This window comes from Acomys minous (genome assembly GCF_964271855.1).
Source record: "Acomys minous genome assembly, chromosome: 8".
In the NCBI taxonomy this organism is placed as follows: domain Eukaryota; kingdom Metazoa; phylum Chordata; class Mammalia; order Rodentia; family Muridae; genus Acomys; species Acomys minous.
In genome coordinates this window covers 64,017,088-64,593,803 of record NC_140489.1, presented here as the reverse complement: position 1 = coordinate 64,593,803, position 576,716 = coordinate 64,017,088, and the positions used below count along the sequence as shown (strand labels likewise).

The following is a 576,716-nucleotide window of genomic DNA, read 5'->3' as shown; positions in this document are numbered from 1 at the left end:
ATCTAGTAAAATATACTTTCAACCAAAATTAATCAAAAGAGATGAGAAAATACAATTCATGCTCATCAAAGAAAACTCAACCAAGATGGCATTATAATTCTGAACATCTATGCCCTAAATATAAGGACACTCACATTTGTAAAAGAAACATTAATGAAGTTTAACCCTCACATCAATCCCCACACATCAATAGTTGGAGACTTCAACACCCACATTCACCAAAAAGGATAGGTCAGCAAAACAGAAGCTAAGCTGAGAAATAATGATACTAATAGATGTCATGAATCAGATGGATTTAACAAATAGCTACAGAACTTTTCACCCAAACACAAAAAAAGTATAACTTCTTCTCAGCACTTCACTGAACCTTCTCCAAAACTGACTATATAGTAGGTCATAAAGCAAACCTCAACAGATACAAGATTGAAATAATACCTTGTATCCTAGCCGACCACCATAGACTAAGGCTGGACTTCAACAACAACAGATATAACAAAAAGCATACACACACATAGAAACTGAACCACTCTCTACTCAATGACAACTTCATCAGGGAAGAAATTGGGACTTCCTAAAATTCAAGGAAAATGAAGGTACCAACATACCCAAACTTATGGGGCACAATGAAAGCAGTGCTAAGAGGAAAGTTCATACCACTAAGTGTCTTCATAAAGAGACTGGAAAAATCTCATACAAGCAACTTAATGCTACACCTGAAGGCCCTAGAAAAAAAGAAGCAGACATACCCAAGAAGACTAGACTGCAGAAAATAGTAAAATTCAAGACTGAAATTAATAAATTAGAAATGAAGAAAACAATTCAAAGAATGAAGGAAACCAAGATCTGCTTCTTTGAAAAATCAGTAAGATAAACAACTCCTTAGCCAAACTAACAAAAAAGCAGAGAGATGCCATCTATCCAAATCAACAAAATCAGAAAGAAAAAGGGAGACATAAGAACAGACACCAAGGAAATCCAAAGAATCATTAGGTCTTACTTCAAAAACCTATACACCACATAATTTAATAATCTAAATGAAATGGATCTGCTCTTATCATTTGCTGTTTGAAAACCTCTCTCTCTGACGAAGATTGTTAGGTTCCATTCTCTGAATACAGTAGAACGTTATTAGAAATTATTTCATTACTTCTTTGTTTTTTTTGTTTTGTTTTGCCTATCTTGTTTGGCTCTACCTTAAAAGTTAATTAGGCCACAAATCACAGACCCAGATAGGATAAGTAACAAAGACAGTTCAAGGGGGGAAATAGGTATTCCCCTAGAAAGGGGAAATAAAATAGATCTTATGGGTGGACTCAGGACAGGTAGAAGTGAGAACTGGAGGAATGAGGTCAGAGGTCAATGAAGAGAGTTCTGGAAGTGATGACTGGAATTATAGGGCATGTCAGAGGCCAGGGAGACAATTAGTGCAACGGACACTCACTGTAATCTGTGAGAGTGACCCTAGTGAAGACTCCTAGTGGTGGGGGATATAGAGGCTGAACCAGCCATCTTCTATAACCAGGCAAGGCTTTCAATGGAGGGACTGGGACCCTAACTAAGCCACAAAACCTTCAACCTATAATCTCTCCTGTTTACAAGATGTGCTGGCTAAAGATGGGGCAGAACTACAGGAGGAGGAGGAGTCGCACTGAGAGAAGCTGACCCAGAGCAGTAACGGGTTCAACCCATGCTCAAACCCCAGAAATCTTGTCCTAAGATTAGAAGTAGGATTGCTTTCCACCCTCTGTCCTGTACCCTGGGATTCCATGTCCTGGTGCACATAGCACTTTATCCCCACAAAGAGATCACATAGCCCCATAGCCAGGTTAAAATTCCACTCCCCTTATAAAGTCTTATCTGGCAGCATGTGAATTCCTCCTTATGCAAATGAGGCATCCCCATGTCCTGGCCACTGTCAATTATGAACACTCACTCCAAAAGCCTGTATCCACCCCACCCCCAAATTTTATTTAGCCTCTGTTCCCCCAATTAACTGAACTATCTCACTGAAGCTGTCTCCCTAGAGTCTGTTCTTGTGCTCACAACCACATGAGATATTGTGTTGATGACACTTGTATCTGTACTTCCCCTACCTAGATTTTCCATTTCCAGAATTCCCTCAGTTGATTTTTTTTTCCTTATTGCTTCTATTTCCCTTTTCAGGTCTTGAACGGCTTTATTTGGTTCCCTCAAGTGTTCTTGCCGCCCCCCTTCTCCTTGGCTTTGTTTAATGGATTTATTTATTTCCTCTTTAAGGCCTTCTATCTTCTTCATAGGGTTGGTATAAGGTCTTTTTCTTCTGCTTCAGCTATGTTGTAATTTCCAGTTCTTGCAGTAGGAGGATAGCTGGATTACAAGAGGCACATATTGTCCTGGATGCTGTAAATTGTGTTCTTTTTTTTTTGGTTTTTCGAGTCAGGGTCTCTTTGTAGCCTTGGCTGTTCTGGACTCACTGGGCCGGGCGTGGTGGCGCACGCCTTTAATCCCAGCACTCGGGAGGCAGAGTAAATTGTGTTCTTATGCTGGTGTCTAAGCATCTAGGTTTCTGGCGATTATAGGTCTAGATGCCTATTTCTGAGTTTGTCTTTGTTCCTCAGTTTCTGATTCCCCTTTGGTCTTCTGATCTTTGTGCCCTGAAGTCCTGGCAGCAAGAGTGGCCTTTGACCCAGCAAGGAGTATCTGTCCCACTTGGGGGCTGAGGCACAGGATGAGGATGAAATGAATGATTGGGGATAGTCGGGGGGGGGGGCACTGGGAGAGTTAAGAGGGTCCATGGGTGAAGCCATCTGTATGCAGTTCTGGAGGTGGAGCCTCTAGTCCAGCAGTGAATCTCTACCTGAGTTTGCCCACCTGTTCTCTTAGCTGGTGTGAATTGTTCTTCTGATTAGCATGGCAGCAGAGAGATAACCCAATGAACGACTCCAGCCTCAGAGACGTGCATAGAGGGGGAACAACCACATGTACATGTGCAGTTACACACACACAGACACACACACACAAACACACACACACACACACACACACACACACACACACATAAACTTTTAAAAGTACCACAACCTTTAAAAGAAGTAGAGGAAGTTCTAGATTTAAACAAACTACAAAATTTAAAATAAGACGAAGTCAACAATCTGAACAGACCCATTAGAAAGGACAAGATTGAGATTGAAATATAAATAAATAAATAAAAGACTTTAAGATAAAAAAAAATTCCAAGGCCAGATAGATTCACAGCAGAATCCTACCAGATATTCAAAGATCTCCAGACAATCCTTTTCAACTATTTAAAAGAGAAAGAAACAATACAAACAATCCAGAACTCCTTCTATAAATCCAGTATTGCCCTATATCAAAACCAGGTAAAGCCACAACAAAAAAGAAAACTACAGGCCAATACCTAATGAATATAGACTCAAAAGTGTTCAACAAAATGAATAAGAACTAAATACAGACATACAGAAAAAAGTATTATCCATCATGGCCAAGTAACCTTTAGTCCTGAAACACAGGGATTGTTTAACATATGCAAGTCAGTAATCGTAATAAACTACATATGAAGGCTAAAAGAAAAAAACACAGGATCATCTCTATAGATGCAGAAAATTCTTTAAAAAATGCATCCATGAAAAATTCCTACAGAATGTAGACCTAGAAAGAACACACCTCAACATAATGACAACTATGTATGTGAAATTCACATTGCACATTATCCTGATTAGAGAAAAGTTTGAAACAATTCCACTTATGTGAGAAACCAGAGAAGGATGTCCACTATTCCCACTTGTTTCAATATTACTCTCAAAGTACTATCTGAAGAAAAAAAAAGGTAATAGAAGGAAATTAAAGAGATGCAAGTAGGGAAAAATTCTTACGATCCCTATTTGCAAATAACATGATAATATACATTATGCATCCCAATAGTCTACAAGAAAGCTTCCAGAACACATAACCAAACTAAGCAATATAGCTGGATACAAAAATCAACCTGCACAAATAATTAGTTTTAATAGCTATAACAACCAACATACAGGGAGATCATAGACACACACTCTCATTCATAATAACCTCAAAGTTAGTAAAATATCTAGGAGCAAACCTAACAAAGGATATGAAGAACCTCTACAATTAAAATATTGAACCTCCTAAGAAAGAGATTGAGAAAGACACTACAAAATGAAAAGACATTTCATGTTCACAGACTGGTAGACTTAATACTGTGAAAATTACTTATTTACCTAATTTCTTCTTCTGCCTGTTTGTCATTTGTATACAGGAAAGCTACTGACTTTTTTGAGTTTATTTTGTATCCTGCTTATTTGCTGAAGGTGTTTATCAGCTGCAGGAGCTCTCTGGTGGAATTTTTTGGGGTCACTTATATACACTATCATATCATCTGCAAATAGGGATAATTTGACTTCTTCCTTTCCCATTTGGATCCCCTTGATCTCCTTTTGATGTCTTATTGCTCTGGCTAGAACTTCAAGAACTATATTGAAGAGATATGGGGACAGAGGGCAGCCTTGTCTGGTTCCCAATTTTAGAGGGATTTCTTTGAGTATCTCTCCATTTAATTTAATGTTGGCTGTTGGTTTGCTGTATATAGCCTTTATTATGTTTAGATAAGTGCCTTGTATTCCCAATTTCTCCAGAACTTTAAACATAAACTTTGTCAAATGCTTTTTATGCATCTAAAGAGATGATCATGTGGTTTTTCTCTTTCAGTTTGTTTATATGATGGATTACATTGATGAATTTCCGTATATTAAGCCATCCCTGCATGCCTGGAATGAATCCTACCTGGTCATGGTGAATGATGTCTTTGATATGCTGTTGTATTCGCTTTGTATTTTGTTGAGTATTTTTGCATCAATGTTCATAAGAGAAATTGGTCTAAAATTCTCTTTTTTTGTTGGGTCTTTGTGAGGTTTAGGTATAGAATGGACTAAAAAACTGTGGTACATTTACACTATGGAATACTACTCAGCTATTAAAAACAAGGAATTCCTGAAATTTGTGGACAAATGGATTGATCTAGAAATTATCATAATGAGTGAGTTCACCCAGAAGCAAAAAGAGACAAACGGTATATACTCACTTATATCAAAACACTAGTCCAAGGGATACGTACCATGAAAAACTTTACTTACCAAGAAAGTGGGTCAGAGGAGAGGACATCCTATTGAGACTTTAGGTGAGAGTAGCATGGAAGAATGGGGAAATAGTAGGACCCACAGGGTCCTGGAAACCTACAAGAAGAACTTTATGACAGGCAGATCCGGGTCCTGGGGTCCTCCTCAAACTAAGGCACCAGCCAAGGAGAATTTAAGCAGTAAATTTCAAACCCCTACCAAGACCTAGCCGACGAACATGATATTCTCAACCATTGAGTGGAGACTGAGATCTGACTCTCACACGAACTCTGGTGCCCCTTTTCTGACCACGTCTCCTGGATGGGGAGGCCTGGTGGCACTCAGAGGAAGGATAGCAAGTTACCAAGAAGAGACTCTATATTCTAAGATCATATATAGGGGGAGGAGGTCTCCCTTAATCACAGGCATAGGGGAGGGGAGAAGGGGGAAAGTGGGAGGGAGGGAAGAAGGGGAGGAAACAGGGGAAAGGCTAACAATCGAGATGTAATATGAATAAATTAATAATAAATAAATAAATAAATAAATAAGAAAATTACTAATTTACCAAAATCTCTTTCTAGATCAAGGCAACCTCAATTGAAATTCACATATCATTCTTCACAGAAATAGAAAAAAATGTCCCAAAATTCATATAGAATGACAAAAGGTGCCAGATAGCCAAATAGGTCCTGATCAAAATGAGTAATGCTGGAGGAAAGGCCATTTCAGACATTAAGGTATACTAAAGAGACATAATAATGAAAATCATATGATATTGGTACTAAAACAGACATGTAGACTAATGGAACAAAATCAAAGATATAAACACGAGTATATGTAACTTCAACCATTTAATAATTGACATAAATTCCCAAAACACAAGCTGAAAAAGAAAGCATCCACAAAAAATGGTCCTGGGTGAAACACGATGTCCACATGCAAAAGAATGAAACTGCACCTCTATTATCACCTTGCACAAAAATAGCTCAGAATCATAAACGTGAAGTTTGAAATAGTGGAACTGCTATAAGAAAATGTACATCGTGCCTGAATGACAAAGGGACACGAGGAGGAATTCTGAATAAGTCTTCATTTGCTTAAGAAGTAAGACCAATAATTGACTAGTGGGGCTTCTTAAAACTAAAATGCTTCTGCACAGCTAAAGAAATATAAATAAACCAGGAGAAAAGGAAGCCCACACCATGGGAGAGGATCTTGGCCTGCTATACATCTGACAGATAATTAATATCAAAAATAAATAAAGAACTCAAAAATAACTAATTAAAAATTTAAAGGATAAAACAACAACAGTGATAAAAAAAAAAAGACCCATTCAAGAAATGGACCTGAGACCCGAACAAAGATTTGTTTTTAAAAAATCTAAAATATTATTCATCATCCTTTCAATTAGAAAAATGTAAATCAAAACAACTCTGAGATCTCATCTAACCCCATTAGACTGGCAAAGATCAACAAAACAAATAAAAAAGAAATTCTGGGTTGTGGAAAAAAGAAAACCCTCATTCACTGTGGGTGGGATGTTGTAAGCTTGTGTAGCCACTATGGGAATTAGTGTGGAGAAGTCTTCAAAAGCTCAAAATAAGTCTACTCTATGGCCCATCTATACCATGCCAAGGCATTTGATCAAAGGACTGGACATCCTACTCCATAGATACTTGCTGAGCCATGTTTATTGCTGCCCTCTTCACAAAAGCTAGAAATATGGGAACAACTTATTTGTCCTTAAATTGACAAATGAATAATTAAAACATAGTATATATGAACTAAGAAATACTATTCTGCTTTAAAAATGATATCATGGACTTTGAATATGTGTAGATAGAACTAGAAGAGATCACAGTGAATGAGGTAATTCCAACCCAGAAAGAAAAATGTTCTTTTTAATCTTCTCATTGGAGAATCCTACCTCTAAAATATCAGATGTGACTACATATCCTGGAATAACAGCAGAAATCATCAAAGTGAAACAGGACCATTGCTGGGGTGTGAGCTTGAGGCAGAAATAGGGAAATTATATCAGAGTGTCAGTACTCTGAACAGTAGGATGAGGACAGGAGGGTATAATTATGGGCACAAGAAGGAAATTGATAAAAATACATAGAGCAAAAGTAAAATAGCAGTATGTCTGAAAAATTCATGAAGAATCATATTATTAACTAGTTACCTAAAAGAAAAGTCATAATACATGTAAGTATGCAGGTATAGTTTTAAAAGAATATTTCTCATCTGAGCTGACAACGCTTCCTTCAAGAGCCAAAGACCACCTAACAAAAATCCTCAAACAAGACATGAAAAGCCCTCTTCTGAGTTGTTGGTCAGGGCTGCTAAAAGACACCCCAAACATACAAGCTGTCATTCTTCCTCTTGGTTGTCCCACAGAGGTAGGAGAAAAATCTGTGTTTTTTATACACAGGATACCATGTTCTTCATACACAGAATTCAGAGAACTCCCTAAGCTGCAACTGACCTGAATGTCTCTACCCTGAGGACTAGCTCTGCTGATATCAGAATTCTATGAAGACTTCAAAAGAAGGAAAGCAACCAATAGTCCTCCTATGAGAGGCATGAAATGATAACTTATTTTTGAAACACAGAGTCCATTAAAGAAAACTAGAAGCAATAAAAATGCAGAGTCGTGGAGTCCAGTCCCATTGGATAAATCTACAATAGAACTTGTGCATCTGAGGCTCAAAGAGCAATGAGGAAAAGGAGATGTAAGATTGTAAAATCAGGGAGCTTGCTGTAACACTGTGTCACCTAGTAATCTAAGGTACATGGAATCTCAACAACATGACTTCCCATATGTGAGCTGAGCCAGGCAACAATGGTACCCATGACAAACTGGACAGAGAAAAGCTCAGGAGGCCTCAAATCTACAGCAAGAACTATATGCAGCTAAGGAAAGCATTAATCCAGACCAAAGAAGGACACACCAATTGGTTATCCAATATCAAATAATCACTCATTAAAACATTATATATATAATATATATATATATATCATTATACAGACTGAACAGGTTATATGTAGGAACATATGTATATGTGTGATATGTATATGGGTATGCACATATATGCATGTGTGTATATATGTGCATGTAACAGCTAGTGAAAGAACAGGCCATGAGTTTGAAAGAGAGAGGGGAGGTTTTTAATGGGAAAGTTTGGAGGGAATGGAGAAATGATGTAATTATATAATCCAAGAATAAAAGAAAAAAGTAAAACAGTTCAAACACTTTAAAATTTCAGTCTCTTTAAAAACATTATTTCTTTCAGCGTTCAAAGTTTCTATACAATTTACAGTCTCACAACTGTTGCCTACTATAAAATCAAACATAAGCTATATTCTTTCTTATAAATCTGTGAGATGTTATCTTTATTAATGCTTATTACTACTGGAGAGCTGCTCAGCCTAATATAAGTAGTACTCATATATACCCAAGTAATAAGACAAAAATGCCCAAGCAAAGCAACATGTGACATAAAGTCTACACAAATAGCATTGAGTTTGTTTTGTGTTGGCCATCTACTGCTGAACGTGGGGCTTTAAGTGTGTTTGTACACCCAATGAGACTCCACTGAAGAAAACTACTTTTTTCCTTTGCAAGGAGTTGTTAATTGCATTCATTTGGGGCTTTCCATTTCTTACTCCCAGCACTGGGACCCGATCTGTTTTGCCAATATTTTCCCTCCTGTATGAAACAGTTAATTTTTGGAGTCCCTGCTTAATTTAATTCTTATGAATTAAGAATTAATTCGTCCTAATTAAACTTATCCAGAGCCCTTCATTATTAAATGTCAAGCCATGTACCTCCTTTAAAGAAAATTTATGGTTTAGTATGTTTATCTTTTTAACTCCTCTCAATAAATTTCAAGAAAAAATTATTGAAATCCTGTTGGTTGTGGGGCCTAGAAACTGCTTTCCAATGTTATCTATGTTCAATGAGTTGCCTCACATTAAAGATATATAAGACATTACAATCACCAAAAGTCTGTACATACAAAGATACACTTTTGATTGGATAAATAATGATGATTTGTTTATTTATTGTCAACATGATCCTAGTATTTTTCTATCCAAAGCTCAGAGCATTACTAATCTATATGTATAAATATATTCAGAAGACAATTTAATGTGTTGATTTTACAAAGGTACAGAAGTAGATATCATATGGTCTCCCCAGACACAGGAGCTTAACCAAAATTACAGTACCAAGCATGTGTTCCTTCCTGTGGAAGAGGCGTCAAATCTAATCAGAAAGTGGTTGTGTACTCTCCTAGTCATCATGCCCTGGCTGTACTAGCAGACACACTTTGCATGACAGGGAAATATTTCAGGCTATAGGGTTAATCGCGGATTCTGACCATCAGTGAACTTTTCCCCTTGCCTTTCCCAGTGGCTTTAATAGCATATTCCACCACTATGAAAGCTGGCCAACAAAAGATGAATTTTCAAGATCATTTCTAAATTGATTTCTAGATCAATGTAATATCTTCAACAATAGAGTCTTTACATGTAGTAATGGTGGCCAACCAATAGCAATGGCAGTAGCCTGTATTTTTTGGAACTTCCGGGGACACAACTCGTAGGGAAGTATCCTATGCTTACCCTGAGATTTTTATTTAGTAACCATATCTTCAGGGAGAAACATCTACCTATGCAGGTATACAAGGTACCTCCATTCAAAATCCCTTTTTCCCAATTTTTAAATAAAATTGTTTGTTAACTCTTTCAGGTATTTAATGTGTGTGTGTGTGTGTGTGTGTGTGTGTGTGTGTGTGTGTGTGTGTGTCCATGTCATATTGACTATGTTTCTCTGGAGACCAAACTATTTTAACAGCTACTCAAACATTTCTGAAGTCAATTTAATCAAATCAAAATTGTTGCAGCAAATACTAAACTATAGAACATGATCCATTTTTAATGTTTAGGCAATGGATATAATGACAACATTGGTTAGTATAGTAGGTAATTAGATATCATTTGAGGGAAAGTATTTCACAGTTATTTAACTGTAGTTTTCTTATGTCTAAGGTATATGGTTTAAGTTTTAGGGGAATTTTGAAGCATAAAATTAAGTTTCCATTAAAACAATTTCACAGGCTCCTTCTTAAAGGTGAGTTCTGGTACTGAGGGTTGGTTTTCTCTCACACCACTGAATCCAATCTGCCTTTTGACCATATAGCCACAATGTACAAAAGTTGTAGGTTTTCACCTGAGACAAGCACACTCTATTAAATGACAATAATTAAGTGACACACTTGCATTTAGTCTGTTAAATCCAATGCTTATCTCTATTGTTGTCACTGTTTTATAGAAAGGGATGCTTAAGTATTAAAGTACTGCAACTGAAGATGGTGAATTTTGCCTTTAAATCTTGGCAATTTTTTAACTTCAATATGTACATTACAATGCTACGCTAAACCATTCAGTACCAAACACTTTAAATATATAATGCATAAACTTATATTCAATAATTTTATTACAGAGATAAACATCAGTGGATGTCAATCAGTGCCTGGTGGTGGGTCTGGCTTCAGCATCCAGCAAGCCAGTCCAGGCACTGCTTGGTTCCAGACAAGAACAGAAAGATCTCTAATGTCAAAGGGCCCTTTTCTCTCAGGAACAGGTAGAGAGCTTTATGGTGAAGCTCATGGCCTAGGGAGGCTACCGGTCTCACCGGGGAGGTGGAAATGAATAGTCTCTGAGTGTTGGTTCCATCCATTTGCCTGCAAATTTCAAGATTTCCTTGTTTTTAATAGCTGAGTAGTATTCCATTGTGTAAATGTACCCCAGTTTCTTTATCCGTTCTTCAGTTGAGATACATCTAGGTAATTTCTAGATTCTGGCTATTATGAATAAAGCTTCTACGCACATAGTTGTGTTACGGTGGTCCATCTTTTGGGTATACACCCAAGAATGGTATAGCTGGGCCTTGGAGTATCACTATTCCCAATTTTATGAAAGAGCACCAGATTAATTTCCAAAGTGGTTGTACAAGTTTGCACTCCCATCAGCAATAGCAGGGGGTCAGCACAGATGCGGGGACTCGCTGCTGGACTCTGGGTGAGAGTGGGTATAGAAGAACGGTGAGAAGGAAAGATGCTAAGGGTTCAGGGGCTCCACAAGGAGTCTATCGAGTCCAGCAGATTATGGACCCAGGGGCGCCTGCATAAGTTGTTACACCACCCAAGGACAATGCATGCAGTAAACCTATTCCCCCTGTTCAGACATAGCCAGTGGACAGCTATTGTCCATGGTTGTGTGGAGAGTGGGGACGGCCTCTGATATGAACTTTGGTGGCCCCAACTTGTTCACTTCTCCTTGGTGGGGAAGCCCAGCAGCACACAAAGGAAGGGGAAGCAGGCTATCTGGATGAGACCTGATAGGCTGTGGTCATATGTTGGGGGAAGAAGTCCCCTTCTGTCAGAGGTCTATGGGAGGGGAATAGGACAGAAGAGGGAGGAAAGGTAAGAATGGGAAGATACAAGTGAGGAGATAACAATTGGATATACTCTGAATAAATTATAATAAGTTTTTAAAAAAAGAATGAGATTGCTGGTATCAGATGGCAGTGGAGGCTCTGGAGTTCCACAAGCCCGTGATGATACCAAACGTGTTACTGCTCCTTACTTAAGCTGCTGTGCTAAGCAAGGCAGAGAGAGAGAGAGTATGTAAGCAGGTATTTGAAACCAGCTGCTAGGCAGGTCTAGTGAGATGCAGGCCAGGCAGTGTTTTGCTGGCTGTCAGCACTGATCTGTCAGCCATGGAGCAGGTTTCAGTGGCTGCCAAGGCAGCTCTGCCATTGCTGCTTTTATAGTCTTGTCCTGCAGTTAAGCCCTGGGTGTCCAGCAGCAGTTCTTCCCCAGAATAGTCTCAGATGGTCATGGTGGAGTAGTGGTTCAAGCACTCAAGAACATGCCAGCCAGCCTTTATTTATAAACCTTGGGCAGTGTGGAGGAGGATGTAGGTGAATGTGTCTGCTTTGCTGGGGCTAGAAGTATCAGCATACTTGATCAACATACAGTGGTACATGTGCAGTAGCAGTAGCATGGGTCCTATCACAAGAAGCAAAACACAGTACTTAATTGTTCTATGGGCAAGGGAAGAATTTCTTGGTAAGGATAAAGGTCATCTGCTGAAGACTAGGATCTCCTTAGTATAGGTTGAGGGTAATCTCTGGGTGCTTGCTAAACAGATTTTATCAGGAAAGGGTCAGGCCTATAATCTTCCCTGAGAGCTATGTGACACTTCTTAGGGGATCTGGGCATCCTCAGCTCAGGGGACTAGAGAACCCTGTTGATAAAGGAAGTTTGTCCTAATAGACCCAAACTCATTTGGCTATCAGGAGACTTTGACCTCACCCGCAGCACCCCATAAGTAGAGAGGATCCATTTCTATTCAAAATCCCCCCAAATTGTATAATATCTGAAAAAAGGAAATGTGCAAAGAAGAACAGAAATAGTTTGGTATGCTGAGAACCACCTCATGGTAAATCATACTAGAAAGCTTTGATCTTGGACCACAACAGCTATGGGCTCCATAGGAGTAGTTTTCCTTTTTGATGAACTATTTTAAAATTACAAATAAAAGTTGTTACAAATAATTTTCAAGTAACTAAAATTATGATTTTTATATCCTTGATTTTATTAAGTCTGCATTTAAAAACATATTATTATTAAATATCATTGATGTATGTTTTCACATTGCACAACATTTTTTTTTAGCATTTAATTGTAAAACATCACCTATCTCTTCTCACAGATTGTAGGAGATATGAGATCTGTCCTTCTTTCCTTCCTGTTGGCTGCCAGGAATCTCTGAGTGCCTTACAAAACTTGATCACATTCATGTATTTCTTCCTGTGATGGCATATTTTCTGCTTTAAGTCTGTTTTTATCCATTCTAAAAGCATTTTAATATGGATGCCCTTAAAATAAATTTCCCTCAATCCAACCTGGAAGCAGGCAGGTTTTCCCATATCTTTTGAGAGGGATCTTTCTCAAAATCAAGACTATATGTACTTCTTATAGGGATTTTCTGAAATTCTTCAGAAACTGCAACTACTACTTCAAAGAGAGCCACTGGTGATGATTTAATGGTAAAGTCTGGACAATGCTATGGGAAGTGCAGAAGAACTCTGGACTTCATTCTCAGAGCTCCTTCCAGGACCCTACAAGGCTGAAGTAGCTCTGCTCAGCTCTCAGTATTCCTCTGCCAGTGAGCCTTGGTCCACAGTCTATCAAACAATTGAGTTTAACACTTGAGAGTTCCTCAAGCTGCGTATCTTTCAGCCAGAACTGAACTAAAACTACCTCACTGGCACCAATGTTGTTCCTGTCCCATAAATTAACAGAAAACTGCTTACAGTAGTGGTGCATCTTAAATAATGCCAATTTGTAGTTTTCTTTGGTGTATTCAAAAATAGGGTACACATTCCCTACTGTTAAATTTTCCATATCATTTGGGAAATGCATTGGATATAAAGCTCTGTACTTCTTGTTTTCATCATGTTTTTTCTTACTAACTAAACAAACAAAACAAAATGGAACAAAACAACGTCAAGAATATCTTGAGAGGGGCTGGAGAGATGGCTCAGTGATTAAGAGCACTGACTGCTCTTCCAGAGGTCCTAAGTTCAAGTCTCAGCAACCACATGGTGGCACACAACCATCTTTAATGTGATCTGGTGCCTTCTTCTGGTCTGCAGGTGCATATGCAGGCAGAGCACTGTGTACATCATAATAAATAAATAAACTTAAGAAGAAAAGAATATCTTGAGCTCCTAGGGCTGTAGCTCAGTGGTAGAGCACTGGTCTAGCATATATGAGGCAATGGGTAAGATGCCAAGCAACACAACAGTAACTCTGATCTAAAATATATGTGTTTTCTAAATACAACAAACTTCTTAAGTATAATAGAAAGCATTAGCAATAGCTTATACTGTTGTCATGATTATTAGACCTCACTGGCCAACAAACTCCAAAAGAAGTAGCCCATTCTTGACTCTAGGCTTTCTCTTGGTCTCTGGTATCCAGCAGAGATATTGTTGTCTTATTGTAAGGGAACTCAAGTTTTCATATGACTTTTCAGAAAAGTCTTCAGTTTTATTTATCTCTCCCCTTATTCCTTCATCTACCCTATCCTTTCCTTTCTACATCAACTTAGCCTTTATTGTTCCATTATCCCAGGCTAACACTTCATAGCACTGTGTGGGTCTCTGTATTTGCTCACATACGCTTCAGAAGGAAACCTCTCTATTATGACTGAATAAGGTACCAATGTATGAGTACAGCAGAATATCATTCCAAGAGTGTTCAGTGAGGTTACATGAAATTGGAAGTAGGATTCTGGGGTCCCCATCTGAAGGACAGCAGGAAAGCAACACAAGACATGTTCCTCAGGAAGGTTATGGCATTGGATGGAATTGTTAGTGTGTGTTTTGGTGCGTCACCTGGAAAGGCACTGCACTTGTGGCCTGGAAAAAAGTGAAGTTGGTAGCATAATTCTAGGGTCCCTGCTTTAAGATAGAGTTAAAAGCCTGTGGTAGGGAATGGGTGGAGTCAATGAAGAATTAACCTGGAGGCCCCATCTGATTATTCTAATTATCTTTATTAGCATAAGAGATATTAGCACATGAATGCACATCAAAATATGTTGCACAACTTATATGTATGTACTTTTTATGTTTTATATTTTATGTCTTTTTGTTTTTATTTTTTATAATCTTTACATGTATATAAGGTCTTTGGATCAAATATACATCCATGCCTTCCTCATCAATTTCTCACTAACCCCTCACAACTCAGTAGTCCTTCTTAGTGTGCTAATTTTTTTTAAATCAATTGAGTCCTCTTAGTTATGCCTAAATGTGTACATGTGTAGGACCATTTACCAGAGATAGTAACCTCTAAAAAATGTATCCCTCAAGAAAGCTGACACTCTGTCTCTCAGAAGCTAGCAACTGTCAATATCTTCTCACATAGGGGAGGGACTTCATGAGATCCTTTCCTGTCTGTGCTGGGGTTTGGAAGGGATTGATGTAGCAAATATTATAAAATGAGAGCATCTCTCACAATATTAACACCACCAAATAAATCAATTTACACACAGTTAAAGATTATGAATGTCATTATTCTTTTGTAATATATCCATTACTATTATTTGAGGTTTTTTCTATTGGTTAAATAAACATGTGGATAATGGAAGAAGAAATAATTTGATGACAATAAAATTTATATTAATAATACATTTTATTTCAATATTTTACTTCATATTAAGGTGTTTGAAGCCTGACCATCTCAGTACACCATCTAATTGACCATCTACAGAGCTGTCAGTTAGATGCAATTACATTTAAGCTGAAGTTTCAATCATTTCTACAATAGCCAAACATGCTTTGAGAATTTAATCTGTGTGTTTTACATTGACAGTAGATGTTCCTAGTTTAAAAAATAGCAAAATTATTACTTCTAATTCCTTTTAGTGATAGAGGAAGATGTAACCCTATTAGTTGCTGTGAAATTAATGACATGCTATTTTAATGCTCATTTCTTAACTAAAGATTTCAAAGGACTAGAAGGCTGTCAGACATGAAAGGAAATTAAGGGTTTGATTTCAAAAGACATTCAAATTAACAACAAATAGAAACTTTTCCTTTAAGCCCTCTCAAACAGCTGAGTGTAACTAGGAAAGAATATCAAGCACAAAAGGAAGTTTATTTTCCACATAGACAGAAACTGTATGATACTGAGTTCTAGGAAGTATGCTAATTTATCTCCACAAACTGTGAAGTGGACAGGCTTGATTAGTGAATTGATTAGTTCATTCCTTTAAATCTTTAGTACTTTCTCACAAATATGTTAGAATGTAAAAGCAGTAAGGAGACAATAAGCTAGAACTGTTTAAAAAGATTGACAGCTTCAATGTGAATAGGAATTTCTGTCACTTTTCTAGGGAAGCAGAATATTAGGCAGTGGGCTAACAGCTAGGAGCTGAGTGCATTGAGAAATCACAGGAATGCACGTGAGTGTGGACGTGCACCTGTGTTAGTGACATGTCTGTTTTCTAAAACGTGTGTAAACCATTTAAAGTCTATGTCAAATTGTCAAAAGTTAAGAAAATATTATAGTAGAACTTAGTCTATTAATAATGAAAGCAGAAAAAGTTCTCTCTAACATTTTGCTCTAGAATATCTGCACACACATGCAAATGGATTGAATTGTTCTTAATGGGAAAAAACAATGTGGAATAGAGCCAAAGTTGATATACATGTGATTGTCAGCTATGCCCTGCTTCCTGCAGACCACCAGCATTTTCATTTTCATTTTGAGTTATACTTTGAAATATTCATACATTTATACAATGTATTTTCATTGTATACATTCACCACTAGGCCTCCCCTATCATACCACCTTTCCAATTTCATGCCTCCTTTTATCAATTTTAATTAACTTTTAACTCATTGAATTCAGCTAGCACTGTCCTCATGTGAGTAGGCATTATGTTATTCACTAGGGTACAGGGAACCCGCCAGTGGTCACATTCCTGAAGAAATCTACTCTCCTGTTCCCAGTATCCATCACGTGCCAATAATGCTTTATTTAGGTGTGGGACCTCAGGACTCACTGTGGCCTCCATGCAAGGACTCTTAATTGGCTTGATCTCGTACAGGCCCTGTTTTGTGAACAAGCTACTGCGAATTCAAGTATACAAAATCCATGCCATGTCTAGAACAAAGTGTTTCACACCACTCTGCCCCACCTTCTGTGTCTTACATTTTCTGCCTCCTCTTCTGTGATGTTTTCTGACCATTGGAGTAAAGGAGGTTTATATAACTTTTCACACCGGAGCACTCACACTCACTCAGTCTCAACACTTCAGATACCAGTGTTTCTCTGAAACAACTACTTCTCACTACAATAAAGGAATGTCTGTAGCCAAGATTAGGAGCAGTACAAATGTAGAAAGATGATGTGTGTGCACATAGGCAGGTGTGTGTGTGTGTGTGTGTGTGTGTGTGTGTGTGTGTGTGTAAAATATGTAACTAGAAGTTTGACCATATGATCATTAAAAAACTACCTAGGTTCTCTTTTAGGGCCTATGACTTCCTGAGCTATGGGTTTTTGTTTCATTTACATTACTATGTATGAATTACGACATGTGGAACAGGTCTTAACTCCAATCAAGAGACCAGTAGCTTATCTCCATAAAGATTTTTGACACTATTGAATAAATGGGCACATTTTGCCAGGCAGGTTGCTATGGTAGCACTCAAGGTCCTGCCCTCCATAAAGACCATTGATATACTCTCTTCCCTGGCAGCTTGCATAGCACCTTATAAAGTGGCCATCAGGTAGAGTTTCCTGGTCTGGTCAAGATTGATCTCTATGTCCCATTACAAAAGATGTGTGATATTTTCAGCAATAGAGTCTTATCATCTAGTTAAAATGGGCAGCCAAGAGCAATGGCAATAAGTTGTATTTGTGTGTGTGTGTGTGTGTGTGTGTGTGTGTGTGTGTGTGTGTGTACACCACTGTGATCTTACACTCTTTCCTCCTCTTTCCCAGTGTTCCCTGATATCTGAGGGGAGAGATTTAATAGAGATATTCCATTTAGAGCTGTGTGTTCTAAGGACTCTCTCCCTATGCAATGCCTGGCTGAAGGTCTCTGCATGTGTTCCTTTGTGCAAGAGGAAGCTTCTCTAATGATGAATTATTAAAGCACTGATCTATGAGTAAGTAGAATATCATTATGAATCATATTGTTGATATGTTTCTTTTATACCAATGATGTTTGGTTTTCACCCTGTCTCTGGACTATCTAGTCTCTGGCTCTTGATCACCAAAACATTGTTGAATATGGGTTTTCCCTTCTTATGAAGTAGATCTTAATTTAAATCAGACATTGATTGTATACTACCACAAGTTCTAGCATATTTTAAAGAAGAGATAGATGGAAGGTCAAAGTTTTTATGGTTTGGTTCATATTTAAATTTCTCCTTTTGTAGGCAGGATAGTATCTTCCCACACCAAGGACACTAGAACTTAAGGGTAAAGGCTCTATGTAGGCACCAGTTGAAATTTTCTATGGCCAATGAGTTGTGTGGGTGTTGTCCACAGCAATGAGTCTCCTTTGTCAGTTTGTGGAGAGCAACCAATTGTCTTGGAAACACGGCTTTGCATGGGAAGGGATGCCCTTGGCAAACAACACAATAGAAGGAAACAAAACCCACTCCCACTACTGGAAGTTTCAATTGGCAACAAGAGACAGACAGTTGAGACTGGGACAAGGATGATTTTTTTCTAATTCCATCTATATGCCTGCAAATTTCATGAGATATTTCTTTAAAGAGCTGAATAATACTCCATTATTTATCAATTCTTCTGTTGAGTAACATCTAGGTAGTTTCCAGTTCCTAGCTACTATCAATAGAGCCACAATGAAAATGGTTGAGCAAGTGTCCTTTTGGTAGGATGGTACATCCTTTGGGTATATATCCAAGAGTGGTAGTGCTGGTGCTTGAGTTAGATTGATTCCCAACTTCCCAATGAATTGCCAAATTGATTTCCCTGGTAGATAGGTATACAAGTTTGGATTCCCACCAGCAAAATTAAAGTGGGTGTTCCCCTTATTCCACATCCTTACGATCATAAGCTGTTACTTCTATTATTGAGTTTAGCCATTTTGACAGGTATAAGAGGTATGCTTAAATCTTTTATCCATTTAGACTTGAGTTTTGGACAGGGTAATGAGTATGAAATTATTTGAATTTTTCTACATTCAGGTATTCAGTTTGATCAGCACCATTTTCTGAAGATGCTTTCCTCCAGAATATATTTCTGGCTTCCTTATCAAATATCAGGTGTTCATAGGTATGTGGATTTATATTTGGGTCTTTGATTCAGTTTCATTGGCAACATGTTTGTTTATATGACAATATCATGCATATTTTTTTTGCTATAGCTCTGTAGAACAACTTGAAATCCAGAATGGTGAGATCTCTAGCAGTCTTTTTATTACTCAGAATTGTTTTTTAGCAACTTAGGTTTTGTGCTTTTTCTTTTTTATTAATATATATTATTAATTTATTCATATTTCACCTAAATTATTATTCCATCCCTTGTATCCTCCCATTCCTCGCTCCCTTGACTTTTCCCCTACTCTTCTGCCCTATGACTGTGACTGACAGGGACCTCTTCCCCCTGTATATGCTCATAGAGTATCAAATCTCTTCTTGATTTTTCATATGAAGTTCAGAATTGCCGTTTCAAGATCTGTAAAGAATTGTACAAGAAATTTTTTTTAAGATTTATTTTATTTTTATTATTTATACAGTATTCTGCCCACACGTGTGCCTTCCCACCACAAGAAGACACCAGATCTCATGACAGGTGGTTGTGAGCCACCATGTGGTTGCTGGGAATTGAACTCGGGACCTTCGGAAGAGCAAACGGTGCTCTTAACCTCTGAGCCATCTCTCCAGCCCCTGTACAAGAATTTTTATGGTGATTACACTGAATCTGTAGATTACTTTTGGTAGGATGGACATTTTTACTTTGTGAATCCTACCAGTCCATGAAAATTGGAGATCTTTCTGACATTTTCTTCAATTTTTTCTTCAAAGACTTGAAGTTTTATTATACAAGTCTTTCACTTGCTTGGCTAGAGCTACCCCAAGATATTTTATATTATTTGAGGCCATTGTGAAATGTTATATTTCCCTGGATATTTTATCAGACCATTTTTCATTTGTATATAGGAGGATCACTGATTTTTGAGAGTTAATTTTATATCCAGCTACTGTGCTGAAAGTGTTTATGAGCTGTAGGAGTTCCCATGTAAAGTTTTAGGATTTCTTATATATACTATCATATCATCTGCAAATAGGAATACTTTATCATATCATCTGCCAATAGGAATAATTTGACTTCTTCCTTTCCAATTTGTAATCCTTCATCTGCTAAAGTTGTCTTATTGCTATACCTAAGGCTTCAAGTACTATATCGAATAGATAAAGTGCGAGTAGATGATCTTGTCTTGTTCCTGGTATTAGTGTAATTTCTTTGAGTTTCTTTCCATTTAATTTGATGACTATAGGCTTGGGTACACTTTTTTTTTAAATATTTGGGTATGTCCTTTGTATCCCTAATCTTTTCTGGACTTTTATTATAAAAGGTGGTAGATTTTTGTCAAATAATTTTTCTGTATTTAATGGGATGACTATTTGGGGTTTTTTCTTTCAGTTTGCATATATGATGGATTATATTTATTGATTTTCCTATATTAATACATCTCTGTATCTCTGGGATGAAGCATACTTAATTATAGTGGCTTATCTTTTTTAGTTGTTCTTGAATTACATTTCCAAATATTTTATAATTTTTGCATTTATGTTCATAAGGGAAATTAGTCTGCAATTTTCTTTCTTTTTTGGGGTCTTTATGTGGTTTGGGTATCAGGGTAACCATGGCCTCATAAAATGAATTTGGTATTGTCTGATTTGTTTCTATTTTATGTAATAATTTAAGGAGTATTAGCACTTTTCTGAAAATCTGATAGAAGTCAACACTAAAACCATCTGACTCTGAGCTTTTTGTGGTTGGAAGACTTTTAATAACTGCTTCTATTTTACTAGTTATAGGTCTCTTTAAACTGATTGTATGATGTTGATTTAAGTTTGGTGGGAAGTACCTATTGAGGGAATTTATCCATTTTCTTTATGTTTTTGAATTCAGAGGTGTACAGGGCTTTAAAGTATGCTGTTATGATTTTCTGGATTTTGTTGGTATCTGTTATTATATCCCCCTTTTTATTTCTGAATTAATTAATTTGGATACTGTCTGACTTCTAATTACTCTGGATAAGGTTTGTTTATCTTGTTAATTTTCTGAAAAACAACTCCTGGTTTCTTTGGTTCATTGCTGTCTACTCTTCTTGAGTCTGATTACTTCCTTTTGTTCTAGAGCTTTCAGGTGTGCTGTTAAGTTGATAGTATAAGCTCCTGCTTTTCTTTCTTTCTTTTTGGAACCACTGTTATTGTGTAACAAAGTTTGAGTGTGCTGTGAATTAATTTATGTTGAATTTTACAAAGTATTTAACTCCTTTTTGTTTCTTTTTGACATACTTTTTATTAAGTAGAGAGTCGCTCAGCTTTCATCAGTTGGTAATCTTTAAGTTGTTTCTATTGGTGTTGATATCCTGCTGTAACTCATGGTGGGCTGATAGAATTCAGGGAGTTCTTTTAACTTTCTTGTATCTGTTGAGACTTTCATTGTGTATGTGGTCAATTTTGGAGAAAGTTCCATGAGGTACAGAGGAGAATGTATCTGGTGATTACAATGAACGTGCCCCCCTCCGGTAGACTATTAGAGAGTTTCAATATTAGAGGTGTGGCCTTAATAAAGTAAGTATGGTCTTTTTAGAGGATGTGTGTCAGTAGAGATGGGCTTGAGGTCTCAGAAGATCAAGCCAGGCCCATTATCAGTCTCTTTTCCTGTTACATGTAGATCCAGATATAGAAGTCTTGTCTCCTTCTTGAGTACCATGTCTGTTTGCATGCTGTCATGCTTTGTGCCGTCATGATACCTGGAATAAACCTCTGAAACTGTAAGACAACCCCAAATAACAATGTTCTTTATAAGAGTTGACATTGGCATGTTATCTCTTCACACCAATAGAAACCCTAACTAAGACATGGTATGTATTCTTTTATGTTTGAGTGAAAGTTACCATAAATATCTGTTAGGTCCACTTAATTTATACATCTGTCAGGTCCAGCACTTTTTTGTTTGGTTTTGTATGCATGGCCTGCCCATTGGTGAGAGTTGGATATTGAAGTTTCCTACTACTAGTGTGGAAGGGTAAATATGTGATTTAATTTTATTAGTGTTACCTTTACAAATGTGAATAGCCTTACATTTAAAACATAAATGTCAAAACTTGAAATCTTTTCTTGAAGAATTTTCCTTTTGGTGGATATGTAGTGTCCCTCACTATGTCTTCAGGTTTGTTTTGACTTGAAGTCTATGTTGTTAGATATTAAATTGGCAACATCCTCTTCTTTCTTAGGTGCATTTACTTAGGATATCTTTTTCCAAACCTTTATCTTGAGATAATATCTATCCTTGATATTAATGTATGTTTCTTGGATGTAGCAGAAGGATGGATCCTGTTTTCATGTCCATTTTATTAGTCTGTGTTCTTTCACTGGTGAATTGATACCACTGATATCAAGAGATACCAATGACCAATTATTACCAATTATTGTTTATGCCTATTATTTTTATTATTGTTTTATAATTATAATTTAACTTAATTTTTAATATCCCCATGTAGCCCCTCCCTTATCGCCTTCCAATCTCAGCCTCCCTCCCTCATTCCCCCTCCCCCTCCTGGTCCTCAGAAAGGGATGCCATCCTCCCCTATCATCTGGCCTTAACCTATTCTTTTTTAGTCTCATCTAGATCACCTGTATCCTCTTCCTCTGTAGCATGGCAGAACTGCCTTACCAGGGGGAAGTAATCAACACATGGGCACTAGAGGTCATGTCAGAAATAGTCCCTACTCCCCATTATTAGGGGACCTGAAAGGAGACTATTCTGACTGTCTAGTACATCTGAGCAGAGGGTCTAGGCTCCCACCATGTATGGTTCTTGCTTGCTGCATCAGTCTCTGTAGCTCCCCCTTCCTCCACTGGGATTTGTTGCCTCCATTATCTGGAGCCTTCTCAGAAAAGTGGGAATAGTTCTACCTCAAGACCCAGTTACACCACTCCTGGACATATACCTGAAAGATGCTCCACCACACAACAAGGACATTTGCTCAACTACGTTCATAGTAACTTTATTCATAATACCCAGAATCTGGAAACAATCTAGATGTCCCTCAACTGAAGAATGGATAAAGAAACTGTGGTACATTTACACAGATGGAGTACTACTAAGTTAATAAAAAACAAGGAAATCTTGAAATTTTCAGGTAAATGGATGGAACTAGAAAAGATAATCCTGAGTGAGGTAACCCAGACCCAGAAAGATATGCATGGTATATACTCACTTATAAGCAAATATTAGCCACAAAATAAAGGATAACCACACTATAGTTCACAGAACTAAAAAAGCTAAATAACTAAGAGGACCCTAGGGAGAAAGCTTACTTCTCATTAAGAAGGGGAAATAGAATAGACACCAGAAACAGTTGAAGAGAAGGAACAGGACAGAGCGTACCATAGAAGTTCTCTGAAGGACTTCATTCAGCAGGGAACTGAGGCAGTTGCTGGGGCTCACAGACAAACATCTGGTTCAATCACTGGGAGTCTTATGGAAGAGTTGGAGAGTAGAAAAACCTGAGGGGACAGGGGATCCACAAGGAGATCTATAGAGCCATTTTTTAAAATTTTAATTTATATTTTAAAAGTTTATTTGCTTTACATCCCAATATTAGCCCGATACATTGTTTCCTCCTAGTCCCACCCTCCCTCCTTCCTTCACTTCCCTCCCTCCTCCCTTCCTATTCCACTCCCCTAGTCCTCCTAGATGGGTGGCCATTCTCCCCTAAGAACTGACCCCAGCCAATAAATTCTAATGAGGACTGCTTGCAACCTTTCCCTCTGTGTCATGGTAAGGCACCCCGCCAGGCGGAGGTGATCAAAGTGCAGGCAATAGAGTTCATGTCAGGGATGCCCTGCTTCGCTTAATTGGAGACCCTTATGGAGACTGAGATGATTATTGGCTACATCTAGATGAGGCTAGATTATCTCCATGCATGGTACTTGTTTGGTGCATCAGACTCTGATGGTTCCCCTAGGCCCAGATTTGTCAAAGACCTTAACATAAAACCAGAGACACTAAATATATTAGAAGAGAAAGTGGTGAAGATCCCTGAACTCATTGGAACAGGAGACAACTTCCTGAACAGAACACCAACAGATCAGACTCTAAGATCAACCATTTAATAAGTGAGAAGTCACAAAACTGAGAAGTTTCTTTAACTGGCAATAAAACAAAATGACAGCCTACAGACTGGGAAAATGTCTTCACCAACCCCACATCTGACAGAGGACTAATATCTAATCTATACAAAGAACTCAAGAAATTAAACACCAACAAAGCATATAATTTAATTAAAAATTGGGGTGCAGAGCTAAACAAAGAATTCTCAACAGAAAATTATCAAATGGCAGTGAAGCACTTAAAGAAATGCTCAACATCTTTAGCCATCAAGGAAACGCAAATCAAAACAACTCTGAGATTCCATCTTATACCTATCAGAATGGCTTAGATAAAAAACTCCAGTGATAGCCCATGCTGGCAAGGATATGGAGGAAGGGGAACACTCATCCATTGATGATTGGGCCACAAACTTGTACAACCACTTTGCAAATCAATCTGGTGCTTTCTCAGAAAATTGGGAACAGCTCCATCCCAAGACACCATTCCTGGGTATATGCCCAAAAGATGTTCCACCATACAACAAGGACATTTGCTCCACTATGTTCAAAGCAGCATTATTTGTAATAGCCAGAAACTGGAAACACTCAAATTTCTCTCAGAAGAATAATGGATAAAGAGACTGTGGTATATCTACATAATGGAATACTATTCAGCTATCAAAAGCAAGGACCTCATGAATTTTCAGGAAAATGCATGTAGATGGAAAAGATCATCCTGAGTGAAGTAACCCAGACCCATAAGGAAACACATGGTATATATTAATTTATAAGCAGATATTAGCCATAAAATATAGGATAACCACATTACAAGCCACAGACCTAAAGAGGCTAAGTAACAAGAACGACACTAGGGGGGATGCTTTCTTCTTATTCAGAAGGCAAATAGAATAGACACTGGAAGAAGTTGAAGAGAGGGAACAGGATTGGAGCACACCATAGGTATCCTCTAAAACACTCCAAGCAGTAGTATAAATTCAAATGTAAGATTATTCTTCACACACATTATATATATTTCTACTCTAATATGAGTTACTGTACCCTTATACCTCAATTATAACACAAGGTTTACATCCAATACTTTGAAGGTGCTATTGCAGGATGTTTAAGATAAGTAAGTTATACAAGTTAATTGTTAGTGGACCAAATCATGGTCATATCAATTACTAGTCTATTTTTATCACCAGAATATATATCTTAGGGGCATCAGATAGATATAATTCTATAGAAAGATAAGGTAACATAGTTAGAAAGGTCTTCAAAAAACCTCAAAGACATACAGAATATGGCATGTGAAATATTTTTATTATTTTAAAGATTCATTGACAATGAGACAGGTTAACTCCTGGCAATGCCCAGCCTACCTCAACAAGGATGATGAGCATCAAAGAACATCCTTATGGAGATGGATTCAAATGTGGCAAAGCAGCCACAGCACAAAATGTCCTCATTTCTACCACAAACAGAATTCTTGCCTAAAAATTTGCAAGCTTGGATGCAGGCAGAGTCCATAGACAAACTCTGCCAAGACAGGGTAAGCAAGTCCCCAGTAGTTCCTGCCTCATAAATATATCTGTCAGATATATTTGGACAGAAGGCTGAAGATGATGCTCCAACATTATAGAGACTTTTGGGTGACTGCTCAGGTAGCAAACTGTCTCTGTCATCTTCTCATTTGAGAAGCTACTAACCTATACTCCCTATATACTCAGGTAATCAATTTTCCTTTTTCTCAAGTCACTGATGGGGTTGAAGATCAGATAGTTTAGTTTTACAATTAAGCTAAGTTGTTTAGGGGTGAAGTGTTTTTATGTCTAGATAGATGTTTTAAGTTGATAATGACGAGCTATGATAGATATTGATTTGCATTCAGAATTTTAGATGCACCAACATAGGAAAAATGTCCTCTTCAAGGCTGCCAAATACAAATAGCTAAAATACTAAGAAGGTAGCATTTATATATTTCCTGATAGTTTCATGATTCTTTTTGATGTAAATAGTTTATTGTATATATGTGCAATAATATAAATGAATATGTAAAAATAAAAAAATATTTAATAAAAAATTCCACCCAGCAGGGGAACAAAGCAAAAGCTGAGTTTCATCTGTCTGAGTCCTTTGGTGCAATTCTAACACGTCTGCCTTTAATTTTCTGACCTTTTTCATTTGCAAGGTGGATGGAACTAGAAAAGATCATTCGGAGTGAGGTACCCCAGACCCAGAAAGATAGCCATGGTATATATTCACTTATAAGTGGATATTAGCCATAAAGCACAGGACAACCAGCCATACTGTAATCCACAGACTCAAAGAAGCCAAGAGGAGACTAAGGGAGGGTGCTTGACTTTCATTCAGAAGGGGAAATAAAATAAACATCATAACTAGATGGAGGTAGGGAACTGGGAGGAAGAGGTTGTGGAGGGTAAGAGGGATGGGGATCAGGTGCAAAGATCAGGGGGGAGATCAGGAGAGAGATCAGAAATTTGTATGGGACATCTCTGGGACAAGAGACACTCCTAGATGTCTATGGTGGTAACCCTAGCTGAAACTACTAGCAGCAGCTCATATAGGACCTGAAGTTGCCACCCCCTGTAGCCAGGTAGGTCTCCCAATAGAGGGAAAGGGATATCAACCCACCCATATAACCTTTGATACTTAACTTGTCTTCCCTACAAAGACTGTAGGGATAAAGATGGATCAGAGATTGAGGCAATTGCATTGACTGGCCCAACTTGAGACTTACCCCAGGCGAGATACCCAACCAATGACACCATTAATAATATTCTGTTATGTTTGAAGACAGGAGCCTAGCATAGTGTTCTTCTGAGAGTCTTCACCCAGTAGCTGATGGAAACAGACACAGAGACCCATTGCCAGATAGTAAGCTGAACTTGGGGAGTTTTGTGGAAGAGTGGGAGGAAAGATTGAAGGAGACACAGGGATAAAGGCCACCACAAGAAGACCTCTAGAGTAAACTAGGCTGGGCCCATAGGGGCTCACAGAGACTGAACAACCAACCAAAGAGCATGCCTGGGCTGGACCTAGGCCCCCTACACATGTGTAGCAAATGTGCAGCTTGGTCTTCATGTGGGTCCCCTAACAGTGGAAGTAGAGGCCTTTGGATCCCTTCTCCTGAGCTGGACTGTCTTGTCTTGATGCAGTGAGAGAGGATGTGCTTAGTCCTACAGAGACATGTGATGCCAGGGTGGATTGGTAACCCTTGGGGCTCTCCTCTTCTCTGAGAATAAGGAAAGGAAGGAGAGCTTGAAGGTGAGACCGGAAAAAGAAGAGGGAAGGGCCTGGGATCAGCCTTAAAGTGAATAAATAAATAAATAAATATTCTTTGTTCTATTTGCTCAGGATTTTTATTATTATTTTCTAAGGTATCTTTAATTGTGGCCCTATCTATTTGGTATTCTGTATGCTTCTTGTACCTTTATAGACATCTTCTTTAGGTTAGGAAAAATTTCTTTTATGATTTTGTTAAAAATATTTTCTGTATCTTTGATCTGGCTTTCTCTTCTTCTTTCCTCTATTCCTATTATTGATTCTTGGGATTGGTGTTCTCTTAGTGTCCCAGAGTTCTTGGATGTTTTATGTCAGGTGTGTTTTATGTTTAACATTTTCTAACTAATATACTCATTTCTTCTATCTTATCCTCAATGCCTGAGATTCTCTTTTCTCTCTCTTGTATTTGGTTGTGGAAGGCTGTAGTTCATGTTTAAATTGCTAAGTTTTTCACTTGCAGAATTCCTTCATTTTGGGTTTCATTTATTAAATCTATGTCAGGTCTTGACCAGTTCTATTTGTTACTTTCTACTGTTTGTATTTTCTTTAACTTCTTTAAGAGAATTATTTATTTCCCTCCTAAGGACATCTATCATCTTAACACAGGCAGTTTTAAGAATTTTTTTTCTTGTGCTACAGTTATATTTGAATATTCATAGCCTGCTGAAGTAAGAAGGCTGGGCTCTAGTGGAGACATACTGCCCTGGCTGCTATCATATATTTTTTAATTCTGGCTTAGAGTGTTACTAAGCTACGTTTCCAAAGCTGTTCAGAGGAGGAAGAAGAACAGAGTTTTCTGTTAGGATCTGCTTATTTAGTATCCTTGAAATGGGGGGAAACAGTGAAGAGGGGACACCCCAGAAGGTCGGATACCATACTGGGGGTGAGACTGGGGCTTGGATCTAGATGAACAAAGGGAGAGGGGGATATTTGCAGAGAGCCTACCTGCTTTCCTGGCTAGAGCGGTCTGTGGGTGAGCAGGGAGTCCCTGCTGGAGTCGGGGGTGGGAAAAGCAACAAGTGGGGAGCAGGGGGCTAGGAGGAGAAAGTCTGTGGGATCCACAGGAGATGTGAACAGATAGGGTAAAAAGGCTGCAGTAGGTATTCGGTTGCAGAGATAAAGATGGGACTATAAGCTTGGTTTTGGAAAAGAGGAAGGGATGGTGAAATTTCAGTTTACTTACTGGATTCCCTAGCCTGCTTAGCTGCTGTGTTCATAGGGAGCGCCTGCTGGTGTTGAGGTCTAGGAATACTGGGCAGAGTTGTGGGGAAGAAGGCTGGAGAAGATCATTGTGATTCACTGGGGATGGGGGTCAGAGAAGAAAGAGAGACTGCAGAGTCTGGGATGAAGCTGGGGGTCCAGGATGGGGCTTGGAACTGGAGGAGCAGGAGGAGAGTTGTGCATCTGCCTTCACCCTAAGTGTTGTCCTGGCAGAAGAGAACTTTGGGTTAGCGAGGAGTGGCTGCCAGAGTTGAGGAGCTGCACAAAGCACTGAACTGGGGAGGAGGAAGGTTAGAAGGGATGATCTGTGGGCTCCACAGGAAAAGGGAACAGAGGGGTCAGGGAAGGCTGCCTGCTTGTTCTGCTGCAGAGCTGGGGATGAAACTGGGAGACTATATCTGGGGAAACAGAGGGAGAAGAGAAGATCTGCAGGAAGCCTTCATGGTTTTCTGTCAGGCTTGGCCTATGAGTGAGTGAGGGGTGCCTACTGGAGTTGGCACCTGGGATACAGCCACCAGTGAGGGAAAGGAGGTTGGGAGAAGATGATGTGTGGAATCCATAGGAGATGTGGGCAGGGGGAAAGGAAGGAGCCTGCCGCTCATGTTCTGGTGCCTCCCTAGGGATAAGACTGGGGCATTGGATTTGGAGGACAGGAGGGGTTGGCAAAGGACTTCAGGTGGCTTACCTTGTTTCCTGGCCTGCTCAGCTGGTGTGTTGTGTTCCCAGCAAATCCAGTCAGTATTCCCTGAAAATCTCGCATGAGCCAGGTACAGGTCTGCATTTCCAGAATAGAATAATGAAAGAATTCAGATAAAATTCTTGCTCTTGGAGGGCATACATTTTGTACTAAGGTCCCCTGGGAAAGAAGCACAAAATGTAAAAAGTTAATATACAACAACCTCCACCCATGCTATGCCCTGGCCGCCAGCCAAGCTTGTTGCTGGCTGCTGGGGGCCATATGATGTCTGTGGCATGCAGCCTGAAGCCACATCAATGTCCATATGGTGTGCTGCCACTACCAGACCCATAGTGAAGCAAGTGGTCTGAATAGCCCCTGGGGCCATAGTGATGCCTGGGTCCTTGCTACCACCAGGGGCCACATCTGGGTCCAAAGCCTTAATGAGGAGGGGGTCTATGTTGATATCCATGGTCCGAGTTACCACTAAAGGCCATGCAGACTTCCTTATTCTGTGCTTCAGCCTGAAGTCACATTGATGTCAGTAGGATGTACTCTCTCCAGTAGCCATATTGATGTAGGTAGCCAGACCCATCAAGTCTATGTTGATGTCCATGGTCTGGGTAGTGACTCAGAGGCTTGTTTAGGCCTGTGGTTCTGTTACAACAGGGACCATGTTTGTGCTGTTGTCAGAAACCAAGGGTATGCCCATGATCTGTACTTCCACTGACTTTTGCTGTGGTATCAATGACTGCAGCCACACTGTTGAGAAGGAGACACATGGAAGACTTCTGTGACAACACCTACCCTTCCAACTGCCTACCACCACGTCTCCAACTGCCCACACCCCACCCCCACTGCCAAAGTAACAGCCTAGACAGTAAAATACCAAGGAATTCTTAAAGTGTGACAGATGCTGAAGAGTAGTAGGTTTCCACAGTCAGTGGCTTCTGGTGCAAGTGTGGGAGGGAAAGGACTCAGTTCTATTTCAAGGGGGAGGCCACTAAGAATTTGTCCATGCTCTAGAGATTATTAATAGCACAAGTGGACTTGCTTTCTTTTTCCATTTTTTTATTATTTTTCTCTTTTACTTCTTTTGGAGGGGGACAGAGAGGAAGTACTGTGAAAGGATTGTGATTGGTGTACATGACTTGAAACTCCCAGAGAACCAAGAAAAATGTGACAGAAAAAAAAATACTCGTTCAAAGTGGGTCTTTGAGACACTCTCCTCTTGACTGGATGGCATGATGAAGAGAAGGCAGGGACAATGGAGTGAAAAGTCCAGGAATGAAAGATCTAACTCAAGAGAGTGTCAGAGTCAATCAAAATGAAAGGGCAACTGAGTTCTTTTTTTATTTCCTTTTAATGATAATGGATAAACTTGTGAGCCTCTGTTGAGAGGTGCAAAAAGATTACATGCATATGATGATGATGATGATGATGATGATGATGATGATGATGAAGAATTTTTTTCAGGAGTGTTAATATTAGATGCAATAAAAGTAAACTATATTCAGATGCAGTGCAGGACCTAGGGTAACACAATAGGTATGGGATCTTGGTTAGGTTTTTAACAAGATGATCCAGGATGTAGCAAGCAACCAGAAATGGTTTGAGCAGATTGAGATGGTACTATTTGAAAATTGTTTCCAGAGAGCACTGCATGTGCTGAGTGGTACTGATACTGTGTGTCATTCTGTCTGTCCAGTCTTCCTTAGACTAGGTGAGCCTTCTACCCTGAGCTCCAGCCTCACACATTATTGTTGGAGAGTGAGTTTTACTATTAATACCTTGTATTCAGTAATGGAACTTACCAATAATGCATTCTTCCGAAGAGTTCTCTATATATCTTGAAATAATTCCATATATATATATATATATATATATATATATATATATATATATATAATGATTTTACATGAATAAGCATAATGACAAAAGTACATTGCTATTTAAATTATACATATGTAAATACATATTTAACTCAGTAATACACAAAATTTAGATAGCATCTTACTTTACTAAATTTTAAATACCATAGTATTTCAGATTGAAAATTGCAAAGAAGACTGGAGAGATGGCTCAGAGGTTAAGAGCACTGTCTGTTCTTCCACAGGTCCTAAGTTCAATTCCCAGCAACCACATGGTGGCTCACAACCATCTACAATTAGAGCTGGTGCCCTCTTCTGGATTGCAGGCACACATAGGGGTAGAATACTGCATAAATAATAAATAAATAAAATCTCTAAAAAAAAGAAAATTACAAAGAAATTAATCTGAAGCTAACTTTATAGAAACATGGTTTTCCTAAAAAGTAGATTCATTTGTGTCAAACGCTTTTAAAACTTGTTTGTTTTTACCCTCCTTATTTTTTCCTCAATATAATTGTAGTACATTTAATGGGAGAGAAATCATTTTTTAAAGAGCACAAAAGAAAGAAATTTAAAAGAAGAAATATGTGCAAGTCTGTATAACATTGGCTGAGAAAGTCATGTGTAAAATACTTATGTTTTCTAACTTTTCCCATTTTCTGACTAATTAAAGCTTGGCGGCTCATGGAAGCATTACAATGGTCCAGCTTCCTGCATGTAGGAGCCCAGCTGCTCACCATGCTGTGGACTGAGTGTCCACAGGCCTACACACCCACGATGCTGATTTCTTTTATTTCTTTTTTCTTTTTTTCCCCCCAGTGCCATTTTTCAAGGCATGGTTTCTTTGTATAGCCCTGGTTGTCCTGGAGCTTGCTCTGTAGATCAGGCTACCTGAAACTCACAGAGATCCTCCCACCTGTGCCTCCCATGTGCTGGGATTAAAGTCATGTGCCACCACAACCTAGCAATTTTTCTTATTTTCTGAACTCATGTTAGGCCAATGACAATATTTTTAAAATACTTGATAGGTTTGGACCCTATTCTCACTATTATTGTTCTCTTTTAGCAGTTGAACAGAGCCTCTGGGATATTACTTTCTCACATACTCTGGTGCCTCACCTTTGACCATGTCCCCTGGAGGGGGAGACCTGGTGGCACTCAGAGGAAGGACAGCAGGTTACCAAGAAGAGACTTGATACCCTATGAACATATACAGGGGGAGGTAATCTCCCTCAGGAACAGTCATAGGGGAGGGGAATAAGGGGAAAATGGGAGGGAGGGAAGAATGGGAGGATACAAGGGATGGGATAACCATTGAGATGTAACAAGAATAAATTAATAAAGGAAAAAAAAATGGACTGGGATATAAAGTAAAGAATGGATGACATTCTGCATAAAAATTTGTTTAAAATGGAATACTACTCAGCTATTAAAAACAAGGAAATCCTGAAACTTGCAGGCAAATGGATGGAACTAGAAATGATCATCCTGAGTGAGTTAACCCAGACCCAGAAAGATACACATGGCATATACTCACTTATAATTGGACACTAGCCCAAAAGGGATGTCCCCTAAAAGTCTTCATTTAGCAGGAGATTGGGATAGATACTGGGACTTCCTTCTGGGACGCTAGGTGAGAGGTAAGGAAGAATGGGGAAATAGAATGATCCAGAGGGGCCTAGAAGCCTACAAGAAGACCATTAAGGCTGGCGGATACGGACCCAGGTGAGTCAGCTCAAACTACTGTAGCAACCAAGGACAATGCATGCAGTAAACCTAGAACCCTTATCTAGATCTAGCCAATGGACATGACATTCTCCGTAATTGTGTGGAGAGCAGGGACTGACTCGGACATGAACTCTGGTGTCCCCTATTTGACTACTTCCCCTTGGTGGGAAGACCTGGCGACACTCAGAAGAAGAGTAAGCAGGCAACCAGGAAGAGACCTGATAGGCTGTGATCTTACAGTCTGGAGGAGGTCCTAGAGGAGACTAGGATGAAAGAGGGAGGGAGGGGGAATGGGAAGATACAAGTGATGGGGAAACAGATGAGATGCAATCTGAATAAATTACTTAAATAAAAAATAAAATAAAATAAAATAAAAAGATTTGTTTACATATGGTCAATATTGCCTGTATTCCAGTCTGGCCTAGTGTGAACTTGAGGTGTAAACTTGAAGTAAAATCCTCTACTTACTGCACACTGAGAGTATAGGTGTGCAATGACACATCTGGCTGTATTTCCCCAAAACAAAAATGTGGGTGAGATCGGTAAATGTTTTAGCGTTAGAAGTGCCACAAACCAGTCTGTCTTAGGATGTGGTGACCTGATAGGACGGTAGTTTCTCGGGATCACCAAAGCTCAGAATACAGAGGTTCAGTGGACAGAGAAGAGTTATATCTCATTAAAAGCGGCACAGCCATTGCTTCTCGTAACTGAGTTTTTTCACTGTGTGGGATTCAGAACCTCAACCATGCTCAATTAGCACCCTACCACCAAGCTGTACCAACAGCCTCAACAGTAGCATGTTCTTATCAGCCGCACAATCTTATATTTGACATTTCACAAGCTTGGAGATATCGTCACTATTTAATTTGAGCTTTAAAATAATCCTACCCCCAATTACAGTTTTGAGAGCTTCCAATCCCTAGATATCGTTCTATGTAACAACAAAGCTTTACTTTATCAAATTCCGATAACCTCTGTAAGGATAGCTCCCAAATGTGGCACAACAAGCAACAGAAGTTACAGAGTGAGTAGGTAGTGGGTGGCATGTCAATTTGCCTCCGCCCTTTAAAAGCCACTGGGGGGGGGGGGTGCAGCAGCAAGGCTGTCTTTGTGAGCACTGCCTCTTACATATGGCCCAGGCATGCTTTCAGCACCAGAATCTTTGGGAGAGGTGTGAAAAAGACTTTGCTCTGAGTCCAGGAGAGTGGGCTGTTCGAATCCTCCTGGAGACAAAAGAAAGAACTGGTTCCAGTGCCTTTTTCAATCCTAACAGCTTTCAGATGACACACTGAGAGTCATTTATACAGACTTGAATATACCCAAGAGTGTTCCTCGCCAAGCCTTCCCACAGTCTACATGAGCCAATGCAGATCACTTTATTTTAAAAGGTTACATGTTATACAAAACCCACACAACTAGCTGTCTTAGATTTTTTTTCCTACCCCTTTTGGACTTCTGTGAGGTTTCCTTGATCTTTTCCATACCTAACTATAGGTTAATTGCAATGTTTGTTTTAGTAAGTAAATTTGAAAGGTCTGCATCATTGTCAGAGCTGCTCAGTTCAGAAAAAAAAATCCATCTCTAGCCACTGCTCTAACCAGTAGATAAATCAACAATAATTTCAAAAATGAACGTGTTTAGCTACTTTCTTCTAGATCAGTCATAAGACCAACATAATCTTCAATTTATACCCTCAGTTGCTAGCTTTGTATTGGTAGAACCCCTGAGATAATCTCATAATTTCTTTCTTGACCTATGAGAGGGCCCTGTTTAATTCCCACTTTGCTTTAGCAACCATGAAGTACCCTCATAATTTTCAAAGGTGGTCATGCCTACTCAAGGTTGACAGACACCTGTGGTGACATATTCAACATGTAAGACATTAGACTCCATGCCCCTCCCTGGCAAATCCTTTGCCTTCTTTTAATACAGTTTAGAAATTGACTGAAAATACTATTTTACTCCTAATCGTTTATTACAATAGTCCTAATTTTAACTTTACATGATATTTCTCATTCTGCTGTATTTTTTAAAGTCATATTTTTTATATTTTTGTTGATCTCTAAACTAACAAGGCATTTGGTAGAAAGTTTTAAATAAGATTTACATAGATAATATTTTAGAATTATCAGATTAATTTTTATTATTACAGCTATGACCATTTTTAGGTAAAGATTTTTGAAGAAATAGCAGGAAAAGACAGAAGAGACAGTGCAGTTAACAAAGGAAATTTTGTCATTTTTTATTTTTAGCTTCTTTTATTACCCTGCCGAATGTCAGTTTTAGTCTTCTTTGATTTAGCCTATATAATTTTCATTAATATAAATTCTCTGGCTCAAATAATTCCAATTCAGTTTGTATTATATAATTGCAGCTTCAGTTTGCTGGTTGACCTGAAATCCCTTGCTTCATATGTGCAAACAGAATTAAAATGTGATTCCTCTACCTGAAAACACACAGTGAAACTAAATCTTCCTAAATATAAATATTTTTAAATAATTAAAGAGAACTATATATACATATGCTCATAATTTTATTTATAAAATAAGAGTATACATTTATATTTTGAAGAACATAATTTAAAATTTATAACAGTACAAACCAAATTTTATTTATAAATTAAGAATATGATTTCATATACATATATATGTGCTCTGCATATTTTCCTAGATTTTTAAATGCACTCTTAACAAAATATGTATACATATTCAAATTTTAGATTTCATGTTTGAGTCTGCTACTAAGTGCAGTGAGCAATTTTTCAAATCAGTTTTTATATTATTTATTTGCTGGAAATGAAAACAACATGAAATTATACTTTAATAGTGGATTGCCAATGCAATTATAAGTTATTTTCCCCAACCATCTCTATTTTTGGTAGATGATTAGTGCCCCGTGGGATCCAGAGACTTCTCTGAGCGAGAGCTGTTTGTTTTCTGCGTGCTGCAATTATATATTACACATACACCAATGATGAGTAGCCTCATGTGTTGGGATAAATATGTTATTATAAGTTCAAATGCTTAGATACTTTTTCGATGTTTATTTGAGCTGAGCAAAACATAGTGGTTTGAGTTCACAGGGGGCTTTCAGAAACCTTTTGGGGGAGATTTTCAGCTCACGGGGGTTTGCAAGCAGATGGCATATGCAAGCAATCACACTTCTCCTTGCTGGGAGGAATGGCATTCTCAGGGTAATAAACTAAGAGCGGGAGGTGCCACGGCAAGTCTGTTCTCAGAGTCTCCGCCTGGGCTTTCCCCGCAAAGCGGAGGTGCTTAGTACAAGCTTGAGGGGTAACATGGAATCAGGACACGGCGGGATTCTTTTCACAACACTTCTACACTAGCCCTACTCCCGTTCTCCCTCGGGGATCTCCAGGACCAAGTTAAACCATCCCATTTTTAATAACTGAGATGAGACATTTTAGGAATTCGATAAGATTGTGTTCGGGAACACCAATCACTTGTTCTGGTGAAATGCTCCTTACGGAGCTTTCAGAAAGAAGTGGTGTCAAAGGACTGTATCTCAAATAGCTGGACCAGCATTCAGTTCTTCACTGTAGAGAGCTCAGGAAAGTCTAGATTCAATTACATGCAATGAAAGCCTGATACCTGCCCACCCCCATCCCCCAGAGCCCTCTGGGAGGTCCTAGCTGAACAAATTCTGTCCAGTTTTATAAGAATTCAAAGCAGTGACCAGAAAAATATAAATAAAGAAATATCGCACTTAAGCCAAAAGCCTTAGTCTCTTTAGTGAACACGCCAAGTTGTGGTGAGTAAGGAGTGGAACAGGAGAGTGAAAGAGAAAAATGAGAGCAATGAAGACAACCAAGGTGGGAGGAGGCAGAGGCGGGAATAACGGACAGGAAGGAGAAAGGCAACGCTGAAGAAGAAGACAGAAGGAAAGATGTGGGGAAGCCTGCATCCGTCCTGCTCCTGGTACTCACAATTTGACACAGTGCGAAATCTCAATAATGCCTCCTTTTGAGAAGGGGAGTAAGGAGAGAAACTGGCCAATGAAAACAGAAGACATTAGAGTTCTCTCCGCTACACCAATATAGTTTTCATCAAATCAGACCCTAAGTGATTCCCTCTGGGAAATCATAAGCCTACAGTAGATATATGAGGTGCAGAGGCAGCATTCAGAGACACTATCAAACAGGGAGTTGGCCACAGGAACTCCACAAATAGGTGAAAGAACACTCATGCCATGCTGGTCTAACCAGAAATAAACTTTTTCAACTTTGGCTTGAAGGACCAAAAGACAATTTGGAAGACTCCACACTCTTGTCTTGCACTCTTACTTTACATGCTCATCTCTAAACTGCAAATCTTAAAGATATGGTCTGTCTTCTACATAAACATGGATCTATGGAAGCAAAATTATTAAAGAGAAATAACAGGTCACTATTGAATGAATAGATGGTCCAAACTCACTTCCTGTATGCTGAAATATAATGCTGTTGTCTGAACATATTAATGGAGAGTCCCACAGTGAGAACCAAAAATTGAAGATAATGTCAAATCATGAAATATAAGATTTTTCATCTTATTATTAAGTGGGGAATAAATCTAAGGCATCTCAAATACAAAATATGTGCTCTACCACCAAGCCTTGCCCCAACTTCTGTCTCTTTCACCTATACCAAGTACCGTACTATACCTTTTGCACTTTAGATACAAAAACAACGCTGGCATGATTTTTTTCCTTTCTACAGTTTTCAGTGATAGCAGATACAGAGATTATTTTTCTTTACCACAAACGTTCATGTATGCCCTTCAGAAGCATTACGAAATAAAATGAAGTTCATTTCAACACCATCCCTGCAGTACCGTGGCAGCTGATCTGATAATTGAGACTGAGTTATAGGCAGGTAGCCTGCACAGTATGAGTACTTTGGGTAAAAAAAAAAAAAAAATGAGTTCACATCTGGAAAAGCGTAGGCCAGATGACTCAAGATTTCATTTTATTATTTGTTTTTCATTTTCAATTTTCTGTTTGTTCATTTACTCATTCATTTTATGGGAGTGTTTCACCGTGTACCCCAGATTAGTTGGGCTGCAGAGATCCAAGTCCTTCGGCTTCAGTTTCCCAATGACTGGGATTGCAGATGTGTGCTACTACTTGCAGCGTTTATCCTCCATGTGAATGCATGTGTCTTAATGCTTTATCTTGTGTTTCTTTAAACTTTGTTATATCTTGTCATATTTTTCAGGCAGATATTTGTTTTTTAAATGGTGGCTATACACTCAGGGGACTGTTTTACCCTCGGGTATTTCAAAGAAAGTCACACACGCATATCACAGATGACAACTCCGGTGAGAAGAGAACTTTCCCTACTTTGTAACTATCCAGTTTGCCTAATTCTTGTCTATGCAACTTATTTCACCAGTGAAAAAAATTACCATGATAAATCTTAAAATACTAAAGAGATAACCATTAAATCAACACACCATTTATTGGAAGTTTCTTTTTAAAAGCAATGCCAATTCCAATCACTTGTGCTAACTACTTACAATTTTGACCTAATTAGCATCCAGCTCCATGGTGAAATGAGAAATGCACGTCTTTAAATACAAAGATTTTTACCTTATTAGAACACAAAGCACCATTCCTATATACACACACTCACTATGTGGTTCTTGCATCTTGATTGGGGGTGGGGAGCAAGGAAGATGGAGGGAAAGGGAGGGTAGGAGAGGGAAGAGTTAAATTAGTGAGGGAAACTGCACAGGGAGACAAGTCTACTTTACGTATTTTTTTTCCACTTAAGACACACAGTAGAAAATGGACACAAGAGGAGCAGGAATAAAATTCATTGAACATTAGATATTGGTGATTTATTAATAGTAATGTGTGTAATTTAGCTTCTTGATTGTAACAAGTCTAATACAATGTAAGACATTAACAATATAGAAGAACAAATGCAGGATATAAAGGGACTATTTAGATGCAAGATCCCTTGCATCTAAAACTACTTTAAAACAAAATATTTATTTAAAGCCAAAGAACAGTAAAATCACTTGCTAATATATTCACATTTCAATTATCAACCTATATTCTTAGAATATTTTGGTTCATGTTAAACTTTCACTGAATGTTATTAGTACAATGATGAATAAATATTCATTATACACATTTAAGAGAAGAGAGGCTTGATATATAATAGCAAGAAAATCTTAGGAACATTTATTTGATGAGTTTGGTGGCTGACCTGGATAAAGATGGGAGATCATGATGCTCTTTCAAGATACTTTCTTCTGGACTTTTGCTTCCTCATTTGTGATCACAGAATGATCTTGCCTACATCATGGTATAAGGAGTGAGCAGGCTATTATTATGAAGTCTTTAGAGCTGCCCTTGAAACTCAGAAGCAGTTTAGCAAGTATCACCATTATTTTTATTATTGCATTATTATCAATTATTTCAAAAAGGAAAAATTACGGATAGTATTGAAAAATGGAAGAGAAACTCAAAGTTTGAAATAGGGAATGGTCACACAAAACAAAATGATATAGAAAGCATTTGACATTGGAATTTGGAAAGCATCAGGAAGAAGTGATCATGTGTATCACGTGAATAAATAAGACGGCTAGAATGTAATGCACGGACGCAGCCAAGCTCTCAGGCCTGAAGAAATAACCACAAGGAAGAATGAAGAGAGAGACAGAGAGACAGAGAGACAGAGAGAGACAGAGAGACAGAGAGAGACAGAGAGACAGAGACAGAGAGAGTGAGACAGAGACAGAATGAGAAAGAAAGAAAGAAAGAAAGAAAGAAAGAAAGAAAGGAAGGAAGGAATGAAGGAAGGAAGGAAGGATGGGTATTTGTAGCCTTGCCTATAAGAGAAAAGCATGTAAAAAAGTGAGGGGAGTTCCAGCCAGGATGAACAGCTGAGACAAGATCCTATAAAGTCGCTCCAAGGAGAGCAGGAATAGTCAAGCAGCACCTAACTTGGTTCAAAGCAGGATAAAGGTGAGGCTGAGGGGTAGAGCCAAGGAGAATGTTTTTACTGACTGCATATGCAAGTCTGTATCTTCTTCTACTTGAAAATAAGGTGTTCCAGGACAAATTGTGACTGTCATCTGATTTGTTCATTTAGGTGTTCCAGAACCTAGAACATGTCAGATGTGCAAGAAGACATAGCGAATTAAGGAATAAAATAATTCTTTAAATGATGCAATAAAATTCTTAAGTACTATTGCATTGCCAAGAATCAAGATTTGTCAAAATTTGAGTTACAATATTGCTTTTCAATGACAAATGTTAGATACCAGAGCTGTATTATTTCAAACTGGGAACACTAAATTTTTTGAGAAAAAAAAATCAATCCACTAATACTACCAAGTAAATCCAACAAAAACTACATTTAGCTTATACACAAAGAGTGGGCAGCTTCCTGAACACCTCCAAGAACATAATCTTCTACTACCCTTTGTGACTCCTGTCACCTTTGTAAACTTATTTGCCTAACAAAGTAAAGTCCCCATCTTTCTCATCTTATTCGAGCATATTCTCCAATAAGATTGCTTTCTCCTTCATAAAATACTGCTGTATGACCAATGATCTATTAGCAATAGCATTGCATTTAACTGGCATTATGGAAAATAGTGGAACAAACTTTTATTCGATGTTCAAATATAATTTATGATATTTAAAATGTTAGTCTTGGGGTGGTAGAGAATGAAAGTATATTAAATTAGTATCTTGCGTGAAGAGTATTACTTATTTTCTTTTTGGTTGTAATCCATGCCAAATAAAATAAGACATAAAACTATAAAAGTGCTTAGGATATTCTTGAAATATAAGTGTAGATCTTAATAAAAGACACATTCACAAAAGCACTTCCCTGGTTCTGCTTTCAAAACCCTTCTCAACAAAAGTATTTCCATTCTTAACCATAACCTCTAAGTTTTTACTTTTTATAGTTATAATAGCTAACTAGGCTTCACTAATAGATATTTTACTTTTCCCATTTAAGAACTTATATTTGTAAAGCATTTTATATATAAATATATATTACACACATGTACATATTATGGGCATGTGCCTATATTTAATGATTTTTAAATTATCAAAATCAGAATATCCATTTCATAGATACAATTTAAATACAGGAAATATCAAGGAAAATTTAAGGCGAAAAGTTTAGAAATGATATCTATCAGAGTACTTAATAAATATAAGTGAGTTAAAATTCATTCTTATAAAGATTAAACATTGAACTGGATAAGCAAAGAAAATTAAATCTCTAAATATTTTCTAGGGACATGGTTGAAATAAATCACACAGAATGATTGAAATTAAATAATGAAAACTCAGGGAATAAACAAAAACAAGATTGAACATGATTTATCAGGCTAGGCACAGTGACATGCACCTATGATTCTGATGCATGGAAGGCTGAGGCAGGAGGATCAAATAATTACATAATATGTCTCTGCATGCAAAAAATATCAGTACATGTCCTAAAAAGAAATATTCATCATATCTGAAGTGAGTAATTTAAGAGAAGTTTAATAAAGAGATCACTTGCAATGATTAAACAGAGTGAAAAAAAAAACCCAACTCTAATTACCTAATGACTTCTCCATAATAGCTTTCATCCTCTGCAAAAAGGAAGCTCATTGATAAGGAGTAAAGACCGAGTAAGGGATGTACTAACTTATGGCTTTAAGGATAAATATTTAAGAGGCCATTGGAAACTAAACCATTTATGCTGAAATGGTAGTGGCTGTTTCTCCTTTACGCTCTGCAACTGTTCCACCCACAGGATCACGGCATGAGGCAATCAGGCAGTCCAGTCAGGCAGGATACTCCAATAATGGATACTTCTATATGTAATTAGAAGTCATTGAGAACCTTAATGGTTAAAGATATGTAGGTTTAATGAACACAGAGCATGTAAGAAAAGAACCATTGGACGGGAGCTGTGACCTTAGTCAAAGCTTACAACTAGTTGTTGGTCCATAAGGACAAAGCTATACCATATGCACATAACCCACTTTCACTCTCCTCTCCACAGATGTCCTTCTGAGTCTTTTCATTAGTCCATTGGAACAGAAATCTCTTCATGTGGGCCATAGGAACAGCATTCTGAAAGAGAGGGTTATATAAGGAGAAAGGATGGATTCGGGATGCCACAACTCCTAGTACGGACAGTAAAAAAAAAAAAATAGTAATAAGTGAGAACTGCATTTACAATTATTCCATGAATAAAATGAAGACACCACCACAAACTCTGAAGTCACGACCTATACAAGTCAAGCAGGAAGCCTCCTCCCTGATAGCTATCTCTATCTAGTGCAAGGAGGTGGTATACAGGATGATGGGTCAGATAAGTTATCAGATAACTTATCAGTATAAGTTATCAGTACTCTGCTCTAAATTCTTCAAAATACAATAATGGCTATCTCAGGAAGATATGTCTAACAGTAAAACAGTAGCATTAGCATTTTGGGAGTGTCTAACAGCTGCCTGACTGGACTGCCTAGTTGCCACATATGCCTGGTACTGTAAACCTGGCCATGATCCTGTGGCTGGAAAGGTTACAGAACCTAAAGGAGACCCAAGCACTACCATTTCACCATAATTGGTTGAGTTTCCAATGGCCTCCTAAATATGTATCCATAGGTTAGTACATCCCTTACTCCTTACCAACGAGCTTTATTTTGTAGAGGATGAAAGCTAGTACAGAGAACTCCAGCTGAGTAGAGAGCAGAGAATAAGTTGCTGTAGAATGCCCATCCTCAAATAAGAAATTGGTAACATGAACTCTATGCCCAAGTGTCAGGAAGAATTCTGGAAAAAGGGTTGGAAAATTCTAGAAGACAGAGGACCAGCAAAACTCACGTGAAAGTGTTTTTCTGGGTGTGATAGAGAGGTTGCACCCATGAGCTCGCAACAGCTATGGCTTCCTGAACAAGACCTGCATAAGATCACACTAGGCAACAGCCCAGCAGGGATGAGAAAAGGGTTTATGAGACCCAAGCACAGTTAAGGAGATATAGGCAGTCTACAGCTGCTGAGGGAGGGAGGTATGGTTTTATACAAAGAAAAGCACAATTAGGTTACCCATAATCAAGTGTTCGTATCTATGCCTTTGGAATTTGGATAACACTGGTTGGGCTCTAATATTTATATACACAATATATTTACATAGATGTATATAGACACATGTTTAAATATGTGAACATTAATTATACAAGAGGATATGAATTTGGTGAATGAGGCAGTGTCTCAGGAAGATTTGGACAGAGGGGAGTGGAAAACGATCAATATGCACTGTATTTATCCATGAAAGTTTGATCATTTGGTCTGAGTTCTGTAACTTCACCATAGTGGAGCTGCAGAAACTGGTGGGTACATGAAGTTCATTTTCCTGTCTGTCAGTCTAATAATCCTTGAGTTCAGTAGAGACACTATCTGTAAAGTAAGGTGGGGTACAATTTTGATGTACTATGCATACGTAGATAGCTTTCCACATACACACGTGTGCATATCACACACTACACAAAAATGATCAAACATGAACAGCATACAAATTCACACAAACAGCCCAGGGACAGAGAGAGGGGTACATATATAGAGATATTTGTACCTCCTGATAAATAAAATCATTTCATGAAAATTCAGAAAGAGAAGTACCCACTCAGTGACTTAGAAAATGAAAAAAAAATTATAGAACACACTTTTTTTTGCCACAGTTCAATAATAACTAAAACTTACTAAGCACTAATTTTATATTCTAATTTAATTCACATACTACTATAAAAGTAATGCTATCCTCATTTTAAAAATAAGCTACAAGACTAAAGCAAATTTTACTGAATTTTAAAATGCTGTAAAAATAGTAAGAGAATTATATATCAGATATATACATGGGTAGATAGACGGACAGATATGTATTTAGAACAGAATGGAGAGCTGAAAATGGGGGCTTGCAGTTCCAGAAGACTAAATATACAACTATGTATATTTTGAATATGCATGTGTGTTTTTCTAGAAAGATGAAATAGAAAAGAAAGACTCAAATAAAAATGGAATTTCTCTGAATTAAATACACAATTGTTCAAATCAAAATAAGACCACTTGATATCAGGCAAAATGAAAGGAAAATCATGCCTGAACAGACTTCGTGAAAATTAGCTATTTCCGAGGTTGTTAACCTTCTGAATCTTGAGCTTAAAGCTACAAATATAGTCAAAGTTCTAACATGTAAATGGAATAAGAAGGCTCTCACTCGATGACAACCTAAACGTTCCCTTCTTCTCAGTCTCTGGGCCACTGGTCAGACTTATTCCCGCTTTGAGATGATGGCACATTTCTTGAGAACACACATATTGTAGATAGGATCTACTACCATCCTGGTCTCTATTTTTTACAGGCATCTTTTAAAATGTGTTGATACTGCAGATGATTATTTGCACCTGATTTTGAAGTTGTATCTCTGGAAACAAATTATAAGATGATTACTCTGCTCTGTTGAGAAAACAGTGTGTGTGTGTGTGTGTGTGTGTGTGTGTGTGTGTGTGTGTGTGTGTGTGTATGCGCACATGCATTTGGCACAAGAAGGTTGACGTGTGGCAATAAAGAGAATGAAACAGGAAGAGTGCATACATGCAGTAAAAGTGGATTCCTGCTGGTTTTTAGAACTTCACGATGGCTCGAGCTGTTGCACTCAAGATTATTCACTGCCTCATCAAAAACAATAGTCACAGACACCAATGCTCAGCAATCAGCCAACTTAATTGTGCTTCCGTAAAAATCTACAAGCACCTGCCCTCAAGCCAGGGTAACCGTCTTACTGCACGGATTAATTGAATGGAAAATACCATTTAAAAGCGCACCGTGTTCTCCAGCTGCGCTGCACTCCTCAAGTTCAGCCTTGTAGCTTCAGTGATACACAAATGTCTCCTTACAGGTTTTGAAATTTGTGTTGTAGCACTTTGGCTGTGTCCATGCATTTGTGGTTCAATCAGCAGTAGCAATTGTTCTTGATTTCCCGTGGTTCCTTAAGACTGCCCACTGAGTTGAGAGAGTTGTTATTTTCGAGTTCCTGCAGCTCACATAGCTACCTAGAAAGTGATACATGCAAACAATCACATCCTATTCACTTCCAGTTCATTCATAAAAGCAACATCCTCCTGCTACATGGCTTGTTGAGATTTTTGCTCTGAAGTTTTGCTATTAATAAGTCTATTACTGAATATCACTCACTCTTCTATAAATTCCTTGAGAATACTGATCATATTTATCCATTAATAGTAGCGCGTACCTCTGTATCTGGCAGGCCTATTTATCTTACGTATTGGGTTTCTACAGAAGATGCTATTGTTTGGCCTTTGCTTACCCTCAGGACTTGTCCTGGATGTACTGTGTTGGTACCATGAAGTGAATTCTTGGTCTTTACACACAACAAGGTTAGGGCAGATGACAAGGAGTAAGCCTATTTTTGAAAGAAACTGTATATCAGGACAACTATCACATCTGGTTCTTAGAATTCTTAAAAGCTTTTTTATTCTTTCCTAATAAAAGTAAATCATATACTATTTGGATTTTTTTTTCTACAAGTAGTGTAAAATGTATGATTAACTACTACCATAACCATCATTTCCATTAACAGCCGATGCCAGCCGTCACATGTCTGTATTTGACCAATCCTATGTTGACAAGCTCCATAAATTGACATTAAAAGAAATTCCCCTCAAATTCCTGCCATACTCAAGAACCCTTCACCGTAAATATAAAATAACCTTGACTTTCATTTTGCACCTACAGTCTAGATGAAGACTGCCCATCCAAGGACACTCAAAGAATTACACCAAATGGCTTGGGTGAATCCCACGCCACCTGTATCCCAGAACTGAGCAGGTTAATTTCATTGTGTTCTCTGTCTTAGAAAATGAAAACAACAAAGGAGGTCTTGTATTACATTTTTAAATAAAATCCACTTCTTTCCTATTTTCTTTTGGTCAAATGGTTTTAACATGCAATTAAAAATTAAGTAAAAAAAAAATAACATGAGTGTGTATCTGAGTCTACACCCAGATCTGTGCATTAGGCTCACTGCCTACTGAAAGCACCCTACACCTGTTACATTTTGCTACTGGAATGGGATAAGCATTGTAACTAAATGGATTATGCTGCATTTTACTAGAAACAAATTACCCAATACTACCATTTATGAGTTAAGATTTCCTGTAAGAAAATAGTGCAGGAAAAAGGAGGGATTATTTCATATCTTTGAAGGGTGTTTTATCACACTGTGCAATTGCATGCAATTTAACACCTAAACTGCTTAAAGTGCAAATGATATCAACTAGTCCACCCTAAGGGCCTGGTAATAGTCCTGCCGTTTGTGCTGCAAGAGCTGGTTTTGTCAGCACTTCCATTATAAGCCTGGTCTTTCAGGATTTTTTTCCACTCAACCATGAAAATTTGCTGTAGTTTACAACTTGGCATAGAAGGTTTTAGCTTAACAGTGCCTACTTTTCTTCCAGCTATTTTGTCCCAAAAGAAGTCAGCTGGCTGACTCTGTGGCACACACAGAAAAGAAGGAAAAAGAAAAATGTATATTGTAGAAAGACAAAAGTTTCAAATTAATAGTTAACTCTTAAAGATGTTTCCCTCTCCCATCCCAACCCCTAGCCTCAGTGGTGATCAAGCTAAGGCTGTTGGAGACTCTCGTACAATCACCTCCTAAGCATTTCCTAAAATACTAGGCAATTTGTCCTGCATCCAAATACACTGGCTAGTCTTGGCACATGACTTACAGTGATTGGATTTATTATATTTACAATAATATGATAAACACTCATTAGTAACCATATTTCAAATTGGAAGCTTTGACCTTTCCCTGGCCTAGTGAGACTGATAAAGCAACTTTTCAGGATGTTGGGCAGAGGCTGACTCACAGAGGCCAATCAACAAGGAAATCACTTAGAAGGTAATCAACTGACACTGTGCAGTATATTATGTTACTTGCAATGTTTTTGCCAGTGTGTTTGCTACCATATCCACAAAACCTCCACCTGCATCACCTTGTGAAGGGGAACTAATTACGCTTGAGGTAAAACTCAGAATTACTTCCCCATGTGAAGGCAATTCATCTACTGGCTACCAACCATGAGTTAGAACATTTATGATTCATGATAACTGTCATATTAAATGGTAATAAATCTGTAATGCAATGAGTGATGATCTTCAGTAAACCTGCTGTCACCATAGGCAAATTGTTGGGAAAACGACTGAAAGGACCTAGTACTCGTCACATCAGTGGTATAGAAGTGCATACTACTTTGCCTACTCATAATTTTGCTAAGGCTAGAAATCTTTTTGATATATCAAAATATCATATTAGTATGTATGTATACACACACCAGTAATATTTCTGTCAGCAGTATCCTCAGCATCTGAAAAGTGTCATGCTTTTTGTAGTGTCAAGGTCAGCATGAAAAAGAAAATACTAAATCCATTATATGGAATTTCAAAGGAAGAGCTGCATAGGAAAATTATGGATGAGAGATATTATTAGAACAAATATTTAATGTCAATGTCAATATTTAATGTACAAGCAAATGATGGTACATTTATACATCTTCAACATTCTAAGAGAGTGCCAGAAGGCATATGGTTGAGAGACCATAAAACACTACATTTGGTTAAAATGTTGTCAGACTCTAATTAAAGCTCTTTGTAAGGTACCACAGGTACCACGTGGTGCCCTAGACCATACAAGAATATGAACATACATTCTTTTCCATTTTCATTCTCAAGATAACAAGAAAGACTGGATTATCTAAAGACTATTTTTCAATCATGGAACTCCATAGGTAAGAGAATATTGTCAAAAGAGCAAGATCCACCCACTGACTATTAGTGAAAACAGGTCCTGTTGTAAAGATGCTCTCTTTGTCTCCTTGTTCACCTAAGACCATCACTTCTTTGCTTAGCACATTGCATTCAAAGGCTGATGAAACAATGACACTAACCAAGCACTCTAAGAATTCTGGGAAGTTTTTAACATACTACATTTTCTGGAATATTGCTCAATCATGAGAAGTCACACAGTGCATGAAAAAAAATGCTTTTAAAAGAAATCGTCACAGTTATTTCATCACATCCCAAGAATTTCATGGTGCTCCTGCTATTGATGAAATCACAAGGAGGGAGTGGTGCTTGAGAAATGTTAGAATTGGACCTTGGTGAAAGGGATATTCGGGAGGCTGCTGGTATTGAGGCTGAAGAGCTTTTCAGTACAAAACTGACTAAACTGGAGGAAGAAGGGAGCAAACAAGTCAAGTAAGAAGTTATAACCAAGGCAGCCAAAAAATTCACAGCAAAGAAACTGGCTGATGGTGTTTGCCGCTGTCTGTAGCAGAGTAAAATAGATGTTACCTATGAAGCATCTGCAAGACCTGAGAGGCAGGTAGACATACAACATCATGTTGTGTGCTAGTTTGTCCTCTGGCCATAGCAAGATAACCATCTTGGACTTTGCCCTGATATCCATGGCAACCAGATCAGTATAGCACAGTGATAGTCAGATCTGGGATAATGGTAATAGTGCAAGGGGTCCATCCCTCGGCAGGTTCAACAGACCCTCACCTGTATTTCAGCTATTACTTTCTCCTCCAACTACAAATGATTTTGGAACATGCTAGGCTGGTTATGAAGTAGAAGGCTGATGAAAGCTAGACTCCAAGATGCAGATTCCATGAGGTCTCTATTCAGGATGGGATGTTACTTGGTAGGGATGCACATGTCTGAGGATAATCCACACTCATGTTACTCCTTAACAGGCTTTGAAAGCAAGCCTAATAAAGTCTTTAAGTTGGACTTTGGTGAATTGGTATTTGGTCTGTCACTGTTTGCTGTCTGGGTGATTAAGCATTTGCTTGTGTTTTTTCAGGAAGTTTTAACAACACGATTTCTTGCTATAAATACTTAACAAAAAGGAAGAAAAGACTGAATAGATAAAACATGGGATTTTCTTGAGGAACAGTGGGCCTGCTGAAGCACCAAATGATGGTGTGTCAGTGTCTTCTACCAGCTCTTCTCAAACTTATTCAGAAGAGAAACTGGAGCCCCTACCCACTTCATTCAATTACAACTTTTTCTACAATGTTCCACATATTCTTTGTGCTGAGTATGCTCTTCTACAGTGTACTTTAATGGTGAGATCTTATTCCACCATTCTGTTGTTTTCTTCAAGTGTGGTACACAATACATTTTATGAAACATTTGACATTTTATTATTAAATACAGATGTGATAGATGACTTTGCCCAACTTTAGGTTAATGTGTTTTGAATCTGTTTCATGAAGGTTAGGCTAAGCCATAATGTTTAGTTGTGTGTGTAAAACATATTTTTAATATGACATTTCATCTGAAAATATAATCATTGGAGCATAAATTCAGGTAAGAAGAGGAACAGCTATACAATGGGGAAATATGGAAATACTTGATAAATTATCATTTCATAAAGTAATGACAGCAGTATCATATCTTGAAACAAAATTATGAATTGTACTTAAAGGCTTGAATGATTTCAGCATGTGATGTTTTAGTAAATATTCTAACTTTAAATGTGAGGTATGTTTATTTATCCAGTTTGCTAATAGACAAAGTTTATCAAAAGTTAATTCCATTACAATTATAACATGACAAATCTCATCTCAATTTATAAGGAATTACTGAATTTTTCAGGTGCCATGAAGTTCATTTTTATATAATCCTGGGTTTGGGCCATCAGTTTGCAGATAATAATAGCTGATGCTTGTGGTTCTCTCACTATGCGCCAGGCATAATTAAACATTTCATATTTATGAACTCACTGAGCTATGCCATATCATTATCTCCAACTTTGAAACGAGGAAGCTGGTTACAGGGACTGCAGCTTTGAGTGGTATAATCACGATTATTGCCAGATCTAGTTCCAAAGCCTAAGACCCACTGCGGCTAGCATGTTACTCTATTTCAAGAAGGAACAATCCTCAGAATCCTGGAATAAAGTACATCTTATCATTGTGTATTAATCTGATAACCCATTATTATATTGATATTCCTGGACAAGTAATGATACTAACTATATACAGTTTTGTTTTAAAAGGAAATCTTTGAGATTTTATTACTCAAAATATTTTAGTCTTTATAACATATGTTAGGGAGCCTTCTATCTCTTTCTATGCTAATAAATAATAGAAACAAGTCTTCAGGTCATGATGACACAATCCCTGCAATTCCAGCACTTGTGATAAAGCCAGGGGGATCAACCCTGACTAAGCTTGTTTCAAAGCTAGCCTGAACTTCATGAAAACTATCTCCAAAATAGGCTTCAGAAGAAGCAAATACAAGGAAGAAAGAAGGAAGGAAAGAGAAGAAGGAGGCATTGAAAGAAGAAACAATTTGGGACATAAGAGTTCCTGACAAATTAAACACAATGCACATGTACAATTTATTTTAATTGTAGACTTTCCTAGTGTCGTATTTTATGGCATTGTGACTCTCTTCCCTTTATTATTCTGTTTAAATGTTATTGATTTGTTTTTTAATCTTTCCATACAACTTTGGTGTTATCACATATCATTACAGTATCTATTTTCTCATTTCTAAAGTACGTTCTCTCTGTGTGTATACACATGACTGCAGTTGGGGCTATAAATAAGATTTTTATTTTAGAATTTTATTTTTGTTATTCTGACCAACTCCTCACTCTTTCCTCAAGACTTCCCTGAGAATGTGTTCCCTCTCTAAGCCTCTGTTGTGTGCATAGCGCTGACCTGTACTGCAGTATTTATCAAAACTGTGTTTCCTCATAGTTCACAATGTAATTAAGAATTTCTACATGTTAGCTTTCATTGCTTTCATGCAGGGATACTATCGAGGTGTAGATGGTGTTTATTTATCAATAACTACACTTAGAAGAAATTACTGCTGTAATTTCATCAAGGGCATGAGAATAACAGCTTGTAATATCAAGTTTCTACACTATTAGCAGTACTGTGCCATTGCTCCAGGGCCAAGAAAATTCAGCTGATGAAGTACTCAGGATCCTGCTTGCCCTCAGAAGGGTTAGATTTTAGCAGAGAGCCACAGTAGATAAACCATTGGAATAAACTGAGTGAAATAAACTTTAGTAATTCAATTAGCTGTACTCAATATTTCTGTGTATAATTCTATGCCATAAGATATAAACATAGGGAATAAACCTGACCACTTTACATAAATTCAAATTTGTTCCTCTCCACCTTGAAATAGCCAAATATTGTAATGAACCTTGATTAAGTGTGAAATGCCCCTCAAGATATTGGTTACTATTAATAAATTACAAAATTAGAAAGGTGGTTTTTAGAATATATTATTTAAGCTTTACAGTGATTTTGTAGATGTCATTTGAATTAAATTAGAATATGAGACTGCATAAAATATAGGATGAATTCTTCGTCTTAGCATCAGTCATTATATATGTTATAAGAACAATACTGTTGAAGTCTAATAGTACAAATTTAATATTCTAGATGCTATAATTGAGAAGTATTTGTGCTTATTGATCAATGCAATATAATACACACTTCTAGGTCAGACGGTCAAGTGTGAGTGTACTTGCCTAGAATTGTGGAAGCCCTGGTAACATTTCAACTAACAATCACTGAATATACTGGGTGTGGGGGTGCACCTGTAATCCCAGCACTCAAGCCTTATAGGTTGAATCAAAAGTTTAAGGTCATACCGTATTTTTCAGACTACAAGAAACAGCTGGCCATAAGACACGCCCAGTTTTCAGAGCAGTAAAACAAGAAAAACAGTAAAAACAGCAATCGGACCATAAGGTCCACCCTAATCCTTCACCTCCACTTTTGGGGAAGGAAGTACATCTCATGGTCCGAAAAATAAAGTATTCATTTAAAAAGTACCAGTCCAGCCTGGGATACCCAAGATTGCGCTTCAAATAGTAATAATTAACAACAACAATAAAAACAAGACTGATTCTTATCTTTATAACTTGGCTATAGAAAATATACGAATACTATTAAGTCTTTGAATTCTGGCTTATCATATCAGACCTATGTTTAACATAAGTACTCAGAGGGAGCAATCTTCCAATGCAAATTTTAATTAAATGTTCATTGAGAACTGTTTTTTTTTTTAAACCTAAAGATAATTTAGCACTAGTATTTTGTTGAAATCTGTTAACTGTGTATGTAATTCAAGTAGTGCTATGATAAAAAGGAAACAGAAACAGTTCTTTCTACATGAGGGATTTAGGTTGAGAGTGACTGTTAATGTGACAAAAACAGGATCTACACAATATAGCTCACTAAGTGAATATAGAACAACTCCTATATCATACCTCCTTGTCTCTTTTTAATTTGGAATCCTATGTATTTAAGTACTAGGTCATAGCATGACCAAAGAGGGAAGAATAAAGAAGGAGGAGGGAACAGAGAAAGGGGGAGTGCGGAAAGGCCAGTGAGAGGTCAGGAAGGGAGGGGGAAGAGGAAGGGAGGTGCAACTAGGAATAATAGAAAAGTTCAGCTTGTATGAGGAAGTTGCTTGGTCACTGACTGATGGCTTCAAAGAGCTTGAAAGGGTTTAATCTACCATGTTCTGCTGGGAGACCCTGGAGTCTAATATTGTTTTTTCAGGCTCTCTTACTACAACAACACAGTGTTGTTGACGGGACTGGTAATATACCTCATGTTCAAAGAGAAAAACATTTAGGAATCCCTGAGCTACCACTGGACTCAGCAGATTATTTAAGAGATGAGAAGAGGGGTTGGAGGGTGTATGGGAAGAGATCAGAGGGCGGAGCACTATCAGGGAGGAATTAGTGGAAGGAGTAGGGGCTGAATATGATCATCATATATTGTATTCACATATGACATTTTCAAGGGAGAGAGATAAATATTATATTTCAAAAATAATCTTCTATGCTCAAAATCCACCAAAGATTACTCTTCCTCAGCTCCAGTTTTTCACTGCTCATGTGGTGTTTCCTTATCACCCTGTCACCAAATCGTTCCTGTGACTTCTGAGAACTTATTTTATTAACTGTTCTTTCCCTTAGATAGTGGCTCCTCTTCATTTCTCCAAAGGCTTCTTTTAAGAAATAGTCCTTGATCAGATGTAGGTCAATGACTATTTCTTAAGGGAAAGCCTTTGGGAACGTCCCCTGAATGGGGAGGCCTGGTGGCACTCAGAGGAAGGATAGCAGACTACCAAGAAGAGACTTGATACCCTATGAGCATATACAGGGGGAGGAAGTCCCCCTCAGTCACAGTCATAGGGGAGGAGAGTAAGGGGAAAATAGGAGGGAGGGAGGAATGGGAGGGTACAAGGGAGGGGATAACCACTGAGATGTAATATGAATAAATTAATATAATAAAAATTTTAAAAATCCATAATAAAATGCAACATTTAACTGAAAAAATGTATGCATAAGAGAGCTTCAAATGTTAAACAAATAAATGAGGCAATTCTTTTGGAATTAAAAAAAAAAGAAATAGTCCTTGAATAAGGTGTCCCACAGTAATTTTCCTTTTCTTTGTTATATTCTTAAAGTCCACTTCACTTCCATCAAATTTTAGAACATCATTTTTAATCTTTGAACTATTAGGTAATGAAATACAAAGTGCCAAAGGTTAAGTCAATATGTATATAAAATATGAACATAATAACCCACTATGATGAATGATGACGTCATTATTCTCATTAGGTAGGAAAACATTAAAACTAAATTGTAACCAGAACTTCCAACCAAATCCAACTACATTTCCAAGGTGAAATTTTCATTTGGAGAAAGTGGCATGAGATAATTCTTTGTAGAATGTAGTAATTGATTATCTCAATTTAGAACTGGGATAAATTAAAGATTTTTTTAAAATAATACAACAGTGATGATCTGAGAAGAAATTTTTACAAAATAAGTTTGGGAATATATATCAGTCACATTTATAGAGAGGGCATTAAGAATGTAGACTGTAATTCACAAGAGATAGCACTTCAGGAAGAGCTTATACTTCCATTTTCATTTAATTTTTGCATTCTAATCTTTCCTTTTACATAAACTTACTTCTCTAGACTTTAGCTTACCTATTTATAAGATAAAATATTTTGGCAAAATCATAATCTTCATTTGCAGATATTACATAAAATGTTATAATAATGATTTACTACCTAAAAATCAGTGAGCAAGCACTATCAATGTTTGAGGTTTCACATGGGTCAAATACTGGTCTGCTGGGATTCTACTCCATTGTGGTGCACCGAGATGATTCAGTAGAGAAAGGCCTTGCTATACTGGGGTACCTTTATCTCAGTACCAGATTTCAAGAGAAGCTTGCAAGGGGTGGTACTCAAGAGGATAGCTGGTAGCTTTTCGTTGTCTGGGCCTGAAAATGTTCTAATTAGTGCTCAAACTGACTGCAAGTATGTACGAAAATGCAAGAGGCACATATTGTACCTTGTGACCATCTCTGTAGACATAACACTCCTAAATACTTCAACCAGCATCTTAACGTCTGTGGTCCTTTAAATATAAACTCTGAAGCTTATAGACTACCTTTTATTCATTGGGCAAATTATACATGTGAAAATTTGCTATCTAGAATAGTTTACTGATTTTAAAAACATCATGCTAATTTTATAGATGAAAGTGGATTTAGATAAAAGCATATTTTTTTAGTATGTGTTGGAGTTGAGCTCCAGGTCCAGGACTTTTTAACTCAACAGCTTTGACGGCTCATCTTATCTCACTGTCTTCTGCGGTATTGCATGATAGCAATGGTTTGTGAAAGCTGAGGCTTTGGCATAAGTATGAAAACAAATGTGAAATATGTTTTGACTATATTAAAATGCCTAAAGGAACTTGTGTGCCTTTCCCTAATAAGATGACAGGTTATCTAAAATGCCTCATTTCTGTACTTCTGATTGAAATTAAATAAAGGGATTATCTAATGCTTACAGAACATTCTGATAATTGGCTATTGGGTTTTGATCTATTAAAAAGAGAATTTCACAAAATATTAGATAAGGTGAGCAAGAGGTATGGGACTCCTTCCTGATGTATGGGGTCTTGTTCTGTTACATGGAATGGATTCCCATAGGTATAGATGTTCCTATATCCACACTTGCTTTCTTCTTGCAGATCTCATGTGTAGACAGCAACACCTTAGCTCTGCAGATGCTTTGTATACATGGTACCAACTCTGCACTTATTTCAAAACTCCACGTGAATGGACAAAATTTTCCATGGAATCTGAAGTTGACAACAATCACTGCAACAAAAAAGTTATGTAATTAGCAATCTCTAAAAATTCTCCCTTGTCCTGACATTTCTAAATTTAGCCTTGATTTGAGATGCTTTCGTGTGTTAGTTTACAATGTTCACTGTCTACTGTAGGCCCAAGACTGTGTGAGAACTGGCATGGTGAACATGGTTGTGTCAGGAAATCCAGCTTTACAGGACTCAAGTAAAAACTGTTATTTTCCTCTTTGTGTGCCAAATCACTTTTTTTCTCTCTACCGATTTACTTTACCTATTTCCTAATATAACTGAGCACTTCGTTGTTTGTTATGACGCTTTTGTTGGTGTTGTCTAAATGGCACCTGCTTTCAAAATGCTGAGGAATATTAATTCATTTGTTTTTCAACACAAAGATAAAACTGTGGCTTAATATGCAATTACCTTTTAATAGTTGTGATACAATTTATTTTATATATCTGTTGTATAACAGAACATAAGCAAATGCAAGAAATAAATTGTGGGATTTGCATGATACTATTTTTAGGGTCTAAGTATTCAGGGAAATTGAGCTGCTGACATTTATAATTTACAAATATGTACAACTCTTCTTCTGACAGAAACTTCTGAAAACTAAGCCAATTTCTTAAAACAGAATTGATATAAATTCTGATATAAAATTTAGAGACTTCCTTCTTACAATTTGTCTTAATTATTCTTAGATTGTACAAGTTAGAAATGTTTTCTAATGTTCTCAAATACAGAAACAAAATGCAATGAGTTAATCCATAAATGCCCTCTTGTGACAATATCCAAGAATGCAGCTGCCTTTTCTTTATTTACTATAGTCTTATTTTGTGAAGAACAATTTTATAAATCTATATTATATCAATTTCAGTAAGAGAAAGAGGCTGACTTTATCTTATCTGGTAAATTTAGCATACCTCCTTTTAGCAAGGTAATTAAAACTCTGGCAGGAAAACTGGTGCCATCATCCTTTTTGGTGCAGATTAATCATAGAAATTAATCAAGGAGAGTCTCTTTAACATCTGTCTTACTCGGTTGTTACAGGTGAAGACACTGCATACCAGATATGTGAAAGGATATTGTTTGCACCCTTTTCTTGAGAACTTTCTTGGTTAAAGAGCCATATTTCTAAAAATGTTAATTAAAGACAACAAATACTAAGAACTTGGAGTTGTTATTTCTTCATGGTTTGGGGATTTAATTCATTTGTTTAATTTCTGTGGTAATTTCATAGTTGACAGAAGCAACTGCTCTAATGTGCATTTTAAAGTGAAACAGCTAAATGACTTGCTCAAAATTAAATGAGTGCATTTTTTGTTGTAACCCAGCAGCCAACATATGACATTCTCAAATGATTTATTAAAATGTGCATTAAAAAGCCAGCTAGTGGCAAAGACATTCAAAGACCATTTGATGTCTACTTCCTAAAATTTAATATTAAAACTTTTTGCTGCCTTAGGTTAAAATGTATTGCTATAGTTTCAAATATATAATTTGTATATAAATATATAAATATTTTGTATATATATATATATATATATAATTTTGTAAATTGTTTTCTTTCCAAGATTTATATACAAAGACACAAATGATGAAATTTCATCCAAAATGATAAACATAGAATGCTGGAATTAGCTAATGAGAAAATTATTTAGTATGACTATGTTTGGATTAATCTTTCTGTGTTTAAATGTTACCTTTTTAAGAGTAAAAAATTATGTGTGTGAAGTGTGTGTGAGAGAGAAAGAGAATGTGTGTGTGTGTGCACATGTATGGGTGCGCACATATGTGACTTCCTAGGTGTATGTATGTATGTATGTATATTCAAGTGCCAGCACAGGACGGAAGCAGGTATCAAATCCCCTGAAACTGAAATTACAAGTGTTTGTGTGATGCCTGATGTAGGTGCTGGAAAGTCAAACCTAGGTTCACTAAGAAATAGCAAGGGCTTTCAACTGCAAAGAAAGTTCTCTCTCTAACCTCAGCCGTTAAAAACAAAAGCAAAACAAACAGAAACGCTTACCAATTTTGGGGTTTTTTGTTCTGTTTTGTTTTGTTTTTTGTTTTTCTACACAGGATTTCTCTGTGTAGCCTTTGCTGTCCTAGACTTGCTTTGTAGACAAGGCTGGCCTTAAACTCACAGTGATCCACCTGCCTCTGCCTCCTGAGTGCTGGGATTAAAAATGTGTGCCACCACCGCCTGGCATGTTTATCAATTTCTTTTTCCTAAATAGTAACCTCAGAGTTTTAGAGAGATTAACAAGATCTTTTTTTTTTTAATCTAACTTTGATCTTTCTTAAGGCAGGGTCTCCCATATCTCAGACTGGATTTAAACTTACTATGTGGCCAAAACTCATAATCTCTTGGCCTCTACTTTCCAAGTGTTAAAATATGTTATTGGTAATCAAACTCCAAACCTTGTATATGTTAGGCAAGCATATAGGTCTCATCCCACCCCCTACTCCCATGTATCAGGTACGGAAAGACAACCACAAGTTAAAAGCACTTGTTCCTCTTGCAGAGTGGTTGCTTTTGTTTATTACACCCACATGGTGGCTCAAAATTGTCTGTCAGTTACCAGGTATCTGACACCCTTTTCTAACCTCAGAGGTACCATGTAGCATATACTTACATGCAGGCAAAAACTCCCATGCATCTCTTTTCCTTATCAAAACCAACAATAATTGGTTTTGGTTTTTTTGTTTTGTTTTATCAGTATCAAATATTTAAATATCTAATGTGGACTTTAAAAACCCACAATTTATATTGTGGCAAGATGTGCATGTATCAATTCATATTCATATAAATTCATAGCTATTTTATCTTCCTCAAAATAAAAAAAATAGTATTATACAGGTTACTTAAATTGCATAGGAAATAATAAATAAATTTAATACCATAAATTCTATGTATAATTGAACTAGTTTTTGAATTAAATGTTTTCCAAATTAAACATGACAGTAAATAACAGAGTTTCACAATTTTTTTTCCTGAGGCTAATATATTCTTAAGTTTTACAAAGTCTGATCATTATCAGATGGGACATAGGATGCACAGAATTCAAGTTACTGGCCTATGCTGGAACCAGAGACACAGTATTCGTAGAAAGCTCCCTGACACAGAGAACAGGACACTGGACACTCTTGCCCACCTGGAGGAAAACCTTTAAGAACAACAGAGCCTGAGGACATAACCAACTGAACAAAACTACATCTCAGCATCCCTTGCAATTTATTATGTCATTTTACTTTTAAAATCACATATGATATCAAGTCTCTTCTTGGTAGCCTGCTATCCTTCCTCTGAGTGTCACCAGATCTCCCTCTCCAGGAGACATGGTCAAATATGAGGCACCAGAGTACGTGTGAAAGTCAGACCCCACTCTCCACTCAACTGTGGAGAATGTTCTGTCCATTCACTAGATCTGGGTTGGGGTTTGAAGTTTATGGCCTGTATTGTCCTTGGCTGGTGCCTATGAGCATATACAGGGGGAAGAAGTCCCCCTCGGGCACAGTTATAGGGGAGGGGAGTAAGGGGAAAATAGGAGGGAGGAAAGAATGGGAGGATACAAGGGATGGGATAACCATTGAGCTATAACAAGAATAAATTAATAAAAAAGGAAGAAAACAAAAAAAACAAAAAACTAGTAATTAACATGAAAAAAATCACATATGAATCTTACACTGAAATTTGGCATGAAAACGATTACGAGTTGTGAAATTTGAAAAGATTCCCCCAAAAGGGGCTTATGGGAACCCACCCTAGCTGAGGTGCTACTGGTTCTGGGGAAAGGAGAGTCAGTTTCTCTTAAGGCCATGGCCTTGGTATGGTGAACCACAGTACAGCAGATGGCTGCAGAGCGATTAGTTTATGGGCAGCACATTAACTGGATTAGTTATTCTTAAAAGGAGGACAGTAATTTGGAAAGGTTAAGGAGAATATTGGGAGGAGCTGGGGTGAATTCGATCAAAATACATAGAGTGCGTGTATGATTTTCTCAGAAAATTCATTAAAATATTGTATTTAGTTAAAGAAAATATTCCCCCACCCTGAGTTTCCCTTAACATTCTCCTTTTTCTGGTTTGCATAATTTTCTGTTACTGTTCTGATGAATTCACTTCCCAAACCAAAAATAGGCCTCCTCTTCACCATTGGCAACACCACCTTTGTTGATAGTACCTTCGTTTGTAGCATCTTACATCCACTATATTCCCTGTTATTCCCACCAAAAACACACAGTGGCTTTTTTTTTTTTTTTAGCAACACAAATGCAATGAAATGACTAGTGGGAAGTTCTTACTGTCTACACCTCCTATTTAACCTTCTGAGTTTAATTCCTCAATTCCGTCTGTCTGCAGCAAATCAATGGTCACATGGGTCATTGTGTACTCTCTCAAAAACTGTAACTTGGTTTCTATTTAAGGGTTTACCAGTGTAGGATTTTTCTTCTACACCTGTGGTTCTCAACCCTCCTAAGGCTGTGACCCTTTAATACAGTTCCTCAGGTTGTGGCAACCCCCAATCATAAGATTACTTTTGTTGCACCTTCGTAACTGTAATTTTTGCCACTGTTATGAATTGTTATGTAAATATCTGTGTTTACCGATGGTCTTGGGTAACCCCTGAGAAAGAGACTTCGACAACATCCAAAAGAGTTGTGACCACAGGTTGGAAACCATGTTTTATTCCTTCTATCACTCTTGTGTTCTTGCTGTTTCCTGGAGTACAGCGGATGTGTCAAAAGGAAGTACATTTGGTTTCTTTCCAGCAAAAAAAAGTTAACCAGATTTTGAACTTAAGTGTTTATTTGATGATGAGTTAGTTACTCATCTATATAGGCTATATTCTGTGTATTTATTGGCTACAGGAGGCTCATCACAGTTTCATCACCACTGTGCTTGGCCGTTAGTTACATCTGACGGCTCTATGACTCAGAAACTGCTTACCACTGTGGTTGCTTGTTGGTTCCAGCCAACAGTTCCGGGAGGCTGCTGCTGTTTTCTCCACACTGCACTCCCAGAGCCTATGTCAGTACTATGGCTCACAAAGGTAAGTTTGAGTGATTTAATGTAGTATTTTTCCTCTGATGGACATATGATTCTGTGTGTAGTTTTTCTTTAGGACAAGCTTGTATCTGCACCGTATTTTCATGTTGTTCTTTCTTTCCAGATCCAAACTTACCCTATTGCTTGCCAGACAACAAGCTGCCTCAATCCAACAATGCCACCTGTTGGCACATATCACACTCGAGCTCAGATGCCACTGAGGGGGTCTTGGGCATTAGACAGAACCATAGCTGCATCCGTGTATTCGTGTGTGTGTGTGTGTGTGTGTGTGTGTGTGTGTGTGTGTGTGTGTGCTCTTCTTCTTTCTTCTCTTTCTCTTACTCAGCTTCTCACTTTTAAGTATAATCCTTTCTTGTTCTGGTGACAAATACAGTCAATGTTTCAGAAGCTACCAAATTTATTTTTTTTTTCTTTTCTTTTTTTTTGGTTTTTTGAGACAGGGTTTCTCTGTGTAGCCTTGGCTGTCCTGGAGTCGCTTTGTAGACCAGGCTAGCCTCGAACTCACAGCGATCCGCCTGCCTCTGCCTCCCGAGTGCTGGGATTAAAGGCGTGCGCCACCACGCCCGGCTGAAGCTACCAAATTTAACATAACAAACAAATCTATAGATTAGGACTTCCTGAGAGATCTTGCACTTACCAACCCAAGCTTCACACATGTTTTTAATTACCATTCCTATTCTTCCAAAATTCTAAAGTGTTTGTAATGTCACTATGCATTTCGCCTATTTTAAGGGTAAAGTTATACAGCTTCAGGAAATAGATAATTTAACGAACCAGTAGAGTTCCTGTTACTAATTTTTGGCCATCAGTTTGTAGTTCTATATTTGGTGTAATCATTTACTACAGATTTAACAGGAAAAACATCAAAGGTAATAGGAAAATAAGACTTTTATAATTTTCAGTTTAGATTTATTATAACCATTTGTACTTAGTGTGCAAAATTACAATGATAAGATAAAGAGTACATATAATTAAATAAATTAAAACAATAAAATAAGAATTATATGTAATTTAAGAATTTAAACAGAAAAATTAATTTAAAACTGTATAAAATTTCAAATTACACTTAAAACTTAATAAGCCAGAATCTGCTTTAAATCAAAACTTCCTTAATCTTGGTAGTTCTTAACTGAACTGTGGAAAGTTGATTAAAAACTCAAATGTATATGTTTATATATGTTAAAACTATGGTTATTCATCAAAAATTCTTAAATTCAATTTATTAATAAATTATTTATTGATAAATTATATCTGGACCCAGGGGGTCTTGCACAAACTGCTGTACCAACCAAAGACAATGCATGAATAAAATCTAGACCCCTTATTCAGATCTAGCCAATGGACAGCTCATTCTCCACAGTTGTGTGGAGAGCGGGGACTGCCTCTGACATGAACTATGGTGCTCCCTATTTGACCACTTCCCCTGGTGGGCAGAGGCCTGGTGGCACTCAGAGGAAAGGGAAGCAAGTTATCCAGATGAGACCTGATAGACTGTGATCATATGATGGAAGTCCCCTTCTGTCACAGGTCTAGCGGAGAGGAAAACAATGAAAGAGAGAGTGATGGGGGAATGGATAACAATTGGGATGTAATCTGAATAAATTATTTTTTTTAAAAAACTCAAATTTATATATTTATATATGTTAAATCTATGGTTATACATCAAATAATTCTTAAATTCAAATTTTAATTTATTAATAAATTATATCATGTGAGTAATTACTATGAGGCCACACTCATGTGATACTATACCATTTTATGTTTATTGAAACTTTATATAGCCTCAATTGGATACTATTTAAATTTTAACAATAAGTTCACAATTCCATGAGGAAATTATGATAAAAATCATTTTCATATTTACAACATAAAAACTAAAAAGCAGATAATTTACATCTGAACTTAATTATTTCTATAATTTTCATAAAATGTATTAGTACACATGGTAATATCACATTTTGTAGGGAAGGGTAATACCTTCCACTGAATTCTGGTATTCAAACATTTAGTTGGCTCAGTTTGACTTCTATTCCATAAACAATACACAGCAAGGAAGCCAGAATCGTCACATTCCTGGATTATGAGAAAACTAGGTCGGAAATTTGGATACCCATTTTCAAGCTAAGAGAAACAAAAAAGGGCTTTGTTCGTGGCGGGTGGTGTGTGTGTGTGTGTATGTGTTTAATTTAGTTATTCACTTTACATCTCAATCATAGCCCCCTCCTCTCCTCCTGGTCCCTTCCTTCCATCCCTCCCTCATCCCCTTATCCCGCCTCTTCTGCTCCTCAGAAAAGGACAGCTCCCCACACCCCACCCCACACACACCACCGCCAACCTACCCCAGCACTTCGAGGCTCACCAGGACAGTGTTCTTCCTCAGAAAGGCTATTTTTAATGAATGATATCTTGCATTAGTCAGATAAGTTGCATTTTCAAGATTTTACAAACTCTTCACTGTTTTGTTAGTATTGGGTTGTATTTTTTTGTTTATTACTTGGTTTTGTTTTGGTTTGCTTTGATTTTAAGAAACATTGCAGTTATGTAGCCTTGGCTGGCCTGGTGTAGCTCTTTCTTTCAGCCTTCTGATTACTGACATTACAGGCACACCTCACCATATTCCTCAGGAGATTGAGTTATTAATTTAAAATTTCATTTTACTTTCATACCTAGTCATTCTCTTTTCAAAGAGGAGCTCTAACTAAATTATAATTGCTTTTCTTTGCTGCACATATTTTACCCTGAGTGCTTTGAGATGCATGGTTCTTTTTCTGAATCTAGGTGGTAAAAGGCAAACTAAATGATAGAAAAAGATGCCACATTCAACTGCTTTCGGCATGGGTCTTTCCCGCAAGATGGCCATTCCACAGATATGAGGAACTTCTGCACTGCTCTGCTCTGCTGCTATCCTGCCCACCCCTATGTCTAGATGCTGAAAGAAATAAGAATGCAAAACTCATGGTGTCTATTTGAAAAATTGTCAGGTGAGCTGAGGGGAAATGTCTATCTCCAATGTGTTCTTTAAGTCAACTAAAAGAAATATGTAAAATAAGTATCCTCTTGATAAATATTTTAAGTAAAGGACATTTCTGTGGTTATTATAGCTATAAAAGTAATGTGACATGTTCTTTTTTAATATATTCTATTAATTTATTTATATTACATCTCAATTTTTATCCCATCCCTTGTATTCTCCCATTCCTCCCTTCCTCCCATTGGTTGAGATTACAATAAGATCCCAAGACTTCATCCTTTAGAAGACCCTAATCACTGTAATATGCATAAATAAAGTAATGAATAATCACAGCTTCATTTGAATAGCAAGTACAGAATCAAGTGACCTGATGAGTGGGTAAGAAAATGGAACATTTAACGAAGACGTTCTCAGACCAAGTAGAGGTTTCATAATGCAGGTAAGAGAGCAAAGCTCAAGAGCACTATCACACAACCTGTAGGGTATAATTAATAACAACATATTTCACTCCTGAAAACTGATCTGAGAGTATATTCTTACGTGTTCTTACTATAAAAAATAAAAGTATATAAGGAAATATATGTTAATTAGCTCAATTCAAACATTCCAGTATGTTTGCATATCTAAAATGCTGTGTGCAATCAATATATACAATGATTATATATGAATCTTAAGAGATTAAGTCAATGATTGGTATTATGCATTAACTAATATAAAAACTAGTGACATTAAATGTATTTGTAAACATAGCATACATACTAAATTAATATCTTCTTCATTTGATTAGTGAATGCTATGCCTTCAGGGTATAATGGATAAGAAAAGCTTTAGAGAAGGCTCTTTTTTTTTTTTCTTATTCATTCATTTATTTTTTTATTTTTTATTTTTTATTTTTTCCTTTTTTTATTAATTTATTCTTGTTACATCTCAATGGTTATTCCATCCCTTGGATCCTCCCATTCTTCCCTCCCTCCCATTTTCCCCTTATTCCCCTCCCCTATGACTGTTCCTGAGGGGTATTACCTCCCCCTGTATATGCTCATAGGGTATCAAGTCTCTTCTTGGTAACCTGCTGTCCTTCCTCTGAGTGCCACCAGGTCTTCCCCTCCAGGGGACATGGTCAAATGTGAGGCACCAGAGTACGTGAGAAAGTAATATCCCACTCTCCACTCTACTGTGGAGAGTGTTCTGTCCATTGGCTAGATCTGGGTAGGGGTTTAAAGTTTACCGCCTGTATTGTCTTTGGTTGGTGCCTTAGTTTAAGCAGGACCCCTGGGCCCAAATCTGCCTATCATAATGTTCTACTTGTAGGTTTCTAGGACCCTCTAGATCCTTCTACTTTGCTATTCTCCCATGCTTCTCTCATCTAGAGTCCCATTAGGATGTCCTCCTCTCTGTCCCAGTTTCCTGGTAAGTGAAGGCTTTCGTGGGACATGCCCCTTGGGCTAATATGCAGATATAAGTGAGTATATACCATTTGAGTCTCTCTGCTTCTGGGTTAACTCACTCATTATGATCATTTCTAGCTCAATCCATTTATCCACAAATTTCGAGAATTCCTTGTTTTTAATAGCTGAGTAGTATTCCATACTGTATATGTACCACAGTTTCGTTATCTATTCTTCTACTGATGGACACTTAGGTTGTTTCCATGTTCTGGCTATTATGAATAAGGCTGCTATGAACATGGTTGAGCAAATTTTCTTTTGTGCTGGAGCATTTTCTGGAGAAGGCTCTGTTTTTATGAGGAAACAATGGAGTCTACATCACATCTTCTTAGCACAGTGCTGTTTGTGCTACCGTAATATGTTAGGCAAGTGTCTTTTTGACTATTTGTATTATATTTGTATCACATTACAATTTGTATTAAATAATAAATAATGCTTTTAAAATGTCCTGTGAGATTTAAATAAGGCAATGAAATTTGCATTTTATATAATATGTGTTTTAAGATAAAATATAAACTTAAATAAAATATGTAATATATAATTTTCACATTATGATTATAGGATTACTTTCTATGATGTTGTGAATTTCTCATTGACAGTATAGAAAATCACATGTCCTTCAACAAAGCAAAGACAAGTTTTGAAGAGGCTGAAGGGGGCAATTATTCAGGCTTTCTTTTAGTTGAAGCATTTTAAACTTTTCAAAATTTCTTTTTAACTTTTCAAATCCCAAAGGACTTGAGAAATTATTTCATTCTGTCTCCGCCTCTCCACCATTCAACAAACCCGCTCTCAACCAAACTGAACAGAAGTAAAATTACATAAATATTTTAATTCCAACACTAAATCTGATTTGCTCCTTTTAAATTTCCAGTGCTTACCATCAGCACTCATGTGCCCAATTGGCCATTTGTGAGATTATTTATATCATTAATTTAGTAAGTATGTCATAAGAGAGGAAAAATGAATGCAACTTTTGGTTATGTATGTCATGAGTATTTATCCAATAAATACCTGCTCCCGAATTATTAGGTGGCATGAGTTATTTTTAAAAGATTTATAGTTAGATCCATTTTATACAATTCATTGTTTTTCCTTTATTCTTAAGATGTAGTAGCAATGGCTACTTTAACTTCTCTTGGATTCATTTATCTTACATATACATGACATTGATTAAGTTGATTTACTTTATTTTATATGTATAGACATTATGCCTACATGTATGTATGTGCACCACATGCATGCCTGGTACACATAGATACAAAAAGATGACATTAGAACCCCTTAAGCTGTAGTAGCAGATAGTTATGAGCTGTCATGTGGAAGCTGGGAACTGTACCAAATCCTCTGTAAGAGAAGTACATGCTCTTAACTGTTTGGTGAGCCATCTCTTCAACCATATTGTGTATATATATATATTTGGGTTTGTTTTATAATATTGTGAGTAAATAGTTATGAAACAGCACAATGATTTAATATTGCCAGAGTCAGTGCCCTTAGACTAAAACATACTAGTTAATCTGTGGAGATGTTAGGGCTAAAAATTGGGATGTGGCACAGGTCGATGGAAAAGCATGTGGATGATGTTGAACATAACTAGAAGTTATGATCTTCCTGCTGTAGTCTTCATGCTTTTGTATGAAAATAGTATTTATGCTACAAGGAGAGGACTGATAATTAGCCTGGTTGAGAACATAATAGATGTGTGTGTTCCTTTTAATCAAATAATGCAAATATAATAGCTCACTTTTAATAGTAAATGTGGATCTGGGAAATCATTATCAGAATATAAGAAATGATCAAATACAAAAAAATTGCTTATATATCAAAGGATGATATGGCAATAATAAGTACCAAAAAATAAATGTGTTTATATACATACACACACACACACACAAACACACACACATACACACACACACACACACACACACATATATATATATGTGAATATATATATTCACATGAATACATACATATACTCCCTATTTTTTAACCTTGTTTTTCATAGTGAGTTTTGATAAATGGAGATTAAGTCTAACATATTAAATTTTGAAAAGGGAAGGAAAATAATAAAACTGTTCAAATCACAAGGTTTTATATATCCCATGATAATTTTATTTATTACAGTAATATGTATCATATTACTTCTAGTAAGTCTAATCAATGAATTTCATTACAAAGCTACCTATAATTTTGTATACTTAAATCATAAATGTAGCATCATTGAACTGCTAACAAACTAGTGTCATTGATAGAAATAGCTTCAGTTGAAAGAAGGATCTTTAAAAGTTTATAGCTTTATTTTTTCAAGTACCACAGACTAATAAGCAAAACATATGAATTAGATAAAATACTTCATTAAGTTACTTTTATTGGGTGAGTCAATGTGATATGATTACATTTCAGAGAAACTTAATTCCCCATCACATAAAATCACATTGATGTTTGGTTATATTTTCTCTTCTGGTGATGTAGCCATTCAAAGTATTTTATTCCTATCAAAGCAGAGATAATATGAAGTTAAAACTAACGTCATTTTCATCAAAGCTAATCATAAATTTTATTTTCTTAAGAGTTTTTTTTTGAGACATCACTTTGCAGGTCTCTAAAGAAGATTCTTTAAAGTACTCTTAGGTCTTGGTTTCTAAATTGGAAAAATCCCATCCGACCCTAGATCATTGCTGCAATAAAAGGGAGTAGAAACCAACACATCCATATTTGGTTCACAAGGCTTTGCATGAACCCATTGTATTCTGATATTTTAAGAAGATGTTTCATGATGTTGAAAATAAAATTGGCTTAGACGGCCAGCCCTACACTAGCTGGTACCAATTTAAATAACTCATATTATATAAATGCATAAATGCTCCCTTTGAGATGATATAAAACCTGAATCACTACATGAACTAGCAAATGATAGCTGCTCACTATCTTCTACATGCTTCCTTTTTATTGGTTAAAAAAAAAAAAGTAGGTGAGCATCACAGATGCAGAGTGTTTGCTGTTGAGAATGTGTGTTTACAGGTGTGGAATGCCCCAGGATGGGTAGTACTGATAGCAGGCTGCAGGTGCAGGCTGTAATAAACAGGGCTTACCTTCCCTCTAATCACTTCTCTCCTTTATGATGCCTTTGGATTATCCCAATTCACATTAAGTAGCACTTGTGCATAAAGCATATACAGTGTACTATATTTATTTAGGTATACTTGTGACTAAATCTTTTATGAATAAGACCCAAAATGCATTCACATGAGAAAATAGGGTGGTTTAATTTAAATATTTTAGGAGCGCTAGAATACTAATAAACATCTGGGGGAACAGATAAAACCGGATAAATGTTTAGCCTTGTTATGAGTAACACACTAGCATACGATTAGGTTTATAATGGTTGTAATTTAACAAAACTGTTGTATGAAATATTTTGTTTAACATTCATTAGAAACTGTTAATGCACTTGTGTTTTTCGTGGGCTATTTTTTTTTTTTTTGCAGCAGACGCACATTATTAGTATAATACAAATATGCTAAAAAGCAAACAGTTTGGTGTTAAAATGTTTTAAGTAGGATTGTGAAAAGAAATTTTACACTAATCTTCATTTTTCCCATTTTTACAGGGAAATTCTTACCACAAATTCCATATTTTAATGATATTATACCAACTCTATTTTTTAAACTCATTTTGTCACTGTTTTGTAACAGAAACACTGTAAATATTATAGATGTGGTAAACTATTATACTTGTTTTCTTATAAATGAAATGATCTGTGCCAACACTGACAAAATGAATTAATGTGTTGCTAAGGCAACAGCCACATTACATGCTTTCTCTTTCACAGTAGGCAGCAGAGCATATGGTTTTCTCTTAATGGAACGCTAGCTTCTCATTAACATACCAGTAGCAGTGTCAGAACTTACAAGCCAGCATAACAGGGAGATGGAAAACTTATAAATTAGACCCTTTCTGTACTATTGAGAGGGGAATGACTGATGTTCTAAGGTACAATATTTAGCTAATACTGTGCCCTTTTCTGCACCTTCTTTCTACAAAAAGAAACTTTTTTTCTTGTAATAAATATAAATATTGAAGTGCAAATAATTTTTACTCTGCTTCTCAGAGTGATTGGCATCCTGGTTTTGGTAACTCATCCTTAAAATTGTATTTCATCATATTTTTGGTATCAGTTTGTTGGAAACAGCTGTATTTTCATCACCCTGTTTCAATACATTGAAACAGTTTAGATATAGAGAAACATTTTGCCCATTTCTGGGGGTCTTTTTTATTGAAAAATAAAAATCTATCAGGTCCACACAAATGAGGCTAAGGGTGCCTGGTTCAGCAACAGAAGTGGGGTCTCCAAGAGAGAAGATTGTTTTATGTGGTCCTCATGTGATCGCGTTTAACTGTCTCATAACAACTGCAGTGCCTTGGGATTTTCAACTCTTCCTCTTTAAGCTTCTTGTCACTGTGAATTCAGTTGTTTTGTAGAAGGGATATTATCAGTTATGTTTGAGGATATATGACCAAAAATTTGAAACTATCAATACAGTTTGGAAGTTTTACTTGAATATACAAGATCATGGCAAGCTATATGACCTCATGCTCCAAGAACTCCATAGGTGAAGTAGGTTTATCACCTGTGTTGTTTATTTTCCATAACATTTACATGTAGTTAAATGTGTCCCAAAACAAAAGTAAGATATAAAGTCCTTGCATGGTGACCTGTTTTCCAGTGTTGCTGTAGAGTATGTCAGAAGGAAAGCATGTGTATGACTGCTCGGATGCAACTCATGAGAGAGAACAACCTGGATTAATAAAGTTCATCCAGAAGACATCAATGTGTATATTAGCTCAATTAATTGGGTAAAAAATTTTACTCCTAAGAGTCTAATTATTTCCACTCTTCATTCTGTAATGTTTGTAGATGGGCTCCTGTAGGTTGACAGATCAAGATAGACAACAATAACATCTTTAAAGAAATAAGACAGGAATGTATTAAAAATACAGATAATAGACTGGGTGTGGTGATGCACGCCTTTAATCCCAGCACTCGGGGAGGCAGACATACTCCGATCACAGTGAGTTTCAAGCCAGCCTGGTCTACAAAGCACATCCAGCTACAAACAAATTAATAATAATAATAATAATAATAATAATAATAATAATAATAATAATAACAACAACAATACATTTTAACCATAAAATAAAAAATAAAATGCCTCATCATAAACTAAACCATTTCTATATGTAGTCTTTTAAAAATAATATTATCTTTGAAAACTGATGATCGCCCAATTCTTTATTATTTGTGACTTAGCTTTTTCTATGAATGCCTAAAGACAGACCCAGAAGCTGGTGTTTACAAAATTGAGTACAGAGGTATCATTAGCCTGATCTTGTAGAAGGTGAGCCCCAGCGTTTAAAATATGAAACTCAATTTATTTCCCTTTTGCAAGAAGAAAGATACTAGTCATAGTCACAAAGGCCTTTTTTCCCCCATAGTCAAAGTCTTCGGCTTACTTCCTAACATTTCCTTTTTTTTTCCTCTCTTGCCTCAAAATTTGTTCTTATTTCCAACATACCAGTAAACGTTTTGGAAAATAAGTTACCATGGCATATTCAGGCATAATGTAGTTAATATAAGATCTTAATTTAAAGCATCTTTACAACTCACACTTCTGAGTAGCAAATATCAAAATAACCACAGCCAATGCTGGAGATTGGACAATGTCAATGAGTACAGGTTTGGTAAATAAACTTTTCCCTACGGAATCCAATAGAGACACAAGGAATCATAATGAGTCATGGCCCTTTCCAAAACCTTTGCCTCTCTGTGTGATTTTGGAACTACTGAATCAGCCCCATCTCCACATTCGAATGTTGGAAGAAGCACCCACCTCAAGTCTAACATAACAAAGCTCCTACTTGTCTACATATGGTTATCAGTGTAAGGTGCCACTGATCAGCCAGTACCTTTGCAAGGCTGCCAGGGCTTCTGCTTTGGCTTCTTGGTGTCCTCTGTGAAGGAAGCCAATTAAGATCACAAGATAGGGGATGGTAATAATAAACTTCTAATGATGCTCCTGGCTGAAAAGAGGTAATTAAAATGTGAATACAGAAGACCCCAGCTTCTGTCAGTTCAATGCAGCTATTACACTGACAATGTTCATGTTTTGTATTTAAAAAGGAGTTAGGGTTGTAACTAATTTAATACAGAAAGGATTGCTTTGAAAATTATATTAGATTTGGTTCTGTTTTAGCCTTGACAGAAGTCAGACAATTAATGCCTCTAAAATGATCAATATTCACTGTTTGATGATTTTCTGAAACATCTCCCATCTCCCCTCTCAAGGGTCCCCATTTGTGTCACACAACCGAGCTCCAGCTGCAGCCCCAACAAGAGCTTTTTGGTTGTTGTACTTCGCTGGGACTATGTCTTAGCATCCTCACAGGCTTCGTGAAAGCTAAGACTGTTTTGAAAAGAAGACAATTAATTGGAGAGCAAAGGAAGCCAGTCCTCTTATCACTTGATCTGGTCATGGACATAAGTGCTTCACACGTTTTCTATCCCCTTGCCCTGCTGCCCAAAGCTTTCCTGTCCACCTGCTCTGCTTGGCTCATCAAGTTTCTCTGGGCTGGTTTAGTTCCCTTAAGCCTGTCCACTGAGAGGTGATGATAGCTCTCTGGAAAAGAAAAAAAAAAGAAGAAGAAGAAGGAAAGAAAGAAAGAGAAACAGAAACAGAATGCTGCTGAGGGCCTTTATCTTGATCACACTGTTTGTTTTCCCATTGATGTCTGTAATAAAACAAAGAGGATTTAATCGTGTTAAACAAAAGCCTGTTGGTACCCAGAGGAAACTCATTTAACTGTATTCCAAGTCTGAGAGTTTCAGATTTCTTGTCTTCCTCTTTGCCGATCCACCAGGCTGAGTTTCTTACCTGGGGCTTAAAATTGTGAGGTGTGAAACTCTTCTTTTGTTTTGACAGGTGCTCTTTGCTAAACATCAGCCTAGCCTTCCATAGTGATAATACACAGAAGGAGGAAAAAACTTCAGAGAAGCTAATGACTGTAGTTACTCAACTCCTGCTTTAAGGGCTTTATTAGCTTCCCTCCTTGGAGTTCTTTAGTATAAGCTGGGAAAACAAATTGGGCTGATGGAAAGAGAGTGTGAAAAGCGAGCAGCTAAGAGAAGGCCCAGGAACTGTTTCAATCACAGAATACCAAGAGGGAAGGAAAGGTGAGGAAAAAGGGTTTGAAACAGCATCTTGATTGAGGAGTAAACTAGCAAAGCCAGCCCTTTGGGACTTATTTGAGGGAACAAAACAAAAAAAGAAACAACTTAGGATTTGGCCAATGAGTCCTGGACAAGAGTCTTGCTTTAGATGACAGCCACAGACAGGCAAGTGGGAGAAGATGAACTAGGAGAACCCCTCTCTTTTCCTCAAGAAAGGGTTTCCTGTGAATGGGAGAGAGGCCCGGAGGTTCCCATCCGTGACTAGAGGACACCTTGATGACTTCCTTATCGAATAGCTCCCTTACAGTGACTATAGACGGCCTTCCAGAATTGAAAGAATTATATGTCCATGACGATCTCTGCTTCTTGTTGTATTTCTTCCTTTCAACTACCTTCTGTAGAAGAGAAAAATGTCTTTCTGAGACTCACCCTGAAGGTCTGGCTCTTCAGGAGAGGAACAGCTGAACCATGTCTCCAAGAGGAGAAAAAAAAGGGGAGCTGTTTTGAGCATTGTTATCAATCCAGAGAGTTCCAGTGTTTGCCAATGACAAACAGAAAACATACCCAGCAAATAAGATGGCTCATGGAGTAAAGACACCAGCTCCAACCATGAAAACCCACGCTCAGTCCCTGGAGCCCATGTAGTAGAAGAAAACCAACCCCTGCAAGTTGTCCTCTGACATCTACCAACATGCTGTGAATACTCTCTCACACACACACTCTCCTCTCTCACATATGCACGTGGAAGCCCATGAGCCAGGCACACATGAACTCTGTCACACACCATAAGTCAATAAAGAAAAATCATTAGATAAATTTAAACGAAAACAAGTGCTATCTCTGTTGACTTTATAAAATCCATGAAAGCCATCTTTACTTAGGGGCTAGTGAGGGAAGTAAGTGAAGATTTCTTCCAGACAAAGGTAGGTAAGTTTCCAGAAAATTCTTAGAGAGGTTTCAGAGATGCCCAGCCCACTGAATGATTTTGTGACAAAATTGTTTATACTGCGAATTCTCATCTTCTACATGTATACACAGTAGCAACAAGGGGACAGCAGTTATACTAATTAATTTAGAATTCCCACAATACCCTATAAATTGTAATGTTAACCAGTATTATTTGAAGCTCTACAGTCGTGCACTGAGGCACTGAAGTTTGCTTTCTTTCCATGTATGTCATTCTCTGAGCCCTGACTTCTGCTTCCCCAGAGCTTCCAGGAAGGCCAGTTACTTCCTTCTCCATTCCATCTCCTCAGATAATCCTTCTAATTTCGGCCACTCTCCACCCCTTCTATTCCTAAAACAATTCATTGGACTACTTGGTCTTTCTCTAGTCTCAGTCAAGGCCTTAAAACAAACGAAGGTATCTGTATTGCTACATTCCTTTTTATAAAGTCCATGACAGTTAGTCCTAAGGAGATGGACCTGGGAGTCAAAGAGAGACCTAGGAGACACATGGGGGGAAAGGACCTGGGAGTCATAGGGGAAAAAGGAGGACTCTGCATTTCTTTTGTATATCTACTTCCCTTCACCACTTGGTTACATCTTTCTCCTGAACTGGAGGTAACTGGCCTGTGTCTCACTCAGGTGTCCTAGATGTCTCCCACCTGCTGCTGCTGTTTGGGCTTGGGTGCTCTGACAGGCACACCTCATGCCTGGAGTTCCCAGAGCAGAGAAAAGGAAAGTCATGAGCCTAAGAAGTTCTTACACCGAAGTTTGATTTAAAGGGAATTTAAAAGTTCATTGTAAAATAAACCCTGTATATAACAAGGACCATTTCTTCAGAGACAGAGGCAGATCAGGAAACATAGTTTAAAAAAAGAAAGAAGAAGAAGCTAGCATTAGTCTATTGTTTTAGAAGTAAGTAAATCTAGGCAAATTGTAAATCTGTTTGATTTCTTTAGTCCAATGACTGGTATTAAGAAAAGGAGACAAAGGAAAAAGTAAATTAAAACAGTGGAGCCCTGACTTCTTTCCTGGTGCTAATATCCTCATCCATGTAGCTCCATTTAGTCATGATCTTGACATAGTGTCCTGTATTTACCTTTAAAATAACAGTTAACCCATGATAGCAAGGAGGAAAAAATATTCACATTCCAATTTCTGAACTAGAACAATTCAAACCCACGAAGGTGAGCAGCTTCAGCACAACCTGAATGCTGAGGTTTTCTGTTTCAATTGTCAAAAACATCACAGTGATGCAACATGTCTGACAACAGAGGCATTCAGTGCAGAGCAGTATTGTCTCTCTATCATCATTTTTTTTTTTGACATTAAGATATTTGAGTCAATCTATTTTATGCCCTTCAATTTAGTTATGTTTTACAACTTTATTTTCATGGAGACTAAGAGTTTTGTTGTGCTGATTCAGCTGGTTGGGTAATTAAAGAATGGAAAGCAATAAAGAAAATTATTTTTTCAGTGTTTTCTCCACCACATAAAAGTTATGTAAATAGAGAAGAGTGAGCGCTGTACCCTGTGTGGCCTTGGAGAGGGCCTTGAAGTGTTAATGTAGGACACACAAATTATTTTGTTAGGCTGCCATCTGCTGGAGTCAGGAAACCCAGGACTTAAACAGTAGAAGTTACTGGAGTCGTATAACTTTGTATCTTTTCTCATTTCAATTATAGTGTGGACTATTTTCAAATGACCATGTGATGTATACTTCTTAATCAGTCTAGTAAGATAATATGGATGTAACTTCATCTGTACATTAATAAAGATGGAAGTAGAGTTTTGACACACTGGCTTGTGACCTCTTTTAGTTCCTTTCAGTTTTTAACCTTAAAAAAAAAATGCTGCTAAACTCTCCCAGTTAGAAAAGCAAATTTTTTTTCACATTTGTAATGATAAGAATTCCAACACACCAAAGCTTTTTTATAAGTGTTATACTGATTTTGCCTGTAATAGCTAAGATAGAAGCACAATTTGTTGTTTTTCACTAAAGCAAGTTTATCTGGATAATTCTAATGATGCACGGTCAGTTTTGATGCTTTTATTTTTATTGAAATTTCCCTAGCCTAACTTTAAGAGGTTAGAGAAAGTGACTATTCTCCTCCTTCTTATTTATCTTTATCACTTCCTAGCTGTGTGACCTGAAGCAAGAACCCCTGCCCCCTTTGGCTTTCTCCTGATGTGTAAATTGCAAATGATAGTCCTCACCTCTGTACAAAGGTGAAGGAAGAGCACAGGCGCACAGTACTGGTTATACATTTGTTGTAATTACTCCACTGTGTCTTTCTGTCATAAAATACCTGAAATAGATTAACCTTACAAAGGAAACTTTCATTTACTTCATAACTTTAGCTATTCAAAAGCATCGCTAGGCATTGGCTAAGCTCCACTGGGGACTCTCTGGGCTGTGTCATGTCATGATAGGACTACAGACATGAGGATACTGCAGGTGAACAAGCCAAAAGGGAGGCTGGGATTACATAGTCACAGGCACACAGGCATCTGATCTAAGGGTTCCTAACTGGCTCCTCCTTCTTAAAGTTTTAACCACCTTCCACATAGGCAGCCTGGGGACTAAGCTTCCAAGGTGTGAACTTTGGTGCGGAGGAGGGGGGGGAAGGGGGAGGGGGGACAGGGAGAGCATACACACCATAGGGACATTGTTGAAATCAAAGAATACAGCTCAATATCAAGTCTAGAATATAGCTTTATAATAACTATGGAAATTCTTAATTTATTCCCAGTTTGGGGATGTAAACTATGTACGTATGTTTTCATTTAGTGAAAGAGGGGCAGGCTCATTATTTTCTTTCCGTCTTTGTTTGTTTGAATGATAAAACCTCCATAGTCTCAGACACTAGTATGCTTGGTTCCCAGTTGTTGGCATTGTTAGGGGGTCTTTGGATGTGTGGCCATGTTGAAGGAAGTGTGCCATTGGAGTTAGGCAAGGAGAGTTTAAAGACCCGCATAATTTCTAGTTCTTTCTCTTGACTTCATCGTGCGTTTCAAGATGTGAGCTTCCTGCTTCTGCCTGCATGCCTTTGCTCTGCCATCATGAACTCTAACCCTCTAGAACCATAAGCCCGAATAAAACCTTTCTATGGTATTTTATCATAACCATAGAAAAATACCTGACACTTTCTTCTCTCCTAGGAGTGCTTAACGGGCTTGAGATACATGCTGCAACATCCTTTCACAATCTGATGTCTTCTCCACCTTCATTTCTCAATGTTCTAGACAGAATTGAATTTCTAGGTACCAGAGGAAACCATATCTCCATCTGGCAAACTCTACTTGCTCTTTCCCACTCTGCCTAGAGCACTAACTAGCCCCTGCCTACAAGGCTAGATTAGATGTCTAAGCCGTGCACTCCTTTCTTCATCTTTAAGGTCACGGTCATGATCCTTCTCATTTATTAATATCATTTTAACTGGGCATGGTGATGCACGCCTTTAATCCTAATACTCGGGAGGCAGAAGCAGGTGGATCACTGTGAGTTTGAGGCCAGCCTGGAGTCGAAAAACCAAAAAAAAAAAAATTGTAAAATTGTAAAAATTATTTTTATGTATACATTGGTAGCAACAATGTAGTATATGTAATACAATGAATATCATTGGTAGAGTTACATTTTGGTGAGAAACTATTTTAACTTTCTATGTGGGAGTAAGATAAATATCTTTATATCCACAATTGCAGTAATCATAAGAGGTATAAGCAAAACAATTCATTCAATAAATAGCTATTGAGTTCTACTCTGTGCCAGGTAGTTTTCTTAGGCAAACCAGACAAAGTTTCTTGACCTAACTGACTTTAATAATGCTATGATCCTGTTGATGGTGTCGGAGGAGAAACTAATAAATAGGGATTCACAGGCTGGGGCTCAAAACAAGGGCACAAATACTCTTTCTTCCTCTAAAAGCAATAAGGAGTAATTAGAAAACCACACAAGTAAGTTCCTTGAGATAAATCTTACCCTTCCTCAAGTGTTGTCTCCTGAAGAGATGGAGCACAGGAATTAATGAAGTTGGTCCCATTTCTCTTCTTCCTTTTTCTGTTTCTTACCTGTACCTGAAGCCAGAGGATGAAGCCCAGATGACTTGGCCTTCTGATATGCATACTGAGGGCTAAAAACAGCAAAGCAGGTCTGTAAGGACAAATGGGAAATGTTCAGCATCAACAGTAATTACAACTTTTAAGTTATTATCACTGTTTCGGCTCTGATTTTTCTCATAAGTACTGAGTGTTCTTACTAATAATTGAGTTTCTGTGGGGCAATCTGGGCGACACCTGTTGGAAATCAAGGCTTATTCTAATAAACCCATGTCCTTTCAACGAATATTAATGTTCTGCATGCTTGGAGGCCTTTGATAACAAAATTGGGCACTTAGCAGATCTGTTATGAATGAACAAACTGATTCTACATTGTGCCTCAGGTTCATGTTAGGACCTTTTTAAAAGGAACATGTTTATAACCCTGTGGGTGGAGCAAGGACTGGCACCAACCATTTCCATCTTGTCTGTGCATCTCCTGGAACTGCTCAGATGCTGATGTAGTTTTGGCTGTAGCACCTGGCCTGAGTGGCCAGCTATAAATATTTCACATACAAACATAACACAAGGTATTGAGGTCCTATAGGACTTTTGAGGAGCTAGATTCCATTTTATATGTGGAATGACAGTCAAGAAAGGCAAGAAAAATATATTAACCATTGCCTCAGAACAGTCTTCTTAGTGCTTTATTGTTGTACTACTGCAGTTCTTACCAGAATTTTGCTTGACATGTCTTTAAGCTGTGCATTCATACAAATTTCTATTTTTGTTCATTTGTAACTCAGATACATGTTTCCTAATAGGTAAATTAATTTTCATAACAACTTGATTCATTCTAATACCTTGATTTTGCATGCTCTGCCACCAATAAATATTAAGCTAATCATATAGGACTTAATGCCAGTCATGTGATCATATTGTATGAGGATCAATATGTATTCCTGTTAGGATTTCAATTACAAAAGTACTGAGAACAAGGATATGTTACATTTGGTGTTTTAAATTATCTGTTACATTGTTTGTCTTTATAAATTGGGTTTCCAAAATAGTCCTTGTAGTATGATTGTGATTGCCTTACAAAATAAAAATAAAAAAACATAAGTGAGTCCTTCCAACAAGAACATGACACATATCGATTAAGGCTCTGGCATTAAATCACTAATCTGATGGATAAGCAACACTCACATGAATGATGAAGGGCCCAGTAGGTCCATCCCTAGTGGCCTTCTGTGAACTTCAGCTCCCTGTCACCTACAGTGCATGCTATGAATGAGATTTCTTTACTGTGTTCAACACCAGCAATTCTGAGAGTTTCAAAAGAGAGAGTGAGAGGCCAGCAAAGATGATAAACACATTTATCTAATTCAAATATGCTGCATTGTGGTTATGTCTTTATTGTTTGTTTGTTTGGAGACAGAGTAGTCCTAATTAGTCCTAAATGTCCTGGAACTCAATATGTAGATAATGCTCTAGACTGACCTTGAACTCACAGAGGTCTGCCTGCCTCTGTCTCCTGAGTGCTAGGATTAAAGGCATGTGCCACCATGCCTGGCTATTTTTTTTCTTATTCTTTCATACAAAAATCAACATGGGCTACCTATATGTTTATTTTCAAATAATAAGAAAAAATGAATACAACATTTGGATTGTGTTGGTTTTATGTTTGTCACTGTGTATCACATCCTGGAAGCAGAATTCAACTTCTGTTTAATCTCTACACCGCCCACAGAGTCCCGTTATCATTATATACATAGTGACCTTTCCTGAAGGACTGAGCTAACAGATACTGCTAGCAAGGTCTTTGTGTAGAGAGAGTGAAAGGCCAGCAAAGATGATAAACACATTTATCTAATTCAAAAAAAAAATCATGGTTCTTGCAATGAAATGATGGATGTAGCGCAATGAAATGGGACAAACCACAGTTAACCTGGAACTCCAATGGAAGAGTTTTCCTGGATTGGAGCAGTTTCTTCCTTCTTGCCTTGGTCCTTAGTATTGCCCCTTGCAACTCCCTTTCATGCCCACGTTACCTCACTTATTCTCCCTTTCTCTTCTGTCTCTCCCTGACAATTCCAATTATTTATGCTAAATGCTAGGCTTTACAGGTATTTGACGGTTTTTCTGGGGTTTGCAAATAGTTCATCAATAAGAGTTTGATTTATTCCAAATTCTTAGACTACCCCTCTCTTCATTTGCTTCTGTGTCTTTTATTTGTCCTACTGAATGAGAATTAAGCATCCTTCCTAGAGGCCTATTTACTACTTAGCTTCTTTGGGTCTGTGGATTGTTGTGTGGTTATCCTCTATTGTATGGCTAATATCCACTTATAAGTAAGTATGTATTACACATGTCTTTCTTGGTCTGGGTTACCTCACTCAGGATGATCTTTTCTAGATCCATCCATTTGCCTGCAAATTTCATGATTTCTTTGTTTTTAATAGCTGAATAGTATTCTATTGTGTAGATATACCACAGTTTCTTTATCCATTTCTTCTGTTGAGAGACACCTGGGTTGTGTCAGTTTCTGGCTATTACAAATCAAGCCACTGTGAACATAGTTGAGCAAATGTCCTTGTTATATGGTAGAAGAACATCTTTTGACTACATGCCCAGGAGTCCTACAGCTAGGTCTTAAGGTACAGTTGTTTCCAATTTTCTGAGAAAGTGCCAGATAGATTTCCAAAGTGGTTGTACACGTTTGCACTAGAGGAGTGTTCCCCATTTTCCACATCCTTGGCAACATCTGCTGTCACTTGAGTTTCTTATCTTAGCCAGAGTCATCTTAGACTCTGGAATCTCAGAGTCATTTGATTGGTATTTCCCTGAAGAACAATTCTCAACTTCATATGGAAAAACAAAATCGCAAGATAGCTAAAGCAATCCTGTACAATAAAATATCTTCTGGATATTTTATTCCTGATCTCAAGATGTACTATAGAGCAATAGTAATAAAATCTGCATGGTACTGGAATACAAACAGACTGGTTAATCAATGGAATCAAATCGAAGACGCAGAAATAAACACACACACACATAACAGACCCTTAATTTTTGATCAAGAAACCAAAAACATACAATGAAAAAAAGATAGCATCTTCAACAAATGGTGCTGGTCTAACTGGATGTCTACATGTAGAAAAATGCAAATAAATCCATATTTATCACTCTTCACTAAAGTCCAAGTGGATCAAAGGACTCAACATAAAACCAGACACACTAAATATACTAGAAGAAAAAATGAGGAAGAGTCTTGAACTCTTTAACACAGGAGACAACTTTCTGAACAGAACACCAACAACTCAGGCTTTAAGATCATCAATTAACACATGGGACCTCATAAAACTGAAAAGCTTCTGTAAAGCAATAGATTCTCAATAGAACAAAAGAACAGTCTACATACAGGGAAAAGATCCTCACCAGCTCAATATCCAACAGAGGGCTAATATCCAAAATATATAAAGAACTCAACAAATTAAAAAGCAAACCAAATAATCCAATTTAAAAATGGGGTAAAGAGCTAAACAGATAATTCTCAACAGATCAATGGCTGAGAAACAGTTAAAGAAATGAAGTGATATTTTTAAATGACCACCATAGTAGGCTGTAAGATTTTAAATGAAGAAGAAAAAGATTATTTATACAAAGCCTTGAAGACAATATTATATAAGAAAACTTCAGAGTAGACTAAATTCAGTTTAAGATGTCCCTGTAGGAACCTTAGAGGAAACGTGGAACTCCATGATGTATTTTAGTTTTAGAAATGACATTCTAAGGGCAATGTGGGAAATAAATCATAATCAGGCAAGAATGGAGATCAGGAAGTCTGGGGCGCTGAGAAGCGGTTGCCTGATGAGAAAAAAATAAAGCTCTAAATCTAAGAAATGTGAATGAAAGAAGTAGGGAGGTGAGGAATCTGTGTTCCTACTTGCTGCCTCTGGTAACTGACTACAGAATTCAACAGATCAGGGGTAGTTTTAGTAGGCCTATCTGATGAGTCACAGCCTTTTGAGGTTCCTACATCTGGAAAGGCTGAGTGTTTTCTTTGTCTTCTTGACTTAAGATTCAGCCTTTCCTCTGCCTTCTCCATCATTTCACCCAGAACTCATATGACCCTGTATCTTGGTCCAAGTTTACTTGCCTTTTCCCTGTTCCTGTGCAATCTGTAGCACGCTCTCTCTCTCTCTCTCTTTCCTCTGACTGCTCAGTGGCTGCTTTAGCTCTGAATTCTAAATCTAAATTTTCCAATATTCAGTCTCTCAGTGCCATAGGCTGCGATGACCCTGAGGATGCATTGCATGTGAAGTTTGTAAATCAGAATCTAGGTTGACACGTACTTATATTATCCTAAATTAACCTCACATGGCCTCGATTCTCATATCTTTAAAATAAGTCTCACTTTAGATGATTTCAGGAGACTATTTTTTAAAATTGTCCAAGTTCTAAGTTAAGAGCTATGAAATACGTAGCGTAAGAATCTGAGAATATTTATTTGGAAGCTGTGTGGAAGCATGAAAAATTAGTTCAAGAAAGCTGAATCCCATGCCTGTTTCCACCACACTCTGCCTTTATTTCTTTGAGCTACATTTTCATTTGTCAAACGAAGCTAACAGCTGTGTTGCCATCTCTGTGACTCTGTGAAGTAGAGCCCCAGCAGAGCTGATATGTAACAGACAACAACCAATGGAGTCTATTGCTACTATTATTTGGAATTAGATTCAATAAAAACATTTAAACAAATTCTGATGAGTATTTTCACGAGACTATAAACAGTGTGTTCTGTCAGCTCTGTTACTTAACACTTGATTTTTTTTTTATAAACTCGAAATTGTATGATTTTTTTCAGTCATTTTCTTATTTCTCTTGATCACAGTATTTAATAAGCTTGATAAGTAGTGGAACCCGTACCTTTTCATTAAAACTTAGAAAAGGAGAAAAAAAACTGTCGTTCCCATATGTCTACTGAACATTACTCTATGTGAATTTTGACTTAGTGTTTCCACATAGTCACATAAGATTATAAAAGAAAGAGGTAATGATTTTTTTCACAATTTCAGATATGAAGCATTTGCTTTGTATTATGTGTATAGATAGCTACCTGATTTGAGGTGATACTAGAAAGATAATAAACACTTCTTTACTGCAATTTGTTTTAGATAGGAATACAGGGCTTACTGCATGCTGTAGTTTGCTTACTGTAATACAAATATCCATGGTAAACAATGATAAAACCACAATGAAGGGAATAAAATATGTATCTAGGGATATATGATACACATTAAATGACTTTCTGTTTATCATTCAACTCTCCTGGCAAGTTCTAGAGAGCAGGGATCTTCACTCAGAATCAGGACACACTGGCTCACAGTTTTAAATAAATATATCAAAAGTAATCTGGGATCAATTATTACTGAATTGTGCAAATGACACCTATTTTAGAGAAATCAGAGCATATTTTGTTTATCTCGATAAAGACACTTCTGTTCTTTATATTCCTGGGATTTTTTAATGGAATATAGCCTTCAAAGGGAAAAGAAACAATTGTTTATTGAAATTCTGTGAATACATTTGAATTCTTTATGGGTTGGATTGAATTTTTGTATTTTATACTACTTTTTATTATTTAACACAATTTTCAAACTTAAATATATTTTAATCATATTCTTATCCTCCCCCAAGTCCTTTCAGATCCTCTCCTCCAACCTGTCCACTCAACTTTAAGATCTGTCTCAAAAACAAAACAAAACAAAACAAAAATCCAATACAACAACAAAACCGGGGGGGGGGGGGGGGACCCTCCTCCCAATAAAAACCTCACCAAAGTGTAATGTAGTTATGCTTACTGTGTGTTTTTCACATGCATCAGTACTTATTTTCCAATAGTAATAATACAATTTTTATAGTAGAAATCACTGACATTTACACATACCCATGTGTGTTCTAAGTTTTTCAGACTCCGAAAGTCATGTGGGTATGTTAAACAGTTAAGCAGCCAGAGAAATCACGTGATTCCTGTTCAACTCTCTTGTGTAGAAAAGACTTGCTTACTTTCCAAGGCCATTCTCGCTCCCAGGTCGCCAATGCCATGATAGAGAAATCCTCATTGGCATTGTGTCATATCATGACATTTGCAGCATACAAATGTTTTATAGTAATACAGTGGGACTCCGAGGTATATTTACTACTGCAGGATAGTTTATCTTAATACATTTATATAATTTTAATTTATATTTTGTTTAATATTTATAAGTTCACTTTAGTCAATTAATTATTTTGGTATTACATATGAAGAATGGGTAATGACAGGGTGATTAATAACTTTACTGAATACAAAATTAAATCCAACTTTTCTTTGAGTATATTCCAATACACTGTTTTGAATTATATTGTTAATTTATTATGCTGTCTATAATGTGACGTGCAGGTGAGTGGAGTTCTGACCTTCACAGTATGTTAAAAGCCAAAAAGCGAACAAAACTACTGATTCTTCTCTCTCTCTTTATCCTGGCATCTCCCAGTGTATTACTGCTGCTATCATCCTGGCTGTGTAGACAAGCCTTCTCTTCTATGGGGATGAACTCTTTCTTTTCAATGGTACTTCAACAAGAGTCTGAAGTTGCTTCCAACATTCCACAGATGGTCTTTCTTTTTAAAGATGTATTAATTTATTATTTATACAGCATTCTCCCCGTATGTGTGCCTGCAGGCCTGAAGAGGGCACCAGATCTCATTATAGGTGGTTGTGAGCCCCTACGGGGTTGCTGGGAATTAGAAAAACAGACAGGGCTCTTAAGCTCTCAGTCATTTCTCCAGATAGTTTTTCTTAAGAAGTCTCTTTTCCCTGCCTGTGCTATTAGTTTTTTGTCAACCCAACACAAGGTAAGATCTTTTGGGAAGAGACTGGCCTATAGGCAAATCTGTAAAGCATTTTTCTTGATTAATGATTGATATGGGAGAGCCCAGCTTATTATATGGGAGGTACCACCAACGGGCAGGTGGTCCTGGGTTATATTTGAAACCTAGCTCAGTAAGTCATGAGTAGTAATCCAGTGAACAGTGTTCCCTCATGGTCTCTGCTTCAGCTCCAGGTACCTGCCTTGAGTTCCTGCCCTGTTTCCCATTAGTGATGGACTGTAACACATAAAATAAAACTAAAACTTTCCTTTCCAAGGTTACAAAAAGAAGGAAGAAAAAGAAAACCATTTTCTCATTCTAGTTCTGTGACTAGGTACAAATAGCTAATAGAAGCAAGCATCTCTCGGATGCTTGTTGGCTCTGATGGGGTCAGGCCTTTGCTGGACAGTAATCAAAATAATTCTTGACAGTCACCATTTAGAACATGCACAAATGACTTAACAATGGAACATTAAGTATCTGAGCTGGTTTTTTAATGCTAGAAATGAAGGACAGTGCTTCCCTTCCTAATTTTGTCTCCATGGTCAAGGTTGTGTATTTTGAGATTTTTTAGAAATATTGCTTCTTACTAATGATATAACCTTAAGTAAACTTTCTTAATTGAATAATATGTATAAATAAATACTCTTTCAATCTATTGCCAAGCCCTAAATAAACCCAAAATGTTTGTTTGTTTGTATGTGGCAGATTGAGGAAATCTTTTGGGAATTGGTTGTCTCCTTCCACCATGTGAGTGCCAGGTATTGAGCTCAGGTCATCAGGCTCAGCAGTCGGCACCTTTATCCACTGATCCATCTCAGTAGCTCAAAGCGTAAAAATGTTGTTAAATTACACTATTAGTGGAAGCCAGGCGTGGTGGTGCATGGCTGTAATCCCAGCACTCAGGAAGGCAGGGAGGGCAGATCACTGTGAATTAGATGCCAGCATGGTAAGGCCAGGACAGGGAGAGCTGCACAGAAAAACCCTGTCTTGGAAAATAAATATTAGTGAAATTTTATTTAAATGTGCATCATACTGAATTTTAATGGCATTGCTAAAGTCTATGGTGATTTAATGACTTGGAAGATCAGAAACTTCTTTGTTCACCCCTTTTAAAAATGTCACTAAAGCCAAGATAATGTTCTCTGAGCAACTCTTAGTTCCAATAGTTCACAGGTTTACACACATGTAAAATATCAAATTACATCTGAGAAGGAGTGAAAAACGAGAAAATGAAAAAGGACATAAAATATTTGATAACTATGATTGTACAAGTCCCCGTGACCTTTTAGAATTTATCTACACCACTGAAATTATCTGACAATGGCTATTGCACCTCTAAAGATATAGGTAATTCACATCTCCAGAAAATATGTGTCTTATCCATTGAACTAGAAAAGAATAGAGCTAGGAGTTACACTGAGTTCAAAGATGCTTTGATTTGAGATTCAGAGAAAATTCGCTCATTTATGCAAACATATGTTCTGTGTACATTAAGCCATGAGTTTTATTTTTGTTTAATAGCAAAAGTATAATACAAATAATATTACTCAATTTTCTTCTTATTAACTTCTTTTCAAAAAAACTATGAGGGAAAATATACGTGAGCTGAAAATAAATTTCACGATGGTCACCCAGGAGACATGTCAGCCCAGAATAAATCATCACATAAACACTTAATTAGCATGGTCATTTTTTTTCATCAACGATTTCCAGTTTATTCTAATATGTTTTAATCAGGATGGTTGTTAATGAGATGAGTAAAGACCTAGGTCTTTGCAGATGAAAAAATAATCTTCAACCAACAACACAGATGGAGTCATGCAAATAACTATAATGACCACAAGGTGGCAAAGCATACAAATATACTTCAGTCAGCCTGGGATCTTCCTGAAGGACCTGGGAGGTGGGAGGGGCTGCTTTTAAGAGGGTCTCCTGGGCAGAATAGCAGAATTATACTCATTTATCAAAAATGTAACTGCTCCAATTTCTTGGCTCCTGGCATGAACTTATGTGCCACGCTACTAGTCTAGTTTAACATAGAATTTTCTGTTTTAGCATGAATTTGAGATTTTTAAAACTCTAAGGGGTACTTTAAAGGCAACAATATTAGGTCTCTCTGTTATGGTCTATGAACCCATTTGATATGTCAACCTGAACCAGTTAGACAGTAGGCATTATTACTGTATAAATTAAAACCCATCTCGTGACTATATGATTAGTGTTAGTCATCACAAATTATTTATGTTAAAAAAAAACTTAGTGGAAAGAAGATAGATTATAAAATTTTTCTTAATATTGTTGTTCCCTAAACACGGTAGTCTCTTTATCTTCATCCTGTATTGTATACAGAGCTATAAATCAGTTTTTAACCAATATACATGCTAACTGGAGCCCGGTTCCGCTTCAGCCCTAGACCAGATCTCAATTACCCAAGCAGCTTTCTATCTGTAACTTATATGTAATATAATAAAACTGAATTCATTCTCTTAACCTCAAAACACATAGCGTTTCCACACTGGTTATCTTTGTGAGCCACAATGGCATTGCCTCTGAAGTATGTGACTACATAATACTTTGGCTCCTTTGCCACACACGACTTGCATCCTGTTCACTTCTTTGACCCCAGCCTCTCCCACTCTTCCATTACCTTCTCCCATCTTATAATACCCATGACCTTTTCCTTTATCAGTGCTACTTTTTGTCATCTAGTTAATATGACTGGAAAACCATCACATAATTTCTATACAATTTTGAATGGTGTATTAAAAATTTTAGGAAAGCAAATCCTTGAATTTTTCAGTTTCATATCTGAAAAGGCAATCATGAAGAAAGTTTATATAATGTTTCAATTACTACTTATAAATAAACAGGTTTTCTACCCTACTAACGTACAGCTGCTAATTGGCATTTTCAGGTATCATGATTTAGAGAAATACTTTTATTTTTATTAATTTAAAATGCCGCTGTAGAGCTGGAATATGTAAACTGTCTAAGCTTCCCTAAAAAGAAAACTCAGCTTGCGTTTTGCATGCCACCTTGTCCAGGAGCCCCGTAGTATTTGGCATGTTGTCTCGTAACTATTGTTTTTTATTAATTTGTTTCTTGTAATACTATTTTCCTACATGTAACCTATGGAGCACATTATGGAAATCACAAGTTACCATTATGATAGTCAAATGCCAGACTTAGAAAATCTAGCCTGGCCTATAAAATTAGGGTCGGAATTTTTGCTATGAATTTCCATAGTTGTATTACATGATACAATGCTGTTCATTTATACCCATATGGTACAGCTACTTCACACATTGTTAGAGTAAAATCATTACCTGTGGAAAGCAGCTAGAACTCTGAATGTACGTGCTCCTGACACGCCTCCATCCCCAATTTCTTGACCTCTGTCTGAGCTATTGCTCCAGTTTCTCCAGTTCGATCATCCTGTATTCCTGGAGCTATGGTCTAAACTCTGCAGAGCTGAAGCAAGAGAACAAGATGCATCTTGGTTAAGTGTCAGTGGCTAAAGGCACCTTGATTGAGAAAAAAAAAGTCTTTTGTGAGAGCAGCCACAGCCACTGGGGTGAAGTTGAAATATACTTGACTCCATCATTCTCAAAACACTAGGAGAAGACATCTGAGGGGAAATTTGACATGGGGAAGCACCTTCATATCCAGAGAGAGAGGGTCCAAAGAAAGTCCCTGGCACTCCTACACAGCATATTAGAATTCTGAGGACACGTAGAGGCAATCTTCTGAGATTTAATGAATGGAATAAGACCACAGCACTATGGTACTTTCTCAATATGCATTATCGATACTGTCTGTGCCTCAGTTTCCTCTGGTATAAAACAGTGATAAAGATGCCAGGGCAATTGTAAGCATATTGCAAGAATAAACACTGACAGTGATTGTACATAGTAAATTTTAAATAAATGTATTAATAGTATTATGTAGTAGTCAAAACTGAGGCTGGTGTGTTTTCTGGTGCTTACTAAACATGCTCAGTCCTTTGCTTATTGTCATTTCAATTCACATCCAAGAGCGAATTGACTCCCCATGCTACTGTAGCTTCAAGTGGGTGATAGGACAGATTAATAAGTCAAGATCAAATCATTTACCTTTGGTCTAAAAAGAGAATAAACTTACAATCCATACAGCCCAGGCACAATGAGAAAAGCCTTCAAAAGACAATGTTAAACTGAACATTCTAGATAGAAGCAGGCTTTAATGTTTTAAGCTTTTGTTCTTGAAATAGAAACCATGATGCACTCTCCTCAAATGAATATTAATGAATATAATTAAAGACACATTAAGATAGTCTACTGATTTGCTTGGAGGATAGCCGACAATTCTTTAGACCCATACTTAGACATGCAGGTGTGAAAGACTTCATGTTTCTTGTGTTAATTATGTTCTCATATAAAAGGTAATTATTTTTAGTTTGATTGGCCAATAACTTAGACGTTCCTGATGTTTCAGTACAGCTATGATATTGTAGGTCAAATTGACATTGGTATCTTCTTATCCCTCCTTCAACTTACCAAAATTTGAATTTCTTCTAGAGTATGAAAATATATCAATCTATAGTAATAGGTATTGAAGTATTTCTCTAAGTTAATCCGGTAAGTTTAAAATTTCTTCAAGAATGGGATTTTTCATTCAATTTAAAAATATATGTTTGGTGTCTTGTAATTATAATTTATTTTCCCAGTGATGGTAATTGTATCATCAAGCATATGTAATAATATAAAAAATTCAGTCCCTCAACTGAAAAATGGATTAAAAAACAAAACTGTGGTACATTTACAAAATGGAATACTACTCAGCTATTAAAATTAAAGACAGCATGCAAATTGCAGACAAATGGATAGAACTAGAAAGATAATTCTGAACAAGGTAACGCAGACCCAGAAAGATACACATGTATTTACTCATTTATAAGTGGATATTAGACATAAAGTACAGGATAACCAACCATACTACAATACACATGCCCAAAGAAACTAAGTAACAAGGAAAGCCCAACATAGGGTGCTTGAATATTTCTTAGAAGGGGAAATAAAATAGACATCTAAAGTAGATGGAGGGAAAGACCTGGGCGGGAGAGCGGGTGGGGAAGGTAACTGGGGTGGGACCAAGTTGTGAGGCCAGCTGCTGGGGTAGAAGGGGAGGACTGGGAAGGAGAACAGAAACTGGTGGGGGGTATTTCTAGGACAGGGGAGTTTCCAGGAAGTCTATGATGGTGTCCCTAGCATAGACTTTTAGCAGCAGGGAATAGAGAGCCTGAAGTCACCACCCCCTGTAGCAACGTGGGGTTTCCAGTAGAGGGAAGGATCACCAAACCGCCAATAAAACCTTTCACCCAAAATTTGTCCTACCTACAAGAAGTGTAGGGATAAAGATGGAACAGAGGGAATGGGAAGCCAATGTCTAGCCCAACTTGAGACCCACCCCATAGGAGAGAGCCAGCCCCTGTCACTATTAATGATACTCTGCTATGCTTGCAGACAGGAGCCTAGCATAACTGTCTTCTGAGATGCTTCATGTAGCAGCTGGTGGGAAAAGATGCTGAGACCCAAAGCCAGAGAACAGGCTGAGCTCGGTGAGTTTTATGGAAGAGTGGGAGAAAAGAAAGAGGGGGCTGGTGAGGTCAAGCACTCCATAAGAAGACCTACAAAGTAAACTTCCCTGGGCCCATGAGGCTCACAGAGATTGAACCACTAGCCAAAGAGCATGGTTGGACTGGGACTAGAAGCCCTACACATATGTAACAGATGTGCAGCATGGTCAACATATGGGTCCCGTAATAATGGGAGTAGAGGCTGTCCCTGGCTCTGCTGCCTACCACTGGATCCTTTTACCCGACCTGGGCTGCCTTATCAGGCTCCAGTGGGAGAAGATGTGCTTAGTCCTACTGAGAGTTGAGATGTCAGGGTGTATTGATAACCCTTGGAGGCCTTCCCTTCTCTGAGAAGGAGACTGGGAATGGGAGGAGAGCAGAGAGGGCGTGGTATCAGGCTTTAATGTGAATACATAAATAAATGAAAAAAGAGAAAAGACCATGGTCACTTTCTGATTTATATAGTAAGCAATCTTATTTCCCAGATATACTAATTCATTTACTAGATCATCAGCTTTTATAAAATTATTTTGTATACTAAAATATAACCATATTTTATGTATTGTACTTATCTTAATTTTATCAAACTGTATCTGTATATATTATCAAATTGTATATACATATATATGTTGTTTTTCCCAGTTCAGTTCATTATCCAGTAAATGGATTTGTAGCTCTCAAAAGTGACATGTACAAATCTTAATCATGTGGATATGTAAATGTGACCTTATTTGAAAAATGGGTCACTTAGGGCATAATTACAGGTCTCAAGATGAGCTTGTCCTGGGTGAGAATAAACTCAGTTTTCAATAACACATGTCTTTATTTGACACAGAGACAAAGAAAATGCCCTCTGAAAACTGAAGCAAAGATTGGAGTTATGTGTCCATTATCCAAAGACCTGAGGCCCTGAGAAGCTGTCAGAAGGAAGGACCCTTCTGTTAGAGCCATTGGAAGCTCTTCGTGTCAGCTCATATTTTTATTTTAGACATCATTTCTCTAGAACCCATACATATCTCTTGTCTTAAATTTGTGTGGCAGGTTGTTAAGGCAGCCAAGGTGTAATGTTGTGGATTTTAAATTTCCCACCAAAGGCAGTGTAACTTAAGGTGATGATTCTAAGGGTGTAGTGTCAGAAGGATCAGACCCTTTATGAGGATGAGGCCAGGTGTTCAAGTGTTTGTTGGTGTGCTCTTGAAAAGTTTGGAGCATTCTCATTCCTTCCTCCTTCTCTTTGTTTGCTGGTGATGAACCAAAAGTTTTCCTTGAGCCATGCTCTACAACCAAGATGTATCTCAGGCTAATATCAATGACAGGAGGCAGAACACCAAAGCCTGCAACTTCCAAAGCTGATAGATATTGTATTAGGTATTTAATGATAGTGACTAACACAATGGAGAAATTGAAACATGACAGATCTCTAGAAGCTCATTTTATCTGTGTGTGTATCTATATGTGTGTGTGTGTGTGTTTGGTAAATATTTTAAATAGTTTTTAAACTTTGAAGTCCATTAACATTATTTGTTACTTCTCTGGAATATATAATTTTAGAAATATGATTATCTATTACATTAAAACAGAATGACATCATTCCACTCTTTCTGTTTACTCCCTCCAAACTCTTCTATGTAGCCCCACTCATGTCCCTTCAAATTTATGGCCTCTTTTATTTTAATTATTTTCCTTTAATTGTTATTGTTACATATATGTATATAAGGATATATAATATATAGTCTGATAAGCCTGTTTAATATTGCTTTCAATGTTGACCATTTGTAATTGAATAACCAATTATGGGGCTCATTCCTGGGGCTACTAATTTTTCTCTTAGCAGTCCTCAGTTGCCTGTAGTTCTTTGCTTGGGATTGAGGCTCATTAGACTCACCCTTTCCTCCATAGCACATCTATTAGTATTGTCATTGTCAGGTTCCGTTTAGATAGTGACAATGTTGAGTTATCATTGGCGTGGCTCTCTTGTAATTTCTTTTTTTTTAATTTTATACATTTTTTTATTAATTTATTCATATTACATCTCAGTTGTTAGCCCATCCCATGTATCCTCCCATTCCTCCCTTCCTCCCACTTCCCCCCTACTCCCCTCCCCTCCCCTAAGTCTGTGTCTGAGGGGGACCTCCTCCCCCTGAATATGCTCATACAGTATCAAGTCTCTCCTTGGTGACCTATTATCTTTCCTCTGAGTGCCACCAGGCATCTCCATCCAAGGAACATGTTCAAATATGGGGCACCAGAGTTTGTGTGAAAGTTAGATCTCCTTCTCCACTCAACAGTGGAGAATGTCCATCGGCTAGTCCGGGTAGGGGTTCAATGTTTACTGCCTATTTTTTCCTTGGCTGTTGCCACAGTTTGCGGAGGACCCCAGGGCCCAGACTCGCCTGTAGTTTTTCAGGACCCGCTGGATCCTTCTATTTCCTCTTTCTCCCAGGCTTCTGACACCTAAAGTTTCAATAGAATGTCCTCCCCTCTTACCCACTATCCTGGTAGGTACAGTTTTTCATGGGGACGTACACCTTGGACTAGTGTCTCGATATAAGTGAGTATATACCATTTAGCTCTATGGTGCCTACTGGTCGACGCCATCTTGGAATCCTCTCTTGTAATTTCTAAGAGATATTATATGACAGCAGACTTCCAATTCTCTGGCTCTTACAACCTTCCCATCCACTGTTCTAAGATTGCTCCTTCTTCTGATGTATCCCCTGAGTGTAGTTGCAGGAGTTACAGTGTACATGCAGCCATTGATTCTGGACAGCCCACAGTTGGTTATTTCCTGTATTTTGACAAATCAAGGTTTTCTGTAATTATTTCATTTGCTGAAAATGAAGCTTCCCCAATGAAGGCTGAGAGCTGCACTTTACTCTGTGCATAGGATAAGTATACAGTTATAGATTAGGCTGTTTTAATAAAGTGATGGTAGAAGATTCTCCTCTAAGATCCATCACCACACTACCTCCAGTAATTTGGGTAGGTTTCAAATATCAGGCATTAGCTACCTGCTATTGAATGGGCCTAAAGTTTCAATTGGATGGGCACTGATTACTTTCAAGATATGAGTCTACTATGCACTTTGTATACAAGTCTCAGAACATTCAGGCTTGATCTTTCTTAGAAGCCTCCATCCAGAGAATTACCTTTTATATTAACAGAAGGTACTAAGAATCTTCTAAGGGAGGGAAAGCACCAATCATCCTACCCAAATGTGACACCTATGAGTACAGCAATGGCAAGCATAGTCAGAGCTCCCTAAAGGTGCAATGGTCATATGCACCTTTATGAACAATATCTTCAATAAAATTGTATAATTTTAGTGCTGGAGAGATCGATCAGTGGTTAAGAGTACTTGTTGCACTTTCAGAGGACAGGAATTTGGTTTCTAGGACCCATGCCAGGTAGTTCCCAAATCCTATTATCTCTAGCTCCAGAGAATGAAATATCTTCTTCTGCCCTTAGTATGCAGTGATATACATACATACGTACACACGTACATACATACATATACACGTACATACATACATACATATAAACAGAAATAAGTAAATATTTGTAAAATTTGTATGTGTATGTGCTCTTCCTTGTTTCTAAGACAAAATATCCAACTAGAGCAATTTTAAAAACAAAATTTTACTTTGGATCACAATTTTAGGCAATACAGTTCATTATGACTTGGAAGTTACAGCAGTATGAGCAGAACACAATGGTCACCCTGTGCCTACAGATAACCACATCTTGGCACTGAATATTGAATGTGAAGAGGAGAACTTCTCCATTTAGACAAACAATATAGTGTTAACCTTTATCATGGCGACAAAATGTCTGGTTTGTTTGCGATCACAGTTTCAGAGGGCTCACTCAGTCTGTGTCTTCTGGGCCTTTGCTTTGGGCCTGTAATAGTACTGGCAGAAACAAATGGCAGAGGAAGCCTCTTAATCTTTTGGTGACTCAGAAGCAATGACAGAAACAGGAGGTGGCCAAGGACACATTATCTGTGACGTAATTGTCTTCTACTAGAACCTTCCATTAGAGCCATATGAACACATCGACACTGGTCCATATGGATTCTATTTCAAATATGGATTTGAACATTTGTAGGCTTGGATTTAAAATAGTGACAACACACTAATAAAGGACTCATGGTAAACCTGAATTTAGGGTCCAGTCTAGTACTGAAATAAACAAAGTGACTGTAGACTTATAATTTCTGGAAACACAGTCACAAATCCAGATTACAAAGACTTGGAAAATTGTGTTATGCTTTAGTGCTCAAAGGATTCCATGACCTCACATGACAGTCAAAATAAGAATCCACAAGCATATAAGACATAGATAGCATGGTACATATTTAGAAGAAGAATTTGGAACCGCTGTCTTAAAGAAATTCCACATGCTTCAAGAAGATACGGAGAAACAATTCAATAACACAAAAACTTAGAAAAGACACAGGAAAAATTTCTAAAAGCCAGGCAGAAATCTTCAGTCAGGAAAATATCTTAGCAAAAGTCAAAGCATGATAGGAACTGTCTACAGTAGCGTAGATTAAACTGAAAAACAAACTTGTGATCTTGAAGACAGTCCATTAAAAAATACACAACTGGAGAAGAAAATGGGTAAAATAACAAAAATAAGAAGAGTAAAATAGATTTGAGAAAGTATTAAGTGATAAAAATATGTAAGTTGTTGTGGTTCAAGAAGTACTTGATTGTTGAGGAGTTTTAATCCAGCAATATGGCTACTCTGCAAGTGATCTCATCCAAACACCTTCTAGGTCTATGTGATCTGGGTGAAATACAAACAGGTCCTTAGTACAAACCTTTAACCCCAAACAATGAAGTTAAGGTTAGTTTATAGAAAGAAGAACAGGGCAGGAAAGACACGCTACTTAGAGCAGCAAGATAGAGAAAGAAAGAGGGTTTTTGTTGTTGTTGTTGTTGTTTTCCTGAGACAGTTTTACAGAACTAGGTTGCAAAGAAAACAAACTAGACTCAGGTGAAGATAGAATGAGCCAAAGAAAGAAGGAACCAGAACTCTAAAACATATTGCTAGACAGAAGCCAGTTTGAATCAGTTGGCTTTGAGAGGAGTTTGAGCCACACAGGTGAGTTGATCACTTGCTCTTGGTGCGGTGCCCAGGCAGTCCAGAGGATACTTGATTGGCTGAGGTCAGATGTTAGGGGAAGAGGTCTCTCCTTTCTGAGGACTAGCAGTGGGAGGAAGAGGTACAATTGGATGCAAAGTGAACATTTTTTAAAGAAAAAAAAAATAGGCAAACTAGAAGATATAGAAAGAATTGTTACAAAGTCAAATTGATGATGGAGCCTGGAGAGAAAGTTCAGAGTTTTATTGCTAGAATAGTCTCTCCGTGTTCCCTACTTAAGTTTTGATAATGTTTCCATCTATTATTTAAAATAGATTGATACGATTTAAAGTAATTTTGTAAGCCTCAAAATAACACAAAGGAAAAAACTACAATAGAAAAACAAAAAAGCAGAGAATATAAATACATTGCAAAATTAAATCAATCACAAAGGAAAATTCAAGAGGAGAATACTCAAAAAGATTTGAAAAGAAGTTATGAAATGGCTGTCAAAAGATCTACACATAATCAAAGGAAAAGTAAATGGATTTGAATCAGTAATTAGGCAAAGTATGACTAAATTGATTTTAAAAAAGATAGATATGTGCTGCTACATGGAAAGTAAATTGCCTTTAAGATAAGACTTAAAACAAATAGATGAAACATGCATAGAATATAAACAGAATCCATAAGTGCAGAATACCTATAAAGAAAAAAAATAAACTTTAACAAATATAAATGAAAAGAGACAAGGTAAATACATAAACATACAGGGGTCTATTATATAAGAGAAAATAATTTTAAATGTAAATGCACCTCAAACAGAAATACCTGAACACATAAATAAAATACTAGTAAAGTTAAGGAGAGAATAAACTTTAGTAAAATAGCAACAGAAGACTTTAACATCCTGCTTTTAGGAATGGGCAGATAAGCTAATCATAATATTAACAAGAAGATACAGAAAAGCTGAACTCTGTGTTAAGTGAACCTAACACATAGCTGCAGACATTCTACCTGCCAACCAATCCAGGATGTTTCTCTTTGATACAAATGACAGTTTATTTATTGAGATAGGCTGTCATGTGGGCTGGGCTCAGACTCCTTATATAGCTCAGTCGGGCCTTGAACTCCAGATCCTCCAATGCTGATTTCCAAGTGCTGGGATGATATGTCACCCCACCCAACTCTGCATAAAGGTTTCAACAATACCTCAAAAGTTAAAATAGGTCAATAGCTTTACACCAGACTAAAAGTTTTCTACACAGCAAAGGATAATTCAAGAAGTTGGAGGAGGAGCCTCCATATTGAAAGAAAAGTATTTCCAAGTTACACATTTGATAATGAGTTAATATACAGAATGCGGTTTAATATCTGGAATATATACGAATCTTCAACAACTGAACAGAAAATATAAGATAATTTAAAGTAAGGAGTAGATATAAATAGATATTTCTTTGAAAGAAATTTTATGAATTTCCATCAATATAAAAATGCTCAAAATAAGTAATTACTAGAATAATTATAACCAAAATCACAGTGACAATTATATTGAGAACTGCAAAACAACAATAACAAAGATATCTAAAATTAAGACAACTTAAACCAACCTAACAATAACAAGTGCTGACTCTGGGAGCAAGAAAACATTCCTTGTAACTTCTGAAAATATTTAGAAATTCTCATGAGTATTTATGTTCAGGAAGTTAAGTACAAAGAAATTTACCATGACTTAATTTAGAGTAGCCAAATATTAGAATTGAACATCCTGTTAAGACTGAAATGATAAATTTTTAGATAGATTATTATATAGACATCTGCCAGATACAACAAGTGAGGTAGGTGTGTGTGTGTGTGTGTGTGTGTGTGTGTGTGTGTGTGTGTGCTAGAAGGATTTGAGGAGTAATGTGAGGGAAAAATCAAGTGGCAGAATGCTGTATACAGTACAATGTCTTTCTGTCAAAATTTCCTTCTTGAAACTCAGCTTATTATGATATAAATACACATATGTCTGTTCATTTTTGATATGCATCAGAAAGATGCAGACCAACACCTGAGGGTAAAAGAGAAGAAGAGAAATGGGTGAGCATAGGAGATGGGGGAGGAGAGCTTCAGCTTTTTATGTAAGCATTCGTTCTCTTAAAGACTGCCAGTAAATATATGAAGATATTGGCTAATTTTTCAGTTGTGTTATATGCATGTGATGTCTTAATTTTTGTACATTTCTGTATTTTTCAAAATAAGAATAGAGCTAGAGGTGGGAAATCTGAACCTGCAGAAATGTTAGAGTCGATTAATTCCCAATGAAATACTCAACTTTTCTACAAGATGTTGCTAAAATTTTAACTATGAGTGGATGGACTTGGCAGTCTATCAAATTTAATTATTTATTTTGTTAAAATGTAAAATGATGACCAAAAAGATAAGAAGTGCTGGCAAGGAAGAAGCAAACAAGAGTGTCTGCAGACTGATTTGAAAAATGTAAATTGGTACCACCATTTGGAAAACCCTGTGGAGGTTCACAAGAAAATGAGAAATGGAAGCAGTGCTACTGGCTAGCCATCCAAAAATGGCATTAGCTTGTTAAGGAGGTATCTGCATGTTTCGGTGTTTTGTAGTATCATTTTTGATACTACAGAATGTCTGTTGTATATCAGTTGATGAAAGGATTAAAAACTATATATATATATATATATATATATATATATATATATATATATATGCATACTAATAAAATTGGGGGAAAGCTGTTGTTCATCAGTTGATGAAAGGATAAAAATTATGTATATGCATGTAAATATTTATTATGTATACATACATATGTGCAGATGAACACACACATATACAAAAATGGGAAAAGTTACTGTCATCAGTTGATGAAAAGATAACAACACATACATACATATATACATACATACATACATACATACATACATGAACTAAGTTTATTTTACATAGCATGGATGGTACTAGAGCACATCTTTGGATGCCAGACAAGTGTTACATGATGATTCCTTGTCAAATATAAACAAATTATCTCATAGACATTGAGAACTGAATGGTAGCTATCAAGGATGTGATGGGCAGTCTTCACTGCCAGATTGAGTGCATTTGCAACAATCTAGAAGACACTTCTCTGTGTGTGCTTTTGAAAGGGTATTCAGAAGGGTAACTAGAAGGGGAGGGTCACCAGAAACGTGGGTTGCCCAATCTCATGGGCTGGGGGTTCAGGCTGTAATAAAAGGAAATGTGGAGAAAGAGAGTGGAGCCTCACCATTATTTTTTTTCTTCTTCCTGACTACAGACACAATATGAGATGCCTTCTCACACTCCTACCACCAAACATTTGCAAAGTAAAATTCCTCCTCTAAGTGGATTTTGTCAGATATTTTACCACAGGAACATGCAGAGGGAGAGAAGAAAGTAAAATATATGATTTCTAAGAATACTGATCTTACAGATTTTGAGATACAGGGGTGGTTATCAGAGGCCAGAGAAAGTGGTCAATGAGAACATTGGGAAAGGTTTATCTAAAGATATCAACTCATCATTAAATTGGAGCGAAAGAATATCTGGTATGCTATTGTACAATAGAACACTTGTAGATGTACTTTAGAAAGCCATGTGGAAAAGACAGACAAGTCTTAGCCAGGCACAAAAAAGAAGAAGGCTGTATAACTTAAAAAAAAAATAGCTGGAATGAAAATCAGCATATTAACTGAACTAAGCCAGCCTCAGTAAGGAAGATGTCATGTTTCCTCTCATATGCATAACATGTAGAATAAATAAACAAAACATGATAGTAGAAGAGTCACTGTTTCAGAATAGGATGAGGTCAGTAAAATGGGAGAGGATATGAGAGGACAATGGGTGACTATAACCACAATACATTTATATACAAGTGTGATAATGTCACAATGAAACTTATTATTTTGTATGATGAGTATATATTAATTTAAAAAAGAAATGTGTAAGATTGGGAAAAGCAAAACATGAAGTCATCTCTATATTACCATTGTTACACATAGAAAAACCAATGGAATCTTCAAAAAGTCGAAGTACACACAGGCACAAAATAGTTGAACAAGCACTTCTCCAAAGGAAATGGACTGAGAAGAAAGATGAAAGCAATACTCAGCCTAATTAAAAATATGGTCATGAAAGTAAAAGCCACAATGACATAAAATCACACACAGATTACAAAGGTTAGAATAAAATTTAAAGTGACAACATCATCTTCGAGTAATAATGCAGAGAATCTGAAAGTTTACTATTGTTGTTATTATTTCATGTGGTGCTCAATGTGAAAAAAACCAGTTTGTATGTTTCTTATAATCTAACAGAGCTGTCTAAGCATGACCTAAAAAAAGATGACATTAATAGAAATGTCAAAATAGACAGTGAAAGACGACAAGGCCTCAGCCACACACATGGAAATACAAGCAACTAAGGAATGTTGATAATGGCAAGAAATAGACTTCTACAGGGACAAGCACACCCATTGGCTGGCCAATGTAAAGTGGTCAGCCCTGAAAACATACACAAAGGAACAATAAACGGACTGGGTAGATTATATTCAGGAATATGTATGTAGGTGGAGGTGGGTGCATATATATATGCAATAACAATTTAAAAAGAGGCCCTAAAGTTGAAATAGAGCAGTTTGGAGGGAGGAAAGGGAAGGAAGAAATGTTATATTATAATCTCCCCCCAAAAAACCATAAAAGAAAGATTCTTATGGAGTTTTCATACAACCAAATAATCCCACTTATAGGTACTTAACACAGTGAAATAAAATCCATTTTACAGGAATATCTATACAAACACATATACAGTAACTCTATTAATAATCCAAAGAGGGGGAAAATCCTTAGTATATTGTAATAATTTAAGGAGTCAACAGACAGCTACATCCACAAAATGGAATGGGACTCATTGACAAAACAGTGAAGTAATGATTCAGTCATCAACACAGATGTTCTTCCATGGCATTTTTCTGAGATGAGCCAAACCTGAAATGTGGACAAACTCTGTAATTCCATGCATATGATGTATGAGAAAGGTAAAATACAAGGGACAGAGCCTAGATCTCTGTTTCATAAGAGGAATGTGGCTGACGTTCATAAGAGAATAATAGGAACTGTTTTAGCATGATAGAGCCCTTTATACATAGCGTTGAGCAGTTTTACAACTTACAGATAGACCATTTTTACATTCAAGTTTAAATGTAAAAACAAGATGTACATGAATAGCTTACTTCATTCATTCATAATTCAAGGTGAAACCCTTGGAAACAAGCCATTTAATGTATCAATTTCCTTAGCCAAGATATCTAAGAAACTCTGTGTATGGCAGTCCTCATAGGATTAATGAGAGAATGTTTGTGAAATGTTTTGAGTGCCTTAAAGGGAAGCTGCTATGTGAATATAAAGTGTTGTTATCATTACTCAGGCAGTTATTTTTTGCCTTTGCTATGAAGTTTATGATCATCCTCATTTTTCACTTTATTTTTAATGAATTGTAACAATAAAATGTGGTAGCCAAGTTATAAAATGAAACCATGTGCTAATGAGGCTAAAAATTTGTAATTAGAATTTGAAGCATCAGTCTGTCTAAAGATAATTATTCTAATGATTATTTCTGTATGTACACAAGCTACAATCTTATGAGGTCCAAGTGTAGCTTACTTTGCAGTTTTTCTGCAGAGCACACTTCAAGAATGCACGTCCTTTGAGATGCACTTAGTGTAGTTGTAAGTCTGAAGGGAAAAAAATCGAATAGGAGGGAGAAATTCATGCTGATCATGAAAGAATATACTTCTTTCAAAAAGGGTATTGAAAGTATAGCCAGCTAAATATGAACTCTGACCTACTTAGAAGACATTTAACCGCTCTGTGAATACAACTATATCTTAAAGATTGTATTTGAATCCTTCAGCTCAATCAAAAATTTAATTTTTTCCTTTACTAAGTACAAAACAAAAAAATTAGGCTACTTACATTGTCAAAAACTGCCCCTACTTATTTTAGGGCAGAGCATGAAATTGTCCTGGTCTTTGAGTCATAGATAATCAAGCTCAATTTAACCCAGACTATATGAATTCTTCTATCTCTCCATTGATGTGACTTCCTTAGGACCTTTTACTCTGTTCACATCAAGTTCATTCTTCTTTCTATATTATTATGTAAATGTGTGCTCCTGGTTCAATACAAAGTGGTACAAAACTCCTGGAAAGCATCCAGAGATTTTTCACGAGCCATTCATGCATGGGGGACCCTCAGTGAAAACCCAGTATCCAGCTGCCAATGCTAGCCGTCTTCTAGCGTGGGCATAAAATTAACAGGCAAAAATACATTTGAACTTCTGTGAAAACTGTTAGTAATGCAACAAGTGTTTTTCATGGCTTTCTATGGGCTGGCTTACAATGGACTTCTTTCTATCAGCTGGGTCACAAAAGTAGTCATTTAGATTACTTATCTTAAGTGAAACACAAACTCATTTCTTAGAGCAAACCAGTCTCCATATATGCAAAAGAAGATTTTCAAAACCAACACAAAACATGTTCATTCTTTCATGTCTTGAAGGGTATATGTGTTTTACTTCAACCTGGTACTATTTAATCAGTAGAGCTGGCACTCTTGAATCATTTAAAAAAAAACCTATATCCAATCTCCTAGATATAACAGAGGACAAAAAGAGACCCATAGAATGATGCATTGTTTTATGTTATTTTTTAACAGTATTATCTCCAAGAATTAGGAAGATGCACCCATCTTGCCTTTATCAAATGTTGAAGTAAATAAAAACATCATATTGCATGGCTAAGAGATGGTTCAGGTTGTTAAAAGCATGAATACTGCTTTAACATCATAGTTTGGTTCCTACCAATCAAGTTGAGGGGCTCAAAACCACCTATGACTCCAGCTCCAGATCTGACCTATTCTCCCAGACTTCGTGAACAGGAAGAAGTTTAAAAGATCAACGTGTCTATTTCTTTCCGTATGCTATGCTATGTGAGATTACTATTGTTTATAAGAATTTCCCTAAGTTCATTCAATAAAGTTTGGTGCTGGAATGGATATGTCTTTGTCGGTCCCAAAGTTCATTCACGTCCTGGTATTCCACAGAAGCAGAGAGAGACATGACATTGGAGGAAGAAAGACAGAGCAATGCAGGCCTTTCCACCTGTTGTGGATTAGCACATAGAAGGTCATGATAAACAATTGTAGCATGACTAATAATAAATGCCACCCATAAAAGCTTCATTAATACCCTGGGCTAACTACACTATGGGAGCATTATATCAATTACGCCATTTAATCTCTTCAGTACTGCAAAAGAGACTTGTGAGATTATAGACCTTCTATGGATACCCAGAACCAGAGCTTCATCTATCTCATTTGGGGTTTTCAAGTCCATACTAAGTTAAGAAAAATATCTACCAGTTTTATACTGGAAAGCATTGAAAGCTTTAAAGAAGAGACACTGATGATCAAAACTGAGAATTTTATTCTATTAGTTGTAAATTTAGAAATTAAAGGAAGTAAATGTGAGGAATTTGATAGAAAATAAAAAGATAAATGGAGGCTGAGGAGATACTTGAGTAGGTAATGTGCTTGCTGTACAAGCGTGAGAAGCCGTGTTTGGGCACCCAGAACCCACATAAAACCTGGTCAAGTCTGCATGCATGAGCAACCACAAGACTGGTGGCAGAGAACGGCACATCTCTGAAGGAGACTGGCCAGCCAGTATAATTAGAAGAATGAGGTCTACGTATACTGACAAACCTTGCCTCAAAATTCCCAGGACCCACATGGCAGCTCACAACTGTCTGTAACTCCAAGACCTGACATTGTCACACAGATATACATGCAAGCTAAATACCAAAGCTCATAGAATTATTTAAAAGTATAAGAGAGTGAAAGATACCTGATGTCAACTTCTGGCCTCCTCATGCACAGACATCAAGAATCACATCTGCAAACACACACACATACACACACACATACACATGTGTGCATTCACTATACATGTTCACACACACACAATCAATCACCTCATATCCACACATGAGCACACACACAAGCCTTCATTGCACATGTTCATGTATGCATGTGCATGCGTGGGCACACACACACTGTCAGAGACATGAGGATAAGTCACAGAGGCTTTGCTTGACAAAGTTCCAGAGACCTCCAACTGTCCTGCATAATCTCTAGATATCTATAACAGCTGTTGAAACTTTGATTGACAAAGTTCCAAAGATCTCCAGCTGATCACCACTGCCCCTATATATTATGCATGGTCCAGGTGTAATGCCTAGAAATTTGCTTTTTCTCCTAAAACTGTTCTATTCTCTTTATATTTCAGCGCCGAGAAAATTCATACAGGGAAATCTTTTTCCCACAGAGAATATTGAACAAGGGCATCCGGCCAAAGACTGGAGACAGTGATAAGAGGTTTTCGCTCTGACATTGAGCACCCAAGCAGAAACTGCATGGAAGAAAGTTAAGGCCTTGGCATAACAGTGCCTGGATAGATAATATTACCTGTAGAAAAGTTTCTTTAGAGTATTACCTGTAGAAGAAGATTCCTGGTTCGAAGAGGAAGTTGGTAAAACAGGAAGGTGCCTTGATAACACAGGTATGAGAAGGCAGAGAGAAAAGCAAAGAGCCTTGTTCTGAAGAAAAGATGTGGAAACTCCCACTGTCTTTCCTCCAAAAGACATTTGAAAGAGGACTCCTGTTTCACACTTAAGTAGGGACCTTCAGTCTCACAGATCAGGACCAGCACAGTTTACCTGCCCTCCATTCACAGTATCAGGACTGTGGAAGAGTGTCCCCATTCTCTCTAAGCTTGCTGCTGCAATGTGTTAGTCCTGTCAGGAGAATTCTTGTGGACAAGTCTTTGAAGTGTCTTCTCAAATTTACAATGTAATTGATATGCTCTGAATTTTTAAAAATATATTCTACAATATAAGGATGGGTACTTCTTAGAAGGAAAAAAGACACTCATCATTGTGACCAAGAAAAAAATATGGCTAACATTTTTTGTTTATAGTATTTGGCACTGTGTAACAAATGTTTTTTTTTCCTTTGTAGATTCCTAAAAACAAAAACAAACAAACACACACACAAACAAAAAAATCTGCTTTGAGAGAAATAGAAGGTGGTCTTGGAACATCATGCTTTACAGATACTTTACAACGAAGGACTCCTTGGTAGTTAGCCTAGGTTTGGATAGCACAACTGTTGGTTTGGGACTGGGAGTAAGTCAAGGGTATTTTGTTTTGTTTTGTTTTGTTTTAGAGAACATTTATCTCAAGCTATGTTGCTATGGCAATCTTATGAATACATGGCTTTAACCTGGAGAAATTTATGATTAAAATTTTCTCAAGTATTGTTTAAGAAGTAATAACCAGTTGATGCTGACCATTGCTTGGAAATCAATTCACTTTTTGCTGTATGCTTAATTGTAGGTTATATAGAATTTTTTGTATTTCCTTGTTAGATTGTTGCCTTACATTGTTGATTCTTGAGTGTCCCATTGATTGTAAAAGATGAGAAAAATAATGATGTAATCTGTAATGAAAAAAATTGAACTTCATTTTAATAAAACACTGGGGTTGGCCCAAGGAGAATGACAAGCAAGTAACGGACATGAGAGAATAAGCTAGAGTGAGATGGGGAACAGAGAGAGAGAGAGAGAGAGAGAGAGAGAGAGAGAGAGAGATGGGGAACAGTAAGCAAGAGAGATAGAAAGATGGATAAAAAAAAGCAGGAAGAGAGATAGAAAGATGGGTGATGAGCAGGGTGTCTGACAGACACCAAGCAAGACAGAACCAGAGACAGATAGAGAGCCAGAAAATAAAGTTCTCCTGGAATTTAAGACCTTCAGCTTATACCACATATGCCTGAGTTTCCAAGTATTATTTTTTTCCTCCATTCCTCAACCTCTCCTCAACAACTAGTGCTTCTAGCTAGTTGTTCAACCAGTGGTTTGTTTTCCTTAACCAGCTGTTCACTGCCTGCTCAATTCTCCCTATCCTGGATCCAACTCTCTTCACTGATCCTAGAGCTGGTCTTGGGGAGCAACAAGTCACCGCACATGTGCATGTTCAAGCATTCACCACACTGTATACAAACACATTCATGCACATGTACACATGCATACACAGAAAGGGAAGAATATAGGATAGAAATTAGATATTAAGTAGAAGAATAGAGGATAAACAAGATCTGAGGTTTTTATGTATTGGTTTGTTGATGGTAGGAAAGTGAGCTCAATGTAAAGCAAAGTGAAATTTGCTACTGAATAACATCTATAATCAGAGGCTCTGGTGGTAGAGTATTTTGATTGATACTAGAAAGAATTAGGACAAAGGTCATATAGAACATCTATGATAAAACATTAGAAGGCAAAATAAAAGATAACAAAATATGAGTTGTTCTACTGAACCTTCAACGTTTCCACCATAGACAAAGTGAAACATCTTAAATCAGAGAGACAGGGAGTCAGAAAAGCTACTAATGTTAAGATTATGAAGAAGGCTTATCCTTGGTGCTGAGGTTTTGTTATATGAAAACAACTTGGCCACTATTAGCTGAGCTTAGGTCTAAGGTTTAGAAGGATTCTGGGACATGTACATGTACCTTGCTGATGCAGAGGAAGCATCTTCAAGGAGGCAAAATTCATTCATTTCACTAGAATTAAGTAACTAGTAATTTGAAATAGATGATACATAAACACACCTATTATAACCAGTAAACTGATCCCTGATAACTAAAAGAAACAGCAAAAATCCAGGAGAGGAGGCAGTTATTAAAAATATGTATTCAGCATAAAAAAAGACAGGTAAAGAGAAACAGAGAGACAAACACTGAACATACAAATTGAATAGAGTCTTAGGAGTTGGCATCAAGAGGTTGAGCTAAGAAAGTGTTTCCAGCAAAGTGAAAAGTTGTTCCCTTGGCAACTAAGGGTAGCAGTACTTTAGTGTGTCTTCGGATAAACCAGAGTCCTGTTTCTTAAGACAGGTATAAGCAAAGACTGTGAAAAATGAAATTACTTCACAGAAAACCGAATTAGTCTCAACTGAACAATGCAAGGAAAAGGGAGAGGCAGTCTGCTTAAAGTTATGTACTCATTACACACATTCCACAGTCACTTCACCATGTGTTTCTCAAAACATCTGCATCAGAGTAGACATAACAAAAACAATACTGATCAAAATATCTGTCAGGACAGAGCAAGAACAGTGGTAGGCTCTGTGGTGGATCACAACCTGCAGAGACCAGAAATTATGGCCTTTCATGTGGGCAAATGATGTTACTGCTTAAATACAACTGACAGTGACAGGTATGCATGGCACACGCTTGTGTTTGGCAAAATGACATAGAAATGTGTGTTGGCTTCCTGTATTAAACATATACTGGCTTGCTCCTATTGCTATCATAATGCACCTTTGCTTTAAAGTATGGATGATTTACTGACAGTGATACATAGCATCCGTAAGTGCCGACCCACAGAAATTGAAGCTTTCCAGCATCACTGATACCCAGATAGGAAGATTGTTGGCAAGGATGATATGAACTTCTGCTCTTCATGCATCAATTCTCAGGGCTTGGATTACAGGATTGTACCAGAATGTACAGGAATGTTCTGACTTACATGATGCTGGGGATCAAACCCAAGTCTCCATGCACACCAAAGCAACAGCTCTACTAACGAAACTACATCTGTAGACTATGGGAACTTGGCATCCAAATATTCAAATGCTACTTCACCCTTTATAAAACTCCATAGTCATCCAAGCCAAAATGTAAAGTGTATTCTGAAGTCTTAAATTCCATATTTAATTAGTTACAAAGACCATGAATTCTACCTCTCAGCATCTCTTATATGTACCCTTTTCTCATCTTCCTAGTTAACCATTGCTTTGGTCAGATCTCACTACCTCCTGGAAGGATAACTGGCCTTTAGGTCCCTCACCTTGCCTCTGTGTAAACCCAGTCTTTGTGCTGCTGGCAGGATGAACTTGTTGGTGGCGCTAACACTTTTATTTGAAGTGTGAATGGTTTTCTGAGACTCAAAAAGTTTGAAACCCTTAGATCAGCACAGAGGAACCTCAGAGTCTCCTTCATGCCTCAGCTCTACTGGGTGTACTGGAGTATGTCTCCATTTTTCAGTGTTACACTTTCATGCTGGTAAAAGTAGCCTTTTAATCTCTCTGTCCTCTCTCGTGCTTACCATGTGCATCCTACTAGAACTGCAAGTAGAAAAGAAAAACACCTGCTGGTTTTTCAAGCCATGTTCAAACATCACCCCGTTGCTTTCCTTCCTCCAAGCTGAAGTCTGTGTCACCCCTCATACCTGTATCTATGATTTCCTAAAGACATCAGCAATTTTATTTGTTTCCATTTAAGTCAGGAATCCTGTTTAAAGAGGAATACCTTATTCACATCTGAAAATCCTACACATAGCAAGGTACTGCACAGAAGAAAAAAAAACAGTCAATATTTGCTGCAGGAGTAATGCTCTTCTCTGTAGTTTTATAATTTATTCTAGGTTCCCATTCCCAATCAATAATCAAAGACTTAAGGTTCTTTTATGGTTTGTGGGACTTAAAGTCAGTTTCTTACATCATAGCCATCTTAACTTCCCCTAACAAAGAAGTCACTAGTAAGATTTTATATTATAGCTTATGGTACATTTAACATTAATCATTGTAATTTAAATTATGATTCTCTAGTGTGTATTATGGACAAATTGAGAAAAGATTTATATTCTTTTACCCCTTTACCCTTCTTGAATTTGCTCACTAATCTTTTGTCATAGAAAAGATGTTGTTCATATTCCTATGATTCCCAGTGTACTATTAGTTAGCCTGTTCTTTTCTGCCAACCTAAGGGGACATCTGTATGCTTCTGTATGCTGTCACTGGAAATGAGTGTGCACTAGAATGTGCACACACACACACACACACACACACACACACACACACACACACACACACAATCTATATCTTACCCTATCTCACTCCTAAAGCAATAGACTTAGATACAGAATGTTTTAGACTTACTTGTTTAAAATCTAGTAAAAACAGAGATTAAACACCTGACACATCAAATATTCTTGTTTCATTCCATTAAGTTGAAATAATTCAGTCTTAACATTCTGATTTATTCAAGTGCCTTTCAACAACTATTCTTTGAAGCATCACCTACATATTTTCTGTCATATATTATTCTACTGTCATCCCTCTGAAAGAAAAACCCCCACATCACCTTACTTTATGTGCCTGTTAAGTCTAGTCAGCACAATGCTACTTTCCCCCTCTCTAGTTGAATAATATTGTTTCAGTGGATGTTCTTATTGGTTATTTTTTCAGTTTTTTGGTAGTTTATTTCAAAACCATCTTCCTTATATCACACAAAATAAACCTGAGTCAGTCTTCAACTATGTCTCTGATTTATGATGTCAGGAAGCTACATTGAGGTTGCAGCTTGTAATGTGCAACTTCTGACTCCAAGTTCCTGTTTGTCTTCATTCAGTTTTCTCTTAAAAGCCTTCTTTCCAACTAGGTTAGGTGACATGCTTCTTTATAGGCTGGAGAGATGGCTCAGCAGTTAAGAGCACTGAGTGATCTTGCAGAGGACCGGAGTTTAATCCCAGCACGCATACAGTGGATCACAGTTGCCTGTGTTTTCTGTTCCAAGTGATCTGATACCTCTTCTGACCTACCTCCACAGGGATCAGGCACACACATGGTGAGCAGACAAACATTCAAGGCAAAACATTCATATGATAAAAGTAAATAGAGATATGAAAATTGTAAAAAGGCTTCTCTACATTTGATGTCTACAGCCTACATGTTAGGCATGACACATTTTTCCTGGTTTTTGATCAAATACCTCTGAACTTCACTGTCATAAAAAGAAGACCACAGACTGTAAGTAAAAATAATTTGATTAGACTGACACCAATTTTGAGAAGAATATTTATTTCTCATTATTGAAAAATACATAAAAGGCCAACGTTTGCTGACTTGTTGGTTTTCCTTAATCTAGCTGGTATTGTAAGAAAGGAAGAAATGCATCCAGTATGTACAGCAGTTTACATTCTAAGGCATTTAGGCTTAGAGCGGCAGCTCCACATATTGAGGTGTGCTTACTGGAGTTTAAATACACCGAGGCATACCAGATGGGCAGAGGATTTAAAACCATACAGTAAAACCATTTTCACGCACCTCAATCTTAGGACTTTATATGCCCTTTCCCCATCTCCATCCCCCACTACACACACACACTCTGTGCATTTTGAGTTGTTCACAGAACACCAGCAAATTATCTACTCCTCAAGAGTTTGCTTACAACACCACTATCAATAGGGCACACCAAACACAATGACGTCATGGGTAGGTGCTGGCTCTTACCAAAATGAGGCTCTGGTAGGAAAAACACTGATTTGCAAAGGCACAGTGGAGACAGGTTTAATGTATTAAATATAACATAAATCATTCACAATAACAAGTTTAGTGTTTCTGGGAACTTTTGTTAATACAACACAGTTGGTCACACAAAATACAAATGCTTCTGTTGATTTGTCTTGGCAACTTAGATGCATCAACAGTGCTAACAGTTTAACAGCTTTGTTCTCATCTGACAGAAAATAATGGCAGTTCTGCAAGGCAAATGTTAAACCTGACCGTATGTATTTATTAATTCCACAGTGTTTTGACAGATTAGAGAGGATGGAATCAGAGGATGCTGACACGCTCACTGAGGGCTTTCATCTCTCTCTCTTCAGTCTCAGGACTGTCGCTGTGGCTAGCGTTCAGACTGATCAGGTGTGAGGGGTACTGCAGCCCTTGCTTGCCTGCATACTGTTCCCACCTCGAGTCATCGCTTTCGTGGGTAATATAGCGTTCTCCAATTCTGCATTCCAGTTCCCGTAAATCTAACCAGGTCTGATAGTCCTGAAGAAGAAATCCCAAAATATCACCACAGAGATCATTGCAACTTGTCATGCTTTTTCTATGTTGGCAGTTCTTATCGGCTGTGAGGTGACCTTTCCTTTCTGTTCTCTCTGCTGTCCGACTCACCATGAAGTCTCAGGCAGCCCCAGTACCAAGGTCATCCTATTTGCTTAACCTTACACTATGCATGATGCTTTGTAGGATGCCATGGCTCCAAATACATATAATTAATGCTTATAGTCAAGTAATTAGGAATGTTGACATTGTTTAGCAGTTTAATGGCTTAATGGCTATAAGTAATCCTTCACTATTTCAGAATATCATTTTCTAAACTTTGAAGCTCAATGTGGAAACAGCAAATATTTAAGAGAGAACACAGTGCACACCCATACTTTGCATTTGCTATGTATTTATATCCACGCATAATATCCTGGGACTTTGAGATAGAGCTTCCAAATGAGACTAGTGCATAGGCAGATGTGCATCTATTGAGACAATGGTCAGGATTAAGTATACAGATGCTTTCCAAATCTTGTATTTTGAGTTCTGATACGACTCTTAATATATATTTTCGGGTGGGGGCTGGAGTCTGTGCATGTATTATGTGCATCTGTGTGTCTTCATTAAATCTTTCCAGTAGAAAAAGGGATATTTAGAAACAATAAGCTGTTATTAAATCCCAAGAAGTCACATGCATTTTGGAAAAAATAATGTTAGGGTAATTACACCTGTATAAATATGACAAAAGATTTCTACAGTTAATATTAAAAATCTTATATAAAGAATTGGAAGTAAGCCCTAGTTAAAAAAAAAAAGCCAGGAATGACTTTTACCTGTAGCCAAGGATGACTCAAGGTTTTATCCACACTGTAGCGCTTTCTCATTTTCACTTGTAGCAAGTTATTGATAAGATCAATGGCTGAAAATTAATTATTAACATCATTGTTAAAGATAGTTACTAGTGATGTAATGAATATGTAATTCACTTAGAGTCTTGATCACATCTGCTAGTCTGGAGATGAAAGAGCACTACTGTGATAACGGTGAGACATGAAAGGACTTACCTGAGAATTCTGAAGCCTCCGTTTTCACTTAGTTTTAGATAAAAAATAAAGCAAGTTGGAATTAATGGGGGAAGTATTTTAATTTATTGAACAGTGTGAATTTTAATTTGGGTACTCTGTAATATGTTTTTTCAATGTAAGAATTTTAATATAAGTAATTTTAAATGTCTTTAACAAATATAAGACTAGTATCCTGGAGATAAAATCACTAATTTTGTTATAAAATGCAGTCTATAATTGAATACATATAAAGGAGATTGCGGGTTTCAATTAGCTGGATGTAGTAGGTGAAGAGGCTTAGGCGAGGGGATTGTTACACATTCGAGGCTTGCCTGAGGTATAGTGTGAGATTCTGTTTTTGAAACAGATACAAAATAAAATAAAATAAATAGAAAAAATAAAATACTTGATTAAAGTATAGCTATGCGGGTATCATATATTCTAGAAAGAATATAGAACAACGTGAGTCATGTTTCAGGATATACCTGAAACCAACAAGCATATCTGTTCTGTAGGAAATGACTTTATGTTAGAAAGTTTTCTTTTGTGTTTAAGTGACAACGTATTAGATTTATATTGACAATCATAGACTTCTGGTGCAAGACAAGTTTTTCTCCCTGAGGAGTTAGAATTGCTGTCCACTCGATTTCCTACTCTGCCCTCTTGGGGCTCCTGTGCATAGAATTTAGAAAGAAAAAGTGATTTTTCTATATTTGTGCTGTACACAGTATCTAACAAGAGACATATGGTCACGCTCTCAGCATTTAACTGTTGGGGAGTTGTAATTTCAACTTACACTACATTTTACTCTTACAGTAAATCTTCCATTTTTGATTCATTTTCATGACTTCACTGTTTCATTTTATTGTCCCCCAAAGTGAAGTATACAAAGACCACAAGCACTTGCCCTTGAGCATATAGCTTCTCTGACCTCTATCCTACCCCAGGCCTGAAGTCTAGTCATAGATTTTTCTACTGAAAGCCTTAATATTTGAAAAGCTGAGAATTAACTCCCCAAGTTTCCCCAACCAGCAAATTTTGGTAAGGAATTTCTGAAGAACTCCAGCGTCTGATCTTCATCAACTTGTATGGTCTTAAAACTCCGGACTGACATAAGGGTTCATGGTATCAAACCTGCGACATTCAGTCCAAAGAAATTCAAATCCTCTGTTACGGAGCAAAAGAAATTAGGTCTTTCAATTTTTTGGCATCTAGGAGTTTTCCTTTGGTTCTAATATTTAGAGTCTTTTCCTACACTGATGGGGCTACACAATCAACACTAACTTTTTGATTAGGGAAATTAAATGTAACAATACACATTGAAAGGCCACCTCTGCCTATCAATCCTGCCTTGGTGAGGGTACCTGAGAAAGCAGGGTACTTAGTACAATTTCAGAGTCCAGGCATGTGTTTCCTGTGAGCTTTTGAAAGTATAGTTCTCTCAGTGTACAGTGTGTTGGGCATGGGCTTTAAAACATCCATTCATATGATTTACTTGCTGGTGAGAAAAGTGCACCTTCCATTCTGGCTGCTGTGAAGTCACGGAGGAAAAATGGAGGACAAGGGGTGAAGGGAGTGCTCATGTACTACGGTTAGCACGCGGCAGCATTACACTTCTCCAAGCACTGCAGGGCATAAGTACACGTTATTAATTCACTCATTCTACTCTGAGTTCTATAATTAGGAAGGTGGGAGTACAGTAACTCAACAAAAGGTCTGGTTTGTGCCCAAATGGGCCACAGCAGTAAATCATACTGCCTAATGGATAGGGAAGTCCTGGCAGAGGAGAAACTAGCCATGTCTACGGGGAAATGGAAAAGGGGAAGATGGAAAAAATCGCTCTGAATGAAGCACATGCTCCCAGGCCCGCCTGCCACAGTCCCCTTGTGACCTGAATAAGCACAGCAAAGCAATGAGGTACATCTAAGAGAAAGCACGTTAGTCTTCAAGATGAGATATGTGAAGTGGGGTACGTGAGTGGGTAAATGTATTTTTGTGGCCTTGTTGTTACTCAGTAAAGAGAAGTTCATTTCTGGTTTTGAGAGCACTGCTTCCTTATCACTACCGTGGGGACTCTCAGAACAATTCCATTAATCAAGTGCCATACAATGTAGCCTCAACTTCATGATCCAAAATGTCTTCCAATAAATCCACTGCGCATGCATGTGCCTATGCGTGCGCATGTGTGCAAAGCCACACCTACCCTTTTTACACAGTTTCTGGGGATAGAACTCAGGTCCTGTGCTTGCACCCACATTTCACAGACATCTAAATTCCATCCCTCTCCATTCACTGTGCCCCTCTTTTCTCTTTCTAGGCCATATCTAAGCTGATACAATAACTGGCTAATAAGAGTTTATCACAGCTGGATGTGGAGGTGCACACCTGTAATCCCAGCACTATGGGAGGCAGAGGCAAGTGGATTTCTGTGAATTCGAGGCCAGCCTGGTCTATAAAGTGAGTCCAGGACAGCCAAGGCTACACAGAGAAACCCCACTTCAAAACAAAACAAAACAAAAACACTCCCCAAAAAGCTTATCACTTGGAGGACTGGACAGATGACTCAGTTTTTAAGAACACATCCTGCTCTTTCAGGAAACTTGAGTTTTGCTTTCGGTACCCATGTTCTGTGGCTTCTATCTGCTTGTAACTCCAGTTCCAGGAGATTCACCCCCTCTACTGTCCTCTAAGAACATCTGTTCAAAGATGGCATACACTCAGGCATAGAAACATACACACATTAAAATAAAAAAATTAGAAGACCTATCATAGGTATGTACCAATTACACATTCATTAGTTTATTCACTAAATATTTTCAAGCAATACCTGTTGGGAACTAGTTTGAGAAGCTGGCAAACTGGGTGTAATGTCAAAGGCACCGACCAGCTCACGTCACTCCCTTTCTGCATGGACTACAAACTGACAACTTTCACAGTCTATTCAATCAAAAGGGATTTTCTTTCTTAAGTTACCCAGACCGGTGCTATTTGTATCTTAGGTGTTTTAGATGGAGAGCTATATTGTTGGACACAGCAGCTTTCAGTCTCTCCCGGCCTCGTATTAACAGTGGCTCTAATAGTCTATAAGACCAGACTCTCCTTACACAGCCTTCTGCTAATAGTCACTAGACTTTTCAAACATTGTTGCTAACATTTTGCATAAAATTGCTCATTGTTAATTAACAGTTTCATTTACACATTTTTTCACACAGGCATTCTTTATATGACCTACAAGTAAAAATGATTTTATTCTTAAAAATATTCTTAACAATATTGCATCCTCATCTGATTTAGTATAATAATAGCTTCGATCTCTAATTCTAGTGGAAAAGAAAAAGCTGCAGTTACCCAAACCCATAACTTGGTCAAAGTCAGGTGGTTCTGAATCAATAGGACTGAAGCTGGAACACAGAGGACCCAGCATCACAGGTTGGGCTGTTATACAATATGGCAGACAGAAGCCACATTATGCTGCAAATTCATTATTGCTGGCAATGCCATCATTTATCAATTTTATAATTGTTTTCTAATCATGAACATTAAATAATTATGTTTCACCACACTTTTGCATATTGAATTCAGGTCATCTTATGTTTCATTGTGACTGCGGTCCACAATTCAGCCCTCCAAGGATACTCTGACTGTAATAGGATTTCCTTTTCTGAGTTCTTTTACCCCTACATATGAATAAGCCAATTTGCTATGTGTTAGTCCCATTATTAGAACTTTTTTTTTTTTTGGACAAAGCACTGAACTTTAAACATAGAACTTTCTGGCTATCTCCTAAATCACACTTGTAACTACCAGTACTACTCATTATTTCTTGAGCACATTTTTTTCTACTACAATGTTCGCATCTAGTTCACACCTCATTATCCCCAACAGGCCATTATAGGAGGTTTCCCATCTCTCAAAAAACGTTATTGTGATCAAGACATACCTGTCATTGATGCTACTCTCTATATCCCAAACTCACAATCCTATTTAAAATGAAGATAGCCATTCTGACACAAATAATCCCTGGTAAACAAATTCTGACAAATACTGACTTTTAGTCATTTCTCCTAATGACCAAGATTGGCTTTCTGTTTGTTTTTTTTTTTAGCAACTAATTAGTCATTGATTATGAAAGCCTGTCAGAAATCGTTTTAGATTCTTGGCGAATGAGTTCTGCATCAACTCTCCTTTTATGAGATTTAGGCAACTGTAGCCTGTTTTGTACACCTTAGTATCTATCTCACTCCAAAGTGCATAGCCATAAGCTCCTATCAGTTAGCCCCTTAAGGGATTCAAAATGTTTTTGTCTCTCATCTGCTACTGAGTTCATAATTACACTTCCATGTCTTCCCTGGTTCTAGTTCCTAGCAGACACTGCTGTGGATACTTCACCAGGAGAAAAGTACTAAGCGAAGGAAAATGAATGGCAGTGACAAAATAGAAACTCTAGTGAGAACAGTCTCCAAAGAGGGCAGAAAAAGGCCAAGGTGGTCCAGCCTTAGAGGCCAATCTGAAAAAAAAATCAGGATGCTAACTTCCACATATGAAAAGAAAACATTTGTCTCCTTGGATGTGGGTTATCTCACTCAGAATGATTGTTTTGAGCTCTGTCCAATTACCAGCAAATTTCATTGTTCCTAAAAGCTGAATCATTTCCCATTGTATAAGTTTCCCATTGTATACTAAGTTTTCATTACCCATTCATCAGTTGACTGGCACCAAGGCTAGTTCCAATTTCTGGCTATTATGAATAGAGCAGCAATGAACCCGGATGAGCAAGTATCTCTGTAGAAGGATGACAGCTTTAAGTTTTAGATATGTGTGTTTCAAACTGAATAATAAAGAGGTTAAGGAGTTTGTAAAGGACCCGAGGTGAAGAGCGTTCTTCCTAGGAAGGGAGAATAGAATATAGCGGTATAAAGAGATGAAGGCGAGACTAGGAGTATTAAATGAGGAGGGGATGGAGGGACAAGATATATAGGAGGCAACTAGTACTGAAGGCCTTTTGAAAAGTCATATAAAATCCCACCATTCTAGAAGTTTCCTAAAATATACACACATGTGAAAGAAATCAAAATGAAGTCACCATCTAGTAGGGAAGGCAATGTCATAAGTTGGCATCTTATGGCACCAGGTAAAATCCCCTTGTTGAGTTGTTGACCCAAGGGGTCTTAAAGAACCCCCAAAACATCACAGGCTATTGCCAAGGCTTTTGCTTGCTCTTCACAACTTTATGGTAAAGCCTTCTTGCTGAAGACATAATTTAGTTATGTCACTGAACATCAAGAAATCCAAGAGGTGACCAACTAGAAGTTTCCCTCCTACTGAGGAGAATTCTTAACGCTGGAAGGTACTCTGCATGCTATGGAAGGACAATAATCATCAATATGATTCAGTTACAAAATCTGAAACTACAACTGTGACCTATCTGGAAGATATGCTGCTGCAATAATGGCACAAATGTTATCATAATTACCAATAATTTTTCATTACACTTAAGGCCTATTACATTAGATAAAACCCATTCCTGAAACTGCCAAAGTGTTCATGAACCTGAGATTCAATAGGTGCATTTTACTATTTTTCTGTTAATGAAATATAGCAATAGAATGACCACCAAAGACATATTCTGATGCATCACTCAACCCTCATAAGAGACGCATGTTATTTTTTGAAGTACTCTGTAATTAACACAGAGACTGACAACTGGACGGTGTATAAACTTAACCCTAGTTGAGCACTTAACCCTTATTGGGATGTCTTTATAAAACCCTTCTCCTCAAGACTTAGAGATATACATAAAAGAAGAGGTGGAAAGAGTGTAAGAGTTAGTCTATGAATTACTCCAAGGAAACAGCATCTTCCATAAACAACAGGACTGATGCATGTACATATGAACACATGGACACTGTGGTCGCATGCCCAGTAGCTGCATATGTTTGAATCAGACAAAATCCCAGCACCAAGGAGGGGATGTGGACACAAGTGTCCAGCCCTAACCTAGAAGCTCTTTGCAATTGATACCTGCTAGGAGAGGGAAAATCAGGTTTCTCCAATGGATGTTGCTGGGTATATCAACCACACTTAAGGGTAGAACATACTCAGGAGGACTTGGTCAACACGAAACAGATCCCATGGTATTTGGATATTTGCGGGAGCGTGTGGGGGTGCTTTCTGTTTCTGTTTCTTTTTCTTTTTCTTTTTCTTTTTTTTTTTTTGTCTTATTTGTTTTTATTTTAAGGGGTTTGTTATTGTTGTTGAAAGAAGGGGAGAAAGAACATAAAGTTATGTGAATAAGGAAGTGGGCAGGATCCAGTAGGAGTTGGGAGAGGGAAATTAATAAAATAAAAGTATATCATGTGAAAAAATTAATGAAAAAAAAAAGGCTGTATGCTGACCCAGAAGGAGCAGTGGAAGACATGCCTTTCGAATGGGAGGGTGTGCAGAGAGAAAATAGGAAAGAAAATTCAAAAGTAGGCCAGGTTGTGAATTCCTCTGAAAAGCAAAGTGAAGGAGAAAGAGCATGTTTAAGCGGTGTGAAGACTGGGGCTTCAGGTGAGAGAGCAGCATGCTGGTACACAGGTCGGAAAGAAAGCCTTGAGAAACTGCAGATCACACAGGACTCCCTAAGGATCTGGAGAGCCAGTGTAACTTGGAAGTCTACAAGAAAGGAGTATGTGGATATCCTACACTTCCTTCTACCAAATCAGAAACACCATCATTTCAGACCTCTGGCTTTCCCGGGGTGGGGATTTTTGTTGACATAGCACAGGCTTTTAAGCTGCGTGGGGTCATACGCTGATTCCATTGTGGAATAGCTAGGTTTCAGCAAGGGCTGAAGCAATGTAGGATGTGAGACCCTTCCCTCTCTTCACACTCTCATTCCCTCTGTCCTAGCAGACAATAGGGGCAAACTAGGCAGCACCTACTTTAGTTTTTAGTAAATACTGTGGTAATGTTTACAGCGTTATGATCACCTTCCAACCACCCCATCGTATTATTCTTGGGGTCAGTCCTGATACTATTCTAGCAATTCTAGTCTATTATCCATAAGCTCAGTCCCTTTAAGAGTCCAGCCTCGTATAGTCTGTTAAGTAGCCATATCAGAACAATGTAGGGAGGGTTTCCCCACTTTTCTCATGGGAGCATTACCAGCAATTATATGGTATGTTTCAATTTTTACATTTCTCATTTATGATCAAAGACTTTGGTTCTTTCGAAAATGTCCATAGCCATATATTTTTGTTTTCCTAAAAATCTAAAAGAAAGGGGAAATAGAGTTTGACATGATGTGATTGAGGTTGGTTTACATTCAGAATTTTAGGTGCACCAACATAGGAAATATGTCAAATACAAATAGCTAAAACACTAAGAATGTAACATTTTTATGATTCCTAATTGAGTCTTCTTGCTAGGTAGTGTACTGTGTGTATGTGTATGTGTATATATATATATATATATATATATATATATATATATATATATATATATTATAATAGTATATGTAAAAAATAAAAAAATTACTAAAAATCTAATGTTTCTTTTATCTTTTCTTTTCTTGTGTGTCTTTTGGTTTTGTTTTCATTTTGGTATAAGTTCTTGGCTTGTAACTGTCTGCCTAGTAGTTTTTCTCATTACCTATCACACCAGGGATTAAAACATCAGTAGAACTACTGCACCAACCAAGGACAATACATGCAGTAAACATCAAACCCCTACTCAGATCTAGCCAATGGACAGGACATTCTCCACAGTTGAGTGGGGAGAGGGGATTGACTCTGACATGAACTCTGGTGCCCCATATTTGACCACATCCCCTTGGTGGGGAGGCCTGGTGGCACTCAGAGGAAGGATAAGCAGGCTACCAAGATGAGACTTGATACCCTATGATGATATACTGGGGGAGGAGGTCCCCCTCAGTCACATAGGCGAGGGGAATAGCGTGAAAGTGGGAGGAAGGAAGGAATAGGAGGATACAAGGGATGGGATAACAATTGACATGTACTCTGAATAAATTAATTAAACAAAACAATTTCACCACACACTCATTCTTGAACACAATGGAGCCTCTGGAAAGTGTTAGGACAGGTAAAGCTCTATGGAACTCATGGCGAGGTGCACAAGGAGAGCCAAGGAAGATGAAGTTGAAGGATATATGAAGATGCTGAGGGATTAATGTTTAATAGGCAAAAAATTGCTCCAAGAATATAGGTATTTAGATTCTATTTTCTTCTGGCATCAAAACCTGAATTAACATTGAAACTACAAACTACACTTTAGTCTTTCTGTATTTCAAAGCAAACATCACGTATGTGGATAACAACTCCTTCTGAGTGTGTACAAGATATACCAGCACTGCTGTGGACAAACTGAAAGCTTGTAGGACATCCTGGAAAGATCTGCCATTGACACTTTTTCATAGCTAGCATGTAAGGTCGTCAGTGTACAGCAGGTTCTAGGAAGAACCTCTATCCACAAGAGTTTAGTTCCTTTGAGGTCAGACAAATGAGGTATTCATTTTTCACTAAACTTGATGTGTCTGTAAAATAAAAGATGAATCTGAACTTAGGGTATTAGAAAACTACTAACATACCATTGGTAGCTTCAATGTATCAGGCAGGAAATTAAATGGCTTCTTTCTCAGGTCTAAGTTTTAACATCCATATAGTGGCATGTAGTCTTATGGTTTAGTTATAATTTTTATTAAATACTTTTACATATACATTTATATTAGTACACGTATACAATGAACTACCTACAGCAAGCAGAACCATGAAACAGTCAGGAATTATATATATACGTATGTATGTATGTATGTATATATGTATGTATGTGTATATATATGTATGTATGTGTATATATATGTATGTATATATATATATGTTATATTCATAGTGTTTTGGCTATTTGTATTTGGCAGCCTTGAAGAAAACATCTTTCCTATCTTGGTGAGTCTGAAATTCTGAATGTAAATCGGTATCTGTCTTATCTCATCATATCTCATCCTTATCAACTTAAAACATCTATCTAGACCTAAAAACATCTTAGCCCATTGTTTTACAATTAAGCTTAGTTACTTTTATGCTTTCTATCCTCAAATTTCTCTGCGACCAGCCTGTTCAGGTTGATAGTTTCAGATTAGAAACCAGTTCACAGAAATGCTCTTTGGATGGAGCCATCACCAGCCACCCTCTAGGCTCTTTTCTCCAAGGCAGGGGTACACCCCCAGCCTCTTTCAACGCTACCTCTGACTGTTGAAGTGCACTGCTTACTACTTCTCCCCCTTTGCTCAGCTTCATGCTGATGGGAACTTGTGTGTTTATTTTAAAAATCATTTTGCAACCCTTCACATTCCAGCTCTCAACCCAGCATGCCGTTGCCCGGCAACACTAACTGGGACGCTCCTCTCAGGGGCTGCAACCAGAGGCTGCCAGCAGCTAACAAGGCCACTGGAAATCATCATCTCACTCGTCCTGAGTCAATTACTGGAATCCAATGAAGTGCAAGACCTTTAGCGACTCAAGTCGATGGCTTCCCTGCTCTCCATTCTTTCCTCTGCAGAAAGTATTCTATCAACGGTGACTCTGTTTCACATTCAATTGCATTTTCTTCTGAGGATCAGCAGTACAATCTTGGAAACCAGGAATTGTTTCAACACAAGCATACAGAGGTTATCAAAGTCATGCCCGACTGACTCAAAATTTAAGACAGCAACACAAATATATTTCTGCCACACATTGTTCTCCACTGCACACTAAAATCCTGGGAGTTATGTTCCTAAACTTGAATACTCAAATCAGAGAAAGGTAAAAATCTCTAGGCAAGGAGATTCTAGGTAGGTAATGGGAGTTCGAAGTGCCTTAGGCATTTCTATTATGCTCAGGGCTTGAACTTGGCTGCTAAACTTTTTTTTTTCAGACTTTTCCATACATTTCAAACAGAAGTTTGAGGATCTAAACAGAAGATTCTGGATTTATAGGTTTTGAGGGAGGGTGATGGTGTGTATCTGTCCATGGATCCAGGCCAGTGCTGGGATTGGGGGATTTTAGGACAGATTTTGTGTTGCAAGGAGTTGAAGGTACAAGAACACTGAAAGTGGTTAATAGCTTGTTTACTATGGACCCAGGGACCATGGAATAGATGTTTATAAATATAAAGAAAAATATACTAAAAAAAATTCTGAAGCATACTTTGCTCAATACTTTAGGATACAGACTCAATGGGAGCTTTCAGGCTAACTTCTGTGCAGAAAATGCTGATAATATTAGTAACACAAATAAATAACTCCTAAAATGGCTACAGTCTAGAGCAATGGGTAATCCTGGTAAGAAAACATTTCATAGCCAAATGAAGCTAGGTCCTGTATTTGGATCCCTCAGTCCTCTACCCCCTAACTTCTGTTTGCAGAATTGGGAAATATGGGTTACTAACAACAGGTATAAGAATAAGTTAAAGCCTTAAAATGCACAGCTACTCATTATGATTCTTATTGTCCCCAAATCAAATGTTGTGCCATTCGAAATGTTTTGAAATGAAGGCAGTACTGGCTTCACACTATCATCAATCAATCAATCAATCATCATCATCATCATCACCACCATCATCATCATCACTATTGCATAGTTTTACCATGTAGCCCAGGTTGGCTTTCAACATCTGGTCATTGGCTCCTAAGTGCTGAGATTACAGGAGTGTGTCACTATGTTGGTAACACATTATATTTAACAAGAGTCACTGAATCCAAAGTTAAAACTGTTCTAAGAATCTGTTTAAAAGTAACAGAAGAAGAAAAAAAATGTTACCGAAGCAAAGAATCGATGGCTAAAATTGTCCCACCAGGGTGCTGAAATGCAGAAGAAAGGCTTCTGCTCATGGCATCAGGCTCTAACTAGGAGCCCTTGGGTCCTTCTTATCCTGCATATTTCCGATGACTGGAGGAAACTGAAAGTATTCTGAATAATGGCTCAGAGGATTGGTACAGTCTAGGGCAATATAAGTTCTAGATAAGATAATTTAAAGTTTTCCTAATTTATTATTTAATTTTTTGGAGATTCTCATCTGCTATTGTGGATAGAAGCAAACATCAAATATCTAACCACATCTTTACTCAGACATCACCAAAGCTTGTATAAGCTGTATTTTAGCTCAACTATATTATAAGTTGAGAAGCAAAATTTTCCATTTTTATTCAAATATTACACAAATAATCTAATATTGTAGGGACAAGTAAACAACCAACTTTGAAGATTTATAATATCAACTGTCCTGATAAAAGTTCCAGCCATTCTTGCAAACTGCCATTTAGCAGAGAAAAATCACAGTAATCACATTAAACTTGCACTCCTGATAAATGAACCTCTTCGTAGTGGGACAGGATTTCCCATATTACTGGGCTAGGAAGGATTTCTGCACATAAAAACATATTAAACTCACTCCATTGGTGGATATTTTTTCCAAATCATCATACACCACAACCTCACTAGTGTCAAATCCTCTTTAATGAATAAAATGAAAGGCCCTTTTAAAAATTAAATATAGCTCCAGAGTTTTAAATTGAGATCATTTAAAAAGTTAACCCCCCATTGAGGTTCTGACCCACATAATAAACTTCACTTTATCAATTGTGATTGCATTCCTGGCACCCAGTCAGCATTCTGAAGCACTTCTCTGGGTAAGCCCAGCACCTTTCCTGCGTGCTGTTACGGCTGACAGTGGTGTTAATATGTTGACAAATCAATCTATTCATTAATATTCAGCAGGCTTGCTGGATCTGCAAGCCTCATAAACTGTTATAACACAGTTTAATTATTAATATGACAATTGTCTTTCTTTTGTTTCCCATAACATTGGATTTCTGGGTCTTATCAAACCAAAGCTTACATTCACTGAGCTTCCTTTTTTGTTTTGAACAATATGGTGTGAAAGGAGGACGGACCTACAGCTGGTTCCATTTCATGGCAAAGCACTACTTAGAAAGTGTTTAGCATTCTGGAACACTGTTGCATTTTGAAAACATACCATGTGGTGATGGTGCTCGGCTTTTATTTAGTTTTCTTTGTATTTGTACTGGCTGTATTTTTCAATTGGGGGGTGGGGAGGAAAACACACTTGCAGCCAATTTTTTTTGAACGTATCAAGTTGAGTGGCAAAACTACTTTAAAATAAAATGTGAATATTTTGATATATTTACTGATATATCCACAGCGACTGGATACTTTGAGGTATCATACAATCTACAATATACAGCTGAGAATTGAACTTAACTCAAGAGCCATGCTTATCAGAGGGGAAAGAGGAATAAATATTATGGTTGATGCTGTTAGGGCTCACTAGTGGAAGAAACCTGTTGAAACCAGATCATCATCACAATTTGAAAATTAATTAATGTTGCAGTAAGGACAAGGTTGGAGATCAGTGTCAGGTTATTTCCATTTTCATATATATATATATATATATATATATATATATACACACACACACACATACACACACACATACACACACACACACACACACACACACACACACACACACACATATATATATATATATATATATATATATAGTGTCAAGCCTTCCTCTTTGAACAGAATTCTTGAAACTACCAACTAGTCATGTGACTCCAGTTCTGAGCAGCAACAACACTGCAGGTGGCCTGGGAATAGGTGCTCCTTCAGACTTCACCTGTGAACACAGAAAATGATCTTCTGTCTGCAGGGGTCAGGTGCTCCTTGTGAGACAATTTCCCTGGCTGCCCCTGTGTTGATTACTGCCTTTTCGCCCCCCTAATGGCATATAAAGGAATATCAAAATTCAGAAGGAAAAAAAATAATTTCTTCACTGCCCATTACTGACCTTCCTCAAATGCAATGCACATCTCTAATTGAACACATCAATTTGATGATGGCAATGTACCGTTACTCTAACCAATGCTTTCAAATTCATCACTGCAGGGATGTCCTTACTCACTTAATGAGGCAACGTACGTGGAAGCAAATTATGTCTCACTTCACCAGCCTTGCAGGCCTCTGTGTTTGGTTATCTGTACCACTTTTCTCTTTCTAAGAATAACTCTGGAGAAATCAAAAGCTGTAAAATCAAGTCATACATGTAAAAGAACCACAGAATCATGTGCTATGATTTTGAGAAAATGAAGGGATATGGGAAACAAGAGTTGCATTGACATATACATCTGGAAATTCTCCTTTGTCTGGGCAGGGAAGACTTAGATTCATGGTGGCATCTGCCTCATCTACCCAGTCATACTGTCAAGACATGTATTACAGCGAAGAAAATCGAAGAGCTTAGTGGTGAATAATATTTTTGTTCAAATATTATATGTATTTTATTTAAATTTCAATAACTTTTAGCTCATTTGTGGCAGGATTATATTTACACCAAGCAAAGTAAACAAAACAACCCATAACTTATTTCTCGACCCTTCTTCTGTTCCATAAAACTGTTTTGTTGTTGTTGTTGTTGTTGTTTTTGATTATTTAAAAGCTATCACACACAACTGTGAAAAGGAAAGTTAGAAATCAAAATTAACTCCCCTCTTCTCACTACTTAGAAAAAACCATCTATTTAACCCACTTTTCTACTGGTTCTCTATAAACTTTTAAGAAAGGAAAGCATTGCTAATATTTTTAAAGCTTTATTTATTATCTTATGTGCATTAGTGTTTTGCTCGCAATATGTATGCGAACCATGTATGTGCCTGATGTGCAGAGGCCAGAGCAGTGTATCTGAGTCCCTGGAAGCCGAGTTGCAGACCTTAGTGAGATACCACGTGGGGTTTGGAACGGGACCCAGGCTCTCTGCAAGCTCTTACATGCTGAGCCCGAATTGTAGTCAGGATTCCCTGACTCTCTACGTCTGTGCTTTTTAAAGTACAGTCCATGGTGAGCTAAGTTCAGAAAGTAGACTGAATATCTTCAGAAACTTTTATAGCTATTTCCTACTGTTGCTACATTTTAAAATGCATGTTATAAAGTGCTAGTCTACATGCTTATAAATTCAAGAGAACCAATGATTGTTGGAAAACAGCCTATTTCCTAAATATGATCTGATCCACTAAAGGTGCTGAATCGACTGGATCTGGCGGCCGGGGCCACTAATTGCAGAACTCAGGAGGCTGATGCAGAAGGATCACTGAGAGCATGAGACAAGGGTGGACAGTGAGCACCATGCCAGGGAGAGCTACATAGCACAAGCTTGTCTTAAGAAATGCAACCACAACCAAAGGCTCATCTCAGTTCCTGTTGGGAGACTGTCTCCTCTGTACAGTGGTTCATCATTACGGTTCATTCTGGGGCGCCACCTTTGTGGATGATACATATACTTAGCTACATGCATATCAGCCACGTAACTTTGTTATGTATCTCTGTGTGTGGTGTGCACGTGTGCAAGCATGCTCATATATATGTGACCACACATGTGTGAGCATCCATGTGGAGGCTCAAGGTTGAGGTCAGGAGTTTTCCGTAGTTATTCTTCTCCTACTGTACTCGTTGATTCACGGTCTCTCAGTTGGGCCAGTAACTCACTTATAGGGCTAGTTTAGCGGACCAGGTTGTGTGGGAGATCCCATCTCTGCCTTCCGAACTTGGGAGCTACTGAAGTCATCAAGGAGAACTCCAGTTCTCACACTTGAATGACAAAGGCTTTTTCCACTGAGACATCACCCCAGGCTCAGTTATATTTAGCTTCATGTTGCTATTTCACTTAAGCTATGGCCAAATGACTATGTTTAAAGTGTACCACAGATGTGTATAGTTAGGTGTGTATATATATATAAACCTCAAATATGCATATGTGATGGATGGATACATGAATTGGTGATAGGACAGACAGATGATAAAAAATAGAGTCTGGAAAGATGCTTGAAAATACAATATGATAAGGTATTTAAATTAATACAGTTCTGTCAATCACTGTATTTCTACTATAATCTCATCTAATACAGTATACCAGCTAACAATGTATATCATCATATTCTGGTTAGAAAACTAAGACCTAAGCTTGAATGAAGTGACTTAATGTACACATAGCTCTGTTAACTCAGCTCTTCATTTCACTATGATTCTATTTCTCAGCAACCTTAGAGATGATTAAATATTGTGTTTTTTCCTATGGTGAAATAGTGAAAACATCATAAAATTGAATACAATAGGATAGATAATCCATTAAAAGGATCATCAAGAGCCTGGAAGTGTTGTGGGTGGGTACATCTCTGAGCCTATGGCAGCTGTTGGAATTTGAAACCTGCCAACACTCACACAGGTTTCTTGACTCTACTCTTGTGTCCCCATATCCTTAAATTAGATTCAGTAATAGCCTCTACTTCAAGGTTGGTAGTTAATGTATGAATTCATGCATTGTCAGCATGTTTAATGTGTGCCTCTATGTCAGATTCTATGTAAGTGTGAGCCAGGATTATGTCTTCGTTTCAGTTTGTTAACATGAGGGATGTTATTTTCCTTAAATTTTCTCATTTTTCAAAGCATACTTTAATACACACATCACAAAATGTGTTTTCCCTGACACCTGTTAATGCCTTTTTGTTTAATTTCAGCTCAGCATCTTTTTTTTCCCTGCAGTTGCTTCCTTTCTCTTTCTTAGTCCTCTTTATACACAAGCCTAATAAGAGCCAGGCTCTGGGGATGCCTGTGATTGCTTCAAGGATACAATGGGGTGTGAGCAGAGACAGAGAAATGGTCCTCCATTCAGAAACTGTCTCCACAAATATGCTAACTTCCATTTTGAGACCATGTGCAGCAGTCAGAAGCAGGCAAGCTCAAGTTTAGAGGGGCACAATTGACATCACGTGAAGGACAACCAGAGAAGAGAGTTACCATAAAAACAAAGCAGCTTTGAGGGAGGTGAAAACACAACACATGGGCCGCAGGAACCAGATGCACCTAAGGCTTGCTTATTACATTTTCTAACTGGGCTTCAATAACTTACGTTATTTCTATCACTGAAACAAAGAATCCTGTTACTAACTGATGTTTGTGCCACCTCAACTGATCCTATAAGACAATTTGGGTTTTTCTTTTCTTTATTCAAGCAGGAGTTCATTCAGAAGCAAGGAAATACTCATTTGTCATCTAGACCTCAGCAAGCAATTGGTCCAGTGCCTGTGCTTCTCCAGCAAGGCTCAGGCACGGGTACAGCTTACTTCTAAGTTGATGCTTAGACCTTTAGAAGAGGGACAGTTTCATCTTCCACCTGGGCTACTATCAATATCACCGGGACTGAACGGCAGGAGATCTTCTGAGCTTTGCCTACTCAACTAAAAAATGTATTTCTTGGTCAAAAATAAATGGCTTGTGACTTCTACTAGATAATGCCCTTTAGTAAAATGTTCTCCATCATCTTCCTCACTCTTCAGTGATGAGCTAGTTTTCTCCCTCTTGAAACACAGGTCTGACCAGTGAAACAGGTGGCCAGTGATCTAGCTTCTCTGAATTTGGAGACTGTGATTTTCAACTTAGCTGAAAATTCAAGAAAATAAGTGACCATCTTTCCAAGTGCCTAACTCATTTTCCCAGATACTTTTAATGGTTTTTAAAGATATTTTTACATCCAATTCTGAATTGTATTGTGGGTATGAATTGTGATTTCCTAGCTACTGTTTTTTTTTTTACTTTTTTATTTTAATTTTATTAATTTATTCAGATTACAACTCAATTGTTAGCCCATCACTTGTATCCTCCCATTCCTCCCTTCCTCCTGCTTTCACCCTATTCCCTTCCTCTAGGTCATAGACCTAGGGGGACCTCCTCCCCCACTATATGGTCATAGGCTATCAAGTCTCATCTTGGTAGCCTGCTTATTCTTTCTTTGAGTGCCACCAGGCCTCCGCACCAAGGGGAAGTGGTCAAATATGGAGCACCAGAGTTCATGTCAAAGTCAGTCCCTGCTCTCCACATAACTGTGGAGAATGTCCTGTCTATTGGGTAGATTAGAGTAGGGGTTCAATGTTTACTATTGTATTGTCCTTGGTTAGTGCAATAGTTTGGGCAGACTCCCCTGGGCCCCGATCAAGGGGAACTAGCTACTGTTTTTAAGTCCACTGAAAACCAAGTCTTTATCTTCCATTCCCATTGATAACAGGGCAGAATCTGATGGGTGTCAAGGTTGGCATGAGGGCTGATTTTGTCTAGCTGGCAGTGATTCCCAACAGGTGGAATGATTATTACACTCCACTTTTTCCTTTTCCTAAATCCTTAATTGTTCCTTGGGCATAAACCATAGCTCTTTTGTAGGTAGTCCAGCTAGTGACAATTTAAAAGAAATTAAAGGACATTAAAGTTGTTGTTAATGGTGGAGATATCCATTGCTATTAAATATCATCAGTATCTAAGGGTTTCATCTATTTTCAACAGTTTAACTACACTCTTCCCATGTCTGTACTAACACATGTATTAATAGGTATCAATGTAAGGTGTATCTATGAATGTGCCATCTTCTTTAAATAGTGGAAATCTGAACATTTACCACATGTTTTGTACTGTACCAACCCAAAACTACCAAGAAAGCTGGGTTAGTGGCCAACCAAGCATGCACAGACTACCTGTGAGGTCTGGCCCTGCCACTGACTAGCTTAATGATTTGGGCACCTGGAATCACTTCTTTATCTTTAGTTTTCATAATACAGGTCTGAACCTCCTTATGGTGATGGCTTCTAATGTGGCAAACAAGTCACTGGGCAAAATGTCTTTGTTTCGACAATAGACAGAATTCTGCCTATACAAGGGCAAGCTTGGATGCAGGCAGAGTTAACGGCCAAGATATATTGGGCCACAAGATATATAATGCTCCAACATTATAGAAAGTTTTGGGTGACTACTCAGGTAGAAAACTGTCTCTGTCATCTTCTCATTTGGAAAGCTACTAACCTGCACTCCCGGCATACTCAGGTAATCAATTTTATTCCTTCTCAAGTCTCTGATGGGGTTGAAGACCAGATAGTTTTACAATTAAGTTTAGTTGTTTAGAGGTTAAAATGTTCTTAAGTCTAGATAGATGTTTTAAGTTGATAATGATGAGATATGATAGATATTGATTTATATTCAGAATTTTAGATGCACCAACATAGGAAAGATATTTTCTTCAAGGCTGCCAAATACAAATAGGAAAAACACTAAGAATATAACATTTATATAATTCCTGATTGTGTCATTGTTCTTCTTGCTCTAGGTAATTTAGTATATATATATATATATATATATATATATATATATATATATATATATATATATGTGCAATAATATAAATGTATATGTGAAAAATAAAAAATATTAAAAAACAAAAATATGATTTATGTCTTCCACTTCAAAAATTAAAATAAAAACAAAATCTATCTTACAGGACTTTTATAAGAAGTAAGTGAACTACAAAATATATTCACCAAAGAACTACTTTTAAAACACTGAACTAATCATTTCCCATGTCCCCCCTCCATTTAAAATGTGTCTAATTTACTAAGAGAAGTATTGACTAACAAGACTATTAGTTTAAATAATACAAGACTGCCAAGGCATCCTATCTGAAAGGATTCATCACATATAAGTATGTTCTCAACTGAACAAATGCAAAGCTCAACATTCCTAGAAAGTGACCAAAGGAAATATTCATTCTCTTCTGCCGCACAAAGTAAAGCAAGGGGGAGAGTGCTTAAATATTAATGGATATGGCATGATAATGAAGATGCCAATGTCATAAACTTGTGTAGGTGAGACTTTAAAAAAGGATAATTGGAAACCCCGGTAAGGGCTGACCGCTGTCGTGTCAATGCAAGGATGCCCATTATGAACAAGTCTCCTTGGCTGTGTCACCCACCTTTTAGGATAAACTTCCCCATTTCTTTACTGTCAAACACATGTTTCATCAAATGACATTTTAGATTTGGATTTGTGTTACTTGTCCATGCACTTAAAACAATCTTTGCTTCCACTCCAGTGAGTTCAATGGACATTTTTCATGTTAGTAATTAAAATTCAATTAAAAGCACAGCACTAAAGACTGATGTTAATGCCACTCTTGAGGGAACGGAGTTACCTTCATGAGAAATCTCCTTCCACGGATTTGGTGGGTACATGAAGGCTGCATTCTGGATCTGATCGTGGATGTCCTCGTCTTCATTAAAAGGGAAGGTGCCACTGAGGCTCACGTAGAGGATGACCCCAACAGACCACATGTCCAGGGAGCGATTATAGCCCTTGTTCCTCAGAACCTCAGGTGCCAGGTAGGCTGGGGTACCCACCACTGACCTTCGGAAAGACTTCTCTCCAATAATCCGGGCAAAACCAAAATCGCAGAGTTTCACCTGTTGACAGTGAGACATGTGCTGCTGACACAGTGGGTCTGAGTTTGCACTAGCTCAGCTCTGCCAGAGGTACTAAGGGATACTTTATGCAAACGATAATTGCTCCTGGTAGAGGAAATGCTACTTTCTGCCTTCTGTTCTTTGAAGAAGGTGGTTCATGTCAGAAGACAAAACTGGTTTTTCATTCATGAAAATACCTTGTAAACCTTCACTTTCCTATCACAAATATCAAAAGATAAATATGAAAATAAGTGTGATCAGTTGGGCATATCTGTCAGTAGGTAGGAAAACATGCAAACTGGTAACAATGGCCCTATTCCAGGGGCTTAAAAAAAATAACTCATGGAAGCCACAAAATTAGTTCTGCTCTGCCCAGCAGGTGGGACCTGAAGGTGTCAGCACAGCAAAGGCAGACACCCACCCTGTCCGAGTACTGTAGATGTAGGGTCTCTAGAAATAGGCCAAGTTGTTTCCTACACCTGTGTGTAGGAAAGGGAAGCTGGCCTGTGTCCTCAGCCGCGGAAAGCAGGCAACATCCCTAGGATGCTCAGGCACCAGGCCATAGTTCCACCATAGGGCTGAGTCCACCCAATCTGAAGAAGGCCAACACCTGACTGGGGAGGACCATGTGAGTCCCATCAGAGCCGTGTCATGAGCAGGGAATGACACCACCCAGGAGCATAAGGCAGCACGGGAGTGAAAATGGTCAGGGAAGGCTTCGAACAAATTCAGGGCTTATAGGGCAAGAAAAGGAGGTGTGGGGAGGCTACCTGGAGCCAGCGAGGCTGTCAAGCTGCCTTTCTGATGAGTGTAGATTTGTACTTGCCTGAGGGAAAGGATCAGCTGATGCCAGCAACACATTTTCTGGCTTGAGGTCACAGTGCACGATGTTTTTAAAATGAAGATGCCGCAAAGCCACTAGTATCTATACAGAAGAAAATCATCAAAATAACTTCATTTCATTACATAACTAATTCATTTCCAGATACGTAACTAATTTCAAGATATTGCTGAAATGAACCGCAACATAAAGTTGAAAGGCCAAGAAAAAGCCCATAATGACCAGGCAAGGTTCTTTATGTTCAAGACACCCAAATAGTCTACAGTTAACATAGCAGGTTGATAAGGAAAAGACCATGGGAGAAGTAGCATACCCTTTCACTGTCTACAAACACAAGTGTAGACAAAAGAACCCACCACACAGCACAGAAACACTGTCTTATGTATCTGCATTGAACCATGTCTAAGCCATGGTACCATTCAAATTTCAAGCGTAGCTTTAATGCTCGAGTCAGCTTATTTGCTACTAATTTTGTATGCTGGACTCTGAATGGCATAGATACAAGTAGGAAGATACACTATGCCCTTGCAACCTTTCCTAGTGCAGTTTAGATCGGAAACAGAGACCAAACAACAAGGCTAGAGAGCTGTAGTTAAACAGTGCTAACATCTGATATTGAATACTATTTTTTTCTGTCTCTAATTGATTTCTTACCTGAGTAATTAAAAACTTCGTTATGTGTTCTGGCAACCTGCCCTTTTCACTTGACAAGATCATCTCCAGCATGTCTCCATGGAGTTTTTCCATAACAACAAACACTCTTTCAGGCGTCTCAAACATACACTCCAAATTTACAACACCAGGGTGATGAAGGTTCTATTAAAGATAAATAAAGCACTTGAAGAAAATGAGTTTTTTGATACTGTTTGGCAAGCTCGCTGATTACATGAAACTGTAGAAGCTTAAAGCTTGGAGAAAGCCACACTTAAGATTCTTCGCACCTCCAGATTCCACATGTGCTGCCTTGTATTTTTGAAATTCTAATGTTTCCAAAAAATATATCTTTATTTTCTATGCATAGTGAAGTTATTTCTATACTGAAAAAAATACTTAAGTTCTAGCACAGTGACTTGCTAATTAGGTTTTAATTAGAATACCATATTGAGATATGTATAATTTCTTAGGATCATCTCCAATATTAAGCATGTTGTCTTAAAACGCATGCTAGGGCATCTCCACACAATTTATAGTTAAGGCAAAAGAGATTAATTCACACATGGAGTACACATGACTGACTGAAGGAGCATCTCAGCCAGAATATGACAGAGTTTTTCTGCTTTACAGGCTGCTGTAGGAGGCAGAAGCTGTCACACAGAGTGAAGATCACTGTAAACAAGGTGAAATATTATTGCTGAGCCTCTGGTTGGTCAGGATGCCACACTATGCAGGGGTTCTTCATGGTTCTTAACTATTCCATAAATATTTATACCACAGAGTAATAGCTACCCATGGAAGGCTATATCATGCTTGATATAATATGCTAACTCACATATAATTTCTCTGATCATTATATTATTCCCATCTTTGATGTTTAAATTTCAGTGTTGTTCTGGGTCAACAAAGGACTTTACTCAATTTGGATTTTGTTTTTAATCCTAACAGCACACACACACACAAAAAGTATGTTTTACCTGTATTTCAATGGTAAAAAATAACAACTTCAACATAAACCATCATGAACAAAAATTAACAATTGCACCCCACCACAGGAATAAAAGGCCCCAGGAGAAGCCAGGGTCACAGGATGGTTCTGCCAAAGTTCTGATTTTCCAGGAGGAAAGCTGCTCACTGCACCATCCTATCAGAGCATAAGAGTTTTCTATTTCATCTAACCGTGCACCTCTGGGAAGCCTGGGTTCCGTAAATTCCAAAGCCTCCTGTCTCAGTGAGGAACAAATACAATGAAAAAAATTGGGGGGGGGGGAACCAACAACAACTCACTCTGCTACCTAAATGATTCGAATATATGTGTCCATCCTCAAATGTCTCCCCATGCTTCTAAAACTACAAGAGTTCTTGGTGGCTTAAGAAGCCCTCCATCGATAGAGTCTTTTCTCCTTTTCCCTATTTTAACAAACCTGTGCACAGGGTGGGGCTTAGTATGTATTACATAAACTGGAAACATTCCCAAATCGTGTTATGCTGAAAGTATGGAACAGATTACTAAGATTTTCCTGCCATTTATTTTGTGGAATGTTCATTGCAAACTCAGAAGTACTCTACAAATGTGCACAACTTCTTTACAAAAATGACTAAAGGACTTTCACTATTTCCCCCACAAAGGACATTATATATAGATAAAGGTACAGACTTCAAAAGCAGCAGCATATCCAAGACAGTATCCAAGTAAAGGCCATACATACCCAACCGGAAAAGACGTTTTAGAAATGTCAACTCATATTTTCACCACTCTTGGCTTTCTTCTTACAACAGCCTACTGCTTTATAAGTTTCTCATAGAATACACTGAGTGAGAGCTGAAAATCCCATCCCAAAGTAAAGACTTTCTTCTAAACAACTAGTAATAATTTTGTTTGAGGTCAGGGTCTTACACTATGTCCTAGCCTGGCTTAGGGCAGAGTATGTAGGTCCAACTGGCTTTGCATTCACTGCAACCCTCCTACCACAATCTCCTCAGTGCTAGGATCATAGGTGTGAGTTACCACATCAAGTTATTTTTTTACAGATTAGGAGTAAGATTGTCTTATTTATCCAAACTCCTATATTATACTCTTTGAAATACTTCTTTAGCCTGGAGAATATGATATTTAAAAACTACAAATAGAAGAAATAAGTCCTATCTTAATCAATGGCACAAATATAATTGTTAATTATGTAACACATGGTAATTAATAAATAGATACATTTCAATGAATTCCCTGTGATGTGATCAGCATATTTTTAAATATAAAAAAATGAATCACTCTGGAGCATCTTCCTGATGTACTAGGTAATTGACTTTGAAAAATGACTGACCACTGCAACAGCAACCATCGTACACTAGCCTACAAGAAGAATCCTTGCTAACTGCTGAAGTTTACAGCAGAAATTCAGAACATATATTTCACAGCAGAGCAAGATTCTGCAGGACTGTGACCATCTGTTTGTTGGATTTCAGTAACTTAATTTTCAGGAAATGAAACATTTGGTCAAGCACAGGAAAAATGGCGAACTTTCACACATTGCAGACTGACGACACATCCATGGAGTGAATGTAAGTAATTTAAAAAGCTTGGAGGAAATATTATTCAGAGATCAAGACAAAAATCTCCTTGACCCAAGGCTCCTGGAAAGATATGTAAGCAATGAAAGGAAACTAGTTCCTAGAAGTAAGGTATTTTATTAATTGAACTTAGTCAATTGAAATGAATTAATGCATTTTTAGTTTCAATATGTGTGCTCTTATGTATGCATTTGTCTGCATAGTGCTACATCAACACTTAGTCTAATGCTTAATGCTAATGGAGTCGTTTTATTTTATAACTGGAGTGGAGTGGAGAATTAATTCCTGATATTAAATTGTGATAAGCTATCACTGCCATATTTTCACCTCTTTTTCTTTTATACTGTTAAACTCAAATACATAAGGGGCAAGAAAGGAAAGAGTAAAAGAAGTTAGATTCAACATGGCATCTAATATTTTAGGAGCAAAGCAGCTTCTATATGAGGGCTCTGGCGACTGTCTCACCAGAAGACTGTATGATACAGCTCGAACTGCAACAGGAAGGACTAAGACACAATGAATTCAGAATCAGAATTCAAAACAGCAGGAAGAAATGAAGGAGGGACAACCCACTGCACAGCAGTGCACAGGAGAGTGTGATAGCATTGTTACAGGGATGGGGCTGCCCATGATCCCGCCCCTTCTCAGTATTCAGAAAAGCACAGCATTCTATCCATTTTCTAATTACAGTCTCTTAGAATTTCTGCTCTAGTTAGTGGTCCTAGAAGTCATAATCACCTAATGCTTTATGGAAGGGAAATAGCTTATAATGCCTTGATAGATATGGAAAAAGTCACCTTGTGGAGAAAATAGGAAATACTTGTTAAAAAATAGTATCCACCATGATTGAAAGCTCTTGACTTCCAGAAACTTATACCCACCTATCTCTTGGTACGTACATTTAACAAAGATTGTCCAGAAACAAACCAGTGTCTCTCTACCCAAATTTGTCTTCTTTTGTTCTTCTTTTGGTGTACAATGAATTCCTCAGGCCCGAGAGCTGAGGGTCATGTGAAAAAAAGATGTGTTCCTCCCTCGGAACAATATACTCAACTCTACAACAGGAGGGCCTGCCTCTCCCAAGTGGACCCCGTGCCTTTGCCCTCCTCCTTACACCTCAATTTACTCTTATATCCTCCCTTAATCAAGCGCTGCCGCCTCCCAGGGGCTCTTGTCTTGGGATTGTTTTCCTTTAAGTAATCACTAAAAGAAGGGTGCTATGATCTTCCCGAGTTACCCTGGTGTTCAAGCCACTCACACTAGCTTCAGGAACAGGTACTTCCCTTCAGCGAGGCATAGAAAACCCAGGAACCTGTCTGCCTCCACCCTCCAGCTCAAACACTCCTCTATTGTTTGCTGTTCCTCCTCAAAGCTATGCTCCGTTGGTTGTACAAGGACACCTCTTTCTTATGAAGCCACACATCCTCTTTCTTCTGCTTATACACCTTTTATTCTATTAACCCAAATGAGGCAAGGGGTGAGGTACAAATTCAGTTGTTGGAATGCTCTCATCGACTCCTGTGTAAATTGGATTCCTCTCCATTTTCTGAAACTTTGGAACACTTTTCTTTCATAACATCCATATTACATTGCTTTTCACCTGATTTCTCTACCAACAAGAGAGCAATCTCCTTAGTGTCCATAATTAATTAACTGAATTCTCTGTCTGACCTCTGGGACACATTATGTGCTCAGCATAAGTTCATTAAGTGTTATTGAAAAATGAACCCCATATTTCCTATGTTTTTGTTATTGAATAATATTCCTTATGATGAAAATTATTTTATTCTATATATTCTAATATATCTTTAATATTTGGTGATGATATATTGGCATCAAATTATATAAAATGATTATTTCTCTGTAGAAAACAGTGTATGTATTTTCATTGTAAGTTCATTGAATTGTTTGTAAGCAACCTTACATTGTGAAATACTATGATCATAGCTAATGATTTTTTAAAATAACAAATACAAATTATATGGAGTCAAATATCAGAAATGTTATTAACAATATGTGTTCCAATTTATTTTTCTAATAACAAGGATATGACAAAGATGTGATCATTCACTTTCTAGGTGTCAGCCCTCAAAACATAGCAGCTTTGACACCTATTTGAATGATTACATCATCTTTCTTAGGAACAAACCCATGGCTTTCCACTCATCTGCATGATGTGCACTTGTTCTTTGTCTTTTTGCCATGAGTAGTTGTCACTTCACGGCAGTCTAAAAAGTACTAGAAAAATGACCAGAAAGAGACTAAAGGGCAGAACCAGCTGACAGAAAGTTTATTCTATGAGACTCCCTCCTATCATGGTTATTCTTTTTTACATGATTCACAAGTTCACCAAAGATGAAAGATAAAAGAAAAGAAACAGGCTATTTGTATAGTAACAACTGTGGTACTCGCTCCCTGTGGAAGCCAGTTTCAACTCCCTTCTATTTGTTGGGTTTTAACTCAGAACAGGCACGGATACAAGTGCAGCCTCAGGCCTGGAATACCATTTCTGGCCTTTGGAGGTGATCCCCTCGTACTTAAATTTCTGCTCTTATCACTTGCTGCCTCCTGTTGTGCGTGAGTAAGACTCTTGCTTTGTGCCCCTCATAGCCTAACCTCTTGTGTCTCATGGCTCTGGCTCCTCCCACATCTTGGGGTCTCTAGTACAACTCAAGTTTCACTGTCACAGCTTCACACAATGACCTCTCGGGTCCTTCATACTCCTGCCTGGCCTCAGTGGTTCTCTGAAACTGTGGAGGAAGACTCCACAACCCCTATACTAGTGCATCCTTCATGAGTGTAAATGCAGCTCATAGGGACATGGGTGGAACTACCAGCTCTGGGTACTAGCTTGAGATCCACCCTGGAACCACTGGGTCACATTTGAGGAGCTTTCCTTTGTTCTTCCTTTCTAGGAACAACAGAAAGTTCCTTGGGCCTTTTCTTGCCCTGAGGACAATGCTACCTTTATTCCAACTCACACCAGACCTCAATCTTTCACCACAAGCCTTGGCTCCAATACCACATTTCCTGGGGCTCGGATTCTCTTCAAACTGTACACTTAGCATTTCGTTCTGCCCGTTTTCTCTTTTTCATTGTAGACCCCTTAATGACAGCAAAGTCAGTCAATAGTAGGCTCTTCCTAAATCTTCTCTACCAAAATTAAGTAGTCCATTACTTTTTAAAAAATAAATTTGGTTTTTACAAAGCAGGGTTTCTCTGTGTAGCCTTGGCTGTCCTGGACTTATCTGTAGACCAGGCTGGCCTCAAACTCACAGTGATACACCTGCCTCCCTGCCTCCTGAGCTGGTATTACAGGCATATGCAATAGCACCCAGCTAGTCCATTACTTTTAAATTTAGCCAAGGGCACGTTCTTAGAATCATGTCAGAAAGCAGCCTATTCTTTTCCGAAAGCTCACAAGAAAGGTCTCTAGCCCAGCTGTTAATATTATTCCATCCTGAAACCTCTTGAGCCAGGCCTTTACTGCATAACTCTCAGAGCTGCTTTTTTCTAATCTCCTACTAGAGTGGCTCTTTAAGCTCCACTTACAGTGTTCAATTCCTTTTCTAGTCTGTATTTTTAAATTCTTCCACATTCCTCCCAAAACCAACATGAGCAGGCCTGTGACAGCAATACTCTGATCCACTTTGTGATACAAAGTCTGTCTTAAGTTACTTTTCTACTGCTGTGATTGATTACCATGACCAAGATATAGAAGGGTTTACTTGGGGCTTACAATTTCAGAGGGTTAAGAGTCCATCACCATCATAGCAAGGGGTCTCCCAGCAGGCAGACCTGGAGGCAGGAGCAAATGAGACCCTGTATATCCAACAGTAAGCCCACGCAGAGAGAGAAAGCTATAAATGGCAAGAGTATTTAAACTCTCAAAGCCCACCCCCAGTGAAATATTTCAACCTCTAGCAATGCCACACTGAAGTAGAGGAAGGTAGAAAAGGCCAATTATTTGATACTGATTTATTGATTTATTAGCGGTTTACTTAAAGCACTGCTTATACTACCCATTAGCCAAGCATGAATCCACTTGCTACCTGCAGCAGAATGACCTGGAGAAATAGCTAAATCAATACGTCATTGCCATTAACAACCCACTGACTTCCACTGATGCTTCTATAAAATCTTGCTTGCTTGACTGCCTCAGTTTGTGTTTATTGAGTATAAAATGAAAGTACCAACTGGACCCAGGACTGAAGCCTTTCAAAAGCTATGCTGGCTTCTATCTACCGCTGACATTTCCTCTCTTCCACACTCATTGTGTTGGAGTGCTTATTCTAGAAAGAGTCCTTCAACAACATCCCTTAACTCACTCCCCCAAAGTACTACTAAATGGGGAGCAAGTATTCAAACGACAGAGTCCATGAAGAGACATCTCCTTCAAAACATCAGTCTTTAAGTTTATTTGTACCTATAGTCCCTCTTGTCACCAAAATAACATATTGATCATTTTTGGGCTTACGGAAAACATACACACATCATATAAAACTTCCATTATTAGGTTAGTCTACCACATTCCTCATTACTTCCTCAGAAATATGAGATCTTTGGCCTTTCCCTCTGAAAAACAGATGAAAAGAGTGTATATACATCTGCAATAAATATCACTTACTGCTTATTTATTTGTAAATGAACTCAGTCAAACATTGAAAACTAGAGTGAGCATTATAAAGAACTCCATACATCATCTTATTGCAGCCATTATTAATATATTGCCAATCATGGTACATCTACTTTCCACCACCCTTTTTGTTTTGTTAGATCATCATATTGAAGAAACATTATTTTTTTTTAAACCATCTGTTGTATGTACCAAGCTTGACATGATGGTAGCCATATTGACTTATAACTAATTTGAATCCCTAGAGTACTCAGTTTTCTTACTAATTTCTCAGAATACTATAGATAAGCAAAAAAAAAATTTAAAGAATTACATGGAATTTTTAAACTGGATCCCATCACTGATGATGTGTCTTTTGACATTACCTTCAGAAGACAGGTATATGCTGCTTTGTCCCAGTCACTGTAGGTGACCCTACTTCTGATTGGAAGTACAGGGATCTATTTGATGTTGCCAGCCAGAGCTACATTTCTCCCCATAAGCCCACTACCCATCATATGCTTTGTATGCCTGCCTCGACTGGTCTGAATCTTGTTTTCAGCTTCACATAAAGCACCAGGAATATATGGAAGAACTGGTAAGCCCAATCAGGAGTGGAGGTAAAAGGAAAATACACAGTGGGAAATCCAAGACTGGGCACCTAACTCTGTATCAGGAGGGATGGCCCTTTATGAAGTGTTGCAACCTGTGTGAACATGAGGAAAAAAAAATGGCTGGATTTGGAAAAGCCTATTTCTGGGTGCCGCTTGTCCCATACTAGAAACACTAATAGCTCATCAATGCTATATGCATTTAGGTGGCCCTGAGGACTAGCTGAGTGAATGGAAGGATGATAAACTAGAAAGACATCTGCATCCCTCTAGCCTTCTGAGTCTCTAACCTGAGAACATGCAAAACTGAAACCCAAACTGCTTCTGTTCTGGGGCTTGGGACGTGTTCAAAGAAACAGCTTTGCCCTATTATTATGAGATCAGAATGAGAGGAAGGCAATTAATTGTTGAGAAGAGGAGAGTAAGGAACAGCCTGAAGTGGTAGAGCACACACCTCTCCAACTAAGGAACTTGTTCTTGTTCTGATGAATATGCAGATGCAGAAGGGGGAGCCCCGCAACTCTTCAGGACGTCACTCATAATTGATAAATAGTGTAGATGCTTGTAAACTTTCTAGAGACTGTAGGTGCCTGGATAGTGAGGCTGGAACTGAACTGAAGCCAAGAAGATGAGTAGCATCACCCCAGCTTTAGGCAGCACCTCCATAATGCCCAGGGATAAGAGAACCATTCCTTCCCATACTGGATCATCTTAGGTAGAAGAAGAACCAAGCCCAAGACAGAGGATTTGGAATGGCAGATGCCTCCGTAGAAAAGTGTTGAGGAAGTACAGAGTATTTAGCTTGAATGGGGCATGCAAGAAGTCATTTATACCCTGGTGTTTATTTTTTATGCGCTGAGTAAAAGAGGACCTGTTGTGAGTGGCACAGCCCTTCATTCTTCTTCTTTAGCCCAACTGTCACAGATAATGGACCTGGGCGAAGCTACGGACTTTTGTTTACGTGGCTCTCATTGCTTCCTCTTTCTCAATAATCAACAAATCGTGACCAGGTACTTGACACCAATGTCCTTCTCCTTGAGCATGCTCTCTAGGAAAGGCATTACCAGACCTTGGTAGGGGAATTTAAATTCAAGTTTTGGGTAGTAAAGAGAGTACAGGGTGGCACAAAAAAATGAGGCCTTAAAACCCTTCCTAGTTCTGGAGGGCTGTTAGACAATCATTAGGACACCTGCCAGTCTTCTATGCTACGGCTTGAGAGACATAAAACAATAAAAGCAGGCTGAGATTTTGCCAGCTGCCAACTGTGCCTCTCTGTCCCCTATTGGGGGTACATTAGCTGATAGAAGGGGCAAAGGAGACTTCGAGGGTGGCTGCTGGAAAGAGTGGAGTAAAGTATCGTATGCTGTGAAATGCTGTCCTTAGGCAGGACATGAAGGTTGCTCCCTAGGCCTGCCAGCAGCGTCGTTACCAGGAGACTGGCGCAATCTTGGCACAGGTAACTCTCTAATGGCGGTGTGCAGGTGAGGAGAGGCCAAAAGGATCTCTCTCTCCCTATGGCTATAGGCAGCTAAGGGTTGCTTAAGGGAGGGCTCACAGGGTCCACCCTTTCCCAAGGGTGTATAAATAGTTGATAGTTGTTGAAAAATGAAAACCATTTTATAGTGGAATAGTCCACATGCTCTCTAGAATAAACCTAATGAAACTCATTGGTTCACTAAGCTAGACTTGAGTGAATTCTATGGCTAATGCCCTATCTGTGGCAAACAGATGTTTGTTTATCTCCCTAAGAAATCACATGCTAAGCACAACAAAGTGATGTCTATTTACACTGTAGTGTCTAATACATTATCCAGGTACTAAAAATTACTACGCGCTCTATTGTATATGAGTAGCCTGCTCTTTACTTTAGTTAATTTTCACATTTCCCACATTCCTTTGTATTCTGTATCAGACCACTTTTCTTTAACTTGAGAAAGAAAATGATAGCCAGTGCAGGAATTGGCTGAGGACATATTACTCTGTTGCATTATATCCACTATACTGTGATAACCAGTGGAGATTATATTCTTATATGCCATAGTAGAATAAAAGTAGAGTTTTAAAAATTTTTTAAATTTTTTATTATGTTTCCTTTTTTAAAAAGATATGTTTATTTTATTTATTGCCTATGAGTGCTTTATATGCAGAAGAAGGCATCAGATCACATTATAGATGGTTGTGAGCCACCATATGGTTGCTGGGAATTGAACTCAGGACCTCTGGAAGAGCAGGCAGCACTCTTAACCACTGAGCCATCTCTACAGCCCATGTTGCCTTTTTAACATACACATTTAATTTATTACACATGAGTAAAATAAACTACATACAGCAGGAAGAACCATGAGAAAATCCGGAGTTATAACTGTTACAATCATAGTGATTTGGGTATTTGTATTTGTCAACCTTGAAGAAAGCATCTTTCCTGTCTTGTCGGGTCTAAATTTTTGAATGAAAATCAATATCTACCATATCTCATCTCTATTAACTTAAAACATGTATCTTGATATAAAAACATCTTATCCCCTAACCAATTAAGCTTAATTGTAAGACTAAACTATCTGGTCTTCAACCCGAACAGAGACTTGAGAAGGAATAAAACTTAAATACCTGAGTGAACCGGAAGTGCAGGTTAGCAGCTTCCAAAATGAAACAATGACTGAGACAGTTTACTGCCTGACCAGTCACCCCACACTCTAACGTTGGAGCATCATATTCTGTTTTCTAGCCCAATATCTCCAACAGGCATATTTGCAAGGCATGAACTACTGAGGACTTGCTTACCCTGTCTCGGCACAGTTCAGCTTTGGACTCTGCCTGCATCTAAGCTTGCCCATTTTTAAGTAGAATTCTGTCTGTGGCAGAAATGAGGACATTTTGCCCAGCGGCTTGTTTGCCACATTTGAAGCCAACTCTGTAAGAAGGTTCTTTGATGTTGATTATCTTCTTTGAGGTAGGTTGGGTGTTGCCAGGAATTAAAGTGTCTTGTTGTCAAGAATCTTTAGAATAATAAAAAAAATCTTTAAAAGCCATATTCTGTAGGTGTCTGAGGCTTCTGAAGATCTTATTTAACTATTTTACCTTATATATCTATAGAATCAAATCTATCTGTTAGGCCTAGGATATATATTCTTATGATAAAATTTGACTAGTTTTTGCCTTAATATACAAAATTCAATACCAATAAAGTAAAAATAACTTTATTTGTGAGTAACAATTAAGGCCTTGAGTTGAGAAGTAGATTCAGTAATCTACTTTTTTTATCTACCCTCCCTCTATATTTCTATATCCCCCTTTCTTTTTTTCAGTTCCTACCTCCTTACTTATGAAAGAAAGATAAAGGAAAAGAAGATGTCTCTGAGTCCAACCTGGTTTTCTCTCTGTATAAGACCAATAATAACTTATAACCACTTCCCTTACTCCCTGGCAGGGTGGCCTTCCCAGGCCACAGAGGAAGAGGTTACATGTAGTAACAGAGGACACAGGATACGCTTAGGTCAGACGTTAGGGGAGCTGGACTGCCCTTTCTAAGGACTAGGGAGGGAGGGAAAGAGGATGAAGGAGGGGATGGGATTGGGAGGTGATGAGAGAGGGGGCTGTGGTCAGGATGTAAAGAATTCGAACTGCAGAACAGGCAGGTAACTAATATTGTCAATCCCACTACATGGGAATAGCTCTGAGCCTGGCTGAGTTACTGATGTCTATGCATAGACATCGGCTTCATTTTGGTCACAGATTCTCTGTGACTTATTACTAGAGGCCATTCTTAGTATGGCATGAAGGAAGATTTGCAGATGTCTTCCTTCTGCTCACAAAATGTGTGGGCCTTTGTCTGTAGGGTGGAGGAGATGCTCCCTCCTGGTAAGCTTCCTGCTTGGAAACGGGCAGTGTTTCCCTCTGCTAGCAACAGCCCACAAGACCCTCAAATGTATAAAAGGTTAGTTCCTTTCAGGGACACTTTCAAAGCAAACCTCAGACTTTAGGCCAAAAGGTGTCAAAAGCTCTTTGAAGAAACACATATCAAAGCTGCCCTGGAGACAAGCCCAGGGAGGGGTCCCAGGTGTGGCTCCTGCAACTCAGACATCCTTGGTTTAAAATCCCAGAAGTCTGGGGTAGAAGTACTCACTCCCTTCCCACCCCCATTTCTCCATCCATATCTCCCTGTCTTTGTCTTTCTTTTATCATTAAGTTTAGTGAATTAAAATCTAGCTCTTCAACTCTCAACTGTCTTTATTTAACCAAGCGCACTTGGAGCTGGGTTATCTGGCCTTTTTACAAGTCCAAGGCTCCTTCCCCCAGCTGGAAGGGACACTGGACTCCTGACTAACTGTGCAGCCACCCTGCGCTCCCTCAACTATGGGGATCTGACCAGGAAGCTCCCTCTCTGCCTAGTAGGTCTTTTCCTCACCCCGTTCTTGGAACAGAGCTTTCCTCAGCTAGCCTGCAGAAGGCGGAAGAAAATTCTGGGACCAGAATCTCAGCCGAGCCTCTGAGAGGAAGGAACCCACAACAATGAGCAGAGAACCAGGCTTAATTGCCCTGTACATCCCACACACCTCATAAATGTAGATTTTTAACCCGAGACTGAAGGCCCCTCAGTATCCATGAATGTCTAAAATATGGAGATCTGGTTGTATCCTCGCATGCAGTTAGAGGAAGAACAAACCTTCCGCATCAACATAAAGCAAAGGATGTTCAGGTTTTAGGAAGCAGTAGCTTGGGGTTCCTCTATAAGTATGGCAATGCATTCACGTGCATGGCACATGGCCCCTCTCTCTGTCTCTGTCTCTCTGTCTCTGTCTCTCTCTCTGTCTGTCTGTCTGTCTGTCTGTCTGTCTCTCTCTCTCTCTCTCTCTCTCTCTCTCTCTCTCTCTCTCTCTCTCTCTCTCTCTCTCTCTCCCTCCCTCCCTCCCTCCCTCCCTCCCTCTCTGGCAAGAGCATGTTCAAAAGTACCTTAAGGGCTCAAGTCAGAGTTCTGGAAAGCACCTAAAATTAGATGGCATTTTCATTCACCACATACCTCTCAGGTATCTGGATGGATGCAGAAAAGAACAGTTGGTTAAATGGACAGTTGCAGGTCCTATTGGGCACACTCACCTTATGGGAGAAACTGCAGTGTTTACTCAGTATTCATGTGGCTAGCATACTTTGTACTGTGAAGGTCATCTGTAGTCATGCTGCTCGGATGCACACTATACTGACAGAGTTAATGCAAACATACAAATGGGCAGTGGCATGGCATTCTGGGCTCCTGGTCTGGTACGCCATGCCACTGTCGGTTTTGGAAGGCACTCAGACGGTGCACAGCTTGCCATAAGCATATTCCACGCCTCAAGCTGCTGCCTCCATGTTGGTGGCACGGGAAGCTCTGCAGCCAGCATGTGTCTTGGGGCAAAAGACATGCCCGGCTATTTGCTATTACCTTAGGATGCATTCTGTCTTGGATAAAGTCCTAACTAATACATAAGACTGTCCTTCTTATCTGGAGTTTGGGGATCTACTTGGTCTTTCTGCTACCAGGACCACACATATAACAGTAAGTTCTTTAATAAATTGTAATCTGTGCAAACCTAGATCTTTTTGATATTTTCTTTGTTTGTATGGCCACCTTAAGTGGCATTTCTCATACACTGGGCCAGGCTAGTGACAGAATACAAGCTTGTAAGTTTTCTTGGAAAATAGAGTAGTTCCTTGACTCTTTTTTTTAAAATAAAAACTTACTTTATGTATGTGAGTGCTCTATCTGCATGCACACCTGCATGCCAGAAGAGTGCAGGTTTGTGCTGCTGATAATTGAACTCAGGACCTCAGGAAGAGCTTACAGTGTTCTTAACCGCTTGAATAAACAAAAGAATCATCACATACGAAATTAAGAAATGAGTAGTTTCCTTACACTTATAGCATCGAAGATAAATTCTGGGATATTAAAGTCCTGTTCAACTTATGCAATCCTCATTAAAATGCATGAGCATTTTGTCCTTATGATCTCAAGGCATCTTTTCTTTCATTCTTGTTCTGACACATAAGGGAAACCTGGATGATAGCAGTGCAAGGGAGGTTGCTTTTCCTTGGAAAATTCAGGAAATGATGTCTGTGTTGCATTGGGTTTCTCAGAAAGATGCCTGTGGCTATTTACAAGATAGGCTTTTTCTATCACTTTTTAAGAAGCTATGGTGTCATAATGTCATAGTTATGTTCTGGTATTGGCACCACACTGTTTTCAAGCCTTGGCTATGAAGCTGGTGCTTCCACTGAGGTCAGGAGGCCAATATATGTGCTGGACAGTGAAAGCTTCCTCTACTGAGTGTGGAAAGCTGTAGTTGCCGCATGTGCATATGGTCCCGTTTTGTAACTTACTGGAAAGTGTATGATTCAGACAGTTTCCATTTCAGTTGTGACCTTTTAAGGGCTTGCATATTTAGAACATTTCAAATGTAAAAGAACTTTGAAGCTCACATTGAAATTATCTTAGAATAAAATAAGGCTAACATCTATTGCCAAGAGAATATATCCTCACAGCAGTACTTTAAAAGCAAGACTACATAAAAGAACTGATATACTTTTCCGTGCATAAGTGTTGCTTATACATATCGGTGAGGCCAAAAGCAAGCCTAAATTGAATTCTGGAGCCACAGATACACCCAGAACATTCATGGTAAAAAACTATTTACTTATAAAAGATGCTATCACAACTGATGTGTAGTTACATTTTTGTTCCAGTACTAATTAGTTTAGATTTTCTGGACCTTAATGCAGCTCAAAATTTTGATCCAGGCATGGAGACATGGTAGCTCTTGGCTACAATCCCATCATGCAGAAGGCAGAAGCAATCTTGCATGACCTTGAGACCAGACTGAGATATACAGTGTACATAGAATTCCACACCTGCCTGTTTACACACACACACACACACACACACACACACACACACACACACACGAATTGAACCCTTCTATTTTTCCTTTTTTATATGTGTATAAATGGTATGTATTTGGGTGTTGGGGGTGGGTGGTTGAGAGAGAGAGAGAGAGAGAGAGAGAGAGAGAGAGAGAGAGACAGAGAGAGAGAGAGAGAGAGAGAGAGAGAGAGAGAGAGAGAGAGAGAGAGAGAACACTATATGGAGGTTAGAGTACAACTCAGATGTCAGCGCATGCATCCCATCTTCTTTGATGAAGGGTCTCTTGGTGTGTGTGTGTGTGTGTGTGTGTGTGTGTGTGTGTGTGTGTGTGACTTCTGTGGGGGAAGTATATATATCGGGTTATCTGGCCCATAAGTTCCCATAGATTTTTCTGTCTTGGCCTCACATCTTACCTTAGGCATGCAAAGATAACAGATGCATGGTACTATTTCTAAATTTATATGGGTTCTGGGCATATGAACTTGGTTCTTTACTATTGGGTGGCAGTAGTTTATCTGCCAAGCTAGTTGCACAGCCTGGAGTACCTCTATTAAGTGCTAATGAAAATAGACATGCTTTATCTTGGCACCAAGAAAGAGCATGACCTTTGGGGAGTTATCTGATGACTAACAATCCCATGACTTGTGTGGAATCTGCTGTAACTCCTTGTATTCTGAGTGGGATTCCTTAGTATCAATGTGAGGGATGCATGAGGGGAACAAGATCAATATCTGTTTAGGAGAAAGGTTAGTCAGTGCTCTCATTCATAGATAACCTTGAACATGCCCAGACACTGCTCAGTCATTCTCAAGCCCAGAGCCTGGAATGATTCCATTCAGCTTTAGAATTCAGAGTTGCTATGGAAATGTTGCAAATACAACAAGTTCTCTCCTTTTCTTACAAAAGAAGAGACAGAAAAGTGCAAATGGAAACCAATGTGCTGAGAAGAAACGTAGGCAAAAACCTCTCATCTCTCAGGTTGCTCTGCCCTTTCTTGATTTTTCAGCATACAAGATAGTATAAAATGTCATGTTCTCTACCCATCATCAGGAATCTTTCAAGCAAATCAAGAAAATGAGAAAAAAAATCATGGACTGTGAGAAAATATTTGTAAGAGATGTATTTTATCAAACTTTATAAGGAACTGTTCCTAAATATATCCAAAGAGTTTCTAAAACTTAACAACGAAAAGAATCATAAGATCAAAAATGAACCATTTAAAATATACAGAGGAGAAACCCTATATTAAAATATCTCTACATTACATATCATCAAGGAAATTCAAATTAGACCACATTTTGGTACAGACATTAAAAGCCCAGACATCTAGACATGAAGAACAGCAGATTCTAATGAGGTGGTGAGGCTGATGTGCTCTTGTTCACAGATGTGAAACTGCTAACCGGCCACGCCACCATGGAAGACAGCCCAGTATAACTATGGCCTTTATTATTTACCCACAAAAAATCAAATGAGCTATGGCACTGATTTTTAAATCAGTTTTACTCACAGTAGCCCAAACTAGGAGGCAAGATACCTTTCAGTGGATGAATGGATAACTTGTGGCATATCCATATTATGAAATAGTTCTCCATCCTAAAACATAAGTTATCAAGCCACAAATATATATATATAAAGAATCTATGTATCTACCTATCTGTATGTATGTGTCACCTATCTATCTATGTATCATCTATCTATCTATCATCTATCTATCTATCTATCTATCTATCATCTATCTATCTATCTATCTATCTACTATCAATCTATCATTTATCTGAGTTTAAGAACATACTCTGAGGTCTGCATTGCGATTCTACTTCCAGGACACTTTAGTTAACATAAAAAGATGGACACACTAGAATCTTCACTGTGGCAAAAGTATGGAAAAGTGTGAGCAATGAGTATGAGGAGCACAGAGAATTTTATATGGCCAATGCCATAGATGTCGCAGACAAAGGGAACCTAAAGCAGGCCATGTCACGAAGGGAACCTAAAGCAGGCCATGCCACAAAGGGAACCTAAAGCAGGCCATGTTTCTGGTGACCAGATGCACTGAAAGATCAACCGTAACAAACACCACACCTGCCGGAAGTACTGACAGGGGAGTGAGAGTTTCAAGGTATACACAGAAAATTCTCTGCAGCTTTCTCTTGATTTTGTTTTTAATAAAACTCTTGCCTTAGCCCCTAAAAAATAAGATTGAAAAAATATGTATTCTTTTTGAGCTGGGGAGATGGAACAGTTGGTCACAAACAGGATATTAATTTGAGCCCCAGTACTCACGTAAAATGTTGATGCACAACTGTCATGTATGTACTGTGAAAGTGAAGGCAGAAAGATTTCTGGTTCACTGATAGAACCTATCTCAAAAACGTAGATAAAATGAAGACCCCAATGTCAACTTCTGGCCTACACATGTACCCTCACATACACATGGATGAGTGTACACATGCATGCACACATGAACACATACAAGTAAGTAAAATTTTAAAGAAGCTTTTAAAAACATCAATCTGCCTCCAAAACCAACACAATCTGTATTTTAACCCACTGTCTGGGTTCAGTCACAGGATTGTGATTATCTGTGTTTTTAGATGAATGATTCAATATTATAATTTAGAGGGAATAGGGAGACTAGCTTTTATCAATAGACTCAAAGGCAAACATCACCCATCCTGTATCTTGAAAGTAAGAGCATAGAACTCTCTCTCTCTCTCTCTCTCTCTCTCTCTCTCTCTCTCTCTCTCTCTCTCTCTCTCTCCCTCCCTCCCTCCCTCTCTCCTTTCCTCTCTCCCTCCCTCCCTCCAGTTTCTTGGTTTTTTGAGACAGGGTTTCTCTCTGTATCCTTGGCTGACCTGGACTCGCTTTGTAGACCAGGCTGGCCTAGAACTCACAAAGATCCACCTGCCTCTGCCTCCCAAGTGCTGGGATCAAAGGCGTGTGTCACCACCGCCTGGCTCGAGCATAGAACTTTTATTTCCCACTAGGGCCAGTATTTCTAGTGGAATTTAGGCAGGTCATATAATATTTGAATGCCAATAACAATGGCTACAAAGACTTGAAAGTCATGATTTGGGCTAACATGGTTGGGGAAAACATGAGATCTTGACCCTAGGCAATGAACTACAGGCACTAGGCAATGGTGTAGTGGGAGGCATAATCTTCTCCAGAGAAAGCACACCAATGCCAACTAGTCAGCCCGGAAAACACCATCCAAGTAGCATCAGGCAGATCATACAGACTGCATAGGCTGGATTTCAGTATTTGTGTGTGTGTGTGTGTGTGTGTGTGTGTGTGTGTGTGTGTGTGTGTGCGCGCGCGCGCGCGCACTTCTATGTAAATAAAAGAAATACATTTTTACAATGCTAAGAAGCTCTGGGCCTATCAGCTACGCTTCTCTCTCCTCCATGCCTTTGCCAGGTTCATGCTTAGATCTGTATGATGTAAACTCCTTGAATATTACTCTTGAAGTTCACCAATGGTTCCAAACTTTCTAGTTATTTTGGAATGATATATTCTTTGCTGAGATACCTTCTTAGCCTATTGCCCTTTCTCCCATTTATTTGCTTATCAGCAAGCTATATAAAGTTTTATGATTTCACTGAGGCTACATCCTCTTCTGTAGTATCCCTGATTCTCAGGTCACAGGCAGGATCCATGATGTTTTCACTATACTGCCCAGCATTTTTTATTTGTGTACCATTCTACTTGATGACCCAAATAGACTATGAACAACTTCAAGGGATTCATTCACTTCTATGTGGTACAGAAGACCTCCCTTTCTTTCCTTAAAGAAGGGAAGTGCTTCCTAGCAGTATGTGAAAAGCAATAGTTCCATTAGTTGAAGGAAAGGGTTCTGGGAGAATAAAGCAGATCACCTCAGGATTCATTGTTTGTTTTCAGGTTGCTCTGGGGTAAGAATAGCACAATGAAGCAGAGGTGCCCTGAGGACAGAAACTGGAGGCTGATGCACCTAAAAAGCATCAGACCTCAGGAGCAGTCTCATAGAACGCTTGTGAAGGATGATAGATGGCTCCTTCATAACAGGTGACCTTGCTCTGTGAATGAGTTTCACATCTGTCTAAGACACTTAGCTTGGTGAAGGGATAAGGTCAGGAAGGCAGCTGAGGAAATGACAGGAAGGAGAAATGGAATCCAGTAAGGATAGAGTGCAATAAGCAGGGAGATTTGAAAAGGATCAACTGACCAGTTCTGGGAAGGACTAAGTTATTGAGTCTGTTAAAGACTAAAAATAAGAAACTGATGAGTCAAGAAGAAATATCACAGGAATAAACAAAAGGGTCACATACTTACTAAAGCAAAGTTTGGATATATTCAGTTTATGAACCAAAGAGCTTAAGACTTTTTCCTTTATATTTCATATACTCAACTATATGCTATATTTTCTGTTTTATAAATCCAAATGTTTTTATATACTGTATCATCAAAGAAAACTCTAATATTATTCAATTTACTGGTAAATAAAAGATATACTTCAAGAAAAGCAAAAACAATAGTATAATGAATAGAAGAATATTTATACATATTAGCCAGAGCTTTGTATGAGCTCTGATATTGTTATGTTAACAGATAAATTTCATCTTGATTCAACAAACTTTGGAAGAGAAGTATATGTTATTAAGTATATCATACAATCCATACTTATACTAGATTTTGAATTAAAATATTACATGATATAGATAGGTAAATATGTTAGTTTTCTATAATATCCCTGATAGTAATAAACAACCATTCTTTAATTCTGATTGTTTTTTATGAAAAGAAGTCAAAAGAATATGAATGTGTCCCTTGGAAATTTTATGCAGTAACTTTAAAATCTATATTCATTAACATTTCCCTAATATATCATAATAATAAAGTATTTACATGTAATGAAAACAGATATAGATGATCTACTTCCCCTATCCATTTAACTCCTGTTACTCAAAAACAGCTACAGAGATTAAAATTCTAATTATTGAGTAAGATAATGGAAACCCTTCAGCTACATAGAAAAATATATATTGAAAATAAAAGTGAATTTTGATTTTCCTCACACTATATTTGCACTAGTTTGAGGCATTCTGTAATTAACATGCTACCTGACAGAGCCAGAAACCAAACTAAACAGAGAAGACTTGGCAAAAGTACCCAAGGGACATTTTCCTCCACTCAGCACTACAATCCAGTCTCCTGTAGACCCCTGAGCCCTTATCAAACTCTACACACGTAAGCCTGGGCACCTGCTCCCAAAAGTGCAAAGGTACCCACTCCACATCTGGGAGCTCTTCCCAGAAGACCACGTGGGAGTGGGGACTGAAGAAGGAGGGCCACACTTGCAAAGATGTTATTTGCTAAGTTTATAGATATTAATTATAGAAAAAGTCACAAAGTGAACAGTGTGAGTGTGTGTGTGTGTGTGTGTGTGTGTGTGTGTGTGTGTGTGTGTGTGTGTCTGGCAATGTGTGCAAGTGTATGTTCAGTATGCAAGCCAATTTGTATGTCCATGTATGTCCATGGAAGCTATGTTTTTGACATAGTATCTCACAGGATGAAGCAAAGGGACTGTTTAGACTGACTGGCTGGGATGACAGAAGCATGCTTCCTTTATGTACAGGTTTTTATTGTGGGTGTTTGGAACTGAACTCTGGTCCTCATGATTTTGTGGCCAGTATTTTAGCCACTTAGCTATTTCCCTCGCCTCAACACATACTCTTTTTTTCTGGTCACAGAATAGCAAATGCTAAGGCATTAATATAAGAACCGAACGGTAATCTTAATTATGGGTACAAAGACAGAGAAGTTTGTGGATAGATCTCGGGGTCACATTGTTGCCCAAAGGCACAAAACAGCAATTTTAGGAATCCTGAGGCCCAGGAAAATGTGCTATTTTTCTCTACAAATAGGCATTAGTTTTTGGTTATCGTTATCTCCTTTAGTTTCTTTCTCCTTCCATCTCCATCACATTCTCTTCACACTTTTCTTTTACTTGGTCTCATTATGTAACCAAGTTGGTTTCAAACCAGTAATCCTACTGCATCAGCTCAACCTATACACTACAACAATAGGCTTACACTTTAGGACCTGGGTAAAACCAAATCAGTTATAGTCACATGCAGACCTCAATAAATGGGAATTAAGCAAAACAGTAAAAGCAGAATAGTAAACTGCTTTATTATCAATATAAATTGAAAACTTACATAAAATTGTGAATCAAAAACTAATATTACCTTAGATAAGTAAGATTTTTGGCACTTATATAAAAACATGTGCTTATCAAACATATAAATTGAGTAGACTTATAGCTATGTTGACCAGTTAGCAAACAGCCACTGGATTTTCCTTTCATTTCAAAAAAACATTGTAAGAATTATACACATTAGACACACAATAACTTTTATAAAATATTCTGGTGTTACAGAATACTGTGAATGAGAATTGTGAAAATTTTCATATCAAATAAAACTCACCTGGAGAAACAAAAAGGGCATCAGGAAAATCAAGACAAGCTCTTTCTCAGACACATGTTACTTTCACACCCTATAAGCTGACATCTGCAAATCCAATTCATGTACTTATCACAGCATAAAGAAGAAGTGTTTATGAAGGTAAGATAACTTTTAATCTAAGAAAAATTTAGTATGTGCATCAAGAAAATATGCCTGTTTAATGAATAGTAATGATATGTCAAACTGTAGTATATTAGGCACATGAAAAAGAACTACTTTCCCACACTTGGGAGGACATCATTCAGTCAAGTCTGACTCTGTTTGCCTTTCCAGTTAAAATGCCCTTAGTTATCTGGGCTGTAATCTTTGGATAACTTTTGTTTGTTTTTCAGAAGTCAAGGAGTCGGGATTTACAAATATTAAATGAGATTCAGTTTACCTGTAAAATTGCAACCTCATTACGAAGCTGACTTTCTTGTTTTGTTGGAAATCTTAATTTGTCAATAATTTTAATAGCTACATCTCTTCCTGTTTTACGGTGTTTACCTTTAAAATAAAAATGAGAAACAAAAAATAATTAATTAGCAAATTAAGAGATACAGTTGGTGAAAAGTATTGGCCATAGAAACTATGCTGTAAATCTGTTACTTTGATACCTTTTATTCCCAGTGTCCCTTGTCCTTGCATCCTGCTCTCAAGAGTGTCAGTGGTCCCTTCCAGATGGCCTCCCTTCATCACTGTGCTTCCTTGTCTCTGTGATCTCACTTTCTTGAACATCAGTCCTCATGTCTTGACTCATACAGACTCTAATTCATCTCAGCAATTTACAGCAGCAGTAGCTCCCTGTACATCCAGAGCTCCTGGTAGCTCCACTCCCCTGCCGCTGTGGACCACTCACCGCTGACATCCTATGCTCACTGTCTCCATCTCCTGAGTGTCTGCTCTTACTGTTCGAGCTCTTCTTTATGTAGCCGCACCCTACTACAGACAGTCTTTCAAGTCCTTCCGTGTGCAGTGTTCCAAACTGCCTTGAGTTTGCTGGTCTCTCATCTTACTTATCACCCCTGTCTTGCTATGACATACATTTACTAGACTCAGTCTACCACTATTTTTATCATGCAAGTATTATGTTGTAGAAAAATAAACTACACTTGGTCTCTCTTATTACAGTAATATATATTAAGACAGTGGTTACTATTCATGTCCTCAGTGGTTAATGCCTATTATGTTTTTATAAAACATTGCAATATTTTTATAAAATTCTAAATCCCTTTGAAGAACAGCACAACTTAAAATTTCATTTTGTAAGTTCTATATTTCAGGTTCTCATAATATGATGAAAGTACATAGTAAGTAAAAATGCAAATTCACAGAAATAACTTGTTACTTATCAAAATAAAAAAAGTTAATACATCATTTCTATAGCAGATAAAAATTTTAAAGTAAACGTTATTTAAAAGTTTGAACTATTTGACAGAAACTTCAAGGAAGTAAAAAAAAACTAAGCATGACCTTGAAAAGCAAAAACATTCAGTTTCTATGAATCGGATACACTGTGGAAAACGTTAGAATTCAAGGATTCTGGCTTCAGCGGCAAACAGCACCTATAAGGGTCTGGTCCAAGATGGTGAGAAAAAAAAATGGAGGGGCTTTGTTTGAAAACTACAGTTTCCATTTCCCACAATAGCTTATTTAAATAAATGAATGAAAGTGCTTCAGCACTGTGAGGAGGGTTTGCGAATACATAACAAAACAAAACAAGCGTTTCAAGAATAGGAAACTTTAAAATTACCAAGTTTTCAAAGAACGGCCATCTCAGGAGCCACAGATGCACATCACGTTGTTTATAATTTTCTTGGTAATATAATACTTTATACGCAGGTGCATGTATTTCTAAGTTCCTAAAATCACTAACTGAACATACTCACCTCCATAAACGATTCCGAACTGTCCAGAACCTAGAACCTCATCAGGAAAAATCTGGTAGACGGTGCTGATGTCCTACAGGCACAGACACAGAGGAAAACAAGGACAGGGAACAAGCCTTAGTCCTAGTATGTTTTATCATTACTATCACAGTATTGAATATAAATATAATTAAATATCCCAAACAGCATTAAATACTAGCAAATGTTTGATAAAATTTCAATGGCTATAATATTCAAATTATACGAATATGGTATTTTGAAAACTTCTGCTCTTAAGTGTTTGGGGTATGGCACATTTTAATAAAGAGAAGAGGGACCTAAAACCAATCAATGTCATTTACTAAAAATATCTGAATGTGGATTTTCCTTTCTGTACTAGAAATTCAGAAATTCTGTAAACTTATCGCATGTCCACCCTGCTTCAGCCTCTGGCCAGGACAGCGAGGCTACCCCATGGCAGGTGTCATTCCTACAGGAACCTAAGCTGTAGACAACCATGGCAGAATTCCCAGCTGCTATGTAAGCAACTCACTCACCATCACCACTTATGAAGTTAAAACTCCTGACATGAGAGTGAGTTACTGGGGTTTCACACCCTGCCTTGCTATAAGCAATTTCATGGAAATGTACAAAGCTTTTACTTCCTCTTTACCTGGTACTGTAATCCTAACACATCTTCTATTTCCCACCCTACAACTCATGAATCTTAAAACAAACAAACAAACAAAAACAACACAACACTTTCCAGCCACATTTTCCCTGGTATGATCCTGCTTCCCCTACCACTTTTCCTTCTTCCTTCTCAGAGAACAGCTAGGAAGCCTGTGCACTGTCATGCCTTTGGAGCACTCAGAAGGTGAGTTCAAAACTCCCTGGCAACGAAAATCAGCATTTCAGTCTTTTCTGAAGCCAAGCGACGCCATCTGCTAACAAATGGACTCTTTCAAATTTCTTTGAAAACTCGGTTTGTAATTTTCAGTGGACAACCACAGATGACTAGGGGGAAACTCTGTGATCACCTGGGAACCACGCCGCAAGCTTTAGAGTGGCCTGTATGTTTTCAAGGTTTTCGTTTTGGTTTTTGTAAGCAAGGGCAGCAGCCACCTGCAGACTTGAGGCCTGCATCTCAGGGCGACCAGCACAAGTATCCATTTAACCTTCGCTATGACCTTGTCTCCTGTAATCCTTCTCAGTCTTTGTTCAGTTTAAACCAGTGCACCAAGTATTCCAGGCATAAGAGTAGCACTAAACAGACATTCACAGAGGTTCTTTTTTGATAAACAGTCTCAGGTCACTGTAAGCAGGGTGGGAAATTGCTCTATTTGGGTCTTAGATACAGTGAGCAAACAGTTAATGCTGTTGGTCATAGGAATGAGGTAGGAAAAGCTTTATTCTATTTTGGGTATTGGGTATAGAGATGAAATCAAGCAAACACAACAGCATGTAAAACATCTTACAACATAGCTGTAACTTCTAAAATCTGAAACGTTTGTGTCAAGTGGCACTCGTGACAGGGGTTCCTGATTTCAGAAAGTTTTTTCTGAGGTCTGTATTGAGGCATGTGTATGTGACTAAGATCGTTTGCAACCCTTGTCATTTATCAGCACTCCTTGTTAGCAAAGAAGGAGGTGATGACATGTTTAAGAATGTCAACAAATAAAATTTTTATCTTATTCTTGTATCTATTTACTGTGAAAAATCAACCATTAAAATTCAAGTATCAAGTGTGGATCAGTGACACTCTAGCTGTCACTAGCAAGCCTGCAACCTCCTTGCCATGTTCTTGGTAAACAATTTGTCCTATTTTGGTCTAAAGAAAAAAGATAAATATGAAAAGTTTTTGAAACACATTACAATGGTCTCTTAGGAAAAACTGCCTTTGATAGTATATTATGGAATTTAGAAAAATCAGCAAACAGTGTACTGCTTTTATAATATCATGGAAGAAAATATATAGCAAATTAAATAAATAAAATGTTATCATGTGATACTGTTCATTTTCCAGTAGTCATATTCTGAAATTTATATTAATAGAAACAGACTCACCACATTTTCCTGAATCTGGCAATTTGAAACTGAAATGCTCACAGAAATATCTTCTGGAAGTGCAAGTTAAAAAAAAAAGACATAAAATAGTTAAAGGAAAAAAGCAAGATCCCAGTGGGCTATATTTACATTAATAATAGCAATCAGATTTTTCTGCAAATATTTCTATTAAAGCACATTATTCCCCTTAAAATTACAAACTTAATATATACTTGGTTTTTAAATATATATTTGTCAGCATATTGCTTAGATTAAAAAAGACTTTGGTTCCATTTCTGGCTTTGGCACACAGCAACTCTGTTAACTTAGAGAAATTAATTGTTTCTGTTAGAATGTAGGCAAATCATTAGTTAATGGTGTTTTAGGGATTCCAATAGTGGTTTCTGATTAAGTGCTTAGTTTAAATACAGATACATTCTTTATACTCAAAATAAGCATATTATATCCAATTAATATACTGGCTAAAAAGTAAAAAGATAATTATGACAGCTCACATAGACTATAATGTTAAAATAGTTAAAATCTGCAAGTTGCATGATTAATAACTATGATGGAATTTCAGATCATAACTTTAAAAGATATCCTTTTTTTGGTTCAGTCTTGATATTTCATCTTCATTATACTCCGACTGAATCTATTTCACTAATGTCCAGAAATTTCTTCCTGGGATGACATGATCGTGATCAAGTGTTCACAATGGACTAACAATCAAGTGGTAATGCAGCGTAACTAACAAGTGGCACCTGTGGTTGTTTGGTATCTAGGTTACAGTTGACTTTATAAAAGTCCTAATATAAAATAATTTAATGAATTAGGTGTTTTAGTAAGCATAGCAGCTTCTCTTCAGAGATTCCATGTTCTCCCACAAACAGAAGCCAACACAAGGAGTCTTTCTTCAATGTCTCACTGGGGAAAGCAGAAGGTCTTTTACTGGACCGTGAGGAGCCTGAGTGTACTCCATGAAAGACTGAAGCCATTGGACTCACTGTGGGAGTTGGTTCCGGAAGCCACAGAGGATCCCTTGGGGATGACAGGCATGAGAGCGTGCTGGATGGCGACCTCCCACAACCTGGCCACATCTGCACCGATGCCACTGGTGAGAACACTGTTGTGTGGTAAAGGACTTGAAGGGTTGACTACATTCTCTCCCACATAATACACTACATTTGCTGTAGTGATTTCAAAGCAATGGGGATTAGCGCCAATGGGAATTAATCCTGACGGTTTTGCTGGCTCCAGACATAAAATTTCTGATAAAGGAATTTCCTGTGGAAGACAAAGTATGGTAAATGTAGTCTAACATAAGCATGTAAATAAAAATTTATTCAATAAAATCCATGCCATTTAAGAAAGGAAGCTACAAATAGACACAAGGTACAGAAAACATTTTATAACATATACAGCATGCATAAAATTTAATTTTCTACAGAGGCCTTATCATACTTTCTGAGAATTTCCACTCTCTCTCTCTCTCTCTCTCTCTCTCTCTCTCTCTCTCTCTCTCTCTCTCTCTCTCTCTCTCTCTCTCTGTGTCTCATTTTTCTTTCTTTCACAGTGGTCTCTCTAACAAAGCAGGTGGAACTCTAACAAAGCTTTGAGGTAAACTGTAATTTTTTTTAATGTATTTGGGTATTTATGGCTGTTTTTATTTCAAGTGCTCCTTTAAGTACCTCAATCAAACATGTTTTGATTCTATATATAATAATATAATATAGTTATATAAGTAGTGAGTGTTCACTCAGAAAACCCACAGCAATTAACTTACAGAGTAGTTTTGTTTTTTAATTATATGTGCCTGGGTCACTTACCCATTTTTTGAGACAGGATCTCTCACTAAACTCGGGGCTTACCAATTGGCTCCAGAAATCTGCTTATATCTGCTGCTTCTACATTAGGGATATAAGATACCTTAGACCATGCCTGGTTGTTGTTGTTGTTGTTGTTGTTGTTGTTGTTATTATTATTATTATTATTATTATTATTATTATTATTATTATTATTATTATTATTCCTGAGGAGTTAAACTCAGGTCTTCAGGCTTCTATGGAAAGTACTTTATTAAATGAGCTATCTCTCCCAATCCCAAAATTGTTTTTTTTTCTTTGTTTTATGGTCATTTAAGTATTGAAAAGAGTAGGTCCCATACTATACTGCAGGAAGCATAAAGTAACTAAAGTAATAATGTTAGGTTTTTCAATTTAAAATTTAATAGTTTGCTTTTGTGCTACAGCTGTGTAAAGAGGGCCATGAAGAACCTAAGGAGCTAAGCAGGACACCACATCTATACTATTTAATGTATAAAGACAGACAATTGCTGTTCAGTAGAGGAATCTGATACTTGTAATTGCTGGCAATTGTGGAAGAATGGTACTTCTTGTCAAGCTCCAGTGCTGGGTTCCTGAGGATCTCAGAGTCCACTCTCAGTCACTGATTGTGACCACTGACTCTAGTGAAAGGGCACAACTGCGCTAAAGCACTGCATTTAGCTTTCCCTCCATTTCCCTCTCCATCATCCAGCTCATCACCATCCCTAAGCCAGAGCACTTTGCAGGAAACTGTATGATTCACAGATGAATCAGAAAAGAAAGAAGCCATCCTTACCTTGTAGTACCGGCTCCCTGTGTCATTTTGGAAGAGTGTAATGCACTTGCTGTCCAATCTCCAGTAATGTCTTTTTCGCTGAAAGAGAAGTTACAAAACTATAAAACTATATGTGCTTTATAAAAACAAGTGCAGATTCTCAGGGGGGAGATGGGTTTACGGTGAAAAGTTAAAGGGCAAGAGGCCAAAAAATAAAAATAAAAATACCCCAAAATTTGACTCTAGAAGCTGAATATTTAATGAACGTAACGTGACAGACAAGTTTCTGCACGTACCTTAATGGCTGCTAATCACACTGTGCTGCAAAGAAACACTGGATTCGCATCCTGGGAAGGACCTGGTCTGCCATTCATGTGCCCACAGTGAGTGGCAAAAATATCCTCATTTTTAATACTTATTTGCTTAAAGAGCTAAAGGAGATTTTGTAGTCTACAAAACACAGGGCTTACTATCAGGGAGAAGGTTGTGTGGGTTTACCCTTTGGAACATGGCAGGCCCTGAGGATTCCGCCAGGCATTTTCAGTTCATTTCTCCGTACAACTCTGAATGCTCCACCACAGAACACATTTCATTAGATGGAAGGTTTGACCCCAGGGCTCCAAGTTAACAATGGTAGGAAAGGCACCTGACACTTTCTCATTCTCTTGAGCTGGGTCCTGAGTGCATGGCCGTGATTTGGTGATCAAGCCTTGCTCTTTCAGTACCTCACCTTTGTGGGAGGGTGGGCACGTGGGCATGTTTGCATTTGCATCTTCTCAGAAGCTAAGTCTTTTTTTTTTTTTTTTTTTTTTTTTTTTTTGGTGTCTCTCACAGCCACTCTTAGACCAGAAAAAACATTAAATATATCTTAAATATCTTCCAACAGGCCCAAGAAGAAACCGACAGTGGTCACTTGAGTCCTGAACTAAATTTTCTCTCCCACACAAAGGTTTAAATTATAAAGGATCAGTGAAGGCATTCATGTCTCTTTGTCTAAAGAGGTGGCAGAAATCCTATCAGCGGGCAGAGATGAGGAAAGTACAATGGAAAGCTCTCAGCAAATGTCAACTGAATCAGGGCTCACCAGTGCCCTCTGCTACCCATACACACACCTTCATTACCAGCTGTTCCCATTCTACTGGTAAGACAGGAAACACACTACAGGGCTGTCACACACCTGGGTGGCTGAATTTTTAAACAAAGAATTTAGGTCTTGAGAATATATGACAGTGGTCAGTGTTCTCTCTCTCTCTCTTTAAAACCTCTAGGCCACAGAGGAGCCTAAGGCAAAACACAGGACCACTTTCATGGCTGCCCTAGGAATGACAGGTGTAGATGTTCTCATTATCTGAAGATGGCTTTTTTTTTTCTTGGCTGGAGTTGCTTTGTACAGTTTTATTCTAACCCTATTTCTGATTCACCTACACCAAACATCCAGATAGTGTATGCTTTGCTGAGCTGATGCCTCTGGTCTACCCTCAAGAACTAACATATCCCACAGTCCACTGGGGCAAAAGCATCATAGGGAACACCTCTGTCTCCTTACCAGTGTATCCTTGCTGGTGTAGTGGACCATCCATCCTTCCTTCATCACCGTGCTGCTCCTCCTCTTGGTGTGCTTGACAGACTGCACTATCCGCATGAGCGGGATGTTGTTGCTCGTGGAAGGGCTGGGAAAGTCAAAATATGTTAGCAGAGAAATATTTTCCCATTCAGTTCTTCCAACGAATAAAAGCTCATTTAAACTATTTCAAAGCAGAAGTAAAAAAAAAAAAAGATCCACATCTCATTTTCAGTGAAATGTACTGTCAGAGGTTGATGGTTTCGAAAGTGAGTTCCTCAGAAGAGTGACAGGTACTTCAGATGTTCACTTTAAAACTCCCTAGGCAGAGTAAGAAGCACCTGAGTTTTCATATTGAACTGGATAGTGTTCAAATTTTTAGAAAAACAGCAGAGTTTACTGTCAGTGTTTTGAAGCCATAGCATTCAAAATCATAGAGAAAAGTTTATTATATGCATGATAATAATAATTTGTAGATAATGTATTTCTATATGAACTGTGTCTGAAAGATTTCTTTAAAAAAAAAACAACAAAAAAAAGAACTGAAACTTCCCAGTTGAGTTGCCTTTTGCAGAGCTGGTATTCATGGGATAATTCCCACCTCTCCCCCCGACCCCCCTTCATCCTTCCCTCTACTTTCCTCAAGTCCCCAGGCACAAAAGAAATGCATGTGCTTCAAAGTAAAGCCAGGTCACAAGACTAACACTTTTCACTACTGAAAGAATGTTATTATTCCAATAAATGAAAGACATGTAATATATTCTCGGCATCATCGTGATTAATCTCAACGTGTTAATGAATTTGCCATTTCTAACTAAAATGGACAGGAAAATGTTAGTATGGTTTACAATGTCAATTAGAGTGGAAACTATATTCTGTAAGGGGTCAGGTGGTGAGGATCTTGGGTTTTGCATCATTCACCATTTAAACGGTGTAGGCAGTGTGATGGCTGCAATAAGATTCAATTAGATAGCAGGCAGCAGTTCCATTTGACCTGATGGCCATGCTAGACTGAATACTAATATGAAAAGTGAAGATCACCGAGGTCTAAAACAATAAATATAAATAATAAGTAGAAAATTACACATATTCCTGAAATTAAAAAAAAGAACAATGAGATGCACCCAGAATGTGAGATTTATAATAGGGGACAATTTTTGAGTAAGTGATTTCTACTGAGGTTGACTCCTAATTATTGCATTTCCACACAATAAACCCTGAGTTAATATTAACTATTAATTTCATAGTGACCACAGCAAATATGTGTATTCCTCATGCACAAAGGAAATGGATCAACAGATGAATAAAACCGCGATGACACAAGCACTTCTCCCAGGGCAACCAGGCCTCTTAGTTCAACAGGCTTTCCTCTACACTACACAGTCTTTGTAAGGAAGCCAAGAACACTCTGTTTCTTTTATAGACTGAAATACCTAAGAGCTTGAGAGCTACAGTGGTTCTGACCTGATGGTTCTGTTGGAGTCCTCCTGATCTGCATCTGGATCCTGCATGTCTGCACCATCACTCTGTCCCTCTGCCATAGCCATCTCAGCATCCTGGACCATAGCCTCTTCCATGTCATCCATGAGTCCACTGTTACGCTCACTGTCATTGTCATCACTTCCTTCTTCCATGACAACATCAGATTCTGCCCCAGGGCTAAGCAATTCTAGATAATTGTTTGGGCCCAAAAGATAAGTCTGGAAACTTGGAAACAGTAGGTAAGGCAAAGACAATCCTAACAAATCAATTACAAGTCCTCCTCTCCAACAAACAAACCAATTTTCGTTCCATTTTTCACCTTTATTCATAGTATATGAATGTATTAAAAAGTAAATATAATGTCACAGCCCGGTGCTTCTTTCCTATGTCTCCAAGGCAAAAACACATTAAAAATGAAGAAACTCTAAATTAAGCCCAGGAGCATGTCCAGGCATAAATGACGAGAAAACTAATAATATTTCAATTTCATAGGATGGACCTCCAGGGAAAAGAAACATAGGTGGATGTTGGGGTCACATTATAAAGGGTTACCTATAACTACTACAGCAATTAAGTTTTAAAATAGTGTATCCTAGTATATTAAGCTGTTCACATAGCTATAGTTTTTAAAATACCTAGAGTCTTTGTTATTTGAATATTAAATCCTGTCCGTGTGTGGTTGATGGCAGTGGTACACTTTTAATTACTTCACTAATGCAAATTGCTAATTTAAAAATAAGAAAAACAAATCAATCAGAGATCATGAGCTTCTAAGTCTAGGAAGTTCCCATTTTACCACACTGCTCTGGTTATATGGGAAAATGCAATCTTCAAGTTATCAACATGACAAACTTCTCCATTTCCCCTGGGATCTACTTATCAAGTCCAATTGGCATTCCCTGGGATTGAGAAAGAGTCAATATCACAAGCCTCAGAAAGTGGGAAAATTGCCAAGCTTTCAATTTTGTCAGTTAACTTTGGACCTCTATGCTGGAAATCTGTATGCATGAGAAATATTTTCCCAGACAGTATCCACTCCTGCTTTTTGCCCCCTGCTATTCAAGAGCAAATGCCATCATGTATTCTTTAGTTTTTCATAGTACAAATATCAGTTTATCTCCCTGAGCATCTACATCTAGAGGATCTAGAAGTCTATTGGTGTGAAGGTTAAACATTAACAGTTCATGGTCTATGGAGAAAGGTATCCTGGGATCCTAAGTCACAGACAAAAGGTGACAGCCCTTAGAACACTGCCTAGTGGGAGGGAGTGCATCAGTGTTTATTCATGCTGTTGGATTGTTCTCAAGAAAATATTCCAAGTACAGGAGGAGAAACATTTTTAGGCAGTTGGCCGGTTTAAAGGTCTTCCTGTTTGGAATTGAGGTTCCCGTTCATGTATGTTCTGGAAGCAGTGGCCTGCGGAGGCTAGACTTCGGTAGCTGTTTGCCTCTAGTCCAGTCTGCCATCTTGCCCTTCCTTAGCAATAGGGACTAAAGTAACTAATGCATCAGTGCTTCAAGGGAGCAGGGCAGAGAGGTTGAGATCAAACGCTACTTTGTAGGTATTCCAACACTATATATATTTCTGAACAAACTAGGCTTAGGGGATGAAATAAGAAAGGTAGGCAAGAAATGATGGGCATACAAGTTTTCAATATGAATTGTATATCATGTGAAGATGAATGATATTATTATTATTATTATTATTATTATTATTATTATTATTATTATTATTATTAAAAGCCAATGGTCTAGAATGGCAGTATCCATTCCAGAGAGGAATCTGAGCCATTGTTTATTTGTGGCTCAGTTACAAATATCTCTACTGAAAAGAAAAAGAGAACACCCCTGTTAAAGCATGATTAGCACTCTCCGTGTGTGCCATGCAGCACACTATAAGACTATGAATCTGTCCCCTACCTCCATTGATGGTCACTTCACCCAAGCAGTTGTTCGGTACTTTTGGAGCACAGCGTTTGTGACAGTTGAATCTGCAATCTATTCACGATAATTTTAAAACAAAACAAAATCCAGAAATTCATCAGGTAGAAAAAAAATTGTGACTCAAAAATATAGCAACATCAAAAGAATGATGATTCATTCAAGGCTTAGAGTGGCAGGTGGCCAGGGCCTGGTGCCCAGGTGGTCCTCACCTTTGCACTGCAAGCCCTGCCGGAAGAGGCCCCTGAGGAGCTTCTTGCAGAACTGGCAGACTGTGGGCCGTGTGTAGGAGTGGATGACAAAGGTATGAGGCACCTTCACCTTAGACAGCAAAATCTTGTCCAGCTGAATTGGCCGTCCAATATACGACTGAGAATTTGATCTCTTCTCGCGACCAATAAATGACTCTGATGCAGACTTTTGCTGTTTGGAGAAATCATAAAGGCTGATAAGGTGTCAGAGATGAGAACTTGACTTAAATGCATTTTTAGGTTTCCTTCTGTTTTGCTACTGAAATCAGTGATTTGATCATCAGTATGAGGTGATCTGAAAGTAGATTTCTATTGATTGATGTAGTTTATTCCTCTTTGTCTCACACTGAGTTACTCTGGAGAGAGAGAGAGAGAGAGAGAGAGAGAGAGAGAGAGAGAGAGAGAGAGAGAGAGAGAGAGAGAGAGAGACTAGAGACCAAAATATATGAACTTGAGGTTTAGGGCTTTTAAATCACGTTCTTTCTTTCTTTCTTTCTTTCTTTCTTTCTTTCTTTCTTTCTTTTTCTTTCTTCCATCCTTCCTTCCTCTCTTTCTTTCTTTCTTTCTTTCTCTCTTTCTTTTTAAATATTAAAATGTTAATTTAATTTCTAACATAGAAAACAAAGAATGTTCCTTAATCCCACTTGCATCTCCCTTCAGGAATTTCCTACATCACCATAGTCACAGGGATAGAAGTGTCATCTGCTTGAAAGGGAAAGATGGAAATTCAATCTCATACAGTACTTGCTCTAAAAGATGCCTACAGTTTCTTTGAGTTCCTTGGGAGGAAAATTTAATGTGATTTTAAATAATTTCTCAATTATATGAAAAGGTAAAGGGCTAAAGTTCGGTAACCCTTCTTAGAATTAAGAAATACAGCAACTAATGGGCTTCACGAGGCAGATAAATACTGGTATTTGGAGTAATAATAACACCACTGTGTGCTACTGTCTATCATTTGGGGACTATTTAATAAACCTAGTATGTAGATTTTCAAGACTGCATTAACTGAATTGAACTATTACTTCAACCCCTTTGAACAATTTCATGAACATGTACTTGGGAATATTAGAATAAATTTATTGGGAATAAAAGATGAATGGAGTTACACCTTAGTAGCCATTGTAATTGTGCATCTAATTAGTTAACCTCCTACTCTACATGAATAACTGTTAGGTGCCTTAAAAGACAGTTCTGGTTATAGCAGTTTGCACACCTAATATCATATACTTTAAATACTTCTCTTACATTAAATGCTAGCAAAGACTGGATCTAAAATACTGTACTTATTTGCCGCAAGAACCCTGTCTTTTTATCTTACCAGGTTAATTTCAAAATTGGAACAACCATTGACAAGCTAAAATTTAAATTCCACTTGCATAATATCTCCATCCATTTTAGTTTCTGGCTAACCAAAACCTAATGCTGCTTATTACTCAGTGGTGAAATAAATTTGCAGACACACCAGCCGCAACAAAATGTATGAAATGTAACATGAGGTTTCTGCTTGGAATATTATGTCCATAGCTATATTCATAATTAGAATTCAATGACAGAGAAACAAGCACTTCCTGGAGGGCTGGAAGAGGCCTTTCCTTCTAGCCTATCTCTAGTTCAATCCCTCCACTGACCCAGAGAATTACTATCAAGGACCCACTGTGGCCATACTCAGCTGGGACTCCTTCCTGTCTTTAATTCCAATCTTACCAGACTTACCCTTAGTCCTGCTGCAGCTTGTTCCTAACCCTCTCCTCCCAGGGTATGTTAATCTCCCTGGACTCAGTCTCCTGATATAGTCCCAGGACCCCAGTAGCTCTTCCTGGTGGCCCGTCTCAGTCTTTCCTTTCAGCCCACCTCCACTCTGCTGTGGGTATCCTCATAAAGAACAGCCTTCTGCTTGGCTGTGACTTAGAAAACCAACCGCCACCACACTTGCTTAGGACCCAGAGTAGGCAACAACAACAAACAGCAGAGCACACACCCAACAAAGACAAGACAAGATATTTATATATATAAAAAATTCAACCATCATCACTCCAGACTCTTAGATCCTGGGACAAACACATCCACATGAAAAACCAAGACAATAGGGTTCTTCCAGAGGCGAGCAACCCCACTGGGTGAGGCTCAAAAAAGCAACATGGCTGGAGCAGAAGGCAGAATAGTAATTATGAATATGTTCAAGAATTTTAAAGATGATATGAATAAATCGTGAAACTCTGAAAACACAAGCAATTGAAATAAAATAATGAGAAAAATTCAAGGCATGAAAGTAGAAAAGACAAACCGGAATAAAATGAATTAAAAACTCAGGATATCAAGCTAAAACTTCAGTGATCAGCCACACCAGGACACGGGATAAATATATTTAGATCCTGAGGACAAAGTAGGAGAAATGAAAATTCATTCAACAAATATTAAACATAAAACTCTCCAAAACCCCACAGGCATTAAGCATCCAGAAAACTTAGAATACTGCAAAAAGACCAAATCTATGATTAATAGTGATACAAAAGAAACACAAGCCAAAGCCCAGGAAATACTTTTAATAAGTCATTGGGCAATGGTGTCACACACCTTTAATCCCAGCACTTGGAGGTGCAGGTAGGCAGGTGGACCTCTGAGTTTGAGACTATCCTGGTCAACAGACAGCCCAGGCTACACAGATAAACCATGTCTCAATAAACAAACAAACAAAAAACCAGAACAAAACAAAACAAAAAAGTGTTAAAAATATTTTAACAAAACCATTGAAGCAAAGATCTCCAATTTTAACGAAAAAGCCTCCCATCAAAGTAAAATAGGCACGCAGAAAAGGAAATAGACAAGACAAGAGAGAAAACTGCACAATAATCAATAGTCAAATCACTGAATGTCCAAAACAAAGAATATTAAAAGCTGCAAGGGAAAGCCAGGCGCAGTGGTGCACACCTGCAATACCAGCACTCAGGGAGACAGAAGCAGGCAGATCTCTGAGTTTAAGGCCAGCCTGGACTACAAAGCAAATCCCAAGAAAGCCAAGGCTATACAAATAAACCCTAACTCAAAAACAAACAAACAAAATGAGAGAAAAAAAGCTGCAATGAAAAACACCAAGTCACATATAAATCCAGAAGAAAAATGCCTGAATTTTCAGTGGAGACTATGTAACCCAGAAAGATCCTGGACAAACATATTATAACCTCTAAGAGACCATAGATGCCAGCCCAGACTATTAGAACCAGTAAAATTATGAATTACAATTGACACAACAAAAAAATCTCATCATAAGAATGAATTGAAGCAATTTCTGTCCCTCATTTTAGCTCTCAAGAAAGCACTAAAAGGAGAATTTTAACCTAAGGAGAATGGTAGCTACCCCACGAGGACATAGGGAATAATTAATCCCAGAACAGTTACTCAAAGGGTGTAGGGTCTCCCACACAACAATAACTAAAGAACGGGGGTCAGTAAATACTACTCATTAGTTATTTTCAATACAAGTAGTCTCAATTCCTTCAATAAAAAGACATAGATTTACAGCCTGAATTACAAAAACAGGTTTCATTTTTACCATAAGGGATGGTAATCATTTCAGGATAAAAAGATAGAAGCCACAAATGGACCCAAGAAGTAAGCAGGAATAGTTATTTTAATACCTGACATAAACTACAATACAAAACTAATCAGAAGAGATAGGAAATAAGACTATATACTTATTAAAATAAAACATAACAAGAGGACATACCAAGCATTTATGCACCAAACAAAAGATCACCCAAGTTCATGAAAGATTACTACAGTTAAAAAAATACATATTGATATTCACACAGAAACAGTGGGTGAGTTCACTATCTAATGCTGACCAATACATACGTCATTGAGACAAACACTAAATATAGAAACATCAGAATTAAATAATGTCATAAATCAAATGTACCTAACAGACTAAAGAATATACTTTCTTCTCAGCAGCTCAAAGAACTTTGTTCAAAATTGGCCACATAGTAGTAGGACACACACACACACACACACACACACACACACACATACACACACACACACACACACACACACACGTGCATGTGTGCACACGAGCGCATGGAAATAACATCCTGTAGTCTATCTGACTACAACAGATTAAAGCTGGATATCAACAACAGAAACAGCAGGAAGCTGCACAACTCACTACTGAAAGAAAACTGGGTCAAGACAGAATTCAAGGAAATGAAAAACTTTTCAACATTGAGTAATAATAAAACCACAATATACAAAACCTATATGACAAAATGAAAGCAGTTCTAAGAGATACCCTTAGAATGCTTACACTCCAAACAAACAAACAAACACCTCAAATTAGTAACACAGGTATGTTGTTACATACCTGAGAAGTCTAGAAAACAAGAATAATACCCCAAAAGAGTAGACAGGAAGAAATAATAAAAATTAGGGAAATGTATATTAATAAAATTAGAAGTCAAAAGTAACAAACTGTGGAAATTCACAGAATTATAAGAACATAGCTTAAACACTTTTTCTACTAAACTGGAAAACCTAAAAGAAATGCATTAATTTCTTGACATGACAACTTAGCAAAGCTAAGTCAAGATGAAGAGTGTAAGGAAACGTGTAACCACTAGTGAAACAGAGATGGTCATTACAAATCTCTCAACCAAAAAATAGAACTAGCTCAAGGTCTGATAGAATTAGCTCAGAAAGAATGTTATAAAATGCGTTCTATGAAAAAACTTGAACAAAAATCAAAAGATAAAATGATAAAAGTTAACTACTCTGGAGAATGTTTGCCCAGAGTGAGGGAGCTAATAAAGATAGGCCTGAAGCTTATAAAACAAGAATCACGAATATATTAAACCATTGTATTCAATGCTACTGAATAATTAATTCTGCAGGGCTGTTTCCCTGTTCTATGTGTTTAGTGACTGTGGCCACTAGGCCAGTTGCAAGACTCCAATACAATGAAAGTGACATTTTTCCATAGCTGGAGAGTTTGAGAACAGAATAAAAGATTAACTGATGTCCTACCACCTTAGCCAACACTAAATACTCTCAAGCTTGGAAATTCTATAAACATTTTGTTTATTATCCTTAATTTAAGATTTCTAACTCTGAGTTGTGTTTTGACACAAGACTGTCTCCTAGAGCACAGAGCCAGCGCACATGAAAGAAAGAATCTGACAAACAGCTGGCCTTATCTCATGCACATTGATTCTCTCCTCATAAACTGCAAGAACCTGAATTACTCTTGGGAAGTCTGCTTTAATATTTTGAAAAAAAATTGAACAAAGTATTATGAATTTAGGGAAAAGAGACTGGTTGCCACTCTGTTGCACACACTGTTCTACGTAAGCATGCAATGATGGGATTCCAGGGCCACATGATACAACAGAGCAGGGACAGGCAGGCCACAGAATTTACAATCAGAAACTCACTTTAATAGCTGTAAGAATGTGAGCCCTCTGGACAGACATGGCATCTGAAATGTTAAAATCAAGTGGCATCTCAACTAATTACATTCATAGTTATCTTTTTAAATTTTTTTATTAATTTATTCTTGTTACATCTCAACGATTATCCCATCCCTTGTATCCTCCCATTCTTCCCTGCCTCCCATTTTCCCCTTATTCCCCTCCCTATGACTGTTCCTGAGGGGCATTACCTTCCCCTATATATGCTCATAGGGTATCAAGTCTCTTCTTGGTAACCTGCTATCCTTCCTCTGAGTGCCACCAGGTCTCCCCCTCCAGGGGGCATGGTCAAATATGAGGCACCAGAGTTCGTGTGAAAGTCATACCCCACTCTCCACTCAATGGACAGAACATTCTCCCACAGTTGAATAGTTATCTTTTTTAGTCTCGATTGTAACTAATAATATCCAATATAACCTATACTTCTAAATGAAGGAACAATTTTCACAGTCTTGCAATAGGGGGTATATACATGTTCCCTTATGTAGATTGACACAATGGTGGCAGAGGGAGTTTGAACTCTTAATTTTATCAGATGACTGGTGCCTTAGAAAAGACAGAACAGAAAATCTCTCTGAAGGCCAGTTTATAATACTGTATTCTCTTCTGGAACCATACATACACATACCTGTATGAGTTTTCAGAAAATATGAGCCCAAGGGGAAAAGGAAGACTGAGTTACCACCTGCTGATGTCTTAAGAGCTCATATGACCTTCATCTATTCTTCAATTTTAGAAGAAGGAACTTTAAATTTTTTAAAATTTATTATAATTTATTCACATGACATCCTTAATGTTATCCCTTTTCTTGTATCTTCCCCTTCCCACCCTTCCTCCCTTGTCCCGTCTATCCCCCCACCCCAGACCTCTGACAGAAGGGGACCTCCTCCCACAGTATGACCACAGCCTACCCTGTCTCACATCCAGATAGCCTGCTTCCCCTTCCTCTGTGTGGCGCTGGGCCTCCCCACCAAGGGGAAGCCATCAAATTGGTGGCACCAGAGTTCATGTCAGAAGTAGTCCCTGCTCTCCCCAAAACCATGGAGAATAAGCAATCCCCTGGCTAGATCTGGACAGTGTGAACTACTTAAGAGCAACAGATTAAAAAAACCCTCAGGTTTCCATCTCATAGAACAAGGTGCGCGCGCGCGCGCGCGCACACACACACACACACACACACACACACACACACACACACACACACACACACACATTGTGGATCACACAATAGTCCCAGAAAAAGGATTTCTGGATTATTGTCAGTAATTCCTGTTAAAAAAAACATTCATGGTAATGGAACAGAACCCTGAAATTAAAACTTGAACAACATATGGTTGTTTATGGATGTAATTCCTCCATCAGCTGGCTGAGGCAGGAGAATTGCCAAGTTCTAGGCTTTGGTTAGCTGATAAAATTCTGTTTTAATAAAAACAAACAAAACCAAACCTAAACATTTTCAGAATTTGTGAAATCTGTGCATTTCAAGATGCTAGAGGTAACTTCAATATAAAGTTGGTACCTGAAAGGCAGGGCTGAGGTAACTATTCTGCATCTGATATGCTAGATGCAGAACATCATCTCTTTTCTTCCTTTATTTACTACATTTTTTTTATCATTTACATGTCTGATTGTAGTGGATTCAATATGCTGCAGTACTGTAGAGTTTTATATTACATTTTTTCTTGAAGATAACTCTTGTCTAGAGCAAAGTCTCTCATACCATACCCACCAACAGAAATGTTTTTTTCTGAGTTTATTAAGATGGTGGATTTCTATTGTTGCGTAAGGTCTAGTTTGGCTTCATATATTTGGTGAACCTGAACAGTCTGTACTATAGGTTTTTTTTTCATGGAACATGAGGAATGTTGAAAGGCTCTGGGAACAGAACAGCTGTATTTTTTAAATTCTTTTTCATTAATATGTTCGGAGCAAAACCTGGCTCAAACTTCAAAGAACTGATTTAAATTACCTCCTCTATAATTACCAGAGCACATGCAGAAGAATGCACTTAAAAATTTTATATTTTATATTAGTCTTTTGTCCTGTGAATGAAATTCCAGGTGTCAAATGCATATTGGGATCAATATAATCATACAATAAGGTTTGGGGTACATGCATGCAATTATTGGATTTGGCAAACTAGACAATGAAATGCTTACACAAAGGCTATTTCCATTCTCAGTGCATCACAGCATAGATGCGGAGGATATCAGAGCAGAACAATGATGAAAATAAGGACTAAGTAGTAGTAATATTAAAGAGATTTTAAAAAAATAAAAAGCTCATCTTTCTGAAGTAAATCTCTCACTAAGACTGTTTTCTGTGCAACGACTTCCACATAGAAGCTGCTGCATCAGAGTCCTACACAGAAAGACAACTTACCCTGCTTTTGTGGGGAGGGATTTGCTTTTAACTCGATACTCTACACTAATGACTTAGCAAGGGTGGCACCATCCCAGTAAGTAATGCTTTGATTACATCATGGGACTCCTACTGCCAGTTTGTCTTTAAATATTTAACAGGATTCAAACATTTTTCCCAACACAGCATATTCACTTTGAACTGTGATTGTCATTAGTTCATCTGGAAAGCAGAGTGGAAAAGTTGCCTTTCCTTGTGGCTTGTTTCTTGTTCTTCATGTAAACATCAAACAGAAAGCTTTCTGACAGATAGATTTTACAGAAAAACATGGTTCAAGCAAAGCCCTAAAGCACCCAAACTCAATATTCAATCCACATAAGCACTGTGTCTAGTGTTTGAAGAAAACTTTCAAGTTATGGGGAAATAGAAAACCAGGATAGCAACAATGTAGAAATTACTTTATGGATGTGCCCCAGTTGTTAAATGCAAAGCCCCCAAGGAAAGGGAAGACTTAATTATATCTGCCTTCTACAACTGTAAAAAACCAAGGACATTAATATCTAAAATATATAAAGACCTAAAAAACTAGATATCAAGAAAATAAATAAGCCAATTAAAAATGGGGTGCAGAGCTAATCAGATTTTTCAAAAGATGAATCACAAATGGCTGAAAACACATAAGGAAATAATCAATATTCTTAGTTATTAGAGAAATACAAATCATAACTACCTTGAGATTTCATTTTCCACCAGTCAGAATAGCCAGAATCATTGAAAACAAGGGAGAGCTCATGCAGTCCAGGATGTGGGCTAAGGAGAACACTCAGCTGTAAGCCTGGGCCAAGCCACCATGGCAATCAGTGTGATGGTTCCTCAGGAATCTAGAAATATATCTACTCAAGATTCAACTATACCAGGGTTGGACACATACCCTAAGGCTTCTACATCCTACTGCAGAGACAGTTGTTCACCTGGGTACATTTCTACTCCATTGATAATAGCCAGAGTTTGGAAACAGCCAAGATGACCATCGACAGATGAATGGATAATGAAAATGTGATGCAGTTACAATGGGATAGAATTCCACTGTTACAAACGAAACAAAAAGCAAAATCATGTATGTGTGTCTACATATGTGCATGTGTGTTTACCATGCTTGTGGACCTCTGAGGAGTTGGTGGGGGAGAAACTGTCATCAGGGCATATCATATAGAAAACCTTTTAATAAAAAGCCCAACAGATATCAAGCAAACAATACACATTTCTTGTACAGATAAAAAATATGTTTTCAAGAAGTGTGTGCATGAGAACAGTGGGTAAAATATTTTAAGTGATACTCACATACAGACCTTAAAGTCTTATTTAATGTTACACGAACTGTAACTTTCACATATTCATTTTGTTACACATAGACATAACTTTTATCTATACCAACTCTCACATGAATGTGACATCAGCAATTAAAGTTTAATTTTGAAAGTTTACTTACTTTAACTTTATGGGTATGGCTGTTTTGCCTACATGTATGTCTGTGCACCAAATGCATACAGTGCCCACAATGGCCAGAAGAGGGCAGAAGATCTTCTGGATCTGGAGTTAGGGATGGTTTGAGCTCTTATATAGGTGCCAGAACCTGATCCCAGATCCTCTGGCAGAACAACACATGTTGTTAAGTGCTGAGCCATCTCTCAAGCACAACACTGGTGATGTAACACTACCATTTCAATGAGGAAAAGAACAATTCACCACCGTCCAAATGGATACCATAAAAATGCAAAGGTTCAGAGAAACTTTAGTCTCCTGCATATGATTCCAGCAAGTAAATCTAAACATGTTTGGATTTCCAAAGAGGACAGGCAGTCAACAAAAACGTTCCCAGTCTCAGCTACCCTTTATAACCCCTGTTTGTTCCCTACATCTACTTTGGTAAGAAATCTCTGCAGACCTTTGCTCTTGAAAAAGAGGGTAGGAAGGGTAAATGCTCACAGGCAGTTAGAGATGGAGTGTATCATGACAAAGACACACTAAGAAATAATGAAGACTGCAATAAACTGGAGGCAAGAATGTCAGTGCAGAAGGAAGGCTTCTGCTCAAATACTGTCCTTCTTCCTTCCTTCCTACCTTCTTTCCTTCCTTCCTTCTTTTCCTCCCTCCCTCCCTTGCATCCTTCCTTTCTTTGTGTATCTAACTTTTCAATTTATTTTCTTTTTTAAAAATGTGTATGTGTGTGCCTGCTTGACTGCAGGTGTATTGTGTGTGTGTGTGTGTGTGTGTGTGTGTGTGTGTGTGTGTGTGTCTGCTTGACTGCAGGTATATCATGTATGTGTGTCGGCTTGACTGCAGGTGTATCGTGTGCATGTGTGCCTGCTTGTCTGCAGGTGTATCATGTGCATGTGTGTCTGCTTGACTGCAGGTGTATCCTGTGCCTGTGTGTCTGCTTGACTGCAGGTGTATATGGGCATGTGTATCTGCTTGACTGCAGGTGTATCATGTGCATGTGTGCCTGCTTGACTGAAGGTGTATCGTGTGCACGTGTGTCTGCTTGACTGAAGGTGTATCATGTGCATGTGTGTCTTCTTGACTGCAGGTGTATCATGTGCATGTGTGCCTGCTTGACTGAAGGTGTATCGTGTGCACGTGTGTCTTCTGGACTGCAGGTGTATCATGTGCATGTGTGTCTTCTTGACTGCAGGTGTATCATGTGTATGTGTGTCTTCTTGACTGAAGGTGTATCATGTGCATGTGTGTCTTCTTGACTGCAGGTGTATCATGTGCATGTGTGTCTTCTTGACTGCAGTTGTATCATGTGCATGTGTGTCTTCTTGACTGCAGGTGTATCATGTGCATGTGTGTCTTCTTGACTGCAGGTGTATCATGTGCATGTGTGTCTTCTTGACTGCAGGTGTATCTTGTGCATGTGTGCCTGCTTGACTGCAGGTGTATCTTGTGCATGTGTGTATGCATGTATGCATGCAGGTACCCATAGGGACCATATGAGAATATGGATCCCTTGGAACTGAAGTTGCAGGGTTTTAAGTTGTGTGGCTCTTGTGGACTCACCCTGAGTCCTTGCTAGAGCATTCTGTGCTCTTACCAGCTGAGCCTTCTCTGCACCTGTTCTTGAAATGATACTGGGTAAACAGAAAGGGTGGGTATATAAATTACAGAGTAACTCAGTCTCAGTGTTGACAAGGAACGCAGAAAGTAAAGTGAAAGACAGGGAAGGTGAGGAACAAGGATTGTGCCAGTCACCACAGTAGGGAATAAATGTGGTTCATTTATAACTTTGAACAAGGTGATGAAAAAAGCTTTTGTAAAATACAAATAACTATGTGAAACCTTGTTATCACTCCTATTATCATCTCCATCATATAGGCAAGGAAATTCCATCACAGAAGGTTATAAGTATTTGACTTAACCTACATAGCTTTTCATCGTAACTGCGAACTCATATAGTTTTATTTCAGACAATGCTCTTTCTCTCTAGCCACCTGTTCCCACATTCCTTGGTTTTAAGTTAGAATTTCACAGCTGTTATTTTATTTCCCTCATATAAGTGAATAATGAAGGTACAGTACACTATGAAAATGAACAAATGTCTTTTCTATCAAACTTCAATCCATGTGGAAATACTGTGAAACCTTAAGTGTGACCTACATGATATAATTTCAATTAATCTGCGGTGTTCAGCCAAAGGGCATCTGAGTAGTGGGTGCTTTCTTGAACACAACAACTTGCTTAATCAGCAGCTTTGCCATGTGAGAGCCACCCATTATCTGCCTACTATCCTATTCAGGTATTGTTTTGCTTAAACAGTTTTAATAATGATCATACAAAACTACCCCCAGCTATATGCATTCATTCTTGATTCCAGAAGTCTGCAGCTGGACTGACATTCCACCAAACCATGCAGAATAGCACGTTCCCCGCTGCCCTAAGTTGGGCCTGTCTTAATTACTAAAAGCTGCCTGGGTCAAACTCCCTGAAGGTCCAATGAGATGCTACTGGATACATAAAGACTGAGGGGAAAAGCCACCCCTCTGTGCCCAGGCAGATGCTTATTGATTAGCGTTCTGTACACAGCATGGCTGTGTCTACCCCTGCTCTATCTACTCCTCCTTTCTCCTCAGTATAGAGGGTTCTATCTTATTCATTTTCAGTTCACTCCCCATCTTCTCTAAGAGCCCCGACTCCTTACTCATTGTCTACTCTTCTCTGTTTCACCACATTCTGTCTCCTGCTCAGTTATCCCAAAGCCTAGGGATAACGATCTACCGTTATTTTTAAATTGCAATAGAATAAAAGCTCTGTGAGGGAAGGGCCTTGTCTATCTTGCCTCCCTCCAAATCATACACCTCTGGAATCCTGCTTCACTCAAGATAAGTGACCATAAAGGCAGCTTCAGGCCAGGGTTAGCCATATTTGCAGTTAAATCGAGAAGACATTCAGAACGGAGATCCCCAGAAGGAACTGGACCACAAATTGAGTCATGCCAGGTTTTGACACTATCATCAAGTAAAAATTGGTCTAGAAAAACGGATCCCATCCAATCTTGAGACTACCCAGAGGCTTCCCTGCTTGGACTCGGACACACAGTTTTACAGGTATTTGGCAATGACTTACGCCGCCTACACTTGGTGCTAGTAATACGTCCTGGGAAGCTCAGGGAGTGGTTACTTTGTTAAGAAAGATGAAACAGCCATCTTTCCCCAAACATTATCCTTCACACAGGGACGATGGCGGTCATACAGGAAAATGCGTGGTGTGTCAAAGGTCGGATGTTTTCTGAGTCTCAAGGCTTTTTAATTGTATTCTGATTCTATGTCCTTTGAACTTTATGCCAAATGTGCCTGATAAATGAGTTTGAATTCTCAGTTGGATATCCTAAATACACAGTATAAATAAAAGCTGATCAAAACCTTTTCATAACCATTAAAAGGGTTATTATTAGGCAGGAAAAAAAGTGTACCCCCTGCTTAGTGGTGACGGATGCTGTGTTTTACAGTGGAGAATTCATTTCTTAATGTTTGCAGCAATTTATGAAAGCTTTCAAAGTAATGGCACGTAGAATACCCTTTGAAAAATACAAGGAGATCTAGATTTTCTGAGTGCTAAAGTAGTCTTGGAAGTTGCATTTACTTTGTATTGCCTTACTTGTTTGAGTAAACAGAAGGGGAGGGCAAAAGAGCCCCAGGTTTTCTTAAGTGATCTACCCTTTGCAGGGAGAGCAAGAGAACTGTTGAAGCATTTTCACAAATTGCAGGCCCTGTTCTTTCAAATGTCAGTTACCAATACCCTACAAAGCTGGACTCGGGAAGGCAAACATGATACAAGTAGGTTTAACTTTGAAGGAAAACATGAAGGCAATACAAACTCAACTCTATGTGCTCTAAATCTACATTTTAAAAGAAAACTGTTTTTAATGGAGGAAGCGGACATTTCCAGTGAGAAAGAACATGAGTGCGCATCCATCCCTTCTGCTCTAGGACTTTAAATGCCAGGCTGAATTGATATATAGAACATGGCGGGGAGAAAGCTAATTTTCTAAGTAAAACCAAGGACAGTCAACTTGGGGACATCTATTCCCATGATTGAGTATTTGACTCTCCTTGAACAGCCAGAGATCTGGGCTGAGCTTATCATTGATACGAAGAAGGAGCTGGTGAAGTATAAAGATGGCCTAAGATTACATTCGTCCTTTCACAGAATCCTAGCCTGCACCAGTTAATACCACACTGTAGTGCTAGTGTACTCTGTGTGTGTGGGTTTGTGTGTATGAGTGTGTACATCCTATACTTTCAAAACAATGAAAAAAGGGAATATGAGATATTTTTTAAATAGGGGCTTTTCTTCCCCACATATGCTTCCATTGTGTCTTAATGTACTTTTGTGTCTCTGTGTATCATGTAAAAGTATGGTGAATACATGCCATGTCACGTGTGTGAAGGTCAAAGCACAACTAGTAGGAGTTGGTACTTTCCTTCCACTAGGCAAGCCTTAGAAGTTGAACTCAGATTGCAGTCTTAGGGACAAGTGACTTTACCTGCTCAGCCACCGTCCTGCCACTGAAAATGTAAATATTTTAAACTTATAAAGTAATATGAGATCCAGTTCTAACCTCCTACCCTTTTCTTCCCTCATAATTACATTCATACCAATCTTTTCCCATTTTACTGGGTATGGGAATTCCCCATGACATGCGGCTCTCACTACAGCATGAGTGTTCTTGTTTTCAGCTAAGATTTCAGTAGTTACAAAGGGTCAGGAATTAAAGGATAGCAGGCTACCAAGAAGTGACTTAATACCTTATGAGCATATACAGGGGGAGGAAGTCCCCCTCAATCATAGTCATAGGGGAGGGGAGTAAGGGGAAAATGGGAGGGAGGGAGGAATGGGAGGATACAAGGGAGGGGATAACCATTGAGATGTAATATGAATAAATTAATAAAATAAAATTATAAAAAAAAAATAAAGGCTTATCAGGCTGCTTGGGGTTGGCAAGATGTTCAGTGGATGAAAGAGAGAGAGAGAGAGAGTAAATGCCTACTGGTGGGTATTAGGGAGCTTTCAAGAGGCCATGGCATGCTGCCCATGGGATGGACAGGGCCTTCAGAATCTCTGTTCAGGATCCAACTTTTCCTAGACCCTGGGAAGGCATAGACGAGTGGTGCCTTACAAGACCCTTTACAAGTGGGCTTCCCAAAATTCTGCAACGCATTTCTCGCATTTATACTTACACTTTTTAGAGGGTTTTGTTTCGACAGAACATATATTAATTATGTAGGTATGATCTACCCAGGTTCCATGGAGTAAGGTCACGGTACACCCCAGCAAGATTCGCCATGTTAGTTTACTGCGGGGTTCCTAACCGACACATCCCCTATCGTTCTTGATCTAGGCTTGGTGGTCAGGAGGCAGAGACCCACTGGTAAAGAAAGTCTGCACAGGGCTCCTCACCAAAGTGTACACGGCCCTGGATTGTGTGTGGAAAGCTCACTTAGACACCAACCAAGAGAAACCTCGTGACACCTGGCAAGGTACTACAGGACAGCCACGGCACAGGGATAAGTGGAAAATGACTCTAATTCAGATGATTCACCAGGATTCCTGGAACTCCCGAACACAGGAGTACCAAGTATGTGCCTTTGGACAGATATTTGCCATGTTGAAAAACACCCTGGAAATGTTCTTTTGGATAGAAAAGTATCGCCATAGTTTCACTTAGCATAGGAGTAGCTATTTCTCATTATTTGCTCATTTGAGAAGAAGCTATTTCGATGCTTCTAATGTATATCAGGTTCATCACCAGTTACAGATAAATAATGTAATACTGGCAGGCTCTTGTCTGCATTGTTAAAAATAACTGAAAACAGCATGTGAATGAATCATTCCGAGAATAGTTTTATGAAACTATGCAGCCAAAGCTTTTTTTTGCCTTAAGTATACATGACTCAGTAAACTTTATGAAAACAACAAGCCTGTGGCAAATTGTTAATTAGTAAATACAGACACTCCAGAAAAAAATTGAACTGAATGTTGTTTAAATTTCACAAAAACTAAAGGCTGAGGATATAAAATGGTTAGACATAGGACAAAATTTTAGGCTGGGCTGTGTATTCCTTCAAAGTTTCTCTAAAGTAGTCTGAGTGTTAATATATATATATAAGGATTTTGAGTAAAGAATTCAATGTTGCTAAAAGTAATTTACTATAGAGGCTGTTATCCTCAAAACTGCACCAGTAGTTGCCCCTTCAAATATATTTAAAATATTTAAAATAACTTTGGCCATCCTTGAATCTCACTCAGATGGAGAAATAGAATAAACAATGGAAGAAGAAGTAGAGAAGATGGGGGTGTCTTTAGCTGAGCCTTGTTGCAGCGGGGACACAAGACTGAGGAGGCCACCAGGCAGGAACTGTAGTGGTAGGAGGGAACAACAATCCAACTACAAAACCTTCCACCCAAAATTTACCCTGCCTACAAGATGTACAGAGATAAAGATAAAGTAGAGCCTAAAGGAATGACCAGCCAATGCCTGGCCCAACCTGAGATCTTCCCCATGGGCGAGAGCCAACCCCTACACTATGAATGAGACTCGGCTGTGTTTATAGACAGTAGCCTAACTTAACCATTGTTTGAGAGGCTCCACTCAGCTACTGGTTGAATCAAATTCTGAGACAGCCAAGCATTAGGTGGATCTCGACAGTCCTGTGGAAGAGTGGGAGGGAAGGATCAAAGTCCCTGGAGGGGACAAGAATGCTCCAAGAAGACCAACAGAGTCAACTAACATAGACTTTGGGGGCTTACAGAAATGGAAGCACCAACCAAAGAGCATGCATGGCCTGGACTTAGGCCCCCTACACACATGTAACCGATGGGCAGGTTGATCTTCATGTGGGTCACCTAGTAAGTTGAGTAAGTGCTGTCTATGACATGGACTCTGTTGCCTACTTCCGATCACTTTGCTCTAACTGGGCTGCCTTGCTCATTCCTGATGTGACTTAATATGCTGGGGTTTGTGGGCTGGGGGCTCCTTTTTTCTGAGCCATAGGGGAAAGATGGTAGGAGGGAGGGAGGGAGCAGAAGGGGAAGAGGAAGAAGGCTAAGATCAGGATGTAAAGTAAATATATAAATTAAAAATAAATAGTGAAAAATAAAATAATTCTCATTAATTTAATTTTTAAAATACATTTATAAAACCTAACTTTTATTTTTGGTTGTTGTCTTTTAATTTTTATATTTTACATTATATTGTGTCTACAGAGTACAGAGGCCATCCAGTGCCTTTAATTCTTCATTTACACCTTTACTTTCCCTCTTTTATTTCAACGAACAACCATTCTGCTCTCCTAAATTACCAGACAAGGATGTTACATGCCTATGTCAGCTCACATTAGTGTACTTTTAAAACACTCCAGATTGTATACAACTGAAGAAAAATAAGTGTTCTCCATGCTGAGGAAACCATCATTTTGTATCCTAGAACATACATCCTTCTCTTCAAAGACATTAATGAAGACACAATCAGTTATCACTTTGAAAAACTGCAGAACTGAAAACTCTTGGAACAAAGTTCCAGAAGAACTGATTATGCAGCAAGACTATCTTATTTCCTACAGGAGCTGTCATTTGACGAAAGCCAGGGTGCCCATAACAGACATAAATTCCACAGAAATCAAAATCGCTCTGCAGCCTTCACATTCAGTTCTTGAATGTAAGGAGGAAGGAGTGAAAACGCCTCCCACTTCTTTTAGGTTTCACAGCCAAGGGGTTACTCGAAGGGAAAGTATGCCTGGAAAATTATGGCGAAAACATTTAAGAAATTACACATTGCTTTCACATTGAGCATTTCTACGTGGGATTTTTTTCAGCAAAGATGATTTTCCAAACAGTAATTTACTACCACTGAAACAGATTTCTTAATCAAATATATTATGTACATGAAATCTTGATTTGACAATTTAATTTAACCTGGGACATGTTCTGGTTGTGTTTGCATTAGTATCTTTTGCTAGCATAGCCGTAACAAGACGATCTGAGAATGGATACGTAACAATGGTGCTTGAAGTTTCTATTCTCTGCAGGGGAAAGAGCAGGTGGTCAACTCCTGATGGCCATGGTGCAGGACAAAGGGGCTCTAGATATTAATCAGCAAGTCAGCTGACTACACAATTAACCCGACAAAAACATGGCTGCAGATTCCACGGAAGTGCTTTTAATTATATAAGACAGACAAAAGCCAATTCCATGACATTTTTAAAGGAAATCTGTTCCCTGTCCATGTATAATTTCTGCCTTCACTGGAAGCTTAATATTTCCACTTCCATGCTACCTTTTAGAAAAGGACTAATAGCTTGTGTTCATATACAATATTAAAATTGTCTTCTGAAAAGATTAGGCTCATGAACTAAAAGAGGTAGTCAGTTCATTTGCAGGCACTCTCTTGTTTAGTCCCTAGGGTCTCAAGCCACACCAGGAGGGTCCCCGTCTTCACTCTGCCTTGTGCTGTGTTCTATGGAATAAGAATATAGTTCCAATGGGCGTGCATTTCAGCTTACCACACAGCGTGTCTTTTCATTTTCATAGACAAGACACCCATGTTAGGAAATCAAGCACTTAGGGGGCAAACTTTGACCTAAGAAATGAACCATAATTAATTTAATGACTATGTTGAACCATGTCAATTTTAGGATGATGGGAACTCAAACAATGACAATGAGAAATGACAAACAACAGTTGTACTCTGGGATTCTGCATTCAGTGGAGTGAATTCTCATCTAAACTCCAACCACTAACCACAACTAATGTAGCTATGGACTAGTCCAGGTTGGTTTGAAGACCAGGGTGCAGGATATTCATAATGCCAGGTAGCTCAGTACCTACCTCAAAGCCAGGACTCACGGGAGACTGAAACATGACGGTGAAAGAGCAGAGAGAAGGCAAAGGGGAAGAATAAAAGGAGAGAAAGACAAAAACAAAGTTACTATAGAAAAGCAGTGCATATTAGTCAGTGCTGCTTAACATAGGCACATGTGTTATCAGAACAAAGCAAAATGCCTCACTAGTCAGTTTTGTGGACACACCAATGTCCAAACAAAAATGGTTTTAAAACATAAATGGAACAGGAGGCACTAAATCACAGATTGAAAACATTTTGAGATTGTGAGTGGTGGTTTAAAAAAAATAAAATAAAGATCCCTTAGTGATGAGAGACGGTTCGTGTACCCTGTTAAAAAAAAATTAGAGTCAAAATGAAGTATTTTTGACCTTTAAGTCAAAGATTAGGTTTTCTTCACAATAATTCTTGCTCTTGATGTGAAATGGAGAAAAAGGTCATTAGAGTCATCAAATATTGCATAGCTGGTAGCTGCCTGCAGGCAAGACTTAGCTGAAGCACAATGTTTATGTGCTTGGGGATGACAAACCTGGGATGGCCAGACAAAGAGGTCTAAGAAGACAAAGACAGAGGCTCCTCCCTCTTTCCTCTCTGCTGCCACCATGCCATCCAGACTGAGGAAGACCCGGAAACTCTGGGGCCACATAAGCCAAGGCCTGGGCAGCACTGGTAAGCACCGCGAGCACCCTGAAGGCCGGGGGAATGCTGAAGGCAGGCATCACCACAGGATTAACTTCTACAAATACCACCCAGGTGACTTTGGGGAAGTCGGTGTGAGGCATTGCCACTTAAAGAGGAACGAGAGCTGCTGCCCAACTGTTCACATGGATAAACTGTGGACACTGGTCAGTGAGCAGACACGGGTCAAGGCTGCAAAAAGGACTGGAGCTGCTCCCATCACTAAGGTTGTGGGATCGCATTACTACAAAGTTCTGGGGAAGGGCAAGCTCCCTAAGCAGCCAGTCATTGTGAAGGCAAAACTCTTTAGCAGAAGAGCTGAGGAGAAGATTAAGGGTGTTGGAGGTGCCAGTGTCCTGGTGGCTCAAAGCTCCCCTGGGGGGTTAATTGAATGCTAACATTTTCCATGTTTAAAGAAAAAGGCAAATACAGGTGGTGCGGAGATGGCTCTCTGGTTAAGAGTAACTGCTGCTCTTCCAGAGAATCAGAGTCTGATTCCTAGCACCTGCAGGACTGCTAACAACTGTTGTCTGCAAATCCAGTTTCAGAGAGTCAAACCCTGTTTCTCACTTGTGATGACACTAGGCATGCAAGTGATGCACAGATATGCATTCAAGCAAAATACCAATACTTATTAAAATAAAGTGTAAAAAATTAAATTATTTTTAAAAAGGATACAGCTATGTCTACAGTTCGTTTTTTTCTCATTTTGTTGATATCTGATCATACTCAAAGTTAAAATACCATTTGAAAGTAAAAAAAAAAACATATTTTAAAAGAAAAGTTTCAATAAAAATATAAACAGTTAAGCAGAGACCATTAATCTGGAAATTTATATTGAATGTATTGTTTTTTATCTTTCTCTTTTAAAACAAAAGGAAAGATGCTGGTAATTCTATTTCATAGTTATTTTCTTTTTACTTACTAAATAAACTGCTGTTCATTCAGAAAAATATTACTTGTTTTTGAAACCTCTGTATCTTGATTTGTAATATACAGCCATTTACTCAGGGGCAGTTAGGAGCTGTATATAATTAGAATGATGTTTTTACAAAATAAATTGGCATTCAATGCAATATATGAAGTTTGTGACTTAGTGAGTAAAAAAATGGGGAAATCAGAAATTCAAATAATAACTCATTTGAAATAGACCGAAACATGGCTTTTGAGGAAAAAAATCATGAACTTGCACATAAGTAGTATTATGGGACAGAAAAAACAAAACAAAACAAAACAAGAAAACAAACAAACAGAAAACCCAAATAAGTTTCTCAATTTCCTAAGTAAGACAGTGTCGCAGTCATCTATGTATGGGGCATCCTAACTTACAGTTTTCTTAACTATTGGTCGTGAGGACCTTTCAGTCTCATCTCCCATCAAAATTTATCCTTCAGAGTTTGATGTGTGAATATAGACAAGACAAGATGCATTAAACTCAATAACTTATCACTTCCGAAAAGTATTTTTCTCATACAATATCTATGGTTTCACGAGGGTAAATATATTTTATATTGATGTAGTTTAAGAACCCTGGCTTCATTATTACAAGATTCCTTTGACCATTAGTTATGCTCAGTAGGTACCATAACTTCCACTACGTGGATTTACCAAGAAACACTTAATAACTATTTTTCTGATCAAGATTGATTTATTTGCAATTTTTGCATGGGTTCCTGTCTGATATGTATGCATGTTCATGTGTGTGTTGGTATGTGGACATGTATGTGTGTACATGTGTACATTATAGTATGCGTGCATGCAGAGGCCTGGTGTTGACTTTGGGTGTCTTCCTGAATTACTCTTCACTTTATACTTTGAGGCAGGTTCTTTCACTTGAGCTCACAGCTTGAACATCCTGTCTCTGCTGCTGAACAATGGGATTATAGCATTAATGTGGGTCCAGGAGATCTTAATTCTGGGTCTCACACAGTGCTGTGGGTCATTTACCCACCAAATCACCTCTCCAGTCTTACTTGCAGACATTCTGTTAAATAACTGTTTTCTAGCAAAATACTAGAACCCATACTGATGACAATGTCTTTTTACCCTGTTGTCTTAGAATCATCAAAATTTTCCCTAGATCACTGAGAAAGAGACCCCCTATTACAGCGCACATTTTGTATATATGCATGATAGTGTAACAGCTTTTCTTTTGCTTTGGCTTGAATTAAAGGAAGATCATATGAATTTTATATTTTTTTTGCATTTTTGGCAAATAGTACTATAGAAAACAATGGCAATCAGATACCATGACTTTCAGCATGCCATAGCACATTAATTTTAATATTTTATCTAAAGTCTGTACTTCTTATTAATGAATAATGACAGTTTTCTAACCCTATTTCTAAACTTATTTTAACTTAATTAAAGGAATCTCAGAATGTAATCAATAATATTTCCAATATAACATTTTATCCTTACCTTACATGAACTTTGAAAAACTTCTCCAATGTCTTTCTACTTGGACATCTATAACATACTTTTTCATCAGTGATTATCAACCTGTGAGTCATGACCCCTTTGGACATCACATATCAGATATACCAAATATCAGATATTAACATTAAAATTCATAACAGCATCAACATCACAGTTATGAAAAAGCAACAAATTGGTTGGGGAGCCCACCACAACATGAAGAACCATATTAAAGGGTCACAGTATTATGAAAGTTGAAAAACCACTGATTTAGGTAATTTTAAAGTTGAAATGTATAAGAAGTGAGGGGTATAAAATTTTAGGTATAAATCTTGATGAGGTTTTGCATATATACACATGGGATTTCTTTCCAGACAATATACAGAATTCTTCTAGCCTCCTAAATTGTTCACATTTGCTCCCTCCCAGCTGGCATCCCACTAGGTGGAAGCATTATTTTCCTGTTTTTCAATATAAACTGGATTTGTCTCAATTGAAATTCATATCCTGAATCCACAGTACTTGTGTCTAACTTCTTGTTAAAGATAGGGGTCTCATTATGCTATCCTGAGTGATCACAAACTCTTCAATCATTGCATTTTTCCGGAGCCTCCTGATCTGGAACTATAGACATGAACTACCACCCCCAGCTTGATTCTTTTATTTAAATATTGTTTTGTGAAATTCACCTGTGTTGTTGAATGAATAGTAATTCCGTAATCACACACACTATATATAGACATAGCCTACTGAGTTAGGTGCTTTTATGTACATAGTTTTAGGGCTGGAAGCTGTAGTCACATAATCTCAAAAATACATTTACTTAAATAAGACCTGCATCATGACAATGCTAGGTGACATGCCAGCATGTATGGGAGACACTCACAAGGCTCCCTTCCTGCAGTCGATGGCTTCTGAGGGAGAATCAGTTTTCTCTGGGGATAAATTCCCTGATAAATTATCCCTATCACAATGAACGGGCTCTTGATTTGAATAATGCCCAGTTTCTTGATTCATATCTTTTTCCTCAGCGATTTAAGGTTTTTTTTATTTTTTTAACAAAAATTTCCTATTTCAATATTTTTATTTATTTTTCTCTGTTATTTTCTAGAAAATCACAGTGTACCTAGTGTTGATGTGCATATGGTTTGGATCAGGGTTAATGTATGTCCCAGACTGGACATGATGGAGCACACTCTTAGTCACAGCTCTTAGGAGGCAAAGACATGAAGATCTCTGTGATTTCCAGGCCAGTCCTGTCTACCTCCTGAGCTCAAGGATAGCCAGCAGGACACAGTGTACAAAGTGAGAGCCTGTCTTGAAAAAACTCCTATTTCCCATACAGATATTTAATGAATTCCAGAAACATTTACTCAGATGTCCATTCTTCATAGCAGTTCCACTCTACATGTTAACCAACCAGACTGTGTGCAGCTTCTTATTCTATTGTAATTTTCTGTGTGTATTAATAATATAATATTATCTTAAAAGTTTATATTTGAACACTGTGTAATACCATATTATGTTCAATGTGTTTTCACATACAGCAATTCTCCAATTTTATTTTCTATCAGGGATTGTCGATAGTGACATCATTGATGTTTGGGGCTGGATACCTTTCATACTGGAAAAGCCCGGCTTGTTGACTTTCTGTGACTGGTACTTCAAGTCCTAACTGCCTTGGTAGCTCATAGATACCTTCAAATTTAGTTTCTTTTTTCCTTTTCTTTCATATTTTACTTAGAGTTTACAATTCTTCCAGGTGGGAAAACTGATTTGGTACAAGCTCCTCCTCCACATTCAAGGACAAAAGGAAGAAGAGTTGTAAAATTGTTGGCTAAGGTTAGGCCTTGTGTAGCTTTGTTTTAACTGATGTTGACTCATAAAGAAAGAGGTGAACAAAAAGTAGAAAAATAAAATCTGTGGAGTTAGACGTATCTTAACAGACATGTAAGTACATGTAGTATGTCCTAATTAAGGACGCACTTTCAGTTTTACTTTTCTTTGCTTCTGATAATACAATTAATGGCTTATAAAAACTGCGTCCTTGTACAGTTTATTTTTGAGGCCCTGATGGTTTTGATAAATCACCACACTGGCCTGTCTTAGAAGATAGGTGCCGTAGGTAGAGCATCATGGATGAGGGTTATCGACAACACAGACGATGCGTAAAACTCCCAATACAGCAGATATATTTTATCCTTCTATCTTAACAGATCTATGTAAGTCTGAGGCTCAATCTGTGTGCATAAATTGGATGAATGAGTAGAATAACCATGTCTTATTATGTATGTAAATTAACAATCCTCTAGTCAAAATAGGCAGTTATGACATAGAAAAATTTTTTTCCTTACTTTTAGAAAAAAATGTACACATATTATCACAGACTTATCCAGCGGACATTCTAGAGGAATTAATGAACAATATCATCTTTCCGTAGATCATCATCCTTCTCAGAAATAGGTAGGTTTTTTATTATAAATAGTACTAAAAAGTTTTACTATTATTTCTATGATATCATCCCTTCTTAGAATTCATTTTGCCTAAAGGGAGACATATTTGCCATGGTCCAAGTACGGCTGGCCAGAGCAGGCTCAGTTTGCTCCTACCTGCACTAGGCAAGATGAAACAAACCCTACAGAGAGATGAAAGGCAGACAAATGTGTCCAAACTTCTGAGAATCTAGATGAAAGACACTCAGACACGCCCTCGAGTACACATAAAGCATAATTCTGAGAACAAACATGCTGAGTACGTCACAGATGTTGTTTCTGAGGGAATTGACATTTAAACTTTATCCGGATGACAGTTTATACAAGGCTATCTTTCAGTGTCTCAGGGCCCTAAGTTCTTTCTTTTTTAATGAATAGTTTAATTGTTTTTATTTTATTTTTGAGGCCCTGGTGGTTTTTATAAATCACTGCAATCTTCTTTGATCACAATTTCATTAGTACTCTTTGCAGAAATGTTAAAGGCCACTTTGAAAACTGAATAAATTTTAGAGTACGTTACTAAAGGGATTTTCATTCATCAGCGGAACACTAATAGATTTTGACATTTCTGTAAAATATATCTTATAATCAAGTAATTCAAATATTTAAATAATTATTTCAGTTGCTTAAATACACCAATTAATTTGGTTTAAAAACAAAGAAATATACATTAAAGGTGTAGTCATATAACCTAAATCATGGTTACAGATGAGTTACATATTTTATTTATGCATAGATTTGATTTGGTATATAAATTTATTTTATCTATAAAATCTAAACTAGCTATATGTAATGATTCAAAGTATGTATGCATGCCTTTGTGTGCACATTTATATGTGAATATATAGATACATATATTTTGTGTACAAATATAATAATATATAAAATATATAAAACAAAGCATGTGGCAGTACATACAATTATTGATACAAGGCAAAATATGTATCATCTAAATTAGATTATCAAGATCCTAATCTACCATAATTATAAGTAGTTTAAACTTTGGATTTCTTGTCTTGTGTAAGAATAATTCTTAAAAAGCCTATCCTCAATTTAAGCATGACCTAATTTATTTATAACCTAACTTTTATATAATTCCAATGTCCTTATTCCAAACATTATACCTTGCAATGATTGAAGCTGCCCCTACTGCAATTCTTGTGACTTATAAAAATCACTAATTTTAATTTATAATTCAACCACAGAACTTCAAAGCAGAGTAAATAACGGTAATTATATTATGATAGAATTTTTGAGTTAGTACTTTTCTATAAAACTGTCATTTATTCTAATTAACTCCAATTTACAGGACTCCCCAGAATCCCATAAAGTACCTTCTGAATGGTAAGAGGTATCCTAGTCTTCTAACTGCTACAAAGATATAGTACCTGTCTTCCCTTATAGTTTCAGTTAAAAAAAAAATGAAAACATTGAGTGTGGTGGGCATGCCATTAATCCCAGCAGTCAGGGAGGCAGAGGCCAGTGAGTCATGCTGAGACTGAGGCCAGCCTAGTCTACAAAGTGGGTGCAGGAACTCAAACTGTACCCCCTCCTCCCAAAAACAAAAAGAGAAATGAAGAAAAGAAAGGAAGGAAGGAAGGAAGGAAGGAAGGAAGGAAGGAAGAGAGCCACCACAAAAGCAATACAAGGATAGACTACAGGGGGTGACTATTTGTAAAGATAAGTGACCACCTGACATGTGGCTTAGTCTAGAATAAAGTTTAAGTCATTTAAAGTCATAACCAGATACTCTTCACATAACAACAATTACAAATTGTCATATATAACTCCAAAACTTATATCCACCGAAGGTCAAGGTAGATTTGGTTGATCTCAATAGCCTGGTAATTCTTACTTTTGCTTTTCATCCATTTCTGTGATAGCTATGCTATAATGTGTCAGCGTAATAGCTAGAGATTAAAGGAGACAAGAAAAAGATGGAGCATCAAGTCATTAGCAGTTTCAGAACTCCATTCTTGTTTTAAATGACTTACACAATAATCACACTATGCTTCTCCCAATGTTTGGAAAACAAAAATTATTTCCTTAACAAATGTTGTCACCATATCCATCAGCTGCTTCACAGACACTAGAAATATTTTAATTATTAAGTGCAGTTATCTTCATGGCACTTGTTAATGTTCAGTGATAAACTTGTATGAATATCAGTAATACCAAGCAGTAGGAATTTGGTGGTTTCCTAAAGGCAAATTTCAAATTCTAGCTCAGAAGAGATATTCAGTATGCCACAAGTACTTGAATACTCTGCAGAAGAGACCATCATTTGCAACAGTAACACATTTGTTCACACAGCTCAGGCCTTATGACCATGATGAAGCCTCACATATTTTTCAGTTTCACAAAACTCAGGGAAGAAAGCAAACACAAAGCTGTTGGATATTTCATGATGCACTGACCAACCTACAAGAGAGACCCCGTAGAAACACAGTTCTCACACATGGGCTGTGTCTCCCTCCCAGTGTGCTCTGCTGGCCTGACACTGGTATCACAACATCCCCCAGATTTCTCAAGCAAGTGGGGAACGGATAAAGAGTAGTAGAGGCTCATACCAGCAGAGGCTCATCAGGGCCACTGGTGGAGAACTCCGCAGATGATGTGCGGACAGTGCTGAGCCCAGTGAGGGAAACATTTGAGAGCCGCCTTCTTCTCACCCCACTGCAATTGTTAGGGATTTTAAATGCACATCTCTTATGGTAATTCAGACCACATCCTGAAAAACAAACATAAGAATAGCTGTCATTTCACCAGAAATTAAATCTATTCCATCATTACTTATAAATTAAGAATTTGAAAACATAGCATGACATCAATTTGTCTTGATGCTACTTGGAAATACAAATTTTCTCCTGTGTTTTCTCTGATTCTTTTGCTCCTTATTTGAACATGGGTTGTTGTTGTAAAATTTCAACAACTTCCCTGCTGGAAATGGTATGTATGTATGTATGTATGTATGTATGTATGTATGTATGTATGTATGTATGTATTTGTAATGATGTGAATATATTGAAGTTGGATTCAGAAAGATCTACAAATATATTTATAAGCAGATTAAACCATTCTAAGCTGCTATCATTACTTACTTGCATACATGACCCTGAATATATTATTTCATCTCAATTTTTCAGTCTGTAAAATAGAGATAAAAATATCCACTCCACAGAATAAAGATGATATAAAGTACATACACTTATTGCTTTCCTGATAGCAGGTATTTGGAAGCAAATTTCCCGCTTTGGGAAGTTTTATTTTCTTCCAATAAATATGCTAGATTACCGGTATCTGATACTCAAAAGTTCCCTAGGTGTCATAAAATAGATCAGACAACTTTTCATAAAATATATCCTACAATTTTGCCACCCAGATATTTAGAGCTTAGTGAAGCTATGGTCTTGAGTTTGGCTCTTCCAGAGAGCAAAATGAGATACGTTCACTTGCTTGTTGTTTTAGGTATATGTAGAATGTTACGAGGTGACAGAACTATCTAACGAGATTTCAAAGAATTGCCTGGGAAGATAGGTGCTATAGCAGATGAGAGTCCCCGTAGGCCAGAAAGGACAATGTGTGGCTGTATAAGAGATAAAAGAGAGAGGATAACAATACAGTGGAGGATAACGATACAGTGGAGACCCCAAGAGTTTGGAGATGCCATGAAAATGGGTTGTTTGCTCAGGAAAGATAGTCATCATGTAGAATCAGCCTGAGAGAGGCCACCTGTGGCACAACCAGCAAGGCCATGAGAGCAGGGCTGCCTAAGCCAGGGTGAGATCCACTATGCCACCAGGTGGCCTAGATATTGGGGATGAAGCTACAAGATTTGAATCTTTAAATTTTGGAAGTATGTTATGAACAACAAACAAGCAAACAAAATCCCCCCAGATTACAGGGAATAGGCCCGCGGGGGTGGGGGTAGGGGTAGGGGAGACTTGGATTTGGAATTTTGATGGATGCTGGCACTGTGAGGCTATGGATTTTCTTAGTGGTGGACTCAGGACATTTGGCATTGTGATACTGGCATACACTGGCACACAGGTTTTGCGCATCTGAGACAGAGGGTAATCATTTGCATTTGGAATGCCCACTGAGTGCCCCAGTGTTGAAAACTCTGCCCAGCTGGCGGACTCCTGAGAGGGTTAGGGACTTTAGGAAGACAGTTAAGACATAACACACTGGGGACATGCCTGCAAAGCAGACCCTTTATCTGGAATGTCAGTCGCTCCGCTGTCATGAGGTGAGTGATACTGCTTAGCTGTGCATGCTTTTCCCTGAGGTTCTGCCTCCTTTTAGACCCAGGGACAATGGAGCCAAGTGACCATGGGCTTAAGCCTCTGACACCATGGGCCAAATCAAATCCTTCCTGCTTTAATTTCAGGTGTTTGCCACAGTGAACGGAATCTAATTAAAACAACACACTTCAGGCATGGTTTCTTCTAGACTTCTCTCTCTGAACTTCCACTGCACTGGTAAGAATTAAACAACTATGGCAACATTATTTACAGGTTGTATCCCAAATGGGTGAGCACAGTAGCCATACTTCAAAGCACGCCATCTTCCCCAATAGAGAACACAGCGGAGGCATGCATGCGGCCTTGGGCCTTGACAGTAGTGTTTTTGAACACTGTGGTGTCAGGGTCAAGGGGTTCACTGCAGAGGAATGATCAAACCGCCATCTGGTGTGAAAACAGCCACGGACGTTCCATTTTACCTACTCAGCATCGGAACGACCTTGGGTGGTCAATTAACCATCTCAATCTCTGCGCCTTTTGAAGCTTATTATTCTGATTTTTGGCTTAAATAATATGGGGGATCTTAGTTTTAATTTCTGGCTGAAATATCCCATGCAGCACAGAGGGAGCTACTTCTTCTACTTAAGGAAAGAGGTGGGAACTAGGCTTGAAGATGAGGTAAAAAGGTCAGAGACTGGAAACTTCAAAACTGAACAAAATATTCCATAAATGGTGGTACTGACATAAAGATGACTGGAGGGTGCTTATGAGAGCGTCATGGAAGTCACACAGAAGCAGCAGCTTCAGCTCACCTTAAGTGTGGTAGGGGCAGCACAGCAACTCACCTTCGCATTTAAGGCCTTGGCGTACCAGCCCCCACAGCATCTCTCCGCAGTGATCACAAAAAGCAGGGGCTCTGTATGAATGAACGAAGAGAGCATGGGGCCGGATCTGGAAGTCTTCGAAGGTGGCTGAAGCTGCAGAAACAGCATGTTGAAAAAACCTGAATAAATAGACTGATCTGCAAACAAGCACGCCCGGTAATCAGTGAGCGGGCAGGGAGGTGACTCTGTAAACAAAGTTATGGAAAACCAGTCATGTGTAGTGGTGCATGTCTGTGATCAGCATGTGGGAGGTGGAGGCAAGAAGATATAAGGCCAGCCTTTAGTACAGAGTGTGTGCAGTGTTGGCGTAGGTTACGTGACACATAGTCTTAACATCCTACAAATCATACAGAAAATGAGATGCAGCCTAGCTTGTGCATTCAGCCATTAGGCTTTATCCTGAAATGCAGCATTATGTCTGGTGGCACAGCAGCCTTTCACTTCTCCTTTTCTGCATGGCAATATTTCACATTTTTTCAATAACAATAAAATGCTAAAAAAGAAATGGCAAAATCACACGATAAGCAGTCTACTTCATGTATACCTGCTGTAAGTTAAAAAACATTTCCCTCTTCACCCCTAGTGAGGAGCTGCTCACTGTTGGTAGCTTCTGGGAGAGGGGAAGTCAGTTTCCTCTAAGAGTGTGTGTGGTCCTTGGTTGGTTGACCGTGCTCCAGAGGGTGGCTCACACCCAATGGAATGATGGGGATCACAAGCTGGACTCAGAGGTCGTGAGTCTGGGAAGGCATGGGCAGGTGAGGGTGAATCTGGTACGCACCAAGGAGTAGAGTGGGAGCGGAATATGATCAAAATATATTGTATGCTTGTATGAAAGTCCCAAAGACTTAATAAAAGCATTATAGTGAATGTAGTTTGCGTTTCCCCTAAGGCATTCAAATGCATTAATAAAATGAAACAGTGACATGTTGAAACCAGACAGATCTGAAAACAGTGTTTTCAGACGAAGAGGAACACTATGTGAGGAACAGTAAAGCAGAAGGGTGCACTTAGAGTAGACATCTCTGACCACCCTCTTCTTAGAGGGATAATGATGCTTTAACACACAAAAAATAAAACCAAACATTAAAAGTGTGACCTCTCAATAACCCCGGAGCTTCTTCATGAACATATCCAGTAGAAGGGTTAATACACATGGACCAGCCATGGTCTATTTTGAGAAAGACATCAATAGCTCCATTCAGGATGGAGGGCACCTTTGTTACTTTCTATGTACCGCCTATTCTGTGATGTACTCATAAAGACAACTGGTGCACATGAGTTCAGTTATACTTTTCTAAGTATATTTTTATATTATAAAAGTGGCCCGCATTTCTGCTGCTGATCAAATTAAGAAAGAGAAAGTGAAAGACTGGACACAGTTGCATCTTTCAGACTTCACTGCCCTTGTGAGCTCATGATCAATGTTCACTCTTAAGGCAGAACGTGCTCTCCAGGCAGTCAGAAGAGCTGTGAGAACCACTGACATCACCTGTAAGACAGCACACATAATCACCACGAGTCTCAGTATCTCCCTCTTGAGAAGGGTTGCTCGACAGTGGTGCTCTCAAGCCCCTTAAACCTTGAACCAGCACTAATAGGAGAAGTCAACCCTAGACACTTGTTTCCTCGCGGCATATTCCTAGTGAATTCTGGAGAAAGTATGGTGCAAATCAGAGACTATGTAGATTAACAATATTATTGACAACGCTTTTCTCAATCAATCAGTAAAAAATGTGCTTATGATTTGGGTACCACTCATACATGCTGGTGATTGGGTTAAAATTTATCTAATCTGGAAAATGTTAAATTCTCTTAAAAACTGATCTCTTATACTCATGCGTAATTTCTCCCGAGACCATTAAAGAAAACACTTGAATACACTGTGCCAATCATTCACTCCTAGGCCCCTTCACCTTCTAATCCACCTTCCCCAGGACCAAACAACCACGATAATACTATGACAGTAATTAGTTGAATAATTATTGTAGTTTTCAAAATACGAAACACTAAAATTTGACAATACAAATAGCAAGCTGCGTTGAGACATTTTAGGAATTAATCAAGAAGAATATAAATAATTAAACTAAAGATTTTCAATGACAACTCCCTCTCTAATTTATGTCAGGTAAATTTGTAGGTTTTTTTTTTTTTGGTTTTTTTTTTTTTTTGGTTTTTGAAGGGGATTAACATTCATAAGCAGTTAGCACCCTTGACTTATGTTTAAATGCCACATTACTAAAGTTCAATTTTAATATTCTCCTGTTAATTTTAGAATAATTAAATACATTTTTAAAATAAAACTACTAAGCACGGTGGTGAGGTTTTGCATCCATTTGAAATCAGAGCACAACATCCATTCATTATGAATTTACCTGTTCTGCACCCTGGGGGAAATCAGCATTAGCTGAGTATATGCATGCAGGCTTCCCTAATCACAAAATCGCACTTCAGAGATAATCACTTAGCACAGGCAAACAAAGCGAGGGCTGCAATTCTATTTCATTTAAGTTTTGGAATCAAAATGGACAGACAAGAATAGGAATATTAGCATGTCTAGAGATTCCAAGAAGGGAACAATGAGCCTGTCATAATCAATCAGCCGACCTAAATTAAAACGATATGACAGGGAAACAAACTGAACACAATGGGCCCTCATACTGGTATTTGTGTCTCTTTGATTTGCGCTATTCACAGTCTATTGTTACACTCCAGCATGCAAGAGAGGAGAAAATGACATGCTTTCCTTAGTCACTGAACATTTGAAACAGGTAATTGAGCCAAAAATCTTAATATAATCAGTAGTTCTTTACAGGTTTATTATAAATTGTTGGGCAAAATGGACTAAACTGGTTAGCAGGACAGAAGAAATGAGGCTCCTGAAGCAAAATAAATCATCTCTGGAGGTCAAAGCTATTTGCATAATAAAGTAAAACAATGTCAGATCTTCCAAGATTTTCAGTAATTTTTTTTTAATGGCTATTTTGGCAGTTTGGGAGCAGCATTAACTCTTTGCAGCCATGACAGTTTGGGACCAATATACATGTGATTAACACATTTATGGTAACACGCTTATAATAAAATCATTGCATTTGTTGTTTTTACAAGCAATCTAAAGGTGGGTATTGTTACCCCACTATACATACAGATGAGAAGAGTTGAACAGAAATTATGGCAAGACATTGAATAATGTCGGATCTAGACTCAGCTAGTCTCCACAGCAGACTTGTACAAACTCAGTTATCACAATTTGTTTTGTTTGTTCTTTTTAAAACAGTGTCATTATGTGTACTGGAACAGAGTGGTTCTCAACAGCACAGAGGAAATGGGAGTTGCTCTGTGTTCAAGGTAGACTGGTCCAGTCAAAACATTCAGGCCAGCCTGGGATATACAGAAGATGCTGCTTCCAAAGACCAAAAGGAATGCTGAAAACTATGATCCAATGTGACACGTAACCTGGTATAAGTATGCATACTTATTTCAGAGACAGTAAAAATGTTGGAGAAACGTAAAATTCCATGAAATCAAGTTTAGAATGCATTTCAGTTCATTATCAGTCTTTTAAGACACATCTTGCACAACATTTCTGATTTCAAAGCCATCTTACCTCATTAGTTTGGAGTCACAAGCATTATCTTTTCTAATGGTAATTCATAGTTTAGAATGAGTTGTAGCTTGTGCTTCATGGGAACCAATGGTATCACATGAATCCTTAAGTCTAAGTCCAGGAAAAATGCTTCGGGGGTTTTCGTAATTCTAGAGATGCCCTTCTTCCTTAGTACCTAGACTATTAAAAGAAGCTTCTGGATGCCAGCACCCCACCCCACCCCCACATTCATACTGTCACTGTTTCAGCTTCCAAGTCCTCAAAATTAACTGCAACAGAAATACAAAAATCATCCTTTGCTACCTGAGAGCTTTCCAGTTAGGATGGCCCCACGAGGCAACATTTTACAGCATTTGTAAAGACCTGCGACAGCAGAAAGCCTTTGTTTACACTCAGGCTCCAATACAAATCATAAGCACTACTCATGGCGCAGTTGCAATCACAAGCCTTAAACTAGGCCCTTCATGCCTTCCTAAAGTCAAACTTAGAGGCCTGAAGTATAAAGTTGGTTTACATCGTGTTTTGTTTATCGTCAAAGCCTACTCGGCAGACAACTGTGAATGTGAATGTGATGTAGAAGCAGCCCCATGTACAATAAGAAAGTGTGTCAGTGTCCGTAGGAAAAGTAGAGGTGAGTTCTTGAGTCTGTCTCTGAAGAAGATAGACTTCATTAAGCAGGAACACCCTATGCTACTCTGAAGGACGGGTTGTTTAGACACAGGGAATAAATAGAAAAAGAGAGAAAGTCGTATACTCAGGTTTCATTACAGAAATTTAGAAGATTAACGTTTTTGTATAATTACTGTGGCATCTTCACCCTTTTCTGGTACACTGGGATGATGGGTAGCACCTGAATAATGCCAACAAAGAGCGCCTGCATTGAAAGGACTGAGACCCAGGTGTGCCTCAGCGGTGGTAAATGGCACCTGGGCCTGACTACACTCTGCTCCCTCCTATGAATTGACACAGGGGCTGGTTAAGCTTCCTTTTTCTCCAAGCCACTTCTATAATGAAATCTCTTTTCATGCCCTACTGATGAAATCATCCTTGCCGTTCACATTTTATTAACCCTGGAAACAGTAAGCATCAAGAAGGGCCATAGCACTCCAGAAGCAACATTTCAGCCTCTTGTAATACCACCTTCAAATAGTTGAGAAAAAAAATTTTTTAATTAAATTTCACTTTTGACTTAACATCTAACATACTAAACACAAATAAGATGCAATGACGAGAACCTAGGGCGCTGTGAATATGCCAGGCCAGAAACCATAGCAACCACGACAACATCAGGACATATAGTTAAAGCTATTGATTAGGCATCTCAGAAGGTTCTGGATATTGTAAGTGCATGATTCAGTAAGAAAAGATGAAAAGGAAAGCAGAGCACATTACATACATGCATTACATATGATTCTGAATAAAAACACACTAACACACACACACACAGGGAATCCATCTGGAATCGTATAATGTATGGCAGATTAACAACACAAAAACAATCTACAAAAATGAACTGTATCAGAGGCAGAAGGGGCCATGCAAGGGCAGGCTGAGGTAAGAAGGACGAGAAGAGGCCTTCAGGCTACTTTTCATGTGAAAAACAGAAGCCTGACCCACAGCAGATAGGAGTTCAATTCTAGAATACAAGATGAGCCAAACGATCCCATTGCATTCACGCTTTAGTCTTTTCCATTAAAATGAACCATCTTTAAGAAAACAGCAGAAGGAAGACCATGTTCCAGAAGAAAATCAAGTTTATGAGGCATAAGCAGATTATCCCAGATTCAGGTTCTTTAAATGAATAATTTTTAACAACCCCAAACACAAAGTACAGAGGCACAGAAGCTGCCTTTTAGGAAATTATCCATATAAATTACTTTATTTTTATTTTATGCATATGGGAGTTTTGCCTGAATATATATGTCTGTGAGTCATGTGCATGCCTGTTGACAGGAAAGGCCAGAGACAGAGTTGGATGTTCCAAGACTAGAGATACTGATGGTTATATGGATGCTGGGAATTGAGGCATGTTACCCTAGAAGGGCAGCATATGCTCTGAACCACTGATCAAGCTCTCTAGCACCTATATCTGAAATTAATTTTTTTCAAATATAGTATATCTGTACCATTTCCCTTCCCTTTCCTCTCTCCCAAACCTTGGATACTTCTTCTTGCTCTTCTTCACATTCATGTCTTCTTTTTCATTCATTATTTTACATATATAGCAATGTCATACACCCATGTAAACACATAAATGCAAATTAGTCTATATGTTTCTTATAACGTGTGTATATTTTCAGGGTTGAGCATTTGGTACTGCATCACCAACTGGGGTGGTCTTCCCTGGGGAAGACTATTCTCTCTCTCTCAGGACCCCTTAGTTGCCTGTAGTCCTTTTTTCTGTAGGGGTGAAACTTAACTTTTAATGAAATCTTGTGTCTAGTGAGATTTTTCTAAAGTCTTCTTAAAAATATTTTAGTAAAGATGACAAGTTTTATAGGAGAAAAAGGAAGATATTTAGCCTTACTTGAAATAAAATATTCTATAAAGTGGTATTTTAAAATGATGGTTTATAAGAAAAAACTTCAATAGGATAGGCATAATTAATAATCCAGAGATATGGTATACAAGAGTTTAAAATATAATAAAACCATAAAAGGTCAACAATGATGGGACATCCTATAAAAGCCATTCATAATTAGCAAACCTGGGAGAAATACACCTTAGAACTTAAGCCTTGGATAACAGCTTCTGAAAGAAGAGAGGCTCATGTCAAGTCCTGTGTGCCCTAACAAGTTCACCAGGCATTGGTTGTTGGTTCCAAACTCAGGATAACATAGATGGCCCTAATCAAACTCTGTGAGACACTAAAGAAAACCAGAATAAATAGTCATAATAGATTTATTCACAATAATTATGCCATGGGTCACAGAGAGCAAATTATATTTACTGATTTCAGGTATATTGAATATAATTACAGCACTTAGTGAAATATATCTAACTGGGCTCGATGCTAAGACAAGGCATAAATCCTATTAGGAAAATTACTACACATTCTATCTGACAAAAAAATTCTTTGCCCACACCCTTCACCCACTCTCCTTTTTTGAGCCAGAAGACAGCACGACATAAGAAATGTCTGATGGCAGTATTAACTCCTATTCAAGAGGCATTTCAGGGTGTACTCATGAAGGAGATAACACACAAGGAGGCTCCCTCTCCTTTTTCACAGGGCTTTGAGCTTCATAGCCCTCATAAAACATTTATTTTGGAGATATCACCAAGGCCTAAATAGATACAAATCAGACATAATAAGTATTTTACAATTGGAAATATATGAATTGTATACATATATACATATACATTATATACACATATATTATAATGAAAAGAGACAGAAGCAAAATGAAAATATTTCAGGATATCTCTGTCTACACTGAAACAAGGCGGCAAAAATAATCCTCTTAGAAAACTTCCTTCTCCCAACATTACTGCTGAATGATTCTTTTACATATCTTCCTTTGTATTTTGTAAGCAAGTGCCTTCATCTTGCTCACTCCTAACTATGCTCCAACTAACTGATCTGCTCGGAGAAGTCTTTCTGGTCTCGAATGCTCACCACCATCTGTAGTAAAGTCCCACTTACTTTGATCTATACTCTCCTGAGCATATTTCTTTTTCTTAGACAAATTGTCCTTTGACAATTTCAAGTATATCTATAGTGAATATATATGCACACATATATACATATACATCCATAGTAACTACTGCTATCTCCTCTACTTCCTATCATCCACCCACCTCTTTATAACCATCCTTTTCCTTACATATCTCTATCTCACACTCCTATCTATTGTGTTTGTTTGTTTGTTTGTTCATTTGTTTGTGACCCACTGATTTAGTCAGGGATATCTATGTGAGTTACCATGTGTTCAGAGCTATCCATTGGAGCATCCCAGACTCACCAGTGGACAAGAATCTGAAGACAATCTCTCTCTATTCCAGACTCTGACAATAAGCAGTTGTTCACATGTAAGGAGTAAGACCTAGTAAGCCCTCTTCCCATACATGACTGATGGCTGTCAAAGCCAGTCCGTGAAACTCATTAGAGAATCCCTCATCTTTGGGGAGTACCTGAACACAGTGGTTGCATCATGCCTAAAGAATGACATCTCATACTCCTCCCTTTCTTATATTCTTCTCAGCTCCTTTTCCTCAGTGTTCCCTGATCCTTAGATGGGATATCTCATTTACGGTTAGACTCTCAACCATCATTCATTTTCAGCATCATGGTAGCCATTTGCTATAGAGAAAGGCTTCAATGTTAGAGGAGGAGAGTAGATTTTATCTATGAGTATGAAAATAGGAATGTAGAAGTCATTTTGAAATTGTACATTTATTTATACAGTAGTAGCTTTTGCTATTGGGCTGACAACTTCAACAGACATAGGTTGTTGACTAGGCATGCAGAAAAAAAAGTTATCGATTCTCCCTTTGGAGAGGCCTCTAATTCAGTGTGTTTAAACATACACAGTGCTACGATTGCACAGACGGGTATATCTAACCTGAACGGGTGGCATTTCAGAAAGTGTAAAACAATCAACCTAGGGACAAAGACATCATGTGTCTTACTCAGCTATGAATCCTATAAGTGTTCTTCCTACTTTTTCCTCTAGGAATTCCATAGCGTCAGGTTATATGCAGAGGTCCTACATCAATTTATAGCTGACTTTTGTATACAATGTGAGATAAAGACCAGTTTTATTCTTCTGCATGTGGATATGCCAGTTTCTTAGCACCATTTCTTAAAGGTGCTGTCCTTCTTCCAGTGTAGATTTGGACATATTTGTTAAAATTCCTATGTACATGTAGTTGAACCAACATTGATTTACATCTACGTCCTCTGGTTTATTCCAGTAATTTATGTCTTTTTTTCTCCCAGAAGTGTGTCGTTTTCATTACTGTAGTTCTATATATAACTTGAAATCAGGTTGGGTGACATCTCCTGCATTAGTCTTTATTTCCGGGATTGCTTTGGCCATCTTCAGTCTTTTGTGCCTCCATTTAAATTTTTAGTTAATTTTCTTCTCTATCTGTAAAGACTGTCATCCAAATTTTTGTTTGGATTCTATTAATTCTGTAGATTACTTCTGATATCATGGTAATTTACATAATAATAATTCATGAGCAGCTTACAGGCATATTTCTATGACAAAATTTATCACTGTTTACTAAATCATCAATCTGATCACATATGGCACAACAGATTGTAGGAGAACAGAGATCAAAACAGATGCACCTTTGTAGAATAAAGTCATGCCCACCTACCACCCAAGGTGTCTGCTTTACTAAGTCCTAATAATAAGTTTACAAAAAGCCCATCAGAATCACAATTTGAATCATATTACCAATGGCTTCAGAGAAGTCTTCCCAGAGACGTCTTTGCTAGTACGTTTCGACCTTTCAGGCACTATGGTAATGGTAAAAACCATGGACATGGTATGAGAGCTGGTCTGGGCTCTAACTTAAGTTACTGCCAATAGATATCTTGGACAACAAGCCTTAGATCTCTGCACCTCATTGGTTTTTCTTGGAAACTTGGAAAGGGAAAATATCCTTGTTGGGCTCTAAAGGGGACACAGCTAAATTGGCAGCCTTTGACATTTCGGTCGAGTGATCACTCAAAATTCTTAGCAAAGTGATTAAGAGTGTGGCCTTTGAAATCAGAACTATTAAAGTGTGAACCACAGTTATTAATATTGTTTACATTGATTGCTATTATCACAACACCCAGTGCTAATGGAAAGGAATGAAGCTCTTTATTACCAATCAACAGCACTTAAACCTAAGGATTTGAAAAATATATATTATTGTTTCTTCATTCTATTCCACAAAGAATATTTGCATGCCACAGAATAAGGCTTTTCTATCCACTGTTCTGGTTGACCATAATTAAACAAGGCTAAGTCCATAGGGCTGCTTCTAGTTCCTTCTCTAATGCGAATCAATTAACAGTTAGGAATTACAGTGAGGAAAGAAGGGTCACCATATCCTGATGGGACTGAATGACAAATGCCACAGCTGGAAAGAGATTAGAGAACATCTCGGGTCAAGAAAGAATGCAAATGGTTACCCCATGTGTCTAGCACAGAGGAAAAAGAAAATTAAGTAAAAATGTCATGGAGTCAAATTTGAGCTAATGAGTGCATACTCTGCAGGTACTCTGAACAGAGGAGCGAAAGGTCAAGTCTGTTGCTTAGAAAGCGTCTTCATGTACAGGAGACTTTATACCTTTAAAAAGGATAATGATCTAATTTACATGAGGAACACCAGCATACAAATTACTCTTTAGGCTCCTAACCAATGGATTGTAGACAAAGCCGAGATACAGAATTATATCGAAATGAGGGCAACAGGACTTCCTGGGGCCAACTGCATCACTGTTGTCCAATATATTTGCATGTAGAGGCTCCAAGCTGAGATCCTGTATGTTTGGAGTCAGGTTTTTTAAAGTCTTGCTATATTTTTCATAAAACAGATGTTTATATCTGAATTTTAAGCATAAATCTCTAAAAGCTGTGAAATCTGCTAGGCATTTCCCCAAGAACAAAAGGTTTTCAAGTACTGCTGAATCCCTTTTTACTCTGCTGAAGGTTCCCACTGCCAACAGCATTGTGTTGCTAGACAACAACAGTATTTTAAATTTTTATTAATAATTTCAGACATAGCCAGGTATGCTGGTGCACATCTGTAACCCCAGGACTCGGGGAGGAAGAGACAGGTGGATCTGTGTGAGTTCAAGGATAGCCTGGTCAAAACAAGCCCAGCACAGACAAGGCTACACAGATACACAGAGAAATCCTACTTTGAAATACTAAAAAAATATTTCAGACATACATATAATGTGTTTTGATCCATGGCACCTCTCATTCTTTTCTCTCTATACCTCAACCTCCCCTTTTCCCCACCTTCATGTGCTCTTTTTACTTTAACCTACTAAATCCACTTAGTGCTGCCCATGTGTGCACAGGCAGCCTCTTTGGACCCCCATCCTTGAATAAAACTAATGCTTTCCCCTTAACAGCATTGACTGTCAATTCATCTCCCATTAGGGTTGGAACTTCCACTATCAATGTTGTGATTTTGTTTGGCTTGATTTTACACAGGTCTTATGCATGTTGTCACAGCCACTATCTGTCTTTATGTCTAATGGTCCTGTCATGCACGGCAATTACTCTTTCATAGTAGATGCCCACTACTTCTGGCTCTTAATGATCTTTCAAATTCTTCTTCCATGATGGTTCCTAAGCACTCTAGGAAAGGAAGGTGATACAGATGTCTCATTTAGAGTTGAACATTAACATTTCATAATCTCTTATTCTCCTCATGTTGGACAGTTGTGGGTCTCTGTATTATTACTATCCACTATGTAAAAACAAAATCTCTGATGAGGGTTAAGAAACAAATTACTTCCCCTTCTCAGTGAGATTTAAGAATCCTCCCTTGGGTCCTTGTTACTTATTTTCTTTGAATCTGTGAATCATAGTATGTTTATCCTGTACTCTATGGCTAAAATCATTTATAAGTGAGTACAGACCATTTGTGTCTGTCTTGGTCTGGGTTACCTTACTCAGGATGATATAGTCTAGTTCTATCCTTTTGCCTACAAATTTTATGATTTCTTTGTTTTTAATACCTGAGTAGTATTTCATTGTATAAATATATCAGTTTCTTTATCCATTTTTTTTATTTAAGGGGCATCTTAGTTGTTTCCAGATAAGGAAAGATACTTATATCTTACTCAGAAGAGGGACTAGAATAGACAGCGGAAGTCGTTGAAGAGAGAGAACCAAGTAGGAGAGGTAGCACATAGAGAGGTATTCATCAGACTATAGAGAGACGAGACACTAGGGAGGAGGTATCTATGTGACAAGCTGGAGACCTCAGACAAGGTAGGCTTCTGAAAGGATGTGGAGGTGAATTTAGCTGAGATTCCTAGCAACAGGGGTCACCAAGACTGAGGAGAACACCCTCCAACTACACAGGACTCCTAGGGGAGGGAAGGGAACACCAAACCACCCACAAACACTTCAACCCAATATTTACCTGGCCTACAAGATGTGCTGGCATAAAGATAGAGCAGAGACTGAGTGAATGTCCAACCTGACACCCACCCGATGGGAGAGAGCCAACCCCGGACACTAATAACAATATTCTGCTATACACAGAAAAGAGCCTATCATAGATGTACTCTGAGAGGCTTCACCCAGGAGCAGATCAAAACAGATTCTGAGACTTACAGCCAAACATTGGGCACATCATAGAGAGTCTTGTGGAGAAGTAGGAGGAAGGATAGAAAGACCTGGAGGTGACAGGAGCTGCACAAGAAGATGGACAGAGCCCACTAACCAGGACCCAGAAGGCTTTGTGGAGATTGAAGCTCCCAACCAAGAACCCAGCATGGACTGGACATAGGACCCTTACACAGATGTAGCTAATAGACAGCTTGGGCTTCATCTGGGCCCCTAGTAAGGGGAACAGGGACTGTCTCTGACTTGGGCTCTATTGCCTGCTTTTTGATCACTTCCCCCTGCCAGGGCTGCCTTTCCAGACAATAGAGGAAGAGGATACTCAGTCCTGATACAACTTGATGATCTGGGTTGGGTTTGTGTGTATGGGTGTACCCCTTTTCTGAGAAATAGGGGATGGGGGAGAGGAAGATGGAAGGAGGATGGGACTGGGAGGAGAGGAGGGAGAGGTGTGCCTTTGGGATGAAAAGTGAATAAATTAAATAATTAATTAAAAAAAGAAACACACTAATCTTTGAGTATAAGAATAAGAACATAAAGGAGAATTTATTATTGTGTCCATTTGACAGAATATGACTACTAGGTTCTTCCTACGCCCCATGAGGAGACAGACACAGGTTACTGTCTCAGGTCACTGGCACCAAAAATTACTCCTCCTTGTGGATCAGGCCTTCAATACTATCAAAGTGGCTGATGATTCCCACAATAGCTGTGCCACTGTTCTACAAGTGGGCATATCTTGCCAGGACAGTCATATTGTTTTTCACAGGTTCATAGCTGTGTAAAACGTTTGGTGACTCTTTCCCCCAGCAGTGTGCAGAGAACCATGGAATCCAGTGAAGAGAGCTTCCAAGTCAATACCAGCCTAATTTCTGCCTGTCTCAAGTGTGTCATGTATTCATCTTTCAGATCTTGCCAGCCAGCTCTCTAAGGGTGACCCAGGCAATGACTGTAGCCTGCAATGCAGGATCACACCAATTCCTTACAGTAAAAGACATTTCATTCCTACTAATTTCTGAATATTAAATATCTTAAATTTCCAGGAAACATTATTAAATACATTTTACAATATCTAAAATTTGTTCACTCTGCACACATTCGACTACACAAGCAGCTGTATAAGCAAGACCACAACTGAGCTACACAACAAGCTTATCTTCCCCCACTCAAGTTTTCCTGGGCCCTTTTGTACACCTTTGAGATCTGTAACTCGTTTTCTCTTCTTTCCCCAGAATATCAAGTGTAGATCTGGGCTCTATGTTCCTTCAGTGGGGAACATCAGGCAGCCATCCACACTGCTTGTGTGTAGCTGCAGTCCAGGACTTCTGCTGCTGCTGGGCACTATCTCATTTGGCTAAGATACCTCAGTTTCTTTTTACTACTTTCTTCCTCTCACCTGCAGCAACCTAGGGGTTCACTTGGGTCTGAAAGCAGAGGGTCAGCTGGGAGCTAAAGGAAGAAGCAGCAGGGGACCTAGAACAGAACACACACATGAAGACTTTCAAGATACCGCCTGTGTGTGTGGTTGCCAGCACTAAGCCTCTGCACTCGATGTAGCTCCTCTATCTGTTTTGATTAAACAAAGGGATCACTTTATCGTTAATGAATTGGTTAATTTCAGCAATGCCAGGGATGCATGGAGAACCTCACAGATGCTAGATAAGCAACTGCCCACTGACGCACATCCTCTGCTCTAAAGAAGGGATAATATCTCTGCAACAAATTTAGCATATGTGAAAAGATATTCACTAAAAGTAGTTTCCACCAGCCCTTCAAAGCCAAGTGTCCACCTGACGCAATCTTTTTTTTTCCCAAAGTTAATGTTCATAACTTCTTAAATAACAATAGCTGCCATTCTTTCATGGGAGCTTAGGGGAATAGTGAGAGTAAACATGACCAAACTATAATTATGCATGTTACAATGTAATCTATTATTTTGCCAAATAATAACTCTAGTAAAAATTATAAAAGAAGGATGTTTTCTCCATAAGTATTTTTATTTAGATATAACTAGATAATAAATCACAACCTATATTTAGAAAAACAGAATAAACAAATGAATACTTCACAGTACATGCCTTCATTGGCCTTTTCACCTACTTATAAAATGTAAGACCTTTCCCTAATTCCTTATTTTTCTTTCAAATGGCTGCAATTATTAACTCAAAGAGTATGTCATAATCCTTTAAATGTAAAAATATTTGAAGTAGTGTATTATTTTGTCTCATATTCTTTTGGTATATAAATTTATGTCATGCACCTTTCGAGAAATAAATATATTTTGTACTTAACTCCAAATATAACCCTAAACAGTAAAACTTCTCGTGGGATATACTGTTGCCCTGGGATCAATCCAACTGTTCTTTTTTTCTCTTTTCTTTTCTTGGCTTTATTTATTTTATTTTATTCTTTGGAGGATCAGGAGTGGGCAGAATTGCCTGTATCTCAAGTGGGACTCGAAGCTGCTATATAACCAAAATGCCCTTAAATTTATTTCTGATCCTCCTCCTCATGCTGCAGGAGTGCTAGGATTACAGGCATGTGCCACCATTTCCAGTGAATGTGGAGTTCAGATTAGAGCTAGGATTTCATAAATGGAAAGAAACCTTCCACCAAAAACTGAGGGCAGTACTAGCTTATCAAAGCTTTCTTAGGTACTGAGAAAAGGTGGATTTCAGTTTTGAAAAAAAAAAAGATATAACAAAATTAATACATCTAGTCTTTGAGGAGATGAAACCAAAGGCATAGCCTGCAAGACAATGCTGATAAAAGACTCGGATCTAGAAACCAGGAGTATTTCAACAGCTGTAAAGAAGCAAAGTGCCAAGAAAGTACACAGACTGAACTTGTGCATGCACAACTAATGAAATAGGCCAAATAGTAAGTAAACACACAGAGGCTTGTACATTTCAGGTTCACCACAGCTTAGCAGGCTTACAGGCTCAATCGGGATAAAAAAGATAAAACAAACTTGAATCATAAAATCATCATGTTCTAGTACCTAATCTAAAAATAAAGTTCAGGGCTATTTTATTCACTTATTATAGTCTGTATTATTTGTATTGATTTTAAGATTGCATATACTGGTCAGTACTAATAAATGAAAGAATAATATTTGTTCCAATTTGGACATCAGTGCTCAGTTTCAAAAAATTTGGGAAAGCATTAACAATACCTGAATGTGATTGGTTTTTTATTTTTGGTTTTTGAGACAGGGTTTCTCTGTATAGCCTTGGCTGTCCTGGACTCACTTTGTAGACCGGGCTGGCCTTGAACTCACAGAGATCAGCATGCCTCTGCTTCCCTAAATGTTGGGATTATAGGTGTGGACCACCACTCCCAGCCTAAATGGGACCTTTAGATTTAAAATTTGTCATTCAAATTTAATTTATAGACTCCTATAATTTTTCATCAAAAGATCTGCAGATGTGTACTACGTGAATACTTATTTCAAAATGTGTTCACTTACACAAGCCAGCGAGGGAAGCAGTTAGGCTAACTACAGGTCTCCAGATCCCAAGCCCTTGTCTCATGGCCAGCTCTGCAGCAGCACCCCCATAGCAGCCTCCACTTCCAAACCACACCACCCTCTGCATCTCTAGTGAATCCCCCAGATCTTCGCCCCCTAACTTCTCTCTCTGCACTCCTTGCCACATCCCAGCGCCCAACTCAAGTAGGCAATCCTTAGGAACCCACAGGCTATGCTAACCACGAAGGGCTGGCTCCAGATCTTCACTTCTCCTTCTATTCCTCCAAATCCCACTTTTCAGTCTCTCTGACAGCTCTGTACCTTCTGTTGTGGCCTCTCCGAACTCCATGTCTGCATTCATGGGGGAATAACTAAGCAGATCCTGGTGGAACACTCCATTCCTCCCTCCTCTTAAGTCTCTGAGCCCCACTCTGGTCCATCCCCACTCCTATGTCAGCTCCTATAACTCAGAAACACATTTTAGACTTTACTCCCAGTGGCTACATCTATCAAGACTCCATATAAATTTTGGATCAGGCAACACACAGCTGTAACGGTCACTCTCCTAAGAACCAGAAAGAAAACAAAAACCAAGGATCAAAACACCCAAACAACAAAGACAAGATATCATGACCTAGAATTATAATCTCCCCAATCCCAGAAGCCTACCTATCAATGTAAAAACACAATCAGTAAGAGCCAGGACAGTAAGTCTCCACTGGAGCCCAGCAACCACAGCAAGGCCTAAATAGTCCAACACAGCTGAAGGACAAGAAAAAGAGTTTCAAGCAGCCTCTATGCTAGTCTGCTGTCTATAAGCATAAGAGAGTATCATAATAGTTTCAGGGGGCCTCTTTCTCATGGGGTGGGTCTGATGACTAGCATAACTTTCTTCTGAGAGGTGTCACCCAGCAGCAAACTGAAACAGATGCAGTGACCCACAGCCATGCTCAGAGAGTCTTGTGGAAGAGTTGGGGGAAGGATAGAGGAACCCAGAGGAAACAAGAATTTCTCAAGAAGGCAAACAAAGTCAACTAACCAAGGACCAGGAGGATGCACAGGGACTGAACCACCACTCAAAGAGCATGCAAGGACTGGGCCTACCCTCCCTACACATACGTAGCTGACAAGCAGCTTGGTCCTCATTGTGGTTCTCCTAGCAGTGGACAAGAGGTTCTCTCTGAATGGACTCTGCTGCCTGCATTTGGATCACTTCCCCCCAGCTAGAGGAATATGATAAAGATCCCTAAAAAAGGAAATTATTCATTCTTAACGAATCTATAAAAACACAAACAAATGTTGGAGGGAAATATAATCATTCAAGACTTGAAAGTAGAAATAGACTAAAAACACAAACCGAGGGAAATCTGGAAATGAAAAATTTAGGGAGGGAGGAACGGGAGGAGACAAGCAAGGGCTTAACAATTGAGATATAATCTGAATAAATTCAGAAAAAAAATGGAAAAAAAGAGAAAAATTTAGGAACTCAGGCAGTAATCATGAAGTCAAACTTCAACAAGAGAATATAAGAGATTGAAGAGAAAAATCTCAGAAATTAAAGATACGAGGAAAGAAATGGATACATCAGTGAAATAAAATGCTAAATATAAAAGTTATAAATAATAATAAGAAGAAGAAATATAGATCCAGTGCCAGAAACTATTTTCAACAAAATCATAGGAAAAAAACTTTCTCTAACCTTAAGAAAGAGATGCCTACCAAAGTATAAGAATATGGAGCATCAAGTGTACCCGAGTTTGTAAAAGAAACACTGCTATAGAACAAAGTGCACATTAACCATCACTCAGGGACAGTTGGAGGCTTCAGTATCCCTTTCTCATCAATAGACACGTCAACTAAACAAAATCAAAACAGAGAAATGCTGGAGTTTACTTGCAAGCAAGATCCAAGAATATATCAGAAAGATCATCCACTATGACAAAATAGGCTTCATCTGAGATACGCAGGGATGGGATAACATAAACAAATCAATAAATGTAACACACCATATAAATAAACCGATGAACTTAAATCCATATGTGTATCTCATTAGATTCAGAAAAGGCATTTGACAAAAATTCAATATCCCTTCATGAAAAAAGTCCTGAGAGATTAAGGATGCAAGCAGCATAACTCAAAAAAGGCAGTTAACAACAAGCCCATAGCGAAAATCAACTTTAATGGAGAGAAAAATAAAAGGAATCTCACTAAAATCAGAAGCAATACAATGTTTTGCACTCTCTTTGTGCCTATTCAAAATACTACTTGAGTTCTTAGCTACAGCAATAAGACAACTGAAGGAGATTAAAAGAATACAAATTGGAATAGAAGAAATCAAAATTTCTTTATTTGCAGACACAGTATCTATTAGTTACCCTAAAAATTCCACCAGAAACTCTTACAGCTAATGTAAACTTTTAGAAAAGTAGCTATATTCAAAATTAACTCAGAAAAAACAGTAGCTCTTCCATATAAAATGACAAATGGACTGAGAAAATTATCAGGGAAACAACACCAGCCAGAAACTGGAAACAACCCAGATGTCCTCAACAGAATAATGGTAAAACATACAACTGGTCTGAAAAAAATTTAATGTGAAGATGAAATGACTGCTAATGATATCTATACTTATAGGTCAGTACCTTGCTCAGCCATCATCAGAGAAGCTTCTTCCCACAGCAGATACTGAGGCTGTATGTTTGTTAACTCTGTAGCTCTTATTTACCCCATCTGTGGAATGAGGGTCTCCTGCTTAGTTTTTATCGACTTGACAGGGACAGGGACTGTAGTCACCTAGGAAGATGGAGCGTCCATTGAGAAATTGCCTCCCATAGGTTTGCCTGTGGACACGTCTTGAGGGCACATTCTTGATTAATCCTGGGGGGTGATATTGGGGGGTTAATCTCACTGTAGGTGGTGTAACTATAGCCAAAAAGTTCTGGGTTGCATAACAAAGCCTGAGCAAGCCATAGCAATAAATCCAGTAAGTGTTCTTCCTCCATGGTCCCCAGTTCCAGGCTCCTGTTTTGAGTCCTGCCTTAGCTTAATAATCCTTAATAGACTGTAAATTATAGGTTTAAACAAACCCTTCTCTTTTTAAGTGGATTTAGGCCAGGTCAGTGTTTTATATTGGCAACAGAGAAGAAAACTAAAAGAGAGGGCAATAAATATGATAGCAATTTTCTCTAGGCTGATGAAAATTTTAAATATGTATGAAACATTTATCTATTCTAAGTCCTGGCATAAAACTCTTCTTCATGCTTACAAATACTTACAGATGTTTCTTATGTACACCCATCTTCACCTACTGTTGACATACTGCAGCATTTGCAAAATGGCTATTCTATCTTGATTACTGTGTCTGTCATCATGGTATACTGGATTTCTTTTAAAGTTATCTGAAATTTGTAGAAATCTGAATATTGTAGGCCTAGAGTAGTATGACTTGATGTATTTACTTATTGGTTATAGAAATTATTTTTGAAGCAAAGTTGGAATTTATTAAGAAATAGTTTCAATATAGATATGTGTGTGAGTGTGTGCAGATTTTGTACTTTCATAATAAACATCTAAACCCAGAGAGATTAATTTTCACACTACGATTTTAAAGTGAAGGCTCTTTTCTGCTAACTATCTAGCAATGCTGGCAAGTCTTCAGTTAAAAGAGTAACAGTCAGTGTCTGGATTTCAGGTCCTTGTCTTAGGTTTTGTTTGCTTGCTGGTTTTTAAATTGTCCTTTTGTCTTTTTCTCCAGAATACAGAAAAACCCTGGTAGATCATGCACTCAGAACATACCAACTGAATGAATGCATCATCTGTATTCTTCACAAAGAAACATGTATTCACTCACAAGTAAAAAATATTAATGTTATATATGTCAGTTAAAATACTAAAGAAACCTCAAGATCATGAGAATTATCATTGTATTTGATAGGACTTTCCATTTATTTAACACTATTAAAAGATTCTTAGTGTTGCCCTAATTTTTCGGTACATATGAGTTATATTCTCACACAAAGAATAGGGAATGTCTGCTACTCTGGCTCCTTCTCAAACACAGGCTCCTTCTGACTGATTGTCCCTCTAGCCAAAACAAAAACAAAAACATTAATTCTAGGTAGGAGGGAAAAATAGGGGACATGTCCTTAAAGAAGACAAAAAGTTAAAAAATGAAAATTGAGAGACAGTTTTCTACACATGAATTTATAATATGTTTTTCTCACCTTGTGTGTCAGTGGAATAAACACCCAAGTGCAGTTTTATACCTGCTACACTCATGATGCAACAGAAAATAACCAAGCTATGAAAGTTGAGGTAGATGAGCAACAGCCAAAGAGCTCACAGAAAGTTTAGGCTGGAGTGGGGCGGGAGGAGGAGGGTTCACTGGGCACTCACCAGGTTAACAGCAGAAAACAAAGCCAACTTGTAATCATAGCACTCAGAAGGCAGAGGCAAGAAATTCTCTGTGAGTTTTTCAGAGGCCAGCCTGGTCTACAAAGCTAATCCAGGTCACCCAGGGCTATTTTACAGAGGAACCTTGTCAAGAAAAACCAAAAACCAACCACCCAAAAAAACAAAAAGAACCTCTACAAATAAGACACATAACCTACCCTTACCCTACATGGGCAAAGTGCTTCAATAATTATCTTACTCCTAGAATAACTTCTTGGTTAATTTCTATTATTATTTTGTAAATTTGTGGACCCTATTTTCTTTCAAACCCTTTAAGGTTTTTTGTTTGGTTGTTTGGTTGTCCTTTTTGGTTTTTTTGTTTTTACATCCAACAAACTAAAACACTATTGTATAACTTCTAGTAGGGTCTAGGTCGATTCTCTAGACATATGTACAATTTAACTCCTTACTTAGGACAAGTTGCTGCAGGTCTCTGCATCTTTCTGTAGGATCGCTCTGGTGCCTGGCAAATAGGAGGCAAGCCAAAAGGGTCAGCCACTCTACCTGGGGATGTGGCTGTGATTCTGTTTCTTTTCTGGCACTTTTGTTTTGAACTTTGGGCATGAAAATCCTGTCAGTTCAAGAATGGGTGAGATTTAACAATTTCATGTGTTCTAAAACAGGTTCTGCATGTTTCATAGACATTTCATTTAAAGAGTTGTCCGACACAAAGGGGGTTCTTTATGTTTAGTATGGAATAGAGTGAGGAATTGGTAATTTTTTTAAATTTTCAATTTATATTAAAAATATGCATGCCAGAGAGTAAAGAGGAGAGTCTAATAAAAAAAATTGGAGTAGTCCAAATGATGTGAGCAATGCTCCCATTATAACAGAATATAATACTTTAATTGTATATCTGATGGAAGTAATACATTTCACATAAGTATGCAGATTTAAATTAATAAACTGTAAATTTTTGAGTCATAACATAATTATCATACATTTTAAATGATAATCCTCATCTTAAATAAGAAAATATTATTTGAAATGAAATAGGTAGGCATGAAAATGAGTATTAAAAACAGAGGACAATTTATTTAATAGTTTCCCCCTTTAGGTGAGCTCCGAGTCTGAGCCACTTGTAGTCACTGGTATTCAAAGCTCGCAAGGCAGGAAGGAAGCACATCATTTCCCTAGAGTCTTTACACTTGTTCCAGCTGAAAGTGGTGAGTTGAAAAAGAAGGTATAAGGCACCAGAGTACGTGTGAACCTGGTGGCACTCAGAGGAAGGATAGCAGGCTACCAAGAAGAGACTTGATACCCTATGAGCATATAAAGGGGGAAGAAGTCCCCCTCAGGCACAGCCATAGGGGAGGGGAGTAAGGGGAAAATGGGAGGGAGGGAGGAATGGGAGGATACAAGGGATGGGATTACTATTGAGATGTAACAAGAATAAATTAATAAAAAAAAGAAAAAAGAAAAAGAAGGTATAAAGCTGGAAAGCAAGTTTTGTGCCATATATATTTTAAACATTGATGAAAAGAATCTGAAATGGAAATTTAAGGTATATAACTGTGTATTTGATGATTAACAGAAACTAGATTAAATATGTCAATCATATCTCATCTTCCAGGAATGTGTATAAAAATAACATGAGCACAGGGGATGAACAAAACCTTCCACAAGGTTATTTTTGCATTCAAGATTACAGTGCTGAGTAGAGACTTCAGTTCATCCCGAAAAGCTATTAGATTTACCACTCACAGATTATATTCGGCCTGCAACATATTTAGCTCATTCTGCATTTATATTAATGTTCTCAGGATTATTTACACACTCATAATGACTTAGTCAAACAAATAGAGCACCTTCCAAAATATTTATAATGGTGTCGCAGAAGAATCATGGTCATCCTCTAGGGTTTTGCATTCTTGCTGAGAAGAGGGACACAACCACTAAAACATACAAAACAGGAGAAAGAAGCTGTGGTGTGTGTGGCATGTTACTGGAGGATGCAGTGGGAGCAACAAGCTGGAGTTCTGTGGAAGCAGTTGGTGGCTAATTTTTTAATTTCAAGTTGAGTCTCTGGAATGTACAAAGTCATAGTATGAACTTAAATATCTATAATTATTTTATTAAAACTATGACATATGCAAACGAACACAAATAGTATATTACCACTTAAGAAGAATAATTAACATCCATTACAATCTACCTAACTACAGAGAACCAGAACACCTTTCTCTTTGAAGCCACTTATGACAGCCTCCTTAGGAAGGTGACACCTCACAGTATCAAGGTTTTGTTGAAATGAAAGAGTGTCCTTTATAAGCACAGAGGAAGAAAGTGCAGAGAGTAGAGTCACTTAAGAAGTCAAGAAGAATCCTGAGCTTCTTAACCTAAACAGCAAGTAGAAAATACAAAGATTCTAAAAAAAATATAGAAAAGCAAATAATAACTCTGTTTGTTTTATCTTTAAACTTATATTTGAGGTAGAAAATAAAGAAAACCCATAACATTCTAAAATTTAGAAAAGCAAATAATGCCATTTGATTTCTTTTAAATTTATATTTGAGGTTGTTTAAATTTGGCTATTATTTTGGTACAGATAAAAATATTGCTAACACTAACAAATATAGGAAAGTGAAAAATATTTGTGACCAAAGCCTACATTTTAGAGCAATGACTGAGACACATGTGAATGCAAAAGAACCCTAGCATTCAGTAAAGTACAATGAAGTCAAGATGGATGGTAGGGGGTTCTATAGACAGGTTCCCAAAAATGGAAGGTGGAGGCTCACAGGACAAGAAAACACCAGTGGAACTCACTAGAAAATGTGAAATCTGAGCAGAGAAGTAGGCACGCACAGCCACTGAAGAGGAAAGGTCTGCATGTTGTGTAACAAAGGCTGAAGATGTGTAGTCCAGTACAGAGACGGTAAGAAATGAGAGGAAGAAAATGGGAGGCAGAAATGGAAGAGCATAAGGAAGGGAGAGTTATGTTTGGCATAGAATGTCTATGTTGGGGGGTAAAATGCTTCAGTGCATCCTCTATCATTTAATTACTGACCACTGAGGGCTTGCAAATTCAAAACTTGTCTTGCGTGGACAATATGGTGAGTATCTCTCATCTAAGTCACAATGGGCAACACAGACCATATTGATCTTATACCAAGCCTAGCATTTTGGTGCTAAAACAAGCCAATGATGGTAAATATGCCACTACTGTTTCCTCTTTGAACTCTAAGATATGCCACAAATAAGTCTTTGTAAACATCACTATTACATAAGATATCAGAATCCATTCTTTATTTATATATACTTTTATTTTATTACACATGTATAAAACAAACTACATACAGCAGGGAGAACCATGTGACAATCATGAGAATAATGAGTTATATACATGTTACATTCATAGTGAATTGGCCATGTGCATTCATCCAGTTTGAAGTAAGTGTCTTTCCTGTCTTGTTGGGTCTAAATTTCAGAATGAGATTCAATATCTATCCTACCTCAACTCTAATAGCGTAACTTCTTTATCTTGATCTAAAACCATCTTGTCCCCTAACCAACTAAGCATGGTTTTAAAACTATACTATCTTGTCTTCAATACCCCTCAGAGACTTGAGAAGGAATACAACTTAAATTCCCAAGTGAACCAGCAGTGTGGGTTAAGCAGCTTCCAAAATGTACAAATTGACTTAACTCAATCCATTCTTAAAGCTATGACAGTCATGACTGCAATCTAATGAAAACACCACTTATGAGGAGCTAAAGGCCCAGCAGAGAATCCAACAAATCTCTTTCTGAAAATCAGGAAGCAAGTTCCTTTCCAGTTGACTGCCGGACGAAGATCACTGAACTCTGAAGCTATGTTTTCATCATATCTAGTCCCTGCCCTTTCTTTTACCAGAAATTTTTGAGTTAGTTCGAAATTGCTGCAACCTAAAAAACAAAGAAGGGGCTCTCATTTGACCTATAGCTGGGAAACTACTGTTTTGATTTTCAGATAGCCTTAGCACTATGGTCTATTGCCCAAGGCAGTATTCAGCTAGTTGCTCAGATTCTAAGAAACTACAGTCCTACAAGGAGATGGGCCGAATATCCAGAGGAGTAAAGTGTGCTTCATGAGTATGTGGCTTCATTTTGGAACCCACTTCCTTCTAAGTAGAAGCCTGGGAAGAACATTCCATGGAACCTTGGGCTGAAGACAGCTAGTGCTCGTACCAAGAAGATCCGTATTTGATGTACAGACCACACTTGAAATGACTCCCATCAAATAGCGTCACAATCACCATGATTGCCTCAGAATAAACCTGGTTGTTTCTAAACAGTTTCTTAACACATCATAAACAGACTCAACCACTGAGAGTCATACGTAGAACTCTGCATCTGGACTCGAGAGATGTACTTGACTCTTTGATATTTACTTAAGATAAGTTTGTAGTTACTTTATTGAAGCCACAAACAACACACACACACACACACACACACACACACACACACACACACACACACACACACGGAGGGAGAGAGGGAGAGAGGGAGGAAGGGAGGAAGGGAGAGAAGAGAGAGAGAGAGAGAGAGAGAGAGAGAGAGAGAGAGAGAGAGAGAGAGAAGACAGAGAATATTACATTTCTACTTAGCTCTACAGAATTCTACACTTGAATATTTGTAGGAACTTCCTGACATGATTTAAGTATATTTTTTTCTTACATCCCACTGCCTGGCAGGTTTTCTGACTTGCAAAACTGGGGAAATCAATATGCTTATCCTACCCCCCCCCCCCGCCCAATATCATTTAGGTACCACCCTCATTTTTTCCCCACAGTAAAATTTAGGTTTTCTGTGTAATTTTTAAGTTGGCTTTTTGGTCTTTGACGTCTTCTAATAAAAATCAGAATACAAAGATAGTTGAAAAGCTAAAGAAAGAGGACAGGAAGAAGGTGAGTTTCTGGAAAAAGCATTCTGTCTCTGAGGAGTGGCAAGCAAGTACACTGATATCCAACAGAGGTTAGAAATACTGTCACACCAGGAAACAGGGAAGGAAATGTAGCATGGCCACTTGGAGCCTACTGGTGGTGTCCACACCAGTCAGCGTGCATTCAAAAGGACTCTGTAGGAGGGTTGTTCCCCAGTGTATCCTGATGATTACAAACTAAACAAATACACATATTATTTTGAAATTATTAGGTGGGGATGTGTTTATGTCAAGTAATTATAAGCTTAATAAATGTAGTAAGAAAAATATTACCCATGAGAGAGGAGAGATGCTTCCTTTTTCAGAGTAACATTGTCCTGTATGACAAACCAAGCATGCCGTCATGGATCATAGCTTTGGTTTTACACTTCCAATTCCAATGGGCAATTTATATTCAAAAACCCAAATCCTTAATGGTAAAATGCTTTTAAAATGACGACTTCCAGCCAACAGTATGCTGAGAAAATGAGCAGTTACGCTTTCAAAATTGCTGAGTATAGATGCTAATTCGCAATTACTCCACCAGTAACATTCTCAAAGGCATAAAGACTGCACCAAACCTAAGGGTAATGAGCACCAGAAAAAGAACCAGAAAATGGCTGTAAGTGACTGGCCAGCAAGCACTGTATCACTGAGTGTATGTCCATGGGTGATAGGTATGGACTTTCACTCACAGTTCTGTATCATCTCAGGTCATCTTAAATGTAAATGCCACATGGAAATATGTTTTGAATTATGATTATTACTATGTGCTTATTTTCTGAGGAAATGGCACAGTGATAGAAGAAAGGATGAAATCTTGTGGATTTTTCTCAGACTCAGTGTGAATAAAAGGATAAACTGAATCTCGTCTAATGAGTTTACTTTCCCTTGTAGCTTTCAAACATTCTGAAAACTTAGGTGGTACCCTTGAAGTGATTAGTGCTGGAGAAGCTTCCTAAAATATCCTTTTATTAATGCCCTTTCTCATGGCTTATTAAAATAGCTTTGTTTATTTCTTTTCATTATTCCTTTCAGATAAATTTTGAGCATCGATTTCATGGTAGACATAGTCTTCAGAAGTGAACTGAGAAAAATTTGGGACACAGCTAGGTTATTATATAAAGAATGTTCCAAAAATATATCTGACTTCCCCTGTAATGATCACACTCTTAAAATTGTTAGCAAAGTAAGCCGGGTATGGTAGTGCACACCTTTAATCCCAGCCCTTGGGAGGCAGAGGCAGGTAGGTCGCTGTGAGTTCTAGGCCAGCCTGCACTACAAAGCAAATCAAGGATAGCCAGAGTGTCACACAGAAACCCTGCCCATAAACAAAAAAGAAGTAAAAGTTGGCAAATTAAAGCACACATTTTCCCCAATGGATTAGCAATTTAACTTCATTTTATAAGGCTTCCATGCCTTAAACACTCTTAACTTTAAAAGTATGAAATAACATTTTCCTCCATTATTGAACGTGTTACATGAAAGATATCTTGCAAATAAAGCTTTCCCATTCTTAATTCTAAAAAATTTGAGTCCTTCTTTGGAATAGTTCAAACTGCAAAACATGAGCCCTGTACATTACATACAGGGCTTACATCCACTAAGCAGCAGTTCTCAGACCACAGGTCCAGTCTGATTGATTTTTTTGAAACAGGGTTTCTCTGTGTTGCTTTGGCTGTTCTAGACTCACTTTGTAGACCAGGCTAGCCTCGAACTCCTAGCAATCCGCCTGCCTCTACCTCCCTAAGTGCTGGGATTAAAGGTTTGCACCACCACACCCAGCCCAGTCTGATTTCTTGCTACTGTCTGCAGGAAATACTAGAAGCATCCATTGGGCAGACATTTCATGGTCTCTGGTGTATAATCTTATTTATATACAGAAACCTAAACTGATGATTGCTAACAGGCTTGCATTCCCCCAACTTGAGTTCTTGTTCAAAGAAATGCCTCAAGGTTATTCCAAATATTTTGAGGAAGTTGATTCCAAACTAAATGCATTTAAAGGCACACACTGTCTTGATAACTTCATCTGAAGCTCACTGGAACTTTACTCAGATGGAAACACAGTAGAAACATCCCAAAATATTTTTAAAATCCCCACATTTCAATGAAAATATAGCATAATGGAGACTGCCACAAAAAAACTAATAAGAAATCAACTTTACTTTCAATCCACTATAAAATAACTTCCTGGAAAGACAATAAATCTATGGAGGCAAATAAAATCCTTTACAAGGATTCAGTTTAATATTTTAGAAATATAAATAAATATAAAACAAACAATGAACAAAAGATACCAGTTCTCCTGTGCATGAGACATTTTACCAACTAACTATAACTCAACCAGCTAACTATACCATGAGCTCAGATGTTTATGCTTAGGAGAAAGGATTTCTATTTTGGACTGTGTAGCTCTCATCAGCATTTAGTTTTAGAAATAGAAACTTTTTAAACTCAGAATTCCTAACAGTAAGACAGATTCTCATTTTGATGATGACAGCTGATTTGGAGAAAATGTTTATTTCCATTTTAAAGTCTCCAAAGATGCATATATAATAACTTTCCTTGAAAACACTGTTATAAGGGGGAAGACATATCAATTTTGGATTTGCTTTGCACAGTCCTTATCAAAGGCTTCCGACTTTTTAAAGTAGGTTCTGTGGTGCAGCCACAGACAACCTGTCCCACTGCTGGATCCTCTCTCCGTGCTTGGTCTCCTATAAACAATGCTTGACTCTCGCGGTTTGAAGGGGGAATGTGTCCTACATCTCATCATGGGTCACCCTTGTGTGACATAAAAGCCCTACTTGGGAAGCTGGACCACAGTCAGGGTTCTCCTGCAAAGCCAGGGATGGAGGAATTTTGAGCTATGGCAGTGGAAAGTGTGATGTGTAGGAGAAAGCAGGGACTTGAACCTGGCACTCTAGCCTCTGCCATGGTATCCTCCTACTATTTTCGTCATGTCTGAGTAGGATGCTGCCTGGGTCTTCTCTATATTCAGGGTTCTCCATACGCCTAGTTCTAATGGCTAAATTCTTCTCACTGTCAGTACTAAAACCCAATATCTAAATGATCCCTGATTTCTACCACCTCATATCGATTTTTGCCAGCTTCCCTTCCAGAGACTGAGCTGGGGCCCTTCTATTGTTTTAAACACTCTTAGATTCTAGGTCAAGGCCTCTGAGCGTTGCTACCTAACTCCACTAGTTATTTATCAGGCGAATGGCCCTGGAGGAATTAGTAAGCACATTCTACCTCAGCTCGCTCTCAGTTATGAAGTGAGAATTATAATTAACTTTGTAATTAAATGGTGTGTTTTCGAGATTGCTTGAGGCGTGGTTAAGAGAGGACATAGCACTCCATTAAGTGCTCCAGAAAGACATTTATTATCACATATGCCAGCACCTCTGCCTGAGGTTAGATGGGGCTGAATCACAGGCTATCAACCGCTGCCTGCCAGTGATATATGACAATGCTTCTGTGAGAGCCTCTTCTGCCTCACTTCTATACCTTAACCTCTGCTGTCCGTCTTTAATAGTCTCTCTGCAACCCCGGCGTTATGCAACCAGCCATCTTGTGGCACAGGTCATTCCCTGAGCGGTCTCTGCCCTTTCGGTGCCTACAGAACTAGTCAGTGCGTACAGGGTATTTCTTTTCATGATGTAGACTTTGAAGAATTCTCAGAGCAGAGCATTAATTATCATAGCCTTAAGGAAGACACCTTCTTGTCTCAGAATGATGCAGCTCATGAGAGGCCTTCAGTTATTTTACCAGATCTACTTGAGCACAGCTGAAACCAGAGGTCTATAGACTTTCTGATGAGAGGAGAAAGGGGTTGAGACTAAAGCTGCCCAGAAAAGGGGAAAGGTATCAAAAACAATTGTGTCCTGAAAGCAACCCTCCTGGGGAAGCTTTACCAGGGACTTTAGAGTTTCAAAGTCAAATCTGCTTACATTCAGTGAGTTGAGGGCCAAGGTCTCTTAAGAATCTAGCATAGTATGTTTCTTTGCTTGAGGTAGAAGGATTTCTTAGTCATAATCACCCAGACATACCATATTTAAACCACAATGGCCTGAATATGAGTATTCTTATTACCAAGTCTGTATTGATGTGTCTTTGCATTGCCATTACCTTCCTTGTTAAACAGGGTCTTCTGTATAGGAACCTGTGCTTGTCCCTGGTCACACATGATGAATCCACTCACATGTAGTGATTAACATAGTCCCCCAAATGATAGTCAGCCAAGCCTTCACAGACATGCCTAGTTATCTACGCCTTTGCTGCCTTTAAACTAACATAATAACATCATATCTATATTTTGACAGCATCTGCCCAACCCTAACATTAATTTCTCACTTAGGCCAATCCAAAACAGGATATTTAACATAACACACACTTACTGTTTCTCAGACCTAAAGGCCAGACACCCAAAACAGACCCCAGGAGGCCACTCTCCTCCTGGAATTGCTAGTCATGGGCCCGCTAGTCTATTTTCTTAGCTCGTGCATCTCCTGGCTAATGGCCTACCTCAAATCCAAAGCCAGTGACATCAGGTCAAATTCTTTCTTCATTTCCATATCATTTTTCCCTCCCAGTCCCTCATCTAGGTTTAAGAATCAGTGTAGTTGGGCTAGCAAGATGACACAATAGTTAAGAGCACATGCCACTCTTGCAGAGAATCTGAGTTTCATTCCCAACAACAGATTCCACAGCTAAATGTGGGTCGAAATCTAAGGGCTCCCACACATTCTTCTGGCCCCCATGTGTACCTGTACTCATGAGTCCCTGACCCTGCAGCCAAATATACATACTTAAAACTACATCTTAATAAAAAGCATCAAGGTTATTTGGGGCCTCACAAGATAAAATCAGTTAACTGGCGATTTTTATTCCATCTGTAGTCATTTGGGTTGTTTGTTTGTTGCTGTTTTAATTATTAACTTTACATCTTGGTCATAGTCCTTTCCCTCCTCTCCTTCTTGTCCAACCCTCCCTCCCTGTTTCTCCTACTACTGAGAGAAAGGGGAGCCCACACACACACACCAGCATGTCTTCAGTGAAAGGATACAAATGCAGAGACCCATAGCCAAACATTAAATGGAACATAGGGAATCTTGTGGAAGAGTAGGGGAAAGGACAGAAGGACTCAGAGGGGACAGAGCTGCACAAGAAGACTAATAGACCCAACTAGGCAGGGCCCAGGGGGACCTGTGGTGACTGAAGTTCCAAGCAAGGACCATGCTTGGACTAGACCTAGGTCTCCTACATAGATATAGCTAATGGGCATCTCAGTCCTCACATGGGTCATCTATTAAGGGGAATGTGTGCTGACTCTGACATGGATTCTCCATTAACTGATTTTCAATCACTTCTCCCTGGTGGGACTACCTGGCCAAGTCACAGGAGAAGAGGATGCAGCCACTCCTGATGTGACTTGACATTCATTTGTAATCTTAATGGACCTTTTCGTGTAACTTGACACATGCCCAGATGCCAGGGTTATGACCTGAGTGGTAGGGAGACAATGTTCTACCTACCTTGGTAACTTGTATGAGGTTGGTAGGGCTGAGTATTCACATGTTATGAATTTAATGAAAAGGCAATTAAATAACTCACAGCACATTTAAAGTAACATCATGAATACAATAGGTACCACCATCATGTAAAGATTTGTCCCATCTATGTCTATATCATATTCTGAAGTAACTTACTACCCTGTTTTAATTAACTAATAAATATTTACTTCTCCCAAGATTGCCTTAAGCTCCAAGATCTGCCAAAAGTATTTATTTTACATTTATTTATTTAGTTAGTTAGTTAGTTAGGTAGTCAGTTGTTAGTTAGTATGGGGTGTTGTGGAGCCAGGGAGCCATGGACAAGGGGGAACTCATATTCAGAGTAGGGTCAAGGCGTGTCCAAAGCCCAGAAACCTCTTTCTGAGATTTGTAGGAGTAGAACCACTCCCCTCTGCCTGATGTCCTGGTGCATGTAGCCTGGTACCCCATGTTCCAGGTGATTATATAGCCTGGTAGCCATGTTAAACTTCCTCTCCCCTTATAAGGTCATACCTGGCAGCCCTTGGAATTCTTCCTTATGCAAATGAGGTATCCCCAGCCCCCTGGTCCCAGCCAATAATGAACAGATACACAGAAAGCCCCTACCCACCTTTACAAAGGTTTAAATAGCCTTTGTTCCCCCAAATTAATAGAACTAGCCCAATGTGTGTCTCCTGAGAGTCTGTTCTGCTTGTGATCACAGCTGCCTGAGGACTCCTCACATCTCATATCTCCTTATCTCTGACCTACTTTCCCCCCAGAGGGCCAGAATCTGCCAATCACTGAATGGCAGTGTGTGTGTGTGTGTGTGCGCGCGCGCGCGTGATAGCACACACTTAGTGATCAGAGAATAACTTGCCTCCCACTATGTGGCTTACAGGGTTTGAACCCAGGTCCTCAGACTTGAGTGCAGATCCACTCACCCACTGAGATATCCTGTATGTCCCGTGGTAAGCCTCATATCTGTATTACCTTTGCTTGTATCTTTTGTTCCTTCCATTCACAGACAATTTGCCAGAATACAATCAAAATCAAATCCATCATCTCTTTAAGATCCATTTCAACTTCTAAAGTTCTTATTTAATGTTTGCCATGTCCAAATCATCTAATGCCTGCTTGAGATTTGAACTCTTTTATGTCCTCAGGTTTTTTTTCCCCCAATACCAGGGATTGAGGCCAGAGGTTTGTGCTTTGTGCATACTACATAAACATGCTATGTCAGAAACACATCAGCAGCCTGCTACTCAAATCCTTAACCTCAGTTTCTGTGTAGTATTGTAGTTGACATATATATATACACAGGGCTATACCTATTGAATACGTCCTGGGTGTGGGAAAAATAATCATTTTTTAAGATTTCCAAATGATTTTGAGATGCAGCTAAAGCTAGGAAATATTGATAACATCTAACTTAAAATAGTCCCATGGGAAAAAGTACTTTTTGCAAGAATTCTTTTGCACAAATCTCGACAGTACGAACATCATTTCCTAGGGATATATGCCACACTGTTGGGTCATTCATAATAAGCATCAGTTAAGTACAATATTTGTCATGCATGTCATAAGATAACTTGCCCAATCACGAGATAGAATAGACTTTGATTACTAGTTTATATGCCCAAGGTAAATTTTTTCATGGGCCTTTGTTTTTTACTTTATGCAAAAAAAAAAAATACCTAAAGCTTTGGTAGTGGAACTTACATCTTGGCAGGCACTAAAAGCTGCATAGTGGGACTTAAGGACAGTTAAGATGGAAATCATGTCTGGTAACTGTAAACCAAGCCAACTACCCATGGCTGGTGAGGTCATAGATCTTAGGAAAGAATCTATTACTGGCATTTTTCTAATCCACTATAATCCCTAACGGCATTATAAACGCATGCTTATCATTACATGCACAGATTAATGTAGCTCTCACCCCTCATCAAAGAAGCTTCTTTTATTTTGCAGCAGATGGAGACCATTACAGAAAGTTTAAAGTGGTGAAAATGCACAGAACAACTGACTGTTGGGTGTCCAGCCTCAAGTGATATAACTACAACACAACCCTCACACCTAAGGTGCAGGGAACATCACAGAGAAGGAGGAGGTGGAAATACTGGAATAGCCTGAGGTTTGGGAAATCTATTATGCAATGGTGTGTGCTGTATAGAACAAGGAAAGGTACACCCATAGAATCTCAATACAACTGCCTGAAGAAGACCTGAGCAATGAAAACACCAGTAGACATGCCAATATGGGTGAGGAAATCTCCTGGGGGCTCTACCCTAAAGGAAGAGCTGCAGGCACTTAACAATTGCCAAGAGAGAGAGATGCTAAGCTCCCTACTTGGTTATCCAGTACCAAGTGGTTGGTTAGCCAAATGGACATATACACAGCAACACTAAACAGATTCAGCAGGCAATGTGTGTGTGTGTGTGTGTGTGTTTGTTCAGGAAAGAACAAGAGGCCATGGGATAGCATGGGAAATCATCCAGGGGAAAATTATATCATTATATTAAATAATAAGTATATTGGGTTCCCTAATTCCCTTGGGAATTAGGGAACCCCACAGAAGAGAGGGAGGAAAGACTGTAGGAATCAGAGGGTCTGGAAGACACCAGGAGAACACGTCCCATCAAACAAACTAAGCAGGACTCACAGAGGCTCACAGAGGCTGAAACAGCAAGCATGAGGCCTAGATGGCTCTGCACCAGGTACTCTACACATATGTCATGGCCACTAGCTTGGCATTTCTGTGGGGCTCGTAACAGTCAGAGCAGATGTAGCTCTGACTCCTTTGCCTGTTCTTGAGACTCTTTTCCTCCTGTTGCCTTGTCTAGCCTAGATACGAGGGCTTTTCCCTGTCTCATTTTCTCTCGTTTTGTCCTGTTTGGCTGTCATCCATTGGAGGCCCACTCTTTCTGAACAGGAAATGAAGGGTTGGAGGCCTGGGGAAGAGGAGAGGTAGAAGGGAAACTAGGAGTAGTGGAGGAAAGGGAAATTGTGATCTTATGTATTGTATGAGAGAATAATCTATCTTTAAAATTTTTTTTTAAAAATAAAAATAATTATTTTTATGAATTATTTGACAATATCATAGATATATACAACATATCATACCCTACTCAAATTCCCTTCCTATCTATCACACTCATACACACACACACACACACACACACACACACACACACACACACACACTAGCCCCAAGATGTCTCACCCTCACTTACTTTTATGTTTTTTTTTTTAAATTTTGTAACCTACTAAGTCAAACTCCTGCTGCTTGATGGAATGTTGAGTGGCCTTGTGCAGGCAATAAGTGAGTTCATAGAAGCAACATCCTCTAGGTTATTGCCTGCACAAGGCCACTCAAGACTGGAGACTGATTCTGACATGAACTCTGGTGCCCCATATTTGACCACCTCGCCTTGGTGGGGATGCCTGATGGCACTCAAAGAAAGAATAAGCAGCCTACCAAGATGACACTTGGTAGCCTATGATCATATAGTAGGGGAGGAGGTCCCCTTTGATCTTAGACTAGGGGAGGGGATTAGGGTGAAAATGGGAGGGAGAGAGGAACAGGAGGATACAAGTGATGGGATAACAATTGAGTTGAAATCTAAATAAATTAATTTTAAAAATAACACCCTCCTCACGCCTACAAGACAGCATTGCACAGTGCTATCCTCCATCTCCTGGCATTTATTTTCTTCCTCTCTCCTCTGAGCCTGTCAGGGAAGAGTTGCAGTGATGCAGATGTCCTGTTTATAGCAGAGTCCTCAACAGTCACTGTTCTCAGCACTTTGCTTGGCTCAGTCTCTGCACTGCATCCTGATGGGACAGCCATTTCTTAGTGTTCTGACAGACAGATGAATGACATGGTTTTTGAAACAATGGATACTTACTAAGCACTTAGCTTGTTACTAATGTGTGAGGAACAGAGATACGCAGAAAGGGGGCACTTCAAAGCATTCCCACACATTCAGTTACTATCTCAGGTTTCTTTTCTTTTTTCTTTTTTTTTTTTTCCTGTTATTCTGCAGAGACATACATTTGGCTCAATATCTCAGGTTATGAGAGACATAGTTTACAAAACTGGGTGGTGAATGATACTGGGCTTCAGAAGAAAGAGGGCAACAGACACTGGAAGTGACTGTTCAAGGAAGGAAGTAGTCATCAGAAAAGAGGCCATCCCCTCCAAGGCGTGACGACCACCATGGAGAGCCTGTGTGCTGGTCCAGATTTTCAGGCAAAATCTAAACATCTTAGATTATCCAATCTTATTTTCTAGAGAAAAAACAGTCTTATTGGTCCAATAACATATAACTGTAGGTATATCTGACTCATATACAGATAGCTTATTGATATATTTTAACACAATGTCAAAGAAAAAAGTTCTACATCCAAATTCAATATACTACTACAATTATATAATTTGAATCTTGGTCTTAGGAACTAATATATATTGATGCACCTTCATGAAATGCTTTCTACATTGGTCCCCAGCATATTCTCTTATACTCAGATATTAAAGAATAAAGTCAATGAACTTCTAATGTTTCTATCACATAAGGAAATATGTGTAAAGAAGATAAAAATGCTTAATACAAAGTTAAAATTCCATCAGAATCACCAGGTTCTAAGGTCTGCAGCATCCACTTCGCACAGGCAGAGGTACTCTGACTTGCCCTCTGAGACTTCATGTTTCAGGAAAGTCACCAACTCAACCAGCAGCACAGCTACATCAACATTGCCACATGATGCAAACAATCATGCTATTAAAATCTGTGTGTACAACACTCTTCAGCAAAAGCACAGAGGATGTAATCCAAAGTTTTATTCCATGAATTGAACCAAAAGCATTTTAAATAATATTTCAGTTCTTTCTTGACATTATTATACTTGAATTTCTCCAGCAATTGCGGTGAATATATTTTTAACTTTAGCAAACAGTACAATTTAATGTATTTCTGTTTGACATGATGAAATTGTATAACTCCCACAGCGTTCTACTTTTTTGATATTATATAAGAAGCCTGTAATTTTATATGCCAGAGAAGACAGAACACCTGAGAATAAATGCCTATTCAAGTCTCAGGGAGCAATAGCTGAAGGAGCAGGATACACTGGCAAAGGATCTCAGGTCAAAGGTCACAGGAAACAAGAGCTGTTTGCATGTACATTCCTGAAATGTGCTTTTTTGATTACACCTTAGATTTCAACTTTTTCTACAAACTGTCATTGGTATTCATAAAGAATCTGTCAGTGCTCGGATATTCACAGCAGAACCCGAATGTTTCCCCATTTCAAATCTTGGGATATTTGAAACTATGTTTTTAGAAAATTGGAAATGACATTTGAAACATAAATAAATGTTTATAATTATTATTATCTAGATAATAAGATATGATATAAAATGTTTAAAATTACTGAAATTAAGTGCAGTAAGCATGGTTCTCCAGCATGCCCTTTTAAAAAAAAATGACAAATACAAAAGAACAAGGGGACTGCATTACTTGCACAAATGATTTTTTTATAGTTTTGAATTTTATGAGGCAAACTGTATCAAGCTATATTAAGATGACAAGACACAGAGAAAGTATTTTCAAGAATGCTGTTTTATTTCTGTTGTGAATTTCACATGTGAACACTGCTTCTATCTGTAAGGAAATACTAAATGATAAGGAAAGTCTGGCCCTGAATGAATTCTCACCTTTCAAACCCTCTCTTCAATTGAAATCCCCCAGGAAACCCCAGCTACTGCAATTCTTTCCTAGTTCTTCAAGAAGGAAAACATTTATTGTGCTTGAGATCCAGAGTATTGGTCTTCCTGCTTGGAAACAAAGCATCCAAAATTTCTGTATGCATGCATTAGAGCTGGGCCTCCCAGAAGGGCTTCCTGAGATGTGTGACAGCACTGCATGCTGGTCTAGAGGTTTTCACAAAGGACCAGATTATGGTCCAGTTGATCTTTAAGGGCAAAACTGATAATATTCTGGATAGTCCTTAAAAGTACATCACAATGTTCAGTCTACAGTGTTTTCATGGTATCTGGAAAACTATATTTGATATTAACAAAAAAGACTAAAGCTCTTTACCAAAAAATAAAATAAAATTAAAATATATATATAAAAAGGATGCAACTGCAGGTCCTTGGATTAAGCTATATTGGTTGATTGTGTGTCAACTTAATACCAGCTAGAGTTATCTTAGAAGAGGGAACCTCAACTGATAAAATGTCTCAGTCAAATTGCTCTGTAGGCAAATCTGTGGAATCTTTTCTTGACTGATGAGGCCATGTGCACCCCACACTAGACAGGTGGTCCTAAAGTATATAAGGTATATAAGAAAGCGGGCTGAAGAAGCCAGTAAGGAGCATGGCCTCTGATTTAGTTCCTGCCTCCAGATTCTTTTTGGATTTCCTGCATGATAGATTACAACTTGTGAATGTTAAATAACCACTTTCTTTCCCAAGTTGCTTTGGATCATGCTATTTTATCTTGGCTATGGAAAGCTAATTAAGGCATAAGAAAATTAAGTCTCATTCAGAAAGACAAGAGGCACAAAGAAATCTTGTCTTGAAAAACAACAACAACAACAAAACAAAAACAAAAAACAAAAAATCATAGAACAAAATTTCCCCAACCCAAAGAAAGAGGTGTCTATAAACATATAAGAAGTTTACAGAACACCAAATAGATTGGGCAAAAAAAGAAAATCCCCACAACATAATAATCAAAGCACTAAAATCAAAGAAAGAATATTAGAAGCTAAAAAAGAAAAAAAGGAGAAGTCACATATACAGGGAAACCTGTCAGAAGTTTACCTGACTTTTCAACAGTCTCTAAAATCCAGAAGGGCCTAGCAGATATCTTACAGACACTAAGAGACCACAGATGTCAGCCCTACCTACTATATTCAGCAAAAATTTTAATCACCATGAATGGAGAAAAAAAGATAATTTACAACAAAGTAAAATTTAAACAATATCTATCCACAAATCTATCCCTAGAGAAGGTATTAGTAGTTTTAGTAGGAAAATTCCAATACACAGTTAGCTACACCCAAGAAAACAAGGGAAATGAGTAACCTCGCACCAGCCAAACCAAGAGAAAGGAAACACACAAACATACACACACACTTACACACACACACACACACACACACACACACACACACATACACACACACCTCCCATCACTAACATCAAAATAACAGAAATTAATTATATTAATATAATTAATATATCTCAACATTAGTTGACCCAACTCCCCAATAAAAAGACATGGGCTAACAGAATAGATATGAAAACAGGATCCATCATTCTGCTGCATACAAGAAACACACCTCAGCAAAAAAGATAGACATTATTTCATAGGAAAGAGCTGGAAAAAGGTCTTCTAAGAAAATGGACTCAAGAAACAACCTGGAGTAGGCATCCTAGTATCTAATAAAACAGACTTTCCACTAGGAAACTTCATACTAATGAAAGGAAAAATAGACTAAGATGATGTATAAATTCTGAATATCTATGGCTCAAATGCAAGGGTAGCCACACTTGTAAAAGAAACATTACCAAATCTTAAATCACACACTTAATCCCACAAATTGATAGTGGGAGACTTCAACACCCCACTCTCACCAATAGACAGATCATTTAGAATAGAAACTAAGCAGAAATAATACATCAAAAATCAAATGAACTAACAGATATAAACAGAACATTTCACACACACACACACACACACAAATATATATATATATATATATATATATATATATATATATATATATATATATATATTCTTTTCAGCACTCCTCAGAACTTTTTCCAAAATTGGTCATATACTCAGTCACTAAACAGACCTCAAAAAAATATCTTATCAGACCATTGTGGATTAAGGCTACATTTCAAAAATAATAGAAAGCCTACAATCTCATGGAATCTGAACATGTTTCTACTCAATGGCCACTGGGTCATGGAAGAAATAAAGATAGAAATTAAAGACTTTCTATAATTTAGTGAAAATTAGGGTACAGCATACCCAAATTCATGCGAGACAGTGAAAGTAATGCTAAAGGGAAAGATCATTGCACTAAGCATCTTCATAAAGAAATTGGAGAGCACTTATACTAGCAATTTAAAGGTATACCTAATAGCCCTTTAACAAAAAGAAATAAACACACTCCAGAGGAATAGACTGAAGGAAATGAACCAAATCAGGGCTAAAATCAACAACTTAGAAACAAAGAAAACAATACAAAGAATCAATGAAATCAAGAGCTGGTTCTTTGAGAAAATCGGCAAGATAGACTAATCTCTACTCAGACTAACTAAAAGGCAGAGAGACATTATGCAAACAACAAAATCGTCAATGAAAAGGAAGACATAACAACAGACACTGAGAAAATCCCGAGAATAATTAGGTCTAACTTCAATACCCCGTATCCAACAAAAATGGAAAATCTAAAGTGAATGGACAAATTTCTTGATAGGTTTCACTTACCAAAGCTAAATTGAGATCAAGTGAACAAATTAAATAGCCCTATATTCCTTAAGGAAATAGAAGCAGTCAACAAAAGTCTCCTAACCAAATGAAAATGAACAAACCAACAAAAACTCCAGGGCCAGATGGTTTTAGCACAGAATTCGACAGAATAACAAAGAAGAGATAATACCAATACTCCTCAAAGTATTCCATAAAACAGAATCAAAAGAAACACTACCAAACTCATTCCATGAAGCCACACTCACCCTGATACCTAAACCACTCAAAGATCAAAAAAGAAAGATGATTTCAAGCCAATTTCACTCATGAACACTGATGCAAAAACTGAATAAAACAAATCTAAGAACACATCAAATATATCATCCACCATGATCAAATAGGTTTTATCACAGAGAAGCAGGTGTGGTTCAACATATAAAACTCCATCAATATAATCCACCATATAAACAAACAAAAAGAAAAATATTGTATGATCATCTTATTAGATGCACAAAAAGCCTTTGACAAAATCCATTGCCCCTTCATGATAAAAGTTTGGAGAGAACAGAGATATGGGGCATATATATAAACATAATAAAGGCATTATACAGAAAGCCAATAGATAACATCAAATTAAATGGAGAATAACTTAAAACATTTCCACTAAATAAATGATTAAGACAAGGTAGCTTACTCTTTCCATGTCTCTTCAATAGAGTACTTGAAGTTCTAGCTAGAGCAATAAGACAACTAAATGAGATCAAGAGGATGCAAATTGGTAAAGAAGAAGTCAATGTATCCCTATTTGTAGACAATATGATAGTATATATAAGTGACCTCCAAAATTCTACCACAGAACACCTACAGCTGATAAACACCTTCAGCCAAGTGGCTGGATACAAAATTAATTTTAAAAATTCAGCATACAGCCCTCCTGTATGCAAACAACAATGGGTAAGAAAGAAATTAGGGAAACAACACCCTTCACAATATCCACAAATAACATAAAGTATCTTGGTGTAACTTTAATCAAGTAAGTGAAAGACCTATATGACAAGAACTTCAAGTCTCTGAAGAAAGAAACTGAATAAGATATCAGAAGATGGAAAGGTCTCCCATGCTCATGCATTGGTGGGATTAACATAGTAAAAATGGCCATCTTACCAATAGCAATCCATAACTTCAATGACATCCCCACCTAAATACCAACACAATTCTGCACAGGCATTAAAAAAACAATTCTCACCTTTGTATGAAAAAACAAAAAACCCAGAATACCTAAAATAATTTTATATAATATAAGAACTTCTGTAGGTATCTCCATCCCTGATTTCAAGCTGTACTATGGAGCAACAGTAAAAACGGCATATGGTACATGTATAGAAATAGACTGGTTGATCAATGAAATGGAATTAAAAAAAAACAACAACAGAAATAAACCCACACACCTATGGACACTTGATTTTTGACAAAGAAGACAAAACCATACAATGAAAAATAGGAAGCTTCTTCAACAAATAGTCTAACTGGAAGTCTACATGCAGAAAAATGCAAATAGATCCATATTTATTACCTTGGACAAAACTAAGTCCAAGTGGGTCAAAGACATTAACATAAAACCAGAAACACTAAATCTATTAGAAGAAAAAGTGTGGATGAGCCTGGAACTCATTGGCATAGGATACAACATGCTCAACAGAACTCCAACAGTTCAGACTTTAAGATCAATAATTAATAAATGGGGCTTCTTGGAACTGAAAAGCTTCCATAAGGCAAAGTGCACTGTCAATAGGACAAAACAACAGCCAACAGACTGACAAAAAATCTTCACCAACCCTATATCTGACAAAGGGTTAATATTCAATATATATAAAAAATTTAAAAATTGAACACCAACAAATCAAATAATTCAATTAAAAATGGAGTGGAGAGCTAAACAGAAAATTCTCAACAGAAGAATCTTGAATGGTAGAGAAGCATTTAAAGAAATGCTTAATGTCCTTAGTCATCAGGAAAATGCAAGTCAAAATGACTTGAGATTCCATCTTACATCTATCAGAATCTTCCATTGCTGGTGGGAATGCAAACTTGCACAACAACTTTAGAAATCAATCTGATGCTTTCTCAGAAAATTGGAAACAGACAGCTCTACCTCAAAACCCAGCTATACTAGTCCTGGGCATATTCCCAAAAGGTGCTCCACCATATAAGAACATTTGCTCAACTATGTTCTTAGCAGCTTTATTTGTTATAGTCAGAAACTGGAAATGACCCTGATATCTTTCAACATGAAAATTCGATAAAGAAAACATTGTACATTTACACAATGGAATACTACTCAGCTACTAACAACAATAAATTCATGCAATTTGCAGGCAAATGGATGGAACTAGAAAGGATCGTCCTAAGTGAGGTAACCCAGACACAGAAAGACAAATATAGTATGTACTCATTTGTAAGTGCTATTAGACATCTAGCACCTTATAACCATACTATAATTCACAGACCCATAGAAGCTAAGTTACAAGGAAGGCCCAAGGGAGGAGGCTTGAATTTCTCTTAGAAGAGGGAATAGAATAGACAGTAAAAGTGGTTGAAAAGAGGCAACAAGTTAAGAGAGGCAGTTCAGAGGGAAATGAGGGTGGGGAACAGATGATGGGAGAATGGGACAGGAGGACAGAGGCCTTGCAATGAGAGAAGAAACCAGGATGAGGGCATCTCTGTGATGAGGTGGAGACCTAAGACATGGTAGGCTCCTTGAAGGAATGGGGGTAACTCGAGCTGAGACTCCTAGTAGCAAGGGTCCTGAAGACTGAAAAGACCACCCTCTAACCAGACAGGAATCCTAGTGAAGGGAGGGGGACACTAACCCACCCAACAATAACTTCAACCCAAAACTTAGCCTGCCTCCAATATGTGCAGGGACAAAGAAAGAGCAGAGTTTGGCAGAATGTCCAACCAATGCCTACCCAACCCGAGACTCACGCCAGGGGAGAGAGCCAACATACTCTGCTATGCTTGCAGACTAGAACCTAGCATAGCTGTGTTTTGAGAGGCTCCACCCAGTAGTGGATCAAAATATATGCTGAGACTCATAGTCAAACTGCACAGAACCTTGTAAAAGAGTTGAAGGGCAGGGGGAGATAGGAGGACACGGAGGGGATAGGAGCTCCACAAGAAAACCAACAGATACAAACGACCTGGGCCCATAGCAGATTGCAGAGATTGAAGTGCCAACCAAGAATCAGGCATGTACTGTACCTAGGTCCCCTACATGTAAGTATCAAATAGCCAGCTTGGTCTTCATGTGGGTATCCTAATAAGGGGGAGAGAAGTTGTCTCTGACATGGAGTTTGTTGCCTCCTTTTTGTCACTTCGCTCTGGGGGTCTGCCTTGCCAGGACGACATAGAAGAGGATAACTTAGCAATGAGGCGAGTTGACATGATACGGTGGCTTGGTAAGGGGGAATCCCCTTTTCTGAGGGGCAAAGGAGGGGGACAGAGGAAGAAGGAAGAAGGATGGGACCAGGAGGAGATGAGGGAGAAGGATGCGACTGGGGTGTAAAGTGAATAAATAAATAATTGTTTTTAAAAAAAAGAAAAAATGGAGGCAGGACCAAGAGTCAGTGTTAGTGATCCCTGGAAGCTGGAAAAAGCAAAGAATCCACCATCCCTGGAGACCTCAGAGAGGAATACAGGCTTGTCCATATGGTGTTGTTCAGTATGTGCGCACTCAAGAGACCTCTCCCTTAAAAGCTATATGCTAATTAACCTGTGCTATTTTGGAAAAAAAAAAAGCATCCTTCATTCTTATAGAAAGCTGCTAGGTTTTTGATTACTTCATAAAAGGTATCCACAGTATCCTCAGAAATGTTTTTAATATTTTCAAATTTTCTTAGTTAACTCACTATTTCTAAACTGTTTTGTCTTCTAAAATATATTTTAAGACATCTTTTTAATATCACTCTGAGAATATCTGGAATGTATACACTATTGTTTTCATTGGTATTCCTTTTAATCTATTTCTCTGATGTTCCCCTTAACATTGGTGTTAAAAGGACAATTTTATACTTCCAGATAGATTTCACTGGTCTTAAAAATTTTACTTTTTTTTTTCATTGTACCAAGGCTAACTAACATAGCCTGGGTAGTTTGTGCTTGACAGATTCATAAGATCTTCTCTGCAAGGTGGTCAAATGTGTTGCACCCTCCCATCCCTGGCACGTTTCATTGTTCTTTGCCTGCACTTGTCTTCCAATGGCCTCAGCTACATTTTCAAGCACTGAGCTACAGAAGCTCTCCTACGTAAATCAGGAAGCCTTCCATTGTCTTCCAAGTAAAGCCTGCTGTAATGTCTCTGATTATGACAGCAGGCTATGGGCTCGGGCTAATCTCCTTTGTACTTGAGGCTTTTCATTCTGCAGGGAACCGACTTCATCCCGCCTAGGCTTGCACTGCGACATGTGGAGATGAGTGTCTAGCGATGCTTCCAACCTGCGGCCCAGCCATGCTCTACAGAATACTGTTTCCAATGACATTAACTCACATGACGTTATACGTAAAATTAGACATCATTCATAACTTAGAGCTTCATAATTGAGGAGATAGCCATGCACATTGTTCTGAGGATTGTGATCACATATTAAAAACAAGGTGAAAATTTAAAAAGCAGAGTGGAAATTCAAAAGGAGATATAACATGGAAGGTGCATATTTACACTTTCTCATGCGATATTAGACTCTATATAGTCAAATATGTGTGTAACTCTTGCTGATGGGTAAAAAGAGATGAGGCAGGCAAGCATAGAGGAGACAGAAAATATATCAAAATGGATATTGCAATCAGAAGGATATAAACCACACTTAAACCCTTTTTAATGAAGGTTTGAATGTTTATCGCAATGGTTCTTGACAGGTAAGACCCATGACCACTCCTAGATACCAAAGTATATCGAGAGTTGCTCGTGTTCTGAGGTAATAACAGACTAGGCAGGCTGACCACTTCATCTACTGCTGAATTCTAAGCATCCAAATGTTAGTGAAGTGGATCAGGTATTCCTCATGAGAAGAAGACCATATGGAAGAGCTTAGCAAAACACAGGACAGACCTTTTAGATAAAGAACAGTAGTGAAGGTTCAGGTTGAGTCAACGGTCTAAGAATTTGTGCCCCTTCTTACATCTGACAGAGATGTAAGCTTATCAGTTTGTTGAATCATTACTACTATTCAATTCTCAAATACTTCATCACCCTAAAAAGAGGCAACAAACCATCAAGATCTCACTTATCATTTCCATGGTACACATCATAATTTCCATGGGTATACCTACTATGGTTCTTCTTCTTGGTATCTTTGATTTATCATACTGTTTTCAGAGTTTATTCTGCTTTAGATACGACAGTACTTTATTCACTTAATGGCAGCTTAATAATTCATTAAATTAATATGCTAAGCTTTGTTTCTCTATCAGTTAATCATCACTCTGGCTATTCTACCTTCTGCTTATGATGAATAATGCCAGCATGAGCATTTGTGTACATGTTTTTCTGCAAGCATATGCTTTCCATGCTTTGGCTATTTGAGTAAGAGTTCTATTGCCGGAAACCTGTTGAGAAGCAGCCAAACTATCCTGCAGCGCAGTGACATTATTTTATATTCCTATCAGCAACTTGTGAAGGTTCCAATTTTTAAACAGTTTGCCAAACTTGTATTGTCCATCTAACTGCTTAAAGCCAATGTATGTGGGAAATGATGCCTCACTGTGGTCTGAGCCTGCATTTTCCAGTTTCGAATAATGATTTTTTTATATCATTGCTGGCCAACTGTTTATCTTCTTTAGAAAATTTACATTCAAACACTTTACTCATCTTTTAAGATTAGTCTCTAAGGACTTCAAAGCAAATTTAATATATAGTTTTATTATTGCTATATTTACAGTTTAATGTTTTCCAGAAAATCTTTATTGCTAGATGCACTTCAAGTTATGGATTTTTAAAAACCCATATAAACACCCATTAAAGGATTCTTCTCTTTAGATTGACGAGTAATAATGATTATGTTGTAAACTGCTTATCATCCACGCCAAATTTAAGCTCAAATCTAAATTAAGTGCCATGTCAATAATCCGGATGTAAATCTAATATAGCCAATAATACTTGTTTTGAAACACCAGTTTTCAGACATTGCAAGACACTGAACAAGAAAAGAAAGAGCAAAGGTAAATTCTGTGAAGATTGTATAGTATCTCATAAAACCTTTACAAAACAACCTTCCAATACTTGTACCAACACAGCCCCTACCCTCACAGAGTATCATAAACTTTAAGGCATGCAATAAAATATCCTCATAATTTAGGACACTCATTTTTATATTTTTCTTAATTTTTTATTTGTTTATTTATTTAGGTTTTTTGAAACATGATTTCTCTGTTTAGGCTTTGCTGTCTTAGACCAGGCTAACCTAGAACTCACAGCGACCTGTCTGCCTGCCTCTGTCTCCTTCAGTGATGGGATTAAAGCAGTGTGCCACTGTGCCCAGCTTGAAATTTCATTTTTTACGCATTGTTAAGCTTGTAAATAGAGATAAAGTTAAACCCACTTAGCATCTACTAGAATAGGATCACAGCAAATTTATATTGATTGGAAGATGTTGTTTTATGTAGCATAGACTTTTGCAACCAGCATTCGGGTGCTTTGTCCCTTCAAGATTCTTTCCAATACTTCAAAATTGTCATTAAGAAAGTTCCCTTTGTCGTGAATTCAGATCTAGAGAAAACCTACTGATTAGCTTCTACTTCAGAAGCAGATTAATTACAGAGTAACGTTTGTGGGTCCATCAGTTTATTCAGTAATTAGAGTATAGCTCATTTTTACTAATAGTAAAGAAGTATGAAAAACACATAAAACATTCCCCAAAATAAAAGGAAAGAGCAAAGGTAAATTTGTAAAAAAGTAAAATCCACAGAAAGTCTAAAGGTATAAAACTAGTCACAGTATTGCCAGCTTAACCATCCCATAAAAGTTTTAATTTATAAAGAAATTTACAAATTTATTTAAAAATTATATAGAAATTTCTCATGGAAAAATACATAAATCTTAAGACTACAGAAAGAAAACTTGGAAAAGGAGCATACAAAGGTTTTCCCTGCTTGTAATATTTCTGTCATTCTTTAGTAGAGTGACAGTGGTCAACGAGGGTTCCATGGAAACCAAATCAACAGGATAGATACAGATAGATGACATTCAAGTAGGGACACAGACAGCCAAAGGGAGAGGGTAAATGAAATAGGTACAAGAGATTTAAATATGGATATAACTTTATCGTAGTGATACACCACAAACTATTATGGTGTAATTGAAGGTCTAAGAACTTTACTCAGCAAGCTATAGGTAAGGCAAGCCGATAGCATACCAGAAGTCCAAAGCCAAGGCCAAAGCCTGATATCCCAGGTGGATAACAAAGTCAGGCTGAATAAGCAAATTCTTCCTTGCACAGCCTCCTTATTTTATTCAGGCTTTTATGGAGGATGATATGCATCCACATTAGGGAGGGACACCTGCTGTACTCAAGTACCAATAGAATCATGCTCAATACATTGAGTAACCAAGTATCTGGGCATCTTTGGCCCAGGAAAGATAGCATGTAAAATTAGACACCATCACAGTTGGTTATACCAGCAGTCACTAACATTCAGAAGTGCTTATCAAGATTACTTAAGTTTGTATTTATGATCTCTTATATGTTTAGGAAATGGAAAATGGCTGTACTAAAATGTATAACTAAAGTAGTAAGATTTGTATAATCTAAAGTCGTAAAATGAATATCAATGACAGAAAAATTGACTTTTGAGTAAATATAAGGAAATGAAGACTCCTTTCTCCAAAGGATGAAACTTGCAATTTATGTCTTAAAAATCTGTTGTCCTTAAAATCTGTTCTCCTTAGAAGGGGAAAACAATAGCTTTACACTAGAGAAACCAAGCAAATAAAAGAAGATACCCAAATAATTCAGTTTAAGTGTCACCAGTAGTGTGTGGTTATCCTGCATCCTTGATGTGATGTGAAGGGTACTACAGCTTTAAGCCATCTCCCCCGACCCCAAAGCACACACTTTCAATTCAATCATGAGAAAAATAATCACATAAATCAGACTGAGCAACATCCCCAAAAATATCTTATATATTGTCATGGAGACCAGTAAGGTCATGTAAAAACAAACAAACAAAACAAAACACAACAAAAACAGCCAGGAGTAGGACCAACAACAAACATCCAGAGAGGAAATGACAGAGACGGGACAGCTAATTGCAACTTGGCATGTTATCCGTATCCTGAGACAGAAAGAGAACAATAATGGAAAGTAAGTTGGTGGATTCCCATCCGGTGCCAAGGCTGAGCCCCTCGTTTTAGCAAAGGTACACGACAACAACGAACACACCACAAAAGGAGATGGAACCTGGGCAACAGGAAATGTGTGTACTCATTTTGCTACTTATCTGTATACCTAAAACTACACGGAAACAAAGCAGTTTGTTCAAAAGCACGTTGGGTTTTGACTATGACACCCTTGTTTGGGTTTCATCAGCTACGGACCCCGCATGATTTCTAAGCTAGAAAGACTCACTGCGCAGCCCCTTCCTCCGCATGTTAAGTATCTAGGACACCAAAAATAGATTTCAGTCCTTAGAGATGGCAAACCAAGACCTCTGTTCAGCACGAACTGTTTCAAAAGCATAGATCCAGCAAGACTGGAGATCTACATGGGAGATACTCATGAGACTGCTGTGGAGCTTGAGGGACAGGAAGAGTACACCAGGGTCAAATGTAAACATGATTTATTTGTAATAAGGAGAAAAAAGTCAATCAAGTCTTAGAATTAAGTATATTACAGTAAAGTGTAACCAAAATTGTTGTCATATCAACTTGTATTGTCTACTGTTTTCTAAAAGGCAAGAAATATTGCAATATTAAGGAACTAAGAGTATAATAATCGCACAACAATGAAACTAGATCTAACCCATACAATGCAATGAAAGAAGCAAATACCGCAGTGGCAGGAGCAGCTGCCTTAGTGTCCTGAAGCTGCTGCACGTACCAGGAAAGAACTAGATTCAAAATATTTTAACTTGGGAACATCTAGACATACTCAGTCTTTAAAAGTAAGAAGGTTTTTTTTTTCCAAATTGAGATCCAATTATGAAGTCCATTGATCATGAACAAGCAGTTTTAGGGTGACCATCATATCATGACGTCTGTTAAAGCTAGGAGATCAACACTGGAAGAGAAATGTGAACTCATGAAGTTTTCTATGGATTGTCTCTAAGAAATTTAGCAAATTTTCATCATGTCAGTGTTATCCAGTCTGATGCATATGTATGGTAAACACTAAATACATTTTGCCAGTACATGTATGCTTAGTTATATTTTCCATGCTCAGGATTAATAAGGAGTAAGCTAGTCTTCAGAGGTCAATTCTCAGGAATAAATAAAACTTGTAAGTACATGAAACTTCTGGAAAAAAAAATCTTATATGGTATCAACATTAGCATGTAGCCATCTAAATAAAATGTAGACCTTTATTTCATACGTGAAAACTGATAAGAGAAGAACAAAGGAAAACAATGTCAGAGTGTCCAGCTCTAGTCCTGAGCAAGTATGTGAAGTCATTGAAAATTAAAGATGGCTTTGGACAGAGTGATATATAGAAATCTTCACTGCTGCAGACTCCTGTCATCCGAGACACTCAGACGGTGGATAATGCACTAAAATAAGGGCTACTTTTGCTCTGGTTAGATTTTTGTTTTCCAGTATCACAAGCTTCTGTGAAGAGAATCTACTCTCTACTTTTGCTGTTGTTTTCAAGAAGCCTATTATTGCCATTTAAAGATGTACTTATTTGTCTTTGGTGTGCCTGCATGAATATCTGTGTAAACCATATATGCAGAGCCTGTGGAGGTCAAAAGAGGACACTGGACACGCACTTAGCTGGAGTTACACATGGCTGTGAGCCACAGCGTGGGGGCAGGAATTGAACTCAGGTCCGCGGAGTGAAGGGTGAGTATTCTTTACCACAGAGCCCTCTTCTTACTGGGTGGCACGTTTGGAAGTTCCTTGTCTCATAATGTCATATCAGAGCTTTCCCTTTTCCTTTTTTAATTTTATTTTACTGTTTTTTATTTACGTTTTCCTTCTCTCATTTTTACCCCTAGAAGTTCTTTCCATATATATTATGGCTTCTAGTTTAGTGCTTTACTGTGTTTTTATGCGATTCCTAAGTGTATGATCAAGTGAGTATATGGTTTTGTGGCTTCTTTTGGGCTCTTTTCCGTCTGTTGTTGATGGTGGGCTTTTCAATTTGTTTTGTTTTGTTTTGTTTTGTTTTTTATCCTATTCTCATATGTTGGTTCTTATTTTATCTGATTTTATCTTATTTATTTTATGATTATCCACTAGAAGCCTGTTTATTTTCTAAGGAGAGACAGAAATGGAGTGGATCCAGATGGACGTGGAGGTGGCAAGGAACTGGGCGGAGTAGAGGAGAGGGAACGGTAGTCAGGAGGGAAAAACATCTATTTTCAAATAAAGGAAAAAATAATGAACATCAGCTTTGTCTAAATTAGAAACCTCAAAGCTCAACATGATAGATATTCTCAGGACTAGTAAGTGTTGATCAAAATCTCAAAAACTCCTGAGCAAAATAAAAACCAAACAAGATAAGAAAAAAAAATGCGTAGCAGGGAAGCTTGCTTTTTCTAGAAAATAAAAAGGCTGAAATTGTTTCACAACAGGAAAAAATAAAATCAGAGCTGCTTCACATCCTTATTTTTGTATTAAAATATACGCAGAAAGGGAGATAATTCTGTATTTGTACATTTTTAAAGCCTGGAGTCAGCACTTGTGAAGTGTCTACACTTGTGGAGTACTTTAGAAAGTGGAGGCACACATATATTCTGGGGCGACATTGCTCTTTTCAAATCCATCTTTGTATTTGATTCCCACACTGGCATAATGAATAGTGTCAATGCTGGTTAAGACTTAAAACAGCTGCATTTCTAATTTTGGAAGATTATGATAGATTTTTATATGGGCTGCATGTTAAAAGCAAGCAAGTGGCATGCCAACCATGGAGAGAGTGCTGGGCAGACAGTGGCATGGCTGAGACACCGAGCACCAATCATGGAACATCAAAAACAGGGTATTTGGCAGCTTTTCAAGTGATGAACCATCTTTTAGCTCAAGCAAAAATAATTCACTCCTATGCAGCCTTCAGAGAGTCCTACAATGCGCCTCTGCTGACATGGGCAGCTGCAGTGACTCCATTTAATAGTGTGTACAATTTTTCCTTTCCTCCTCTAAATTCTCCTGTCAAGTGTGGGGGCAGAGCGGTGCAAGGACGCATTTGTGTTTCTATCTCTCTGTCTGTCATACTCTTGTCTGTCTACTTATCGGGCATAGAAAGAGAGGGACAGACAAATAGAGAAATCATATTCTATAATTTTTCCTAGCATATAGGAATTACCACTGCACTGAAAGAATTCAATAAATGTTCTAATATGTCGTTATAGTTTAAAAAACAATCTATACACATAACACCATGCAATTACACTGATTAATACTAAGCTATGAAAACAAAGACGATCCTTTTCTAAAATTGTATTTAGAATTATAATATATAAATTTCCCTAAACTCAGATTTATCTTCCTGAAAAAAATCAGTGATTAAAAACAATTTCTCTTCAAAACTATATCTCTTCATGTATTCTAATGAAAGTGCTAGGATTTGGAAATTTAATTAAAATTTGTATTTTCTAACTGATAATATCTATTGACTGTACCACTGACTTTTAAACCATCATACATTACAATATATATTCAGGAAATTTTTGAGATATCATGATACAAAGCCATTCAAAAACCATGTAAGTATTCATCACATCAAAGCACGCTGCTGTGTGTTAGGTTGCTATACTGTCACCATAGAAAATCTTCAACTAAGGCAAGGAAACTCTGTCATTAAAATACTAAAGAATTTCCCCAGTGCTACACAGAAAGAAAATAGAGGCGTCACAGAGTTAAAATCAGGCACTTAGAGTACAAGGCTTTGCTGTTAATATGGTATATTCTCTGTGAAACATAATAAACTAAGAAAAAAACTAAAGAAAGCTGGAGAAATTAAGCATAATGTCAGATATATAGAATTGGTCTACTACATTGACTTGTAGATACAAACGTGTTCCATAGGCTCAGAATTTGAGAAGTGTTAAGATAGCATTTCTCATCTGCTTTGAAAAGAGTCCTATGGGCCATTGGGCCTGTAAATGTCCTAATAAAAGGAAATTAGAGTCTAATGTAGCAGGAGAATTCCTTCGGGAGACTTCATAAATAACTATGCATTTTTGTGCTTTCACCTGTCACATTCCTCAATGTGCCATATCGAAGACATTGCAGGCAAAGCGTATCTGCATGGTGTGTGTATGGGTGGAGGCATGGTTAGGCTGTGATCTTTGGGGATATCTTGTGTTCCTAATGGAACTGATTTCTTTTGGTGAAAACGGCAACTGTTATCTATGCGTGTGCTGAAACCTTAAAGGGTACCTAGTATGACTTAGAAACTTAATTTCTATTTTACTTAATTTCCATGCAATATACATAGCTAGGTACAGTTAGTGGGTCCCACAATAAACTGTCTATGAGAGCAATGGTTGGACTGCACGTCTACTCAGTCAACTGTCACATCAGAACTTCACCTTTCCTGAAAGACGGATGAAATAACAATCCAAGTACTGTCATTCTCTAGTTTAAACTGGGATCACAAGAACCGTTTCTGCCCAACACAGTGGAAAAGTAATTTTTCCTTACTATGCTTTAACTTGAAATTAGAAAAGACCCTTATTATCTTGTTATAGAAGGAATCCAGGGAATCTCTATTTATGGAACATTGTTGTCAAAAACAGTTTTAATACCATAGGTAAACTGTGCAATTCACCTATTTCTGTGCTTCTGACATGAAAAGATTTCATTTTTAACATGGAATGTGGATTTTTTAAAACAGCAACTCCCTCTAAATCACTTGAAAGTGCTAAATAAGATAAGTTAATAAGACTCAGGGTAAAAGGACATAGCTCATTGAGATAGCATGCTTCACATAGAGAAGGCTTTTTGCCTGTGGCTTATAAAGCATAATTTTTGAAAACACAAAAAGAAAAGCCATTATAGCTTCTAGAAAAATTTTAAGTGTGCAAAGTCCTCTGCAACACTGTTGTATCACCAAGCATTCTAACATGGTAAGCTTTAAATACACCAGACTATGAACTGTAAGTCTGAGAAGAAAACGTTAAGAACTTCTGGCTACAGGGTGACCAAAGAATACAAGAGCAAGCTGATCGTGTGTAGTTCTCATGGATCTGGCAAATGAAATACTGTCCTCATTTAGTGCAAAAACGGATGAAAGGGAAGAGAAGCCGACACTCTAATTCTTGGCTCGTATCTCTTGTCAGACGGTGAAGAAATAAGCCTGAGGCTAGTTCTGTGTGAACAGACGAGCTTGCCATGTTCTCCTAAAACCACGGCATGTACACTGACCGAGATCTATGGAGATCTGGACTCTAGTGCACATGACTCAACTTTTCCTGTCGGCCTTGCCAGCTGACCCTGAAGCAGAGAACTGTGCTGCTATAAGGATGAAGGCACAGAGATCTGGTCTGGGGATCAGGAGGATAGTGAGAGCAATGTGAAAGGAGAGCCAGAACCTTGAGGCATCAGACCCCCCATTCTTACAGGACTCAAAATCTAAGTCTAAAGCCAGCCCCAGGGCCACCAAGAATAGCACCACCATGGACACAGGAGCCTGTGGGTTAATAAGCTGAGGAAGCCACATAAGTTTGCTGGGAGGTGGAACGAAAAGTAAAACAATATTGATATAAAGAAGACAGAAGAGGCAATATAGCTGCATAAGCTGTACTCATGAGAACTGTCGCTAAAAGCCGCTGCGGTCTGCAGTTTTGTTTTCTCTGGTTTCTATTGCCAGTATGTAACCAAGCTCTGGAAATATATTTTGGAGAAACCATTGATAAGTATAAAAGTCCATCATGTTCTGATTAGTGTGATAAAAATCACACACTGCCCTTCTGTGTCCTGAGTTTAAGATCCATCGCTACGCTGCTTCAAGGCTTATCTGTTCCTGTCACGCACCTAGGAGCCTAATGGCTCCTGTGCCATCTTTGTACAACTTAGTGAGGATGAATACACTATGATATAAACTATATTCAAATAAATTTTATTGAAGGATATTATAATAATTGTTCTCATTAGTTATCATTGATAATTTCGTAAAGTGACTAATTAGAAAAGAACATTGGTTACAGACAGGAGTTGATACTTCCTATGGTTTTAAGAATCCACCTGGGTGGGTGCATGATAATTTATTCCCAAACTCATATAACATGTAATCCCACACTTGCAGATACTTGCACGTTATTGTAACTGAAAATGGACCAAAAAAAATCCCAACTCTTTTAATTTAGGGTACTTCTGTCCAATTTAGTCACAAATAAATATACACTGAGTACTAAGCCCAGATCTTTTACAACCCTACCTTCTCAGTGTTACAACTTGGAAAGTGCTACCCTTGTTTAATTTTGATTTCTGAAAAGTAAATACAACTTCCTCTGCATAGTGTAGCCTAAGTAGTGAGCTGGCATGCTGCTCCCAAGAGCTGTTTCATGTCATGGGTATTTTAGAGAGTGATGAAGCCAAGCAACAGACTATATCTATGACATGTATATGACATGATGCCATGGAAACCAATCATTTATATTCTCTAAAAAGAAATAGATTTCAACAATGTTACCATGTAAGTTTCTTGGGAGTATGTTTTAGTCACCATTAGGATAGAAAGAGAGTCACTACGTCATGTTTTTAGTTTTGGTCAGGGGTGTGAAGTTGTAGAGGACTCTGGCTAAGCAGTTGCAACATTATCTTATTTAATATTATAAGTATTTTTTGACTCACTATGTAACTCAAGCTGCCTCAAACTTGTGGCAATCCTCCTGCCTCAGCCACCTGTATTCAGCAACATCCCTGTATAGGCAAGAGCCTTCAGCATTGCACTAAGCGGACTGTAGTCTGAGTAGCTGTATTAAAGGTTAAATTTTTCCCTTGTGAGTGATAAGGACATAATGGGAATGTATCCTGAAATCTCATTTCTGGGCTCATTTCAGTGCTTCCTAGAAATATAAACTTATCTAACTGGAGAGGAAAAAATTCACACAAGTCCTCCAGGATTTCAGCTCATTGGTTCCAAATTGAAAGACTCACTATAGGTAACTAGTGTGCTCAGTGTAGAGCACTGAGGGTCAGACTCCAGCACAGTTCTATGTTCGGCACTGTGTGGGCAGTTAGAATGTTTCCAATGGCTCTGCTGCCCTGAGTCATCAGGAACCCAGCAATGCACTTTAGATAATGTAATGTTTCAAGGGCATGCGGTCTAATAGCAAGGATTTTCTTTCCCGTAACTTTCCTTTGTGTATAGGGAGGTGTCGTTTTGTTGATTTTAATGTTATTGTAGTTGCTGTTCTGGTCTCTGGGAGTATGTGGTATGTATGTACGTTTGTGCAAGCATATAGTGGCCAGAGGTCAATGTTAGGTGTCCTCCTCAATCACTTCTAATTTCCTGAGATGTAGTTTCTCACCTAACAACAAGCACCTGCCTGCCCAGATCTGGCTTCATAGATGCATCATGCCACGAACAGATTTTTCCATGTGGACTGAGGGATCTGATCTCAGGTTTCATGCTTACATGATAAGCATTTTACTAAATGAGCCATCTCCTCAGACACTTCACTCTCCATTTTTTTAAATGTTAGGATTCATGTACTATGTGCAAAGAGAAAGACACACCTTTAGCATAAAGACTAGAGGCGTATTTTCTGATCATTCCATGGATATATCCCAGAGGAGTACAGGACAGCAGACACAAGGCCTGGTAGGTGCTCCAGGGAGAATAAAACCATCCAGTAATAGAGTGAACTTGGCTTAAAAATTTGGAAAGTATGGCTTCACAGTTGTACCAAAGTTTTGATGAATCTTATAAGAATTAAAAAAAAAAAAAACCTTGCTTAAGCTATCATTCCTCAGAGGTATCAGAGATGGCTTCTTAGGAACGTCTACTTGGAGGTTGCAAAGAGAAAAGAATATTACAGCCAGCATTTATTTCAGCCTTTAAGGTAAGGATATTCTTGAGTGCTTCACATATTTACAAGTTGGTTTTATTTTTATAACAACCTACAGTGTAGGCTGCTGCCATTTCACAGACGAGGAAATCATGAGTCATTAAATGACTTGATGAGGTACCAAAGAACAGACAAAGGCATGAGTCCAGATGGTCTGACTCTGAAAACTATTCAATAGTTGTGCATTGCACTTTATCTACAAGCAAGGAAAAAAATCCTAGACTCCAATTCATATTAGTGTGTGTGATATTTTAGCTACATAGTTAACTTGAAATACCCAAACCTCAGAGGCTTTAAAAACTGTACCAATCATAAAGGAAACCACTGGTACTCTATTTCCATGAAATTGGTTCTTTCTCACTCAAGCAGGACCTGAATCTTTGGCCACTATATTGATTAATGTGCAAGGACATTACAAGGGATGTGAAAGGGAATGCTGGCACTCTCAGGTGGCTGCAGCTCTCCTCAGAGTCCTCTCAGCTTTTCTTTCTCTTGCATCAACAACTTCCAAATTATTTTTACAACCCTTTAATTTTATGTATTACACATGGTCCTCTCCACCTCCATTTCAGCTCCTGCGTCACTGAGTAAGACTAAGCCCAAAGCACCTTCTCACAGGATGGGCACTGATTTATAATGAAGCTTTTGAAGATGAGGAGCAAATAAATACATATGGGAAAAAAAGCAGCTTCCCATAAGAGTGAAAATAAAACAAAAGCTATTATGAAGATATAAAAAGGAAAAAAGGTTCAAAGGAACTGATTTCAAGCTGATTGCATATATGGAAGTGTTATACTTCTTGACTGATCCTGATGTAAGTATCTATACAATGCATTTACAGAACATGTACATGCACACACACAGGAGCATGCCACACACACACACACACACACACACACACACACACACACACACACAAGCAAGCAAATTACGAGCGGTGAAGACTAAAATAAATATACAAAGAGTTATATAAATAAAGTCTTATAATAATATGCTTTGCTATGGCTCAATAATCAGACTTCTATAACAATCTACCATGAAGAACACCGTAGATGAATCCCATGACCATTACCTCATAGTTATGTACCAAACACATGAACCTGGACATGACCTTTGACTTTGCTAAAAGAAACATCCATGTGCAATGTTTTCTGCTTCAAAACATGGTATATAAAGTTAATCCATTTCTTAAGATAGAACAATTGCCAGAGTCAGGAATGTGTCCTAGAGCTCCGTGGTGCAGCTACTCATTTTTTTTTCTTCTTCCTAACCTAATCTATCCACTTATGAGCAATGTTTTCCTGGCCACTGTGTCAAAGTGTACTAGTCATAGAAGTCATGAGTTTCAAACAGATAGGAAGAAGAAGCCAAATGCAGGATCCAGCAACAGCCTGGTCGCTATGGACACTTTAAGAAGTTAGGGGACGATAAAAGCCCTCAGAACTCACTGATGTAAGAAGGAACAAAAATAGTCTTCCTCAAAATTACATTTTCTCCAGATTTTCTCACATTTTTACTGAGATTTTTATGCTAGAAAATAATTCTGATAGTGAAACATTCAGTATAAAAAGATAACATTATATGTATGCCAAAGGAACAGATTAAATTTAATTGTGGGAAGAAAAAGGAAACAGGCCATTTAGGTAAACAAAATCTAACAGTAAAGCTATAGTCTTCAAGAGGAAAATCCCCACAGTTTGTCTATGCTATGCAACTAATACTCAGAAGGCAGCTGCAATGCTGGTGAAGCTGAACCTTAGGACTATTTTCATAACATGGTAAGTGAAGCATAGCACAGCATTCATATCCACCTTGGATCAAGCAAGGGACATATGAGCCAAATACCTTTGTACCAATGGCCTGCAGTGTCCTAGAAAGTCTCATTTTTCTTCCTTAAATTGTACCTCCATGTAATCCTGGGTAATCCTGCCCAGAGAGCAGAACTGAAGGACAACAAGTTAGTGCTGCATCTGAAGGTCACAGGTGAGTGGAAAACATCTACATATCTACTACATCTATCTGTCTGTCTATCTGTCTGTCTGTCTGTCTGCTTGTCTGCCTGTCTGTCTGTTTTTATATATCTATGCATGTATGTATATGTAAATATGAATACAATACATATATACATACCTGTATGAATATAACACATAGATACAAAAGTAAAATGGAGAGAAAAGAAATCAAATTTAGAAATCAAACTTTTAAAAGTCCTCATGTACTGCTGCAGGAGGAAGCCTCTCTGATTATAGCTAAATCTATAAGTCTAGCCGAATATCATTAGGGGTTATTTTATTGTTAGTGTTACTTTTTTTTAACTCAGCAGTATTTTATTTTACCCTAGGTCTCTGGGCTATCTAGTCTCTGGTTCTTGGCCACCCAAGAAGTTCCAGATATGGGTTCCATCTTGTGTAGTAGATCTTAAGTAAAATAAGACATTGGTTAATTACCCCCACTAGCTTTGTGCCACCGTTGCCCTACAATATTTTTCAAGTTGAACAATATCATAGATCATAGGTTTTTGTTTATGTTTCTCTTTTGGTAGCCTGCAGAGTTCCTCTCTTTACGAAAGACGCTGGAACATAGGGGTAAAGGTTTAAGGAAAAATACAGAGACCCACAGACAGAACACAAAGCTCTAAAATCTCCATCAAATCCCTCCCCAAGATCTCTTGGAAGCCCCGTGAAAGAGGAGGCTGAAGGAGTATGGAAACCAGAGGCAATAAAGGACACCAGGAGAGCAAGATGCTCTAAATCAACTGACCAAAGCTCATATGAACTCAGAGATTGAAGCAGCAAGCATAAGGCCTTTATGGGTATACACCAGTTCCTCTGTAATGAGATTCTGGAATTTTTGTTTCTTTAAAAAAAAAACACAGATAAATATTACAAGAATTTGTTTTCATTTTAATCCCAAGTGTGGGGATATGGAGCTTTTTTGGACTTTCCACAGCAGCTGACTATGATTTGCCTCATGCTCTAGCAGAGGCATGGTTTTTGACAGCTGCCATTAGTTTCTGCAACTGTGTGACATTTGGAATTCTCGGAACTTTTCACAGCGTATATAAACTCTAGGGCCCAGAGAGTTGAGGTTGGTGGTTGGTGGTCATTCGGGGCAGGGGCGGGCGTGGTAGTGGCAGTGGTAGTTACGTTTCGTTAGCAGTTGTGCTTAAAGAAGAAATGAGAATAAAGAAATTTGATTCAGAAATCTCTCTCTCTCTCCCCTCCCTCCCTCCCTCCCTCCTTCCCTCTATGCTTATTTATCTTCTATCTAGTGAAAGGGGGTGAAGTTAGAAGAGGGAATAAAGGGTAGAAAAGAGAGACACAACGTAGTAAAGACCAGCTACATGCAAAGAAAAACTAAGAAGAAAGAAATTAGATTCAGGAGCCCTATCTCATTCCCCCCCCCCTTCTTTCTCTTCTATCTAAGGATAGGGGATGAAACCTAGGAGATAACGGGTGGAAAAGAGATCAACCAACAAAATAGCAAAGAAGAAAAAAATAGGTTAAAGGATCTCCCCCCTCCCTCTCTCCCTCCCTCCCTCTCTCCCTCCCCCCCTCTTTCTCTCTCTCTCTCTTTCTCTCCCACTCTCCCTCCCTCTCCTTTCTTTCTCTCCTATTTAGTGATAGGAGGTGAAACCAGAGGGATAAAGGTTGGGGAAAAAAGAATCTACACAGTAGCAATGATGGGCTACATATTATAGCTTCCAGTTTAGTATTTTCAAAGGACTCCTATATGTGTGAATGAGTGAGTCTCTGATTCTTGTGTCTGCTCTTGGGACTCTCTTCTGTTGGTTTGCCTTGTCCAAATTTGATGTGATGGCTTTTGTGTTGTCTTATATTTTATTTCGTTATGTTTTATTGCTAAAAGAATAGGAAAAATTAAAACTTGGAGGGGGGGAGTTATGTCCTGATGTATGCCTGGCTGTTACTATCCAAAAAATACACTCAGAAAACAGAATGCTTTATTTGTAGAGCAGTCTGGCTACAGGTTTAACATGGATTTTGTCAAGAACACATGCAGCAAACAATTTCTCTGAATAATTTGTCTTAGCTAGCCTCCTGCCTCCAGAATAAGAACACTTGGAAAATTACTTCTAGATGGTAAGGTACAGGAAGCAAATGCCAGAAAACCACAGAGACGGGAGACATGGGGAGGAAACACATGACTGGTGTAAATTTAATTAAAAACATCATCAAAGCTTTTGCTTACTACTTTCATCTAGCAATGGTTCTTTTCATAAAGAGGAGAAAATGATTTCTTTTGTTAAGTAAAAACCTTATTTTGTCCAATGCCAGTGAGGCAAACAAGGATTAGCCGAGACAAAAGGTGAGTGGAAGTGAGGCAAAACAAGCTAAAGAAACAGATCCGGGGAATGAAGACAGGGCACCCATGGACAAACGCAGATCGGGCAAAGAACTCCAAGAAAAGAAGTCTAGAAAATCTGAAGCTAGTGGATCTCCTGTAGTCAAAGAGACGGCAGGCAACAAAAGTCAGAGCGCAGAGGAGGAGCCATGTACTCCCAGCTTCTCAAGGGGGACTCCATTTTTAAAAATAAACAATAAAAACCTGGACATAGATATGATCTCTGCCTCAGTTTCCCATCATTGCGAGGACCTGTGTGGCAGCTGTTTATGCATGCTACATTTTAGTGTTAAATTCACACACTTCTTTTTCTTTATTGATCAGCACAGTACTAACAGTAATACCTTCACGCTTTAAGGCACAAGTACAAATCTGGGCAGAGAGAAACACAGCACTCCTCAGTGAATGAGTGAACCAGGATCATGGGTACGGTGGGACCTAATCTATCTCCACTGCGTTTGGTCTTGGCATTACATACCAAATCAAAGGCTCTTTCAACTAGTTTTATCGGTTACTAGATGTTTCGGGACCTGATGGGCACCTCAACATCATTACTGAGATAAAAGTCTGTGCTGATGTCCAAGTCATTCAAATCACTAAATATAATGAATGTGTCAATGTGGGTGTGAGTATGGGATGAGTATAGTGTCTTAGATGCTGGGATAAGGCACACAGTAGGAATATATAAGAGTCCTTACTAGGTATGAAAAAGGTCAAAATCTCTCCCAATTTTCATTCTTTTTTTTCTTTTTAATAATCTCTTTTATGTAGGCAAATCTGATAGGGAACTCATGTTGGTCTTGAACTCATGTCTCAGCCTGACAGTGCTGAGATTACAGATGTATGCCTCCAGATTAGCAGTATTTCATATATGCTTTACTGTACTTAATAACCTATGCCCAAAGATTCTTCCAACACAAATAATTCATCTAGAGACATCAATCAAGATCTTACCTGACAGGACCACTTCAATGAGGTCACCCTCCTGGATATCACTTGCTGTTTTCACCAGCTGAAGGATGTTTTCCGAGGTAGGATCATGACGGAAAAGGAGGATCTTATCATATAATCCATAGAAACCACATTCGGGGAACTGAAAATGCAATACAATAGTTCAGATGTCAAAATCTTCTTAAATATTTTGTCTTAAAAGAAAAATAAAATAAATGTCAGGGCACAAATGTAAGCTAATTAGAAAAAGCACACATATTCATAACATTCAATTTAATATAAATGAATGTCAGACTCAATACTCAAAGATTCCTTTAGTAGGAGATAAGCAGTGTCTCATCAGGCCAATAATAAATGACCAAGTAGTTTTCTAATTAACAGTCAAAGAAACAGAAATATAATTCAAAGAAGTTTCTATAGTAACATGACTAAGGACCACACTAGGCATACTAGGTGGTATGGGGATAAGAATGCATTTTCTCAGCTTATTAAAATTCTGTTACATATAAGTTGACATTTTGGCAAAAAAACAAAAAACAAAACAAAACAAAAACCCACAAAGTCATTCTGCTTTGACATACTCAAGAAAAGATATGACTCAAGGAAGCTAAACACACTGTGGGCACAGAAGTGGGATGTATATCCTCTGACTCAAGACAGAAGCAGGCTAAAAAACCATGACAAATCACCTCTCCTTTGCTCTCCTCCCTATGTTCCTTGCTTTGCGGGAGGCTGTGGGACCCAGGCTACATGAGTATAACCAGAAAGGGCTGCCTGACCCAGCAGGAAGGATTTCTGATAAACCAATGAGCTACTGATATGACTGACGCTCTGGGTTCTAGAGAGTTCTACAGGCACACGGCTTGCTCAGGGGTTTACTGATTGCTGCTATCTTGCCAGTGTCAAGCTTGGTCACCTGGTGGGGACAGTCACAAGGCAGGGAAGGAGAAGGTTCTCTTTTTGATACTGGAATTGGTATTGGATCTCACATCCATGTCAGTATATGTAACAGAAGAGCAGAGGCCCATGCCTGGAGTGAGTCCCATCACTTTGGAACCAAAGGAAGGAAAAGTGGAGAATTAGGGGTTCCAGGCAAGCCTCTATTACACACTGAGTTCCAGGCCAGCCCAGGCATTCTACTGCAATAAATGTCCAGAATCTAATATATTCTGAGGAAAAATGTAGCGTATTATGAATCCCTCTTTTTCTTATTCATAAAATTAAGGCCTTCATTCATGTGAGCTATTTTGTATAAATTAAAAATAAATATATTCAGAGCATTCTGGGCTTTTAGAAGTCTATGTTGATGACAAGGCTTAAAACTACTTCTGCATGTCTCTTAGACTTTCCTAAAATAAACACAGCAGCTGAAATGATGTCACTACTTCCACTGTGCTAATTAAGAAGGAAAAAGTACTTCACTTTTTAAAAACATCTTCAATAATAGCACCATAGCCGTAGAGAACAAAGAGAAAACGGAAATGCCACTTTCCTCAGCATTAAAAGCAATGGACAACGATTATTCTAAAGAATCTACTTCCTTGAAGAATAGTGCCCACTATATAAAGTGTATACAAGCACATAGATCTGTTTTAATGAACACCAGTACCCATGTAAACAGAACCATAATCAAGCAGTGCAGAATGGTCACCCGCCCCAGAAGCCTGCTCTTTTCTCTGTCGTTCTCTCCAGCCCCTGTCCACACAATGTAATCATGGGCACAGAGCCCTCTTCTGTCCCTACAGACAAGCTCATGTCGTCCAGTACCACTTACAGGAGACTACACAGGATGCTCTAGGGATGTTTTTACCTTGTTGCTTCCTTTGCTAGTCATGTTACTGGGACTCATTCATACACACTGCATGGATATTATTTATTTGTATTTCACTAAATGGATCTAGCATAATTGTCCATTCACCCACAAAGGCACATCTGTTTTTCCCCTAATTTGTGGCTGTTACAAATAAAAAGTTTACAAACATTTATGGACAAGTCTTTTAGTGGGCATATGCTCTCATCTCATGTGGGTAAAAACCTAGGAGTACTACTGCTGGTTCTCAGGATGAGTGTGTGGGGGTGTAGGTGTCCATCTTCACATCAGTGTCACACTGGATTTATAACTATCATAGATAGCTCTTTGCTAAACAATAACTCTTCTTTCAAGGTACTTCCATTGCAAGTTAATTTTGGAAATTATATATTGTATGAAATTATGTTGCTCATAGCCCATGTGTTTTTAAGACTCATCTCAATTTCTGAACACATATAAATATTGTTTTATGATTTTTCAGTGATTCTACATAGACTTATTTGTGGAGAATTACAGTTCCCATACAGGGACTTACTATTAGGAGCCAAATATGGCTCTATACAATAGGTCCATTTTAATTTTTGAATAATATTTTGCAGTTATATACACATTTTTCTTACATAAATTTAGTTAAGTTTATCTCTAAATATTAAATATTTTATAATACCATAAATATTAACAGTATGACAAACATAATAAAATGTATAACATAAACAAAATAGGATAAATAAACATACATATCTATGCATATACATGTAACTGTATATGTAAATGAATGTAGCATAATTGCTCATATATATATATATATATATATATCTTGAGCCAAAGCTTAGCACATGCTATGTGTATCTACAGATTTACTGATGATAAATTGATAGATACTTAATAATAGATGATGATAGATAGATAGACAATAGATACATAAATGGATGATACATACATACATACATACATACATACATACATACATACACACACTGATAGACAGATAAATGAATACAGATGGTCAAAAAAGAGAAGAAAGTCAGCTACTGCTCAAATCACAGCCACAACCTAAAACAGTTCCACCACTTTAAAATCTCCCTATGCGTAGGGAAAGAGGTCAACCATTACATTGACAATCTATTCTCCAAGCCCTTAGAAACTGCCTTTTATCTCTGTAATTTGGCCTTTTCAAGGAAGTAACTTTAACTGGGGCCATGATACACAAATTTTCAATTAAAATAAAAGGGTCACAAAAAAGACACAAAAGTTATGAATCTGGGACAAGGGCTGAATGGGAAAAGAGGGCTAATAGTGATTGATGGGGGGGGGGAGGAATACATTATAGACATATATAAAATTATTATACTTTTAAAGAAAAAAATTTTTAAATGAAAGCCAAAAGGCAATCACATAAAATTAAACACTAAAAATAAGACAAATGTTCTAGTAAGGTTTCTATTGCTGTGCTAAATATTTTGACTAAAAGGAACTTGTGAAGCAAAGAGTGTCTGTTTGGGTTTTGCTTATTGGTTACATTCCATCATCAGGAAGCTCAGGGCAGGAAGAAAACTCCCAGAGGAATGTGGCTTACTGACACTTGCTTGCTACTTGCTTATCTGATTTACCCAGGATCGTCAGCCCAGAGGTGGTACCACCCCGGTGAACTGGACACTTCCACACCAGTCATTCATTAAGAAAATGCCCTATGGATTTGCGCACATCTAGAAATCTGATAGAGACCTTTTCTCACTGAGGTTCCTCTTCCCAGATAACTTCAGATCTTTCCAAGTTGACAAAAAAAAATTAGCCAGTACAATTGACCCCTTGCTAAACTGACACACAAACACATCATTATTCAATTATAACCATTCTTTTCTTATTTGTCCCAAAGAGTTCATGTTAATATAAAGATCACAGTATAAAATATAACTTCAAAAGTCACACACTCTTTCAAACTTCAAACACTTTAAGATTCAGTGTACTTAAAATATCTCTTAATTGTAGAATCTTGTAAAAATCAAAGTAAGTCACATACTTTCTATTATAAAAACAAGAACCAGGACACAGCTACAATTATATCAAAGTAAAGGCAAATTTCCAGTAGTGTAAAAAGTCCAGAGTTCAATATCTAGAAATCACAATCTTTGAGGCAGTCTCAACATAGGGCCATCTGTTGACCAGGCTCCACTGTTCCTCAAATATGTTTAGTAATCCATGACGACCACTTGGTACCCTACCCAGAGTCTAAAACAGAACCCTGTTGAGGCTGGAAGTGGGCAACCAGTTGGAAATGAGTATTAGTTACTCATATCTTGGAGTGTCCACACTGAGATGGGAGGAGTTCAACTTTAGAAGTGTTTCTTAAGTGACTGGCTAGGGAGATTTAACAGCAAGTTGACCCACAGTTCTAGACAAAGAGGACAGATAGAAAATGAAGACATACACTTGTAAATAATTAAAAATAATCATGTAACACATAGTAAAAAATATAAATTTTGTCAATTTAAATGTTAAAATGTACTTCGTATTTAATATACATTTTAATTGCTCAAAAATTAAATAGTTTTTCACAGGAGACTCGTACAATTTCTAAATACTCAGAAATTCCTGTCTTCGTGTTCTTTATTCCTAGTTCTCTTAAGGTCCAATCCTATGATGGGTAAGTTTTGAGATTTTCTAAAGTGTTTTAAAGCCCAGAATATAACTAATCCTTTAAAGAAGTACTTGCTGAAAAACGAAGAGAAAACCCACATAGGCATTCTTTTTTGTTGAGTGGCAAATTCAACATATATCAAGTGGATTAGGTTTTTTTTTTCCTACATTGACCATGCAGTTCATGATTTTTCTATTGCTTCTATAAATTAATGAGAAAGAAGAATGAAATTTTATATACTTGAAATTTATCTTCTAAATTCCTTTTAAATATTATAGTTTTTTATTAAAACATTTTGAAGCACTGTTGTGAAGTACAGATACATGGAAGCCTGTATGGTGTTTCAGAATAATTTTACCTTAAATATCTCTAAATACCTATCTTTGTGTCTCATAGTGTCTCCTGTTTGAGTGATCATTTTATATTTCATATAATTAATGTGTGCTTTCCTTCCTTCTCTCATCTTTTAAATCTCTCATTCTTTATATTTTGATTTCTTTATATGACATAATGCAAGTGTTACTTGTTGGGAAAAAATCCAATTTAATTGGGTTGTTATCATTTAAAACTAATGTATTCATAATTAAGGTGACTACTTTTCTCCTGCTCCCCCTATGTTCTCTTTGTTCTTTTTTCTTGTTTTTTTCCTCCTGTTAATTTTTTTGCATTCTGTAAGAGTCTTCCAATATTTACTTTCCTGATATTCCTAGCAGCTACACTGTCATGTACAGTTATAGGAGCACACTTAACATCCAACCCGAGGATCACACACTGTAGGTTTGGTGTCCACTCTTGCCTCATGTTATTTTGCCATCTCAAAATATCTAAATATACTAGCAATACCAAAGTAAAATTTTAACCATTTTGTTTAAAATATTTGCCTTTAAAATAAAAGATGACTTTATGGTTGGTTATTATTTTACTGTTTATTAACCCTTATGTCATTATGAAGACTGAAATTTTCACATGATTTCATTTCTTAAAACCTTGATGAACTTTAGAAAGATACATTAGTTGTAGTGCTACATATTGCTAATTTTATCACCTTAATATGTTCTAATGTCTCATGATTTTTCAAGTAACGCATAAATGTTAGTACATTTGTTGCTACCATATAAGACTTCTACCCGTGTACACTGCATTTGTCACTCTTTTATTGCTGTAATAACCCACCATGACCAAGGCAACTTACAGAAGGAGGAGTTTATTTCGGCTTACAGTTCTAGAGGAGTAAGAGTCCACTGCTATCACAGTAGAGAAACACAGCAGCAGGGAGACATGGCAAGAGCTCCATCTTATCTCCAACTTCAAAGAAAAAGCAAGGAGCATGGCCTGACAATGGCTTGTGGCTTCTGAAAGCTCACAGCCCAACCCCAGGACAAAATTCTTCCAAGAAAGCCACACCTTCTAAACTGACCTAATGGCATACCAGCCGGGAAATAAGTAACTATCCAAGGAAATGAGAGACACTTCATTCAAACGTCCACCACATATACATTATGGGAGATTCAGATTATAGTAAGCATGCTTCCTCAAGCACGTATCCTTTCTTTTTGAAATGCACAATGCAGTATGCATGGTTCATTTATGTGGGCTTTCTCTTATCTAACTATCACTTGGCACTGACTGAATAATGCTTGGTCATTTTTGTCTCCCTTGCCTTTCCCCAGACTTGCAACAAGTATCAATCTCTCAACTTCTGTGTTTTCTGATGGAATATACAAATGAGCTCTTATAGTAAAGTCTTTCCATGTCTATTTCACCTTACACAGTGATCTCCAGTTCTATTTACATTGTTGCAAATGGCAAGATTTGGCCCCTTTATGGCTATCTACTCACTTACTTTGGAAACACCCACCTTGTTTCTATTCACTGATTGGTTTACGGGGATGTACATTGTTTCCATTTCCTGGCTACTATGAAGTATTCACTGTAGTTCTGATTTTCATTGCTCTGAATACTAGAGATGCTGTGTGGGGTTTTTTTTTTATTCCTGTTGATAATGTGAATGCCTTTTTAAAAAATTATGTCTACTGCTCATTTTTATAAAGTTTTTTTCTTTTGCTTTTGAGTTACTTGAGTTTGTTACATATATTTGGATACTAATTTTGTCAGTGGTATAGTTAGCAGATCTCTCCCAATTTGTATAATGTCATTTTACTTTGTTGATTATTTCACTTTCTCCACAGCTCCTTTTGATTTGAGATAATACAATCTGTTCATAGTTCTCCCTTTTCCTTCCTGTGCTTTGGAGTCTTACCCAGAATGGCTTTGCCTATTCCAGTGTCCTGAAATGTTTCCTCACTTTCTTTCTGTAGTTTTATAGATTTGGGCGTCACATTTTAGTGTTTAATTTAACTTGTGCTACTTTTTAATGGTTAAGAAAGTCATTTCTGGCTTCAATTCCCAACAAATGACTATCCAGACTGGCATTTGACCTACTAGTCAGCTTGCTCTTTAGTAGAGTTTTGGAGCTCTTTGTTTGCATAGGCTTACCACCATCTCCTCTCTGTTCCCTCCCTGCAGCAGACACCTATTCTTTCTGTATTCTTTCTCTTTCCCTCCCTTGTCCTCAGACATACACCACAAGCAAATTTTTACATTAAAATCTTAAGAAAATACAGGCCATAACTAATTGTACGTATCCCGTTGCTTTGTGGTTTCCAAATATACGTGACTGATCCTTACTCATGAAAGTAGAGGGAAAAAAACCTCAAAGCAGTCAGCACTTGGGCTATGATAAGAAAATGCTACAAAGATGAAAGGTTGTAAAATAGCAAATTGAATGAATTAAATTGTACAATGCTCTAAAGGTCAGTTTGAATTGTCAATTTGACATAACCTAGAATCACCTGGGAAGAGGGTACCAGCGAGTGATTTTCTAGAAGTGGTTGGCCATGGGCATGTCTGTCAGGGACTGCCTTGATTGTTGTGAGATAGTAAGACTTGCCTGTGGTTGGCAGCACCATTCTGGCTTTTGGTCCTCAATTGTGTAATATTAGAAAAAAAAAAGTAAAATTGGCTGAGCATTAACCATGCCTGCATTTGTTTCTCTCTCTTCTCTTCACTGTGGATGTTGACAAGCTGCTTCAAGTTCCAGCCCTGATGTCCCCCCAGTGATGTACTATGACTAGGAAGTACAAGTTGAAAAAAAAACCTCCTTTATTCCTTAAAGTTGATTTTGTTGGGGGTATTTTATCACAGCAATGGAAACAAACTTTGGACAAAGGCAAGACTGATGCTCTGCCAGTGAGACTGTTGGTGGAAGAGTCAGTTGAAAGAGCTGACAAAGACAGGCAAATCACCCTTTCTGCACAGCACACCCTGGACCACATGTGTTAGACCTTCTTCAAATCAGGTGTATGTTCCGCCTTATTCTGGCACATTGCTGGCATTTTAATGCCACATTCTAATTTCATGAAGTGCCTCTTTGTCGAATTGTGGACACGATGTCGAAAGTAATCGGTTCACAGAGCTCAAATGATTCACAGTCTAACTATTGTCTTAAGGTGACTTAATGAATTTTTAGAAGATAGAATACTAGTAATAATGTGTCACAAATATGAAAGGTATTGTTAAAAGACTCAAGGCTTAAGATGAAAAGTGTAAAAATGTTCATGTTTTTACTAAAAGTAATGTGTCCAGTATGTGACGGCCTGTAGGGTGACTTCCCCCCAGCATGTTTAGTGCAACACAGCACGTTCTCTCTTCTGGCCCACTAGAACAGGTTATAGAGCTCAGAGGAGAACCACACTGGACATGGAGGTCTAGCCTTTCAAGACAGTTGACAAATCTGAAGGTTCTTTCTTGTTTTTTAAAATGTATTTTCCTTTCTTTACGAAGAGGAAAATATATGCATAATCCTTTTTTAACTATAAAAGGCTTTTCTTTTATGTGACATTATGTTCTGCTTGAATAGAGTCTATATACAATAAGACTTTCAAAAGCATATTTTAAAACGATGTCTGGGAGGTAAGGAATGGCATAACAACGCTGACAACTTGAGGAGAACATATTGGGGGAAAACACTCCGGGAACGACATTCCCTAATTTGGTCATAATCATCTGTTTTTATGCGAAGGTGTGTGAGCTTTGAAATCTGAAAACCCTCATTAAACTAAACAGGCTTTCAAAAGGCTCGGAGGCTTGTAGACTCCACTGGAGCTTATGACACGATCAGCTCAGTGTTTCTCCAGGCTCCGTCGTTGTGAGCACAGACATTGGGAGACAAGTGACTCCCAGCTTTTTTTCCAAGTTTGCCTCTGAGAAAAGTAGCCACTGAGAAAATATGACCAACAACCCCAGCACTGGTCTTAAGCTCTTTTAATCCTGTCCTGTGCTGGAAACCCCTCCATTACTGTGTGTGTCATTTGGCATGGGTGACCACAGAGCACAATTTACTGTTACATTTCGCTATAAATTCATGGCTGGCCAGACAATGTGTTCCAGAGGAGGATAAATATGTGTTTTAATGAGTTGCTGAAATGTGACCTGGCCAGAGGGAAATCCGGGGAACAATGGTGCTTTTGGGTTGTTTTTGTTTTTTTTTTTTTTTAACAGAGGAGGCCAATCAGAGAGGCGGGAAACAAGCAGTCCTAGACATACATTCATTCACCAACTCAGTGGAGTGAGAGAGGAGGTACGGGTATGGGTTCAATTAGGAAATGAAAATGCCTTGCCAGTTTAGCTTTAATAGAAGGTGGGGATTTGATAAAGTCCTGGAGGTCAAATATTGTGCTCAGCAATGGTGATATCAGTCGAATCCCGCAGCGTTCTGGGGGAACCACAAGTTTGCATTACTTCCTGCTCACCGTCTCGGGGTATGACTGGTCTTTCTTAATTATCACAGCTTTAAAAGGGGCTTAATACCTTGGACAGAATACTGGCCATGATTTTCCAGCCACAGAAAGACTCAAAAGCCCAATGACTAACTGCTTAAGAAAGAGTGTCTAAGGCCCCTCAATTTTTCTGGTAAGAGTTATACCAGATAGTTCCAGAGGGAATGGAGATGCTATGAAGCAGCTGGTCCTCAGGTCACCTAGACCAACTGAGAAAACCAAAGCAGCCACTCATCGTTCTGGTATACTAATGGAGAAACAACAACTAGTTTCTTTTTTAAAACAGAGCCAACTATGCTGCTCTTACGTGATTTGTGTCCTTAAAAGGAATCACGTGGACGTGATCACACACTGTGACCACCCAGCTGTGTGACCAGTGTCCAAATGACCACAGAAAATTCAAAACATTTCTCCTTACTCCCTCTACCCTGTGTCCTACCTTCCTCCCCCTTGGTGCCCCGCCCTCATTCCCTGATCCCTCTCCCAAGCTGAATCCACCTTTAAGAGAATGCCTCTAGCTTCACCTTGCGACAGACTCAAACAGACATTCTTGGTAGAATCACTCATGTCTCTGAAATACAGACTTAGGATGATGCATACAATAACTGTTTGCATAAAATAGTTTTAAACACTTTTGAAAATGTCAGATAAATGGCATACATAGTGGTTGACATAACCAGAGCTGGGAAGATAGCTCAGTCACTTCTTATCACACAAATGTGAGGATCTGAGCTGGGATTCCCAGAACCTAAACAAAATGTTGGAAATAGTGGTGCATTGTAAGCCCAACAGTGAGTTCGAGGTAGGGACAGAAATATAGAAGGCCAGCCATTGTGCCTTATGCATAAGCTCAGGGCTCAGTAAGAAATGATCTTAAAAACAAAGCAGACTGCATCTGATGACACAAGGCTGTATGCATGTGTATGTACACTTGTACATACACATGCACCCATACCCAAGAGGAAGATTTGTTATGCATTTACCATGACCTGACAAACCTCAGCTATGTTAGCTACAGAGCCACAAAGACTTGCAGCACCCAATGCACTAAGCAATTCACTTTGCTCTTTTTCTAGGCTACTTCACAGGCTTCCAATATGTAGAGAATGCTGGCAAAGCATCATACGCTGGCCTTCCCTCTGCAATTTCTTCTCTCACACCAGCACCTGCACTCTGCAAGGCCAATGACGCCTTTGTTCAGGGGTGGCTAACACCAGGTGTCTATCAACTCTAGCAATCTTCAAGGCTCAAATTTAGAAGCAAAGCTCACTTGAGCTAGTCCCCTCTTCACTGTTTGGTAAAAATTAAACAGAAACTTCCTTTCCAGTAAAAACAAGGTTTTAATTTATCCCACACTTGCTTTCCTGCTGTTGGACCTAGAATATGATCCGTGGCCTCACTTCTTGTCAAGATTTATTTCAAATATCAATTTTAAAAGAATTGTTTTAATTAATATTTTTTAATTTGGATTTTTTTTTTTAGTTTTAAAGAGAGGGTTACTGTAGCTTAAGGGGGAGGGAAGAGAAAGTGCAGAGCTCCTGTATAGCTGGTGGCAGCCCAGAAAATGGTACCATTGATCTGGTAATCAGGGGAGGCACTGGGTTACTTTGGCTCTTTACATTAAATGTGTATTATAGTAATAAGCACATAGACAGAGAAATAAAAGGATAACTAAAAGAGAAAAAATATCTTCCAAGAAAGACAAGCCAGCTAAATCACTAGAAATTAAAGTTTCTATTAGAATTAAAATGACAAGCTGGCTATCGGATTCTAAATCAGTTATAGTTACAGACGTACAAAATGCTCAGCTTAGTTAATTTTTTCAAGAATGAAGCAACTCTAAATTCTTCCTTAAGCATACATAAATATTGATACTTGTGTCAAACACTGTTATGGGAGTCTAATAAACTACATCCCTATCTAATCGCAGCAGATGGTAGATGTGACTCACTGGGATGCTTAATTGGGAGCTTAAATTTTTATTCTATTTTAATATTAATAATGTAACTTACTAAAAAAATTACAAAAACAATAAGAAACCAACTAAAAGAATTATTAATCCCAATGCAGTAATTCTAGAGATACACAGACTAGAGGTAGTTTAAAAATCATTGTTTTGTTTTATGTAGTTTTTAAGATTTAAAATAAATGTTACATCAAGCAATTACAGGTGCTAATAATTAATGAGAGCCTCACAATTGTGGTGTAAAAACACATCTACATTATGTCTTGACAGACATCGAGCATCTGAGAGCTATCAAGTCCTAGTAGATGCTCTAAGATTACTCACAATAATAATTAGGTATGTGGATGTGTGTCTTGGAAATGAAAACAGGTGTGCATCATTCTCTTTGTCTGCCTCTGAAGGGAACCGCCACTCTATCATACTGTAGTGCTTTCATACTTCAGACAGCTTCATTGACTTCTGAATGCCAACAACGGATAGTGTGTACTGGACAGAATGAAAGATTCCAACAGCAGTGCAAAAGGCCCACCCGATGTTAAGAGCTTTAGTGAAAAAAAAAAAAAACTTCCAGTGATTCTTTGTTTTGTATTACTATTTTAGAGATGAGTCGGGTGATGCCCAGAAAATAAAGAGTGCATAGTAAGGTAGTAACACTAGACAGTTAGAAAACAAAGAGGCTAGTAACCCCGTCTCCTCAACCAGACTCTTCCATCCTTATGAGGAGAGTAAGGATGCTCCTCTTAAAGAGGAGAACCTGCAGAGTGCTCAGTAACCAGTGCACAGTGGTTTAAACCTGAAATCCCTGAGGGCTTTTCTTGGCCAGAAAACCCATGGTTACAGGTTATGGAAACTGACTAAAACCTAGATAAGTTACTTGACAGACCTGCAGCAACTGGTTCCTAATCATTTATACTTCTCACTAATAGTTCTCTAAAATGATGTTGGCAATTCGGCCACCAGATAAATGCCAGGTGACTGCAGGATGAAGAGATAAAAAGACAAAAAAAAAAAAAAAAAAGCAAACCCCCACAAAAAAGCCAGTGTGCTTCTGACCTGGGACTAACTCTGGGCAGTGCTCATTTTCCCAACAGTTTCTCTAGTTTGGCTGTTTACCTGGTGACAATATAGCTACTGGTGTACCTATCAGGCTATTCTTTTTCTCCACAATAGATATGGCTTTATTTGAAACAGAGAAGTGAATTCTTCAATCAGCATCAAGACTCTAAGGTTTAAAGATAATGGAAATTAAAGACGGTGCTCCAAAAGGCAGAGGAGGAAAGATTCACCATGGGCTAATTGTGGCGGCCTTTACAGGGGACCTTAGAAAGGTACCAGTAATCCATGAGATCATTAGACCTCACCTGCTCATGAACATGTACAAGAGCCTCATGTGAAAGTGATCTAGCTTAATGAAAACATTTCAGAGGAAACATGTGTGTTTCAGATTATACATCTTAAAGATAATTACTCAGAATAAAATATACCCAATGAATCAGGTACTTATGAATAACAGTTTTATTTTACTCGAGGTTGGTTTCTTTTTAAAGGATCTTCAGAAATTGGCAGACTACGAAGTCTCACAATTATCTGAGGCTAGTGCTGTCTTTAAGTTTTATATAAACACTTTCTTCTGAATCCATACATGGATATTAATCTCAGTTAGCTTTGAGCATTATCTGGTCACTGGTTCACAAATGCTAAATCTTCATTTTAAAAAAAATCAGGAAATTATACCATGTGTGACTGAATTAAAAATGTAAACTATAGTGCCCAAACAGAGCTACCTTCATTCATTATTATTCAATATGGAGTCAGAGACTTTCCAAATAAGTGCCCATTTTATTTTCCAATTTTACTTTTGAAAATGTAATTGAAAAGTCTCTGCAATTATACGGGAGTATGGTTTCCCTTTTATCTAAGGGACCAATAAGTCTATAACTGACTAATTTTTCTTGTACCATACAATGATGCTTTGATGCCCCATATCAGAAGCACAGAAATGAATACTCAGGAAAAAGGTTTGAAGGTAAACACATTTCTCTGGTTGAAGTGAGCCTAATGATTGATCACAGAGGAATGAGGAAGAGGTGTTAGGAGTTAACATGCAAATGAGTTGGGGAAGTTGATGCCACTGTCACAATGCTAAGGGCAGGTGGGGCAAAGTGGGTGGCAGGGGCAGAGCTCTTGCTATATACTGATGGAGTTCATGAAAACACAGAAGCCATCTCAGTGCTAGCTACCTTAAGCTCAGGACCACTGGAGGCATACACAATGGGATTTAAACTCCAGTGGCTTATAACTCTTTAAGCTTTAAGAACGGGGCACTTTGACTCCCACATTCTCAAAGGTAGACACACTCAGCTGCTTTAGGTGTTCTGGTCAGGACAAACTTTGGGCCTTCCCATCTACAGCTCTGTACCTAGCAGCTAGTTTTACAGCCCCAATGTATGGATATTGGGAACCTTGACTGTTGAAAGCACAAAGCATTATTGCTCCTCAATTTCCGGTGGTGGGTGCTGGGACACTTGGCTGTATCTCTTGGACTTACTTCCGTAGCTCTCCCTAGTTCTTTGGCCTTACAGCCTTGGTTAATTCACTGTGTCTCGCCTTCTTGGCGCTTCTGCAATCCTCTGTACAGTCAACTCCTAGGCAATCTTTGGCATTCTCCTGCAGCCTCCTAGCCATTCAGTGAGTCAAGAACTTACAGCCTTGATTTACAGCCTCTGCAGGACTCAGCACTTGAAACATTGGGGAGCCACTCCCAGAACCTTTTGGTACAGGAGAACATACACTGGAGAGGCCGGCTAGTAAACCAGTAAGAGTGTGAAATAGCCTAGCTATGCTTATGCACATATCTTAATCCCATCAAGGACAGCATGGCATGTGCCCAGCTTCCAGTTCCACCAATCAGAAACCTCAATTGTGATCCAATCAAAATCATGAGGCCAACCACAGGCATTTGGCTGAGCCACTGGAGAAGGGAGGGGTTTTTTGCTGACCCCAGTGAGCTCTTCAGTATGAGCAAGGTCATTTAGAAAGAATTGTTGTGACAGAAGCAGTCTTGCAAGGCATTGCCCATCGGAAGTGACCGGAGCAAGGCCTTCTGAATCAGTAGTTCTACTTTAAGATCAGCCAGAACTTTGAAGGCCATTATATTGGAGTTCTCTCAGTGATGGAGGAAGGACATTATAGTGGAGTTCCCACAGTGATGGAGGAAGGACATTATAGCGGAGTTCCCTCAGTGATGGAGGAAGGACATTATAGCGGAGTTCCCTCAGTGATGGAGGAAGGACATTATAGCGGAGTTCCCTCAGTGATGGAGGAAGGACATTATAGCGGAGTTCCCTCAGTGATGGAGGAAGGACATTATAGCGGAGTTCCCTCAGTGATGGAGGAAGGACATTATAGCGGAGTTCCCTCAGTGATGGAGGAAGGACATTATAGCGGAGTTCCCTCAGTGATGGAGGAAGGACATTATAGCGGAGTTCCCTCAGTGATGGAGGAAGGACATTATAGCGGAGTTCCCTCAGTGATGGAGGAAGGACATTATAGCGGAGTTCCCTCAGTGATGGAGGAAGGACACTATAGTGGAGTTCCCTCAGTGATGGAGGAAGGACATTATAGCGGAGTTCCCTCAGTGATGGAGGAAGGACATTATAGCGGAGTTCCCTCAGTGATGGAGGAAGGACATTATAGTGGAGTTCCCTCAGTGATGGAGGAAGGACACTATAGTGGAGTTCCCTCAGTGATAGAGGAAGGACATTATAGCGGAGTTCCCTCAGTGATGGAGGAAGGTCATTATAGCGGAGTTCCCTCAGTGATGGAGGCACTTTTCAAAAGGAGGTTCTTTTCAGAAGTTTCAGATGTCGCTTGCCAAATACCAGGCCAACTGCTTGTTCCTCTAGACAGGCAAGAACATAGGGCTGAAGAGCCTGCCCCACCCCCCCAGCTTTGTCCAGTCACAGGACTGCAACCAATACTAGACGGTATTTACAATAAACATCTGGAAAACTAATATTCTTAACCTTATTTAACAATGCTTTGCTTCTAACCATCTGCTCTCAGGCGACTGTGTCCCCTGACCTGTCTTAAAACCAGAAATTATGATGAAAGCTTGCTCACCTTGAGCATCGTAACACAGATAATGTAATTCCTGCTCTAAGGAGAGGTAGGATAAATACATCCTGTTCACAAGTGCTCACAGCTATCCCTTCAGTAAATAATGAGCAAATGTTTAAACATGCTGTCTGTAGCCAGAGATACAGCCATAAACAAAACCAGACAATATTCCTTACTCTCATGAGACTTCATCTAAAAGACGCTGCAAATAAAGTATAATTAGGGAGACAGGCTACCCTAACAACAGCCCAAATAAATGCCAGAGTGAGGAAAGACCCTTATAGAGAAAAGCAACATCATATAAAGAAAGACTGGAATAAATGAGTACAACTTAAACAAGGAGTTAGAAAAGGGTCCCCACTGAAGTGATATTTATTTCAGCTTATATTCAATGCAAAAAGTAGTAACTTTAGATGAAAGGCATTAGAAATATAAATATTGGGTAGAGCAAGCATTGTGCAAAATTTCTCCACATAATATATATATATATATATATATATATATATATATATATATATCCTTTGATCAATGGTATAAAAATATTACTGGCTACCATATAATGCAAGCCCTTTTGCAATTCATAGCAATCCACATTGAGCTCTGAGCACAAAGTCAAATCTCTCCGTAGCTCTGACAACACATGAGACCACATGAACTCCTAACTCACTTAAGATTCCCTGCAGCCCAGGCCTCAGTCTGGGTGCAAAGGTGACACAGTCTATCCCGTAGAATCAGGCAAGCTGTAGCAATACAGTTTGAAGAAGTTTGAGAAATGTGGGACACTCTACCCAGCTCCAGGAAATTCAGCAAACATATAATGATATCCATACAAGAGACATAATTCCTAAGTCATCCGTCCCTATTTCAGATATGCAGTTGTGTCTGTATATAGAGTATTTATAAGCACTATATCTATACTGATTCACACATTCATTTTTACATTTACTTAATTTCTTCATTGAATCCCAAGACCATGGAAGGGATGAAGTGAACAATTGTATATTTAGAACTGGGCGGGACCAGGATGCACAGTGAACGCTTCTTAAGTGTGTGTTGTTACTGAAGGTAACAATGGTCATGAGATGATTTCCTAGGACAAATAAATAAAAACCTCAGCCACTCTTTGCACTATACCTGCTCAGTGACCAATCTCTACTCAGTTCATAGAACCGTAATAGAGTTTACATGATTTCAAATTGACCAAAACAAGGCTTTAGCACTTAAAGGGAAAAAGACTAAAGCTTTTCCTTAACTACCAGTTTTATAAGTCTTCTGTCACAAAAATGTATTATAGAGTAATATATATATATAATATATTACTTTTATTCAAAACTAATCTGCATTTGGTGAAGAATAACAGCTAATGGAATTTTCAAACCCCAGTCCTATGACCCTTTTGCATTAACTTTGTGATTTCAGATACTGTGCTAACACCAAGCCAAGGCCATGGATCTGATGTTGGCATTGGTACAATGGAATTCCATTGCTCTGACTATGTCGATAATGAGCCTTTGGTTTAGGGATAAAAATCTTACTTCCCAAAGCCAAATCCCAAAGGAGTTGTGCATTTTTCTTCTTTGTACTGATTATCAGGCAGCACATCTGATTGGAAAGAACAAAAGGAAAGCAGTAAAGTCCCTTCTTTCCTTTGATGTTCCCAGCAATAGCAGGAACCTCCGCTCCTTTATAAAATGCCGTACAACTTCTGCGCGTGAGGATGCAGAATGTGGGAGGAATGAAGCAGGAAGCAAAGATAACCCGGTCATCTGCCACGCCTACCCCACTTCCACCCACCAGAGTTATTCTTTAACAGACTGACCTTTCAGTCCACTTCAAGTGGTCAGATGCCTTCAGCGGAACTGAGGGTCAGAGTTCTCCACCTTAAGTCTCTAAAATGCTGTGATTACAGGCAGGAACCAGATGTTGTCTTCTCCTCCCCCCCCCTCGAAGTGTTTGTTAAAAGGGTAGGTGCAACAGCTTTACTCACATCTCCATATTGGGGTTACAACAGTATCTTTCCAATAAAGATGGATAACACTTATTTTTCTCTCATCCTTCCATACTCTGTTTTATTTCTTTCTTTTTTATTTTGGATACACACACACACTCACACACACACACACACAAACAGACAATATCATCACATTCTGTAGTCCAGGCTGTTAGAAATCTCACCCTTTTACTCAGGGTGGCACCGAAGGCCAGAAGTTCTCTACCCTTAAGTATGCTGGGATTACAGACATGAGCCTGATGCTATTTATTCTCTGTCTGTTTCTCTCTGTCTGTCTTTTTGTCTGTCTGCCACCCCCCCCCAATACTGACAGGCAGGAAGTACATCATCTCCCTGGAGAAGCTAGACTAAAAGAAAAGAAAAAAACCTATAGATATTTATATTGAGGTATGAGCATTTTCTTTTAATGACATAACTGAATGAGATGCCACACCCATCTGTTCCTTCAGCCTTCAATTCCCACATGCAGATTTATGTCCACATGGTTATATTTATATTTCACTGAAGGCCTGATAGTGATAGGCAATATGGACAAATGGCCTTGCCATAATGAAAATCTAAACTATGTTCTCAATTTTCTTTGCCTAATTTCTTTTTAAAGTTTCAGGAAGTTCCTGGAGGCTATTTGCAAATAGCTAAGACATTCTTCGCCTTGCTCCCTTTGCTTTTCCACAGGGAAATTTACTCATAACTACAAGGCGGTAAAGGGGCATCACAGGAGATATTTTATAAAAAGGCATTTAAAAATGTTTCTTCTGCCTTTAGAAAGTGGACAAATCAGTCTATCTAGAAAGGACCCTAGCATACAACTGAAGTATCTGAGAGATCTCGTCTATGCTGCCAGCTCAAGACCCGGAAGGTGTTGCAGGGCAAACTGTATTCTTGAAGAAGCAAGAAGTTTAAAATAGTTTGAGTGTGCAAACGTGTCATTTTTATCTAGAGTCAGTCTTTGCCCAAATTCATATGTTTGTTTTCACTGTGATGGGAAGTGTGTACAAAAAGAAAATATTTCAGTAAGGTGATTTAATAAGGGTGGTATTTCAAACTTAATGTGAATGAAAAAATACAATGAAAATCAGAGATCTGAACAGAGAATCAAGAGAAAAGCCAACGTCTCACTTTAAATTCACACAAAAGTAAAAATGCTTGTTGTGATATGCAGGTGCTAACAAGAATGCTCTGCCTTCAAAACACCAAATACAAAATGCAAATTCACACTTCCAAAAAAATACACATGGTGCATTGCCCTCCCAGTTCCATTTTTCTAGGGAAACACAATCCGGCCTGTAATCCATCACACACTTTCGGACCTACTACTCCTCCCAAAAGGCTGAAGATGGAGACCTTTCACAGTGCTAGATCCCATGGACAAGTCTCCAAACTGATACACAGCATCCCTCTGGCCCTGGATGCAGCTTTCCCTGCTTTCTCCCCACAGCACACTTGCTTCTCTTCATCCCAGGCCACTCCTCTGTTCTCTCTCTGTCTGGAAACAGCTGGAAAAGGGCAGCTTGCTATGAGAGAGAACTTCTCTTCATATACCAAGGCCACAATTAAAACATGTCAATGGCCTGTATTTCCTCGGACAATCTGTTCCCCTTTGACTCTTAAAATAAAAGCAAATCTTTATTTTTAGAACTCAGGATTTCCTTTCGCTGCAGAGGTTACAGCCCAGACACATTTGAACACCGGAGTGTCTGTGATGACTTTGGCAACTGGCTCACTCCTGAGCTGCGGGCTTCCATGTGGAGCCTCCAGATCTCTGAGGGCTTGATTCTTACTTTCCAAGCACATGTTTGCTTATCATCTCTTGAGAACTTGGGTTAAGCAAGGACCAGCATGCCTTGTCGGAGAATCAATAGATAGCAGAAGACCTTCGGATTTTGCTATGGAACCTCTCATCTTATCACTCTCTCTATTTTTCCTCCGATACCCTCCTCAGGAGCTTCCAACTGCCACGTCCAGCCAGCCTCCAAGCCTTAGTCCTGCCATCCCCAATGCACTTTCATCTACCAGTCCACTCATAACTACACCATGGTCACCTGATTCCCATCTCAGCCCAATACTATTGCATTATTTATCTCACTGCATAGATATACATAAATTCTACTTACTGAAATGTGAATGCACTTGAGGAGCAGCTGTGTGCATGTGCTTTATAACGATGACCCAGGACTCAGGTCAGAGCAAGGCACAAAACGGACCATGGATAGAGTGTCATTAAATGCATGACTAAAACAGAGTCACCAAATTCTCACCACCCCTTCTTAATTTTGTTCACCGCTCACTCAGCACGTCTTCACTTAGTTTAAAATCTACTCAGAACAAGATACACTGATACTAATTTTCAAATACAATTAACTATTGTAATTATTAAAGGATTTGCTTATGATGTAGAAATTACTGAATAATAATAAATATCTACACATTTTATTAATTTATGAATTGACATATAAAACATTTTTAAGTGTCTGTGGTTTCAGGAGACTAGCTCACTAAGATGTACACATAGATGGCTCACTTCATTAGGCAGGTAAATCATCTAGGCCACAATATATATATGTTAACATTAATATGAGGGAAATGTGTTGAGGATTATAAAAAATAGATATCAGGGTCTACTGCACTACCAAATGAATTATCCATTTTTCTTCCTGCTGTCTGGAGCAAGGGTCCCTCAGAGGCATCATCAATATTCTAACAAATATAAGGAGGGAAACCCTAAAAGAGGAGCTATTTTATCTGGTAAAACAAATTGAAAAATAAAAATAAAAATAAAAATAAAATTTTAAAAGCACCTGCGGATTTGGGAACTGTTAAGTTTACTGTGTCTCTAAACAAACATATCTAAGCTGAGTGAGCTGGCACTACACTACAGGACATAATCATGATTAGCAAGAAAAATGTCTTTCCAATGAAATGATACATTCCCTGTGGTGACAAGCATTTGTTGCCACAGCTGAATATCACTTCGCTTGGGGCAAATTGGACTGCATTTTTTCATAGATAAAATCACTATTCCGTCTTTCACCTTTTAAGTAAACAAAAACAATTACAATAAGAAAAAAACCCTTCTTACAAGGGAAGGACAATAAAGGACAATCTGATCCCGAGCAGAGAACAGACTCTGGAACTCTGTTGTACACCTAATTCTGAACTATGTCGCAGAAGAGTATGAGACGGGGTACGAACTACACTTTGATCCCTCCGTTGGTAGCCTTGAAACCTGCATGCGAACAGCATACTATACACAAAGTCCTAAATGGTTCTTTCCTCCAGAATTATCATTTAGTTTACCAAAACCTTTCGTCATGTCATTAATGGGCAACATCTTTGGTTTCCTATTCATCATACATGTTAACACAGACAAAGCTATCAGTTGGTAGGTATTTTAGAACTATACCCCATTATTATCACTAGGGTGTGTTTCTATGTCTGTGTGTGTATGTGTATGTGTGGTGTTTTGGAAATTCTTTTTTTAATTCTTGGCTAGAGTTAGTTACATAGAACGCACAATGAAGAAGTACTCTATATTTTATTATGACTTGGAAAGGACATGTTACATGCCTCACATCACTGACATTAATGATGAACCTTTTTGGCTCTTAAACATTGACCACCTCCCCTCTAAGTGTGATGCACTTAAGACAGAAAGAATGGATACTTTCAGAGGAGTGATCTTTCCACCTCTCCTGCTGCCAGTCCTATGTCCCAAGTACCAATTACCATAACCTAAAATGTTGGAATCCTAAAGTGTCTAAAACGCCTCAGGCTCAAATGCCCAAATAATAACCCCAAGAGATGAAAGTTCTCTCATGAAATCATAAAGCCTTGTAAACTGTAATTCACTATGAGAAGAAACAGAAGAGAGGAAGTGGACAGTAGGGGTGCAGAAAGAAGAGTCTTGCCCTGAAAAACAACAACAACAACAATTTCCTGACCCAGTGAATAAAAATAATTTATAACCAATGAGCATATAATACAGAGACAAGTGACAAGGTAGATGTTTTCCAGCCTAACACAGCATAGCAAGTGGTGAAGGTCATTGTTAGGGACAGTATAGAGACATGAACAGTTGCCACCAAATTGAAAGCAAAGAAGAGCTTGTGGTTCACTTGATACTGATACTATATTTCAAACAGTCTCCCAGTTGTTATTTTGAGCCAAATACACACCGGACACATTCTGTAATGTCTGATAATTCAAGAATTTACCTGTTCATTAATGTTATTAATGACTGGAAAGGGTAAGATGTTTGGTTAATGTTTGTTTGAGGATTTAGTCTACTTCACAGAATAAAACAGATTTTAAGTGAACATGCAAACCATGAAAACAGAATGGGAACTGAGGGCCACCAAGGCTTTATTAAATAGTTATGGATATTGGGATTTTCCATAGACCCAATGAGAAAATTCCAATGAGTGAATTGGACATTTGATATACCAGGGTTAAAAATTCCATTTTAAAATGCATAATTGCTCTGCAATGGAATTCTTCCAAATGGTGAAATTCCAGGGACTTTTAATTAATTAAAACCACATCTGCCTAAAGAAGCCCATGAAGTCACCTAAACAACAAATGGTTTCCATCAGATCTGCGGGCTGCAACTACTTGCACATGGATATGTGAAGGCGGACACACACCAGAGACCTGGCTGGCTTGGCCACTATCTGTGTATAACCACAACAGCAGCAATCGCTTGCCCTGAATTTGACTTCTATATCATATAGACTTTGCATCAAAAGGAATTTCAGCTTTCATGGCTTTAGGTTTCAAATTTCAGAATTGTGACTGGGCGGCAGAGGGGGGGGGTTAAGATTTCAGAGACCTCAGACATTTTTATCTTTGGCGGTTGGAATATTTGCATTCTCTTCTGGGATTTTATTATATTTGTTCTTTGTGAAATGTCTGCACCAATCAGAGATAGAAACAAGAGAACAGTTTCCTACTTAATTTTAGAGGGTCCATGATCACTAACTTAGTACAATATGGTTGAAAGACAAAACAAGCTGTTCAATCTCTTTTAAACTGTGACTCTTAACATGCTTAAATATAGGCTTCTGTTCTTTAGTTTTTTTCCATTTATGCAGAGAAAGTTTCTCTCAGAAGCCATAGCTTATTAAAAAAAAATCTCAGTTTCAGACATGGGATGCACCCCTATGACTCCTTAGTCTGAAAAGCCCAGAAGGCTTCCAAAGCAACATAGAGTTTGCCATTGCTCTTTGATGACTACCAGAACATGACGATGTGAGCTGTGTTTGGATAAAGAACACAGAGATATCAACTTAGAAACTTCCTCTGTGAGGAAAGCTTCCATGTTCTAGAAGATAATATGCAGATTGTGGAGAAAAGCCATCCACAATCTATGTGTTAAAATACAGATCTAGCAGATAAGATTTTCTCACTAGTACGATACTGGCATGTCTGTGATGGTACAACCAACCAATGTCTAATTGAGTTGGAGGCCCATTCCACAGGAAGGAACTCATACCTGTACTAATAATCCTGTTAAGAGCCTGTATCTGGGGAGATCATAGGCCATAGAGAAAAAACTACTACTAATGTATTGCTAAGCGGAAATGTTAAGATGCCTTCTTATGTTCATAGGTTATACCCAAGCATAGATTAGTGCCGTTTCCAAACTGCCAAAGAGAAACTCACAGATAATGGAGAGACTCATAACTGGTTAAAGTGCCAAAAATAACTGGCAGCAGAGTCCTCAGTCCTAATTTGGACATCAATAGCACCCTTTCTAAGGCTCTGAGTACGTCAAAAAGGAGGAGAAAGACCAATTTTTAACACCTTGAGGATAAGACAGTATATATGTTAAATACAGTTATCTCCAGGACATGACAAGTCTATTGTACTCAAGAAGTCACTGCAGATGTTTTACCTGCACAATCTCTGCACAAGACTGGGACCTTCAACATTTTATCTGTACTCATACACACAATTGTAAATAAACTCAGTCACACATTCATATTCTCTCTCCCTCTCTCTCTCTCTCTCTCTCTCTCTCTCTCTCTCTCTCTCTCTCTCACACACACACACACACACACACACACATACAGACACACACACAAGTTGAGGGTGAGGGAAGGAAGAAGAATTTCAGGAAAAAGGAAGGGGGATGACAGAGTAAAAGGTGAAAATGACTAAAACACACTACATACATTATGTATGTATTAAATTTCCATAGGACAAATGAAGATAATAAAAATTAAAACAAAAATGTTAGTTGACACAGTGGTTAACTGTAACTTTTCCATTTGAGGGGAATCATCATTAGAGAACAGCCTATAAAAGTAATATCAAAATGTAAAAGGAATATGCAGGAATGAACATTTCTTCTCTCTCCTCTTCATGCCTTTTACTTCCATTGCAGCTTACTCATGGAGAAAGACTACTGGTTTATAAGAGCTGAAAGCTTGATTGTGCATCTAGAATATTGCTTCATTCACTTTTTTTAGCCTTAAAATTTAGCAATGAACTATGTGTAACTACTTCTTTAGAGAAATATCCACTTACCCTGCAAACAGACTTAGCTTTCCCATTTCAGCACTTCCATTTCTCCTTTGTCTTCTTTGAAGCATTGTCTACAGCTATTGTACTTTTCTGTTCCCTGTTAGTAAAATCACACTACATTTTCCCATATAAAGAATTATTTGTGAAGAAACTTTGTAAGTCTTGTTTCTAAAATCAACCAAATATTCTTTTTCTCTTTCCTAAGACATACTTATCCTAAAGAATTATTAAACCTTTAGATCAAATGCCAAGTCAACAAACCAAAATAAGTAAGAAGAAGAAGAAGAAGAAGAAGAAGAAGAAGAAGAAGAAGAAGAAGAAGAAGAAGAAGAAGAAGAAGAAGAGCAAAACCTACTCAGATAAAACTTTGTGTGCCAAGAGAGCCCCTCAAGAAAAATTTTCTCTACTAGTTTCTGTCATTTGTAGTGTCAAGATTCTTAAAACTCTGCCCCTAGCACCTTAGCCTGTAATATAGATCACCTTTTGCTCTTGAATCACTGTCCTCCTGCCTCTAAGCTGCTGCCTTTACTCTAGCCTACAGGAGGCTGCTCATTCTGGGACCTCTGCCCCAGATATTAAGACACTGAGCACACTCTCTGTTTGCCCTCAGAACCTCAGAGCAAATTATTTAGGCAGCTACTCAGACCTCACAGTCACACTTGGCCTTCCTTGAACCTTTCCTTTCACTATGCAACAACTGTCATGGCCATGTTGTTTGGTCACTGTTATCCATTTGCAGATAAAATGGATAGTTCTACAGCTATTTTTTAATTGTGACCTCACTCTTTTGGAAACCTAATGAGGAAAAAACATCTCATTTCTATATAGTCATATCTCTATCTATAATAGTTATACATATGTATTTCTCCTCCAGCAATTTCTGGCACTCTCAATACCCCATTGAATTCTCAGAACATATGATATCATTTCAAAGACATATGACAGAGAAACAATGTTTATATTCCCCAAAGTGACACAAACTGAATTCTAACTGTAACAAACTGCTGTACCAATCTATGTTTAAAAACTTTACATTTAGAAACAATGACACATGCTGCCAAAGTCTGTTTGGTGTTCTCTCTCTGTACTATGTATAAAAGATTCTCTATGCTTTAAAATCAAAATTTACTAAGTGATGAACATATATTTAAGATTTTGGGAAAAAATGTGTGCATGGAGTCTTAAAACATGCTTGTAGTAGTCTATGGCAACATTAAGCTGTTAAGAATAAAAACATTAGAATAAGACATTAATAGCATAGATGGCTCTTTGAAAAACTAAAACTTTCTATCAAAAACTTCCTGGTATCTGCCCTTTATTCCCCTTGCAGACACATTGTGCACGTAGGGTCTGGTAATGGTTAGTTTTAAATCTCAACGTGATACAGTCTAAAATCACTTGCAAAGAGAGGCTCTCTGGAGGGGCTGTCTAGACCAGATCAGGTGAAACAGAGGGCATGTCTGTGGAGAAGTGTATTGGTTACCATATTTGATGTGAGAACAGACACTCAAAATACAGTGTCTTCTCGTAGCAGCTAAATACAAGGACTTGAACAGGAAAGCTTTTCACCCCCAACCCTGTTTCTCACTGTTGACTTCTTCTACTCTGCTCCTGCCATTACTGATTCCTTCAATGGTGTTAGAATCAGTTTCCAGACTTACAATATGTACAGTATCAACAGCTCCCCAGGAATTCTTTATGCCTAGGGCGGGTGAGACACCCAGCTTCATGGACTGAGCCCCTAACTGGTTCTCAGTCTGCGGAGTGAGGCAGGCAGGGTGGGTTTGCTGGGACTCCATACTACAAACCAATCTAATAAATCCTTTTTAATATACATACATATATAATAAAAAAACATGTTTATTCATCCCATCTGTTCTGTTCCTCTAGAGAGCCCTCACTAGAACAGGTACTCGTCTGTTGTTAAGAACAGTGATATGGTTCCCTCTCTCCCCTGCTTCACTACGGGCCCGAGCGTCATCACTACAGCATCCAAAGCTTGAGGTCCTGCAGCCACACCTACATGACCCTGCACAGTGTCAGAGCCACAGGGACTCCACAGACCAGGGAAGTTGAGGCCTTTCAGGAATCACCTGAAAACCTCAGGACTCTGTAAGCAACTGCATTTTGACTTAGCTACTCAAGGATGTTAGAAAAGGGACAGTCACTGTAGACCCATTTTTACATATCTTTTAACTCAAATGTTCCAGACAGATTAGACAATTAGTCTTACAAGTCACATATACCTCAGAAAGTTTGTGGTTTTAGATTTGTAAATGTGTTGTCTGTGTAATTAAAGGTTGAGCATGATTTAACTTTCTTTTTTTCATTAATTTATTTATTCACATTACATCCTAGTCATAGCTCCCTCCCTCCTATCCTCCCAGTCTCACCTTCTCTCTCCTCTCCCTACTCCCCTATTCCTTGGAAAAGGGAAGCCCCCACCACCACCACCCACTGCAGTCCATCAGGTAGCATCAGCCCTGAGTTGGTCCTCTTCGTCTGTGCCCTGGCAAGACAGTCACCTCAGGGGGAAGTGATCAAAAAGCAGTCAACAACAACAACAACAACAACAAAAAGCAGCCAAAGAGTCCATGTGAGAGAGAGCCCTTGCTCCCCTCACTAGTAGGCCCACATGAAGCCTGAGCCTCCTATTGGTTACATCTTTGTAGAGGACCTAGGTCCAGTCCATCCATTGTCCTTGGTTGGTGCATCAGACTAACAGAGCCAACTAACAAGGACCCAAAGGGGCCTGTGGAGTCTGAAGCATCATTTAATTTTAAGCCAAACTTTTTTACTACATAAAAATAATGCAGTGGTGGCTCATGCCTTTAATCCCAGCACTTGGGAGGCAGAGGCAGACAGATCGCTCGGAGTTCAAGGCCAGCCTAGTCTACAAAGTTAGTCCAGCACAGCCAAGGCTACACAGAGAAACCCTGTCTTGAAAAACCAAAATAAATAAATAAATACATAGTAATAATTATAATATATAGACTAAGTGAAGCAAACATCTGAGTGATCTTCAGTAAAGATTAGCAAACATCACACGTCATATTGCTAGCAAGTGTAACAGCCATATACCCTGAATTAATGTGGTTTTGTTTTTGTTTTGTTTTTTGTTTTTGTTTCTTTGGGTTTTTTTTCCGAGACTGGGTTTCTCTGTGTAGACTTAGCTGTCCTAGACTTGCTTTGTAGGCCAGGCTGGCCTTGAACTCACAGGAATCTGCCTGCCTCTGTCTCCCAAGTGCTAGGATTACAGGCTGGTGCCACCATGCCTGGCTGTCTGTTAGCATTCTCCTCCATCTCAGAGCATGCATTTTTGTGTACATGTATCCTGTGCTTGCATGCATGCATACATAGAGAGAGAGAGAGAGAGAGAGAGAGAGAGAGAGAGAGAGAGAGAGAGAGAGAGAGAAGAGACAGAAACAGACAGAGACAGAGTGACTGGGCATATAGACAAGGAATTATTCTGAAATAAAGTATACTTCCTGCTTCAAAGGAGCTCACAATGTGGTGAGAGCTGGAGAACCATCCAGTGCCAAACATAGGAAGCCACGGAAGCAGGAATGGGTGCTAGCCCTACCTGAAGTAGTGATGCAGAAAGGAACAGGGAACCTGAGTGTTAAAACATGAGAAGTGGCCAAATACAGAGATCAGTGCAAAGTCGGACATAGAATAAATAATGGTTATATATGACTAGACCAAGTCCCATTTCAATAAAATGTCAGGAGAAATAGCATGTTTACCACAATAAGGACTTTTTGTTTTATGGAAGATATGAAAAATTTTGGCTGACTTTTAAGTATAAGCATGGCCTGGGCATAGTTCTCCAAAGGCCAGGCTTAAGGAGAAGCGTCAAAGGGTGGGTGAGACTGAAAACCAGGCTGAATGGCAAGAATCCAGAACTGGGAAGGGCTGTGAGCCATCAAGGCTGAGAGGAAACAGGACAGGTGGATGGGCTTCTGTATAGGCTGCAGTGCTCACAGGAACGAACAGAGGCAGGGCAGCCTTCGGAGCAGCCCTACTTAGCTCACCAGATGGTCCATGCATTCTCCAAAACTGGGCCAACAGAATAAAGAGCAGACTTAGGAGACAAGAGGCCCCGTTCTAAGGACCTTGTGAAATGCCAGGAAGCAAGGTTTGTTTTCTGGGTGTGCCTCTGCTTGTGATTGCTCTGCCCAGAAGCTAGTAATTTGCTGCCAAAATTGTAATTTCCTACAGAGTAAATAAAATTCTCTCCTTACCAAGACAGTAAGTAGAAAGCACGGAAAAAGAACAAGAAGGAAACCGTACAAGATGCTACTTCAAGAAGCAGAGTGTGCAACGTGAGGGAAAAAGGAGAAAGGTGAGCTGTTGGGAGTGGAGAAGAGCCAGCAGCAGAAAAGGTGAGCCACGCACAGGGAGGTCTTTAGACCCAACCTCAAGGCAGCTGCCCTGCCAGGTGTTCAAATCCTGGGGCCCAGCAACTCTGAGAGGAGAGCTTTCCAAAGGCAGCTGGGGATGAGCCATGGACATCAGTGTGGCCTCCTGTCAGGCAGCTGCCAGTTCTCCACTGAAGGGATGCTGTGGAAGGGACAGAGGGAACAGAGTTTCACTTCCTGGGTACTTTGCAGGTGCAGAGAGTGAGCAGAGAGGTGACCAGAGGTGAGAGAGGAGGGCTCATTTAAATCCTCGCTGTGAAGTCCTTTCTTCAGAGATTTGAAGTGTAAGAGGTAGGCTTCTAAAGGGCAGAGACCATACCTATACTTTAAAAAAAAATTATATTCTAAAAGTTGGATATTTCAGATTATTTTTGGTTCCTATTTGAAAAATCAGAGAATGTGGCCACAGGGGCTCATGACACCCAATGCATGGACTAAGAGACACTTCCCTTTTCAGGTAAAGAAAGCTAGGATTTGGGTTTTGAATAACAGACTGCATTCCCCAAGTTTCCTGTGTTAAGAACTTTCAATCCACCCTGGGTGCTCCTGGGAGGTATACCTTTAAGAGGCAGGGTCTAGTGGGAGGTTCTTACATCACTCAGGGTGTTATCCTCCAAAGGATCAGCAAAGCTCAATGGGCACTTGAGCTCATTCTCAGGGATGGTTGTTCTAAGGAAAATGAAGCATAGCCCCACCACCTGGCTTCCCCACCATCTTACCCCTACCCAAAGTGCTGTTAACCTAGGCGCAAACTGAGCTAAATAACAACTTTTTCTAAATACACACCTCGGATAGTCCATCATACAAAAAGAAAAACCACACTCAAGGAGGAATGCACAGAACTTGTAAATTTTCAGGCCTTGTCCCATCACTTTTAAACAAATTAAACATCTTGATTTGTCATTTTTTCTTTTATTCTCTCATATATTACATCCAGACAGCAGTTTCCTCTCCCCCCATTCTTCCCAGTGCTCCCCTGCATCACCTCCCTTCTCCCCCAGATCAACTTCCCTTTTGCATCCCTTAAAAAAAAAAAAAAAAGAGCAGGCCTCCCAGGGGTATCAATTGAACTTGCCATAACAAGTTTCAATAAGACTAGGCACAAACCCTCACATCAAGTCTGCACAAAAGAAACCCAGCAGGAGAAAAGGGTCCCAAGAGCAGGCAAAAGAGTCAGAGACACCCCCTATGGCCATTGTTAGGAGTCCAAAAAGGACACCCAACTACACAACAATAACATATATGCAGAGGCCCTATCTTAGATCTATACAGGATCCGGGATTGTTGCGTCAGTCTCTCTGAGCCCCTATGAGTCCTGCTTAGTTTATTCTGTGGCCTATGATCTCATGGTGTCCTTCACTCCTCTGGCTCCTGTAATTCTCCCCACAGCCTCTTCTGCAGGGTTCCACTGGCTCTGCCTAGTGTTTGGCTGTGGGTTTCTGCATCTGGTCACATCAGTTGCTGCTTGATGCCTCTCTAATGACATGGACCTCAGATTCAAGTATGTTCACTTGCTAGAAAAACATGCATGTCCAATATAAATTCATATTAATACAAGAGTTCTCATAGTTTGAACTCACAATTTCTAATCATGCATGGCAGAATATAGGTGCTGCATTCTAGAGCATTTATAGGTGGTATTCGTTTATCGTAGCTGCTCATTTGGGGCTTAATTGTAGATTAAGCCTACGGAGATTGTAACTTTGTAGGTTTTGCAGTGTTACACAAGTATACTTGTGAGAGTGGACACAAAAGCATTAAAATTGGCAAAGTGTTAGAAAGAGGAAACATTCTGCAAGATGAAAACAAAAGAGGTAAGAGAAGGAACACAAGAGTACCTAGGACTCTTTCCAGGGATTTTGGAATTTCACCAGAGAGCACACACCTCAAGTGGCATAGAGGAAACGCAGACCCACACAGTTAGGGCGTGCTGGTTGTACATGTTTCAGACAGGGCCTCACTATGTACCCCAGGCTGGCCTTGAACTTGCACTTCTCTTCCTCAGCCTCCCAAAGCCTTGACTTACAGATATATGCTGCCACATACAGTACACCATGTTTTCAAATCATTTGAAAGCATCAATCTTAGGTTATGGATGCAATTTAGTGGCAGATCATTTCTATGGCATGAGCTGGTTTACCTGAGGGGAGCGTAAAATTTTTATTGGAATGAAATAAGCTCAGTAGTTAAACGAACTGGTCATTGCCATAGTTTAGGTAAGAGAACTCCATATATTCCAGAAGGCCCCACAGCCCAGCTACCACTATACCCCTTGCCCTCCAAAGGTGGGCAGCAGCGTGGAAGTACAAAGGTTGGTTACACTGTGAATATACTTGGAAGTCATTTTAGCAGGGTGCGAGGGCTTCTGCTAAACTTTATAACACCATGGTCTTTGCAATAAAGAAACATCTCCTGAACACACAGGCAATGGATCTCATACTTCTTGGCTGTCCTGTCCAGGACAGGAGTATAGTCACAAAATTTTAAAGTGGGAAACTTGAAAACTTGCGCACACTTACTTTTCCTTATAACACTGGGAAAGTATATCTTACTCAGTGAACATGGTTTCACTTATAAAATTAACATTGTTTTGTATTCACAAATTTGTGGTAAAAAAATAAAAAAGAGCAGTCTGTTAGACCACACCATTGACTATTAACATATGCAAACGGCTTTAGCAATACAGGCCTCCCGAACAGTAAGGGAGAAGGGACAGGTACTGTGTGCAGTTAGTGGACAAGAATCATCAGTTACTGCTTTTGTGGAGCGCTGTTTCAACAGCTTTCCTACTCCCCCCACCCCCACCCCCACTTTATAGGAATCACGTCATTCAGCCCAGAAGTCCCTCCATACTCAAATTAGAGAAATCCTCCTGCACCTACTAGGTGCCAGCTCTGATTATGCCCATGAGGGAGCACACAGCATATAGATTCTGCTTTTACAGAGGTTCATCAGAGTGGCGCTTGGATCTCAAATCCCCTCTCAAATTAAAATACACATAAAAATGAATTTTCCCTAGATTCCCGCCAATGGCTTCATGCTGTGTCTTACAACAAAAGCCATTCCTCCTCTGTCTTCTGACTTGCTTATGTTCTGATGAACAGTGTTTATTATATATTTTATCCTACGTAAAACTCATAAAATTAGTGCCCCTAGATATACTTCGAAATTCATGTTTTTGTCCCCAATTATCTAAGCAACTATAAAAATCTCTAACATAGAAGCCACACTTTCTTAAGTAAATTTTATTAAACTTATTTAAGTTTCAAGCATTGGACTGAATTCATCATAATGAACATCAGTAGTTAACCGGAGCAACATCGTAGACCATCAGACACACTCGCATTTTAAAATCCTGAGCTAACCCAAAGTCATCAAGTAACTCAGGCCTGTGTGAACCTTAGGTTGTCGCCTCAGAAAGGGAAAAGGGATATATTCCTCCTGTTAGGAAGATGTGTCTGTTTATTAACAGTTTAAGTCACTCAGCTCTAAGCTGGAGTGTTCTCGGCCTCTGCTGAAGTAGACTACCCCGCTGGGATGACTTAAGGAGCTCCTGACTGATGCACAGGATCCTTACGCTGCATTTTTTTTTATTATCACCAACTATTTTTCTGTGCCATAACCTCTGGTATCAGTATACCAGTGGCCTAACAAATACAAATTGAACCAAAGGATGCAAAAAGGAAGGTTATCAGAAAAGGTTTTTCCTCTTCCCCCTTTAACAAGAAATGTGCGTCTCTCTAAACAACAACAACAAAATTAAAGTCTTGAATGAAGATGGTGGAAGAAGAAGCCATGGTTAGTAATTGTTTGCACGCAAATGTTGTAATTGCAGACATTTAACAATCTTTAGCAGACTACCTGCCTTTTGACCAGATGGATCACATTTGGGTAGTTACTATAACCTACACTTTGATAATCTATAAAAATACTCTGACAGCGAACCAAGCTCTGGACTAAACAGCTCAAACACATATTAGAAAGGAGGCACAAATACCATCATGTACCTGCTCCTGCAGACTCCTGAATACCCACTGCACATCTTCCTTGGAATTCCCCTCGTCAAATCAGAACACAAAGTATTCTTCAGCAGAGGTGGGGTTCTCTCTTTAGGGGCTGCATTCTGAAGTCCTTAGCTGTTTCATTTACAAGATCTCTCAGCACCAAGTAGAAAAACCTATATCATTCCTAATAAATTAAGAATTATAGACACCTGACAGAACATGGCTAGATTTTAACAAATAGCAATTAGAATTAATAAATTTTATAAATATAAAACTTAAAAGAATTTACATTTAAGTTCTGGTATCTCAAAACTAGAATCCTACATACCATAACCTGAATACCTAATCCCATGCCTCAAAAAAATAATGCTAAAAACACAATTCAAAAATAACAATAAAATTATTTAAGGACATTTATATATATATTTCTAAGTAGGTGATTTATTTAAGAAACATGTAAAATGTAATACAACATTTTATAAGCCTTTTACATAAGAAGGAGTAATTATATATATATTCCTTTCACTGCCGTGAATAACCTGTGCAGATGTAATATTTATGAGCGGATGAACAGTTTCTTAAAAGAAACTGGTCAAAATGTGAATTTTATTAACATGCATCATCATGGTTGGTAATTGTGTTCACTCAAGTGTTGTGACTGCAGACATATGAAATATTTTATCAGACGACCTTTCTTTTGACAAGATTGATTGAAACTCACAAAGGGTCACCACCCCACCTAAGTTCACGGTAAATGCAAGCAAGGAAGGATGCAGTTCTGGTGTCCAAGGCAACAGAAGAAAATCCTGTCCCAAAGCATAGGTACAAACGAAGCCATCTCCCATATTTACTCTACCCTGACCCCTGTCTGATTAAGTGGTGCCAAGCCACACACACAGTGGATCTTCCCAACCCGATCCACGCAAATTCACACACTAGATCATCTGCGCAGACATATCCGAAAAGATTCTGCCAGGTTTCTAAGTATACTCTGCAAATAACATAGTATACATAGCTGGCATATAAACGAATACACACTAATCTCATAGATTTTTACTTCTGTCCCTCTTAGACACCTTTGAAATTTCTTTCACCCTCTCAATTCCGCTTCCTTCTTTTTGTTTCTATGTTTGGAAAGCTCCCCAGATTTCAATTTTAAGATTTTAATCTTTTAATATTATTATGCTAAAGACGCTTAGACATTACAGCTTTCTAAACATTAGGAATTTTTATCTTTCATGATGTAAACATGAGACATGCTTTTCAGGATGTGATTTGGGGGGCATGGCAAACAATGACATTGCAGAGTCCCACTTCTAGACTGCAGACTACTACTAAACTCCTTTTTACATAAGTGGTCGGGCCTATGGTAGACAGTAAGCTGATATAGATGTCTTTATCTCCTCTAAAGTATTTTAAGAGGAGATAACAGAACAGTGATAGAAAACATGAGGGATGAAATTACTGTTACTGTTATGTTTTTAGTGGTAGGAGACAAACAGAAAATGGAAGGCATCAGTAGCTTCACACTTAGGAAATGTGGCTCCTATTCCATGTGTGCTGCTGAGGGCTTCCATAATCATCAGCGATTTGGGGTGTTCTCAACAGGAGCCATAGGTGGACAATGGGGCAAGGAACTGGACACTGGAACCCAGCTTCCCACCTTTGTTACTGTCATTCTTTCCATGGCTGTCCTCTTTCGTATGACTGCATGTTCTCTCTAGCATCTTCCCCTCCTGGGCTGTGAATCTCCAGGATGGATTACAGTGTCTATACTCCAGATAGGGGATAGAGCTATATTCATATATCCTGACATGGGGCCAAGTAGCCATGGAGTGAACATCCTTTCAAACCACGAGCTGAAATGATTCTTTCCTTTAGTTGTTCGGTCAGATTAGTCATACTGACTGACTGACACAAAGGACCATAAGTCCTTCTGTGCAACTCTTACAGAATAGCCAGAACTGTATCATTTATAAATTTTAAGAACTTCTCTCTCTTAGTTGTGCAGGCTGGGATACATAGGTGAGGCTGTATAGACTTATGAATGCTGTTCTCTGTTTCAAGAATGGTTCCTTGCTGCTTTTTTCCTCACATGGCCAAAGGGATAGAAGGGTGAAAAGAGGTGAACTTCCTCTCTCAATCCTTTTATAAGAGCACCTAATGACTCAATCACCTCTGAAAGGCCACACTTCCCAATATTAAATTGCAACATGAATTTTGGACAGGACAAAAGAACATTCCTCCATAGCAATTGCATTGACCAATTCCAACAAATGTCAAAATTCCTGTGATTTGAACTTTTCCCTTGATAGTTTGCTGGTAACATGTGCCTGAAGGCAAAGGCACAGCCTGGGTACAGCTGGGGAGTATGTGAGCATGTTATTCCAACACAATCTAATATTAAATTTTTAAATCCAGGTTTAAACCCAGCATCCAAATGAAGAAAATAAGTACAGATAGCTTCTGCCTGAATCGTACAGACACTCAAGTCTCAAACGCAGTTGGTACTGGATGGCAGTGCTTCTGGGTGTTCCATGCAGGAGCAATTCTAAATCCTATCTGGAGCAAGACAACTTTATTCCAGAACCTTACTAAACATGACTATATTCAAATAAAATGCTGCTCCTCAAAGCACGTCACAAGAGAACAAGAGAAAGCGAATAGAGCAACTGAAACATATCAACACCCATGGGAGAAATTAACTATATAGATTACTTTCTGAATCTAATGCAATAGCAGAAAACATTCGATAATTGAATGGGTAAACTATTGCACACGAATACAATGGCAAAACCAGTAAGTGAAAAAAGAAATCTTTAAAAGATCTATAGTATAATTGTTCTATTTGTATAAAAACCATCAGACCCAAACCAGCCAACCAAAATATAATAAAAAAAAAACATGGTTCAACAATAGTCTTTAGGTATGCACACACAGAAGGTAAAGTTTTAACAGAAAAGGGAAGTCAGTTGCAAGTGGGAGGTTTCCCTGAGGAGGAAATGGAGGAGATGCTGAAGTTCCCTTCCTTGACTTGGTGGTGGCTCATATGGAGCCTCAGATTTGGTTCTATAGACTTCCCCAGTTACAGGCCTCATAATGAAAACAATCCTAGAACAAAGAAGACTTTTTAGGAAAGAGGTGGAATGGAAAGAACCTAAAGAGGCAAAAGAATGAAAAACAGTGAGAAGAAGAGTGCTTTAGTGAGCCAAGTGAAGCTGTAAGGCTGCATCCTCCAGGTCATGTGACTCAGCCAGGTCAGAACCTGTCACTAAACCCTCCCCACTGCCTCATCACAGGCTTCCTCCAGCTGTGGCCTTGGGTTTTGACTCTGATGGTTTCTCAATCAGCAAATCTGTAAGATATGAGCAGGAAGAAATATGTGAAGGCAGAGATCTCTCGGGGCATCACTGCGGTCCTAACAGTGTCTTCCCCTTCAGCCTCAACAGGCAAGAAGAGGGACCTGTATCTTACATATATATTCTCCTAAAGGACTTGTTTCCTTCAAAAAGTGTCACTGCCAAATGTCACTTAACTCTCAGCTGTGGGAGATGCTGACAGCATTTAGAGTCTTCACATGTGAACCGCATACACAATTGAAGGTTGTGGCTATTTGTGTGTAGGAGAATAAAACTTTGATTTTTCACATTTGTCCAGTGTTCTAAAGACTCTTTGAATACTGATCTCATTCATGGCATGACATCTGAAAACTGACTAATCAGCCCTTGAACACCTCGGGGGAGATAGCCTACAGTGAAGTAGGGAAATTCCTTCTTTCTACTAAATGCATTCTCAGAGAAAAGCTGGCTTACATAATACTGTGTATAAATTTTTACACATAAAATTTTGCAGTTACTTCTAGTTAAACTTACACTATTCGCTGAAGAGACATAGCTATTTAAATAGACACATAATAATCTGACATATTTATGAGTACAGTATGACACTTCAATATATATATGCATATATGCAAATGTATATATGCAATGTGTAAATGCATTACGCTACTTTCAGTGGCAGCCCCAACCATCAACTTGAAATTCTGATTTTCATGTTACTTGGGTTTTCTGACTCTTTCTTCCTCTACAAAAAAACAACATGCTTAAATCCTACCCTCCATTTGAGCAATTAAACAGTGTATGGAGTTTTTGTGTAAAATGTCTATCGGTACAATTCTGATTTTCCTATACCTGGTTAGTATTGCCACCTAATTCATCAGATTTGAACACAATAAGAGATAAGACAAGATTCGTAACCTGTATGCCTTCAATTGTGAGAGAGCTGCAAACCTTAAGTCTTAAAATCAATATCAGTTTCCACTTCTTATGCATATATATATATGAAAATCATATATAATCTTTCAAATTCCAGCCTGCCTATCATATATTTAACATCCACCTCAAGATATAATATGGCTGTACAGGGTATGATTTTATTTTTATCTTCAATTTAAATATTTCCCATTATCTTAAAAAGCTTTTTAACAGGATATATTCATTGTTGCTTTGGATTTTCATCTTAGATAGCCTAATATATGACAGATAATGTGTCACATAAGGACATTTTCCTGTAAGTATATATTACATGTTAATCATGTATATTTTATTACAATTTTCCACTGGTTCTATCCTTTATTCTGTTAATGTTCTATTCTATATAAGTTGCAAACCTGAACATATATTTCATATTTAAGCCAGCTTCTATTAGCAAGGCTTGCAATGAAGCTTAGGTTATAAACTGGCACCTGAAATTCAATCAGCAAGCAGCTCAAACTGTGTTGCTCATGCAGTTAATTGTTAAGCAGCTGATTTCATTTTAATATGATTGATTTCAATAACAATTACATCTTATAAGTGATTGATTTTAATAGTTATGTTTAGTTGTCTGCTCATACATAATAAACGCAATCCTGCTAATTACAGACTTTTAAGTTGCCTGAACCTTTTTCTCTATCCCTTCAACCAAGAGGTAAGTCAGTTACCATTTGATAAGCCCTACTGTTTTGCACTATAGAAGACTGGTTGTTGTATTTTATTGATAGGGAAATAAATTTCCTAAGACCGTAGAATAATGTTCCCTAGACTCTCCTGTCTTAGCTGGTGAGTGTCACTCACATCCAGGCTGACCATCTAGGCCTGTACAGCCAAGTCCAAATGTCAAGCAGGACTTGCAGTCTTTACCAAAGCCACTGATTTATGTCTGAATGAGGCAGGACAAGACGGAAATTTGTATTTCACTAGAGACCTTCCACAGGGAGTCACAGAGGCCCACTAAACAATACTCATTAAATAGGCCAATTTTACAACTACAGGGTAATCATTTCTTTCAAACTATATGTTTACATTTACTCCATGAGACAAGCATAAGAAATTTATGTAAAAGATATTCCAAATTCTCTCTATATATAAAGTTTCCTGACAGCCCACTCAAGTGAATTTGGAGTCATTATGTAGTGATCTGTTCATGGATTACTCAAAGCCAAGTATTTCCCATTAATTATGACTGCTTTTCAAAGTGCTTACAAATGTTCAAGTTCAGCTTTTCAATATTGGTGAAGTTTGAGATTACAATGACCAGTTATTAATTTATAAATTCCTTAGGTAGCTCTTCTGGACTCTTTGGTCTCTTAGGTCATTTCCAGCCTTTACAACAGTAGAGATGACTATTGATTTTTCCAAGTTCCTACAGGGCAAATCTGACTCAAGGCTGAATGAATTCCTTCATTGCTCACTGTTTCCTTATCTCTTAAGTCATCAAGTTCCTGTAGAGCAAGTTTGTTTTGCCTCTAGAACTCAAATGTCTTTCTCTTTGATGACAAAAGTCATCAAAGCAGAACAATTATTCAGTATTCTACATTTTCCTTTTCATGGAGAAGTATCTTATAACAGGCCTAAACCATGTACCTCCCTTTTCCCAGTCTTTCTAACTTGCTCCTATTTTGACAAGATGTTTATATTTGAGATTACTCCATCCCTTAAACTTTCTCTATCTAACTTGAAATATATCCTCCTCCCTCCTCCCTCAGTACCACCCTTATTGTCTACTCAGCAAGACAAGCTTTCTCCTGTGGGACTCTATGTCAATCAATGCCTGAATGTTACAGCCCCAGCTCCAGTAACACCCAAACTGGGCTCATAGCTCATAAGCAGAAGTGAAAAGCTCTGCAAGAGTTTATATGAATACCTGGAAATAACAGGCATGTCAACAGATAGGAGTCACAGGGAAAAGAGAGATGAAAATGCAGGTAATGTAACCAAGATGAGAGAAGAAAGCTAGTGCACGTTGGCCCACACAGGAGACTCCAGAAGGATTTCCACATGCAGCCTTTTGTTTTCCCATTTTTTAAAATACTCAATACCTGGGATTCTCAGAAATTTATAAAATATGACTTAGAAAAGTCATTACATAAGTTAAGTAATTTCAATTTCAACACACTTGTATATTTAAGAAACTAACAAACTATACGCTATGTAATAGACACACAAAAAGATACCTAAGAAAGCAATGTCTTAAAAGGAAATGTATACATGAAAAAATAAACATATATGTGTACTACCTTATTAAACACTATCGCTAATATAAAATAATATACTAGAATGTTGACTTCTCCAAAAATGTCCATTCCTTAAGCCTCATGACTTAGTGTCTGCTGTTTTCAAACTTTCCTTGTGCACATTTCTCATTTCTCACAGGCGTAGACTGGAAGGAAGCTGGGTCATAATTCTGTATTATGCTTTGAATTAAAGGAATGCCATGCCCATTTTGTTTCTTCAGTCCATTAAAGCTTAATTTATCTGAGCAATGCAGCTGTTTTACTATCTTATCATTTGTGTACTCACAAGAATGACAGATTCAATTCTTATAAGACAGTGGTTCTCAACCTGCGGTTGTCACCTGTCTGGAAGTCAAACAACCCTTTCACAAGGGGACACATCAGACTATCAGAAAACACAGAAATTTACATTACAATGCACAACAGGAGCAAAATTATAGTTATGAAGTAGCAATGAAAATTATGTGTGGTTGGGGGTCACAACACAGCACAAGGAGCTGTATTAAGGGCAGCAGCAGGAGAAAGGTTGATAACCACTGATCTAAGAGTTTTCTTCTGCACCAAGGACAGTGCAGCAAGAACAGCTTCAGATGTACTTTCTCACTGAGCTCAGTCATTTCTAGTTCTTTTTGTTTTCATTTTTACCTATACATTTATATTATTATCCATATATAAAATAACCTACATTCAGCAAGAAGAACCATAAAATAATCAGGAATTATACTAATGTTATATTCATAGTGTTTTGGCTATTTGTATTTGGCAACCTTGAAGAAAACATATTTCCTAAATTCTGAATGTAAATCAATATATCTATCATATCTCATCTCTATCAAGTTAAAACATCTATCCAGACCTAAAAACATCATTTCTAGTTCTTTTTTTCTTTTTCTTTTGTTTTCTTTTTTTTGGTTTTTTGTTTTGTTTTTTTTTTTTTTTTTTTGGTTTTTTTGAGACAGGGTCTCTCTGTGTAGCCTTGGCTGCCCTGGACTCACTTTGTAGACCAGGCTGGCCTTGTCTACAGCCAGAGGCGATCCGCCTGCCTCTGCCTCCCAAGTGTTGGGATTAAAGGCGTGCGCCACCATGCCCAGCAACCATTTCTAGTTCTTGACCAAAGTGAGAAAGGACTTTTGTCCTAGTTAGGGTTATTATTGCTTCGATGAAACACCATGAACAAAAGCAAGGTGGGAAGGAAAATGTTTATTTGGTTTACACTTGAACATCTCATAGTCCATCACTGAAGAAAGTCAGGACAGGAACTAAGCAGGGCTGAAACTTGGAAGCAGAAACTGATGCAGAGGTCATGGAGGTTGCCTCCTGCTGACTTGCTTCTCATGGCTTGCTTAGCTTGCTTTCTTCTAGAACCCAGGACCACTAACCCAGGGATGGCACCACCCACAATAGGCTGGAGTCTCCACCATCAGCCACTGATTAAGAAAATATCTTCCAGCCAGATCTTAGAGAGCCATTTCCTCAGCTGAGGCTCCCTCCTTCCAGATAACTCTAGCCATGTCAAGCTGACGTAAAACTGGGCAGAACATGTCCTTTCTATTAAACTCTTAGTGGCCACTGTAGAGTCATTAAGGAGCCTGACTTCTATACTTCCGTATCTCAGGGAATGGAAAATATTGCAAAGAGTACAATGACAAGATTGCCTCTTGAGGAATAGGCATGGCACATGCATTTATTAAATTCAGTCTCAGTTTTTGGTGATGTCTCAACATAAATACATTAAGAATACCAAAATCCACAGACAAACAGATATAAGAGTAGATAAATATCTGAAATATTTGTAGACCTGCCTCCATGTTACACTGTACTATGAAAGGGAGCACATACTGTTGAAAAAGTGTTGCCAACTGACTTGCCCAACACAAGGTCATCACAACTCAAGTTTCAAAGCATACAGTATCTGTGGAGCTCAATAAAGTGAAACAGACATAATTGGATGTGGCTGGCATCCACCATCACTATTAATTATAGATTACACATTACTGCTGCGATCCGATTGTACATTCTCACAGTTCATATGTTGACACCTAATCATATGTACAATACTGTTGAGAATTGGGAACGTCAGTAGACTAGTGCACAAAGCATCAGAGACCTGTAAATGAGTAGAGGAGCTGGTGGCACATTCTGCCTAGAGAGGATGCAGCCAATAGACACAAAGAGCTGCACTTGCCAGACAATGAAGCTGCTTATACCTCAGACCTCTGATTGCCCAAGCTTTCAAACTATAAGCAAGAAATTACCTGCTTTGAGTTATAACACATGAATGAAAAAAAAAAAAGACTGTACCAAGAAGTATAGTTAAAATAACAATATAAAATGCAGAAGTGGATTTGGAATTGGATGATGGGTGAAGCTGAGAGGAGCCTGATCCTCTTATTAGAGAAAGCCAATGTTGTGGGCATAGTCTATAAAGGGTGACGCTAGCAATGGCTCCAAATAGGAAAACAGTGACAAAGAAAGATTTCCCATCAAACAGAGGCAGTAAGCCTCACAAGGGTTTGAACTGTGCATTGGGCACAACTGCTGGAGTGTGTAACTCATTCAAAGAGCCCCAAGCCCAAATGCAGTGACCACTAGGGAAATGCTTAGTGATGCCATGAAGCTGGGCCTACCCTAAATACCCCAGAATGTCAGAGCCACCAGGATACAACTGGAGCCTGGAAAGTCATAAGCACAGATTCCCTTCTCCGGGAACTTGAGGTGTAGGCCAAACCCACAATGCCATGGGCTGGGGATATCCCAAAACTTGGGTGATTAACCCTTACCACTTTGTGTTCCCAAAGGAAACTACACAAAGCACTTGAGCTATGTACACTGTGTTGGGTTCTAGACTCAGTTGTGAACTGTCACTCTTTTCTCCTCCCCTGTACCTCCCTTTAGGAATGACAGTCTATCCCTACATCAGTCTCTTGCTCGATCTGACAAACTCACAACAGGAAAGCTATTGACCTCACACCTGGAGACTCAACCTTACCCAACTGAGATGAAATTTAAATTAAAACAAGTCTAGACCTTGAAGGCTCTTTAGATGAAATGGATGTGCTTTGTGTGGGGGAGAGACACAGACTTAAGGCAAATAAAGGCAGCATGTTTGTTCCACCCCTGACCCCTACCCCTCCGCTCCCTCTCATTGCCACCCCCTACCTGCTCCCTCGGCTCCCTAGTCCTCATATTAAAGCCTGGGTTGCAATAAAATAGTGTTTTTAAAAAGCAGAGCCTTTAGGACACTGCTACAAAGCCTGGAACAACATGTTCTCCCACAGTAACATGAGGATGCAGAGAGCAAGCTGTCCCCCCCACACAATTCTTATTACTATTCACAGCTGAAGAAACAGGTGTGGTGAGTGTGGGGCAGGGCAGGGATCTACTCGAGTCCAGAGGAGAACCACTAAGTAGAGAAGACGGAGTTGAAGCCCAGACATCCATTCTTTCATGCCATTTAAGGAAGTTTTCATAATAATTGTACAGCTTATAAGTTATCTCCTGCGACGAAAGATGAAGAAACTGTGAGGCAGAAACAGAGGCTCACACCTATAATAGCAGCAATCAGGCTTTATAAAGCAGGAGGATCCCCATAAATTCAAGTCTAGTTTGGGTTACAGACTGAAACACTGTCTCAAGAAATTAAAATAATAATAACAAAGAAACTATTGATTTGAGGTCTGAACTCCCCTGTTCACTACCACAGATTGAAGAAAAACAAGCTGGCTGTTCACACGCTTAACACAGAGCTTCACAGTAAGGACATGACAAAGTGTTATTTGGGTTCTTCTAAAAGGAAAACATGTCTTCAGAAAGAGCCCCGAACATATATTGTCACACAAAAGACTGGATGAAGGTTGGAGCGGATAGAAAACGACTAGGAAACTACGGACATAAGGCCTGAAGAGATGAGCACCCAGATAAGCAGCAGGCACCTGAAGCATACACTGACACGATGTGGTGAGAGTACCAGCGAGGGTTCATCGTCAGAAGCTGCAGAAACAGAATGGTCACTAGAAGACATGTGACTAGACCTTAGGACTCAGCAGACTGGAGAACTGGCTCTCTGTGTCTGAGACATCCCATACCAGCAAGGGTAAGCTGAGACTGCCGGTGGGCACCTCCTTCACAGGAGACTGAAGAACCCAGTTTGGTTGCTGAAAAGTCAAGAAGCACAAGGAGAGAGTTGTTCTACAGGATTAGTTTATCTTGCCCTTGCTAAGCTATAACCAGGACAGGAAAGGTAGTGTAAGCTTTGGTAATGGCGGAAGACCATTTCCGTTTTATTGTTTGTTTGATTTTTCGTGTATGTGAGCATTATTGTTTTTAAAATGTGTTCTCATTAACTCTTTGAGAATTCATACTATGTGTTTTAACATGTTCGCCTCTTTCCCCTAACATCTCCCTGATCCACCTCCTACATCCCCACACCCTCTCAATTTTATGCTCTCAGTCTTTAAATAATCCAAAGCTCGATTTGTGCTGCGCATAAATTCTCGGGTATGGATCATCCAATGGAGCATGATTGTCCTACCAGGGACAATCTACCTTTAAATAAAACTGGCTTTCCCTCTTCCACCAGCCATCAGTTGCCATTAGCTCTTCAGTTAGGGCTCATAAGTAACCCCTTGCACATGCTAGAACGTTGACTGGCTTGACTGTGTCCAGACAACCACACCTGCTATGAGTTGGTGAGTGCAGAGGTCCTGATAGGTCCAATGGACACAGTGTCAGTAGAGCCTTCCCTGACATCTGGCTCTCACACCACGCCCCTTGATGAGGAAGGGATGACTTAGATACCACATTTGCGGCTGAGAACTCTATTGACACTTATTGTCTATATTTTGATTAATCATGAATATCTGTGCTAACAACCATACATTACACAAAACAACTTATCTGATGAGGTCTGAGAGCTGGGACTGAGCTACAGTTAGAGACATACAAATTTAGAAGGCAGTTTGATATGCTAAGTATACTTAGCAGAATAATAGTATAGGCTATAGCTAGAATTTACAGAACAGAAACGTTATTTCTTTCTGTAGTGAGGGCTTTAAATCCAATCAGAAATATATTGGTTATACCATATGACTGATGCCATTATTGCATGCTTGGACATAACTTACCATATCAGATGCCACACACAGTGGTCACAGAACCATAAGGAAAAATCAAGTTGATACTAACCAGGAAAGATCCACCCTCCTAACTTGTGTTCACATTATTAGGAGGTAGAATATAGATAGGGTGCTGAGGGTGGAGGCAAGCCATGAACCATCTCACACAGCTGTGAGTTCTGTGAGTGGGCAATAATGGGTAAAAACTATTTTAAATGAAGATCCGAATGATAACTGTCTATCATTGGGTTAGAGTAGAAACATTTTGAATATCTACTTCATGCTTTATGTATTCATATATATAGTAGAACACAAGAATAGTCCCATGGCATAACCATAAAAAAACACTAAAGTAACTTAGGAAGGGAGGGAAAAACAACCCACACACTTTCCCTATACAGTATTTAAAAAGAGTACAGTGATCACTATCACTTGTAAATCTTTTTTGACAATGCACTGATGTATACAATTACTTTTCCTGATACTTCCAAAGAGCAGAAGCTTCATATTTCCTCTTTAAAGTGTTTTCCTCTTTCTTTTCAAGAACAATTATATTATTTGTATATAAACAGGTAAGGTGATATGATTTTTATGCAAGTTAGTTTCTTGGGTAGTTCAAAGCGTTATTTGCCTACAACACTGTATCATAACATTTGGTTCAGCTGCAAATAAAAGGCTTCCTTGTTTGGAGAAGAACGAAGATGAAGGAGAAGAGGTGTTTTCAGAAGCACTCAGCCCATGTGAGCAAGAAGGGTTCTCCTCTGGGCCGTAGTCAAATGCTCCATGTTCAAGGGCTCTGTGTAGTAGGTTCTGTCACTCTGAGGCACAAATGCATCCTGAGCAATTTGCTTTATCTCAGGCAGTTTCACTTTGAGGACTTCCTCTGGGTTTGGAGTGTTACTTGAAACAACCACCAAAAATCCTCAATGAAACTCAAAATATGATTTTGTATCATTAAGTAAAGGAAATGAGTCTAAGTGTAAATCTTTCCATTAAATAATTATTTTTATCAAAACACAATTTTGTTTGTTTAAAAATATTTGTTTCTGTTGTTTGGTTTCGAAATTCTTCTGTTTACTAAATAGTCAAGCTATAAACTAGGTAGAAGTACCACCTCAGTAAGACTGCATTTCAGTATGCAAATGTTAAGTCATATTGCTAATAATATATGCACAGCTGAGTGAACAACTTATCAGAAAGATGTACATTTTGGATACAGCGTAATTATTATCTAATTTTCATAATGTCAGAAATAACAGAATGCTTATAATATACTCAGCAGCTGTTAGTAATCTGCTATAAATACCTGTAGGTATTCACACTTGCATTTTGAAAAGAAAAAAGAAAAAAAACAGTGTATCTTATTGATTAGGGCATTCATCAGTGGCCTGAACTTAACAATGCCTAGAATCACTCAGTAGCAGAGCATTTTTCAGTCTGATTTAGCTTATCAAGAACATCCCAATTTTCCCATCTCAAGGACAGTTTCTCAGTTTCACTGCTCATAATTCTGTTTAGTTTTCTTTACTCAGTCAAGTTAAAATCATCTCTAGAATAAATTTCCTTCTAAAGATGATGACCTCACTGCACCTCAGGCTATCTTTTGCCCATATTATAATACTACACCATAGGACCATGATAATATGCTACCAATGATGCATTTGACAGACAGTGTGAAAACTTCAATTACATGTCCTTATAAAGAAAATATTTTAGCTTTGCATTGAAGAGGACAGAGATAACAATCTACTAACTGTGGGATCTAAATGTGACTGTAGTAGTCCACACATATTGTAGAGGTGTAGGGGATAAAAACACAAAATGAAGTTTTGTATTTATTTAAGAGCAGAACTCATATAAACAGCGTTAAGAATGGTTTCTTTGGTGGTCAGTGTAAGTCTTATAAAGACTTGACCCAGAGCACAGCATAGATGGCAGCCATTCAGTGAGAAGATAAGGATGATGGAGAAGAAGATGGCGATGATGATGACACTTACACGGTCACAGCCACTTAGTACAGGACTGTTCTTCTCCAGACGAGCCACATTTAAATCATATTATGAATGCTATCAGATAGATCAGGCAAAACCTTCTACTTTCAAGAATAACAACCAAAGAGGGCTGATGGCTTGAATCTGTCAATCATCATCCACCTTATCAGAGACTGCTTATCAGTGAAGTCAGCATGTGCATCTCATCAGTCCAGATGGGAGTTCCCGTGCAGCTTGCTGGGGAAAGGAAGGGGTTGCAGATGAGCCACCTGCCATTCCACCTGTAATCAAGACTCTAGCTCCTCTGCCTTCGGGAAATCATAGAGAAAGTGGTCCTTAACACGAGCCAGCCTGCCCTCCTCCACCTCTACATTTCAGATACTACTTCTGCCACTGTATTCATTCTCAGGGTAAGAGGGGCTTCAATGAATGGATCTCCCAAAATAAGCACAGATGAATCTGTTTTTATAGCCTTTAAACACACCTAGCAATTTCTTTTTTTTTTCCTTTTTGTTTTTGTAGTTTCTTTTTTTTTATTATTATAAATTTATTCTTGTTACATCTCAATGGTTATCCCATCCCTTGTATCCTCCCATTCTTCCCTCCCTCCCATTTTCCCCTTATTCCCCTCCCCTATGACTGTTCCTGAGGGGGATTACCTCCCCCTGTATATGCTCATAGCGTATCAGGTCTCTTCTTGGTAACCTACTGTCCTTCCTCTGAGTGCCACCAGGTCTCCCCCTCCAGGGGACATAGTCAAATATGAGGCACCAGAATACGTGTGAAAGTCATACCCCACTCTCCACTCAGCTGCGAAAAATGTCCTGTCACGCGTAGCAATTTCTAACAAGAAAACTATGGTTTAAAATGTATCTTTATGGTTCAAGTGAAACTTTTTGCCAGTTCTCCCCCACTTCACCCTTCTGTCATTTCAGCTGAGTACAGTGTGATATGATCATTGTCAAGACAACATTCTAGCTCACTCATATGTGTGACTTGTTCAGACGTCTCCCTACGAAGGTGCTACGTAACCATTTCCCAAAGCCGTTTTACCATAGCCATGTATGCACTTACCAGCACCTGAACACCAGGCCAGGTCAGTCACTGTAGTACTAGCTCTTGGAAAAGTACAACTTTTTAAAATTTCACATAGGAAAAAAATGTACACAGTTCTCATTTCATAGCTTAGAAAAGTGATGCCCTACTCATATTTTACAGCTAGTGAAATAAATTAGACATAAAAATACCCCGCACCAGATAGTTGTAATCTACTACAAAAACACAAAATTTCAAAATGTCAACATTCTTATTTAATAATTTAACTAATTCTTTTTATACCACATAAGATTAGAACACAAGTAAATTAAATACCAACAAAGATTAATGCATTAAAATGCAGATATTTAATGAGATCAAAATTTTGTGCTACAATCCTACAAAGTTGAGAAGAAGCGCTACACTTTAGTATTATTGACAAATATTAATGATATTTGGAACCTTTAACATCAATTTACCTCATATACTATTACTTTATAAACAACTTTCTTGAACATTTAAATTTTCCAATACCAGTTTTTGGTACATTTGTATATGCAACATTTCAGTCCCGTACTAAAATTTAATGGCTATTACAAACAGGTGAACAAAAACAGGAGCGTGAAGAATTTTCCATCTCAGTGACCACAGGTGCCATGAAACTCCTGTAAATGCTCCATGTGCCAAAATGTGGCAATGCCGAACCACACAGGCAAAATGACAAGGTTTATTATCTATGGAAAAAGGACACTGACAAATGTGTGACCACAGTGATACATGAGAAGGAAAACAAGACGCATGATGCTAATGAAGCAGGCGCTTCATCGAAATTCACTTAGCAAGCTTTTAGGAAACAGCCAATGTTATTGCGATGCCAATGTGAGGCCAGTGCCTTAAATGTCAAATGTTCCTCTAATCTTCAGGAGATTATGAATTTCCGCTCACAAAATAAAAGATATTAAAAATTCAAGAGCCTAGAACAGCAAATCGAGACAGCTACAAATCAAGTTCTTTTAAAAAGATTTTAGACCACATATGAAAAAAAATGGCAATCTGCTGATTATTAGTGCTGCCAAAACTGGAGAAAGTTCCTCAAGTTAAAATAAAACTAAAATATGCATAAATATGTAGGAATAACAAAAGACTATTTTTGCTTGTAGGAGCACTGTAATTTTGCTTAAATGGTAGGTGTTTCTGTAGGATAGAAAATGGGATTGCACTTAAAAACACATCCAATTCTATATTCATGTATGTTGTAGTCACCTTTAAAATGTTGATATAAAGAAAATGACCACAGGAGAAAATAGATTATAAATCGAAACTACAATGACCAAAGAAACAATCTTCTGTCTTTTTTTTTTTTTTTTCCTGTTTTCAGGTGTAATGAATTGTATTTTGCCTAAAATAAACAAAGCTCACTACCGAGAGCTCACCTGTTCTAAGACACTGTTGTTTCCTACATCCCACAGCCTGTAAAGGGCATCCATCGTAGCCATCTTTACAGTGCAGTGTTTTCTGGGAAAGTTGGGAGGTAGAACCATTCGGGTTTGTTTGTTTGTTGTTTTTGCTTGCACAGTTGGATTTCTTGCATTTAAGCAGAAGTGTGTTCAAATAATCATTCTATGAGTGGTAATTTTGAGTGAGATGGTAAAAGATAAGCAGTCACTCCATAGGCTTTAAAAAGCAAATGAAAGTGAGGTCTGAAGGGAGGGCTCAGCCATAAAGAGTCCTCTTGCAGGACTAGGTTCTGTGCCTTGCACCCACACAGCAGCTTACAACCATAACTACAGCTCCAGAGGATGTGTGTGTGTGTGTGTGTGTGTGTGTGTGTGTGTGTGTGTGTGTGTGTTTATGAGTGTGTGAATGTGTGTATGTGTATGTATGTGTGTGAGTGTGTGTGTATGTGGGTGTATATGTGTATGTGTGCATACGTGTGTGTGTGTATGTGTGCATGTCTGTATGTGTGAGTGTAAGTATGTGCATGTGTATGTATGTGTGTGTGTAGTATGTGGGAGTGGGTGCATGTGTGTGTGTGTGTGTGTGTGTGTGTGTGTGTGAGAGAGAAAGAGAGAGAGAGAGAGAGAGAGAGAGAGAGAGAGAGTGCTATCCCATGGCATATACTAGTTTTATTTATTTAATGGTATCATTAAGATGCATACCTTCCTTCAATGTTGATATCTGCTTGAAATTATTTAAATTTTCTTAAAGTTTATTAAATTAAAGTTTATGAACTTAAAGTTATTTCCCTTAATATCACTTTTTCATTTTTGTGAATTCTTAAATGACATCAACTTCAATTTTCTGTACATTAAATGTGTCAGTAGTTCATCAAACTCCTATATATTTTGAGATTGTAAGAAAGAAGAAGACAGGAATTGTCAAACTTTAAAACAATTTTGCCTTTGTTTTTTCACACACTTATTTTACATATTGAAAGATAAGCTACTTTATATATATACACACATACATACATATATACATACATTTAATTTTCCAGTCTGTTTTATGTAGTGCCATTGTTATTGAATAAAATAAGATAAACAGGAAATGAATCCTTTCTTTTTATACTAACCTCATTTGTACAACAATGTACAACAATTAATTCACATTCCCACTTTATTTGTACCTAATATTCATTTACTGACAAACATGTCTGGAGACTCTAATTTAACATTTTCCTCTTTTCAATATGAGCAGCATTTGTGGTGGGCGCTTACTGGAAGGTGAAACATTTTGGTGACTTAATGGTCAAAAATGAATCATGTTGAAATTGCTTTTGAACAGATAATCTGTTTAGCAGAATTTACCAAATGCAGAATCGTGATTAACAACTTAGAGTTTTCCTAGCTACAAATATCAAAACAATTGCACACACATAAAGCAGTATTTTCTTCAATGCATATTTTAGTTATAAATTTAAGTTCTGACTTCTTGACTTAGTTAAAGAGGCTGCCAATAGTTGCCTTTGGGTAGGTAGGCAAAAGGGGCAGTTGATAAAGGAAAGCCAAAATAGGTACAAAAATAACTTATGTATATTATTCCACACAAGTTAGCTGGCCATATTACTATACTTGCTTTTTCCCTAATTACACATTCTATACTTCCATTTTATGTACTGATATACAAATAACAGTCATGTGCATATTTGTAGCACTTTTCTAAACAAGCAAATGATTTCTCTGGCTAAATGGTATCTCCCAATAGGATTACAGGGTATATTATGTTGCCATGAATTAGTTTGTTAGGTAAATAACCTTAAATGTGAAATAGCAATCAACAAGTATGCATAAAAATCACTTAAATGTGTATGGTGTGCTTTCTTGAATTGAGTGATTCTAGTTTGTCTATCTTAAATTCCTCAGCTCTTAAATATGGAAATTAGTGTGAGTGCCTAATTACAACAATATGAAAGTTCTTAAATATATTCTTTAATTATTCTAAGACTGCCTTTTTTCTTTAGATAAAAGATGAACTTGTCTATTAAATTCCTTGGATGTAGAGGAAGAAAATCCTGCAGCTTCAAAAATAGAAAAATTGAATGTTCTGTAGCAAGCTCTGGGTTAATGACATTAATTTAGTAGCCATCAGCCTGTAAATGATATTTAATGTCACAACACTGAATGAGATTCCCAAGAACAACCACGAGCAGAGACAAGTACTGAATTCTCATGCTCTGGCCCAAGAAAAGCAAGTGGGTTACAGACATCTGGCAAGATTCCTGGTGTTCCGTGCACTGCAGTAAGTCTAATGAGATGAAAACCAAACACTGAACAACAGACCTAATTCCTGCTGAAACCTGACCATGGACCCAGACAAGACACCCCCAATGGCACAATAATTGTACTTTCATACTGGAGATAACCATAGATGTCTAATTGGATTTGAGGTCCACTACCAGGAGAGAACGCTCACCTGAAACTGTACATTTGGCCAACTGCCCATTGCTAAAGAGGGCATAGACCCGAAAGGATAACCCATTACTGTTGTTTTTCTAAACTAACTTCAGGTGATGTTTTAGGATGATAATAATATGCCTGACTAAAAAGAAAAAATATATACAACCTATGGGTTAAAACACCTTTTGTGATAAAGGCTTAGCCAAACATAATAAATTCTATTTAACAAAATAGAGATGAAGGAGTGATGTCATTATCTTCTACTGGTTCAGCTTGAGGTTTAAAAGTTTTTGGAAAGAATGGTTCATCGCTGTCTGTCTAAAATATCAGAAGTGTACTGTAATGAAACATAAATATCTTATTCTATTGTAGTTAGACCCTGACACAAACCTGCCATTACATAACGAGGTTTCCTCAAATATCCTAGCTTTTATATAACAGGTAAGAAATTCAAAGTACCCACGGGTTCCACAATTAGTTGGAGACAGTTCTTTCCCCCAGCCTCCCGGGAAATAGGGATCTTGCATCTCTACTGTTCTAGAGGCACAAGGCCATGAACTCAATGTTCCTCCTCCTTTAGCCCAAGTCCCACAGTCCAGAAATAATGGCAGCAACATATTCAGCCCACAAGTGTTCTACCTTCTCCTTTCCATCCTTTTGCCAAATCAGATGTTTATACCATATGATTGGTTGCTAATACAACAATCCTGGTGACGTTAAAACCTCCCACTAAAATCCAAGCTGGATCCAAGTAATAGACATACAATTTTTAAATGCAGTAATAAATACAAACGACCCTTGCTAGATGCTAAAACAAGCCATTCCAGAAACTACCATGACGATGTACAAACATTTAGTTAAATACAAAAGCTTGGCTTGAGAACACTTAAAAATTGTAAAAATGTCACCAGAGTTTTCAACAATTAAAATGGATAAATATTATGGATTTTTACCATCATTTCAAAATTTTTATGTATTCAAAGCCATATCTGAAATGAAAAGTTGCCCCTATACTTTATTCCTTTGAGAGCTGCACTTTTTTTTTACAGCAATATGCAAGTTCCACGCAGTTCCACCCACTTCCCACTGCTTTTCAGACTCTTGTGGCAGAAGCGCCACCAAAATACACATGAATATTCATGAGCTGTCTGAAGCATTAATTCCACACATGGCAATATACACTTGCATCTGCAGTTAGAGCTTCTAATTTGCAAAAGCAAATATAATGTGTCTAAAGATCTTGATGAGTGAGCCTTTCAAATGCAAGCCCACAGCATTAAGGATCTCGGTACCCTTAATTTCAAACAGCAATTGGATAAATCTTCTGACTACCTAATATAATTCCTTCCAAGAGTAGCACTATATGAACATGATTATTGCCCAAGCTAATTCCCTAATTTGCTTCTCATGCCTGTATCAGGTCATACATATTCATAGCAAAGTCCTTTGGTAGCACCCCTCTACTCATCTTAACTAATTGTACTTGCCATAATATAAATGTATTTTCTCATTCTAATTTATTAACTAGCTGGGGGAAAAAAATATTACAGTGACATTTCACAGTAGAGAAACAACCAGGCCTTTGTTTTTGGTCAACGGTGTTCTATTAGTTGAAACTTTGAAAACAAAACGCTAAATAATCCTTTCCTTCAGGGATTCTGCTCCTCTTCTCTGTGGAAACCTCACCTCCTCATCTGAGCTCCCCATTTGGTCCCAGTGGCTGGAGAGTAATCCAGCATTTCTCTTTCTGTGGCCTGAGTCCTTCCTTAGTCTGGAAGCTGCTTAAATCAAGAAAAGTCCTGGCTTGCTAATTCAGAATTCTTAAGGAAAAAAAAAAGCATGCACTGGCAATGTGTTGGACAAGTAGAGCATTAGAGGATTACTGTAAAGGTGAAAGTATTAAGACTCCACAAGAATTAAGCCTGGAGACTTGCTAAATCCTTGCCAACAAGACAAAAATCATTAACAGGGGAGAAGCTCAGTTGACTGAGTCCAAAAAAAGAGACTACAGTGAGTCAACTCTGCCAATCATCCAAACATCAGAGATGAAAATTCATTTTCTTGGATTGTGAACTACAAGGTTAAGATTAATTTGATCAATCATATCTAAGAGGCTTGAAGAAAACACATGGAAGTACTCAGGGTTCCTGAGGAAGCCGTATTGCCTGACCTGGAATTCTGTTGTTTACTGCACATATTCTCTTCTCCTAAAATGGCTGCAATAATGGCGATTACAAAATGTTTATTAAGGCGTCTTGCAAATGAACATAAAATGTTGGGAAGAAAAATACATATTTCTTTAGTAATACTTTGTGTTCTTAGAGAGTTAAGTACCAATGTTTATCTTCCAGCAAGACTTAAATTATTTTAACACGTCCTCACTATTTTGTCAATTCCTTATTTCTGAATTTAGCCACTCACTAGAATGTATGCCTAATTCTCAAATCACTATACCCAGTACTCTGGAGTCAATGGTATTACGCATGGTGGCCAAGAAGGGGCTGTGCGGTGCCCCACTCCCAGGGAACTCTGCACATGGCTTCTCCTCTCATGCTGTCCAGCAGGCATTCTTTCCATGATCCACTGAGTACACCTGTCAGCACGTTGTCTCCGTGTGATTATCTGACTGCTTCAAAGCCTCCACAGGCACAGTCCACAAGAGCTGCCCAATGCCCCTAGGGAAAGCAGTGATGCATCATGCCTGAGTGTATATGTGCCATACCCTATGGGCCATGTGCCTGTTAAAGAAGTTGCCTTTAAACAGAAACGAGATTATAGATTGATGAGGTCACAGAAACGTAAGCAGAGGCTCACAGGAGCTAACCTGCTATTTCTCTTGGGAACACAGTGTCAGTGAAACTAACTCTGTTTGAGGTAACTTCACAGAAGAGAACCAGCCGTGGAGGACTGATTGCACATTTCAGCCAAACTTTCAGGTTGATGCACCGCTGAAGGTTTCAGTCGATCTGAAGACAAGACATAGTTCCTCGGTCCATTTCCTTCTCTCTCCATGCTTTCTCCCTATCTGATAAGCTCCAGGAAACCATTCCTCCTTTTAGAAAACAATACTACATCAAAGGGAGAGGATGTTAATATATGTAATTTTCAGTCTGCAATAATGAAATAATGTTCTGTAACATCTTCATATTTGTCAGAACATATATCAAGCAATTTAGGTAAGGTATAAAAAAGAAGATAACCTCTCTCCATCTCTTCCTACTTCCCTCTCCTCCCTCTCCCAGTCTCCCTGCCTCCATAGTAGCCAGCCAATGGATGCTGCATTCTTGTGTACTCAAAGCTTACTGACAATAGATATCGGTGGGTCTTACAAAATATTTCCACAGTAAAACCCAAAGTAATAAAGGAGCAGCACACCCTACCGTTGGTGCACGGACCAGCCATCACGGTACCTCCAGTGCTGGTGTTGTGTTCAATCAATACAAATGGGAAATAGGGGGAAAATTTGAGGCCACAGTGTGGTCTGAAACCTCAGCTGTCCATCAGATGCCACATTCTAAAAGGACAGCTTTTTGCTGATATAAATGAAGTGAGGGAGATAGATGTGAATAAATGACGCTGCCCTCCTTCGGGTGTTGACTCTCCTTGTGGTGGCATTCACAGGCAAATTCTTTGGAAATACACAGTTCTCCTAAAGGCAGCTCTGTAACATTACATGCTTTGTGGCTTCTCTCCAAAGTATGCTTACTTGAGAATAAAAGGGTTGGGGATACTGAAACTAAGTGTTTGGAGTATTTATGGAGCATATGAATAACCAAAGACAATCAATGACTGGCAGTATCTATATTATTAGAGTCTGTGTGATTATAACTGTATTCTCAGGTATTCTCAGGTAGACGTATTCCTAGCAGGTAGGAGGTATTTCATAAATATCTATGGAAAGGTACAGGAAAGGAAGGAGGAAATGAACGAACAGGGAAAAAAAGAAAGAAGGGGAGGAAAGGAGAAAAGGAGGAAGAAAGGAAGGATTGAAGGAAAGAAAAAAGGAGGGAGAGAGAAGAGGAGGGAGGAGGACAGAATGAAGAAAAAAGGAAAGGGAAAAGGGGGGAAAGGGAGGAGAGGAGGGAAGCAGGCAGTGGGGGAAGTTGAGTTAACTTCTGTAAAAACAGTAGTTGTTTTACTTAAGAAAACAGAAAACTATAATAAAAAATAGTTCTTGCTTCTAAATATTTTATCCTGCCCTATTACAAAATGACTTTGTAGGTAAGCATGAAACAAACATACTAAGAAAAGATTATAAAAATAAATACTTCTAAGGCATGAAAAACTTAAAAGCTCAGGCTCCCACAAAAGGAACATTCAGAAACCACAAATGAAAACAAATACATGCCCTGAAAGCAGCCATCCAAAGTCTGGGGCACAGGAAGCAGACCTAAACCTGGAATGAATGCTATTAGGAATTAACAAAGGGAAGGCATTGCTAAATTTACATGTAAAACAAGGTAACAGAGTATCATCTTTAGATGACGCTGTTAGAATGGAAAATGATGTAAAGGAAAACTGTAATTCAGCCTATAAGAGAATGAAACCCAAAGAGTCCATCCGTGATTATATCAAATTATCAAAGGAAAAATCCCTATCGGGTGAGCTGATAAAGCAGTGAGGTTTTCCCATAACCTGGATAGAATATCATTGAAGACTACACAGTTCCTTAGGTTTCAATTCTGAGGCAAATAGGAACACTCCAGTTTCTGGCTCAGCTCAGAAGGCATCTTGTTATACAGGGACAATTCCCTAGGAAACCCCAGCCAGCATCACTGTGAAGTCTTCATTAGGGACGCTCATCCCACAAGTCTTAGCAACCTGAATCCATTTTTATGATTCATGGTAACTCAAAATAGATAGGAAACGTTGTTCTGAAGCTTAAAACATGAGCACTAGAAATTGCAGCTCCAAGAACCAGGCCATACAAGACTACCATTTTTTTTATTCCTTAAAAATAAAATAAAAAGGTGCTCTTTGAATCAAGCTTGAGTGTTAAAAGATGAAGGGGTCAAAGGCTTTAGGATATCAATGGAGCACTTTTTAAAAATGGGCAAAAATATGGACAAACATTCCAAGTGGGGGGAAAAAGCATAAGGGAAACACAATACAGATACAGGAAAACATTATAATTTATGGCACACAAAGTCTATATCCAAGAATACCGTAAAGGCTAACTGTAACAATACTAAAGGATATTAAATGATATCAAACTAGAACCTTACTAGCAATGGAAAGCCACTACCCTAATCCTGTTTTCACTTTATTTCTGAGCCTGCAAAAGCAGTACCATGACTCTGAATTAGCATAGCTTACTATGATGGATAGTGAAAATGGTGCCTGATCCACAGAGCTTACTGCAACCATCTAAACAGGCAGGAACAGCAATCTGAGATGAAAAGACGGGTTTGATGACGAAAACTGAAGACGTGAATGCGAGACTTGAGAAGAGCAGCATCACAGGGATTTGACGGGGCCCTTGGTTGCACCTACACACAGACTAATCTGACTTGAGGAGTGGGCAACACCTACAGTTACTTGGGAAGATATTGTAAATGAAGACTCAGTTAGATGAGGGGGCCCTGAAGGCAGCTTTGGAAGGGGTTTGTCTTGACTGATAATTGATGTAGGTCAGAAGACCCGGCCTGTGTGGGAAACACCATTCCTTCGGCAGTGGTTCCTGTCCTGAGCATCGTAAGAGAAAAGAAAGCTAGCTGAGAGTAAGGAAGCAAGCCAGCAGCTGTGCTTCCATCCATTCATTTATCTCCTTTTCACTACGGATCTGACTAACTTCTCAAGTTTCCGCTCCAATTTCCCCAAAACGGTGGGCACTAACTTGGAATTGTAAGCCAGATAAACCCTTTCATCAAGATATTATTTATCACAGCAACAGAAATGAAACCGGGGCAACTTGGAAGAGACCTACCTGGAAAGCTTGATGCTTAATCAAAGATAGCCACTAAGAATACACAGGCGTTTTGTGTTTTAATGACTGACTTGATGTTCTATGACTCTTAAACATCACTGTATATTAATTATCTGAATTTCTAAATATCTGCAGTGGGGTTCAAAATTCTAAACCCAATCTTTCTTGCTGCCAGACAGAAGCAATGAATGAAGACTTTCCAAACGTTTCCAAATGTTCCAGCAACCCATAAAAACACACAAACACCAAAAGCAAGAGAACTATCTAGAAACATGTTAGGAAAGGTCAAAGAGAAAGTTCTTCAATTAATAGATCCAACAACACCTGTCATCCAACATGGACACCAAAAATCATAACGCCACCTCAACCCTTCTGTATGCCATTAGCCTGAAAACACGCCCCCATTCTAGAGCCTTATTTCAGCAAAGCAGTATTTAGAAAACAACAAGGACGCTGGTGTCTCAGCAAGTAACTCCACAGGAGTACAGGAAGCCTAAGGTGCCTTTGTGTTACCTTCTTCACTTAGAATCCCAACTAAAAAAATGCATCCTGATGTTTAAAACAGTTGCCACAGCAACAAAGTGAACAGCTAAAAGGCAATGAACTTAATCAATGCAAGTCATTGTTGGAAAGATTACCCCTTGAGACAAATCTCTCACTGCTAAGATCATTGCTATTTATCTGAAGTGTTTTCTGAAAAGGTAAGAATGAGTGACTGAGGGCTTCCAATCAATGAGACGGTGTCTTTTTTACTTTCAATGAGCTAAACCTCCCAGTAGACCTGAGTTGCACTTTTAATCACGGCGTTAATCGATAACGATTATACCCAGGAGAACGCCAACATGAGTTTTCTAGAAAATCTCATAGGGCTTAAAGTGCTACACTTGTAGAAATAGTCGATATGATGTGTTTTAAAACAGATCTTGGGTTGGCTCTTCCCATTTCCCTAAAGCAAAACTATGGTGCTGCAGACACAGACTGGAGGGAACACAGTGCTTCGAAGACTTTCCTGTGCCTCATACTCACCTGGAGAGCACATGTAAATACAGACTCTTATTCAGTTGACCCAAGATCTGGATTTCCACAACCTCCTAAGCGATGTCTGTCATCAGTCAGCAGACCTCCCCTGAGGTAACAAGATTTAACTTCACCAGATAGGTCAGAAGAAAAAAGAAGAGCCAGACACAGTGGCTGAGGGATGCTTACAAATGGAGGAGGCAAGAAAGGAGAACACAGTAATAGGCTGAGCTCAAAGAGTAGTGTTTTCTGACTGGAGCCCAAGAATCCTAGTTATCATCTGAAATATGAATGAATATTGTTGTAAAGAGGAACAGTAACAGCAGGCTCATGGTCATGTAACCGAACCAGACACAAGGAATTACTATGTGCTGGGAACTGTTCTAAACGCATGATGCAGAGTAAGTAATTTCTCCCCCAAAGAAGTTTTGCAAGGTGGGGTTTTTACCATCATCTTCATTTTGTGGCTGTGGGAAAAAGGAGCCCAGGGAGGTTAAGTTGCTTGGTCAAGGTCGATGTTGTTATGTTGGTAAATGAAGAAGCCTGGGTTTACCCTGTCAGTCTGCCTCAGAGCAAAGACTCTGACTTTGAGACAGGGACATTTTGAGTATTAATGGGAAATGTGGTTCTGTGGTGATGTAAGCCCTGTAAACTGCCAGTGAAGGGGACTAAGCCATAGGGAGGAAAGAAAAGGGACCAAGCATAACAAGCTAGAGAATGGAAAAATTTGAAAATGGATGTAACTTTTTGGAAACATAATAGACTTAGAAGTAAAGTTGCATCACCCACCAAGGCTGTAACATGTTGAAAGAAAGCCAATCAGCCTGGTGAATAAATAGCCAGGAGAGAAAGGGGAAGTCAGTCAAAAATCTCACCAACTGCTGGAGGACACAAACAGTGCATCTGCCTGAAGTACAAAGGGAAAAAAAAAACTCTCAAGGACAACGGGATCATGATTATTCTCACATTAATCACCCAGTTTACAGATTATCTGGGCCCCTTGCTGGGTCTCCTTCTTCTTCCTACAGGATTGATTGGACATTTTGCTTCTAATTAGCAACTTTACAGAGTAAGTAGTGAGCAAGGGTGACAATCAAATCAGTTTATTTTGCTCTTGCTTGGGGAGCTAACAATAGGTTTGGGAGAAGGAGGTTAGGATATGAAACTAATGATGCAAATACATTCTCATTAATCCCATTTTCAGGAGCTTTCTTCCCCAGGCCCTTGGGCTGCTGCAGGAGGAAGCACACTGCACAGGGACAGACTCTGCTAGAGAAGAGCCGACTAACCCTTTCTACGGAGACTGTGCAGGTCCGGCACACGGATGAAGGAAGGGCTCTCGTTCCCTGTGTGCTGGGAAGCTGCTCTTCAATGTTCACATGTACCTAAAACAAAGCCTGACCTCGAGAATTTCTGAGGTCCAGTGAGTCTAATGCAACTTGTATGCAGGTACTCAAGGCAAGTGAGACCAGGACAGGAAAAGAAAGAAACCCTGCTGGAGACAGGACACTGCCTTCCCATGTCAAGAAATGCTCAAATGTTCCAAGCACTGCAATGAGTTACTTTTTTTTTTCAAGTCAGAGAGGTCTTTTGGCCGCTAATGTTGAAATTTGGTAATAAAAACTACACGTTTTTCCCTGTGGGTTTAAGGTAAGGCAGTCTAAATTTATTACGCCAGGACTTCAGCCTGTACTTATATAGTTTCAAGTGTTTTAATTTTACCTAAATGTTTTCCGTTTATAAAAAACCATTCATTCTTTCAAGACACAAATCACACCTACTTAAGTTCCAAATGAAAGTAATTCAGGCCTCCTTATAATTGGATTTCAGCAGCCATATATACACGTTTCGCACTTTTAATGTTATTTAGAATACATCTCACTAGGTCTTACTGTGTTGATATTAGCATGGTACTCAAGAAACTGCTTCCAGGTGGCGAGCACCTGTTCTGGCTCCGAAATGCCAATCCCCAACTTCCAGCCAGACACCAAGAGATGGATGAGCAACAAACTATATCTTTCACCAGCTAGGAGTTTTGGCAGAGCATTTGGAACTGGCTATAGCCAGCTGGGCATTTTGCCATTTCCTTGAGGCAAAATTAAAGTGGAAGATGCAAGGGTTTTATTGTAATTTTCCACCACATATTTATATCATTACGGGTTTTGTGCTGGTCTATTCCCCACACAGTTGCACTGAATATCTTCTCATTATATCACTGAGATTTGAAGCAAATATAGGATGTTGCAGTGAAAACAAGTGGGCACTGTGTATAGAAGATGATTGCTGAAGATAACACCATGCCTATCAGAAAGTGCCATGTAATTTGCAGGGCCCCTTTTTGAAAAAGGCAGAGGAGAAAGTACCATTAAAGGTACTAAAACCCAAGTTGTTTTGGTTTGGTTTGGTTTTTTTTTTTCTTTTCCCTTCAGTTTCTCCATGGTGCTGTTTCTTGCTACTTATGAACCAAGAAGCCTAGAGTGTACTTGAACCTTCTGAGTGTCTATCCCACTGTGAAACCACAACAGGAACAAAAGATGTCTTTGCTAACTTCTGTGCTCTTTCCCATGAGCCCCCAGATCAAAGCTCTGAACTGTACCTACTAGGGAGATCCCTCTAGATATGTCTCTTGTCATAGGCCTGCAGCCCCAATCCACAGGCTGGCAAGGGTCTCTAAGCAGAGTCTGATTCCTAGGAAAGGACTCACTGGTATGTAGACGAAGAGTGTGAGGCAAGATCTCCTCTCCTGGCTGGAGATGAGCATGCCAATGGCCTATTCTGATACTCTCAGGAGGCATGGCTTCCTCCCCACTAGGAGCTAAAGAAAGAAGCAACTGTTCGGAAACAAGAGGAAGGAGGTCATGCCAAGCGTATCTAGGAGGTAAGGAGCAAGCAGCAGAGAGTAGCAAAAAGCCCACCCAGAGAAAGCAGTGTCTGGAATCAAGACTGCAAGGCTAGGGACAGATAGATACCCTTAGGTCACTTAACATCACTGACAGAGTACCAACACAAAACAGAACTGCAAATTCCAGGATAGGAAGACCGAGAGTTAAATCCAAAGCTAAGCTTGCTCATCACCGAGAGAGGAACCAAGGAAGTGCAAGGAAGCAGCTCAGGCCTATGCTCACCTCTGCAGTCAGTACACATAGTACAATCAGACAGTAGGCAGTGAAGACAGCTCCTGCACAGCAAGTTATGGCTGTGCATCTGTTCCACATTTTAAATCTGTACAATTTAGTATATGTCCACCCGAAGTACACATAAAACCAGGATTGAAATAGAGAGATGAGAGGGGTGTGGTGGCACACCCCTACAATCCCAACATTCTGAGAGGCAGAGGCAAGCAGATCGCTGAGTTCGGAGGCTAGTCTGGTCTACAAAGTGAGCCTAGGACAGCCAAGGCTACACAGAGAAACTCTGTTTCGAAAAAAAAAAACAAAACAGAAAGAAAGAAAGAGGAAATGGACTTCTCTGCCTATGCTCTAGCTATTGATTCCACACTACAGTTTTCTAAAATATAAGAGAAAAAATGTGTGAAATATCTTATTACTTTTTAAATCTAAATATTTTCATCATCTAATCTATCTATCTATCTATCTATCTATCTATCTATCTCTACTCCAGGGACATTTAGAACACACAGAAGATTACCAACTCTATCCTTACCTGAATAGAGTGATGAAAACAACATGTCCCATAGATTTGAAAATAGGGATGTGTTTAGATATATTCGTCTTAAAACTTTTTTTTGGTTTATCTTATTTACGTTAAAACGCCAAAACGTTCCTTTACTCAGCAGTCAACTCTGTATAGAAAACCCTAAGTCACTTTTAAAATGTCAAGTTCCTATAAACTAGAGGAGAGACCAAGTATCCACTTATTACGGAAAATATGTATTTATACTGGCACAGTTACTTAACTTTTATAGACAAAAGATGAAACATTTAGCAAAGGGCAAAACACCAGACATGTAATAAAAATGTGGCCTTCAGGGTGGGCTACATACAGGACACCTATCCTTACGCAGACGGCATCAACTGTGATGGTGGGAAACCTGCTTTATAGCACACAGCCCGGCACATTATAAATGTTCCATAGAGACTAGCAATTAATATCAACAATACAGCATGCTCTCACAGAGAGCTCTCAGGTGCTTAGCTCCCAAGTCTCAGCTGTGTTAGCCCCTTTCCTGCACCTACTACTTCTTGCTCCATCAAAGGACACTTATGGCCAATGTCTGCCTTCAGCCACCTTTGCAGACACCTGAAGAACCGGGTAAACAAACAAAAAAGTTTGGGATCTAAATTAATTTTCACCATTGCTAACTCTACCTCTGGTAAACACATTGGGCTGTTCATTAGCAAAATGGAATTTGAATTTCAAAGATGAATGAATATTCATTCCCTCTAAGTAATTACATACTAAGGTGTTCACATGTATTTGTTGAATGAAAGACTGAATTAATGAATGGATATGCACAGACATCTCTCTAAGCTGGCTTTGCCTTTCTCTTTACTTGCTAAATGTCATGCAGCTTTGTTTTAGCATTAAAATATCCCAGGAAAAGGGCAGGAAGCACAAACAGAACTGCACTCTTCCTGTAACCTCACTTGGCTGTATCAGGATGCCCCACTACATAATTAATCATTGCCAGCCAGCAGTAGTCAGGTGTAGGATGCCAATGACGCTATGTCACAGTTTGCCAGGTGGGGCAAATTATTGCATCTTCCTCTAGCCAAATCTTCTTGAGCCTGTGGGTCTAACAAAAAGCACTTAAAAGCCTCCTCAGGCAGGAGAGTGAAGATGTTGGCTGACTACCAATGTCTCCTTTCTAGTACTGCCCTGGATCTTAAGGATGCCTCAGCTGCTGGCTCCCTTTCCTTTGACCCTTCTTGGGCCCTCCAAGCTCTCATTAACTTTCCTGTAATGTCCACATGTGCCTCACACACAGTGTGCACACCTGGCTTCAACGCACCCTCTCAAAGGTATACTCAAAGCCCTCTCTGCTCAGCTTAGGCTCGGATCTCAGGCTGGCTGCATGCCCTGTCTCAGTGATTCACTGCTGCCTCCATGGCAGACACCAACACAAATATTCTTGTATCTCTGTTCTCTTCTCTCATTGATTTCTCGGCACTCAAAACTAAGGTAGTTATATTTCATGCAATTTAATTAACAATGAACCACATTCTTAATGACTAAGAAAAACAAAGGCCAACACCAACTTGAGTTGTGTCACTAGACAGTGTAAAGGACAATTGGAATATTTAAATAAACAGTCATCTGAAAGGAGTTGGCAAAATGCATGGTTTAACATTAGATGAACAACACTGATTGGTGCTGATTCTTTAAAATAAATTTTCTAACATGTGCCATTAAAACTACTTGTACCCCTCAAGTTGTCTGTATAATTCTAACTCAGTAAGTTTCTTGGTAATTTTTAAACTAAAACACTAATTTCTAAAACTATTTTTACACTAACTTATTTAGTGTGTGTGTGTGGGGGGTATGTGTGGATGCAGACACCACAGCACGTGTGTGGAAGTCAGATTCCATTCTCCTTCCCACACAGGGATGGAACTCAAGTCATCAGCCTTGGTGGCAGGTGCCCTCACCAGATAAGTCATCCTGAGCGCTACATAAGAAAGCAGCCTAAGCGAGGCTGAGCAGCAGCCCTTCTTGGACTCTGCATCAGCTCCTGCCTCCACATGACTGTCCCATGCGGGAGTCCCTACACTGAATCCTTTGGACAATGAACTGTGCTCTGTTTCAGCTATAAGCTGAAACAAACCCTCCTTCCCAAATTGCTGCTGGTCGTGGTATTTTATCACAGCAATAGGAACGCTAACTAAAAGACTGAGAAGCCAGAAGCATGGGCTGGCAGCAAACCCTGCAAAAGGAGACTGATTCCATGTGTCTACAATGGCAGAAATTCCATATGGGAGCTGACTTTCACTGCCTTTAAAACATGCTTATCTTGTAGGCTTCTAGGACCCTCTGGATCCTTCTACTTTGCTATTCTCCCATGCTTCTCTCATCCCGCTCAAACTAAGGCACCAGCCAAGGACAATACAGGTGGTAAACTTTAAACCCCTACCCAGATCTAGCCAATGGGCAGAACATTCTCCACAGTTGAGTGGAGAGTGGGGCATGTCTTTCACACGTACTCTGGTGACTCATTTTTTGATTTGACCATTTCCCCTGGAGGGGGAGACCTAGTGGCACTCAGAGGAAGGATAGCAGATTACCAAGAAGAGACTTGATACCCTTGATACCCCTCAGTCACAGTCATAGGGGAGGGGAGTAAGGGGAAAATGGGAGGGAGGGAAGAATGGGAGGATACAAGGGATGGGATAACCATTGAGATGTAACAAGAATAAATTAATAAAAATAAAATAAAATAAAATAAAACATGCTTATCATTGCTTAAATGTTATCATTGGGTTTATAGAGCTTAACTAATTTTTTACCCATGAACACACATTTAAATGTTCTAAAAGATCAATTTTCACAATAAAGTACATCTTCACCCACATAAGTAGTGCTCGCTCTGCCCTTGTCCTCTGTGAATTAGGTCTAGGCCAATGTGCTATAGGCCAGTGGACTAGAGAGGTTGTTACCAGGACATGTCCACGTGTCCTCTATGATATGCAAAATCTCTTTGAGGTAAACCTGCCATTGCTGCTCCTAAGGACCTACTAACTTCCAAATAGTTCATTTTGTTGCATCTAGTTTAAAAAATCACAAAAGCCTGACGTACCACAACTAATTTTTCTAAGTACAGGTTCATATATTCTACATCTGTGCTAGTGGGATCACTATTTTTAAAGGTGAAGACACTCTATGGCCATCTTTGCAAACAAGTTTTGTCCCAAGTTTGTACACCTGGCCTCTGTGACATCCTACGGGACAGTAACTGTGAGCCACAGGAACCAGAGGAAGCCTTATGCTCAGTGTGCGGGAACAGCCAGAGTCTGAGCCTTAAACCACGTCAGCATTTTTACAATGCCGGAGGAGGAAGAATGACAAACCCATTCACTGTGGATTTTGAAAAGATTACATTTCAAAAAGATCAAAGACCCATATTTCTAAACTCAGAGTGCTCTGGAGGAGCACCCTCTGAAGAATGGTGAATTTTGGTGTCCAACAAGCCACGCCATGAGGGAAAAGGCAGAGCCCATCACAGTGTGGAAGAAGGGAGAGCTTTCTTCTCATTTACTGAACACTGTGAACTATTTCGCAGGAACAGTCTTACCTCCGAAGTGTCTGCTCAGCATATGCTCATGGCACCTTACAGGGTAGCCCTGTTATATGGTCCCATTTCACAGATGAGAATACAGGAGGCTAGAGGGATAGGCGGAGCTTCGCAAAGATCTAGTACAGGGTTGGAGCCAAAACAGTAAGACAGAGCTTCTGTATGGCACCTTCCCTCTGCCAGTGACTGCTGATCATAAACTACACCCAGCAAGCCAACCAACCCAAACCAAGACAAAAAAAGAAAGAAAGTGCCGTGATTACTAAGGGAAATAAAAGCATGCAGCTTTGTGGGCGTTGTTTTGTTTTTACTTTCCAGTTAAAAACATCTATTTTTTCTTTCCACTGAGAAACTGTCTTCAAAACACAAATGACAAAAGCAGCAGGAAAGGAAATGCTATTTTCAAGTTTCTGGGAGGTCATGATAAACAATGAAGCGGGAAAACAAATTAGTGTTTTATAAACTGGCATTTGACAGCATCCCTTTACCTGACAGCCGACCAATGGACCAATACTGCAGTACTGGTCTCCAGTGTATGAAAATGAAAGATTCCCATGCATGGAAAGCAAAGAGAAGAATGTTGTAAAGAAGAAGAAACGTGTGGTGAGGTCTGAGTGGTGTGGAAACAGCCTGGGCTACTCCTTCCATGAGTTTAGCCAAGACAGCTGAGCAGATGACAAGCAGCCACCAGCAGAAACACCACACCACACACTGCTCTGCAGTCCTGGGGATAAATACCCAAGCAGATGATTCAACTCAATGCTAATTTGTTTCCCTGTTTAACTGCTCTAAACATTTGCTACCTATTAAATATTCATGTATGGTATTTTAATATCTCTGAGGTTTGATTCCCCAAGGAATTAATTGTTAAGTGTCTGCAGTCAAACTAGTATATGTCCCCCATAATAATAGCAAAAACACTTATTGAAAGATTTAATATCAATTACTTGGAAAATATGGGTCTGAAGGAGAATTAACTTTTCTTGGCACTAAAGACATCAAACATTGAATGGATGATTTTATTTGATAGAAGTAACTTCACCTGCCCCACGCTTCAGTGTTACTCTCAAAGGAAACTACCAGCAGCGGCCATCACAAAACAAATATTGCATAGTCAGTATGCTCACTCTGCACAATCACTTTCTTAAAGTTTATTCTTTTCATCTCTAAGTCAGGTTTCACAAATAGGTTTAGTTTCCGTGAATAAAATTATTTCATATCTTTACTATAATTTTTTCTTACATTAAGCATGGAAACTATTTCCATGGTAACTTCAAATCCATCTTCTGGTTATTTTAAAGGAACATGGCAAGGCTAAATCTACAGATGTTAAAAACTCCAAAACAAGGAATGTTTTTTGGAAATAGGAAATGAATGTATTGTGTTCTTTAAAAAGCTGGTGTCATAAAACAAAAGAGAAACCATGGAAATATGGGGATTAAAGAGATAGTAGGGATATAAGTAAATTCACTAATTTACCCTGGGCTATAGTTTATTCTGTGAGGGAAAAAAATATCTAAAACAAGTTAGTAGATGAACTAGGGAGATGCTTCAGTGGGTAAAAGGCTTGCTATGCAACCATGAAGACCTGAATCTGAACTTACAGGACACGTATGAAGCCAACTGCAGTAGTAAGTACCCACAATCCCAGCACTATTACAGAAGGTGAAAGGTGAAAGACAAGGGAATCCCCAGAAACCATGCAGGCCAGCTGACCTGGCACACGCAGTGGCAAACAGAAGAAAGCCCCGTCTCAATTAAACACAGTAGAATGGAAGGAATAATGCCCAGATTGTTCCTCTGTCCTCAACATGCATGCATGACAAGGGTGTGCCCATGCTCTGACATAATAACAAACATGTACATAGACACAGATGTACACACATCTATCCGCACATATCACACAAATAAGTAGATCACATTAAATAAATAAGAAGTTTGGGGTGTAATCTATAAAACTAAAGTGAAATGGTGTCATAATTGATTTTAATAACAATAAATTTGAAATTGCAATATGCTCCCCAGTGCATTCAAGAACATTTGATCCTTAAGCAACAGAGTATTTAAGTACAAAGGATCATGGTCTTACAACATGCTAATAGGGAAGATGGGTATTTATTGTGTGCAGAGTACATATGAAAAAGAAAGAAAAAAAATGAAAGCTTTGACACAAACTCAAGGAACTCAGAACCTAAGGAAAGGAAGAACATAATTTTGCAATTGCAATACAGTCTCTGAATGGGGTTGTTATAACGGAGCATATCATGTGCTCTAAGAAGGCTCAAGAAGCCTTTGTTTATTTAATAAACATACATTTTTGTCAGGGATTGGAGCTCTAAGGATGAACAAATGCTCCTTGAAATGGTAGCAAAATTAGCAAAGGGAGACCTAGGGAACACCGACCAACAGCACAAGGGAATGGCAGAGTCTGAAAGCATGAGGTATGCACACCAACACCGAGGGGTAAACTATGTGTGGGTGCAGAGCATCCTGAAGGTCCTGAAGGTTAGGGACAGATGCCATAAAGCCTTGTAGACAGCACACTATGGAACCTTGTGGTAATTCTATGGTGGTAATGGTGCAACATTTTCAGCAGAAAATTCAAGTGATGTTTATTTCAGAAAAGCTTTCTGGTTGAAATGTTGAGTATAAATCATCAAGAAACGATGGGAGCTAAAAGGTGGGAGTTAGGTGAAACAGTGAAATGTTGAGACAGAACAAACAAGGAAAGAGGCATAAATGGAGCCAAATAGGAAGAGTTTAGCACCCAGCTGTGTTTGAAGAGATGTGTTGGGTGGGAGGCTAAGAGGATGCAATTTTCTATGGTCTGCAGAGATGTCACAGCAGTTAAGTGTGCTTACTTCTCTTGCAAAACACCGAAGTCACAACTGCCTGTGCTCTACCTCCAAGGGAACCAATACCCTTTTCTGGCCTCTATCATGCACACACGTGCACATGTGAACATATAGACACACATTAACACATAAATGAAAACAAGTATCATTTAAAAGATTCAGTCTTGTAGCTCAAACTCTGAGGCTATAAGGAGTAGCAGAGAGAAAAGAGAAGTAACTTTTAATGTGTTGTATTTCAAATTGCAGGTAGCATTTTTAGGTGTCAGAATTTAGACACAGAACTTAAAATTCCAGAGAACAAGTATACACCATAGAAAGATCACTAGTAATATTATATACATGACTATTTTTTTTATCTATTTTCTAAGGGATAGTGGAGATCAAGAAAGCAGCTCAGGATATATATATATATATATATTTAAAGATGATGTGAAAGAAAAAACACATAAGGAACAAGGAAAAATGAGAAAACATAGGATCATGGGTAGCAAAGAACATAGGGTACACTGCAGTATGGGTCAAATCTGAAATGACCCTGTTCTTGATGTCATGGTGATCACTTGGCCCCTGACCAGTGAAGCTATGTTGAGAAGCTGAGATGTTGAGGCCCAGTAAGCAGAAGAAGACCATTACGGGAGGGCCTCTGAAAGTCCCAGCAACACCTACTTCCAGCTGCATGCAATGCTTCCTAATGTACATGAATGAAAAAAAAAAAACTAAAAAATAAAAAAGGAAAGGAAAGCCATGGTGGAGGAGAAGGTTTATTGTCGATAAGTGGCAGAGCATAGGTAGAGGCAGAGACATCTGGGAGAATCCAGGGTAGACCTGACCAGCCTGTGCTGTGCCATGTGAGGAGAAGTGGAGCAGGGGGAGGGGGAGAGAGGGACCAGGAGGCCCAACGGTACAAAGAGAGTGAGTGGGTAACCAAAATGGTTGGCTTGTATAGGGACAAACAGCCCAGGCCTGAAGTTTAGGGCAACGTGGGCCATGCCAGCCAGGAGGGCCCTTGTCACAAGTAGGGACTGAGGGATGCTGGGAGAGCCTGGCAGCCAGGTCTGCTTTGATACCTTAAATAGGTCCCTCAGTTATTTGTCTCAGGTTTGAAACCTAATAGGACTATGATAGGAAGCCCCTCTGTCGCCCAGGCTGTTGCTGCCATCAATTGGCGAGCTCCTTTATCTTTGCCACCAGGATGGATTGAAGTTCTCGGAAATCACTAGCCGCAATATGTCACTCCCCCTTTGAGTTGTTCCTTCATGTGTCTGGCCACAGCAGGCAGCCGATACACTCCACGTACAGGTTAGACACCACTCCACTCCATTTCCACCAGGATTTGGTCCATGCTCACCTTGGCCTCCTGGACACCAGAGGCTACGCTAGAGTCTGAGCACTAACTTGTCAGCTCTGGTGCTCTAGGAGAGTAACCTGACTGTTTTAGACTGGAGTGGACAAGGGTCAAGTTAAGCTCTCTGCCTGTTCACTCTCCTTTATACCCTCAAGGGAAGGTGAAATGAAGGGTGTTAAACAGCAGCAAACTCAATGACAAACAAGCCTTAATAGTCATGCAGACCTTATAAAGTAACACAAAGGAAGGTTCCCAAGCTAATTCTTGAATCTATTCGTCCGCCTTTTTTTACTTTAGCACTACCATGCATGTGTATGATATGTGTGACTACATCCCTCTTTAAATATTATTGATGATAAAAATATAATAAACCATTACTAATATACTGCAAACATTCCCATCATAACACACCAATGCTAGGGGACTGTAAACAATAGCCTCCTCCGCATGGAGTGCCTGCCATAGCATAGCATATGTGCCCCGCATACACACGCGCAGTGCTCATAAAGTCAGGCATCCGCCTCAGTGCGACCTTTTAGACACTTTGCCTTCATCACCCACAGCGACCACCAGTGAGGTGCAATCATCTCTCCTCTCATGGAGACAATGATACCTGTAATCAGTCACTCAGCATAGCAACCTGGTAAAACAGCTAATGCCAGGAGCCAATTTATTCTATGTAAAAATGTTCTGCTTTAATTTCATGATGAATGTACTGGCCAGAACATCAATGTTTTCAGCCTCCTGGGTCACTAAAAGAAACAGATTGTTTCCTTTATACAATCATTTGAATAAATAATACCCAGTCATCGGCACACAAGTATTCATTACACATGTGCTGTAGAAAATCACCAGGCACGGAGCAAGTTGAGTAGATTCAAAACAAATGACGTGGATATAATTTACACAGAATCCTTCCAGCAGATTCTTCCAGAAATAATCTGCATTCATTGCATGTGCCTTTTATGGTCTCTTTTGCCATGTTGTGACTAATTCTCTGGGATCAATTCTCGTTTTAGGCCTTTGCAACTAAGATTCCCAAATTGTGTTGTTGTTTGCCTTAGCATGTTAACAGAAGGACACTGATTTTAGTGCTAGCACAGACGAGGTGACCTCATGATGAACCTCCTGTAAGAGAAACAGTCCTCATGCTGAAATCCTCAGTTTCCAAAGGAAGAAAGCAATCACTCGCCTTGCAGGCAGGGAGCATGGTGCCCTTTGCTTGAGATACATAATATCTAGACTTCCATCAACATTTTTAAAAACTGCTGTTCTCCATGCAGAATCCTGGGTTTTGTTCATGCATGTCTGGAAACTATTCTCTTTAGGGACTATCCCACAAGTAGCTAGGTTGTAAAAAGCACATTCTCAACTGATTGCTACTAGAAAAATAATTTCTCCTGTTTGTGATTCAGTCTCATGACGTTCTTAAAAGGCAACTGAGTAAACAATCACCAAGCATTTCTACAATGAATAAAGGTATTTTTAAAAGATTCCCAAAGTAAACTTAAAGTCAAAGCAAAGATAAGCTACATGAAAAACTAACGAGGGACTGGAAACAGTGTAATTAGGTTTAAAAACACATTTGAAATCAAACAAAGCCAAACTCCGCTGCTTACATGCTAGATGACCTTAGACGGGTTCCTTGACTTTTCTGAGACTCCAGATGGAAATAATTGAATACATTATGTGAATAAACTAAGTCTGGCATTTGATATGTGCAGGCACTCAGTAAATATTGCCTTTCTCCTTGGCTTTTCACTTCAGTATTGCAAAATGACAGCATCATTAAGGAATTCCATAATTTTCCATTATGTGTGTGTGGTTTGCACTGCAGAGCTTTGTACCAGTCTGTAAAAAAAGAATATCCTCAAATACTCCATTTGACTCGATACATGTTAGCTAGACATCAAAAGTGAATTCGTAAGCCCTTGTTATGGATGTTTGTTATTTACAGAGCCTATGTGTTCACAGAATAACGTTAAAAAAAGAATGAAATAAATCTACTTAAATGCAGACACATTTCAAAGCATGTATTCCATTACTAAATATAAACAAGACTCATACTTTAAATTTTCTCTGGCTCTAACCACACTGAGTAGGTTTTTCCACACAACAAAAATCACCAAGTAGCGTTGCATTCCACCTTTTTGTATTGCCACCTATGCTGGAGCAACACAGGACCCTCTTCAGAAGAGCACACTGCCCTATTCCTTCACGCAGCATCTGAAGAGAAGGCCAAGCCCATTTTTGAATAGCTCTTACACAACAGGTGAGAAAACAAAAATATTAGAATAAGACAACTGCAATTTGTTGAGGGAAGAAATATTTCAATTTTTCGTTCTCTGCTATAACGATTACAAACTATTATATTCACATTAATTAACATTTTTCATCTTCATGAGAAACAGCCCCCTGTTTGATGCTGAAAGGAACAGGAGCCCACACCTAAGTAGACAGTGCAAGAGCATGTGTATTTTCCACTGTGTATTTTGGCTATACCAATCTTCAATTTATAAACTCTAGGGCAAAGTCTTACAGGATGTCCCAGTTCTCCCAAGCTGTCTCATCCCACCAGATACACACTGAATGTATTCAATATTTCCCAGATGGACGCTGCATGTATTCAATATAATCAGGATTGCTAACCCTAGGATGAAGGGCTCCAGGCCTTGCATTTTTTTCTTAAATCACATTTTGCCATTGTAAGGGGCAGCAATTCTGTCTTTGGTAAGTTCTTCACTGGAAATAATAGATTCCAAATGTTCTAATGTTTTTTTCCTCATTTTGGTGAAATAGCCTCTGTCACACTTAGAGCTTTCTGCCAAAGTCTACATGGGTCAGCTTAGTAGTAGTCAACTAGGCTAAAGAATACCTTGTCCAAGTTTCCAAAACAAGTTTTCACAATTTTCCACTTGTAAAAAGTAAAGGTAGGAACGAAACCATTTGAACAACCCCACCAATTTAAAAGATAACCATATGTTGGGTGTGGTGGTTCATGCTTCTAGACCCAGAACTTGGCAGACAGAGACGAGTGGATCTCCATGAGTAGTAGACAATACTGGTCTACAGAACAAGTTCCAGGGCAGTCAGAGCTACATAGTGAGACCTTGCTTCAACGAACAAAAACAAAGACAGAAAAAGATAAACTTGACTTTTTATGTCTACTCTTCCTGTTAGCTCTAACGACCATTACCTTGGTAACAGCAGCCTCAGGACACTGTCCTATCTTTCCTTGCTAAATGAACCCTCAAAACTACGAGTTAATAATAAATCAACTTAGAGTAGATACCATTTGAATATTCTGGGCCCCATACCAAAACCAAGGAGGGTTAATGAACTCCTCATTTATAACTTCTATAGCAAACAAAATCTCCAATAACTTGCTTCAAACTCTAATAACCTGCCTGACGCCAGCAAAATGCACTCATGTGTTATAAACCTACTTACATCACTCATTGAATGAGTGGAAAGAAAGCCTGTTAAGCTCATTGCTCATGGCTTGCTAGTCTAGAATAATAACTTGTAGGCAGTTATGCAATCAGCCCTTAGAAGTTTCTATTAAACATGCACCATGTTTAGTTGTGTGTCTCCTTTTATGGTGCTGAAGACTGAATTGGGTCTTGGCACAAAACTAGTCAAAGCCCTATACATTAAGTTATATCTGTAACCACACCACACCCCCTCCCTCTGTTAGGGACACAGCCTCACTAGTTGTGCCAAGGCTAGACTTGAATTTACCTGGTAGCCCAGACAGAACTTAAATTCTTCTTGCCTCTGGCCTCCAAAATAGCTGAAACTTCAGGCCTGGACCACCAGCCTCAACTTGATTGATTGATTGATTGATTGATTTTCGAGAATGCAGAAATTCTAGCATCTGTCAGATGAAGACATCACTGCCCAACAGCTCCACCCTTGTCAGTATGTTTTGAGAAAGACAGAGGGTTAACAACTCAGCTGACTATCATTTCAGACTAAGGCTGCACAGCAAGGAAGTGCCAGCATATATAGACTGTGACGTACCAGAAGTCTCTAAATGATGCAGCTTTGTGTTCAAAATTGAGTGACATCAGTTTTCCCTCATAAGTAACTGAAAGATTCACAGTCTTCCATGGGTTTCAGGAGAGTGGCTTTCTCGGGTTACACACAGAAGATTTGGGAGGCATTTACTAGCCAAATAAAGATAGCAGATACAGTCCACAAAGCAGAATTGGATGCAAAGATTATTGCTTTTCAATGCTAGGGGTATAATGTCAGTGAGATGCACAGGAAAGATCCATACGGCAGACAGGAAGTCAGGCTGACACCTGATCAGGCAGTTTTATTTTTAAATATATGTAGATATATGTATACATTTGAATGTATGTGTATATGTCAGGAAAGTATTACTATGAGGCAAGAAAATTCCACTCTAGTAAAATAGTACAAATTTCAGTGGGATAAAGGATGAGGATCAGATATTTGCTAACTCATCACAAAGAATACCAATAAATTTAAACCAAAGTAAAGACCTAACCCCCTGGGCTAAATGGTAACTCATTCCTATGTAAGTAATGACTTATATAATACAGTGGGATTATAAACAGCAGACTATTTATCAACAATATAATTCTAAAAAAGAACCGAAATATTTTGTCAAGATTGCAGCATCCTTCACATTTTTCTCTGTGGAGCAACGTTAATCCAACCTATGAACGAAATCATTATTTTTCTTTTTTATATTATTATTATGTTATCCACATTACATACTGATTATAATTTCCTCGCTCTTATCTTCCTGATCCCACCCTCCCTCCCCTTTCTGTCCTATTCTCCTCCCCTAGACCTCTGACAGGTGGTGTTTTCCTCCGGCACTCTCTGACCAAAGGCTTTCCCCTCCACAATAAAGTGAGTGTCCTAGCTTCATTGCCTTTCACAAAATGTCGTGATAAAGTATCCTGGTTGAAAGCAACTTAGAAAAGGTTTGTTCAGTTTAAAATTGCAGGTTACCACCATCATTTCATGTAAGTAGAAGAAACAAGACCTTGAGACAGGTGGTTACACCATGTCTACCGACAAGGGTAGAGAAACTGGTGCAACACGCTGCCTGCTTACTTGTTCATATCCTTAGGACTCAACTAGCTTTCTCATGGTTCAGGGCCCAGCCAAGAAACGGTGCTGCCCAAATCCGGGGTGGGTCTTGCTACGTGAGTAAAATTTAATACAATGCCCTACAAATGTGATCATAGTCCAAACTAATCTAGGAAATTCCTCACAATGACTCTCTAACATGTGATCCTACATTGTATCAAATTCACAGTTGAAATTAACTAGCTCAAAGTATTGAGGGATGGCTCAGCAGTAGTCTAGTCAGGAAAAAAACAAGGCCTGGTCCTGCCAACAAGGAGGCAGGGAACAGAGATGACTCTACCCCCAGCCATTAAAGGCCCCGAACTAACACCTCACCCATCACTACAGAGACTGTACCTCACTGAGTTACTGACCTCCCAACCTGTGAAATATATTGGCAAAGAAGTCATTTTACAACACTAAGTTTTGGGGTAAGTTGTTTTGTACCAATAAAAACTGGCATAAAGGTCACCTTCAAAATAAATCTATCAAAGGACATTTTCGGCACTTCATCCCAGGTCTTTCTTAAGACAAACTTCAACTGCTTTATACAACTGAACAGGCACACATGCTGCTGTGTGCATTTGTGTGTGCCTTTTATAATGTACATTATGAGCATGTGTGGGCTACTACGAGAATCCTCTGTGCAGCTAACATGTGTTCAAAAAAAGCAGAAATGAAATATATGTGCTAGCCCTTTGTCATACAGTGAGTGCAGATCTTTCCCCAGAACGTAGGCTGGCAATTTGCTCTGTTGACAATGTCCTTTGCCTTACAGAAGATTATCAGTTTCATGAGGTCCCATTTATTAATGATTGATCTTAGAAGCTGAGCAGTTGGTGTTCTCTTTAGGAAGTTGTCTCATGTGCCAATGAGTTCAAGGCTCTTCCCCCACTTTTTCATCTAACAGATAACCAAAATATATAAAGAACTCAAGAAAATAAACACCACCAAACCAAAATATCCAATTAAAAAATGGGGTACAGAGCTAAACAGAGAATTCTCAACAGAGGAATATCAAATGGCCGAGAAACACTTAAAGAAATGCTCAGTGTCCTTAATTATCAAGAAAATGAAAATCAAAACAAATCTGAGATTCCATCTTAAAACTATCAGAATAGCTAAGATTAAAAAACTCAAGTGACAGCACATGCTGGCAAGGATGTGGAGAATGAGGAACACTCCTCCATTGCTGGTGGGAGTGTTCACAACCACTTTGGAAATCAACCTGGTGTTTTCTCAGAAAATTGTGAAAAGTGCTACCTAAAGACCCAGCTATTCCATTCCTGGGCATACACCTGAAAGACACTGTACCGTACAAAAGGACATTTGCTCAACTATGTTCATAGCAGTTTTATTCGTAATAGCCAGATAAAGAAACTGTGGTGCATTTACAGAATGGAATACTATTCACCTATAAAAACAAAACAAAACAAAAACAAAATACCCCCAAAACAAAACAAAAATAAAAACAAGGAAATCTTGAAATTTGCAGGAAAATGGATGGAACTAGAAAAGATTATCCTGTGTGAGGTAACTCAGATCCAGAAAGACATGCAATGTATGGTATATATTCACCTATAAGTGGATAGTAGCCCAACAGAGATGTCCTTTGAGAGACTCTACCCAGAGAGGTATCAGGGCAGATTCTGGGACGCACAGTAGGGCTCAGGGCAGGGGCAGAGCACTGAGCATTGCATGGAAGAATGGGGGAATGGAGGGACCCAGAGTGGCCAGGCACCCCACAGGGAATCTGGACCCAGGGGAGCCTTAACAAACTGATGCACCAACCAAGGCTAATGCATGCAGAGAACCTAGACCCCCTGCTCAGATATAGGCAATGGACAGCTCATTCTCCAGGGTTCAGGAAGGTCGAAAGGGCACACAAAGGAAGAGGGGGGTGCAGACTATCATATGAGACCTGATAGGCTATGGTCAGATGGTGAAGGAGGAGCCCACCCCCCACAGTCAGAGGTCTAGGGGAGGGTAATAGGGCAGAGGAGGGAGGGAGGGTGGGAACGGGAAGATGTGAGCAAAGGGATAACAATGAGGATGTAATGTGAATAAATGATAATATGAAATAATTTAAAAAGAAATATATATATTAAAGATTTATTTAAAATAAAATTTGAAACAAAAAGGGAAGTGTTTGTTCCTGTTTGTTTTGAAATGATAGCTAACCTTCCTTTAATGAATTAGTCTTAAGCATGAAGCTCTTATTTTTCTCCACTAAGACAGAAATCTCACATTTAACCTTGGTAAAGTTCAGACAATTTCCCCACTTACCCCCTAAAATTATGAGTGCTTAACACCAGATGTTAGCTATAGTCACGTGCTACACTTGGTTTTTATCTAAGTTCATATTTACTGCTAAAATATTTCCTTTAAACTTTTATTTGCATTTCAGGGAAAATAAACAAAACACCAAAGAGAAAGAAACTGATTTTATTTCCTTTAGACTGGCAGATTTCATAGAAAGAGTTTTTGTAATAGAAAATATTAATGAAGTAGCGATGTTTTGTGCAGACATTTGCCTGCTCTGTCTACTTCATTTATAAATGCATTTTAATGAGGTAATAGAGACTACACAGCTCGGCAAGTGTTCCTTTTTCTAACATTTGTTCTGAATTCAAAGATTAGAAATGGCTGATCTGCTGCATTTGGGGGGCTGGCTTATGAATTGGCACTTATAGCGTATTGTTTCAGCAGCTGCAAGGCTAACAGCTCATAAATAGCCCATCCTCCTAAACATATGATTAGACAATAAGGGGAATCTGAAATTTGTTTGAAATCAGTAGCCATAAAGTAGATAGAGTGTACTACAAATTGTCCCTCCCTCCTTCCACCCCACAGTGTGTATTGAAGCATATTTTACTGGGACACTGTGTGCCAAGAAGCCATTCAGAGTAGAGCTGTCATTGTACAATTCAATTAGGTGTATTGTCAAATCTTCTCATTTAAGAAATCTGTGCTTACTGTGTGATAGCCACAAATTAATTCATGTCTACCCTGGAGATATACCACACTCCCTCAAATGTATATATTTACATGTGTTTGTGTATTTAATCATAATAGTAACAGACTTGGTAAAAGGGAGAGTCTAAGAGACAAGGTCTACCTTCTAGGGAATACAAAGGGGAAAAAAAGAATAATAATCAGAAACACGCCAACTGCAAGGAAAGCAGCCACCAGGCTTCCCAGTGTCCTGTGTCCACAGAGAATCATTCTTAGTGACTAACTATAGTTTCTCTTGGGAGCTTAAGTTGTATAGTTCTAGCCTTAGCATCTAGCACCAGCAGCACTGGGTGATGATGCTTCTCAGGTACAGAGGTATGGGTTCTACCCACATGGATTGCTTTATGCAGCCCTCAGTGCAAAGCCAGGAGGCAGGCAACCATCCTGACTACTTTACACAGGAGGAAACTCAGAATACTTTTATTCATTATGGATATTTTAAATGTTTGCCCATTTTTCTTCACTCAACTTGTGTCTTCTCCTTTCTTAAATCTACTGTGTATTCTTTCAGCCAAAGCTTTAATCATTCTTTTGGGCTTGTTTTCTGTTTGTTTAGATGGGTTTTGGTTGCTGTTATTGTTTGGATGGTTTCAGTTTTTGAGACAACATCTTACTGCTGTTCTGGCTGCCCCGGGACTGACTTCAGACTTGCAGACATCCTCCTGTCTCACGTTTTCCAAGTGCTAAAATTACATGTGCACCACACATGAGGCTTCACTGTTTCTTGGATGATTACTTGTTACAGATGCCCACAGCAACACATATAGGATTATTTTTACATATGTTCCCATTATCCCACAACTATTTTGCTTTTTCACTCAAGCTTACTTTGGAGTATCATTTCATTGTCAATCTAAAGCAGGCCTTTTTTTGGGGGGACTGCTAGCTCCCCAAATAATGACACAGACACCTTATATATTTATTATCAGCTTAGGCACTATAGCTGGGAAGATTCTTAGCTATTCTAACTAAGAAATCGTGGCTTGGCCTATGTCCTGCCACATGGCCTCTTACCTCTTATTTTCTTGGTCCCTGCATCCTGTTTCTTCCTCCCCGTCTGGCTGGCATCTCCTTGTGCCTCAGATCTCTCCCAGGGTTCCTATCTCTGCCAGAAGTCCTGCCTCTTCTCACCTGCCTTTCCTATAGGCCGTTAAGCTCTTTGCTCAACCAATCAGAAGGCAATGGAGGACAATGTTTACAAAATACTGAGACAGGAGATGCTTCATCAAAGTCACTCTCTGGGTAACTGAATCAGCATTTGAAAAACACAAGGGCAATCTTTACGCAGTGCACAAAAGATCACCCCAACATAAATCCAATTCCATATATGTGTAATCCAAGTAATTACCATTAGCTTCTGGATATATCCATTCTATATGGTATTATGATATTATTTCCTTGTTTCTACTGCTTTTCATAACAGTGCTGTAGTTACTACTGTGGTACATGTCTTGCTGGTCTGAGGAGTCTTGAATACTATTCATGCCCAGGTTTACTAAAGATGCCAACTCTTCCCAGAGTACAGAAATAAAACGACACACTGGGAGAGGCCCTCCCATAACCGCCAGATCTTTCCTACCACTCACCACCCAAGTCCTGCACTTTCTCATTCATGAGATAGGAATTCCCAAGAGGGGCCCTAAGGGCATTAATTCAATTGTTTACATTTTTCTACCCTTCAAATTCAGGGAAGTGTTCACTCATTTTCCACTGGCATGCTTACTCTTTTCTAACTGATTTATAAAATTTCTTTCCAGTTACCTATTATGTGCATTATTTTCCCCCACAACAACCTGACTTTCAGCTTTGTTGCTAGTTTTCTTTACTAAGCAGGAAATGGACTTCTGAGATGATGAAATTTGTCTACATTTTCCCCTTGTTCAGTGCAAGAAATCTTAGCTATGTTTATATGTATGCGTGTTGGCTTGTGCCCTGGAAGCAGCAGCACCAACAAAGGCTAGAGAGGGTAGCAGATCCTCTTTAAGATGGAGTTACAGGTGACTGTGCACTAAGATAAGTAGGTGCTAGGCACCAAATCTCAGTTCTCTGGGGGAGTACCAAGCACTCTTATCTGGCAATCCAGCTCACCACCTCCAGATGTTTCTTTTTGTTTAATTACTGGGGTAGGGTGAATTTGTAAGTTTCTTAGAAATTGGAAATATTAAACTTTAGGCACAACTGAAGAATAGTGCATTAGAAAGAAACTAAAAAGACAAGGTCAAATTTTCTCTTAGTTTATTACCTCTAACTACCCATCTTAAGTATATCTTAAAAGAACAGTTTTAAAGGTGACCTTTTAGTGACTCTTATTCATTTCAATGGGAAAGTCACTCCACAATCTAACAGCCTTCCATTATTGTCACCCACAATACATCACTTTAACCATATTTTCCTCCTATGTAAAATAATTAGGAATAATAATCACCAAAACGATTTCCTTTATAATAAATCTGCCCCCCCCTTCCAAGGTCAAAAGATCCCTCACAGAAGCTATGAGATTACAGTGTCACTTTAACATTCAGACAGGCAACTTCCCTTCCCTTCTCTAATAGATCTTCTGAAATAAAAATCCATTACTTTCAACCTAGAGACGGTGTGTCTCGGCGCAAATGGATTCTGATAATGTCAAATACATTCACTGCCACATCCAGAACAGAGTGGAGCAGCCTTCCCTTGCCATCAAGCAGGAAATGCCTCAGATGAGGACGAAGGAACACACTATTCCACTTTACAAGTGACTCGATATCCATTTTCCAGCTAGCTCCAAAGGACTTCGGCAGACTTAGCTTCCTATACATTGCAATTGCTACATGTTAAATTCAACCAATTTCCGTTTCATAGACAACAAAGCACTCCCTTCGACTCTTCTATTTTCCATCCATCAGACCCATTACCAACTAGATGGCAGTGGGTTTATAAAAGGAAAGAAAAGAAGAAAAATTCTCAAGAGAGTAACTTTCAAAGCTCTCCGGGCAACGGCTGAAGCAAAGGGCTTGCGCTCCACTCGTAAAGAGCGTCTACTTCGCCTGCGTCTCTGCCAGCCAGTCCTGCAGCACACACACCATCTCTGCCTTTGCCCGGTAATTACATGGACTTGAATGCTAATTTCTGTGTACCCATAAAACTTGGATTCATTTTCAGCCATCGGTATTTTCAGGCAGGGTTTCTCAGTACAGCCACTGTTAATGGATTTTTATCAAATTGTCTGTGTGACAGACAGAGCCATGGGCTCATCACTGTTCTGGGGGCGGGGAGCGGGGGGGACTCTTTTATTCTATGTCACAATTTGAACAAAAAGAGGCTGTACCATGGACATTCTGTTTTGAAACACTATTGTTGAAATTCCATTTGCTCCTCTTTCATTTGTTTTGGAAGCTGATCTGTCCCTGTGGTGGAAAAATAATACACTTTTCCCCATTAACACTTTTTGAAGCATGAAGTCTGAAGTAAAAGCTGTGAACAAGGAAGAACAAGACAGACTCCTCACATGTTATTAAATCAAGGATTAGCTAGCCCAAAGTTTCAGAAAAAAATATAAACAAATGCATCCTCAATGACTTAATATTTTATTTTCTAAATTATTGATACTACGTAATTAATTGCCCACCACTGCTTTTTTTTTTTCATCTAAGAATCTATGAGTGACACTATCTCATAGTAAGTTTCTTTCAACAGCAACTGTTTTAATCATCCTTTATCCAAAATACTTGGGGCTGGAAGTTATGGGATTCAGATTTATCAATATTTTAGAATAATTGCATACACATCATGATATCTTCCAGTCAGTACCTAAGTCAAACATGATATTCACTTTCCCTGTACTCTCATGTGCACAGCAGAGAAATGTTTCAATGCAGTGTCTTGGAGGAGGCTGTGTGTAATGGATGGAAACGTGTTTTTGTTTTGATTCCAAGAGTGGGATGGGGAACAGACCGGTGAGAGAACAGGTGATGTTCATCCACTAGATGAACCACCTCATGTAGGGGCTTGATTCTTGCCAGCTGAAATACATCTTAGTACAGAATGTGAACATGGGACTTATAAACTTTAGGCAGTTAGGGACTACATATTGACATCCTGTCTCCAGAAACCAAAACAAACACTCTTTTTCAAATACTTTAGACACAAAAACTAGAAAAAGATATTACCTCCAAACCATAGATAATTCAAGTAGATACACTAACAGCAAAAAAAAGTCATTGTGTACCTATCTTTATAATGCTTTTGATTTTTGAAATAACTCAAGACTAAAATTATTTCTAAAACTGATGTAATAAAAAATAAGCAGTAATATAACAATAACAAAATAATAACTACAATTTATAAAGGCAACTAAAAATCACAAATTTTAGGTGCCCCTACCTTGAGTAGTATAAAGTCAACAGAGGGCTTATGTAAAAAAATTATGTAACAATATATAACAATAATATTATATATTGTGCTTTGTGTGAGGTGCAGGGAGCATACTGGATATTGAATTTGAAGCTTGGCGCATACCAGGCAAGCACTCTGCCACTGAACTGCATTCCCAACCCTACTTTTATTTTTTAATTTCTTTTTTGAGACAGGGTTTTGAGAGATCATCTATGCTAGCCTTGAAAATACCCTGTATCCCAGACCAGCCTTAAACCTGCAATCCTTCTGCCTCCGCCTCTTTGGTGCTGGCCTGTGAACCATACACATAGTACCTACCATTCCTTAATAAATATTAAACATTAACACTAAAAAATTGTTCAGTTTTCTTAAATATATAGCTACATTCAATATTTAACACTAAAAGTTGATAAGTAAGCAAATTAATTTTTATAAACACTTCAGTAAAATTTACTCCATGAAAGTCCAAATACAATGAAATATATATATATATATATTTTTTTTTAATGGAAGTTTTGGCTTCTTTGTAAACTCAGTTATGTAAATATGTTTTTGTTTTAATCCCAAGTGTAGGATTTGAGTTTGGGCTTCAGTTTGTCCACAGCTTATCATTGTCTCCTGTGGAGTGTGGTATTTGCTGGCTGGTGATGGCATGCCTCCTGCAGCACAAGAGGGGTGTGGTCTAGAGGAGTGTGGTCTAGAGGGGTGTGATCTAGAACACCAAGGAAGACAAATAGGAGAGCAGTGCACAGAGACAAGGTGTGATGGTGTGCAATGCTGTCAGGAGGCACATAGCAGTTTGAAAGGACCAGCAGAGAAATGTTTCAATGCAGTGACTTGGAGGAGGCTGTTAGCTGCGTTTGCTGTTGACAGAGATTGGTGTTGCCAAAAAAAAAAAAAAAGAAAGAAAGAAAAAAATCAAACAAGCAAACAAAACAAAACAAACAACACAAAAAACAAACAAACAAACCTCAATTGACCCTAAACAGCTGGGAAAAGTAAAGAGGTCTGTACCCCCTCTCCCCTCTAAAATTTTTTCTTAGGGTTAAGGGGTTGGTGGAAGGGGAGGTAGAGGCTTCAATACCCTAAATAAAAGAGAGTTTAAAAAAACAAGCATCAACATATTTGTATTTATTTTTAATTTTAATAATAAATTAAGATTTGTTTTTAATGGGCACCTATAGTCTATGGCCTTGTCAGTTGTAAATTCAGCAGGAAGTCTACATTTTAGACCTGCAGCTTTATAAGTAAAATGAAATGTAAACATCATCATTAATTACGGTAATATACACAGTGTTGTGAAGTTCATGACAACAGCCCTAAAACATTGATCCTAAGCCATCTCTAATATTAAGTTTCACTAGACGTGATTATTGGTATACGAGAATACTACACACCTATATTTTAGGAAGGTTTGACTGAATTGTAATGAAAAAAACAAAAACAAAAACAAAAACAAAAGCTTGTGGCAGGTTTCCGTCCTCAGTACAGCGAACAGGAGAGAACACTGGCCGGTCGTTGGCTGCTGCTGCCTTTTGGAAGCGCCATGGATTTCTCAGCAGAGCACAGAACCTGACTTGCACTCAAACTCTAGAGTTTAGAAAAAGAAACCCAAAAATGTTTCATGGAGCAAAAGGGAAGCCAAGGATTTCCCAGTTTTGCAATTCTTTCAGAAAGTTTTTATGGGTAACAAATTTCCTAAGCCCTGAAATTTAAGAGAATATCTCTTTTTTATTCTTCCATATAAAGTTCACATATATGAATACAGATTCCTAAAAGAATTATGAACTTGAATTTAAAATAGTTAAAATGGGGTCTGAAGGCATGGCTCAATTATCCAGAGCATCTTTTCTCTTGCAAAAAATCTGAGTGTGAGTCCCAGCAGCCATATATGGTAGCTCAGAACCATCTGGAATTCTAGTTCCAAAGAGCCTGAAGCCTTCTTTTGGCTTCCACAGGTACCACAAACATACATGGTATACCTGTGTACACTCAGGCAACACATCCATACACACAAAATAACACTTTTAATAAAAAAATTGAAGTAGAAAACTGAAAAGTAGACTAAAACAAATATGCATAGAATCACCATCTCAATTTATCTGTTCTAAATAATGTGTCTGTTGGCTTCAAAGCCCTTGTATAGTAAGAAATTAAAATTTGCAGATATATGACTAGGTGGTACAGTACTTGCCTAGCATGTGCACAGCCATGCCCTTGATCACTTGCAACACACACATACTAACAACACTTAGTTAGCTTTTTATTATTTGTTTTTAATTCAATTGAAGGGTGATCATAAATGTTGTTTTACAAACCAACAGTTGGTCCTTAGTGAGTTGGCTTTATGCCAAAGTGCGTGGTCTACTTGATAAATACCTCTGACCTAATTGTATATATGGTTTATTATCTAATTATCCAGTTCCAACAGTTACGTGTGTTGCTTGGTCAAGTTTGCAAACTGTTCTCACGCCATCTATGCTTTTACTAATTTCTAATAGTCATGTTTGATCTAAACATGTATCCGAATTCCCAGGCAAACTGGAAATCCTCAAACCCAACCTCAGACCCACAACTCAGAAACCATGGAGTGGGAAGTGGGTTCAGCAATCTGTTTCAGCAAATACTCCAAGCAACTGTGATGTGTGCTAACGTGTGAAAAACACTTGTTGGCTCTAGCAATTAGTGAGCAAAGTGTGCTAAAAACCTACTTATCCCACTGTGGATTCATCAGTTTCTCCTTAGGATTCTGTTTGTTTAGCTATTTAGAGGCTGAGCTATTTAGGGATGCACAGTACTCAAATTGTTACATTACTCTGACAAATTATTTCTTTAAAATCTAATGAAGTCCTCCTGTATATACTAATTGCCTATCTTTGACCCACATTGCCTTCCAAAAATCACACAAAATTGACATGTCCCTGGGATTGTTATGTGTTAGTGCAGTATTTCCTTTGAACAGTTTGCTGAAAAGCACTTGGGAGTGTAGATAAACATATTGCTAGATATTAAAGTGAAGGGGGCTGGGCATGGTGGCACACACCTTAATCCCAGCCCTCGGGAGGCAGAGGCAGGCGGATCACTGTGAGTTCAAGGCTAGCATGGTCTACAAAGTTAGTCTAGGGCAGCAAAGGGTATACAGAGAAACCTTGTCTCAAAAAAACCAAAATAAAATAATAATAATAATAAATAAGAGGAAGGGGAGAGAGGGAGGGATGATTGGCCAAGTCAAAGCTTGAAGAAAAAGAATTCATCAAAGACACTATCAAAAACAGAAACAAGAAAATTCAGAGATATTTTCACCCCAACTACCTTTCAGACCAGGACAGAAAGGTAGGTGTTAGCAACTGAACTATACACTCCAACAACAAAAAACAGGCATATGCTACCATCAGAACCCTTAGTACTTCAGAAGATGTTTAGAACAGAAACTTTAAAGAGCTAATTAAGGAAAATGAGGTTTGCAAACCCTAATCCTATCTGACTGATGTCATCAGAGAAGAGATTACCGGGGAAGTGGAGAAAAAACCCACATGAAGGCAAAGAGATGGTCGGTCCTGTGCCAGGCAGTGACAAATGAAGGCAAGGGACAGTGGCCATGAATCAGACAATAAAAATATCTTCAAAGAAACCAACCCTGCTGACATGTTGCTCTTGATTTTTAGCCTCCAAAATCATGAGAAAATAATGTCTCTTGCTCATATCACCCTACCTGTGGATCTCAGGGACGGCTGGCCTAGAAAATGAATTCAGCAAGTAAATGCAAAGTAGGAACCTGGGGCTCCAAACTGTATGTCTGCAGCAGGCATGAACAAAGAGCAGAGCCCAGACCCTCAGAGCAGTCCTCTGTGGCTCTCAGTTATTACAGGTGCTTTGTATGGATGCTCTCAAACCACAGAGAGTGAGGAAGTTGTAAGCTGCTCCCCAAACATTTTCATTCATGAACACACCTGAAAAGAACACATCTGTTCGACAAATATGTAAGCGCCTACTAGCTGCAATTACTATTCTAAATACCTGAACAGAAACATTTCTATCCTACTTGACGTTTCCATAATACAAAACGTATACACAACAAACAGACCTAATACAATAACGAATTAGACAGCATGTCAGAAAGTGGCAGATGTTATAGATAAAACAGATTACAGAGGATCAAGAGTGGAGCATGAGATCTGTTTGCAGCTTAAATACAGCTTCTGAACAGGCTTATTTAAATTCCAGCACTTGGAAGACTGAAGTAAGAAGCACTGCCTGCCGTGAATCTCAGCAGTGTCTTGGGTATACAAGACATTGTCTCAAAAAGAAGATAGGGCCAACAAGATGACTCAGTGGTGCAGGCACTTGCCACCAATCCTGAGTTTGATTTCCAAACACCTCCATGATAGAAGGAAAGAACCAAGTCCCACAAGTTGCCCTCTGACCTTTACTCCTGTGCCTTTGCATGCACATGCCCCTAAACACACACAAATACATGTAATTTAAATTTTTATGACGAAAATAAATCGGCCAAATATCAAGCATATTGAACAAGTTATGGCATTTGTATGCTAGGTGGTATAAACGTGTTTAAAATAATTTAATGGTATAAGGAAATAATAAAGTAATCAGTGGAAATATTTCCATAAAGCTCAGGGTACTGCTACAGTTGGGCCTCTGTTCTACATGGGCCTGTGAGTATGGTACACACTGGTAGCAGATTCACAGAAGCATTCAGGCACTGAAAGAAGGAAAATGACTGTTACTGTGCAAGAGCAGGATGGCCAATGAAAATGAAAGAACTGTAGTGAGTCAAGACAGAAGTTCATTTCATTTTGCACTAAGGAAAAAATTTGGAGTTTTCCATGGCAGACTTAAAGCAAGATCTACACAGCCATCAATAACCCAGAATCCTTCTTGCCCATCAGGCTACTGCCATAGCCCAATAATGGCGCAGAGCTGTTGCCACAGATAGCCAGTCAGGCAGGATGAGATGGAGAAGCGGGAAGAGAAGGCTTCAAAACAGAATATAGCCTTCACTGTGGAAGAAACAAAAAGACCTTTCATGGAGGGCCACATGACATGCTGTTGTTGCTGACTTTTCTAGTTAATGAAGAAGAGGTTAATGAAGGAGGAAGCCCTATTTACAACAAGGCTTTTCTGTGTTTTTCAAATCATCTAAGCATTAATGTCACATTGGGAGATGTGTGTGTGTGTGTGTGTGTGTGTGTGTGTGTGTGTGTGTGTGTGTGTGTGTGTGCCTGCCTACACTCATAGGCAGGAAGATGTAATGGTGGCAGGGAAAAAGGACAAGAGAGGACACTGTGGAGGAGAAACATGGTCAGATAAATGATATACATGGATAGAACTATTATAATGCAATGTATTACTCTTATAATTAATATGCACCAATGGTCTTTAATTTCTTCATGTGTGATACTTATTATAAAAACATAAATATTTCCGCACTTAGGATTCATAAAATTTATGCATCATACCAAAACATGAATATATGTATAAAAAGCTTAAAGTTAAAGGAAAATTACTAAATAACAAGTTACTAAATAAATGCATAAACCAGTGCATGCATAATATACTTCCCATCTATAAGTACCATTATTGACTCACTGGGTTATAAAATGTACTTTAGAGGAGTTAGAAGCATAAGTTTAATACTACGAAAAATAAGTGATTGTGTATAAACACAAAACGAGGTGATCAAAATGAAGAATTCTAAAGTTATGATAAAATGAAAGATGGTTTATGAATTTACTGCATATAATTTAGAAAATGTCATTTTGTATAATAGCATATTTTCAAAGTTGATAAATACTAATGCAAGTTCAGAAATTAAAAGCACAAAGCCACATTATATATACTGTTACAATGGAAATAATATCTATGAACATACAATATAATAAATAATAACCAGAAAAAGCTGAAGAGATAGTTGTTTCCAAACAACAAAATAATCTTAAAATATTATTAAATATTCAGTGAAGTACAGAAAACATCTTGGCTGGCCTTCCAACTGAAAATCTAACAGATTGCATAAAGTGTACACTGTAGAATGGGATGTTGGCAGATCTAATAATAACAGTCAAAAGGTTATCATTCCATATGCAGTATAGATAAAAACTATACATGGCTTGATTTATATACAAAACAAAGAACAGCTTAATAGTAAGTAAATTGCCAAATGTTTTGGAGCTAACCAATAAGGCTTCATATTTTTCAATGAATATCCAAGTGGTAACAATTTGTGACCGTTTCATTCATTATCAAACTGAAATGGATATTGGTATGGAGTTTCATTCTTCACTCCACATATCCAGAGATAATCAATTCAAACTCTGTTTCATGGAGAGCTTACATTTTACAGTCTAGGCAATTAAACAATATGACATACAATTGCAGACACATGCTACAGGGGAAAACAAAATAGGGCAGAGGGAAGGGGAATTCAGAGAAGTCTCTGACCACAAGCAGGAAAGTCACTGCCACATGAATATTTAAAGAAAGGGTAATCTAGCAAAGGGCTCATTGGATACAAAAGCCCTCGGATACACATGTGTGAGGAGCATGGGACTGTACTAGAAGGGGTGAGGAAGAAATCACAAGTGACAGAGCAGCCAAGGCTCACTCAAGAACGAGGGCTATACATGCTAAGCAACTAATCCCATTTGGTCAAGCAGCAGAGATTAGTTTATCTGATTCAGTCAATCATCTAATTTGCCCATTTGCCACTCTAAGGATCTTGTGAGTAGCCACTATCAAGGCTCTTAAGTGAAGAGTGCAGATTTCCCTACCTGGACATCACAAACAAGTATGAAAGGCAGTCCTCAAACAAAGTATAATCACAGCACAGAAATGAAAAACAACAAAGACACAAAGGCATCATCATCATCATCATCATCATCATCATCATCAAACACAGTTCCTTAAATTGACTTAAAAGCTTTAGATTTCTGCCTCCTATTTTTTTTAGGGATTTTATTTATACATCCAGTGACTAATCTGACAAGAGGATTCAATTATCCTTATTTAGGTCTTAGATAAATATAACACCTAGAAACTTCTAGGGTCCCCAAATAAAATTGGGGAAATGGTTAAAGTAGCATTTGTAGTCCACTTTCTAAGTGTTGAGAAATTCCAAGCTTAATTAGAGTCCTGTGTGGGACAGTCTGAAATGCTGCACTAATTAGGATTGGAAGCTTTCTTTGAAGGTGTCCTGGGAGCTGTCCTGTTCTAATGAGGAACAGGGACTGAAGCACTTGGTGCTACAACATGAAAGATGAAGGACGTCAGTGTCCAGCATGCTGAGAGGAATGTATCCTGTCAGGTCTGATCCAATGTCAGTGTCCAGTTCTTTTGTTCTGAAAACATATAATTTCTCACAAGCATTATACAGTCCTAAAATGATAAATTAATAAAGTGTGCATGATGCATAGAACAATTAAGACTGGTTATTATATGTCCAAAATCAGCCAGAAGAAACCATAAGAGGAAGATGCCCATTTCCTTTAAGGGGGGTCTTGTAGGTTTCTGGTTGCTTTCTTGGGCTATAGAGTGTTATTTTGAATGCGAGTTGGTTATAAGTTATTATTGGTCTTATTTAGAGAGAAAACAAGATTGGACTTATGGATATCTATCTTTTCCTTTATCTTACATTCTTAGGTTTGGATATAGGGGTTGAAAAGAAACAAGGAAGATTATAGAAATAGATAGGGAAGATAAAACAAAAATTAGATTAGTGAATACAAACTCAACTTAATGCCTTAATTGTTACTCACAAAGTTATTTTTAATTCACTACAGATTTTGTATACAGATGCAAAATAAGTTTAATTTTAGAAACAGTGGTATAGAATTCAAATGTAAGATTATTCTTTACACACATTGTGTGTGTGTATATATGTATTTTTTTCTACTCTAATATGTGGTATTTTACCCATACAAATAAATTATAATACAAGATTTACTTGCAATACTTTGAGAGTGCTATTGTAGATTGTTTAGAATAAGTAAGTTGTATAAGTTAATTGTTAGTTTATCAAATCATGGTCATATCAATTACTACTCTATATTTATCACAAGAATATACATCTTAGAAGCAACGAATAGATATATTTATATAGAAAAATAAGGTTAAAAAGTTAGATAAGGTCTTCAAAAACCTCAGAGATATGCAGAATATGGCATTTTAAAATGTTTTTATTATTTTAAAGATTCATTGACAGTAAGACAGGTTAACTCCTCGCAACTCCCAGCCTATCTCAAAGAGAATGATGAGCATCAAAGATCCTCCTTATTGAAATGGCTTTAAATGTGGCAAACAAGCCACTGGGCAAAATGCCCTCATTTCCACCACAGACAGAATTCTCCCCAAAAGGGCAAGCTTGGATGCAGGCAGAGTCGATGGCCAAACTCTGCCAAGACAGGGTAAACAAGTCCTCAATAGTTCCTGCCTCACAAATACGTCTGTCAGATATATTGGGTCAGAAGGATGAAGATGATGCTCCAACATTATAGAGAGTTTTGGGTGACTGCTCAGGCAGCAAACTGTCTCTGTCATGTTCTCATTTGGGAAGTGGCTAACCTGCACCCCCTGTATATTCAGGCAATTAATTTTATTCCTTCTCAAGTCTCTGATGGGGTTGAAAAGCAGATAGTTTAGTTTTACAATTGAGCTTAGTCGTTTAGGGGTTAAGGTGTTTTTAGGTCTAGATAGATGTTTTAAGTTGATATGACAAGATGTGATAGATATTGATTTACATTAAGAATTTAGAAGCGAGATAGGCATAGTGGCGCACGCCTTTAATCCTGGCACTCGGGAGGCAGAGGTAGGCGGATCGCTGTGAGTTCGAGGCCAGCTTGTTCTACAAAGCAAATTCAGGACAGCCAAGGCTACACAGAGAAACCTTGTCTTGAAAAACAAAAAAAAAAGAACAAAAAACAAAAAACAACAACAACAAAAAAAGAATTTTAGAAGCACCAACATAGGAAAGATGTTTTCTTCAAGGCTGCCAAATACAAACAGGCAAAACACTAAGAATGTAACATTTATATAATTCCTGGTTTTGTCATGGTTCTTCTTGCTGTAGGTAGTTTGTTGTATATATGTGTAATAATATAAATGTAGATGTAAAAAATTTTTTAAATTTAATAAAAAATACATTCTTCTGAATTATCAGTTGGCCTTTTAGGGTTCATGCTTCCGTGGCAGTCCCTGACAGCCGCATTATCTCCCTTCACATGTCCATGTTCATGATGCATCAGGAAATTGGGCTCAGATACTCCAGTAAATCACAGGTTTTGAATACATATTTATGTTTTTAAAGTATATATATTCTAAGATTATGAGACACCCGTGGGATGGGAGGAGCCAGAAAGCTCGTCCAAATCTGGGCAATAGATATACAAGCATTGCGTGTTTGACATACCTATTTTAGAGTGATTTAGAAGACTTTTGAAGGCTTGCATTGTCCAGTAGATCCATTTAAACTGCTAGCACAAATGGAATTACTAATTCCCAATCTTCATTGTTAGGCAGCTATGTACGACTTCCTACAGTGGCTTGCAAGGCTCAAGATGGACAGGAAGGATGCTGTCTTAAATACCAGTGATCTTTATGCAACCATTAACTACTGCTTGACAACAGGTGTTAAGAAGTGGAAAGGCCTCAGGTGCATGTCAGCCTTTGCTTCAAGACCTCTAGTCCCACAGCTCACTTCACTTTAATGGACTTAAAGGGACAATAAATATGCTGCCCTTCCTCCTTTCATTTTCCTTCCTTTTGAGATCCAGACTTTGGAAAAAAAAAAACCAAACATACACACACACACACACACACACACACACACACACACACACAAAGACCAAACTAAAAATCCTGCATTTGTGGGGGAAATTTAAAAAAGAAAAAAAAATATGTACCACAGTTTCTTTATGGGGGAGGGGAGTAGGGGGAAAGCAGGAGGGAGGGAGGAATGGGAGGATACAAGGGATGGGATAACAATTGAGATGTAATATGAATAAATTAATACAATATATATTTTTAAAAAGAAAAAAGTGACCATTTGTGTTCTGGGAAATTTGCAGGTTCAAAAGAGACTAGAAGAAAACTTGAATTCCTTTCTTGGTATGATCTCTTGGCACAAAGAAAGACTGTAACAATCAAAACCCAGCAAAGCAAACAAGAATTAACAATAAAAACCAGAAAACCTAAGACAACAGGGTCAATTTATTAGATAATATCCAATCTTCAACAAAAATATCATACAGTATCAAAGAAACAAGTCCGGCTGATTCAAGGAAAAACATTATCCATAAGAAACTGCCCTTGACAAAAACCTAATGGTAGATCTAATAGACAGACTGAAATTTTTCTATTAAGCTTTTCAAGGAAGTAATGATATAGAAAAGGAAATAGATGACAGATAGATAGGTAGATAGATAGACAGACAGACAGACAGACAGACAGATAGATAGATAGACAGACAAATATATACAAAATGGAAATATCAAGAAAGATAAAGAAAAACTACAAAAATAAAGTGTAGAACTGACTTGAGAATCAGTAAATCCCAAGACATACCAAAAGAATCAGCAATTCTGAGAAACAAAAAGAAAAAGTTGAAGATATGCGAGCAGAGCCTAAGAGATTGAGGACATCATAAAACCAACAAGCAAACTGGAATTATAAAAGGACAAAATTGGCAGAATCATTGGAGAAAAGGTGGCTGAAAACCACCCCCCCCCAATTTTTTTAAACAAGAATATAAAACATCAGCTATGATGCTGCTTAATACAGGTACAAAAGATTCAGATGCGGGGGAAATGACAAATTATAATCAAACTTCCCCAAATTAAAAACAGAGTATATGAAAGTAGCCAAGCATAATGGCACATTCCTTTAATCCTTGTACTCTAGTGGCAGAGGCAGGTGGATCACTGTGAGTTTGAGGCCAGCCTGGTCTACAGAGTGAGTCTAGGACAGCCAAGGCTACACAGAGAATCACTGTCCCAAAAAAACAAAACAACAAAAAGAAAGAAAGATAGATGAAAGAAAGAAAGAAAGAAAGAAAGAAAGACAGACAAGAAGGGAGGAAAGGAGAGGGAGGGAGGAAGGAAAGGAAAAAAGGAAGGATGGAAGGAAGGATGGATGGAAGGAAGGAAGGAAGACAGACAGACAAGGAGGGAGGAAAGAAAGGAAGGAAAGGAAAAAAGGATGGATGGAAGGAAGGAAGGAAGAAAGAAAGACACAAAAAGACTGTCAGCAGAATTCTAGTCACATAATGTAGACATCAGAAGGTAGGGGACCAATATATTCAATATTCAAAAAGAAAAGACCAGGCATCCCTTGCTAACAAATTTTGCCTTTAAAAGTAAGGAAGAAATTAAGACATTCTATGATTTTAAAAGGCATTATCTTCTAATACAGGATGAAAACAACATGAAGATACAACCATCATAACCATTTATGCACCAAAGCTGACTACCAAATTATACGAACTGAAACTAACAAAGAGTGAAATAATCTTATTTCTTTAGTCCTAATGTGAACTTCCCTGTATCCTACTTTATTTCAGCCTTAGATCACAGAATAGGAGTCCTGGTCAAAAGCCTTAAAGATCATCTTAATGAGAATTTTCATTTATATACTATTAGTGCAACACTGTGAGGTACACTGAAAAATAACCCTGCCAGATCCCTGCACCTGAGTTCTTCCCTGTGGCCTTTGCTGACAATCCCCTGGAGGGGGAGACCTGGTGGCACTCAGAGGAAGGACAGCAGGTTACCAAGAAGAGACTGGATACCCTATGAACATATACAGGGGGAGGTAATCCCCCTCAGGAATAGTCATAGGGGAGGGGAATAAGGGGGAAATGGGAGGGAGGGAAGAATGGGAGGATACAAGGGATGGGATAACCATTGAGATGTAACAAGAATAAATTAATAAAAAAAAGGAAAAAAAAAAAACAAATTTAAGCTGCAAAGCTGAGAATACTAATGGACAAATCGCCTTTAATACAGGACATACCATGAGATCTATGCAAATCTATCATCGTGGAAACCTTTTCTTCTGTCTACTTTGGGCTGCACTAAAGTATACAGTGAATGACAGCACAGGAATACTGCCACCCCACTCCTACCCCCGTGTCACAGGATGCAAGGAACAAAGGAAACTGAACTGGCAAATAGTGGAAAATACAGGCAAACAAAACAGTAGCTGCTAGTCTATAAATCCAAAGTAAACGGCCAAATCTACAGTGTTTCCCTTGAGACAGCAGATCAGTCTACCCAGGGCAGAACTGCCCATTCCCTAGCTCCCTAACAAAGGGGGGGCATTACTGCAGACAACTGCTGAAATACCAGAACAAATGGTTATAAGGGCACAACCCGTAAGGGAGGAGCCCTACAACAAAACATCAAAACTACAGGTCTCACATTAGGTTTTTGTTTTTTTTTTTTTTTTACAATGGATAAAGCAAACAATAAGTAGATGCCTGGCCATGGGAAGGAAATGCAAGCAGTTATAATGTGAAGAATAGATAAAATTTACTCTAACATCTGCAGCAACAGGCTCTATTAATACTGACTATGACAATGGCCCATGCGATTTTCAGCTCAACACACTAACTGATGGAGTATGCCAAAGATTTATACGATCTGAAGAGAAACCAGAGCATGCATGCTTCTACTTTAAATGTTTGATAGGGATACAGCCCAGGTCACGTCATAGCAAGTCAGGACAGAGGGACAGAGCTGAGGTAAGGAATGCTCAGAAGACCCACTATGGGTTGGGTACCTGAGATGCAAACAGACCCTGAGCCTCGTGAACTGACATGGGATGAAATAGTCAAAAGTAACTCATTCTGCCAGGCTTTCTCTATGGTTTGATCTACACACCGGGTTTAGTTCCCAACACCCACAAGGCAGCTAAACTTCTTCTGAACCCCTGTCAGTTTCAGAGGATCCAACTCTCTCTTCTAGCATCCATGGATACTGCACACACATGGCACAAATGCAAGCAAATTAACCACATGTAAAATAAAAATTAAATACCTTAATTCAAAAAATAATAAATTTTAAAGTAAATCTGAATTTAGATGATACTGTAGCATTTTCAGTAAGAAAAAAAGTTTCTTTTTAAAAGAGATATGTAGTATACAGATACAAATGAAAATAATTATTTTTGAACTGCAAAACTATGTTAATTCTTTTGAATATCATTATGGGTAATGGTTGATCAAATATGAATTCATTTGATAAATCTCAATATTTTACTAATGTAACTTAGTCTAAAAGGCATATTCTCCCCCTCTAGAAAGAATCAAAAATATTAAGTCTATTCCAACATCCAAACAAGACAGCCTAAACTCATATCTTGACTTCTCTGCCAATTGACTCCATTCTTTCTTTTAAAACATGAATTATGACTATAAAAAGCAGCATACTTTCTATTTGATTTCTAGGATGTTCAAAGCACAAACTAACACAGCCCAATGGTTCTTAGATCTGAAAACACGAAGAAAAGCAAAACAGAAGTTGGGTTGCTTTTTCTCCTACGAATGTCATGCTTTATCTGTTGTCATTTCCCCCTTCCAAAGCTCAAGGTGTACATTCAAAATGCCCTGTAACAGAATAGCCCAGGGGATGCTCCGACTGTGTAGTTATTGTGAAGGGCACTTTAGAACACCAAATAAGTCATTTTGAGAATGCCACTGAGACACAACAGGGTAGGCACTGAAAGAAAGGCACAGGAAAAGTAGGTTTAATAAAATGAAACAAATGAAGTCATCAAACCTGTAATAGTTCCCTTAGTAGCCTATTTTCTGCCTTTTGCCATGTTTATATGTTGCTCGTAGGCAAAAGTACAAAATCCCAAATTCTACCTCCCTGACTCCTCTCCAGGTTACCAACTCCAAGCCACCAGTTGACCAGTTCTACATTTCACTGAGCAGAACTACTCATTAACAGAAATGTATCAAATATAAAAGAATAGTTGTTGATGATTAAGGCTTATAAAACATTTACATGCCTTTTAACCTGTGAAGGAAACTCCTGCTCTTAGAAAGTAATTCAATTATTAACTTTCAACTATCTGACTATTTAAATTAACATAGAATATACACAACTGTGTTATGCAATGCCTATGATGCCTTGATCAGTCTTGTAATTCACATGTCAAATGGGATGTAAAAACTAGGCATAAAAATTAGAAAGTACGTTCTTAAGACAAAAACCAACAAACCAACCAAACAAAACCTCTTTTGACCATCCTAGGATGTCAATGAGAAGTCTGACATATCCCTTTCCATCAGTAGCTTACCAATAGATGAAGCAACTCAACCGTTTTACACGCAAAGTAGTCAAGTGCTGAATTTCCTAACCAGCGATGGGTTAGGACCTTACAACTTGTCTTATATACTATATGCTAAGACTTTATCAATTATACATGAGGAAATCAATTCCCTTAACTTTCCAATGTCAAAGGTTTTTTTTTCCAAGCAATGAGTTACATGGGGATCTGAGAGATCTCGATCTGTTTATACGCAGGCATGAGATACAGTGTAAGCACTGACACAGGAGCCATGGTCATGCCCTCACCTGCACAAAGGGGTTCAAAGGCACAAACCAGTGGGGGATGGGCATCAAGGAAGTAGATTATGGGAAAGCTATTCCAGGAGTCAGGAATTATAAGACTTTAGACAGGAAAAAGGCGAGACAGACGTGGTCTCCACAGTATCTGAGAAGAATCAAGCAGAGGTAAGCATTTATCACTTCCCCTTGGTGGGGCGGCCTGGTGGCACTCAGAGAAAGGATAAGCAGGCTACCAAGATGAGGCTGTGACCATATGGTGGGGGAGGATGTCCCCTTCTGTCACAGAACTAGGGGAGGGAAATAGGGTGAAAGAGGGAGGGAGGGAGGAGAGGGAGGATACAAGTGAAGGGATAACAATTGAGATGTAATCTGAATAAATTAATAAGAACTAAAAAAAATTTTTTAAAGGATAAAGTTGGAAATTATGAGAAAACACTGATAAGTTGAGATTCGGCTTCATTAATTTTCTTGAGTTTGGGGGTGCACTAATTGATTAATTGGGTAGCAAACACATAGTGAATCCCAACTCAGGCAATCAACCTGAGTAAGCTCTACTATACCACCACTTGACACTGGCCTCAACTCTTATCCAAAACAAGTCTTAAATACTGTTGCATACTTGAAATCCCCCAAAACACACCTGGCTATAATCCTTCTAGCACTTTAAAATCCTTATATCCACCCATCAGGACATGTGCTCTTCAATTACACAGAAACTTGGATCTCAGGAGCTCATTCTCCAGTACAGGCCGACTTATAACTGTGCTGTGCAGACAAGATAATAAAAGCGGGTACAGGGAAGGCCTATTTGCTTATCACACTTGGGGAAAACCAGCCCAGGAGTGGCACTGGAAGTAAGCGTGTGAGAGAGGGATGAGTGCTGACTTTGGGGGAAAAAAAAAAAAGATGAGTGTTTTAGCCAGAGGGAACAGCTGGGGCCTGCATTACAAATCTCAAGAGAGAAAGCTCCTTCTACATATGGGAAGATGGCCAGCATAGCTGGAATTCAGGGTGCACATGATTATCTGTGAAATGAGGGTTAACAAGGTGGTAGCAAAGGCTACATCACACAAACTGTGAGCTGCGGTAAGAATGTGGAATTTATACAAATCACAGAGGTAACATCATCAAACTATTCCTGAAAGACATGCATGGTAAGAAGTAATATAGGAGGCAAATGTGCACACTGGAATCTACAGGATATGTTTCTATTCTGTTTAGTATATAGCCATGCACATGGTAATCCCAGAAATGCATTCCTAAGTGAGCCAATGCCACCTGAACCTGGAATTTAACATTCGCAAATTAGTTTTCAAATGATCAGGCTGGCAACAGATTTGGGGCAATACTGAACCTAAGGGGAAGTGTAGGCATAAGGTTATTGTGTAATTCAAATGCTTTCTGTACCCCACCCCCCAATATCTGGTTGTAATCCTTGTTCTGAGAATCTCCTGTCCCAATGTTGTTTAAATGCTCTCCAATTGTCCCCTGATATCCCAATAAAGCACCTTACAGCCAATTACTGAGTAGGGCAAAGAATAGGGCTGGATTTCCTGCTAGCCAGAAGAGGAGAAATTAGAGGAAGAAGTTGTAGCTTCAGCCATGAGAGAGGCCCAGGAGACATCAGGAGAAGAGCTGGAGCAAGAAAAGCTACAAGGGGCAAGTATCTCTGCAATGCTGGCTGGGAGGAAGCCAAATTAGCACAAAGGGTTAAGTATGGAATATTAACTGCTCAGTTCTTATGCTGTGAAGCTTGTTTAAATAATATAATAGAGTCTAAATTATTTGTATGATAGCAGAGTTAAAAGAGAAACTGAGAAACAAACATAGTCGCCTAAAAGTAGTGATAACAGAAAGAAATGAAGTACATGGTCATATACCCAGATTATCTGAACCACTAAAATATGTTCCACAATGGATTACACTTTCTTCATATTCATTATTCATGCACACAATATAGGGATCTTATTACAGAAAGGGATTTTGGTTTCATATAAGATGTTCCTTGAGTTTATTAAGAATCTTTTGTTTGTTTATCTTATGTCTGCCCAAGTGGTGTGTGTATGCGTGTGTGTATACCTGCATATGTACGTGTGAGTGTGTGTGTGTGAGTGTGTGTGTGTGTGTGTGTAGTTATTATATATGTATGTGTATGAGTGTATGTATGTGAGTGTGAGTATTGTGAAAGTGTATGAGTGTATATGTGTGCGTATGAGTGTGTGTGTCTGTGTATATGAGTGTGTGTGTCTGTGTGTGTTGCTTGTGTAGTTATTATATATGTATGTGTATGAGTGTATGTATGTGAGTGTGAGTATTGTGAAAGTGTATGAGTGTATATGTGTGTGTATGAGTGTGTGTGTCTGTGTATGTGAGTGTGTGTGTCTGTGTGTGTGTGTGTGTGCTTGTGTAGTTATTATATATGTATGTGTATGAGTGTATGTATGTGAGTGTGAGTATTGTGAAAGTGTATGAGTATATATGTGTGTGTATGAGTGTGTGTGTGTCTGTGTATGTGTGTGTGAGTGAGTGTGTGTGTGTTTGTGTGTGTGTGTGCGCGCGCACGCGCAGAAATGCTCAAGACTGGTGGTCAATCAAGAAAACCTCATGCTGAAGTTGTTAAGCTCTGGGAAGTGAGCCAGTTTGTAATCACTATAGGAACTGCTTGAGCAAAATCCCTTGTTGTCACTCCAGATATGAGCGTTACCAGAGCACTGCTCAAAGGAGGCCACTTTGCATAGCTTAATCCTCTCTGATGCAAAAGACGCTGCTTCTGAAATCAGGCTGAATTGTTTTTAAAAGGGGTGTCAATAAAATTAAGCACAACTTACTCACTGATTACAAGAACAATAAAAAACAGTGGCTCTTGTACTGTAAAGAAGTCCATTAGAAATATCTGGAGTACACTAGAAGGGCTATAGTTCTCAATCTCATTTTCAATTTTATGTGGTTTTTACAGACTCATGTAAGAGAGGAATGATATCTCGAAAATCAAAGATTTTCTCTGGTGCAAGTGTTTCCTCAGAAGTAGTGATGATAGGAAAGTAGTTTTCTTAGACTAAAATGAAGCTTTTCAAAAATACATATTTTTAAAAGTAAAAATTGGCATTACTAGCATATAAATGTGCATCCTTTTGCTCTGCCAATGTCTTCATGGAACAATGGAAGTCTAGGCACAGCCTTATCAATTTATTATTCTAGTTCCTATGGAAACATGCATTCCCGTCACGGAGGCCAATCAATATGGACATAGTGCAAGGCAAAGACACTTACAGATGAACCATATCATTTATAACTTTCAGCTATCAGAAATCAGAACAAGAAAAGGGCACAAACATAACTTCGGAATGTTCGCTGAAGTTACCGGCCACTCGAATAGCATTCTGAAAATAAAAGCAAAAGCACGATCCTACATTTTAGAATGCCCTGTTTGTAAGTCAGCTCATGAAACTGCATTACGAACAGAATGAAGAAGGCTGGAAACACACACACACACACACACACACACAGACACGGACACATGCAAATTGAACAAACTTTTATTTAAAAGAGATTTATATATGCTAGGTAATAAAAATAATAGTTCAGTAAACCTCAAAACACATCAATGAATCTCATAAATAATTCATATGCATAAGCTTACATCATAGGACATTATACAACATTGGTAGTTTCAAAGAATTTGAAAGCTCAAGAAAAATAGGATAAAAGTATAATTAAATTAAGCATAAAATGGTAGTCGTTATTCTATATGGAACACTGTATAAAGCCTGTAAGGGAAAACTGAATTTTCACTCTGACAGAAATATGTATGGCCTTCTGCACTAAGATACTGATAAGATAAGACAAGGCGCCACTCCAGGGACACTGAAACTGCAATGTGATATACAGACAACACGTGGCACTAAACTGGCATGACATGACAAAAATCAAACACAGGCCAAACAAAGGGTGCAGGTGTGTGCTAAGGGAGCTCCACTGGAACTGGCTGGGAGAAGTCTTCACAGGGCAGGTGAAACAGACACAACTGACTAAAAGCTTACAACAAGAAGTCACACAGCAGCTTGCAGGGCTAATGGTTTAACTTGGAAAGGAGAGGACAAAAAGGTAGGTGGCTGCGGCCAGAGGGCAAAGGGCACATGAAGAAGCAGGGGCTTAACTCTGGAGTGACAGGAAGGCTCGGGGTCTGGGTACAGACAACAGTTGCACATGACTGGGGATGTCGTGTCAATTTCACCTCAATAGGTCATTTTTTTAATGTCGGCGACACTCACAGTGACTATTTTCATGAACTATAAACTGCTGGAAGCGCTCAAACATTAAAAGATACAGACGCAGAAGTTAGATACAATGTTGGAGATTACATAAAATAAATCCAGTGGTCTCTAAACAAAGAATTATGGAAACATTTAATGACATAAAATATGTCTGTGCGGTATTTTTTAAGCCGATCCCAAAGCAGCTTACTATTTCCAAGGAAGACTGAGAAGATGAGCTACTCAGTCTGCTAGAAGATGCTACCTCAGAGAGTCGGGACAAATGGGAGATATATTTTACTTCTGCCTTCTTTTTCACTTCAAAAATTCAAAAACTTAACTTTTAGGTGTCTTCATTTAAAAAGAAGTCACACTTGCATTCAAAATAGACTCACGCAAATACAGAATTTAGCAACTCAATGCCTGCTTTTCTAGGTAGGCCCAGGCAGAAGGCAACCGGTTCCCACACAATACGCAACTCGTAAGCAACGACTTAAAACGTGTATTGGAATCTAGACAGGCTGCAAGTAAATGAATAGCTTACTCCAAGGCACGTGGAAGTTCTCCGGTGATTTTCTTCTTTTTAACTCATGATAGGTATTGTCATTTTTGCCTCACAGAGATAGCATGAAGACCAGTCTGTTTGATATATTTTTCTGCTTCTATGTGCTGTCTCATAGCAGTCATTTCCATGTGATTCGTAGTAGTTAGGCCCATAATAATTTGAAGGGGTTACCATAAGGAGGGTCCTTCCCTCAAATGCTGATGCCCACCACTAGGACTCACAACCTCCTTCTTAATGACCCTTCATGAACATGGTTAACTTACGGCGTTATAATCACCCTGCCTGCTGATTTCCCCTTCTCTTTATTACTACCAAGGTGGGGCAAAAATAAAAGCAATCAAGTGAAACCCTTGGCACAGATTTCCTCCATATTTCATGAAATCCATCAAACAAATGCCCAGATTACATTTGATAGTAAGATGGGCAAGAGCATACCTCTTCAGCTGGGGCCCCTTCCCCAGCTCATTCACGGATGCCAAAATCAGAACCTACAGTTCGGGAGCGATGCACAGTTGCATCTTGTTTTGAGTTTTTGTTTGCAAACTGTCAGTAAGATCAGAATAAATTGCATGATATGCAGTCCAATATGTATATTCTTGAGCACATCTCAATGTATCCACCAAAAAAATATTCATAGCTGCAGGTGTACAAAAAAAAAGGCAGAATTATGGCTTGATTTGCCTTGATAAGCGTGGCAATTTTCTGTACACTTCTCATAAAGTGCTAATCAATTTCAGCTCAAAATAGATTGAAACACCCAACAGATTGCTGCCACAGTCCACAAATGTTTGTCATTCGTAAGCTGTGGCAATAACGTGAATTCCGAGGGGAGGAAACAGCAACTGAACTGTGCCTTGTAAAAACTCCTTTCATTTGCTGTGTAATAATCCCTGAACAAATGTTAAGAGTCATTTTGAAATCACATATGTCAGAAATTTCTATTCTCATCCCAAAACATCTCAAAAGTAGGACTTTTCACACAGCAACACTGGGCATCAATTGCAAATTTCATCATAGAGGAATTATATTTAGGACTGCATGCAATAGTAATATATAAGAGCTATAGGGAACATATGTCATGTTCAATATTCCAGTAAAACAAAATTACAGATGGGCTCAATCACATGTGACTTGAAATTAGATCAACAAATTAATTTACCAGTATCTTTAACTATTAAAAGGAGTGCCATTTTTAAATGTTTTGTCAATACTCCAGGCCCTCCATCCTCATATTTCAGAAACACTCAGAGGTGCTAATGCTCGTCTCAAAGCACCTTTCTGACTAGGAGGGCTCGTGCCATATGAATCACTCATCTGCCCAGGATGTCTTGCCAAATGTGAATGCCAAAGCTGTGCACAGTGTCCTCCTCCTACCCAGGGAGCCGCGCTCAGCCCTAACACAGGCTTTGCCTCTGAGTGTGAGCAACAATTAGTAGTGACACATAGCTGGGCTATGGAAAGCTTGCCACAAAGAACAGGAAATTCAATGAGAATAGGTAACATTTCAAGTTTTCACACTTTCTTCGCCCACTACGAAAGTGAAAATATAATTTTTTTTTTAGGATAAAAACTACAAAGTTTGTCTTTAGAGGGGGAAAAAAAAGAGTACTTAAAAGTTGTGACTTTAAGCAACTTCTGTGATCACCATCTGCCAAAACAATTTATTGCCAAAATGAGAGGCGGTAGAGTGTAGTAGACACAGGCTCTAGTCAGAGGCAAATTCTTACAGGATCTGTGATTTCTCCCTGACCTTAAAGAACCTATCTGTCTTCTCTGTGAGTTTCTTCATTTATAAACAGGAGTCTAAGCACAATTAACCCAGATTTACCTGGCGACTCAAATGAGATCATGTGCCCAAAGCTCTTAACAAAGCGGCTTCTAGTGAAATCTCAAGGAATTGTAGTTTCTTTTCCCATCACCCCAGTGACCAGTGTGATGATCAGGGCTCCGCCCTGCCTCGCAGGACTGTCAGCCAAGGGCTCATTTCCAGTGCTGGGCCTTCCTGCCACATACATGAACCTTTCCAGAAGTAACAGTAGTAGTCTCAGGAATCATTTGTCCACATGAGAGGGGAAACCACTCAGCCCCAGTTCACTATCTACTAATTCACTTCAAGTGAGAGTTAAAAACAGCTTGTGAAACATTTAAAGGTGCTATATGTTAGGCTTTCAGGAACCACTGAGGAAAAGGTTACAAGCCCTGACCTACACAAAATGAATTAGACATGGTAAGAGGAGAGAAAATTCATTTTGTCTACACAACTGAAACTCCAAACACACAAGGCATGTTTAAAATGCAACAACATAAATGCATGCCGTGGGCTGCAGGGACGGCTCAGGAGCACTGGCTGCTCTTCCCGAGGGACAAGACTGGCTCCCAACAGCCACATGGTGGCTCACGACCATCTGTAATTCCAGTTCCAGGGAAGCCAATGCCCTCTTCTATCCTCCCTGGGCACAAAGCAGATACAGAGTGCACAAACATAACATGCAAGCAAAACATGCACACATGTAAATAAAGATAAATAAATAAAAGGCTTTAAAACACTTAGTTTAAGTGGATCTAAACAATTTCCAGAGTCCAAAAGGAAAATAGCTGATTACTCTGATGTGGAAGTTATTTATGATCTTCCCTTTAGAATATTCCGAATTGTCACTTGCTATGGAACAAATCGATGCAGGGAACCAGTCAAAACAGAGCCACATTCCAGTGGATCTAGGCTATTGAGATATGTATGTATGTATGTATGTATGTATGTATGTATGTATGTATGTATGTATTTTCCTGAAATCATTTCCTGGTTTCTCTCTGACACTCAATTAGAATTATACTGTGTTTTTCCTTAAAGTGCCAGAACAGCAGCACAAACAACATCTGAGGTAAAGTCAAACAACCTTCACCTTCCAAGGCAGCCCAATACAAGCACCAACACACACACACACACACACACACACACACACACACACACACACACACACACGGTTATAGACTCTGGGAAATCTTGTCATTCAAGTAGTTTCCATTTCTATCAGCACTACTTTCCTCTTACAGCTGTAAATACTTCCATAAGGACAAACTACCTAGATAATGAGTCAAAATTAGATCCTGCAAAAAGTTACTGACTCAGAATTCACACAGCATGATTTTAAGATAAAAAAAAATTCACTACAGGTATAAATGCTTCCCACATTACAGATATTCCATGTGGATTATTATTGCATTGAATAACCATTGCAAATGATATTTGCTTCCTGAAATTTTTTTGTATCTGTAATTACATGTATTGGGTGACAGGTATATATATATATGAGTGCAGGTACTCATGGAAGACAGAAGTATCAGATCCATTGGAGCTAGAGTTACAAGTGCTGTGAACTAAATTTGAATCTTCTGAAAGAACATTACTGCTGAGCCACCTCTTGAGCTCCAGGACACTTGTTTTAAATACTGGTTTTAAAAGCCCCCAGTCCTGATGCATCTTGGTGATGGGGTGCCTATTCTTTTCTGAGGAATAGGAGAAGGGGATGGGGGAAGATGGAGGGAGGGAGGGTGGGACTTGGAGGGGCTATGATCTGGATGTAAAGTGAATAAATAGAGAAAGAAGGAAAGAAAGAAAAAAATAAAGGAAGAAAGAAGGGAGGAAAGAAGAAAACATAGCCAGGCATGGTGGTACACCTCTTTAACCGCAGCACTCAGGGAGTCAGAGGCAGGAAGATCACTGTGAGTTCGAGGCCAGTCTGGTCAACATAGAGAGTCCAGGACAGACAAGGCTACACACAGAGAGAACCTGTCTGGGGGAGGGGGATTTATTTGCTACAATACTGTAACTTTTAACAAATGTAACATATTTTTATATATGTATATATTTATTTACATTTATTTATATATATTTATACTTATGTATAATATACACAATAAATATACACATTGTATTATATGTGTGGGGGTATATAAATATATAATATATATTGTATATAATTACACATATGTAATTATATATAAAATATGTTATATATAATTACATATATAATGTGCCTTTATACATGTAATATATGTATAAATATTTGTATGTATAGATATAGGTACACATTTATATTCATATATGAATATTTATATATTTATATTTATGCATATAAATATCTTTTAAAATATGCCTTCATCGCTCAAAGGCATATACAAATATATAGTGCAAGTTACATGTAACCTGAGCTAGATTATTTTATAATGCCACATATTTTAGCTGTGATTTAAAAACTCTCTAGATTTTCTTATTTTACTTAATGTATAAAAATGTTTGTGTGTATAAAAGTACAGATCATGTATGCTGGGTACATGCCTAGTGCCAGAGGAGGTCAGCATGAATATTGGATCCCCTGGAACTGGAGATAAAGATGCTGGTGAGCCACCATATAGATGCTGAGAACTGAGTCTGAGGTCCTCTGCAAGATCATTAAATATTCTTAACCACTAAGCCATCTTGCTAGCCCCTGGTCTAGATCCTTAGTTAATGCTTATAAACAAAAAATAATAATAAAAGTGAATAATTCCATGATATTAATATTAATTACTTATAGTTGCAAAGACTTTTACCTCAAGGAGATCAATATGTGTATCTTAGACAGACAATTAACTTTTCTAAGCCTTTGGTTTTACCCCATTCTCAGAGATAAATAACTTGGAGAGGAAAATCCTAAGGCCTACGCAATTTAATAGAAGAGAGGTAAATTAAATAATATATATGACATATGAGTTACTGTGGGGGACACACCTATAAACATGTGAGTTTTGACAAAGAAGCCAAAGTTATACAATGGAAAGAAAAAGAAAAAGAAAGAAAGCACCTTCAACAAATGGTGCTGGTCTTACTGAATGTCTACATGCATATAAATGCAAATAGATCCATATTTATCACCTTGCACAAAACTCAAATCCAAGTGGATCGAAGACCTCAGAATAAAACCAGAAACACGAAATCTATCAGACGAGAAAGTGGGGAAGAGCCTGGAACTCATTGGCACAGGAGCCAGCTTCCTGAACAGAACACCAACAGCTCAGGTTCTAAGATCAACAATTAATAAACCGGGCCTCGTGAAACTGAAAAGCTTCTGTAAAGCAAAGAATACTGTCAACAAAACAAAATGACAGCCTACAGAATGGGAGAAGATCTTCACCAACCCTACACCCGACAGAGGGCTAATATCCAACATATATAACAAACTCAAGAAACTAAAAAGCACCAAACCAAATAATCCAATTTAAAAATCGGGTACAGAGCCCCAGAGACGGGGAAATAGAATACACATGGAGGGTAAACGAGGGGCTTAGACTGAGGTGGAGGTCAGGATGGGAACAGAAAACAGTAGGTGTGAGGAGACCTCAGGGAGACAGTACTGGGAGAGACAACTGAAACTGGGGGAGGCATCTCTCTCTGGGAGGAGCTAGAAACCTAGGGCAATGGAAACTCCCAGGAATCTACGAGGTTGACCCTAGCTAGGACTCCTAGCAACGGGGGTTATGAAGCCTGAACAGGCCATCTTCTATAACCAGGCAAGACATCCAATGGAGGGCCTGGGACAGCAACCCAGCCACAAAACCTTAGACACACAACATGGAGCAGAAACCAAGTGAGTGGCCAGCCAATGACTTGTCCAGTTTGAGACCCATGCCTTGAGAGGGATGCCACCCTTGACATTGCTGATGACATTCTGATACACTTGCAGACAGGAGTCTAGCATAAGAGTCCTCGAAGAGGCTTCAGCCAGACACTGGTGGGAACAGATGCAGAGACCCACAGCCAAACCTTAGGCAGAGCACGGGGAATCCTGCAGAAGACAGGGGATGGAAGGAATGTAGAAGCCTGAGGAGTCAAGGACACAAGGAAACCTACAGAATCAACTAACCTGGGCCCATGGGGGCGGGCTCACAGAGACTGATCCGCCAACCAGGGAGCCTGCATGGGACTGACCTAAGCCTTCTGCACACGTATTAGAGTTGTGTAGCTTAGTCTTCATGTGGGTTTCCTAACAGTGAGGGCAGGGTCTGTCTCTGACTCTGTTGCCTGCCTTTGGGACCCTTTCCCACTACTGGTCTGCCTTTCTAGCCTCAATAGGAGAAAAAAATGTACCTAATCTTACTGCAACTTGAATGCCAGTACTCCCTTATTTTCTAAAGAGCAAGGGAAGACAGGATGGCATGGAGTGAGGGTTGGGGCAAGGGGGATGGCAAAAAAGGGCTGGGAGGCAAAGATGGAAGACAAACTGCAGTTGGGATGCCAAGTAAATCTAATTAATTGATTATTTAACAAAAGGCTGTGTGGGGGACATGATAGCACCCATAAGAAAACAGGCAATTTATTAGATGGCAAAGTTAAACCTATTTTCATTTCCTTGGTCCCATAATTGTTGACATAATACTCTTTGCATTATTCGTTCTAAATAAAAATATGGTAGCATTGACAAAACAATTATAAGAATGGAAATGGTAAATGTTATTTGTAACAATAACATATTTCAAGATAAGCAATGCATCCCCTCATCAAGGGCAGGGGATGCTTTACCTAAGGTTGATTTAAGGTTCCACTGATGTCCACTAAACATGGGTTTATGAAAGTATCCTGTAGCAGGTCTTAGGAAGAAACCTTGCTGATTTTTTTGTCCAGGATCTTTTCCTAATGACTGATAGTCATCTTGTTCTATTATCTAATTATCTTCTTCCCTTGCTCCCATTTATGCAGCAGCTATTACAAACCTGACCCACAACTCACACATTCAAAACCATTCCCCTTCATACATCTCATACAGCAAATGCAACAAGCACATTACCAGCACAGCCTGTGAATGCGAGCTAGCAGGACTGGCGTCCCTGAGCCCAAGTCCCCAAGGAAAGGTGGTGAAGAGCAAGGGAAGCCAACGTACACAGTAGGCTGCTCACAAAAGAAGCCAATTCTATAAAGAGCAGTACACATGCCTATCTTCTGCTCCAGAATAAGTGCTCCAAGGCTATTCGTTACTCATCACCTTGAACACGTAATATTGAACAAAGGCAGCTGGTGCCTCTGCAAAGCATGCAGAAGCACAGAAATCTGTGCACCTTTTTCTCCCTGTGTAAGTTCCACCTGAATATCATTTCTGCAAAGGCCAAGCATGGAAACAAAGAACAAGGCTAATCAGGCATTGGGGAAAGGGGAAGGTTTGAGGGGCTTCGAATGTAGAACTTTGCATAGTCTGATTTTGATGATGGGTACACAAATCTACATAAATACTAGACTCATATAACCCTACGTTCCCTGAAAAGAAATTTTTTTCTATAAATTCTCTATTTAAAACAGCATAAACAGTAAGTGAAAAGAATTGAAAACTTAGAACTCCATCAATATTTACATTTTAGTGTATCAAAGACTTCAGAGTGAGACAGATAAAGCACAGGATATACCCACGATGTAGCTATGAAGCATAAGTACAGAAAAGATCCGGTGTCCTAAAGCTATTTGTAAAATTCCAACTCAATCCAAAAAGAGAAGTTATAAACAACTTGAAGAGAAAGAAAAAGAAGCAAACTCAGCCTCAACAGGTGGAAGGCAAGCGAACCACCATGGCGTGGCAGCCATGAGATATGCCTCCCCTCCTGAGAGCTCTTACAGAACCTAGAAAATTAACAGGCATAACAGGTGGGAAACTGTACCCACACCACACTCTGGCAGGGATGGAGATACTGCAGCTGCCTATAAAAGGCAATCTAGCATAGTGGTTTTCAACCTGCGAGTCACTACACCTCAACCCTCTCACAGGGGGGTCACCTAATACCATCAGAAAACACAGGTAGCAAAATCACAGTTAGGAAGCAGTGATGAAAATAATTTTATGGTTGGAGTCACCACAACATGAGGAACTGAAAGGGCAGCAGCATGAGGAAGGTTGATCACTGGTCTAACAGATCCTCGGAACTGAAAAATGATCCAACAATCCCACTCCTCTGTATACACCCAGAAGAACTGAAGACGGGGTCTAAACAAACACACTAACACCACAGCAGCACTGCGCACAGTAGTTAACAGGAAGACTAAACCAAAGTATCCACAGACAAACAGATCCATGTGTATGCCAATTGTGACACACATAGGAAACGATACGCAGCTATAAAAAGTGATAAAGTTCTGCTATACACCACAATTTACATGAGTCTTGAAAACATGATGCTAAGTGAAATAAGCAAGGCACAGAAGAATAAATATTGTATAATTCTATATACAAAAAAATCCTTAGAGCCGCAGATAGATGGAGGACAAAGAAGACAAAAGCTTACCAGAGTGTGGGAGGTCGGGGAGAAAGGGACTTGGTGAGCCTTGCGGTTCCTCTCCAGACTGATAGAAAATGTTCTGAAAATGACTGCGGCAGGAAGGAGTAATCAACTTTCTTTCAGGGTGAAACTCCTGATAGGTTGGCCATACTCCAGTGGACGGCCCCACACCCAGGAGTGTATGAGCACCGTAAATTGAACTTGATGGGTTAGTCACTATTTTTAACACTGGGGTGTATAGGGGTAGATAAGGGAGGAGTTAGGGAAAGAGTAGGAAGGTGAATATGCTAAAAAATGCATTTTGTGAAACTTTCAATTAGGAAAGTATTTTAAATCAGATAATAATGACTGTTGCTCACCTTTTGGGGCATGATTGATGCCACTGAATTATTCCCTTAAAATGATTCCAATGGTAAACTTGTTAAACATTTTTTGCCTATGTTAAAAAATAAAATTCATAAAGACTTCAAACCGCTTAAGCCCAGAGCCCTTTCTGGAATGATTTTCTTTTCCAGCCTCCTTACAATAAAAATTCTTAGAAAGGCTGCCCTGGCTCAAAGCCCACTTCTGCTCTAACCCAGCACGGAACCTGCTTCCTCTCAGCAGGCAAGCTCTCTGGCCAGGCTCCCATCAGGCCCTGTAACAGGCCTCTGCCAGCCTCTGCCATGGGCCTCCTCGATAATGCAAGGGCAGCCCTGCTTCTCCCTGTGACCTGTCCCTGCTCAGGCTGGCCTTTGCTGGCTGGAAGGACTAGATAGAACCCATGGTTGAGTCTTCTACTTGTCTTCTCAGGCTCCAGTCTAGAGACTTCTTTGGATCCCCCTGCACTGACCTGCACTGGCTACACCCACCCCTTGTAACAAAAGGTCAATTAGCACATGTGTGTCTCCTAAGGCCCCTCTTTCTCTCTCCTCTTGCCTCCTCCAAGAATCTATTGCTTCCTCCATATTCCTCAAAACTGGAACCTCAGGTTCCCAGAGCTCACTCCCTCCTCACATAGTCTTTATGTACCGCATTCATCATCTCAAATGACATGTATCTGTCGTTACATGGCATTCTCCCTCACCTCCATACAGGATTGACTTTACACTCCTTAGGGACAATGGCTGCCTCTCACTATACAGCAAAGATTGGAGCTAGGTGTGTTCCATACTGTAATCTCAGGCTTCAAGGGATGAGGAGGAAGATCTGGGGGTTGAGGTCTGTCTTCTTCGCTACATGATATGTTCCAGTTCATCCAAGATACATAAGTCCCTGTCTAAAAACATAAAAAATAAACACCGGATCTCAATCCCTGACACAGTAAAGTAATAAGTTGACAAACACCTGGATAAATAACTTGTTTCTAGATGACTAATGACCACAAAATCAAAGTTTAGACAAGGTGATTTCAGCACATATTCAGTGTTCAATTACTCTATAAATATTGTTTTTTAGGGGCTAATATGTTACATCAAAAGAAATAGGACAAGTCAGACATTATCAACTTGCTAGAAGCCCTTCTGTGTCTTTCTGGAACTGGAAGTTGAGCTACAATCAGGTGATGAACTCTAATTCTGCTAAAGACCCAAAGACCAACGCCATCCCTTATCCCTTGACACAATTATGAGTAAAAGTAAATGGCTTCAGTTCAAACAACTTTAAGGATGGCTTTTACTCTTCAGTTCCTTTCTTTTTTCAGTTACTTTAAAATACATGTAAATTTTGCCAAGTCCCTCCACCACACAGCAACAGTTTTGGGAGATCTTCTTATATAGCCCAGGTTGCGTTTGAAGTCAAGATCTTCCTGTGTCTGCATCTAGAGTGCTGGGAGTACAAATGCGTACAACTAAGATGGTTAGACACTGTCTGAAAGTGGATATTAGCCATAGAGGACAGGATAACCATGCTACACTCCACAGGCCCATAGAAGCCAGGGAGGGCCGAAGGGATGATGCTGAACCTCATTCAGAACAGGAAATAAAATAGACATCTGAAGCAGATGGAAGGAGAGAACAGGGTGGGAGAGAGGGTGGAGGGGGTAACAGGGGTGGGGATCAGGTGTGCAGAGATCAGGTGTGGTGGTGGGGTCCACAATTGAAATGGGGGCAGAGACAGGGGATGTTCCTAGGAGTCTATGGGGGTGACCCTAGCTGAGACTTCTAGCAGCAGGGTTCAAAGAGCCTGAAATCACCACCTCCTGTAACCATGTAAGACTTCCAATGGAGGGAGGGGGACACCAACCCACCCATAAAACCTTCGACCCAAAATATGTCTTGCCTACAAGAAGTTTAGGGGTAAAGATGGAGCAGAGGCTGAGAAGACGGAAAACCAATGACTGGCACAACTTGAGACCCATCCCGTGGGAGAGAGCCAGCCCCTGTCACTATTAATGATACTCTGCTATGCTTACAGACAGGAGCCTAGCATAACTGTCTTCTGAGAGGCTTCAGCTGATGGGAACACATGCAGAGACCTACAGCCAAGCATTTGGCAGAGAGCTTGGGGATTCTTGCGGGGGGAAAGATTGAGGGAACCAGAAGGGGTCAATGACACTACAAGAAGGCCTACAGAGTCAACTAAGCTGTGCCTGTGGGGACTCACAGAGACTGAACCACTAACCAAAGAACATGCATGGACCTAGGGTGTGTGTGTGTGTGTGTGTGTGTGTGTGTGTGTGTGTGTGTGTGTGTGTGTGTGTGTGTTGTGAGTGTATACACGTAGCAGATGTGCAACTTGGTCATCATGTGGGTCAAGAGCTGTCTCTGACTCTTTTGCCTGCCACTGGATCCCTTCCCCTAGCTGGGCTGCCTTTTTAGGCCACAATGGGAGAGGATGAGCTTAGTCCTGTTGTGACTTGAGGTTCCAGGGTGGGTGGATACCCCTTGGAGGCCTACCCTCCTCTGAGGAGAAAAAGGGGAGATCGGGGAGAGGGACATGTGACAGTGAGACAGGGAGGAGAGGAGGGAGAGAGCTGGGATCAGGCTTAAAGACAACTATTTATTTATTTACTTATTTATTTATGTAATGACTGGGACAAAATGTTTTCATGTGTAAAACCCAAGATTATTTTTTATAGGATTTATTTATTTTTCTTCTATCTATGCGTGTTTTTCCTGTATAAACATATGTGCACCATACGCATGCCTGGTGTCCACAGAGGTGAGAAGAGAGCATCAGATCCCCTGAAGCCTGAGAGATGGATGGCTGTGAGACCCCATGTGGGTGCTGGAAACTGAACCAAGGTCTTTGCAAGAGCCACAGGTAACTACTTAAGCACTTAACAAGTACTCTTAACCCCTGAGCCCTCTCTCCCATACCTCAAAACCCTTAAGAACAGTCAAACATTATTTTCTCACAATCCTCTGGAGTATTTTTCATTGGCTAACATGAAAGTCTATGTCCACGGCCCTATTCCACCTTTCCCTGCCCCAGGTTTTGAAACTGCCGCACTTCTTTCTGTTTCTACAAGTAAGACGGGATGAGGGCCTAACTCATGCATGGAGTTACACAGAAATTGTGCTGTTATGCCTTTGTTCTTTGAGCTCAGGTTTATCCACATATTACACACATCAAAAGACTCCTCCATACTAGGGTTAAATAGTGTTCTGTTATGAGTATGCATGCTGCGCAGTTAGCTTATTGAATCACCAACAGATCTTAAATTGTGTCTACCTCTTGGCTATTACCACATATCCCATTTCCATCAATGACACAAAAATTACAAAGTATATAATCTAAATAGAATAAATTACAATTTTGTAGGAAAAAGAAGTATTTTCTCGTGTGCAGATTTATTGCTTGTTCCAGTATATATTATTTTTAGAAGGAATTTTATCTTTCTAACTCACACTTTCACTAACAGACATATGTTTAACACAATCCAAACAACGAGTCTGTTCTAAAAATGAATATTCATTCACTTTATTGACAAAGTAGCTCTTTTTAGCTATATTTAGAAGGAACTTACTTTGGGAAAAGACTTGTTTACTGATTTCTGAGTTGTGTTTGATTGACATATAACAAAATAGTTGATTCCATACATGAATATGTAAACAACTCCCAGCGCTTTGGGGCTTTACCTAAGATTTGCCACCTAACTTTACAGTCCACAAACCTCCCAGGAACTGGGACAAAGACAAAGAAAAGGAATCAAGCGAAAACAATTCCCAACTGTGGGCTTCTGCAATCTGTCCTCACTCACTGCTCCCACGTGCATCGCTGTCAGCGTCTGACCCCGTTAGGGAGCTGATAAGAGGATTGTGAAGGCCGGAGGCAGATTTTAGTTTTAACCTTCCCCATATGGCCGACCTTCTCCACTCAATGTGAGCATCACTGACAGAGACGATCATCGCATGGCAGCTCCTGCCCTGACATGTTTGGGTAGTTTGGTCAACTCAAACATGATGCTCAGATGAAGAACAATATGTAGAGCATGATTTCCTTTCTGTTTAAATTCTATATATATAAATGTAAAAGGTTCACAGGACCACACACAGAAAGGATCAAGTAATTTACTGGCCTTGGATTTCAAAGTATTTATTTTTAGTCCTAGGTAATGTTCTGCATATATAATAAGCACAATTTTAAATAATTTTGTCACCAAGATTTTTCAACCAGTTGTTTTGTAATGTAAAACATATGTGATACTATCTCAACTTCAAAACTGAATTCAAAAGGAGAAAGGAATTTTGAGGAAAAAAACTAACTGAATCGCTGTATTCATATTTCAAGTCTAATATAAGCAACAGTAATTATCACTTAATATGACATTGTTATCTACTCAAAATTAAAAGGGTTTTCCTTGTGGAAATTTTGCATACAATATAGAATGAAACTGTTCATTCACTAATACAATATATTGGCCACAAAGATGGATTGGACCTTGATTTTAAAACAAACAAGAAAGGCAATGCCAAGACATTAGTCAGGGGCAAAGAGCACAGGTTGGCATAAAGTTAAAGTATAGAAGTAGTTAAGAGTGGAATGGAGAGAGCTGGGGATGCGGACTGGAGCCAGTGCAGATCTCTTCCCTGGAAAGGTGGAAGCACCCCAGAGGGCACCAAGTACATTAAACCTTGAGGAAGGGGTCAACAAGGTAGCTCGGAGATTAAAGGTGCTTGCCACCTGAGTTTCATCTCTGGGACCAACGTAGTGGGAGAAGAACACCAGTAACTGTCCCCTGCCCTCCACAAGGCATTTAGGAAAATGAGTAAATAAATTATATACTGTAACAAAAGACACTCACATGAGGCTAAACTCCTGGGTGACCTGGCATTCTCCAGCAATATGCGTGGCCTAGCATTGGAGTCAACAAAAATATTAATAAAGAGTTTTCTCTTTAGGCTTAAGTTCTCAGCCCTGAGGAAATCAAGTGCATAGTTTATTTCTGTGAGATGAGCTTCCAGCAGACACTGTGACTCCAAAGGAAAACAATGTTATCCTTTCAGCACGCGTAGTCACTACCAATGTGCTCAGAAAAAAAATCTGTGTTTCTCATCCTGACTCTTCATTCACAGTCATCAAAAAATGCTCCATTAAGCATTAGAGTATCTGGGAACTATCTTGTACTCCAACTGTGGAACCAAAGGGTACTTTTCAATATTGATCTAAGACATTTATTTAAAAAAATAATAATAAAACTAAAAATACTTTACCAGGAACAAAAACAGCATTTAACAGAGTTGAAAGAAATCTCCATTCTCTAACAAGGAAAGTCTAAATGAATCCAACCTCTTGTTCTTACACAATGTTACAAGTACATTTCAGAATACCTGAAGTGCGAGAAAATACCCTGATATCCATCCAAAGCCCCTTCAGACAACCATAGAGTGCAACAGATAGGGACTTCTGAAAGAACAGAAGGATGGAATAATATTGGCTCTTCAGTCAGACACACTCTTGCAGGCAGAAAACTTACAGTAGAACCAAGCCACTAGAAAGCACTATTTGCCAGGCATACTTCAGAGGTTAACAGAATCTAAGCATACTAGTATGTGCAAAACTCCACAGTGGTCCTATGCCCAGGCATTTGTAATGCTCGGTAATAATGACAAAGTTGAAAATGATGAGACTAAACATAACAGAAAGGTATTCTATTGTTAATATACATATATGTATGTGTGTGTGATTGAATATATAGACATATTTGTATATATCCAGATACATAACATTTCTATTGAAAATGGGTGTTCCAACTCACTCTCCCACTCCCTAGTCAAAGGAAAAAGGATAAATCCAAACCTAAACTGGTGGTAATATCTTCTGTGACATTCCTGGAGAAAGAACTTGTCAGTGTCTTCAATCAAGTTTATATTAGGAATGTATTTAGGAAGGCGTTCCTAGAGGCATACTCAGCCACTCAACGAAAAGTTATACTCTCCCTACCACCATCTGCTGATACCCACTGCAGCCAATTCTCTTCATGTAGGACACTTACACATGAAGACATGTAAAATGTTGACCAGAATGCAGCAGGGTTCCAGGAAAATGTACATGCACTAAGATCTTCCAACGACTTCCTCAAAGCTCTCTGGCAACAGAATAAAAGGAAGACAGTCTGATCACTCTCACTACCATTTGCTTGTCTGTTGTGTTTAGTTTTTTTTTCAAGCAATATGCAAATTGCTATGTGATGACAGAACAAACCAGTGACATATCCAGAAGGATAAAAGCAGGAAGATCTCAGATTCATAGCCAGCCTGGACTAGACAGTAAGTTCTAGGACATCTTCAGCTACATTATGAGACCTTCTCTTTAAAAGGAAAATGAAAAAAGAAAAGAAGGGAAAAGGAAAAAATGTGAATTATATTTGTTCTTTCTTTGATGATAGGAGCTGTCATTCTAACACAAATGACTGACATTCAGCATGGAGTAGTTTCTGGAAAGAAACTTGTGCACCTCTCAATGGCACATCTGGTGGGTACAGATGGTAAAAATTAGCATAATATTTCCACAACGACACGCCAAGAGCCTAACACTAAGTAAGACTTATGCCTGATGTCAATTGATCTTCTTGCCAATGTTAACATCAAATCATCCAGAAATGGTGCCAATGCTTACTAAAATGTCAGCTGAGACATTGGGGTAAAGGTAAATTGCACTAAAGTTAGTAGTGAGTTAGATTTAACAATGGCCTGCTGTTTCCCTTGTTCCCCCTCTGTTTCTGCAAAGACAGGCAAGTCCCCCACCGGAGGCGTGACAAGTACAGAACACGGAGTGAGAGAAGGATCACGCAGACACCCTGTATACTGCAAGATGACCGGGTCTGCACTGCATGTGGGTATCTACTCAACACGTCTATGGTGCTATGGCAGAAGGAAGGAGCAATAGTTCTGTAGACAACAAGTCATCTGTAAATACGGCAGTCAAGAAAAACTACCAAGAAGGAAAACTTATTAACACACAACATAATGTGTCATAATTTCCATGAAAGATTTCAGATGTTTAAATGTCACTTGGGGATAAAAACACAGGAACATATGAGAGTCTCCAGAAAGATACATCATTCTATGTGGAGCATCTAGACTGGCAGCCATGAACCACGCAAGGTCTGACACTTGAGCACAGGTTGTGTTTTAAATAAACAAATAGTTTGAGAAAACAAAATCGTCTATGTCTATCTAGGTCATATAATTTTGAAGTAACATAAAAGATTATTAAAAGTAATATTTGTGGACATCTATGATATGCACTTTGACCATAAGAATCGGCACAAGCAAGCAATGGAAACAAAGTCCCACAGAGAAAGATAACAGGAAAAAATAGAGGAGCAACAAAAAACACAGACCAGAAAGAAATCTACTGACAACTCACCTGGTTCTAATGCCTCATATATTTATGTGAACATACTCAAAGGGACAGCAAAGCAGCCTAGTTAGAAAAATAACCACCAGAAAATGTGCCTTGATGAAGGTCATAGTCTCTGTCCAGCTCAGAAATAAAATGAAATGAATCAGGCGAAGGGTCTTCTTGGATAAAAACTTTCCCCTTCCTCTCTCTTTATCACTCATGGACACATGCCCACACTACATACAGGGCTTAATATTCCACTGCTTTAAACCATCACCTGGAGGCACGCAGACTCTTTCTTCTCTGTCTTCACAGATAATAGTCTCCTTTCAAGGATGTGGCAATGCTTACATCACAGCACTACATGGAGGAGGGAGGGAGCCCCTCCACATAGCTCTGGTAAGGCACACGACTTCCAGGTGGCTTGCTACACACAGCACTCCAGCCCCTTCGTTCCTTCCACATCAACACCAACATCTGGACTAACAACCTTGTGCTGAGGTTAATCCACCAGCAGTTACACAACAGACATTAGACAGTAACTGCTGACTGAGTTTTCTCTTTTTAACAATGTGCTGTTAGAATCCATCCTCTGCTCAGGGTATGATCTATAACAACATCTCTCATAGATACCTATAGGAACACTACTGCTACTACAGGCCCTTGAGTGCCTAGCTAATAGACATCCTGGCTCCAGGATTCCACAACTTGCAAGTGAGAAATATCAAAGGTATGTTAGTATCGTATCCTGCACCAGCACCCCTTCACTGGCCCCTGCCTGGGAATTGGAGAACTTGGCTTCAGGCTTCTGCTATAAAACCTCTACCATCTACAGAAGCACTAGAAAGAGATTCTCCTTAGACAATATGGGCTCTGATTCCTCTCTTCAGCGACCCTCCCCATGCACGTGCTGTCCCCCTGCCTCCCCCCCCTCTCTCTCTCTCATAATAGGATCTAAATGCTCCTCAGTGCCTTTACCATGTTTCTGCATCTGTATCCAGTGGTCCATAGAAATAACAGCTCTTCAACTAGACTCCTTCGTCTCTAACAATCCATTTCAGTATATCTCTTGAACTCCTTATATTATTTGAAACATTTCCATTTCATTCCTAAGAATTCAAGTTTAACAAACACTTCAGCAAAATTATTGCGATAGTTTCTTCTTGTACCGTGAACAAGCTTTTGAGCCTTTGCCCACTACATGTAGCACCATTCCAGCATCACCCAATAAAAGGGTAAAAGAAGACAAAAGAGGGTTAGGTAGGCAACATCACTTACAGAGGTTTGCTTTTGATTCTCATACTGACCTCACAATAAAAGTCTCGCAGAAAGACCCCAGTTCAATTCCAAGAGCAACCCAAGACCACAAGGGCTAACATATCTGACCTATTGTCACATATTAACTGATGGAAATAGGAGAAGCTCCAAGGAACTGTTGCTTCAGGTGAACACTGTGTTATGATCTGAATAGGTCTGTCTCCCACTAAATCTTGCCTTTCAATAATTTTGAAAGAGGATGGGTCCTTCAAGAAGCACACAGAAAACAAAATAGGACCAGCAAAGAAGCTCCCTCTGTACAGTCTGTTATAGTTAACATTCTAAATATATAGGACAAAGAAAGAGTATTTAAAGCTGCAAGAGGAAAAAAACATGTCACATATTAAGGAAAATTGATTTCCCAATCACAGCTGATTTCCCAATAGAATTTTTGAAAGCCAGGAGAGCCCTAGAGTTATACCCAATAAAATCATATGCCACATTTGAGAAGAAAGTTAAATTTTGCATGATATATAAGCAATCTAAAAAATTCATATCCAAGAAAACAAAAGAAATATAAAAAGCAATATTTCAAGCTAAAGAGAGGAATGAACATAGCCAAGAGACTGTGGAAATAATATGAAACCAGAAAAACTAAAACACAAAGTACCACTGAAAACAAAAACAACGCCTCCAAAAAAAATCAATAGTACAATGACAACAATCAACAAACATCAATAACTTTAAATATTAAGGGTCTCAATTATCCAATAATAAAGCACAGGATGGCTAAATATATCAAGAACAGAACCCAGCTATCTGTTGTCTACAAAAAACACATCCTTGCTTTAAGGATAGACACTGACTCAGAAAAGAAGGATTAAAAAAAATTTACTTCAATCAAATGATACCACGAAGTAACAAGCAATGCTACCATAATATGTGACTACCTAAAATAGACTTCAAACTGAAACTAATCAGAAGACATTTTTTAAATTTATTTATTATTTATTCAGTGTTCTGTCCGCATGTGCACCTGCCTGCCACAAGAAGGCACCAGATCTAATTACGGATGGTAATGAGCCACCATGCGTTGCTGGGAATTGAACTCAGGGCCTTTGGAAGAGCAGTCAGTGCTCTTAACCTCTGAGCCATCTCTCCAGCCTCCCAGAAGAGAATTTTTAAAGGACACTTCATTTGAATCAAGAAAACAATTATTTAAGAAGACATAAGCATCCTTAATATATATGCACCAAACTCTAATGCACACAATTTCATACAAGTACACAACTGGAATAAAAGATACAGAGCTCAATACTCTTTTCCCCAACACACAGGTTATCTGCTCAAAATTAAGCAAAGAATCATCAGAATTGAATAACATCAACCATCAAAGTCACTTAACAGTGCAACTTAACTGCACTCAAACATCAAAATATATATATCCTACCCAGTCACACACAGAAGTCTTTTTAAAATAGGACACATCCTGGGGCACAAAACAAATCTTTAGAGATTCAAAAATACTGAAATAACTCCATGTATTCTATCTAACCACATGCAATAAAACTTAAAATTGACGGTGAACAAATCTCTAATAAGTACAGAAACTCATGGAGATTAAACAACTCATTACTAAATTATGAATTGGTCAAAAATAAATTAAAAACTTCCTAGAATAAAATGAAAATGAAAACACAGAAAAATTCTTGAACATGTTGAAAGTGGTTCTACAAGGGAAATTTATAGTTCTAAGTTTATACATTGTTAAGGGAAAAATAAAAGCAGAAAGAGTACAAATAAATGACTTAATGATAAAACTCAATACTTTAAAAAAATGGAACAAACTAAATGCAAATTCAATCTATATCAAGAAACAATTAAAATTAAATTTTTAAAAATTAATAAAATAGAAACAATACACAGAATAAATGAGTAAAGAGCTGGTTCATTGAGAAGATAAACAAGACTTATCTTGTTTTAACCATCTAACGAAAAATGAAAGAAAGATAGAACGGGATGGAAGGAGGGAGGGAGGACCCAAAATAACAGAAATCAGAAATTAATAGGAAAATATAACAACAGACAATAAATGAATTCAGAATACTGTTTTGGAAAAACTTTTAAAAATAACTGTATTCCATTAAGGTGGAAAACCTAAAAGAAATGGATGAATTTCTATATTCAGCCAGATCAATGATATTAAACCAAGAAGAATTCAACAAGGTTAACAGAGCCATAACAAATGAGGTTGAAACAGTAATTAAAAACCTTCCAAATTTAAGAGGGGGCCAAGGATCAGATGGATTCATAGAAGAATTCTACCACACTTGCTTTTCTAAACTTTAAAAAGAGAAAAAAGAAAAGAAAGAGAAACAGAAGTTGTGGTTCAAACTCTATGAAGCCAGTATCATGGTTATACAAAACTGAAGAAAATAAGAAAGAAAGAAAGAAAGAAAGAAAGAAAGAAAGAAAGGAGGGAGAGAAAGAGGAGGAAGGGAGGAAGGGGGAAGGGAAGGAGAAGGGAAGGAAAAGGAAGAGAAGGGAAGGGGAGAGGAGGGGAGGGAAAGGGAAAAGAAAAGGAAGTGAGGAAGGAAGGAAAAATTTTAAAACACAGGAAGGACAATATCACTGATGAACAAAGATTTAAAATACTCAATAAAATACTTGCAAAGTAAATATACACATATATCAGAAAGATTCTCTAAAATGAACAAGTTTGCTTTACTCCCAAGATGCGGGGGATTATTCAGCATATGCAAGTCAATAAATGTAATAAAATACATAAATGGACTTGAAAACAAAGATCATATGGATGCATCAATACATGCAGAAAAAGACTTTGATAAAATCCAACATGCCATCATGATAAAATCCTAAAGAAAACAGGAGTAGAGGAAATGTATTTCAACATAATAAAAGCCATATTTGAAAAAAAAAAACTATGAACATCATCATCCTAATGGAGAAAAAGTCAAACCACTGGAGCCAAGAACTGGATAGGGCACACTATCCCTGTTCCTTTGCAATACCGTATTCGAAGGACTAGCTGGAGCAGTAAGACAAGGAAATTAAGACTACAAATAGGAAAATAAGTAAAATTATCCCTATTTTCTGATGACATGATATTTTATATGAGTTCCCAAAAGTTTTACCAGAAAACTTCTGGAAACAAACTTGAATTTCAGCAATGTGGCAGAATACAGAATCAACTTGTAAAAATAAGAAGTTTTCTATTCACCAACAAGAAATACACAGAGAAAGATATTATAGACTGTAGCGAGAATTTTCATTTCCATAAAAATCCAGTTATGTGAATATGATTTCATTTTAATCACAGGTATGGCATATGGGGCTGCTTCAGATTTTCTACCACTGCTAACTATGATTTGCCTCATACACTAGCATGGGCATGATTTTAGCCGGCTGCAGATAGTTTACATTTGTAATTCTGGGGACTCTTGAGAAGATATAAATGCCAGAGCCCAGAGAGGAATGGTGGCGGGGCGGGGGGGGGGGGGAGGGGGGGATGAAGAAGGAGGAGGAGGAGGCAGCTGTTACTCTGGCCTGATGATCCTTGTTGCATTTGTTACAGTTTGATAAGAATAAAAAAATGCAAATATCCTGGCAAGATGAAGACTGGACTTGCCCCAATGAACCCATCAACCTTAGTCAGCAGGAAGTAGTCTAAAGAGGTCTACATCCCTTTCCCCTCTAACCTTCTTTTCCTCCTACCTGGTCTTGGGATGTTGGAAAGGTATTGGGGTAGAGAAACAAAATACCAATATCAAGAACAAACCTAGCCAAAACAATTAAAGTCTTCTACAATGAAAATGTTAAATCTCTGAAGAAACAGATAAGAATAACACTAGAAAATGAAAAGACAGACCATACTCATGGGATGGTAAAATCAATATTGTTAAAATGGCCATTCTACAAAATGTCATTTACAGATTGACAGAACACTATTCAAAATCCCCATCTCATTCTTCACAAAAATAGAGAAAGCATCCTAAGTTTCACATCAAAAGACCCCAGATAGCCAAAATAGCAAAACAAACAATGCTGGAGAGATTACCATTCCAGAACTCAAGATATATTACAGAGCCTTAACAATAAAAGCAATATAATATTTGCACAAAAATAGACATGTAGAACAAATTGAAAATCTAAACATGAGTTCATGTAACTTCTGAAATATAATATTCAATGAAGATGCAAAATATACACAATGGAGCAAAGACAGCATCCTCAACAACAATGCTGAACGTCGCTAATGTCCACACACAAAAGAATGAAGTGAGACCTGTACCTATCACCATCCACACAGACTAGGTCCAAATGAAAGATTTAAATGTGAAGACTGATACTACTAGAGAAATCACAGACACTATTCTACACGATATACGTGGAGGAAAGGACCCCACTGATCCAGGAAATTGTAGTCAATAATTTACAAGTGGGACTTAATAAAATTAAAAGTATTTCACTTAACTAAAGAAAAGGGAAAAAAGCCAATCAAATGAAGAGGAAGCCCGTACAATGGTAGAAAATCTTTGCCACCTACAGAGGATTATATTTAGAATATATAAAGAACTCAAAACACAAAGAGCAAAAAAGTCCCAAATTACCCATGGCTTGGGAACTCAACAGAGATTTCTCAAATGATAGAAGAAAAAACAGTTTAAAAATATATGCATCACCTCTAACCATAAGAGAAATGAAAATCAAAACCATTTTCATTTTATCTCAGTCATAATGGTATAGATTAACAAAACAACAAACCATAAATGGTAAAGAAGATGTGGGTAAAACTTATACACCTTGCCATAAGCCCAAAAGACTCAACATCATCCTGCACAAGTACACGGGTGCTCAACCATGTTCATTGCTGCTCTACTCACAATACCTAGGAAATGAAAACAAGCTAAATGTTTTTTAACTGATAAGTGGATAATAAAAATACACTCTAATTAAAATACACTCTACTCTATAGTAAAATGAAATTGTGGACTTTGTGGTTAAATGAATGAAACTAAGGAAGATCACTGACTAAGGTAATCCAGCCTCAAATATATGAATGTATATTTATATATCTTTCTTATCTATCATTACTAGATCCAAGTCTTCAGATATAAATATATATCCTGAAGTAACTACAAACACCGGGAAAGTAAAAAGTAATCATGGAAGAGAATAGGAAGATACAAATGATTTGAAAAGGGAATGGAAAAAACAGAAGATAATTAATTAGGGAAGGGGGAACAAATACATAATGAAGAGAGAGTGTAGAGATTGGTCCAAGGTTTTCTCAGAGGCCCTAAGGAAAGGACAAAGAGAACTTTAGTTCTGTGTCCTTGTCCAGGAGTGCCCTGAGCAAGGCTGGTCTAGGGCTAGAGCCAGTGCCTTGAGGGGGTCAAGGCTGTGGTCTCTGGGGGACCTACTCTTCCCCCTGAGATATGGTTATCAGCCCTTAGGCAGCTGTGTCTAAGGCATCCTGTGTTCTCTTTTCCAACATTATCTAACTTTGCTCTCTGCTGCCCTGAACCGTTTTCTCCCTGAAAATAGTATATATAATGCTATACTTCCTAATAAACTTGCTTGTCATAAGTCATCATCTTATGTAAGAACTCCTGGTCCCAGCTATTGCTTTTGTATTCTTTGTTTCTTATCTTGCCGATTTCATATCCTCAGTTCTCCAACTTGACACCTCATTGAACAGATCTCTTATTCCTGTGGGTTTGGTTCAAGGGTGGAATGTAAAAATAACAGGATGTCTTAAAGAGTCATACAGAAGCATATCATTATCTGCTACCTAAAATTATATAACTACATATAGTTTAATACATAGGCACTTTAAATGAAGTCTTCCTTCCTGGGTTGACAGTGGTCCCCACAAGAGCCATTGATTATGTAAGAAAATCTCCACCAGTGGCATGAGAAGCCCGCTTTTGAGTTCTTGTTAAGGGTTATCCAAGAAACTCCCAAAGTTTCTTAGCTATTTCCCCAGAAAGGTTGAAGGTAAGTACCTACTGCTAAAGATACCAATCACTTCAGACATGGGATTCAGAGGACCTGAGCTGGATTTGACCTGAAATTTTCCATCTGAAAGACTGGAGTTCATGGCATGAGGCAGCACCATACAAGTTTCCAAAGGAGGAAAGCAACCAACAGTCCTATAACATGTATAACAGCTATAACATTTATAAACCACACAATTGATCAAAATAACAATATAGCCCTAAGTGTGCAATAGCAGCATGAGTGCCTTAGTAATTACTACAAGCTCTCTAATTGGTCCTAAAACCCACTGGACAATTGGATAAACCATGCCTTGTACTAAAAAACATGGCAACTAGTTGGGATGAATGGAGTAATGGATTTGGAGAACCTACAATTACTACCTTCCTAAACTAGCATAATCATAACTACATTCTAAATATTGATCCTTATGCCCAAGGATAAGTAGTCCTTATCACTCTCAAAAAAAAACCTTCTCTTTGAAACAGTGACCATTACAGAAAACCACAAGTGATCAAAAGGCACAGAATAAAAGATTGTGAGGTGCCCGGTCCCAAGTGATAATCTACAATACAATTCCTGCACCTGAGACTTAGGGATTGTTGCAGTAGAGTATGCAGAAAGATCCTAGGAACCAGAAGAGCGATAGTTTCCTGTTAGGCTGTGTCTCCTAGAAACATCAACGAGGTAACACCTGTGAAATCTCATCAATCTGCCTACATAAACAAGACCTGAATAACAATGACAGCAAAAGAAGTGCTAACATGTGCAGAGGTGAGGAAACTTGTGAGGCTTCAAGCCTAGACAAAGAATTAATGACTCAGGGAGAATACTGACAGTGGAAGAAATCATCCTCCCCAAGGAAGAGCCTCCCAATTGGTTACTCAATACCAAGTAGTCTTCCCTGAGATCATAATCATATAGATAACATTATATAGACTAAATGTGTTTATGCATTTTGGAATATATATATGTGTGTGTGTGTATATATGTGTGTGTGTGTGTATCAAGCAAACACACACATATATGTCTGTATGTAGGTAGGTAGGTGTGTGTGTGTATGTTTATACTCCAATCATATTTTAAAGTTTTCAGATATTTCCTATCTTTTCGTACATCATTTGGGACTTAAGCATTCCCTTGTTGTCAGTTAAAATAAAAAGACAAAATCAATAATAGCAATCACAGATGGGGTAATACATGTGTACAATGAAAACATTTAGAAGCACTGTCAATTTCAAGTTAAAGATGAGAGCTTGTTGGCATTGTTTTCTCATTGTGCAGTACCATTTTCAATATTTAGCATATATTTCTTGTAAAAATAATGTCTATCTTTATAAAATTTTCACACAATATACTTTAAGCACATTCATTCTCCTCTTCACCCTCTAGTTTTCTCTGTATTCCTACTGCTCCCACTCCCCTTCTTCTAAAATCATGGGGGTTTTAGTTTATTTATAGATTTTTACATATGAGAGAAAGTACACAGTACTCATCTGTGGATATGGTAATCCTTGGTTTCAGTAGTTTTCTTGCAAATGGTGTGAATTTTTTTCTTTATGACCAAATAATATTCTGTGCTTATATCTGTGTGTGTGTGTGTGTGTGTGTGTGTGTGTGTGTGTGTGTGTGTTTGTCTATGTGTTCTCATGTATGTTGTACCATTCTTTCTGTATCCATTCATCAATAACTTGGCTTATTTCATACTAGGCCACCGTGGACAGTATTATGCTGATCTTATCTATTGGGTCTTATGTAGTATTGCTGACCTTGTAAGGATCAGTTTCAACACAAGACAAAATGCACAGTCACCTGTGTTGTGGTTCTGCTCCTCAGCATGACTGCACACTAACATGGGAAGTTTCTTTGCTGACTGTGTCTGTGAAGCCTCCCTTCACACTCTGAATGCCTTCACTGGGCAGAGACTGAGTGCTCTGCAAGTACCAACCACTGTCTCAGAGGGTGAGATTTTACAGCATGAACTTCATAGAGTCTGAGCTCTAGAAGAAAAGACAAATACACAACTGTTTTCATGGACATAGATGGAAGGTCCTAGCACCTGACATGGTGAAGGAGCCCAGGGAGAATGCCGAAAGTACTTAACTGGCGGAGCTTTCTCTGGGGAAGTGAGGTCAGACATCCAGGATAAGCAAAGGGAGATAACCAAAGCAGAAAGGAAAGAAAGCAAATGTAGAAAAAACAGTACATACCCATGGACTGAGGGTATCAGAAGTAACTGAGCAGCAACTTCCCGAGCCCAGGATGGACGAGATGTGATCACTCTCCTGCATCTGTCATCCAGATCATTCGGTCTTCTTTATTATTTATGCACTATTATTATTTACATTCCAGGCCATTCCATCCCTTTACAAGAGGAGATACACCATACTCACTGGAGAGCCAGGAGCCAATGGAGTTCTAAGAATGTGTACTACAGTTTCCTGGGACAGGGATGGACAGACAGAGGATGAAGAAGGGCTTCATCTACAGAGGGCACCACTGATGGTCTATGTAGACACAGGATTTGTGAGACCTGGATTTAAGCAAACTCCTCAAGTTGCTAAATAAAGGGGGGGGGGGACTGATACTGAATAGGACCATGGGATCAGTACTGCAGAGGAACCAGGTTGAGATATAATTTGAAACAGGAAAAGACCTGATGATTTTACAACTGAGAAAGGACAGTGAGAGGGCTATGCTGAAAATGACCTCTTGGTGCCTGATTCACCCCTGGAATGTGAGTTTCACATAATGTCTGAAGCAAAAAACAATATTTATCAAAGCTGGTTCTTCACAAGGTCTTTAGTAAAAGTAGTCAAAGGGAAAATGCTCATTTTCATTTCTAGACGTACAATGTTAAAATATGTATCTTTGGGGCAGATAAAATGGTTTGTCTTGCAAGCATAGTGACTTGAGTTCAACTCCAGAACCACCCACTAAAGATAGGAGAGAACATGTTCCTCTAAGCTGTGGCTTGACTGTGTGTGTGTGTGTGTGTGTGTGTGTGTGTGTGTGTGTGTGTGTGTGTGCTCACTTGTACTCATATGCTCTTTCCCTTCCCCTCTCCCTAAGAAGATAATATAAAATATGCCTCCTCAAACAGTAGCATATGTTGAAATTGTGTGTCTATTTAAATTCTAAGCTCCAAATGGGAAAGGAGGGGTAATTTTTAGAAGGCAGTGCCCTACAGATCTTGTCGGGAGGATAAGCACCATCACTGCTATTGTAGTTCCTGGACCCCTCTCACCCCCTGATGCACTCATTAATCTAAGCCACCATCCATCTCTCATCTGAGTTCCTATAAAAGCGCTTAACGAGCCACCTCCCTGTCACCCCCACAGTCCAGCCCTGACACATGACTCTTTCTCCCTGGGAATGCTAGATTCCTCAGACTTGCAGGACGTGTAAGATAAACACAAGTGGTATTAGCTGAGGTGACAGGGGAGGCAGTAGACTTCAGTGCTTTTCACTCCCAGGTAATGAATATGCCATTAAGAAAATAAAGCAAGCCCAACTTCCGTATCTATCAACAAAAAAACTCAGTTCTAACCTTAAAGTCAGTCAAGCAAAACTCAAAACAAGCACAGATACACATAACACGGCGAGCAGGCCTTACGGGAGCCAGTGCAAAAGGCTGAGCTAGCACCAGGATGCCCTACTTTATAATCAGAACTCAACAGACATCAAAACTCAGGGAGGGAACCGGAACCTGCTTGCCTTCTGTCACTGCAAATGACACACAAATGAGTGGTTTTTGGAAGATGCTGGGAAAATAAACAAAATAAACTGTTACATTTACCAGAACAAAATGAAAGAGCACACAGTAAGGGAGAAAATAGTGGCAGCATTATTAGTCAAATTACTATAAATTGCCTAAGTGTGTCTCTTTCTGGAGTAAAAACTGCTAACTCATATCCCTTACACTGTAAACATTTATGATCTTTTCATAATTTATTGAAAAGGACATGAAATACCTGTCATGCTATCAGCAGGAGAGAACACAGCAGTGTAGACAATCAGAACACTCCTCTGAACCTCTCTGCACACACGTGAAATGTAACTGGCTCACCCTACATGTTTTGGAAACCATAACCTCCTACCAGTGGCTTCTTCCACATAAATTCGGCTTTGCATGCACATTTTAATCTTCGCATGGTTGTAGTCACGCAGCCATAAGACAGTTCCATTTCCTGCTACCTCGCTGACACATCTCGGTGTCAGTAATCTGTCTGATCATGGGATTTTGTACACTTTTATGAGACTTTCGTTTTAAAAACTTAAGATACAGAATGGTAGTTTAAAAGATAATAGTATTTCTATCCTTCAACACAAGCTCCCAAAATGTCCTCTCAGATGTTTCTAACTTACACCCCCATTAGTAGCACACAGAATGCTTACCCTCCATACTAGTATTATTCTTTTCATTTTTACAAATCTGATAGAAGAAAAGCCTTTTAACCCAATCGAGAAATGGGGCATGGAACTAAACAGAGAATTCTCAACAGAGGAATATCAAATGGCTGAGAAACACTTAAAGAAATGCTCAACCTCCTTAATCATCAGGGAAATGCAAATCAAAACAACGCTGAGATTCCATCTTACACCCATCAGGATGGCTAAGATAAAAAATTCAAGCGACACCACATGCTGGCGAGGATGTGGGGAGAGAGGAACACTCCTTCATTGCTGGTGGGAATGCAAACTAGTACAACCACTTTGGAAATCTATCTGGTGCTATCTCAGAAAAATGGGAATAGGGCTTCCTCAAGACCCAGCTATTCCACTCCTTGGAATATACCCAGAAGATGCTCCAGCACACAGCAAGAAAATTTGCTCAACCATGTTCATAGCAGCCTTATTCATAATAGCCAGAACATGGAAACAGCCTAAGTGTCCCTCAATAGAAGAATGGATAAAGAAACTGTGGTACATATACACTATGGAATACTACTCAGCTATTAAAAACAAGGAATTCCCGAAATTTGTGGATAAATGGATTGAGCTAGAAATGATCATAATGAGTGAGTTAACCCAGAAGCAGAAAGACTCAAATGGTATATACTCACTTATATCTGCATATTAGCCCAAGGGGCATGTCCCACGAAAGCCTTCACTTACCAGGAAACTGAGACAGAGGAGAGGACATTCTAGTGGGACTCTAGATGAGAGAATCATGGGAGAAAGGCAAAGTAGAAGGACCCAGAGGGTCCTAGAAGCCTACAAGTAGAACATTATGATAGGCAGATTTGGGCCCAGGGGTCCCGCTCAAACTAAGGCACCAGCCAAGGACAATACAGGCAGTAAACCTTAAGCCCCTACCCAGATCTAGCCAATGGACAGAACACTCCCCACAGTAGAGTGGAGAGTGGGATATGACTTTCTCACATACTCTGGTGCCTCACCTTTGACCATGTCCCCTGGATGGGGAGACCTGGTGGCACTCAGAGGAAGGACAGCAAGTTACCAAGAAGAGACTTGATACCCTATGATCATATAGAGGGGGAGGTAATCCCCCTCAGGAACAGTCATAGGGGAGGGGAATAAGGGGAAATTGGGAGGGAGGGAAGAATGGGAGGATACAAGGGATGGGATAACCATTGAGATGTAACAAGAATAAATTAATAAAGGAGGGAAAAAAAGATGTTTTATGTCTACCTTTATGACTAAATTTCTAAGGCAGAATGTTTTTTCATGAAAAGCAGCAGCTCCTTTTCTTTTGCCTACATCCGCAAAGCCTCTGGAGGTGAACCCCAGGGATTTTCACCCTCAACATACTCCACAGATATTTCTCATGGAAATACATCAAGAGCAGCTACATTCACAGAGCTGAAGGTCACATGTTCTGTGCTACGCCGTCTCAGAATACCCACGCAACATGCAAGCGGCACAGGATCAAGAGGCACTTCCAGAACTTTAAAAGGAAAATGGTTTTAGAGACGATCACTTGCCCAAGGCAACAAGAGAAATAACTAATACACAATGCAACAAAGCCAAGTTAAAACATAACTCCCATTTGACAAACCCTGAAACGTGAACATAGGTCCATCTATCATAAGGTGGAGAATAATTACATAATCTCCTTGACCCAGAAACTCACAAATGACTTTATAGTTAAAGCTGACTACGCAGGAAACTTCATATAATGCTTCATGCTTCAAACTGCTGTTTTAGGAAAATACTTTAAAAAGAGTATGCACAGAACAGATACAAGAGGCACGTCATGCGCTACCTCGGGAGGCACACTAGGGGCCCTTGCTCTGTAAGGTGATTTAAAGACCATAGACTGATGTTGTACTTGGAAAAGGGAGTGTTCCGCAGCTGCATCGCAATCACACTGCAACATCCTGTTTGGCTTTTCTACAATCCGGTAGAAAACAAATTAGACCTTCCTTTGTTGCTTACTCACTACATAGCCCGGTTGTTAAATCTGTGTGTCACAGCTTCCTAATTTGTAAAGGGGGAACAATTCCAAACCCACACACTAATGTTTATAAGATCAAGGGGAAAAAACAGAAAATAGCAGGTAGCTAGTAGGTGCTTATTTTGTTTTGTTTTGTTAGATACAGTTAGGAATTAAAGTGACATATTTTTAAAGACTAACTTTCTTGGCATAAACTGGCATCTTCCCTGTGGTCTCACAATGTTTGAAAATTCAAATACCTTTTTTAGTACAATAACAAAATTCAGGTACCAAGCAAAATAGGATTGTACCCAAAAGTACCTAATATTATCCAAAAAAAAAAAGCTCTCTTATCAATGAAAACACTAGAATGTATACATTTTAAAATAAAGAGATTAGAAGATATTTCAATCGAAGCTAGAGAGCTAATATATCCTTTCTAAATATTTTAAGGGATTATACCATGATCTGCTCTACATAGTTTGGTAAAATAGTAATTTAGCAAAGAACAATTTTGAAATACTAATACTATTTCAGTCTTATAACAGCACTTTCTTATATAATGCAGTGTTTTTTTAAAAAGTACTACTTTATATGAACTATAGCTCTTATTAAGTATAAAGGGAAATATGATATAGATTATTATTTTAAGTTAAAGCAAATTACAACTTAAAAGTGTATAAAACCACAAATTATTTCTTAATTTCACAAATTTAAAATTATTTATAATTTTTATTATTCTGCAGTCAATGATATATATAGATGTTCATTTTTTTTAATTTACAGTTTCACTTACATGTAAATTTGCCATCTAATTTTAAAAAGCATATATAATGTTTACAACGACCATTTATTTATAGTGGCAGTGGAAGTATGCATTAGCAAAGAGGCTAGCATCTGCTTTATAAAAGGACTGAAGACACATGAGTCATGTGCCTAAGGACACATTCAGAAGAGCAGCCTATGTGTTCCTACAGGACAGCTAGAATTTCTTTTTACACCCACATGACTAAGTGTACTTAGGTCAACAAATATTACAAAATATTTAATAAATAAATACATTCTGGTCAAATATCAGATTTTTTGATTGACAAAATTATAACATCTATGATGCTCTCTCGTGCCATGTGGCCATTAACTTCTTAGAAGACTGAACCATCAATGGTTAGGCCCTGTTTTGTTCTTGAACGCAAGCAGATTAAGAGCACTCATGAAAACAGAAGCCGCTGTTACTGATGCTCATGTTGGGTTTGTGTTTAATTGAGCTGGCTGAGAATTTGACAAAATTGGCGTCAATCCCATCCAAATGATTTTATCAGTTCCACCCACAATAGAAGCTGCCTAGGCCTTCCTTTCAATACTAGTACAGACATTTTAAGTATTTTCTATAAATATGAAAGAAGTGATTAAATTGAAGAACCAGAAATAAACCCACATACCTACGGACACTTATTTTTGACAAAGAAGCCAAATGCATATAATGAAAAGAAGACATCATCTTCAACAAAACTGATCTAACTGGATGTCTACATGTAGAAAATGCAAATAGATCCATATTTATCACCCTTTACAAACCTAAAGTCCAAGTAGATTAAAGACCTCAACATAAAACCAGGCACACTAAATCTGTTAGAAGAAAAAGTGGGAAAGAGCCTTGAATTCACTGGCACAGGAGACAACTTCCTGAACAGAACACCAACAGCCCAGGCTCTAAGATCAACAATTAATAAATGGGACCTCATGAAAATAAAAAGCTTCCAAAAGACACTGTCAACAGAACAAAAGGATGGCCTACAGACTGGGGAAAGATCTTTACCAACCCTGCATCCAACAGAGGGCTAATATCCAAAATATATCAAGAACTGAAACAAATTAAACTCCACCAAACCAAAGAATCCAATTGAGAAATGGGGTACAGAACTAAACAGAGAATTCTCAACAAAGGAATATCTAATGGTTGAGAAACACTTAAAGAAATGCTTAATGTCCTTAGTCATCAGGGAAAAGCAAATCAAAACAACTCTGAGATTCCACCTTACACCCATCAGAATGGCTAAGATCAAAAACTCAAGTGACAGCACGTGCTGGAGAGGATGTGGAAAAGGGGAACACTCTTCCATTGCTGGTGAGAGTGAAAATTTGTACCATCATTTTGGAAATCAATCTGGTGCTTTCTCAGAAAATTGGTAATGGTGCGACCCAACTATACCACTAGTGAGCATATACCCAAAAGATGTGCCAGCGTACAACAAGGAAATATGCTCAGTTATGTTCATATCATCTTTATTCGTAAGAGCCAGAATCCGGAAACAACCTAGATGTCCATCAACCAAAGAATGGATAAAGAATCCTTGGTATATTTTCACAATAGAATACTACTCAGCTATCAAAAACAAGGAAACCTTTAAATTTGCAGCCAAATGGATGGAACTAGAAAAGATCATCCTGAGTGAGGGAACTCAGACCCAGAAAGACAAGCATAGTGTATGCCCACTTATAAGTAAATACTATCCCAACATAGAAGTCCTCTGAGAAACTATACCCAGGGAGGGTTCAGACAGACACTGGAACTTGCAGCTGGACCTAGGGAGGAGAGCTGAGAGTTGTATGGAAGAGTCGGGGTTCGGGGGGACTGAAGGACTCTGAGGGGTCAGGAGCTCCACATGGAGACCACCAGGGCTTGCACCTCTGGACCCAGGGGACCTGCACAAACTGATGCACCAAGCAAGAGCAATGCACGCAGAGTATCTAGACCCCTGTTCAGATGTAGCTAATGAACAGTGCATGCTCCATATGTATGGGGCCCGGGGGGGGGGGGGGAGACGGGGGCTGCCTCTGACTGAACTCTGGTGCCTGCAATTTGATCACTACCCCTTGGTGGGGCAGCCTTTGGGACACACAGAGGAAAGGGATGCAGACTACCCTGATGAGACCTGATAGACTGTAATCAAATGGTGAGGAAGAAGCCCCCCTTCAGAGGTCTAGGGGAAGAGAATAGAGCAGAAGCAGAAGGAAGGGTGGGGGGATAACAACTGGGATATGATGCAAATAAATTACAGTATAAGAAAAGAAAGACACCGGATAAGTTTCAAAGAAACAATAGTGAAAGCTGTTATCTGGATGCTCTTTGTGCACAGGGAAAAAGAGAATTCCATGTCAACCTGGCAATGCTAATGCTCCTTGGGAGACTGAGTCACACTGTCCCCATCACTGAAGTATTCTGAAGCTTAGTTGATTAAGACTACTGAAATGCTCAAAGTGCAAATTGTTGTTTTTAAGGTACAAGGATGAAGATGTCTGCCAAGTTTGTACTTGCTAGATTAAACTCAACTCACAGCCCACTAAGTATCAGTGAAGTGCACATCCACAGAACACAGCTGACAGCAAATAAATACACTATGTAAGTACATTTATAAGAAGATATTTTACAAATTTAATCACAACTTACTGTATAAATCAATTTTCTAGTAAAATGGAAAATGGACTACTATTTTTCTCAAAATAATTAGACTAGTAAAAATATTTAATAAATGATAGATAGATAGATAGACAGACAGACAGACAGACAGATAGATAGATAGATAGATAGACAGACAGATAGACAGACAGACAGACAGACAGACAGACAGACAGATAGACAGACATCTTTAAAACAGACATTTCAATACAGGTACCTAAATTCAAGTCTCAATTCTGACTGAAAACCTGGGCAATCCTCTCTATGCTCAATTTCCTTACTTATAAACAGAGAGAAAAAGTGGGTATCTACCTCTTAAATTATTTTGCAAATTAAATATATTAAATATCTAGGTAGGAACTTTAGAATGCCATCTGATAAGTTAATATCTTATGTTAGCCAAATTAAGAATAATAATCAATATAATTGACTATAATTAATACCAACTGCTACTGTTATTTTGAGCTATCAGAATTAATTGCTGATGATGATATGCCAATGGTCCCCTCAGGAGGTTATATGCTGAATTCAAATGGCATGGTTCCCAACGAATTCTTATCCAAGGATCTAATGGCATATTAACAAAACCTAAAAGCTCTCTGCTATTACTTCTAGTTAGAGAAATCGTAAAATAAGGATTCCTTACTTCGGATGACTCCTTGTGTAAGATCATTCGCCTTAGATTTTCAGATACAAATTAGTTTCAACACAAAGCCAATAAACCAACCAAAAAAGTTCCTTAATGGAACTCTGGATCTGCCAGGTGACTGCGGGTGCTCCCAAAGAACTTCTAGGATATGCAGTGCTGAACAGGACGTGGGATGGACTCCACACACAATGGAAGTACACACTCACTAGGGAACAGGACAGACCTTCAAAGGGGAAACATTAGAAGGCCACACTGCATGGTCAAGTGTGGTTCAGCAAGGCCTCAGTTCTAAGTTCTGACCAAGTGTTCTCATATGTCACTGTACCCCAAAGCAGTAAGAGGGGTCTAAGACAAAAATCAGAAAGGTGAGATGAACATTTTTTTTTATCAAAAAATGTTCTAGGAATAGGTCTAGTTAAGAGACATCCTTGCCAGCCTCAATATAACCATTTACCAGTGGGGAAACAGGTTCCCTTTTAAACATTCACACTGAGACAAGGCTTAATTTTTTAAAACTTTTGTATTTCTTAAAATACCATTACCAGGAGAGAGGAGTGAATATCTTGCAATAAGGAAGAGCAGGTGAGTTCTAGAATAATCTGGGAACGAGGCTGCAACCTACCTTCCCTCCTTCCATGAGTCCAGCTGTAGAAATACAACCCTGCTAAGCTTTAAGCACTAGACATGGCCTCCCAAGAAAGACCTCTTAAAGGAACCTTCATTTCAAGCTCACGGCACGCAGCTGTGCACTCAACCCACAGTGTTGGCACTTGACAGACCAGTCTTCATCAAGAAGTGGATATTACACTAACAAGCAACAGGATTCCAGGAAATCAGAAACGATAGGCACCTAGGAGCATTTCTGATAACTATGGAGAGGGTCAGCTCCTGAGTATCTGGGTATCTGAGGGCTAATGCTTGAAAGGCTTCCAGCTGCATGAAAAAGTAAACCAAGGACAGGAAAACAGCGGAGCATACTGTCTAAAGCATATGGGGGTAAAAAGCTGGGATGTCAGGAGCTAAAGCCAGTGAAAAGAAAGATCTAGAGAAAGCCTAAAGTGTCTTAGACTAAGACACACACAGCCAAGCAGAAACGGATTCACACACATGTACAGAACATGTCACCTACAGTACCATCAGTAAGTATTGAACATACAGATTTAAATGTTTTTTTAAATACTTAATGTTTCAATACTTTTAAATAATTTCTAAACTTCACAGGAAATAAAATTGACATAAGCACGTAAAAATATGTTTCAAAGTAACTAAAGTTTAAGAATTGAGAGAAAAAAATAAAATATTTTTAGACTAATCCTACTGACTCAAACCAAAGCTGCTGACATTTTACTATTGACTTTTTAAAAAGCTCCTCCCTGGAGCCCAGTCTCCCATGATTCCCTACTCCCACTGAGAGTGTCAAACTCACAGGTGCACGGGAAACAAAACCCAGTAACAGGCATGGAGCAAACATTGGTTGTATATCTTGAGGGGTTTTTTTTTCCTCAAAAACAAATTCTCTCCTCTACATCCAAACTCCCCTGACACTATATTTCATGTGTAAGATTTTTTTATTGTTCAAAATTAGGATGAGATTTGACCCTGAAGTGTCTTTTATAGTATTTTAATGAGGGCTCCTCTAACAACCAAGCAGGATTACTGTTACAAAGACTCATTCAATTCAACAAATATGTACTCAGGCTCTACCATAAAATGAGCTCAGGAAGGAGGGCCTTGGACTCCTGACTTCAAACTCAGGGCCAGTTAAAGGCCAACAGTGCAGTTCCTCGGAGGAGACTAAGACCCCAGGGCTGCTTGTCTACTTCCTGTCGAAGCAGACCAAGGTTTCCCCCAGTCTTCCCTTCTCCCTAAACACTACCAGCTCACTTCTCAAGAGAGTTCTCGGAAAAATACTCACAGATCCAAGGTAGAATTGAGAACTTCTCAACCTCAATAGATCAAATTTCAACTTACAGATGTACGTCCTGTCCAAACAATTCTGTTTCTAGGGATATATTTAGAAAACAATGTGGAAAATAAATCTACTGCCTTTCGTATCAACCATAATAGCCTAGCTAAAGAATCAAAGCTTTCAAAATCGAAACACTTCATCCTATCAAAGGCAAGTAATTGCTCCCAGGAAAACATGGACATGTCAAAAACAATGTTTATTCTTATATTGCTGAAAACCTAAGAATTAAAAAATAAATACACTATTGTGATGTACATATGAATAAAATAGGATGAAAACATATTTTAAGAAATTATTTTTATAGAATGCCGAATATTTATAGTAATGTATGTTTTTCAAAACTTTTAAACAACAAATGTAAATTATGATGTAAAGTTAGTAAGATCAATTCTCATGTAAGAAAACAGGAAAGATAAGAGTGAAATGTTGCATTTTTTAAGTTTATTATAGCCGGGCGTGGTGGCGCATGCCTTTAATCCCAGCACTCGGGAGGCAGAGGCAGGCGGATTGCTGTGAGTTCGAGGCCAGCCTGGTCTACAAAGTGAGTCCAGGGCAGCCAAGGCTACACAGAGAAACCCTGTCTCAAAAAAAAAAGTTTATTATTATCCACTATGAACAGGAGTAAATTTGCTGGAGATCTTATACTTGCTATGCACCCAACAGGAAAACTTGGCTATTAGATGCATGTCCATCTTACCACCCAACTACTTGTAGCACTCGATTTCTATGCAAAAGACAAAGCAGAAGCAAATGACTTCATGTCCATGCTTTTCAAAAGGAAAATGAAAAAAAAAAAAACCTTTATGCTGAAATAAAATCGTAGTTAATCCTAAGGATACAAACATAATATCAAAAGAAGTTCATTGAAGACGTATATGCAAGTAGAAAAAATGTGTCGTCTCATACACATAAGGGCTGAAATATTTCAAAATTCAAATCAGTAAGACCATATTGCCAAAGAAACCACATATTGGAACTGCAGAACATGTAGATTTCAAGCTGGTGTAGATCTAAAAGTTCCATGCCTTTCATAGTGCTAGAAAGATACTGTGCATGCCTGAAAAGAAACAAGTAAGCAATCTTGTCCAGCTGTGAGCCTCCGTGCTCCCATAGTGAAGCATCTCTCCAGATATGCTCACCTGTGCAACAGGGGCGCGAAGAGCGTGGGAGTAACCAGCCACCTTCTGACTGGACTCAAGGCACACTACGATCGTGCGGCTAATGGAATGTAAATAGCACTAAACTGATACCCATAGATTAATGCATCTCTCAGTGCTCATTAGAGAAGCTTCTCACTGCAGTAGATACAGATTAAACAGAGACTCACAATTGGTCTAGGTACAAAGACGAACTGCAAAATGTTCTGCCCTAAACAGGACATCTAGATGACAATTCCTTCTCCCAAGGTTTAGGGATCACTGTAGAAGAGAAAGACTGTAAGAGCCAAAGGTTGATACATGGCATTTTCAGGACACAATAGGGCAGTTGTGCATATGAATTCACAAGATGTTGTGACAGCATGGACAGGACAAGAGCAAGTTCAAGCAAGAGGATATGTAGGCACAAAGTCTCAACCCTAGCTTAAAAGTCCTTAGTAATCCGTAGCTTCCAGGGGATGGACAGTTTGTTTTCTTTAAGACTGTGACATCTGTCATGGAACGGGCATGGGGCTGTGCTAAGTCCTCCGCATCCATGTGGTAGTTGTTTAGCTTAGGGCGTTTGTGAGACTCAACAGTCCAAGTGGGGTGTCTCTGACTCTTTTGCCTGCTCTTGGGACCCTTTTCTTCCTCCTGGGTTGCCTCATCCAGCCTTGATAGGAGGGTTGTATCTCACCTTAATTGCATCTTATTATGCTGTGTTTGGTTGATAACCTTGGGAGGCTTGTTCTTTTCTAAAGGGAACATGGAGGAGCCGTAGATCAGGGGAGAGGGGGGGGATGAGGGAGGGACTAGGAAGAGTGGAGGCTGCAGTCAAGGTATATTATACAAGAGAATTTTTAAAATGACTGTGACACCTACTAGATTTAATATACTCCAATGGATGATCACAAACCTAAGAGTATGTGGACAGAAGGAATGAGACTCAGTGGGGGTAAAGTATGATGACACAATGTTGGATGAGCGTGGAGTTGGGAGTTTCTATACACAGGGAGAGGAATGAACATAATCAATATACAATTTCAAAGAACTAATAAAGGTATATATTTTCAAAGACACATGAAGTCTAAACCTGTAACTTAACAACTCAAACAATAAATTCTAAAATCCAAATAAATTTAGGAAGTACACTTGCATTTAAAGTACTCAAGGATGCCGAACACATTTTTATTTAAAACACCAGCATGGGAGGACAATGCATCAAGTTAAAACAAACAAACACACAAAAAAGTATGCTCTGCCAAGAACATTTTTAACAGAAAAAAAAAAAAAAAAAAAAAGCAGGTAAGATAGTAGCCAGAATACGAGCTGTTTAACTAAGTAGCGTGATTCACCTCAAAGATAATCTGAATTTCTTAGCTCATCTACAATGAATGTGAAATATTCATCCTCTATTCTTCCTGCAGCCAACTACCACAAACGGGACTCCTCTCACACTTCTGAGGATCAGAATCATCAAATGCTTCTTCCCTAAAGTAGGGTCAGGGTATGCTTTCTCCAGAGAGTCTAGAGGAGAAATCACTAGGTTTTGGGGGTCCAGTATTGACTGTACTCCTTGGTCTATTTTCTGTCTCTCAATGCAACCAGCCTCCTGTGATTCCTGTCACATCTCTTAGTCATTCCTGGCTCTAACATCTGTTTTACTCTCTAAAAGACTCCAGCCTTCCTTGGTTCCTGGATATCTCTTCCACCTTCAAGGTCAGCAACAGAGAATCCAGTGCCTTGTGCTCCTCACATGGTCTGCTCTAGTCTCTCAGTCCCATCCAAAAAGAAAGACTGTTCCCTTTTAAGAACCCCCACACACTTGGCCCATATTCACCAGAACACCCAGAGAAGATCCTTTGTTCAAAATCCTAATCATATCTGAAAGTAACTTCTTGTTACCAAAGGTAGCATTCACAGGCTCCCGGGTTAGGCTGAAAACGTGTCTAAGGACCATGATTTCCCCTATAGCAAACTTCAGTAATTTTCAAAATAAATTTTTTTAAAAGATAATTGTTTAATTGAAGTGGAATTGTAAGTTTCCATGCAGGGAAAAATAATAAGTGGACATTATTATATAAAACCAAGTCCCTTTTCAAATGGTCGTCAACTGCCGGCCTACCTTTTATTCAAGAGCCACGTTTCATTGTGTGACTTCCAAACCTATGTGTGCTAATATTACTTCAATAGTACATTTCTCAACAGAAACAAAGTGTGCAGCAATAGGCAAAAGTCATATGTTTCTTTATCCAGGCTGTACTTGTAAATATATAAAGAATATTATTGTTCATATGGAACAAGGCAATCCAAAATGTTGTATCTTTTTTTTCTCCTTTATTAATTTATTCTTGTTACATCTCAATGGTTATCCCATCCCTTGTATCCTCCCATTCTTCCCTCCCTCCCATTTTCCCCTTATATATCTTTTTTTCTTTCTCAAATAAATAGTGATTTCTAAATAATCAGTGTATTCCTCGGCAGTTTTTTTTCTCTTTGCTGAACTTGCTCTATTTTATCTAGTGAAGAGAATATAATAAAAAGCAAAACAGTCTGAAGGCAACAAAGAGTTTGTCTTCCATATGTAAGTGTATATTTTACCCTTGCAGTACCTGACAATGGTGGGAAACCTGAAAGAAAAAAATAGGCACTTCTATTTATCTATTTTAGTTAATAGAGGTTTCAGTTAATATCACTATAAGCAAAATTATTTGATATCTGACTGTGTTTGTGTGTGTGTGTGTGTGTGTGTGTGTGTGTGTGTGTGTGTGTGTGTGTGTGTGTTTATAGTATTTGGGTTTTATTTGCATTCAAAATAAGATTCCCATCTCAAATGATATGGTGTCTAAATTGGGTGATCCATAAGCTTTTGGTCAAAGAGAGCATTATGGGCCAAAGAGCATGCTCTCCTCTTCCAGAGTTAAATTCCCAGCAACCATGTCAGATGGACCACCATGGTCTGTAACTCTGGTTCCTGAGGAATTCAAATTCTTTGCCTTCTGTGGGCACCTGCACTCACCTGATCATATAATGCCTATACACAAACACATACGTATAACTAAAAATAACTCTTTAAAAAGGCAGTGTTCTTTAAAAAAGAAATACTTTAGTATGTATTTGTTTTTTAAGCTTAAGTCTAGGAAAGTTCTATAAAATGAACCTTTATAATAATGTGATGTCTTCCAGATCATTCTGAAATAAATACATCTTGAAAGTTTTAACTTTAAGTGTAGAAAGATTATTTGGCAAATGCAGCCTCACATGAATAATGTTTTGCTTTTTTGATTCTCATGTTCTTACTTGAAGCTCCTTGGATTTTAATGGCAAAAATATAAGTTAAAAGAATCCTATGAAAAAATAATTAGACAAAATCTACCATGAATATAGAGGGCAAAATATTACCCTATTTAACTCAGTGTACTGATTCTTAAGAACAGGGATCTGACTAGGAAGCATCTAGGAAAGCCGTTCTAGTACAGCTGGACACCCTGCTGCCCTTGGTTAGCCAGGGACTACCACTGCATTAGGACAAAGATAATTCTCCATGTAATTTACCCATTATACTGAGGCTTACAGAGCCAAAGCATGGGCTGAAGAGATGGCTCCGTGGTTAAGTGTTCCTTCTGCCCTTTCAGAGGACCTGAGTTCAGCTCCCAGTATTCATATCAGATACCTTACAACCCTATGTCACACCATACCTGAGGGATCTGACACCTCTGACCTCCATCCACAGTCCACATCCTCTGCACATATCTACACACAAACAAATATATCAAAAAGAAATGATAGTGCCTGCATCTTTGCTGTGTGCTGTGTCATTTGGGGGCAGGAATGCTTAGGACTGAATCTAATTAAACTCGGGATGTCATTTAGGTCTAATCCTGTCTGCCTACAGCATAGATAGATTTTTTACTGGGGATGGTATAGTGAGGCTACAAAAAAAGTGCTGGTCTTAGCCTTATACACAGTCAAAGGAATATAAGGCAATTCACACTCAAAATTAATGGGAGGAAGTTCCCCACTTGGCTTGTTACTGACCATGTACATTAAGGAATAAGTTTACATAAGAGGTGTTGACTAACCATTGGCAAAAGCAAGCTAGTAAATACAAATTCGTAAAAGAAGAGACACTTGCAAAGTATAGCCCTTAGCAGAAGAGAAACCCCAACATGCCTTCTGTGAGGCACTTTCCTTAACGCCTTCATTGTCTTCTTAAAAATCCGCTGAGAATCAGTGTACCATTCAAGTGATTTGCTTCACTGATGTACACTGGCAGCCCACATGGTTTATTTCTACCAGCCTGAACCATGGTGAGAACTGTAAAGCCTGACCCTTATCCCACACCAGAACACTCCTGTAGCAGCGTCTCATTGGAAGGAAGAGTTCTGAACCAACAACTTAATTATCTCACACAAAGTGTCTTCAGATCAATAACCGCAGCGTCTGGCATTTTAAAGATGGATGAAGATTAACAACCCTACAATATGGACGTTTTTGTTATTATCATTGTCAATGGCAACATACTCCAAACCAATTCTACTGCACACTTATGGGTCACCTAAAACCAAACCAAACCAAACAATGATACAAAGGACAACTACATGTATAATAAATCGCAAGATATCTCAGAGTTGAAGAAGATCTTCTAAATCAGGCAGCCATCTCTGTCCAAAACACTAACATTTCAAACAGAGTCTATTTCTAATGCTCCTAACACCAAATAATTGTGCCAAAGGTGTGTGCTGGAGGTGTCTGCCACTCAGCATCCTTCTCGAGTTTGAGTTCAAAGTCACTAGAATCCAGGAGACCATTAACTTGGATGTGAATTCCAAATGATAGAAGCTTTCTGGACTAAAAGTAACTGAAACTAACATATGTATCACACCACACTACTAAAGTTGAAGTACTTTTTAAATCAATTTCAACCAATGCAATCAAAAAATTACCATGCACATGTGTGGGTGCACACACACACACACACAGAAACACACACACACAGAAACACACACACAGAAACACACACACACAGAAACACACACACACACACACACACCTGATAATTCCACAAGCTCTGTACAATGCTACATTATTCCAGCTAGTGAGTCAAGTCCTGAAGGTCAGAAGGTGGCAAGTTTTTACCCAGTAGGTGTGTATTTTAGGTAAATTATTTAGCCTCTCTGGACTTTTGGTAAAATGAGGATAAATGACCAGAGCAGAGGTCTGCTCTAAGAGCTGGATGTGACAAGCATCAAGAAGCTGAGCTCTAGCCTGGCACAGACAAAATGCAGCTTTTGTTCCTGGAGGCGCCCCTGTTATGGCCATTGTACCATGAGAGAAACCTCCAGTTCAAAGTATTCTGCCACCCTATGGAATTTTCCAGAGGAGGCCCAGGTAATCTGTCAACTATGACCCAATGCTCCAGAGGCAAGCTCTTCCTCTACCCTCCCAGGCAGCCATCATGGAGTTGCTCAGAGCTCACACAGGGGACACTCAGCAAATTACAAACCAGCACTTCCTAGGCTTCTCCTACTGCTTGCTGTTGCTCCACTACTTCATGAGGCCAGTCGTGAAGATGACTCCTTCCAGTGCCACTACCATTCTAATCCCACTAAGAGCCATGCTTTGCCAACAGCAATGGGTTCAGGTCTGTTTACCAACAGAACCTAAAAGTTATCATTATGAGAGCATCAGTTCTTGTTAAAAAGCTTAACATTGAAAAGCTAGATACTGTGGAGCATGCTTGTGATCCCAGGGCTGGGGAAGTTGAGAGGGGTAGACTCCTAGATTAGTAGTCCCCAGATTAGCCTAATCAAGAAGCCCTGGGTAGCATGAAGAGATCTAGTCTCAGAAAACAAAGTGTGGGCCAACAACATGGCTCTGTAGGTGATGGTGCTTGCTGCCAACCCTGACAGCCAAAATTCCATCTCTGGAACTCATGGCATATAAAAAGAGTAAGCGTGAATACCTGCTCAGACTTACAGACACATTCAGAAAAATTGTTAGCGCCTGAAGTCAGGCCAGCTTACTTCTACTTCTGCCATGGTTCCCCTTCAAATACTGCTCATGGTCAAATGGCTTTGACATCTGCTTCCATTATGCTGAAGCTTTAAGTGGAATAAGACATCTCTAAATCAGTATAACTCTTTTAGCCCAACCATGTTGTAGTTGAGCTTTCTACAGCAAGAATGATGAGCAAAACCATCTCTGCATCAGAATCTATGGAAACAAGTAATGATCTTATTCCTATGGCAAAGAAGTCACTTAGGCATCTTCCAGTTCCTCCTAGACTCTTGTGCCAAATGTTCCAGACTCATGATAAGCCACCCTCTCTCAAGCATGGTCACGACATCCTGTAGCTCTTAGAAGGATGCAGCCACTTTGAGCGAAAATAAGAACCTCTGGTACCCAACAATCCTTCCAGGACTTGCAGGATTCAAGCTTATGGCAGTTCTCTTTCTTCCCCCCCCCCTTTTTTTTTTTTTTTTTTTTTTTTTTTTTTTTTTTTTGGTCATCTCCTACCCCAACCCACCAGCCCATTTTTGTGTCTTCTTATTTTTAAAACCTTAGGGCAGTGGCCAACTTACCAAGGTACATTCCTGAGGAAACTCTTTCCCTCTCCTAGATGTTAACAATTGCCAGCCACTAAAAAGTTTGGGGTGATATTCTGTGCCCACATCCCTCTCCTTACTGAATTTGGTCTGGCTTGGGTTTGCACAGGTCTGGCATAGTACGTTGAAGCTTAAGTAAACTGATACTTGCAGCTACTCTATTATTTCCTGGTAGTTCTCTACAACCTCAGGCACTTATGGCTTTTCTACCCAGTCTTCTGTAATAATCCCTGAGCCTTCAGAGGGCTCAGTGGTACCTTTCGGGCTAAGCATTCTACAAGTTGATATTTTTCTGAACCTTGGCTTCATTCATTACTCCCATGAAGTTTATGACATTATTTAACTAGAAAGCATGGTTTTTCCAGACCAGTTACTATTATAACACGAAGGGTCCATATAGGTATATATGCATTTGTGTGTGAGCACATCATATGTCATATGTATGCCCACAAACAAGAGGGTCACCCAAGAGCCTGAATTCTGTAGGAGCAATCTTGGATGCTCTGGAAGAGTAGGAACTGTTCTCAAACTCTGAACCATATCTCCACACAACCATGTATTCTGTTTTGTACTGCCAGAGGGAAGTGATCAAAGAGCAGACAACAGAATACATGACAGGGACAGGCCCTGCTCTCCTTACTAGGGGACCCCTATGGAGACTGAGCCGACTACTGGCTATATCTGAGCAGGAGGCCTAGGTCTTCTCCATGCATGGACCTTGTTTGGTGCATCAGTCTCTGCTCCCCACCCCAGGTTTGTTAGCTTTGTTAGTCTTCTTGTGGAACTCTTGTCCCCTCTGGGTCCTTCTATGGCCTAACTCTTCCAAAAGACTCGCTGCCCTCTGCCCAAAGTTTGGCCTGAGACTCAGCTTCAGCTTCAATGCCCTACTGGGTGGAATCTTTCAGAGGACCTCTATGGTAGGTTCCGATCCTATTCATTCTCTTTAACAGCTTCTGGTGTCTATTCTGTTTGTCCTTCTAAATGAGAAGTAAGCATCCTCCCTAGAGTCCTCCTTATTACATAGTTTCTTTAAGTCTGTGGATTGCAGTATGGTTATCCTGTATTATATGGTTAATATCTGCTTATCAGTGAGTATATACCATGAGTGTCCTTCTGGGTCTGGTTTGCTTCACTCAGGATGATCATTTCCAGATCCATCCATTTGCCTGCAAACTTCATGGTGTCCTTGTTTTTGATAGCTGAATAGTATTCTAATGTGTGAATGTACCAGAGTTTCTTTAACCATTCTTCAGTTGAGGGGCATCTGGGTTCTTTCCAATTTCTGGCTATTACAAATAGTGCTGCTATGAATGTAGTTGAGCAAATGTCCTTGTTGTATGGTGAAGCATCTTTTGAGTATATGTCCAGGAGTGGTATAGATAGTCAGGAGATTGAAAGATCTCCATTGCTCATAGATAGGTAGGATTAACATAGTAAAAATGGCCATCTTACCAAAAGCAGTCTACAGATTCAATGCAATTCCCATTAAAATACCAACACAATAATTTACAGACCTTGAAAGAACAATTCTCAACTTCACATGGAAAACAAAAGCCAGAATGGCTAAGACAGTTCTGTACAATAAAAGATCTTTTGGAGGTATCTATATTCCCCTGATCTCAAGATCTACTACAGAGCAACAGTAATTAAAAACTGCATGATACTGGCATAGAAGCAGACAAGTGGATAGGTGGAATCAAATAAAAGAGCCAGAAATAAACTCACATACCTATCTTTGGCAAAGAATCCAAAACCATACAGTGGAGAAAAGACAGCATCTTCAGCAAACGGTGCTGGTCTAACTAGATGTCTACATGTAGAAACTGCAAACAGTTCCCTATTTATCATCCTGAATAAAATTCAAATCCAAGTGGACCAAGGACCTTAACACAAAACCAGAAATATTTAATCTATTATAAAAGAAAGTAGGGGAAAAGAGCCTTGAACTCATAGGCATAGAAGACAATGTCCTGAACAGAACACCAACAGCTCAGGCTCTAAGACCAACAATTAATAAATGGGACTTCATGAAACTGAAAAGCTTCTGTAAAGCAAAGGACACTGTCAACAGAACAAAACAGTAGCCTACAGACTTGGAAAAAGATCTTCATGAACCCTACATCCAACAGAGGGAAACAGTGTATGTATATGTATATATATATATATATATGAGAGAGAGAGAACTCAAGAAATTAACAAACCAAATAATCCAATTAAAAATGGAGTACAAAGCTAAACAGAATTCTCAGCAGAGGAATCTCTAATAGTTGAGAAGCACTTAAAGAAATGTTCAATGCCCTTAGTCATCAGGGAAATGCAAATCAAAATGACTCTGAGATTCCACCTTACACCCATCAGAATGGCTAAGATCAAAAACTCAGTTGACAGCACATGCTGGCGAGGATGTGGAGGTGGGTGTGGAAACTTGTACAATCACTTTAGAAATCAATCTGGTGCTTTCTCAGAAAATTTGGAACCACTCTACCGCAAGACCCAGCTATTTCTCCCTTTTTAACTGCCCCATCATTCCTACCTCCCCACAGCCTATGCCCAGCTTTGACTGTCTGAAGGAAGCATGAAAGGTCATGTCAATGCCGTCTCACAAAGCCTATGTGGATGGCTAATTCCTAAGCAAAACTCATGTGGTACCAAACAAAGAAACTGAGAAAGTTCGAGATGACAGTGAGCTATTTACATCATCCAAATAAGCAATCCTGTTACCCTTTAAACTCAGCAACTGGGTGTTCTGGAAAATGATCAAAATAAACTTTAAGATAATTGTACACTGAAGCAAGTTTCGGAGGTCTCAAGATTTAATATTCATAATGGTCACTATCTTTCCAACTAGTGGAACCAGTGAGGGATACATGTATATGTGTGTATGCATATATATATACACATATATGAAACTTCACTTTTCCAAAATAAGTAAGGAAAAGCTTCAACTAATAGTGCATGTGGCTCTTTTGTGAACACGGTACCAGTTGTCTGCAGAGTCTCACATCATCACAAATGCAATTTGTCAAGCACATTCATACTTTTCACTAACATCTTCATTATCACATTCATTCTTCTCTATCATTTTAGGCTACACATGAAAAAGTGGCCGCTGACAATTAAAAACAGAAACACTTGGAAATTCTTGAAATTGTGCCTAAATACAAGCAGTAAATTCAACAAATTCCTCATCGCTCACTGCTTTAGTCAGAGCAGATGCCAATGTACCAGGAACGGGTACATTTTTTTTTCTCTTTTTCACCAAAATAAGTTGAACAAAATTCCCAAATGATTGCATATTTTAAAACCTAAGCTGTGTATTTGCCAACACTGCTAAGCTGCTGTATCAACTGTCTAGTTTCAACCAAATAAAACCTTTTGCAACTTTGGGAGAAACTTCTAAACAGGAAGCTGTAAATCTGGACAGTTTTGTTCCCGAGGATACAGTATATTTACATTATTTTTCTAACCTTACTATCTATTCAAATTACATGATATTCGACGACTCTGTGTGGCCCACATAATTCAAGAGAATGAATATTTAGTTATTGGTTGCTCATGTAAAACCAGTAAAGTAAGAAACAGCATGATGCGGGTTTTCTGTTGCCAAGTAACTTCAAGTGATCATTTTATTGCTAGATTTTAATGATTAAAAAAAAATTGGTTGCCGATGCCAGAAAATTTTCTAGGGAAATTTTCACATATCTTTATAGATGAGAACTATTTTGTCTATAAGGGAGACAATAGTTTTCTTAGTTTATATGTCCTATCATAAAAGAAGAGAGACTATGCCATCATGCCCTCTTTGTCTTGAATTATGCCAACACCCTGCACCATTTCAAAAGGGTTCAAGACAATGAAAGCCCACTATAGGGGAGTATCAGAACTCCACCATAAAATAACACTGACAAAATCAAGAGGTAAGAAGTACCTTTAAAAGCATCCTAAACTTTTACTTATAATTGTGCTTATTGCTCACATGAACCAAAGTAACTGCTGTTCCCAACACATTAAAAACAAACATTGAAAGAAAGAAATCCCACAACATCAGCTCCAGCTGGCCTGAACCTTATCTACCTCGAAGGCAATCTGAGTTCAGCCATGTTAAGTGTCTATGTGGATTAAAGCATTAACTTCCTGCTATGGGTGCTTTAAGTGTACCTGCAAATACATTGTTTTGTGGGTTGTTTGTTGGTTGGTTGGTTGGTTTTTTTTTTAACTTGGATGTACAGTGAGAATACTAATGTATTTACTAATATTACTAATACTAATTAGTCTTTGAGGAATTCTGAAATGATAAGACTTGACAAACTCATTGAAAACACAGAAACTTCTAATATTTTCCTTGTGATAGACATGGATGGTATCGCTGGAACCTACACACATACTCTTATTAACAGCACAACGTTACTTATACTCTTCTTTTACTAGCAAGATGATGGCATATAATAAGAACTTCAGATGATGAGCAATAGCATCTACTGTATATATCAGGCAGTGATTTTAACACTTTGTACTTATTACCATCACACACAAAATAATGTTAGTGTGATGCTTAGAACCATATATTCATATACATAGACATACACATTTTATGTTGTCTAATAAGTTCATTTAAAACGATGAATAAATTCATAAAAACTTACGTGTAATAATCTTAGGGGGAAAGCAACAATGATTGGCAAAATAAAGTTTGGAATCTTCCTTAACAGTGACATCCTTACTTTGATAACACTGGTGTATTGGAATTTCTAATGCTAAGATGGAGGATTGTGACCAAAAGCAACTTGGGGAGGAAAGGGATTGGTCCAGCCTGCTCTTCCACATCACAGTCCTTCACAGAAGGAATCAGGACAGGAACTCAAGCAGGGCAGGAGCCAGGAGGCAGGAGCTGATGGAGAGGAGTGCTGCTTCCTGGCTTGCTCCTCGTGGTTTGCTCAGCCTGTTTTTTGTAGAATCCAGGACGGCCTTCTCAGGGGAGGCACCAGTCACAACAGGCCAACCCTTCCAACATCAGTCACTAATTAAGAAAGCCCGCTACACACTTGCCTGGAGCCCTATCTCGTAGAGGCATTTTTCTCATGTCAGAGTCCTCTTCCTAAATGACTCTAGCTTGTGTCAAGTTGACATAAAACTGAGCACAACTGGGCAGCAAACTGCCATTAAGTATGGAATTACAGGGGAAGCTTTCAACTTGAGTACTTCTCTAATCTAATCAGTGCAGCCACCTCCACTACAATTACGTTCTTTCAATTCATGCTAAACTTAAATTTAATGGGCTACACTAAATCCATGTACTGTCCAAATCTTCCCACCGCAAAGTCTGTAAAGCTTATTGTTTTCCACATCAGAACTTCAAAGAATATTTGTTCTATGGAATCTGTGTGGCACAGTTAACACCTGTAGGAGAAAGCAGGGATATCTCTGTGCTAATACAAAGATGCCAGCTGTTTTTGTTAGGAGATAGAATATCAGAATATAATGAAATGCTACATCTTGAAGTCCACACTATAAAGTAAGAAACAATATTCCAGTGTCTGGAAGCTATGCCTAGACAACCATATCTTCATACACACTTCGAAAAGCACGTTTGAATTCACTGCACACATGTATACATTACACATAAACACTGTGTACACTGGCTGAGAACCCCTAATCCAGAATCTTCTAACTGAAACTTTTTAAGCACAAACATGACGTCACAAGAGGAAAATTCCTTACCTGTCCCCATACGACCACTATTTGCCAAAATGATTTTATGAAATACTAAAAGTATAAGTAAAATAGAAATTAACTATATATTTAAGCATGGGCCTAATCCCAAAGAGATCTCTTTATGCATGCTATAAATATTACAAATCCAGAAGAACCCAAAATCCCAAACTCCTCTGCTCCTAAGATTTTTATTTTAAAGATATTTAACCCGTACAGGGTATTTATGTTACAATATACTCTATAACCCCAATGGAATCCTATTATGCTACTGAATTTGAAAATAAGTTTAAATTTGAAATGCATGTTATTACATTATTTAACAATCGCCTACTAAAATGTCAAATTCTATAATTTATTATGAAGTCAGAAATTAATAGCGTACATTATATCCAAAAATAAAATTAGAATGAAAATATACACCAAAGACCGTCATTAGTTTAAAAGGTTTTTGTTACCTACACATCCTGGGGTGATACACCAGCTAATTACTCCCAGCTTTCTCAATATGTACAAAAGTGGAGTGGCTAAAATTAACTCTAAGGGTTAAAAGGGACACAGCAACTGTTAAGAAAACAGTGTACAATTAAGAAAGTAAAACAATGGCAAGCAAGGTGATGCAACTAACAAACGAAGGCACTAGGCTTGTTACCCCAGCAGCTATTTTTCACTTAAAACCTCACTCTTTAATTTCAGTGTTAAGAGTAAAGTTTAGGTCAGGTGTCTTCCAGATGGCATTGTGCTAAGTAAGGGTGTTCAAAGGGGGAAGCCTTAGTTATCTTTTTAAGAAGATAAAACCTGAATGACTAGGAAATCACATAGTTGTATCACGTATCATTTACTCAATGCCCTTTGTGTTTCAAGTGTATGTGTGCACCAGTGTGGGCATCCATGCTAAGGAAGGTATGTAGCCTGCTAGGAACCGAAACTGTGCCAGCCTCTGAGATACTGTCCATTGCTTCGTGACAATTCCTTCTTATCCTATGTGTTCAACATTCTTTGATGGGAGGAAGGTAAAAGGTTTCAAAGTGAAGATAGGAGTCATGCAAACTGATTGATTAAAGAACACTCCTTTATATATAAGCAACCTCCAATGCTTTAAAATGTGAAATAAACACACTAAATAAATACTTTATTTATTCCCAAACATTTCCCAAAATGACAGTTAATAGCATTTTACATATTCATAATTCTTCCATGCAAAGAAAGAGATAACCTCAGATTATTCAAAAACTATTAAATAACAAATTATTTTAACTTTTATAACTCTGCAAATGATTAGGATATAACACCTTACAAGTATTTCTGTTGTATTACCATCTAATTTCTTCAAGTATGAACACATGCCCGATATTCTCTGAACCTACAAATTGAGGGGGAAACTATATACATTGTGAAGTTCTACACAGCAGTATCAATTTCAAGCCAAGTTCCTCTGGCGCAGCAGCTCTCCTGCTTAGCCCTGCCCACCTCAGGTACTCAGCCTAAAGAAGGTTCCCATGAAGAATACTGTTGAAGTCAACTGAACTGTCGGCCATCTCTTGTAACATCCATGTTGGGACTCAGGGGCTGGTGAAGACAGATTAGATTAAAAGGCTCCTAATAATAATGAAGCGATCAATGATAAGGACTATAAGATCAAGAGAACCTTCTGTTGAAAGCTTAAATGTTAATGTATACATGACTTGAAACCCAGCTGCCTCAAACGTCTATTTTAACACTAGTAGTCTCTCATGTGTTATCCTCCCTCCCCCTCCCCCACCTCTCGTAATCCTTCCTCACAGTCAACGTGTTCATAAAGTGTAGGAGAAAACAAAACAGAGGACAAAAGGCCTCTGCCCACTGCCTTACCTCTAAGCTCCCCACTTCTGCCTGGGCAAATAACATAATCTCGAAATAGATATAGAAGACACACAGATAACGAATAACGCATAGGTAGGTAGATAACAGAGAGGTGACTGAACGTTCCAGGATTGTTACAGAGAGATGGAGGGATGACAGATGATGATGACAGATACAGATAATAGGTTATTGATATGAAGATAAGTAGATGACAGAATAACTGAAAGGGCATGCTGTCTAGACGCATGACCTAGTATATTTTACTTACAATATTCTGGGTATATATATATAACACTAAAATTCACATTTCAAAATCTCTCATCTTGCCATAACCATTGAAAAACATAGCATGGCAATCCCAGGGATAATTTTCAAACTTTCCTTTTGGCAAAAAACTACAAAATAAACACAATAAGGAAATAATTCCCCTTCGAAAGCACCAGTGGGACTTGATCTTTCCCCCAGCTCCCCCCAAGTGGGACTGGAGCTCTCCTCCAGCATTCCCCAAGGTTCCCCCCCCCAAGTGAACTGGAGCTCTCCTCCAGCATTCCCCAAGGTTCCCCCAAGTGAGACTGGAGCTCTCCTCCAGCATTCCCCAAGGTTTCCCACCCCCACCCCCCAAGTGGACTGGAGCTCTCCTTCAGCATTCCCCAAAGTTCCCTCAAGTGGACTGGAGCTCTTCTCTAGTATCCCTCTAGCTCGCCCCAAGTCTTTGTCCAGGTCTAAGCAGCTCCCTACTCTACTACACTTTTTTTCTGCTGTTCTAAAACACCCTCCACACAGCTAATGTGGATTTCAGATAGGCCTGGTATGGTTATCTTATTTGAGAAGATTACTAAGTTCTTTACAATGTAAGTGTCTAATCAATTCAAGGCTTTTTTTTTTCCCCTCCATAAGTGAACTTCCCCTCCATGTCCTACTGAGGATGTCCCAGCCTGCTGCATCCCAGTATATCCTCTTGGACACACCTCTCCCTGGGCATTGATAACACTCCCCAGGGAGCAGCACCCTGAGTCAACTGAAATTCACTCTCTACCCAAAACCCCAACCCAAACCTCTTGAACCATATATGTTGTTCCCCATTCAAAACTTCATCAGGGCGGGGGGGGGGGGCTGTTTAAATGGGTCAGAACAAAGCTTGTCCATATGAACCTACAAGAACTGGGATATGCTAGCACTTTGTCATCCTCTTCAGAATTTACTGTTAAATGCTTGTGGTATCAAATGGGCTTTGTGGGAAATTTCATTCCTTGTGTTTTGTATGCCTGTGTGAGAGTGCTTTTTAATTAATCTATATCCTAACCGAAATGTTTGAAGGCTATATAGTGAGGCAGTCAGAGCCTCACAATCTTGAGGTAGAGAGGGGACTGGACTCAGTGCCATTTTTAGACTTTAAGGAGGCTACAAACAGTTCAATTACATAACATAAAATATCACTCCCTTTAATTAACAAAATTTCAAGGCACTCACTGTTACTTGAGTCTGGCCTCCAGAATTTTCACCTCGTGACTGCTCCCCAGGAGCTCTTCCCTAGGACCTCTGTGCAAAGTGTGCCCAAAAAGTTTAGCACACTTTGTTCCAAACAGGTTAAGAAAATCTGCTCTTGATTATTCGTTAAAAGGTGAGAAGCAGCCAGTCAGCTAGCTGGAGCCACTGTCTGTGTCTCTGTCTCTGTGTCTCTCTCTCTCCCTCTGTCTCTCTCTCTCTCTCTCTCTCTCTCTGTCTCTCTCTCTCTCTCTCTCTCTCTCTCTCTCTCTCTCTCTCTCTCTCTCTCTCTCTCTCTCTCTCTCTTCCCCTCCCCTCCCTTCCCCTTACCTCTCTCTTCTCCTCCCTTCCCCCCCTCCCCCAGAACCCTGGCTGTCTATACTGTGAAGGGTCCTTCCCCCTTACATTCTACCATTGCTTTCCATGAAGCATCCTTCTGGATGGCTACAGGGATAACCTAAATTCAAAAGTACACTGGAAACAATAATGGGTGGCCTAGCCCAACGAGTCTTTGGGGGCCCCTACACAGAGTCCCACAGCCTCAAACTTAAGAGCAAAGCCAGCCCTGAATGTTCCTGGAACCATAGACTGTCACTACTCCAGTATCCCAAGATTAGTGCATAGAAAATTAAGCCAGAAATGCTGTAAATTTGAGGTTATATTCTTGGAAGTATGTTTCTAAGATCACACAGAGGTGGTACTAAACCCAGGGAGGACTTGAGCAGTGGTGCAAGTCCTGCCCAAGAGCTCTTTCACAGCCAGCCTGCTCAATCACCCTTTCTTAAAAGCACTTTTGGCTTTTGAGAAATTGGCAGGTGAGAAATTCTTGGCGCCCAGGTCACACCCGGAACTCCTCAGCATCAATTAAAGCCGAAAGAAGAGGATGGAGTGGAAGGGAGCCGTGCTGAAAATGCGCTGGACTGTCCCAAGGGAACTCTAGCGCTGGAAAGCGGATCTGGTACCACCTAGGCTGTGGTCCAGAGGAAAGAGCCGGGACAACTAAGAAGCCTCAAGAATATGCCGGAGCACAAGGAGAAAAGTGCAAGATTCCCTGAACTGTCACAGAAGGAGAGAAGGTAAAGGAGGTGAGGAGGCAGACATACTAGCGAAGAAGGGCTGGAGATCAGTCTCTGGAAGACCGCGAGGCAGGCAGAGCAATGCTGAGGGTGAGGGCATGTAGCCAGGCTGCACGGCGCGGGCGAGGCCGGCTGCAAAGTTGGCCGGCCCGAAGCACCTTACCTTCTGGTCCACGATGGAGCAAGCCATCTCCCGGACGTGCGCTAGGCTGTAGTCGCCAGACGAGTCCTGCAGGAGCAACACCGGCTCGCGGCTCAGGCCAATCTGCAGATGGAACGAGATGCCCCCCGCCGGGGCCGCCCCGGGCGCCGGGAAGGGCGCGGGCCCGGAGCCGGGGACCAACGCGGCGGCGGCGGCCACTGCGGCCGCGGCGGGCAACAGAGGGCTGGGCGGTCGCAGCAGCGGAGGGGCGCTCATCGCGCGAGCGAGCCCCAAAGTTTGGCAGACGTGGGGCGCGGCGCGGCAGCCTGCGGCGGGCGAGACGAACCACCAAACTTTCCGGGAAAGTCCGCGCGCGGACACCGGGCGCGCGGCCGAGGCTGCCTAGGCTGCCGAGGGCGGGAGCGGCGAAGATGGCCGAGCGGAGCCGGGGCTGGCAGGCGCGCGGCAGTGCAGCGCGGGGGTGGCGCCCAGCTCCAGCCGCCGCGGCGCGCTCCGCTCCAAGGACCGCGGCGGGTCCGCGCGGCCGGCGCCGGCGGGGCGGGGCGGGGCGAGGGCGGCGCCGCCGAGCTGACAAGGGGAACCCGAGCCCGGCGGGGAGCCGCCCCCTGCGCGCCGCAGCCACCCATGCCCACTGTGTGGACAGAGCGCCTCGGACCTGCCCATTCAGGGCAGTCCTGGCCACCCCTTCCAAGGCTCCCACAATATACACTTCCACCAGGGAGAGGACTTTGGGTGCACCTAGGAACACCAGGCCGGCAGACTCCACTTATGTGCACACTTATGTGGACTCCCTCTGGGAGCCCTCGAGTTTGCTAAATGGTAGGCCAGTCCACTGAGGTACTTAAAGCCTAGTCTATCTTATGCACCCTTTCCATCAACTCTACCTGCTCCACCCACCATCTTAAGGGCAGACAAGAGCAAGGTCTGAATAGAATAGCGTTTTACTTTGTTGTGTGTTTGGAATTTCTGTGTTGCAGCCTCTTCAAAACTTATTTCCTCTTCTGACAGACTAAACCGGGCTTTCTAGGAGTGGTTCCGGCCCCACACCCACAGCACCCGCAGACTAGTCAGTCTGCACTAATAAATCTGATCATACTGGTGACTGGGCAAAAAGAGGTACTTCCCAGCCCTTAGACCATGATTATACTGCTGTCCTTCTGTCAGGACAGGTTCTTTGAGGGTGTAGATTTACAGGGGCTCTATTTGTTTAACGGGCTGCAATGATAGTCATAAGACGCCTTCTGGGAATTCTTAAAATGGTTCTCTTCTGGCCCAGGACCATTGGACCATGGTTTTCCACAAAGTTGTGTTGTGTGTCATTAACAGAATCTTGAAATTCCTAACTACATATAGGCATTCACTGTTTCAGAAAACTCTAGATTGATGCCACTAAAAATACTGTTTGGGTGGGCAGGGTAGGGGTGTTGTTCCCAAGTTTATAGGATACTTTAAAGCAACTAGTTTTACCTGAGAGTGGGCAGAGCTGGAGACATAAGTGTTTTCTAGCTATCACAGCTCTGAACAGAGGACTTCTCCGTCCCAGAGTCTGCTGGCACCAGCCATGCACTTATGAAGTCAGACTAGGCTCTTGCCATCACAGAGTACATTGAAAACGTACAAGACAGTAAATAAGATTAGTTCTGATAGCAACAACAGCCATAAATAACAGTACACAGTGGTTGAGGGCAGTAACTGTGGTCAACAGTGTGGGAGATGGCTCATTTCTTCGGCCAGTGAAGAAAACAAGACTTTTCTGATATCTTTCCACTAGAGCCAAGGCCTGGTTGCTGGAAAGGGACCAGTCATAAAAAAAAAACAGAAAATATCCCAACAGAGGACTGTACTTGGCGTGCTCAAGGCACAGAAGACATGAGGCTAGAAGCCAGATAGAAACCAGCTCTTCAAAGCTGTGGGCAAACTGTTTCTATTTTATTTTCACTGCAGTGATGAACCATTGGGAGGATTTTAACAAGCAAGTGCTTGTGATTAAAATGTTTTAAAAGACCACTTTCTGAGCTGGACGCCTATAATCCCAGCACTTGGGGATGCAGAGGCAAGCAGATCACTGTGAGTTCAAGGCCAGGCTGGTCTACAAAGTGATTCCAGACAGCCAAGGCTACACAGAGAAACCCTGTCTTTAAAAAAAAAATCATTATCTGGATGTTATGCGGGAAACAAATTATAAGAGAAATGAATAAAAGCAGGCTGGGTAGAGGACACTAGCTGTTAGCCCCTCTACAGAACCATTGTGGTGGTAATGGAGGTGCTAAGAAATAAAAGGTTATAGTTTTTAATTTGGAAGTGGAACTGGAGGCCTTGCTCTTTAATCAGAATCATAAGTGGTGGGGTGAAAGAGGTGCTATGAAGTACTCCAAGGTTTTTTTGTTTTTTGGGTTTGTTTGTTTGTTTGTTTGTTTGAGAGATTTGTGTGATTCTGCTGCTAACTGAGACAAAGTAAGAAGCAGCTTGGGGAGAAAGAAGATTCATTCTCTGAACATTTAAGTTTGAGATGACACTAGACATTCAACTGGCAATAACTAGAACAAGATTTATGAGCCCCGTATTCAAGAAAAGAAATGGCTCAAAACTACACTTGGGATCATTTCAAGGTTAGACAAGATTCCTTGAATCAGCTTCACCTACTCGAGAGTTTTGTGAGACACAGAGGAACGCGAGTGAACCACTTTGGAAGGAAAAGCTGTGAATAAGTCCTTATGCTCTATCAGTGATGTGAAAGATTCTTGTAGGGTGCTGGAAATAGTTGAGAAGAAAGCAAGAGACAGAAACAGCCCAGGAAATTGAAATTATTTTCAAGGAGCTAAGTCATTACTGCACACAGAAGAACAATGGAAGCTAAACAAGGAGAAAACAAATCTTAAAGCCACTGGAACTCTCCATAACACCAGAAAGCCTGGCACAGAGCTGTCGCAGCTCTCTCTCCTATAGGGACCCAGGGTTGAGACACCATCTCACTCTGTAGGCAAGGATGACCTCAGAGTGACTATGACTCTGTTTCCTCCTTACAGGATCTGGAAACTCAGCCATGGGCCACACCCAGCGAGTATGGAAATTGTTCTGGAAGGCATCTGAACACTGGAAGGTTCCCGACTGCCACTACCTTTTTCTGAATGGCAAAGGAATGGATAGATACAGTCTCTGATGACTTCAAAATAATGTGTCAAAAAAGGGAGGATTTGGGAAAGCATCAGTGATTTCAAATCCTTCTAGGTATTTTATCCTTGGAAAAGAAGAGAGTATAGAGGAAGTAGTAACTCCTAGAAATGACTGTTTGTTTTTAAATGAACACTTATCAGTTTGAATTATGTCTAATATTGCTGGGATAACTCTGATAATGACTAGCAACATTGTCCCAGAAGGTTCAAAGCCTGAATCCACATTCTCCCCAAAATGAGTGATCAGGGCACACAGAACAATGCTAATCTTGCAAGTGTTCTTTAAAAGAGGTTATATGTCCAAATAATGTTATAATTATCTAGTAATTCAAAATCAACAATAGAAAGCAATTTGAAAATAACATAATTTGAATAAAAATCAGATAGGAGAACCATAAACTTGATTCAAATAAGATGGGCAGCAGAGACCGGAAATAAAAAGTTAAGATTTTTCAGTTCTGTGGATAAACGGATTATATATTCTCTATATATTTACAATGGAGGATTAGAGGAATTACATGAAAACTTGAAACTCTTAAATGTGAAGCAGATATTATTGTAGTATACACTTTCTGTATATATTATTGAGCTCCAAAAGCCATATGCATAAAGATAAATATAGAGATATGATGCATAAGTGGATATATGGATGGATGGATGGATGGACGGATGGATGGATGGATGGATAAACACTTTTATTGTTGTTTTTTAAAGAGTATATTTATATGACTATCTGTCAACCCAGGTTAAATATAGATAATGGTACAAAGGAACACAAAAGAAAAATAAAGTTTTGATGGTGTGCTGGATGGTTTATGTGAACTTGACACAAGCTATAGTCATCTGAGAGGAGGGACCTCTATTAAGAAAATTCCTCCCTAAAATTGAGTTGTACCCAAGCCTGTAAGGCATTTTCATAATAACTGATTAATGGGAGAGGGCCCAGCCCATTGTGGGTGGTGACATCCATTGGCTGGAGCAAGCTGAGCAAGCCATGATAAGCAAATAAAATGATGAGCAAGCCAGCCAGCAGCACTACTCCGTGGCCTCTGTAGCTTCTGCCTCAAGGTTCCTGTGATGAACAGCAACATAAAGATGTAAGCTAAATAAACCCTTTCCTCACCTATCCCTTCCATGTTTTCGGCCTTGGTGTTTCACCATAGCAATAGTAACCCTCACTAAGACAAATGGAAACATCAAGTATGTAGTCATCTACCAGAAACTGGTACTAAAACCAAGGGTTCTAGTTAGATTGTTCTCAACTTGAAACATCCAGACTCATCTGAGAAGAAGGAACTTCAGTTGAAAATATACCTCCATCATATTAGCTCATTGGCAAGTTTGTGGGGCATTTTCTGGATTAATGACCAATGTGGGAAGACCAAACCCAAGGGCAGGTGTTCCTGAGTAGTATAAGAAAGCAGGCTGAACAAAATATGGGGAGCAAGCCAATAAGAAGCACGCCTCCATGGCCTCTGCTTCAGTCCTTGCTTGAGTTCCTGCTCTGACTTCCTTCAGTGATGGAGTGTGACCAGAGGAAGGGGAAGCAGGCTATCCAGATGAGGCCTGATAGGCTGTGGCCTTATGTCCCCTTCTGTCAGAAGTCTAGGGGAGGGGAATAGGGCAGAAGAGGGAGGAAGGTTGCGAATGGGAAGATAATAATGAAGGTATAACATTTGGGAATGTGATTTGAATAAAATTATAATAAATTAAATGTTTTAAATTAATAATAAAAAAGTTGTGAACGTAATTGTTCACCAAGGAGAAAAACTGATTTGTTCTTTAAGTGATTTCAGAAACTTAAGGAAAACCAACCAGAGTGTCAAGACACTATAAACTGAAGAAAAGAAAATCTTAAATTTACATTTGTTGATAAATGTGTGTGGGAAAGATTATGGTAAAAGGTCTTTGCGCATCTTCCCTTGCTGCCCCGTTAAAGCCCAATCTGAAAAGCGTAGACAATGGGATTCAAATGCTGTTATATTCCACGAAACTCAAGTCCCCTCAGTGCCCTACACATCTTTGCCTTCCTTTATTTTTACCTTAATACATAGTCTACAAGATCTGACCTTGCAAACTGAACCTTAAAAACTCACTTTGTGAAATAAAATTTACTAGCTCTGAAGAAATAAAATAATTTAAGCTAACAATGAGAAAGACTTTTATTTGCCTTCTCTTTACCAAATAGCTTGTCTTTGTACAAAGAATTCTAAAAGCTTCCTAATTAAATGATATGTTTGTTTGTATGTTGGTTTAAATTTATAATTTGTTATTTGTGTCCCAAAACAATAAGGCTGTTTAATGAATAAAAAAATTTTTTTTATCAAATAATAGTACAAATGTTTTCAAAAGTATGTGTGGCTGAAAAGTTCTAACAATTATTTCAAGAGTACTTCACAGCTCAAACAAGGGAAGGAAAACATGTTTATTGTTCTTATTATCTAAGTTTAAAACAAAGAACAAAATGTTTTTATATCAAATTATATTGTGCATACTATACAAGACAGAGATAAGCATCAAATAATTGGACACTAGCCCAACTGGGATGTCCCCTGAAAGTCTTCATTTAGCAGGAGTTTGGGATAGATACCGAGACTTCCTATTGGGTCTCCAGGTGAGAGAGGTAAGGGAGAATGGGGAAATAGAAGGATCCAGAGGGTCCTAGAAACCTACAAGACCATTAAGCCTAGCAGATCTGGAACCAGGGGAGTCTCCTCAAACTACTATACCAACCAAGGACAATGCATGCAGTAAACCTAGAACCCCTATCCAAATCTAGCCAATGGACACCACATTCTCCATAGTTGTGTGGAGAGCAGGGATTGACTCTGACATGAACTCAGGTGTCCCCTATTTGACCACTTCCCCTGGGTGGGGAGGCCTGGTGGCACAAAGAGGAAGGGTAAGCAGGCTACCAGGATGAGACCTGATAGGCTGTGATCAAATGGTGGGGGAAGAGGTCCCCTTATGTCACAGAACTAGGGGCAGGAAATAGGATGAAAGAGGGAAAGAGGGGCGAATGGGAAGATACAAGTGAGGGAATAACAATTGGGATGTAATCTGAATACATTACTTAAATAAAAAAAAATTGGCTTGGATTTTCATAGCGCAATCTCTTATCCTATCACTGTTACAGAGGCATGCTTTATACAGAATTGTAGACAAATCCAGTAATGTACCCTTTGAATAAAACTGCTCAGCTCTAGTCTGAAGACAGAAGACTTACAGGCATTGTTTTCCTGTATCCACCATGTTCAAGAGCTCAGGTCATAGAAATAAGTTGCATGTTTATTAAATTAAGATTTAGCCAGTTACAGGGGAAAAATCAATTAACAAGAATTTCTACAGGTTTTAAAAATAGAATTATTTTTAAATGTGGAAAATTAAAAATCATGATGGTGGGATGCATTAAAATGACATAAAATCTTTAAAATCATTTTAATTAAGACATTTCATAAATGTTTAAATTGAATATTCAAATAAAATTTGACACCTTAGGATAACATCAGTTATGCTGACAGAATTCAAAATAGTGATGTATGCTATATTTGGAAAGTATCTGTATGTGTGTGCGTGTGTGTCTTATGACAGAAATTCATTAACTTCATAAGTGCTTGCAGCCTTAGCTAATAAAACAGCAACACATCATGTATTTAAGTTTAAGGATGACATAACAATAAACAGGAAATAGAGTATATTAAAAGGTAAAGCCTTAATATATCAATGTTTACATTAAATGTACCTGTACTAGAAAAATTAACTAAAAGAGTTCGTGAGAGTGGATTAAATTTATATCAACTAGGCTATGGAGATGGCTCAATGAGTAAAAGCACTTCCTACACATGTCTGGTGACCTCATTTCATGTCCCTAAACCCCATATAAAGAGAGCTGGATGTAGTAGCATGCATCTATAGTACCAGCATTGCTTGGCAATTAGGGGACAGAATGTCCTATAGCTTGTAGGCTAAGTCGCTTGAAATAAACAATGCAGCAGTAAAGACAAGAGAGATGCTGCCTCAAACAAGGTAGAAGATAAAAAGACAACTCCCAATAAGTTGTCCTCTAACCTCCCCAAGCTCACTGTGGCTCATGTGCACATATGAATACACACATACCATACAAGCATTCACACGATAACAAGGTGGTAAAATTGGAAACAGCAAGTGTGTGTGTGTGTGCATGTGTGTGTGTGTGTGCGTGTGTGTGTGTGTGTGCAATGTAATGCAATCACTAATAAAATCAGGAATGACCACATTCATATCAAATAGTGCAGCATCCAGAGTGAATACATGCAAAGGCATAATAAATACAATTAACAGAGTCAATACACCAAGGATATATAGCAAGCATAGAGATATGAGCTTCAAACAGTCCAGGTACAGAATTCAATAAACATCTTGATTGCTATGAAAGCAGATGGCAATATAGGCATCCTCATATTAGCAATTGATATTAGAACTAAACAAAACCATCAAGTGCATAGCAGAAATAACAACACCATCAATCAACAGCTGATTCACAATTGCAGAACCTGTGCCATGAATAAGCAAATATACATTCTTTCCAAGCACCAATAGGACATCTGCCAAGTGTGACATAGTCTAAGCCATTATACAAATCTTAACACTTGTCAAAGAATTCAAAGCACATGAGACACATATCTTCTCGCCATTGTTTACATTCCTAGCTACAAAATCTATAGTCTGTGCTCTGACTCATCCTACTTCCCCCAAAGTTCCATACTGATCTTTGGGCCGCTGCAGGTATGTTCGTGAAGTATGACGCTCCGCCTCAGTGTAATTCCACCATGTACTTCACTGCCTGTCCTTCATTCCCAAAACTCCTTGTTTCATTTTTCCTTCTGGTATCATTTCTGGTATCCTTCTGTTTGGAGAGCTTTTTCTCCCCCTAGGAATTCTTTAGAGCTGCTCTCTTATTCTAGCTGATTCTGACCATTTGTAGGCACTCCCCGTATGCAGAACCTTGGCTTGGAGGATGAGTAGTTTTGTAGATGCTCCTTTCTTCACATGAGATGATATGGGGCCGACACTTATTCAGCCTCTGGGATGCACCTCATCTCTCCCCTTTAGAATAATGAAAAATTAGCATACAAATGAAAGTATGAAAATAATAAGGTGGAGATTATATAGTAAGAGCAGGGATGACTGGGTAGAACCGTAGGTGTTAAAATGAATCCAGAGAATGTATGACTCTGGGCAGCCAAAAGAAAATGGAATAAAAATATAAAAGTCAGACCATTGGCATGCTGTATAGAGATGTATATGTGCTATGAGTGTCAAAGGGAGGAGGAATACAAAATAGTGGAATGAGTAAATTATCCAAAGGTCGGATTTTGGACCTTTGGATAGGAAGGTCGAAATTTAATGAAAATGGAAAGCTATAGATACATGATGTTGAAAGAATTCTACTCAGGGTGAATCTAAAGAATTTTACACCCAAATACATTAAATTTCTGAAAAGTAAAGACCAAGAAAACATATTGAAAGAAGCCAGTGAGAAATCACAGCACACCCACAGGGAAAAACAATCTGAATGACAGTGGACTTCTCCAGAAATCATGAGAGGCCAGAAAGAGCAACACATTTTTAAAGTGATAAGTGAAAAGAACGGTTGCTAGAAAAGTCTATATTCCATCAAAATATCATTCAGGCATGGGATATAGGGACAGTCTCACATAAAAGCAAACTAATAGGATTTTTCAAAAGCCAGTTATTAAAGAATAGCTAAAAGGAGATTCTCTAAACTGATAAGGAAATTTTGACAGAAAATTTAAGTTAAGGAAAGAAGGAAGGCTAAGATGTACATAAATAAGTGTCAATATAGCATTTCTTGTGAGTATATTATATCATATTTTTATTATATCATATTTTATGGTTGAGGCAAAAACTATAACACTGTTCGGGATGGTAGCCGATGGATAGAAGGAAATATGTGATATTGGTTTTTGTTGTTGTTGTTTAAGTGGAAGGAGTAAAGGTTCCTAGATAGAAGTATTTCTACGTGTAAAGTGGGGGGGAATATCAGTAATAGCTGTAAGTTTTACACATAATACATACTGTATTATTCCACATATAATATATAGCTGTACTTAGGAAATTATACAAATCAATATCCTAATGACTACCATAAGAATGTAGATCATAGTCTACTTTCTATTAGAACACCAGCAGCATATTCCAAGGGCTCTGCATGCCAGCATCACTCTGAAGCTCCGCCCAGTATCGAACAAGTCAGAGAACTTGGTTGGACAGGAGAAGCTGGACTATGGATCCTTCTTAGTGTTATTCCATCACAGGGGGTTAGGGGGCGCTGTGGTGTTTCTTCCTTTCTACCCTCATGCGTTGCTAGAAGAGTCTTCCTGGAGCAACACAGGAATTAATTTACAGGCACATGCCCACGCTGTGCGTGCAGGCTCAGCGGACTCTGTGAGGGAAAGATGCTTGGTGCTTCCCACTGAAGCAGAAGCCCTGAGAAAATTCAGGAGGTAGGAACCCTGCAGCACTCCCACCAGATAAGCTGGTGACCACACTGCGGTGGCAAGCCCACAAGAGGAGGTCTGTCACAGAAGAATGAGAGGTTGAATATGATGAGCTTGCAGTGCATAGAGCACAACTGACTGGATGAATAATTCGGGAGAAAGAGCAAGAAGGGGTTCCAGTCTTGTCTTCAGAACATTCCTTTTAAGTTAGAGATTTAAATTTTCTCAAGGACCATGTGACATTATTGGGTTCTAATGAATAAATGGGCTTACTTTCAGGTTTCTACATTGCTGTGTATGATATGCAGACTTATGAGCACCATGCACACACTTATGTATCTGTTTATATGGGTATATGCCTATATATGTGCAAGCTACATGAAATACACAGATCTTTCTATTATGTTGAATTCCTTTAAACATAATCAAGTGATCCAGGCTCAGAAAATACACTCACCTCCCATTTATAACTCAATAAAAGTCTGTAATTCTTAAAATATTATAACTTCCATTGAAAGATAAAAATTTACATTACAAAGTTGGTGATTAATTGCTACCCAAAAGCTTCCATTTTTGTTGCATATAACCCTGAATGGTGAGTGTGATGTATATGGACTTCAGTCACATTAGTAAAAGCTGCATGCGTGTAGTATAGTTTACAGATGCCCCTTCTTGTATATATACATTCTTTATGAAACTTTGGCTATAGTTACCATGCTGAAGGTTTGACTGCACTACTTAAAAAATAATTTCTGGATTTTAAGTACATGAAATTGAGTTTCATCTACTCACTGAAATATTTTTAGAATAAGTTTTACGAAATATAAGCACAGTAGCATAGACAGTATATATGTGTCAGTTTGTGCTATCCACCATCATTTGAAAAGTTACTTGTGTTCTGGTATTGCTACAAAATGAATACTGCTTTCTCAAGATAAAACCTAAAAGCTTCACTTCTCTCTGTGCACAGTAACAAAGGGCCTAACAATAATTCTAACAACAGTTCCTCCCACATAAATCTTTAATTTGGGTGTGGTCAGATGAGGAAAGGGTCTGTTGGCACGTGTATTATTTTCTTTTATCTGCAGGGCTGAAACGGTGATTAGCAGCTCCTCTCATGGGACTGTTATTAAGCAGTTCTGAAATTGGCAATGGATTATGGGTACCTCTCTGGTGAGCTTAACCTATTTTCCCCCTAGATCTTTTAAATGAAAATACAAGCTGTCTAGTATCACTAATAAGTACATTTTCTCCTTAAACTAGACAGAATTAATATGTTTGCAGCAAAAGGTTCTTAATAACAGAACAATTTGTTATTAGAAGTAGAAGGAACCCTCAAGGAGTGGGGATCTGGAATTCATTTTTTGGCAGTTTGCATTTGAAGACTCCATCATAAAACTCCTACAGCTAATAAGCACATTCAGCAAAGTAGCAGGATACAAAATTAAAATCACTCAGAAATCAGTAGCCTTTTTATATACAAATGACAAACATAACAAAAAATAATAATCAGACAAACAATCCCATTCACAATAGCCTCAAATAAAGTAAAATAACTTGGAATACATTAAACCAAGGACATGAAACATTTATGCAATGAAGACTTTAAGACACTGAGAAAAGAAAGCAAAGAACACGGCAGGCAGGAAATGAAAATGTCGCCATGGTCATGGGTTGGCAGAAGTAATGGTGTGAAGATGCTTAAGGCCATCTACAGATTCAGTGCAATTGCCATCAAAACTCTAATGCAATGCTTCACAGAAATTGAAAGAATCATCTTAACTTTCATTTGGAAATACAAAGGACCTAGGATCTATTTTTTAAAATAATAGCAATCCTGAGCAATAAAGAAACAGCTGTAGGTATCACCATCCCAGACTTCCAGTTATACCACAAAGGTGTGATAATAGAAACAGTATGGCATTTGAATAAAAACATATTCATTAATCAAGGGGATAGAATTGAGCCACAAATAAACTCATACTCCCACAACCACCCAATTTATTATTAAAAGGCCAACAATAAACCCTGAGGGAGAGACAACATCTTCAACAAATTGTTCTGGTCCAATTTGATAGCTGTAAGTAGAAGAATGAAAGTGCATTCATAGCCTTTACCCTGCAAAACAATCAACTCCACATGAATCAAGGACCTCAACATAAGACATGATACCCTGAATCTGATAACAGAGAAAAAAGAAATGTACTTGAACTCATTGGCACAGGACAGGGTTTTCTAAAAATGAGCCTGTTAGCACAGGCATTAAGACCAACAATTAGTAAATGGGACCTCCTGGAACTAAGAAGACTTTGTACAGGATTCCACCCATAGATGTGTGTGTGTGTGTGTGTGTGTGTGTGTGTGTGTGTGTGTGTGTGTGTGTGTTTCATCTGGAATGCACATAGAGGTTAGCAAACTAGCAAGGGGCCATGGGGGAGGAGTATATTTCTAGAGAGACAAGACAGAATACAGTGATTTAAAGTATTTTTTCTATAAGGAAAATAAGAAGTGGTGGCTCATGACTGTAATTCTATCACTGGGGACAAACACAATTTAATTCCAATCTGAGCTACACAGTGAGTTCCAGAGCACCGTGGACTACAGAGCGAGACCCTGTCTCATACAATGAAAATGGAAAAGAAGTGGAGGGCCCAGATGCTTTTGCTCTTTCTGTTGCTACCTGGAAAATACCTAAAGTCAGATGCTTTATCAAGACAACACGTGTACTCAACTCACAGTTATGGAGGATTCCATTCTAAGATTGGCAAACTCACGTGGTTGGAATCCAGAGAGCACCTTACGGTGTATAGAACTCAATGTCAAGAATAGGAACATGTGCAAAAGAAATTAGAATGATGGAAGTTGAAAGTATTTGAGGGCCCCAAGTCAGTCTTTTTATAACTCACTCTGTGGGAACTAACTGTGATCCCAAAGGAACAGTAGCAGTACTTCCAAAGGATGGCACTTTCAATGATATAATCCCTTTCACTGGGTACCTTTTCAAAGCTCCACCACCACTTAACATGGTCACACTGAAGGCTGGCCTCCCAGAACACAAGCCTCTAGGGGACAGAATCAAGTCCCCACCACAATAGACACCCAGGCCAGACTAAAGGCAAATAGTAACTTATTTCATTCATCTGTATTCTTGGTTCTCTATAATAACCAGGCTATTGAGGACAAGAAATGGAGAATGGTTGCTGTCTAAGAAAAATTATAACATAATAATATAATAATTATCATGTTATAATAAGAAGAAGACCACTGTGGCCTACAAAGGGATTTCACTACTTCTAGACATGCTGAAACTTTGAAAGTTTTACATTCCAGGCTGAAAATAGTAAAAGAGCCAAGGTGATAAAATGATTATGCTAAAATTAGCCCTCATCTCTACAGGGCTGATGGAACTGAAAATTAAATGCAGCCTAAACCCTGTGGTTTCTGAATTACATCATTTGAATTCAAATGGTGCCATGCTCTTCCTGAAAGTTAAGACCTTCAGATGGAATTGTACTTGGTGAAAATTGAAAATCCTGAAGGCTCAGAGTACTTCACACACACAAATGTGCTAAACATTCTTACTAGGAGAAAATATGTTTTGTCCAGCATCTACCTTCCCTGAAAGTTGGGTAAGGCCCTTGTCTGAGGTAAGTATTTCACTAGGTGATGTTATTTCCCTAACAACATATTCCTAACACCCTTTGGTTTCTTATGATAGTGTTCTGACAAAAGAAGCATTGAAAACTTGAACACAAGAAGAAAAACCTTGCCTCCAAAGAAGAATAAAAGTGTTTTCTAATTTACATTGTCAGCTACAACTTCAGGAATCTAGCTGGGTTAAGTATCCTGAGTTGCTACACTGGAACAAATGGAATATAATTTTATATTGAGGTTGTTTTAAATATGAGTTAAAGAGAGAAGGGAGTGATTAAAAATCAGACAAATACCAAAAGCTTTGAAAAGCATGCAGCGTGACCTCTGAAAAGGAAGACACTGGTGGGATAAGAGTGTGGGGAACAGCACTGGGCCCACACACTGACCAGGAAAGTCCTTTGGCAGAAGATGTTTAACTTACTGAGGGCCCCTGAGCCAGGAGCCTCTGCTCTTACTAAGGTTCCAATGATCTATACAAGCAAATCGCATTAATAATAACCCAGCCTGATCAACAGACTAGAACAGTACCTCCCAGCAGTGGTTCTCCTGCCAGTTCATGTCAGAGCTTCATATAGGAAAAGCAAGCTGAAAAAAAAAAAAACTTAAGGAGGAGCCTGTGGTGATATTGTTCTCAGCTGTGTTCTTTAATCCAGAAAGCAGACTCTGAAGTAAAGATTTCTGCATTGGTGATGCCCTTTAAAAGCTTTCCCCAAAAGAGACTAGAAAAAGAACCAGAGAGGCCAAAAAAAAAATGGAAAGAAAATAAAGCAAAATAGGGTTCTGCAGTGATGCCACATTTGTTCCAAACCAAGGCAGAAAAGCAAAGAGCAGAGCTTTTACACTTTGCATCCAGAGACATTGGCTAAGAACACTCTTGAGGCAGAAGTAAATAACCCAGTGCTTTATTCTCTGCACCTGCAGGGAAAGTGGCTCCATTAGTCTAAGATTAATGGCATGGTGGTGCACTCCTTTAATCCCAGCACTCAGCACTCAGGAAGCAGAGGCAGGCCTATCGCTGTGAATTCGAGGCTAGCCTGGTCTACAAAGGGAGTCCAGAACAGCCAAGGATACACAGAGAAACCCTGTCTCGAAGAAAAAAAAACACATAAAGAATTAGCATTGCTGGGCATTACATTCAGACATAATCTTAAAGGGCGGGGAGGATCACAGAAATTATAAGAGATCCAAGCAGATGCAGGAGCAACACTGACAAAGCCCACTTTAAATACCATGGGAACCGCTGTGGTTATTGCTGACTCTTCTTCCTTAAATACGTTTCTATTGCCATGACAAAGCACCCATGACTAAGGCAACTTCTAGAAGAAAGAGTTTATCAGGTTTACAATTTCAGAGAGTGAGTCCATGGCGATCATGGCGGGGAGGGTGGGAGCAAGGAGGCAGGCATAGACTGTAGCTGAGAGCTCACATCATATCCGCAAGCACAAGGCGGAGGAAGAGATCTAACTGTGAATGGCATGAGATTGGAAACCTCAAAGCCACGGCCTTGGTGACACACCTTCTTCACCAAGGCTACCCCTTCTCACTTTCCCAAACAGTTCTACCAGCCATAGCAGCTGGGCACAGCCTGAGCCCAGAAGGGTCGGTCTGGCAGCTGGATTCACCGGGATTGTTACAGCACTTGAGTTTATTTGAGCCATCACATCGCTGTGGTCTACTGGGACTGGGTCAGATGCCAGCTCTTGGTGATCTATTATATACTATTATATATACTATTATATGTGAATGTCCTGACGTTTCCAATATTAGGGAATTTTATCCAGTAGGCTAGAAAATATCAAGATGGATTGTAACAACATCAAAGTAAAAACGGACATCGCTTGGCTCTCAGCCATGAAGCTGGATGAAGTAGCTGGGGGAAATTGGTCTGCTTCAGAAAAAAAGCAGAAAGACCTTCAAGTGTAATTTTTTTGTTTATGCAATATTGTATGAAAGCTTATTATACTTGCCATGTTGTTTGTAAATTCAACACGGTATAAGAATATGTACTAATGATTATCAACTAAATAACAGCAAAATAGCCACCTCCTTTCCATATGCTTATAAAATTTTGAATGACTACTTTGCAGCTTGATATTGTGCCACATTTTAACTTTGTCTTTTCATAGTTAAGTTCATGTAAAATGCCTTGCATGTCCAGTAGCTTGGGTACAGAAATGTAGCTGTGAATTAATCAACCAGAAACATACACACAAGACAGTTTAGAAGTGAGCTATATGCAAAAAGCCATTCTGTTCCTTTTCTACTTAGTTATTCTAGATATAAAGGTGACAAACTGTCAGGCCAATTCTAGGCTGAGTTCTTGTTAATTCTTCCTGGAATGTATGGGGAGTTCATTTCCTTCTCCTGTTTACTCCACTTACCTCTATAAATAAGAAAAAGCAGATTCTCTTGTCTCAAATTAAGAATTTTAACTATATCTCATGAAAATCCTTCAATCTATTCTTCAAATATCCTGTAGTAGTATATCACAGAAACCACAAGCTTTTAAGACATCTTTTATGCTTTTAATATGTTATCGTGTTCAAAAAATCCTTTGCTCCTAACTGCCAATCTTGCATACTAAAATAATGATATTTCAGGGGTGTTCAAAATACCCTCATCATGTATGTGCCTTTCGAGAGGAAAAACACAATAAAAAATAATTTCTATCTTTCCTGAGTTATTGATTTATTTTTTAAATAAATATTAGGGTACAATTGAAGGAATAGCTAGGGCCATCATCTCTTCTGGCCTTCCTGGGGGCTTCAGTAGCAAGAATGAAACAGACCATTAAAGCTCACTCTTGGTGTTCTCTTCACTGGGGGAGTCTCTTTGCTAGCTGCCTTTTGGGTGGCAGGACGACCTCTGGTTAGAGCTGTGATACAGTTACTACCCACTTTCGGGCATGTGTCCATGTATGCTGTTAAACGGTAGATGCAAGGGAAAAAGTGGTGAGGCATTACGAGTAGACACCATAGGTTTCTGAGCCACTCATTCATTCAGTAGATTAGAGGCTTTAAGACCTGTTAGGGATGGATGACAGTGTATCATTTCCACTGAACGGTGCCCTTCCGTTAAATATATTTCACACAATTCTGTGAATCCTGCTCCAAGCAGTCCAAATTGTGTAATATCTCTGAGTTCTGTGGCCAGGTCTTCTGTCTATACAAGCCAGCAGCTCTCCTACAAATAGAAGATGCTTAAAGGCGGGAGATATGACTCTCTGAGGAACATAGCATTGTCAACCAGTGCTCACCAGGCATCCCAGAGACTCTTCAAATGCAGCCTGGATGCTGTGGCATCCCTGCTCTAGGATATTTTAATGTTCTTGACACCTTTCAATACTGCCATTAGAGCCACTCAATGAATAAATAAAGGTGACCAAAATTGGTATATATGACATCCAGTATAAAATAGATCTACCAAATTATACTCTTTCTTTATGGGCAGTGAGGGCTGTGTTTGTTTGTTTGTTTCCATTTATTTATTTATTTACATCTTGATCCCAGCTCCCCCTCCCTCTTCTCCTCTCAACCCCTCCCATCCATTTTTTTCTCCTCCTCAGAAAAGGGGAGCTCTCCAGTGATAGCAACCAGACTTTGTATATCAAGTTGCGGTAAGATTAGGTGCATCTTCTTCTATTGAGGCTAGAAAAGGCAGCCCAGTTAGAGGAAAGGGATCCAAAGGCAGGGAATGTAGTCAGAGGCAGGTCCCTGCTCCCACTTTAGCAGTCACACGTAAAGATCCAGCTGCACAACTGTTACATGTGTGCAGAGGGCCTAGATCCATCACCTTCGTGCTCTGTGATGGCAGTTCTGTCTCTGTGAGTACCCGTGAGCCCAGGTTAGTTGATTCTGTGGGTTTTCATGTGGTGCCTTCGACTCCTCTGTCTCTTTCAATCCTTCCTCCCTTTGTCCACAAGATTCCCCAAGCTCCGCTTCATGTCTGGCTATGAGTCTCTGCATCAGAATCTATCAATTGATGGGTGAAGCCTCTCTGGTGACATTTATGCTAGGCTCCTGTCTGCAAGTATAGCAGCATGTACGTAAGAGTGTCAAGGGCTCCTTCTCATGGCATAGTTCTCAAGTTGGACCAGTCATTGGTTGGACCTTCCCTCAAATTCTGCTCCACCTCTTACCCCTGCACATCTTGTCGGCAAGATAAATTGTGGGTGTAGGGTTCTGTGGCTGTGTTGGTGTCCCAATCCATACACTGGAAATTTTGCCTGGTTACAAGAGACAGCCTGTTCAGGCTCCAATGCCCCATTGCTAGGAGTCTTAGGTAGGGTCATCCTCATAGATTCCAGGGATTTTCCATTGTCCTTAGTTTCTAGCTCGTCCCAGAGATGCCTATGCCCCAATACAGATGTCCTTTCCAGTACTCTCTCCCTGTCCCCTCCCTGACCTCATCATTTCTGTTCCCATCCCCAACATGGTCCCCTCCTTCCACCCATGCCTGACATCTAATCTATTTACCTTTTTCAGTGAGATTCAAGCTTCTCCCCTTGTGCCTTCCTTGTCACTTAGCTTCTATTAGTTTGTGGTTTGTAACATGGTTGTCCTGTACTTTATGGCTAATATCCACTTATAAGTGAGTACATACCATGTTTGTCTTCCTGGGGCTTGGTTACCTCACTCAGGACAATCTTCTCTAGTTCCATCCATCTGCCTGTAAATTTCATTATGTCATTGTATTTATGTTTAAATGTACCACATTTTTTAAAAATCCATTTTTCAGTTAAGGAACACCTAGGCAGTTTCTGGCTATTGCAAATAAAGCTGCTATGAACACACTTAAGCAAGTGTCTTTGTGATATGATGGAGCTTCTTTTGGAGTAATGTAGCTGGGTCTTGAGGTAGATGTATTTATAATTTTCTGAGAAACTGACAGATTGGTTTCTAAAGTGGTTGACAAGTTTTCACTCCAATGAGCTATGAAGAAGTGTTCCCCTTTCTCCACATTCTCATCAGCGTATGTTGCCATTCGAATTTCTTATCTTAGCCATTCTGGTAGGTGTAAGATGCAATCTCGAGTTGTTTTGATTTGCATTTCCCTGATGACTAGGGACATTGATCATTTTTTTTAAGTGTTTCTCAGCTGTTAGATGGTCCTTTGTTATTAATTCTTTTTTTAGCTCGGCACCTTATTTTTTAATTGGATTATTTGGTTTGTATTTCCCTGATAGTTAAGGATGTTGAACATTTCTTTACGTGCTTCTCACCTGTTGAGAATTCTGTTTAGATCTGCACCCCATTTTTAATTGGGTTCTGTGGTTTGCTGATGTCTATCTAGTTTTATTTTTCTTTACATATTTTGGATGTCAGCCCTCTGTCAGATATGGAGTTGATGAAATCATATTTCCATTTTGTAGGCTGCCATTTTTGTCTTTTTTATGGTTTCCTTTGCCTTACAGAAGCTTTTCAGGTTCATGAGGTCCCATTTATTAATTGTTGATCTTAAAGCATGAGCTGATGATGTCCTATCCAGAAAGATAGCTCCTGTGATCGTGAGTTCAAGGTTCTTTCCACTTTTTCTTCTAATAGATTTATTATATGCTGTTTTATGTTGAAGTCCTTGATCCACTTCGACTTGAGTTTTGTGCAGAGTAATAGATATGGATCTATTTGCATTCTTCTAAATTTAGACCAATTAGAAAAAGAAGATGCTTTCTTTTTTCCATTGTATAGTTTTGGCTTCTTTGTCAAAACTCAAGTGTTCATAGGTGTGTGGATTTGATTCCATTCATTAACTTGTCTGATTTTATGCCAGTACCATGTGGTGTTTTATTAATATTGACAGTACAGCTTGAAATCGGGGATGGTGATACCTCCAGAAGTTCTTTCATTGTACAAGATTACTTTAGCTGCCCTGAGTTTTTTATGTTCTATATGAGGTTGACAATTGCTCTTTCAAGATCTGTAAAGAATTGTGTTGAAATTTTGATGAGAATTGTACTGAATCTGTACATTACTTTTAGAAAGATGTCATTTTTACTATGTTAATCCTACCAATCTTTGAGCATAGGAGATCTTTTCATCTTCTGATATCTTCTTCAATTTCTTTCTTCAAAGACTTGAAGTTCTTGTCATATATATCTTTTACCTTCTTGGTTAGAGTAACACCAAAATATTTCATATTATTTGTGAGTACTGTGAAGAGTGTTGTTTCCTTAATTTTTTCTCAGCCTGTTTATAGTTTGTATATAGGAGGACTACTGATTTTTCTTAATCTTGTATCCAGACACTTTGCTGAAGGTATTTATTATCTGTCAGAGTTCTCTGGTGAATTTTTGGGGTCACTTTGTATAATACCTTACATCTGCAATACTTTGACCTCTTCCTTTCCTATTTGAATCCTTTTAATCTACTTTAGTTGTTCTATTGATCTATCTAGAATGTTAAATACATTTTTGGAGATATAAAAAAAAAGTAAATAGCCTTGTCTTGTTCTTGATTTCAGTGGAATTGCTTTAAGTTTCTCTCCATTTAGTTTGAGGATAGTGATCAGCTTTCTGTCTGTTGCCTTTAATGTGTTTAGATATGTCCTTTCTATCTCTTATTTCTCCAAAACTTTTATCATGAAGGGGTATTGGATTTTGTCAAAGGCCTTTTCAGCATCTAATGAGACGATCATGTATTTTCTTTTTCTTTTAGTTTGTTTTCATGGTGGATTACATTGATGAATTTTCATGTGTTGAACTATACCTACATCTATGGGACAAAGGCTATTTGATCATAGTGGATGATGTTTTTGATGTGTTCTTGGATTTTGTATACAAGTATTTTATTGGGTAATTTTGTATCAATGTACATAAGGAATATTGGTCTGAAACTCTGTTTCTTGGTTGAGTCTTTGTGTTGTTTAGGTATCATGGTGACCGTGGAATCATAAAATGAATTTGGCAATATTCTTTCTGTTTTTGTTATGTGAAATAATTTGAGGAGTGTTGGTATTATTCTTCTTTGAAAGTCTCATAGAATTTTGCACTAAAACCATCTGGTCCTGGGCTTTTTTGACTGGGAGACTTTCAATAACTGCTTTTTGTTTCCTAAGTGGTTATATGTTTATTTAAATTGTTTGCATGATATTGATTTAGCTTTGGTAAGTGGTATCTACCAGAAAAATAATATATTTCATTTAGATTATTCAGTTTTGTGGAGTACAGGTTTTTGAAGTAAGACCTAATGACTCTTTGGATTTCTTTGGTATCTGTTATTATGGCCCACTCTTTACTTCTGATTTTGTTAATTTGGATATTCTCTCTCTGCCTTTTAGTTAGCTTAGCTAAGAGTTTGTCTATCTTGTTGATTCTTCTCAAAGATCCAAGTCTTTGTTTCGTTGATTCCTTATGTTGTTCTATTTGTTTCCATTTTATTGATTTAAACTCTGAGTTTGATTATTTTCTGCTTCTATTCCTTTTATGTGTGTGTATGTGCTTGTTTCATTTTGTTATAAAGATTTCAAGTGTGCTGTTAAGTCAATAGCACAAGATCTCACTAATTTCTTTTTTTTTAATTAATTTATTCATATTACATCTCAGTTGTTAGCCCATCCCATGTATCCTCCCATTCCTCCCTTCCTCCCACTTCCTCCCTACTCCCCTCCCCTCCCCTAAGTCTGTGTCTGAGTGGGACCTCCTCCCCCTGAATATGCTCATACGGTATCAAGTCTCTCCTTGGTGACCTATTATCTTTCTTCTGAGTGCCACCAGGCATCTCCATCCAAGGGACATGTTCAAATATGGGGCACCAGAGTTTGTGTGAAAGTTAGATCTCCCTCTCCACTCAACAGTGGAGAATGTCCATCAGCTAGTCTGGGTAGGGGTTCGAGGTTTACTGCCTATTTTTTCCTTGGCTGTTGCCACAGTTTGCGGAGGACCCCAGGGCCCAGACTCGCCTGTAGTTTTCCAGGACCCACTGGATCCTTCTATTTCCTCTTTCTCCCAGGCTTCTCACACCTAAAGTTTCAATAAGATGTCCTTCCCTCTTACCCACTATCCTGGTAGGTACAGTTTTTCATGGGGACGTACACCTTGGACTAGTGTCTCGATATAAGTGAGTATATACCATTTAGCTCTTTTTGCTTCTGTGTGAACTCACTCATTATGACAATTTCTAGTTCAATCCATTTGTCCACAAATTTTAGAAATTCCTTGTTTTTAATAGCTGAGTAGTATTCCATAGTGTAAATGTACCACAGTTTCTTTATCCATTCTTCTATTGAGGGACACGTAGGTTGTTTCCAAGTTCTGGCTATTATGAATAAGGCAGCTATGAACATGGTTGAGCATATGTCCCTGTTGTGTGGTATTGCATCCTCTGGGTATATTCCAAGGAGTGGAATAGCTGGGTCTTGAGGAAGCCCTATTCCCATTTTTCTGAGAAAGCACCAGATAGCTTTCCAAGTCATTAAGTGCTGTGAACTTTCCTCTTAGTACTACTTTCATTGTGTCCCATAGTTTGGGTATGTTGTGTGGGCCTTTATTTTCCTAGAATTCTAGAAAGTCCTTAATTTCTTTCTTTCCTTCTTCCCTGACACAGTGTTCATTGAGTTGAGAATTGTTCAGTTTCCAAGAGTTTGTAGGCTTTCTGTTGTTTCTGTTGTTGTTGCAGTCTAGCTTTAATCCCTGGTGGTCTGAGAAGAAACATATCTTCTTCCACATCTGTTGAGACTTGCTTTGTGGTCAAGTATGTGGTCAATTATGGAGAAAGTATGGTGCTGAGAAGAAAGTACATTCTTTAGTGTTTGGGAAAATGTTATATAAAATTTGTTATGTCCATTTGCGTCATAATTTCTGTTCATTATGTCTGTTTCTCTGTTTAGATGTTGACATCTCTCATAGTAATGTGCAGGGTTCAATGTTTAAGCTTTAGTAATGTTTCTTTTACCAATGTGTGTGACCTTATGTCTTGGGAATAGATATTCAGAACTGAGATGTCATCTTGAGGGAATTTTCACTTTGAATAGCATAAATTGTCCTTATTCAACTCTTTTGATTAATTTTTGCTGGAAGGCTATTTTATTACATATTAGAATGGATACTCCAGCTTGTTTCTTGGGTCTACTCACTTGGATAATCTTTTTCTAGCCCTTTACTCTCAGGTAATGTTTATCTTTGATGTTGAGGTATATTTCTTGTATACAGCAGAATATTGGGTCTTGTTTACACATCCCTTCTGTTAGTCTGTGTCTTTTTATTGGAGAGTTGATTCCATTGATGTTGAGAGCTATTAAAGACCAATGATTGTTAATTCCTATAATTTTGATGGTGGTGGTGGTATGCTCTCTCTCTCTCTCTCTCTCTCTCTCTCTCTCTCTCTCTCTCTCTCTGTGTGTGTGTGTGTGTGTGTGTGTGTGTGTGTGTGTGTGTTTGTGTAGAGATGAATTTATAGATAGATATTGATTTGGCTTTGTCATGGAATATCTTGTTTTCTCCATCTATGGTGATTGATTGTTCTGTGGGGTGCGATTAATCTGGAATGACATCTGTGGTCTCTTAGAGACTGCAATACATCTGCCAAGGCCTTTGTGGCTTTTAAAGTCTCTGTTGAGAAGTCAGGTGTAATTTTGATAGGTCTTACCTTTATATGTTACTTGGCCTTTTTCCTTTATGGCTTTTAATATTCTTCCTTTGTTCTGTACATTTTGTGTTTTGATTATTATATGATGGGAGGATTTTCTTTTTTGTTCCAATGGATCTGGTGTTCTATAAGCTTTTTGTGTGTTTATTTGCATCTCTTTCTTTAGGTTAGGAATTTTCCTTCTATGATTTTGTCAAAAATATTTTCTAGGCCGTTGAGCTGGGAACATTCTCCTTCTTCTATTCCTTTTATTCTTAGACTTGATGTTTTCATAGTGTCTCAATTTTGTAGATACCTTATGTCAGAAACTTTTTAGATATATCATTTTATTTAACAAATGTATCAGTTTCTTTTATGGTATCTTCTATGCCTAAGATTTCTTCCATCTCTTATATTAAGTTGGTGAAACTTGTGTCTTTAGTTTCGGTTCTCTTGCCTAGTATTCCCTCAGTTTGTATTTTCTTTATCACTTCTATTTTCATTTTAGGATCATGAACAGTTTTATTCATTTTCCTCATCTGTTTGATTTATTTTCCTGTATTTCTTTAAGGGTTTATTCACTTCCAATACAAAAGCCTTTATCATCTTCATAAATGTGGAGTTAAGTTCATTTTCTTGTGCTTCAGCTGTGTTACCTTATCCAAGGCTTTCTGCAGTAGGATAATTGAGCTCTGGTGTTGCCATATTGTTCTGGCAGTTATTGACTGTGTTCTTACACTAGCCTTTAGTCATTTGGATCTCTCCAGAGCTTTCAGGTACAGTTGTGGGCCAGAAAATGGACCATAGGAGACCAGGTGAAGCTCACTGTTCCATCTTTCTTTTTAGAAGTGGGAGAGCAAAATCCTCTAAACATGGATGCCTCCAATCTTTACTGAAGTTTTCATGCTTATGTGCCACTTATACTAATTTCCTTTAATGCATGAATTTAAGTAAGGTGTCGTCCTGTCTAACTGATTAAATTGGAGATCATTTTGGTGATCTCCATACATGTCATAATTAATACAGCTTTCCAGCTCATGGAATCAGGACAGAGATGTGATGCTTACCCATGCCTACTCTGCAGCTAGAAGCACTAAAGAATCACTTTGGAACAATCACAAAGCACTAATTATTTATTTTTTTATAACTTGAATTCTAAATTCGAGGCATTTAATTTTCTTTTTTACCCCATTCTCTAGAATAGTTAGATATAATTTTGGAGCAATTTCTTTATCTGTGATAAAATGTTCCAATAAAAAGTGACTTAAGGGAAAGGGGGTTTATTTCAACTAACAACCCCAGGTTATATTCCATTATTGTGGGGGAAGTCAAGTCGAGAACTTTAAACAACCAGTTGTCATAACCACATTAAGATCATAGAGAAATAAATCCATATATGCTTAGCTGCTTACTTGTTTGATATGCTCAGCTTGATTTCTCCACTGTTAAATAGTTCAGCAACCTCTATCCAAGAAATTATGTTGCTGAAAGTGGGCTGGGTCTTCCTGTATCAATCAACTTAATTAAGACAATTAACACATATTCCCCATAGATATTCTATTGTCTTACATTATTCCTAGAGAAACATAACAAATACCTATTCACTCCAGATAGGGAATCAATGACATACCAGAGTAAGGGTACCACCAAGTACAGCTTGATAAACCAATGAATTTATTTGGGTTATTTAACAGTAATATAGGTGATGAGTTAATTACATATAAGTGAATAAATACCACATTTCTTTGTTCTATACCCTTGGATTGGTACAATTAACATAACAATAAATGGCCATCCTACCTGGATGTAGTGGTGCAGCCTTTAATCCCAGCACTCAGGGAGGCAGAGGCAAGCCTGTCTCTGTGAATTCAAGGTCAGCCTGGTCTACAAAGTGAGTCCAAGATAGCCAAGGCTGCACAGAGAAACCCTGTCTTGAAAAAAATGGCCATCCTACCAAAAGCAATCTACAGATTCAATCAAAATTCCAACACAATTCTTCAAAGATCTTGAAAGAACAATGTTCAACTTCATATGGGAAAAAAATCCCAGGAAAGTTAAAACAACCTTTAATAATGAAAGAACGGCTGGAAGTATCACAATGCCCAATTTCAAGTTGTACTTCAAAGCTATGAAAAAAAAGCAGTGTGGTATTGGGACAAAAACAGATACTTTGACAAATGAAATCAAACTGAAGATACTGACATAATTCTACACACCTATGGACACCTGATTTTTGATAAAGAAGCTAGAGGTACAACCTGGGGAAAAAACAGAATCACAGCAAATGGTGCTGGCCAAAATAAATGGCTGAATGTAGACTTCAAATAGACCCATACTTATTACCTTGTACAAACCCCAACTCTAAATGGATCAAAACTGACTAATATAAGAGAAAGTAAGGAACAACCAAGAACTTTTTGGCACAGGAAAAGACTTTCTGAATGGAAAGCACAGATGACACAAGCACCAAAGTCAACAATTAATAAATAGGACCTCACAAAATCAAAAAGTTTCAGCATAGCAATGTATACCATCACTCAAATAAGATGGCTGCCTACAAAACAGGGAATGGTTTTTACCAATTACCATCAGATAGGGGATTAATATCCCAAATACATAAATGTAAGCTTAGATTTTTTTTTCAAAACCTACTTTATTTAGGATTCTTAAACACTTCAACTTCACTACTAAGATACTAAGCAAAGGAAGAGAAGAAAGAATGTTAACAGGAAAAAGGGGTTGAGTGTCTGTTTAGATGTAATTCCTTGGGCCAACTCTACTCTGCATTATCAGAATACTAGCAGTCCAGTCCGGTGGCTGACAGGAAGCAGCTACAGGAATGTGTAACAGTGGCACGATCCAGCAGAACCAGCAAGGCTTGGATAAATCGGCGTGAGTCCATGGAAGCCACCAGAATCAGCCTGAGTACTAAGAGAAGTTCTCCAGAACATTTTTCCTCTGTGAAGCAAAGACTCGCAAAGACAAAATAGACCAACAAAGTGTTGCATGGTGTTGAAATGTGAAAAGTGTCATCCCATTGTCTGTAGTTCTTTTTATATTCCTTCCAACCATCACACACACTCTCATATGTCTACTAGCAAAACATTACATGCCCTCTCACAAGCCATCTTCCAGAAAACATCACATGACCTCTCACAAGCCAGCTTTCAGCATAACACCATACTATACAACTGAGTCGTCAAAGAAACCAGAAATTTCCACTTCACATAAAGAACTAAAAAAAAAAAATACATATTGAGAAAACAAATAAACCAATTATAAATTGAGGCACAGATCTAAAGAGATTATTCTCAAAGAACCTCAAATGGATGAAAAATATTTTTAAATGTTCAAAATAATTGGTCATCAAAGTGTTTAAATAGATTTTAAAATATATTAGATACATTTATTCAAAGGCAAATTTATTATAGACATATATCATGTGTTAATAGAATTTGGGCTGTGAAAGTATAAACCCTGACCTCCCTGAACACATACAAATGAAATGAAAGAAAATGATTGACTATCTGTGGTCATGTAGAGAAAGAGCACACTTAGAGTACATTTAAGAACCATTTTAGTCAGGTCTTTGTCATCTTTTAGATAAATAGAATCAATTTGAAATGAAGGAACACTTATTTTTAGCTCCGCTTTAGAAGTGTCAGCCCAAGGTCGACTAGATCCTTTGTTTTAGATCCAAGGTATCCAGGCAGAATACCATGGAAGTATGAGCCTGATAGAGCACTTTAATTCCAGTGACGTGAACAGGAAGCAGATGTAGGCAAGAGGCAGAGACAAGACACATCTTTGTAAGACATGAAATGAGTGACCTTTCTACAATTAGGCCATTTCTCCTATTAATAACTTAAGATTATGGTTCTGCCAAGAATGGTTCCATTGCTTGGTCCAGAGCCCTTAGGGAATAATCACTTCTCAATGTCCATCAGCAGCTAGCATAACACCTGATATGAGCTGGCTTAAAATCTCATGTCAATACTAATAACCATTTCATAACAATGGTGCATTATAGTGCACCAATAATGCATTAATAAATGAAATTTCAATCTGAGAAAGGACCTAAATGTAGCTACTTCACAGAGATCACTCAGTCTTTAAGAAGACTACATTGGTCTGGGAAGAGAACAGAGGCAAATAAGTCTACACAAGATTTCCCTAACAATCATGGAGAAATTATGAGACTTGTAATTCATGAAGAAGATATGCAGGTGGAGAAGGGTGGTCAGTTTAAAATTATGTTGAAGCAAAACATACAAAATGTACAAAGTGAAGTATAAATCTCTGAATCCTCTGATGTTAAAACCTCCAAGTCACTATCCCCTAGAAAATATATCATTATACATGCCACTGAGGAGGAAAAACTATAAATCTATGACATATTTATATGATCACTTAAGGGTTTCATTTTGAACCTAGTACTGTTTTATATTTACATGAACAAATTTTTTTAAAATATCATTTGACTTCTGGAACTTTCTTCCTACTCAGACTCCCTTCAGGCAAGTCATGGTGCTACTCAAAATTGCAAGAATCCATGTTTCTACCTTTTGCTTTTTTCTGTGTAACAGGGGCATCCTAGTACTGTTTCTGAGATTTTTCTTCCAAATTATAAGCCTCATTGCTGGCAGTTAAATAACAATAGTGTCAGTGGAAGACTTATAGATAATGTACACCTCAAGAGATCCTTTAAAAACTTTCAGACTGAAAGGTCCAAGAAGTACCATTGTCCAGGAGAAATTGAAGGAACACAGAGAAAGACATAGAGTTATATCCAACAACCTCTGCAAAAATATCATGCAGTCTAATACATGCTCCTGTGGCAACAATGCTAAAATGAGGTTAGATCAGTTCTTTAGAACTTATGAAAATATGAATTATGACAATAAATCAGAAAGGCTGCACAGAAATGTCAAATTTTCAGATGAAACTGGAGTTTGTTGTCATTTTATTAGAGATACAAATGTAGTTCTAACTCTATGAAAACGGTAATGCAATGAGTAGTAATAGACATATCTTTGGTCCTGAGGATCAGGAGCAGGGCCTCACATTTGCCATGTACCATTAACCTAGCTTTGACAGTGGATATTTTGAACATACACTTCTTTAAACTGTGTGCCATCATATTTTAGTATGATTCCTGATGTATCAGTTACTAAATGCATCCCCACTTGTCTGAAATATGTGGTAAGGCACTCTGTAAAATCTTTAGGTACTCTAACAGGGAATTTTGTGTGATTCCTTTGACAGGTCACACCTGGGCCTGACACCAGGATACACAGAGGTGATGTTACCTGTGGTTCCAAAATATTCAATCTGAAGAAAAGAATGCATATTCATGGGTGTACCAACCTCTGTTCACTTGACACCGAGAAATTTTTCATGTTTTGAAGAATCATTAAGCTCTGGTAGATTTGCCAGTCCTTACTAAAAAGTATATTTTAAATGTGAAAGTTGGAGAAGAACCATGATAGTAGTGCTGATATCATACTGTATCTGATTAGCAGGACAACCAGGACTGCACAGTGACCTAACGGCCAAACTGAGATCTACAAAACACCAGTCCTCTTGATATCCAGGTAAGAGGGATCCACATTGTATGGAGCACAGGTGTCTCTGACCCCTTGCCACCCATAGAAAAATACCAGGGGACAACCCACATTAGCCGCCATGTTGAGAAAGACTGTGGGATATCCGTGAAGCTTGGGGCTCTCACCACCCATCTATTGTTTGCCAGATCTGGGATGGGAAGTGAACAGGCAGAGCTGAGTTCTGGCACCAGACACAATCCATATTAACTGCCTCCCAAGAAAGACTGTGGGGCACCCAAGCACCTTTGCGTGGCAGTCTCTCTCAGCCTTCCAGCTGTTTGCCGGCCTAGTCAGCTAGGTCACAGAGCAGATAGGTGAGCCCTGGCATCTTAAGAGGGCCTGTGGAGTGTCCAAGCAGCTTTGAGTTCTGATTTCTCTCAGCCTCCAGCCCGTTACCAGCTAGGTTCATCTGTGACACAGCGCATACAAGCAGAGCTGAATCCAGGTGCCTTCAACAATCCAAATTGGTGGCCATCCTGTAACCCACTTTGGGCCTGGGTCTGCCTCTGCCCACCCACCTGAAGCATATTGCTCTGACACAGCTAAGACACAAGGCAGACAGGCTGAGCAGAAACCTGAGCAGGGCACAATCTGCATTAGCTGCTATCTTGCTAAAGGCTTCTGGCTCTGATCTCCCTACGCCCACCTGCATTTCATTGGCCTAATCCATCTAGGTCACAGAACAGAGACCTTCGCAGGCCATAACCCACATTAGCTGCCATTCCATGAACAGCTCTGGGCTCTAATCTCTGTTCGCTGGTGAACAACTTACCATTCAAACCCAACTGGGGCACAGAGTAGATAAGCAGAGCCCTATTATTTCAAGAAGGCCTATAGAACACCCCAGCAGCTTTGAGCTCTGGTCCTCCCTCAGCCCCCCAGCTACTTACCAGCATGGCCCATCTGGGATACAGAGCAGATAGACATAGCTGAGTCTGGCACAGATCAAGACTCACATTTACTGCCATCTCAAAACTGTCTGTGGGGGTACCTGAGCAGCTTCAAGCTTGAATCTCTTGCAGCCCTCCAGCTACTTACTGGCCTAGACTATCTGGAACACAGAGTAGATAGGCAGAGACCTGCCATCATGAAAAGGAATGTAGGACACTTGTGCTGCTTTGGGCTTAGAAATCTATCAGCACACTTCTCTCATGCCTGACCCAACTAGGATATAGTCAGGGAGCCCAGGTGAGCTGAGCTAGGTGCAAACTCTAACACTACTGTCCAACATCCTATGGAAGACTCTGAGGAGCCCTAGCAAATAGCCTTTGGCTTGGAGCTCTCTTTACCTGTTCCTGGCTTGCCTGGCCCACATGGGGCACAGACAATGACTTCATTGATGGAACTTCTAGGCCTGCTAACACCAAAGACAATCTAGACCCAAGAAGAAAGCTGAAGTAGCCATCCTAGTATCAAATAAAATACATTTCCAACCAAAACTAATTAAAAGGGATGGGAAAGGTCACTTCATCCTCATCAAAGGAAAAATACACCAAGATGATATATACACAAAAGACACAACTGAAAGCCTACAGACTCATGGAAACGGAACAAGTTCCTACTCAATGACATCTGGGTAAGAACATAATAAAAAGAAAAATTAAAAACTTCCTAGAACTCAATGAAACTGAAGGCACAACTTATCCAAACTTATAGGACACAATGAAAGAAATGCTAAGCAGAAAGTTCATAGAACTACTTGCCTTTATAAAGAAACTGGAGCACTTAACAGCACACCTGAAAGCTTTAGAACAAAAAAAGAAGATATATCCAAGAGGAGTAGAGGGCTGGAAATCATCAAACTCAGGGCTAAAATAAATAAATTGAAATCAAAGAAAACAATACAAAGAATCAGAAAAACCAAGAGCTGGTTCTTTGAGAAAATCAACAAGATTGATAAACCTTTAACCAAACTAACTAAAAGACAGAGGGAGAGTACTCAAATCAACAAAATTTTAAATGAAAAGGGAGACATAATAACAGACACTGAGGAAATTGAAAGAATCATCAGGTCTTACTTCAATAGCCAATATCCCACAAAATTTGAAGACCTAAATGAAATGGACAATTTTCTCCACAGCTACCAACTACCAAAATTGAATCAAGATCAGGTAAACAAATTGAACAGTCTTATCACACCTAAGGAAATAGAGGCAGTCATCAAAAGTCTCCCAACAAAAAAAATCCCAGGACCAGATAGATTCAGTGCAGAATTCTACAAGACCTTCAGAGAAGAGCTAACAAAAATTCTTTCTTTTCAAACTATTCTGCAAAATAGAAACAGAAGGAACATTACCAAAGTCATTCTATGAGGCCACAGTCACTTTGATACATTAACCACAGTAAGACTCAACAAAAGAAGAAAAATTCAGACCAATTTCTCTGATGAACATTGATGTGATAATGCTCAACAAAATACTCACAAACCAAATTCAAGAAGACATCAAAACTATCATTCACCATGACCAAGTAGGCGTCATTCTAGGCTTGCAGGGGTGGTTCAATATATGGAAATCCATCAATGTAATTCATCATATAAACAAACTGAAAGAAAAAACACATGATCATCTCCTTAGATGTCAAAAAAGCATTTGACAAAATCCAACGCCCATTCATGTTAAAAGTCCTGGAGAGAACAGGGATTCAAGGCCCACCCCTAAACCCAATAAAGGCATTATACAGCAAGCCTATAGCCAATATCAAACTAAATAGACAGAAACTTAAATCAGTTCCACTGAAATCAGGGACAAGACAAGGCTATTCATTTTTTCCTTATCTCTTCAATATAGTACTTGAAGTCCTAGCTAGCGAAATAAGACAACTAAAGGAGATCAAGGGAAAACAAATGAAAAAGGAAGACATCAAACTATCACTATTCATGGATGATATGACAGTATACATTAACGGCCCAAAAAATTTCTATCAAGAAGCTCCTATAATTGATAAACACCTTCAGCAAAATGGCTGAATACAAAATCAACTAAAACAAAACAAAACAAAACAAAACAAAATAGTAGCGCTCCTGTATACAAATGACAAACAGGCTGAGAAAGAAGTTAGGGAAACAGTATCCTTCATGATAGCAACAAATAATATAAAGTATCTTGGAGTAACTCTAACCAAGAAAGTGAAAGATTTGAATGAAAAAAAAAAACTTCAAATCTCTGAAGAAAGAAATTAAAAAGATGAGAGAAGCATGGGAGAATAGCAAAGTAGAAGGATCCAGAGGGTCTTAGAAACCTACAAGAAGAGCATTATGATAGGCAGATTTGGGCCCAAGGTTCCCGCTCAAACTAAGGCACTAGCCAAGGACAATACAGGCTGTAAACTTCAAACCCCTACCCACATCTAGCCAATGGACAGGACATTCTCCACAGTTGAATGGAGAGTGGGGTATGACTTTCACACGTACTGTGGTGCCTCATATTTGACCACGTCCCCTGGAGGGGGAAACCTGGTGGCACTCAGAGGAAGGATAGCAGGCTATGAAGAAGAGACTTGATACCCTATGAGCATATACAGGGGGAGGTAATCCCCTCAGGCACAGTCATGGGGTGGGAGAGTAAGGGGAAAATGGGAGGGAGGGAAGAATGAGAGGATACAAGGGATGGGATAACCATTGAGATGTAACAAGAATAAATTAATAAAAAACAACAACAAAAATTTCAGAAGATGGAAAGATCACCCATTCTCATGGATTGGGAGAATCAACAGAGTAAAAATAGCCATCTTACCAAAAGCAATCTATAGATTCAATACAATCTCCATCAAAATACTCATGCAATTCTTTACAGTACTTGAAAGATCAATTCTCAACTTCATGTGGAGAAACAACAACAACAACAACAACAAAACAAACAAACAGAAACCAGAGTAGCTAAAACAATTCTGTACAATAAAAGATCTTCTGGAAGAATTTCCATCCCAGATCTCAAGCTGAACAATACAGCAACAGTAATAAAAATAGCATGGTACTGGCATAGAAATAGGCTTGTTGATCAATGGAATTGAATTGAAGACCCAGAAATAAACCCACATACCTATGGACACTTGATCTTTGACAAAGAAGCCAAATCCATACAATGGAAAAAAGCATTTTCAACTAATGGTGCTGGTCTAACTGGATGTCCACATATAAAAAAAATGGAAATAGATCCATATCTATCACCCTGCAAAAAACTGAAGTCCAAATGGATTAAAGACCTCAACATAAAACTAGGCACATTAAATCTGTTAGAAGAAAAAGTGGGGAAAAGCTTTGAGCTCATTGGCATAGGAGATATCACTGAACAGAACACCAACTGCTCAGGACATAAGATCAACCATTAATAAATTGGACCTTATGAAACTGAAAAGCTTCTGCAAGGTGAAGGACACTGTCAAGAGAACAAAATGACAGACTACAGACTGGGAAAAGATTTTCACCAACCCTATATCTAACAAAGGCCTAATATCCAAAATACATAAAGAACTCAAGAAATTAAACATCACCAAACTAAACAATCCAATTAAAAAAATGGGATACAGAACTAAACAGAGAATTCTCAACAGAAGGATATCGATGACTAAGAAACACTTAAAGAAATGCTCAACATCCCTAGTTATCAGGTAAATGCAAATCAAAACAACTCTGAGATTCCATTTTACACTTATTTGAATGGCTAAGATAAAAAAAACTCAGGTGAGAGCCGGGCATGGTGGCACACGCCTTTAATCCCAGCACTTGGGAGGCAGAGGCAGGTGGATCGCTGTGAGTTAGAGGCAAGCCTAGTCTACAAAAGCAAGTCTAGGACAGCCAAGGCTACACGGAGAAACCCTGTGTCTCAAAAAACCAAACAAATCAAAACAAAACAAACAAAACAAAACCTCAGGTGAAGTGAGCACATCCTGATGAGGATGTGGAGCAATGGGAACACTCCTCCATTGCTGGTGTGAGTGCAAACTTGTTCAACCACTTTAGAAATCAACCTGTAGTTTTCTCAGGAAATTGGGAATAATTCTACCTCAAGACCCAGCCACTCCAGAGAATATACCCGAAAGATGCCCCACCATACAACAAGGAAGCTTAGTCGTTTATAGGTTAATATATTTTTATGTCTAGATAGATGTTTTAAGTTGATAATGATGAGATATGATAGATATTGCTTTACATTCAGAATTTTAGATGCACCAAGATAAGAAAGAAGTTTTCTTCAAGGATGCCACATACAAATAGCCAAAATGGGCTGGAGAGATGGCTCAGCCGTTAAAGGCTAGGCTCACAACCAAGAATACAAATAGCCAAAACACTAAGAATGTAACATTTATATAATTCCTGATTGTGTCATGGCTCTTCTTGCTATAAGTAGTTTATTGTGTATATGTATAATAATATAAATGTATATAATTTTTTTTTAATTTTTAAAAATGTGAAAGATATGTATTCTGGCTGCTGTTTGGAGAACTGCCAGTGGTAATCTAGGAGGAGGAATCCTGTAGTGATAAGTATTCCTTTTGGTTTTTGTTGTTGTTGTTGCTGGTTTGTTTGTCTGTTTTTAGTTAGTTAATCTCACATTTCCAAGTACAAGTCTCATCTTACACTCATCTAGTTCAATTCTAGTTTGTTTGTTTGCTTTCTAGTAAAGACAACAATGATTGAGAAAGTAGTTACTTAGAACCTCAGTTTGACACCTTAAGTGCATATTAAAACTCATGGTTTTTAATGTTTTATTTGTGGCAAAATTGAAAGAAATATGATATGCATTTAGCAATCAGATTAAGACTGAGCTCAAAGGTTGATGCTGCAAGCCCTTTCTCTGTATGAGCTTGCAAGTGATCCAAACACTGAGTTTCGGTGTCTTTGTTTGAAAAATGGTCATACAAATATTTTGTTTACAATCACATGTTTTTATAGTAAACTCTTTGCACCTAGTAAGAGTGGCTCTTATCGTTATTGTCACTATTATTTCAGTTCATCATTGCATAGGTTCAAGGCTTCAAAACATTCCTTAATTTGCATACTCAGTGTGATATGGTAATGGCTGGGTGGTTTAGAAAAAGATTGTATGCTCTGTAATTAGACTGTCCTATGGAAAACAGACATTTTTATATGCCACACATGCTAAAATCTCTAAATTTATGTGGTCACCTAACATTATTGGACTTGATCAACCCAATAGTCAGTACTTATTTTGTTTGTTCTTTTTTACTACTGCTTTTTTGCTTGTTTGTTTTGTTTGTGTTTTCAGTTTCCCAATCCAGATTTTAAGGAGTCTGTTTTTGTGGTGGTGTTGTTGTTGTTTGTTTGTTTTTGTTTTTGTTGTTCTTTTGTTTTAACTTAGAAAGAAGGTAATTTAAACCCTAAAAATCCTTATGGACCTACAAGTACTTCTTAAACGTTCTTCCCAAATTATCTCAAAAAAAATTTTTTTTTTATTGAAAATAGAGTTTCAAGAACTCTACAAGAAAACCAACAAAGTCAACTAACCTAGGCCTATGGGGCTTTCAGAGACTGAAGCACCAACCAAAGAGCACACTTGGACTGAACCTAGGTCCCCCACACATATGGAGCTGATAAGCAGATTGGTTTTCATGTGGTCTCCTAGCAAGTGGAGCAGGGGCCATCTTTGATGTGGATTCAGTTACCTGATTTCAGATCACTTTCTGCTAGCTAGGCTGCCTTGTCTGGCTTTAGTGGAAAAGGGTGCTCTTAGTTCTGATGCAACTGGATGTGGCAGGGTGGAGTGATAAGGGGAGAATTCCCCTTTTCTGAGGAGAATTGGAGGGGAGAAAGAGGGAAGCGGGTGGGGTTGTAGGACCAGAAGGAGAGAAGGGAGGAGGTGCATTCAGGATGTTAAGTGAATGAATAGATACATTATTAAATAAGTAAGTAAGTAATTTTAAGAACAGAAAATAGATTTTTTAAATGTTGGTTAAAAGTCCATTCATACTGGGATATTGTACCAGCTTCATGCTTGTTGCTATGATAAAATAACCTGAAAAAGAAATTTAGGCAATTAAGGGTTGGTTTTGGTTTAAGGTTCCAGAAAGATAGAGGCTATCATGGCTGGGAAAACACAGTAAATCATGGAAATCGACAATAGGCAGGAGTAGGAAGGCTGAGGGATCACACTTTTATCTGCACACACAAGTGAGCAAACAGAAAGTGGCGCTGGGCTATAAACCCACACAGCTTTGCCCTAGTGTCATATTTCCTCCAGCAAGGTTCTGCTTCCTAGAGACTCCAAAACCTCCCTAGCAGTGCCCCTAGCCGAGAACCAAGTGTTCAGTTTCACTAGCCTGTGAAGAACATTTCTGATGCAAGCCACCAAAGGCATGAAACCAGTACAGATAACAATGATCTCAAGAGGGTCTGTCCATCTCTCAAAGCAACCCAAGTAGTTGCCACAACAAGTCATCAAAAGCATAGGGCAATTCAAAGGAAAAAACTCAAAACATCACTTGGTAAATATGTGCAACACAGTCCTTCTTCAGTCACTCCCATCACCACAGAAGGCCTTTTATGCATTTCTGGTGAGATGGATAATCAGGAAGAAAACATCCCCATACCCCAAATCTTGAGTTTGCATGTGCTGACTAAGATGAAGTTCATTAAAGATGGCTTACATCTCGGGGCTCTCTGGAAGGGTAGGAAGGTACACACAGGAAGAATTCAAGGTGTTTCCGATTAAATTGTGAAACTTGGTGATTGTTTTATGTGTTATCGACACATTTTCCCACCTTATTCCTTGCTGTGCTCACCTGAAATTAGAGGAAGGCATGCTGGAAGTGTGGTTATGTCTATTCCTAAGGCATCTGTTGGGATTTTTTAGTCCTACTTACTAAATTTATCTTGAGAGTTTTCAAAGTCTCTTCACTGATAGAAGCCACGCTGATTTTACTTGGGGCAATCACACTTATCCTCCCAACAATAACTCCTTTCTCTGAGAGGAGTTTGTGAATGTTGTGGAACAAGGTACAAGTGATTAAGTGTGTTTTACATACAGAATTAAATTTCACTTCAATTGCAGGAGCTCAAAATAAGGACAGATAAACTCTTTCAGCTTGATTTGAAGTTTCTCCAACAAGGTTCTGTGTCAGGTACCTTAACTACAGTGCAGGTAAATAAAAGATAAAAGAATGTTTACACTGTTCAACTTTCCCCTTTCAGAAATCCAAATATGAATAATCACTTACAGTCCACATTTGCCCTGTCAGCTAAAAACTTATACAGCTGGCCGGTATTAGGGAAGGATTTGATGTCAGTAAATGACCTGTGCCAGTGTTGTATATGTCTATATGTCTGTATATTTGTGTGTGTTTATATGTTATATGTGTGTCTATGTGTATAAGCATAGATATGTGTGTGCATATGTGTATATTCACATGTGCCTGTGTCTATATATGTGTGTATATGTATTATGTATATGTGTCTCTGTGTACATAAGTGTGCATATATAAGGGTTATGTTATGTGTGGGCACATGTGGGTATGTGTATTGGGAGATCACTGGATATGCACAAAAAAATCATGTTTAGAAATTAATGTCCTTCTAGGCGTCATAGCACAGGCCTGTAATCCCAGCTCTAGGAGAAGCAGAGGCAAGGACATCTTTGTGAGTTCGAAGCCAGCTTGGTCGACAAGCAAGTCCAAGACAGCCACAGCTATAGAGAGAAATTCTGTCTCAAAAAAAACAAAACAAAAAATCAAAAAGAAGGAAAGAAAGAAAGAAGGAAAGAGAGATAATGAAATGAATGTTCCTCAGGGAAGGGTTCCAATGGGAGATAAATATGAATACATTTGCAAAGCTAACAATCAGACACTTTTGATGATAAATGTGCTTAGTTTTTGAATAACATGTTTACTTCTTGAAGTGAAAGTTACCTATTTTTGCTTCAAGAAAACTTGTTTATCTTGTTCTACAACAACCAAAGGCTCAGAAAGAAATATTTTCTCAAGAATGTTCTGTTCTGGAAAACAGGTCATTTAAATACTTGATAACCTGATGAAGGCTCCAAACACTTGCAGCCTTGCAGTACACGGATCAAAGGACTCTGAATCTTTTGATATTCATGTTTATCACCATTGCTACTGCAAATAGTGCTTGCTTCATTACAATTTTGTTAAGAAATATGTATATTACTTAACTAAATTGAAATAAACATCCAACTTCCCTGACTTGATATACACAGTGTAACATTTCTCAGAAGATATTGAGTAAGACCTACATGGTATCTTTTCTTTGAAAAAAAATATATATGTACCTTAAATGCGTTTGAGAGCACTCTGCAGAATAATCCCTTTCTTTATATTTCATGTTATTACATTATCCAAAGTTTAGTGCAGTAAAGAAACATACTACACATTGTATTTGTCAGTTTTGTGTTACCATAAGAAAAATGTCTGAAGTAAATAACTTTAAAAAACAAAGAAATTGGGAGAACAGAACAGTTTTTTAAGCTTCTAGAATTAGAAGTTCACAACCAAGATAGGGGGCAGCCTTTGACTTTGGGGCCTCAGATGAGGTAGGATCATGGTAGGATCACACAGCCAGGAAAAGCTCCTCAAACTCATTAGTTTGAAAGCAATGGGAAGAAGGGAAAAAACAAAAACAAGAACAAAACAGGAGTCTGGAAAAAACCCTGAGGGCAGGTTCCCTGTGCCTAATAACTCCCCTAAGTCCTCACCTTCAGCTTCTTGCAGTCTCATGTTGGAGACGAAACCTACATGCTGAAGCAGCTAGACCTGGGAGACACCCTGCTCTTCTTTGCTGACAGAAAGGGGGAAAGGAATTACTAACATCAGCATAATAGAAAGACTTGATAAGCATCTGTGACTTCTTACCTAGTTCATTCTCATCTTCAGTTTTTAAAAAGGTGGGGTGGGGAGGGGTGCGGCCGAGTTCTACCAGCCCAGCTCTGGCCTCTGCTATCTCTTTTGCTGACACCAAAACCTGGCAATATCTCAGCCTATCTCCTATGTGCTACATTGCTGCTGTCCTGTACCCATGTTAGAGCTCAAATCTTTATATATGTATTTTTTTTTCAGATAACATTCTGATTATTATCCCCTCACTTCTATCTTCCCGTTCCCACTCTCCCTCCCTTTTCTGTCCTATTCCTTTCCCCTAGACTTCTAACAGAGGGGTACCTCCTCCTACCGTATGACCACATCCTATCAGGTTTCATCCAGATAGCCTGCTTCTCATTAATCTGAGTGCCACCAGGCCTCCCCACCAAGGGGAAGTAGTCAATTTGGGAGCACCAGAATTCATGTCAGCGGCAGTCCCCACTGCCCCTGACAACCATTGAGAGTGAGCTCTCCATTGGCTACATCTGAACAGGGGCTCTAAGTTTGCTGCGTGTATTGTCCTTGGTTGGTACAGCAGTTTATACAGGCCCCCATGGGTCCAGATCCAAAAGCCTCGATGGTCTTCTTGTGGGATTCCTGGACACTCTGGGTCCTTCTATGCCTCCATTCTTCCATACCACTCTCACCTGGACTCCAGCAGCAAGTCCTAGTATTTGTCCTGATCCCCTGCTGAATGGAGACTCTCAGAGGATATCTATATTGGCCTAATATCCACTTATAAGTGAGTATTTACCATGTGTGTCTTTCTAGATCTGGGTTATCTTACTAGGGACGATCATTTTGAGTTCCATCCATTTGCCTTCAAATTTCAAGATTTCCTTGTTTTTAATAGCTGAGTAGTATTCCATTCCGTAGATGCACCACAGTTTCTTTATCCATTCTTCAGTTGAGGGACATCTGGATTGTTTCTGGAGTCCGGCTGTTAGGATTCTGCTTCAGTCCACCTATCTGTGAAGTCATTGCTTACTTTCCACAGAGGCGGAGGCATGGCCTTGCCCCAGGGCCATATAAGAGAACAGACCCGCCACAAGCCACAAGGTCTCTCTCTCTATCTCTCTCTCTGTCTCTCTCTCTGTCTCTCTCTCTCTGTCTCTCTCTCTGTCTCTCTCTCTCTGTCTCTCTCTGTCTCTCTCTCTGTCTCTGTCTCTCTCTGTCTGTCTCTCTCTCTCTCTCTCTCTCTCTCTCTCTCTCTCTCTCTCTCTCTCTCTCTCTCTCTCTCTCCCCCTCCCTCCTTCCCTCCCTCCTTCTTACTCTTCCTGTCTCTGTCTCTGTCTTTGTCTCTGGGGTACCCCTTTCCCCTTTCTTTCTTCCCCCCCCCCCATGCTCATTTAATAAACTCCTCTACATCATAATATCTGGTACCTTATTATTACATTATTACCTTATACCTTTTCTTACCTTATATTTAATTACAAACAAGGCTGCTATGAACATAGTTGAACAAATGGTCTTGTTGTGTGATGGAGCATTATGGTATATGCCAGGAAGTGGTATAGCTGGGTCCTGAGGTAGCCCTATTCCCAGTTTTCTGAGAAAGGGACACATTGATTTCCAAAGTGGTTGTACAAGTTTGTACTTCCACCAGCAATGGAGGAGTGTTCCCCTCTCTCCCCATCCTCAACAACATGTGCTGTCACTTGAGTTTTTGATCCTAGTCATTCTGACATGTGTAAGATGGAATCTCAGAGTCATTTTGATTTGAATTTCCCTGATGGTTAAAGACATTGAGCATTTCTTTAAGTGTTTCTCAGCCATTCAATATTCCTTTGTTGAGAATTCTGTTTAGCTCTGAACCCCATTTCTCAATAGGATTATTTGATTTTATGGAGTTTAATTTGTTTCAGTTCTTTATATATCTTGGATATTAGACCTTTGTCAGATGTAGGGTTGGTAAGGATCTTCTCCCAGTCTTTAGGCTATCATTTTGTTCTCTTGGTGGTGTCCTTTGCCTTACAGAAGCTTTTCAGTTTCATGAGGTTCCACTTATTAATTGTTGACCTTAGAGCCTGGAAGAATTGAAACCATTGATGTTGAGAGAGATGGACCAGTGACTATTAGGCCCTTTGATTTTGATGTTGGTTGTGGTTGTGTGTCTAGTTTTTTGTTTGTTTGTTTGTTTGCTTGCTTGCTTGCTAAAGTGAAGTTATCTATTTCCTGTGTTGTCTTGGGAATAGTTAGCCTCTTTGGAATTTTCCTTCTAGAAGGGCTGGATTTGTGGATAGGTACTGTTTGAATTTGTTTTTGTCATAGAATATCTTGTTTTCTCCATTGATGGTTATTGAAAGTTTCGCTGGGTATAGTAGTCTGGAAGGGCATCTGTGGTCTCTGAGAGTTGCAGGACCTCTGTCTAGGCTCTTCTGGCTTTTATGGTCTCTGCTGAGTAGTTGGGTGTGCTGATAGGTTTGCCATTATATGTTAGTTGACCTTTTCCCCTTGTTGTTCTTAATATTTTTTATTTGTTCTTTACAGTTTGTGTTTTAATTATTATGTGATGGGAATATTTTCTTTTTTTTGGTCTTCTCTATTTGTTTTATAGGCCTCTTGTATGTTTATAAGCATCTCTTTTTTTTAATTGGGAAAATTTTCTTCTGTGATTTTCTTGGAAATATTTTCTAGGCCTTGGAACAGGATGTCTTTTCTTTCCTTAATTCTTATTATCCTTATGTTTTGTCTTTTCATGGTGTCTTTGATTTCTTGGATGTTTTGTGTCAGGAATTTTTAGATTTAACATTTTCTTTGATGGTTGCATCAAGTTCTTCCATTGTATCCTTCTACACCTGAGATTCTTTGCCCTATACTTCGTATGCTGTTGACTATGCTTACCTCTGTAGTTCTTGTTTTCTTCTCTAAGTTCTCTCTTTCCAGGCTTTTCTCAGTGTGTGCCTTTAACATTGCTTCCATTTTCCTCTTCAGCTCTTGAACTGTTTTATGGATTTCCTTCACCTGATTTTTTGCATTTCTTGAATTTCTTCCAGTGATTTCTTCATTTCCTCTCTATAGACATCTGTTATGGCCACTTTAAGGTCCTCGATGTGTTTGGCTGTGTCTTTCTGTATTTGTTTGCAGATTTTATTAATTTCTTCAATTATCATCTTCATTATGAAGGGCTTGAGGTTATTTTCATGTGCTTCAGTTGTGTTTGAGTTGCCAGAGCTGACTGCATCGGGATAACTGGGTTCTGGAGATGCCATATTATTTTGGCTTTTGTTGTTTGTGTTTTATATACTGGCCTTTAGTCATCTTTCTGTTTCTGGCATTGTGTGGTAGTTTCTGGTGTCCTTCATTGGCTGCTGAGAGCAGTTCATAGGGTAAGTGGCTATAGGTTGATATCCCTCACCTGTGGGCATCAGGGAACCCTTCTCTGTTCAGGCTGGTGACCAGGGATCATATCCGGACACTTTTGGTGGATTGGCCAGGTGGTCTGCGGTCAAATCTACTTGCGCACTACACTGTGGGGCCTTTTCTGTGCTCAAAGACAGAGAAACTATCACCTTATGGCCCACAGTTTAGTCTAAGTCTAAAATACAGGGTACATACAGGTGCTGCTCGCTGCCCAGCATGTGGCTAGCTGGGCATTGGAACCTGCATCTGCGCCTACCTGGACCAGGGAACTCTCCCTAGACTGGCCAGGTGACCTGAGGGCAGATCCACCGCAGCGCACAGTTCATTTGAGACAGAGTGCAAGTGCAGCTTGCCAGCCAGCGATTGGCGAGGCTTTGGAGACTGTCCCTACGCCCCCTGGGCCCTGAGGCCTTGTGAGGATTGTCAGAGTGACCCAAGGTCAGATCCACCCATGCTCCATACCCTTGGTTCTCCCCTGGGCCAGCAGAGTCAGATGCTGGCGTTCCACAGCCCACAGTTCAGTTAGAGACACAGAGTTCCAGATGCAATTGCAGCTCACAGGCAGGTATGCATCCAGACTCTGGGAACTGGGCACTCACCCACAGGGAACCATGGACTCCTCAGTGGACCAGTTGGATGGCCTAATGCCAGACCCACCGTGCTCCATAAAGTATGGACCCCTCTCACACAGGGCACTCAAGCTCTTGTGGTCTCCAACTTCTAGCCAGGTCCCTAGGCTCAGTCCTGCCGATCAGACACAATGTGTGGTCAGCACTGCCATCTTTTATCTCCTAGGTCTCAAATGTTATCTACCAACTAAAGCCAACTCTGCATTTTACTGCCCATGTAATCTTATAACCTTGGGAAGGATGGGAGCCTTGGCCAGTTTCCTCTCATTCTGTTGAATGCCACCTCTAAATGACTCAGGAACAAAAATGCTCCTGGAACTAATAAGTGAGTCCATTAAGGTTATAGATCACAAAATAAAGAGAAAAGTTGACGATGTTTCTATATACTAACAATGGTTACCTGTGCAGCAAAATAAAATTATATTATCTACAATGGCTAAAAATAAATTTATATATAAATGTGAAGTAGTGTATGCAAAATAGTTCAAGATCTTATACACTGATAAAGGACGGAAGTCTAGATAAATGGAAAATCAACCATTTTATGCATTAAAATTTTAATATTGTAGAGCTATTGGTTCTCCTCATTTATATACATTTGATAGAATGACTAGCAAAATCATTTCACTATTTTTGTTTATGTGCATAAAAACTTTGTAAAATGTTTGATTTGCTTGTTTGTTTATTTCATGTTTCTTTTTTAATTTGTTTGTTTGTTTGGTTTGGTTTTATGAGACAGGGTTTCTCTGTGTAGCCCTGGCTGTCCTGGACTTACTTTGTAGACCAAGCTGGCCTTGAACTCACAGAGATCTGACTGCCTCCCCCTCCCTGAGTGCTGGAATTATAGGTGCCCAGCACCATGCCAGGCTATAAAATGTTTTTTAAAGGAGTCAAAGAAATTGGACAATTAAAACAATTATAAAAACTAAGAATACAGTGTTAAGAATCAGTTTGCCTGGTGTCAACATTTGTTTTATGCATCTAATAACCAAAACTGCAAGCGACTAGTAGCTGTAGACAAACTGACCACCGAACTGAAGGCTCCAAAGAACCAATGTGCTCAAATGGCATCTGAGAAAGGTGTAGGGAAAGTTCAAAGGACTTAAAAGGAAACTTTTGAACAAAACACAGAAACCAATTAAACTATAAATTTATAAAATAAATTATCCTTCCATAGACCTCATATCCAGTGCAGAAATTAACTTTATGATTGAGCATAAACTTAAAAATGCAATGTATAAACTATAAAACTTACTAAAAAGCAAAACTAAAAGAGTTTCATGAAACGGTAGTTTTTACTTTTAATTTTTTTGAAAATTGCATACATTTACACAGTGTATAATGATCATATTATTCACAACCACCTCCCTCTAACTCCCCACTGGCATCGCATTCCATCTCTTTCCTGACTTCATGTCCTTTTTATATTTATTTTTGATAGAAATCATACCAGTTCCAATTGATGCTTTCCCTATGTACACGAGAGTGCTGCTATCCACACTGGGATGTGGGCAGCCTTACCGGTGGCCACTCCCCCACTGAAGAATGACTCTGCCTTCTTCAGCATCCATCTGACTCCTCTGCCAATGGCTCCTCTGACACAGATGCAACCTCCAGGACCTCTCCTCAGTCTGTGCTGAAATTTTAACTGGCTTGATTTTGTCCAAGCCTTGTGCAGGTAAACATATCTTCTGTGAATCAGTCTATACAACAGCCTTCTCTTATCTAGAAGTCAGTATTTCACAACTCAACTCCCCATCTGCCAGCTTTTACAATCTTCACCCCCTGCCCCTGCTTCTAAAATGTTTTCTGAGCCTTGGACTATGGGAGGTAAATATACATGAACCATCCACAGCTGAACATTCAGTTATTTATACTACATACTTTGATCTGCTGTGTATCTCTGCATTATCCACTAATCATGTCAAAAAGAAGCTTCTCTTACCAAGCTTGAGAGCAACACAAAGCTATGGGTATAAACATAAATATTTAGAATGCAGATTAGCAGCATGACCATGTAGCAAAGCAGCAAAAGGTTCTCCTCCAGGGCCTAAGAGTTCCTTAGTCATGAGCTTTTGGCCAAGTTTACAGTACTAGGAATAAAGTCTCCTCTTTAGAGCAGCCAAGAGAAAGTGGTTCCAGATGGTTAACCACAGCCTTTGTGCCACTGTTGCCCAAGCAGTTACGTCTTGCCAGGAGTTCCGAGTTACGGTATGCATCATCCAGGACAGAGTAAAATCACCATTATATTTTTTTTCTCCCAGAAGCCTACAAAACACCTTTGGCACTATATGAGTTAGCTAAGGCATGACTTTTTAGTCTTGATACTAAATGTACTGTAGAGGAATTTTAATTTAGAGCATGCGTAGAAAATTAAAACTACTCTGGAAAGAGATCACATTGTAGGTTTGTGTGAACTGGCATGCCTTTAATCTCAGGAGACAGAGACAAACAGATCTCTGAGTTCAAGGCCAGCCTGGTATAGAGCAAGTTTCAGGTAAAGGCACAGTGGTACATGCTTTTAATCCCAAGCACTGGAAGGATAGAGGCATGCAGATCCCTGAGCTTTCTTTGGGCTCTTTGGTTGAGTCAGTGAGTGGAAAGGTGGTGCAGTGGGGGTGAGTTTGTGGCAGTTCGGTTTATGGAATTCAAAGGTAGGTTTTACCAGGACAGTTTTACAGAGAGAGGTAAAGAGAGAACAGGTTAGACACAGGTAAAGACAGAACAAGCCAGAGAATGAGAAGGAGCCAGAAGATTAAAACAGATAGCTAGAGTTAGTTTGAGGTCACACAGTATTTCTGTGAGAAACTGAGAGAAACCAGATTGAATCAGTCATCTTGGAGAGAAGTTTGAGCCACAACAGCTGAGTTTTAACTCAGCCTGCCAGAGTCCAGAAAGAGCTAGAAAACATGAGCTTATTCAGCACTAAGCCTTGAAGGCTGAAAACATTCTAGGTTTAGGTCAGATTGTATAGAGGATAGAAGCTTCCAGGACTAGGCAGTATACCTCTGAAATGACAATTGAATCAGGCAAATAAAAGATAAGTTTACAATGTACAATCCATAATAAGTAATGATTCATAAGATTCTCAATACTTTCTATGCAAAAGACTCCGAGTTTACAAAAACAAGAAAAAGACTGGGGGAAGCATTTACAAATTATTTAATTAGGGACAAGCATATAAAAAACTGAAACCATGTTTTTTGGGGGATAGACTTATGTTAATTCTCAGCCATTCTGGAAGCAATGTGGTTCCTCTTTCCCGCTTGCTGTTTTAAATAGCAAATGCCTGCTTGGCTGCTTTGGAGAGTTTGAATGCTAAGTTCTTATAATTGATTAAGGATTTTTTGTCATGTAATATTCCTATCTTCTGCCATATTTGGCTTTCTTCAATTACTTAAAAGCAAGAAATGCCTGGTTGGACTTTCACACAAATGTGCATAAGGAGGATATGGACAGGAATAGCATGGGGCTCCGGAAGCAGGGTTAATGGGTTATGTTAATAGAAGGCAAATGAAATGAAATGATTCTGGGAATCCATCATCAGTACTTACAGCAAATCTCTCTCTCACACACACACACTGGGAGGGAGAACCAGAGAAAAACAGGGAGGGAGGGGGTACAAATTGTAGCATGCACATATGCATAGATTGCAGCATGAAGATCAGGGAATTAGAAAAGTCATAGAAGGACCTGTTGAGATTGCAATAGTGTGTGTGTGTGTGTGTGTGTGTGTGTGTGCGCGCGCGCGCGCGCGCGCTTTGGGGGTTATTCTATCAGAAAAATAGGAAATTCATGAATCCTGCAGTGTTTCTAATGAACAGTAAGAAAGCAGAAACACACTTTGCAGAATAGAAGAGCGTGGCATGAGTAAGTGCCCACTACCCTTCTACTCCTCAACCTTCCCCTTGGACTTCCTCCCTTAGGACTACAATGAAACTTTATGATTTCAGCAATGAATTGTTTCTCTTGTTCGTTACAGTAGCGTGGTCACACTTTATCTGTACCACTGGTCTTCATTAGTCACACATCTGACTTGAATATTCAATAAACGGAGCAAACAGACTTACAACTCTAAAACATCTGAAGGAGTTACATTTACGACATGATGTTTTGCTGTCCAAATACTGCTTCAAACATTGAGCCTGCTGCCTTGGATTTCCTTAAGTTTTATTTTTATCATTGTTGAGCACATTTTAAAGCAGTCATTATGTTTTTTCAGTTAGTGAGGCACTACCTACACCTTGGTTTTGTTTGTTGTTTTTGTCAGTGTCCCTGGTCTATCTGTATGATAGGTCTGTCTTAAAACGGCACTTGAAAGAACAGTGTTCACTTATTCCCAAGTTCTAATTAGTGTAGAAAATTTCCTGTCTCATTTTTATTGTTAACAGCATTCTTTTGGCCACCGCCATCTCTTTTTAAGTAGGAGAACTACCTATTTGGAGTGATTGGAAATGTATGGTAGATTCTTTGATGGAGCTGAAGGACTTCTCATTCCTATAAGGCTTTTCTAAAAATGCACCCTCCCTATGTGATTCTAGAACTCCCGTTGGCTAGCTACAAGAAAGCACAGGCAAAGGAAACACAAATGAGCAAATGAGACTGAAGACCTGATAAAAGGGAAAGTGACCTGTTGGACCAACTGTATTCTCCATTGGAGCACATTATCTCCTTACCTAAATAGACACAGGCCAGGTTCTGTGTTACCTGGTGATAAAGGACAGATCTGGAGACGATCTCCCAACACATGACTCCCCTCTACCCACTATCAAGTGTCATTGAGAAAGTGAGAGGGACCATTTCTTCCCTTGAGGCTGGACTGACTGGATGGGTCTAAACTAGTCAAATGAAGACTTTGAATTAAGGGGCAGAGAATTCGGTTCAGTGGCTTTGAGGTGCTCATTCTGAAATAGGTAAGATGAAAATATTTGCTAAGTGTGCTCTGCCTTTATGCAGACCAGAGAAGGAGGCCAGCTGATCAACAGACGAGTGGAGCAGGAATAGAAGAGACGAAGAGAGCAGGCAAAGAAGGGGCCTGAGTGGGAGACACTAACTACAGTGAGCCCTGTCTAGTCGAGTGCCTGTGGAGCCCTGCGCTGTTGCATTGCTGCACTGCTGGTTCTTGTTTGGGAGCTGTTTCTTCATGCTTGATCTGGCTGGCCTTGCCTTCTGCTATAGGAAACACAGAGAGCCTCAAAAGTAGACTACTTCAAGATGGATTGGAAGCAATATTCCTACATTTTGTAATAATTTCAGAGAGAGACCGACCAAAGAAACAAGAAAGATTATAATTCTGCTTTGAAATAACTACAATTGTCTTTTAATGTTCTTTTTAATTTTAAAGACTATTAATTCTTTTAATCTGATATGTAGTAGTTGGGATATAATTTGATAATGTAAACTATTCATCCTGACCAAGTGTGCTGATGCACACCCTTAATCCTTGCACATGGAAGGTACAGGCAGGCGGACCCTGTGAGTTTGAGGTCAGCCTGGTCTACATAAAGTGAGTTCCAGGATAGCCAAGGCCACATCGAGAGATCCTGTCTCAAACAAACAAAGACCCACAAAAAAAAATTCGACCTGTAATGAACAAATGAGGGTAATTAAAATATCCCTGTACTTAAATCGTATATCATGCCTTCCTGATAAGTTTATCATATTTATGTTACATATAAGTTAATCACACACAAGATACATATGACTGAAATCCCATCAAAATTGTAGCTATTGAACTTCAGAATCTTTGATTCTCTCCAATGTGACATTCCACAGTTAAATTACTTTCTTTACTTTCCATTTGTCCATCCCCTTAATTTATAAGATAAATTGATTGGGTTCTTTTAAAAATATATTATTATAATTAAGTCCTCAATGCTTTAGAATAATGCCTGGCACTTGATATGTATTTGGTGAGTAGGAGTTGAGGGGGTGAATGGAAGAATTCACTGTATAAGCCCAGCATGACTGAAAGCCCCGGCTATTTTAGGTGTGTTGATCTGTGTGTTTTCTGTAGTTTGGGTTTGGTTGGTTGGTCGGTTGGTTGGTTTCAGGTTTTGGAGACAGGGTTTCTCTCTGTAGCCTTGGCTGTCCTAGACTTCTTTTGTAGATTAGGCTGGCTGTAACTCAGAGAGATCTGCCTGTCTCTTCCTTGCAGAGTGCTGAGATTACAGGCATGTGCCAGCGCACCCAGCATATATGTATTTTTAATGAAAGCATTATATTTTTTCTGGCTTTTACTGTGTCCCCCTTCAGAACAAACTTCTTTCTAGTTAGGGAGAAATCATTCTGACTTTTATTTACCAGAGGTCAGCTTCCTTGTTTCTTACCATAGCTTAAAGAGAGAAACTTCCTTCCAAATATACTGAAAAAATTCATATCTATATTAAGTGGGAGAAATTATTATGTGATTAATTATTCATGGAAAACAAAGGAATGATTGTGATACTTATCTCCACATGTATGTACCTACATTTGTACTTCTACCATCCGTGAGTCTGCCTTAAAAAAGGAAAAAATAGAATGTAAATGAAGCCGATTAGACAGTAATTGTCATAAAACAATAGTTTCTCATCCTCCAAAATTTATATTTAAAAATTGCTAAATGTATCTTTGTTCACCAAGCACTTTAATTAACACCTATAACATGGTGATTATATTATTCAACATTTAAGTGCTTAATTTGCAATCTGGAATTACAGGCATTCCCTGATAAAGATATATTTTCATTTGTTGCATTTGTATTTTTAGTAGAAGACAAAAATAAGCAGATACTTATATGATAATATGATGCTAGATCCATAAACACAAGTTTTCCTCCCTCCTTTCCGTCGCACTTGAGATTAAAACACAGTAACAATCTATTTTTATGTGCTGAGCTGTTGGATGTTTCTCCCCACGTTGTGAGAGGTTGGAAGTACTGTACCTGCCATCTACTGGAAGTCTGTGGGAGGTACATTTCCCCAGGAACAACTCCGGTCCTCCAGAGAGTCTAGACAATGCTGCTGGTGCTATTTGAGGAAACTGTATCATGGATTTTGAGGTCTTCTAGTGCCATTTAAGAAAATTAAAGAAAAAAAAAATGACCTCATTAATCACTGGTACAAGATGGACCTACTTACATTTGAAAGAGAAAACGGAAAGAGTGACTCGTTGTTGAAATGTTATAACTTCTACAAGGCCAGAGGAAAAAAGAACAACCAGTGTCCTTCCTGGCATTCTCTTAAAGGGGAACGCTCTGGCCTGGGGCCGTGTGTGTGTGTGTGTGTGTGTGTGTGTGTGTGTGTGTGTGTGTGTGAACTACTGCAGGAAGTTCTCAGCTCACAAGGCATCTAGGATTCTGTGTTCCTTTAGTGACTTCTGTCCAGCATCTCTGGGCTTCATTGGATTGCGTGACAAAGGCCAAGTGTTAGAGTAGGAGGGGATAAGATGGAGGCTACAGTGATATGGTGGAGAATTGCAAACAATGAGATTCTGTAGTTGGTTCTTTAATTAGGAGCTTTAGAAACTATATTTGATTCTTCCAAGTCTGCTCTAGGTCAGATAACTCCAGAGCTTCCTGTAAGGCACACACCTACAAGGCCAATCAATAGGTTTTTATTGAAATCTCATGAGTCCATTGTCTTAGCTAGATAACTTAAATATAACCTATGTAGGGACTCCTTTTTCCCAAATTGCAAAACAAAAACAAACAAAAACAAAACCTCACTGAATTGTCATTTAATCCCATTTTTATGATTGGCTTTAAAATTATTGTTTTAAATATTTAAAAAGAGAATTTAATGTCTCCATGCTTCCGATAGCTAGATGGAAAATATGGACTGAGTTGAGATGAGTTGCAGGTTTCCACATTTTACACACCCACAGCTTGAGAATTTCATACGGATTGACAGCAGCAGCAGCAGCAGCAGGAGTGGTTTCAATGGAGATCACATTTCGTAGTACCCAACCCTGGCTTAGGTCACTTCACACCATTTGCTGCAACTTCCATTACCTCACATTACCTCCAAGGAAATAGAAAAATAAACATTGGATTTGAAATTGAACAAGGAATGTCCTTGAGCCACTGTCATGTGAGCAAAGGGGGAAAAAAAAGTATAAAACTATGTGCTAGAAGTGTCCTTGACATTGTGCACAAGGAGTAGCCACTTCAATGTGGAAATTCAAACAAGGAGATCACTTTCCACACCAGTTCCAGCCTTAAATTAGCATACTTAAGCCCAGCAGAGAGAACACAGTGGCAACTGTTGTTCCCAGGGATAGTGGGAGAGTTAGAAGGGTGAGTCGCACAGAGGGATCCACACAGAGGGGTCCAGTGCTAAGTGATGAAACAGTAGGACTTTTATGTCGAGCAATGGGGCAGAATAGAGACACAGAAAATCCTTCCACCAGAAACGTCTGGAAGTGTTGGAGGGAAAGCAGAAAGAGCAATGTTTAAAATGCATAGCCAAACTCGCTAAGAAAGGCATAAAGTTCTCAGGAGCTAAAAGCAAGAGGAAAAGAGAATGGATTAGGAAACCAGTGTTGCACTTTGACAGCTTGCCGGCCGGGTGCGGTGGGGGGGTGGGGGTGGGAGTGAGGAGGAGTTAGTCAGTTCTGAAAATGAAGGGAGCAAACCAGCAAGCAGCATTTCTCTATGCCCTCTGCATCAGTTCCTGCCATGGCCTCCCTGGATGGTAGACTACAAGCTGTGAAGTTAAATAAACCCTTTCCTCCCCTACTCCAAAAAAGGAAAAGGAAGCAACAACAACAACAAAAGAAAGAAGAAAGAAGAAAGAAAGAAAGAAAGAAAGAAAGAAAGAAAGAAAATTAAATGGGAGACACCTGAGTTGGAGAATAAGCTTGTCAAACCTTCACACACAAACTTACAAAATGGGGCCAAGGAAAATGAAATCATTGGTTCAGGGAAGGGGCAGAGGGGACTACTTACCTTCAAAGCTGGTGGTGGGAGGAACTTTATTGACTTGATCTGGCATCAAAACAGAAAAAAATTATTCCACTAAAATTATCTGCTGAGGAACAAAGATCAGAATTAGACCATGGGAGCTTCAGATAATAAATTTGAAACGTGCACACAATTAATTTGATTGAAATAGAAGAAGGAATCAAAACTCTAAGGATGTAATACAATACTACTCAAAATACATAAAATTCTCTCTCTCTCTCTCTCTCTCTCTCTCTCTCTCTCTCTCTCTCTCTCTCTCTCTCTCCTCCCCCACCTGCACGCACACGTGTGTGTGTGTGTGTGTGTGTGTGTGTGTGTGTGTGTGTGCTCTCACATGTGTGTATGCATGTGTACATATAGACATGGTTCAGTGGTTAAAAGCACTTTCTGCTTTTCCAGAGGACCCAAGCAGCTCAGGACCACGGTAACTTCAGCTCCAGATGATCTCTTCCGATGGAGATGGGTACACACATATACATGACAAACACACATACCGCAAATAAAAATACAAGTAAATCTCTAAAAATAAGTGTATTGAGGCTACAGAGATGGCTCAGTGGTTAAGGGTGCTGGATGATGTTCCAGAAGATGCGGGTTCAGTTCCCAGCACCCACATGGCAGCTCACAACTGTCTGAAATCCAGCTCTAAGTGATTTGACACCTTCACATGGGCGTACACACAAGCAAAACACCAATACATAAAACAAAAATAAATAAATAAATAAATAAATAAATAAATGTATCAAACACTGTTTAAAACATTAAAAAGCTACTTGTGTGTTTGCACAAATGATGTTTATTTTCTTTATATTAGGCACCACCTAGCTGCTTTGCTTCCTATATTTTTTATTGAGCATAATGAAAAATAATTGCTAGGGAAAAACTGGAACAGGAAAAATTCAGGGGACAATGTTTTGGTTTTTTATTTTTATTTTTACTTTTTTGGTCCAATTGATTTTTTGTTAGTTTTGATTTTGAGAGACAGAGAGAAAGAGAGAGAGAGAGAGAGAGAGAGAGACAGAGACAGAGACAGAGACAGAGACAGAGACAGAGACAGAGACAGAGAGAACATAAAGTTGAGAGGTAAGAGTAATGAGATGATCTGGGCGGAGTTGGAGTAGGGAAAATGATTTTTAAAAAATATAAAAATTTTAGTTAGGAAAAATAATTTTAAAAAGCAGAGAAAACTCAGTTTGATAATTGAACAAAAGCACAGAGACTAACAGGAAAACACAAGAGCTAAAGATAGAAGTAAAATGTAAAATTTCCACACACAGCTGAAGGTGCTCCAGCTGAAGGTGCTCCAGCTGAAGGTGATCCAGCTGAAGGTGCTCCAGCTGAGGTGCTTGCTCCAGCTAAAGGTGCTCCAGAAGAAGAATGTACAAAGACTATTCAACAAAGAGTGGCTTGAAAGTTTCTAGAACTGATAAGAGGTTCTAAGATGCAGGAAATTCCAGAAAACTCAAATAGTCTCTAGGGCACAAGGGACAAATAGATGGCTATAAAAGCAAGCAGAGTGGAGACACAGCCAGCCATCAACAGACAGAAGGGCCAGTTTCTCAGCAGCAATCATGAGGAAGGAAAACAAAACCTTGCCCTCCTAAATGACATGAAAAAATTTAAATTCTCATGAAAACAAGTGTTTTTGGACTCATTGAATGGCCCTTAAGTTAGAATCAAATGACGTTTTCATAAATGAAAATAGATTGCAATGACTATCAAAGACTCGGAAGGAATTTCTCACTAATACTCTTTGAACAAAAAGATGTTGGTTCTGTAAAGGAGGAATAAAGTGTAAGCAAGTGATTTAGTACATAGTAACAAGACTAAATGAACAGTTTCATTATCATGGAACAAGAACAGCCATTAACCTGAGAAACAGAGACATAAGAAGACAAATTCTCAACAAAAGTGACGTAAGCTCAGGTAACCTTGACTGGTACTGATGTTCTAAGACCAATCTATTTCTGAGAGTCTTGGAAGAAACCAATTTCTATAGGATAGCATGTCAACTGGTCATGCTACCTAGTTCTGTCTTAGTGGCCTATTGCCGTGAAGAACGTCATGACCAGAGGCAACTATTACAAAGGAAAGTATTTAATGGGGGCTGACTTGCAATTCCACAGGTTTAGTCCATTCTCATGATGGCAGGAAAAGTGGCAGCGTGCAGTCAGACATGGTTCTGGAGAGAAGCTGAGTTCTATAGCCAGGCAGCAAATCGAGGGAGACACTGGGCATAGCTTGATCATTTGAAAGCCCAAAGTCCATCCCCAGTAACCCACCTCCTCCAACAAGGCCACACCTCCTAATCCCTCTCAAATAATGCCACTTCCTAATTACTATGTATCTACATATGGGGGTATCCTTATTCAAACCCCCACAAGATCCATACAAGTAGAGGGGGTAAGAAATACGAATCAAGGCAAACAGAAAGTGAAACTGAAAAGTCAGCACCACATTATCAGTACTACCAATAAATGGGAGTAAACTGACAGCTCAAAGACTACTGAGTCATTAAAACTTCTTACACTGTTTGCAGCAGACAAGCCTGAAGTGTAAGGATATATAACTGGTAAGCATATTCCTCATAAGGTATCTTAAAATGTTTTTAAAAGAAACCTTAAAACTTAAGAAGTATAAATAGAACAGCAATGAGACATGCAAAACCAAACTGGAGAATTCTAAACGCTCTCTCTTCCAGTTTAACAAATTGATAAAAATTCATGAAAGCACAGCAATTTAAATGATACAATTAAGTAAGGTGCACTTGCTACATTAAAAAAAAATGGAGTCAGCCATATTTAAACCTCTCAGAATCCTCAGTGAAATGTCACAGGGCCATTCCATTCAATGCCTAAGTTGAGAGGAGTGAACATGTATGTTTCTCAAGATGAGGAAGAATGGCAGCTGATGTGAAATCTGACTGGAAACAAACCGACCAGGAGTCAATAGAAGATGAGGGCTTGCAAACATCGCCATTCCCACTCATGCTTTTGGGCTAAGTGTGGAAAAGAACCTGCCATCCGGACATATTTATTTAGTTTTTGCTTGTTTTAATGAACTCTAAACAGTAATCAACAATTTTCACTTTTTTTTAACCTGTAAGTTTTCTGAGAAATCCTGGCGTATGGGAAACTATGTTGATAAGCTACACAAATACAGCAGGGAGCAGGCTCAGACAGTTCTTGACTTTCAGCAGGGCTCTTCCATGGCCCCAAAGCTCAGCTAGGCAGTGGGCATAGGTGTGGGGGGGCTGCATCCCAGAAATACTGGCGCCTTCCTGGGCTGCTTGATCAGCTCTTCATTTTTTTTCCGTGTAAAAACCTTCTTATCGTTATTTTCCCCTGATACTTCAATATGGTTTCTTTAATTCTCCCCCCCCCCTTTTTTTTTTACAATAAATTTCCTAAGTTAAAATATTTGACACAAGCCAGGCTTGGTAGCACAAGCAATTAATTTCAGCACTCAGGGAGGTTCAAGGCCAGGCTTGTCTACAAATTGAGTCCAGGACAGCCATGGTTACACACAGAAACCCTGTCTCAAAAATAACAACAACAAATTAGACACAGTTGCTATTTTCCTGAACAAATCTTTAGTGTCGTAATTTAATCTAGGGATTAAATAACCAAAGCATGCCTACTCTTCTTGTTGCTTCACACACACACACACACACACACACACACACACACACACACACATACACACACACAAACATCACAAACCATTCACTGTGAATTAACAAGCTAAATGTTAAAAGAAAAACTTTTAATTGGAACAAACAAGATAGGACAACACATTCTGATATTGAAGTCTAAAAAAAGACTTTCTTTCATAAGATGAAACAAAATACAATTTAAAAGGAAACTATTGATGAATTTGACTGAACCAAATTCTAAAATTCTATTTATTGAGAGAAAGACTGAGTGCAAACTGAAAAGATAAACCATAAATGGAAAAAGCAATTTCTAGTTAATATAACAAAAGAGAAATACACCAGTAATAAAAAAAGAAACCCAAAACTTCTAATCAAAAAGTGAAAGACAAATTTCAAAACTGGAAAGGACAAGAACTAGTTATGGGAGAAGAAATCCACGAATAACAACCGGGCATGTTGTCAGCCAACTTACAGATCTGACAAATGTAAATTAAAACCACAGGGTCTTTACTTCAGTGAAGTGGAAGACAATGCCAAATACTGATGTGAAAATGGAGCAACAGGAAAGAATACGTGCCACTCCTTGGACAGGGAAACACAAAACTTTTGTTAACAATTTGACAGCATCCAATAAACTTGAGAAAACGGCATACCCTTGACCCAACAAATCCACTGCTAGCAGAGATTCCCAGAAACTGTCCTACTTCTATTTCCCATTCCCAAAGACGAGGGATGTTATTATGTATATGTAGGATAGTGTGTTGATGCTCCATATATGATTTTCACAGACCAGCTGAGACATTCATTCTCACAGTTTTGTGGACTACCTGCAAGGCAAGAGCCCTTAGAGACCCTGGCTATGAGCAAACTCCATTGAGACCATTGTCATATGCAAATATGATTATTTTATAAGCATAACATAACTTAAGAGACACAGAAAATTAATTCAAACTCTCAAGTCCTTATTTGTTTTAAGATGTTCAAGATTTGTGTGTGTGTGTGTGTGTGTGTGTGTGTGTGCATGTGTGTGTGTGCACGTGTGTGTATTCATCCAACTGTTCTAAGAAAATCTGCAATTTCTTCTATTCCCCACAGTTTCCATGGGAGATTTAGACAGTTCTTGTCTGACCAAGGCTAACACAGAAAAGGTGATTTCAGAGACAGCAGAACGCTGAGAAGCTAGCGATCCCCGAGTGTTGGGAGGCAGGATATTGGTCTCTTTCTCTTTGTTGATCTAGCTTCATTGGGAACCATGGAAAGTGGTCTTTGGAGGAGCAGATGGAGGAGCAAGCTTGAGGAACTGAGTGAGTATGTTTGCTTTCAGCTCCCTGAAAATAAGCTGGGAAATCTAAAACCAGAGAGGGCCAAAGAACTCAGGGTGAAGAACTTTAAAAGTCCAATAAGTATAACCTATATTTTAATAGACAAATTGAAGAAATTGATCTCATCTCCTAGTCTCCAAGCTAATAGCCATTTCAAAAACTTCTCATTTCCATAATGAGCAAGAATAAAAAGGGCTAATTATAGCAGCCAAATGTTATTGAGTATCATCCATTTATTTGATTCAAGGCAGAGCTTTCCAAGGGGCTCATACATCAGTTGTCAAGAAAAACAGCAGCCCCTAGATCCTTTCAACAAGTAAAATTAAAGATTAATTATTATGAAGTCTAAAATTTTTTAAAAAATAACAAAATAAAACACAAAGAAAGGTTTTGTTACCCCTTGTGGTAATACATTTCTAAGTTGGGTATTAAATGCCTGGCCATTGAAAATACATACAATAAACATCTCTGCATAGTTTAAAAAAATGATAAAGGACTAAAGACTAGGGATGTTATAAGTTATGTGTAATATACTAATTGTCCTACTCTAAGACATTATTGAAAGATGAACATGCCTATAGAAAAAATCATGAGCCGATTATAAAAACATGCACAATAAATATAAAATATTTACCTATATTAATAAAAATTCTATTTACAGGAATAACATTTTGTTGAATTGACTGTGACATGGAGAAAAATCTCAACCTGGTGAAGATCTTTTCCCAGTCTGTAGGCACTCACTTTGTTCTGTTGACAGTGTCTTCTGCCTTACAGAAGTTTCTCAGCCTCATGAGGTCCCGTTTATTAATTGTTGACCTTAGAGCCTGGGCTGTTGGAGTTCTGTTCAGGAAGTTGTCTCCTGTGTCAATGAGTTCAAGACTCTTCCCCACTTTTTCTTCTAACAGATTTAGTGTCTCTGGTTTTATGTTGAGGTCTTTAATCCACTTGGACTTGAGATTTGTGCATGGTGATAAATATGGACCAACTTGTATTTTTCTACATGTAGACATCCAGTTAGACAAGCACAATTTGTTGAAAATGCTATCCATTTTCCATTGTCTTCTTTGTCAAAAATCAAGTGTCCATAGCTGTGTGGATTTATTTCTGGGTCTTCAATTTGATTCCATTGATCAACCAGCCTATTGCTATGGCAATACCATGCTGTTTTAGTTACTGTTGCTTTATAGTATAGCTTGAGATAAGGTATGGAGATTCCTCTGGAGGATCTTTTATTGTACAGGACTGTTTTAGCTATTCTGGGTTTTTTGTTTTTCCATATGAAGTTGAGAATTGATCTTTCAATGTCTTTAAATTTTTGTGTAGGTATTTTGGTAAAGATTGCATTGAATCTCTAAATTGCTTTTGATAAGATGGAAATTTTTACTATGTTAATTCTCCTGATCCATGAACAAGGGAGATCTTTCCATCTTCTGATGTCATCTTCAATCTCCTTCTTCAGAGACTTGAATATTTTTTATTAATTTATTCAGATTACATCTCAATTGTTATCCCCTTACTTGTATCCTCCTGTTCCTCCTTCCCTCCGTTTTTGACCCTATTCCTCTCTCCTAGGTCTGTGATAGAAGAGGATCTCCTCTACCACCATATGGTCACAGCCTATCAAGTCTCATCTTGGTAGCCTGCCTATTATTTCTAAGACTTGAAGTTTTTTTTCCAACAAGTCTTTCACTTGCTTGGTTAGAGTTACTCCTAGATACTTTATAACACTTCTGGCTATTGTGAATGGTGTAGTTTCCCTAATTTCTTTCTCAGCATGATTGTCATTTATATACAGGAAGTCTACTGACATTTTTTAGGTAATTTTGTATCCAGCCGCTTTTTATGAAGTTATTTATCAGCTCTAGGAGTTCTCTGGTGCAATTTTAAGGGTCAATTATGTACATTATCATATCATCTGTGAATAGGGATAATTTGAATTCCTCCTTTCCCATTTGGATCCCCTTGATCTCCTTTTGTCTTATTGCTCTAGCTAGAACTTCAAGAAATATGTTGAAGAGATAAGGAGTGAGCAGCCTTATTTGCTCCCTGATTTTAGAGGAATTGCACTAAGTTTCTCTTTATTTAATTTGATGTTGGCTACTGGCTTGTTTTATGTAGCCTTTATTATATTTAGCTATATGCCTTGTGTCCCTGATCTCTCCAAAACTTTAAGCATGAATGGCATTGGATTTGTTAAATGCTTTTTCAGCATCTAAGGTGAACCCTAAATCTGACAAAGGACTAATGTCCAAAATATATAAAGAGCTCAAAAAATTAAACCAAACCAAATAACCCAATTAAGAAATGGGGCTCAATGGGAGAATGGGGAAATAGAAGGATCCAGAAGGTCCTAGAAACCTACAAGAAGATCATTATGAAAGTGGATCTGGGCCCAGGAGTCCTACTCAAACTATGACACCAGCCAAGGACAATGCATGTGGTAAACTTTGAATCCCTAACCAGACCTAGCTAATGGACAGGACATTCTCCACAGTTGAGTGGAGAGTGGGGTCTGACTTTCATACGATCTCTGGTGCCCCATATTTGACCATGTCCCCTGGATGAGGAGGCCTGGTGGCACTCAGAGGAAGGATAGCAGGCTACCAAGAAGAGAAATGATACCCTATGAGCATATACAGAGGGACGAGGCTCCCCTCAGTTGCAGTCATAGGGGAGGGGAGTAAGGGGAAAGTGGGAGGGAGGGAGGAATGGTAGGATACAAGGGATGGGATAACAATTGAGATTTAATATGAATAAATTAATAAAATATGTTTTAAAAAAGAAATGGGACTCAAAATTAAACAGAGAATTCTCAACAGAAGAATATTGAATGGCTGAGAAAAACTTAAAGAAATGCACAACATCCTTGGTCATCAGAAAAACGCAAATCAAAGTGACTCTGAGATCCTATCTTATACCTATCAGAATGACTAAGATCAAAAACTCAAGTGACAGCACATGCTGGCAAGGATGTGGAGAAAGGAGAACACTCCTTCTTTGCTTGTAGGAATACAAACTTGTACAACCACTTTGGAAATCAATCTGGTGCTTTCTCAGAAAACTAGGCATAGGGCTACCTCAAGACCCAGTTATCCCATTCCTTGGAATATACCCAAAAGATGCTCCACCACACAAGGACATTTGCTCAACTATGTTCATAGCAGCCTTATTCATAATAGCCAGACTCTGGAAACAACCTAGATGTCCCTCAGTCAAAGAATGGATAAAGAAACTGTGGTACATTTACACTATGGAATAATTCTCAGCTATTAAAAAGAAGGAAATCTTGAAATGTGCAGGCAAATGGGTCAAACTAGAAATAATCATCCTGAGTGAGTTAATGCAGACTCAGAAAGACACATGTGATATATACTCACTTATAATTGGACACTAGCCCAAGAGGGATGCCCTCTGAAAGTCTTCACTTAGCAGGAGATTGTGATAGATACTGGGAAATCCTACTGGGACTCCAAGTGAGAGAAGTAAGGGAGAATGCGGAAATAGAAGGATCCAGAGAGTCCTAGAGACCTGCAAGAATACCAATAAGGTTGGCTGATCTGGCCCCAGGGGGGATCCACTCAAACCACTGTACCAACCAAGGACAATGCATGCAGTAAACCTAGAACCCCTATTCAGATCTAGCCAATGGATAACACATATTCCACAGTTGTGTGGAGAGCAGTGACTGACTCTGACATGAACTCTGGTGTCCCCTATTTGACCACTTCTCCTTGGTGGGGAGGCCAGGTGGCACTCAGAGAAAGGGTAAGCAGGCTATCAAGATGATACCTGATAGGCTGTGATCATATGGTAGGGGAGGAGGTCCCTTCCTGTCACAGACCTAGGGGAGGGGAATAGCTTGAAAGAGGGAGGGGGGAATGGGAAGATACAAGTGAGAGCATAGTAACTGAGATGTAATCTGAATAAATTACTTTAAAAAAAAAAGGAAAAAAAATCTCAACCTGGGACCTAAAGTGGCAATGGCCATATCAAGCTTTCCAGTCAGAGGGTACTAATGAATTTTAGTCTTTGTTACAAGTATATAGGTCAGTTGGTGTCATAATAGGAATGATAGCATTCATTGTGGATATTGTAGGAGTTCAATAAAGATGCTGCCACATATGAACATGGCTTAGGAAGCCAAGAAAATATGGTACACACCCCATGGCTAATTACAATGCAACGTGGGTACCACTGCCACTGCACACAAAGACAGAGGAAATAATAGAATTGTAAAAGAATTGGGAGAGGTAGCTTTGCAGGACCTCGTCTCTTGATGGATAACTACAGTCACTGTGAATGGAAGCTACCATGCGGGCAGCTGGAGACAAACGCCCTGATCTCATGTCACTACCACCCATACACAGTGCCCAGCTATTGCTGTCCCCTTGCAGGAACTCACCAGGGTGCCAAATGCAAATATCACAGCATCAGTCCATTCAGGTTAGACCCCAGAGCACAGAAGAGGGCAGAAAAGTGTGTGAGTCTAAAAAGACGCATCGAACTTGCATCTATGCTAGCCAAACATTCTGAGATTGCCCTGAAGGAGAGTTAAAAGGAACACACAGGTAAGCCAAAGAAAAATTGTCTTTCCTTTTAATATGAATACTTTAAGTACTTTGGAAGATGTAGGAATCATTATTTCTCACATAAAAGGGAAAACTATCTAATGGTGTTCACACATGCAGGAAAATACAATAAGAGATTTTCATCAGAAAATATTATGTGTAAGCTGAGTAGTGGTGGTACACACCACAGTGTGAGTCCAGGACAGCCAAGGATACACAGAGAACCCCCGTCTCAGAACCCGTCACCTCACCCCTAAAATATTGTAGAAAACAATGAGCCGCCTGTCCCTAAACTCCTATATATGTCAGAAATATGTGGCCCTGTCTTCTAGACATGAAATTAACAATGACACCTGAAACCAGCATAATTTCTTTTACTGAATTTCATCACATTTTAGGCGTAGGGCTGAAAGCAAGACAAATATCTAAAAACCTCTTATAAATTATGCTTGCTTGGTAATTACATGGATTAAAGTATTTGATCAGTGGTAGGGTACTGAACCTTTATTTTTCCTAATTTATATTAAAGACTCAAAGACTAGCACACCTATATATGATGAATCACCAGGCACAGGACTTTCCTTAGTTATGGTAAGCAAAAAAATTTAAAGGGGGGAGGGGTAATCTGGGCTTGGTCATTTTCTCCATGGAAACAGGGGGTGTACATCTTTAATTACAGACAAGAAAACCTGGGTTCTTCAAGCTGGCAATGGAGTCTGAACCAATGAATTCTTTTTTCCTTAAGGCTCTAATGGCACTCAGCAACAACTTCCAAATTTTACTTAGTTACATTTGTCCTGACTCTCTTAAGCACTGTTACCCAAATTAGGCACAGGTGAAATTCAGCATTTACATGGCTAACATTCCAGGAATGACTAATACGCTACCAGTATCTATGAATGGAAATATTTTTGGAATTTTTGTGCTTTCTGACTGGTTAGAAATCTACCTCCAGGATTGCATTTATAAAGACTGCTTTCTAGAATTGTGTTTATTACTGCCTTTGGTTAGGTTCCCAGATATCAAAGCCAAAGACAAAATTTCTTGTGCAAATGATTAGTAAGGGATTTTTTGGGAACTGGGTGCTAAGGAAAGCAGGATAGGACAGAAATAAGGAGCACCTTTTGAAGACACAGTGGCCAGAAGCCGAACCTCGACTTGATTGCCTGAAAAACTCTAAGTCTTGAATGGCACATTGAACCATTCCACCGTCAGGCAAGATGGTTGTGTGCCCAGAGGAACTCCTCTGACAGGTAGAACTTTCATTGTGAGAGGCACCAGTAGGCCAATGACTGTCTGAAGGTGAGTGGTCTACTGCGCACATGCTGCTAGCAACAGCTGCGCTGCAGAAAGGGAGGAGCCAGGCATCAAGGCTCAGCTGCAGAAGGAATGAAACTCCTTGCTGAAACATTCAAAAAATGTTCTATGAAGATGCACTTGGCTTGTAAAGAAGAAAAAAGAGGTAATTAGGCAGACAATGAGGACGCCAGGGTATTCAAGCAACAAGTTCACTGAGTTCAAGTGTGGAGAGGATTAATATTCAGAATCGAATACACCTGATTTTAATTCTCCTGCATTCAAGAGAAGCTTATCTACTGGGTGTTAATTTTTGTTTCATTTCTTTTCTTTTCCTTGGATTATTTTCTTTAAGCTAATAGCCTGCCAATTCTTCCTGGCAGTAGTATCATTGAATATAGCTAGTTAATGAGGTACACTGGGGTTAGTTTACAACATTCGTACCAATTAAGGCATTTAAACATCTCACTGGAGTAGTAATGGACACCTTATAGGAAGGCTGGCTATTTTGGCAGCTTAAAAAAGTACGTAAGCAAAGTTGTCTTGCTACTGGCTCCTGACTTTCTGAAACCCACAGGTTCAAGTTTAAAGAAAAACAATTCAAAGGGAGATACAAAAAGAAAAGCTTGGAAAACTTTGAATCAACCCAACTTATTGTTGTAGGAAAGCATAAAAGAAAATATTAAAAATAACAACCAAACTATAGTATCTATTTTAAAATATCTGAACCTAAAAACTCCTATTATATTGATGTTAAGATCACCATTATTACTAAGCTTAGACAATATACACCCTCCCTCAAGAAAATGGTTTAAGGAGGTAAGAACTCAGGATTCAATGTTATTTTTGGAGAGCATACAAATTTATATGCATGCATATATGTATTTGTGTTCCTGTGAACCTGTGTGAGGGACAGAGGGAGAGGGAGGAAGGGTGGAGGAGAGAGAGGAAGAGAATTTCTATCTGTGTCTTCATTTCAAAACCAAACATAAATTGTTTAAATTCTAAATTGTGTGCTCCTGTGTACCTCTGATATAAGCATAGAGGTGATCAAGAATTGACATCACAATAAGGTTAGTATTTGGAATTGTAAGATGAGGAAAGCCTTCCTTTAGAAGCGGCAGCCAGGATCTGATGTTGTACAGTCAGGAACAGTAGGTTATTAAGTGAGATCAAAAGCACATCAGGCCAGCAGCGTCTTACAAACCATTAGTGTTTCATTTAAAGGGAGTGTCTTGTTTCTGAAATATTCATAGCTGGAATCCACCACCACTGCTGAGATTTATGCCTTCTTTCTCCCTATTATGCTTGCTGAATCTCCTCACTTGCTATTGTAGGAAAAATATTCAAAGATTTATAGGCAGCAACGAGAAGGCAGCAAATTATGACATCCATTATTGGCATCTGCTCTTGTCTGTATCCCCAGGAAATGCAAATACAAACGGCTTCCAATTTCCTACTACAACTGAGTTGCAAAGGGAACTGTTATATGCAGATGAGGCAACTTCTATTTGGACAGAGATAAAATGGAAGAAATTTCATTCTACCACACTTGGCACACCATTTGCATAACTCAGAGAAAGCTGTCACAAAGGAATAATAAAAAATCATAAAGCACTGAAAGAGCCACATACAATGCCTGTAGAGAGACTGCTTACCACAGAAAAGGCACGGCCGTGGATTGTATGGGCTGCTGCAAGATCTAAAAACAAAAGGAAGGCTAAATATAGAAGCTTCTATATTCACCAGTACAGTGATCCCACTTCACGTGCCTGGCAAATGGATTATGCTAGGTTTGAAAATAACTCATAACTCAGGAAGCAGAAAAATACACTTCCCACATGACCAAGTTTTAAGATTATTTTGGCATGGATTATCCCTTCTAGAGCAATGACTCTAGTGATGTTTCCCATGATTTTTTTTTTAGTTGTTTTGTTTGTTTGTTTCGGGATTTTTGTTTTTGTTTTTTAGGACAAAGAACTGCATGTATACACTGTACGCTTTATCCTGGGTGAGCTTTAAACATAAGCATGTACTGTAAATGTTTAGTGACCAGAACTGACTGGGCTGTAGGAAGTGGTGCCCTAGGGTAGGGTAGTAACACGGGGCTGGTGTTTTGTCACTGTTTCTAGGCTCCCACACTGTATTTATCCCATTTCTTCTGTGGTTTGGATATTGTTTGTCCCCTGCGGTTTCAAGTCCTAGAATTTGGTCCACGGCAGTTGATGAGAAGCTGGGATCTTTTAGAGATAGACCAGCGGAAGGCAATGCGCCCACAAAAGCTCTACCTCTAGGAACTGGCTAGGATGCTGGCTTCTGACCCTGGATCAGACTTGGTGGAATGTCTAGTGACCAAGAGTACTTTGTTATAAAAGAGAAAGGCTGACCCCTATCTTGCTATTATTACTTATCTCATCCTTTCTCTAATTTTCTCACACAAGCCACCTGGTCCTGTCAACTCTCCCTTCCTCATGTGTGTTCCCATCTCAATGCCATCTTCATGTTGTAATCAAGGCAGAAATGCCTTCACCAGAAGCCAAACAGTCTTGAAGAGTTCAGTCTCCATGACTGTGAACTGAGTAAACTTTGTTCCTGTATAAACTACTTCAACAAAGCAACAGAAAATGGACTAACATTGTCAGCTCAGCAAAAAAATTATTATGGCTGATGGCCCACACAATACCCAGTATAGATTTGCCATTATAGACATAGGTCCTTTCTTTTTCTTTTCTTTTTTTAAGTTTGATACCATCCCTCAAGTGCCTCAACTTGAAAAACAAGAAAGTTAGCAGTTTTTTACAATTTTAGACCTTGGTCACATGATTCATGTTATCTGATTATTTGTCTTTTCCCTGCTCTTATCTTTAAGATTCTCTCAGCCTTAAAACCATTTCAAGATTTATGAAAACTTTGACTCTTGACTCAATTTCCCTTTTATCCAAGTCAGGACACCATACTGGGAAATTCAGCATTGAGGTAAATGACATATGTGGTCTAGCTTTTTAAATCATGCTATATTCATCTTGATGCTGAGAGTGGATTCCTACCATAGTGTTATGAGAATAGGAAACAGGACAACCAAAAGTATATAGATGGGAGCCACAAGATACTCACAGAGCAGGGCAAGAGGACACCAAATACCAAGCAAAAGCACAAGCTCTGGACTTGGGAGACAAGTGAACCACCACAGGATGGGGAAGCAGGTAGCAGAATATCTTTAGGATGAAACTCCTCACAGTTCCCATGGGAGGTTATGAATAGATGGTGTGGGGATGTCTGTTGGCTGGGATAATATTGAAAGCTGCTACTTAGGAATAAGCAGTAATGGCCTGTTTCCATGGTAGGGCTTTCTTATATAGAGATCCTGTCTATGGGAGAAAAGAAGGCACCAGGACCTGTAGTCAGGCCACTCACAGCTGCTGTGAATGTCATGGCAACACATAACACTGACCTCCATGTAACCTGTGTATCCCCAAACTCATATCACATGCCTCTGCTCTTTGAACTCCTACTGCGAGGCACTTTGCCTCAGTTCTACAGTTGTAACATTTACACTTCCACCCTAACAACACACAACATCATAATTTCCTGCTTCTTCTACCAGGTCCCCTCAAAACCCATGTCTGAGTCTATTTTCCCGCCCTGTGCCAAGAAGTATTACAGAGAAAATACAGACAATGACTCCATTGATATCTTCCTGGTCTTTAACTACCAGTGGTTGTAAACACTGCCTAAAATTTCAGGACTGATCTCAAGAATTAATTGGTTCGAAGAATTACCAGGGAAGGTCTTGCAGGGCTCAAGAACAGTCCTAATAATTCTTTCTATACTGCAACTCTACCTTTAACTTCCCATGAACAAGTATCTCTCTGGTTCCTATGGCCCAATCTTACACTTGTTCTGGTGCTCGAATCCCTTCCTGCCTCATCTCTTTGACAACCTCGTTCCATCACATTTCTCCTTTTTTCACTCAATTTCAGTTTCTCTTGTAGTTTTTCTAGCTTTAAAGAAACTACTATCTTTGATTGTTATCTACTGCCATATGTTTTTTTCTCTTCATAAACAGGCTGCTTTAGAAAGGAGACTTCAACTTTTAACATAAAACTCTCACCTACATTTTCCCCATAAGGATTAGAGAAATGTATCTGCCAGCATACATTGACAAATTGGCTTTATCAGGCCTCCTGGAGCCTTAGACTCTTGAGTGTTATAGAATATGGGACGGTCAAATCCATCGCCTACTCCTTATTTTTGTGACACTCTTTTTTCTTTTTTAACTTTCTCAATCGTTTCTTGTAAGTCCTATCTCCCCCACAGTGCTAACTTTGCATGGTGTACTCAGTTCTAATCTGTATCCCTGAGACCGTGCTATCCAGACATCTGATGGTCAACAAAGTAGTATTCCTACCAGAACCTTTCCCTAGTCTCTTCAAAGTCTGTTTCCTAGTTAATTTGTTTTGTGTTTTCCCAGGACTCAGGCCACACGAAGCTCACTCCTTGTTTCCTGTATTCATCTTGCTCCACCCCCACTGTATGGCTGCATTTCATCTACTGTGGCCATTACGTCAACACCTATGTCTCCTGGCCTTGTCCTTGCACCTTCAGATTTCTCTGTGTTCCAGTTTCTTACAACAGTATCTGAGCTTTGACCAGGAGAGATGTTTTAGTTCTCCATGATGTTCAAGATGTTCGAAATTTAGTGCCTTAGAGACCTAATCTAATCCAGACACCATGAGAAAGATTCTTTTTAAAATAGATTCATTATATGTCTGCATATGTTCTTCCTCCCCATACACAGTGAATCAGGAGGATACAGGAAAACTATTCACTTGAGTTTCCTCAAATTTTCACTAAACTTTCCCCCAGGTAAACACTGGATGCCACAGAGTACTTACAATTTATAATTCTATTTTAGAAGAGAGATAGCTCTTGAATGACTTGCAGAATTGCAAAGAAACTGAAAAAATGCTGGAAACATGATATTTACATAAAATTCTAGCAAGGGAACTTGATTGGTAGAGTGTTTTCCGAACATTCATGAAGCCTTGGGCTTGATTCCTAGCACCAGGTAAAATCAGATATGTTGGTACAAACCTACAACCCCAGTATTCGGGAGGTGTAGGCAAGAGGATCAAAAGTTTGAGGTAAGTTTTCCCTCTATAAGGATTTCAAAGACAACCTGGGATACAATATACTCTATCTCAAATAGATAAAGGCTATGGAGATGGCTCAACAGGCCAAAGTGTTTCAGGTAAAGTCCTACAATCCCTGTTATGATGCCTAACACCAATATGGAAACGCAGTTATGGCCAGGCGTGCCTATAACATTAGCATCAGGGGAAAGAGACAAGATAGAGGACAGAGGAAGACTCCATAATCCTCCTCTAACTTCTATATTCATGTAAACATGTGTATATATAACCACACAGCTATATGCACACAGCATACACAATAATTAAAGAAAATGAATAATATGCAAAATTAACTAGTCATAACTACATTTACATATACTCAATAGTACCTCTGTATGTATTCATATGTACCCACCACTACCCCCACTACCATTTTTTCAGCTAGAAAATGACTGACAACTGCCTACAGTAGCCAAGAAACTCAGAATATTAATTGCTATTCATCAGATCACATTATAATCTTATAGGATAAGCAAAGATGAGATTCTTGAGTTTTTTCTGACTCCTGGTTTTGCATAGTCCTTACTGAACCAGTTCACTGTCTAAATGATAGAGACAGGTTATCATCGTGTCTTCTTTAAAGAAGTCGTTTCAGGAGCTTATGGAATTAACCAACATCTCATTTCCTCATTATCAGAGTGTTCAGGCAATCAAATCTACTCTCAAGCCTGTGCCTTCCAAATCAGAAGAAGGTTCAAATCTGAGAAGTGAATACATTTATCTAAGCAGAGCCTGACAGAACATTTTTAATAAAGACCTGGCCCAATTTCAGAGCTTTCTTTTCATTAGGGCAGGTCTGAAAGCAAAGGCCTTGAAAGTGGTTAGAAAAACATAGTGTAATCACCATGGTCCCATTATCCTGTCCCTGGGTAATCATTAGGCATCAGCTTGCCAAAGCGAAGGGCGGCAAATTACTCATTTATTGTTGCCTGAGCTGTGCGGAAGATTGAAACTGGACTACTAATGATTCTTTTCACCTTGTTTGGGAGCCTCTGTAGAGGAGTTCACATGCTGCACTGATTCTGACTGGCTAGAGGCTGTGCTTTAAGGAAAATATGAAGAAAAAGGAAAGCATCACCTTCTCGTGAACCCCAGGCCAGGAAGCTTCCCCGCCTCCTTAACGCAGAACAAACGGAAGGGATTAAGATCCACAGTCAGAGAAGACACTCATGGGCTCGAAGAGACCAAGTACTTAGTTGGTGTGGAGTTAAACACAAACCAGGGTAAAGACAAATATTATGAAGTATAGGAAAAGTTATTTTAAATATATCGTTTAGTTTTGTGTTCAGTAAAGATTCTAAATCTAGGTGTCTGGAGAAATGAACAAATACTCCCAATTTTATTAGAATGTTTATAGATCCTAGCAGCAAAAAGTAAGCTTGTACACACCAAGTCACCCATCACTAAATTCATATCCATGTCTGAAACAAACGTATGCAATGACCTTCTGAGTGGCTCCTGACATTTAGAACCAGAGGGAAACTTTACGCATTACATAAGGGATATAACAGTGACCATAAAACAGATATGAGTATTTTTATGACTTCTAACTGAAGTGAAATTACCAAAACTATAGCTTACTAATCAAGATGAGCAAAATAGCCCTATTACAAGTGAAATACAATTTAGGTATGGAGTCTGATTCTAAGGCAGAAAGGTGCTGGACACTCACTAGATAGGAAAGAAGGGAGGGTCCAGATAGTCTTAGTTTTTTGAAGTCAGAATGTTACATTTGGAAGTAAAGATAGAAAGTCTTGCTTCCATAGGAAATGGTATATTGTCTGGAATGGGGATGTACGAATCAAAAGGCATTGATTTCTACTGCAAGCTCTGCTGGTGACTGCTTCTGTAGTCTGAGGCAATTTCCTTAGCCTATTTGTGACTAAATCTCGGCATCTACAAAATGAGGGTAATAATCTTTTCTGCTTGAGAACAGGGAGTATTATTATTAGGACCTTTGTTCATATTATTAATGTTTGCGATGCCTTCAGGGATTTTCAAATAAAAACACATTATGGAAGCCCTAATGTACTATTAATACTACTTTCCATGTTATCACAAAGCATACCATGGAAGCTGATGAGTTAACATTTGCAAAAAAAAAATTTTAGAAATAGCTGGAATAAGCAATATTATTAAATGCATGGATTTCTTCTTGAATAACATTTAGAAAATCTACTAGCCTAGCTTCTGATCACCCCTATACTGTGCAAATACCAAATTTGGAGCAGCTAGCAAAAGACAAACATGTTGTTTACTTTGCTCTCTAAACTCAGGGCTCTATTTCACTCATATAACTTAGAAAGATAAAATATGCATCATGATTTGTTCAGAACCAAGAAAGCTCTTGTATTTTGTAAATTGCAATACTTTCTTTCACTGTGGATTTCTTAAAACACGTCTGATGCATCATCGTTCAGTTTTCTGACTGGCTATAACCTGATGGCGCCCTTTGAGGCTTGGGAGTTTTCAGAGCTCGCTTAATGTTTAATGTCTTATAGATGCTGGGTGCATTCTGATGACACCTGGCTTTTGGAGGCTATTAAAGTGTGCATTACAGGCACAGGGCTTCTACAATGAGCAGTATTTTACCTACAGAAACCATTTCTAGGGCTCTCTGTTGTAACATTATCATTAAAGTTACTGGCCCTCTGCTGCAGACGACATGATTAAATCCTATCACAATTACTCTTGTTAGGAAATCTTCTGCTTCTTGGTACTAAAGGTGCACAGGGCTTTGCAGGTGGTAATGTGAGGAGGGACAGCACTAAGCAAAAGATTTGGAGAGTTCTATCTGCAGAGAGGAAATGGATCTCTAAAGTAAGGCATTATTGGGTTTTCTGGGGATACATTTGCTTTTGAAATTTATTTCATGATCTGAAGAGGGCTTTACTCTTGTTTTGGTTTTATCCCAAGAGAAGTGAAGGAGGAGGGCCCAAACAAGAGGAAGTCTTGCCAAAGAAAGAAAGGAAGAGGCGCAAGGATGCCTGGGAAAATGTTTTAAGATAAATAAGAGACAGTCTAGTCAATGAAATCATGCCTTGTGTTTTATATACAATGATGGTACTCCTCATCTCTGGGGCTAATGAGGTGTGAAGTGGGATCCACCAGCTCCTGGCTCTGGTGGTAGAGACGGAGTCAGCAATGCTCACCTAGAAATGGCGTCAGGTACTACCGGTGACAACAGGGCAGAGGGTCACATTATAAGCCCATTTTTTGGAAACATTTTAACTTGAACCAGTCAGTCTCTTGATGTAAGCATCCAGACCCAAGGCGAACAATTTGGGCCTAGTAAGAGTTACATGTGTGTGTACACATGCTATCATGTGCACAGCATTCTGAGAGGCAGCTTGGAATGCTGGGTAAAACTCCCCATACTTGGAAAACTATAAAATGTGCTTCCTGGCTATAATGTTTATTAGGGTGTTTTTTTTTCCTCATCCCTGTAAGGATTTTCAAGGATTGAATCAATTGGTATTGATGAAACACCCAAAAGCATGTAGGTGCTCTTGAGAGTGCCAGCCAATAAGGGTGCAATGTATGCTGTGCTGTTAAAGTGTTGCTTGACATGGCCCAGCACATCGATATTTAAGTCAACTAGTATGAAGTTACACTCATATATTTTTCCTACTGTGCTTTATGAACAGGAAAGTGTGAAGAAATGCACCAGAAGTAAATGGAAGATATGCATGGGAAATTATAAAAATTCTCTGGAATGAAAGCTGGTTAACATAGGCGTAACAGCCAATAAGTATTAGATGGACTTCAACTCAACCAAGTGTGTCACTTGCCAGGTGCATCGGTTCCCTGAAGCCTTCCAGTGCCTCTTTGAATATTACCATGGGTTTACTAAGAGAAAAACGAAGCACAGAGAGACTGAAAACACACTGCTTAATTATAAGGAGCTGAGGTTATTCTGAGTTCAGTCTTCTTATTTATCTCTCATATATATTATCTTTATATAATCTTTAGCTTATAACTACACATAAACAATTTAGCCATTTACTATTCTTATTCTCTTAAAAACAAATTTTATTCTTGTCCATACAGCTTGTGTACACATCATTTGTAGATGCAAAATTCAAGGTCCTGTTTTAATGTAACCACTTTTTCATGTACTTTCATTTGTACATGAGTGTATAATAATTGTCTGTCTTCTGGGGCCTCTCTATGCTTGACTGTCTCCTCTCCTAAGGCTATGGTCTGTCCCAGGTACAGGCTGTAAAGAGTCACACTACCTACAGAGAACTTAAAAACAACATCAAAGCCCATTGATGTCCAGATTATCTTTTTCTCACCACCAGGCAGTTCTACATTCTGTTAGTCATGATGGCCTGACCCCAGGTCATCCTCTCTTCTTCCACCCACCCCCTTTAGGAAGTCACTGCGGGTTACACAGTAGGAAATTAAAGTATGATCAAAGGAAAGTACATACTAACGAAAGTTCATACTACCTATCAGTCACATTCTGTTTCGCATATTGGTATTAAGACCATTTAAATACGTTCATTACAGTGAAAAGGATAGAGCCCTTATGTAAATAAACACATACACTCAGTGACAGAGGCAAATAGCTGTCTGTAAATCCCCATTGTTCAGTCCGTCCCTCATATATATCCAAAGGGGCCTGAAGAGAGGCATCTGCTTCTTTTTGTTCTCGCTCTTTGCCAGGACAGTGTGTGTGATTCTTTGGTGATGAGAGGAGAATAGATGAAGTAGTTAAGGATAAACCTTTTCTCCTTTAGCTGTTTCTTTCTTCTCTTCTCCCCAAGGAAGTACATGGAAAAGAACAGGAATTCAGAACAGTGTGACTAAATCACACTTGTTAAAGTTAGAAAAGCCCCGAATAGGTCAATTTTACTGAATTCACAGAGGGAAACAGCACAGGAACCTTTTCATAAGGAGGAAAAGGCATCGTACCACCCACCTGAGTTTACAATTACTGTTTACTCTCCTGCCTGATGCCATTATTGTCATCAAACTTTATTGATAAGGTCATCCCATGTCAAAACTACAAAATACAGGAGCTCTCCTTTGGGCTTTCTTTCAGAAGGCTCCTGTGGTCTTTCTCTGCTCCATCCTTGACTGTCTACCAGCCCACCAACCGTTTTCAGCATCTCTGTCACCACACAGAAAATCTGGAGAATTTTGCCTTTATTTTTTGTTTCCAATTTTCCTGCCTTCTTTCCCCCATGAAGATTTTTACCTTCTGTGAAAACCACTGATGGGAAGTAAATCAGATAAGACAAACCTCTGTAGATGGGATTACTAGCTACTTTTACTAAAGCAAAATTACAATTGTTTTATATGCAAGGTAAGAACCAAGAATCAAAGTTCGAAATATTTAGTACCTATAAATGTACCTATAAAATAAAGTAAATATTAAATTATACCATATAGTAAAAGGTTAGCCTGTTGTCTACTAGAAATGGCATTTAAATAAGTATGAATTAATATAAAATATATACAATATGCACTGCTAGTTTTTAAAAGATATTTCTAATCCATATTTATTTTTCTTTCAAGAACTTTGTATTGTATTCAGGTCTGTAGTGTGTGTGTGTGTGTGTGTGTGTGTGTGTGTGTGTGTGTGTGTGTGCAGGGCTTCTCTGTGTAGCCTTGGCTGTCCTGTTCACTGTGTAGACCAGGCTGGCCTTGAGTCACAGAGATCTGCCTGCTTCTGTCTCCTTGAGTTCTGGGATTATAGGCATGTGCCATCACATTTGGCACCATATTTTAATATATTCTTAATTTTAATGAAAATATAATTACATCATTTTCCCTTTTCCTCCCTAATTCTTCCCTGTCTTATTCCTTGCTCCCTTTCACACTTATGACCCTTTCTTTTGTTATTACACATATGCATAAATGCACAAATACATAAATACAAGCTCTTCAGTCTGTTTACTGTTGCTTCTGTGTATATGACTTCAGGGCTGACTACTTGGAAGTGGATAACCAATTGAGGGCTCATACCTGGAGACTGTTAATTTTGAGAGTGAAATAAAGGCAAGGCCCTCTGACTTTGAGATCAGATGATTCTACAGCATTACAGTATTTCCAGAAAGTTAGGCATCCCTAAGTATTTAATGTAGAAGGATTAAAAGTAACTCAAAAAAACTTCCAGTTAAGTCTCTTTCCTCTGAATCCTGTATAACTGCAGAAAATGGTAGAATGGAGCCAGAGAAGTAGCTCTGTTTTGATTTGCAGCTCCATGATGGCTAAAGATGTCGAACATTTTAAAAACTGTTTCTTATCCATTTGAGGTTCCTCTACTGAGAATTGTCTGTTTAGATCTGTATCCCATTTTTAATTGGATTATTTGGTTTGTTGATGCCTAGTTTCTTGAGTTCTTGATATAATGTGGGTATTAACCCTCTGTTAAATGTGTTGGTGAAAATCTTTCTCCATTCTGTAGGCTGCCACTTTGTCCTACTAACTGTGTCTTTTGCCTTACAGAAGCTTTTTAGTTCCACGAGGTCCCACTTCTTTCATCTTAGTGCCTGCTCTGTTGATGTTCTGTTCAGGAAGTTTTCTCCTGTGCCAGTGCATTCAAGACTATTCCCCACTTTCTCAGTTATTGGTTTGAATGTATCTGGTTCTATGCTGAGGTCTTTGATACATTTGGACTTGAGTTTTGTGACGGGTGATAGGTATGGATCTATGCATTCTTCTCCATGCCAACATCCAATTAGACCAGCACCATTTGCTGAAGATGCTTTCTTTCTTTCCTTCTCGGTCTCTCTATCTCTCTGTCTGTCTCTGTCTCTGTTCTTGTCTCTCTCTCTTCTCTCTCTCTCTCTCTCTCTCTCTCTCTCTCTCTCTCTCTCTCTCTCTCTCTCTCTCTCTCTCTCTCCCCCTTTTCTTTTTCATTGTGTAATGAAAAAAATAACACCCTTCACAACAGCCACAAATAATATGAACAATCTTGAGGTGACACTAACCAAGTAAGTGAAAGCATGTTTACTACTTTGAGATTCCAACTTAACCTGTTAGAGCGGATAAGATCAATAACACGTGTGATAGCTGTTTTTTTTTTTTTTTTGGCTTCTTTATTTAAATAAAAAACAGGATGCTTACAGGTATATGATATAATGTCTGGGTTTCTTATTTGATTCCATTGATCAATTTGTCTATTTTTATGGCAACATCTTGGGGTTTTTATTACTATAGCTCTGTAGTACAGCTTGAAATCAGGCATGGTGATACCTCTGAAAGTTCTTCTATAAATTAGGACTGTTTAAGTGAGCCTGTGTTTTTTGCTTTTTCATGCCAAGCTGAGGATTGTCCTTCCAAGGTGTGTAAAGATTGTGATGGAATTTTGATGGTTTGATTGCTTTTGTAGAATGGCCATTCTTACTATGATACCCTACTGATCCATGAGTGTGGGATATGTTTTCATCTTCTGATACGTTCTTCAATTTCTTTCTTCACAGACTTGAAGTTCTTGTCATACAGGTCTTCCACTTGCTTGGTTAGCATTACCCTGAGAAAGTTTGTATTTTCATGGCTATTGTGAAGGGTGTTGTTTTTCTGATTTCTTTCTCAGAACATTTGCCATTTGTATATAAAAAGGCTACTGATTTGTTGAGTTAATATTGTTTCCAACCACTTTGCTGAAGATATTTATCAGCTGTAGGGGTTTCCTGGTAAAAATTTTTTTCTAATTTGAATCCCCTTGATTGCCTTTTATTGTCTTATTCCTCTAGCTAGAACTTTAAGTCCTATATTGAACAGATATAGAGAGACTGGACAGCCTTGTCTTATTCCTAACTTTAGTAGGAACAAGTAGTAGAATTCCTTTGATAGTTTAATGTTGGCTATAACTTTGCAGAAAATTGCCTTTATTAAGTTCAGGTATGCTCCTTGTATCCCTCATCCTCCAAGAATTTTGTCAAGGGGTGTTGAATTTTTTCAAAGGCTTTTTTTTAGCATCTAATGAGATGCTCATATGGGTTTTTTCCCCAGTTTGTTTATACAATGGATTTTCATATATTGAACCATCCCTGAATCTCTGGGATGAAGCTTGCTTGATTATGGTGGACAATATTTTTTATGTATTCTTGGTTTGCAAGTACTTTATTGAGTGTTTCTGCATCAATGTTTATGAGGAAAATTGGTTTGAAAGTCTCTTTTGTTGTTGAATCTTTGTGTAATTTCGGTATCATGGTGACTGTGACCTTATAAAATGAATTTAGCAATGTTTCTTCTGTTTCTATTTTGTGGAATAATTTGAGAAGTATAGGGCTTAACTCTTTAACTGTCTTAAGAATTCTATGTTAAAACTATTGGCTTTAGTGAAGCTTGTTTTTTTAAAAACAAACATCGGTGCCCTTGCATTTGGGGCATGAATGTTGAGATTTGAAAATTAATTTGGGGGATATTTTGTTTGATGTGTATTAAATGTCTGAATATGTCTCTTTTAATTAATTTTGGTCTGAAGTCTATTTTGTTAGATATTAGGATGGCTATACCACCTCATTTTTAAGGTCCATTTGCTTGTAAAACTCTTTTTTCAACCCTTCACTCGGAGGTAATATCTATCTTTGATGTGCAGATGTGTTTCTTATATACACCAGAAGCATTGGATGTGGTTTTTTGCATCTATTCTGTTAGCCTGTATCTTTATACTAGGGGAATTGAGTCCATTGATATTAAAAGGTATCAATGACTAATGATTGTTAATTACATTTTGTTGTTGTTGTTGTTACTGGTGGTGGTACTGTTGCTGCTGCTGCTGCTGCTGGTGTGTGTGTGTGTGTGTGTGTGTGTGTGTGTGTGTGTGTGTGTGTGTGTGCGCGCGCATATATATATAGATACTCTTGTGCACACTTCCTGACATTTGGTTTTGCTAGTATGAGATTATTTCCTATGCTTTCATGGGTGTAGTTAACCTCCTTGGGTTGAAATTTCCTTTCTAATACCTTCTGTAGGACCAGATTTGTGGATAGATTTGTTTAAATTTGATGTTACCAGGGAATATCTTCTTTTCTTTATCAGTGGTGATTGAAAATTTTGCTGGGTATAATAGTATGGACGTGCATCTGTGATCTCTAAAAGTCTACAAGGCATCTGTCCAGGCCCTTCTTCCTTTAAGAGTCTCTAGCATGAAGTATGTTGCTTGCTTTTGATCACTTCCCCTTGGCAGTACTGCCTTGCCAGGCCACAGAGGATGACTGCACACTCAGTCCTAATTCGATTTGATGAGCTGGGGTGGGTTGGCAGTGGTGGTAGCTCCCTTTTTCTGAGGAATAGAGAAGAAAGGATGGGGGAAGAAAGAGGGAGGATGAGGCTAGAAGGAGAGGAGAGAGGGGGCTATGACTGGGATGTAAAATAAATTAATTAATAATAAAAAGAATTTTGTTCTTATTGAAAAACACTAGTCATTTGCTTTTCCTTTCAGCTCCAAGGTGATCCTACTGAACCCTTACAACAAAGCTGCTGGTTTTCATAGGCAATCCTATCTTTTCCCAACTACTGTGCTGCTCAAGGTGGTTGAGCCGCAGGCAGTGATGGATTCAGTCTAGACTATGTAAGAGAGCTACTCTGAGCTACTTCTGCCCAGAATTCTAGCAGCTTCTCCTAAGTAAATAACTTCATATTTGTCTCTGATTCATTTCTAGATCCCTCAAATGGTTAGATCTTTTCTTTGATAACTTTATCCACTTTGTTGTTGACTTTTGAAAATAGGATTCTGTACTTCCCATACAACCTTGCTCTAAAGTATCAGACCTGAGTTGGATATTGTCTATTCTACAGTAGCTTCTTTTTTATGTCAGTTTGAGTCATGGAAGAAATTGTGATCTATAATGTCTTGTTAAGAAGGTACAGAGGGTGGGGCTAAAACTAGTGTGGTGGTGCATGGCTATAATCCCAGCCCTCAGTGGGGCAGAGCCAGGTGTATATCTGTGAGTTTGAGGCCAGCCTAGTCTACAAAGTGAGTCCCAGAGAGCCAAGGCTACACAGGGTGACCGTGTCTCAGAAAAAAAGAAAGAAAGCGAGGAAAAAAAGAGGTGCTGGACCCCTCCCAAGTAAACAAAGGAAAAGAATCATGTCTGTGATGCAAGGTGTCATAATGATGTGACAATCTGGGAGCTGTGGTTCATGGCTGGAAAGGGAGATAAAATACAAAAAGTCTAATGACTTTTGGGAAGACAAAAGAAAAAAAACAAAAACAAAAGGACTACTGTTAGTGTTCAAATTTAGGCATACATCTCAATGTGATCCTAATTTGCTTCCATGTCCACTTCTAAAAAAGTATCTAATACAACAAATAAACAAAACCAAACAAACAAAAAAAACATTGCATGTTTATTTTCTTCAGGAATTGATCATTGTTCTGGTTGCAACAGACACAAAGAAGACATATTTTGGGAATACAACAGTATTACATTAGTCCAAAAATTGGGGGAAGAAAGCTAACCATAAGAATATGAGCTAAAATCTGAAGTGTTATTATTAGCACTTCCTATTCAGCTCTAATGAAGGTTCTCTTAGCATATCTGAACTTATGATGGCTCACCTTAGTCAGTGTCCCACTTTTCTCTGTAAATCAGCTTCCTTTTGGTCTATGGCTTGATACTAATTTGTCTACAGAAACTACAGGTTGTCCACCCCAGTAGACTTGCTTAGTACTTATTTTCAGATTTCAAAAGGAAAGATCTAAGGCATCCATTTGCTCAATGGTCAGTGGATTGGTATATTAAGGGCAATATGATCATCTGTAGCCTGCCTTCATGACATTTTCTTAGGAAGAAGCATATACTGAGAGCTATGATTAGCATGTATAATTTATTCTAAAATGAATTCTCTAAAGCTATTTTTCCTGAGTCTGATTCATAAAACAGAATTTTAATGGAATTAGCTCTAGGTAATATTTGGATAGCAAACATTATATTTTTGTTTTCAACTTGCCAAAGTTTAGATTTTCTTTCCTACCTTTTTATAAATTCCAATTTTGCTAACAGATAATTTTATATAAAAGCTTTTTTTTCTCTCTTTTGAGTTGTTGATGATTGTCAGCAATATTTGGTATTCATCACTTCAATTTCTACCTCAGTCTTCCCATGACTGCTGTCCCATTGTGTGCATCTATGCACCCCTTCTCCTTATAAGATACTTCTCATTACACTGAAGGTCTGTCTGATGTAATATAACACTATATACACATCAGCAAAACCTTTGTTTCCAAGTAAGATCACATTCCCAGCAAATAAGAGTCTATATCTCAGTAGTTTTTCTTTGGGTATACGTTTAAGGCTACAACAGTTTATATAGGAACCCATTCCAATACAATAGAAGATATGAGCAATGGAAGCATAAGGAGAATTGTGGAAATGGAATTCATGAGGCCCAGGTTATGAATACTCATGGTGACATTAAGAATCTCTTCCGAAAATGACTTTTCTAACATAACCTATAGAAATAATACATATTGGAGACATCTCTTATAAACCTCTACAGTGTCACCATCTCCTCCAGCACTCTTCAACAGTGTTGAAGGATTTTAGTTTTTCCTTGTTTAATACTTTTATTGCTTCTTTATTTACTGCGATTTTATACATTTTTCTCACATTTTTGGATTATTAACTATTAACATAGCCTATGTGCTCCTACTAAACCCTATTCTTAACTGCACCCAAAGTGGTGTCCCTCTATTGTACAGCACTGTGCTTCTTTACAATTCTTTAAAATCTCAAATATATTAATTCCTACAACACATGTAAAGATAGTGTTAGTTTGCACATCAATTTAAAAATTAACATGACACCAACTCACCTGCCATATAGTATATAGACACTTTGTTTCCATTCTAACTTCTTTTGTTTATGTTTGCCTGTATCCATCCTCTGCTAGCCCCTCCATCTAGATTTCACTACCATTTAAGTATTCCTGTCATGATAATCAATAAAGCCTGCATTTTTAATTCACTGCTCAATGTTCAGTGCCCATCTCTGATCCATCAACAGCATTTGAGAGACTTGGCTGTTCTTGTTTCTTTGGTGTACTTCTATTTTTATGATATTTTGTTTCCGTGAATTTTCTTTATGTCAGTATTTATTCCTTTAATCTCCCTTGAGGGTAATTCTTTTTTAGATAATTAATATCTGTGCTTTCTGGCGCTCAGTTCTAGCACTGATTTTTCTTTCTCCTTTCTTTACATTCTACTTTTTATGTCATTCAGTCTCTTGACTTTAAATGCTATGTACATGATAACTCACAATTTTACAGCACCAGTCTCTAGCCCTCTCATCTGTGTTCTTGGATCCCATCAGCTAGAGAATATAATAGATCTTGCAGATTCACTCACCATATCCAATGCTAAAAACCAACCTGTCAACAAACCTGTTCCCTTTGTAGCCATTTCTGTCTCTGATGGCAACTTTTGTTATTTAAGTATTTAGATCAAACACTGTCTGCACCAACTTCCCTTTTTAGTCCACATTCTACATTCAAACCACAAAAGTTTACAGTTGTAAATAAGTTTCAACATAATTTGAATCCAACCACTTTCTTCATCTGTGCAGACAGATAAATCCTCAGAAATGTGCTATCACCTCTTACCTCTTACTTGGGTTGTTATTGTACTATCTTCTAACTGCTCTGTTTTTACTCTACTTTCCCACATTCCATTATCATCATAGCATCCAGATCGTAACTCCTAGAATTTGAATCATACAACATCTCTTATCATCTCAAAGTCTTCCAATAACATGCTAATTTATGTATAATTAAAGCTCTCAGATGCTATAAGAGACTCCGTGATACATCTGACCTTATCTTATTCTGTGTTCCTTGGCTCTCATACCACACCGGCCACAATGGCTTCTGAACACACATCAAACATGCCAACTGATGTATTTCCATCACTAAGAGTAAAACCTAACAATGCACAGTTCTCAGTAAATACTGCTGCATGAGTGAATGCTTCATTTAGCTTACAAAGCCAGAGCAGCAGTTTCTGAAAGCAAAAATATATTGTTTCTGTTTTTCATTCACAACTCTCTCTCTACTGGTAATGCTCATCCTATAGTCCAGTGGTTCCCAATCTTCCTAATGTGCGGCCCCTCAATATAGTTCCTCATGCTGTGGTGAACTCCAACCGTACAATTCCTTTATTGCTACATTGTTACTGTAAGTTTGCTACTGTTATGAATTATAAAGTAAATGTCCAATATGCAGGATATCTCATATGCAACCCATGTGAAAGGTAGTTCTACACACAACCCACAGGCTGGGAATTGCTGTTATATAGGAAGTCAACACAACAGAGAATGACACTCCCTTAGCACACTACTAGACCTATATTTGAAGCCCTTTCTATTGTAATCAGGTCCATTAGAGGTGTTCATAACATAAAAATGTGAGGGAAAGTGACGTATTGTATTTCCTGGGTTGATTCTTTAACTTCCTCTTGTAATTTTTGTTTTCTCTTCCTGTAGCTTCTTGAGCTAACACACAAGGAATTTGGGGGCCACTGGAAGAAAAGATGGAGAAACAAGCAGAAGACCTCTTTGTAAATGTTGTGCTGGACAAGGGGGGATGATGAGGATTATTTGGTTTAATTTATTGCTTACACTAGATTGTTATAATATCTTGTAGTTTTATCAATAGTGCCTGCTCCTAATATTGTCACCTTGGAAAGGTGGTATGAAGTTCATTTATGCAAAATTATAAAAATGGTACATATTTGGTATCAAAGAAACTTGAAATCTTTGGCAATGTGAAATTACCATTTTTAAAAGCAATTTCTTTAACTAAACATGCAATATACCAGTGTTCTTCTTTGAACTAAGAAGGTTGATGCCTCTTGGGCTTGAGATGTGACTCTCTGGCCCCGGTTGTGAGGTTGTGATTCACCTTTCAAAAGCGGTGTCAATAGGAAAGCGAGGTGGCTCTTTGTGCTTGGCACCACCTGGCTGCAGTTACATCGCTCAGCACTGAACATGCTGACTGTGTCAGAGTTGAGTACTGTCATTCTGATGAAGTGGGGAGTGTGTTGCCCTGGTAGGAAGCCTTTTTAAATTGAATGTCGAGGTTTTTCTTATTTGTTACATCCCCAGGCCATTGTCAAATCATATAATGCCAGCCCGGGAAAGTAATTACAGAACTGTTGTGAGGCTGTTAGCAGCTGCTTTTCATTTTGCCCATTGTGCCTGGGAGGTGGTGGAGAAAAATTGGGATGACTAAGAAGCACAGCACAAATGCCACCCAATGTACAGGGCAGTCACATGCAGCACTTACCTACAGTGAAAGGGAAAGGGGCAGGCTCCGGAACCTTCTTCAGCATAGGTGCTGAAGAAAGAACCACCCTGCAGGATGTAAGGGCGGGTGCACTGCACTTACTAAAGCATTACAAATATCCTTAGGCCATGAAATCTTATTTCTAAAAACAAAATCATGCATTGATCCTATTAAGAAACTTCTCTTCTTAGACATCATGTCTTGTTTAGGTTCTTTTCTTATTGCTTGTGAAAAAGCCACAAGGAAACTTGAACTGTTACTTGAAGCTTCATGACACATTCAAGTTCTTGTTACAACAGAAAGACTAGGATATATGAAAGGGAAATAAATGATATTTATTTATACCAAATTACCTCAATTTGCCCTTCGGAACCTTATAAACCAGACAGTGCTTATTTCAAGGCCAACATATTTGCTAAGTCCTCCTGGCATTACATTTTAAACAAAATAAAACAAAATTATGTGTTTATTACTTTAAAAGTTAGAAAGACTAAAACTTATAGAAACTCTTTAAAATTCTTAACACTACTGGGTGTTATGTCTCCAATCAGCTGACAATCTAATCAGGATGAAGATTGTGACAGTCAGTATGCCTTTTCTTTAAATAAAATTGTTTAACTAACATGTTAACATATTACCTAGCTATTGTGTTTAAATATAATCTTCTTTTGCTCTGAATGCCTTTGCTTTCCTCTTCTTGGCATTTGAGATACAGTAAATATGTCTGTCTTCTGTCTTATGGAAGTTACAGACATCATCCCATCCCAGGGTCTGGGAAAAACCTTTTCCTCTCTGGATGTGGAAGCCATTGCTTATGATAGAGCTCGTCTGCGAATACTAAAAGTGGTCAGAGACTTGGGATCCAACAACATTCCAAATGAAAATCATTAGAATTTGTGATATAGAGTGAGAACTGAAACCTGTCGGTACACATCGCTAAGTAGAAATAAATTATGGCTTGTCAAAAATGACAGATTTCTACAAGGTGCTTCCTTTTCACTTTGAGTAAGACCTTTTCCCACCCAGCAATTAACTTTATTCCCATTAATATTCAGTAGCATTGACAAGGCTGACAGAGTAAATCTGGGTTTTATAAAGCTAACGACAGATTGATGGAGACTCATTACTTTGTCTAATAATTCCATCGTTGTAGGTTAGATCTTAATAAACGAAGAACAGAGCTGTTGACTGAAGCACTGATTTGTTGTACCAGGTAAAGGACTCAAAATTTCTGTGTGTAGTTTTTTTTGTGATTCATAAATTTGTTTTGGGAAATAAACAGTAATTTTGCCTAAAGGGTTGCAGAGGTGACAAAATAATACATTTATACCATACCATAATACTCTTACTACTGGCATGGTTTTCTTTAGATATTTCTTCACAATCTGTAAATAATAATTATGCTACACAGTTAAATTAAATAAAATGAGTAACTGCACCCCAACGACCCTTTGATTATAGATTGAAGAAGCCTAAAAGCAAGAATTTGCTTGTGATGTGGTAAAAAATGTGTAAAGGCTTAACTAACTACAGAACAGATCTTAAAAACCAAACATCTTGGTCTTTCTTCCTTTATGGTATAAAAAGTTAGAAATCAAACTGAGCAGGTGTCACAAAAGTATGAGGTTTTTCAAAAGATAATGCTTCTTGGAGACATAACATCTGTTTCTTTTTTGTTTTTGTCATACTTCTTAAAAAATTAAAACAGAAGCATGTGCCATGAATACTCTGTGTGCGTCTGCACATGCACGTGTGCATAAGAACACTTTGTTTTTTATAAGAACACTTTGGTCATGTTCAACTCTGCATCCTCTTTTTGGAACTATGAGAAAAAGATTCTCACTGTTGGTGAGAAAGATGTGATATTTTCCCATAAAATCATCTTGCTTTTCTTTTCCTGGAAGTTTCTAATTTGTTTTTTTTTTCCCGTTTCAGTGGCAGGTGTCTTTGCACAGGTGAAATCCTGTCACTACTCTTCAAGAGTCTTTTTTTCCTTAATGTTATATAACTCAAAAGATAAAAATTTCCTTGAGCAATATTAATGAGCTCTATCTGTGTAGCTGACACAAAACTTTGTCACTTATATTTATTTTCTGTGCTGTGACAACACACTGTTCTGTCCTAGAAATTACATAAATTTAGAAAATGGGAACATTTCACACGAGTCTCCTCTAAAAGTGCATTGCCTGCAAAGTTCAGCTCTTTCTTCTGTTTTTCATCAGGACCCATCTGCAGAGGGGCCACTCACACCTGGACACCCAGAGCAGAAAGTCTACACTTACTACAGCTGTGACTTTGACTTGTCCACACCTTGATCTTCTCCAGTGTGTTCCTTTCTCCCATTCCATAAGCCCGGTATCATTATATTCAATTACCTCTTGTTTGTTTTATTTAGTATGATCTACATCTGTAATTTTAATTTTATTTAATTCCATTGCTTTCTTTCTGTTAAAGCCCCTTCAAATTGTAGTGCTAATATTTTCTTGAAGTAATTATCTTCCTTTCTTTGTGATTATTCTATTTTTAATCTAGTTATGAATTTACTTCTGTTCTTCATCAAAGAAGCCTTCTTAGTGAAGATAGCTATTATTTGAAATGCTGATTTTTTTATCAGCTGAAAATGTTATTGAGAAATACTATGGGAGGGCACTGAGGTGCTTCATCTGATCTTAACCTTCAGAAACAGCTAAGTATAAGAGAGCACTACAGGTGCCATTGTGCTGGCTAGTTTTTGTCAACTTGAAACAAGCTAGAGTCAATTAGGATGAGGAAACATCAATTGAGAAAACGCCTCTGTAAGACTGACCTGTAAGCAAATCTGAGGGGCAGCTTTTAAATTAATGATTGATGTAGGAGAGTCCAATCCCCCATTAGTAGTTCCACCCCTGAGCAGTGCTACTGGGTCTTATAAGAAAGCAGACTGAGAAAACCATGGAGAGCAAGCCAGGAAACCAGAAGGCAATGCTTCTAGGTTCTAGCTTTGACTTCCTGCCCTGACTTCCCTTTGTGATGGACCGTGATACAGATATATACCACAAACTAATCCTTTCCTTTGTTATATTTAATAATGGTGTTCAACCCCAGCACTAGGGCTACCATTCTTTGATGCATGTTCTGCAGATGTTAATCCACTTAGCGAATACACTTCAGTTTTCAAAGTTTTTGATTTATGATTCAGGAGGTGAAGACAACAGATAAAATATTGCTGCTACTAGAGAGAAAGTTCGCTACTGCAAAGGCAGGCAGATCTCTGTGAATCTAAAGCCATTCCGGTTTATATAGTGAGTTTCAGGACAGCCAGAGCTACATAAAGAGATCCGGTCAAACAAAGAAACAAAACAACAACAGAAAAATAATTTTATATGTTTTGATTACATTCACACCCCACCTCCAAGTCTTCCCAGATCCAATCCCCATATATACCTACTCAATTATTATTATTATTATTATTATTATTATTATTATTATTATTATTATTATTATTATTATTATTATTATAGAAAGTCCAATTTCCCCTGCCTACATATTCTTGGATGTATAGCCTTCCACAGGAGTGTGGTCAACTTACCAGAGGCTACACTCTTAAAGAAAGCGGTTTCTCCTTCTAGCGGCTCTATATTGTCAATAGCTCTTTACCTAGGGGTGGGATGTTGTGTCTGCCTCTCCTCTGCCCCACCTCCAGGCTGGGATGCTGTCTGCCTTGAGCTTGCATGGATCTTATGCTTACTGTCATCATTGCTGTGAGTTCATGAATCGAGTTTCCTTGCTGGATCCAAAAGACACTATTTTCTGTGGTTGTCTGTAGCCTGTATGTCTTACATGCTTTCCTCCCTCTCTTTTTTTTAATTATTTCTAGACCTTGAGAGAATGGGGTGACATGTGGGTATACAATTTAGGGAGGAACCTTCACCCCATCTTAATCTCTGCACCTTGGTAGTTTTGGGTTTGTTGCAAATAAGACACTCTGTGATGAGAATTGAGAGATGTATTAATATACAGGTATTGCAATAAGTAATTAGGAATATGTTTAGTATTATGTTCACTTACCAGAATAACTGTAGAAGGTTCTCCCCTAGATCATATGACCTATCTAGCCATGGATTCCTGGCCTAAGGTTCCAGGTGTGGGTTTAGTTTTGTGGAGTGGGTTTTTCTCAATAACAATGTTGTTGTTGGTTACTTCTATTATGCTCATGCCACTAATGCACCACATGGTTATGTCTTGCCCGATCAATCACTATTGTAGCTTGACAGTGTTATGTAGCTTGATGAAACTGATGATTACTTTTATCCTCTTGTAGTATGCATAGCATTTTCTGGCTCTATGAAAACTAGCCGGTAGAGAAGAAGTTTCCTAATTTTATGCCAAGAGGATGGGATGTATGTCAATAATGAAGCATTTGCCTAATATGCATAGGAGCCTTAATTTTATTCTCCAATGCTAAATAGATAGATAAATTCTATTCCATAGCTTCATTAAGGAGCTTGAAATAAACAAATTCATATATATATATATATATATGTATATATATATATATATATATATGTATACAAGTGTGCTTTTGAAGGATAGCAAATATGTCAGCAGAAATGAATAGGACAGTCTAAAGCATAGGGAGTGGCTTACACAAAAGTGTTAAGATTTAAAGTCAAGTGACCTGCAAACCATCAGCAAAGCCTGTGTACAAGCCATTAAAAGATGACACCAAGTTTAAAAGGCCAAGAAAATGGTACTTAATTCAATATATTTTCAGCTAGTAAGAAGTATGTTTGTATTTGTTATATGCCTTTGATTGTAGTGGTTATATGATCACATCTGTGTGTCAGGTGTTACCCTGGCTTCCATGGGCAAAATTTGGAGATGAAACAACAGTTAAAGATATGGTTGGAACTTGGGGCTGTGGAGATGGTTTAATGGCTAAAAGCATTGGCTGCTCTTCAAGAGAAATCAGGCTCAATTCCTAGAGCCCACATTGGCAGCTTACAACTGTCTGTAACTCCATTTCCAGGGGATCTGATGCCCTATGTCCTTTATAAACACAAGGTATGCGCATAGTACACAGACATACATGCAGACAAAACCTATATTCATAAAAATAAAATTGTAAAAATTATTGAAGCCCAAGGGATGGAAATCAATCAAATAAAACTTCAGGATAATATCAGAGAGATTGATTTTATAGCCATTTTAGAGACAGAGTTTGAGGTGTCCTGTTGCTGATGATAAGACCAACTCAAACAAGAAAAGGTTAAGGCAACTGAATTTTTATGTGTAGGAGAGGAGAAAAACCAAGGGACAGAGTCTCCTTACTGCTGATCTAACTTAGACCTCTGAACTCTAAGGTGAGAGAGAAGAGAGACACGCACTTAAGTATGAGAACATGTGTACCTTGTTCATTTTGTTAGCTGATATAAGTAGTAAAATGGAGCCTTGACCACACTGTGAGTCAGACAACTCTGTTACTAGAATTAACAACATTAAATTGTTATCAAGACAATATGTACTTAGGTATATAAACACCCTGGCTGACCTATCCCAGAGAAGTGGGTAAAAAGGACCTCTACAGAATGACTATGGAGCACTGAAGTCAGAAGCCTTTTACTATGAGAAATTCAGGAAGACACAAGAGTCACGATTTAAATGGTCACTAAATAAAAAATGTCTTAACAAATTAGACTTATTTGTCTGTAAGGGAAAAGAGGGAAATAATCTTAATTGAAATACAGATAACATGCCAAGACAAATTACAGACTTTAGAAACAAATGAAGTATGATATTAGCAAATGAGCTAGGCCTTATTTATAAGAGCAATGTCAAAATAATTCTCAATGTTATGATGGGATAGTGACAAAGTAGCTCTGAAAACATATCTCCTGCCTTGAAATTCCATTCCTACACACACACTGAGGCTCACAACCAGTTTCTGGCTCTTTGAAAGACCTAGAAAACCATATACATTGATAAGTTACAGAGACCAAAAGCACAAGACATCACAGTTATCCAAAGAAAGAAACAGGATCTCTGAAAGAGTAGGAAAAACGGATAGCTCAGACATAAGTCAATTATTTGCGCATGTATATAAATGAGTTATCTTTTCATCACTACTCAGAAAGACAGTTAAATACACTTATCAGTGAGGTTTAAAATATTGTCTTTACTAATAAGATTTACTGAGATGTCTGCATCTTACATCCGTTAATTTAACAGTACTTAATTTCAAGTCTATGAAAAAGATTTTCCAATTTCTTTCATGCCATATTTGCCTGTGGCAGCTGTATAAGCTAAGTAATACTGGTATTTCATATTGATGACTCATTGCTCATGAGTAACATTGTTTTGTCAATGGGGTTTTCATATTTGCTGAACAATATTCAGGAAACCCAATGTACTCTTTCCTTCACTTTAATAGTTTTTCATTCCCAACGTCTTGCTATCTGTAAGCATGAGAGAATAAACTTTGTTGTAATGTGTAAAATTATTTTCCAGACTCTGAAATAATTGTAAATGTTTCCCCCATATGAATGTTGATGGGGTGTTTGCAAGTCTTGCTCTTGAGCCCCACGGTACAAAGCTAACATAGATCACAGGACATCTATTATCTCTCTTCCCCTCATATTCTGCTGCTGTGAAGAGACACCATGACCACAGCAACTCTTATAAAAAAGGCACCGTGTATCTGGGAAAATGCTAACATGGCAGGAAGCAGACAGGCACGGCGGCGCTGGGGCAGTAGCTGGGGGAGTTACATCCTGATTAACAAGCAGCAGGTGTAGAGAGATACTGGGCTGGGTGTGGGTTTTTCAAACCTCAAGCTCACTCCCAGTGACACACCTCCTCCAACAAGGCCATATCTTCTAATCCCTCCCAAACAGTCCAACCAATGGTGAGTAATCATTCAAATATATGAGGGTACGGGTACCATTCTCATTCAAGCTCCACATCCTAATAACAGAATCATCCTGAAATTCCCATGGAACTAGAAAGAATCGCGCAATTAAAAACTTCTGTCAGTAAAGAATCAATGATTTAAATAACAACCCAGTGTAAGAGGTCCCCTGGGATAGCAAACTTTCAAGCACGAGCTGAAACAGTTTAGCAGGTGGTTGCATTTTGTTGCTCATCCCCTCCAAAGTTTATATTAAAGTTTATCTGCCATTGTAACAGAATAAAGAGGAGGCTTTAAGTGGCCTAACCAATCTGGGCTTGCCATGCAGAGGAAGCCTGCCAGATCTTAAAATGCTGTGGTCATTTCACCATCCTTTGTCTTGATGCAGAATATCTGAATTCCTTCCATCGGCATCAATTTATAGTTCAATTCTCAAACTCCCCTTTCTCTACCGTTCTCCCATGATGAGACTTCTTCATATCTCTAAACTTCTGCTTCCCAAAGTTGTTTATTTCTCTCTTTTCACATTGTATGCTAATAAAAGCCAAGATCCTTTTGACATTATTCATAAATGAAATGATGCCACTATTATAAATGTTTATGTATATTTTATTTATTATAATTTATTCATGTTACATCCTGATTCTTATTCCCTCACTATTATCTTCCCATTCCCACCCTCTCTCCCTCATCTGCCTGTTCCCCTCCCCTAGACCTCTGATGCAGGGGCCCTCCTACCCCAACCATCTGGTGACAGCCTCTTAGGTCTCATCAGGATAGCCTGCATTACCTTCCTCTGTGTGCCCGCTAGGCCATCTTGCCAAGGGGCAGTGACCAAGTCATGGGCACCTGAGTGCATGTCAGATGATCAGTAGCACTCCTCCCCTCCACGCTTGGAGAATTAGCAGTCCATCAGTTACATCTGAACAGGGGGTCTTGGTTCTCTGCAGGCATTATCCTTGGTTGGTGCATCAGTTTGTGCAGGCCCCCGTGTCCTGATACACAGCCCTTGATGGTCTCCCTGGGGAGCTCCTGCTTCCTCCTGGACCTTCCATACACCAGCTCTTCCCTACAACTCCCAGCGCTCTGCCCAGAGTCCAGCTTTGAGTCCTAGTATCTGTCCCAATCCGCCACTAGGTGGAGTCTCTTAGAGGAGATCTATTTTGGGCTAATATTCACTTTTAAGTGAGAATATACAGTGTGTGTCTTTCTGGGTCTGGGTTGCTTCACTTAGGATGAGCTTTTCTAGTTTTATCCACTTGCTTCCAATTTTCAAGATTTTCTTGTTTTTAATAGCTGAATAATATTCCTTTGTGTAAATGTACTGCTGTTTCTTTATCCATTTTTCAGTTGAGAGACATCTAGGTTGTTTCCAGGTTCTGGCTATTAAGAATAAAGCTGCTATGAACATAGTTGAGCAAATGTCCTTGTTGTATGGTGGAGCATCTTTTGGGTTTATGTCCAGGAGTGGTATAGGTAGGTCTTGAGGTAGCATATTCTCAATTTTCTGAGAAAAGTCCAGATTGTTTTCCAAACTTGTTGTGTAAGTCCACACTCCCACCAGCAATGGAAGAATGTTCCTGTTCTCCCCATCCTTGCCAGCATGTGCTATCACTTTTTTATCTTAACCATTCTGATAGGTGTAATATGGAATCTCAGAGTAATTTTGATATGTATTTCGCTGATGACTAGGGATGTTTCTCGGCCATTCGAGATTCCTTGGTTGAGAACTCTCTGTTTATCTCTGTACTTAATTTTTAATTGGATTATTTGATTTGGTGCTGTTTAATTTCTTGAGTTTCTTTTATATTTTAAATACTAACCCAGGACACTGTCAACAGAACAGAGCAACAGCCTACAGATTGAGAAAAGGTCTTCACCAACCCTATATCCAACACTATTACAAGTTTGCTTTCTCCTGACCACGCCCCCTTTTTCTCTCCGTGTGCTATATTCTGCCAACTTGTGGTATTTCAGTAAGGCTTTCTCCAGATGTTAGTACCTTAATCATGATACTTCTCAGATGCCAGAAATATGACTCAGGACATTTCTGCCCACTGTAAATTCTCCAGTTTCAAGCTTTTTGTTTGGCAATATAAATCAACTAAGACAGAAAAGTGGCACCAGAGTAGAGCTGGAAGAAATACCTGAAAAGGTGGAAATGGCTTTAGAATCTAGTAATGGAGAGATGTTAGAAGTATTTGAAGGAATAAGTTAGAGAACTCCATCACCAAGGCAATAGTGACAGTTCTGGTGAGGTGTGAGAAAGAGAAGCACTATAGAGACAGGGAAGCTTTTCTAAAACAGACAACATCTGGCACACAAAACAAATGTTTACAAATTTTAAAAGATGGGAATCACTCTTTGTATCTTAACTAATCACAAAGTTACAAAACTTAAAATTGACAACAAAGAAATCTCTTTGAAATATACAAACTCAGAGAGATAAAATAACTCATTATTGAACAATTAGGGGGTCAAAAAGAAATCAAAAAATACACAAAATTTTTCTGCCACTGAAGGAAAATGAAAATGCAATACAACAAAACCTCTGGAACATGTTGAAAGCAGTTCTCCCAGGGATATTTTTAGTCCTAAGTACATATAGTAAAAAAAGAAATTAAAAACCACACTTCAGGTATCTAACAATATAATGCAAAAATTTGAAAGAACAAGAACAAACCAAATCTAATCCTAGTTGAAGCAATAAATAGTAAAAATCAGACCAGAAACTGATGGAATAGAAAAAATAAAACAGTATAAAGAATCAATGAGTTGAGACTTTGAAAAAGTAAACAAATGGCAAGCAAAGAAACAGCTCAAATTGAGATAATCAGAAGCGAACAGGTAAATATTACAAAAGATACTACAGAAATTCAGAATATTATAAGGGAGTACTTTAGAACCCTGTATTCCGTTAAGCTGACAAACCATCAAAATTAACCATGAACTCAACAACTTAAACAAAACCATAACAAATGAGAAGATTGAAACAGCAATAAAAATCCTTCCAGCTGGAAAAAGTGTAGGACCAAGTGGGTTCACAGCAGAATACTGCCAGACTTTTAAAGACAATCAATAGACCATGCTTCTTAAACAAATGAAAGAGAGAGAGAAAGAGAGAGAACAAGAGCTATAGTCCAATATCCTTGCAGAATACGTGAATATGTCAAAAAGATTACCCACCACAAACAAGTTGGCTTTACTCATGAAACGCTGGGAGAGTGCATCACACACAATTCAACAAAAAGTAATAACCCTCATAAATGGATTTAGAAACAATAATCAAATGGTCAACTCAATAGACTAAGAAAAAACCTTTGGAAAAAACCCAACATTCCTTCTTTTTAAGTATCTGAGAGAATGTGAGACTGGGGAAAACATACACAACAGAATAAAAGCTACATATGTTAAATCCACAGCCAACATAAACTTAAATGGAGAAAAACTGACACAATCCAGCTTAAGTCAGGAATCAGACAGGGATGGCTACTCCCCCTACTCATTTCTATATTCTTATTAAAGTATTAGGTCAATAAATAAAACAAGAGAAGGAAATTACACAATTAAAGGGATACAAACAGTGAAAGAAGAAGTCAAACTCTTCCTATTTGCAGGTGAAATGATACTGTTCACTAGAGATCCCAAAATCCTACCAGAAAACCTCTAGAAGCAATAAATTAATTTGGCTCAATGGAAGAATACAGAATTAAATTTTAGAAATTAATATTTGTATTATATACTTATTTATATACCAACTATAAACATACAGGAAAAGAGATCACAGACCTATTCCCATTTACAATAACTCTAAAGAAGCAAATAAGCCTAGCCAATGAAGTGAAAAACATCTTTAATAGTAAATCTTTGAAGAAATGATGTCAAAAATTAGCCTGCGATTTTCTACAAAGAAACAACATGACTTTTCAGAAGGATATTGCTGAGTTTGTAGTTCAGTTTTTTGACTATTTTTACCTCATCCATGTTCTCCATTGACCCACAATGATAGGCTGTATTTCTCTTTACATAGGTCCTCTCAAAATTATTTTATCAGTACTTACATTTTGTAGCATATATGTTTTATAGTTCTTTTGTTAAAAGTAGTCCCAAATATTTTACTCTTTTAAGGATTTCATTTTTCAATACATTAGGTCATTTATTTTACCTATTTCCCATATGTTTGTTTAATGTATAAAATGAATCTACTAGCCTATTTGCTCTTATTTATTTTCTCCAATTAAACACATAGCCCCAGTATTGTAGCTCTCTGTCTTGCCTTGTTTTTGTTTCTTTAACAATTTAATTCTTCAGAGCAAATATTCCTGGTTAATATTAGCTAGTACTCTACAATGATTCGTACAACCCACAGCACTCAGACATACTCATAGTCATGATGTAACTGGCATTTATCCTGTCGGTTCTTATGACCTTCAACATTTTGTTTCTCATATTAAATTTTAAGCTTCTTTGAGTAGGATAAATGCTTTATACTTTACTGTCTTTAAAAAAAACCTTCACAGAGTTTGTCCTCCTGTGCACACACACACACAAAAAGAAATCTTCAAAATTTATTTTCCGTTTGGGTTTTCCATTTGAGCTGAGAAGCAATTCTCTGGAATGAGAAGAATGTATTCTTGTCTTGAATCTTTGTTTCACCACTGAAAAACTGAAAGCTGGATGACTTTGCTATCTATAAGCTTAAAGGAACATGTTTAATTTAATGAACGGTAATAACCTACAGATCTGATTTCCACCCTCATTCCTCTCTGTGCTTCCTCTCCTACTTTGTTTCCTCTTTTCATCTTTTTCAGTCATTACCTCTGTCTATTCTATTTCCCCTTCTGGGTGAGATTTAAGCACCCTTTCTTAGTTCCTCTTTGTTACTTATCTTCTTTAGGTCTGTGCACTATAGTATATTTATCCTGTACTATATGGCTAAAATCCACTTATAAGTGAGTATATACCATGTGTGTCTTTCTCAGTCTGCTTTACCTCACTCAAGATGATCTTTTCTAGATCCATCCATTTGTTTCCAGATTCTGGCTATTATGAATAAAGCTGCGAGGAACGTAGTTGAGCAACTGTCCTTGCTGTATTGTGGAGCATCTTTTGGATATATACCCAGGATGGATATAGCTGGGTCTTGAGATAGAGCTGTTACCAATTTTCTGAGAAAGCACCAGATTGATTTCCAAAGTGGTTCTACAAGTTTTCACTCCCACCAGCAATGGAGGAGTGCTTCCCTTTCTCCACATCCTCACCAGCATGTGCTGTCACTTGAATTTTTGATCTTACAGAGGAAGAGAGTACGTTCAGTCCTGATGCGACGTGATGAGCTGGGGTGTCTTGGAATAGTGCTCCCCTTTTCTGATGAATAGGGGAGAGTGGTGGGCAAGAGGGAGGGAGCATGGGACTGGGAGATGAACAAGGATGAGACTATGACCGGGATGTAATGTGAATAAATAAATACATTTTTTAAAACTGTAAGATATAAAATTTCTTGGTTTCTGGACATCGAGAAGTCAAGCAGGAACAGTACTGGAACCATCTTCCTGATGGCTAGTTGTCAGCATGTTAGTAGAAATGAGAAAGGCTGCTTTGTTACCAAAAGTCTTACTCAGCTGTGGACCCTTTGTGAGAAATTACTTACTGGCCAAGCAAGATGTGTCCACTGGTACAGAATGGCAAGTCTGTGGTGCTGGTAAACAACTATTACCTGATTTGGTTGGATGCCTGCACTGTAGGAAGATATTCACATCCTGTACTGTAAGCACAATCAATAGCCCATGACTGAACATGTTATAGGACATAGTGGATTAGCTACTGTTATTGGTTTGCAAACTGGACTTTGTGTGTTCACCAAATTATCTTCTAAACAGCTATGCTTATGCCCATATATTAGTGCTGCTGTCAACCTTTGGTCAGAGAAGATTCTTTTTGCCGTAGGCAACAGTGACTGCAGGTACTCATAACTGATCAAAGAATTAAGAATAAATGACTCATGAATGCTCACTGAGAAAGAGGACATCTATAATACCCCATCTAATGCTCAGCAAAGAAGAGGTGGAAATAATTTAAGACAGAGCTAGAGGCATATTGGTGAAGTGGTGTGAAATGCTACCTTTTGGGATAGCATAGCTGTCACATTCTTAAACTCATAGCACCTAAGATTACTTATATAAGACTTGTATAATATTGAGCTGGTCAACTCCTTGTCACAAAGTGGAAAAGGTATGATGGGGCACAACCTTTTACTCAGGATTTACGTGTAGTTAGTGACTGATGGTGTAGAAAAGATATCTTTTAAAAAAAGATTTTATTTTATTTTTATTTTTGGCATACACACTTATCTCATTACACATAAGTAGAAAAATTACATACAGCAAGAAGAACCAGGAAACAGTCAAGGATCATATGAATGTTACATTCAAGGTGTTTTGGCTAATTGCATTTGGCAACCTTCAGGCTGATTAAGATAATTAAGTAATATAAGCCAATTGTTAGTTGATCAAATTATGGTCATGTCACCTACCAGCCTATTTTTAACCACAAGAATATCTATCCTAGGTATAACAGATAGATATGATCCTATAAAGAGATAAGGTGAAATAAAGTCTTCAAAGCCTCAGAAACCTATAGAATATGGCATTTAAAAAGCATTTACAACAAGATATTCTTTTTATATGGTGTAGCTACATGTAAAGTACATAAGTATCTGTAAATGCTCCTCCTCTACTACTTAATGAAACTCATTAGGTGCACACACACACACACACACACACACACACACACACACACACACACACACCAGAGAGATTGAGTCCCTGGACAATCAGGCTGGAAGTGCAAGCTTATTTCAGGACCTATTTTAATGTCACATCTAAGATGAAAACATCCCCTTGGAAGTCTCCATGATACTTTTCAAATACAATACACAACAGTAGGTAAGACGTATGACATTTACTCACCTCCTCTAATCTTGTTTAGCTTTGTTTTCATTTAAATCTTAGATTAAAAGCAGAGACATAATAGCATGAGACACAATGTACAACAGTCCACCCATGTCTCTAGGGTATATTCCATATCGCAGATGTAGGAATCTTGACATCACTTATTTTTTTAATTTATTAATTTATTTAGATTACAACTCAATTGTTATCCCATCACTTGTATCCTCCCATTTCTCCCTCCCTCCTGCTTTCACCTTATTCTCCTCCCCTAGGTCTATGACGAAGGGGGACCTCCTCCCCTACTATATGGTCATAGGTTATCAAGTCTCATCTTGGTATCCTGCTTATTCTTTCTTTGAGTGCCACCAGGCCTCCCCACCAAAGGGAAGTGGTCAAATATGGAACACCAGAGATCATGTCAAAGTCAAAGTAAGGTCCAAAACATAAAAGAAACCTACAAAACCTACAAGAACAACATCATGATGGGTGGATCAGGGCCCCGGGGGCTCTGCTTCCATCAAACCCCTACTCTGATCTACTCAGTGGACAGGACATTCTCCACAGCTATGTGGAGAGTGAGGACTGACTTTGACATCACTTCTTACTACTAGTAAAGGGCTCAGCGTGATTCATTTCAGAAGATCTGGTGGTGAACTTTTCATATATGTCCAATGCTTTCTAACATAACACATTGCTGTCAATCAGCACATGCTTCTGTGCTTATGATTCACACACAAACATAGTGCATTTATAATTGTATCTAAGCACTTATCACACCATAACAACATAAGGGTTGCACTTGGAACTAGAAAAGCAAACTCAACACAAGTCTCTCTTTCTTAGCAGTTTCACAGAAAGATTTCCTCTTACTGCCAGTTTAGTGACCTCAACACATATTTTCTTGCCTTATTGAACTAAAAACTTTTTCACATTAAAAAAAAAACGCACTTCACAATTCCTCTTTGACAAATCCAAATTGCCAGCATCTCTACTCTTTGCACTTTGGGACCATGATGAAGTAAAATATGAGTTACATAGGCACAAGCACTTATAACAGGACAGATACTTTGAAATTTGCTACAAGGGGCTGATTCATGGCCTCTGCAGGGCAGAATTTGAAATTTTATTATGCAATGCAGAATGGTATGCAATTTTAAACCTAGCAATTTTTTATTTCTGAAGTTTTCCATTTAGTATTTGCATACCATGGCTGACCACAGGTAGCTGAAATCTCAAAATATAAAAACAAATATTTAATCATGTCAAATACAAAAATCTTTGAAATGTCTTCCTCCAAACCATTGCTTCAATTTGAAATGAAAGAAGAACCCTGGAGATACATTTATTGTTTTTAGATTTATATTGGTATTCGTTAGCCAGAACATACTAATGCCAAACATTTTGGGGTTTTGGTTGGTTGGTTTTTGGGTTTTTGAGACAGGGTCTCTCTATGTAGCCTTGGCTATCCTGGAACTTGCTCTGTAGATCAGGCTGGCCTTGAACTCACAGATATCTAACTACCTCTGACTCTTGAGTGCTGGAATTAAAGGTGTGTGCCACCATGCCCAGCTTGCAAAAAGTTTTTTTTTTATTACCATATTTTTTCCTTCTCAACAAAGTACTGAGATAAAGAATTATAAACATCTAATTTAGCTTTATAGTTTTTAGTTATAACAACCAAGTCCAACAAGAAAAAGTGGTAGAATTATGTAAATAGCAATAATCAATCTTCTTGACCTATATCATGGTGAGATGAGGGTACCTATCTTCCAAGGGAGAAGTATTTAAATTACATACGCACAACAGGCTACGCAGCAAGTCAACAGATGAGTAGGGGAAGTTTTAAATTTGCTAATTCTTGGCCTATCCTCCTGTCACCTATATTTTTGGATCACTTTCTGTGGGTAATGGACTAAATTATGGTCTTCCCAGAGTTTTCAATACATACCCAATCTGAAAGACTATTTAACATGTACTAAGGAAATAATATGCATCATGGAAGTCTAGCCAGAAAGCAGAAACCAAAGTAGAGATGTTGATGCAAAAAAAAATTGATTCTGCAGATAATAAAAGAATAGAAACAAGACTGGTCTCTGGGAGCTGTAAAAGATCCACAGTAGCAGGAACCACCTGCCTATGAGGTATTACCAGAAACAGAGGAAGCTGGACCCATGGCTGGGTTGCCTGCCAACAGTCAGCATCATGATGTGCCAGAAAGCTGAGTGGTACCCTGGCTTGTGCTTCTGGACCCCTTTCTTAACACTCACTAAAATTGCCTGAACACAAATATCACACCTGCAGAAATCAGGGTCCCTTAGTCCAGAGCACAGGAGGCAAAGCAAAGGAAAAAAAAAACGAGGCAAACAGTTCCAAGATGGCCACATCACATAACTGCCTGTGAGAGTAAAGAAAGTGTGGGGACATGTGAGTGGCAGGCACTACCCTTGAGTCTGTGTTACATACTAGATGTACTGGTACCAATATAATCTTCATTTTAGGTGGATAGCTGGGAGAGGCGACAATGTTATTGCCTTACCACACACTGTTGGTATCCTAGTATGTTGGTAGTATTATGTAAACATGACACAAGCTAAAGTCATCTGAAAAGAGGGAACCTCAATTAACAGCATACCTTCACAAGATGGGGCTTTAGGGCATTTTCTAAATAGTAATTAAAGTGGACGGCACAGCCCATTTTGGGATGGTGATCCAGGGCTCTACAGGAAAGCAATCTGAGAAAGCCAGGGCTAGCAAGTCAGTAAACAGCATCCCTTCATGACCTCTGCATCCAGCTTTGTCTTCAGCCTTCTCTCAGGTTTGAGTTTCTGTCCTGACTTCCTTCAGTGATGGACTGTGATGTGGATGAATGAAAAATAAATAAATTAAAAGGAAGAATATGAGTGGTTTTGGTACCAGATGAATGAAAGAAATAAAAATGGAAAGGACATGACTGCGCTGAGGTATGGTAGAGAAGAAGGTTCACTGTAGATAAAAGGGAGAGCATAGCCAGATGCAGGGCCTTCTGGAAGCATCAGGACAGCCCAGAGTGAACATGACTCTGAGCTGGGCCATGGGAGGAGACAGTGGAGGGAGGGTGGAGAGGAGATGCCTACCAATCAGGTTGGACTTTTCTTCTCAAGCTGTTTTGCCAAGAGGCTATATCGTAGCCACTAATAAATTTGTGGTAACAAATAGAAACATACTGGCCAGAAGAAAGGTGAGTCAGACCACAGACACAAATGGAGAAGAAACTTTGCAATCTCAGAGAAAAGTTGGCTGTTCGTTGCACTTGGGGCAGAATCCAGTTTGTTGTGAAGAACCAGTAAAGATATATATTATTCTCCATTTGATCTTAATAAGAGATTATTTTTGGTGGTTAAAAAAGATTCACTGACAATGAGACAGGTTAACGCCTGGCAATACCCAACGTACCTCAAAGATCCTCCTTATGGAGATGGCTTATAATGTGCCAAACAAATCACTGGGTAAAATGTCCTCATTTCTACCACAGACAGAATTCTGCCTAAAAGGGCAAGCTTGGATGCAGGCAGAGTCGACAGTCAAACTCTGCCATGACAGAGTAAGCAAGTTCTTAATAGTTCTTGCCTTACAAATCTGTCTGTCAGATACATTGGGCCAGAAGGCTGAAGATGATGCTCCAACATAATAGTTTTTGGTGACTGTTCAGGTAGCAAACTGTCTCTGTCATCTTCTCATTTGGAAAGCTACTAGCCTACACTCCCGGATTACTCAGGTAATCAAGTTTATTCCTTCTCAAGTCTCTGATGCGGTTGAGGACCAGATAGATTAGTTTTATAATTAAGCTTAGTTGTTTAGGGGTTATGATGTTTTTAGGTCTAGATAGATGTTTTAAGTTGATAATGATGAGATATGATGGGTACTGATTTACACTCAGAATTTTAGATACACCAAGATAGGAAAGATGTTTTCTTCAAGGCTGTCTAATACAAATAAGCAAAACACTAAGAATGTAACATTTATATAATTCCTGATTGTGTCATGGTTCTTCTTGCTATAGGTAGTTTCTTGTATGTATGTGTAATAATATAAATGTATATATAAAAAATTAAAAATTTATTTAATAAAAAATTTATTTAAAAAAACGAGAGACTGAAACTGATAAAGTTGTATCTGGGTTAATTTCCTAAATAAGAAATAGATGAAGAGATGCAAATAATGTAAGCTATGTTTCATTAAAATTACAAACACAGTTGATATTTTTTCCTATCTAGCAGGTTCCTGGAAAATCGAAGTTCAACAGTCACATGAGGGCAAGTGATGGAGAGAAATAACATCACAAAGTGCTGCGCTACTCCAGAGTCCTACAAGCTCACAAATGATATTTTATTTAAAAAGGTCAGAAAATGAGGGGTTATACCCCCTCTTTTTAAAAAAAAAAAAAACAAAGAAAAACCTGACTTACACATTCAGTGATCATAAAAACATTTTATTGTATAACAGTCACTGGCTGAAAGAGGATAGCTTTTTGTATGCATATCTTTTTTTCTCCAATTAAAACTTCAGAATCCAAGAAGCACCTTGCAAGAAAATGATGATGCAATAAATTCTCCAGTATTTTTTTGGAAAAGAAAAACAAAGTTTTGTTATTGTTTTGGCTTCAGCAAATCTCACTTTGTTGCAATTAGGACAGTGCCTAAGGTATGAATTTAATCTCTTTTATTCCTTAGTTTCTGTGTGTATAAAATAATGATCATTAGTAATCATTAGGTTAATGAGACAGTGCTTATAAAGTATATAGCATTTTGTTTCCAATTAGTACATCCAGGGTTATGTTCATAATATAGAAAGCCAAGAAAATAGGAGAAAGGGGAAACTTCATTATCACTACTATTCCTTGGATAATTTCCTGCTTGTTGCTTTGTTGTAGTGGCAAGGGTGTTCTTTAAAAGCATTTTCATACACTTTTCCAATGAACCAGAAAATTTTGTTTTGTTTTATTTTTGAAAATTTTCTATTCTTAATTTTCATACACTATGCCTCAAATATGTGATGAGCACTTCTCTGCTTCATGTGTTACTCTTTTTAAGAAGAGTTTTAAGTTCTTTATATATTTTGGATATTAGATCTTTGTCAGATGAAGGGTTGGTGAAGATCTTTTCCCAGTCTGTAGGCAGTCACTTTGTTCTCTTGGCAGTGGCACCTACCTTACAGAAGCTTCTCAGCCTCATGAGGTCCCATTTATTAATTGTTGATGTTAAGGCCTGGGCTGTTGGTGTTCTGTTCAGGAAGTTGTCTCCTGTGCCTATGTGTTCCAGACTTTTCCCCACTTTTTCCTCTAACTGGGTTAATGTCTCTGGTTTTAGGTTGAGGTCTTTAATCCACTTGGACTTGAGTTTTGTGCATGGTGACAAATAGGGGTCTAATTGCATTTTTCTACATGCAGACATCCAGTTAGACCAGCACCATTTGTTGAAGATGCTGTCATTTTTCCATTGAATGGATTTGGCTTCTTTGTCGAAAATCAAGTGGGCAAATGTGTGTGGATTCATCTCTGGGTCTTCAGTTTGATTCCATTGATCCACTAGCCTATTGCTGTGCCAGTACCATGCTGTTTTAATTACTATTGCTCTATAGTACAACTTGAGATCAGGTATGGAGATTCCTCCAGAGGATCTTTTCCACCAAACCAAATAACCCAATAGAGAAATGGGGCACAGAACTAAACAGAGAATTCTCAACAGAGGAATATCAAATGGCTGAGAAACACTTAAAGAAATGCTCGACCTCCTTAGTCATCAGAGAAATGCAAATCAAAACGACACTGAGATTCCATCTTACACCCATCAGAATGGCTAAGATCAATAACTCAACTGACACCACATGTTGGCGAGGATGTGGAAAGAGAGGAACACTCCTTCATTGATGGTGGGAATGCAAACTAGTACAATCACTTTGGAAAGCTATCTGGCGCTTTCTTAGAAAAATGGGAATAGGGCTTCCTCAAGGCCCAGCTATTCCACTCCTTGGAATATACCCAGAAGATGCAATACTACACAACAGGGACATATGCTCAACCATGTTCATAGCTGCGTTATTCATAATAGCCAGAACTTGGAAACAACCTACGTGTCACTCAGTAGAAGAATGGATAAAGAAACTGTGGTACATCTACACTATGGTATACTACACAGCTATTAAAAACAAGGAATTTCCAAAATTTGTGGACAAATGGATTGAACTAGAAATTGTCATAATGAATGAGTTCACACAGAAGCAAAAAGAGCTAAATGGTATATACTCACTTATATCGAGACACTAGTCCAAGGTGTACGTCCCCATGAAAAACTGTACCTACCAGGAAAGTAGGTAAGAGGGGAGGACATCCTATTGAGACTTTAGGTGTGAGAAGCCTGGGAGAAAGAGGAAATAGAAGGATCCAGCGGGTCCTGGAAAACTACAGGCGAGTCCGGGCCCTGGGGTCCTCCGCAAACTATGGCAACAGCCAAGGAAAATATAGGCAGTAAACCTCGAACCCCTACCCAGACTAGCCGATGGACAGGACATTCTCCACTGTTGAGTGGAGAAGGAGATCTGACTTTCACACAAACTCCGGTGCCCCATATTTAAACATGTCCCTTGGATGGAGATGCCTGGTGGCACTCAGAGGAAGGGTAATAGGTCACCAAGGAGAGACTTGATACCCTATGAGCATATACAGGGGGAGGAGGTCTCCCTCAGACACAGACATAGGGGAGGGGAGTAGGGGGGAAGTGGGAGGGAGGGAGGAATGGGAGGATACAAGGGATGGGCTAACAACTGAGATGTAATATGAATAAATTAATAAAAAAATAAATTCTCAAAAAACAGAAGAGTTTTAAATTAATAGACATTTATAAGTTTTCTTAACTTCTTGCACTAAAGTATGCTATACATGATCAATGGTTCCCCAGAAAGCATGTATTTAATACATTGAAAGCCATTAAAGGTGCCAATGACATACAGGCTATGTGAACAACAGTGCATGGCAAAGGTTAATTATCTTACCCTCTATTATCCTAACACAGCCACAAAACCTTTAATTGATAAGATTGTAAAAACTTGTAGGTCACACACACACATTAGAATAGTTAAATGAAGTTAAATCAACATGGATTAATTTGCACATGAAACTTCATGGAAATGCTTGAAAAGTAACTGATTTTTAAGATTATATAGCAACTCTAGTCACCATAATATACAATAGCAAGATGTTTTTTTTTTCAACTCTTAACCCCCAGCCTTTGGTAATACCTGTTCTACTCCCTGGCTTCTATGTACTTAGCTTTAATTTAGTGGTGGTGGTGGTGATGGTGGTGGTGGTGGTGGTGGTGTGTGTGTGTGTGTGTGTGACACCCAGGTGTGGAGATCAGAGGACTTTGTACAGTCACTTTTCTCCCTTCACCTATATGTAGATTCCAGAAGTCTAAATCAGACTTTAAGGTTTGAATTGCTGGGAAGCAAGTGTCTTTACTCACTCAGCCATCTTGCTAGTCCTACAGTCTTAGGTTCCTAAAATTCTTCTAAATGGAGTGTTTTAGAGTCTACAATGGGGTTATGCAATATTTAACTTTCCATGTCTGATTTTTCTTGACATAATGTTCTCTTGGTCTATTCATATTGTCACAAATGAAATATCTACTTCTTTATAAATATCAGCTAATATTCCATTGAGTAAAGATTAGCTTTTTTGGTATGTCTTCATCCATTATTGGGATGGATGAAATCACATTGATGGGATCACTTAAGCTTATCCCCAGATGCTTACTATTCAAAATAATATGTAATGAACATAGGACTGCATATATCTCTTTGGTATATTGATAATAAATTATTTGTATATCATTTCCATGTATATATAGTATTGAAATTTCTAGATCATATATTATGTGTGCCTTTGATTTTTGAGTAACCTTTTTGTTGCCTTCCATAGTTGCTACACTAATTTACAATCCAATCAATAGTGTACAAGAGGTTCATTTTCCATCCCATATCTTCACCAGCATAGCAAAGGTAATTATAATATAACAGCATGCAAGTGTGATATGGTTTTAATGTGCATTTCCTCCATGGTTATTGACGTTATCTCTTATGTCTTCTATGAGAAATCAAAGGGTCACGAAAGAAAATACATATAGCCATTGTGTCATCTAATTAAAATTATAAGGTACCCATATCTAGTAATTTGATAAACAAGTGCACTAGTATAGACCATTTTACTTATATAGACCATTCACACAACCGTGTATGTAGTTGATTCCTGCACTGGTTAATTTTATGTCAGCTTGATACACTCTAGAGTCATCTGATGGGAGGGAACCCTGATTGAGAAAAATATCTCCATAAGATTGGACTATAGGCATGCCTGTAGAGTACTTTCTTAAATACTGGTTGATATGGGAGAGCTCATTCCATTGTAGGTGGGGTCACCTCTGAGTTGGTGACTCTGGATTCTATAAGAAAGCAGCCTGAGTAAACCATGATGAACAACTAGCTGTGATGAGCAAGGCGGTAATCAGCATCCCTCCACAGCCTTTATATCAGCTCCTGCCTCCAGATTTCTTCCCTGTTTGAGTTCCTGTCCTGGTATCTTTCAATAATGGACTATAATGTGGAAATGTAAGTCAAATAAACCCTTTCCTCCTTGCCTTGCTGCTTAGTCATGGTGTTTCATTGCAGTGATAGAAACCCCTAAGACAATTCTAGAAGTCCTACTAGTTTAGTTAGTAGTTTGTATATTAAGCTAATTACTTGTGCCCCTTTTTTACCTGGGCAGAATCATGGACACAGGGTACACGGACAGTAAAATGCTAAATATAGATGGAGAAACAAAACCCTGAGAGGATCATGTTTGTCCAGTCACCGGAGTAATGGTTGTGTCACCATTTTGAATTTTAATGCATTTAATAAACTGCTCTTAAAGGAAGAGCTTGAGAGGTCCCAGGCCTAGGGGAAAACCTACTACTATTATATTGTCAAAGAAATATAGCAGTAAAATGATTCTTGATGACATAATGCTATACCCATAAATCAGTGCCACACTCAACCCTCATCAGAGAATCTTCTAGTAGTAGATGGGAATTAACACAGAAACCCACAGCTGGACAATCTGCAGAGACTGAAATAATTGGAGCACTCAGTCCTTCCTAGGGTGTTTCTATCTAACTCCTGCCCTTAGGATTCAGGGAGCTATTTGGAAGACAAAATGAAAAGATCATAAGAACCAGAGGTGATGGATGGCTCTGAGGAAATGGTGTCTTTGAGACGCAAAAGGACTGTTGCACATATGAACTCACACAGACTGTAACAGCACACAAAACACCTGCACAGCTCCAGAAAAAAAAATCCTAGCACTGAGAAGGGGAAGTGAGCATAAAGTCCCACCCCTAACCAAGAAGCTATTTATAATTGACACCCACAGGAAAGAGGAATATCATTCTTCTCCAAGGTTGTGTCACTGGCTATGTCTGTAACCATGCAAGGTCTCAAGTAGAGGGACTGGGACACCAATACAGCCACAAAACCATTGACTTAGTGTTTGTCCTGCCTACAGAACATTCCGGAGTTGAAACCTAGCATAATCTTCATCTGAGTTTTACTCTGCAACTGATGGGAACAGATGCAAAGTCCACAGCCAAACATTAGGCAGAGCATTGGGGTCCTGTGGAAGAGATGGGTGGGGAAGGATAAGAGGAAGAAGAAAGGCCAGGGGCACCACAAAAACACAGCCCACAGAAACAACAGACCAGGACTCATAGGACTTAGGTCCTCTGCATATGTGTTATGGCTGAGTAGGCTGCTGTTCTGGTGGGATTCCTAACAGTGGGAACAGAGGCTGTTCCTGGCTTTCTTGCCTGCTTGTGGAACCCTGCTTCTCTTACTGCGTTGCCTTGTCCAGCATTGATGTGCTGGTATGTGCCTGGACTTAGTGTAGCTTGTTTTGCTCCGTTTGGATGACATCCCCGGGAGGCCTGCTCTTTTCTGAGGGGAGGCAGAGATGGGTGGACCTTGAGGAGAGGAAAAGCAGGGTGAGGATAGGGAAGTAGCCAGAATGTAATACATGAGTAAAAAATAAAAATATAATAAAATAAAAATATAATAAAATAGAAAATAGTTCTGACCTGTCATGTTTAAAGACAATTGGATAACACAAGGTGATATGGTGTTATTCAAAATCATATGTTCTAATATTTTAGACAAAGCCAAAGTTCTGTTTTTCTGTGACTCAAATAATGGCTGGCTCTTAAAAACACTTTATTACTTTATACACTCAATTCTAATTTATGTCATAAGAAGAAGAACAAATGAGTAGAATACTGTAGATCAAAGTCTGTCTGAAAAGGAGGAACTGAGAAGGTAATATTTTCTGAGCATAAGGAGCCAACACTTAAGTAAAGCTGGTGTTTTGGAGCCAATCAAGGAAGCAGCCAGTGAGGGAAGTTCTTTGAATACCTCCCCTCTTTCCTGGAGGTGTAAAAGGATGCCATGTGGCTCCTTCATTGCTGGAGGGACTCCAGAGAAATCTCTCACCAAGGTTTCATGACAGATAGGGGGCCAAATGCATCCTGGATGATGTTCTCGTGGTGTGCAAAGGAGGTGTTAAAGAGCCAAGGAAAAGTCATTGTCAGGTTTTTCTGAGCCAGAATGGGGGGGGGGCGGCGAGGGAACACTACATAAAGAATGAAACCTTGCCATAGATGGCTTCTAGTATTTTAGAGCGTTCAACCTGTACTCATCACATTTTTGGTTCCGGAGAGAGATGAGCCTGTAAGATGCTACCTCACCAGGACTGTGAGGAACAATAGCAGTGGGAAGCAGAGTGGAGAGAAGAAGGGTTGGAAACAATTCAGGGGCTCAACTCAGAGAGCAAAGCCATCTGGCTTCCACGAGGCGCCCGAAGCCACAATGGTTCATTAAAGTACACAAGGAGGTTGGGTAGGGATTTAAACATGTAAGATAATGATGCTTAGGCAATACCCCGCTGAGAAAAGCGGTGAGCACAGTAAAGCTTTTTGGCATTGATCACCAAAACCATTCTTCTACCACATTCCTTGGACAGCTGTTTAAAATAAGTATGGAGAAAAAGGAGGAAAAGGCCTCTGGAAAGAACAAGAGCCTCCAAACAGCTCCAATCCTACAGCATTAAGATGTTAAAATACAGGGCACATTACCAGAGATGAAAGTTCAAAGAGGCCTTAGCTTCATGTTGGATAAACAGGAGCATATGCCCAGCCTCAGAAGTAGTTTAAATGTGTTGCGAAACTTCACTCAGTTATGAGAGATATGTTAGAGTTCAAGTGTGAAAAATTCAATTGCATTTTTGAAAAAAAGCAAGTTCCAGGAAAGACCACAGACTTCCTAAGCATGTCAGCACCACTTGCCATGGCAGCAGACAGAAACGAAAACGTTACTAAGGCTTTAGAAAGGTTTCCTGCACAATGGATCAAATGAGCCCACATAATAATTAAATGTCACTGTAGGAATGTATTCCTGGGAAGGAGCAAAGGAAGTCCATATAAAGAACAGTATGTTGGAAATACTCCATAGTTACCCATCATGGAAAGTTTACATAGTCAAGATAAAGGTGGGCAGTCATCCTATATACAAACTGAAAGCAAGGTTCCGTTGTGGAAGGCAACACCTACACAACCCTTTGAACATGAAAGATTTGAGCTAGTGCCTATACAGAGCCTTCACCCCAATGCGCTAGAGTCTTTGGTAAAGGAAGCTACTCCTCGTGCTACCTAAGAAGAAACCTGAACTCTAACCCAATCATAAATGCTTGGTGTCCTGACAGTAAAATATGCTATGGCAGTGGTGGCACAAAGCTAGTGGGAGAATGCTAATCTTGATATTCACAAGAGAAAAACAAGTTCCCCAATTTGGAGACAAATTTGAAGCAAGTTTTAATTAAATGCTGACCAAGGTGGACTTTGGTCAGGGGAGCTCTCTGGAATTCCCAGTGAGTGGTGACAAGGAACATATGTAGGGGCTTTTGAGAACAAAACCATAGGCCATCATGTTTTCACATGTGGCTTTATAATTATTCAAGGACTATAACTCCCAGTTTTCCAGGATATTATCTGGTCTTTGGGCAGGTGGGGCTTACAACTACAACTCCCAGAATTCTAGGAAGCTTCCTGGTCCTCGGGACTGTAAGGCTTATAGGTTAACTTTGGGTCTTACATTCTGCCTTGGGCTGTACCCTGAGTTAAAACATTGACTCTGTGATGGGTACTTGCTTACCTTGGAATCTAAAAACCATCCCATAGAATTATCATGTAGTTGAGGCATCAATGATGTAAGCACCAACAGTAATAGCAGAAGCTGGAGAGCTGAAGGTCCTGTGATGGCTGATGTCAGAATTACTAATTAGAAGGAAGCTGGAAAAGGGTGGGGCACCAGCCATTTATTTTATCTCAGGTCCCCTTTTGTAATACTTCCTTCAGTACATCTAGATCATAATCCCAAATGGCTTGTATGTAAACAACAATTTTCCCTTAAAGCCATGTACTAGCTCTTTGTTCTCCATAGAGCAGGTCAAGTGCCTTATCATATTGTAGAACTATTTCAGTTAATGAATCTGCCAGTTGATAAATATAAGCCTACTTTTCTGGTATGCCAACTGATATTACAGGTAGGTATTTTGTGTTCTATGGTAGGGAGTTTACTTTTGACCTAGCACTTCAGCTTGTTGAGAGCAGGAGGAGTGGGGGGGGGGCAGTGAGTGGGGGGGGGTGTGGTGTGTGGGGGGGAGATGCATTCTCTTCTGTAATTACTTCCAGGTGAAACTAGGCCATCATTGCGAGGGCCCAGGGAGGCTGAAAGGTTAGTCAACCGCTGGGCAACAGGGATTTCATCAGAAGCATCTGGTTAGCTGACCCAGTCAAAGAGACAGGGAACATCCACATAAGCTGAACTGGTTTATATCACCTTTTGTCAAGTCTGGAGCTCAGCAGTTTGCAGTCCACAGGTGCTCCCTGGACAGTGTCTGTCAGCCAAGTGGAAATCTGCTGAGACAATATAGACTAGGGACAGAAGTTAAAATTTAGAAACTAAAAATAAAATAAAAACCTTATATTTGGAATTTTCAGGCCCCAATCCTAGTAATTGGGGAGGGAGAGGAGTCTCAAGACCAGGGGAGAGAGAAAGAGTCCCCATCCTCAGGAACAAACAGGTAGGGAAATCCAGGCTGTACTTATCTGGAGTCAATTTCGCCTCTGACAAGTAGCTCCCAGTCATATGACTTCTTTGACTCCATGAAACTTAAATGAATTTTTAGTTTACAAAAAGTGATAAAAGTTCTAGAAATATTCGCATTAATGTGTACTGAAACCCACATTATACAGCAGCTAGAATAAACGCATGACTTTTAGTCCTGTCAAAAACTACAGCTTTGGCATGAAGAGTTTTTTTTTTTGACCAGAGAGCTGGAGATATAATTTTTTTTTACCAACAACAAATTGTCTTTTATTGTAAACAAGTCACAGTCCTTTGACCTTACATTATATAAACATTTTAACAAAGTTTTATTTTTAATGTTTTCCAAAGTGTACTTGTAAGAAAACTGATATTGATATCCTTGCACTATTACTTAGAAGGCAGAGACGATGCTAACATGACATATACAGATTAAACTAATGAGTTTCCTTTTTATTCTTTTCTGTTTTCTTTTCCTTGTAGTCTCAAAAGATGCTCACTTTTATTTTCTGGGTTAGACATTGCTTTCTAAAATACTTGGAAGTAGTGACTTGGTTTGGAAAAATGGAGGCTTGCAGAGGCAAAATACTTAGTTCAGATCTTTGAATATGTCAAATATGTACATAAGGCATAAGTGTGGTGAGGGAGAAGGCTTCATAAATATTTATGGTGGATGAGGCATTGGCCTCAGAAATCCTTCCTAGTTGTGCGAACAGCTAAAATACAGAAAAAAAAAAAAAAAGACTTAATTGTATTTCATTCAGGTAGCCCACAGAATACCCCTACTGAGATTATTAGCTCATCCTTAACTGAAATTTTAGTCTAAGAGAGAATAACTTAGCCTGATACAGTTTAATTTTATTTATTAATTCTCAGAATTATGTTCTTAACTAGGCTGCATAATAAACTTGTCTTATAAGGAATTACTCATAAAAATTCAAACAATAGGCCTATATAGATTTTCTACTCAAATACCGAAAAATTGGTTTCTTACCCTTCAATATTTATTTTCTACTAAAAAAATAAATTATCTAAAGGAAGTTCAACAAGTCTCCCACATTTATTTTGTTGTTGAGCTATTGATAGAAACTGCATCGTTGTGTAGGCAAAATAAATAACGCAACGAAATTTGAATAGCGTGTCAGGCCGCCCTTCACATAGCTACCCCAGCAAGAATCCCATGGCTAAGATGAGTTTTTGTTGTTCCTGAGACTATAAGCTCCCATCAGGTAGTAAACAAGGCTGGGTTATACCGTAACACAGCCCATAGCGCCACATGTTCTTATCCACATAGAAGCTGAGCCACTGAGTCACTTGCTGAGCACACTCATTTACAAAAAAATTGCCATGTTTTAACGAGTGTTTTCCCTCCAGATGATATGCATTTCTACATTCAGAATTCATGGCTGTACACATGGTCATTAATTGGAAATATAAAATTTTAAATCTGGAGCTTATGTATGAACAGTAAGTAGTCAGTGCTCTGCCAGCTTATCAGTACTCCACTGATCAATGTTAGAACTCTGAACCTTTGAAATCTTAGTGTAAAAATAGCACAGAGAAGAGAAAGAAATATGAAATGTTTTAATTTTTATATACCTTAAATTATTTTCTAAGACCTTCAAAACTTATTTAAGCTTTTACAATGTCAGACCTTTATATACCTTAGAACATGTTCCTAGGCCTTTGGAATTTGTATGGGTTTTAAACCTTTTTCTTTCTATCTAATCATCTACCAGAGATACAAGTAGCTATTACCGAGAACAGTGACTCATTGCAAGGTCTGTTCCTTTAGTGAAATGTTACACCTAAACCTGTTTATCCTTTACTATGAAGCCTGGGAGAAAGGCAAACATGTCTGCCTTTTCTTTCTTTCTTTTTTTTTATTTTATTTTATTAATTTATTCATATTACATTTCAATGGTTATCCCATCCCTTGCATCCTCCCATACCTCTCTCCCTCCCTCCCATTTTCCCCTTACTCCCTCCCCTATGACTGTGACTGAGGGGGACTTCCTCTTCCTGTATACACTCATAGGGTATCAAGTCTCTTCTTTTTTTTTTTTTTTTTTTCTTTTTTGGTTTTTCGAGACAGGGTTTCTCTGTGTGTATTCCTGGCTGTCTGCCTTTTCTTAACAAGAGACCTGATATCTCCAGATGAATAACAAGGTGGCTGCAGCCTTGGGGGGAAGGAGTTGGTCGCCTGATGCTGCCAAGTTTACAAAGCTACAGTTAGCCTAGTGATCAATGCCATCAGAGATCTGAGAAGAATAAATGAAAGCACAAAGTATAATCTAAATGTGTCAAGGAGAATGACAGAGACTACTCCATAGTCCATTACTTAGAAGGTCATCCCAGGATCCTGTGGTATCAATGGCATTGGGGGTAGAGGTACCAGGGCGGCATCAGTCTTCATTCCCCAGGTACAGAAGAGGAGAGGCTCTTCAGTGGAAGAAGAACATGGGAGGGCTGACCTTACTTTGTCTAGGCAAAGTGAGGCAATCAGCTCTTCAGATTCCTGCTTGCCCACAGTTTGGACTGGGTCACGGCAGCAGGCAAGGCATTAGGACAGTGGTTAGCATTGTCACAATCCACGAGGAGTCATTGTTGTCGTGCTCCATCATCTTCTTGGAGACTTTGTGGTCACTGCTAGGGTCTATGTCTGTCACAGTAAGGTTAAACACTTGCTATGTTTACTAAACTTTACTAAGTTTAAATGCCATATTTAGCATATCTCTGACAAGGATATGCTAAATGAGGACCATTATCTATTAAATATATATGAGCTAAAGAACCCTTGCTTGTTTTAGTGGCTTGCTTTATGTTATTCAGTGAAAATATATACAGGAGCCTAAATAAATCTTTTTCCTGTAATTAAATTACATTAATACTTAGCAGGACTACAAGTATATTCTGAACACATTAGAGCTTAATCATTTTTAAAGATCTTAATAAAAGTAACAATTTCTGAATTGAAGCTCTTTTTATGAATACAGTCCATAGGGAGGGTGGCACCTTTATTTCTCTGGTCCTTACATGGTGCACCATTATAGAGTAAAACAGATTCCTGTATGACCCAGTTTACCAAAATAGCTACAGCTTAGTAATGTTAACCAAAACAAGGTGGTTAACATATATTCTTAAATCAGTCTTTGGTGGCCTGAATAGACCTTAGGTAAGGAGAGCCCCTTTCCCAGAATGCTTAGTTCATCATTTTGCTGTATATAAGATAGGAATATCTCAGTCTATGGTATTTCATGTTTGATAATCATAGCTATGACCCTAATTTTTAGCATTTTATTTATCTATTTACCAAGATCACATATTAATAAAGACACTAATATTGTCTAATATCTCTAACACTAATATTGTCTGGGTTCTCCTATGTTACACAGTTTGGCTGCCAGCAAGGTACATTCTTGCCTATGAATGCATGGAGTTGCAACTTTAATGCCTCATGAAACAAGCATTGCTTTTATTTTTTTTTTCTTTTTCTTTTCTTTTCTTTTCTTTTCTTTTATTTTTGGTGTCTCCTTTTTAGCTGCACAGGTTTCCATATTAAACCTCCATCTCCACTCAGAAGGCCCATGTCATTAAGCTCAGCCCGATCCAGTTTCTTGTTCCTTCACCATTGTTTCACACTTTTTAAAGATTTATTTACTTATTATTATGTATATAGTGCTCTGCCTGCACATACACCTGCAGGCCAGAAGAGGGCATCATTTCACATTATAGATGGTTGTGATCCACCATGTGGTTGCTGGGAATTGAACTCAGGACCTACCTCTTGAGGAACAGACAGTGCCCTTAACCTCTGATCCATCTCTCCAGCCCTGTTTCACACTCTTAAGATCCATGCCCACACACATCCCCCAGACTTCCACTTGATGAATTTGCAGACTAAGTTAGCAGTGTAGCGCTCTTCCTCATGGACCACACTCCCCCTCCCTCCAGGAGCCTGCTTAGCCTTAAGTCTGGTCTAGGTTTAGAGGCAGCTATTTGGGGGCTCTGGGGGACATCAGTATCATCTTGTTTGGGATTTTCTTCAAAGAATGAAGGACAGATTAGAAGACAATGAGGATTAATTTTAATAGAAAAGAGAAATTGAATGGAACCTAGCCCTATTTCAAAAGCAGAAACAGTGCTGTCCACTTGGCTAGCTACGTCCAAGTCTTCGTGGATGCCAGAGGCAATGTGGATATGCACTTTACCTGAGTCTGTTCCCAGAAAAGAGGCAGGCAAGGGCTAGCTCAGGATGATCAGACTTTGAACATAGGACCCTGATGCTGGGCATGGGGAACGGGGATGTAGCTCAGGGCTGGACAAGGAACTTCCTGTCATGGGGAATGGCTCCCACTGCCCTCAGACCCCTTGGGACTCTGTAGACGATGCAGCACCTCCATCTGCCTCCTCTTCTCCTTGGCCCGGTTGATGGTTGTGCGGAAGAGCTTGCAGAACAGATGGACAGCTTGGGGAGAGTCGTCGTTGGCGGGGATAGGGTAAGTGATGAGGCACGGGTTGCAGTTGGTGTCCACAACACCCACTGTGGGGATGTTCATCTTGGCCGCATCCCTCACGGCCACGTGGGGTTCAAAGACATTGTTGAGCGTGTGCAAGAAGATGATGAGGTCTGGGAGGCGGACTGTGGGCCCAAAGAGGAGGCGCGCGTTAGTCAGCAGGCCACCCTTGAAGTAGCGGGTGTGGGCGTACTCCCCGCAGTCCCGGGCTGTACTCTCAATCAAGTGAGAGAACTGCCGGTTCCGGCTCACAAACAGGATGATGCCCTTGCGGTAGGTCACGTGGGCGGTGAAGTTCAAGGCCAGCTGGAGATTCAAGGCTGTCTGATCCAGGTCAATGATGTCCTGGCCTAGGCGGTTCCCAAAGATGCATGGCTCCATGAACCTGTGACGGCACCCCGCTTTATGTCCTAGGTGAACTCGGGCCTCGAAGAGGCTCTTCACAGAAAATAGCTCCTTGACATTGAAGAAGTCCGAATGCTGCAGTGGCACATCTAGGATCCTGCTCTGCAGATCGTCGCCGTCCTGGGGCTCGCTGACCGCGGGGACCTGGACTCCCGTCACCATCCTCCCATTCTGCCCCGCTGGGCCCCGGGCCGCCTTCTGCAGGAAACCTGTCCAGCGCCGCACACCTGCATACAGCAGCCGGGTCAACACGGCCGGGACCGGCGCCATGGCGGGCGCGTGGACAGGGATGCCGCAGAGCAAGCATTGCTTTTAAATCCTATCTTTTGTAAACCTTGTTTTCAAGACAGGAAAGGAATTATCATACAAAAATCCATCCCTTGGTCAGCTACATACCACATGTTTGCCCTTGGTTAGCCACATACTACATGTTTGCCCTTAATCAAGACAGCAATGAAGCCATTGGACGTCTTTCTTCTGCAATGCTGACAAAGATGGCTGTCCAGCCACATGGTTGCCTAAGAGTAGCCAGCCACATCTTGTTTATATCCCAAAATGGAGTCATACCACATAATTCCTTTAAGGTTACCTATGCATAGATTTTCAATTACCAGCCCCATGTTACAAGTTTTAAGCTAACTTTTTGTTATAGATGTTATAGACTTTTTAACCACACCTGATAAAATTTATAAGCCAATAATCCCTTTTGCTGTTTGATTTTTTTTTCTTTTTTTCCTGTCACAGTTTTGACCCCAGACATAGAGACTTTAAAATCATGCCTGGGTCTGAAAAAAGGTGAGCCACAATTCAATTCCAGAGTCAGAACAGCATAAAATAATTTTATTATTAGCTATACCGAAATGACATTTGAACCCCTATTGCATTAGATCCAGTGTTCAGAAAGCCCAGAGATACATGTGCAACCCAGGGATCTGTTGGGTAATCTCACACAGTTAAGACCAGTCAGAAACAAACATGCAATGGCCACGTTCATGCATGTAAAAATGGACTTTTCTTACCTCCTCCAATGTTGTAAGTTCAAAGGGATGGGGGTGGTGTGGTGGCTGCTGCTGCTGTTGAATTTAGTGCCCAGCAGGCTATAGTGCCTGCCTGCATTGTAGAGCCAGCACAGTAAGCTACTACAGGGCCCACTGTGCACAGACTATCCATATCTAATGCCCTCAAAGCTCTGCAGTTTCAGGAATGACCTTTGGAGCAGCCTGTTAGCCCTGGCATTCTTCTATGCAGTTGCCCAATGTACACCCAAAAAACAAGACACAGAATCCAAGCAACAAGGAAAAACAGAGCCAAATGACAACAGAAGGCATGAGATAACATTTAACAATTGCAACCCTCCACCAGTCTGACCAAGAAAATTGTCTTGACAAAATAGGAGCCACTTTTCTTTTTAATAACCCCCCTTTTAACCCAGAAACTAGGAACTCATCAGAGGTTGAGTCTCTCCTACTTTCCTGGCTCCCAAATCCACAGTGGGTCTGAGCTACCTCTTACTTTGAGCCCAAGCATGAGCAAGGCCTCTTTGAGTACATCTCTGAGTACTTCAGCTTCCAGTCTCACCAGAGGATCTTCAGGACTTCAGGGTCAGGAGAAAGAATCTGTTGGCTCTGGCTGAACTCCCTCAATTAACCAGAATTAACCAGTGGGGCATGGCACACCTCCCATTCCCAGATAGGTACCCCATAACCAGAATTCAGAAACCAGACAGAAAATTTTCACTATAAGAATTTGGCCTCCACCAAAAGGAGGGCCTTCACACACACACCAAAAAAAAAAAATTGCTATCTCTTTTTTTCGAGCATGAATGTTCACTGCAGAGGCATAAGGAAGATGTCCCTAAAGCCAGAGTTAGTGAAGAGCATAGTTTCAGAATTTGGGGGGTGGGGGTGGGGGGGGTGGAGGATGGTCTTTCTTATCTCACTGTAGGGCACCAAATATTAATCCTGAGTGGTGCAAGAGAAAAACCAGTTCCACAATTTTTAAAAATATTTTTTATTAATTTATTCTTATCCCATCCCTTGTATTCTGAAGCTTTTGTTTATTTTTTTTTGAGGCAAAATATTTTTTATTAATTTATTCTTGTCAGTTCCACAATTGTGAGCCAAATTTGAAGCAAGCTTTAATTAAATACTGACCAAGATGGACTTTTGTCAGAACCACTCTCTGGAATTCCTAGCAAGTGGGAATGAGACACCTGTTATAGGAGTTTTTAAGGACAAAACCATATGCCTACTGAATTTTTCCATGTGGCTTTGGTATTGTTTTCAAGAACTACAACTCCCAGCATTCCAGGAAATTACCTGGGGCAGATGGAGCTTAGTGGTTAATTTTCAGTCCTAAAGTAACCAATCAGTATCTGATTTGACTGATGACCCACTCCACAAAATGGAAGCCATAGTCAACATTATTTGGGTGACGAAAGAAGTTAGACTTGATAGCCCAGAGTCTTAGGGTAAAACCAAATGCCACTGTACAAAATTAAGGAAAAAGCATAAAATGAAAACAAAGCAATAAAATAACTCCTAATGACATGACTTTCTCCACACTCATAGATCAGTGCCTTGCTCAGTCATCATCAAAGACGCTTTCACCTGTAGCATATGGGAACAGATACAGAGAAACGTTCCTGCACAAGAGTGTAAAAGTCAGAGGGGATGGAGAACACCTAGAAAACAAAGCCCTCTCAATCAACAAGATCTTTTTTGTTTGTTTGTTTGTTTTGTTTGTTTGTTTGTTTGTTTTTGAGACAGGGTCTCTCTGTGTAGCCTTGGCTGCCCTGGACTCGCTTTGTAGACCAGGCTGGCCTCGAACTCACAGCGATCCACCTGCCTCTGCCTCCCGAGTGCTGGGATTAAAGGCATGCGCCACCACTGCCCGGCCAACAAGATCGATGCGCATAGGAACTCACAGAAACTAAGGCCGCATAGCATGCATATATGCCTGCCCCAAATGAGGTCTGTGATGGTTTGAATAAGAGTGGGCCCCATAGGCTCTTATATTTGAATGCTTGGTCATTAGGGAGGGAAGAAAATCGACAGTGATTAGGAGGTATGACCTAAGAGGAGTAGGTGTGACCTTGTTGGAAGATGTTTCTCTCTCTGCCTGCTGCCTGCAGATCTGGGTGTAGAACTCTCAGCTACTTCCCAGCACCTTTTCTGCTTAAAAGCCTCCATGCTGTCAGCCGTGACAATGCTGGACTAAACCTCTGATACTGTAATCCACCCCTAGTCAAATGTTTTCCTTTATAAGAGTTGTCACGATCTTGGTGTCTCTTCACAGCAACAGAACATGGATTAAGATGGAATCCTAGAGCTGAAAAGAGAAATGGACACATGCTTCTATCCCTAACACAGAAACTATCCAACTAATAACCACTTGCAACTGAAAATTGAGTTTCCTCCCAGGGGAGTCTCATTGGGAAACAAACTACTCTTAAAGGTAGGCTGCATGCCAGCAGTCGGTGACCAAGGGAACTTACTGGCATCTTTGGAGGTTCCTTGTTCATAATGGCATGTCGAGACTTTTTCTTTTCCTATTTTAACATTTTATCTTGTTTGCGAATTAAATTTAATTTAATTATATTTTTCTTGTCTCTTTTTACCCTAGAGGTCCTATCTGTATAAATTATGGTTTCAAGTTTAGTGTTGCTATGGGATTCCTGGTTGTGAGAACATTGGGTGTTTGTTTCTTGTATCTTCTCTTTGGCTCTTTTCCTTCTGTTTGGTTTGTCCTATTCTGAGGTGTCAGTTTTTCTTTTATCATTTATTAAAATTTTCCTATTAGTATCCCTTAAAAGCCTGTTATCTTTATAATAAGAGACAGAAAGGGAGGTAAACCCTGATGGGAGGGAAGCAGGGGAGTGACTGGGAGGAGGAGAGGGAGGAGAACCAGAATCTATTTTCAAGAAAATGGAAAAATGAGAGATTTTCTTTGAGACTATTCCATTAAAAGGAAGGAGAAACAACAAACAACAGCCAATTTGCCTAGAAAATCCTATTCCAAAAGAATCCTATGGATTCCTCAGTTGTGACTGCCCAGGAAACCTAATCCTCTTGAAAAGATTGTGGAGAAATCAAGCTTATTGGAGTGGGTTATATCTCAATTTCCTTTGGGTACACATACTTCAGTTAATATTCCAAGAATAACAATAGGAAAGTCAGTAAAATGTATTATGAGTAAAAGCCTTAACTAGAATGAATCCCTATTTTAATTGGGTTGTCCGGTGACATAAAGCCATTCCTCTGTTGTGAAGGTTCCATTCTCTCATGGAAATGATTCAGCTTGGTGCCAGTCTTCAATGGGAGCATCCTAAAGTCTCTGGTTTTTCCTTCAGAACTCATAATTTACAAACTACCCACATAGAAGCAGCACAATGCTGATCATTGCTACCCAAATCCTGTCCCGCTCCCTGAAACTAAGTCATGTTATGCTAATCGAGAAGCGAAATCCATGTTGCCCTGCCACTTAGGCCAAGCAGTTGACCTCCCAAAATTAAAATCTGTATGTTGTTGTCAAGAAGAGATGAGAGAAGAGAATACAGTCTGGGAAGGAAGCATGGTTGAAGGAAATATTTTATTTTTTTAATTTATTTTATTAATTTATTCTTATTACATCTCAATGGTTATCTCATCCCTTGTATCCTCCCATTCCTCCCTCCCTCCCTCCCTCCCATTTTCCCCTTACTCCCCTCCCCTATGACTGTGACTGAGGGGGACTTCCTCCATATTTTACAGCAAGGTACACTTCTGGAAACATTGTCCCTCCTTCAACTTAATCTCCCAGCTATATGCACTTGTGAACTCAGGCCTTCCTTTAAAAGTTTGTAGAAAACTTTTTGTAAAAAAACTATACATAATATGAAACACACAAATGCACAGTCTTCTGTCACCTATGTAACTATCCATTTTCCAGAATCAACAGATGCTTTTAGTTTGGCTCGGAAAAATAGGGCATAGATGAACTTACAACTGTGCTTATCTCTCCTCCCCACTGATTTTCCTGTCTCACTTACTCTTCTATGTAGAAGGAGTGTGTACATTTCTTTGGGTGCTATTCTTAACTGTATTCATTTGGCCCATATGTTCCATCACTGTTTAGGTTGTCCTAAATCGTACATATGGAACTAGTTTGTTCACTTTAGCAGCTGCTTAGATATTCACTCTGTAACTGATGAGTCTAGTTCTATAATCTCCTATTAGACTTTTTTTAAAATGCCATTTTATGCAACATGTATGAATATCCTCCAACATACTTCTGCTTTCTTGCAGGAAATCTATGTTGTGCCTGTTCCCTCCAGGAGTCAATGCTGGATACAGTGTGTACAAGTCCATCTTTGCTATATATTGCAATAAACACTATGTGTTAACCCTTTTAGCATTCTTATGGCTATGTAATGTAATCTTCCGCCTATGTGAACTTCCTTCATGTTTACCGTGGCTTTTCATGATTGGCTTCTTATTTTTAAAATTTTCCTTTTATGCATCTTCTCCAGTATACTTTTATATATTTGCCTTTGTCATATTCATTTGTGGTTCCTTTAATAATTTCTCTCATATGTTTGCAAATGTTACCTATGTGAGATCTGTTCTGACTTTGTTGAGATTCACCAGGCATTTTACATATTTAAGGGTTTTTTGGCTTTCTTTGAAATATACTACAATAAACGTACACATGAATATCCTCAATATAAATTAGCATATACACAAATATTACCCTTATTTGTCACGTCCTGTGACAGTCTACAGTAGTTTAAGTTCTAAGCACACATCTTCTATTATCAAATCTATGTTACACAGCTGGGCTGCTGTGTTGCTTACCAGTTGCTTCTTACCGCAAATTCAGTGCCTATGGCATTAGCAAGGTGTGAGGATGTGGTACCAGAAAGACCAAAATCAAATCTCATGCCTGCCACACGCTCCCCTAGACCATAGCCTTTCAATACCTTAGTCTCTTAGCTAAAGCATGAACATTACCACACCACATTCATTCCCCATTCATCCCATTCTTTGTTTCCTCATCTGATGCCCTGCACAGGCAAATGATCCAAGTACAGTTTTCATTTTAGTTTATCCTTTAAAGATGAGGAAACTGGGCAGCCAAGGCCTTAACTTAATCAAAGCTACAGTTACCACGGTTATCATAACAGATCTGATACTCAGACTTGCACACCAGGCTTTCCAGCCCATCACAACATTGTCTCCTAGAATTTCCTCTTCCTAAGTTAGATTGTGGCCTCAGCCCAATGCACACATATTTTATAAATATGTTGTTTCTTTATTTCCTATAAAAAATATTCTCAACATTTTTCAACAGGTTTGAACGAACTTACATTAGAGGGCTCCAGCAATATTCTACACTCAGAGAGAAGCTATTAACCAGATTGAATTGTAGTGTAATGAGACTCTCATTATCTACAAGCCTTCAAGTTTGTCTTCTATTTCTTTTTTCCTTGCGTAGAAGGTGTTTTTTACAGACAGGGTCAAGTTACCAAGCCCAGGTTGCACTTGGACTCATGATCCTTCTACCTCAGGGTCCTTGAATGATGAGATTACAAGTGTGTGCCGCCATGCTAAGCTCTCTTTACTCTTGCCCTGCTCCTCACTCATCTGATATTATCTTCCATAACTGCTTCAAAACCTTGGGAAACTCTAGGCCTAACTTGAAGTTTATAAAGAAGTTAAGGTCCTGAAAGAAAGTGTAATATCGGGACTACTCCATATCAACCATGTTGGCTATTTGGCTTTCCTAGATAAAACTACCAGCCCCAAGCATGAGAAGACTCTTTTGAATTCTTAATCAAGGTTACCCAAGAGACTCCCAAACATTATCAATGTTATTGGCAATTGCTATTGCCTTTGGTTGTGCCTCCTCCTCTCCACACCCCAAGAGGTGAAGTTAACCCCTATTGCTGAAGACAGCATGACTTTGAACAAAGGGCTCAGAGGACCCTAGCTAGTTCCAACCTGAAAGCCTCCTCCTAAGGATGAGTATTCATGGTAGCAGAAGGTCGCACGCAAGCTTCCATATAGGGAAGTACCCCATAGCCCTACCTAGCTGTGAAGTCTTTAAACCCCAGCAATGACTAGCACGGCATGACAACTCTAAAGGGGTAATAGTTGCATGAGTGCCTTGACAATACCAAGAGCTCTCTAGTTGGACTTAAAGCCTGCTCAACAAGATGAAAATCATGCTTGGTACCAGAAACCTTCACTAGTGGAGTCATAAATCTTAGAGGAGACCCTTCAACAGCCTTTTACTTTACAAAATCTGTATAATCCCTAATTACATCCTGTATTCATCCTTAAAAAACCCACAGATACTTGTGTTATCACCCCTCATCAAGGAAAATGCTCTTTGCAGCAGATGAAAACCATTATAGAAAACCACAGCAGATCAAAACACAGTGCTGTGGAATGCAGTCCCAACTGAAAAATCTGCACCATCATCCCTGGACCTAAGCCTCAAGATCATTATGCAAAAGAAGGCAGAAAGATTTGAAGAGTCAGGGACAGAAAGTTTTCTATGAGAGTGTACCTTCTAGAAATGTGAGAAATTGAGCCTCACCAGTATGGCTACCCAAGCATTATCTGGACAGGGAGGGAGGAGACCATTAGACATGATAACATGGAAGGAGACAAACTTAGGTGGCCTCAACCCAAAACAAAGAACTAGAAGCTAGTAAATAATGCTAAGAGTTGGGAAAATAGCCTCCCTCAGGGAAAAGCACACTAATGGGTTATCCAGTACTAAATGGTCAGCCCAGAAAACATATATATATAATAATATACAGACTGCTCAGGTTGTATTTACATATTTAGGAACACACACACACACACACACACACACACACACACATACACACACCCCAATTAAAGAAAAAGAGGCCTTGAATTTTAAAGATATCAAGGGGGAAATGCTTAGAGGTTTCAAGGAACGAAAGAGAAGGGGAATGGTATAATTATATTCTAATCTTAAAAAGTTAAATGTCTTTTAATAATGAATAAATAAATGATATGCAAATAAAAGAATTATTGAAAAATTTACAAGATCTTAAAATGGCTACTTCCAAACTTTAAGGAATTATATTTACTTTTTATCTATTAATAAATGAGCTAAATAAATGAAATAAACAAATATCTATTAATAAATATTTAATATAATATTTAACAAAAATTACTATAATACCTTATATAGACATACTTTTAAACTCTTAATGAGTTTTATATTGTCCTACCTAGACCTCTAAGTTGTCTGAGTCATTTTTTCCAGAACAAGGAAACATTTTTCTTCCTTTGTTTTTTCTCTTTTCAAACTAAATCACTTGGTCCTATTGTTCCTTTTGTTGTTGTTGTAGTGTGTTCAAGTGTATGCCAGGGAAGAGCTCAGCCACTGAGCTACATCTCCAACTCCATTTTCTTTGTATTTTGAAACAGAATCTCACTAATTGACCAGGATATCTTTAAAATTGGAATTATCCCACCTTAGCCTAAGTAGCTGAGATTAAAGGCCTATGCAGCCTGGCCCAGCTACAATGGAGCATTTTAAAGTAAAAATCTAAAAATCAAAAACAAAACAAAAGAAAAATAAAAAAGCTTAAACAACGAAGATGATTTCACTTCTAATTTCTATCTCCATATGAAAAACACAAAATTATCTGTGGATTGATGAATCTTTGAAAAAAGGAATACATTCATAATTACCACAACTAAATAAATTTGGTCATCCACTTTACATAGATTTTGGATATTATGAAAGTTTTAATTTGTATAAATTATTTGATGTACCAATTAAAATGTTTTTATCCTAATGAAATAATTAAAAAAGCAATCAATGATTTAGATAAAGGTATATTCATTACAGTCATTTAGAATAGTGAAAAACAGAAAAAAATAATCTAAAGATTTGACTATAGTTGAACAAATTTTGGCATGTTGGCTTTAAAAACTTAGTAAATAAAAATTATTAATTGGATCCACCTCCCTGGTGAGGCTAAGTCAATGATATTTATCCAGTGTTTCACTTGCTCCTTTCATTTCCCAATCAGCTTGTGCTTAGGTGAATTCAAGAACTCAGTCAGCTCAGGGAAATTAACTTAGGCAACTTCCAACTGGAAACAAAGACCCTTAAGAGATTGTCCAAGCCGATATCTTTCTTTCCTTGCACACTAAGGACACTGGGCATTCCCAGTACTTCACCTACATTTCAGAGCCTCTGTCAGCCTGGGTCCTTCTTGAATGAATAACACAGAACCTTCCAGTAACCTGGGTTATGTTGCACAAGCAAGAAGTAACCATTTGTACTGCTAAAATATTTAGATACTGTAATATAAATTGTCCAAAATCTAAATAATAAACATTTGAAATAATAAACATTAAAGTCTACATAATAAACAGTGAAAGAAGCATTAAGTGAAGGAAGCATTAAGATGCAAAACACCTAATCAAAAAAGCTTTTATTTTCAGTAAATGGGATTACCACAGAGAACCATACCTGGAGAAGAAGAGACTACAGACTTCTCAGTTGTAAATAAAGCATCTATATTACAACTCCTCCAAGCAAATCTCAACAGTCATTTCTAGAGAGGGAAAGGAAAGAGTGTAAGAGTCAGAGTTGGTGGATGGTTACAAGGAAATTGTTTTCTGGACACAGGAAGGCAGATGTACATATGAGCTCACAGCACAAGATCTGGTAAGGCTCAAGCCAGACAAAATCCCAACACAGAAAGAAGAGGTGGGTATGAGCGCCTATCACTAGCTGAGAAGCTATTGATGATTGATAGATGCTAGGGGAATAAAAAGAGGACACAACACTGTGAGTCCGAGTCCGGCCTGGTCTACAGAGTGAGTCTAGGACAGCCAAGGCTACACAGAGAGACCCTGTCTCAAAAAAGCAAAAAAAAAAAAAAAAAAAAAAAAAAAAAAAAAAAAAGACATAAATGCACAAATGCAGGCAAGTAAGGAAGAGGAGGCAAGAGGGGATAGAATAAGATCAGAATACATTGCACAGAATTCTCTAACAATGAACAGAATTTTTAAAAATGTATGATATACAAAACTTTAATTTTATTTTGTATAATCTTAGAATGTCATCAGATTTTATTTCTTCTAATTGTTTTTAAACAATCGTGTCTTATTATTTAATAATTTTCTCTTAAAAATGTTAGAGCAGTGTCATATTTAATATTAAATAAAAGCCACTTTTACTGTTTGATAGATAAATAAAAACATGTAATTCTCACAAGCCTTTTTACAAGGCAACAGTTTTTAGATACCAGGGATACAGATGCTTTGGAGGACAGGGAGCAGTACACATAGGTGGGAACAGGCTGCAGTTTTAAGGGAAATTCAAGAAATGTCTTGTTTGCACTTGGAAGGTATGGCATCATGTGCTAGGACATGGGAAATTAAGAGCAAAGGTTCTCTCTGTGGAAATTCCTTGGTGGAAAGTATGGTTCTAGAGTAAAGAGCAGAATACATAATTGTCAGAAGGCTGGAGATGCATCTTCCTAGACAGAGATACTTAAGAGAAGCCTCAATGCCCTAATGAACTTCCAGACATTGCTGCTCTCCAGTCTGCTCCAACAGCCCTGTTCCTAGGGTTCGCCTCAGCTGCTTCTGCCCGTGCCTTGTCTCTGTATCTTCAGCTGCCTTTTATCGTCCATCTCTTTTTCTGCTTACTTTACTCTCAGGAACCGTCATAACCTCAGGATATTTTCCACTACTCAGAAATGTTTCCGTTATTCCAAAAGCAGTCAGGATGGCCAGGGCATGCATGGCCTTTTAGATGAAAGCAAAGTGAGAAAGGTTCTTTCCACTCCTGCAAGGCAAAATGTAAGATTGCCTAGAAGGATGAGAAACATGAACGTTACTGATTTACAGAGCTATAGCCCCAATGGCAGAAGATGGTTTTCCATGATGCTGGCTAGTGTTAGAGATGCAGCTGTTAGGAGCATCTTTGGGGCTGCGTACGTGCTCACTGACTTCCCGTGTTATTTTCAATACATTAAGGTAAATCCCTAAGCAAGGAGCACCCTGGTTCTCTGACATGGCATTGATGTAAAGCTTTAGATACTTTACATAAAAGTGGAGAGGATGCAATTGGGGGCTTGATTCCATGCCATGGTGATAATGAGGATCAGCTTAGGAGGTCTGTTGCTGGCAGAACTGGCATGCGCCTTAAGATATACAACAGTGCCAAGAAACAATACAAAGTGTGAGAGAAAGCAGACTGAGTCACGATCCATTGCAGACTCTAAATTGTATGCTTCTGTCTCTATATATACTATGCCCAAAATGTCATTTCTACTGTCATCAAAACTTTTTCGATTGTCACCACTGTAAGAATAGCAGCAGCAGTAGCGTTTCCTTATATTAACTTCATCTGAACCCCACAGGAAAAAAAAAAAGAATATATTTTCTGGGGACATGTTTGATGTGATAAGTATTAGTCTGGGAGACTCTTGGGGGAGGGAACTCTGATTCTTGAATCTATATAGAGGAAGTTTCTGTTTGACACCGACCACACGGTGTTGTACTTTTCTGGATCTATCTGTCAGAAACCCCCAAATATGGTGTGTAAGATGTATAATATTCTTTCAACAAGGCTGCGGTTTTTTTTCAACCAGTATTATCTGGGATTGAAAACAGAATGGGAGCACTCTCGTTAATAATCCATCCACATCCTCATCGCACAGCTGAGGTGCTGGAGGCAAAGGGCTGTCATATTTCCAAATGTCGGGGCCGGGGGAGGAGGAAAAGCATTTCCAAGGGTCATGCACACTTCTTTTATTAGCTTGTCCTTTTTTTTTTTTTTTTTTTTTTTTTTTTACAAAAGGCAGTTTTGCTTCATTTGGGGGCGTAAGCTCTCATATATGCAAACACATCATAAAATAAAGTTTTCTTTTGTTCTAGGAGACAAAATAATGCTGGAGAATGCCTTAGGGATGCTCTCACGATTTCTCTTATTTTCTTCTATGTCTACAGACATGAAACTATTACTACATCCAATGTACCCCTCACCTCCGACAACAGCCTTCTGGGACCACTCTGTCCCCAACATCAAGCCCTAATCACCATTTATTTGTTTTCTGTTCCGTTTTTTTTTTTTAACCTTCTTATATAAATCAAACCACATAAATCATTGTGAGGGAGGTCTGTCTTCTATCACTTAGCAAAAGGCATTTAAGTAATCGATATCATTTGGTGGACTTCTAGTGCATTTATTCCCATCACTGAATAAAATTCTATGACATGGATGCTTCAGTATGTTCATCCATATAGCAGCTGAAGGATATCTAGTGCCCTCTTCTGTGTGTGTGTGTGTGTGTGTGTGTGTGTGTGTGTGTGTGTGTATGTGTGTGTGTGTGTGTGTGTGTTGAGTAAAATCTCTATAAGTAGTAATATACAAATTTCTCCATAAACATGAGCTTTCATTTCCCTTGGGTAAATACCTGCAGGAGGGTTACTGAGACACATATTAATGCATAAGGATGGGCCGATTGTCCTCCACAATAGTTATATGCTTCTATACCCCACCAGCAACATGCAGGAATCTACTTGGTCAGCATGCTCACACACACTTAGTATTGTCAGTCTTTGCAAATTCTTATGCCAGGTCTAGGAGAGATCAACAGGACAGAAGAGGGAGAGAGGGTGGGAAGGGGAAGAGGCAAGCGAGAGGAGAGCATAAGAATCAGGAAGTAATCTGAATAAATTATAGTAAGTTTTTTAAAAAGTAAAATCCCTATGCATTCTGGTAAAGTGTTAGATAAGGCTACATGATAGAACCTGTCCCTCTGGCACATGAATAGTGATATTTTGTTATAGCTTCAGTCTACGTCTCCCTGATGACCAACGATGAAGAACGGCATTGAACGTGCAGATCTACCTGTGTGGATCCTCATGTGTGGTGCTACAGATCTCTAATGACACAACTGGGGAAGTAAAGTCAAAAGAAGAATCAGGAGTTCAAGGCTAGTTTGAGCTCCATGAAACTCTAACTTTAAAAAAACCAAGTAAGGAGGACATGACTCGGTTTTCTTACTGAGTTTTGACAGTTTTTTTATTCTGCAGGAATGTGTATTAAATTTATGTTTTTGTAATATTGTGATGAAGCTTCCAGCTTTTTAATTTTCCCAACAGTGTCTTTTAGCAAATGAGTTTTCACTTTGAAGAATTCTAAATTGCCTTTTTTTTTGCCTTTGTTATTTTGCGTATTATATCTAAGAAAGCTGCCAGATGCAATGTCATATATATACACGTATATCACGCTTTTGATATAAATATCCAATTCTTTTATTATTATCACTTTATGAAAACACTGTGTACAGTAACTGCCTTTGCACTATGCAAAAAGTCAAAATCAATTGCCCTAATGTACCACTACGTCTACTTCTGACTTAAATCTGTGCCGTTGACGTATGTCTATCTTTCACAATGCCACACCGCCTGGAGTACTGTGTTTTCACAGTGATTACCCAATAGGACTGCACATCTTTCAACTTGTTCTTTTGCAAAACTGTTTGGCTACTTTGGCTTCTTTGTGTTTCCGTTTGTAATTTAGAATCTGCTGTTAGAATTTTGTTTCCATTCCAAAAAAAAAAAAAAGTACTCTTTGAAATTAGTTTGGGTTTGTGTCTAATCTATATAAAACAGTCTTGAGAACACCAAGAAACTCCTGTCAACCACAGTTAAAGATACCAATAGTTTGGGGTGGGAGAAATAGCTAAGTAGTTAGGATGAACTGCAGAGAACCAAATGTTACGTTCCCAGCGTCCACACAGTAGATCACAGCCCTCTGTACCCCAGTTCCAGGGGATCCAATACCCTTTTCTGGTTTCAGTGAGCACCAGGCACACACGTGGTACATATACAGACATGTAGGCACAACACTCACACATATAAAAATAAAACCACGAGTCATCTTAGAAGCAGTCTGGATGGGCAAACACTCCTACTTAGAAGCCTACCATTTACTGTTATATAACATCTGCCTTCACTGTGGTGTCAGCCTGGAGAAAACACTAAAATCCCAGGCTAGTTTCTTAGCTCAGTACATCTTAGTGGCGTTTTCCATCATATAACGCAACGTGCTTCTCAGGTGTGCGCCTCAGCTGAATAGGCCTTAACATCTGTGCTATAAAAGGCTGTTCATTCCCATCATATATTCTGTTTGCTTCCAACTGGAAACAATGCTCTCTGCCCAGGAGGACTGAGTGAGGTCACACAGAGAATCACCACCTCCTTTATGCTCCAGTCTGCTTGCCCTGCTTAAGCTATGCCCGCTGAGCTGCTTAGGGACACAGACTCTAACTTGGATGAGAAAAAGAAGTGGAAAGTAGTATCCCACTCTATAGCAATAATTCCTAATTCAAGGGGAGCTTATGTAAAGGAGGCTGAGGTAGATGTTTATAGGGCTACGGGCTCATGACCACGTTATGTCACCGAGACAGCGGCAGGCTCTCTGTCCTGTGCTCCAGCAACATGGCGCCTGCTTCTTTTCAACTGAGTTATCTGATTTACTGGCGGTTTTTTTGGTTTCCTGTAGATTTTCACTGTAGAAGCTGTAAAAAGAGTCTTTTAATTACACCGAAATAAGTACCATCTTTTGTTGAGAGGAGGGCAGCTTATGTTTTGAGGAATTTTCAAGCTAAAATGTGCAGCAGCATGTTGTGCACATCGACGGGGACAAAAAACTATCACAGAATTCTTCTCTTTTCCTCGCGCACATGCTTCCTGGCAGCATTTTAAATTTATTTATAATACTGCTGTCATTAATATTATGTTCACTTGGTTGAAATTATTTTGTTTCTGCCTTTGGAAATAGAGCTGCTCAAAGCTGATAAATAATAACACATTATATAAGCACTGTGGATTATTTAACATTCTGATTAATGAGATATTTTCTAACCTAAAATGACAATCTTCAGAGCTATGCAGATGTAAGCTTGTCAATCTCAGATCATGAATAGTGTTTACATTCGAAAAATGAATCTGAAACATTGGTAAAGTAGTTCATTTTGCCTTCAAACATTTTTCATATAATAATGGATGGAATAATTAGGATAAAAGGTTCTCATTAGATACTGACCTTGTCTGTATGGCACTGAGCCAGACCAGATGACACCAGCTCATCTGAAATTTCAAACAGTTATTTTAGAATATGAAATCAGATTCTGCTCTTAGCAGAATATTTCTGGCTTGGTTGACTATCAAACAAGCAGAGCAAAAACTCAATAGGGGTCGGGGGAACGAGTGGGTGGAGTATGAAAGAGGGGGTGTGTGGGACAGAGATTCCTCCCCTGTGGCCTCTGCTGTTCTGCCTTCCTGTGAGAATGCATCTGATGAGAGCACATGGAAGCCAGGCTCTCTTCCTCTTCCTGTTTTCAGCCGAGGATGGAGGCTAATGGCACTAGAGCCTCCACTCTGTTGGTGTATGCAAAGATTGCAATGTTGTTCACTTACTGATGTCTGCCTGATATCACCAGCCTTTGCTTTTTGGTCCACGACCTGGCATAGGATTTCACCTCCAAATTTGCTGCTGCACGTAGAACCAAAGCTACTTTATCCTCATCAGCCTCTCTGATGCTTTGTCAAGTACCCATTCACAGGCAATAGTCTTGATAAGATTTATCCTTGCTTTGTGCCCACATGTATGGGTTTTGTTTTGTTTTTCTGTTATGTACTTTTATTTTTTCAAGACAGGGTTTCTCTGTGTAGCCTTGGCTGTCCTGGGCTCACTTTGTAGACCAGGCTTGCCTCAAAATCACAGTGAACCACCTGGTTCTGCCTCCTGAGTGCTGGGATTAAAGGCATGTGCCACCATGCCTGGCCACAAGCATGTTTTAAAAGTCATATTCCCAGCCTTTTGGTCTAATTTTACTAAGAATCAGAGAGTCTTGGACAGGAAAAGTGAGATTCAGGCAGAAGGAGAGCAGTGGGGTAATCCTAAAATCAGTTCAGCCCCAACTGATTGTAGGCTAATTTTTTGTTTTTATTTATTTATTTACTCATTCATATTACTTTTCAATTGTTATCCCATCCCTTCTATCCTCCAATTCCTCCCTCCCTCCCACTTTCACCCTACTCCTCTCCCCTATGACTGTGACTGAGGAGGACCTCCTCCCCCTGTATATGCTCATAGGGTATCAAGTTTCTTCTTGGTAGCCTGCTATCCTTCCCCTGAGTGCCACCAGGCCTCCCCATCAAGGATACATGGCTAAATATGGGGTACCAAAGTTCGTGTGAAAATTAGACACCACTCTCCACTCATCTGTGAAGAATGACTTGTCCCTTGGCTAGATCTGGGTAGGGGTTCAATGTTAACTGCACGTATTGTCCTTGGTTGGTGCCATAGTTGGTGCAGGACCCCTGAGCCCAGATTTGCCCATCATAATGTTCTTCTTGTAGGTTTCTAGGACCATCTGGAGCCTTCTATTTCCCCATTCTCCCATGCTTCTCTCACCTAGAGTCCCAAAAGGATGTCCTCACATCTATCCCATTTTCCTGGTAGGTGAAGACTTTCATGGGACATGTCCCTTGGCCTAGTGTCTAGTTATAAGTGAGTATATAGCATTTGAGTCTTTCTACTTCTGGGTGAACTCACTCATTATGATCATTTCAAGTTCAATCCATTTGTCCACAAATTTCTGGATTTCCTTGTTTTTAATAGCTGAGTAGTATACCATAGTACTAATGCACCACAATTTCTTTATCCATTCTTCTACTGAGGGACACTTAGGCTGTTTCCATGTTCTGTCTATTATGAATAAGGCTGCTATGAACATGGCTGAGCATATGTCCCTGTTGTGTGCTGGAGCATCTTCTGGGTATATTCCAAGGAGTGGAATAGCTGGGTCTTGAGAAAACCCTATTCCCAGTTTTCTGAGATAGCTCCAGATAGCTTTCCAAAGTGGTTGTACTAGTTTGCATACCCACCAGTAATGAAGAGTGTTCCTCTTTCTCCACATCCTCACCAGCATGTGTCATCAAGAACTTGTTTTCAAAATGCATTATGCCATCTCAGATTCATAAAATATATACAAATAAAAGATACACCAAACAGAAAAAAACTAAAACATTGTTTTAGGACAAAATGCTTCCAATTACTCTTCTGGGTTCTAAATATTTTATACCTCTGGGTTCTTGGTCCTTCCATCACTTCAGAGTTACAAAGAATAAAAATAAATTTCTGGATAGCATATTTTATTCAACCAGATTGAACAGAATATAATTATTCTTGTGAAAAATACTTTGTCATAGTATCAGGAGCATTTCATTTTTTCAGTGAGTGAGGACAATCCTTCCTCACCTTGAGAGGTGTTCTCCAACTTATAATCCTCCTGCCTCTACTCCTTCATCATAGCCAAGTGGCAGATTCTACCATGACTCACAAGAGCTGCTTTCTGAACACATACTCAATGGAGTCAAACACCATGGTTATTACAGTCTTCCTCACATTAATGTAGCAGTGTATTGTCAGCCCTCAGCACCTCACCTGGAATATGACAACTGAGGGGAGAAGAAAGTGATGCTGCTGCTAGGAAGGACTTAGAGAACACATGAAGGGGGCGGGGCAGTGCTCAGCATGGATAGGATGCTGGGGAAGTTAAAACAAGGAGAGACAAGGAAAGAGGCAGCAGTGAGGAAAGGCTTGAGAAAGCCGACCCACAGTGGTACCCAGACCTGAAGGCAGTGCTTCATGGAACCTAAAAAAGTGGCTTTTGATGGAAAAAGAAAAGCCAGGAATGTAACCAGTTAATGTACTTCCTCTTCTAATCACCAAATGCATTGCTGTAAAATGCAAATGCAGGATGTCCGTTTCAGCACTGGAAATATGAGAAATGTTAGGAACATGAGTACTTCTACTGTATTGAAAGTGACACGGAGGGCTGGTTTGTGAGTTTCATAACACAAGATACCTAGGGAACAAATGGAGATCATGCAAAAAAGGAAACCAACACTCTACAACTAACAAGAATGAGATAGGTGATGGGGCAACAACCACACGAATAGAAAATGTGAATGGGCTTTTTGTCTGGAGCAGATGGCTCCAAGGGGCAGCGATGGCAGAGCAGGGAGGGATTCTACTGGGAAAATGGAAGTGATGGCGGAACCAAAAGCAAACTACTTGGGAGGAAACAGCGTTTTCAAAGAGGCTTACTGAAGAAGCCTCATTTTATAAAATAACTAATTTGGGTGCTCTCTCTCTCTCTCTCTCTCTCTCTCTCTCTCTCTCTCTCTCTCTCTCTCTCTCTCTCTCTGTGTGTGTGTGTGTGTGTGTGTGTGTGTGTGTGTATGTGTGTGTGTGTGTGTGTGTGTGTGTGTGTGTGTGTTATCAACAGAAACAAGTCAAAGAAATAAATGTCATGAAGGTGAAAAAGATATTTCTAAGAAAAAAAGCTTAAATATATACATATGTGTATATACGTGTGTACTAGAACAACTGAAGCCAAAATGAACAATAAATATAAAAGCAGATAGAAATCAGCCCATGAATAATCAGTATAAAATATTTTTAAATTTAATGGAGTTTATCTACAGCATTAATATGGTCAAAAATTCTGTAGCTTTTGAGGTGGAGAAGGATGGTACTTGATCAGGATCTGCTGGTGGTATCTCTCTACAGATAAACCAGGCCAAACAGAGACCCATCCGCCTAAGTATCTTCCAAAGGATAAGGGGGTCAGGCAAGGGATACAGTGCCTGATTTTAGTATAACAAAACAAAACAAAAACATGCAATGGGGATATCACAAAGGGCTCCAACCTGGAACCTGGGCTTCTCCAAGCTCGAGGAAAGAGAACTTATGCCTTGGTCTTGTAACCTACTACAAGAGCTGTCAACCATCATAAAGCCCCATGCTAAGCATTGCGCAGGCCCCTTATAAGCAGGCTTATTCTCATGGGATCCCCTGACGGAATGTGTTTAAGCCAGGCAGTCACTCCATCACTCCAGCTCAACCCGGCACTGCCAACCAAGGCACAGGACACCGCCTGGCACAGAAAAGGACAGGAAAGTTCACATGGAGATTGAATTGGAACCAAGAGCTAGGTTGACCAGAGTGAATCCAGGAACCAATAGAAATTGAAGGTCCTGTCCACAGGTCAGTGCTGACAGACCGTTTAAGCACCTGGGCACCATGTGGCAATTCATGCTCCTGCACCTGTGATACAGGCACAGGTTTTGGCAGTAGAATTTCTGGCATTGGTATGGACTAGGTGGATGCTATCCTTCCAACAAAGACAGAAGAGGCTGGATGTCGGGACTCAGATGTCCACCGAGCTTAGCTCCTGCCTTGGTTTCAGGGAATGGCTTTCTTGGACAAAATACTGTTAGAAATTCCTTAAGGCCTTTAGTAACAGTGTGTTCACCTCTGTGAAACTCTGACTCTGAGCAATACACTGGTTTACCATGGTGTCAAAGAAGCCTACCTGAAACCTAGCAATTTTTAAAACGATAAAATTAAACTGAAACTGAATCTAATTATGCCAACAAAAAGTACAAGGCTAATTTAGGTAACACACACACACACACACACACACACACACACACACACACACACACACACACACACAAAGGTCCTAATTTCTTGGTAGTAAAGAAATTGGCTAATTAAATTTCAACTTGAAAACATTAAGTTTTTCATATCGTAAAATGAAAGGCAAGTGTCAAGGTCTCATTCTTAATCACAGAAAAACACTTTTGTAATTTATTCAGTCCAAAATGAAATTTGTTGTTCCCAGGGTCCACTGCATCAGAGAATCAGGGAAGAGCATAAGTCATCTTAGAAAATGGAGTCAGAAGAGCGTGTCATTATGTTTAGACTTGTTATCTCTTTAAGCGTATGCCCATGTCATTGAGCAGAGAAATCTTGACCTCTTTCTGAACTTGACTGGTCAACACAAATGTATGCAAGGATATTCCTCAAGCCTTTCATAAATACTGATATTTTGTCCCTGGAATTAACATATCTTTCACCACGGAGCTGCTGGCAGGAATAAAAACATGAAATACTGCAGTCATTTTATTTTTGCATTTGGATACATTTCATATTTAGCATGTGTTCTTCTCTCTCATTCCTCAGATGGTTTGGAAGCTAGGTAGCTCTGTATAATCCACAGAGTACATTGTATTCTGTTTCCCTTAGTTTTCTGCAACTAAGATGGTCATCCTGGTCCTTAGTTCCCAAGGAAAGACAAGAAGAGATTAGAAAAAAAAAAGCATACTGTTTGAATTTGTGCTAGAACCAGGAGAGTTAGTATAATAACCATGGGCAACCTAAAAATAAATAGCTACAGGGAAAATGAGCTCTTTTCTGTGTTTGAAGCACAACATAGGAATGGATAGTTGAAGAGAATTCCAGCTTCATTTAAATGTCTTTATCTATGGAAACCTTAAGGTTGGCATTTCTCCTGGGATTCATTTACTCATTGTTGTACTCTGAAGCCCTCCACCAACTCTGTTGGTGGAAAGGAAGGTAAACTCTCACATACACACATACTAATGCATTCACACACACACACACATACACACACACACACACACACACACACATGTACACACAAAACATTTTTATAAAACCAGGCAATGGGCATTTGTGAGCGCGCACATGTGGGAGTGATTGGTATGCTGTTGTTCACATGACCAGACCTCCATGGTGCCATTCCAGAGCTCTCAGATCAAAGGAGACTTGTAACTCTCAGGATCACCAGTCATCAAGATGTTATATAACGAAACTAAACTAGAGATGGTACAAAATATCTCATTTCTGGAAAGCCGCAACGACCAGGCTTCCACTCCCCATGCCTTTATCTCTAGTTGCACACCTGCAGTTGTCATTCTCAACCTGTCTCCCTTAGCATAGTTTTAGGGACAATTTTCCCTTACTTTGCCCATAATAAACTGCATTTCTGAAAGGCTGGTTCTCGTGCTCAGCAAAAGGAAAAGCTACCTTCCTCAGCTTGTGTGTATGCGTGTGTGTGTGTGTGTGTGTGTACATTTGTGGTTCTATGAATTCGTGGTTTCTCTGGGTTTCAGGATTTTGCTTTTCTAGTTTGCCTTTAACCCCTGACACATCCATATAGTTAAATAAGACTTTATGCAGACATAATCTGGTTGAATTTGCTTAAGTTCAGAACCTCTGTGGTTGTGTTATTTTAAAATTTAATAGTGATATCAATAATACTTTTTTTTAAATGAGAAAGCAGAAAGGCACTTGAAAGAACCAATCTCAGTATCTCTACTTTTCTGGGAACAAGGCTTGTAATTCAAGATTTGCTGTTGAGTGTAGATAAGAACACTAGCTTACCTGAAGCAGCTGCTGCCACCTCATTTTATGTTCATGATAATGAAGTGAGAATTTTGGCAAGTGAAAACCGTTGTTTGAAACCTAAGAGGCTGGAAGCATCTGTCAAACAGTGTATTCAGGCCCGAGCCGAATGGTTTACAAAGCAGATGATAAGTGTGTACATGTTGTGAATTGCGGATGTATGTTGCTTTCCTAAGTTTTGTATACAAAGTGGTGAAAGTTTTCATTCTCTTAATGTGACTCATCAATACAGCAGATGAAATGTTTGATAGAAACATTGCTGTCATTTCTAATGAATTCATAAGCTATTGTTCAGCTCCGTTTTACACTGCAAGCCCAGCTGAGAGCTCAGGAGTTCGTGTTCAGTCAGCACAGTGTGTGTCTGCCATGCTTAGAATATTGGGATAATGACCAACATTGTGTGTGTGTGTGTGTGTGTGTGTGTGTGTGTGTGTGTGTGTGTGTGTAACAAATGCAAATTATCAAATTTGATTTAAGAAGATCCAGAACTTAACTCCTCGAAACCCCATTATATATAAACTCTTTTAAACCACCAACATAATTTTTAGTATAATCTGACTTCCTTTTCAGAATAATCAAAAATATCCCCTTTTATAGGCAACCTCAAGGATAATACACAAAAAGTTACAGTTGGTAGCATGAGTCAAAGCAGGAGATCTGGATATAGAAAGCATAAATAATGTTTTCATTGAAGTTTGATACCCAAAGGAAAGATCTAGACAACCAATGCCAGCAAACCAAGCAAGGCAGTTTCGACTCATATCTAGGCAGCCATGAAGATAAGACTCACTAGTAGATCAGGAAAAAAATGAGTAGTCATATCTTAAACCAAACAAGGTGGCCATAAATGCCAGGATTTTTCTCCTAAATATCTGCAAAGCTCTGTTCCCTTCCTCCCTCTCTCCCTCTCCCTTTCTGGGCTCCCTCTCTCCCTTCCTTCCTTTCTCTTCCCCTCCTTCCTCATTTTCCATTGTCACCTCACTCTTGGCTTAATTGCCTGTGGAGTGCTTAGAGGTGGCCACTGGTATCAAATAGCTTCTATAGAAGAAAACAATTTCCCTGAAAAACAGTTGCTAGTTATATGAAATATTCTATTTGAATTAGCTTCTTCAAGAGCAACATAAAGCCTACAAGTAGAACATTATGATAGGCAGATTTGGGCCCAGGGGTCCCACTCAAACTAAGGCACCAGCCAAGGACAATACAGGCCGTAAACTTCAAACCCCTACCCAGATCTAGCCAATGGACAGGACATTCTCCACAGTTGAGTGGAGAGTGGGATATGACTTTCACACATACTCTGGTGCCTCACATTTGACCATGTCCCCTGGAGGGGAAGACCTGGTGGCACTCAGAGGAAGGACAGCAGGTTACCAAGAAGAGACTTGATACCCTATGAGCATATACAGGGGGAGGAAATCCCCCTCAGGCACAGTCATAGGGGAGGGGAATAAGGGGAAAATGGGAGGGAGGGAAGAATGGGAGGATACAAGGGATGGGATAACCATTGAGATGTAACAAGAATAAATTAATAAAAAATTATTTTGAAAAAAATAACAACATAAAGGAGAGAACAAACAATATGGAATTTAGAGCCTAACAGAGCTAGAAAATGTGAGGGCAGACCTGCTGTCAGGCAAGGTAACGGGAATGAAAGGTTGGAGGAGAACCAGAACCTCTCCCTGAATTTTCTCTGATAGTCAGTATCTTGAACTCAGCTTCTCCTCCTGTCGGCTACCATCTTTGTGTCAGAGAGCCCAGCCGCTGGTTATTCTGGACTCAAACACTTTCAGACTCAAAATTCCATTGAACTTTCCTGTCAGCTTGAAGAGATCCCAAGAGAGAATTGTAGCTTGTCCAAGTTGGAACTCTATGCCTAGACTAGTCACTGCAGCCTGAATGGCTGTACACTATGATGAGCTTAGTGAGGCACAGAGCACTTTGATTAGCAGTGCTCATCAAAGAGGTATACTTAGCACAGAGGAAGAACACTTACATCAAAGGAAAAAGAAAAGGTCACAGGGACATCAGTAGTGATAGTCTTAAAGAGCAGTCAAAATAAATGGACTCAACTAAACACAAATCACTACTAAGTAAAATTATCATAAAAACAGGAAAATGTTAACATTTAAGTGGTGGGTCTACAAAGACAATGAATCCGATGGAGACATAAGCTTGTTGATTACTTTATGTTAAATTGAATTTATTTAAATACAAATGGCACTAAATATATATATAGATAGATAGATATAGATATAGATATAACAACACTTTATTTTCACTATTGCTTTATTAAGTATAATATTATTATTCTCATTTCATAGATAAGTAAAGTGAAGAGAAAGGTAAGAAACTTAACACAAATTACAAAGTCAGCAACTGATCTATGTAGTAATATAGAGTCCTTTGTGCTGCACCTCAAAATTAAGAAGCACTCAATATATTGATAGCTATTCATAGACAAGGATGAAGTGGTTCTTAAAGTCAGGACTTTAGGCTATGCAATTGCTAGAGAGTGTCTGTGTGGAAATCAAAGAGCTGTCACAAAATGTCCTGTCATGTCCCCTTTTATTGTTTTCTGTCATAGTTGAACATAACACATTCATTTAATATTTCATTGTCATACATTTTCAGCATATAAGTTGTGAAAGGTTATGATCTACTGTTGTTAGCATGCAGATACATTAAACTTAACTTTCTAGAATTCAATACTAAAAAGGAGCAAAACTATAAAATGAGGTGTTAAGACCTCACCCCATATCACCATGGCAGTATCAGCTCAAAAAAAATCCCCATATGGTAACCAGATAAAACAGCAATAATTGGGATCTATGGCAACTGCTGGAATTGAGGTGATCCAGTGATCCAGAGGAAAAGCAACAGGTCTACAAACCATATTCAACAATTTGCGGAATAGAGATGCATTGCAGTAAATAAACTCAAATATATACTCAATTATCCTCAGGACAGTATTCCTCAGAAAAGCAAAAGCTCTTCATGAGCAAGACTTCAGCAGCAGTGGGAGATACCCCAAGTTAAAAATACAAGAAGAATAGCTTCAGCATGTAAGCACACAGCCAGAACAGACAGCAGACTAGTGAATTATTTTTGTAGCACACATAGAGATCAAAATGTTAATTCCACTATTAAAGAGATCTTGCTAACACAAAGAAAAATTAGCAACACCAAATAACAGTAGCTAAACTGCTTAAGGAAACAACTCACAGGGCAAATAAATTATCAATAACAGATGAAATGATAAATCATGAAAGAATGAAAGAATACCAAAAATAAAAAACAGAGCTACAAGGAATCAAACATAAATTAATCAACAGCAAGATGAAGTAGACCCCAGAGTCAGTGCCGATTAGTGAGATTTTACACAGTTGAAACAGCCATTCTGAAGTCATTAAAATTCAGGTCAGATTTCATAATTTAACTGCCCTGTAATATTTTTTAATTTGTTATTTTATTTAAGCCTTTAGGTAGAAGTTTATTTAATTAAAATATTAAGAAAAATCAGTCTTTAAAGAAACAAGTTGAGAAAAAGTTAACAGATAACAATTAGTGTCAGAAAAAGTGTGGAAAAGGTAGTCTTCTTTCATTTATGTTTGTTTGTTTGTTTGTTTGTTTGTTTTGAGACAGGTTTTCTTTGTGTAGCACCAGCTGTCCTGGAACTGGCTCTGTAGACAAAGCTGGCCTTGACGTCACAGAGACCGGCCTGCCTCTGTAGAGGTGTTTCTGTCAAAATCTATTTTAATTGGTGTTTCTTCTACCAGTACCCCCTTCCACCAACCCCCCCCCAACACTAGGTAAGAGAGAAAGAAGGATAGTACGGAGAGAAGCTGTAGACTTCTTTACTTCTTCCAGCTGGGTAAGGTCATTGGGTTCTTCAGGGCAATACCAATTTCAGTTGTCAGGATATACAGTAGTCCAGGTAACCAGCAAACTAGAAAACACAGAAGCAGGAAGAACCAGCAATCTTCAAAGCCTTCTTGAAGTCTTTCTGTCTGTCAGAGTGCTCTCTCCCTCCCCGCCCCCACCCCACCCCTCTCTCTCCAAGTCCCTGGAAGCATACTTTTCTTCTCTCTAGCCTCTGATATATATATGCCCTCTCAGAGTCCTCAGAATTAAAGTTACTGAAGCTGGCAAGGACACACCCTGATGCAAGCTGTGAATAAACTAAGGCAGTCTTACATCTCACACTAGGGATTAAAGCAAAAGCATGTTTATGTAACATAACTGAGTTTTAAATAAACTACAACTTCTACCATATCTCTGCCTCCTGAGTACTGGGATTTAAAGGCATGTGCCACCACTGCCCAGGAAAAATTCTAGTCTACTATATCAGTACACATTGATACAAACTGAACCAGCTCTTCTGGTGAGCATTATGTAATAATTCACATAATTAAATATGCATACTATGATTGTACCATTAAATTCTAGAAATGTATTGTAATAATTTAAAAATGCATACTCAATGATATCCACGGCATTACTTATCAAAGCTAGAATATAGGAAGACCTTAATTATTCTTCAGTAGGCTTGATTATATACTTAAAAATGTGTGAACTTGGAGTTTTATTTATATGGAGAAATATAAAGAATCAAATCTTGTCCACTGCCTATTTTTAAAAATAAAAGACAGTCAGGTTACAGCCATTCATTTACTCATTTGTTGCAGCAACTTTTGAGCTCAAAAGATGTGAACACAAACCCTATTATTGATAAATAGTATTTGATCTTTCCCAGAAAGTTTGACAATCCCTGTTAGATGGACACACAGTACATTTGTACTTATGACAACAATTAAATCCAAGCTGTTTTTATACATATATATGAACATTTAGAATTCTTTAATGAAAATAATCATACACAAACTTATGTGAATCTGACTTGGATGATCAAATTTACTTTAACATGCTTGGATCATGAATCTGACCATAAATATTCAAAACAATGATGGGAAGTCATAAAGAATATAAAGGATCAGTGGAAATAGGTAGATTGTATAGATGACTGAGCTGAGTCTGAACTTAGGTAATAAATGAGTAGTAACACTCTACAGTCATGTGTCACATAATAACTAGTATACTTGGTATGAAAACTATGTTCGTAAATTGGCTAGCTCTGGAAATGTCATAAAATATAGCTATGTAGACCTGGAGATTATGTGCTCCTGTACATCTAGCCCATGTAGAAAAGCCTATTGGTCCAAAACTTCAAGGTCATGCAATATGTCACAGTATTGAATAATGTAGTCAATTGTAATAATCCATGAAAACATATCTAAGCTTAGAAAAACACATAGTCAAAAATACCAGCCAAGAGCTTTTTCATTCCATCCTAATATATTCAATATGGACCAAAACATCACTATGTAGACTGGATTAGTCAGTGTTCTGTTACTGAGAAGACATACCAAGACCATGGCAACTTTTACAAAGGAAATATTTAATTGGGGCTGGTAGGTTCAGATGTTTAGTACATTATAGTTATGGTGGGAAACATGCTACAAGCAGGCAGACATGCTATTGTAGAGATATCTGAGAATTCTACACCCAGATTAGCAGGCAGCGGGAAGAGAGCAAGCCTTGAGCTTCTGAAACCCCAAAGCCCAGCACCAATGACACACTTCCCAGTAAGGCCACAACTACCCCAGCAAGGCCATACCTACTGCAACAAGGCCACACACTTTAATGTCACTCTCTATGCATTCAAATATATGAGCCTATGGGGGCCTTTTTTTATTCAAATCACCACACAGATGATATCTGTACATTACTGCTTATGCTCTATGGAGCAATTTTATGTGGTCATCATATATTTTTCCCCCTTTTAAAAGTTAAATTGAAGAAAAATAAATGTTTTTAGATTAATAAATTAAGGACATGTTGTTAAATATGTATGCCAGAATGTACAATAGGACACTGAATTGGAAAATGGACATATTCTTGTAGTTAATTTTTATTCAAACTGTTTTATTAAAATGATTGTTCCTTTTAGAATGTAGTAATATCTTCAACTGAAATTCAAAGAAACCTAGATGTGTGAGAGTGAATTATCTCCTAATTGAATGGAATAACTTTTGATTAGCACTGATAAAGTTGGAAGTAGTGCAATTTATTATAATACATTTTTATTGTAATCCTTTCAGCTATAGCCAAAACACTTTCGGAATGGTAGATCTCAGAATGAAAAAAATAATTCAACTTCATATTTTAAATCACTCAAGAGCACCTTATTTACTCCCATATAGACCCTCTTGTATATTTTACCACTTCCAGCACTTAGAAGGAAATATTTGACATTTCCTTCCACGAAGTTCGTTCTCAGTGGGCTATTGTAAATGTCAACAAAAGCAGCAGGAGAGTCCATGATTTGGAAAGAGCAATTGAACAGGCACAAATGACCCCTGTTTGCTTAGAATAAAATGAAGTGTTTACCTCCATGTTTGACAGTTTTAAAGAATTTTCACAAGGAAAAATTATGCTTTAAATCAGTACTCTTCAAATCCTGTCCTCACACACACACAAGGCTTCTGTGGTACTGCTCCAGGAGCTGTTAAAATTTTAAATTTATTTTGAAAATATGCTTCCACTACTTTTAGATTTATGAGTAAAAGCAAGCATATGTTATTGAGTTCTCAAATCTTGGTTCACTGGAGACCATCAGAACTATTTATTTGGATGCCTTGTTGTTGATTGAAACACATAGCACAGCTCCATTTGATTATATGAGGCAGGATAATTGACACAAGTCTTTGCCATAGAATTTTTTGTTGGGATTATAGAGCTAGCACTGGGCAGATCCCAATGGGTCTCATGCCCAGGCTTGCTGGCAGACAGCTTCTGGAGCATCCCAAGAACCAAAGGAGGATGTGTGGCCCAGGTCTGTTAGTCCTCTATTCTAGCTACTATCACCTGTGGCTATTTGCATCAGCCTTACGTCCGTGATGCTATTTTATTGTTATCTCATAGAAGCACAGGCCTTGCTCTTTTCTCCATGTAGTTACAGTAGGCTCAGGAGTAACTTTATGAACATTAGTGCTCATAGTCGTAACATAGGCACTCTAGGGCTGGTCTATTGAGATCTGGGTAGTATCCTACAGTGCCTGACCTTATGCTAGTAATTGATCAGGCATCCCAAACTATCCAGGCCTGGAGAAAAGCATTGGTGGATAAATGACTCCTTTAGTGCTCTTCTGGTCCCCTTTGAATAAAATACTATCAGTGTAGGACTTGGATCGCCCTGTGGTACTGAAACAACAATAGTACCCCAACAGCAGACTCCTACACATCTGGCCATGAGCTAGTGATGCAATAGTAGAAGTGGCTACTAAATCAGAAAAATAGCCTGCTTAGAATTTCTGGAAAACCAGACAGGAGTAAAGCCAGCTTCACAATACTGCAGCAGTAGGAATCCAAGATGGTAGAGGCAATCGCACACTGCTTCTGATCAGCAGGACAACCGGGACTGCACAGGGACCTAATGACCAATCTGAGCTCTACAAAACACCAGTGCTGCTGATTCCCAGGTCAGAGGGATTCACATTGTGCAAAGCTTTCATGGGTCAGACCCCTGGCTACCCAGCTAACCCACAGAAAAATCTCTGGGGGACAACCCACATTAACTGCTTTCCTGAGAAAGACATGAAACATCCGTGCAGCTTTGGGTTCTCACTGCCTGTCTGCTGCTTACCGGATGTGGAACAAAGAACGGGCAGGCAGGGCTGAGTCCCTGCACTGGACATGATCCATATTAGTTGCCATCCTGAGAAAGAGTACAGGGAATCCCAGAAGCCTTGGACTCTTAATCTCTCTCAGCCCCCAAGCTCCTTGCCGGCCTAGCCTAGCTGGGTCACAGAGCAGATAGACAGTGCCCTTCCATCTTTAAAAAGCCTGAGGAGCATCCGAGCAGCTTTGGATTCCTATCTCTCTCAGTCCCCCAGCTGCTTACCAGTCTGACCCATCTGTGACACAGAGCATACAGGCAGAGCTGAATCTAGGCACTGGCCTAGGATGGCACATTAGCTGCCATCCTAAGAGCAGCTTCAGGCAGAGTCTATCTCTGCCAGCGCACCTGAAGCACACTGCTCTGACACAACTAGGACACAGAGCAGATAGGCTGAAAAGAGACCTGTGCGGGCCACAGTCTGCATTAGCTAGCAGCTTTGGGTTCTGTTCTCTCCCTGCCAGCCTGCAGCTTATGGGCCTGATCTATCTAGGTCAAAGGGAAGACAGACAGAACACAGACCTGTGTGGGCCACACGCCACATCAGCTGCTATTCTGTGAGCAGCTTTGTGCTCTGATCTCTCTCTCTCTGCCAATCAGCAGCTTATAGGCCTAGCCCAAATGGAGCACAGAACAGATAAGCAGAGCCCTGTCATCTTGAGAAGGCCTGTGGAACACCCCAGCAGCTTTGGGCTCCAGTCTCTCTCAGCCCCCCAGTTGCTTACCAGCCTAGCCCATCTGGGATACAGAGAAGACAGGCAGAGCTGAGTCTAGATTGGGCCAAGACTCACATTTGCTGTCATCTCAAGGTCTGTGGAGCACTCAAGCAGCTTCAGGCTTGAATCTCTCACAGCTGCTCTAGCTGCTTACTGGGCTAGCCCATCTGGAACACAGAGCAAATAGGCAGAGCCCTGCCATCTTGAAAAGGACTGTAGGGCACTTGAGCATCTGTGGGCTTGGAAATCTATCAGCCTATTCATCTCGTGCCTGACTCAACTTGGAAACAGACAGGGAACCCAGCTGAGCTGAGATGGGTGCAGGCTCTAACACACACTGCCCACCATCCTGAGGAGGCCTCTCGGGAGCCATAACAAACAACCGTAGGCCTGAAGCTCTCTTCACTTGCCTAGCCCATATGAGACACAGACAGAAACCTCGTTTGAGGAACTTCTAGGCCTGCTAACACTGTAAGAACCAGATAAATTCCATTTTGTAAAAGAAACTCCATTTTGTGTTAAACCTGGACAAGGGCTTAACGCAAACTCCAGGAAAACCACAAAATAGTCTAAACAAAAAAATTACCCTAGCAACACAATCAGCTTACCTTGGGAAAGTCCAAATATACCCTCTGCTGGTCAGGCTGACCAGCAGGTGGTCTGGCACATGGAAACACCCAATTAGCAGAAGCCAGGCCAATGTTCCTAATGCCCTCATAACTGCTTCAACCATTCTTTTCTATATGTCAACTTGCCCCTACATCTACTACCCAACTACAAAATGCCATGGATTATAACTCCCTAATTACAATTTTTCTGCCCAAATTCAATCCAATCTTATACTGTAAACCCCATCTCAATTTAAAAATCTCAATTGAGACTCAAGGCCAATTACTTGTATCTGCTGTGTCAGTGCATTGGAGGGGTAGCCCTGGCTCAAACATGCAAAAAAAAAAAAAAGACTTCTTGCGATTGCCTTTGGACTCTGCTCTTATGTGGTCAGTTTGGGAGTCTCACAAAACTTGGGCATAACAACACCAGAGACAACCAAATGCCTAGAGACAGAGCAAAACGACAAGCAACAAAACTCAGAGCCATATAACACCACTGGAAACCAATGATCCTACCTCAGCAAGCCCTGGAGATGTAAACACCCACAAAGCACAAGGAGAAGACTTCAAAACTGAGGTAATAAAAATGATAGAAGCCTTGAAAGAGGAATATAAATGACTCAAAGAAATACAGGAAAATACATTCAAACAGATGAAGGAATTGAACAAATCCTAGAATTACAGGAAAATACATCAAAAGGGATGAAGGAATTCAATCAATCCCATAAAGAACTACAGGAAAATTCAATTTAATGGGAGAATGACATGAGTAGACTATTCAAGACCTAAAGAGGGAATTCGAAGCAACAAAGAAAACATAAGCTGACGCAATCTTATAGTGGAAAACATAGCGGAGAGAAAAGGAACCATAGACACAATTAACATCAACCGAATACAAGAGATAGAAGAGAGACTCTCAAGTGTGGAAGATATGATCAAAGTTATTGATAGATCCAACAAATAAAACATTAAAACTAAACACAAAACACCTAAGAAATTTGGGACACTATTTAAAAAAAAACAAATCTAAGAATAATAGGAATAGAAGAAGAAGACTCCAACCTCCAAGGCCCAGAAAACCTTTTCTACAAAATAATAGAAGAAAACTTCCCTAACCTAAAGAAATAAATGCCCATAAATATACAAGAAGCCTACAGAACTCCAAATGGGGTCAGAAGAGAAAAATTTCCTGCCATATAATAATCAAAGTGTTAAATGTAGAGAACAAAGAAGGAATATTAAAAGCTGTAAAAAAAAAAAAAAAAAGTCAAGCCACATATAAAGGCAAACCCCTCAGAATTACACCTGACTTCAACAGAGACTATGAAAGCTAGAAGGACCTGCACTGATGTCATGCAAACATTAAGAGACCACAGATGCCCACCCAGACTACTATACAAAGCAAAATGTTGAATCGCCATAGATGGAGAAACCAAGATATTTCACAACAAAACCAAGTTTAATCAGTACCTAACCACAAATCCAGCCCTACAGAAGGTAGTAAAAGGAAAACTCCAATTCAAGGAGGCTAACTACACCCAGAAAAAGACAGGAAATAAGTAACTCCACATCCACAAAACACAAAACACAGACACACACACACACTCTACCACCACCAATATCAAAATAAAAGGAACTAACAACAACTGGTCATTAATACCACTTAATACCAATGGCCTCAACTCCCCAGTAAAAAGACACAAGCTGAAAGAATGGATGAGAAAACAGGAGCCATCATTCTGCTGCATACAAGAAATACACCTCAACAATAAAGATAGACATTACCTCAGAGTAAAGAGTTGGAAAACTATATTCCAAGCAAACGGACTCATGAAGCAAGATGGAATAGCTATTCTAGTATCTAATAAAATGGACTTTCAACCAAAACTAACCAAAGAGATGAGGAAAGTCACTTCATCCTCATCAAAGGAGAAATACACCAAGATGATGTCTCAATTCTGAACATCTATGCCCCAAATTCAGGAGCACCCACATTCATAAAAGAAGCATGACTAAAGCTTAAATAACACATCTAACCCTACACATTAATGATGAGAGACTTCAACATCCATCTCTCCCTAATAAACAGATCATCAAGACAGAAACTAAATGGAGAAACAAGTAAATTAATAGGCAACATGAAATAAACAGACCTGATATCTACGGAATATTTCACCTAAAACACAAAAGAATATGCTTTATTTTCAGCACCTCATGGAACCTTCTCTAAAATTGACCATACACTTGGTCACAAAGCAAACCTCAGCAGATTCGAGAACATCAAAGTAATCCTTTGCATCTTATCAGACCGCCATGGATTACAGCTGGAACTCAACAACAAAATGAACAACTGAAAGCCTACAAACTCATGGAAACTGAACAGCTCCCTAGTCAATGACACAATGGGTAAGGGATGAAATAAAAACAGAAATTAAAAATTTCCTAGAATTCAATGAAACCAAAGACACAACATACCTAAATTTATGAGACACAATGAAAGCAGGGCTAAGTGCTAAGAAGAAAGTTCATAGCCCTAAGTGTCTTTATAAAGAAACTGGAGAGAGTCCATACTAGCAACTTAACAATACACCTGAAAGCTTTAAAACAAAAAGAAGCAGACACATCCACGAGGAGTAGATGGCTGGAAATCATCAAACTCAGGGCTGAAATCAATAAATTGGAAACAAAGAAAACAATTCAAAGAATCAATGAAACCAAGAGCTGGTTTACTGAGAAAATCAACAAGATAGACAAACCTTTAGCCAAACTAACAAAAAGGCAGAGGGAAAGTATTCAAATCAACAAAATCAGAAATGAAAAAGGAGACCTAATAAAAGACACTGAGAAAATCCAAAGAATAATCAGGTCTTACTTCAAAAGCCTATATGCCACAAAAATTGAAGGCCTAAATAAAATGAACAATTTTCCTTCTTTTTTCATATACATTTATTTTGTTACACATGTGTAAAACAAACTACATACAGCAGGTAGGACCATGTGGCAATCATGAGTTCTATAAATGTTACATTAATAGTGATTTGGCTATTTGTATTTGTCAAACTTGAAGTAAAGGTCTCTCCTGTCTTGTTGGGTCTAAATTTTTGAATGAAATTCAATAACTATCCTATCTCAACTCTAATAACTTAACTTCTTTATCTTGTTCTAAAAAGATCTTATCCCCTAACCAACTAAACTATCTGGTTTCAACACCCCTCAGAGACTTGAGAAGGAATAAAATCTAAATTCCTGAGTGCCAGCAGTGCAGGTTAGCAGCTTCCAAAATGAACAAATTGACTGGGGCAGTTTACTGCCTGAACAGTCACCCAACCCTCTGGCCCAAAATCCCTGCCAGATTTATTCGCAAGGCAGGAAGTATTGAGGTCTTTCTTACCCTGTCTTGGCAAAGTGCAGCTGTCAACTCTGCCTGCATGTAAGCTGCCCATTCTTAGGCAGAATTCTGTTTGTGGCAAGAATGAGGACATTTTGCCTAATGGCTGGTTTGCCACATATGAAGCTGTCTCCATAAGGAGGCTCTCTGATGCTCATCATCTTCTTTGAGCTCAGCTGGATATTGTCAGGAGTTAACTTGTCTTGTTGTCAAAGAAACTTTAGGATTATAAAAACATCTTTAAATGCTATATTCTGTGTGTCTCTGAGGTTTTTGAAGACCTTATTTAACTATTTTACCTCACATATATATAGAGAGAGTCATATCTATCTGTTAGACTTAGGATATATATTCTTGTGCTAGAATCTGACAAGTATTTGACATGCCCATGTTTTGCATCAATATACTAAATTCTGTACCAATGACTTAGACATAACCTTCATTATGAATAACAAGGCTTTGAGTTACGGAGTAGGTTTAATCATCTAGCTTTTGTTCTATCCTTCCTCTATGTTCCTATGTCTCACTTTCTTTCTTGTCATCTCTTATCTCCTTACCTATGGATGAAAAAAAAAAGGAAAAAAATAGATGTCCCTTAGTTCTGGCTAGTTTTTTTCTCTGTATAAGACCAATAATAACTTATGACTACCCCCTGATAAAAATAAGCATTTGTAGATTAAGAGAGCAAACAGAAACCTACATAATCCCCCCCCCCTTTAGAGGGAATAGGATGTCATTCTCTTAAGGATTCTTCAGGCTGAATTGAGGATAATAATACCTGGAAGGGCCCAAAAAATGTGGGGAAATGGTTAAGCAAGCCAGGGATTGCATTTGTGGTCCAATTTCTAAATGTTGAGAGATTCCAGGTTTAATAGGAGATTGAAATGGTGTTCCAGATTGGATCAGAAGCTTTCTACAATGCTGTCTGAGAAGCTGTCCAGATCTGATGGGTAACAGCAACAGCGGCATCTGGGGCTGGAGCAAGGAGGATGCAGGATGTCAGCGTCCAGCATGCTGAGAGGAATGAATTCTGTCAGATCTGACCCAGCATCAGTGTCAGGTTCTTTTGTTCTGAAAGCATAATTTCTCACAAGCATTATACAGTTCTAACATTATAATTGTATGTGATGTGCAGGATGCACAGAACAATTAAAGTTAGTTTTCTGCTCATTGTATGAGCCTATGTAAGGCGTCTGCAAATGTTGTATTAAGAGTGGCCTCTAGTAATAAGTCACAGAGAATCTGTGGCCAACATGAAGCCTCTCTACGCATTTACATTCGTATCTCAGCCAGTCTCAGAGCTTTTCCCATGCAGCAATATCAGCGATATAAGTTACCTGCTTGTTCTGCAGTTTGAATTCTTTACATTCCCATTGTAGCACCCTCCCTCATCCCCTCCTGATCCCACCCCGTCCTTCATCAACTCCTGATCCCATCCCCTCCCTCATCCCCTTTCCCTCCTTACCCTAGTCCTTAGAAAGTGGACCCCTCCTCCCCTAACACCTGATCTTAGTTTATCTGGTATCCCTTGTACTACGTATGACCTCTTCCTCTATGGCCTAGCAGGGTCACCCTACACTCTCAGCACTCTGTCAAGTGTCCAGCTTTAAATCTCTATAACTGTCTCTATCCTCTGCTGGGTAGAGTATCTCTGAGGACATCTATCTTGAGGTAAATCCAAATATAAGTGAGTATATACCATGTATGTCTTTTTGCATCTGGGTTATCTCACTTAGTATGATTATTCCATCCACTTGCCTGCAAAATTCAAGATTTCCTTGTTTTTAATAGCTTAGTAGTATTCCATTGTGTAGATGTACCATGATTTCTTTATCCATTCTTCAATTGAGGGACATTTTGGTTGTTTCCAGGTTCTGGCTATGATGGATAAGGCTGCTATTGTTGAGAAAAAGTCTTTGTTGTATGGTGGGGCATCTTTCAGATATATGCCCAGGAGTAATATAGCTGGGTCTTGGGGGTGGAGCTATTTCCAATTTTCTGAGAAAGTGCCATATTCCTTTCCAGAGTGGTTGTACAACTTTGTACTCCCACCAGCAGTGGAGGAGCTTTCCCCGTTCACCACATCCTTGCCAGCATGTGTTGTCATTCGAGTTACTGATCTTCACCATTTGGATAGGTGTAAGATGGAATCTCAAGGTCATTTTGACTTGCATTTCTCTGATGACTAGGGACATTGAGCATTTCTTTTAAGTGTTTCTCAGTCATTCGATATTCCTCTATTGAGAATTCTCTGTTTATTTTTGTACCCCATTTTTAAATTGGATTATTTGGTTTGGTGGTGTTTAATTTCTTGAGTTCTTTATATATTTTAGATATTAGCCCTTTGTCAGATGTAGGGTTGCTAAAGATCTTCTCCCAATCTTGTGGGCTGTCACATTGTTCTGTTGACAGTGTCTTCTGCCTTACAGAAGCTTCTCAGCCTCCTGAGGTCCCATTATTAATTGTTGATCTTGGAGCCTGAACTGTTGGTGTTCTGTTCAGGAAGTTGTCTCCTATGCCAATGAGTTCTAGGGTCTTACCCACTTTTTCTTCTAACAAATTTAGTGTGTCTGGTTTTATATTGAGGTCTTTAATCCTCTTGGACTTTAGTTTCATACAGGGTGATAAATATGAATCTATTTGCATTTTTTACAAGTATACATCCAGTTGGACCAGCACCATTTGTTGGAGATGCTGTCTTTTTTTCCATTGTATAGTTTTGGCTTCTTTATCAAAAATCAAATGACCATAGGTGTGTGGATGTATATCTGGGTCTTCAATTCAATTGCATTTGTCAACTGACCTATTTCTATGCCAGTACCATGCTATTTTTATTAATGTTGCTCTATAGTACAACTTGAGATCAGGGATGGAGATTCCTTTCACAGATCTTTTATTGTATAGGATTTATTTATCTGTCCTGGGTTTTTTGTTTTTCCATATGAAGTTCAGAATTGATCTTTCCAGTTCTGTAAAATATTGTGTTGGTATTTTGATAGGGGTTGCATTGGATCTGTAGATTGTTTTTGCTTTTGGTAGGATGACCATTTGTACTATGCTGATTCTTCCAATCCATGAGCATGGAAGATCTTTCCATTTTCTGATATCTCCTTCAGTTTCCTTCTGCAGAAACTTGAATTTTTTTTCATATACATCTTTCACTTGCTTGGTTAGATTTATACCCAGATACTTTATATTGTTTGAGGTTCTTGTGAATGGAGTGATTTCCCTAATTTCTTTCTCTGTCCATTTGTCATCTGTATAAAGGAGGGCTACTGACTTTTTCATGTTAATTTTGTATCCTGTCACTTTGCTGAAGTGGTTTATCAGCTGTAGGAGTTCTTTGGTAGAATTTTTAGCATTGCTGATGTATATTATCATATCATCTGCAAATAGTGAAACTTTAACTTCTTCCTTTCCTATATGTATCCCCTTGATCTCCTTTAGCTGTCTTATTGCTCTATCTAGGACTTCAAGTACTATCTTGAAGAGAAATGGAAAGAGTAGGCAGCCTTGTCATGTCTCTGATTTCAGTAGGATTGACTTAAGTTTCTCCTCATTTAGCTTGAGTTGGCTATCAGCTTGCTGTATATTGTCTTTACTATGTTTAGGTATGTGCCTTGCATCATCGATCTCTCTAGGACTTTTAACATGAAAGGGTATTGTATTTTATGGAATGCTTTTTTCACATCTAAAGAGATGAGTCTGTGCTTTTTTTTTCCCTTCAGTTTGTTTATATGGCTGACTACATTGGTGGATTTCCTTATATTGAACTACCCCTGTGTGTCTGGTATGAAGTCTACTTGGTCATGATGGATGAGATATTTTCATGTGATTTTGGATTCAGTTTTACAGAATTTTATTGAATATTTTTGAATCTATGTCCATAACAGAGAACAGAACAGTTTTTGTATAACAATAATATCACCTTTAGAATTGTAGGCTAAACATGGTTTAAGGCAATGATTGAAAATCTATTATTGTAAACATGTGAATGTTAATATAGTAGAACATTATAGAATAACTTTAAAAACCCATATCAAACTCATTAGCCAGGGAACCTGTAGTTGAGTCCAGGTTAGTTGGTGACAGGAGAAATAGAATTTATTTACTTGTCTAGGAATTAGGAAAAATATAGATTAGACTCAAACATTTGGATCAAGATAAAAACATAGTCAATAAACAATTATATTCCCAATAAACAATCACATGATTTTTTCTTTTTTTGTCAAAAGGCAAGTATAATAAATCGCAAACTGGGCTGATCAGCTGAGCATATCTACTGAATTGCCGCCATACTTGCAATGGGAAGGGGGTGGGGCCAGAACATGTGGTGGTCACCCTTAACAAAGATGGCGGCTAACTACCCAGTCGTCCTTAGAGAAGGTAGTCACATTGTCACCCATAACAAAGATGGCAACTAGGCACGTGGCCTGTGAGTAGAACAGTGAACAAATTTTAAAATGGTAGCAGGCTGTGAGTGGTGGGGCAGGGTTCCCTAGAAGGCTCGCCAGTGGCTCTGTCACCCAGGAAGCACAGCTGAGGCGGCAATTGCAGGCTTTCTGCTGAACTGTTTTGTCCCATCCTGGCCAAGATGAGGGAGGGACAGCAGCAGGGAAAAACAGGACTAGCTGGATCTAGGCTGGTGGAACGAACGTAACTTGCAGCATGGAGCCAGGAAGGGCCCAGCAGGATCAGCGCTCTGGGCCTCTCTTGGAATCAAAATAGACTATCTGAGGTTATAGGTGTGCATCCCGGGGGACTTGGTGTCCAATTAGAGGAAAGATACGTGCTGTAACCCCAGAAGTTTAGGGCCGATGGAGGAGATGGGCGGGGGTGGGGGTTGAGATCCATAAGTTACCAAGAATTTCGGCGTGGTGGGGGAGATCAGCCATGCAGACAGCAGCAAAGAGATACCTGATTTTCCAGTCCCGGGAGAGAGCAAAGTAGCTGAATTTTTAGGTGGAATGGGGTCCCAGATGGTTGTGTAGAACATAGAAAGTAGGAGAGTAGGTGGGAAGGTCCTATGAAGTTTGTACCCAGTTTCAGCACCAATGTAGACCTGGTGGCACTCAGAGGAAGGATAGCAGGCTACCAAGAAGAGACTTGATACCCTATGAGCATATACAGGGGGAGGAAATCCCCCTCAGGCACAGTCATAGGGGAGGGGAGTAGGGGGAAAGTGGGAGGGAGGGAGGGAGGGAGGATACAAGGGATGGGATAGCAATTGAAATGTAATATGAATAAATTAATAAAATATATCTTTTTTAAAATGCAAAAATAAAATTAAAGAGGGATGCGGATGATAGAATACAAGGTATCAGGCAGATACTACGTTATACAGAGTTTATTAAATGACCATGGGGAGAGAAGGAAAGGGGGAAGAGGGTACCCCAGAGAGAGAGGAAAGAGAAGAGAGGTAGAGAAGAGAGGGAGGTAGAGAAGTAGAGAGATTGAGAGAGAGGTAAGAGAGAGCGCCACATGGAGGGTGTCTTTTATATGGCCCAGGGCAGGGCCATGGCCCCCCGTGGCAGGTAAACAGTGACATCACAGGTAGGCAGACTGAAGCAGAATCCTAACACTGCCACCTCGGATTCATTGTTTTATAGGGTTCCTCTGGCTACTTCTTCTCCTCTGAGGAGTCAACCACACAGTAGACCTGTGGCTTGGATGCCAGATGCTGTGCGGGTTCTGCTGTGTTAATCCTTTTTTCTGCAGGAAGGTCACTGGCTCCAGTTCTCTAGAGAGTGCAGTATGCTCAGTGTTTGTGATTCCCAACACCATGGGAAGACCAGCCAGGTTGCGGAGGGGCATGGGTGGGGCTTTCTTTTTATCTTCCTTATTTGATTAGACTAAGGCTGTGGTTTGGAAAGCCATCCCGCTGGCAGCCACTGCATGCTGTCCCTTGCTCCCTGCTGTCTGCAGCCCACAGCTGAGCCACAGTGCAGGTCTCCACTCTCCATCACTCACTGCCTTTAGCAGCCCTCTGCAGCCCCTGTCCATTGCCACTGCACGCTGCAGTTCCCACCCATGGCCACACTGATCACCTCTGCCAGCAGCTCCGCACAGTTCTTGCTGTCTGATACCACCTCCGCTGCCACTGCCATGGATGGTCTGTTCCCCAGGGGGTCTGTGCTCTTTTCCGTGTTGGGGGAGCACAGCTTTTCCGAAGTTTGTCCCTTTCGAACTGTGTAGTTGTCCCACTGTAGTAAGGGGAGAGCTTGGTGTTTCTGGCTAAGAAATCAGTCCAATTCCCTGACTCAATTACTCTGCCTTCTAGACAAGGTCCTCACTGCTCACCGCCATCACACACACCTTATACATTTATAATTTTAGAATTGGATAATGCTTGTGTCCCACATAGGACTCTAATTAAGCCTGGAATTTCTCAACATTTAGAAACTGAACCACAAACGCTATTCCTAGCCTGTTTAACCATTTCCCCAATTTTATTTATTCCACAATTCCCCCCCTACAAAGATATTATTAGTCCCAAAACCAGCTGGAAGAAACCTTAAGAGAAAGACACCCCATATCCTTTAAGGGGGTCTGGTAGGTTTTTGGTTGACTTCTTGGGCTATAGACAGTCATTTTAAGTGGGAGTTGGCTATAAGTTATTATTGGTCTTATTTGGAGAGAAAACAAGCTTGGATGCAGAGATGTCTCTCTTTTCCTTTATCTTCTGTTCTTAGGTTTGGAGATATGGATTGAAAAAAAGAAGGGGGACATGGAAATATATAGGGAAGATAGAACAAAAAGTAGATTAGTGAATCTACCCTTCAACTTAATGCCTTAATTGTTACTCACAAGATTATTTTTAATTCACTGGTATAGAATTTTGTATATAGATGCAAAATAATTTTAATTTTAGATACAGTGGTATAGAATTCAAGTGTAAGATTATTCTTCATACATATTATGTGTACATACATATATATATATATTTCTACTCTAATATGTGGTATTGTACCCATATAACTCAATTATAATACAAGGTTCACTTCCAATACTTTGAAAGTGCTATTGCAGGCTGTTGAGTATAAATAAGTTATACAAGTTAACTGCTATTTGATCAAATTATGGTCATGACAATTACTAGTCTATTTTTATGACAAGAATATATATCTTAGGTGCAACAGATAGATATGATTCTATAGAAAGATAAGGTAGGATAGTTGGATAAGGTCTTCAATAACTTCAGAGACATGCAGAATATGGCATTTAAAATGTTTTTATTATTTTAAAGATTCACTGACAATGAGACAGATTAACTCCTGGCAACACCAAGCCTACCTCAAAGAAAATCATGAGCATCAAAGAACCTCCTTATAGAGTTGGCTTCAAATGTGGCAAACAAGCCACTGGGCAAAATGTTCTCATTTATACCACAGTCTAAATTCTGCCTTAAAAAAAGGAACAAGCTTGGATGGAGGCAGACTCGACGGCCAAACTCTGCCAAGACAGGGTAAGCCAGTCTTCAATAGTTCCTGCCTCACAAATATGTCTGTCACATATATTGGGCCAGAAGGCTGAAGAAGATGCTTCAAAGTTATAAGAGTTTTGGTTGACTATTCAGGTAGAAAACTGTCTCTGTCATCTTCTCATTTGGGAAGCTGTCAGCCTGCACTCCTGACATACTCAGGTAATCAATTTTATTCCTTCTCAAGTCTCTGATGGGGTTGAAGACCAGAGTTTAGTTTTACAATTAAGCTTAGTTTAAGGGTTAAGGTGTTTTTAGATCTAGATTGATGTTTTATGTTGATAATGACCAGCTATGGTAGATACTGATAGATACTGACTTACATTCAGAATTTTATATGCACCAAGATAGGAAAGATGTTTTCTTCAAGGTTGCCAAATACAAATAGCCAAAAACACTATGAATGTAACATTAATATAATTCCTGATTATTTCATGGCTCTTCTGGCTGTAGGTAGTTTAGTATATATGTGTGTAATAATATAAATGATATGAACTTCCTGAACAGAACACCAACAGCCCAGACATCAATGTCAACAATTAATAAATGGGACTTCATGAGGCTGAGAAGCTTCTGTAAGGCAGGAGACACTGTCAAGAGAACAAAGCGACAGCCTACAAACTGGGAAAAGATCTTCACCAATCCTACATCTGACAAAGGTCTAATATCCAAAATATATAAAGAACTCAAGAAATTAAACACCAACAAACCAAATAACCCAATTGAGAAATGGGGCTTGGAACTAAACAGAGAATTCTCAACAGAGGAATATCAAATGGCTGAGAAACACTTAAAGAAATGCTCAACCTCCTTAATCATCAGGGAAATGCAAATCAAAACAACTCTGAGATTCCATCTTACACCCATCAGAATGGCTAAGATCAAAAATTCAAGTGACACCACATGCTGGCGAGGATGTGGGGAGAGAGGAACACTCCTTCATTGCTGGTGGGAATGCAAACTAGTACAACCACTTTGGAAATCTATCTGGTGCTATCTCAGAAAAATGGGAATAGGGCCTCCTCAAGACCCAGCTATTCCACTCCTTGGAATATACCCAGAAGATGCTCTAGCACACAACAAGAAAATTTGCTCAACCATGTTCATAGTAGCCTTATTCATAATAGCCAGAACATGGAAACAGCCTAAGTGTCCCTCAATAGAAGAATGGATAAAGAAACTGTGGTACATATACACTATAGAATACTATTCAGCTATTAAAAACAAGGAATTCCCGAAATTTGTGGATAAATGGATTGAGCTAGAAATGATCATAATGAGTGAGTTAAGCCAGAAGCAGAAAGACTCAAATGGTATATACTCACTTATATTTGCATATTAGCCCAAGGGGCATATCCCACGAAAGCCTTCACTTACCAGGAAACTGAGACAGAGGAGAGGACATTCTAGTGGGACTCTAGATGAGAGAAGCATGGGAGAATGGCAAAGTAGAAGGATCCAGAGGGTCCTAGAAGCCTACAAGTAGAACATTATGATAGGCAGATTTGGGCCCAGGGGTCCCGCTCAAACTAAGGCACCAGCCAAGGACAATACAGGCAGTAAACCTTAAACCCCTACGCAGATCTAGACAATGGACAGAACACTCTCCACAGTAGAGTGGAGAGTGGGATATTACTTTCTCACATACTCTGGTGCCTCACTTTTGACCATGTCCCCTGGAGGGGGAGACCTGGTGGCACTCAGAGGAAGGACAGCAGGTTACCAAGAAGAGACTTGATACCCTATGAACATATACAGGGGGAGGTAATCCCCCTCAGGAACAGTCATAGGGGAGGGGAATAAGGGGAAAATGGGAGGGAGGGAAGAATGGGAGGATACAAGGGATGGGATAACCATTAAGATGTAACAAGAATAAATTAATAAAGGAGAAAAAATATAAATGATATGTAAAAATTTTAAAAAGAAATAAAAATAAAAACAGATAATTATAAAAATTCAAATATGCACATGTGCATGAATACATCAATTTATCTCATATCCATAAATATGCAAATATATACACACTTCTGTAACATTTTATCACATACATTTTGATTGGTCATTTTCATTGTTTTACTCAGGGGGTATATATAGAGAAAAAAGAGACAGAAAACAAAGAGAATTGAAACATACTGTAAATAAATGGAGCCTTGTTTATAGCAATTCCTTAATATTTGTTTTACAACAGTTATTTTCATATTCAGCCCACACCAGCTGTTCCTTAAACATAGAATTTTTAAAGCTAATATATTTTGCTCCAGCACAATCCTCTGTAAACTGTGTGGTGCACCATGATTTTTGTCTTAGTGCTACACTCTTTCTAACTATATCCTGCCCATCCCAAATCATAAATAAATAACTAAATAAATAAATAAATAAGAAAGTAGCAATGTATGAAAGAGGAAACATGGTTTACAAGTTTCAAACAAAAAATATCAGGTGTCTGAGAATATGACTCACTCATAAAAATGTTTTCTGCACCAGGGTTGTGTTTAGCCTTTAAATACAATTGTGAATGTGGAACCAGATGCACTATTAATAAATGTCATCATTGCAAGTGAGTTCAGTATTAATATTGACACAAACTTTCTTCCTGCTCTTAATTTGGCATCTCAAAAAAGATATGAATGTTGGCAAGCATTACTATTGACAATTGATAAAATTATGCAAACACAGTGTTTTTGCAGCTTTTGAGTAAATACTGCATGCTAATGAATTCCAAGTTTGCTATGTTCCTGCAGGAGCTGAGTTTGTGTAGGTGGACCACACGACTGATGTGCTTTTCTGAGCCTATTGCACTTATCTCAGCAGAGCTGTTGCTTGCTTCTTAATAAGCAATTTGGTGATTTTTATCATGAGCTCTGAGGCCCTCCAAAGATCACTTATATAATAGCATCGTTGGAAGCAAAGCTTTTCAGAGAACTTTTTGAAGTTAATAATTATTTTATATATTTGTGCTGCAGCAATGGGGGTCTTCAAAAAGCCTCCTGATAATTTTCATTCTAAATCTGATGCTTCAAGTTTATTCTTCAATTGGAATAAAGTGCCTAGGGACACAAAGAGGCAACCACTTTGAATTAAAATTTTAAGATACCCAATTTGCAAAGAAACATTCACCTAGCTAATGATTCTCTTATATTGCCATCCTTTTGCTTTTAGGAGATAATTCAATGAACTGATATATCAGAACACTTAAGAAAATCCAAATAAAGGTGGAGCAAAAGTAATTAAGAGCAGTTTACAAACACCCAAATGAGGTCTGTCTTCATATTGCTTCCTGTCTTTTAAGAATCTATCAATATGTAGTGCAATATTCATAAAGCTGTAATGATTCTGATCTACTAAAGGACTGCCTGGGTTAAGAAGAAATAAAGAAACCTCCGGTGAATTAAGTAGTCATATTAATTGGGCTAGTCTTAAAAACACTCTGCTCATACTCTGGTAAGTTTACCTCAGCACAAATTATAATTTGATAAACATAGAGAGTCTTTTGGAAAAAGAGCCAGTTAAATTATATTTTAAAGCAAAACTATAACACCAACACAGTGGTTTCCCAATGTTAATAGTGGAAAACAAATATCTCTACCTCCAGGATATATGTGTGTGTGTGATATTTATAAAATGCCTGTGAAATTACATAGTCATAAATATTAGCTGCATTAGAAGCCGTGAAGCAAGGGCTAGGGAAATAGCTTAGTTACTAACGTGTTTGTCTTACGAGCATGAAGACCTGAATTTGGTCTCCAGAATCCAGGTAATAATGGGGAAAGAAGGCAAGCATGCAGCATATTGGTTAAAGAGAAACCCTATCTCCAAAAGCAAGAGAGTGTCCAGTCACCTAGGACTAACAGGAAGGGCTAATGCCTAGCCTTTACATACACCATAAGCACAAGCATGCATATGCACACATGCACACACACAGAGGGGAGAGACAGACAGAGAGACAGACATAGGGAGCATAAAGTTGGAGGCTGAAGGGGCTATACTAAACCACAAAAAGGTTTGGCTTCCTAGCCTCTGAAGAGCACACTCTACTCTGAAGAACAGCATTGCTTAATAACACTGCACACCTATTGGGTCAATTCCTGTGCTGAGTTCTAGACACATTAACCCACCCAGTTCACACCACAGCCCTACAGTGAGTGATGTAGTGTCTTCTAAATGGTCTTAAGTGATGGTTAATGTTACACATTAGGACCTGGCTGGGCTGGATATGTTTAGCTTCCCTGGAGGTTTCACTCACCTTTACCTGTTTCCTTACAGTTAACTACACCATTGGAAAGGTCAATGACGTGTCTTGTTAAGACAAATAAGAAATTATGGAAGAAAGAATGCTAAACATACTTTCCATAAGAGCTATTTTTAAATATAGGGTATTTTTATTGGTGTGCATAGTAATTAAATAAAGCACTGGGCTTCACTGCAGAAGAACCCCTTAATACTGCTTGTGAGAATGTGCAGTGGCTCTGGAAGTCCTTCCAAAAAAGCAAAAATACAACTACTACACAATGCAGCTGTATTAGTCCGGGATATACAAACACCAAAGAATCTGAGTCAGCATAACAAAAAGATACCTGAAATCAATGCATATATGACAATACACAATAGCCAAGTCAGAGAGCCAGCACAGATGTGTGCCTGTGGATAAATAAAGGACATATATTTGCGCAAAAATTCCCCAACCAAAGAAAATATGTGCTTTTTTTCCTCTGCCTATCTCCCACAATGCCTCTCAAATTCCTTCCTTAATAATCTCTTTGGAGGAGGCATTCAAAACACCACAAATGACCTCCTAATGAAAAGGAAAGAATATATGACCCAGGCGATGTTTTTGCATTCATTAATTATGGCATTTCATTGATTTAATCTCTATTGTCAAAATGGTAGAGACAGCAATGTAATTATCTTCCTTGAACTGTGGTTCATGGTCTAGCTTAAATCTTTAGTTCCACTTAAAGAATAAAGAGGTCCCTTAATTATTTATAGTTAGCATTATAAAGCAAAACTCAAGAGAAAAATGCCTCTGTTGAATATGCAGTCTCCTGTAAGGCAGCGTGAGTCTAAATATTTTATTAGTAATTATCATTTCACAAACATATACGTTGAATGGGCTCCATTAATTCATGGTATGAGTACAAAAGAAGCTGTTTAAGGGACTCAGGAATCCATCGCTTGGGTCACTGCCAGATGGACCAATCAGAACTGACGTTCACACAGAGATTTGTGGCCTAGCTTTGTTGTGTTCTGTTGACCAACAAATTTACATTTGCTCTTCCAAGTAAACCTCATATATTTAGAGTTCTTTCTGAAAGATTTTCATCAACCTTTCTTTCCTATTTCATTCTCTATATAAGTTTCATTTCCCCTCATGGTTGGCTACCAAATGTTTCCTTTATTGGATATTTACATATCTGATATCCTTGAAGGCACGAAAATCTACCCCTCTTACTTCTGGTATTGTCATGTACAGGAAACACTGCAGTTTATCACTGCCAAGAAACAAGTACCTGCCAGGTTGCCTAACAAAATTGAATCCTCCCTGATGACATGTCCTTGGGCTACTGTTGTTACAGTTTGTACAACCTGTAGTCACAAAGCACACACATATTCACGCACAGAGAGAGAGGAGAGAGAGAGAGAGAGAGAGAGAGAGAGAGAGAGAGAGAGAGAGAGAGAGATTAGAATATAAAAATACCAGCTAAGGGGCAGCCTTGCCAGGGCACAGAGAAAAAGGATACAGGCAGTCCAGATAAGACTTGATAGGCTGAGGTCAGATGCTAGGGGAGGAGGGCTCCCTCGTTCTGAGGACTAGGGGAGGGGGGAGGAGGCAGAGGGAAAGAGGAGGACTGGAAGGTGATGAGGGAGGGGGCAATGATTAGGACGTAAAATGAACAAATTAAAATAAATAAATAAATAAAAGTACCATCTAAAACCAGATTATCTTGGAAAAGCATTGCCTTTAGACTGAGATCATGTTCTTCGCCCTTTTAAAACAGCATCTTTATTCTAATATAAAGATGGCAAAGAAAAATTAAACTTCTTTTTGAAATTTGGCAATGCTCAAATCTTTTACAGCAAAGTTTACTTGTATTTATTTATTTATTATGGTAGAAATTGTCCTGGTCTTTGAAATTCAGAATTCAAGTCTTCTAAACAACTGCTGTAAAAGACTGCCTCTTTTTGGTAGCCTCTGTTCTGTGTGTTCGTGTTGTGTGTTATTGTATCCAATGCCATTTCATCTGCTCTATTGCCTTTGAAATTCAAATTACAGGAGTAGAACAATCAGAATATCTGTTTGCCTTGACCTACATGATACCCAAGAGTTGCAGGTTGAGATGGGCATCTCCTAAATTCTGCCTAAGTTAGAACAAGCAAGTCTTGTTATTTTTTAAAATTTTCTAGGAAAAAAATCACTTGTTATGGATCCATAACTTTTATCACTATATTAAAATCTGAATGAAGTTGCTAGCCAATTGGAAGTAATTTTTAAATGCTATACTAGACTGTGATTTTGTCTTTATTAGTAAAAGCTAATGTGTTACTAAGAATTTTAGCCAATCTTCTTTATTTTTTTTACCGAAAGCTCTTATGAAGATGTCTCTGAAGCGCTAAATAGCTGAAAGTTTACTGAATTTGCAGTTGAAGTGAAGGCCCAGCCTGCTGAGTTCTAGCTCTAGTCCAGCTATGAAGCAGTTATGTACTCTTGGGTGAGTTTCCTCACCATCTTGGATCTTAATCTCCTTGTACCTAGGAGACAAAGTATGAATGAGGTGGTTATAAACATCCAGTGTGTCTAAGCCTCTGCTCTCAGTGGGCCCAGCAGAGAGTGGCTATTAACATCATCACATTGGCTTTACACCTGGAAATAATGCCTTACAAGGAGGAAGACAAAACAAAGAGAAAGATGGGAAAGGGCAGCTTCTGATTCTTCAAATTGTTTCATTAAAGAGTTAGAATCTGGATTTATAGCATCAAGAATTCCCAACCCTGGTGCTACAGCCTACTGGAACAGCACCAGTCATCTTCTCATTGGTTTTTTTTAGCATGAACTAAATTTTCAATGACTGTGAGAGCCGAGGCATGCAGTGAGTTAAGGAGAAGGATTTTTGTGTGCTGCAGCAAAGGGTACTGGGGCTTTAAATGCCAGGAACTGGGTGTGACTAGACAACTCCTACACTTCTAAGTGCAGTCCCCCGTGACACGAGAACTGACTCATCCAAAATCATGCCCTTCCCACTCCAGTTAAAATGTTATCTCCCATCAAAATATGACATCTAAAAAAACAACATGCCAGTAACTGTAGGCCTCAGGGAACTGCAGTGAATATCATTCAAATTTGTTCAGACTGACATTTTGGTAAATCAGCTCTGGAAGTCAGTACGGGAACATGTCTAAAGCACTCAAGCAGTGCCAAAACAGTAAAGAGAAAAACCACATTCAGCACTCTGGAGGCAAAGTGCCAGGTGAGGAAGAAGCCAGAAAAACAGCCGCCGCCATATCAACTAATCCAGAGCATGAGTGATGGATCTTCAACAACAGCTGTGTACTGATTTATTGACTCCTGTGGCACACCGGATGAGACATTGTGTGGAAAGAGAAATGTTTGCTTATACACTTATCTTAGAAAAGCAGTTCAATAGTTAAAAGCGAAGCTTTGAAATCAGCAAGAACCAGTTAACACATGTGTTCTGCAGTTTACCAGTTGTTGGACTTTAAGGAAATTAAATTTCAGAAGCTTTTGTCCTTTGTGCAGCAAGATGCAGATGATGGAAACACATATTTTATATGGTTGTCAGGTCTCCATGGGGGGATGCATATGACAGGCCCAGCTGTGCCAAAGCATAAATTAACCAATGAATAAACATTAGCTATTGTTTCTATCCCATGTATATATATTCTCCTGCATGTATGATGGGGTCCCAATCTGATAAATTCAGAGTATGTTGAAAATATACTAAGTGTGAATGCAGTTAATGTACCTAAACTACCAAACGCCACAGCTTAGCAATGTGGGACAGTATAGTACTCCTTGTCTACCGTGTGGTCACAGCACACTGGAACTGCAGCTTACCACTGGTTCCCTGCATTGCATTGTGGGAAAATACTGCACTGAACTTCACTGGTCAGGGAAAAGCTACAAATGAAAGGTTTTTCCTGCATGTGAGTCACCTCTGCATCCTTGCAGGAAGTTGAAAATTCACTACATGGAATGGCTGACATGGTTTTAATTTATATTCACTAAAACCTGAATTAGTTACTAAATCAGTATCTAGAATTGCACTTATAATTTTGCCTGTAGGTAAAAATCCTTTCCCAGTGAGAAATTAGTAGATATTGAGTTGATCCTAGGCTCTGTTGATCATCATGATGACCTTTACATATCTCAGCACATTAGCTCATTTAATTTTATTGATATGAAGAAACTGAAGTTTTAAGGTTTATAAAAATCTGCTGATGGTGGCACAGCTGGTAGTTTTTAGGCCCAGGATTTGACCCTATGTGTAGCCTTGAATCCAGTAGGCTTAAACTCAACTTTAATTGGGAATATCAAAGTGTTAGCTTGGATCATATCACTCAGATTCATCGCATTCTCTATTATCATGCACACACATGAGACTTACTTCCAGCAGCATCACCATAACCAACAGAGTCAGTACTAACTATGCTCTCCTCCTGGATGCCACTGCCTCACTCCATCCCCATTGCCAGTGGCCAGAATAGTCCTGCTGAAGCACAGTCTCTTGTGTGGTACCATTTCTACTCTTCAACGATTGTCATCACTGAGCAAATCCAATCTACATCACACTGGGTTCAATCTTCTCAATGACAGGTATCAATCCTTCCTCTCATTCCTGCTTCCCAGTTCAATGATACACTTGGGACACTTCAGTTCACCTGGATGACTCAAGATCTCCTGGCTGATACTCAGCTGCCTTAGACAGTCTTCACAAGCTGTGTTTTGTTAACGTTAACAACAATCTAAATCATCCCTGTGTTCTGGATTGCTAGCTCATCTGCCACGTCATTGATCAAGCCCTTTCTGATCTTTCACCACACTTTGTCACCTTTGGCTCTTCTCCTCCACATCCATGATCTTTATGTTTTCCTCCATTTGGTACTTTTCCTTTTTTGATATATGCTGTCTTGGGCTTTCATTTCTAGAAGGTAGAAATTGAATATGTTCATTAAGCATTCCAATAAGCTGAAACAATAAGAATAGTTACAGCTAACAATTATGTATAATTTCCCCAAATGTCGTTCTAAGATAGTTTACATGTTCTAACTGTGCCCAAAGGATCAACCTATGAGATAATTATGGTATGTAACCTCTAAGCTAGCCTGCAGTTGTCCCCAGTTCCTGGCATACACATCCACCCATTAGCACTAACTCCTGGAGTTTATAGTAAACAGACTGACTTGCTGCTAATAAGTACAATATGACAAAACTGACAGGATGTTTCTTCTGAGGCTTGGCTACAGAGACTATGGCCTCCATGTACTCCTTCTTTCTGGGATTGCTTGAGGAGCTAACACATCATAAGTTATGTTATAAAGGAATCATATGACAGTGGACTGCGAGACACATCTGGCCAAGGAGAACCCGAAGGGTCAGTTTTATAGTTTATCAAGATTTTAACTTGTAACATGACCAGAGAAAAAATAAATTAGGTCTTCTAGATATGCTATACTCCCCCCCCCCACCACCACCACCCAAAGAACTAAACTTGATTAGAAACAACTGGCCTCACAAGTAGATCCTTACCCAGGCAGGATTTAAGATGACACCCTGGCCTTAATGAGCCCCTTTGGGATAGACCTGGATGTAGAGGTTACTTATATCTGTGACTTACAATTGCACGGGAATTTATTATGTGGCAACATATAATTTACAGTTGTCATTTCTTCTGTTCACATGACAACACTGAAGATTATTTACTTTGTAAATAGCAGAAACAAGATTTAAAAGAACATGGAATGGGGCTGAAGAGATGACTTAGTGGTAAAGAGCACATATTGCTCTTCCCGAGTGCCTGAGTTTGATTCCAAGCACCCATGTCAGGTAGTTCACAATTACCTGTAACTACAGCTCTGGGGGAATCCTCTGGCTTTTGGGGGCACTTGAACCTCTCTCTCTCTCTCTCTCTCTCTCTCTCTCTCTCTCTCTCTCTCTCTCACACACACACACACACACACACACACGAACACGAGCACACACACACGAACACGAACACACACACATACACACACACACTTACTCACTCACTCACACACCCATACACATAATTAAAATAATAAAACTATTTTAAAAACCAGCATTGTATGATTCTAATCTACATACTTAACCACAAAGCTGCACTACATCATGAATGAACAAATGAAAGCACATTTCTTAAATTAGATTATGGCAAGTGATTAGGAGTTGACTGCAAAAGGCTTTGTAGTATTTTAATTTACATTATCTCTAATGGATCTCAGTGAATGTTTTCAAGCTTATGTTAGCTATTCTTGTTCAATATCTGCTCACCTCTATCTTTCTATAAAATAATAGGCTATCTATGTGTCTTATGTAAACACATATGTAAACCTTCTCTTGGGACTCTTTTTACCTCAGTGTATATTTTGGGCTGAAAGCATAGTTGGTGCTAAGTATGGTGATGATAGAAATGTCTTTGGAATCTGGCTAGTCTGGACTGAAAGACTACTTCTGATAAGCTCTGCCTGTGTGATATAGATTACATACATGACAAAACTTTTCTGAGCCAAGCCAAATCAAGGTGCAAGGATAAGTGTTATAATACTGTCCTTACATAAGTCTATGGTGATGTTTCTGATGTATAACACATTGCTTGGGGCTAAAACTGGCCATTTTATCTCTAAAGTCTTGTCCAAATCCCATATCTTTAACACATTCTTCCTTAGCCACAACAGTTTAAAATTGTTGAATCCTCCTCCAAACTCCTCCACCGTTCATCTACCTTACCCATATGGACACACAATTATTACAGTGTCTGCTAAAAGTCAGAAGGTCATCTTAGTTTCTTTATAATATTTGATTAAGTAAAAAACTATTACTTGAACAGCATGTGCAAAATCTGTGGAAGAAATCCTCTGGAAACAGTGGTCTGAATAAAGAGAGTAGCCAAGGAATATCTGCTAGAATAATAAACATTTTATATTTTACCACTTCACCACAAAAAGGTTTTAAAAAAGAAAACAGACTCTTGCGGTACATTTGAAGATGACTGACCTGAGACAAAGCCAGGCAGGAACATAGAAGGGTGACCCCTTGAATATGGTACAAAATCCCAACTGATTGTAGCAGTGGCATTACTCTGTCTATACCCATCTGTGCATTTTAGGAAGGAGGGATCAAACTACAGTCCCATAAGTCATTTCTCTATGCCAGATCCAGGCCAGAAGCTTACATAAGCTGAACTGTGGCCTGCCTTTACCTCTGAATATCTCCACCAAAAATGGAGACCTTGGCACTCTAGGCAGTTATAGTCACTGGCTGCAGCTACCCTGCAAATCTTGTTAATAGCAGGATTTCCTAAAGTACCTCCTACAAGGTTCCATCCTCACCCTTCAAAATGTCCAGAAAAATAATGTAGGATCCCATAATTCGACAAGGATAGGTATCTAACTTTTAACAAAATATATTATGAGCTCTAGTTTCCTGATTGGATTCAGAATGACAGGCTAGGCTGTGATTCCTTGACATCATCATTCCCACGACAGAAGATGCCTCATAATCCTTTTCCCTAGAAGAGATGAGATTATGAAAGTTGTAAGTACCCTTCTGGTATGTGTGAGTTACATTACTCTTCCTATTGCTGACAAATTAATCACTTGTAATTTCAAAGATTCTCCAAAATTCTTTAAGAATAATTATAAAGAATTTAAATTCATGTGATACATGAATCACAATGAAAATCCAATCTACCTCTAATAACAATAGCCTTTGAGTCAGACACAGAGCTAGGCTGCTTGGCTTCTAATTTTATTTCTTCCACATACTTAACCATCCTATTCCTCCCTTTAAATGGAAAAAAATCTGATAGTGCAGTCAAATAGAATAAATGAGTTGATATATGAAACACATTTAAAGTCGTGTCCAACACTCCATGCAAGATTTCTGTTCACATATCAGTTTATATAACATTATTACTGTTAGTTACAAACAACAGGAAGTGATAAAAATTCTGTACCCCCAGATCCTCAACTGTTGCACATAGCCCTAGCAGTATCCCAAGAAAGTATTCATGTCATGATTATCTGTCCTTGAACAGCCCATCAAGCTTCTTTTGTAACGTTCCATATAGGTTAACTAGTGCAAGAAAAGTCATTGTCAATGCTTTTTACACAGTCCTCATAAATCTCTTGTTTCTCTAATGACTCAACATGGCTTTAATGTATAGACAGCTAAGGCTTTAAAGTAACAAGACATGCATAACTTTTGTTTATCTTGCATTTTATTTCATACACTATGGCTAAATTGTCTATGGGTATCCAAGTCTGATAAGGCAAGTTGTAGTGTGCCATAAATTTTAAAATAGGCAAGAAAAACACAAAAATAATGGATGCAGGTAAGGATGTGAAGACAGGTGAACTCTCCTATCCTGTTTGTAGGGATGTAAATTAGTATAGCCAACATAGAAAACAGTGTGGAGGGTCCCTAAGAGCTAAAAATAGAGCATCCATATGATCCAGAAATCCCACTGCTAGCTGAGCTGTATATATAAAGCAAATGAAATCAGTGTGTAAAAGGGACATCTGTACTCCAATTCTTAACATAATACCATTTATGGTAGTCAAGAATTGGACTTGAGCCTACCCAGATCTAGCCAATAGACAGGACATTCTCTGCAGTTGAGTGGAGAGTCAGGACTGACTTTCACATGAACTCTGGTGCCCCATATTTGACCACGTCCCCTGGATGGGGAGGCCTGGTGGCACTCAGGGGAAGGATAGCAAGCTATTAAGAAGAGACTTGATACCCTATGAGTATATACAGGGGGAGGAGGTCCCCTTTAGTCACGGTCATGGGGGAGGAGTAAGAGGAAAATGGGAGGGAGGGAGAAATGGGAGGATACAAGGGATGGGATAACAATTGAGATGTAATATGAATAAATTAATAAAAATATATATAAATAATTGGACTTGACACAAATGGATGACAATATGTATATATGTATATATATGTATACATCTACATATATATGATATCAATATATATGTATGTGTGTGATATAATGCAGTGCTGTGTATAAGGAGATGCTACTAAGCTCTAAAAAATGAATGCTATAATTTATGGCAAATTGGATGGAACTAGAACACATTATGTTAAATGAAATGAGT

General features: G+C 38.7%; 3 protein-coding genes and 1 long non-coding RNA gene across 7 annotated transcripts; 2 read left to right on the top strand and 2 right to left on the bottom strand.

Annotated features, from left to right (window-relative positions):
* Window positions 1–108,951: 108,951 nt before the first annotated feature.
* Window positions 108,952–409,077, bottom strand: PRKD1 (protein kinase D1). Of its 3 annotated transcripts, none has more exons than XM_084793725.1 (19): window positions 408,567–409,077; window positions 253,519–253,657; window positions 193,171–193,302; window positions 190,652–190,812; window positions 182,481–182,504; window positions 164,233–164,443; window positions 164,000–164,077; window positions 162,063–162,267; window positions 160,584–160,707; window positions 159,059–159,136; window positions 157,444–157,723; window positions 156,458–156,510; window positions 154,412–154,484; window positions 152,923–153,029; window positions 131,343–131,504; window positions 130,674–130,772; window positions 129,580–129,847; window positions 110,287–110,372; window positions 108,952–109,453 (listed from the first exon to the last, which is right to left on the bottom strand). In XM_084793725.1, the coding sequence occupies exons 1-19, from the start codon at window positions 408,819–408,821 to the stop codon at window positions 109,235–109,237; spliced, it is 2,754 nt and encodes a 917-aa protein (XP_084649851.1). In that variant the 5' UTR covers window positions 408,822–409,077; the 3' UTR covers window positions 108,952–109,234. The 3 variants fall into 3 exon arrangements, with proteins under 3 accessions (XP_084649851.1, XP_084649853.1, XP_084649852.1); XM_084793727.1 differs by lacking the exon at window positions 408,567–409,077 and adding an exon at window positions 391,875–391,943; XM_084793726.1 differs by lacking the exon at window positions 182,481–182,504 and having other exon boundaries at window positions 408,567–409,076.
* On the top strand, window positions 147,838–196,939 carry LOC311604200. 2 transcript variants are annotated; one of them, XR_014781396.1, is made up of 7 exons: window positions 147,838–148,153; window positions 152,456–152,642; window positions 154,791–155,267; window positions 157,330–157,553; window positions 187,950–188,052; window positions 192,472–192,562; window positions 196,484–196,939. It is a non-coding gene; the product is annotated as an uncharacterized lncRNA (long non-coding RNA). The 2 variants fall into 2 exon arrangements; XR_014781395.1 differs by lacking the exon at window positions 154,791–155,267.
* LOC311604199 (large ribosomal subunit protein uL15-like) lies at window positions 182,629–183,727 on the top strand. The gene has a single exon (XM_084793728.1). It carries the CDS (start codon window positions 183,096–183,098, stop codon window positions 183,567–183,569), a length of 474 nt encoding a protein of 157 aa, XP_084649854.1. The 5' UTR covers window positions 182,629–183,095; the 3' UTR covers window positions 183,570–183,727.
* A 112,144-nt stretch (window positions 409,078–521,221) lies between the features above and the next one.
* On the bottom strand, window positions 521,222–522,366 carry LOC311603784 (small ribosomal subunit protein uS2m-like). The gene has a single exon (XM_084792934.1). The coding sequence runs from the start codon at window positions 522,347–522,349 to the stop codon at window positions 521,495–521,497; it is 855 nt and encodes a 284-aa protein (XP_084649060.1). The 5' UTR covers window positions 522,350–522,366; the 3' UTR covers window positions 521,222–521,494.
* Between the last annotated feature and the right edge of the window lie 54,350 nt (window positions 522,367–576,716).

Excerpts from the sequence above, each read along its gene's own strand:
- LOC311603784 (XM_084792934.1), bottom strand. The coding sequence starts at position 522,349 with ATGGCGCCGGTCCCGGCCGTGTTGACCCGGCTGCTGTATGCAGGTGTG.
- LOC311604199 (XM_084793728.1), top strand. The coding sequence starts at position 183,096 with ATGCCATCCAGACTGAGGAAGACCCGGAAACTCTGGGGCCACATAAGC.
- PRKD1 (XM_084793725.1), bottom strand. The coding sequence starts at position 408,821 with ATGAGCGCCCCTCCGCTGCTGCGACCGCCCAGCCCTCTGTTGCCCGCC. Across the intron at positions 130,773-131,342 it reads CGAAGTTTTTAATTACTCAG|ATACTAGTGGCTTTGCGGCA; the intron begins GTAAGAAATCAA and ends TCTTCTGTATAG. Across the intron at positions 110,373-129,579 it reads GAAGGAGATTTCTCATGAAG|CCATTGATCTTATCAATAAC; the intron begins GTAACTCCGTTC and ends ATTAATTTTCAG.